The sequence below is a fragment of the Aythya fuligula genome, chromosome 1 (genome assembly GCF_009819795.1).
Source record: "Aythya fuligula isolate bAytFul2 chromosome 1, bAytFul2.pri, whole genome shotgun sequence".
NCBI classification, from domain to species: Eukaryota; Metazoa; Chordata; class Aves; order Anseriformes; family Anatidae; genus Aythya; species Aythya fuligula.
The window spans coordinates 64,187,606-64,681,888 of NC_045559.1; the positions used below are offsets into that span (position 1 = coordinate 64,187,606).

At 39.9% G+C, this 494,283-nt stretch overlaps 4 protein-coding genes across 26 annotated transcripts; 2 read left to right on the forward strand and 2 right to left on the reverse strand.

The window, feature by feature from the left end:
* The first annotated feature begins 6,234 nt into the window (after positions 1-6,234).
* On the forward strand, positions 6,235-111,017 carry WNK1 (WNK lysine deficient protein kinase 1). Of its 10 annotated transcripts, none has more exons than XM_032191393.1 (32): positions 6,235-7,126; positions 39,712-39,884; positions 44,245-44,465; positions 46,441-46,598; positions 64,643-64,731; positions 66,142-66,361; positions 66,582-66,918; positions 67,990-68,177; positions 71,178-71,435; positions 73,234-73,914; positions 77,108-77,179; positions 77,790-77,939; positions 79,001-79,474; positions 80,518-80,799; positions 81,483-81,574; positions 82,120-82,282; positions 82,845-82,961; positions 85,122-85,295; positions 86,102-86,153; positions 86,314-86,454; positions 86,811-88,237; positions 92,295-92,378; positions 96,066-96,152; positions 96,845-96,914; positions 98,402-98,481; positions 98,995-99,653; positions 100,560-100,762; positions 101,798-101,992; positions 103,250-103,342; positions 105,633-105,674; positions 108,816-109,003; positions 109,296-111,017. In XM_032191393.1, exons 1-32 carry the CDS (start codon positions 6,344-6,346, stop codon positions 109,608-109,610), a joined length of 8,268 nt encoding a protein of 2,755 aa, XP_032047284.1. In that variant the 5' UTR covers positions 6,235-6,343; the 3' UTR covers positions 109,611-111,017. The 10 variants fall into 10 exon arrangements, with proteins under 10 accessions (XP_032047284.1, XP_032047292.1, XP_032047320.1 ...); XM_032191401.1 differs by having other exon boundaries at positions 103,250-103,321; XM_032191429.1 differs by having other exon boundaries at positions 73,234-73,662.
* A 3,275-nt stretch (positions 111,018-114,292) lies between these two features.
* Positions 114,293-129,632, reverse strand: RAD52 (RAD52 homolog, DNA repair protein). Of its 2 annotated transcripts, none has more exons than XM_032184230.1 (13): positions 129,604-129,632; positions 127,642-127,769; positions 124,334-124,422; positions 122,936-123,037; positions 122,297-122,390; positions 120,859-120,926; positions 120,461-120,579; positions 120,297-120,372; positions 117,214-117,410; positions 116,867-117,003; positions 116,162-116,242; positions 115,378-115,623; positions 114,293-115,083 (listed from the first exon to the last, which is right to left on the reverse strand). In XM_032184230.1, the coding sequence occupies exons 3-13, from the start codon at positions 124,418-124,420 to the stop codon at positions 115,025-115,027; spliced, it is 1,266 nt and encodes a 421-aa protein (XP_032040121.1). In that variant the 5' UTR covers positions 124,421-124,422; positions 127,642-127,769; positions 129,604-129,632; the 3' UTR covers positions 114,293-115,024. The 2 variants fall into 2 exon arrangements, with proteins under 2 accessions (XP_032040121.1, XP_032039314.1); XM_032183423.1 differs by having other exon boundaries at positions 116,867-117,009.
* Positions 129,633-129,789: 157 nt separating this feature from the next.
* ERC1 (ELKS/RAB6-interacting/CAST family member 1) lies at positions 129,790-426,168 on the forward strand. 13 transcript variants are annotated; one of them, XM_032208161.1, is made up of 21 exons: positions 129,790-129,820; positions 139,092-139,925; positions 194,222-194,638; positions 211,034-211,108; positions 213,015-213,170; positions 214,964-215,047; positions 217,949-218,116; positions 226,140-226,307; positions 245,640-245,777; positions 247,108-247,248; positions 248,373-248,513; positions 261,644-261,837; positions 265,835-265,927; positions 272,648-272,659; positions 290,654-290,789; positions 310,103-310,234; positions 325,037-325,197; positions 371,639-371,783; positions 397,313-397,414; positions 413,893-414,081; positions 425,899-426,168. In XM_032208161.1, exons 2-21 carry the CDS (start codon positions 139,257-139,259, stop codon positions 426,034-426,036), a joined length of 3,459 nt encoding a protein of 1,152 aa, XP_032064052.1. In that variant the 5' UTR covers positions 129,790-129,820; positions 139,092-139,256; the 3' UTR covers positions 426,037-426,168. The 13 variants fall into 13 exon arrangements, with proteins under 13 accessions (XP_032064052.1, XP_032064034.1, XP_032064106.1 ...); XM_032208143.1 differs by lacking the exon at positions 129,790-129,820 and adding an exon at positions 129,968-130,031; XM_032208215.1 differs by lacking the exons at positions 129,790-129,820; positions 425,899-426,168 and adding exons at positions 129,968-130,031; positions 399,032-399,098 and having other exon boundaries at positions 413,893-413,958.
* Positions 426,169-478,674: 52,506 nt separating this feature from the next.
* Positions 478,675-481,351, reverse strand: FBXL14 (F-box and leucine rich repeat protein 14). The gene has a single exon (XM_032196458.1). The coding sequence runs from the start codon at positions 481,349-481,351 to the stop codon at positions 480,149-480,151; it is 1,203 nt and encodes a 400-aa protein (XP_032052349.1). The 3' UTR covers positions 478,675-480,148.
* Positions 481,352-494,283: the final 12,932 nt, after the last annotated feature.

Here is a 494,283-nt window from a genome sequence, read left to right on the forward strand (position 1 = left end):
TGCATCGGCTGAAGATTGCCAGCATTACGTTTCAGGTCTGTGCCTTCACTCCTGATCCCAAGAGCATGCAAGAGGAGCAAGCTGAGTGAGCCTGCAAGTGGTAAGGGCTGTGCACAGAGTGCTGCCATGTGCACAACACACTGGTGTTTTCACACTGTTGTTCTGCAAGGAGAGAAGTCATCTGAGGAGTTAACTCCAGGTGTATATTGGTCTCTTCAGTCAAATCATCATGTTCCTTTTTTTTTCTGTAGAACTTCTGCCTTAGCCAAGGCTCAATTCTGCAGGGTGCTGAGCCCTGCTGTGAGGCACCAAGTGCTTCTTGTTCCCTGCCATCAGTGGTGCTGGAGGGCAGTCATTATCCTTCAGGAATGTTTGACATCTTTCAGAAATTCTGAGCACCTTACAGTGCTGGAGCTTCTGGGTTAAATAGGACAGAAAGAGGTCACACTTTGCATTTGGCCCAGAGTATTCGTTTGAAGGACATGAAGAAATTCTTTATGCTAGACTATTATCCTGCTCTTCCCTTGACCGAGATGAGTAGTGTTTGATTTTTGTACTTTGTTGTAGAGAGGAACAGGATCAGGCCTGCTGGGTGAGTGATTGATTTTCATCAGCTTGTGGCTGGCAAACAGCAAGCAAGGCAGGTTAGCCACGCCACAGCATCATGGGCAGATTCAGTCGCAAACACAGCATCATCATCTTTTTCACACTTTTCTCCGCTTACCTTCATCAAAGAGCTCCTCTTCATTAAAGCAGTACCCCTGCTTCTGTGCTTGCTTTAGATGTGTTATGACACTGCTGTGAAGCACAGAATTCCCTAAAGCTTCAGAGAGAAAAAGATAAATGAGACATCCTGAGCCATCACTACAGACAGAAAAAAAGGAGAACACAACGCTGATTTCAGCAAATGGCCACGCTTCCACGCTTACTCACTATTAGGCTACCCAACAAACTTTTTATATAAAGAAATTTTGCAAGAATAGCCCCAAAGATGACATAAAGAACAAAATGTACAGACATTTTCCACTGGCCCCAGTATGGATGACATTAAATTTGGCCACAGCACCTCTCATTACAGCTTGATGCAGTTTGAAATAGTGCATGTATAATAACTGAGTCTCACCTCTGGTAAAACTTAATATTTGAGGCTTTTTTAATGTCTTTTTATCATGTTCCTGTTGTTTGACTTTATCTGAAGGGATTATGTTTAGAGAGCATACACAGACAAATAGATATGCTAATAAAATATACAATAGTTGATAAGATATAAACAACAGGGAGCCTGCAGCACAGGCTACGATGAGCTCCAGACTAAAAATGGTTACTAACGTAACTGAAATCTGTACTTTGGTCACTAAAAAACACAGATAACAAACCAGCAATGTATCTGTCAACTGTTTCTCTGACTGATTTACTTTCACGTGGCTGGAATATATTTGTTAACCTAGATCAAGAGAATGGTGAAAGAAAGGATATAAAAAGAGTTATGCTTTCTGTTCTAGCAGCTAGGATGAGGGGTATGAAAGGGAAATCCAGGTTTCCATTTGATGAATAAAAACATGCTCCACACCAGGCTTATGGCAGGGCTGTCAACATTTTCTCAATCATAAGAAACATCACATAAAATCAACATCTCTGAATTGAGTCTTTCTCATGCTGTCTGGCTGCCTCTTTCACTGGTCCTTTAGTTAGAGCTCACTCTGCTCAGGTGTCTTGGTCCTGGCGTGTTCTTGCCTTTGCTGCAGAAGTAGCAGACTGCAGGTCAGGAGAGTTCAGGAGAGATGCGTATTTCTGAGCCCTATGAGACTGGTAATTCTTGCTCTTTTTTCCAGTTCCCATCTTCTCTGCTTGTTGAGAGACTACCCACGTTCAGAGGTTTTGGCAGGACTCACCATCCAACATCATCTGATGAATCACCTATTACAGAGTCTGAAGAATTAAATCTACCCAGGGATCAGGGAGATGTTTCCAAAGTTCAGAATGAATGATTTCATAATCAATGACCTGACTTCCAGAGCTACTTGAAAGTACAAAATTTCATTAAAGATAAAAGAATAAAAGAAATGGAAGGTTTTAGAATGTTTCCAATTAAAGCTGGCTTTTCTGGGGGAAAACAAAACAAACCAGATTATCTGGAAAGTTAAATACTCTAATTTCTCAAACATGGAGTCCTGAAACACTTGGTTTCACTAACTTCCAGCATCAGGAAGCACAAATGAACACTGTGGCATAAGCCTAGATTCCAGAAGCATCAAGAAAAAAGAAGAAACTGCTCAAAAAATTTGGCTTGTCACTATTGTTATATGGCACTGGAGCTGCAACGTTGTAATCTGCAATAAAACTGACATGAACAGTTTTCTTTGCAAAGCACTTAGGTTCTGGAATAAAATCACATGCATCAAAATTATGGCATAGCCTTCTGTATTGCATAATGCATTGCATAAGAGAAAATAGAGAATAGCTGTTTCGCATTAATACTTTGTCACATGGGCAGGTCGGGAATGCTAACGGTGAATGAAATTTCACTGTAGAAAGTAAAACAGAAAAAAAAAAAGTTTCTGATTCAGTCAACTTCAAAATCACGCTTTGTTCAGAGTAATATTTTAAACTATTACTGATCCAAGCATGATGACAGTAACTAAAAGAGGCTTGATAGAAGGAGGATATTTTTACTATGTCAAGTGTCAGCCCTTTGGATTTAATCAAAAGATCTTTTAAGTCTCTTTGCCTGTAATTTCTCAAGTACAGTCAGACTCCTTATTTCAGTGTATTTTTCTTACAGCAACAGGAGAAAAGGACATTTTTAATTGGCTGAGGACCTCTGGCATTAAAACTATTTTAATTACTTGTTTCTAAACATAGAATACAAATAGAATTTACTTAATGCTTTATTAAATCTTGCTGCAATATTGAAATTTTCCATTTAGCCTAAACACATTTTTACAGACTAAAAAAGACGAAATAAAATTGAAGGGCAAGGAACCCCACGCTCTTTATTATATTCATCTTTTTTTAGGTTGACAAAATTAAAACAACACCCACATAAAATTTAGTTGCCAAAATCATTCCACTTCGTTCTGTGAGTCAAAGAAGGCAAAATACATCATTCCCACCTCCAGGTCAGCTGCTCAACCATTTATTTTTTATTTTTTTAATTTTTGCCCAAGGGTGACTGCTATACCCATCTCTGCCCAGAAGAGGAGCCAGTGAGAAGACCTGGGTGTTAGGGACCTTGCTGAACACGCTGTGCCCAGACGCCTAACCTTACCGAATTTCAAGAGCACTAAGGAATGTGCTGGATCAGACACTGGGGAGGTGCTTTTTTGCATAATTACCACAATTTTCTGGTAGGAGGCTGCCTCGGGCCCCCTGTGGCTATGCACTCTAGGGCTTCAGGTCTCTTCTACAAAGATTTTGCTTAATTAACTAAGAGAAAATATATTTAAGAACAATGGGTGAAAAGCACTTGGGTAAGAGAGGGGCTGCATGCGAGGTTGCATTTAAACCACTCGTGTAGACCGCAGGGAGGTGGTTCCCCAGCTGCAGCCCAAGCACCTTTTGCAGTGGATCATACGGTAGGTATGTGGCTGGGCGCAGGCCTGGGAGCTGCCTGCCGAAGATGACTGATACTGCAAGTGGAATTCACCGAAGAAAGCTGTAGGCTTGCACCACAAGGCATGATTTATCACTGTGTTATTTTAGGTGTATGCTCATTAAGTTACAACAGGCATCAGGCTGGAGTGAGGTCTGCTGTGTACTCCTGAGTTTGCCACTTATCCCACCCAAAGTGTTTGCAAAAACGTAGCAGGCAGGGGAGGAAAGCAGACCTCTGCTTGAATGTAGCTCCAGAAGGCAACAACAGCAGTGAGGATAGGGTGGCATGGACCAGGGTGGATAATGGGGCCTTGGCTACAAACCCTTGCTGGAGTCCCGCTGCTATGCCCCACTGCCCTTAATAGTGCAAAGCTTCCATGGATGTGCCTGCTGACACTACAAATAAATCTTCATTCCGTGATGAAGAGATACACAAATACCTGTAGGCAAGTGTTGAGTGAACCTGACCCCTGCTTGATATTTAAAGATGTTAATGGCCAATTGTTGGAACTGGCAGGGCAGTGAAGATACAGCAGATTGAGTTATGAGTTAATCAGTTTTGATCCAGTCACTCTTTGCTGCTAATCAAATCAAGCTGTTTAGTTCAGCTTTGTTTTGGAGAGTATCTACTCACTTGTGCCAACGCAGTTCTACTGGAGCACAAAGAATATACTAACTCAGATCAGCTTTTGCAGCGAAGGCAAGCTCTAGAATGCTTACACAGTGCAGAAGTCTTTGCTGAAGAGTTGTACAACAAAGTACATTTTGTCCCCTTTGTGAAGACTGTATCATTATTTTGTTTCCTGTTACAAAGAGTAGCTGATACAGGGAAAACAGCAATCTTCCAATTAGTGTGGAGTACTGCATTTTTTAGGTAAGGAGTACAAGCATATGAGAATTGCTTCAGTTGGTATTTTGTGACTGGGGGCTTGCAGGGCTCTGTAGGGGCTGTTTGTGTTGTGCTGTGCAGGATGAGTTCAGGCCTCACACCAGCCACACCATGTACAACTTCCTCTAAACTGCTGTTTTAGAAGTAACTTTTTTTTTTTTTTTTTTTAAGGTATTTGAAGTGCCAGAGTGTCTCCTGGGAACATATTATTTTCATAGGGAGATTTCCTAACATTTTATTTCTTGACGTATTTTTAAATTACAGTTGCCTAAAAGGCATGGTACCAAATCATTCACGCCTCCTCCAGTACATTCCCAGTGTCTTCAAGTGGCTGTTCTCGTAAGAAGGAAAGTGCTTGGTTTTGGTACATGACTATGAAAGCGGAACATGATATAAATAAGTAGATGACTCGAGTGTACCCAGGCTTTTTTAACCTGACAGTTCCTGATTTGTGTCAGCGTTCACGTGGGCTCTTCCTGCTCTTCTGACTGTTGTACATCCTTTATGCTGCTATAGCTGCCAAAGCCTTGACTCAAATGATCATTTTGAGGGCAAAGTCTGCAAAAGCTGTCTCTTTCAGATAACTGTGAGCATGGTTTACATGCCGGTTATTTGCATTTTAGGTTACCTGGCCAATTGATGCATGTGCGGGTGATGTAAACTGAGATTAAAAAAGGGCCCAAAGTAGACTATGTCATGCATATGTTGTGCGTGCACCTAAGGGGGTTATCTTTGCTCGAAATTTCAAAGCGGGGAGGCGAGGAGGTGGTGTGAAGCTGAACACCTCACGCTCCCAAGGCTTGCAACATGGGTTCTGTGGCACTCGTGGCTGGCCGCCATTCTTGTGGCATCTGCTCCGCGGTGGTGCCACCACCCGCTCCCACCCAGCGTGGTGAGCGCTACCCTTGCATGAAGGAGGGCGAGCTGTGAGCCGCTCCCTCCCCCTGCTGACAAAGGGATTCCCCAAAAAAAAACAACAAAACCCTTTGCGGCCTTCCATGCGCAAACCCCGCACAAAAAAACTACAACTCCCATGAAGCTCCGCGCGCGGCGAGCGCCGCCATCTCCCCTCTCACCCTCCGCCGCAGGGAAGGAGCGGGCGCGGAAGGGGGCGGGCTGCGCGGCGCGGCGCTCCCCCTCCCTCCCCTCCCCTCCCCTCGCTCCCCTCCCCTCCCTCCCGCCCCGCCCCCCCCGCCGTGTGTCGGTTCCGGGCGCCCGCCGCCATTTAGCGCCCAGACGGCCCCGGGGCAGCTCCGCTCCGCGCCCCGGCGCCTCTCGGCTCGGCTCGGGGCTCACCTGCGGCGGCCGGGCGGCTCTGCGGTGAGGGCGGCAGGGCCAGGAGGAGGAGGAAGGAGGAGGAGGAGAGCGGGAGGGCTCCGGGCTCGGCCCCGGGCTCGTCTCGGGGCTCCCCGCGAGGCCGCCGCCGTTGTGGAGCGCGGCCTGGCGCGGGCGGAGGCTGTGGAGCGGCGGGCGGAGGCCGCGGCCGCCATGGGCGCCGCTGCGAGGCGGGGCTGAGCCCCGCGGCTCGGGGTTTTTTTTGTGTTTTTCTTTTTTTTTTTTTTTTTTTTTTTTTCCTCCCCACCTCCCCTTCCCCCTTTTTCCGCCCCCGGTGCCCCATGTCGGCCCCGCTGCCCGGCGCCCCGCCGCACGATGGATGCCGGCGCTGAGCGGGGCCGCACCCCGCCGCCTCCCAGCCCCGCCGTGAGGAGCCCCCGGGGCCCTCCTCCTCCTCCTCTTCCTCCTCCTCTCCCCTCGCAGCTCCCTCGGCGGCGGCCCGGCCCGCCCGCCGCTCGCTGAGCGGCCTCGGCCCCTCTCCCCCTTCCCCCCTTCTCCCCCTTCGTGCCCCCTTCCCCCTCGGCCATGTCGGGGGGCGCCGCCGAGAGCGGCCCCCCGGCCCCCCGCTTCCTGGCGCCGCCGCCGCCGCCGCCCAAGAACGGCTCCAGCTCGGACAGCTCCGTCGGGGAGAAGCTGGGCGCCGCCGAGCACGGAGCCCCCGGGGCCGGCGGGGCCGGCGGCGGCGGAGCGGGGAGCGGAGGCCGGAGCGAGGAGTACCGGCGGCGCCGCCACACCATGGACAAGGACAGCCGGGGGGCGGCCGCCACCGAGCACCGCTTCTTCCGCCGGAGCGTCATCTGCGACTCCAACGCCACGGCCTTGGAGCTGCCCAGCCTGCAGCCCGCCGCCCCCTCGGCCCCCGTGTCGGGAGGCAGCGCCGCTCCCTCCGTGTCGCCCCCCGAGTGCGCCGGCCGGACCTCCGGCATCGCCGCCGCCGCCGCCCAGCCCAGCTCGCTGCTGCAGCAGCAGCAGCCGCCGCCTGCCCCGCTCCCCGGGGAAGGACAGTGCCCGCAGGAGCCCCCCGCCGCCAAGGATGCCGCCCCGCTGCTGCCCAAAGAGGAGGAGGACGAGGCCGCCGCGCTGCCCCCCAGCAGCGCCGCCGGCAGCGCCTCGGCTGCCAGCCGCGAGTTCGAGGAGCGGAGGACGCAGCAGGAGGACATCGAGGAGCTGGAGACCAAGGCGGTGGGCATCTCCCCCGACGGCCGCTTCCTCAAGTTCGACATCGAGATCGGAAGAGGCTCTTTCAAGACCGTGTACAAAGGGCTGGATACGGACACCACTGTGGAAGTCGCCTGGTGCGAGCTACAGGTAATGTAAATAAAAATTCGGCATCGCCAAAGCGTGCTCCGTCTCCCAGGTGCTCGGCTGCATGCTTGACAACGACAAAATCCATTGATTTTTGAGGTCTGCTTGACTTAGGCGGGGAGCTGCAGACCTCAGCTGAGCCTCTCCTGTGGAAGAAAGGTGGTGCAGCCTTTCCTCAGAGTCTGAATAATTTGTTTAGCTTTTTATCTTCAGAAAATACATTGCAAAATGTTATAAGAAATATAATTCTATTTTACACCCACAAAATAAAACTTGGAGGATCGTAGAAATACTTGCACATAGCATCAGGGAGGCAGAAGAAGAATGTGTCTGTTGCAATGCAAAGAAATGTCCACTTGAGCTAGAATTAATTTTTCACAATTTCTTTAGGTGCTTTTCTTAGAAAAATATTAACGTGTAAATTTCACAGATACTTAATGTGCCTGTGGCAGGGGATCCTTGTAGGAGGTAACCTTAGGATATACCCAGAGTCATGTAGTTCATCACCTTTAGTTTTGCAAGTTACTGTTTCATTCTAAGATGTAGGGTTCTTGCTCAATACAGGTACAAGGAGGAAAATAATCATCTCTTTTCTGAAGCTTTGCAAAACCTGAAGTTTAAAGTTTGCAAGTGACTAGTGGATCAAACTGAGTAAGAAGCTGTTCTTCTACCAAGTTTCTAGCCAGAGCAGAGCCAGCGTTCTGCAGAAGCCCAGCCTGATGATGACAAGAACACCCTTATTTCGTGCGAGTCAGAGCTTGTGTAACTGAGAGGCAGGTTGCTGTGCAACAACCTTAAAAGAAGTGGGAAGAGCTGGAGTACCAGGAACAACTACCTGGTGCAGTATTTGGCTTTCGAAGCCTCAGTGTTAAATTAAAAGGATAGCGCTTGTTTTTAGGGTGGCTTCAGTGCAATCTATAGGGAGACTCATGTAATGTGGCCTTATTATTGTGTGTGTTCTCATGCAATTTAGGGCAGACAAAAGAGCATTGGGTCAAAATCCCAGGATGTTCTGAGCAGGCTCTAAGCAGGTAGCTCAGTGGGGTGAAGTGTGGTACTAGGCCAAAACTTTGTTACCCTCAAAAGCAATTCTGTGTCTGTTCCAGTGAAACAGACAGAATATATTAAAAGATCTCTGTTTGTATTGATACTTGCTTTTGGATGATTGCTCAAGCATTTCAGCAATACCTTGGTTGATTATTATATTGTTGCCCTTATTTCCACAGTCAGTGAGTGTAGAATCAACTTCAGTTTTCGCTGAGACACTTCAGCACGCACTTTTCCTACATGCTAGTTATGTTCTTGCTGTGGTGGTCCTTTGAGCATTAATTTTAAATAAAAAGTGCTAGGCTCTGCTTAAGCTTTTCATATGCAGTTTGACCTGAGAGGAGATTAGTAATCCACCAAAATGATATGACTTTTATTTGAAATCATAATCTTTGCAGTTCTGGAGTTCTGTGACTTTAACCCCTGGGTCTGTTTTCATCTTTACAGCGTACTTACTGATCAGAAACTAATGTCAGCTTGGCATCAGTCGCTTTCAACTAACACTACCTCTGAAGTGTCCTAGGCATCTTCAGTACTATGCAAGCATTGCCTAAAGAAGCACCTTCTTTGAAGTAACTTAATAAAGAAGTTTGTTTTTAGGGACTGTGTAGCAGAGCTTTCAGCTGATTGAAGAACTGAATAATTTAAGTGACAGTGAGGCTGCAAAAAGCTCAAATGAAAATGTTTCTAGGGGGGAAATATTTGGTGTTTTGCTTGGAGACTAAGTATATTAGAGTACCTTCTGGCTTAAGTTACTTTGAAGGCGGTAGCTTTTCTCTCATAAGGAGAGTGCATACAAAATGCCTCTTTGAAACATGAATACAAGTTTTATAGCTGTTAAAGTGTTTGCCAGAGGAGCTAGACTGTACAGTTAGTAGAATATTTTAAGATAAAGTCCTGTTTTATTGTTTGCATCTAGAAATAAAAGGAGGAACTTGGGAGTTGTTGGTGTGATGGGTACATCCTCTCCTTTTTATCTAGGAAAACTGTAACTGTTGACAGGGTGATGAAATGCCTTATGCATGACTTGTATCAAAATAAAATCTAGATTCACAAAAATAGACAAACTTAAATGTCATACTGGCTTTCCAGAATGCCATGGCTCAAGGATGGGTGAGCCTTCAAAGCCTGTTTATTTTATGTTGGAAACGTGAATTGCTTTCTTTGAATGACTCTTCCATGCTATATTATAGCAGCCATAACTGACTTTTGTTTATTTTTAATTGCCTTGAAGTGTGTTCTTTACCAATAAAGCATCTTTTCTTACCAGGGTTTATGCTAGCAAGCATAGGCATCCGTAGGCATCCCACCTCTCCAGAGCCTTCTACAGTACAACTGTAGCGCTGTCAGGATGAGGCTGCTTGGCAGGATTATGCAGGTTGAGTTGTCCCTCTCTGGGCTTGCCCGAAGTTGATAGAGGTATATCACAGTTCTCTGGAAGTATGTTCTTTTCAGGCTTTTCTAGCACACCTTGATTGCTTCAGTTTCTTTAAGTTCTCTGCTGTTTGGAAGGCAGGAATATGCCAGCCACTTTCAGTTCAGGTGAATTAGCATTTAAACATTGGAGCAAATCTTGTAGTAGGAACCTTGTGGATCAAGGACAGCATAGAACAACTTGTAGTGGTCTCTGGCAGAATGACTATAATGATGGACAATGTAACTGGATCTAACTTTTGTGTATGTGTTCTCCAGAGATAAAGGATAAAATCAGAGTGTCAATATCCATCTCACCAAAAAGGAGTTTGGGCGCTGTGTACCACATGCAGCTCAGGTTCCCAAGTTGATGATTCCCTGGATTATATTGCTCCATATCCAAAAGCAGGCTTTTCAGTGGCACTCTAATGCCCCTTATGCTTGATGTACTGAACTGTGGTGGAAATAGGAGAGAATGAACTTTTGGGGTTAGCTTTATGGTGTTAGTGCCTTCAGCATGGGAGGTCCTGGCCAAGGCTTAATTTTCCTCCATTTGAGGAAGATGGGAAGGCTTGACTTGAAGGAATTAAGTGTTTAAAGGTTGCTCATAGATGTCTAATAAAATTCTAAGGAAGGTATGAGTGATAGACAATCCTAGTTTAAATTTAGCTGTCTGTATTACCAGATTGTGGCTGAACCCAGTTTAAATACTGGATGCAGATATTCAAATTTGAAATACAGCCCTGCATGGAGAGGAGCATGGCGGAGCTGTGAAGAGCTCAGCAGGAACTGCTTAGGGCCAGTGCTCAGCTTCAGTTGCTGCAAGGAAAATTTGAAGGCTCACACTGAATTAACATACTTTTATTCCCATTGTATATGTTCATCTTGGCTCTAGTTATTCTGAGTCAAGTGTGCCTCCTACTGTTGTCATTAGCACATCTCATAAATTTAGTGAAGTAGTAGTTAAGATTCCTGCTTTAATGGTCTTTAAGTAGGCAGAAGCAGGCAAAAGTGCTTATTGCCACTGTTCCCATTTAATTTAAAATCTCTTCCTGTACAATTGTGTTGCTCTTCAGTCTTTAAAAAGTTACACTTCTGAGCAGTGAGCCACCTTATACCTCTATACAGCTCAGGTAATATGGCTAAAATGTGCTGCCTCTTCCTGTTGTATTATCTGTGTTAAGTAATAGGCTTATGCCAAAGGTGGTAGTCACGTAGCTGACCGTAAAAGTCAAATCTTAGGCGTAATGTGTCATTCTCTGAGGCTCTATTTCAGTTTGAGTCAGTGTTAAACTAAAGGTGGTCACCTAACCTCTGGTTCACAGAGCAATACAGGCCAGTCCAGTCACTGGCTGGACTGCAAAACTTTGTGCAGAATTACTGCGCTGGGTGCTGTCAATCAAATACTTAACTCTTAAGTATGGGAGGAGAATTGAGCTCTTTTTTTGAACTGTGTATTTGTCAGGGATTTGAAGTCTTGCCTTCTTTCATTTGGACAGGGTTTCCTTTTAAAGGAAACATGATCTAGAAATTGTTCCTAGAATGGTATTTACATTGGTTGAAAACACTGCTGGTGTAAACTGCATGTGTAGAACTGCACTGCTTGTCTGGTAAGTGCTGTATCACTCCTGTCCCTTGTATTCATGAACTGTATCTGGTGCCTGACCAGCCTTCCCTTCTTTGAGAGGAAATACATCTTGCTGATGTCTCTACCATTCTTACTCCATCATCAGAGCAGCATTAGTCAGGTTGCTGTGCTTAATGCTGGGTGCCTGAGCTGCTGGGGGGGAAAGGAGGCCGAGTGCTGGCTGCCTTAGGCAAGGCAGAGCTGCTGAAGCTAGGCAGTGAGTTTGAAAGGTGAATGGTACAAGGAGTTATGTTGTGCTAGATATACTTTGAAGGGAAGCCAAATGTGAATTTGGTTACCTTTAGTTATGAATCTTCTGGGTAATAAACTAGTGGAGGGTACAAGAACCACAATTCTGTTGCAGACTGTAAGTTACAGATTGAGCATCATGTATGAAATGTCCTGGCTTACCAGTGGAGTTTTCCATAGGCAAGAGCTATGAAAACCAGTTGAGAACAAACATAACTGAATGTGAACCATGAGATTGTTAGTGCAGTCTGGTAGGAATGATAATGCAGCTGCTCGTCACTCTTTATTACAGGAAGTAGTGAGGTGCTGAATAATATTTCCATATGTCAGATTTTTTTTTGACTGTAGCAATGTGCAAAAGTTAACTTAAGCAACTTCCTGTATTTTGAGCTTATATATGAGGTACATCTTCACTTCTAGTGACGCTTTAGTTTTAATTCTACCCATTTTTATTTCTTAGTTATGGCTATACTTAGAAATGAGTTTTATTTGTGCAGACAATGACGGAATATAGCCTCTGTACTCAGGAGGCTCCACTTGACTGCAGGCTCACCATGAGCAGTATCAGCTTACTGATAGAATAATTCTTTAAAAAAAAAAAAAAATCTCTTTGCTTTCTCAACTGGTTGAGCTGGGAATGTTTCAGAAGCTGCATGTTTGTCTGACAACCAAAAAAGGTCTTGTATCACATAACTGTGGCATCCTGTAGTCTTTTTTTTTTTTTAAGCTGGTTGCATATTGCTCACTGGCCAGCCTGAGTGCAGAGATGCTAGCTGTGATGCACATGTAGCTGCATTAAAACAAAATGGAAAACGAGATCAAAACCTCTGTGCAGTGAGAGGAAGCTGAGAAGTGTGAACCTGGAAGTCATCTGACTGTTGACATGCTACTAGAAAACAACTACATTCTGCTTGTGGAGGAATAGTCAACAGCCTGAAATAAATGTGCATTCCTTGACAATTGTGACTGTGCTCTAGTTCTGAATATTTTATATTTTACAAAACTGTTGCTGAAACAGTTCAAACTTGAATCTAATCCAGTATTGTGACTCCTCTTCCTACCCTGTACTTCTAATCAGTGTTTAAAATACTCCAGTGGTCTGTGAGCATAACTGTTATATGCTTCTGTTACAGTCATTGTAATGTATCCTGTTCATTACTACTTGTGCTAGATGTGTGATTGTTGTAAATATTCATAAACGAAGGTACATGACAATTCCTGTGAATATCATTGGGGCTTTGCAGAGCTAAGAAGAGAGGAGCTAATAAAGTCCAAACCACTGAAAGCAAAAGCTGTAAAACTATGACACTTTCAGGTTACACTGGATTTCATTAAGTCTGCACATTTAGAGAGCTTGAAGTCTTCTGCAATCAACTCTAAATTTATTTGCAGCTGTTTTTCCCTGCTGTGGCACAGAACAAGTTACTGGTACTTACTGCCTTCATGTCTCAGATTTGAAAACTCCTCCTTTAGCTAAAGAACAAAACCAGCCATATTCCTGAGTGTTTGTGCTGTAATTGATACAATTGACAAGTTGATAAATGACATGGGAAAGGAGCCAGACTAATTACCTGCAGAAATCTAAACAGTGGACAGACTCCTTCAGACTTCACAAAGGTGACCCTGAAAAGAGAGAAGGGGGCTTTAAAGTGCATTCTGGAGCTGCAGCTGTTAGGAGACCTCTACTTAGGAAAATAATCTTACCTCAAAGGGATATCACTTTTAGGGGATGGCTGTGGTTCAATTTATTGCTGGCTGCTTGCGAGACAATAACTACAACCAGCTATGTACCTTCTGAAAAATGCAGTGTTTCTTAGGGAAATGTCATGTTTGTCAGTTCATGTGCGTTGGAGAGCTGTGGAACTAATGCTCTTAAAGAAGATTTGTTTTGGGCTGCTGTGGCTTAAAATAAAAACTTGGCTCTGTAACTAATTTTTGAGGGCTAAAGGGAAAATATTGGGGCCATAATCCATCTTTGAAAGTGGGGAGGGAACCTGCTAAAGCTCCCTGGAGACATCCTGTGTAGGGTCCTTTGAGAGCTGTCTAGCAGAGTAATAAATAAAACAAGCAGTAACAGATCTGGTTGTCTCCATGGATGCAGTGCCTGGTGCAGTGCAGCTTCAGTACTTCTTGGTTAGTAACTTCCCTCAGGGCCACATGTCCTCTTTCTCATTTTGTTGTTTTGTTTCATACCAGCGGCTTGTTAAACAGCACAGCTCCAGCTGTTACCCGGCTTCTCCATGCTGGATGTGACAAAGCCTGTGCTAAGCAGGGGCAGCCGTGGTGCTTCCTGTCATGCATGTCTTCAGAAACTTTCACATCCTGTAAAGACTAGCAACTTTTCAGAGATTACTAACTATTTCTCCTGAATCACAACTGAGTTGAAATAAAAGCCAAGTACTTTTATGTTCCGCTCCTCAGATTCACATTTTTAAGCTTGTCTTGATCTGGAGGACTATAAACTGTTGAAAAAGGGAAATGCAGACATAATGGCTGTAATGTTTGGGCTTTAAGAGGAATAATAAATGCCATGCAAGTTTGCAGCTGGGCATAAGACTTTCTCTTGGCAGAGCATGTGCTTTTTTAATAGCAGATGGTACTGAGTTACTATTCTTGACTCTTAAACTTTAAATAACGATTCCATGGTTTTAACTTGATCATGATGTGCATGTACAATGTCTGGAAGAACATTCCTGCAGTGTATTTAATACACAATTCCTCCTCTAAATAGCAGGATTTATTGTGCTGCTTGAAAATTGAGTTCTTGGAGGAGTTGAGGGCTTTTACCTAATCTGGGGCATCTGAAAGTCTCTTCAAGTGAGGTGTGAAAATTCTTGTCCTAACCAATGAGACTCAACTCACACCGGCACTTGTGAGTGTTGTGTAGGCTGCTTGCAGTCCCCAAGGCTTTCTTCTAAATGCTTTTGAGAACAGTTTAGGTTCTGTACCGAAACTTAAACAGGGTTCAGATGTCTATGGTCAAGATACTACGAGCATCCTCTTTCTACTTTACCTGTAGTTTCCACAGCATGTTTAGGAATTTCCAAAAAACTTAGAAATGCAATGTGTGGGTTTGGTTGCAAGTTCTAAAAACTTCCCTCTTTTTTTCCCTTTGGGAAAGCAGGAGAGGTGATGAGGATTGAATCTGTGGCCTCAGGCAATAGGCACTTGAGGTCAGCTTTGAGAAAGGCAGTTTGCTCACTTCCTTGTTTTATGGGCACAACCTACAGGCTACTCCCGAACTCCCAATTTACAAAGGACAGACTGCGTGTTAATAATGTCGTAGGTCGTGTGATGCTCTCCTCTTACCCTAAAAGGTGATGCTCACGACAAGATCATCACAGATGTTGTTAAATATTTTTTTTTTTAATAATTCAGAACAAAATGGGAGGGAATGCAGTGAGCAGAAGCATTCAGATTCATTTTTAAACGTACTTCTGAACATCATTTCGGTTGTCATTTTCACCTGGTGATGACACATGCATTACGCACATCCAGATTGTTCTAAAGCGCTTCCAGATTTGCCTGGGTAATTCCCAGCAGCACTGCATTTTACGTTGCCTGAATCACGGGCAATTTAACATACTTATTTTTTTGGCAAAGGAAATTGCAGCTTGGTCAAAATTGTACTTGTGTTGGGGTTTTCTTTGTCTTCCGGATTCAGTTTAAGAATTGCTCACCTAAAGTGATAAGCACTTTTCACAAGAATAATGCCTTCTAAATCCTTCTAAATCACTCAGGCAGAGAAACTTACAACCTTTAGATTTATCACTGTAGGTCTAAGAAGAATCTTTGGGGCTGCTACCTGCATACTTGCTCAGAATGTAGAAATCTTGCAAAAAGCTTGATGCTTGATGGCCATCTGTGCTTTAGACAAAATACCTATGAGTTCTCAAGCAATGTCAGCGACCCTGGACCTGACTGGGTGTTTTAATGTAGGTTCCTTTTTCTTTTTGTACTTGGCGTGCCCAAGAATGTGGCACTGAAATCATCCGGTCTATGATTTGTCATAGTCTGAGCAGCAATTCTCTGAAGTTACCTGTTTGCAGGACGAGATCGGTATGGTGGTTTTCAAGTCTCATTTCTGCAGTGGTTGGCAGGGTTCCTCCGAGCATGTTACCAGTAAGATTTAAATCAAAGGGGAGACTTTGACAACTGATAACTTGTGATGTGGATGCTGTGTTTCGAGCCATATTCCAGAATGCTTTGGATCCTGTCACCTTTGTTAATAAGAGGTCGTGGATAGAAGCTTTTGATGGCCACCTACCGCACTGTGTTTTATTTTTTTTTTCGTAGGACAGCAGATGGTATGGAAAACAAGCTTTGTTAGACTCCTTATTCAAGCTTAGTGGTTTCTGTTTAGTTCTCCCAGATCATCTATTTTATCTGCATGGTTTCAGCCATTCCTAACTTCGTGGCATCAGTGGCTGGAGATGGTGGGTTCTGATAGCAGATTTGGGGGCTAGCGAGAGAAAGCAAGCAAATACAGATGGAAAAAAAAAACACAACACTCTCATTTAAGTGACTGCGGGTTATTACCACCATTTAGAAGAACATGAAAAGAATAGGAACCCTGCTCTCCATGTAAATAGGGTAGATTTGAAACAACTGTGTAGGGCTTGGCTAAATAGAAGATGGTACAAAGCAATACCAACAATTATGTATGTTTTATCTGGTTTTGGCTGGTCGATAAGAGTCTCATGATGGCTTATGTCTGTCCAACTGGTAGTGTTACCCAGTTTCCTTGGACGTTTTCCTCTGAGTAACCATGTGAAGTGTTTCTTCTTTGCTGACTGTTGCTGGCAAGTTTATGACCCCAGTATGAATGCGTTTGCCTGCTATGAGAACAGCTTCTATCCTGGCGAAGACTAATGACACACAAACAATAACCCACGAATATTGCTATTAAGAGCTTCAGCAATCCAGGCTGATTATCTTAAGGATCTGCAAATCTGTATACACTTATGTAATACGCATCTGTTAATGGCAATTTTTGAACTGTTAGCAGGTTTTGCTGAAATACTGCAAAATGTTATGTCTGTTTCTCAAATCTGCTTCTTTATCTTATTCTTACAGTTATTTTCCAACACGAAACTATTTTTGGTTTGCATCTTTCATTATTCAGCTGCTTGCACTGTACTTTCATTCAGGAAATGTAAGTTGTGTATCTATATAAAAATGCAAGGCGGTAACTTTTTGTGCTCCATTATTCTATAGCCGATACGGACTCCGAGCTTTTGGGTATTCCCTAAGGAAAAGTTATGGTAGGTGAGACTAAATTTGAATTGGAGGGTTCTTAGAAAGCAGTCTGTTCAGACAAGGATCTTAGAGTAAGAAAGGCTGTCTGAAAAGATTGAGTTATTGTTATGTTGTCATCTCTGGACGTAATGTGTAGGATGTCCTGTGAGGGCATGGTCTTTATTTGTGTTTATCTTGCTTTAGGGTTAGTGTGTTGTTAGGTTTGCTAGGAACAGTGTGCTGAAAATGGAGAACCTGCAAAAACGTCTGGTAGGAGAAGACTTTAAGTTCACTGTTAGCATATTTCTTCTGTGGTTTTCTCTACTTCCTTTGCAAGCAGCTTGAGCTTTTGTCTGCAGATAAGCAGCTGAAAAGCAGAAATGCAGGTTGTCAGCACATGGGAAAAAAAATCTCACGTGGTACTTGAATTTGATTTTTGTTGCCTCTTGATGGCAACTGTGAGCCAGCTCAGGTGATGGTAGGGTTTCTTTTGCAGTTCTCATTACCCAAGCCTTAACGTATCTGAGAGGTTCAGTATTTACTCGTGGGATCAAAAAAGGGACAGGGGAAGAGAAGCAGCTCTGGGTTGCTGCTGAAAGCTTAAATACTGTAGTATATTAATAGATTGTGTGTGGTCTATATCTGACGATCTGCCTAAAAATAACTGCCTTTAATAGGTATTCTTCTAGGAAAATATGTATTTGTCTCTTTTGTGGCCCTTTTGCATGCTTGAACGTTCAGCACTTCTCGGGGTAGTGGCAACTAAATGAATTTGTGAGGAAGAAATCTGAGGGGGAAGAAGAAGGAATTTCAGCCTGCAGTTGCAGTCATTTTGTGCTTGCAGAAAGGGAAAAGATCCCAGGGAATTCTGGTTTGAGTTACATTCGTGGCTGAAGTAAATTTCATGTACAGAACGAATAATTAGTGAACATCTGGTTGTTTATGGACTACATCTTTTCTGTCTGTATAAAAGAGGAAATCTTTCCAGTTGCTTTCTGGTATAATTCAGGTATTTCAGAATGTCCAAGTACTTTGTCTCTATTATCCGGGTATGAGTAATGAAAACTATCATGTCCAAAATTAACTTCTCGATTTATGGAGGCAATACGCCTGCAACCAAAACTTCCTGTAGTCAGGTTGTACTAATGCAGCTCTGTCACACACTTTTCACTTCTACTTTCATTTTGTTGACGGACTGGTCATTTTCCCTGTAGTTGGTGTCCTTGGAGTTTTTAGGGTGTCTGTATGGATGCATTGTATGGGATATAGGGTTTGTGGAAGTGTGCGTATATGGTAAGGGTAAAAAAAAAAGCATAATGCAGCACAAATTGCAGCATATCAATGCAACTGGACAGGACTAATTGGACCAATTAGGTGGACGTGTGTTTGTAAATATATGTGATAGTGTTTATCTATTTCAAATGAGAAAGATAGCCAGTTTTCTTGCATGTATTTTGCAACTAGGATCCAAAAATGTTTCTCTTCTCACCCTGTAAGAAATCTTACTTCTCAAATTTGTGTAAATCTCAGAAAATTAGGTGGAATTGAACCATGATTAATTGGTGTTGGAGGTGCTTAAATCTGTCATTATGGCTGACTTAAGTGGTTTCTTCTACAGGACTTTGAGAATTGAAGAGGCTTTTGCAAGATAGGTGGGGCATAGCAAAAACGTTTGTTTCTTGGGTTGTACGTGGCATGAGTTGTAAAGCTTTAGGACTATACAAGTTTAAAAGGGTGAGTTGATTCTGAAAATTGCCATTGCTCTGAATGGCTAGTTCATGAAAGTAGTCTTAATGTAGTACTTTGTGGATTTATTTTGCCAAAATACCTCCTTTTGTGTTATTAAATTACTAACACTTTAATAAGTCACCTGATTTCAACATGCCTCGGTTTCTCAGTTCTTTAGAGACTTGTGAATTAAGTATCTGTGTTAATTGCATTGGGCATGTAAAGTCATTTTATACATGTATTCAGACTGAGCTATATAATGGCAGCAGCCAGTACGGATGAACATTTTGTTGCTCTTTGTTTTTTTAGTATTTTGTAATACATTATGCTCCTGCAGATTTTGTCTCCAAGGTAAAAAATGTGATCAGAGTTTTGATATTTGAAGGCCATTTTTGGATTTGGAGCGATCTATCCCAAATACAGCACCTGTGGCTTGGCTAGTGGTGAACAACTAGCTGTTTCAGAAGGCTTCCTGGATCTGTCTGCTAAGGTCTGTAGATGAAGAGCTGTAAAGTATTAACGTGAACATGACTGGGGAAAAAAGTGCAATTTTGTATTGCAGCAGCAAGCGTAGAGATGTGGGAAAGCTGCTAATGTTACCAACATAATAAAGTGTTGCTGTTGGATAAAGCCACGCTGTGAAATCCCATTGTTTGTCTTCTTTTTCAGAGAAAGCAAAGCAGTCTTAGTTTTTAGACCATGGTGGTAGTGTTTTGAGTTTTAGATTGCTGATAAACGGGTCCAAAAGAATCTGTAAGAACTCTGATAGTCCTGTTTTCATGTGTGAACGTTAACACAAGTGAAACGGTAATTCTCAGAAACGGTGAAGTAAAGAAATGGTCCAGTTCTATGAAAAAAAAAAAAAGCTCAAGCAGCTTCAGATTAGGAAGGGGTAAACAAAGGGAGTGTGCCAGAATCCACCCTGCTAAAACAGATCCTTGTACTTTCAACATCAGCAGAATAGCGCCCCAAAGTCTTTTTGTGGTAGACATTATTTGACGATTATTGCGGATTGCTGGTTGGCGTACTGAATGGTTTAGCTGAAGGTTTGCTTCGCTCGAGTTCTTTGGTGGTTTGACCTCTGTCAAAAAACAGTTGTGGCTTCTACTGTGGCAGCTTATAAGACAGTTCTGAATTCCCAAGTTATGCTCGCGTTCTGTGATTTTGCTCTTGTATCACATCCAAGGGTATATGTTGCTCAACTTCTCATCTCGGTGACTTTTTGCAACAAACCACATGGCTCGGGTAAACTTGTAAAATGTGAAGGGGCGTAACTGCGATATAAAATCACTGATAATTACCGCCTAATGACTCCACTGGTAGACATCAACTAGGTAGGTTTGGGTGGGTGCTGTTAAAAACTGCAGGCTGTAAGCATGGTGATGTTTTAAGTATATTTTGTCACTTAAGGAGCATGAAATCTGAGGAAGTTGGCATTGGAATTTTGAATGGAAAGAATGAGTTGACGATGTACAAAAGTATTTTCCACTTTCCCTCTGACTTCTTTCCTTATCTTCTCTGGCAATAACGCGCACGGAAACAGCATCTTTTTTTTCTGGTTCCTGCGTGTGGGAATGGTAATTGTTCTTGCTGCTTACCTGTTCAGGAAGTATTCTCATTCCTCCCCACCACTCCTCTGCCCTCCAAACAAAACACTGTGTCGGTCATTGCCAATGACACTTTGCTTTATTTCCTAGCTTCGGCCTTCCTGTGTTGTCCTGTGGTCTCTGGACACTGTCTGGCAAAACATGGATTTTTTTTTGCTTCCTTTCTACTCCAGGATGAAGTGGATTTTGTACCTCTGCCTGAGTTTGGGCTGCCATATGTAAAAGAGCGATGAGCAGAGTTAAAAACTTGCATTTCAATTTTATCTCCCAGAGCTGCCTTCTTCCAAACAGATTTTTCCAGCTGGTAAATCGGTCTTATGGAAATGTGCTTACAGTTCTCTTGGGAATTTGTCTTTTACTCTTGCCTTCTCTCTTCCCCCTCTTCCAGCCAAATCTCTTTCTAGGAAGGGGGGGGGGGGGACCCATGGACTAGCATGAGCTTCAGCTGGATAGGGTGTCTCATTTCAGATACACTTTCTGCTGCTTCTCAGATGACCAAAACATAAGTGACAGCTGAGTTGTCTGTTTGTGCCGTGGGTCAAGGGCAGTCCAGCTCAGCAGTTTCCCTTTCCTCTTCCCTGAGTTTTGTTTGGAAGCGGTCATGATTTGCTGTTCTATATAGTCATCCTCTTGTCATGAAGACCAGATGGAAATACGTCAGTTGTTTCATGTATAAATACTCCATCCAACAGCTGTGAGTTTATCAGGAGTCACTGGGATCACAAGCTGGTGACCAAATTGTTAGTTTAGAGGGCTGAAAGCATTACTCCAACTTGAAGTAAATAAAGCTGTACTACGACTCTCTTAGGAACTATCTTAGCACTAGACTCATGGAAAGAAGAAGAAATGAAGTTGGAGCATTTAAGTTTGAATTTCTTTTTCAGGTGAAGTTTTATTATTTTATTTTTTTTCCTAGAGTATAAGCAAATCTTACACTGATGGTGATGGTTCAGCCACTGTTGCTGGGTTTTAGTGGTGCCATTCCTAAAAGGATTGCTCTGAAACCTTCTAATTGCCTCCTTTCCTTTTGTAGTTTTATTAGGTTAAAACATTTATCCAGACCACTGGCCAGTGATCTGGATTTCTAGTGGAAAAACCTGAGATACTTGTTGTGATCCTAGCTAACGATGAATCAAGAGTAACAAGGTTGATAATAAATCTACTTGATGCTGATAATTAAGAGGGTTAACTTTGCAGATTGCAGAGGGTTTTGCTGCTATCCATGTGTAAATGAGCCTTGATTTATTCCAATAATATTGAGAAAGGGGAGATGGAAGTCTGCCAATGGCCATTGGCTATGTGTTTGCAAAATGCAATGTGTTGCATGGGCTACTGAGCATAATGTGAAACAAAGTGCCATAAAAAACTTGAGTGCTAAGTACATGACTGAAAAAAACACTTTAATGGGAGAATGGGCATGGCCATTAACTTAGAATAGCTTCTCTGCAGCAAATTTCTGTAAAGTGAGATCTTAGTTCTTGACTAATGAGCACTGCAGTGTATAGGAAGGAAATGGAATTAGAAATAAAACAAAAACTTGCAATAACTACAGGCTTCTGCTAAAAGCATGGAAATCGGTCATGTATTGGTTGAACTACCTGCTGCTCAGACCTTTCAGAGGGGTTGCGCTCCTTGCTTTAAAAAGCTTTCAGTTTCCAAGGGGTATTTAAGGCATTCTGAATGTCCATGGTTAACCCTTTTGTAAAATGGAACAATAAATGTGAGCTTCTAGACTTCACAGGCCACAAACAAAACACCAACAAAACCCACCCAAAGACAACCAACCCAAACCTCAACCCTTGTCTGGTTGAGCTGTTTTGTCTACACAGATCTGGCTTTTTCTTGCATTCATGTTTTGTTTTTAGAAACGGTTTTCTCACGGCTCGTAGAGCTCCCTAATGCAGTGTCTGTGGGATAGAAGCCCTTGCAGCCAGTACGAAACAGATGATTTGCAGCTCGAGAGGTTTGGGAGATCTAACGGGAGCTAAGGAGGCTGAAGCTGTTCTAGACTCCTTCAATGAGAATTTTCTGGCCTTTGAATTGCAGCTGTCCTTCAGCAAAAACGCCTGTTGTTCGAATCTTCATGGCTGGTCTAGATGATGGAAACAGCATGCTTTTCTCTGTCATATGGACAGTGTTTATGGGTATGCTAGAAGATGGATATGTTTAAACAAGTCTGCAACTTTCTCGCTTCAGAATCTCGATGGACTTCAGCTCTTACTGTTTTCTGACTTTTTAAAAATGGCTAAGTTGTCTGCAATGTCACGTTCTGATAAATGTCTGTTTTTTTAGCCATATAACGGGGTGACCTCTTGCTCTGGTATCAGAGCGCAAGCCAGCCTTTGACTGGAGTCTCATCTGAACAGCCATCTTCTGGTTCAGTGTCAGGTTTTCAGTTTGAGAGTCTGGGACTCATCAGCGCGTGCTCTTGGAAACAGCAAGGATAGCTGTTGCCTCTCTGTCTTTTCTTGGTCTTGAACAGAAGCTGCAACAGAGGAGTAGCTTGGGGGAGTTCTTGAGATGGAGCGGCATGAAGAAACATGGTTCATACTTGTGCAGCTCCTCTGGACCTTGCTGGCAAACCTCCCACCGCAATGATTTAGTGTTTGAATGTTCAGAGCAGGACTTCGTGACAATTTTTAAAATGATGGTCCAAATGGTTATTAAGCTGTATATAGTTGAAACTCTTTGCCTTTTTTTTTAGGCATTGCTTGCATAGTGTGCAAGCTGCTATCTTTTGCTGCTTCTAAAAGTATGAAAATGGGTTCGCTTTGCTTTCATGATAGGCTGGATTCCTTCAGTAGAGCCTCTGATCTTAGTGTAAGGACAACATGCATCTCTTTCCAGATGAGCTCTATCCTCTTCAATCATTAGAAATACTACTGCAATATTTTTTCTAATGCCATAAAACTGTTTGGTTTGAACCCAGGCTGCCGTGCAATGAAAAGAGTCTCTGTGTGAGAGCCCAGAACTGAGAAATCAGTTGAGTATGCTTGCTGTAATGCTCTCAGTTAGTGCACTGCCTGTGATGCATGTGCTTAACGTGAATGTCAATCAGGTCTTTTTTCCTCTGACAGCATGAATACAGGTCTCTCATCCAGTGTTAGAAGCTGCTTTTTGAACTCCCTCCTCACTGCACTTTTTGGACTGTACAGTCAAGCAGATTGAGAAGTCAGCTCTGTAGCACAAATACATAACTTTCCAGCTGACTTTGGAAGAAACGCGTAGCTAATGCTCTGTATTTACATAATGGTCATCTCCTGTTCAATTTTTTACCAGCACACGTGGGACTAATACATCAGGTAGCACCACTTGATTCCTGTCATAAGATCCTGCTTTGTTTCCCAACTGGCATGGCTCAACCACTTGGGCTGTAGGATTTCAAGCTGAGTGTCTGTTTCAAGCTTGTTTCAGAAGCTTCAGCCAAGGTGGTGCAGGTGCTTCAGAGAAGTGCTTACTCTGTTGCATCCAGTGCCTTCTTGAGCTTTTGCACTTCAGAGTTGTCAAGCGGGGACCTAAAAGCAGCGTTGAGACAGGTGAGCTGCCTTTGTTCTGAGGAAGTATTTCCAAATAAATATTCTTGAGAATATTGCTTCAAAATAGATGGCGTTTTTGATATGAGACTTATCTGGAACCTCTGTTATCTTTTTAAACTCCAAGTCTTGATCCATGTTACAGTCTACCAGTGGTATGTGGTAGTGTCTCTGATGCCCTCTGAAGGAGTTTGTTCCGCATCTATTTGTAAATCATAAAGCCAATGCACGTGGCGTAATTATTTTTATATAGCACGCACAAGCCAAACTCAGCATGGGAAATACAAGGTAGGCTGTATGATATAATTCAGTTCCCGTGTTTCTGTTGCAGATGTTTAAGCTATTAAAGTTTGATATCCTCAGGAAAGGCATACTCCATCAGCGCATAAGTTCCTCTGAGGAATAAGGATTGAAGTTTCCAAGTAGAAAATCTTCTGTGGAACAGCAGCCTCTGTTTCTGCAGAAGCAGCAGTCTTTGCAGCTTAGTTCCAGTGATGGAGAGCTAGCTGTGGGCCTGGCATGTTGTAGATGGTCTGATGCAAACATCTGTGAAAATACACTGCTCAAATAGCTTTAATTATAGGAAATACAGATCTTGCAAAGTAATTTTTATTTTAAAAGCAAACGCTCTTGTTAAAATCCATCTGCTTTCCCACAAGCCTGAGAGAAAGATGTTTCTGGATAATATGTTTTTACTGCATTTGGCAATTAGATTCTTTATCCTTTCAATCCAATATATTTTGTAAAATAGAGGAGTTCATATGTTTGCAGTTTGGCCTTTTAAATACCTTTTGGATTTTTCACGTCAAACTGGACTAGATAATTCAGGGTTTAAGTCAAGCAGGGCTGCCAGCGAGCACTGTTGCTATACAGGCTGCAGGGTTGTAGAGATGTTTTGATTTTTGTGTAACGCGAGTTGTCATGATTGCGCAGAGGAAAAATAGTCGGAAAGAAATGTATGTAAATGAAACAAGTGCAAGAAATCTAAACAGGCTAAACATAGCTACAACCGGAGTAGTACTTGCCTACTTTTAGTTTTGTTCTAGTGTTTAGAATCTAGCACGCTGTATGGAAATGCTTTTTTAATTAGCTCAGAGTCAGGTCTGTGCTGTGTCTCATGCTGTGTGCCCCTCCTGGGAAGCAGAAACTTGAAGGTGCTTTGGGAGGAAGGGTTGGCAGGAGCTTGCAGTAGGAAGAGGCAGTTATCCCTTGGATTAGCTGGAAATTGGTCCTTTCCATCTCTTACCTCATTCTGGATGCTTGCAGCCATTGTCTCTTCTACCGTCCTAAGGTTTCACCCTGCTCTTACAATACCATCTTGTTCCACTGTTTATTTTTTGGAAAAACGTGAATTTTGGAGAAAAGTGTCCAATTTTTACAAAGGTGATCACTGCCAGTAGATTTCTCGTGAAGCCCTTCTTTAGGTGTAAAGTTGTGAAATCAAGTGAGATAAGAGCTCATAGTGGCACGGAAATTTCATCTTCTACCTTACAGCCATACGTGTGTGACTAATTCCGAACTGGAGTTGTTTGGACTGAGTCAGCATTTTAGTTGACAGTACTCAGGCTATCTTGGTTTGCTTTGCGCTGTATGTTAATTTGCTGTGCGGATGGAGATCCAAATGATTGGTTATGCAGACCTTCAGCTGCAGATAACGCGGGCACTGGGTCTGTCTGAGAAAGCATGCTTTAAAATGACAAGTCGCAAGAAAGTTTGAGAGGTTCAATATGTGTTGGAAGCACAGAAGAGATTAAAATAGCATCAAAAAACTAGCAGCCTCTGTAGCCAAAGTGCTCAGGGCAAGAGCAAGCAGGGGTGGAACTGCAGCCCTTTGTTTGCAACGGAGTCTGGATTTTATTACTTGCAAAGTGAAATCACAAGGGGGAATGTCTGTTTCTGGTGGACAGAGATGTTGCAACTGATTCTGAAGAAGCCTGTTCATAAATTTTTCAGCCTGCTAACAACTTTGAAGGTAGGACTGTAACTCTTGACTGTGATTAATCTATCTGTCCAAGTCCTGCTTACTGGGCAGCCTCTTGGTCTTGTTCTTCTTTCACAATTACAGGCTGTTAAGTATTGATGCCAGTGCGGTTACCATAAATTTAGAGTTTTAAAACTTGCTACTCTGTACTCTAATATTGTTGTTGGCTATTGAAATCTATTTCCCATATTTCTGAGGTGTTGCTGCAGCAGGTGCTTGTGCTTGGCCCTTGTTTTTTGGTAATCAGAGAAAACTAGAAGCAGATACTTTCCTTTCCTTTATGCCCCTCCTGGAAGGATCCAATTTTGTGGCCCAAGCTGTAAGTAATTAGTATTAATTAGTATGAAGTGTTCTACAGTGCACTGAGATGGGAAGCTCTAAGCACAGAAGTGCTGTGGTGGCAAGGAGACAGTTGTCTTCTCAAGAACTTCCTGGTGTTTTGAGGAGGTAAATCTATGATGCTTCCACTTTTGATCCCCTAGCAAAAGCAGTCTTAAAATTGGATCCCCGAGGGACTGTTTCACACAGCTGTCCATCGGAAGCACTAAGTCTCTATTTGGATCAGAGCCATCCTGTGCAGAAGTTTTTATATTGTCGTGGCATCTCATGGAAGAAAAAGTACAAACCTACCTGAAATTGCTTCAGAAAGAATCTTTGAGGTTCTCGTTAATATCTCTAGATATTAAGCATTCAAACACCAGCAGTTTTGATTAGAAACTTCATCTTGCCATTTGGGTCATTTCTGAGTTAATTGAACGTGTGGGAAGGGCAACAGGACCTGATTCTGGGGTGCTCCTGGACTGTTGCTTATGTGGATTTCTTCTTGCTTTTACTTGCATCCCATTGGACAGAAGGCTTTTATTCTGGAAATTAGTATAGCTGCTCTGCAAGATACCTATCCTGAGATCCATCCAGATCCTGTTTCTGCCTGTGATAAATAATGTTCCTGGGTAGCCTTGGTTGTCTCAGGAGTGGGGAAGGATAATCCTTTCTAGCAAGAGTAAGCCCATGTACTTGATGAAGCAGTAACTGCTAGACTTGAGACTAAAACCAGCTCTGAGTGTCTAGTGTCTCCATGACACTCTGTAGCTTCATTAAAATTGCCTTCCTGGGATGCTGCAAGGGGTGGTGAAATAGAGCACGGAATTTAATTTAAACAGAAATACGGGATGCCTCAAATCCACTTAACTTCTCTTACCCACAGAAATGTAGTTATTGCCACTGGAGCAAGGGATGCAGTACCAGAACACTTGTGCAGCTTTTCTGACAAACCACTTCTATTTGAATTCCTACTTCTGTGGCTTCTTGTGTATGCAGACTTGCTGAACACAGGAATGTCTTTTAGATGGAGCCATGGTGCTAAAAATGTTTCCAGATAACTTTCTGGCTAAGGGAACCTTTTCAGTGTTAACGTTGTTAATACTTTGGTGCATGATGTGCAGAACATCAGATATTTCAGTGTATGGAAAGAGTAAAGCTTTAACTCTTTGGGGGATGATGCTCTTCAGTTCACAACCACAAGTAATGTTGAAATGCAGATAAAGTTCACACTTCAGTGTGACAAAAGAGGAGGTATGTTGAAAACAAGGAAACATTTTTACAGATTCTGATGTTCTATTTAAGGTAGACCCTTTGGACCACAAGATCCACAGATCTCACGGTTTTACTTTGACATTTGTTCAGTGTTGCTGTTCAAACAATTGAAATAATGGCACCAGACCAAGGACAGTATTTAACTAAAGCACAATATAATGACGGACTTTCTGGATAAGCTGTAAAAATTTGAATAGCTGATTCATACGTTAGGTTGTGGTGAGTATCTGAGGTCTTTTAGGTCATGCTTGACCTTCTAGCAATGCAGGATGTTCCCAGTAGCGTTCTTCAGAGAAAGCCTTAGTCAATACAGAATAGCCCTGCCCATGGTGGTAGTACCATATATATTCTCCAAATGCTAAGAAGAATTGGGAATATTCATCCTAAACTTCCTCTAGTATTTTTCTCTAGCTGTCTGCCTTGAATCACCTGGGAGATTACCCTGTTGATAATCTTTCATCTCAACTCTTACAATACCACATTTTAGTTGTTGAAACCTTTTCCTGGAGGTTAATCCAACTCTCTAAGTATTTTTCAACTTATTTTAGTCCTTGATTTATCGTTCTGCAAAGTCACTGTGTTTATGTATTGCATCTTGAGTTGCTTTAGAGGATACAAGCTGACTGCTCTGTCCAGCTGCATTTCAATTACATTGTTTTCTTTTGTATTTTAACTCATTATAAAGTTATTCAGAGCTGCACTGTAAAGCCAGCTATACTTCTGGATACTTAGTATGCTCGACTCCACCACTATTTGTAGTTTTTCTTCCTACCGCTTTCCCACTGTTAAACTTTTGAGTGTTTTCTCTCTCTTGGCTCAGCGTTGATCATTTACCTTCCTCTATGAAAGGTGATATGCATATTTGTAAATTTATATTTGATATGTTTAAATTTATTTTTGATATTGATTGTCACTTGTAAACACAGGTGTCTTATGTATGTGGTATCATCACAAGAGTCTAGTAAAGATGTGAGTGATGGAAGAACATGATTTCCTAAGTCTTCCTGCTAGGTATCCATGGAAGACTTACTACTGCTTTCTGCTTTCTTTCATGAGAGGAAGATGTGCATTAAGTTAGATCATAGGAAGATGACATTATTGTTGCATTTTTATTATTTTTACTGAAAGATAATGCTCCTCCAGTTCATTTTAGGACTTTGATATTTGTGGCATGCTAGCACTAATACTAGCACGGAAGCAACTCATTTCTAAGACCTCATCTGGAATGCAAATTTTGGTCACCTCATAAAACTCTCCATTGGTAAATGGTGGAATTCTTTAACCTTTCCCTACATGAGATCCCTTTATGATTTCATCCCCCTTACTTGTGGGGGAGTTGTGATGAACCTGGGAGGAACACTGGAGGAGAGATCTAATACTGAATGAAAGATCTGTCGGGGAGTTTTCTGTCTATTATGTAAGGATTTTCTGCTGACTGCCAGTACTTGGCCTATACTTCATGTGTCATCCTGGTATGTCATAACTGATAATCCCCAGTTTTGTAAAGTATTTCAAGTACTCGTTTTGGATGTGTTTGCAGAAGAAGCAGCAAAGCTAGGAAGATATAATTAGGCTGCATATGCAGGGTATGTACCTACGTTGTATATAAACTTGAAGCTAATGTGTGTTGTTGGCTGATGTGAGTTAATTTTACGACTGGAAGAACATGGGCAGGCCCGTAGGGAAAACTTCAATGCTTGAGCCAGGTTAAGTTTGTCACTTCTGGTTTTGTGCTGGGATTTCTGTAAGGGAACTAGTCAGTGGCACGGGAATGTTACTAGTTTGTGTGTGTGTCCATCTTTGCTGATCTTCTGTAGTTTTAAGTATGGCTTATAAATCTTGGGAGCCATCTTCTCACTTCTGTATCATTTCCAACCAGCGTATCAGTGCAGCTTGGCACCATACAGAAAAATGGAAAATGGAGATAGAGAACTCTTCCCGTTGTCCACTAGTTCTGTGAAATACTTAGGATGAAGAATTGCACTATGCTTTTGACTCTCTAAATTGATTGGCCTCTATCGGAACTGGGTAAGGGTTCACCCTACTGTTCCAGGCTTTTGCCTACTCATGAAAGATTCTTATGGTCATACAGAAATATGTGAAATGAAAATAGTGACAGTTGCTCTTTAGGTACCGTGAGTTAATAGATGAGTAAGGGAAACAGAATGGGTTACGGAGGAGGCTTTTTTCTTGCAGTATTGTCACCCCCTAAATGGAGAGTTGGGTTTTCCCAGTCAAGCTAAACTGAGGTGATTGAATGTAACTTCCCCCTCTCTAACAAAGCAATCGTTTCAGCACAAAATGAGAATTGACACGGGCTCTGAAAGTTTTAATGAGCCATCTGAGCCAAGTGATAAGATGGTCCAGCTTGTTAATAGCACATCAAGAATTCAGTTCAGCTAGCACTTCAACTCTTTAATAAGCTATATATATTAGACATAAGCCCTATTGTGAGCTGATATCAGATAGCAAACTTACCCCTTTATCTTCCATGGATCAAATAGAAATGTTAAAGTGAAAATAAATAGAGTTTTCTGTTCTAGTACTGCTTATTTCTGTGTAGCACAGCATTTTGATTACTGTCCCTTATGTTCATCCTTTGAGGCTGAACAAACTAACTAAAACTTTCAGCATTTTTTTTCCCAGACTTCTGTGTAAGGAAACACAAATGCTGCCTAGAGAAATCCTAGAATAGAAATGACTGAAGCCTAAACAGTTGCTTGCCATTTTTAGACCACATTTTCAATGACCTGAGAGATTCCAGAGAAGGTCATGCCTAAGCTGTAGGTTTCATATCTGCTGTTTTATTTTTCCCTCCTATTGGTTGTGAGGAGAGCAAAGAAAAAACACGTAATTGACTTGATAAAGTATGAATATAAGTTTTCTGAAGCTACTGTGTAGTTGTCGTAGCTGTATTCTGCACTGTGAAGAGTGCAAGTGAAATAATTGAGATTTCCTGAAGGAAACTGTGGAATTAGGCAGTATATCGATTTGTTGTCATTATTTTCAGCAAAACTAGAATTTGGTTCTTGGATCAGTTCCTCAACCCAGCCTGCTTACTTTGCTTGTAAACATTCAGGCTGGCAAGATAAAGAGGGGAGAGGAGTAACACAGACTTGTATTAATGTGTGTTTACACACGGGGCAGTCCTGGAGCAACCTCACAGGTGGTGTGATTTTTTTATTTTTATTTTTCCTGGGAAAAGCTCGGTGCTTTACTGCCTGGTCATGCCCATGTTTCTTAAAATTGAAGTGGAAAGCTAAGAAATCAGACAGCGTCCTTATCTTGGTAGCCTGTCAGCCAGCCCTGTTCTAGCTCTTTTGGAGCTGTATAGGGTCTTTTCTCCATCAGTATCTTTTCTGGAGAGACCTGGGATGTATCTGGTTGTCCCAGCCTTTAAGCAGCATGCTTTCCTCTGTCTCCAGTGAGCATGGTATCGAAGTGCACTGGTGTGCCATCTTTGGCACTGCTGGAAATACAAATTCCTCCAAGTGCTGCTGTCCGAAAAGATAAACTCTGAGGGTAGTGTTGCAATTTTTTTGTCACCTTACATAAAGAGGAAACATTCCAAACTGCTGCTGCCCTGCAGAGGGGCAAAAGTTTGTTTGCTGCTGCTGTTTTCCTGATGCATGTTTTATTTACACGCTCCTTATCTTCTGATTCCACTTCTGCTGTTTGTTCAGCGTGAGGAAGTGAGGCAGAATGACTTCATATCTACCTGAGTCAGTGCGATCAGCTCTGATGCAGCGTTCCTTTGTTTAAGCCCTTTGTTTTTGCATGATGCAGTTATTCCTGTACTGACTGCTTCCTGTACAGCAATAGCTGTATTAGAACTAGGCCTGTTCTGAGTGTCCTTGTGAAACCAACTTTCTTTTTTCTAGCTGAAGACTTGGAAGAAGCTTGTAATTGTGACTAGTTACAGGTCAGTTGTGTTTAACAATGCTAGAACTTGGTACCAACAAGCACATGGGTCACTATTAATGCCTTGTTATCAGAGTATCTCAGTGAGGATGGCTCTTCAAGCATAGGTCAAGTCTATGACATTGCTGCCACCAGGTGTCTTAGATGCTGCTTCTGTGCCTGCTGGCACGGGTGCTGCATATATGAAAGTGGAAAAAGACCACAACAGAGGACTATAATTATTGGTGGTGTTCTCCCTGCTTCCCCCATGCTGATGAATCATAGCTTCATCAAAACTAACAAGCAGTTGCAGGAAAAATGGGGAGCAGTGCTAGTATCTTTCAATCATATGTGTAGGCTTTGGTTGTGGATACTCCCTCTTTAATGTTAGATGAAGTTGTATTTCTTATCTTCTGAAGCTTCAACATCACCTCTTTCAAAAATGTGTAATTGACTTCAGACTAAATCCTTTTAGTGACAGCAATATTTTTTTTTGTGTGCATGATATTGCTAGTTCTGACACAAACATTAAAAAAAAAACGCCACGATACAACACCCTTTATTCTGTCTTTAAGTACAAAGTAAAAAGTTACCGGTGCTTTCAGTAAATCACCAAACTATTTCAAATCTAGCTTTGGATTTGTATAGGATTTATTGCCGTGAAGCTTAGACAACAGGAAAAATAATTCTCTTCCAAGAGAGAATTGGAAGCTCCCCTCCAAGTCGTACATTTTCGTATTCAGTGTGTTAGCAGAAAAGGTCAGTTGTGCAAAGATACATGGAAGTACCTCCATCGTGCAGACTGCTTCTGACCTGTGTGGTCTGCTGTTTGCCAATTCTTTGTGTTTGTGTTGTTTTTTTCCTTGTGTGGTATGGTTTCTTATGAATGGAGGAACCCTATTGAATCAAGCCCTGAATCAGTAATCACCTCGGAAAGAAAAATAAACAAGGAAAGCCCAGAGGTTTTTTTTTTTTTTTACTGACCTATTTTCTCCATCCAGTCACCAGAACAGTTAAACTCTCATGAGAAGTTTGTCTACATTTTGATTGATGAAGGTTTGTCTGCTCCTTTTTTGATTATTAAATTGCATTTGCCTCCTCTCCTTCCACCCCCAATCAGTTCACCCAAGTATCATCTCTGTCGAGATAATGTGTACAATTTCTTGAGTTCTGACCTTTGGGTAGCAGCACTAAACTTGCACATCTTTGCTGTATTGCTTCTCTCTATTGATTGTAAGATTATTGATTATAGTAAGATTATAATCTTATAAGATTATTTTCTGCTGTGCTATTCTGATTTGTGCACTGAAATGCTAGAAATGAAAATGCAGAAGATAACCTATACATTACCTTCTTTTCACCAGGAAACCATACAACTTAGCGTGAGTAATCCCCTGACCTTTCACTTAGGATGATGACTTGTGTTTTTGCCTCAAATTCAGAGCATTTTTGAATACTTCACTTGAGCAGGGAGAAGTCTACATAAAACTATTTACCTGTAATCATGAAGTTTAAAAGGTGTAGTAGATGTTTTAACCATCCTCCCTTCCACTGTGTTAAGTATGTACATTATATTTTAGTGTTAGGATTATTTGCGTGCTCACTTCAACTGTCTGTAGCTTATATAAGGTTGAATCTTCTTGTGGAGACCTGCCAAGCAGGGACATGAAATGGTACTTAGAGCAAGCGTTACCTTGGCGTTGCCTTTCATTCTGCAGCCCATCCCAGTTGCTTTGTCTTCAGTCTTCAAATTAAGATGAGGATAAGGAGGAAGGGGACTGAAAATTGCTGCTTGTTAGCATCCAGAATGTAGGAGTACTAAATTCCTCAGGTTTACTTACTTATTAACTAATCCTTCTGTATTGATACAACTGCCTGCTTTTCTGCCATTACACATCTTTGTTTTGGGACTTGCAGCCTAATATCAAGAAGAAGATATTCTTCCCTTCCAGCAAGCCACGTGACTTCATGCAAGCACAGAGATCGATGATTGATCTTGGTTTCTAATTTCTCTAAGTGTGGACAAGGAAGCAACACTGAAGTAGCAAGGAAACCCTTTCTTTCAAAAACCTTTCCAGAAATCTTTGCAGAGCTGTTTCTGGGGATGAATGGCCTGGGCTGTTGGAGGGACAGCTAAGGAGTTCTGTGTTTGGGAGATGCCTAGCCTTCTGAAATCTAAGAGAATTTTAGATGTTGCTTTGTGGTGAGGAAGCCTGACTCTTTTCTTAATTTTGTCTGTTTTGGCAAGCAGCTTTTTTTTTTTTTTTTTTTTCCTTAGCTTATCTTTTGGCCAATGTATTTATATTTTTTGGCAGAAATAACATTTGATTTATCTGAAGAACAACCAGTGTGTATAAGATGACAGTCTGTTTTTAATAAATTATTCCACGTGTGCGGAGTGCAGTCTGGAAGCACTGAGAGCTGTGTTCTGACAATTCTTGATACAGTGACTTCTTGTGTACTGTGTTGGGGTATCCAAATGTGGCACTCACTGTCCTCAGTAGCCACAGTGTTAACATATTGCCTTTCTAAATGCTTTATTCAGCAGCTGACAACCTTGGCAGCTAATGGTCTTCCCCCGTGTGCTCAGAGCCCCCAAATTATTATCAAACTCAAATTTTGGAAGCAACCCCTACTATCTTACATGGCAGAGACTTGCCTGTGAAAGGCTGGGCTATTGGAAGGTAGGAGAGCTGTGCAAAGAAGCAGGAGTTGCTTGAACAGCAAATGGTTTGCAGACCTGATTTGTAGCTCCATGGTTAGCTAAAGATTTATGTAACTCTATAAACATCATGTTATACAATTAAGCTTCCAAACAGGGTGCTCAAATGCTCTGAACATTTGAGAAACTGTATGCCAAACAACAAAAAAAAAACCTCTTGCATGCTTTTACAACAGCAGATGCTCAGCTGCATTTAATCTGTTCTTTGTGTTCAGAGGCTTGTAGAAAGGTACATTGGTGGAAGGATATGTGCAGATCCTTAATCAATCTTCATGTCTGCTGCTGTACAGAGATGCATTTTAAGCAGTATCTCCCCCCTTCCTTTTTCTTTCTCATGTTCTACCTAGTCTTTTAACATTAGGAAGTCTAAAGTGGTTTCTGTTGACACAGAAAAGTAGATGCAGCTCTTGTGCAGCCAGAATTCCGTTTCTAGGTAGGGACTGCATAACGCTGGATGATTTTTAAGCTCAGTGGATTCTTTGTTGATATTTTGTTAATCTAGCTTAATGGTCACTGTACTCATTTTTCCTCTTAACTGCTAGATTTTTTCAGGATGAGAACACTGCAGCCTACAAAGCCTTGGTTCCATTAGCAGCGCTGAATATCAGAGCACTGTCTTGCTAGCTTCTCCTCTGATGACCCCTCATTAACCTTGCCTAAAAGGCTTGCAAAGCCTTTCTCATATGCTGCACAAATGCACACAGAAGAACATTTGTCTGTTCTGTATACTACTTCTTCCTTTGAATAATAGGCTGGGAGCTGCAGTAACTTCCCCCCAGATTTCAGCCATTTGGAAAGCTTGACAAAATGCCACTTGGTGTAACCTCAGCAGAGCTGGATATTTCACCTTGGTTGTGAGTCAGTTTATCTGTCGTTCAACAATGCTTTGAAAGCTGACGTGACCATACATTGTCAGAGCACATCACTTGAAGAGGAATTTCTTACTAATTTGCCTGGTGTTTTCTAGCACATCTCTCCTAGATAAAATCTAGACAGTGCAGCTCTAGAGTAGTTCTTAAAACAACACACACAAAACCCCAAACCAGCCGAAGCCCACTGCCTATGCGAGCAGTGTAACAATGCAGAATTTCTGGATCTAGTGGCACGACGTGCAGAAAGCTAGCAAAACCTGTCTCTAGTAGGCAAAGTGCTTAGTCTGTTTCCTCTGTTGGGTACCTTCCTCATACTGTGGAAGAGGGAGCAGCTCTTTCAGTTCCTTAGCAGCGTACAATTAACTTTTAAGATGTATATCATGAGCAGAGAGTGGATCTAGTTGCTGCCATGTGGGGTATTTCTCTCATTGTCCACTTGCTTGGTTTCTTGTGCCCATGTGCTGGAGAGCAGCGTGGTATGTCTTTAGTGCCTACCTGTGTCCATTTAAGGCCCGCTGAGTGTGTCAATTCTGTCTGTAATATCACGTAGGGTTGCTCATAGTTAGCAAAAATGGACATTGAGGCAAGACAGAGGGTGAGACCCTTACTTGAGCTCGCTGTGAGCAGAGCAGGGTGGCCGGAGCGGAGCATGGTGCCTCCCGAAGGCAGCTGCAGGTGTGCTGTGCAGGTAGGTGGGCTTTCTCGTCACTGTGTTTCTGGGACAGCACTGAAAAATTCTGCAGGAAGTTGGTATATGAGCAACCCAGCTGAAATTTAAGATTAATTTAGGTGACAAATGCATTTCCTTTCCTTGTTCAGAAGGATGCTGAACAGATATTGAGCTTTGGCTGGAAAAAGTCACCAAGGGAATATAGAGAACTTCTGCTGATGTGCCTCACTTTCTGTGGCTTGGCAAACCAGCTAATTTATGTGGGGGAGTGTTTTTAGTTGTGTGTCTTGTTTTTCTTTTTTCCTCTTCATTTATATAAGGTACCTAGGCACGGGGATAGAAAGCAGGTAGTAACAGTTCGAAGTCACGCTCCTCCAGATGGGGTACCTGGTTTATCACGAATGGCCAAGATTTCTGTCTTACATAGAATAATGTAAGTACCTCTGACAGCTGTTTCCTGACCAAAAGAAGTCAGAGGGAAGTACGTGGATAAATGAAAACTGCCGAGGAAAGGTTATTGAATGGTATTGAGCCAAACAATTGTTTCACTTACTGCCTTTCTCTGTTCAGGCCCCTGGCACTGCAGAGCCATGGGTCACGTGCTGGGAAGCCTTGCTGTTTGTCCTGGCTTGTCAAAACAATTTAATGTAGGTGGAAAGGAATGAATGAAATGAACAGAGTGGGCTTGATGCATCTGTTTCAGTTTGTTGGAAGGGCAGCCCAGTGATTGGGATGTGGCACTCGAGTCCTTCGGGGAAGCTATCGGTTCAGGAAGAACAATGCTGCCCAATTTATGGGATAGTTAAGTCCATTTTAGGAAGCAAGCTCTCCTCGAGTTTGACAGCTTGTATATTTTTAAATATTTGTGCTATATCGGCTCAGCACATGCTATAACTGAGATGCGAGAATGTGATTTGCTAATGTCTAGGCTTAGGAGTTCGTCTTGTCTGCCTGGGGTTGCTTCATTATATGGTAAAAAAGGAATGACTGAGGGAGGAGGGAGGATATCCAATTTTTTTATTTTTAGTTGAAATTCCAAAACAAATTGGTCTTTGAAGGATAGGATAACAAGCCATATATTATTAGCTGTTCTTAAAGTGGTTTCTTTATAAATTTGTTTCTCAGACTTAAGAAAAGCATCTTATGCCTTTTTTGTTTTGTTTCTGGCTATTAAAAATAAAAATGTAAGTTAAAACATTAAAACTGTTTACCCAATCTTATGCTTTGTGATACTGAAGTGTCAAATTGTGGAATCTGTTTTTGCTTTTGGATGGAAGCAGCAAATAGATGCTGCTCTGATCTTTCTATATACCTCTTTAGACCTCAAGCTGCAGGGAAAAAGGCTGCAGAGGATATAGATCTTATTTGATTCACCTTTAATACAATTTAATCAAAGGTAATAGCTTACTTTAAATGATACACAATGATGCTTTTTATGGTTTTGTTAGAGGTGGAGATGTGCAAGAGCCACCCTTGCTCCACTGCCTTCCTTTTGCTTAGCCTGTAGGCTATTTGCAGCTTGCATTGGAAGGTAGTTTGTGCAAGTATAAGCACCAGTCTGTGTATACAGATTAATTTGGTTGGTATAATTGTACATGAGGTCTAGTATTTTCTTGATTGCTGGTTTTCTTGCCTTTTCAGGTGCATTCATGGTTTTCTGCTACCTAGTTGTTCCTTTAGGGAAAGAAATAGAAATACGTGTCATGGATGAGTGTGGGATCCAAGGCAATGAGGGTAGTTAGAGGCAGTGTGCATTGCTAGACTTATGAAACAAGTGGCCTCTCTGTCCTTTTCTTACAGCTCTGTTTAATGTTAACTTTTGCTGTTGCAGTGCACTCCTGGAAGGTGTGATGTTCCCTTGGTTGCAAAAACATAGCTGTTTGCTCTGGGTGGGATTTGTGTTTGTTTGCCTGTGTTTGCGTCCTGACTTGTCTGAGTTCATTAGGGCACTATGACTTTCAAAGAAGTGTTGAATTAGTCTATTGTCGTTGTCTGGATTTTTTTTTTCTTCTATTAACGCCAGCACTGAAGTGTTGAGTGTCTGCTTTAAACGTCACAGATATGCTTGCAGGAACACGATGCTACCATTAATGTGACCAGAAAGAGAAATGACTCAAAATATGCGTGCCCATTAGGAGTCTGTTCATTGATAAGAGTGATTAGCACTTGTTAGTTTCTATTTGGGGCTAGCAGTGCAGTGCTAGGGAAGACTGAATGAGGCCCTTAAGGGAGATCAGGCTTACGCAGGTTTAGATGAGAACTTAATGTCAAGTGTGGGTTAAAATTGGTTAGTCATGTTTGAGGTAGATGACATGCACAAAAATGCACAAAATAAAGGAAACTTATCCAAATGGACATCCACAGTCTACTTCTTTTAGACAAATATAAATGCAAGTATTCATATTACATAGCTAAAATTAAGTAATATAAAAAAGTAATTGTTGCAGCCAAGTGCAGAGGCTGAGAACACTTTGCTTCATTTCCCTTGTAAAAATATTATTTTATTGTAATTTTATGTTCTAAGGATTGAGTTTCTTAAGGCATGTGCATATGATCTGTTGATTGAAGTACCTGTAGCAGCTCATTGCTTTTCTGCATCGCAGCTGTTTGTAACAGTTGGGATTAAATTGGCCTTGGACAGAATTTGTGCTGCTGCTTATTGTAAAGAAAGGAAAACTATTAGCAGAATAAGGTGGCTCAAATGGAAGCATTCCTTCCATGTTGAAAATAAAAACACAACACAATCTCATCAGATGTGAGTATTTACGTATTTGCTTAGTGTTTCTGCAAACATGATCTAGCAAAACTTACGCTTGCTCAAGGATGCTTTCTTTTAGGCGCGAGGGGAAGTGGTAGTGCTAATTTCTGCAGAGGGGAAGTGGTAGCGCTAATTTCTGCAGAGAAAAATAGTTTCAGGATTGAAAACTCTTGATACCTATTAGTTAAATTCGTGACATGAATTTGGCATCTTCCAAAAAAATCCCAAACACAGAAATATATGTGATTGACAGTTATAAGCACTGATCTCTGAAGTAATTGCAAACCTGTTGTCAAACTTTCACCTGGAAGACTTTTACACACCTGAAAACTGGAGCTTCACCTAGAAATGAAGTAGGCTGTCCGTGCACAAAGATACTCTGTGGGCCTCTTAGAAAATGTTGATAATTTAAGTGACTAGAGGATGTTTTAGATATTAACGTGGCTGAATTATATTGAGAAAACACATTAACTGTTAACAAAGGAAAAGGAGTTACAGCCTGGTGGACAATAGAAGGTTGTGAGCAGTATGAGTAAACCCTGCATGCTTATACTGCCTTCTAATTGAAAAGGAAATATGAAATGGAGTGACTTAAAATCATTGCCCAGATTTGACAAAGGTCACTAAGTTATTCGTAAATAATGGGTAGAAATGCTGATTGTAAAATTCTTGTCTTTAAGTGTATCCTGACATGTTTTGAATACTACATATGGATCCAATTCGTGTCAGTTGATCAGGCTGACTGGTGTGACTATGCCTTGGGAAACTGACAAAACTGAAAGATGGAAGGAGGCCTTTTCTCCTTCTTTTGAGACTTGCAACTTGTTCTGGAAATAGCTGGTCAGACTCCTGAAGATATTGGATAGCCATTTGTTGGTAGATAATACAGTAATATTGTCCAGGAATGCTTTTTCATGGTTTGTCTCTGGCCAAAAGCTTGCTGTCTCTCTAACGTGAATTATGTCTTTGTTTTCCTTGATGCTAGATTACAGGAAACTTGCTCAATCATGAGGTCATACTTTTAATCTAAGAAAATCTAACCCAAATTCATTTGTCTACCGTAAGTGCATCCAACAAGTTAGGTTTGTTGCTCTGCTGTCTTCATGGAGAGTTAATGCAATCTCTTACCAGTGGTCTGGATTCTATAAACAAAGGAATAACTTTTATACATACATACATATATAATATAGATATACATATATATAATATAAATATATATCATATATTATATATAATATAATGCATATATATATTATATACAATACATATTATATATATATATTAAAAGAATATCTGTGAAATGTGCCTCAAATGATCCTGTTTTGCCTGTCCTTGAATACTCAAACGTTTTAGGACGTTAAGTTCCCCTTCTACCTCAAGTCAGACAACCTCTTTGGAGTGTGGGAGGGAAACAGGAAGAGAAAATTCCCAGTCTCCCTGGACTTACCTCTGAGAGCAATCAGACTGTAAAGGAAACTAAGATTTAAACAAGCAATAATAGAATGTCTTCTAAATAAAGTATTTAACGGTAACTGCGAGCAAAATGGCATTTAAAAGATGCTGATGCTTGTTCACTGCCTGTACATAATTGTTCTTCAGATTGTTGCTTTTCTAAGCAATAAAGCAAAGCTTTCTTTTCTTTTTCATTAGGATCGGAAACTGTCCAAGTCAGAGCGACAAAGATTTAAAGAGGAAGCTGGGATGCTAAAAGGGCTTCAGCATCCCAATATTGTCAGGTTCTATGATTCCTGGGAGTCTACAGTCAAAGGAAAAAAATGTATTGTTCTTGTGACGGAACTCATGACATCTGGAACGTTGAAAACGTAAGTAAATTCAACCATGTCAAAGCATATGATAAACATTAGCACAAAATTAGAGCACTAGAAGCAGCTGATAATTCAGGATAGATAAGAACAAAGCCCTTTTAGTGGGAACTGAACTTCTGTAGGGAAATTCTTGTTTAAGAAGAGTCTTGGTACTGCAGGGTACAATGGATTATTCTTCAGGTTAGCAAAATTGTCAGATTCTTCTTTGTGACAGTAAGCACATGCAGGAGAACTGTAAGATTTTGTGGTCTCATAGAATGAGATTTTTACTTTTCAGACCTTTTCCCTTTCCTGTCAAGCTCACTTCTGTTTGGTGTGAGGCTTTGGATGTAAAAAGAAACAAAACCAAAAACACCCTTTTTATTTAGTTGAAACTTCATGAAGTAGTACCTGAGAAAAACCTGAAAGTATTCGCAATTTTGCCATGTAAAGTAGTTGAGTGAAGCTAGATCTGTCTTTAAGTCAGACACCAGCAAATCAAACTGCTGTGAGGGCCCTCTAGTGGTGTGTAAAGCTTGGAGGGAGTTAAACAGAAATCATGCCTTTGTCTTGCACTGTACAATCTTGCAGAGATGTGAGCTTGTTCAGAAGCATACAGTTGTCATAAATCTACTGGAATTAAAGTTGCCAGGATTTGAAATTCATATATTGTGGGTCATTGTCTTAATTTGGTGCCCATTTAAGTCTTGGAGAGGCATTCAGATCTTAAATATGTGAGCAGACTGTAGGAGCTGGAAACAATTTGCAGTCTATTTGGTTAAAATAGCCTGTGAACTTTTTGTGTTTTTTTTTTTTTTTTTTTTTTTTTTGTGATGCTTATTGATAGCCACAAATGGACATGCTTAAAGCAGGAAAAAATGCTCTCGGGAGTCTGAAGTAACTATATGGAAGTGTTTGTCTCTTGAAATAGTGCTGGAGGTTTAAAGATGTTACAACTTTTTCTTTCTCCATATGTTTGGGAAAGGCTTTTGTTTTTCTAAAGGTTGTTTAAGGTATTTCAGATTAAGTAATAGATCAATTGCTTTATGTCCTGTACTTAAAGCAGTATAAAGGTTTTACAGCTCTGGACAGGTGCTTCTATTTACAGTTACCTATTTTCATGATAGTCTGTGTAGTGTTAGATGTAACTTTCTTTTCTCCCTTTTTTAGACTGTTCTTTCCCTCACAAATGTAATGTTTGGATTGTCTTGTTGTGTAGTAGCATAAGCAACATAAGACAGTAGTAACAGACAGACATAAGATAATGTTTTGATGGGAAGAAATACTTTAGATTTGCTGGCCATGGGATTATTTTCTACTCTAAATGATGGTCTTTTTTTTTATCCAGAAAAAAAAACTATTTTTCTTTTTAATTGCTATCTCTTAAACTGTAGACTTTCATTTTTTTCACCATTGTGTACTTCGTTATATTTTAGTTTATTCTTGTCCACTTCACTTAAGACCTGACAGGTAAATTGTATGAGAAATTTCTGAAACACCAAATTTAATATGATTAATATCATATTTCGCTTACCTGTGTCATATTCCTGGTTTTGTACTGCGCAGTTGTTTTAGCATATGAAATTTGACGAAGTATAACTTCCGTATATTTTCAGTATGTCTATAGTATCTGCTTTTCATGTAAGTGGTATCTTCCTCATTTTGAGACTAGGGACATAGCCATCGTTGCCACTTTGTTTTAAAAAAAAATAATGACCAGACTTAAGTTTCAACCTCTAGTCTTGTTTCCTGAGGACACTGTAGTATGTGCTTCTGATCTACTTAAAAAGAAAGTGTTAATTATCTGATAGGATACGTGCCTTCGTAACTATTTCTGCTAAGTTAGTAGGGTTTCCTCTAGCTCCTGGAGATGAGATGCTGTGATAGGTCACGAGCCTTCCTGTTTAAAAAAAAAAAAGAAAAGATTGAGACAGCCAAGCTCTAGTTCCTGTTTTTCTCTGTTCATTGTAGTTAACTATCAGGAGTGTTCTGTGCTCAGATCAAATACCTGTCTTTAATGTAAAATAGCCAAGAACGACATTAAGAGCAAGTTCAGTGCAGGGTCACCAAGATGGTCAGGGGCTGGAGCACCTACTGTCTGAGGAGGGGCTAAGAAAACCAGGCGTCTTCAGCCTGAAGATGGGGAGCCTTTGGGGGAGACCTCGAAGCAGCCTTCCAGTGCCTCTGAAGAAATCAGAGGCTCTTTTCCTTAGTGTGTGGCAGGAGGATTAGAGACAGCAGGCATACATTGAAACAGGAGAGGTTCAGACTGGGTATAAGGAAAAAATCCTTTACACTGAGGCCATGGAGCAGGTTGCCCCAAGTCCATCCTTGGAGATTCCCAAGACCTGACTGGATATAACCCAAATTTAACCTGGTTGACTTCATGCTGACCCTGCATGGAAAGGGCACTTAGACCAGAGACCTCCTGAGGTCTCTCCTAACCCGAGTTACCATATAACGTTAGGAAAATTGAAAGCATACTGGCTAATATGGCTGTCCGTGTACTTTTAAGTATTTATACATTTCCATTTTGAAATGCTTTCTGCCCTAAGTGACACGTGCCTTAGTTCATGCCAGTGTTATGGAAAAATTATAGCAACACTGCAGGATGCTGGGTGATGGTTGGACCCAGGTCCTTTAACAGTGAGGAGCTGGCAGTAGGCTAGCATAGTTGAAACCAAGAATGTAATTAGGGATTCCAGATGCTGAACTGAAGTGCCCCTACCATGTGATCTTTGGAACAGGCTCAAGAGAGATGAATGAGGATTGTGTCAATAGCAAGAATTCAAGTGGTAGCTGATGTGATCCAGGACCTCCTTCAGCTTGTCTCCTTCCTTGGCTTGGCTTTTCCCCTGTCCGTCTTTACGTTCTGTTTTGAGACTCCTTCTGGAATAAGGTCCTGATTGCTTTTACAGTTCTGCTTTCACAGCAGAATTATTGCTCGCAACTTGCTTTCCAGATCTTCCTTTGAACTGGAGAAGTTAAAGTAACAGGGATTTATATATTGAATTTTTATGTTGGCATTGATTTAAGTAATTTTATCAAGATTTATGCTCCTGGTTAAGTGGATATGCAGAAGAGACTGAACACTGCCACAGAATAATGGAACCGGACTTGGTTTTAAGAATATGTCTGCTGAATTCCATCCTGGTCACGGAATTTACCACCAGTCTTGTGGCAGTGTAAAACTGGTCAGATTTAACTGAGTAACGTTGGCTACATAAGAATAAAGTTACTGCTGTATGCAGCAGCTATTTTAGCAGCTCCTTCTCTAAATGTATTTCAGCCTGCATTTTTTAAAAAGGAGAAAGAAAGGAACTCTTCACTTTAAACTCTTCCACCTGGAGAGGGATAGTGGGACTACACAGCTGGAAAACACTTGAATACTGTCATAGGTTGTTTACCCTGTGGCATCTCTAATCTGTTGAAGTCAAGGAGTAGGATAAGATCATGCTCCTCTGTCACAAGGATTGGAAAAGATTGGAAAAGATTTTTTGACTCTTCTGACATGGATTTTAGAAAGCAGCAATGTTAGAAGAGTTAAGGCTGTTAGCACAGTTAAGGGATGCTGACATTATGTACGAACTCTTCCCCATCAATTCTTTGGCATAACATTTTAAAAGATTTTTTCTCACGTTCTTACCTGTCTGTAGGTTTGAAATAGCAACTGCTCAGATTCAGGTGATCACATCTCATGTGGGATAGTACTAGGGAGGTGATCTCTGAGAATTTCTGATTTGCTTAGCCACTCAGCAAGTAAATTTGTATCAGATTTAAAGTGTAATCTGGGGTGCTTGGTCAAAAAGTTTGGACTAATATTGATAACCGGGGTATAATGACTTCATAGCTCATGCACAGTTTGCAACAGCTCAGTACTTGGTTGTTCTTTGTTAGCATCTTTGGCTCTACTGCCCCTGCCCCCTGTTCCGTCAAGGAAAAGGTTATAACTATTTATAGTGGTAAGTGGTTACAGGATGAAAAGTAGGGGGAAATAATCCTCTCAAATAAGTAGATAAGGGAGGTGTAATACAGAAATTTTTAACTCTTTGTTGGGGAAGCAGTGCCTTGAGACTTAGCAATCTAAGTGTTTTTGTCTTTCAGCATGATAGTCTCCTGGTTAGAAGGAATTGGGTAGAAATTCTCAATACGGCAGTTTGTTTTAGGAAGGGGGTGCATCTTTAGCTCTTCAATTGTGAAATGCACAGGTAGTTTTTAAAATAGAGGGTGAAGCTGAAATTTTTGAATCTAATTACTGCTTTTTCACTTCAGAGCATCAAATGGTACAGCATAATCTGCTACTTGGTAGCAGAACTTGATTTTGAAAGACACTGGGTTGACATTGGAACCTGTTTAATGTACTATTATTTTTCACTAGGTATTTGAAAAGATTTAAAGTGATGAAAATCAAAGTACTACGAAGCTGGTGCCGTCAGATACTGAAAGGCTTACAATTTCTACACACACGCACTCCTCCCATTATTCATAGAGACTTGAAATGTGACAACATCTTCATTACTGGCCCCACTGGATCAGTCAAGATTGGAGACCTTGGTCTGGCAACCCTGAAGCGAGCTTCTTTTGCCAAAAGTGTGATAGGTAAGCCTCTACTGTTTTGAAGGCTGGCAAGCCAGTCTACATACTTGGGAACTTGAATATTAAGAGCTTTCCTTAAAAATATGGTTTCAAAGGTACATGGTCAAAGCGTGTAGATGTGCAGGCTGGGTTTCCTGTCTGTTGAGATTACATGTTGAAATGCTGGTTGTGTTTTTGATTTTTTTTGTATTAACATTAAGTATTTCAGTACAGATATACTGCCTTGCCCAACAATTTCATGTAACATTGTTGATAAAACCTCTCTTAACTATAAACCTCACCTTTAATATGCCTCTTCAAGAAATGTCCAAATGGATTTTGGTGACTAAACAACATTGATATTTAGTCTAGCAATAATTTGTATGACCAATATTTTTGATTGTCACCAGGTGTTAATATTAAATCTCTTACATTTTGCGAGTAATCAAAAACTAAGATGTATCAAAAAAAAAACAAAATACTGCAAATTGTGGTATAATGTCTTACTCAGGAAGTCCCCAGACAGTGGAAGGGGATGCATCGTGGAAGTGTAGTCCTGTACTTAGTCTGTTCTTAAGTATCCCCTAATGACCTTTATTTTGAGAAATAAACTATTGGGCTGATAGAACTAGGATGACCTTTCCTGTGAATTCTGTATAGAATTGGTTTTATCAGCTTTGTTCTTGTAGTTGGGTGAGTAGGCTGCAGGAAATGAAGTTGCTTTTATTCCTAGTATTTCAGCTTGCTAAAATGCAATATTGCTCAACAGTCCTGTTCTAGATTCCCAGATGGGATCAATGATGTATACCTGTAAACTATCTTGCAAGTAGTCACTGAAATATTTCCTGCTTCCTAACCAGGTCATAGTATTAGTAGGAATGAAAAATATCCCATACCAAAAAAAAAAAAAAAGATTTTCTTAAACATACTCTTATTATTTAAAAAATTACTGCTTTGTATTTTGCTGTTAATAGTTAGCCTTTGGATAAGTGGCTACAACTGCATTCTCTTTTTCTGGTTTCATGTGGTGAAAAGGAGCAATGTGGTTGTTGAATGATTTGTAAACTGTCTTGAATCTGGTGTCTGCAGGAAATACTTCTGTGTTTAAATTTACAAGCAAACTTGCATCTCTGGCTTAAAGTAAATCTGATCATACAACGCAATCCTTTGGACTGCAAAGAGGGTGCAGTGATGCTTCCCTGAGCAAAAATTCTCTTCAAACTCTTTAAATGGGACTTGTTGAATCTCACGCTCTATGCCTGTAACTCAATCTCTCTGTATTTCTAAGTATTTTTGACTGTAGGATGTTCCTCACTAATGCCTGTATCTGCAGTAGGCCTATAAATATACTGCAGGTGGGAAGGTAAGTATATGAAGAAGAGGGCTCTGGTGAGTGGCCTTTGCAGAAAATTACTTCTTATCCTTTTTCATGAAGAGTTATGTTTTAACGACAGAGTTTTTCATTGCAAGGCCTTTCCTGAACTATTCTACCTGAAAAAATAGGTGGAGAGCACTAGGTCAGAGACTAGCTGTGGGCTCCTACCAGTACTACTTCTTTTGCAGCAGAGGGCAGTCAGGTAATTCCTGAAAACAGGTTTAATGTGCCTCCTTTCTTACAGGGAGAAAAGGTAAGTGTCTTAACTCTCTTTAGTATTTGGTTTGCAGCCTATGGCTAGTCTGACTGTTTTCCCCTCTTCTTATCCCCCTTCCCTCCATTTGATGCCTGATCCAGTCTGTTTTGATTCTTACACTAACATGCATCAAACAAGAATTACATCAGCCCTTTCATGCCATTCTTATTCCATAAAGACCTTGCAATGGAAGACTCACAAAGTATGTTGATGGAACAGAGTGACTAAGGGTTTCCTCCCTCTTCTTTTTGCCTCCACTTTCTCTTGTCTCACAGGTCTGCCCAACTGCTTCCTCCTGCGGTGAGTAACGCCAGCAGCCTCTGCTCGCTTTGAGACATTTAGAGTCTGAATCGTTCTTTTAATTTAAGGTACCCCAGAGTTCATGGCCCCCGAGATGTATGAGGAGAAATATGATGAATCCGTTGATGTATATGCTTTTGGGATGTGTATGCTAGAGATGGCAACGTCTGAGTATCCTTATTCTGAGTGCCAAAATGCTGCGCAGATCTACCGTCGAGTGACCAGCGTAAGTTCCTCCCCGCTTCTGATTCTAAAGCTATGGCCACTAGCAAGGGAGTACAAACGGTTGATCAGAAGCCTGTAAAATATGTGAATGGAAATAAAATTTTGCATATGTTGATACTCCTTCAGTATATTAGAAGGTATAGCTTGGGATTTAACAACAGCAACAACAAACAACCCAGCAACAACAACAAGAAAACACATTAGAATAACATTATTTTCTAAGCGACTGAAGGGTTGGGGGTAGTATTTTAGTCCTGAAAGCTACTTGGCAACTTTGTTCTCTAAAATAAAGCTGGTTCACAAATTCAGAGCACTTTGCTGTAGCAGCCTGCCAAGACAAATCATAAATTGTTACTTACAATGATTTTAAGTTTACTGAATACCAGATGGCTCTTAGCTACTGTGTCAGGTGCACTTCTCATAATTATGCAGTGGAAGTACTTAATCAATAGCAGGAAGATATTTCACTGTGAAAAGTGCTGGTAAATGCGGTAGTAGTGTTACTAATGAAACCAAATAATGGTGAAAAGGTGACCAAGAGCTGAATTTTGCCCATTTGACTAGACTAAGTAGAGCCTACAGACCTTGAACATACAAAGCAGACTAATGTTAGAAATTCTGAGAGTGGTTGTAGCTGATTTACTTTATGGTCTCTAAAACAGTACCATGAGAAGTACAGCGGCATAGTAAAACTAACTGCATACATTCAGCCTTCTTATCTAAGCGTTCAGAAAGAACATAGGCCATTTGGAGAAGCAAAAACTTGCACTGATTTTTTTCAGAATATCTGTGCACACATGCAAAGGGAGAAAATGACTTTCACTAGTCTACAAATTGAGGAAAGAGTTACTCATGTTAATCTTTTAGTGTGTATTATCTTTGAGAAGTTGAGGATTTAATAACAAATGGCTTGCTTACGGCTGGAAAAAATGCTTATTCCTGATACCTCAGAGTATCAAAGGCAGATATAATTGCTGACTGCAGACAAGGGGAGAAAGGGCCTTCATGGCAGAAGCAATAAATTCTTGAAGGAAGGCTTGGTAAAATAAAATGTGATTTCTTGCTTGAAGGGGAATGTGGGAGAGGGACAGGAGGAGGAAGAGGAAAAATAGGTGTTTTTTTGAACAGGTGTTAAGAGTATGTTTTATTTATATATATATATGTATATTTTTTAGTATGATGGTGAACTTAGCTGTAATCTTCTAAGTCAAGAGGAACAAGGGTAAAATCTAGTGGTTAACTGTGCATGTTCTGATGTGTAAGCTATCTGGATCAGTGAAAGAAAACAAACTAGTTTAGCAAAACAGTTCTAGGGGTATCTTCCAGTATGCTTAGGTTTGTATATTGACCAGAGCCAAAGAAACATAATTTCAGTATGGATGGGTACTTTATATCAAACGGGTATCTGATGCCGCTGCCCTTTCATTCCTTAAAGTGTGCTAGGAACTGGGCTATGGTGAGAATAATCAGCTTTTGAGACAGTCCCAGGCTTGGAAGTCCCCAGGTCTGTCATTTCCCTGCTCTGTGAAGTACTTAGCAATTGGAAAGCCTTGTAGGGGTTTGTAGCAGACTTACTTATATACAGACTTACTGGATTTCTACTTACCACTTGTTTCTTGTACCTTTAACAAACTTGATACTTCTTTCTCCCCACTGTGTTTGGTTGACTGTTGATCTTCTAAGTGGACAAGAAACATTGAATGGTAATTTTTTGGTCTGTCCTAACACATTTTTTACTCTTCTCTGCTCTTGGTGGTTCACAGATTGAATTTCATTGATTTTATTTCCTGCTGTTTCATCTGCTGCTTGGTATCTCTAAAATGCATTTTTATATGAAAGAAAATATTTACTTGATTTCAGAAGGAGTAAAGGACAAGAAAATAAAATGAAATGTACATTTCTCTGCTTCTAGGCAGAGAATGAAAGGCTGTGTATTTTGGTATCTTTGGGTTTGTTGTTCTTTGCATTACAGTCACAAAGCAGTCTATTTAAAAACGATCAAAAAGAACAAAAGCCAAAACAAACACTTGAATTAGCTTTCAAGGAATACTTTCAATGAAGAAACAATGATATTATCTAGAAATGAAGCATAAACCTGTCTTAAATGACAATGGAGAATTCAGTGGTTCTTCCATAACACGGGCAGCACAAGCATGTTATGAAAGCGAAATAAAATACTCTGTGGCTCTTTTCACATTGGTAAAAAAAAAAATACAAACAGTTTTCTACCCTTGTCCTTTACTCGTTGTAGAAGAAAATAAGATTCTCTTACTCTTATTTTGAAGGATACTTCAGGAGTTCTGACAGTATCTGTAGTTATGGTTGAGGGGTGAACCAGCAGAGAAATTCAGCACTTAGAAGGACATTGTGTGAACCATCAATAACAGAATGGATTGGGAAAACTTCCTGTAGGAATGCATCCAAAGGTACTTACCAAAACATTTCCTTTTAACTTAGGTTAGAAGGTGACTGTGGTTTGTGGTAGGTGGTTAGCACTTCCAATTCTAACCTCTAGTTTGCTGCTTTTCTAGGAATGTTTAGACCAGTCGAGGTAGGAGCTGTAGTGCTGCTTGTGCCTTAAATGGAAGGATTATTTTATCTACATGCATACACAAAGACCAGAGGGGAAGATACTAATGGCAGTTTGTCATTGAAAGATCGTGAAAAAAGATCATAAAAGATCATAAACACTGAAACTCCAAAGGCAATAAGACAAAATGTACAGACACTGAGTGCAGGAGATAAGTATTTAAATTGTTTGATTTCCCTCCACCCTTTTGCAGCAACTCTTGGGCTTGGTAAAAAGCACAGTTGCTGTGTTAGCTTAGACCCTAACTACTGCTTAGGAGAGAAACCTGTATAAGGAGTCTTAATGTCCATGGTGTCCTGTCAGCTCTGGACTTGGTACTGCCAGCTTACATTCTTCTCTCCTGTTTTGTCTGTATGTTGTTCTCTCTTCTAGGATGGCCTTCAGCTGTGTTGCTTTCTGACCTTATTCCTTTTGTGATTAGGATGGCTCTAGCCAATGCCTGATTCTGCAGCATTGGCTTGAGGCATTTGCCAAGATTGCTCAGAATATGTGGTGGTTCTACCTCTTCAGGGTTTTCTCTTTTTTTTTTTCTTTTTTTTTTTTTTTTTTTCTGGAAGCAGTTTTCTGATGAAGTAATGTAGTTAGGTAAGCAGAGACCTAGATATCAGATCTAAAGGCTGAAGTTTGTCTTTGTGATGAGACTTTATGGCCCAGCTGATTATTGTTGCTTTGCATCATGTACAACAGCAGTGCTGCACAAGTCTGTCGTTTTGCTGGATGACCATCTTGTCTATGTGCTCATTGAGAGATTCTTATTTTTCTTTAATAAAGGAGCACTGGGGTAAAAATCCTGAATTTTCCCTGGCATGGAAAACAATTGTTAAACTGGTTTTCTGGCTTGACTTTGTTCAGAGGAATTCTTTTAGTAGAAGAGTCTGAGTAAAAGCCCCCTTTTTTTAAAAAAAAAAAAACAAAGCAAACAAACAAAAAAAACCTGTCTGCAATTTTTAGGGGCCAAGGTGTTACGTTGTTTTACCGTTCTGGTAAAGAAATCAGGAGGAGTTTAACACAAAGTATTTACCTCCGGTTGTGTTTGCATGCTCTACCACATTCAGTCCAGACGTTATCACTAGCAGTTTCTTTAGAATAGAAAATACCTGCATGTCTTGTTGCTCAGGTATAAGAGTCTAGCCTCCCTCTATTTTCACCAGAACGTAATGTTGTAATTTTGTCTCCACCAAAAGCATATATCCCTCTTTGAAGCTATCCTCTACTGTTCTTTGGAAATGGTTCTAAATAAATGAGTAGTGAGTACTTAAAGAAGCTATGATTTTGAGGATTATCTTATTAAAAAAAAATAAAAATCTGTGGTTTAAGCAGTAAGTCTCTTCAGCTGGGACTGAATGCACCCCGTGGGCATTTACTGCTGTCTACATGACCTCAGAAAAAACACACTTAAGCTTTTAATTGGAAAGTAAGCTACCTATTAATTAAAGCTACCCATGAAGGTAGTGTTGTCAGCTCCTGTGATTTTTTTTTTTGCCCCTGCCCAGTTGTGCAGACACAGCTGTGTCAAACTGCATGATGCAGTACTAGGTTATGCAATGCCCCCCGCCTTTTTTTGCAAGTCCAAACCATATCAAGCAATACAGGCAGTTTAATACAAAATGTGATAATGGTACTTAATTGTCACGTAATTATTTATATATATATATAAAAAAGTTAAATAAGATCTTGGTAAAATTTGGGAAGATTTTCATGTCTGACACCATTCCTCTCTCTCAACTGGTATTCTTTCTTTGACCTGTTTCATGCATATTTCAATTATTTTGTCACAATAATATATTTGAAACGGGCTATATGTGTATTTAAATGAAAACAGATATTTATAGAACAGACATCTTAAGTATGATTTCTTAATTTAGTCTGTTTGGGAAGCAACGCAATGGAGGCATAACTGCATAGGTGCAGCTGCTTTGTCTCAGTGTGACATGTAACCCATGCAGTTGCTTCAAAAGCTAGTTTGTTTTTTTTTTTGGCTTACATTTGCTCTCCACTCACAGATGTGGTACGGACCTTGGCCACTTCTATTCTCTGTCTCCTGCAAGCTTTCTTTTTGTAGCACAGAGATTATTTTTCTAAGTGCATAGAGGTACTGGTTGCTCCATCTCCAATGCTTGTATATCTAAGTCTGAAATTTGCTAGATGATTGACTAGTCCTGGGATGAGTAAAATGACACTTAAAGGGGTTTATTATGCAGATTCATCTCATTCTTGCATGACTATCACTAACATAAATCCAAACATGTTAATTCCAAAAAAAGTTAAGACCATCCTCAGTTTTAAATGTACTGATCATCTAACATGAGTGTGAGCAGAACATTTTTTTTGCCCCCTCCCGTTATATAAACTTACCTTTTAAATTTTCCCGTTAGTGTTGTTCTCTGTACTTAATTTTCTTCACGCTTAGTTGGACAAAGTGAAGTTTTATACTCATCCTTGCCTTCATCAAAAGTCCAGTCTCTTCTCTAAATAAATATCTGCCTTCTGAGCCTTAGGATGAGAAAAAAAACATTTTGCATTTTGACTTAAGAAAACAAAGCAAAACACAAAATGTTCTGTACTGAAATGTTCCACAGAATGGGCACAGCTTTTTTTCATCTCTGTTGTACTGAGCTTAAAAAAGGCCTGAGGGAACAAGGTACATAATGAGTAACCAGACCAGGCAGTGTCTAACTGGTTTGAAAAGCTGTAATTTCCCTAGCTTGTGGGAACTGAAGCTTACTGGTTAGAGTGAAGGTCATCGTCTTGGCTAGAAACCAGTCACTTATGAATTGCTGCAGTTTGGTCAATTGAGATTAAATTAATTTCTTCTTTAGTGACTTAAAAGTTAGACATCATAATTGCCTAACTTAATCAACTAAATTCTTTATTTTCCTTAGAGAAGAAATGGTCAAGTCATCCTACCTCTGTCTTCTTTTTTGTTCCCTTAAGAATCCTAGGCAGCAAATATAAATGTTTAACCTTTAGACTTGTGATTAGTTTTACTTGTCTAATGAATATTGATGAATATCCTATTTTACTTTCTAGAAGGAATTTGAGATTTGTTAAGTGTACATAGAGCTCTGTTCCTTTACCTTGAATAACTTGGTTTCTTAGCCTCATTCATATACATAGAGACACCCTTCCTACCAAGTTCTCAGGCAAAAAGCATTGGTAAGGAACATTGGAAAAGCAGGGAAAGGGAACCCTCAAATAAAGCAAGTAGTCTTTTGTTAAAGCACATACTGAAAATCCCTGAGCCTTCAACCAAGCACAGGAAACATAGTAAGAAAGGGAAAATTGTTGTAATTGTGTTGACTGAAGGAAGAAAATTCAGGCACTTAAGTATCAAATGGAAAACAAACAAAAAAAAGCACACCAGGTGTAATTCCTCCGTATCACACTAAATGAATTAAATAATGAATTAAATGTGTCTGGATGGCCAGTGACGCCCTTCAGACGTCCATCCTGGGGCCAGTACTGTTCAGTATCTTTATCAACAACACAAATGGTGGGATCAAGTGCACCCTCAGCAAGTCTGCAGAGGACACCAAGCTGAGTGGTGCAGTTGATACAACAGAAGGAAGGGATGCCAGCCAAAGGGACTTGGACAAGCTAGAAAGTGGGCCCTTGTGAGTTTAATGAGGTTCACAAGGCCAAGTGCAAGGTGCACCTGGGTCTAGACAACCTGTACAAGAGAAGATTGTGCAAGATTGGGAGAACTCATTGAGAGCAGCCCTGCAGAGAAGGACTTGGGGATTCTGGTGGATCAAAAGCTCAGCATGAGCCAGCAGTGTGCGCTTGCAGCCCAGGAGGCCACCCATATCCTGGGTGCATCAACAGAGTAGTGGCCAGCAGGTAGAGGGAGGTGTTCAAGGCCAGGTTGGATGGGGCTTTGAGCAACATGATATAGTGGAAGGTGTCCCTGTCCATGGCAGGGCTTTGGAACTGGATGATCTTTAAGGTTCCTTCCAACAAGAGCTGTTGTGTGATACGATCCTATGATTAAAGAGTATGTAAGCTTCTGCTGCTCGTCTTCTGTAGCCATTCAGCTCAGTTGCAAGCGTTTTAAACAGCACTTCTTTAAGAGTGAGGAATCTTCCTGAGTGGAAGTACAGTCACTGACTCATCAGTTCAGAAATACATAGCCTTAAAAATGGAAGGGGGACAAAATAGGAATACTAGGTCTCAAAGCATTAATAATATCTTAAGTTTTGTCTTAGTTAAGTCCCTCTTTTTAGAGAAAAAACAACAATCTAAGTAAGAAACAACAGGAAACAGAACACTGTGATGTAACATGCTACACAGTTTACAAAACTGGGGTAGATATATGAAGTTGGAAGGAAAAAGACTCATTCAGCTGAATTCCTTTCTAAAAGTAGATCACTTTTATGGGTTTGTCTTAAGAGGCATTTGTCGTATTTAGCATCAAAAGTGCCTAGATTACAACTAAAACTGTTATGTCCATATTGGTATTTTAAAACAAATTTAGTTCAAGTGAAAGGGGATTTTTCTTATTTTGATCTCTGCTGAGCTTGGGATCTGCCTTAATTTTAAATTATGTATGATTTTAAAATGATCAGGAACTAAAATGGGGGAAGGCTATCAGCTGAGGTGCAGAAAATGAAGATCTAATACATTTTTTTCAATGTGGAATTCAAAAATTTGGTTATACTGCAGACTTCTTATATGTGTTTTTATAAGCCTACATTAGCCCATGGTATATTGAGTAAACAATGTGTATATATATAAAAACAAGAACAAAAACAACAACCACAAAACCAACACACTTCAGTATCTCTAAAGGATCTGGCCTTGTCAAATTGTGATGCTAATATCTAAAATTGTCCTGTACAGACATTTATATAGCTGTTACATTAACTGTGGTTAATTTAATTTACCAGAAGATGGGAAGGTGACTCTTTTCTTAAGAACAGAGAAGTGGTCAGTATTTGAAAGTGCCTGGCTTTGCAGTGTTACAAGAACCATTAATGAATCACTGAAGTCGCAAACTCAGGATTTCCATGGGGAGACTGATAGTTTTTTTGTCAGCATAGTGCCACTAGTCAAAAGTACTGATGTTAACAATGGATGGGCTTCTATTTCTTGTCCGAACAACTGTGCTGCTATAGTTGCACTGGGGTAGAAATGGGTTGACTTCAGGAAAGTTTTAGTCTTGCAGAAGCTCACAGCGGCAATGAGCTTAAAAACAAAACAAAAGAAGTTATTTTGAGATGTTATGTGATTCATAGGCCAGAACTCTGCTAAAATTGTATGGAAACCCTATATAGGTCTCTAAAAATTACTCCGAGCTGTTCCCAGAACAGACAATAACATGTGAACATATATGCCTATTTGAATGCTTTGTTTTGTTCCCATATTAGAACAGTGAAGGCTACCAAAATTGAATGAAAATTTGCAGGTAGTTTATTCTCAAAAGTAGAGAATAATAGAATTGTCTAGGTTGGAAAAGACCTTCAAGATCATCAAGTCCACCTATCAACCTGACCTGCTGTCCCATCACTAAAACACATCCTTTAGTGCCACATTCACGTCTCAAATACCTCCAGCGATGGTGATGTGTCCACTTCTTTGGGCAGTCCATAACAATGCCTGACCACCCTCTCTGTGAAGAAATTCTTCCTACGTCCAATTTTAATCTTACCTGGTGCAACTTGAGGCCATTTCCTTGCATCCTATCACTTCTCACCTGCAAAGAGAGACAGACACCCTCCTTGTTACAGCCTCCTTTCAGGTAGTTGTAGGGAGCAGTGAGGTCTCCCCTCAGTCTCCTCTTCTCTAGACTGAACGTCCCCAGTTCTGGGGGGCTCAGACATTTCAGTGCTCTTCTCTGTACATGCTCGAGTAATGCGCTATCCTTCCTGTAGTGAGGGGGCCCAAGACTGAACACAATATTCAAGGTGCAGTCTCACCAGTGCTGTGTACAAGGGGATGATCTCTTCCCTGGTCTTCCTGCCTACACTAATTTTGATGAGAGAAACACCAAGCTTGAAAGCATCTATGAGAAAATTCATTGCTTGTTGTGCGTAATGTTTTTATGCTAAAGGGGAAAAAGACTGTTGCTTCTCCCTCCAGTGAAGGTGTTTTGCTGCTTCCTAACACCGAGCTTGTGCCTTTTGAAGGTAAACACCTTTCAGAGATGTTTCTACCTTACCACCTATTACCATCATAATTCTCTGAGTAGCAGAGAGTTATATTTCCTAGGATCCTCCTCTGAAACTGAGTCTTTTGGTACACAAATAGAAGTCCCTCGCTCCTATTCTAGTAAGTCAGAAAATAAAAGAGATAGTGAGATAGTGACTTTTGGAGCATTGTCTGAATTGTGCACTATTTTTGGAGTTTGCAACATTATCCTAGGCCTTTTAGGAGTTATCTTCTAAGCAGTAGTTCTGGCAGTGAATATGGTTTTATGCCCCATGGAAAAGATTCAATGTTGGATTGTTCTTTTTAATTCAATTCCAAGTCCACTGGACCTTATCTGTGGCTTTAGAATTATTATTGCTGTACTTAAATTTTAAACTGAGTGCTACATGATGTTTTTCTGTCAGAATTATAGCTAATTAAAGCAGAGAATGCAACTAATATAATTTGATTTTTCAAAAATATATTTTCCATACTGAAAATAGAAGAAAGACATTTTTGTTTCTGATATTGTGTCACTGTGGTATTTCTATATTTATAGCATTGAGATGTGTGTCTAGGCATGCCCCCATTTTTTTTTTTTTGAAAGCCGTTTCCAAGCTAAAATCCCAGCAAAACGACGGCTCATTTAGCTAGCTCAAGATGTGCACCATTGCATGTTCTTGTTCAGATAACAAAGGCAGTACTCCTGCTTCTAAGTGTCAAGTTTAACAACTGTGTGATAAATTAAGCTGATCTTACCTTTGTACTCGTGTGGAAGAATAAAAACTGCCAAGTTTGTTCTCAGTCTGCTTGTGCTGTCACTGTCATTTTGGAAGAACTTGTATCCTTATCGTGTGTGTTTCTAAACAAGGCCCTTTTCACCATTTCACACAGCCATATCATAATGGTTTGACAACTGTACACTAAGGAATTGTGTTTTGCCTTTTGATTACTAAATTTCCTATTCTAGAGATTGTGATTTCTTCTGTTCATTGGAAAGGGATGCTGCAGCTACGAGAGGTGCTGTGATCAGTTCATCTGATTCTTAACTAAAGCTTTCCGTTCAACCAGTTGTAAGAGCTCCAGTTTCTTAAAACTTTTGAAATAGGTTGATGTTTGTACTTACCTGGAGGCTCTGATGTGAGAACTTGCATATTTAAGAAAAATCAAAAAGCCGTGTGTGCTGGGCTAAGTAACTAGTCAATGTGGTAATTGTAAGGCATGAAGTATATCTAGCAGTAGCACATAGTCTAAATTACAGTTCAATATTATCACAAATACAGTGGTTTTTACCTTGTTACAAACTTTTACTTGTGAATGCTGGAAAGAAACACAACCAGGGATTTCTCTGAAGAGTTAAGACTAGTACTAGTTCAGCTTCTTAAATTAGATTTGCTGATAGGATGGATTTTAAGTATGTGGAATTGTAAGGCTTTTAACACTGAATTCTCTGGCTGTAAGTAAAATGTACAGTATTGAGGTGCTGGCAGAGCAGTTGGATAAGGAGACAGTGTAATTGTCCTGCAGCTTGTGGGCTTGGAGATAAGTTGTAGAATATGGATGTGGAGATGACAGCAAGACGTTATAGCTGTTCAGACAAGGAATATGTATTTATTCTTTTTACCAAAGATGATCATACAAATAACTAGACGCTGCTCTTACGCAACCTCACAACTCAAAGAATAACAGTCAGTGTGGGTAGAATGGTTATATTGGAAATGTATCTTGTGCATATAACAGCTTCAATCATGTATGCATGGGATGTTTTTGCTATTAAATATATGACGAGCCTTTTGTTTTTATTAACATCTCAAATTGTTTGAGAGTACTTGGTACACTGAGGAGAAAACAGTTCCCAAACTGATCCATCAGGTTGTGGCAAGCAGGCCTGTATAAATACAGCGTTGCCTCCACTGCCTTTGTAACTGAGCATGAAATCTGGACATACACGGTTATCTGTTGCAAGTCTGAAGACTGCTGATTTGGAGAAATTTAAGAATCATGGGACTTAGATTACTTGCATGCCAGTACGATGAGGGGAGAGGGGGGTGAATGTCGTATCTCCAGCCTCTGCAGACTGAAGACACTGGTTGAGCTATTTTAGTGGTGTAGAGCTTTCTTAAATAGTTGAGGGGAATTCTGGTCTGGCTGCTGGTAGATTAGGCAAATTCAAAAGGTATCAGGTTCAAAATGTGCAGTCATTACTTCTCTTCAGAACAGGGCAAAATTATCCCAAGACAATGGTCTAAGTAGAGGTTTGTGAGCTGACTAGCTCATCGAAAGCCTTCATCGGCTTCTGTTGCTTGTACTGCAGTACTACTGTTTACCCTGTTAGGATATTGATCTTGTGCAGAGCTTATTCTGCAGGATTCACCGATTTCATTCCTGACAGAATTATCAATTGTCCAGAATTAATTACTATGGAAATACTGAAATCAGAGAAGCTCAATTTTCATTTCCATTAAATGTGCTGCATCGTTTCAATTTTAGTCTGAACTCTACTGTATCTCATTCTTTTTAATGCAGCTTCTGTAGGCAACCTGTATTTCTTCTGAGCTGAGTAAATGCTAAGTGAGGTCTTTTCGTCATAGATATGCAGGTATTCATTTGAACTGGGATGAGAATTATGATACAAATATACTCTGTGAGATAAGGAAAGAAATCTGAAAGATCGTTTCTGGGTGATAGAACAGTATTGGGATGAGGGATTAGAGGTGGAGAAGGGGGTGAAATAGTTAAACTTGTAGGTTTTGAGGGCTGGGTGAGTAACTAATAGCCAGTGGTGACCTTTAGAAGATCATAGGGTTAAAGTAATTTAAATGCTATATATACTGTTGCCCAAGGGCTTCTGTGAGACTATGGGAAGGAGGTAGGATCCCTGGCTTGTTTTCCACTGGAATCATATGCTCTGTCAAGTTTCCTTGAATTAATGGGTTGTGGCAGCCTGGATCTGGCTCAAACTAGCGTGGTACCAACTTAGCTAAAAAGAAAATATAGAGACTTTTAATTACTTTGTTTTTGAGATTTGACTTTGCTACTGATTCTATTAGCCTCTGGACTGCAGAGTTTGAACATTTTGTTTGAGAAGATTAATCAGTTACGGTAGAATTCCTCTCAAGCTCTGCAGTTAAAGTACTTCTGCAAAGAGCCAAGCAAACATCGTGGTTAGACTGGGACAGGTACACTGTGTGCATACTAAAAGCTGAAAGACTTCAATATTCTTCACATCTCACACGGTGCACCCCAGAGAAGTGCAGCCTTAATTTAATGTGTTGAATGTTTGGTGCTGTTCCTGGGAAGAAGATTGGCTTTGACTGCACAAAACCTGCTGTCATTGGGTTTGAGTGCCACTGTAACAGTGACAAACAGATCATAAACACTGGCAAGTGAAATTCTGACGTGCTTTATTGAAGATACCAGTAAGCACCGTTAAAACTGAGGTGATAATCAATAGTTGATGCGAGGGTGTAAGAGCTAAGCAGTTGGAAGGCCACGCAACATAGCAGTATCTTTGAGGGCCTCTTTTCCCTTGATAGCTCTAAACTTTCGCTGCAGCTGGTGAAGGGGATTTCTGAAACGCCCAGTGAAGGATCAGAAGGTGTTGCTTTGCAACGTTGGTGTTTGTGGTATAACAATATTGGTATAATTTTGGTATACTTGGGGAACTGAGTCTGCCGTTTTGTGGGTTGAGAAGCGCTCTTGATAAACTGTTATTATATTCAGTTTTAAATGATCCCCACTAGCTATCAAAATGTGTTTGTTCACTTTGCACTTTAAAGCTGTGCATGTGAGCTTTCTTACCATTGCTGCTTTTGTCCTTCCAAAAAAAGCCTGGAAGCTGTGAACAACTCACTTTATTAGAAAGCAAGCTCTGCAATAGCTGTTTGAAACGAGATACCAGGGGAAGAAAAAAGCAACAGACTTCATGTTGGGTTTGGAATACAGCAAAAGGCATTGGGAAATATAACTCCAGATTATATTCATGCACGTGATGTAAAACAAGCAACAACACAGCCTTCTAAATTTGTCCGGCAGTTTGAGAATCTCCTTAAATACCTATTCCCTTACGTTAAGAACCTAGTAAAAGAAGAGCAGGTGATGGTAGCACTGGTAGCAGATGTAATTGTTAGGGAAGAGGGAGATGGGCTATCCTATGTTATCCTAGTGCAAGTTTATGTTCTTTTGGGATTAAATTGGGAAGTACACTTATGTAGCTCCATGGAAAGAAGAGGAGAAACAGCAGCTGCCTTCCCTCCTAGCACAAAATAAGTGCCAGCAAGCTTGGGTCAGAGCAACATACTGACTGATCCATTCCCAAGTGTACTTCTGCCACAGCCAGCGTGGAGCTGGGTGATGTTCCTCCTGCAGCCTTAAACTATGGTAGAAAACTTGGGTGGAGAATAGGAGAACAGCCAAGCGGGGAGGCGGGGACATGCAGGAAGTAAAGGCTCCCTGTGCTGCCTCCTCTTCCTCCTCCTCGCAGCTAGCTGGGCAGGCAGGAAAGGAAAAGCTTACCTCTTGCTTATATTCATTCTTTCCATTCAGAATTTGAGTGGCAAAAGCAGATATTGAGCTTGAACCTCTGCAGCCTCATGTACTGGACTTGGAAAAGTACAAGGGGTATCAAACAGAAAACAATGCTTCCTTCTAACTTTGATGTCTGCTTTCCCTCCGCTGTGCGTTAAGTCCACAGCCTAACGGATTCCCTTCGGAAATTAACAGCCAGCTAACTCTTTGGTGTGTGCATCTCTTTTTCCTGATGGATTTTACAAAAAGAGAGATCTGTCCCGTGTTTGTAATTGTTAATTCCCACTGTTGTTGCTGTTCTCACAAGGATTGCGCTAAAGAGGTAGGTGAGAGTGTCAGCTCCAGGAGAATTGTGTGTAGCTGCAGTGAAGGACTTGGGGGGTGGTGGATCCGAATTCTCAACAAGTCTGAACTGCTTTGCATGGAATCGCTCCTCAGCTTTTAAACTCGATGATACTTTTTCTGCAACTTCCTAATGTACGTTAAAATCCTGAACAGCAAAGCCAGAACACTTGTTGCTCCTGCTATTTCCAAGCTGTGTTGCTATTTTCATTTTTTTTATATAATTAGGATTGCTGACGGTACATGATGCTTTTTCTTCATTTTTTTGGTATAATAAGTAATACAGCATTGATTGTATATTCTTTTACGATATTTTCGGTATCTTTTGAATTACAATGAGATGTTAAACCACTGATTCAGTTATTTGGTGAGCACTGATGCAAAATACCATGTTTCTAGGCAAAAATTGTGAAGAGGAGTTCTTGTGCTTAAAATATTTTGAAAATACAGAATTTTTTAGAGTTATAGAACTTGCTTTTAGCAGATCGTATAACTATACAAATGTGGATGTTACAATTTTGGAATTCATTTTTTTTACCTGATTAAAATGTGATAAAATCACAAAATTTATCATGTCTAAGTTAAGTGAAACGTGAAATTTCCTGTGCTTAAAATGAAGACTAAGATAAGTGTTAGTAAATACCCAGCTTTGCATCAGTTGCACCTTGTGCTACTTTACATACGTGCCCATATTTTAAAGGTTTAAATGTAAAGGTTTTTACATTTTACAAAACGTAAAAATTAGTGAGTTTCCTTGAAGTTTGCACTGCTTTCAAGGGAAGCGATTCTGCCCTTGTTAGCTATAGCCCTAGTTCTCCTTTTGTAAGCCTCAGAGCTTGTGCCACGATGTAGTGAACCTGGCTGAGTTTGTTTCAAGTCTGATAAGTGCTGTGATCTGGTTCATTATGCAGCTGTATAAAGGTTTGTGCCAGCAAGAGTGGGGAAATGACATGGATGTGGAAATGGGCAGTGGAGAGCAGGAGGCTGCTGCCTTCAGCACCAGTGCCAGTTCATGCTGTTGTAGATAATAGCTTGGGAAAATGTTTGATTTCATGTGTGCCTGTTTTACCTACTTACGCTTTTATTTTCCTTTCCAAGAGCTCTTCCTTTCATTTCCTTAGCAAATTATTAAGACAAAAAAAAAAAAGCTAGTAGGATTTGGGTATTTAGCTCTGATTAATGGGACAAATAAATTAAAAAACAATTGGATTATGTGTTTTTTCTAAGCAGTTTGGAGACTGGGGAGAGAATGAGGAGAAGCATGTAAGAACGTGACAGTCTTGCAGTAAGTGTGAAGTGTTAAAACCAGGAGCACTGAGTTGCTTAGTATGTACTTGAGCGCCTTTGCGTTTGGAATCTAGTGAGAGTATGCTTGGCTGCCCAGCTCCTCAGCTTTTAAGGACACATCAAGGTTATTTGCATTGTAGGGCTCCCCTTTGGTTTCTCTGTGATGGTGTGATGAAGGTATAAAAGCATCTCTGGGTTGAGGTATTAATTATCATTACTACTATCTTCTTTCTTGCTATGTGAAGTAGTCTAACATTTGCAACACTTGGAGGGGAATTTTTTTTTTTAAGTGTGATGCTGCTTAAATAGCCTAAACTTTAGCATAAGGGATGCTTGGCCAGCGCTGGAGTTAAGCAATTCTGTGGAAGAAGCTAAGAAAGGTGCTTGAATACCTAGTCCTGCATTGGTTTTAGGCCCTAGTCTGAAGGTCTCCCAGATTTTCTGAGTAACAGTTAGGAATATGGAAGGTGTGCTGGAAGAGTCTTGGAGGGGTTTTCTTCTTAACTGAACTACTGTTTTGGAACTCACAAATTGGAATAATCCAAACTGGCCTCTATGGAAGGTCCCAAACACTTTGCACAAGTATTTAACTTCTCAGGATACAGATGCACATAGTATCAGACTGAATCACAGATTTTATTTATTTTTCTTTCCACCCTGGCATTGTGCAAGAGCAGAGCTTGTAGTCAAATGGGCAACAAGACGGCTCACATTCTGGTTTCTTTACGTTAATAACATTGTTGTACCAGTTGTCTTGTATTCATCTTAGTTTTCAGTTTTTCTGACATGAGATCATGGCACAGATCTGACACCTTCCTTTTACTGCCACAGTATAAATGAATGTACGTGTGGGCTGCTGGCATGGCTGGAACTTGGGCTATTTAGAAGTATCGAATGTGGTAAATTTTAGGCGACTAATCTGGCAAATTTAGATATAAATCTATTCAACAAGCACACAAATAACTATTGCACAGACTGTGCCTGCATATATATGCACGTTGGTGAGCCTTTTACTCTATGTAGAAAGATCTATCTTGTACATATGTGAACGTGAACTGCTGGGACCATTTTAAGCTTGGCCATGGTTAAAGGTGATGTCTGTGCGACTCATCATTGCTGTATGAGCAGAGACAAATGCAACAGGTACTTGATGCAAGTAGTAAATGCAAAAACAAGTTTTATGAATCTCTTAGAGTGCATTGCTCTGTGACATGTAGCTGGAGACTTATGATGTGACCTGGTTACAGTATTAAAATTTACTTGGGCAAACTTTGCTCTGTTGTCTTACCAGCTGAGGCACTGATCTTCAGAAGTTTTATGTTCACTGAAGCTTTTAAGAATTAAATTAATGTTCACTGACAGGCTGTGTTTCAGGGCTTACTCTTGTCACAATATACTCCTCAGTTCCGTGAATCTCAATTGCTAAAATTTCACAGGAGCAAATGTTAGAGCAAAGAAATAGAAAATCCAGAATGCTGTTCTAACAGGAAGTTTTTATTAAGTGAAAGATCTTTCTTTCTTACAGAAAGAAAGTCTTTCTGTAGTTCTTGTCCTTTCTTTTAAATTCCAGATGTGATCACAACACCTTTGTACAACATAAAGACAAATGCTACTGTTCACTGAATGACTGGGTGGTTGTGCACCTCCAGTCTTGCATTTCCATCTGTTAAAGTCCACTGTGCCCTCTCCTGGAAGAGTGTGGTAGAGAGTATCTTAGGTAGTGAGCATATTGAATTCAATGTAATGCAATGCTTGGCCAAGAAAAACGGTATCTGAATGTAGATGAAAATTATGAAGAAAAACAGTATCTGAATATAGATGAAAGTTACTATCATATTAAGTCCATGTTCCCTTAAATGATGGTCTGCAGTTGCAAAGGCTCTGGTTCAGAGACTTGACCCTTTCCATTTCAAGCCTTCCTTGCTACTGACAATAGAGGAATGGTGAGAGGGGTATCTAATGGTACGCTGAGAGAAATACTACCTTCTTAGGACACAGATCATGCTGCTTGTATTACTGCTTCATGTGTATCTGCACTTTACACTCTGTGATTTTTCAATTGTTTAGTTGCAACTCGCCAGTGACACGGCATCAGATGTGTCCTGTGTAGGTGGTAGGTAGGAACTGAAGGCGTGTAACGTAGTATTGTGTGCCAAGTTGTACTGATTTCAGGATTGTTTGGTTTGAAAGTTTGGGCACTTCAAATAACAGCATTTAAACAAGATGGCTCCATCCTCTCTTGTGTCCTAAAATACAGAATTTGAAGCTAAAGGCTGAATCAAGTAAAATTGAGTGCCAAATTTTGCTGTTTTGGACAACTGACCTCCTGAAATAGAGCTTTTGGACATGATTAAATGATGGAGTTGGGCTTTCTGTGCCTGCAGTGATTGCAGAATACCCAACTGAGCATATCTTATGGTTTATTTACTTGACTGAAATGAGTAGTTGACTGAAGTTAAATTTTGTTTCCCTCTGTCCCCAATGGCTTTAACATGTATTGGAGAAATTGTCATGTGTTGTTGAAGAGCAATTGGAAAGGTGCATATTGTTAACTTTCCAGAGTTCAGCAGTAATCATACAAGGGTGTGGTTGGAGATTAGTAGATCCAGGAAGAGCTAAGATACAAGAAAGTCTTTTTTTATTTTTTAAACACCGACCAAGTTATTTAATGATTCAGTCAGATCATTCTGGGCTAATGTTCTTCCCCTAAAATCACTCTGCCAAAATTAGTTCATATAATGGCATGTTGGAAACATTCTGGGAAGCAGCAGAATCCTTTGAAGACTGTTAAGTTAATCATGTGGGTTTGTGCATTAGTGTTATGTAGGAAACATTTCCATTCCCGGTCTAGTGTGTGTATGCTCCTCTAACCATCGTGCCTTCTGTAGAAACTAAATGGTATGCTTAACATACCTTGGCACCTAACTGCCAATTCCTACTGTAATGGAGGTCTAATTAAGAAATGGGGAAAAAAAATCCATGTTGGAAAAAATCACTAGCAAACAGATGAACGATAAGATTGGGGGCAGATTTCATGGTAATTTCCACTAGTGGGCAATTTGGGCCAGTTACCTGTTGAATAAAAATAGTTGGTTTGTATGTGAACTTTTGCACAATTGAAAGTTAAATCAAGTGGGCCTTTCAGTTTTTCTGTTGTTACTTGTATGTTCCAGGGTGTCAAGCCAGCCAGCTTTGATAAAGTAGCAATCCCTGAAGTGAAGGAGATTATTGAGGGATGCATTCGGCAAAACAAAGGCGAAAGGTAAGTTTTCTTTCTAGTCCAGATAGAGGTATTACCATTGACTCTGTAACTGTGTTAATACCAGATACAATTAGTTGTTGGGGTCTGATGAAAGTTAGGAAGCTATTTTTACTTCTGCAGGATCTATTCTCTGGTAGGTTCTTATTGAACACTTGCTTTACAGCCTTAGTGCCAGAAAAAGTGCAAAAGCTATGGTAACCACCCAAGTTGTTTTACTCAAATTCTACTGTTGCTTTAAAGCTTTGACCTCATCAGTAAAATAGTGTATGACAGTCTTTCCACATTACCAGGTAATAATGGGTTTATTTGGTTGGTTCATCAGTCCATAGTCCTGTGTTGGTTTTTTTTGTTGTTGTTGTCCCTTCGATTCTGTAGGTATTTATAGCTGGTTATTTCGAGGGCTCTTTATTTTATAAGTTCTTGCTGCTCACTTCCGTTGAATTTTTCTGCAAGATGACATCTACTTGAAGTAATTAGCTTGTAGCGTTACAGAAAACCTGTAGCTGCTCTAATGGCTTATTTGATGGATTTTGTTTCACTTTCTGCATTTATATAGTTGTTGCTTACTGAGTGTTGAGTTTAAGAATGCCTCAGCCTTCTGTCCTTCTATAGCTTCCCACTATTGCGTTTGGAGCCTGTTTTGTCAGTTTATGGATGTAGATTAATTTCATTCTATTCATTCTTGAAGTCTTCCATCTGATGGTGTTGCTGTGTATTTTTAATTTCTATTCATAAAACAACAGCTTAAAAGCTGTTTAAAATAATTATCTTTTTTTTTTTTTTTTCCATTCTGAGTTAATTTTGTGGCTGCATGTCACTTCTTTCTTGCCATTTAGCTTAAACAATTAGCTTTTTGACTACTGCTGTTACTCTGTGTATATAAGAACATAATTGACCTTTGGTACCTTCTGGACAAAGGTATTTGTGCCAAACAATACAAGTCGAAGTGGTTCAAGATAGTACAGAATACGAAAGAAATCATGTAGTGCTTAGCTAGTGGTGAATTAGCTAGATGAGACTTCTGACAATACCATGAAATAGACTGAAATATATGCTTCGTGATTACTGATTTGATTTGGGGACTGTGGGTTGTGTTAGATCTTAATCTTCAGTAAAGTCAAACTGTTTCTTCTTTAGTTAACACATAGCCTATTCAGTTTTGTTGACGTAAAATCTGTGGGCATTTCTGCTGACCGATGTGTGACTTTTTCCTGCATCTGTACTTTATTTCTCTATCATGATTTTATATAGAAATCTGGATGATAAGCTGTCAAGTTAATGGGAGGATTAATGGGAGGAAACATGAAATGTAGACAATAAATTTAGTGGATCACCAGGCAGGGACATTCCTTAATAATTTATGAAAACCTAATAACTGTGTGCTTTCTACATTCTTTCCCAATGCGCTAGGTATGCTATTAAGGACCTTTTGAATCATGCTTTCTTCCAAGAAGAGACTGGAGTACGGGTAGAACTAGCAGAGGAAGATGATGGAGAAAAAATTGCCATTAAACTCTGGCTGCGAATTGAAGACATCAAAAAACTTAAGGGCAAATATAAAGATAATGAGGCGATAGAGTTTTCCTTTGACTTGGAGAGAGATGTCCCAGAGGATGTAGCACAGGAAATGGTAAGTGGTGGTGGTCTTGCAAAACATTGAAGGTATTGACATTCTCTGACAGTGAAATATTGCCCATCAGCCTCTGCATTTACCATTAATGTCTAGAAATAAAACTACTTCAGAAGTTTGTGACTGAGAAGTTAGTGCAAGAGAGTGATAGCTTATGTTGTAGTGCTGCAACAGTGGCTGTCTATGACAGTCTGAATTCTGTGAATATATCCTCCTTCAGGTGGAATCTGGCTATGTCTGTGAAGGGGATCACAAGACAATGGCGAAAGCTATCAAGGACAGGGTATCTTTGATTAAGCGAAAGCGAGAACAGCGTCAGTTGGTGCGAGAAGAACAGGAGAAGAAGCTTCAGGAAGAAGGTAGTCAGAAGCAGCAGCCGGAGCAACAGCAACCCTCAAGTGCTTCCCATGCAGGGTCAAAGCATCCTGTATCTGTCAGTGGTACTACTCCTGTCCCCACTACTTCAGCATCAGTTTCTACACAAGTGGAGCCTGAAGAACCAGAAGCTGATCAACACCAACAACTGCAGTTCCAGCAACCCAGTATATCTATTCTTTGTAAGTGTGTCAGTTGGTTTATTTAGGAACGCTTGCACTTACACTATTTCCCCCACCCTTAGAGAGTTTTGAACTTCTGGTGGATATAGCACTAATTAATCTACGATGTTGCTGTCTGCTGAAGAAAATAAGGCCACTGGAATGTACATCAAAAGACGATGCATTCGTGTGCCTTAGCTGAGCCAAGTCAACAGTGCAAATTGCAGTTCAGTCTTAACACAAAATAATTTTCCTTTGTTATAAGTTAATAAACTAAACAAACTCAGGCACCTGAAGTATGAACGTATGTTCTAGTTCTTGCTGCCCTCCTGCAGGGGCAATATATTGTTGTGCAGAAGGTTGCATAGTTTTGCACCAGTGCAGTTATATTAGAAACAACTCTACGAATTGTCACTAACTTTTGTTTAAGGTGATAATTAGATTGTTGCAAGCAGTTCAGATCAGAACTTTTTTTTTTTTTTTTAAAGTTTAATTTCCTATTCCACATACTTAACGTGAACAGATGAGGTAAAGTTGGGAGTGTTGTCCGGCATCCCGACATTTGAATAACTACCTGAATAATAAAGTTAGATAAGCTCCATGTTAGAGTGATGAAATTAGCAAATTGCTATCTGCCCTAAGGAAGTAGAGATTTTAAGTTCTCTATTATGCCTACTTCAGGTGCATCTACCAGCCAGCACAACTAACCTGTTTTATGCTTCTATATAAAAATAAGTAAAAATAATAAAACAAAACTGAAAGATCATTCATGATGGATGGAATTTAAGTTTTCATTTCTAGTTCAGCTTTTAATAGGGAGCATAATTTACTTTTAAGTATCTTTCCAAAGAACTCCTGAAATTACTGATTTTCAGAGGTTAGGTGAAGGCATACTGGTAAGGAATTACTGTACTGAGAAAGGAAAAATATACCTCAGTTTTTCTACCAGCATAACTTTTAGCAGAGGTAAAATGCTTATAAAGTCTATGTGACATGAAACAAATGCAATCTAGTATTCTATTATAATACATTCAAGTTACGAAACAAGACTGCAGTTATTGAAATGTGGATTTTTATTTTTAATTTCTGCAGCTGATGGGACAGTTGACAGTGGCCAAGGGTCATCTGTTTATACTGAATCTTGCGTGAGCAGTCAACAGACTGTGTCTTATGGTTCCCAACACGACCAGCCAATCTCAACAGCTGCAGTCCAGGGGTACGCAGCTTCAGTTGGCCAAGTGCAGTCACAACAGCATGGAGGATATCAGCCACCTGCAGTGGTAAGCCAGAACTTACAGTATTGCAAATGCATGGAATTACTTGGTTGTGATTTTTTCCTTCTTTTTAAAGGTGAGAGGAAGGTCTGTCAGGCAATCTTCCATGTATGTTTTGGTTTGCATGCAATACAAACTCTGTATGGGAGCAATTAGTGGCCTGTTTTTATAGGGTGACCGAGTCTAGTTAAAATACAAGGGTATATTTGTCTTTAAAGTAAAGCTTTTTCTTAAAAAGAAAAGCTTTTGGATCAAGATTTTAATGGATGTAAATAACATTCTTAGTACAAGACTATGGAAACAAGCATTAAATCTCACTTGGGAAGGTGTGTTGTGTGTATGTGAAGTTACTGGGGCTAAAGTTAAGCTGTTACTTTGATTTGAAGGAGGGGCTAGAACAATTTAAGCTGCTGTTTAAATATGAAATTGCTATGTATGTTCTGTGAGACTTTATTACAGATTCTGAAGGTAAGATCTTTTTAACTGTTATAGAATGCTGCATGTGAGAACTCCAGACTGAAAAGACCCCATGCCCTTGTTCCCAATTTTATTTCTAGCTTGCGTTGATTTGCTCATCAGTTGCCATGCATATTCCTTTACCCTGGAAAGTCTGCACTGGGCACAAATACTTTTCCTACTATGTTCATTTGTGTTGCCCTTTTATTTTGGTATGTTTTTTCCTTGGTATGTTTTAGGTAAGAGTATGAGACCATGCAGAAGTCTATTCCGACTCTGGAGTAGAACTTCTGCTACTGTTACATTGTCTTCAGTGGTTCCCTTGTCTTTTTTTTTTTTTTTTTTTTTTTAAATCAAAACCTGAGGCAGTGACATTACGTTATTATGTGGTAATGCCATGCAGGGAGATGATGTGATACTTTAGACTTGAGGGTCCTCACTTTTTTGGTACTTGTGCTTGCGGACTCCATTATAGAATCATCAGTGGTCATATCTTTTTGGAAAACATCCTGGTTTCAGTCAGAGCCTGAAGCTGTGTGGTACTGCTAGTCCCTGAGCAAATGAGTTTTCAAGCCCTCTAAATAAGCTCTTGCTCTGGATAAGACATATTTTGGTGTGCGAGCATGTCTTGGACCACTAGCCTTGGGATGGCTAGCTTCCAGCTTGAAAGACCATGATCTTTTGAGAGGGATGGGAAAACAAGCACATAACAGATATAAAGTCAAGCTGCTTAGTTCACTCCTAAAATGTGCTCATGCTCTATGGTGACGACCACGGTACCAGAAGGTTGACAGAACGGAGTAGAACACTGCAAGAACTACTAACAGTTTGTTGGGAAGACAGGATGACAAGTCAAAATGATATTGACAACTGGAGAAATAATCCTAAAAAGAAGTAGAATGCAGTTCAATCAGGACAAGAGCAAGGTTCATGCCTAAACAGGAGTAATCTGCTACAGAAGTACAGGATGAGCAACAACCAACTAGGCAGCAATTCTGCCAAAAAAAAAAAAAAAAAAGTCAGGGATTATATTGGACCACAAGCTGGACATGGTCAAAAACATCATGCTGTTGTGAAAAAGGCAAACGTCATGTTATGTGAAGTAGTTCTGTTGCTCTTGGCCTTTGGTAAGTCTATTCTGGACACCCTGCCTGATGAAGAAAGTTGAGGGTAAACTGGGAGAGAATTCAGAGGAGAGTGACAAAAAAACAAAAACAAAACAGCTAGGAACACAGAAAACAGGGTTTGTGTGAGAAGACTGAAGGAGTTGAGTTGAGTCCATGGAAGATGAGCTTGAGGAGAGAGAATGCCGTAAAGGCTTCCATAACACAAGAAGAGGCTAATCAGGTCACAACACTGTTGTCAGATACAACAACAACAACAACAAAAGCTTAAATAGGAGCAAGGAATTATTGTTTGGGAAAGGTTTTTTTTCTAACCAGCGAAGACATACTGTAGACACCATCACTGGAGAGGTTTCTGAACAGGCTAGATAAATCAGTCAGGAATTACATGTATAACTAGTACTGACTTGGAACAGGTAACAAGGGTAAAATATTTAATTCCTTGAGGTTCCTTATGCCTCTGTTCCAAAATCTTGAGCAGTCTAGCAATATTTCTTTTATCAGAAATACTTAAAATCAGATCTCCACTAGAGATCTTGACTTTTTTTTGTTGGAGTTGTGTATTTGATTTCAATTACCTTAAGAAATTACATCCATAGGAGGAGCACATATAATTAGAGGAGATCTTGCAGTTGAAGGCTGTCTCTTTAAAACATAACCTTTCCACTCACCCTAAAAAAAAAACAAAAAACACTAAAAACAAATAGTCAAAAGTCTAATTCTGATTCTTCCAGGTTGGTTGGATTTTGACCCTATGGCCTTCTGGATTGTGGCAATATTACAAAATCTTGGTGCTTTTATTGGCCCACTGTCTGGAAAATGCTAGTCTGAGACTAATTTTTCCTAAATTTTCCACATTTTAAAACAACTTTTTCCACAACTTTTGCTGTAGAATATGTAATGTTAAAGCTTTTATGGTAACATCTTAGTTAATGAAGAAGCCAACTGTAAACAGTTCACTTAATTCAGGGAGGTGCCCAAGCAGGGAGACTGGTGAGGTGATAAGTACAAACACATCCACTCGCTAAACTAAGAACAAACGAAAGCTCATCAGTAACTTTAAGGGCTTTTTGATTTGTCAAACTCCCAAATGGAGTGAATACACAGTATGGACCACACTGATGGCTCCAGAGAAAACATTCTTTTGTCTTTTCTGCCTTCCACACGCCTCTTGTGAGGGTGCTAGGAAACTTTCCTCCTTGTTCAGTAACCTAAGGCAAACTTGAGCCCTCCTAGGGGTGCATATCCTGTTCCTGGTGTATGTTGGCATTCATTCAGCATTCTCATATCTTCTTGCACACATAGTAGTCAGTATTGGGCCTATCATTGTTTGTCTGCATTTCTTTTCTATCTCATTAGAGTTTTTGCTAGTTTTGTTTTTATTTTTTTAAGTGTTCAATTCTTAACTTTTGTTTCCCTCCTTTAGCTTCAACGTGGTCGTAGCATGTCAGTTTGTGTCCCCCACCTTCCTGCTCTTCCCTCTATGTCCTGCATCCCTCTCAGTGCTCCTTGCACCCCACCACCAGCGCTGTCTGCACCTCTTTCTCCTTTCTACCTTCGGACTGTCCCTGAAGAAACCTTTGCAGAAAAGCTTTCTAAAGCCCTGGAAAGTGTCCTGCCCATGCACTCTGCCTCTCCACGCAAGCATCGACGCTCCAGCCTGCCCTCCCTCTCTGTCAGTCCTGTATGTGTTGCCATTTGCCTCCTGGCACAGTAAGATAAGTTATCATTAAATACATCCTGGGCTTCGGGCATTTTTAAATGAAAAAATGAAAAGTTAATTTTTCATTCCTAATTACTGTGCTGCTAGATTATTGTTTTGTTTTGTTTTCTTGAGAAGTGGTACACTTAAATGGTCAAACACTGATAACATTTTATTTTGTATTTTAGGATAGGATAGTAAAAATAAATGGAAATTATTCAGCTGTACCACAGAAGGTAAAGAGAAGACTAGTTCTTATCCCCTGATGTCAGAAGACTGTTTATTTTCAAACTTCTAAGCTGGCATTCAATGTTAGTTAAGCCTTGCACAAACCAGACAGCTTTTAAAGCTTAGTTGCTGTGGCTGGTTATTCTAGAAGCTTTGGTTTGCTGAGGTAGTGTAGTGATAGTAGAAATTCAGAATATTAATACTTTTGAGGACTTTTCTTTAAGTTTTAATTGGAGTTGACACTTTGGCTGGTGCATGATGGAGAGAAGCCATAAAAACCCCCATGTGTTTCAAAAGGTCAGATGCAATATAGCTTGCAGGATAGGAGGTAGTCTGTTTTCAGTTTGGGGCTTTAATTTACATAAAATAAGCTCTGGAAAACTTTCGTTTGTAGTTGAAGTATATGGAACTAATTTTCAAAGCATAGGAAGAATTCTTTAGCAGTACAAGAGTAGGGACTGTCTTGTTAGTATTGGTCAATATGGAAATTTGCTGCTGCTTTTCTGTAAGATGGGAGGGGAAAAGAAACAGAACAATGTGGAAATGGCAATTTGAAAAAGTTTTAAGTAGCACCTGTATTAAAGATAATATATTTGCTGCTGAGTTTAACAATTTTTTTTTCCTTTAGGGTTGATAATGCCTTCTCTCAGTATACTGTAGGCAAAGATGAAAAAAGGCAGCATTGCTAAATTGTTTAGTGTTCTTATACAGAACTCTCTCCAATGAAATTTTCCCTGTGTTGTGTTGACTAACATAAGTCTAACCTGTAATAGCACATCATATGGAGTGGAGTTGCTTAAGGACTTTACTGTTATTAAACCTGTGAGTGTCATATTGTCCAGGAAAAAGTTGTTTTTTTTCAATGACTGATGATATCTTATATGAAAAAGTCTGATGCAAATGGATCAAAGTGATCAAAAGAGATGTTTGAATTTGGTAGAATCCAAAGACCATGCAGTTTTATAGTGGATTTTTTTCTTTTTTTCAGCTGTAGGCTGGAATGGTTCAATCTTATCTCATAAAAGGTCTGTCTTTAGCTCTCTGGATATCATACAGAGAACACTACTGACAGGACACTAGCGCCGTGTTTTTTACATTAGATAATACTAAGATTTCATGTCATCTTTGTCTTCTAAATGCAAACTAGACGCTCTGCACTGTTGCTGCTATCAAACTCTGAATTTTTATATGCCTATATGGCAGTAATGTCAGGAGTTATATTGGATTTCAAGCAATGACCACAACGGATAGCCCACGACAATAAATCTCATTCCATTGTCATGAGCAAAGCTAGTTTTTAGTGGATGATTGGATTTGGACTGGAAAAGCAGCTTTAACACAAGCAAATGTTTCCATTTGTAGCTATGCCTGCCATGGATGTATTTAATGGATATTTACAACTCATCTAAGTTTCCTAAGTATTGTATGTTTTTGACCATGAATTGAGTAGCCATTCTATAAAGTTACTTCACAGAACTGCCTAGTGAACTGTGCATGTTAATGTGCTTCACTTTTAATGTATGAATTACTTGTCTTGTTCATGTCGATACAGCCTCAGCATCCGCGTGGGGGAACACCAACGTTCCCAGATTCACAGATATTTTTCCCAACCGTTCATGAACGGCCGGTGTCTTTCTCACCACCACCTGTCTGCCCGCCGAAGGTGGCAGTCGCTCAGCGGCGCAAGAGCACTTCATTTTTGGAAGCCCAAACTTGCCACTTCCAGCCATTGCTGAAGACTGGCCAGAGTTTAGTTCCACCTGGTGGTAGTCCCACCAACTGGACACCAGAGGCACTGGTTATGCTGGGCACAACAGCTCATAGAGTCGCTGGAGAGCCTCTGCATGTGCAAGTTAATCCTGTGTTTGAGCCAGCTCCTGTACACAGTGACTATAGATCTGGACCAACGCCTCCAGAGGATGCTCACTACAGAATGCATCCAGAAGCTGTATATTTGGTGGGCATGCACTATCCATCACAGGTATCCGAGCAGTATGATCAAGTAGCTTATAACTCTCACGTGACTGAACAACATTTGAAGCAGGTCCCTGAGTCAAAGCATGTGCAAGGTGGTCCTCCACAAAGCTCTGGGTTTGACTATCAGTCGGGGCAAGCATTCCTGGCAAGACATGTTCAGAACCTGAGGCTGGATTCTGGGATGAGTCCCCTTTCTCCATTGTCCAGTGTTTCAGCTCCTCTGAGTGCAGACCCTGCTCAGATGACGTTCCATCAGGTATTTGTTCCGCACTCGGCCCCAGCTGTGCTCTCGCACAGCGGGGATGGCAGAACGAGCTGTGTCTTTGAGTTCCATGTGCACACACCGAGTTCTGCTCCAGCAGACGGGGCAATTTTAACCCAACGGGTCTACCGAAGTCGCCGGGGCTCTATGGAGACCAGTCAAGAGGAATCCACTCAAGGCGTAGGGTTGCACGGTCGGCTTCAGCCTGTGACAGAGGAGCAGTATAACTATCTTGGTCCTGAGTTAGCAGGTCCCGGAGGGGGCTCTGCCAGGCGGAGCTGGCCAGAAGGAAGCCCAGAATACTCCAGTGATTCCTCACAGATGACTTCCTCTGACACTGGCGATTTCCAGTCTCCTCCCCCTACAGGGGGCTCATCTTCTGCTTTTGGTTCAGACTTCTCATTGCCCATTGTTCAGCTGCCTCAGAAGGTGTTGCAAGAGTCGCAGCTCTTCATCTGCTTCCAACAGGGAGCCTCGACTCAGCAGGCCTTGTCCACCTCGCTTTCATCAGGACCACCTGCACTCTATCCTCAGGTTACAGGAGCAAACCCTTCCAGAATTTCTTTGTTTTTTATAAATCATACTTTGCACTTAAAGGGGAGCCTTGCTTTTACACTTGCTCCATGTGGTTCAAATTTTAGCATTCATTGGGGGTGCCTTTACAAGAAGTCAGTCCTTGACATCAGGAGGGGCTTCTTCACAGAGAGGGTGGTTGCACACTGGAACAGGCTCCCCAGGGAAGTGTTCACTGCACCGAGCCTGTCTGAATTTAAGAAGAGATTGGACTGCGCACTTAGTCACATGGTCTGAACTTTTGGGTAGACCTGTGCGGTGTCAAGAGTTGGACTTGATGATCCTTAAGGGTCCCTTCCAACTCAGGATATTCTATGATTCTATGAAGTCAGTGTTGTACTAGGATTTCTTTAGCTGAACAGGTTGCTATTAAATAATGAGGCATCAGCAACCCCTCAGTCTGTGTTCAGCTTCGGGTGAAATATTGGTAGGGCTTCTGTGTTAAGGGTAATGAGTGGTCAGTGTTTTTTGTTCCAGTTACTGTTTTGGAAGGAGATAGCTGTAGTACCAAACTGGCTGTTAACCAATGGGTTTAATGAAATGCATCTTCCATGCAGTTTGAGTCAGTACTGATAGTAAAATTTGCTTTGTATTTTGTTTCTGCTCTTCAGTTGTTTGATGACAATGTGTTATCTGGAGTTGAGCATTTGTATGGACAATATTACGGTGGACAACAGCATGAAAAGAATTAATTTGCTGATTGTTGAAAGCTGTGAAAGATTTTCGTAGGCTTGGGGGAAGGAAGTGGGGAGAAAATGGAATGGAGCGCAGTATATATTACATGTACATGGATTTGGAAGTGCATTTGCAGGATCACTAAAGAAAGGAAACAAGCAGAGTAGTAAACTAGTGGCACAAATGACTGCTACTGTAGGTTTTGCTTCCTTATAAGCCTAGAACGTGGTGTCCTTTTGAAAAAGCAAAATTTGAGACCTGAAGCTTAGCTGGAGGTGTGTGTTTTATCAATATATGGTAAATGTCCTTGCAGTAGTGAGTAGTGAGTGTAATACCCTTCAGTAATGTGTTTGTACACGATGGATGTGAGGAGTATGTGTTTTGTGTCTGTGCTTGTATTCTGAAACTTTTCACGAGATTATTCTTCTTTTGGTGAAAAGAGAAGATTTACTTTAAGTAAGCTTCTCTCTTGTTCCTTCTGGTGTTCTTGGAATTGACAATTCTGACGCTTCAGTTATTGTGGTATTAGCAATTTTGTGATTCCTCTGGATGAAAGAGGAGAATGTTTATGTTTTTTGTGATAAGATCTAGAGCTAAGTACTTAAGCCTTTCCGTATGGGATATAAAGGTGTTTTGTTAAAGCTGAAACAGCTTAATCACTAGTGTAATAGATAGTAACGTCTGTGCTGTAGGAGAACTTGTGGAGTGAAGCTTCTGTGCAAGCAGTTTGAAATTACTTTGAGATTGTTTCTCCATAAACAACTTGCTGAACTTCAGAAGATGAAAAATACACCTGGAAAACATAATAAGGAATCCAGATTGTTTTACAGAATATAAGTTCCAGGAGCTCTTATCTAATTCACTAAAGATCAGAATCTAAAAGACACAAGCTGAGTCAATACAAAGATATTATCGCAATGGGTTATAGATTATATTTATATTGTAGCCAATAAGGGCCTCAAAAAGCTTCTAAAACTGCAAAGAAAAAAAAGGCTTTTTTCAATGGCAGCCATCTTTCCCCCCAAATCTTTATAATTAAAATAATGTGATTTTAATAAACTTTTTTCCCAATAAGCTTCTGCAAGCTAAATATTCAGAGAATTAAGACATTTCAGTAGATATTCCTGATATACCTATGCACCAGATGTTTCTTACAAAGGCAGTTCACCAAAGCCGTGTGTGCTTAGGGAACTTATCTGGAGGTTTCTAATTGTCTCCAGAATCTGATCAAAAAGGTCACTCACAAAAACAGCGGTGAAAATCCATTCCATTTTCCTCTGCATCTTTCACATTCATTTGTATGCCACTCAGCCATTTTTTGTTGTTGCTTATTCATTCAAAATTCTGTCTCAGCTAGAATGTGGGCCTCCAGATTCTTCCAAATCTAATTCTTGGCTGGTAGTGAGTTTGGAAATGACTTTTGGCTTGGATTTTGACATGCCTCTCAAAAAGAACAAATGATACATACATGTATTGAGTACTTCGTTATTGGTCTAGAAGTCTGTATATCGTTGATTTTTTTTTAAACAGTTTTTTCTTCTAGCCTTCTTTTATCCCCTCCCCTCCAACTGTGTTCAGAACACACGAAAAGGTAAACTTTAATGCCTCTATTTCCAGTTATTATACCTACCAAGGCATCCTGATCTTAACACATCATCAGTGGAGGAAGAAGATGGTAGGCTGATCTGTCTCAAATCAAGGGGCATCTGGGTTGCAAAGACTTTGTTTGTCTTGGAAGACTTAAAATGGAGTTTGGTACTTTTCCAGATGGCACTACTTTGTTCTGGTTTTCGTAGTGGAATTTGGCCAAATGAACTACTTGTCCAAAAAGAACAGCTAGAAACCTATTACAACCAGCTCGTTCCAGGCAGAAATGATTTTAACTGCCTGCTGCAGAAACCATATGTTTTTTTAAGCTGATTCTTTTTTTCCCCTCCAGACACAAGTGCAAGGCCAGTCTACTTCAAGTAGTGCATCGGTACCTTCTCAGCCTACCCAACACACTCAGCAGGTATGATCAGTTTCTAAACCTGGAACTAAAATATTTTCAGTGTGGGAACTTGATGACTCCTTAAGGAGCAGCCTTTCCCTGTCTACTCTTTAACTCATAGTTTTGGACAAGAAAAGAAGAATCCTCTGTCTGTTATACAGTCTTAACATGCTCTGAGACAAATTTCGTTGACTTTTTGAAATTTATTTTTAGAATCATGTTAATGCTTCTTCTCATATGTCTGTCTTCCCCAACTCCTAACTAAGCTTGCAGTGGAGATGCTATGCAAGGAAGAGCACATCAGGATTTGCAATGGACTGTCTAGACAGACAGACCTCATTCTGATGAGTTCTTCCAACTTGAAATAGTATCTTCTTAATTGTCTCTTTCCCTTTATAGAACCTGCATTCTTGTTTTCACTGAAACAAAAATCCTGTTGCAAGATTTGGTGCTGATAATGGAATTTTATTAGTAATACTAAGGAAGGTTAAAGTTTAATTCACTCAGTATGTTCAGAAGAACCATTAAGGTCGCTTAGCAGGGAATAAAAGTTGAAATTTAAATAGATATAATGTTAAATCTTCCTTTTTGGGGCGTTAAGAATAGCTTCTGCCTCTCTTCCCTGCTACAGAATGCACAGCAGCCAGCCTCTTCTCAGCAACCTGGACAATACCTAGCGCCGCAGCCATCAGTTTCTACTGGTGCCACTCCCCCACAAACTGTCTCTCAAACTCAAACTTCACAGGTTATGCCAATGCCTCAGGCAGCAGCTGGGACACAGGTAAGCAGTATTTTTCTTTCCAGCAGAAGATCTGTCTTCACAGCTGGCAAATTAAATATGCTGCTACTTTCACTTTTATTGTCTTCTCTGAATAGTTCCAAAACATTCATCCAGATAGTAGTGTTCTTGGTATACTACAACTGTCGGGTTGGCTGGAAAATATGTATTGGAAACTTTCTTTCACACATGGCAGTCATGAATAATTTATTTGAGGGAGGGATAGCGCTTCCATGCTCAAAGATCTTTAAACTGTCAAAAATATCATGAGGCATTTTGATGAATGGAGTACTATGAATGCATTTTCAGGAACTTGTCATTTCTCTGCTTCCCATAGAATGTACATCTTCTGCACCATTGTGTGTGTAAAACACATGTTCACATATTTAGGTAGTGAACCATAAGGACTGCCTTCTCCACTCTTGTCATCTCTCTTACTCAGCTCTTCTCCTTTACTCCCTGATCAAGAAGCTTCTGTTACTGAGTATTACTTCATTTTGGCTCATATCTCTATCTTGAACATGTGAGCCTTGATTTTGTTTTTATAATTATTGTTTTGTTGCTTGTTCATCTAAACTGTCTCTCAAGTTGCATCATTTGCTGGCTTTAATTGACATATCCCCTGCCATTCTCTGAATGCTGGCACAGTGGCTTTTCATTCTCCATTGCTTTAGTCCCCATACCCAAAGCTAAGAGATTTGTTGAAAGATTTGTGCTTCTTTCCTGTAAGAGGACAGGCTTGGCTCTGGGGACAGAGTTGAGGGGAATTGGATTCTGTTTATGCACAAGTCAGTGCTTCAGGGTATTCTAATGTTGCTCTTTCACCCTCTGTGGGTGTCTGTTTCAAGAGCTTGTGGAGTTCTTCAGGGGAAGTGTTGCGAAGTGAGGACCTTTTGGGACTCCAGACAACTTCCCAGCCACTCTGCCAACTGTGCTCCCCACCCACTTTAACAGAGTGCTGTAACTTGAATAATTCTTTCTTTGACTAATGCATAAAAATTCTGCTTTCTGCAACCCTGCTTAAAAAACAAAAAAATCTATCTCTATTTTCTTTACCTCCCCAGCTTCCTGTTTCCCAACCAGTGTCGATCATCCAAGGCGAGCCTCAATTACCTGTTGCAGCACCTTCTCTCCCTCAACCATCAGTTGCCCCATCAGTCCCTATTGGCTCTCACTTTCTACCCATGGGACAGCCCTTGCCAACTTCCATGGTTCCCCAGTTCTCGGTCTCTCAGTTGCCCATAGCAGCTCCTCACGTGTCAGTGGCTCAGCCGGGTTTCCAGTCGCTGCCCATTTCAATGCCAGGTGGCATGAATCAGCCATTGCTCACGCTGGCAACATCTGCTGCGGCAACTGCTATCCCTGTAGGATCAACTGTTGTCCCTAGCCAGCTTCCCACACTGATGCAGCCTGTGGCTCAGTTGCCCAGCCAGGTTCTCCCGCAGCTCCTACAGCCGGCTGTCCAGTCCGTGGGATTGCCAGTCAGCATTGGACAAGCTGCTGAAGCTTCACTTCCTGCTGGAGATGCTCTTTACCAGGTATTGTTGCAAGCCAGCAGAGCTCTTCCCCACCCCTGCCCTCCACATTCACCTGCTCTAAGGAGCCAGCTCAGAACTGTGTGCCTTGGCCAACTCACTTCTCAGAAGAGAGCCACTGAGCCACAAAGATGAATTCTGTTTTGTGGTCAAGGACGTTTTTAAAGAGGAAAAAGTGTCCTCCAACACCCTAGTGTTTTGAGTTTTATTTTTATTTTTTACATTTGGCAGTGGAATTTGTCTAAAATGACAAACATAGTGCAGGACTTTGGAAAACAACTGTGTCAAGGAGGATATCCAAGAGATCTGCCAAGTTGAATAAAAAAAGAGACCCAAAACATTGTGATTTAAATATGGGAGTCTTGTTTTGGAAAGAGAATCTGTGGCAGCATATTCAGCAATGTCAGTATTTCATACCAAGTCTGGGAAGGGGAAGGGAGATGGGGAGGGGTTTACACTGATTTTCTAGAAATAAGGCAACATGGATCTTGAATATAAAGTAAGTACCTGATGCTAATCATGAAGTGCTAGACTGGTCAGCAAGGACTGTTTCAATCTACTTTGTGCAATCATTGTAAAAATGGCAATATGAATAGTGACAAAAATTATGACTTGGCGTGTGATTGTTCTTTTAGAACAAAGTTGCATTGAGGTACTGATAGTCTCGAGAATCAGCAGCAGTTGCATAACGTAGTCTGAGCAGTTCAGCCTGAAAATTCTTCAAACTAATTTCAAGTCTCAGGTCTTTAAAATATTAAGTCACATAGGCAACTGGAGAGAGTTGGGAGATGAAGATTGTTTCAACTGAGACTTGAAATTTTGGGTGGGAATTTGCTCGTTGTAGCATGATGACCTGTAAGCTGAGCTTTGGCTACTTGAGCAGCTGCTCTGCTTCTCTGGAAGGATGGTCTTTGGAAGAACTTGAATAAATACAGAAAGGAAAGTTAGAAAATGCCCCTGAAACTGACACTTTTTTATTTTGTTTGTTTATTTTTTCCTAATTAGCTTTGATACTCGCTAACTTGACTCCTTCATTTCTGTTGCAGGGCTTTCCATCTCGGCTGCCGCCTCAGTACCCAGGAGACTCAAGTGTTGCACCTTCCTCTGCTGTGGCTTCTGTTAGCGTTCCTTCTGCTGTACTGTCCCCTCCCTTACCCACAGATGTAGTGGCTCAGCCAGGCTATCTTGCCCCTGTTGTGCAGCCGTATGTGGAGCAAAATGTTTTAGTTCCTATGGGCAACCTAGGAGGACAGGTTCAAGTGCCCCAGCCTACAGTGAGTTTAGCGCAACAGGCCTCGTCAGCCTCTTCACAGCAGGCAGTTGTGGAGGTAATTATGTTGAATATAATGTAACGATACATTTAGGGTGTTTAAATTACGGTACAATGTACGTGTGTGGGGAACTAATCCCTTCCATGCTTGTCTTCAGATGGAAATTAATGTTTCAAATAACCTTTTTCTTACAGCAGAATGTCATGCCAATGTGGGGACCTTGTTGCCACTGGCTGTTCTGTTGGGAAGTGAGTGTGCCTCCTACAGGCAAAAACCTGTTAACACTTCACTTCTTGCTAGTACTGTAGAATATTTTGCCATATCAATGAGAAACTGCAACTGATAGCCTTTGAGATCCTCTCGTTATGCCCGTTCCCTGCAGCGTTGATGTTGCTAGGGAGAATTTGAATCGTCTTTGAGTTCTGCATTGGCTTGCCTTTTGCACATTCTGTTAGTAAGACTATGGCTGCATGGCAAACTGTAGTGACACGTAGCAGCAGAAAGGATGGCTGATTTTCTGCCCTTCCCCCACTCCTCCCCAGGATGACAATTTGCTTCACTGCAGTTTGCTCTCCAATCTTTTTGTAAATTAGAGCTTTCTAGATGCCAGCTGTTTGAAGTTCTAAAAAGGCAGTGCTTTTAGCTTTATAACTGATTTGGGAGGAAAAATTGAAAACTAAGGGGTGACTTCAAAAGGATGGGGATTCTTTGGAGTTCTTGATGCAGGTTTCTATCCATAGGGCACTCAAGGAGTCTCACAGACTGCTCCTTCAGAGTCGCTGCCATCAACACAGCCTGCCCAGTCCACTCCTTTGGCTTCCTCTATGGATAGGTAAGCATGGATTTCTTTTCACCATATTGAATTTCAACTTTATGTGGCAGATTATCCAAGGAAGAAAAATCTTTAGATACCTCTCTTTCATCAGGGAATGTTTCTTTTTCATTTGAGGTGTTCTCTGAGGACAGGAGGAAATAAACTTCGTAGAGGAAAAATAGGTTTATGAGAGTTGAAGAAAGGTTTGCTTTACAGCAGACTATGAAGGGAGTAAATAGGTTCATGCATAGTGACTTCTAATCATTTGTATTGACTATAAGGGATGCTTTTCTGTCCTTTTGGCACTTAAACAGAATTTAAAATTCAAGCAGCTTGAAAACATATTTGGAAGATGTACAGCTCAGCTTACAAGAAATACATAATTAATTACTCTTATAATTACTATTCAAGCAGCTTTATTGGTTGACAGGATTCTTCTCCCCTGCTCTGTGATTAACAGGCAGCCACTGCTATCCTGAGGAGAATATCATCTGGCAGGGTAAACGGTATTGTTGTTACAGCTATGGAGTGCACGGGTACTAATACAGAGTTGCTTTTTTTAGTGCACATTCTGATGTTGCTTCAGGACTGAGTGATGGCAATGAGAATGTTCCAGCTTCTAGTGGGAGGCACGAAGGGAGGACTACCAAGCGTCACATGCGGAGGTCTGTCCGTAGTCGCTCTCGCCATGAGAAGACTGCTAGGCCAAAACTGAGAATTCTAAATGTGAGTGTTGTGGTTTTTGTTCTTAACTTAAGTGACAGTTTGGTAATGTTGATGCCTGTTTTTGAACTTCAGAAGTTGCTTTTCTTCTGAGGAATATGTGTCTTCTGTGTGCTTGTTTGGTATGTTGCTGTTCCCCCCAGACACCTCTAAGCACACAAGCTATCCACTATATTTCTTCTGCTTCTGGAGTCAATATTCCAAAGGTCATAACTAGGAGCTTTTGGGAGCATTACAGATGGCAAAATCAGCTTGCTTAGCCACTAGTGATTCCACAGACTATTCCTGAATATTTGCTTTAATCTTACTAGTAAAGCTAGGCCAGTGACCTGTAAGCTAGTAAGGAACAAGGGAGCATCAGGAGTTCTAGAGAAACGTGGACAAGGTAACCTTGGATGTTTGAATAATTGGCAGATCCTCAGAAAAATAGTGCAGTAAATTGCACCGTTTATTAGTCTAGAAAAAGAGAATGTGTTCATCTTAAAGCACTACTTTTGGTTTGCCTCCATGGGCTTTAAAACTCAAGCCTTATATTCTCATGCTTTTCATAATTTATTTACTTTAGGTTTCAAATAAAGGTGATCGGGTAGTGGAATGCCAGCTAGAGACACATAATCGGAAAATGGTTACTTTCAAATTTGATTTGGATGGTGACAACCCTGAGGAAATTGCTTCGATTATGGTAAGATACGTTTCAGAAATAAAAGATTGAATCCAGTCTTAATCACAGTAATAATATAAGCAGTCTTATTTTCTCACTTGCTTCTTTCCATGTAGCATAGCCTGCTTCCTCTTTTTCCTGTGCTCACTTTATTGGTTTGTAAGTACAGCTAGAGACTGGAATATGAGTGGAATATGAAATTGACAGTTAATATTGCATTCTTAATTCATGTGAGCATTTGAGTCAGGTTTTTTTAATCCTAAAATTTCAGGTTTTACTGAGTCTATCTGCTTTCATTTCTTCACGGTCTAATTTTTGGAAAACCTGCAGACAAATTTTGAAAACACCACAAAGTTAAATAAATCATTTGCTTTTCCAAGGCCACAACATTGCTAAATCTTTAAAACTTCTGCTTAAGGTTTGAGTTTTTGTTGTTCTTAACTGAAACATCAAGATTCTGCCCTTTAAGGAATGAAAATCACTTTTTTTCTCATTTCTGAAAGTTAGTAATGACTGCTGCTTTTGACTAAGCTAGCCAATGTCTCTGAAAATAAAAAAATAAGCCTCTCATTCAGCAGATACTGGTCAAACATAGAAAAGAACTTACCATTTAAACACACACACACATATTTATATAGGACATGTTTAAATGCAAGTACCATGTAGTGTAGAATAGAGCCTCCCACAATTATTTTAATTTAGATTTATATTCCCGTGCTGGCACAATCTGAATGAGACTGAGATCACTTTAGCGTTACTGAAATGGAGTGAAGAAGTGGTTTGAAGCGGGATGTAACACAAAAAGCAGTATCTTTTCCCCAGCTTCTTGGACACTTGTGTGGTATTCACTGTTTGGCACAGAAAGGTGGCAGAATAATAATAGGTGGTCTGTGCTGGGTTCCTACCTTTTCAGAAGGAACCAAACTAGAGACTCAGGAGAGAAAGCCTTTCCAGGAAAGGAAGTTGGTTCTTGCCTATGTACCTGTATTGACAGTGTAAACAAGTCAGTTACATGATATTAAGTGTCAAGAAATATGCCGGCGATACAGATCTTACATTGTATCATGTCTCAACTGATCCTATGGAGGAATAAAACGGTATGTTTGATTAAAGAGCAGACGGTTGACGAGTGCAAAGTAAGTGAACTGTTTCCAAAGCACAGTCACGTCATCAAAAGTACATGACCTAATCTAGAATTTTGTGCTCGCCACTTTCTTGTTGAATATTGAGGAAACTTTTCGTTATAAGACTTTTCAATATTAATTTCAGTCAGACTTACAAGGTCTATTCCACATACCTCCTAGGTATCTGGCACTACTTTAAGTAAAGTACTGAAGTTTTTTTTTTTTAATTAGTAAGTATTCTGCATTGCAAAGGCTGATATAAGTACATCATGCCTGTTTCTTGGGTTTCTGAACCAGCATCCCAAAAACCTGTTGAGAACAGTGCCTCATGCTTTACCTCTAAGGCACTTTCTTTCCCCACAGAGATACTCTGACTGACATCTTTACTTAGGTTTCGTAGAGTAACCGACTCTGGGAGGATGTTACTGTGTAGTATTTCAGGAGACAGATTTTTTTCTTGGTTCAGACTAACAAACTAAGAATTTTTGTCTAAATGCACAGTGTACTTATTTAATCTCATTTACCCCAACATAAGCAGCAGTGTGTATTTTTATAAAGCAGTACAGTGTGTTGGAATTAGATAGGCTGAATGTGCTTCCTCTCACCAAATAGGGAACGTAATAATTGTGTTTATGTACTGCAGTCAGACTTTCAAGAGCTAGTTCAGTACACAATGGAAATAGAGTAGCACAGAATCCATCTTGCAATATAGAATTTTATTTTTTTTAATATATCTTTCTTTAAATGTGCCAGTAAAACGGGGTTGCTAATTTTCAATTTCACTGTGTTAAGGAAAGATTGAGGTGACAGGTAGAAAATGAGATCGAATATTGTTCCACAGTAAAGAGAAAACAAGGGCAAGTATTTCAGTGCTGGAGATGATGAGAAACAATTGTTTCCCTTCAGGATGTCATCAACTTTAATTTGTGCATAAGAATGGTGAAGGGAGGACAAACAGTAACACTGAAAGTTAAATTATGGTCACTCAATGTTCAATACATAGTTCTGAAATAAATTGTGATAAATAAAAAATATTGCTCTTTTGCTGTCTTTACAGGTGCAGAATGAGTTTATTTTAGCAACTGAGAGAGACTCATTTGTAGAACAGGTGCGAGAGATCATTGAGAAAGCAGATGAAATGCTGAGTGAGGATGTAAGTGTGGAGCCAGAAGGTGATCAGGGTTTGGAGAGTATGCGGACAAAAGATGATGGCTTCTTTCCAGGGTCGCAGGTATGTAAAAGATGGATTGCTTTAGCTATTCACCTTTTCAGTTTTGGGTGGTATTGTTTTGTGAGCAGAGCTAGTTAGAACTGAAACATCCTTTCATGGGAAATATCAAAGCTTAAAAATGAAATGAAAAGATAACCAGAGCTTCAGATCAGGATGAAAGCCTAAAATTCATTTAGAAAGATAAATAACTTAAACCATTGTTTTTTGACATGTTCTAATGCTTCTGAAGGTGCCGAATTTCCAAACAGGAAATTAACCAAATGTCTGCTAGGCAGACAGTATTAAATGCTGAGGATTCTTGGGTTTGAGGTTGTTGTAAAGTAGGACACTAAAATCCCTAGCCTTCTGCTGCTCCATGAACACTGAGAGCTTGGATTCAGGCCCTCTGTGGTCAGTTAGCTACTAAGAGATTGGATGGGTCAATTGGAAAGCACAAGTATTGAAGCTGGTTGTTGGGAATCATAAGGGGTGATATTTCCTGAATCTCTGCCTTATTTCCACCTAGAACTACTTTGAAACATCCATTTATTTACCTATGGATTGTTTAAGGAAATAGGCTGGACTTCCTGTTATAAAAAAAAAAGATGCTTAGATCAATTTGTTACATTGACAGTCACTAAACCACGAAGTTATAAAAGTGCTTAGATGACATTTGTCTAGGTAAAATTCTACTGGTCTAGTACTGGTGCTTGGGTCCATGGCACTGCATACCTTAAATGCCCACATTTCAGTAAGCTAGCATTTTAAGAACTATCTTGTGGGTTTCTGTTTCAGAATAGAACTTTAAATTTTATCTTACTTTACAGAAATTAGAGTTCAAACAGCCAGATCCTACATCTTCCATGCCACAAAGAATAGGTAAGTCTTTTGTGATTTTTTTCGACAGTTACCTTTTCTGTTTCAGCGGATGGGTGCAGCCAGGTTTTTATTTTGTATGATGGAGTTCACATTCCATATTGCAGGTGATGTATTTTGTTGCAACTCTGTATCACTGAATATCCAACTTCTTTCTGTTTAGGGGTTCCTCCTAGCTCCTTTACCCAGGTTGTCCATTCTGCAGGAAGACGGTTTATTGTCAGCCCTGTCCCTGAGAGTCGGTTAAAAGAACAGGGATTTTTCACCTCTGCTATTCCTGGAGCAAAAGAAACTCCGGATATGGGTAAGTTATCTAAACTCTTAAAATCTGAAGGCTAAGACTTGTTCTTCAAAACTGAATTTAGTTGACTAAACAGACAAGCTCCTAAACACTTAAAGTACTTGGAAGTAGGGAAGTGACTGGGCTGGTAAGGAGTGGTTATAATCTGGATGATGATATGCAGGATTCTTGCAGGAAAAATTGTTGATGGGCTGTCTGCAAGACTTTGAAACCTTAATTCAGTGGTTTTAATTTGTTCCTGGATTTATATATATATTTTCTAAGTTATGCAGAGAGATAAGCTTGGTCTTAGTCTAGCAGTAGGAGATAGTTCACTTAGTAAAATTCATTACAGTGTTGATATTTTTCTATTCCTTTAGTTGCTGCATCTCCACTACATGGTCCTGGAATGAATCTCTCCCACTCTGCATCATCACTGAGCTTGCAGCAAGCTTTCTCTGAGATGGGGCATGCTCAGATGACAGAAGGACCTAGTACAGCTCCTCCAGTGTTCAACCAAACAATACCACCGTTTCCACCCGCGCTTTCTACCATGGCAGGCAGTGGTGCACCTCCCACATCTGCAGCTGCTCCTTCAATATCTGTTCCCTCTAGCACAGGTGTTTCTCTTCCAGGTTCTGTTACTTTGCCTTCAGAAAGTGCAGCTGCTGGAGTTGCACCAAGTGCAAGTGTGCCAAGCTCTGTTTCCCCTCCTCCAGCCTCACAGTCTGGACAGCAGTCCAGTGGTGTGGCTTCCAGTGTGAGCGCCCCTGCTTCTTTCTCCTTAACTGTCACGTCCCAGCCTGCTCAGCCAGTAACTGCAGACATTGCCCCCAGCATCAGCACACCGGCTTCTTTGGCACTGCCAGCTACCCAGGTTGCTGGTGTCACTGGTCTTGGTGTCGTTGCACCAGCTGTGACATCTCAGTCTGCTCCTCAAATTGTGAGTAGTGTAGCAGCACCACAGACATCTGTTGCCCTGTCTCTGGCTCAGAATGTGGCTTTGCAGCTTCCTCAGCTTAGTACTAGTGGCTCTGTCTCCAGTCTGGCAGAAACAACAGTTGTCAGTGCTCCACAGTCACTACCTGAGAGTGGGCAGCCTGTAGATAAATCACAGCTTTGCAGTGCAGCTGGCTTACCTCTCCCAGTCTCTGCACCTTTATCATCCTCTGTAGCAACAAGCGTATGTGGTTCCGTCACTCAGCCCGTTATACATCCCTTACTCATCCCATCAGCAATTACATCAACACCTGTCCTGCCCCAAATTCCAGGTGCAACACCTGTGTTGCCCCAGGTTCCCTTACCTGGTGTCTTACCACAGCCAGTCACTAACTTGCCTGCAGTACAGCAAACATTGATACACAGCCAGCCTCAGCCGGCTCCGTTACCCAACCAACCTCACGTTCACTGTATGGAGGCTGATGCTGATGCTCAGTCTAAAGCACCTGGTATTGACGATATCAAGACCCTGGAAGAAAAGCTACGGTCTCTCTTCAGTGAACACAGTAATGTGGGAACAGCACATCCATCAGTATCTCTGGAGACATCGCTGATAATGGAAACTACTGTTATTCCTGGGATACCAACCACCGCTGTGGCACCAACTAAACCCCTGACGTCCGTTAGCACTTGTATACCTCCAAGCAGTTTGCCTCTTGGACCAACTGGCTTGCCAGTGCTGACACCAGTTGCCACCCCTGGGCAAGTGATCACCCCAGTCAGCTATATTTCGGCACCAAGCAGCATTGCAACAGCAGCAGTGAAACCAGGCACCTCTCCTTCGAAGCCCCCTCTTAGCAGGGTACCGGTAAGAAATGCAACGTTTGTGTGAATATTCAAGTATTGTAGAAAACAGCCTTTTTGAACAGAATCCCTTTTTTTACAGCAAAGTATTTATTTAGACAAGTATGTCTTTGGTTATAAGATCAGAAGGAAAATTTCATCTTGTTTTATTTGTCCCAAGAGGTGTTTTCTTCTGTCCATGCTGAAACAAATGTCCAATTCTATATCGTGTCTGAGCTATCAAATGTCACTGTTTGTTTTTCTTACTCCTACCATGAAGAGTGAAGCACCATGAAGTGTGTGTTTTTTTTGTTTATCTTTTTCCAAATAGAAGTTTGAGAGTCTTGCTTTAAATAGGTTTTTATTTTATCCATAATAGGTAAAACAAGTCAGGGAGGTTTTATGTTTCATAAAGTAGTTGTGATTGCTTAGCTTTGCTTCTTATCATTAGCCTGATCTTTGAAAGCAAGGATGAATCTGACAGTGCTTTTTTTTTTTGTTTTGTTTTGTTGTTTTTTTTAAGTCCTCTGTTCCTTACATAGTGCCTGGATAGTCTGATAGTCTCTTTCTTCCAAATGCTAGATTTGTGAAAACAGGGTTCTGAAAAATTTTGAAGAGATGAGAGTATCTGGAAACATAAACAGCATTTTTTTTTCTGAATTGTGCTCTGCAAGCACTGTTTCATAAAGTGTTGAGCTATGTTGTATAGTAACAACTTGAGATGTCATGAAGTTGCTACTTGGCTCACTAACCAGAAGTGTAGGTATGTCAAATTAGGCTGGCGATTATCTTATGAATTGTTGCCAGTGCATTTCAGTATTTGAAACCATAGTTAGCTCTTTCCTTTTCAAACCTTACGTGCAAATGGTTGAAGAAGCATTCAGGTTTTTAACAAAAGAAAAACCTTAATGTGCACTTCTGTTTCTGTAACATTCTTTCCCACTCACCAACGCTTCATTGTCTTCAGCCAACCTTGTTATTAGAATAGAATAGTTCAGTTAGAAGAGACCATCGGAGATCATTGAGTCCAACTGCCCAACCGCTTCAGGGCTAACCAAAAGTTAAAGCACGTTATTAAGAGTTACCCAAATGACCTGAAGCTGGTTAATGTTCAAGGCATTCTAACTGAGTTAATGCTCCTACCATCTCCATTTATGAGCAGTCTTTCCCTTGTACTCTTACTAATACAGCTTCCTCACACTGCCTCTGTGATTGTGTATGTAGCAGATGTAGAAAATGATTCTTCCCTTACTATTTTAGCCAGTACTTCCTTGAGACTTGAAAATCTAAGTTTATTTATCTCTAATTTTGAACACTGATTTCATAACCAAAACGTATTTTTTTTCCCCTTTTTATGTTTCTGTGCTTCTCTGAGAAGCACATCCAAGTCCTTGGAGGCTTCTTTCCCATGCTGTAAAACACTGCTGCTGCTGTATTTTTCTGCTAGCGGTAGAATCATTAATACTTCCCCCTTGGGGAATCTTGAATGCTCTGTTCAGGGGAGCAAGGCAACAGAAAACAAACTTAAGGCTTCTTGCCTTGCCCTACGATAAATAAATTAAGTTTCTAGGGTGAGGTAGAGAGCAGAACTCCTGTGCCTTGCCAACCAGGCTGATGTTATTACTTTCCCAGCTGTTTTTACAAAGGTGAAGGAACAGATGGGGTATGAATATGGTACCATTCCTGTGTAGAGATAGATATTTTTCTAGGACGAAACCAGATGTGATCACTGAAAAGAATTGGTGAAATAATTTCATTAATTTTATATTGGATAAGGAAGTTACAGCTAATCATAATAGTGTGTTAGTAGACTAACATGTAAAATTTGAGACCTGAGGGAATTTTATAGCTGCTATAGCAATAACCTTTGAGAATTTCACCAGCCTCTCCAAGATTTCTCCTTATTTTATTTGTTACAGTTTTCTAGGAATCCCTTTCTATTTGATTGATTTTGCTATACTACTCTCAGCTGCATTCATATTCTGTTTCCCTACCTTGGGTTTTCTTCCTTGAAGGTTAAGTAAACCATACTGATGCTACTGAGAGTATAAGTCTACAGTTATCCCATGGGTTACACGTTGACCTCTAAATCCACCTTTAACAAAGACCACACTGGAGTAAACTTAATGGAGAAGTAAGAGATGGAGATGTAAAAGGGGATACTGAATGAATGGAGCTAAGACTGTGGAGACTAATCTGTTTTTTTTTTTCCCTGAACCCCAGCAGATACTAGAAATGGCATCTTTTCTCTTACCTAGTGGAGGTCATGTCTGTATAACACTTGCCTTGAATTGTAAATGATTCACCAACTTGGACTCAGAAGTTACATTTTAAGCAAAATTGTGTTATTGCCCAGTGGGGCACTTCTTTCCCTTTTAGATTGTTTTCAAATGCAAAGTAGGAAATTTCTGCTGTGGAGGTGCATGAATAATGCCAAGGAAGTTAGGGAAGAAATCTAGATGCAGAGGCATTTATACTGAAATGAAGCTGAGAATTAAAGAAAGATTAAAAAACTGTAAAACCTAGTTGCTGGTTCAGGAACAGTTGGGAATAGTTAGAAACCTGCTAATTGCAAACCTGTAATTAAAAATGCTTGGATTTAAATGTAGTAAATATTTGGGGTTTTTGATGTCTGTTCTAGGAAAACTAGCTCCTTTCTGAGTCTTTCACTTCTAAATTACTTTGTGTTTTTTCTTTTTTTCTTCCAAAACTTAACTTTAGTTTCACTTGGTGTTGTTTTTAAGGAGCTTAATGCTTTAGTTATCTGGGGTTTACTAAACTGGGGGGGGAGGGGGGTATTTGATTTTGTTTATGGTCAGCCTGTTAGCCTGCACGGTAAATATGTTTTGAGTTGTCTTACGAATGTATTTAAAGTATGTTTTACCTCTTATTTATAAACAAAGTGATTAATTTACCACAGCTGAACAAGTCAACATGCATCAGAAACAGTAATGCCCATGTGTATGTTCGTAGCACACGCACACAAGCTGAGGTAATACAACTTGGCTAAGTTCCTACCCCAACATTTGGGGAAGGGTGGATAATTATGGCAGGTATCCTCACTGGACAGTTATTTCTGCAGTCTGAACTATTAGGTAAGCTGTGGTAACGTGACTGCAGGCGAGAACTGGTTCTGTTTGCAAGGACCAGAGCAGACTTTGGGCTGGTGACACGTACCCAGCAGTGTTCCTGTCACAGATGGGAAGCTGGCTGACCAGCACTGGAACTCATAAGGCTATCCTGTGTTTCTGAAACTTCAGAGTCACGGACAAGCCTTCATGGTTACAGCTGAGAATAAGAATTGCAAATTGTGTAATGGATTGCTTAGTTCCTAGGACTTCCCACTTCCCTAACAATGGACATAACTAACTGGAATGTGCTCTCCGACCTTGCTGGGAGGCTTTGATCCCTCATTCTAACCTTTCCGGTCTCTCTAACCCCTTCCATGTAACCTGGATGACTTCCCCTTATTCAGCTGCATGGCCTAGTCATCTTCTGTGGGTGATCAATATCCTCAGGATCAAGGCCAGTAATGGATCAGGAGACTGGTGTAAGAAACTTTCGAATGGGCTTTCAACAAGTGGAGACATCCTCAAGTGTGACAGTTTCTGATCAAGTCATTGCTTGGAACAGCTTTTCAGCAGCACATGGCTTGGTGTTGTTAGTGGGCCATTAAAAGAGATCTTTTGTGAGGAGGTTGAGTGCATTCCTGCACCCTTCCAAAAACGTTTCAAAGAGGCTTTATTTATGAAGAAATGCTGTTGTAGCATTCCTCGCAGACTTGAAAATACAATTGCCAAGATGCTCTGCTCCTGGGCAGAGCAGCTTGCTTCAACTGGTAATTGTGGCCAGTCAAAGGCAGCCTGAATTAAAACAACAAAACCAGACAACCTTCCCAGCCCTGACACACACGCTTCAGCTGTCACAAAGCTCCCCAAGGACTCGATGCTAACTTTCCAGGAAGGAAGTCTCCACAGAAAAAATGTAGAGGCCTCTGTCATATAGCACGACTGACTGTAACGTGGTGTCTGATCCTCCTGTTGTGCCGTGTCTGATGGACTCGCGTTTCCTCTTCATCATAGGTGCTACCAGTAGGCTCTGAACTTCCAGCTGGCACTCCGTCCAGTGAGCCGCTGCCACCTTTTCCGGGACCTTCACTAACTCAGGTGCTACACGACTCAGCAGATTTTTATCTGCCTCTTTTTCTTTCAAAGAGCATGTTTCGATTAAACTCTCCATTGCATGTTATTAATGTCTGTTTTTCTGTTCTTTTGACTGAGTAACCCCTTTTGTGTAAATGGAGCAGTGGCCAGAGTTGCTTCAGCACTAGAGGTACAGCTTGCCCTTTGGGATGCTGTACGCAGTGTCTGAAGTACAAAAGCAATTGAATCAGGCTTGGAGTTATTTAGTGTTTTAACCTGAACCTTAAATTTATTTTTTAAATGTAACACAGGTGAGTACGTGCATAAACTTGAACTTGTTTTCTTCTTACGATGAAAAGATGCTTCCCTAAATAGCTATATACTGTAATTAAATGTTAATGAAAAAAAAAAAAAAACACAACAAAATTCCTGGCTTTGAGAAATCCTGGTTTTATTTTTTATTTTTTTTTTGCAGTTATTACTAGACACTTATTTCAGTAGGTTTTCAGAGTTGTAAAAGGTCTGTGAAGCTCCAGACCAAAACAAGAGCTGAAATGTAACAGTGGCTTAACATTATGCAGTTTCTGTCCTTGTGTGCAACAGTTAGCTTGGGTGTTTTATATGTGAATTGGACAGATGGTCAACTCAAGATCACAAAGATAAAATGTCTTCACTTTTCTTTAAAAAAGAAAAAACTAGATGAAAAAAAATTAAGGCAAAATTGTTTTATGGATCTTCTAAATGCTGTGCAAGGAAATGTCACATGGGAAGAATACACTTCAATATGCAAAGAAAGGCTGAAAAAATAACCAGACAAAACCCATGAGATCAAGAGATGGCGATATGCTACTTGTGAAAGAAAAAAGACTGAATAAACAGACAGCTTTTTATAGAACTCTATTCAAATTGAAAATTACGATCCTAAATTTAAATTCAATTTTTATTTGATCGATATTTCATTCCAGTGTGTACCTAGTGGTGCCTGCTTAAGGTTCAAAGTAAGTTTGTTGTAAATTTAGCACTACCTGTGTATGTATACTTTTTATAGTATTTACCTCTTCCATCTGTGGCTTTGGTCCACAGGGAATAGTCCTTGAATACGTGTCCTAAAGCTACACTTGAACTGGAATCTGTCATAGAATTTCATAGAATGGGATTATTTTTAAGTCATTAGTATAATTATTTTTCAATAACTTAAAAAAATATTTTTAAATTTTATTTCTTATTTCCAATAAAATAACTACAGCATGAAAGCTTGTACAGTATTTCTGAGCATCATGGTCTGATTTATCTCCTTGACCACTGAATTTTAATGCAGACTGTGAGCTAACCTTGATAAAGTCCTGCTCCTTGACACCCTGGTAACAGTCTCCCTCTCATCTCTTGAAATAGAGCTCTCAAATTCAAGTTTCACCTGTGGAAGTGAATTTAAAATGAACTGTAAAGGTCATTTTAGTTCTTTGCAAGCTGTTCCTTTTTGGGATTTACAATAGTCTGTGAGAACCTCTCTATCTGAAAGGACTTAAATTGACTATCATACAAAGGAATAGTTTTAGAAAATTGTAAATAATTTAAGCTGTTAAAGCGGCTTTGGTTAATGAGCTATCATGACTCATTTTATAACTAAAACTGTAAAAACAGATTTATATGTATTAGGATTCTGATCTTCAAAGATACTTTTTTAATTGGATTTTCATTTCTATCTTTCAAATGTGAGAAATATGGTATTCCCTGGTTCCAAGGGCATGAATAGAGTTGAACAGCAGGGTGTTAGCTGCTTTCGTGTGTTTTTTGTCGGCTATGACATTAATTGTCCCTCTGTTTTCCATTTTTTTTCCTTCAGTGCTGTCTGTGCAGCAGCTGTCTTTATTCAATAGTTTGTTCAGTTCTCCCAGTAAATGTAATTATTTTGTGATCCCAGGAATCTCTCAGACAAGTTTGCACAGAGTATGTCCTAGAGTTTAGAATGGGAACGGCCTAGAAGGCCTAAATTGCAAAATGCTGAAAGTTGGCATCTCGCCCTATCTTTTCCTGCTCGATCACCTTCTCAGTCCTCCTGATGGAGCACATGCAAATCAATGACAGTACTACATCCAGCTTTAATTGATGAGTCCTTGCAGATGGCTTTCATGTCCAGAGTTACTTTTTGGTTTTCTTTTTTTTTTTTTCCCTCCAAAAAGTATGTTTCAGTGTTTTGAAAGCAATGAGGATCAGCCCACTGCTTGGGAGAGTTTTATGCAGTGTAAGAAGGCAAATGCTTGTTCTCTGTATGTAAGAAGACTATGAAAGTGAAGGCATTGCTCTCAAAACCTGTAACAGAAAGGAGACTGGTACTGTATTTTGTTTTATGTAATGCTTACTAGCAAGCAGAACGTGAGTAATCGGGCATGGGTATCTTCTGTCTCCAACTGAGCGAGAAGCTGGTCATCTTATGTAGAGCTATGAGGTGGTAGTGTTAGCAAGCAACTTTTTTTTCCCTCTACCTCAAGGCAGAAGCTTTTTATGAGCCTGTCAGCCAGTTCTTTTTGAAGTATGATTTTGCTGAAGAGGAGATGCCAATTTGGTGACAATTCTTAGGTGTTCTTACCACAAGCAATGCTAGCAAATGGATCTGAAAACAGTTGGTTCAAAATAAGTCCCATTAAGTTCACAGTAATTTTTTTGGTCATTGTTTGGAACTGGGTATCTTAGTAATCATTTGCCCAAACTCAAAGCAGTTGTAGCCACTTTAGTGACTCAAACCACAGGACTACTCCAAAAGGCTTCCTGAGGTTTCTCATAGGTCTTTCTGGTAGGGTCTGTGGTAAAAAAGGTATAAGTAGAGATCTCTTGCTTGTCCTTTGCAAACAGTTGACCTAATTTCACCTCTCATTTGAACTCTAAAGCCTGTCTAGGAGCGTGAGACAGAATTGGAGAAGACTTACTGGATCAAATCTAGTTGACTGTGAAGAGCATTTGCTGCTGTCACACAATAACTGTCTGGAAAATTATGGACTTGTCTTGGAATAGCCAGGCTTGCCTTCCTTACTGATTCTGTCAATAGCTCATTACACTATTTTTTTTTCCTTAGTATCAGATTCCTAATTTGCAGTTCAAATGTGTGTCATCCCAAGACCAGTCTAGGACAGTTTGTGCCTCAGTCTTAAATACCTGTTCTTTTTATTCCTTAATAAGGAATAAAAATAAGCCTTTTTAAGGTGTGTTTAGAATATTTCAAGCTTCATTTTGCTACTATTATTTCATAAAGAAATCTTTATCTCCTGATTGTTCTGATATCTCAGCTCCTCATTTGTTTACTTGAATCAAATCTCTTCCTGTAAGCATGAGTGAAGAGAACTATACAGTATTTCAGACAAAATGTCATTTTTACAGTATTACTGAATTAAATTAGCCCGCCTATCTGTTAAGTATTTTGATCACAGCATCTTTACAAAATTCTTAAGGGAAGAATGCAAACTTCTGTCTTCAGGAAAAACAGAAGTTCCTGTTAACATTTCTTTTTCTATTTTTACCAAATGTATTGCTTAAATTGTTCCCAGTCTTACTGTGCTATAAATGTGAAATGTGAGCATACAGGAACAGAACGTGGTAGAAATATGGAAGCTGTACTGACTACTTTAAATTTTAATGTTAAATACGTCTGTTTTCTGAAATGTGACATGTTTTTCTCTTGAGCTGGGACACCTATTTACTTTTTTCCTCTCTCATCAGTCCCAGCAGCCACTGGAAGATCTGGATGCTAAGCTGAGAAGAACCCTTAGTCCAGAGACGGTTCCAGTGACATCTGCTCCTGCCTGTGTACGTTTGCAATGGTAGCAGTTAATAGTCCTGAGTAACGTCAGTGTTTTCTCAAGTTCATGCACTTAGATCACTGCCTTTAATATCATTGTACTAGTCCATAGACTTTTAAAAATAAAAATGAAGAGTCATCTTTCAGCTTGCAAGACTGAGTCAAACAAAATAGGGAAAATCCATAGATCACGATAGATACTGTGTTTCTTGAGGCTGGTTTTGGTGTTAGTTCTTAATAGCTTTTTGGCAAAGTCATTAATATCACTGAAATAGAAGGGGAAGTGACTATGGGATAAGGGGAGAGAGGGTGTTAAAGAAGCAGTATGTGCTATGTCAGTCTAAATTTGGGAGGGCTGTTAAACGTGTGGATCTGAATGCTCATGACTATAGTGGAAGTTTGATACAAAATAATGATAGTGGTTAATGTTATGATCTCCAGGTGGCTACTTACGCATTACTTCTGCAGAGTAAAAAGGGAGGTACTGCTGACAGACTTGGGTTGTAAGGCATGCAAAATTTGTTGCTGGTGTTGCTTGTCTTGCAGATTAAAAGATCTTGCATTAGTCCTATCATGGGTTATTCTGTAGCCCTGATGGAACTAAAAGATTCAGTAACATGCAATATGGTGGATTTGTTGAGGGTTCAATCAGACTGTGATTCTCATAAGTTTATTTTTATTTCCCCCCTTGAACTTGTAGTCTGTGCCCTCAGTGGCATCTACAACGGTTACCGGGCTGGTGTCCACAGCCACACAGTCTCTGAAAGAAGGTAAGACAGCCTTTGTTATTTCAGGTGGTTTCTTAGCACAGAGATATAATACAGAATTGAACAGACTAGCAATTTGAAAGGATATAGCCATCATACGATGACAATTCCTTAAGAATTGTATTAGTTTTTAGTACCTAAACTGAACTTTTCCACTGCAGACGAAGAGAGGGGAATGATGCATGCATATTATAATAAATTACTTAGTATTCGAAGCTGACCAAAATAATAAATTAAGACTTGCAAAGAATGTCCAGTATGCTTCTGAGGTACAGCTTCAGGATTTGAAGGAACTGCTTTCTGTTTCGTTATATTCTTTGCAGTAACAGTAAGAACTTTTGTGTTGTCATGCTGTTCTGCATGTGAGATATCTCCTCCTAATCACCGTTTTATTTCTATTTAGTTAGAGAAATTGGTGTTAACTAGAAATTAAAGAAACAAGGTAACAAAAAAGATTCTTCTGGCTGCTTTAGAACAGCTGAAGAATGACTAGATGATCAGCAATTGAATAGTGGATGATCAATGACTTTCAAATCTAAATGACTTTTATTGTTGGGGATGGAATTAGGGGGTAGAATCAAACAACCCAAACTGCAAAAGTAGCCTGAGGCTTTCCAATCAGTATTCTCCTACTCATCTCAATTAAAAAACAAAAACAAAAAACCTTCATTTTTTAAAAAAGAAACCGCTAATGTGATACTAACATTATTTCTGGTTAATTTAGTAAATAGTATTAAAATTGCACATGCCTCATGTTCAATGACAAACCTTCAAAAGCTAATAAAAACAATAGTAAATAATCCCATTATAGTATGCCGGTAGGTAACGATACCATAGAAGTCATTCTACTGCTAGAAAATGAATGTTTTTTGCCTGGTGAAGTTTAGATGGTGAAAGTAAAGAACTGGGAAGTTGCTGAATAAACACAGCAAGCTGTCCAATAGAATTAGTTTAAATATAGAATGCTATTTCTCAGCTTCTTTGTAACCTTATGCTGCCAGTGCAAACAACAATAAAATTAGGAGCCAACATATAAGGATCCAGCTCTGCAGACTTCAGACTGCTTTGAGTAAACGTCGTTCATAGCATTTCTTTAACGTACCATTTTTCTATTAAGAAATTATCTCCAGCATTTGAAATTTAGGTAGTCGCTGTGGGTACTGAACTAAAAGTAAGTGTGTTCTTATATAAATTTCAGTTGTTCTTGATTCTTTGGCTACTTCACATCTTTTTTAGAAATCAGTATGCTTTCTTACTGCAATCAGAAAGTGCACTTGTGGCAAGTGTACTGCACAGGGAAACTTCATAGAAAAATACTTAATATCAAAATGCAAATTTAAAATTCTATATGTCAAAGCTGAGAAAAGAGATCAGGTTCCATGAATTCAAAAGCATGACATAAATACTCAGCTGATAGTTGAGTTTGAAATGTTGAAGTGTAAATAGCTTGTTGCTAATTTTCTTCTCAATCCCATTCTCCGTTTTCTTAGCTTCAGCATCGTGTGGTGGAGAGAGCAGTGGTATGGCTGCTGCAGCAGGAGCTGGTGTTCTTAAGATGGGACGATTTCAGGTAGGAGATGTTAAACTGATGTAGTTGTTGATATGGAATCCTCACTGAGCAGTTACTACCTAGTGCCAGCTCAGTGTGCTTCTTGGAAGGCTTTCCTATTGGGAGAAAATACCCATAATGAGCTTGTGATCGGAGGGTTTTGTGCAGATACTGTTCTTATTCTTGGCAGGGATTGCACTAGATTATACAAAGTCTAGTTTGTGAATCCAGCATTTCATCATGTCAAGGATTAATTGCGTATCTGTTGGCCTTGGCCTTTATGTGACCGAAGTCCTGACTGTGATGCAAGTCCCCTCTGAATCTGTTGGGATTTTGGGCAGTTAATCATCCAGCCTATCTAGACCTGCTATTTTGTGTGGTCATGTGTTACTTGGAGGGAAGAAGCTTGCTTTGTGGCATTCCGGGGAAACTAGTTATTTTTTCCCCCCATATGGTTTTAAGTATTTAAGGTAAATAAGAGCATCATGTTGAGGAAGAGCTAAGAAGATCTGTGTGATAACATTTCTGTTCTAGGTATCTGTGGCAGTGGATGATGTGCTAAAAGAGAGTGACAAACTTGAAACTAAGCCGGTGCAATTTGAAACCACCTCCTCTGATTCTTCGCCTCTTTCTGGCAGTAGTCCAGAGAGTACACTGGTAAAGCAGGCTGGCAGTCGGAAAAGTGAGGTTGTCACTGACTCTTCTGTGGATGTGGGAGGTGGTGTTCCTCAGCCAGTTCCTGTGCTGCAGTTGCCAGTAGATGTTGGTCAGCCGACGAAGGTTGGACGCTTTCAGGTAACAACAACAACAGACCAAGTGGGGCGCTTTTCAGTGTCAAAGACTCAGGATGAGGTCACCTGTGCAGAGAAAGAGCCAATGACTCTTCCTCTCTCCGTGGACTTGGAACAAGTTGCTTCTTCGGCTGCAGCTCCTAAGAAAGAGTTGGAGTTAAGGCAGTCCCCACATTTGAATGGTCCATCCTCTGAGCTGGAGGCCGCCTTCTTGAGTGGAATGGCTAAGGATGTGGATGACGGCTCAGGGAGCCCAGACTCTCTCCAGCCCATGGGGTCAAAGATCAGCCTCCCTGTTCAGAGCCTTAGCAACTCGTTCAATTCTTCCTACATGAGCAGTGACAACGAGTCGGATATTGAAGATGAAGACTTGAAATTGGAACTCCGTCGATTACGGGAGAAGTAAGGCTTTGTTTTGTCTTATGTGTGTATGAAACGTGTAGCAGATGCTCAGTATGAATATCTTTTCATTTCCTCTGGACTCTACTTTTCACAAAGAAAAAAGGTAAACTTCTTTAAAACACTAAACCTTCGCTAAACATCAGGTCCCATTGCTGGTGTTTATATGGAAAGTAAAATCCTTTAGTGGGAACTAAAAAGTTCCAAACAATGGGTGTACACACTTGTTATGCTTAATATTATAACCTGTAATCTTGTTGCATGTGTTTATATATAGATTGATTGCCATACTGGGTAAATCTATGCAGATGCATGGAAGTTTTTGCATAGGACTGAAATTCAGTGGTTAGTAGAAATATTGGTGTCACTTGAAAATGACACACAACTAGGCATTTCTAATATGCATTCTGGTATTCGTTCTCCTTTTCCTGAATAATCCCTGTTAATTTAGAAAAAAACCTCAGAAATCAAGGAATATGACCTCCTAATTTATATTGAAAGCTGGCTTTTTAGAACAGCTGGCAACTGCTCTGATCTGAAAAGAATGGTGCAATACAAATGTATGGCCTCCAAGGCCCATAAAATGAGTAATCTAACTGTTCCTGCAACATTTATGATGTATGGTTTGATCTTCTATGGTAGCTGTATGTTCTTGTTGGTACATCTGTTTATTCTGGTTTAATGATACAGCACTGGGAGCTTTGTATTGGAATTCTAGTCAGCGTTAAAGCACAATAGAAAAAGACAGGCCTTCTGCCATATGCATTCAGTGGTTATTTGTGGAAGGGATTTATTTCCTCTGTTCTTGAATGTTAATGGAAGTGTGACCAAACAAACTGGGAAGGATTGTATGCACACATGCATACATTTTTTTTTTTTTTTAAGTCATACTCTTTTGTTACTTGTCAGGCACCTTAAAGAGATCCAGGAGCTGCAGAGTCGCCAGAAGCAGGAGATTGAATCACTGTACACAAAATTAGGAAAGGTCCCGCCTGCAGTAATTATTCCCCCAGCTGCACCCCTTTCAGGAAGGAGAAGACGACCCACTAAAGGAAAAGGCAGCAAGTCCAGCCGTAGCAGTTCCCAGGGAAATAAGAGCCCTCAACTATCAGGTAAGGCTTTCTACATTTTTTCTAGGTAAGATAGTACTGACATGGTGCTGTCTGTCACTTTCAGATGGATGTGATTTGTCCACCTCCTTCTCTCCTGTCTCTCCTTCTCCCGCCAAGTTCCTCTATTGTCTGGACTATGAAGTCTTAAATCGCTTTTGCTAGTTGATGGTCTTGCTTGTGGATTTTGCAATCTACTGAAACATACAGAAAGTATATCATGTAGTTTTGTAAGAGCAGTTATCAAATTGAGATTTTTTTTTTTTTGTATTATATTAGTGGTATGTGTCTGGTTAAGAGGACTGGGAATCCTTCCTATCCAGAGTGAAAAGTGTAGATTAGTGTAAATTTACTGTACCAGGGATTTTTTTCATAAACTGTTGTTATTTTCTCCTGAAAATAATTTTGTATAGTGGGACTGGTCTCTCATCACCATCTCACTCATCTCCAGTCACAATTCTTTATACTTACCAAATTGAAAGTTTCAATTGTCAAGGCTTCCTTTCTCATTAAAACAGTATTTATAACAAATTGGAAAATAGTTCTGTGACTGATTGATGTGTTTGTCAGATGCTTGCTGTGTAATCGTATATGTCCCTCAAATCCTGTAGCACTGAGTAAACAGCATTGGAGGGTCAGCCCCATGTCATGCAGCAGGGTCTGTATCCAGTCACACTGTGGGCTCACTTCTGTTTTGTTATTTGGTAGAGGGGCTGAGTGTGAGCGTGACAGTGAGCTAACACTGAGTTCCCTTAAGACCAAAGTACATAAAATTATTCCAGTCTTAACTCCTTTCTTACAAACTGCTGTAGTCCCTGCACCTCTCTCTCTCTGGGAGTGTCATGCTTGTCCAGAGGGTGATATCCTTCCCCCCACAACCTGCCCCTGCATTTCTTTCTGCATTACTAACAAAATAGCTCACTCATACTTTCCTCTGTTGTTTTTTTTTCCTCTCACTTGGAAACAATGACAAAAGCTTAGAAAATGACGTGACGAAACTGAAATATTCAGTGTGTTTTGCCTTTGTTCTTCCTATAGGCAATCTATCAGCTCAGAGTGCACCATCAGTCTTACCCCCACAGCAAACTCTTCATCCTCCTGGTAGTGTTCCAGAGACTGGACAGAACCATCTGTTACAGCCCCTCAAACCTTCACCTTCTAGCGAAAATCTCTACTCTGCCTTTACCAGTGACGGTGCCCTTTCGGTACCAAGCCTTTCTGCACCAGGCCAAGGTAAGACTTTAAACAGACTTAGCGTCGAGTCTTGCACCTTTGCTGCTGGTGAGAGAATGGTCAGCTTGATGACACTTGGTATTTAATACATATTGTGAAACAGACAGGGAATTTAACCCATATGCATGGACACTGATAACGACTTTTTTTTTTGCAACTAATTTTCTAGCTTCTCACATAAGTAAGGCATGTTGAGAGTGTTGAGGTAGTGAATATATAGCATATGGCCCCATCTGCCCTAATGAAAACACTAAGAAGGACACAAAGAATGCAGTGTGATGGCAGCAAGCAATATTCTTCTGACCTGAGGGAAAAGGTGTTGGCTGGAAGGATGAGGAGGAGACAGATTAGAAGGAGCCGGGGGGGAGGTATGTGCAGATGTGAAGTGAGACTGAGGAATGGGCAGAACAGCTTTGGTGTTAAGAGATGATTGAAATGGTAGGAAACTTCAGAAGACTTAGTCCTTTTAGATTTAACTGCTTTAGCTGTTTCTGTTAATGATAAAAGCAATAAAAGGAAAGAGGCCCATATTGTGCATTATGGGTTAGAGATATGCTGGATAAGAGTGTAGGAGTATGGAATGGTGTAGGAATAATAAATTGTTAATTTTACTCAAGTTAAGAATGGCTTGTAATTAGTTAGTATGTTATCAAAGCATTTCTCACTCAGCCCTGATTTATTTGGGAAGGGGTTTTTTTTTTCCTTGCCACTCATTAAGGGGATTCTTTTACTTCTGTGAACTTAGTTGCTCCCATTATTTCTGATTTATTATCTTATTGAAAAGCTTTACCATAGACTGTTTGAATGCATCAAATCAAATGACTTTTTGTTGAAATTGGAGAAGTAAAAATGGAAAACAGAAATGGACTTTTGGGAAGAATTTTCTTTAGAGATTTTTTTTAATGAACTGTTCCAAGTGTTTTGGAGCTACTTTCATCTCCCTACATCCAGAGTTGTACAGAATCTTTTACAGTTAGATACGTTTGCTGGCATTTGGCTTTGATTGAAACCCTATTGTTGGGTTATGTACTGGAGGTTAACCCAGCAAACTTGGCCTAATGTCTGCAGCTGTTGAAGGCAAGTCTTTCCACTCTGTATGTTGTCTGCGTACTCTTTGGTCCACTCTTTTGAGGCTTATTCTTGTGTGCCATGTTAATGCATTTCACCCTTCCAACCTCAAGTTGCTAACATCTTGTAGTGGTGTTCTGTCTCTTCTCCTCTCCTTCCTCTGTTCTTCCCGTTTTTGTTTTCTCACAGGCTGTGCGAAGTTTAACTGTGCATCTGAGAGAGTGACCTTCAAGCCTGGTGGCAGGAGGACCCGATTTCTGAGTACGCCCTGCTTGGCTCTTTGTGTGTAACACCTTTACTCCTTCCTTGTCTGTTTTTTTTTGTTTCGTCTTTTTGTTTTCTTCTGCTGCCTGGATCTGTTTCATGCAGCCCATCCTCATCTGCCACCTTGTATTCCCTCCCATTCCATGGCACAGCTGAGCTGCTCTTAGCACGCCGTTAGAAGTTTGGGTTCTCACCTCAGGTGTTCTCTTGTTAAACCCATAACAACAAACACTGATTTCTCCAAGCTTTTGGTGGAAACTTTTCTGTTCAGTTCAGTGAGATACCAGAAATCAGGGTTAGCTTGTAAGACGTTGGTGCCTGGGCCTTTTGTTCTGGCCTGCTTAGTAATTATGTTTCAGCATATATTAGCTGACATAAGACTTGGAGGGGAAGCACTCTTTCTAGTGGGACACAGAGGAAGGTTTGTTTTCCAAATTATTCCTTTGTTGGGCACTATTATAACTGATCGCAGGAGGCCTGTGTTGTCTTCCTCCAGTAGTGTGCTTACTGTGCAAGCTGGGTGTTCCTGCATGCTGTCAGCACTAGTGTTGATTGCAGTGCAGAGCATTGATGCCACCTGTAGGCAGTTAGCAGTGACTTCTTGTGTTCATTAGCAGATGGATAGCTAAAGATTGAAGTGCTGAGGGTTTTAAAAATATTCATAGGATATTTCCAGGCACACTTGGATGAGCCCCAGATTTAGAAGTTCTTATTGTGAATTGGAGACAGACTAAATATGACACAAATAGCAGTAAAGGTGGGGAAATAGCCAACGTCAGACATCCTGTCAGCACTCACAAGTTATCTTGCAGCTTTTTCAAAATCCTTTCGCTTGTGCTTACATTAGGCCAGATTAAAATGAGAGCCTCAAACTTCTGATGTGATTTTCTGAAGTAAGGCCATGCTTGAGCTGAGGCTGCTGATGTGATGCTTTTGATGGGGAGTGCTGTGACATCCCCCATGCTGCTTCTGCAGACTCGACCTTTCGAATGCTCTGACATTTATTTCCCACCCTCTGGAATGACTTGGTGTGAGAAAGCTTTAAGTGCTGAACAGAGACCTTCAGTTGCTGCACTGCACAATGGTACCACGCACCTGTAGCATCTGTCTCGATGCAGTTGGCAGCCAGAGAACCGTGTGCAGGAATTCGACCTGGCCTTCTGCAGAGACAGCTGCAATGCAACCAACTCAGTCCTTTGAGACAGGAGTGAGTCAGAGGGAGGGGAGATTTTTTCCTGGCTGCTGAGTTTTGTAATTACACCTCTAGCCCACTGCACTGGATTTTAGGTACGTTACTGTGCAGGTGTGCAGTAACTAACATCTGCAATCCAAAGACTCAGGGCTCCTTTCTTAGAAGGAGTGGAATGCTTACCAAAGCTAGCTTTTTAAAATTCTCTGGTTTGGCCTGTCCTTTTTGGGGTAGGGAGTATAAAGAGTATAAAAAATGACCATTCTGCTTCTGGACTTGATAGTGAATTGACTATATTAGTGTCATATGCCTACGAGGCCTTGGCTTGCTGCAAATTGCACATCATCTGGCTAGAAGAGTACTTTGGCATGTATATCCCTTGCCTGTGGGACTGGTGCTAAGGGAAATGGGTTCCTTTTGAAAAGTGTTTTGTAGCTGTCCTGTAAAAGCAGGTAATATTGTAAAGATATGGCACGGCTTGGCCTGGCTCCCGGCTTCTTACAAGTTGCTTGCTTCCCGGAGTCTTGTCCTTGAAATGCTATTGCAGACTGTCGTGGAGAGTGACAACTGGAAAAGATGCTGGGTTAAAATCAGCAGTGTTGAGGAAACAGTGCGGTAATTGATGCTTTTCACTGTGCAGCTGGAGAAACAGAGCGGTACAGCTTGGCAGGGAAAGTCTGAACTGCTCCATGGAGCTGGGAAGACTTGGGGAAATAGGGTGACAAACTATGAAAGCACTTGGCCTATCAAATTCTGCTCGTTTTGTGACACGGTTGAACTTGAGAGCTGTGAAACGCTTTCGATGTCCTGAAAAAAATGGCAGATGAGCTTGTTTTTCCTTTTGTGATAACAATGCTGCTTCCTGCCATTCTTCACTATTTTGGGAATTCTGAAGAATAAAAGCAGGAGGCTGAACCATTTCTTTCTCCGAAAGTACAACTGATAAAGCTGTCAGACCAGCCTTTGGATTTGTTCCTAGAATGTCCCAGTGGTAACTTCCAGAGCCATGCTGTGCTGCGTCCTCTGTTTCTCCCCAAGCTTTTTGTACTGTTTGCTGATACTAAACACTTCTCACTGTTTCTCTTATCTTTAACAAACGACTCTCTCTTTGTGCTTCAGGGAAGATGGTGAAAAAAGTCTGTCCTTGCAACCAGCTCTGTAGTAATTATCTTATTTCTGTTATCTCCAATTCCTGATTGTGAAGCTGTTCATTGGCTTTTTCTGGTCACCGAAGCCTTACCTCCCTGACTCTGTCTCCAGCACAGCATCTGTCTGTCTCTGTTGTGCCCTCTAATGTCTACTCTGTTGTTAGCATATTTATACAGCGTGGCTGTTACTGCTGCAGGAAGGTGGAGGCGGGCAGAGCCTCACCTTCACTGCAGAGCTCTTTGCTCACTGCTAATGACAGTGAATCGAGCATCAGGGGCAGCAGCTCACTGTGATGTGCTAAAACCGTACCTTTGAGCAGCTGGCCTGCTTGCCTCTCTGCTGGGTTCTGCCACCTCGGTGACAGCTCCGATTGCAGAGACTCCTTCAGCATTTTAAGAGTGAGAGCGAGCCATCAGACCCAGATCTCCGGTCTGTGTCTGAAAGTGAGAGACGTTGAGAAAAGCCTGGATGTGGTTGTGCCATTTCAGATTTTGAAGGTGCCTTTTCACTGCTGGCTTATGGGGAGATTAAAAAAAATAAAAAGAGTAGAATAAAGGCATTGTAGGTAGCAGGCTGGAGAGGGAGAAGCCTTTTCACTTCTGATCACTCACCTCAGAGCAGAACTGGGGACGGCTGCTGTGACCGAGCAGGAATGCGGGGGGCTCTTCCCATTGAACGCTACAACTTGAAACACTTCCTTTTCAGACTCTTCTGGATGGCAGCTTTGGTAGGTGGTGAATACATCAGAGCTAAAATGTGAAATTCCTGAGAGGGAAGTTTTAAAATTGATACTGTGGGAGCTGCAGTAATTTTATAGCTTGCCTCTAATGGTACGGGCTGGTCTGCTTCACATTGTGACCTGGGGCTGCAGCTCCGAAACAAAATCATTCTGTAGACAAGGCTCTCGTTGCCTCTCACCTTTCCCACCTGCCTTAAACCCTGAACCAAACCCTAAACCAATCCATTCCAAAGCCCCTGAGATTCCCTAAAAGACTTCTCACATTTTCAGATGAATGCACAGTATTATATTTCGTGAATAAATCTATTCTTCCTGTGGCCTGAAGAAGCTCCTCAGCTTAGGGCCTAGGCTGTAAGCTGTATGCTTACTGATCACAGCAGAAATGTGAGATACCAAACCCAGATATTGGCCATCATGAAGAGTGTGAGAGTGAGTGTGTCAAGCTCTGCATGAACCCTCGTGGTGGAATGTGGTTGTTACTGGTTTTGATGCCTCCTCTTGAGTACCTCTTTGTCGGTTTTGCTTGTTTTGTCTTTAATTTCACCTTTCATGTCATAGTTCTGATGAAATAATTGTATTCTGAGCACTCTCCGTGCACTGCATGCTTCAGGGTCTCGTTATTTTGTTGTAGATTTTTCTTTACTGCCTTACAGTGAATTTCTGTTACTTGTCCATCCGAGCTGCAGCTGCACGCCCTGGTCAGGGAACCTAACGCTTTCCTTCCCGCGGGTACTGGTGCATGTGTCTGCCTGCCTGTGCCCGGGAGTGCCCATGCTCGAGTTGGAACTGGTGGGAGGGATGCGGATCCTTCCCTCTTCAGCACCACTAGAGGCAGTAACACTTTGCTTAATTGTCCTGCGTAGTAAGTACCTCACCTTCCTGATCCACTCCTCAACGTGAAGCATTCCTGCAGGGGTTTGGAGCCAGTTCTCGCTTTGGTACCGTGGTTGCGAGCAATGGGGCAGGTGGCCAGGTGGAGGTGGGTTAGCTGTCAGGCGGGAGACAGGGACTCTCATTTGGCCCTTACAACGCAGAGGTGATTTGCCTTGCTGGGGCTTTTCGTGCTCCACTTTTAATCAGTTTTCTTCAGAAATCCTGCCATACACTCAAGTTTTTTTAGACTTGCCGGTTGCAGTCTTCAGAGCAAGTCAGTAGAAAGGTTTGAGGAGCTTTGAGAACCAAGACCAAACAGGTGAGGGGGTGTGCACCGCAATGGCAGGATGCTTATTTTTGATGCTTTAATTGGTTTTGTACTAAATAGGTTTGAGAAATCTAGATTACTTCTGCCTTTACTGTGTCCTTCAGAAAAAAACAAAAACAAAAACCACAACTATAGGCCTAGTGGTTAACCATAATTTCCACATCTGTAAATGAAGACACTTTGCAGTACCACTAGGAATTCAGAAAGCTTCCTTGATGGTATACAGCTTTGATTACCATTTTGGTAGCTTTGGAAAGCTCAAACTTGAGTGAAGTTGCTTGTTTATGAGAGAGGGGTAGGGCAGGGAGGCTATCCAAAACAACACTTTGTGATGTTTTCTACAGGCTGCTGTTAAGCAAGCTTTGTAGCAGAACCAAGCCCTGGTATTTCTGTGAAGGTTTCTCTTTGTCTTCTTGCGGTCAGCCCAGTGAACAGAAAAACTTTTCACAGCAAGGCCAAGGAACAATTCTCATTTCTGCCTTCTTTAAGCTGTATTAGTCATTTGCATCTGAAATGCTTGTTCTTCTGACATAGGAAATGTGAACATAATGGCAAAAAAAATGCCTTCAGAGGCAAAAAGCAAAATGTAATGCAGTGCAGGCTTCCCATGCCGATCCTGGCTCTTTGGTGGATGCAGACAGTCCCATCTGGTTATTCTCAAGAACAGAAGTATGGCAGCTATTGGGAACAACAGTGGCTGTTTCTCACTGTGGCTTTTTTGTGTAATCTGGGTGAATTTTTCCTCTTCATTTTACGTAGTGGAGATAATTTTCTACAGAGCAGCTGGCTATGCTGATTGTACTGCTCCTTGTTCAGCATCCAGCATTGTGTCCTCCAAGGTGGCGTTGACTTGTGCTGATAGTGGTTGCTGCTGATTAAAAGGCATAGGATGAGAGAATGATGTGATTTCTGTCATTTGGTGCCAAAATCTAATCTTCTTTTTCTTCTGCAAAGACCTAGAGGCTGCTACCATTCCCCTCTTAAGATGACTACTTGCAGCTCTTCTTGAAAAGCAACCATACCCCTGAAACAGATGTGCCTGTAGGAGTCCTTGTAGTTCCTACTTCAGCGTGCCTTGGAATTGAAATGTAGACTTGATCTGCATGGCATTTTAACTGGCTCTCTATTGTTGTACCACTGCCACAATTACTACATTTACTAGAGGAAGGTGGTCTTTAACCTGAGTTTTGACTCCTGTTTCTTGTACTTCTAGGGACCAGTAGCACTAACACAGTCGGGGCGACAGTCAACAGCCAAGCACCCCAGTCTCAGCCCACTGCTATTGCCTCTAGCCGAAAAGGGACTTTCACAGATGACCTGCACAAGCTGGTAGATAACTGGGCCCGAGATGCCATGAACCTGTCTGGCAAGAAAGTTGGCAAAGGGCATAGCAACTATGAGGTAAGATTTAACCCAAGATTTAACGTTTATAAGAAGAAACTGTCAACTGTCACTGCTGTCTCATTAGTGTGTCAAACAGAGTATGGTTGCCACGTAGCATGGACAACTGTGCCTCAAAAATGTTGGGTATATCTTTTCCGTGCAGCATTTTATTACATGCTGTGAAAGGGAAGGGGGATAACTGGAGAGTAAGGCCATAGTGTGTCCTTGCAAACATCCATCTGGAAGGGCTGAGGGGATAGCCTGTGGATTTTAAGCAGTTGTGTAACTCAAGGGTTGGATTTTCTTTCAGGGCCCTGGAATGGCAAGAAAATTCTCGGCTCCAGGTCAGCTCTGTATCTCTATGACATCTTCCCTGGGTGCTACGCCCATCTCTGCAGCATCAGCTACCTCTTTAGGTCCCTTCACGAAGGCCATGTGCCCTCCGCAGCAGTATGGTTATCCGGCCGCGTCCTTCACCGCTCCGTGGAGCGGGACGGGTGGTCCAGCACAGCAGCCACTTGGCCAGTTCCAGCCCGTAGGTGCCGCATCTTTGCAAAGCTTCAACATCAGCAGTTTGCAGAAATCGATCAGCAACCCTCCAGGCTCCAACCTGCGGACCACTTAGCCGCGCTCGGACACCGTGCTGGCCAGACCTCGGGACAGGACATGGGGAGGGAGACGGGGCCCTGTATCAGCTCCTAGTGCTGCAATGAACTGGTGGCTTGCCAGACTGGGAATGATTTTCTCTTTTCCAACCATTGCTGTTAACTATGTAAAGGGGGTTTCCCCACACGCTTGCAAGGGGGAGGAGGATGATCAGCATCCTTACGATGGGACAGTTCTTTTGACTCGAGGGGTCCCGCTCTTGTGTGGAGCGAGAGCTGTGAAGATCAGTTCTGGGGTCAGTTAACGCAGTCTTGCTGTAAAATTTCTCTCTGGTTTGAGGCTGAATCCACGCGTGTTGAGATTGGGAGAGTTGAATCCTAGCATGAGGCTTTAGCACACTTCTCCTCTCTCCCTGAAGAACCAAGACCAGGAGAAAAGCTGTCCAAATCCCCCTCCTCTCCCTCTCCCCAGTCAATTGTATTTGGCTCCAGAATGGTGGGGCACATGAATGGACTTGCAGTGCAGCCCGTGCTTGATAGGTCATTACTGCTTTAAGTAAGATATTAACAGCTTTGACTGCAGCATTAGAGCAATTTAAATTGTTTAAAAATTTTAAAAGTTCCCTGCGGACATGTACTTACCATCAGTTTTGATGTGGAAACACTGTGATATATAAATGTTGTTGGACAACAGTAGTTTAAAAATGAGTGGAATATAGAGGGTTAAAAAAGTTAAAAAGAAAAAAATGGGAAAAAAAGCTAGCTATATCCTTATACTTATTGGAGACACTTTAACTTTTTCCTTTGTATTTTCATTGTATTAGATAAATAAATGTGAATGTAAAATTGTATAAATTAATGTACTTGAATACTTGTCTGTTCTCCCAGTATGCTTGCTGGATATTTTAGTGCCTTGGACTTCTCTTGCTTCTGCAGTTAGCATCGTCTTCCCAGCAGACCCCGAGGCGGACGGAGGGCAAGTTCAGAGAAGGATGGATGGATTACTGGTACCTAGAGACCGGGACATTGCAGTTTTCTTAGCGATACCGTTGCTGTTTAGAGTAGGTGCGTGGAGGGCGAAGTCATTGAGGCAGGGGATGGGAACAAGGTGCCGTGTGTGGGGGAAACTTGTCCGAGGGGTGATCTGAAGTTGCTGGTGTGATGAGGGCCAGGTGGGGGTGGGACGGAGGGTTGCGGGTGATGCCAAATTGAGACTAACCAATATTGTCTACAGAGGCAGGAGGTCTGGATCAGAAATGGAGAGGCTGAGGAGAACGTGTGTCTTTGGGAAAGGTCCCATTTCAGATGCAGTTTGACTCCACCTGCGAAGTGGTGAAGATGTTTGGTCAGGATGTGGTTTGAGGGAGAGGTGCCATTGCTCGTTGGCATGGGCTTGTCTGCTGGGATTGCTTTTCTTCCTTTTTTTTTTTTTTTTTTTTTTTTTTTTTTTAAATCCATTTAAGCCAGGAATAAACTGTCCTGGTGCAACGTCCATTGCCGGCAATGGATGCACTTGAAACAGCCGGCATCAAGAAGTTTCCTCAGTCTCATTTTGGAGGATTTATGATTTTGTTCACTAACAAATTCCAAGCTGGTACCAGGACTGTAGCTAACCGTCACCTCTTAGTAACTGTACTGTACCTTCTGCTTTGTTCATTTTCCCTTTTCATATTTAAAAATACTGGTTTCCTCTTCAAAGTAAAAATAATACCAGCCAGTATTTACGTAGTGCTGCAAAAAGCTGTGAAGGATCAGAGTTCTGCTTCCTGGTACTTGGGAGTAGCTCAGTGGTATCCTGGAAGGTGGTGCATCAAGGAGATGTTACTTGCCTGATTATTTTTTTTTTTCCCTGAGTGCTGTTCCCCCGTGGAGCCTTAATAGGGAGTTTTTTTCTGTCTGTGGATGTTCTCGCTTTTATTTTTACAAAGAAACACGCAAGATCCATTCCTTTCCTGTCACTTTTTTTTTTTTTACAGCAGTTTTGGCAGCAAGGGCATGTACAAGGTGGAGAGGAATGCCTGAGGGTGAAAGCCAGTGGCAAGGAGGCTGGGCTCCGAGTTCCTTAGGTTCGGGGGTTTATTCTTTGTAACTGAAGTGCAGACTGGAGCTACAGGAGAGGAGGCTCAAGGCTCACGGCGTGAGTGTGGTGGAAAGGGGGGCAGAAAACAGGGGTTCCTGCTGCTGAAGTTGAAGAGAAAACCTCTGCTCTTTGGTCTGACGGGATGCAGAGGTTTCCTGAATACACCCAGTGTGAGGGGAGAGGTGTGCTGGAGGAAAAGGAGCAGTTTTGCAAACCCGCGGCAGTAATGAAACAAGGGGAATATTCATGACAGGGGAAGTAATCAGCTGAACGCAGCACGTGGTTATTTAATTTTGATCTAATAAGTTTGAGGTCGTTTTCACTTCATGTTATGCAAGAACTGGTTTTATTTACCATTGATTCCCCCTTCCCCTCCTGTGGATGAATAACTGAAGTCTAGAGGAATAAACTAATGCTACTGAACTGTTAAATTATTTTGTTTAATATTACACTTTGAGTATCTTTTTCCACATAAAATCTGTTTCTGAATTACAAGCGTTTTCTTTACATTATTTAACAATGTACACTGTAAAAAAATAAAAAAAATAAAAAGAATTGAAACTTTGGGCTTCCCTGGCCGTAGTAGTTAGTTGTATATTTTGCACTAAACCCAGGCACTGCGCTTTTGTACGACTGCGCTTTGTGCTGCCGTTTGTTACCTTTGTAGAGTATCAAACAAAGTCATTGAAATAATCCCAACCTGCTTTTGCTGAGCGGCGGGTTTTCTTGCAGAACAGCAGGTTCCAACCTTTCCTTCTTGCTCCGGGAGTGATGTAACTGTTAGCCAGTTCATCGCAGGAAAGTGCAAGAAACCCATTCCAAGGAGACCCTTAACATCTCAAAAGCAGCAATCAGTGAGCCTTGGACCTTCTGATAAAATTCTCTGGAACAAGGTACTGCAAAGAGCCGTTCACAGAATGAGTCTTTAAGAGAGGAGGAGTCCCAGAGGTGAAGGAAGAGGGAGGGAGAAGGTGTGCAGGATAATGCCCAGAGCAGTAGGGGAGCGCTCGTGGCTGAGATTGTCGCGCAGTTATCCGCGCATAGCTGGGCCACTCGGGGACTTGGCTGCTCTCCCAGCCTGCAGCACAGGTGAAATGTGCCCAGCTGTGGTTCTGTGCTTCCTCTTTGGCAATGAAGCCTGAGCAGGGGTGCTAAAAGGGCTGGGGAAGCCCCTGCCCTGGCAGGGAACAGTCCCACTCCCTCTTCTGCTGGGCTCATCACCCTCCTCCTCTTGGGTGGAAGGGAGCAGCACCTGTGGTGCGGGGGGCTAACTGTAGTCCAGATCTAATCTGAATTCCATCTCCAAATATGAGACTCTACTGGTACGGTATAAGAGGAGAACCACTTTACAGAGTCATTCTCAAGCAGCTGTAACTTGCAGGAATTATTTGACATTTCTAAACACTAATTACTGTTGCATTTCTTTCCATTTTAAGAAAGGCTTCTGTTACGAGTCACGCTGCTCAAGTCCTTAAAGAAAAAGCTCCAAGTATAATTTTCACTGCTTTTTCTTTTTTTTTTTTTTTTTTTTTTTTTTTTTTTTTTAAAGGACCAGTCCATGAGGTATATTGCAATGATTCCTCTTAGCAGAGGCGTATCTACAGTTGCAGTGTTCTGGAGTCAAGAAAGCTGATGAAATTGTTTTAGACTTCTAGGTTTTTCTCTTGTAAAAGCTTGGAGAGGGAGGCTTTGTTGAATGCAGTAACGCTGTATGTCTGTGCATTCCCTTCCTTACAGGTATCTTATTTCAACAGTGGGTGCATGACTCAAACATGTGGTATGTATTTCTTTCCTGAGCCTCAGCCCTGAGTTGGAGAGAAACCAGTATGGGTGAAATCTGAAACTATTTTCTAAGTACAATACGTTACATTTAACTGTAACTTGTCTTCTATTTCCATAGTTAAATCAATGCTTGTTCTTTGTCCTGTTTGGGAGTTAAGTGGGTAATAGTCTGCGTAAGGAAAAAGGAAAAGTGGTGAAGGGGAAGCAGGAGGAACAGGAATAAATGCTTACTGCCTCAGATGTAACAGATTGCTTTAAGAGGCACGTCCAGATAACCCAGGAATGGCAAAGCCCCGGAATGAGGGCCTGTTTCAAGTCTGACATCAATTTTGGGGTTGGATTAATCAACATTTGTAAATTTTCCTGGTGCAGTTCGAGCTTCCAGCCATGCTGCATCATCATCATCCATCCTCCGGGCCTCGGGTAATGCAGAACCAGCTTCAGCATGTGGGGAGCTCAAACTGCCACCTGCCAGGGAGCGTGCAGCCAGCGCAGGTGCCAGCTTGAACACTGCCGTGGTGCTGCCAGGTTCCTGCCCAGCAGAACTGCTCCCTCCAGAGCAGGGCTTCTCACACTGGGCATGGGAGTAGTTCTGAAACACTGCCTCAATTTTTTTCTTTGACCTTATTTGAAGGAATAGCTGCTGCTTTGCTCTGTTTAAAACCCACTGGAAACTTTGCCCCCTGTTGAAGCAAATGCTGTGTGCAGTGGTGTCTCTACCTTCCTGCTCACACCTGGTCAGAGCACATTAGCTTCTTTGAGCACGTTAAACAGGACAGGAGTTGTCATTGTTTGAATAATAATGAGGCACGAAGAGCAAGGAGTTGTTTTTTCTCCAAATTTCATGTTTATTTTTGTGTTAAAAATATGACTATAAGCTTATTTAAAAAACCTGCAGCTCCCAATTCATTTTACAAAGAGTCCAAAGGAACAGCCTGGGATGCTTTATGCACTCCTCAGCAGCAATCCCAGCACGCTGCTGCCCTGGCACAGGTGAACAACGGTGCTGCGCTGCTGCTGCTGGACAGGAATCGGGTCTGGCTGAGGAAGAATCTGAGGCAGAGCTGTGTCAGGGCAACGCTTCTGACCGCCCAGGGGAAACAGCTGGGTTCCACAGGAGGCAGGCACTGCCACAGCTGCAAACAGCCACACGGACCAGGAGAGCACAGCATGTATGCTTTCGTGTGACTGTAACCCACCCCCTCATTTTATTGACAAAACATTCCCCTATGCTGAAATGCAACACTGAGGAAGAAAGAAATGATGAATGGCAACTCATTTTAAGGATTACTTGTGGTACAGTTTCAGGCAAATTACTTGGAACTCCAGCTTGTACTAGAGCCACAAGTCGATACTGCAGAGGCACAAATGATTACTTGTTCAGAGAAAAAATCTGATACATGTCACAACCCAAAAGCAGGTGAAGTTCTTGCTGGTTGTATTAGCCTCTTCTGTGTTGCTTCATTGTAACACACAGGACAATCTATTAATAGTCTTCCTCACATACTTTGAACAGCCAGCTGCAGTCTTCTGATGTAACCCAGTATGTAGGTAACGATACCATCAGGTGTCCTATGTAGGTTCTAGCCTCCTTTTCTTCAAGCTTTGACTTCTTCTGTGAGGGCTGGGCTCTGTGAAACACGGAGACAGTGAGAAATGCAAGTTTCTTAAAGCTTTTCTCTGCTTCTGTAAGTGCTCATTGATTCAATCTTTAGCTCTTCCTTCAGAGGACAGTTGGATGGAAAAAATATTTGTCCTAGCCCGCTATCACAGCAGTCTGCAGCCAGGTCCAAAAAAAGAGGGGTGTTTCTCCCTCTCCAGATTAATAATCCAACGAGTGCGTTCAAAGCAATCTAGCAATGCTTTCAAAGTCAGGAGCTGTTTGTAAGACAGAAAGAACACGGACATTTTATTACAGCACGTACCTGGTGTGTGCTGGTCGGCACCGTGGCTGTTGCTCATGCGAGCAGCAGACGGCTGCAGCTGTGCAGGTCTCGCAGAAGGTTTGTGGTAATTCATTCCCTGAGGGGTCCTGTTACGAGTAATCATTTGATGACGTCCACAGGGTGTTTTTGGTGACTGGTGTCCAGCTAATGGGCCTGCCATTTTGTGACCCATTATCTTGTTCAGATCAGTGGTCTCCAAGGAAATGTCCCAAAGTTCAGGATCATCTAGAATGAATGAAAAGATGATGAAACCACAGATAACAGCGTGGTATTACATGAACAATAACTGCAGGACCAGCCCACTCTCCTGTAGTGCGTGGTGGCCACTATAAAAGTGAAATGTCAGTGCACTACCAGAGAACAGTACTACCCCCTGTGCTCTGAACTTAAGCAATGTCCACATGCTGTGGTATGCAACTCAAACAGCCAGTTATGTTAAGCAAAGACACTTTCCTCCCAGACCCTGCAGATATTCTGTTTCTGTGCAGCACTGCTTTAAGAAAAGGGTTTACCAAACGTGTATAACCATGTTCTACTGAAAGGCATGCTGTGAAGCCCCTTAAAGCGATGGGCATCTCATCTTTCATACCTTTTAATATCGTTTTCCTGCTATTCAAGCTAGGTTATTACTGCTAAGCTCTCAGGATCAGACTCACACTTCTATTACTCCAACCTCTTCACAACTTTTACCTTTATGCTACTTTGAAGCGTTAATGTAAATGTTAATGATTTAACATGCTGTTATTAATTATTTTTGGCTGACCTGCAAAGAAATCTTCTTCTATTGCTAGTTCCTGTTGCACTGCTGCTGGAGAGTCCTGTTTTACAGGAGGATGGGCTGTTGCTGGACAGAGATAACACAAAGATTAAAGTTAGAAGTGCAGAAGAACTCTTGTTCCTCCCTAACAGAGCATAATCTGAAATGATCATCACCAGTTCCACCAGGCACCCCCTTTTCCCACAGCTGCTTACATTTTGGAAGCAGTATGTGGAATGGTGAGATGCTGATGATGACTGGTGAGAGCAATTGCATTACTATAAGCTGTTTTTTTAGCCTATTTTACCCTGCCCCCAAGTTCCTGCTTACAACACAGCTGTCCAGACTTCCCCATGAGTGAGGACCAACATATTAGTGGTTAATGCAAGGTCTGTTTGCCAGCCTCAATGAAGTGCCACAGCCTCAGCTGTGATGCAGCATGTTAATGGTAGAGGTATCAGTGGCTGTGCTACGTGAAGCTTTAGAGTGGTTGTAGAGTTACAGTTTTAATTATGCAGTTTTGGAGATGACATTCCTGCCACTTTGAGAATTTGGGGAAACGAGTACGATGATCTTCTTTCTTTTGGTCTCAAAGGTGTGTGATAGTACGGTACAGAAGCAAAAGAAACTGGTCAGGCTCCTGTGTTAAGAATAATGCGTGCCTGCCAGTAGCTATCATTAAAACTGTCAGTTTTTAATGCCACATCTTACCCTGTTTGCTGCCAGGAGTGACTTCTGTAACCTGACATCTCTTCTCCATCTGTTCCCGGAACTGTTGCTGTAGCTGCTTTTGGCGCAATTTCCGCTGGTAAGTGGCATCGCACTCAATAGCCAAGGAATCTGAATTTCTGCTCCTCCCCCAAGTAAGCACAAAGTTAGTTAAAATAGGATTCCAGCAACTATCTTTTATGAAGAAAGTTGTATAAGGAAATAACAGCAAGCAAAATCCACTAAACTGGTATTTTATGGCATCTTCCACTTTGGGCCATCCCCATGTTTTAAAGGGGACAGTAACTTCAAACATATCTTGTGAAATAAATTTATAGCAGTGGTCTCACCTGGAACTGTTTGGTTGTTTCTGATCTTCTGTCACTACAGAAGCCTCTGTGTGACTAGGTTTGCAAGTAGATGCTGCCTCGCAATGCTGTCTCCATCCTGTGTTCTGCCTTTCCAAACAGCTGTTGTATCTTGCTTTCTCAATTTCAGGCTCGTAGTCCTGTCTTTTAGCTTTGTCCAAATCTAACTCAGGGGGCATCTACAAAAGAAAAAAAAAAAAAGGAAATATATTCAGAAATTTCTGTAATCAACTTATGAAATACGCACAGGCTTTTTCTATATGGTACTGTTAGGAAATCTTATTCTGTTTGCCCGAAGTGGAGCAGTAAGATAGGAAACCCAAATGCATTTTTAATACATCACTGATGTAGTTTATCACTGAATTCATGCAACTTTGTGTCAGCTTAATAGTTGAGTGCTTCAGGGCAGATATTTCATGTCTCCCCATACTGTGCTTGCTGCATCTGAGAATAGAGGAAGACTTCTGTAGCTCCTCAGTCTCACAAGTCTGTTGTTGGCATCTGTTACTTTTGCCAGTTCTGTTTTCACATGTGTATAAAGGGCAATGGCAGACATTTGCATAGCTCTGTGAGCACGTGATCACTGAGGAAGGTATGGTACTCCGTTTCTATTAAAGACAGAATGGTTTGTCTCTGTGATTTTATAAGTTTGTGGCAATGCCACTAATAGAAAATGACCCTGGCAAAACAGAAATCTGTTTCATCTTTAATTTGGACCAGTTCCTACAGCCTAAGTTCGCTGGACAGAGCCATATTAGAGCTCCAGGCCGACCAGCAGAGTTTAGTAGATCCCGTTAGGATGAAGGTAACTTTCCTATGCAGCTCCATGGATTAGCAGCGGTATAAGGCTTGCTTGTTCCCCAACGTGCAAGGTAGGTTACTGCCTAGGGGCCTACTGCCCCCAGCTGGTACACATCAGGAGCTAACAAGATTAATGTTAATTAACAGCCAGGGCACCTTTAATACTAATACGGGCTGCTATGTTATACCAAAGCATGCTTTGTGATAGCTCTGAAAGAATAGGCTTACAGTACTCTTGTCAATGACAGAATGTACAACGCATTTTTTTTTCTCTCTCTGGACCAGAGACCTCCAAAAGAGGCATTTCTCCTGGGTGTTGGTTACCTCGGAAGGTTCACTGTTTGACCTAGTACTTCAGAGGGTAGAGTAACTGCAGCTCCTTCCTTGCAAACTGAAACCTAAAGGTAAGTAAGGAGCCTGAAAAGCAAAGCAAGAAGTAACGTGGCTTATTACTGTTCAGAAAGACCCGTACTGTTCACAACTGTAGCGATGGCAGGGAAAGTAACGGCATGTACCCATCAGCTGTACAAGCTAACTATTCTCATATTAAAGAGGCACCATTTGCTAAGTAGTATATACTATTGAGGCATTTAAAGCAAGTTAGAATGTGTATTTTCCTAACACTACTCTTTTCTCCAGCAGCCAAGTCTAATGCACCCAGCTTTCCTCATTCAGTTGCAAATTTTGGGTACCAACACATTCTGAAGCCAAGCAGAGGATAGTTTCAGGGACACTTGTGTGCTGCTAATGTATCATGAGAAGAAAATACAGTTACCTCTTTTGCTTTTCTGTGGTACAACTTTGAAGCAACTGGAAACAGCCACGGTTTTTTAGAATCCAGTCTAAATGTTTAGGTTCCTTGTAACATAAATGCATCTAGTATTTTGCAGTGTTCTATTGGGAAGGACCCAACTAGGTTACACTGAAAGTTGAAATCACCTTTTGAAACTAACTTTGCTTGAGACCACGGTACAAAAATACTGTTACCAAAATAACTACTTGTTAACTATTCTAAACAGAACAATGAACAGACCTCTGAGAGCTAAAATACAGGCACACTGTGAACTTTTTTTTGCAATGAGCATGCTAAGTATAGCTTCTATCTAGCTGGTGATGTGTATTAGAGCTTTGCAGAGGTTTGAATAATGATTAGTGAAGGGACAAGATAACCATCAGCACACATACTGATATTGCTACTGTGTGGATTTTACTTAATTTTAAGTAACTTTATTCGAAGGATGAAGTCTTTCTTATGGAAAAACTCCTTATTTTCTGCCAGAGCTCACTAAAATGTAGAGAACAGTTCTGCCTGCTGATCACCAGTTGACATACAGGCTGTCACCTTGAGAGACTTCAGGACTAAATGAAATTGTCCTGATTTTGCAGAAATGCACACAGGAGCTTTATCTGTTTGAAGGTAGGTCATGCAGATAATAGATGCACTGTCTGGCTATTCTTCTGCCCTGCCTACAACCTCTTATCACCTCTTCCAGCAACTGCCTATTGTGTCACTGTATGAAGTCAACTCCTACCCTTTTTTTGATTCCTGAAAAAGTCCAGCAATGAGAGTAATATGTCATATAAATCTGATTTTAAAATTCCAAGTAAGTAATAAATTAGATTGTGCTACCACTGTCAATGAGAACAAACAAAGAACAGTTTTGCCTCTTGTCTTATACAGGGCAAAATAACATGCATGCTACCTTGACAAACACTATTCTCCCAAGGATTTCAATTTCATTTGTGATATGTCTATGAATGACAGTGGTATCATTGCTGATGAACAAGCACAAGTGGCTGGATGAGAGTGATGAAATGAGTTGGTGAAACTGAGAAAGCTTAAATGGGCTCGTGTAGGAGATGACACCTAGAAAAAGCTAGTTTAAAGAGTGAACGATTGCTGGTGTAGCATTTAACGTGTTATGAACACAGATGTAACTGTATGCATTACTGGCACTAAAGAGAGACTCAAACAACATGGCACCAAATGGCACAATAAGATCTTGAGTAGAATACTGTTTCCTCACCACAGTAAGCTTGCCTAATGCCAATGGTTAAACTTTGGAGTAGCTCTGGTAAAATGCTAGGGAACAACTCAGTAAGAGAGAGTTCATGCAATCAAACTAGCACAGAAAGGCTGTGGGTGTCATATCAGGAAATATTCAGGAATAAGTTGCATTTATGTTATTACATTCCTTTTAACATGAATGATCAGGAACAATCAATATCTAACAGTCCCCGCTGTAAAAGTCCATGTACTGCACCTGACGTGGAAGCTTATTCACAGCTTGTAGGTAGTTTTTGTCTAGGATGCAGTTCCCAAGAGCATTCCCAAAGCACCTGAGAAACAAAGACAGTTCATTGTCACTGAAAACAAGTTAATTCTCAATTCCCTTCTGCAAATGTACAAGTACTGATCTTCACTTACTTGAGCGCCCTCTTCAGTCCATCTGTTACTGCCTCCTTTCTTGCTTTCTCTAAGGACAAGGCCTTGGACTTAAGGCCTTCACTGACTCCATAACCTACATCTTCATGGTATGACCCATCCTGCAGTAAGATTTAAAAAAAAAACACAAAGCAACAAACAGCTAAGTATAAGGGAGATTCTGCACATCTATCACTTCTCATTAGATGTTGTGCTTTCCTAAGCCTGATTATTCACTCTTAGCTGGATATTCTATAACAAGGTCAATGTTATAGGCGCTGCTATATTCTCTGGTATACAGCAATATTTTTGAGAACCACAGCCTGACCAACGCATCAACTTTCTTTCCCAGCCTTAAGCAATTGCTCAGCTATAGCCAGAGTAAACAAAAAGCCACTTACCTTAAGCTGAACTTTCACAAACGCACAAACCCCCACATAGAACCTGCCATTGTTGAGGTCAACAAAATCTGGGGGGAAAAAATGTAACATCCTAAATAACAGAAAAGACTTCTGATCCACATGTAGATCTTAATTTATTTCTTCAGGATATTTGTAAACCTGCAGCACACTCGCTGAATGGGCCCGAGATACTGTGTCTTCTACAAAATGGAGCATGATTTACAAGATATCATTCTCAGCCTACAGTTAATAACTTGAATATATGCTGTATGTTATGCTATGTTTTCTGGTTATCAGCATCTAGACCTGCCAAACACTTGCACCCTGGTATTATGCATATAAACTTCTGCACTCATCTAGTCCGCTTGGTCAATTGTTTTGTAAACCTGACAAAGGTGCAATCACTTTTTGATACATGGGTTTATAAACAAGTATAACAATCTTCTGTCTCTGAACTGCTAAGGCTTGACTTATTATAAGATAATTTGGGGAAAAAAAAAAGTTTGAACGATATCAATCTTATCTTGACTGAAAAGAAAAAAATAAAGTGGTACATAATAAAAAAAAATAAATAAGAAAAAAATAAAGTGGTTACTAGGTGAAAAAACAAGAAATAACCTGTTCTATGTCTAGAATCTACCAGCCAGATATATGAAATATTCCTGAAAGGAATATGAAATATTCCTGAAAGTCTGGGGGGTGGCATGCAGTGGGGTGGGGATGGGGTGGCAGTGAGTGGGGCAGAAAAGCAAAGATGTACATTCAATCAGCTGGCTTGAGCTACTTCAACAACTTGACCTGGGCCTAAGCATAACAGATCTGCAAGGACAATGCTTCTTTAGCAGCCACTATTTCAACTTTCAGGACGGGAAGCTTAAGCTTTAAGAACATCCGAATATCATTTCCTAGAAAGTGTTTTTTCAAAGCTTTCTGCTACAAATATAGAAGAGGAATCGGTAGGGAAAAAAGAAAAAGTCACTAAAGATTAGGGGAATATTAACTCAGAGATACTTTTTAGAATGTAAACATTCCAGGTGAGAATGACAGTAGGCTCAGGGCTGCTGGGTGTTAAAACAAATGGTTTAATTGTTGTAACTCTTGACTGGGTGTTCCCACAGAGATCAGAAAACTTGATTAGAATAGCTAATAAACACCCTTAGAATAATTAATTTGACATATTCCTGTGTAAGAGCTAAACAGAAAAGAAAACCTACATTATAATTAAATTTCTCTCATTCTTACCTGCTACTAAGACACCTGAAAATTCCACATGCCTTTTGCCAGGTTCTAACACTTAAAGTACATACCAAGAAACACATAAGTGATCGTGTTCTTGGATAGATACCATTGTCCTTATTTGAAAGACTTTTCCTTCAGGGGTTCATAGTGAAACAAGACAGATTTTTTATTTATTTTTTAATCCTAAAGAGGTACTTACCAACATTCTGTTGAGTGACTGAATGAGCCCAGCCATTGAAGCCAAACATCTCATTAGCCAGACTGATCACCTTGTGACCCTCAATGTAGCAGACCTGAAAAGAAAGGCACACGTACATATATGCACATATGCACACATACATACATGATTTATTTTAAAAAGAAATTACACAGATCATCTTACACTGAAGAACCACAGCTAAATTTAGGATAATGTGAATGATGGTACAGATTTAGGTTCACCTTCTCCTGATAACAACTGTGGTGGGGGGAAATGACTGAAAATAGAAGTGAATTAATGGAAGTAGAGGTAGCAGGTGCTAAAGAGGTAAAAATACATCTAATGTCATATAATGATTCATATATTCCAGTTCTGGAAAAAAAAAACTTAATGTTCCACAAGTAGACAAATATTCCCTTTTAAAGGATGAAGCACTAAAAAGTGGCTTTTCCTAAAGTGTATAAGGACCTATGGCTAAGTTAAAGCCAGAGTTCATTCTATCCTTATTTTACGTTAATATCTGCATATTGCACTACCAGTGGGAAATTAATTTCAAAAACATTTTATTTATTATTTTTACAGTGGTTCTTCTGGAAAAGAAAAAAGTGAGTTGAAATATCTCTGCAAGTTTATTTCTACCTTTTGTCCTCCTCCAGCCTGTCGACTGCTGATATATTCCGGACCCAGTTTCTGACGAAGAGCATGCTGGATAGCTTGATACTCACTTGCTGTATATTGACACTTGATAAAAACAAAGACAAAATTTCTCATTCCCTCCATATTAGCTCCCCCTCTTCTCCTCATTTCAATTCTTAATTCCATTTTTTCCAAATACTGTCCTTTTAAGAGGTGTATGATCCATTTTTAGAATCACGGTGTAACTGACAAGTTGGGGTGTGTGTATACACTTGTGCATTATATTGTTTTTTTTTTCCCCTTATTCTTGGGGTCACATGTATACAAGCACTAATTATTAAACTGTAGCATTTTTTTTTCCATTTTTCATAAGAATCACTTACATTAGAAGAACTTAAATGAGACAGGTCTGTTAGTGTCCTATCAAAATCTTAATGTGGTCATAGTCTTAGTCATGGCTGCCTAACATAAGCATACACGTATATATTTGTACATACCTCTCAAAAATAAAATATAATTCTTCACAGGAAAAGTATCTCTAAAAACTCCAACAAAACCAACGTTTAACCTTACTCTATCACCATATTCCATCAAAGGCAAAGAGGACAGCAGCTCAGGCAACCAGTCAAACTAGAAATTTATTGAGTAGTGTTCAGCATATTCCCCTAGTGCAGGGAAGGTCCTCTGGGTAACTCCAGCATCATTGGTATCATTAGGAAGCCCAGAGTGTTGTAACTTTTGCTGTATGTGTTAGCAGAAATACAGTTTACGTTCTGCAAAGGTTAGAGAGGCCTAATTGCATGTTTAAGAATTCAAACATTATAAAGCTAGTGCTGCTACACTACAATGTGGGACAGAACAAAGATTTCACCACCTGTATCATAAGTATTGTGTATTCATATATTGGCTGCCTCATCACTCAGTAGAACAGTATTTGACAGTGTGTATGTGCCATTTAGTTCTAGTGCCTGCCAAACCTCACGCATTTATCTTTGGTTCTGTTTAACTTAAGGGAATAACTTGGTCTTTTTCTGGTACTAGAATGTGAACTTGTTACTAGAAGATGTAAGGAAAAATGGAGAATGTACGTGCACATTAAGAAACTACATATAAATGCCTATCGTGGGAAAGGGAATTCACTGCCAAAAAGGAAAATTGATTATTGTACATTTTTCCCCAATTTATTTATTTTAAGTAGGTGAATGAAAACAGTTTACTTTTCTGAACCAGTACTGAGAATGTGTGTGAACATGAGCCAAGCTGCCTCCAATACAAGAGAATAAAATGAGCCATTTTATGGCACAGCATCCAACTTTAAAAGGAGAAAATAAATATGTAGAGCAGATTTCCAGAAGTGCAAGCACAGAACTTCCACTTCCCTCTCAGGACAAAGGAACTGACCTGTCCAAAGTGAGCAACTGAATTGCTAGTGCTGGAACTGCTGCTGCTGATGTGGCTTTCACTGTCTTTCCCTTGACTTTCAGGCATCCCTGAAGATAAAAGAAAATACAAACACTGAAAATAACAGTCCATATGAAGACATGTCAAAAAGGTGTTGAAGTCCAATGCGCAGCAAGCGCTGAGTCCACTGCAATAGATTAGACATCAATGTTATAATTCTAACTCCACGGAACTTCTGCAGGACCAATTAGAAATTGTGATGTTTTGTAACAGTTGAAATTCTTCTTCTTAAATATGTTATACCATGTAGGCAGAAATAGCTAGCTTCATCCGAGAAGCAGAGGTGCTGCTCTGGTCCTTCATTAAAAACAATGAGGGTGAGCTTGAATTGAATTAAATGATTATTTTATTTAAAGAACAAATATATTATTTTTGCTAGTAAAATAAATAAGTAAAAATTCCACAGCATCTGGATCTCATATAAGATCAGACTAGAACAACACCAGCAAAATGTTTTGAGTCATTATTCTGAATATGAAACTGGTAACATATATATGTATATATATATTTTTTTCTTTTTAGATAAGCGTGAATGCATTGTACCATTCTAGGTAAGGAAAACCAAAACATCTCAGTTTTTCAGATCCTTCACCACTGTCTTCCTACATTGCTTTCAGTATTCACCAATACTTTGATAAAAAGCAGGAAGAACTTTCTAAAATTGTACTTGTCCATACCCTGACTTGTTCATCTCCATTTTAGATTGTTTTGACTATAACTGCGTTGGGTTATGACGGTATCACATAAACCACATAGAATTGAAAATCATACAGAAGCTGTACAGAACACATTTTAAGAAGCTGTGCTGATAACTCAGTAGATGGCACCCTTTTCCAAGTTAGTATCCAACAATTGCCCAGTGGTAACTGGGCTTCCACTCCACTGTGCTGCTGGAGAAGTAGTGCTGACCTTATACAGCAACACTTTGGTATAAGCCCACAGAGGCAATCCCGATTGTATTTACACAAATGCTGAGTACAGCTGGCTTTAGTCTATCAGTCCGTAAGACTTCTGTATACAACACAAATATAAGGCAAGTCAATCTACACACAGGACAGATGGGATATCAAAACAGTTGGATAAAGTTTAAATTCCTCTACAGATAGTGATATTTGACAGTCAGTAGGAGCCTAATAAATATTATGTTTTGCTACTGTACTTTACGTTCAGCATTTTTTCAAACAAGTTGTTTTTTTGATCTCTAAACAAGGAATCCAAATTTTTAGTAAGAACTTAGAAACAGTTTTCAGAAAAAAAGGATAGTAGCCGTTTCCTCGGCAAGTGTGAATACCGATAATTATACCAGGTGTAGCTCAACTTCTCCTTAATTTTGCTTGGCTACAATTATTTACCTTTTGTCCCATAGTTGTGTAATTGCACAGAGCTTATACAGTTAAATATGTTGCAATCAAAGGTTAGCTGCAATTTGTGGTTAGCATATTTGGTTTTGGAACAGAACATATAGAAATTCATATTACCAGGAGATGTACTCGTGATTTAAGTAGGCTATTCGCCTTTTTAAGCAGAGTCCACTGCATCCATAGCAGGGAGACATTTAGGGAGAGAAAAAAAGAGGTGAGGGAGTGGTGGAGGAAATCAAAGTTTGAACAATACTGCATATTTTTTCACTCCAGGCAGCCTAAATCAGATCCTAATCGGTATAAAGCCTGTGGGAGAAAAAAACAATGAAAGAAATGTGTGCATGTGCCTACACAGCCCTGTTAGCAGTTTGCCACAAATCTATATGCACAGCAGGTGGGTGCCAGTTTGAAGTAATACTGCTTTAACTGAAATCAGTATTAAACCCTTTAAGTTTTTATCAGGTGTGCACCATTGTCAGTTTAAATTCTAAAACGAGATATAGCTTTAACAAAACTCTGAATAAGGTATGGGGGTTGATTTTGAATGAGAATGAGGAAACAGAATTCCACTAAAAATAGCATCACATCATATGGTTTTAATCTAATGGATCGGATTCCACTAGAAAATTCTAGCAGTATACGTCTTTGCAATAAACAGTTTAAACATGTCAGTGGTTTGTATTCAAGTTATGATTTACTGTACAGCTTGTGTGAATGAGACAGCTGATGCTGGTTTAGTTTCAGGCTTTGCTTGTACCAACAGTTTGCTTCAGCTGTGAATCTTGTTTAAGCCAAACATTCTACTGGAGTAATGTGATTTCTTTTTTCAAGCTGGTGAAACGCAGCACAGCAAGGCCCTAAGCCTCCAAGCAATTCTCAGAACATTTCAAAGTGACAGGACTTCAATTTCAAAATTATTTGAGCAGGAGTTCAGAAGAAAGAAATGTTAATTCTGCAAATGGAATTATAAATCTCCCTCGACACCGGAACCAGGAAAGGCAAGATTTCCACTCCTCAGTAGGATGCTGTTTCCTCACTCCCCTTCTTGCTGTATATTTTAACTCACATGAAACATCAAAATATTGAAGTAGATAATAAGGATAAGCTATTGACTAGAGAACAAAAGAGCCTCAAATACCCTCCAGGGCAGCGGTAGGAGATTTCCTGATGCATTAACCAGTTCTAAAAAGCCATAGTTTCAATCTGCCTTTAAATACTACAAATTCAAGTTCATGTATTCTTGCCCTGTATGGAGATGATTTAGAGGATGGTTTAGAGATACCTAGTAATTATAATTTATTACATCTGTGACCATTGTTTAGTATTTACGGGGAATTGTTTTCATTTTAACTGCTAATATTCTCAGAAAGTTTTCTTATCGCTGAGAAAAACACACATAAGACTACAGAGGTTGCACAACGCTGCAGAACACAGCCTTGGTAGGCTAGAACAGGCAAAGAATCTTAACAGCTTTTACCACTATTGTGTTTAATGTTGCTTTTTAAAAACGTCAATAGCAAAAGCTTAAAATTTCAACAAATTAGGTATTCAATCAAAAAAAGGCTGTTTGGGGAAACCAGCTATGAAATATTAATTTTCAGCAGCACTCTAAAGAGCGTATTGGTTTGTATGGGGGTAGTGAACGGAGCAGCTGCTGAGAAAAATCTGGGTGTTGGCCTCTGATGCTTGCCTATACCCTATCAATGCCTCTCACTGCTGTTGACCTAGGCTATGTTTTACAGTAAAAGCACTCCAAAAAGAGAATGAAAACATCTAACACAGAAAGTTTGTGCTGTCTGCAGTAGTTAAAACATATTTGCTTTCAAGGCATAGGAACACAATGTTAACAATTTCTCCTCAGTTACGCACGTTTCAGATTTGACGTACCTTCAAGCAGTCCCAGTTAATTCAGTGGAATTTGTGTGTGTGTCTTCAGAAGCAAATCCCTTTAACCCTCAGGTTTATCAGACAGGACTGGGTTTACTTCTGGAATGTCTGGGATGATGACACCCTCCCTGCACAAACCACAACACAATAATTCATAAAGATTTTTATAACCTTTATCCAGCTTCAGCATATAAACTTGGTAAATTTGTGAGGGAGTGTTTCTCTTTAAGAATATGCAAAACCATCCAATATCTGAAATGAAGCCTATCCAGTAAATTCCTGCATTTCTGGAACACAGGATAAGAAAATTATCTCCCCATTATGGTGAGTTTCCTGTTATGACAGCCTTTGTGAACATCAATACATCAGTTGAAAGCAGTTATAGGACCCTACCTCCCCTGCAATTACAAACCCACTTCCAATACAAACGGATTAGTTTAACGTATGTGTTGCTGTGCTTGAGACTGCATATTGTCCTGGTTTTAGGGCATGCATGACTATTAAGCATTCTTAATAGCTATGTTAGGTATAAATTACTTCACTCCTACACGATTCTGTTCACTGTTTTAAAATTGTGCCCCATTGTCACTTTTGCCTGCAAAGGATCCACAAAGTTTTATTGGTTAAAAATACATCAATACCAGCACAGACCATTCCAAAATGTTCTAAATTTGTCATTTATTTGCTTTCTAAGAATATAGGTACCTCATGTCACTTCTCACTTTATTTGCATTACTACATAATTTTGTAAGAAGATGTTTCATCGAATGAATTACCTGGCACTCACTCCCAAACAATCTTTTAATGAAATTATAAAGGAAAATATCTCTTATAACAAATGATGAGCTAGGTCTACAAGAGGCGATCTCTTATTGTGACAACAGACAGAACTTTAGGAAAGGAGAAACAATTTGTTTGGCACACAAGCTTTTTTCCGGGTGTGAAACTTGAACACCTCACAGTTACAAAAACAAAATGTGAACAATTCACTCCTGAACAACTCATTTCACATTTGTAAAGACGGATGAGCCAGCAGTGTGCCTGGGTGGCCAAGAAGGCCAACAGCATCCTGGCTTGGATCAGGAATAGTGCAGCCAGTGGGACCAGGAGGTGATCGTCCCCCTGTACTCTGCCCTGGTGAGGCTGCACCTCGAGTGCTGTGTTCAGTTTTGGGCCCCTCGCTACAAGAAGGACATCGAGGCCCTGGAGCGTGTCTAGAGAAGGGCTGTGAAGCTGGTGAAGGCCCTGGAGCTCAAGTCCTGTGAGGAGCGGCTGAGGGAGCTGGGGGTGTTTGGTCTGGGGAAGAGGAGGCTCAGGGGAGACCTCATTGCTTGCTACAGGTACCTGAAAGGAAGGTGTGGGGAGCTGGGGTTGGCCTCTTCTTGCGGATAACTAGTGACAGGACTGGAGGGAATGGCCTCAAGTTGTGCCAGGGGAGGTTCAGGCTGGCAATGAGGAGACATTTCTCCTCAGGAAGAGCAGCCAGGCACTGGGACGGGTTGCCCAGGGAGGTGGTGGAGTCACTGTCCCTGGGGGTGTTCAAGGAGAGGCTGGACGTGGTGCTTGGGGACATGGTCAGTGGGTGACACTGGTGGTAGGGGACGGTTGGGCCAGATGGTCCTGGAGGCTTTTAAACGTAAATGATTCTATGGAAAGAAAGGCGCTCGTTCTGGAGAAAAGATCTGGCAAGAATATTCCTCAAATACCTAAGAATACATTATTTATGTAGGGATACTTCTTTCTAAAAGCAGCCAGACTGCTTCATGTTTCAAGAAAAGAAAAGCGAGGAGAGGCTTTTTAACTCCTCTCAGCAGCGGGGAAGCACCCCCTGCGTGACGGTGCCCGCGGGCAGCCGCTGCGCAGGGGCTGAGCCCCGCGGCGGGGCGGGCTCCGACGGCCTCCCAACGGCCGCCCCGCGCGCCCACCAACGGCCGCCCCCTCCCCTCCCCTCCCGCCCCGTACCTGTGCCGGGCCCGGCCGCCGCCGCCGCCTGCTCGCAGGAAGGGGCGGGAGGGGCGGGGGGGGCGGTACGGCGCGGCGGAGGAGCCAAGCGGCCCGCGGGGGCTGACGCAGCGCCGGGGGGGGCCGCCAGGGGGCGGGGGGCGCCGGGGCGACGCCGCCGCCGCCTCCTCCCCCCGCTGCCGGGGCCGGTGCCGGTGCCGGGGCAGCCGCCGTGCAGGTGAGGGGGCTCCGGGGGGAGCCGGGGGCTAACGGGGAGGGCGGGGGCGCTGCTGGTGGTGTCGGTGCCGCCGCTGCTCGGTAGCGGCCGCTGGGGGGAGCCAGCGGCGGGGCGGGGCGGGGCCTGCGGGAGCCGGTGGCCGCGGGCAGCCGCCGGGCAGGGCCGTGCCGGGGCTGCGGCGGGGCCTTGGGGCCGCGGAGCCGCCGCTCAGGTGGGGCCGGGGGCGGCGGGGCGGCCGCGAGCGAGGGCCGGGGGGAGGCGGTGGGGGTGTGGGGGGGGAGCGGAGCGGAGCGGGCAGCGGGGCCTCGCCCCTGCCGGGCCCCGCACGCTGTCACCGCCCGCTGCCCCGCTCCGTGTGTCCGTGTCCGTGTGTCCGGCCCCAGGGGGTGTCAGCGGGCACCGGGCTTTGTCCCCGCAGCCGGCCCGGTGCTGCCGCCGGCCCCCCCGGGTGTGCTCCGAGCCGCAGCCCCGCGGAGCCGGGGGGGGCTGGGGGCCGGGGGAGGTGTCAGGGAGCGGCCGCGGAGCTGGGAGGGCGGCGGGGGGCGCCCCGGGGGCACACGGAGCCGGGGCACCGGCACCGAGCGGGTGGGGAGGGCAGGGGGTGCGCTGCGGATTAGGCAGGCTGCTCGTGGGGCACGGTGGGGGAGGTGGGGTGAGCAGTGTGTTGCCTCAAACCCAACAGGTCGTAGCCAGAAGAAGTTGTCTGGTTGGACTGCACAGCGCTGGTTCTTAGGAAATGGTCGGCGCGGATGTCTGAAGCGGTAACCTCCACCCTCTGCCTGCCCTCCTCTTCTCCCAGCGAGCGCTGCATCCGTAGCTGTAGGTGGCTGAACGTAACCTCTCCTCCTGAGTTACTGCAGCCTGACAGATCCCTGTAAGGCACACTTTGGTATTTTGGGTTGAGAACTGCAGAAGCTCAGATGCGTGCCCCAGTTTGGGGTCACGTATGAGTCAGCACCCTTACAGTGTATTGAGTGAGGCTAGAAGAGAAAAATCACCACCTTGCCCATGCTAGCATGAGCAGAGTTGGTAATGCAATTGTTGGTTCCTATCTATCTTATCCTATCCATAAAAAAGGCTTCAACTAGAAAAATTGCGGATCTGCTGAGTAAAACCTGAGTCTGTCATATTTGATATAATTTGAACTTTCTCCACATTGCCAATTTTGCTGTAATCAGGTCACTCCATAGATGTTAGCAGTTTCCTTTCTCTTTGGGTTTGTGTTACCTGGGCTATGTGAAGGCATCATGTTTTTCCTAAGTCTTAGCATTGAGGTTTTTGAGCCTGTCCTTTTATGAAATTTTGTCCACATTTTGTCTCATCTCTACTATCAGGTTAATACCCGGGATACTCTCCCACTGTTATTCCCCTCACCCCTCCCTGTCATCCTTCCTTGGATAAGGCTTTTGAAAATTGTAGGTAGGTTCACCAGGTCTAGCTTGTTTTATCTGAGCATGGTACGCCCGGAACTGTATGGATGCATGAATGCAGCTGTTCAAATAATCAAAGCAGTTGCTAGAATTAATAATGTTCGTGATCCTTGCTGGCCACCCTGCAGTATGAGCACTCAGGTGAGGAGTTGTCTATCAGTTGGCATCTGCTTAAGCTGGAGTAACTGTGTCACCTCCTGGGCTGCTGTATAGCAGCAATAGATCAAGAGAGCCTAGAAGATCTGGTGTTGATTTAAGAAAAGTGATATTTCCTAAGGGAAACATCTAGAGATGTTGAGAGAGAGATCCAGAGATGCCCAGAGAAGCTGTGGCTGCCCCATCCCTGGAGGTGTTTAAGGCCAGGATGGATGGCCTGATCTAGTAGGTGGTGTCCCTGCCCATGGCAGGCGGTTGGAACCAGATGGTCTTTAAGGTCCCGTTCTGTGGTTCTAATTCTGTAGAAGGAGCATGCTTTGTGCTGACGTTACCTGTGGAGAGCCTAGGCTAGCTGTCTATGCAGATTCAGCAGTGCTTCTAGGTACTTCTGGGTTTTTAAAGCATCTCTATCACTTCCAGGGTTGTTTCTTACTGATTCCAGTACTGGGAAGTTGGCTGTTGGTTGCGTGCCACCTGGGGGAAAAAGAGAAACAGCTGTGTGTACTACATGCACATGATTTTTATTGATGGTATGCTTGAAAATCAGGCTATAAACTCTTTAGCCATACACAGCAAATCCATGTCTACAGGTCTTTAACCTTCTAGGTAATTTGAAGAGTGAGAATTATTTTAATCGAGGCTGTTTCATCACTAGTAAGTTTACGTGCATGCTCTGACTTCTGTTGCTTCTCATCGTAGTGTCTTTAAAAAGAAAAAAGACATACCAAATTTTGTTGGTTTCATCTCATACTTGCTTTAAAGTTAGGGACTTAGCTCCAGTTCATTGCCTAGCACAAATCCTGACGTGCCTGCGGACCTGTCAATGTACCTCTGTGTTAAGAAGGTAGGGCTGGGAGGGACTGTTGGGTCCAATCTCTGGTAAACCCAGGCAAGAAGCCGCAACTGAGGCCGATTCACGGTGTGTGATGGTATCTGCACCATGTGCCAGTCACCTTGTAACAAATTTGAAGCTGCTAGTGAAAGACAAAACTGAAGGAGCGAATAGGTGCTTGAACAGTGTCCAAGACTTGTGCCGTACCTGTGAAACCTTAAAGCATGGCGTCCAGATAGTCTTAAGAACTTTGTGCCCCACTCTCCTGTGGAAGACAGAAAAATTTTTACTGGCACACAACCCCCTGACAAGGGGGAAGAATTTGCTTGTGCAAGCAAATCAAGTGACAGGTTAACTCTTAGTTTGTTGTGAGCAGAGCCACCTTAGTCTGAAAAATGAGATAAGGCCTTTAGAAATATCAGTAGTACCTTGTGTTCCCTTGCTGGTTGAGGCTGATCTCCAGAGCTGCAGGAAAACATGCTTATAAGTGAGTGGTGTATCACACAGTATGTAAATAGGAGTGAACAAAGCCATAGCTGAAATATGTGCATCTTTCTAATAATAGTGAGCTTTGTCTGAAGCTGTGATGGTGAAAACGTACCCTTTGTGCTTTTATCATTTCCGATAATAATTGGAATTATAAGCAGCAAAACCTGATGTCAATTGAAATTGCTTTTGCAGAGAAGCTGCTGTAGGGTAGGGCGTGTTCTGCTGTCCTAGTCATGTCCTCCTTGCGGAGCAAGTAGATCTCCTGAAAGGAAATGTATGCTGGGGAGGCAGGACTTCACTAGGAAGCCAGTGCATAGTTCTGCTTTGTGTTCAGTGTGTTCTGGATGTAATACCTTGGAACCGTGGAAGAGAAGAATGGGAAACAGAACTGTATCTACAAAGGACAGATAATAAAGATGCTTCTGTGTTACACCATGATTTAAAGTGCATGCATACCATTTATGCCAACCTTCCCAATTCAGAAGATTTGTAACAGGAGTGGCAGTTTAGGTTCTGAAACAAAACGCACCTTTAATGTGCAACTGTTGGGATTTTCCTCAGAATGTTAGGGTCAGCGTTCACGGATGCCTACATTTACAGAACGTGGTTCTCAAAATGTCAAAGCCACGTTCTCAGTGATTTTTGAGATTCTTTTTTTAGGAAGATTTCTCTGTCTGCATTTGTGAGGGAGAACACATCAATTTACATTTTCTTGTGTTCACTGAAGCAGAATAAGGGCACTATGACTTTCAGTCAACTCAGCAGATGTTCAAGTAGGTGAACTCAAAAAAAAAAAAAAAAAAACACCACTAAAATGGCTTGGACATAAACAGATGTTGGTGCTTTGACATCTATTCATACACATCTAGGAATGAGAATCAATCATAATATGAACAGTAACTTTTCTGTCATCTTTCTGTCTTAGTTTTGTTAATCTCCTTTGCTTTCTTGCAGTCAGGGCTGTGAGGATAAAAGTATTTTGATATGGATAAACAACCCTGAATTCCACGGGTTCAGTGCCTTGTATCCAACACTGGCTGGCTTGCAAACAATTTGCAAGATAACTTTCTTCTGCCCTTTTTCTGTGTAGTAGTCACTAATTTGCTATGAAAATTGGCAAGCTTTCTTTGCAAATCTAAAAGGGCAAATCTAAAGCCTAGAGGACAGATAAACCTAATAACTTCCAAGCCAACAAGTCAAACTGTAAGATAAATACTCTTCATTTTTTATAAAAAGTGCATACTCTGGCTTTTGTAATTTGTGGTGCACACCAGAAAGTAACAGGGAAGTCCAGGTCCTACTGCATATCTTGATTAACTGTAAGGGTATTAATTGTGAAAAATGAATACCTTTGTTAATGAAGTGCAGTGTGTCTGCCTCACTGCATTGTCAGATTCAGGCTGCTCCTTGGAAAGGCTGACTTCTTTGTTGCTGTAGTAGAACTGACGTACAAAGCTCTCCTTCTGCAAACAGGGAATGAACAGGCAAGTTCATTCTTCTGGAAGCTGAGTATGTGACTGATGGGAGACACTGGAGGCGTCACTGTGCTGTAAGATGGGTTTTCCTGCCGCATTCACTGCTGGACTGCTTGGTTCCTGAGTATCGGGCAGTGATGCTCTTACAGAGCTAGCTCTGTATGTGCTTTTGTCCATCAGCTTGTGGCAGTGCTGAATGGAAACTCCAGCAAACTAGTTCCGAGGAAGCATTACCTACTGAAGGCAGCAAAGGTTATCCTTAAAGTCTCTTTGTTTTAGCGAATGTAAGCAGGGATATTCCTATGCTTTCGCAATACGTTTTTCTGTATTTGGTTTGCTTCCTTACCTAAAAGTAGTTACTGTGTTATTACTGTTGTTCCTGGAGATCTGGGAGTTGGGAAGGAGTGTGAGAGGCTTTATATATTTATAAGAAAGATTCTCTGGAGATTGACAAAACCGAAGCACCATTAACAGAGGTTTTCTGATAGGTGTAGCCAGGAACGTCTGCTTTCTGAGCCATTGGTCCACATCTGATGCTAGAAATAGGGGCTGAGTGTGACAGTGTTGGTAAATGCATCTCATTTTGTTGGGTTCTTTATCCTGAACCTGATATTAATCTGGTCCCTCCAGCAATTCTTACACTTCTGGAATGCCCGAATACAGCTCTTTTGTTGAAAACCACTAGATCTTTTCACAAGACGACCTGTTCGTGCCTTCCCTCACTTTGTAGCTGCCGTACACATCCATTTCCATGAAGCCGTGCAGAATTGGTGTGGCTGCGTTTTCAGCATGCTGGCTTCTGGGGCAGTAGATAGTTAACCACTTGTACTGATGCATGGCTCTGGATAATGATAGACTTCTTGGAGAAGTAGCTGCCTTGCTGTTTTGAAGGCGGCGACTCGATCCTCTGTTGCTTTTCACTGAGTGTAACTGGGCTCTATTAATGAAATTATTTCATTTTTGTTGCCATGAGTTACACTGTAGTATGTTTAAATGTTTGTCAGACTATACTTTTTTTTTTTTTTTTTTTTTTTTTTTTAAACCGTTCTTGGTGTTCATCTCATTCATGATCACAAGATGGCATTTACAACTAACACCTAAAGCAGGTTGATTGCATGTCTCTGTTCTGGCAAAGCTGCTATGGTGATCTTTAGATACCTGTATGGTGTTTTTGGCTTGACTGATGTTAATTTTTTAGGATTATATTTAATTAGCTTGCAGATATGATACCCTTTGGAAGCTTTTGTTCACTAATGAAGAGTGAACAAAAGAGTTTTGTTTTGTAGCTGTGGAAGTATGCGTTGTACCTTGAGGGGAAAAATGGTTTAGCACTGACCTCAGCACTTTATTATTATTTTTTAAACGCTTTCAGCTTATAATCTTTCTTTGTAATCATAGGTGAGGCTTCCTGTATTGACAGAAAAGACTGAAATTTTTTAAAACCAACAGGGGAATTTGCAAAGCATTCATGTCACAGCTCAACAGTGTTCCTTGTGGTTTTGACCACCCTGTAAGGTTAAGGGATGATCTATCTGCAAGTAAACCTCAAGTCACAGAGGAAAAAAGAAAGTGCTGCATCTTGGATTCATGAAAGATAAGAGGCCCTACTTCTGAGACTCCTAATAAAATGCTAGTGTGGGTCAGAATATTGAAAAGCTACATTTTCTGGTTATGGTGCTTTCTGAAGTCTTCCATGCTTACTGGAAGAGATCTATAACTTCCTTCTTCCTGATCAATTGCTATTGCAAATGGGAGGAGGCATTTCTGTCATTTCCTTCACTTTGCTGTTTCCAGGATGAAAGATATTCTCGCTAGTGTGAATTCTCTTTAACTACTTCTGCTTCTGGATTCAGCAGTAAAATGAAATAATCAGTGATGAATGCTACTAGAAAAAAAATAAATCAAAAAGAGGAATTGAGATAATTTATCTTGTAATGTGATTTTTTTTTTCTTTCTCATTGAACTATGACAAGTTTCTGTGTTAGTGAAAATACTGGAACTGGCTGCGTGATTGGAAAGGTGTATTTAGTTAGTATTTGAAATAGTCACAATTTTCAAGTCTAAAAATTATATAGTGAAAGTTCTTATTTGAAGAGAAGTAGCGGTGGGTTAAGTTTTCTTGTTTCCAAAGACTTTTTTGTTTGTTTGTTTGCTTGTTTAGAAAAGTGAGTGCCATGTAATGTATGGAATTGGTGTCTTTTCCTGGCTGCCACGTGCCCACTCTGAGTCCTGCCTCTACTTCTGATGATGTTCTAACTCAGTAGCAAATTCTACTAGTTGCTATTTATAGAATGAATTCCTTAATTTATTTTTATTATTTTTGGACTAATAGAGAGGATGCCTGCCTGTGAAAAAGGGGTAGGAGATGAGCTGGTATAGAACTGGTGTTTTCAGCTGCGCTGGAAGAGGATTAATCTGCTGCCTGCTGTGTCGGAACATCACCACGGAACCGCGCCTTGTGTGCGACCAGCTCTGCTCAGCTGCGTGGGAAGTGACTTTCCTGCCAAGGACACTAGTCGCTTTCATTCATTCAAAAGCTATTAATAGTTTGACAGAATATTACCTAAACCAAAGAGTAATTCCATGAGTTTAAACTCTTCATTATTTTTTTTCCCCTTTTCCCTTTTTGGGGGTGATTAGCTGATTAGAAATGATCTAAAATCTTTTGCATGCTTCTTGTGTGTTGTTAAGCACTTGCTAGGTGATGCTTCTGCATGCCTCAGTAACATGCTGGTAGCAACATCTAAAACTTCACGTTTTTGGAGGGGAAATTGCTTTAGCTGAAACTCATGAAATAAAACAGTTTTGGTTCGGGCTGAAACATTTAAAGCTGTTGAAGTGAATGAGCATTCACAGTGATTTATGGTGGCGAGTTTCTAGCAAATTAAGTACTATGGATTAATTTTTGTGAGAATCCTCATAAAGACAAGCTCTCAGATGAAGGTAATTTCTGTAGTGTCGAAGAAATATCTAACTTGTTTTGAGTGCTCAGTGGGTGCTGTGGCAGCATTTTTAGCATTTTGATGCCTCAAACGCTGAGATTAGTCTGAACTAGCTTTTCTATTTGGAAAAAGTGTTTTCTTTCCAGATCTGGGGCACAGTGTCTTGATTATTGAAGTGACTTCAGTGCAACAAAGTCGGCACTGTTTCTTAGTTTGTATTTCTGTACTGCTTTGCATAAGGATACCTGGCTGAAGTATGAGAAACTTCCTATCTGTAACTTGCTTTTAAAAAACAAACCTGTAGATGATATTTTGGGAGCTAACTTTAATTATGAATGCCACCAGCAATCTTTCCATGCCCTTTTTTACTTTACATGTGTGTTTAAAATGCTCCATAGCAATGTTGTTGGTAGACTGAGCAGGGTAGCTATGGTTGTCATTTATAAAAAAAGACAGAATGAGCACTTGAACTTCTTGAGCACTGCTCATGAAGCACAGTAGCAGCTACACAGTAGGCTTTGTGAAATTACTCATGCTGTTGTATTTTCCATTAAATAGCGTGTAAATGGAGCTGTTCTACTCAGATGTTGTTTTGTGATTTAAAACTCCATGTTTAAACAGTTTCTTGCATTGTGTTCCTGTAGTGACTCTTGTGAGAGTCTTTCCTTCGTCAGACTTCTACCTTCCCCCTTGTTTTCTACCCTCATCCAGTACTTTTCAAATATTTTTTTAATCTGTTTTCAACTCTCCTCTACCTTCCCCTCACACTCCCCAAGTTCTACATTTTTTTTGTAAGTGCACTCTTCTCTTAACTGTAATACTTTATCTGCTTGCCCAACTCACAAACATGCCCTCAGCAATAGGAGCTGCAAATATTGATTGGTTCCTAATATCTGGCAAACCAAACTTCCTAGCAGAAGGTGAGGCTGGATGAAAGCCAGTGTGAAAGGAGATATGTTACGATATATGTGGTGACTTTGGACACCACTAGGTCATCTTTCATCAAACTGGGAGAGATCAGACCAGAAATCTTTCAGTCTTGTTTTATTTTTAATTTTAGTTGAGCTTGAAATAGTTTTTACTAAACAAATAAATTAAAAAAAAAAAAAGTGAGAACTGGGTAGTGGTGGGAATAGTCCCACAGTGCTGTAGCTCAGTCATGAGAATAGATTTCATCCCTGTTTCTTGCCCTTGTGATAGATCTTGACTATCTGTGGTGTCTGCCCAGTGCCTGTACCAAAGAGGTACTTGCTAGCACACTTACAAAATGGCAAAATATGCATAAAATAAGGAATACAAAAATAACAGGGAGGGGGAACTGCAGCATGGTGTTGTCATGCTGTTCTATTTTTGGAGAGGTCCCTGCTGTTGGAATGATAGCATTTAATAAAATTAATCTGAGCTGATAAATGAGAAGTATATTTCGATTAAAATATTTATTTAACCCGAACAAAGATTTAAGTCTTGTTTAGAGAACAAATAAGAGATTGGAACCATTTTCCAGTGTAGGTACACACTGGATTTAGAAACTGTCCTATAGGAGCTAGCAGTGCTTGAAAGAAAAAATACAACCGAATGAGGTTTAAATTTTGGTTAAGTCTCTTTTACTCAGAAAAGTAACAGGTGAAGGAAAGGGTGAGTTAGAAATAGCAGGGAAAAAAAGAAGTTACTCAACATTTGTAGAGTTTAGATCATGATCAACAAAATTATGGCTCGAAAACTGATGAGGTTTTCATTCTCTTTACCTTTATAACATGACAACGGAAAAAAGAAGTTCCTTTTTGAGTTCAACTGTTAGGGTTGAAATAAAAGATCGCTTTTATTGCTGGTGGGAATTAAAAGGATGCTGGAGGAATACAATGGTGGTAGAATATGCTCTTATTCTAACATGGGATGAAATATTTTCTGATAAACTGGATCTTTAATGTGTTCTTTTTCTTGGCACAGATATGGTCCTGAACATCGTGAGCATGTGACTCCAAAGATGGACAAATGGATCTTTTATAAGTTGTGATTGGCCTTAAGCTGACTTACAACCACTGAAGAACTTCGTAGGACTTCCCTCATTCCTGATTTATGCCTGTCTAACTGCCTCACACCACCAGCGTAATCATGTATGGAAGTGCTCGGTCAGTTGGCAAGGTTGAGCCAAGCAACCAGAGCCCAGGGCGTTCACCAAGGCTGCCACGGTCACCACGCTTGGGCCATCGTCGAACCAACAGCACAGGAGGCAGTTCTGGGAGTAGTACTGGGGGCGGCAGTGGGAAAACCCTTTCTATGGAAAATATCCAGTCCTTAAACGCTGCCTATGCTACGTCTGGCCCTATGTATCTAAGTGACCATGAGAACGTGGGTGCAGACACCCCGAAAAGCACCATGACTTTGGGCCGATCTGGGGGGCGGCTGCCTTACGGTGTTAGGATGACTGCAATGGGTAGCAGCCCTAACATTGCCAGCAGTGGAGTTGCCAGCGATACTATTGCGTTTGGGGAGCACCATCTCCCTCCAGTGAGTATGGCATCCACCGTGCCTCACTCGCTGCGCCAGGCCAGGGATAACACGATAATGGATCTGCAGACACAACTCAAAGAAGTATTACGGGAAAATGATCTGCTTCGCAAGGATGTGGAGGTGAAAGAGAGCAAGCTGAGCTCTTCCATGAACAGCATCAAGACCTTCTGGAGTCCTGAGCTAAAAAAAGAGAGAGCTCTGAGGAAAGATGAAGCTTCAAAAATCACCATTTGGAAGGAACAGTATAGAGTTTTGCAAGAAGAAAACCAGGTTTGTTATCTAATGTCACTGCTGTGTTAGTGCAGTAGCATGATTTAAATGAGTTTAATAAGCTTGCATGTCACACAGACAGCTAAATTATTTTGGTGCTTCTCCCAGGCAATTGGTATGATTAAAATGTTTTCAACTTGCAAGCCTCTTTTTAAATGTTTCTTGTCAGACTTGTAAGCTTCCTCTTCAGTGCTGGTTTCTGCTTCTTGTGTTTTTTCTTTGTTTATCATCTTCTTTTCTGGGATTGATGCTAACCACTCGCTTTCCCTTTGGAAGTAATTTAACCTGCTCATAATCATTTCTATAGTGCTTACCTCATGAAGCATTCTCTGAGAGGCAGAATGTACTAACTGCTGACCCCAAATACAGCGGAATGGTGCTGAACGTTGACATCTTGCCAGTAAAACAAACTTCACATGACGCTGGTCTTAATTTAGATCTCTAGTTAAAACCTACAGTCCCGCAGCTTTCACAAATACATAAACTGCGTTCTTGGCTACATTTAAGTAATACTGTTTAATACCTGTTCATCTTTTGTCATAAGCAGTGCATATCTTGTTATGCAACTCATAAAGCACTCCACGTTTTCTTTTTTGTAGTGGTCTGGCTAGTTAGAGAATAGGCAGAAGAACAGAGAATCTTGGGCATCTTTTGTCTTGTCTGTCTTACAAGCATCTCTAGATTAAAATAAACCCGAGATGTTGGTTAAAATTGAGGTCTCTTTGTAGTCGGCTCTACTTACTGTAAGTTTTTTTGGTTTTCTCATCTAGACCTTTTTGCTTGCTTAATACTGTAGTAGCTACTGGTATACTCCTGTATAGTTGTTTGTGGCCAAACAGTAAGAAACCTCACCACCCTCATGGAAAACAGGCCCAGTGTCCAGTTCTGAAAGGTTCCCTGAAATGCATGTCAGTCCTCACCATGGAAAAATTACTTTCCCTTTTTTAAAGTATCCAAGAAGGTTTAATGAAATGGCCTCTATAATTCAAGCATGGTCATGTTTTTGAAGCTGTTTAGGTATATTTACTATTTTAGGCAGTGCTTTTTTTGGTTTTGCTTGGGAAGATGAAAGGGAGAAGGAAAGTACTGGAGGAAAAAAATAGTACTGGTAGTACTTGACACATTACACTATACTTTCAGGTGACCTGTGACTTTAAATAGCAGATTCTTTTTGGTTAGTGATAATCTGCTGCACTGAAACTGTCTCGACTCTTCACATTTTCTAACAACCTAATTGAATACAGTAAGTTGCTTTTTCTGAGTTTGCATGAAACAATGTAATGAATTTATGCAGTTATAACTGTATTCTTACTGAGTAACAGTACCACAGTGTGGTATTTGTTAATGTGTGTGATATTTTCTATTCACTTTCATGTCATGTTGGAGAAAACCTAAAGTTAAATAATTTTATTACAAAAGTATTTTCTTAGGAGTAGCCCAGTGAAAATTTCAGTTGTACTAGTGGTTGTGGTTTAAACTGGTAAGTAGTTAAGTACCAAACAGATATTTGCTCATTCCCCTCTCCACTGGGATGCAGGAAGAACTGAAAAAGGTGAAAATGTGAGAGCTTGTGCGTTGAGATGGGCAGTTTAGTAAGAAAGGAACACAAACAAAAAACAACAAACACACAAAGAAAAGAAACAACAACAGCAACAAAAAAAAGTGATGCAAAATACATTTGCTCACCACCAGCCAACTGATGCCCAGCCAGTCCCTGAGCAACAGCAGTCTCCCCAGCCAATTCTTCCCAGTTTTACTGCTGATCATGACACCACGTGGCACAGGACATCCCTTTGGTCAGCTGTCCTGGCTGCCTCCCCTCCCAGCTCCTGCTGCATCCCCAGTCTCCTTGCTGGCAGGGCAGCACGAGAAGCTGAGAAGTCCTTGGCTTGATGTAAGCACTGTTCTGCAACAGCTAAAATATCCCTGTGTTATCAACATTATTCTTATCCTAAGTCCAAACACAGCACCATACCAGCTACTCTAAAGAAAATTAACTCTCATACCAGCTACTCTAAAGAAAATTAACTCTATCCCAGCCAAAACCAGGATGCTGCTGTAATAACGAAAATAGTATAATGAAATATGTGAAATGTGTAATGAAAACATGAAATGCCATTCACTCAGCTTTCTGGTGCTGCTTGTATTTCAGCTGCAGGTGGGTATTTAAAGCCCCAAACTCCCTTTTCGTGGTTTTAAAGTTCTGTTTTCATGTTGAAGAGAATGCCTTTGAAAGTGACAATGTTTTTATCAAATCAGTTTTGACACCTGAGGATGCTTGGAAAATCTGGCAAGAGAAACGAGTGTTTGGTTTAGAATGGATTAAGTGGTTACTGAATATGTATAGAGTGGAGAACACTGATTTTGCTATCTGAGGGTTTTTTTTTGTCTTTGCTTTATCCCCTAATTAAACATTTACAGATATTTCCAGGCCGCTGTTCTCTAGGCAATCACTATAATTACTACCACACTGGTAGAATTGTATAACTTTGGTCCAAAAAGAGAAGGGTGCAATTTAAAAGTAAAAGGGTATTATTGCAATGAGCTGTAAAAACTAAGAATGCTAATTAATAGATTATAGTTAGCTAACAGTGTGTCCTAATTAAACTCTGAATTCATTATGTCTTCTATAGCCTGTTGGAATTGGTCACTTCAGCCTTTATAAGGAAGACCAGTTTAATAGGATTTACTGTAATTAAACAGACTTGTTCAGTGTCTAAACAGACAAGGGATTTCTCTGGTCTGTTGGGGACCTGAAAAATCTGTTCATTACCACCCCCTACGCTCCCCCAAACAAGTTTAATATATTCCTGCTATATTATCTTTAGTGTACTTGCAGGAACTAGTATTTTAGATCTGTACACCAATATTTCGGCACATCCCTTTCAATAAAGCCTTTTGTCATGGGCAGGACTTGTGTGGTATATTAAGTTTAGCTAAGGACAAATGCATTATTTAAAAAACTGCCTTGACTCACGGAGCCAGGATGCTGGCTGACTCATGCCATTATCTGGTAGTCATCACCATCTCTTTGCTGTGATCTTGGCGCTTTACTCCTCTCTGTACACTTGATTGTCTCTGATTGGATTTTTTTTACTGCTGTTCTTGTCACCTCAACTTTGAAAGACTTTGTTGTCTTTTAGTCCTGGAAGTTAAAAATGTGAAAACATGACCTTTGGTTAATTGCTACCTCAGTCTCCTGTGAAATATGCATTGTTGTCTTTGAGTTTTCTTTCCTATTTCTTGTGAACATGTGCAAATAAATGGTGATTATTGGAACAGAACTCCTGAAAAAAACTAACAGGGAGATTAAAGAGTATGTTACTTAGCAGGGCTAACTTAGATATAATATTGAAAATGTAATGCACATGGATCCATGTAGCCCTCTCTTGGTTTGAGACTGCTTAAGCCTTGCTCGGTTGAGGTGTTTTCAGCTGTAATGCAGCACAGCTGTATTCAGCGGCTACTCTGAGCAAGTATTAACAGCTGTGGAGCACAGCATATGCTGAACTTCATTTTCATCCTTTTGTTACTGATCTTGAAGAGACAAAGTACTTTCTTTTGGTACGTGGGGAATGTCATTGTCATCTCATTTTGAGGAGCTCAGTGCTTAAAATGGAAATATTCCTGGAGTTAGCAGGTTCTTGGAAAAATACAGTAGTCTGCAGTCTGGTGTGGGTTAGTTATCCAGCTATGCTTTGCAAGAAGCCAGAAGTAGAGTCCAGATGATTTCTCAAAGGTTAACAAACACACGCATATCCAGGGAGGAACTCATTTTTGGCATGGTGTTGCTGTCCTCAGCATGCTTTCATAGGAAGTATATTTCTCTGAGTTGAAAAGTAATGTTTTTTGTTTGTTTGTTTGTTTGTTTGTTTTAGTGTGAGTGTGGTTTAAAGGCTACCTGAAAATCTTTTCCTTAGAAGCCAGAAGAGTGAAGGAAAAACAGAGGGTTTTTTGGCACTTTGATAACTTCCCTAAAAACTGGACCGTGATGGACTACGTGGAACTGGAGAGAAAAAAGGAACTCCTTTCAGTTGAAACTTGTATATACCAAGGTCATTGTCCTTAAAAATAACTAGTGCAGTGCAAACTTGATGTCTAGCACCCTGCATTGAAATTAACCACATTGTCTGATCCGTTTGAGATCTGATTTATGTTTTGGCTGAAATAGTGCAGTACGGCTGAAAACATCTTTCTACTTTGATGTATTTTTGTGGTCTCTTTGTGGTTAGAGGCCTTGGATGTCTGAGTGAGAGAATTTAACCAAGAAAATACGTCTGAAAGGAATTTCACCTTACTTGGGGTAAGCACTTACAGAATATTCTACTTTATTGAGGTGGAAAAGTGTGGCTGGCATTCTCCAGCAGTCTTCTCCAGATCTTTGTGATCACATCCTTGCAGTCAGAAGTGGTCTCCATTTAACAGCCGTGTGGAATGGGCATCTCACTTTTTAACACGGTCATCCATAAGTTAGTTTCTTAAATGCTTTGGGTGCTGCTGTTGTCAGACTGGCTGAACTTCTAAAGAGTAAAATCAGATTCATTCTCCCTCTCCATTAATTTTACTTTTTGTTTTGTTTAATCATATATTGAAAGTTTTGATTTGTTTGTCCTCGTACTGTATCTTTCTAATACTAGTATCATTCTTGAGTTGGTTATTAGTTAATAGAAAGCTAGATTTTTCTCCCTTTATGGATCTTTAATTGTGCCATGTGCAGTTCCATAGTCATTGCTTAAAGTCATCATCTGTATCACACTTAGATATTTTTTGGCAATGACAGATCTGTCATTTCTCTAGAACACTGCTAGCTTTGAGGTTCCCTCTGTCTTTCCTCAGTTGAAACTTGACATAACTTAATTCTCTTTTGGAGTGACTCAAAGCTATCTCCTGAGGAGTGCTTAGTATGAAGCATTTATGAAGTTGCAGCACTGTGTAGTGACTTCAGAAATCTACTGAATCACGTAATCTACTAAGAGATGGGCCTTCTGTGTTCTGCCTCTTTACAGTTCTACATGGAAAGAAAAATTAGATGTTTTGCACTTATCAAAGTTCCCTAATGCTCTTTTTCTCCCATGTTTCTTACTGATCTGAAGTCATCCCTGAGTTGCTTTTAACTTTAGCATAGGCTGAACAGCTGGTCCCTACTTGTTTCATTAAAAAAAAAAAAGGGGGGGGGGGATAACACTGCCAGCTTAAAAGCAGCTTTTAATAAAGTGGGTGGCATCAGTTGAATTTCTTTAGTAGTTTGCCTGTGCTTTTTTCTGTTAAGCTGGAAGAGGAGTTACTTGAAGTAACGTATAGTAGACTGTTCCCCTACTCTGCTATTTGAATTCTTTGTTTGCTGTGCAGTGAGGCTGTTCAGCTTCCTAACTGGGGTTGGGGCATATTATTTCACCGTTCAGTATTTATATTTTTCAAAAATCATATCTGAATTACTAGGTTTCTCTAGAAGTTGTTGTTGTTGTTTTTTTTTTTTTTTTTTTCTATTATCTTACTTCTGGTATTTGAGTCGTTTTCCCTTATTTTTTTTTTTTTCCCCTAAAGTGTTATTTCTTTATCTAAAGTATGTGGTATATATCCTGAAACTGTGTCAGGCTCAGGTTTGGAACAGATTGAGCTTCCTGCTCGTCACTCAGTGAGCAGCTGAACAGTGAGAACTGATAGCAGTAGCACAGAGATATTTCTACATTCCTGTTCATTTTAGTAGATGTCTTGTACTGCTCTTAGGGCTTTCTAATACTAAATGTAGTATTCTTGTGTGTCTGTCTTTTTCTGTGTGGTATTGATTTAAGTAGAAAGGAGAGGAGCACTTCTGATGGAAATGCCAGTCCATGGAAAAAGGGTTGAAGCGCTACCGATTATACGCATGCCAGTCTTCATGTATGCCTTCCAGGCCAAAAATTGAAATTGAGCAGCTTTTTTTCTTTTTTTTTTTTTTTTTTTTCTTTTCCCCCAATCTGATGATTTTAGAAAGTCTCACAGACTTGAAGGTGGCCCACAGTAGAGTGGGCCACCATCGCTAAGCTCATGGTTGGAAGGAATACTCTTTTTTAAGCACAGTAGGTACCTGAGATCTTGTTAACTGTCTGTGTAATGCTTGAGCCATTGGTAAGACAGAAGCTTTATGTATTTAGTGTAAATACATTTCTCTATATATGATAGTCTCTGATAAAGGCTATAGAGCAAAAGAGTTTAGAAGTGATATTTCTGTACTTTGAAAGAAATTACTGTGTTGGATAAGTTATCAAAGGTAGTAGTGATCTCTGGTGATTTGAGCTTCTTGACAGAAATCAAATTACAATGGCATGTCAGCACGAATGCATAGCTATTTGGTACTACAGATTTGTTTTTCCTACATTTTCTGTATTATTTTAGCATAATCTAATGAACAAAGGCAAGAATTCTAAATGCAGAGGGTCATAACTGTACCTCAGTTGTTTTTTCCCCTGAAGATAATTACTACACCTTGAAAAGAAAGTGTTTTCAGCAAAAATTAGTTTCATAATGTACAAGATATACATAACTGTATCTTTAGACAGTATTTTTATATTTATAATGGGTCCTCTTGGAAGGACCATAGTCACCTTTTGTAGTGAACAAAATCCAAGGAAAAGCATGGTTAGTATCATCCTGTGTTGATGTGAGTTAATCTGATTGACCTCCCTAGTGGTTGCAATAGTACCTTAGACTGCAAAGTGCAAGTAGTTTCTTCGTGCATTTACAGCTTTGCAACTCAGTCATGCCCTGTTGTGTTGTCCTGTATGGTCACCACCTTCGCTTCCAAAAAAATTCTTAAATAGTTTTCCTGTATTTATCCTAAGGGAATGACAGTATTTCTTTTATTGCCTTGGATTAAACTCTGAAAACTTTTGCCCTGATTGGGAGAAACTGAAGCATACCAGTATAAATCATAGTTTGCAACTGCAGAGTTGGTGTTTACATTTCAATCATAACAAAAAGAAAGAATATATGAAAGGATTCATTAGCAATATCCAGATCGATACTTGAGGATTTTTTATGATAATTTGAATTTTTTCAGTTGAACTCCATGAAGAAACTAATTTTATGGTTTCACCTTTGGAAGAGACTGCATTATTTTAAAATAAATTAATTAAAAGCATAAAATACTCTTCTTATTGCATATATGCTAATTGAAATTAACCTAATCAGATGCCAAAATACTGGCACAGGACACCTATTAAGAGTTCTTTCAGGGGTCGTGGCATCAGAAATCAGAGAAGTTCAGCTTCCAGCAGTGTATAATAGCTACTGGAAAAAATACTGTATGATTGACTTCTTCAGTTTAATTTCAGCAATTTCATGAATGCAAAGTAATATATTATCATTGGTAAACCTAAGTTTTGATGTTTATGCTAAAAATTGCTACTTGCTTTTATATAAGCTTTTTTTTACAAAAAAAGATCGTGTATCATTATTTTTTCCTATTGTTTTTAAATGGTTTAAATGTGCGCACATTGGTCTTCTTTTGCTTTTCTCTGAGTAGGGACTGCTGGTCAAGAATCCTTTTGAAACAGAGGAAAACGATTGAGTCCTTGCTGTTTTATGCTGCCTGCATCTCCTGTGTGGATTGCTTTTGAGATCTAATGATTCTTGTCAGTGTCTTGGAAAATAAATACTGTAAGTCAGCAAGGGTGAGGAGCTGTTCAGAGGCATTTAGATTCTTCCAGGATTTGATTCCACAACATCAAAAGCAATTTAAAGGCAATATATAGTTTCCCAGTAATCTCAGGCAGTTCATTGCAAGCATGCAAGGTAAAACTAGTTCACAGGGGTGATGACTTTTGTAATCTCATGCATAATACAAGAAAAACATGCTTTTTCTTGAGGGAGGGAGAAAGGGATGGAGGTCAGCTGTCCAATAGAAAGATCTTTTTCAATGCTTTGCAAATAAGCAGAGAAGTTACAATAAATTATATTTTTCTAAGACAGTGCTTTGTTAACATATGCTGTGTACCTCCATTATTTTGAAGTTCTATAGTGCAATGCCATCCCTTTCTTCTACAGGGCAGCCATTTACTGCTTCTTGCCTTATGTTTTTACCCCTTGCATCTCTACCCCATTTGGCTGAGGAGAGAGACAGGGACACAGCCTAAGGTTTGGGAAAAACAAGTAAGTAATGAATGATAGTTCAAGATTAATTAAGTCTCGTTGGTATCTGTATCAAAGCCAAATATGGTTGTGTTTTTTTCCTGGCCAATAAATACTTCATGTTCTTAGGAGCAGCAGTATCAAGGAGTAGGCACTTCACTAAATAACTCCTTTGCCATCTGAGCATTTCACAGACACAAGATTTCTACATGGATTCCCTCGCGGATTTCTACATGAGGAAGCAGTGACTGACATTAAGTTTATGGGGTTTTGATTCTTGCCAGATCCTAGCTACTTGGTGACTTTTGAGATGGTCCTCTAATTAGATACTGATATGGATTCCAAAGAATAAAGGGTCATGTATTTCTTCTGATCACTTTGGTTGCTTTTTCCTGACCATTAAGCCAAGGCAGCACCCAAACTGCCACCATTCAGAGGTGAAAATCTTTTTTTCTTCAGGTACTGTGTACAGGTTCTGATTCTCAGATGAGCAGAAATAAACCATGAATCAACAAAAGCAACTTGAGAAAACTAGAGCTTGCCTCACCAGTGAGACAAGATATCCACATGGCCTGTTGCAGCATGCAGTCTTAGTTATAAGCCTCCATGAGGTTTATTCTTCTGGCTACATCTTTTTTGAGAATTTGAAGTGTTAAATACTAAACACTTGATTTGCTAAAGGATTTGGAGCATTGTGCCAAAGCTTTACTGGAACTTTACTTAAGCTTTTACTGGAAATGTTAGAAATGTCAGAAGTAACAGAGCTAAGAAACTCCAACGTGCTGTGAAAATAAAGTTTTATTTGTAGATGATGCCGATGTTCTGTAATCAGTTCACACCTTAGAACGGATCTAAAGAAGCAGTAGATTGATGACAGACCATGGCTTTAAGAGAGGTCATACTTCTGCAACCTGGGCTAGATCCTTTCAGCTCCCCTGTGGCGAGCTAGATTTTATGGTTGAAGGTTTCTACATGTATATCATGCTGAAACTAAATAATTTCTTGCAAGTAGAGTACAAAATGAAAGTATTTTTCCTCCTTTTCAAGAGCCAGAAGGTGCATCTTATGCACACAAATAGAATGGGACTTGGATTTGTTTTTCTCTTATACAGAAGAAAAAGGGGGGTTTTATTTGCATTTTAGGTATAGAAGGAGTGGAACATTTAGGTCATGATTTGCTCCTTTCTCTTTTAAGGCTAAGGTTTGTTTTATGGAAGTCTTATGGGACAGTTTTTTATCTGATGCACAAGAAATCCCTCAGTTCATAGTAAGACTTAACTATGGGTCTGGCTTTTACAATGACTAGAAATGTGTATATGAAGTTCCTTAAAATGGTTTTGGCAAGTGGTTTCAGTGTTTGCTGCATGATAGAAACAAATCCATGCGGAGGATGACAAAAGGATTAGGATTAAGTGAAATGATAAACCCCAGAAGAATCCTAGAAAAATGAAGTGGGAACAAATAAAAATAGCATTATAGTAAAAGCTTTTAATTAGGTAATTGTTAGGAAATGCTATGCCCTGCACTGGAGTGGTAGGAAGCAACTGGCTTATCTCCTTCATTTGACTAAATGCGGAGAATCAGACTGTTAAGTGACTCATTATTTGTCCCCATTGAGTTTAAGAATACAAATAACTTTGTTGTGTTTACCATGTAGAGCACAGTAATAGATTAGAGCATAAAATCAAGACTTCAGTGCTTTTGTGGTAGTTCCGCTCAGTGATTCTGATGAGGAAGGACAGAAGAGCTCTGGGAGAGGGCATACGTAAAAAATCTAGATAATTCTTTAATTTGACCAAGCATGGCAATCTTTGTGTGTTCTACATTAGGGTAACAAATACATGTGCATATCTGAAAAATATCTGAAAACTTTCTTCTGTATATGTTAAAATTAATGGATGCAGTTGTTTCTGAAGATTAGCTCTATCCAGCATGAAGTAAGTGTATTTATGGGAACCCACAGGATCTGCTTATTTTTGAGGGTTGTGGAATTTCCCAGTCTTTCTTTATTGGCCAGTAGATCAGTTGAGTAATATCAAATTATTATTATAACTATGCTTTGATTTGGAGGACAATTTTTAAGGCTTTCTCCTTCAGCTGGTATCTGATGGGTCAGGTTTGGCCGTATGGTTTTGAGCCTGTTAATGTGTAACCATTTTAATAGATCCCTAAGCCTAGTTACTCAAAAGAGGGAACTTTCTAAGGAAGCATAGATATACTTTCATATTATAAAGCAAATATTATGCTATGTATATGCAATCAAAAGCATTTCTTGTGAAAGAAGAAAAATGAAACATTCAACCATTTTGTAATCCTCTTTGCAGAGTGTTTGGACTTACTCCGGTCTCATTCGCTGTGCGGAAGGTTCCAAGGAATGGAATTATCCTCAGTGCTGTATTTTGGAGGGGAAATACAAAAACAACCCTCCCCCCCCCCCCTTATTTTGAAATAAAATGACTTGATCTAAACTTTTCTTAACAACAAATTCATGTTGGTTTGAACTAGCAGATGGTTTTGACGCTAAGAAAAAATTTAATAAGTGTGCTTTGGCCATGATTCAAGTACTGTGCACATATTTGACCAAGAGTTGAAGTGAATGTGGGTACTGCTGTGTGCTCAGGTTATGGTTTGTATGTAATGTCAGAGGTGTCTGCTTTTGGCAATTGTGTTCTGGTACAAAATCCTACTAGTAGTTCCACAATTAGTGCTTTATAAGCTATTATAGCTGGAAATAATGTCTTCTAATTGCTCTTACAAAACCTGGCGCTTTTGTGCATTGTGGTTTTAAATCACTAAATATCTTCACAATTTGACTTTAAAATTGGACTTTGCACCTCACATGTAACAGCTGAATGAATTTGATAGTTACACTGTCATTACATTCTACCTCCCCATCCCCCTAGAAAAAAGATTCAAAATCCAATGTTTGCTGTTTAAGGGAAGTTCCAAGTTAGCATTTCTATCTAGCAAAAGCTTTTACTTTTTGCTAGGGCTGGGAATACATTCAAGGCTAGCCTTTTAAAACTGCATGCTTTGTTTTCCCAAAGCAGAATCAATTTAGCATATAGTTATTCAGAAATGATGATTCTTCTTTCCATTTGGCTGAATCAGCTCAAATCTGTCTACTTTTAAGAGGTCTGAGGTCTGTCTCTTTTCTTTGTGAGAATCATCATGAATTCGTATTTAGCATCACTTTTTTGTTAATTAACCATTTATAGTGTTTCATGTCAGACTTCTTTAATCTGAAAGACTGGGAACCTGTGGAAGAAATCATTAATTCACTTCCCTTTACAGTTAATACAGATGTTAATGTTTCCTTGTGAAGTGCTGAATGCTAGACAGTCTTTGAAGGCTGGTCTGGAAAAAGTGGGTCTGTACTTCCCAGGTTGAATGTGTTAGCAAGTTATTTGGTGCAGTAACACCTTAACACCCAATTATAGATTATGCTGCATGCAGTTTGGCTGTTAAACCCACTGCACATGTGATTTTATGCTATCCAAAGGGGTGATACACAGTTCACTTCGTTTCTCCATTAGGGACTGGGATGCGTTTGGTATGCATCTCAAGCAGAGCTGCTCTTTTAGTTTCCTTTGTTATATACTTCATGTGCACCAAAACTGTTGTGTGAAACCAGCTAACACGTGACAAGTACGGACTATCTGAGGATCTTTCAGCCAGTGCCACTGCTGCCAAATAAAAGGCTGTTGTGGATATAGTCACATTTGTATAATTTCTAATGCTTGAGCCTTCAGAGGAACTTAAATACTGATGAAGTTAAGTATTTCAGCACTCAGGAAGATAAGTGTTATTTCTGTCAGTGAATGCATATTGCAAAATGTTTCCAAACCATTAAATTGGGTTAGATATAATGTGATTATTCAAAATCATGCAGTTAGTGGTTCCTGTAGTTTGAGACATTGGAGAACTTTTGTCCTCAGTGCTAACCATTAGACAGCAAAATTGCCTCCTTCTTCATAAGGTAATTGGATGTATCGAGTGTTGTGAGCTCTTCAGATACGTATTCATAGGAGCTTTGCCATATCCTTAACTAAGGTTTGAAGCAGGACATATTTTCTTTCCTACCTCTTCTTGAATGTGTTGAGCTTTATCTGTCCTGCAGAGTTAACATGTATTTCTCTGTAACTGAGCAACTGTAACAGTTAATTTTGTTAATCATGTAAGGGGAGGTATCAATTTTTAGTAGTGTATCAGTAACAGGATGGGTCACTGTGCAATACAGACTTGTATGTAATGAGATGAGATTTTGCTGCTGAGCACTGCAGTTTTTTTGGACTTCATATCTGATCAGACAGTGAGTATTTCATGAATAGCAGACTACAAAAATGCAGAAATAACATTTATTCCAGAAAAATGGGTCATATTAACTCCAATATTTTTATATTTTCATTGCTTTTTCATTCCAAGAGGGAACTTTTTTTTAAGTGAAAATTATTTTTGGATGGACAATATTTCTGCCGTTAGTGTCCCCTTCCGATAGGTATCTTTGGTTAATTTAACCAATAGAAATCAGAATAGGTAGTGAGATATTTCATAATTAAAAAGGTAGCACGTGACTACGTGAATTTGGTGGCTTATGGTCTTTATTAATCCTAAAGTAACTGGTTGAGCTTCTGCCAGGTGTAACTTATACTATGCGTTCCCTTGTATAAGTCATAAACCAGAAGTACAAGTCATGAGCAATGCTGTATTAGATTTCTTCAGGTGACAAAACTGTTACTACTGTCATAAGCTGATTAAATTTCCAGTAGGAAGCTTCTTCCTTACTAACCTATTCTTAACATGTTCTGAATTATTGTCTGTCATGTCATTTTTTCATCATTGAAAGGTGATATTAAACGGTACAATGTTAAATCATGAGAAGAGGAAACCTATGGAAAACATTAAGCACAAGGCATGAGAGATGTACTGATAAATGAAGTAAATAGTAATTATTAGCTGCAGCCTCATATGCAATACTTGGTAGCTAAAACTGTTTTTTTTTTTTTTTTTCTTCCCCACAAAGTACTTTGTCTTTTGATTTGTTATCTTTGGGGCTGTTTACTTGTTTTTTAAATACATATTCTTTTTTTTTTTTTTTTTTTCCTCCCTTCAGAGTTGGGCTAGCTGTTAGGATGTGAGTAGCACAATTGCTCTTACATCACTTTTGATACTGGAATCATTTAAATTGCACAAGTTGATTTTTTTTTTTTTTTTTTTTTTTGTGCAACAGATTATGCCCTAAGGTGCACACCCATGTGTATCCAAGCTACACATCTAAATGGTCTGCATGGAAACAAGAGGAGCCCTTTGTATCATGGAGATCTTATAATACCTCATGTTCAAGGCACATTTTATATTGACTATGATTTGTACATTTTCTGAATGGCCATTAGTAAGGTCTCCAACAGAAGAGTGTGAGTGTCATAAATTGTAGGGAAATGTTTGACCAATTTGATGATTGACACCTGACAAGAACTCTGGGCAAAAAAAAAAAATAAACACAAAAACAAAAGCAAAAAATAGCTGTTGCCCTAATTATATTTTCTCACTGATCTAAGTTTTCTGCTTGTTCTTGGTGGATATTTAATTGCCACATGCTGTGGATAATACCAGTGGTTACAATCAATACGATTTTAGTCCCCTAATTAGCACCATTCAGTCTCTGTTCCAAATGGAGAACAGTTGGTATTATAATAATGTGAGAACACATTCAACATATGTAGAATAAAGCAGAATTAGTTCAATATGAAGCCATCCAATTATTAGGAAGTCCTGAACTTAGCACATATTTTTAATGTAGTTCTTGGATGGAATTTGCTTTTTAAAGTGCTGTGTTTCCAGTATCATTAACCTTATATAACTTGGCATGGCTGTCCCCTCTTGGTTGTACTGGTTTTATATAGCTTCAGATGAAGTGAGTGTCAGGGAACTGTTCTGGTTGGAGTCGTTTGGAAAAAAGGGTTCCTTTTCATCTGACTTTGTTCCTTAAACAACAAGGCTGAAAGAAATAAATTTGAGATATAACCTTAGAACTATAATGATGTTTTTATTACTGTAAAACATGTTTTGTAAAAAACTCTAGAACAAGATAAATCTCACTTATTTCCTACTCAATATCTCTGTTTCCAAACAGCGTATGGACAGAAGCAGGAGAATTCACGATAGAATTTTCCTTTCAATTTTATAAACAGAGTAAAAATAAGCTTCGGTTTCTGAAAAATTAGTATTCTTGGGCGAGTATGGAGGAAAGGAATGAAGAATTCTTTTCTTTACTCCTGGATGTGGAACTGAGGTGTTTATTCAAGAACTCTTAATGTGAAATGCAGACTAGTGTTGAGCCCCTAGATCGATTACTCAATCTCTTCAACCTTCCCACTTGGCTTCCTACATTCTCCCACAGTATGCAAATAGAGAGAGAACACATCTGAACAAAATGTTGCATCTTTCTGTGCTATGCAAGTCTGCTGAGGTACTCTAGAAGATCTAGCAGGCCTTTTTGATGGGAACCTGGGTTCAAGGAGACCTATCAGCAGTGAATTGAATGAACATTGAGTCAGGGAGTACTTGGAAGTACTTGTGCTGTGTGAGATCATGGGATGAAACTGAGGGTGCTGAGATTGCTGGCTTATGCCAGTGGAAGGCTTATTCCCTATTTTCATATTCTTTTAAAGATGAGAGGAAGGGGTCTCAAACAACTGGGGAAACGTAGATGTTATCTGGTCTTCAGCCTAGGTCAAAAGATAAGGCATGGGATCACAGGCAAGTCCCTGGGAATTCTGCGGGATGAGTTCCTTTGGAAAACATTTCAGCACAAGTGAAAGACAAGAAGGGAACAGTCAGCATGAATTTACCAAGAGTAAATAATGCCTGACCTCCCTGCCTTCTCTGATAAAATGGCTGAATTTGTGGAATAAGGAACCGGGTATCATTTACATTGCCTTTAGCAAGGCTTTCATCACAGTCTCCCACAATATTCTCATAATTCTGATTAGAATGCTATGGTCAGAGTGGTTGGCCAGACACGTGGGTAAAAAGCTGTTAGTGTCTTCAGATCCTGGGTAGTGATTAATGAGTTAACATCTACTCCACTTCTTGTAATGAGCTGAGTCTTGATTAAAATCTTTATCAATGACCTGGATGAAAGTGACATGGTCAACTTTCATTAAGATTGCTGATGACACCAAGCAGGGGGAGTAGTTGATATGTTCTAGGGCAAAGCTGCTGGTCAGAGAGACCTAATCTGCAGGAATGAGCAGGCCGGAGTCTTGGGGATTCAGCAACAATGAGTGGGAAGAAGGCTCCTTGCAGAAACAGAGGATGGGGATGGGCTGCGTGGGAAGCAGCTCTGCAGAAAAGGATCTGGGGGGCCTGGTGGACAGCAAGTTGAGTGTGAGCCAGGCGTGTGCCCTGGCAGTGGAGGAGGAGGCTATTACGAACAGGCGAAGTCATTATCTCCTTCAGTTTAGCAATTGTGAAACCATATGTAGAATATTGTATCCAGATTTGGGCTGCCCTATCCAAAGAAAATACAAATTAGTGAGTTCCTTGAAGGGGTGCCAAGCTGGGTAGTGGGCTGAAGTACAGGCCTTGTGGGAAAAAGCTGAGGAAATGGGCCTTGCTTACCCTGGAGAAGGTCTTTGGACCTAATAGCAGTCTGTACTATAAGGAGGTTATTGAGGAGATGGAACCAGGCTCTTCACAGTGTTGCATGGTGGAAGGGTGAGAAACAATGGGCATAAAAGTTCTGTTCAGATATGAGAAAAACCTTGGTGGTTTTCAAGATCTGACTGGATAAAGTCCTGAGAAACTTGATATAATCTCATAGCTGACCCTGCCTTGAGCGTGAGGTTAAACTAGATGACGTCCTGCTGTCCTTTCCAACTGGGATTATTCTGTCATAATTTTCCTTTGAAACACTGATTGGTATAGTGTCTTATGTGTGCTTGCGTTTCTAGTCTAAATCAGAAATGAAGATGACTTCCTGTACTCATCTTGTTTCAGAAAGGTGTGGAAAGAATATGATACAAATACAGTATCAAGTTATGTGTAATTGTTTGTACACTAAATTGACAGGCTTTGAAAGCTCTCCTTATTCTGTTCCAGTTATGCCTTCCAGTAAGGATACTAACAGTCACCAGCATCATTAGTTAAAGAACAAATGTAAACGCATACAGAAAATACATTTCTTCACAATGAGGTGGTGAGGCACTGGCACAAACTGCCCAGAGAAGCTGTGGCTGCCCCATGCTGCCTGGAGGTGTTCAGGGCCAGGCTAGATGGGGCTTGGGGCATGTGGGGTATTTGAGGCTAGTGGGTGGCATCCCTGCCCATGGTAGTGGGGTTGGAACTAGGTGATCTTTAGGGTCCCTTCCAACCCAGGCCGTTATATGATTATGATTTTCTGGAAGTCTTTTTCTAAGCAGGTACAAAAATTGTTGATTATTTTGAAAAGACATCTTTCCTTTTAATTTCTGAATAGACCTAGGTTGGGTCTGAAAAGGAAGTGTACGGCTCCCATCTAGCAGTGCTAGGTTCACCTTCATGAGACGATAGAAAAAAGTCTGTAAAATGTTCAGTGAAAGAAGGTATTGGTCTCTGGGGCATTTATTACTGTGATCTAGGTTTTATGGTTGTCTAAGCCGTTATAGTAACCTTTATATAGCCTTTATAAATCTCCTGTTCTTCCACAGTGACTGAGCTTCCCATATCAGTTTAGCTGGAAAAACGTTCCATAAAATATAATAGGACTAGGTGGACTTTCAGACAGCCAAAGCGTTGCATCCCCAAGCTGTATTGAGTAGGTTGGTACTGATGAGACTGCCTGCTTTTGTTTCCAGTATCACTGATGTGTTCTTGCTGGACATACTGGTGCTGAGAGAGCATCAGCTGTCCAGGCTTACAAGGTTGCTGCAGACTCTCTATGTCAGCAACTGGAGTGCTCTCCTCTGTCCTGACAGTCAAGGGCATCCATTCTTTTGTTAGAGGTAAAATGAAAACATGTCAGGTATGATGATTGCTTCTGTGCTGTTGCTATCGCTGTGTTCATTTTCTTCACTGATCACTCAGCCTTTCCAGGGAGGAGTCTTAGTCCAGGTTCATTAGATCCAGATTGACCTTCAGGTCTTACGTTTGACAGTATTTCTACAAATCCAAGGTTATTTGTAGAAGTATGACTGTTATCTTTCCAAATCCCGGGTTCAGGACATAGATCACTTTGATTTGTTTTGTCTCCCAGCTTTTCATTGGCTTTGCTTCTGTTGCAGATTTATTTCATAAATGTTGAGTAATACCTTCACTAGATGCATTTGTTTCTCAGATTCTTTATGATTTTAGTGTTAACACCTATGCACAAAACTCATGTGTTTCATAGCACTGAACAAATGCTCATGACAATCATTATTTTTTAAATATTTCTGTGAGGGAGGAAGATATTCTCATGGTACAGATGGTGACGGTACTTTTAAAATATTAATCAACATGGAGGCATATCTGTATGAGTTTGTGGTGAGCTTTAGGTTGTCACATTATTATTTTTTTTTAACTTCAAGAAGAGCACTCAGTCTGCATGGCAGTTCCGTAGCTGCTCTGCCTCTGGCTCACTGTTCAATTTCAATTCAGGTTAGACCATCTTCCTGTTAGCCTTTTCAAGTAGCCTTGCCTTGCCTTCCAAGTCTCCTGAAGGTTTTCCCTAGGATAGCCTTAAAGATTAATTCTTCAGAGTACAGTTAGCCATTTTATTTTGATTTACCCTTAGTAATTCTTCATTCGCTATCAGTTTAGCCAGTTTATTATGCCTTTGTTCAGATTTTAAATATTAAAGACCTGAATTTTTAAAAACTTTTTATATCATGTATACATTTTATCTGCTAAAAAATTACATTTTGTTAAAAAAATAAATTTTAACTTTGTTGTTTTTGTAGTAAACTGATTTAGCAGTTATCATGACAATTACTTTCTATATGTTGGAAAATAAGTCTTTCTCAGCACCCCTGAATGTATATAAATACATAAGCTGAATGTACATAATACATAAGCTAACAGCTTGTCCAGCATCAGCGAAAAGCCTTTAAATTTACTCTTGTCTAGATGATCTATTTTCCTCAGTTATTTTCGGTGAGTTTTGTCTTTCTTGTTTAACAACCTTTCCATTCCAGTTTCTGTCACCTTCGTGTTTGTCATGTTTTGCAGTGTGTGGGCGTCATGGAAGATACAAACTGTGTTTAACTTGTAGCAATTGGCATAAACCATGCTGAGTCTCCCTCTGCTTTATTTTCTAACCAGTCATCTTACTTCATCCTGATCCTGCCAGAACAAGGATAGCGAAAGGAGCTCCTTCTTTATCACCTCTTGTGGTGGGCTGGCTCATCAAGCTGTTCTGGCATTCCCCCTCCTCAGCAGGATGGGGGAGAAAATAAGATGAAAGCTTGTGGGTTGAGGTAAGGACAGGGAGATCACTCACCAGTTACTGTCATGGGTAAAACAGAGATGGCTTGGGGAAAATTAATTTGATTTATTGCCAATTAAAAATAGAGTAGGATGGTGTGAAACAGACAGCAGTAAAAAATGCCTTCCCCCGACCCACACCTTCTTTCCAGGCTTGAATTCCTTCCTTCCTGAGTCTTATTCTTGTCCCCAGCAAGTGGTGCAGGGAGGTAGGGAAGGGAGGCTGTGCTCAGTACATAACGCTTCATCACCACCGCTTCTTCCTCCTCACACTTTTCCCCTGCTCCAGTATGGATTCCCTCCCACAGGTTACAGTCCTATGTACATTGCTGCAGCTTGGGTCCTTCCCATGAGGTACAGTCCTTCAGGAACAGGCTGCTCCAGCATGGGTCCCACGCAGGCTGCAGTTCCTACCAGACAACCTGCTCCAGCGTGGGCTCCTCTCCATGGGCCACAGTTCCTGCCAAAAGGCTGCTCCTGTGTGGGCTGCCTGTGAGCTGCAGTATCATTTGGGATGTATCTACAGGCTGTGGCGTGGATGTCTGCTTCGGCTCCAGTGCCTGGAGCATCTCCTACCCTCCTTCTGCACTGACCTTGGGGTCCGCAGGGCTGTTTTTCTTGCGTGTTCCTCAATCCTGTCCCTCTCAGCTGCTGCACAGTGTATTCATGCTGTCAGAAACACTTCTCAAGTTTATCAAATAGATACTCAACAATCAATCTGATTTTTACATCTTTCACCACTAATTTCAAGTGCCTATTGATTCAGCTTCTTTATGATGACTGTCTTGTAAAAATGGTACTTTGCATAAGTACCTTGCAAGTATTAAACCTTCCCTGGTTTTATGCTGTGAAAGATCTTTGATCACTTACTTGACCTTCAATCATTTATATGGATATCTTCTTCCCAGCTCTTGCATTCATTTAGATCTGGGAATCTTGATCAGGAACTACTGTCCTGAAACTTCTTTTTTCTTTTTTTCTCCACTCCCCTTCTCTTTTATTTTCAGACTTTAAAGGCATTCTCTACTTAATTTTCTTTGTGAGACTGACTCAAAATATGTCTTCTGGATATATCAAGACATTTTCTGTTTATTTTCTATTAAATATGTTTATATGTGTGTGCGCATATGTATGCATATTATGTGTAAAACATGCATTTGTTTTAAAAGTCTAAAATCTGTTTAGCATGCCTCATCATTAAAGCAATTGTATGTTTTCATCTCTGTCTGGCTTGTTCCTTTTTGATTTTTCCCTTCGTAGTTCCACTGTATTTTATGAAATTGGTTTGTAGGTAAGCAGTTTCAGTTCCTTTACTCAGCTTGTTCATACAAGTTTTATTGTTCTAGCACTTCTGAATTCCTCTTGCATTCATAGTCTTTAATTTGTTTCAAGTGATAGCTCAGTTTTGCATTGTTGATATTCGTGTACCATTAGCACCAAAGTACAAACACACTGTTGCAATCTCACCCGTTCTGTATATTGCCCATGCTTGTCTGCACCTGCTTAAATATTTGTCTGAGATCTTCTCAACAGTTCAGTGTAATGAATCTGTTTAGAAGAGCCTACTTTCTCCGTTCCCTACAGCACTGAGGTCATACCATTGACACTGAGGGTATCCTTACTTTTTTTCTGCAGAGAGCTTCATTTTCAATGCCAGAGATTCTAATGGTGGAAATGCTTAGACTTCTAACTTCTCTGCATCAAAGTGGGTGTTTAGTGTATCCAAGAAACATAACTCTTTTCTCTGTTTTTTTTTTGTTTGTTTGTTTGTTTGTTTTTGTCCCACTTAAAATCCCTGTTTGGGAAATAGAATTTTGTTTCAAAAAAAATAAAATAATAATAATAATAAAAAAGAGCCAGACCAATTCTGTAAGGAATGTGAGCAAGCGAGACAGCATATTTGTAAGTATCTGAACTTACTGTGTAGTTCCAGACCCTTCAGTCATTCACCCCCAGCGATCTCTTTCAAGAGATGGGGTGGGATTTGAAAGTTGTTGTCATGTTGTGTGTCATCCCCCTGGCCCTGTTTGTTCTTGACTATTGCTATATGCACACCTCTGTGATGTTAGATAAAGACACCACTGCCACCACATTTTATATCAACAAATAAAGTGTAGAATCGCTATCTTCCCTCTGGAGAGAGAATCAGTATCAGAACCAGTGTATCCGACATGGTATTTGTCAGCCATCTACCTGCCAGGACTTCTGAGTGCCTCATCCCATGTGGATCGTTCTACATGAAAGGGTCAGTGCCACATGAAAAAACTCATACACGTGAGTACTTGATAATGGAAAAGGCAAACACCATGCCCACCTTCAATGTGGGAAAGAAAGAGGATACAGCGAACTGCAGGTCATTTAGCATAATCTCGGTCTCTGGAAAGGTTACGTAGTAGATCCTCTTGGAAGCCACACACGTGGATGTTTACCTGCACTTAAGCAAGGCCTTTGACGTGGTCTCCCATAGCATGCTTATTGCCGAATTGGCAAAATACGCACCAAATGAGTGCGTTTACATGGCTGGGCTGCCAGGCTCAAAGGGTGGTCAGCAACAACAAAAAATCTGACTGATGATGGATTACTAGTATTATTCTTGGGTCAGTATTGTTCGGTGTCTGTATCAATGACCTGGATAATAGGATGGGAGTGTACTTTCTGCATATTTGCAGATGCCACATTATGGGGAGCAGTTGCTATATCAAAGGGCAGCACTGCTACTTGGAGGGACCTCATAAGGCTGAAAAAAGGAATGGCAGAAGCCTTACAGAGTTTGGTAAAGGTGAGTGCAAAGTCCTGCATATGGAATGGGAAAAACCCCATCCACTCAGATGATCTGGGGTTGACTGGCTACAAAGTCCTGATGAGGGGCCTGTGGGTCCAGGTAGACCTCAAAGTGAATGTAGAGCAGTAGTGTGCCCTTGTGGTGAAGAAGGCCAGCTGTATGCTGTTTTGTACTAGCAAGAGTATGGTCAGCTGATTCAGGGAAGCAAATATTGCTTCTATTCAGCACTTGAGACCACATCTGGAGTACTACATCCAGTTTTCTGCTTTGCACTACAGCAAGGAATGTGGTGTTCAGGAGCGAGTCAGCGAGGTAGCCAAAATGATTAGGGAACTGTAGGGCATATGAGAGCCTGAAAGAACTGAATTTGCTCAATCTGGAGAAAATAAGGCTCCAGGCATCTTTTTGTGGTCTTCAGCTACCCAATGGGAAAGCGTGATGGAGGCAGACTTCTCAGAGGTGTGCAGCAGAAAAGGAACGGCAGTTTTCACCATTAGAGTAATTAAACACTCTAAGAAGCTAACCAGCCTCTCTGATCTTGGAGACATTCAGAGATTGATTGGGCAAACTGCTGTGCAAATGGGTTTCATTGCCCTGCTTTGAGCAGGACATTGGATTAAATAAACCTCAGGTGTCCCTTTCAGCCCATATTACTTTATGGCTCTACATATCTGTACTCTCAGAATGTGGGTGCTCACTGTCCAGGCACTATCTGATAAAACTCTCATCTTCAGTTTTAGTGATGTATGGATACCCAGAGTGTGACTGTACATAAAGACCACTAGTAAAGACTAGTAAACAACAATATTTATAATACAATATTAACAATTACAATATTAATATTTACAATATTAATTAATATTCATCATCAATATTAACAGCAATATTAATAATCCAATTCTTTGGATTATGTAGAAGTTAAAATCATCCTTATGTCGATAATGCTTTGTGTAGATGCTAAACAGGTGACCCTTCAGTTTGGTAGAATTTTGCTCTGGCTTTTTTAATTATAGTTTCTGATTTCACAAATCATAAAACTATTAAAGAAATTTAAAATTGGTTTTGTGTTTTTATTGCAGGTTCATGCTTATGCCAAACCAGTGGAAATAGAGCTGCCTGATTGCTGTGCATTATTTACTCTAACTAGTCAGTTTAGACAGATTTGTTCACTAGTGTCTTGAATGTTTTTTGGCGATGTTTGTCATAGGCACTTTACCACGTGCATATCTTTCCTCTGCAGCTTATGCTGTGTTAACTGTGAAGAAATTGGAACGTAAATCTTTAGGCCTCTTTTTGGAGTCATGGTTCAGCGAAACAAAGATTTCTCAGAAAGCGAGCACAAGTATGACCATTATCTGGTACTGTTTCCCAGCTGAAGTAGAGCTGATCTTTAGCGGCCATGCGTTTGGTAATCAAGTAACATGATTTTAAGGATAGTAAGTTTCAGTGATGTAGAACTGGGTTGAAATGTGATAGTGTTGCTGTGGCATTTTAGCATTACCTTGTTACCATGCTACCCTGTTGGGTTGGCTCTAGCTAGCAGCCAGGCACCCGCACAGCTGCCTTCCTGGTCCTCCGCTCCAGTGGGACAGGGAGAAAATAGGGAGACAAGGAGCAATAAAGCTTGTGGGTTGGAATAAAGACAGGGAAATCACTAACCAATCACTGTCACTGGTAAAACAGACTTGACGTGGGGAATTTAACTTAATTTGTTGCAAATTAACATAAATATTTAATTACTGGGGAACAAAAAAAGACAAACATTAAAGTACTTGGGGAAAGACATCTGACTTCCTTTCCCAGGCTCAGCTTCACTCCAGACACCTCTCCTCCCCCCCTTCTGCTCTCCAATTCACTACCCCAGTCACCCAACTGCTTGTTGCCACCCCAGGCTATACTCAACGCCTTCAGCAAGGCAGGGGGCAGTCAGGGGTTGGGGCCAGGACAGAGCAGTTTCTCTCTGCTGCTCCTTCCTTCCCACCCATTTCATGTGTCCCAGTATGGGTTCTCCATGGGTTTCAGTCTCTTTAGGGTGTATCTGCTCTAGCATGGAGCTCCAATCTGGCTATTCTCTTACTTCTGCTGTTCTCTTCTCTCCTCCTCCTCTCTCCATCTGGCATTTTCTGCCCTTTCTTAAATACGGTGGGTCCACCTGAGACCCCATAGAACTGACTGCACCGGGCACAGGGCAGCCTCTGGCCTCCTCCCTGCCTGCAGCCCCCCTGCTGCCAGCACCTTGACACCTGCACACCCTGCAGTTGTAATTGGAACTGCTCGTATTGCTGGCTAGTCCATAACATCCCGGGAATGTGGAAAAGGGAGTGCTGTGCTAAATATTACAAATAACTGGTGATAAGCACTTCCTCATTAGAAGCTAATGCTGCCTTCAGCATTCTTGGAGTTCGGTGTAAGTCTGGATTGCTTCCTCAATCTTCAAAAAATGCCTTTTTGAAGAACTCTTTAGTGGCTGAACTCTTGGGTTCTGTTTCTAAAATACTTCTGGTGCCTTTTGTCTGCCTGGCTAAGGCTTCATAAGAGTGGTTTTGCTGCAAATAATATCACAGTGAGTAAATAATGGAATAAGGTGGTATAATCAAGCAAATCTGAAAAAGCAGAATTTGGACATGTATAAAGAACAACGAATTGGTCTCTGAAAAGCAGCCTAAAACCTCCCTGCCCTGAAAAACAAACTGCTAATTAATTTGTTAGTAATTTAATGGATTTTTTTAAGTTAACAAAATAATATGGAAATAAATCACGTTAAGCAAGATCTGGATTTCTCTGTACCTTTCATGTTCATGCTTAATGAATCCTTTGATGCTTCTGAAAGAAAGTAATTAATTGGCTTCTGATTTAACAAATGATATTATTATTCTTTTTGTGTTAATGTCTTCAGTAGCTGATTTTAGTATAATGGCCATATTCCAACATGAATATGCATTTAACTACTGTCATTATTAGTCTTTTTCCTCTAATATGCTGGTAAACATTTGGTGACTCGTTAGGAACTTTATATATTTATTCATATATATATATATATGCATATATGCATACACATACACCTTAGATAACTGGGTTAGCAGATCTGGATCCTGCAATTATTTAGAAATTACTGTTTTCTTATTACATATGTAGCTTATATTTCTTGAGCCACCTTTAGCCATAGAAAGAAATGTTCATAAGCAGCTTAAAAAGTCTACCCATTTTATCTTCATTTTGTGTATTTTGTGGTTAGGTAAATACTGCTATTACTGGTTATCATGAATGAACTTGTGTAAATTTCTGATACCATGTGACAATGTGTATCACAGTTCTCATTTCATCCCATTTGGTATGTTTTCTAACATACTGGCTAACAACTTTATATGGTATTTATTTCTCTTATTACAAAAACAAATTAATAGTTTTCCTTATTCTCTACACACTTTCTCCATAGCTTTTGTAATTTTATTGACCCCATATAGAAACAGACAGAGATCTGAGAAGCTGTTGCAGAATCTAGTTGACAAATTAATAATATCCACAAATAAAACTTTTATTTTGTTAGCTGTTAATTGACAAGGGGTGGGAGAAATAACTGACACTTCAGTATTGAGAAACCGTTCTACAGTATCTTGTGATCTAGATGTTTGATGTTGTTGATGGTTTATCAATATAAACAAGATATTGTTATATGCTATATTTAGCTAGGCTGTATAGCTTTGTGGTTCGAATTTACAGAGAACTCTGAGGTTTAAAAAGGGGAAAAAAAACATCTCATGTAGAATTTGACTGTCCTGAAAATAGGCAATATACTAGTGGATATTGCTCTGGATCTTAAAAGTCATATTGCAAGAAGAAAAACTTAGCTAATAAATAATTTCCAAAAATTATTTTAAGTCTCAAATGAACTTAAGGCTTCTCATTTCATCTCCTTGATGGCATATATAAACTCTTTTTTTTAAAAAAAAAAAAAAAAAGTGCCATTTTCTGGTATAGTAAACATTTTGCAGACTTCAAAATAATAATTTAAAATACGTAGCTAAAAAGATATTCTCTGTTCTGTTATAGCTGGAATATTCTTCAGATGCTCCTAAGGAAGTCAATCTCAGACAATTGTGGATATACATGTCTGGCTCCCACTGACTTATTAATTCTGTATTTCTTTAACTTTAGGTATGAGTTTGGCTGTTCAAGACTTAAAAATTATAAATCTTCAATATTACATTTATCAGTAATGAAAAATTATTGACACGATTTATTGTAGAAAATGTTTAAACTCAAAGAGGTGACATACAGGAATTTATACTCAAAGCTGCAGAAAAAGTAAATGTGTGAGCTTCAAACTGCTATTGTTTACTAATTCACAAAGCTACAGTATTTTTTTTCAGTACTACATAGCGTGAGCAGAGGCTTTTCTAAGGGTCTTTGTTCAATACAGTCTGGAGGACGGATTGATCTCTTAGACAGATGCAAGTGTTTAATTGGCAAGGAGTGAGTGCCTCTTTCAGCTAGGAAATTTTCAGCCTCTGAAATTACATTTCAGTGCTGTAAAATAGTGCTGCATGCTAAAGCTTAATTTGAATTTCAGCAGACATTTTTGTCTTTAAATATATCTTTCTCTGGGAGGAACTCAATGTAGAGTGGTAAAATGTAAGTTTATAACAACGTAATCGAATTATGTTCTGCAGATATGGATGAATCAGGGTGCTTGTCAGGTCTGGAGAAATGTAGGTACCCCCTGACAAACGATTATGGTTGTTCTGACAAACTGGTGTTCCAGAGGTCTAACTGCATTATTTTAATATTTTAGTGTTGGTGAACATGGTTGAGTGACCTAAAAGTTGATGTTGTTTTTTTTTTTTTTTTTCACCTGTCCTCTGCTAACGTGGCAGAAAATTAAAAGGGACATGCTTGTCAATGACAGTAATTAACAAAAACAGCATAAAATAATGGATATGTAGGAAATATGACTGTTTACACTGAGGCCTAGATTTCACGTGCATCTTTAGTTTACTCGAATTTTAGAATATGCTTGTGAATTTTAAATATACAGTCCAATTAGTGATATTACACTTCAATTCCTATTACAGAACTAAATATTCAACAAAACATATGAAGTTTTTAGCTGTTACTCTCTTAGTCTGGTAAGTTGGAGATAAACCTAAAGCTTTGCTGCCTATCTTAATATGTATCTCTAATGCCGTAAGGGAGCAGAAGAGAAAAGGAGATGTGCATTAAGTTGTGTGGCTTTTGAATGAGATCTACAGGGCATGTGGTCTCTGCTGAGTTTGTGCGATTTGGCTATGAAGGGCATTTTGAATTCATGAACAAATTAATGTTTGTTCTGCTTTTTTTTTTTTTTTTTTTTTTTTTTTTTTTTTTTTTTTTTTTTTTTTTTTTTATGTACAGGCACTTATTTTCCTTGTTTGCCACTGAAGTGGTAGTCTGAGTGGTAGGCTCTTTAGCTAGCACCTGCAATGCCGGGCAGCCTCAGTAACTGTACATTTCAGAAGGTTGATATCCAAAGAAACTGGTAATGTCCTTTTTTGTGTTCGTAGGAGTATGCAGCTTCTGGAATCCAGGCTAGTTTGCTGAGGTTAAAATTTAAACTATGAGGTTTTTAAAAAAATTAAAATAAAAAATCCTGTCAGCCAAGTACTTAATCTCACAGAATCAGCTTGACTCAAAAATACCGCAGGCAGTAATACCAAGTTAGTGCTCACAAGCAAATGAGTTCCAATAAAGTCTTCTTGTCACTTCTGTTGGTGGAAAAAATTGAATATTTCTTTTAACTGCTACTTCTTTTGCATAAGCTGTAGAAGAAATGAAGCTTCATACCTCAGGGATAAAGTTAGGAGCAGTTAAGGTGTTCAGTTTCTGTCTTGACTCAGAAAAAATACCTGTCTAATCGAAGGACTGGAAATATAACATGCTCTGGAGCATCATTTTCTCAGAAAAAAAAAAAAAAAAAAAAAAAGTTCTCTAATGATATCTTTTATCAACGTATTTTTATTCACATATATATGTGAATTTTGTTTGTTCTTGTGTATGAGAAACAGTTGAAGAGTAAAAGAACTTGAAGCGGCATGTAGGCAAAACAATAAACACCAAAAAGACTAAGGAAGCCGTCCCAAATGCTCTATCTCTATGGCATTACTAACAGCCATGACTGCTACAATTTGCAATCAGTGGTATATCAGCTTCCAAAGGTACAAAGCGTCTCACAGAAGAAATGTTCTGAACTCTGAAAAAACAGTGTCTTCAGGGTCACAGTGATGGTGGAGTCAGACCCTACTCAGGACGGAATGGTATTTTGTATGTGTTTTTAATTGCTCACTGCTTACTAATTAACTTGCTCCTGATGGGAGATGCAGAGAGACTATTGACCCTTGATTAGGAAGCAGTTTACTTGAGACCAGTTTTGTTGCATTTGTACTTTTAGTCTGGGCTGCCAGATTTTTTAAAAGCTGATAATTTGAAGTAAGCTTTTCTAAATAGCTATTGTAAAAATAACTGTGTGCAGCCTGGCCTGCTAGATTCCCTTCAAGTTAATCTAGTGTGCCACAACACAAACATAATTTGTTCACTTGCTGTCTGAAAACACTTCTTGAAGAGCAATTTATGAGGAGAGGGAGGGAGCAGCAAGGTCTTCAACATATTACATTAATCTGTAACAAGAAACCTTAAATGTTAATGGAAGGAAAGCAAAGATCCTTTCTTATGTCTTTTAGAGTGTTTTAAGTCTTGATATATTGAAGCTTTTATAACTTTCATTTTGCACTGTCTTGGTTTATGTGCCCATATATTTCTACAAATCCCAACATTGCTAACCATTATCCTAGTAAACTAAAGTCTTTTTTCTTTTTCTTTTTCTTTTTCTTTTTCTTTTTATTTTCCTTTTCCTTTTTTTTTTTTTTTTTTTTTTTTTTTTATTCCAGCTGTTGCCTGTTAGGTTGGTTAAACCTGTCTTTTGCTAAGCTGGTTTCTGTTTTCCATTGCATAGAAGTTGGCCACTGTTCCAAACAGATAAATAGAAAAGGAAATGAGGCTGCCTGAGGGAGTGCAGCGGCTTTTACAAAAGCAAGGAGATGGTGCATTGAAAGATGTGGTATTATTGATCTTTGGTGAAAAGTACAGCATTATTGTGGTCTTGAAGGCGTAAATCTTTATAAACTGTTTTTTTTTTTTTTTTTTTTTCTTTTTTTTGGGGGGAAGAATTGGACTTAGCCCTGTTGCTAGGGATTTATGAACACTGATGCATGGATTATCTTCACTGCTTTTTCTTGCCTTGGTTTAGTTTTAATCAAACTAAATTGTGAAAAATACCAAGGCGGGAAAATAATTGAGTCTGAAAACTCAGTACTGTAAAGTTTTGCTACTTTAATACTCTTGATGATCTCTGAGAATTCTTGCTTTTCTGAGACAGAGGCAGTTGTGCTATGCTATATGCTTTTGTAATACAGGTCTGTAGGATAGAGCTTAAATTTTTTATGGTGACGTTGAAAAGTTGTTATTGAACAGATATAAACTGTGCTCAGTATTATTATATATATATACGTGTAGCACATATACAGGATTTAGACTTCTAGCTTGAAATACTGCTTGTGTATATGAGCAAGACTGATTATGCACAAATGCTATACAAATTATTTTCTATTTAAACAAGCTAAAAGGAAAAATCTATTGGCATATGTCAATGATTGCTTGAAGTTTCTAATTCATGTTTTTATGGCACAACCCATTAATGATGGTAAATATATGAGAGGAGCTGACCTGATCTAGTGTTGCTACTAACCCTGCTTTAAGTGGGAGGTGGAGTTAGACTATGAACAACATTTCTATGTATCTGTAAGGTATAAAAGAAATATTGCTTCCAGTTGACACAGTATCTTTAGTGGCACAGGGCTGACCAACAGCTGGCATCACATACTCTACTTTCATGCTTTTACCTGTTTCTAAGTCATTTTTTCTCTTTGCTTTACAAATACTTCTTTTTTTCTTGGAGGACCATATTCCTGAGAAAACCTTTGTTTTACAAAGGCATCAAGTCTAATACCTTTCATGGAAAGGAAGGAACGCTACGTAGTTATTTGCAGGAAACATCCATCAGCTTTGGCCTTGAACCAGAACGATCTTAAATGTTTGAGGTGTATATAACTGTTCAACTCTGATTTTTCCTCCAATCTGTAGACCATAACTGGCAAGTCTAGCATGAAGTTAGTCCTTTGATAGTGTCTCCATATAGTCTTGTTCCTAAGGCCTGTGGCATCGAGCGAAGATCCCTTCCATCCTGAAAGAATCAGCTCCATTTTTGAGTGATATAGAGGGAGGATAATAGAAAGTACAAAGCTGCTACTTTTGCCAAATAATGGCCTCCAGTTGCGTGTGATCTGCCTTCAACTTCTAGACTATCCTCTGCTCTAAAGCACTGGGGTTTTCCTTTCACAAAACCATGCCTATTTCATTGAAGTCTTCTACTACCTTCTAACATCTTTTCCTCCAGTCATCTTAAGTAAACTGATACAGGTGTTGAAAATATACAAAAAGACTGCCTGGCCATAGGCCTCTACATTTTCTGCTTGGAGGCACAGGCCAAGAGAGTAAATGCCAGGTTTACCAGCAGTACAGTTCTATTCCTGGAATCTCATAAGCTAGAGAAAGAAATTCTCTTTCTCAACAGTCTAATGCCAGGCTGTTTGCTGCTGTGCAACTCTTGTACTAAATATCATCAGTAACGGAGACGGGCACTGGCATGAGTTTATAGTTTCCATTGTTTGGTTACTGGGCCACTGGTCACAAACCATTGAGCCTTCTGCACTTCTGTTCTTGATTCTTTGGGTGCTGAGCTCGCTGCTTCAGCCCTTTGTCTTTGAAATCTTTCATATCTCTTCCTGTACAGGAGCAAGTCTAAGAGGTGAGTCAAAGAATTACTTAGCGCTCTGTGTCAGGTTGTTCCTACTTGAGTTTATGGCTTTATTAAATGATAAAGACCATCTTTCTTGTGTGCTCAGGGCTTAGGGGGATGTCTGTATCTCTTGTCATGTGTGTTTTCAGTTCCTGTGGATCTTCTATAGCAAGTGGTCAGTGCATTCTAGTTACCTCAAAGTCCGTACAGAAATCTGCCCTCTGCCCCTCCATGCTGCTCTGACAAATACTCTGCACCTTTCCTCTAAACTGTGTGCCTCACCAGACAAGCTGACCATGCAGAAACTGTTTTTTTCCCTGTGGGATATTCTTGCTTCCATATGGTCTTGAGTGTGATTAAATCCTGGCATCGAAGCACATTTTCTTTTTTCACGTGTCCTTGAATTATTTTGTTGCAGTGGTGAGATTACAGGGAGTTCACTAGGTTTGCAAGTCTGACAGGATGGACTGTAAGGGACGAGATGTGTTAAGAATGGAAGGGGAACATGCTCTTCTAACATCATCCTGTGTAGGACTGTAAAACATGAAGCTCTTCAGACTGATTGTACTTATTTTCAATTTGGGATCAGCTCAAAGCACTCCTGGATGATTCCCCTGCTGTGAAAGCTCCTCATACATATGCACTTACCGAGTGCTTGGTCTTGTGAGGCGGTTCTAGTTCTAGATGGGGCAGATAGTTCTATGCAGCTGACTGCATAGAGAAGCCAACTTTGTCTCCTACTTTAACCTTTTAAATGTTGGGCAGATATTGCAGTGTATCTAAATGTCATCTTTGGTGATCTTTATGTACAGGCTACGAGCTATAACTCAGCCACATACTCAGTTTGTTTTCTCTCATTGGCATATTTTGTGTGTTCATTGAGAAGCACATGACTCATTTTGCCTCAATCTCTGTCCACCATCGGTAGTCACTTTTGGTTAGTCATGTGTCTGGCTGAAATGCCTTGCTTTTGGATCCCTGTTTGCTGGATGCTGAGAGTCATGCATATAATATCCGGCTTCTTTTTCACCCTCCCTTTTCAGGGACCCCTCCCATCCACACAGTCTGAATCACGTTATATGAAGGGTACTATTTTTATCTGGTGTCAGAGAAATAGGCAAATAAACCTCCTGCTAGGTCAAGTTATATTTCATGGGACTGTTGGTCTGCTAAAGATGCTTCTCTTGCATAAATCTTCTTAAGATACAAGGAGTGTGGGAAGCATGCCAGACGTTTCTCTCTGTCATAAAGCATCATTTGCAGGTGATGGCTAAAGCATTTTCAGTAAATTATAATTTCCAGTTCCCCCTCTTACAACATTTTTGGGCTTTGGTTCACTAGCTTCTCATATATCTAAAATGGGGACTAGCAGTTGGCAATGTGCTTGCAGGGAACAGTCATTATCCTAGTTGTACAATGAGACATTTTAAGTGACACATCATGACTGAGGCATTCAGAATGCCTTTCACGGGGTGATATTTTTTTTCCATCTGCTAAATAGGGAAGACCTGAGATCAGCCTCTTTCAATTCCAGGAGAATATTATTGATTTTTCTTCCAGGATTGTCTTGAGTTTATCTCTGCTCTGTGGGTCTGATCAGCTAATGTATCTCTTCTTCTGTAAGCCCCACAGTGTTGCAGAAGGTAGCACAGGTTGTGTCTAATGTGATTTCAGCTGTACTGGCTTTTCTGGGGTACTCACGGATTTGAAACTTCCATATATTCATGCTGATGTCTTGAATGCTGTTCATAAAAGCAAGCTCCTTTTTGGGAACTTGCAGTGCAGGGAATCTGGCCAAAGATGGAAAATCTGCATCACACGGTGTGTTTACTCAAGTTTTTAGTAGGATTGCTTCAGAATTGCAGAGAGGCTCCTTTCTTGAATCTTTATCAATGACGGGAAAGCATACACACGTTAGTAGGAATGTGATGTGGTAAGGTTTTCTTTGGGTTTCTGGGCCTGTCCCTTGTTCTGAAAGTACTTCTCTGTATCATTTTAAAATAGGTCTCAAGAACGTGGATCTGTTAGCTTCATCCAAGTAATTTTGAAAACAGTTTTAGTACAGCATCTTTGCACATGAATGAAAGAGTGTTGCAATCTGAAGAGCTTTCAAAAAATTTTGGTCTCTAGATGAGTTCTTCAGTGCTTCGTTCCATGCTGGAGAGCTTTGCTGCTACTACTGCTCACAGGAAGATGTTTCTTCCAGCTCTCAACTTAGTCCATTCATGTTCTCTGAGAGCACATTGTCATTGCTTGGGTGCTCAGAGCAGTGTGCTGAAGGCTGAACACTACTTAAAATAATGGTGTGTTTACAAATTTCTTGCAGCCATGGAGTTATAAAAGTCCTGTAACTAAGCTATCTTGAAGACGCCTTTCAAATATGCTTGGTTAACAGTAAATAAACACTGTGAATAAACATGGAAGTACACCATTACAAATGGCTTATAAAAGAGCAACACAGAAATGGAAGAGGAAGCTTCTTTATTACAGAATCACAGAATTTCTAGGTTGGAAGAGACCTCAAGATCATCGAGTCCAACCTCTGACCTAACACTAACAGTCCCCACTAAACCATATCCCTAAGCTCTACATCTAAACGTCTTTTAAAGACTTCCAGGGATGGTGACTCCACCACTTCCCTGGGCAGCCTGTTCCAATGCCTCACAACCCTTTCAGTAAAGAAGTTCTTCCTAACATCTAACCTAAAACTCCCCTGGCTCAACTTAAGCCCATTCCCCCTTGTCCTGTCACCAGGCACGTGGGAGAACAGACCAACCCCCACCTCGCTACAGCCTCCCTTGAGGTACCTATAGAGAGCGATAAGGTCGCCCCTGAGCCTCCTCTTCTCCAGGCTGAACAAGCCCAGCTCCCTCAGCCGCTCCTCGTAGGACTTGTTCTCCAGGCCCCTCACCAGCTTCGTCGCCCTTCTCTGCACCCGCTCAAGCACCTCCATGTCCTTCTTGTAGCGAGGGGCCCAAAACTGAACACAGTACTATTTATTTATGCCAAAGTTGAATCTCGAAGTTCTTCCACCCCACACCTCCTTCAAAGGACATCCAGCTCCTGCACTGAATGCCTCTCCGTGAGATGAGCCTTGCTGGGTAGTTTCTCTGCATACCTGATGCCCCTATGTGCATACACTGAAGGGAACCTCATCTTGGAATAGCATTTGCTTTTTATAATTGCTTTCTTGAAGTTTTATGTGCTGTCCAGACAGCTTGACTTTTTTTTTTCCTTGCACATTCTTTCCTTTAGAAATTTATTTACAACTTCCGAGGAAGTTCTACTTGTCTGACTAAAATAAGCACCATTCATTTTCCTCTTTTCATTTCACTTTTAGACCAGATGTTGTCTCTTGTCCTGGATTGGTTGATCAACTGACTGACTCAGTAAGAGGTACTCCTCCCAACATTTATTTTGGAGATTTAGCACCTGGTAAATGTCTCCATGCCCAGAAATTTATGTTTGTATTCAATATATTCATAAAAGAAGACATTTGATACAAATATCTAAAATGTCCTAAATGAATGTAGCTGATTACTGACTCTTGATTACCATCCAGATGGAATTCAGCTATGAAATAACAATAGTCTTGGAGTAACCTTTGATATTTTTCTTCTAAAGAAAGTCTTCTTGTGCTACTTGTTTGTGAATACCACAAGTCAGTAACACCAACCCACAACAGAACAGGAAACAAGTATTAACGTTAGGCTAACCATATGCGGTTATTGTCTTCCTCTCTATCTGTCCACAGGAGTGGATTTCTTAATAGCTGTTACCTCAGCAGGCAGGACTGCAGAAATTCAGGCATGTGAGAACTGATTCTCTCTTTCCTGCTGCCTTGTTCTTTCAGGATGCAGTTGAGTTTTGTACGTCTGCGGAGGCTTTAGCCCATGTGGTTTGAGCTGTAGTTTTTGTGGAGTATCGTCCTTTGCCTGTTTTCAAAATAATCCATTCATCCTTACTGGGAACAACGTTACAGAGGCTACCTTGTAAAGGACGTCGTCATCATATTTATACAGAACTTGGCATTTCTGAAAGTATGTCTTTGTTGTTGTTGTTTCCCTGATGGACAGAATCTGATTTTGACAGTTTCTTCTCATAACTGGACTGGACTTCTCTGCATACATTTGTTAAGCATGCCACTAACTGAGGGGTCTAGAAAACAAAAAAGCTTTAACTAGCTACAGTCCATGAGTTCTCTGATAATCCATTCAATATGCAGGTACTGCGTGATCATCAGCAGTGGGATGACATGTAGACTATCATTTAAAGAGAGAAGGAACATTACAAATGGAGATTATTTGAAAGTCTGTATTTATGTTAACATCCTGTATGTCTTGCCTGCTTCCATGGAGCCCTTACCTTATTTTTAAGGTAACTCTTTTTAAAGTAGGGTATCCTTGTGTTCGAGGAGAAACTGGTGACAGGAAGACATGGGGAGTTCATTTATAAAACATGTCATGGAAATGGAGGGATTGGGCATGTACTAACGAGGTACTGTTAGGGCTAACAGTCTCTGTCTTGAGTGCATTAGACAATGCTTTGGTACAAAAAATTGTTAATGGTGATTAGTCGTCTGTTAAAATTTATATGCAGAGCAGTGTTGGCAAGAAGCACAAGAATGTTCTCACTAGTAAATGTATAGCTATTCAATAAAAAAGTTAATATTCATGCAGTTATATTGGCAAGGAGCAGCAAGGAATTTAGCCTTTATGTCTTCTCTGGAAAAAGATTGGTGGATTTTAAAGTAAAGTCAGGCTCCTGGAGAAGAGAGACAAGTTGGTTGGAAATACAGTTTCCATCCTTTCTAGAACAGCATAGAACCACTTGTTTTGGTACTTCTTGTAAGAAAATCCTTTCATTGTTTAAGGAGCTTTATCTATGCTTTCTAGGGTTGATTTTGTTACTTAAATCAAGAATACTAGCTTCTGAACATTTGGATATTTCTGTACTTTTTTGTTCGTTTAAGTTATAGCTGGTCTTGCCACTGAGGAATACTGTACGTGGACAACAAGCTTATGTTACAAATGCTTCTAAAATATAGTATGAGGCTGAAGAGCATCTCTGAAGGATGTTGTTTCTTAAAGTTTGATAGAAATAGGGGAAATGAGGATAATGGAGTACCTCTTCTTGTTTAAGACAACTACTCAGGAAGTTTCACGTCTGTTAAAAGCATCCTTGATTTTTTTTTAACTTTTAAATTTTAATTTCTGAAATACATAATCAGTCTTTACCAATGATTTTTTTTCTATTATAATTTGTGGAAAACAGTTTTATTTCAAAGTTATTTCTAGTTTTATTATTCATACATTCTTAGGAAAGGAAAAGCTTTCTCCATAAATTTTAGTACTGCCTTTTGAACTCAGTTATGAAAGTGTATAAATGGATTCAGTAAATGGATCAATAGTTCAGCTTTGGTTTCATTACTTAGCTGCTATCCATTAATTTTCCATAATGTAAAATTAACATACATAATAACCATCTATTGGCTGCAGGAGAACTGTTGGAAATCAAGGTTCTTGTGTTATTCTTTCCTAAGAAATAAATGGATTTTTTCAGTCAGAGTAGTTTAGGATAATTACATCTTTTTGCTCCTAAAATCACCTATCAAGAGTACTTACTTTTCCATTTAAGACACTGTAGCAGTATAGTTGTTTATTTTTAGTGCCTTATTGTTCATTTTATTTTCCTATTGCTGAAAACATCTGGAGAACAGACAAACCAACAAAAGGTTGAATCTTCTCAAAACTTCTCATGGAAAATCTTAAATGCAGTTGGCTAAGACAAGTGATTATCTTTTGAACTTGGTCTTCAATACAAACTGTTCTGAGGAGGAAAAAAAATCCATAATTGTCTTAGTATTTTTGAGCATTTGAATTGCATTTAATTTTAGAAAGTAACCAAAGCTTTTGTTTGGGCTGAATAAATAGAGGTGTTTTTATGTAATAGAGGCAAGATACGTGGCATCATCTTTATTACCTTGCTGTGGATGTTGGATATGTTAAACTGAGAATAAGCAAGGCTCCTGAAGAACTGGTGCACACAGAAGTCTGCATCACAGGAAATCTTGGCCGGAGTGAGTTACTGGTGAATCATCGCCAGCCACAGTGTTGAGAAGCACAGGAAGGTTGTTGTGTCCTGCCATGGGATGGTGTCAACAGTGAGTCATGGATACTTCTGTTACAAGGGAAATGATGCAAATAGATGTTAAGGGTTAAAGTCTTCCTCAAAATATGCTGTCGAATGTCCCAGTAAGGCGATCTGATAGTCTTCCATAAAAATGAAGGTCTATTTAGTGTCTAGGTGCTGTTATGCCTGTTACTTAACTATTACATCACTAGTACGCAGATTTTTTTCCACAGAAATTCTTTATTTTTCAGAAGAGAACTCAGAAACCATATTTGCTACAGGGTTGAGCTACCATACTTAATTTAAAATAGATGCTAGACATTGTCATGAATTTGCTCTACTCAAGTCCATGTTACTGTAGACAAACTTTCTCCTTTTTGGGGGGCTACAGTAAGATACCCTTATTATCTGTGTAGCAATACCTTCACCTTTTCTGGTGCAGGTGCAAGGAAGAACTAAGTTATTATCCCTATTATGTAGGTATTATATAATAATCCCTATTTATTTTGCTATTCCCTATTTATTTAATTATTTATTTTGCTTTTAGAGAATCATAAAATCACAGAACGGTATGGGTTTGAAGGGACCTTAAAGATTCCCTTAAAGTTCCAACCTCCTGTTATGCACACGGACACCTCCCAGCAGCCCAGGCTGCCCAAAGCCCCATCCTGCCTGGCCTTGGATGGGGCAGCCACAGCTTCCCTGGGCAACCTGCTCCAGTGCCTCACCACCCTCATAGGAAAGAATTTTTGAGTATGTAACAGTTTTTTGTACTGACTGATGTAGCTGAGAGAAGACCAAATTTGTGGACACAAACTTCCCGTGTTTTTTTTTGTTTGGTTTGGTTTGGTTTGGTTTGGTTTCTTTGTTTTTGTTTGCTTGGTTGGTTGGTTTTTTGTAGGTGGAGAAAATAGCCACTTTTAGGTTAAGAAGAAATTGAGAAATTTTGGCCTGAGTAATGTTTCTCAGTTTCAGTAGAGAAGAGTTCTGGCTGGTAGTTGTAGATAAACTCACTTTATAATATCCCCTCCTTATTAATGTAACGAGCTTTCATGAGTTAGAGAATTGTCTGTAGGATAGTGACGAATTAACGATGGGTATGGTATGGGAAGAATGTAATATGCAATACTCAATTCTAAAAATCATAATTTAGATAAAATATTGCTTTTATAGTATATAATCAAGGTTTTATATTTGCTTGTGTATAACTGCAAATATTTAATACAAAAGCAGCAAAGCCTTAAACAGGACTAGGGTTGTGAAAGCTGGTTTTGGTTTATCAGCTGCTGGAGTTACTGCCTATCTATATAAGTCTTGTGCTCTGGTCTTTAGACCACGAGAACTGTAATGTTTTTGTGAAAGCCGTTATTCATTCATTATTTATTGCTCTAAGTCCTTTTTTTCACAATATAAACAGTAAGTTGACTTACTGTTTATATTGTGATTGTGTGTAACAGTTGGTGTTGCATTGTTCCACATGATGTACAAGCACAGGCACCAAAATGACAGGTGCTGCCTGAAGAGTTGATGATCTGGGTTCAAGGAAAGCCATGATAGTAAAATGATCATGATTTCTGACTGATAGAAGTCTGATTGCATCATTTGCTTGCACGTTCTCCAGAGATGTTTATTTTTTACGTTTTATATATGGACTAAAGAAAGGTTACATTTGCATGGTTTTATTCCCCTATTATATATATTCTGTTCTTTTGACAGCTTCTGTGTTTTAAGGATCTAAGTCACTCTTCTCTAGTTGAAGTAGAGATTTTTAAAAATAGCACTTTTGTCACATATTCTGCATAATATACAATTTCAAGCCACTTAATAACTGGTTATTTTTTCAACTCCTATCACTTAAATTAGTCACCTATTTTCAGGTTAAATTGATGCTGATTTTTTTTTCTTGAATTGATCATAATAAGTTAACTAAGAGAAGCTGTTATGTCCTTTAATTGTAAACCTAGTCAAATAACAGTGTTTTATTTTTAAAAAGGCATATTCCGGTACCCAGTATCCTTTAACATTTATTGAATGTTTTATATCAGAATATCTAATGAGATTTTTCTCAGGATAAGAAAAATAGAATAAAAATCAAATAAATTACCAAGTGTGACCAAAAAACACTCAAACAATGCCTGCAGCTGAATGTTGAACTTCAAAAATGGCTTTTATTTTGTGATATAGCATGGTAGGTGAGTTAAAAAGAATGGTATAACTATGATATGAAAGCTATGAAATTTAAATTACAGGCATAAAAGATGTTCTTTTGTGAAAATTAGCTAAACTGAAGTACATGTTAGGAAACTAGAATTGTAGGAATTTTGTGTGCGTAGCTAGATACAGGTACAGATGTTCTGGCATGATGCTTTTTTGCTTTCCATTTGCTGGACTAGTGTTTAGTTTCTGTGTTTCAGAGAATCAGTTTCTGGGGTCTTCTACCTAGGCATCAAAGTGTTGAGATCTTCTAAAATCAGTTCTGCCTCCTCTAAAACAATATTAGGCCCTGTTAGTCTGGAAATTGAGGTGAGTAATGTGCCAGTGATAGGCAGTAAATCATATTAATCTCCCTATGCTGAGTCTGTTTTGCCTGTGACAATGGTGAGTGATCTTCCTGTCCTTATCTCAGCCCTTGAGCCATTTCCATTGTATTTTATCCCATTTTTTCCTTTTAGGAGGGGGAGTGAGGGGAGTGGTTGTGGTGTTCGGCTGCCCAGCAGGGTAAAACCACCACATGCCTGCCTGAATGTAATAGCTAGGTTCTGACCAGAAGGTAATTGTAAAACCGTATAGGTTAGCTTCTAGCCTTGCTGTCTGTTGGAGTTTGTTATTGATGCTAGCTGTTACGCAGTTACCAGTTTAGGTAGATTATCCCTCAAAATTTTGTTTGGAGGGATACAATATAAACAGTAGTCAATTAATCTGGTGGCAGAGCAAGATGACAAACGGCTGTCTACTCTCAGTAGCAAAGAGCATAAAGGAAACAGAAGGTTGTTCTCTCATATCTTGATCTCCAAGAACAGCATGTTTGTAAGCAGTTTCTAAAAAAAAAAAAAAAAAAAAAAGTTTCTTAAAAAAAAAAGCAAAACATAACAATGCAAAACCCAGTTTTGCCATGACACCAAAACCAAATGGCCCTGAAAGCTTAGGTACTTATCTGCTTGTGCTCATTAGTTAAAAATAGCTATTGGAAATTATATGTTTGTGCTGCAGCTGCATTAATGGAAATTGAAGTTTGTTCTACTGGACTTGGGTGTTTGGGGGTCTAATTAGAGGGGAAAAATGTGCATGCATCTTCAATAATTCAGGACACTTCATTTCAGTCCTGAGTTTGTGGCTTGTCTGCTGACAATCTCCATATCAAGGGTATCTCCAAGCAGTGCCACCAGCAGGAGCGTTGTACAACATATGGTAATGTTAGATGGAATCTAAAAGGAATGCAAGGACTATAAAGTTCAGGAATGTGGAGTGGTTCCTTAGTAATATGTTCCGGGTGTCTGTGTTAATTAGATGTACAAGTCTTGTGTCTAGTAAAGCTGGTCTAGGCATCTGTTTTTTTTTCTGAGTGAAAGAAAAAAAAAAAAGGAATTAAATGCTGCTGCGTTTTACTTTTGTTCTGTTTCCTGATTAATGAGCGCTCTCTGTAAAGCCAAGAGAGTGTGTGGGGCTGGGAAGGAGGGAGGATATTTATTTCTCAGGGAAAGTTCAGTCAGTTATTCTGAAGTGTACCTTAAACTGTAAATACATCCTAGCACTGGCCCTTCAATCTTGCAGTGAGGTGGCTTAGAGGAAATCCATTCCCTAATTCTTTCTAGGTCCTAGGACACACCCAACAGACAGGAATGCTAGACTTCAGAAGCCACCTTGTTCTTGTTCTGTCTCCCTGAAGCTAGATGCATAACACTAGACAAACGAGGTTAAGAGATTCTCAATGTTACAAGCCCTTTCTAGTCTTTTTCATAGTTCTGAATTTAAAGACTCTGAGATTAGTATCTTTGTTCAGATGCTTGTGCCATGCTTAAACTCTTGCTCAAGTCGGTGGGTTGACACCTCATGCTCACAGCAGGGAATTCCATTCTCCTTTCTGTCTTGACAGTTGTTCATAGAGATGTATCAACAGATGAAGATGCTTCTCTGAATCATTTCTAAATGCAAAACACTTGGTTCCAAGATAATTTGCATAAATGCATTTGAACCAGACCCAAAAAGCTAGATTGTACAGTATTTCTATCTATTTTATCTCTGTTTTTACAGATCTCGAACATTTATGTTCTCAGTCTGGTATATAAAGAAGCAAGAGACTTTAGTCATTGCTCTGCAGGAAGCCTAAGAGCATGACATATACTGCATGAATGACCATGTAGTAATGATTCATGAATACGTAGTTCCTGAAAAATGTATTAAGGGCCAATATTCATCTGGAGAGCAATTTTTACTCTAAACAATTTTATCAACACAGTCTACACCAACTATCCATTTTGATGGGAAATGCAAGACAGTTCTCAGTGTTTGGTAGTTTAATGTTTATTATGGTGAACCCAGATCTCATTTTTGTTCTTCTATCTGTTTACTTGATTGCTTGAGTGATATGCAAGGTTAGGCAGGATGGTAGTAAAGCTTTCCACTGACAAAAGTCATTCTTGTTGTCAGTCCTATCGCAGATGTTCATTTTAGCTCATCCATTTCGCGTTTTGATGAGATGCATTTCTGATGCTTACTTAGAACCCAACTTACTGCACCTCATGGCTTGAGTGCTGGGAAGATGTCTACAGGGAAGAACTGCTCTTCTACATGGAAAACTTTGCTGAGTTGCTATTTTCATCACAGATGAAAAGATCCAATAAAGATTTTCATAATGACAATCCTTGATTGTGCTTCCAAAGCAGCATGTGGGCCAAGCATCGATCGCTGTCACGATACATCCAGCAGGAATTTGAATGCCCCAGTGCAATGTCCAGGTGCAGCATTTTGCACTTGGCGTGGTTGAACCGCATGTTTTTCACACGGGAGCTTATTGCTTGAACTCAATCAAAGGGATGTTGTGTTACCTCTTATAGGTCACAGAAAGTTCCTTTATAGCGTAGTGCAATGTGCTGCACTCTGCTTTGCCCTCAAAGGCACTCCTGTCATTTCAGCAGGAGGGTAAGTGCCAGAACATCGGGATCAGTGTTTTTTTAATATGTTCTTTCACAGGGACAATGATTACTGTAACCGTATTCTAAATTTATCCCAAAATTCCAGTAACACATTTCATCTGCCTGTCTTCCCAAAACTACACTCAGCATAAGAGACTTGTCATACCCAGAATAAACATTTTCAAGTCCCTTAGTTAGTGAGTGTAGCCAATATTTTGTGGCAGAGAGCTGAGAAGATAACATGTATAGTATCAAATAGCAACAGGTTTGAAAAGGTTTAATTGAGGCTCACTGCTTGTTGCTTTTTATTGTAAATTCTGTCACAAATAATGAATTTCTACTTTTTTCGTTCATGTATTTGGAAGAAAATGAGAAAAACTATGAGGATGGAATGGATTCATATATTTCATTTGGCAAGGAGGTGATTTTGTTGTGAGAACTAAAAGCCCTAATCTCCTAATCTTGCAAGATGGACATCAAGTGATTGCTGCCATTGTGGCTGACTGGTGCACTGATAAGTCAAAAAAGCCCATACTTCCTGCTCTGAGAAGGGAGAATGACTGACTAATTTTGGGGCCAGTTGAGGGTGGAAGTCTTCAATTATTTCATACTGCAGCTTAAAACAAGCAAGACACATAGATGCTTTTTCAGGAAACTTGCTGAAGAATTGACAGGATTGTAAATGTGAGAAGATGCAATGCTTACAGTTACATATTGGATAGCAAGCAGTTAAGAAGGCATATTGGAGAAACTATGAGCAAGCAAAGCAAGAATGGAAGTATTACCATGATGTAACTAAATTGGTCCTATCTTCTTGTGAAGCAGTGGGATGGTGTGTTGGGCACACAGTGTCTCAGCACTCTGTACTTAAAAGTCAGCACCGTAAGCTGACTTTTCCCTTTTTCCCTTGCAACACTGCCAAGGAACAAGGAAAATTATAAGCAGCCAATGTCCTAATTCCTATTGTCCATCTCCTATGCTTTTCTTGCTCCCACTCCCAATTCCATCTCCTGGCCATGGAATGAACTTGCACCCAGTGGCTGCAAACTGCTTGACCCAGGGTAGGATGTGAGCAGGCTGGCAAAACCTCATTCTGCCCACAGGCTGAGCAGCCGAGAGACAGCAGCTCTTCTGTGCCGTTGGTTCTGTCCCTGTCTTGGTTGAACACTGCAAAGACAACCTTGGCAAAAACTTTTCATGTGTCATAGTTTCAGCACAGTACCAGCCATTTGTTGTTTATGAGATCCTGGGTGTTACATGTCCTAACATTTGACAGGATCGAAGAATCAAGTCCTTCATGGAGTCATATTTGTGGCCATATCTGGTCATTTGATGCTCTTCTTTCTCAAGAAAACTTCTTTAAAAACAACAAATTTCAGTACTTTCAGAGTACTGGTGAGCTTCTGTCCAAGTTTTATGGTTTGGTCTGGTGGGGCTAGCAAATCTTTCATTTCTTCAACTGGGTAGTGGGCTCTTGAAGTCTCATCTCAGTAACTCAATTTCTGGACAGCAATGCTTTTTATTAATCTGCTGTAGTTTGAAAACTCCTTAATCCTGTCATCTGGAGAGAGTATTTCCTAAACCACCAAAATGCCACACGTTTGGAAAAAATACTGCTGTGGTCACTAATTATAGTCTGTGAGCATCAGATAGCTCATGAGATCTTCTAGTATTACTTACAGCTGTAGGATGCCACTACATTGTGTTCCAGACTGACAGGAAGAAGTAAATATTGTATTTGCCTGCAGTGAGTTGCTTACAATGCTTTGCTGTGTGTGGGTAAGCAAAAATTGAAAAGCTTACTGTTCGATATTAAAACTAATTATTTGAAATCAACATACTGGTTACAGCTTACCCTGTGAATGGTGCATCAATCCACAGAAATCACAAGCTTGAAATGCTCAAAAAGTTTTAAATATCAGGGCTACTCCATATGGTATATCTTTATATGAGAAGAATAGGGTTTATGCGTGCAGATTTAGTTATTCAAAATACTGTGGTCATATTCTTGTGTGTTCTTGCAAATGTGTATTGATATTTATACTGCACTCTCCCCAAATCAGCTAGTATAAAAGGTTTTAAATTTGGGAAGAAGATGGCACAGGAGTTGATATGGATAAAGCAGTCAACTGTTTTTCCTTGCATTTGTTTTTTTTTTATATATTATCCTTTCATTATCAATGATCAGCTGTTTTTCCTTTTTAGAGCTCAGGGTTGATGTGTGCACATATCCTGGAAAATACTGAACGTGAGATCAAAGGTTCCGTAGCAGAGCACCTTTTATCTTGGATTGATTCCTTGCATCAGCTAATGGAAGGATGTATTTGCTGACCTCCCTAATACAGTTGGCTAATAAGAATACATTTTTGCAGAAGAGCTCCTATTAACAAAATGAGTCATGTTTCATATAGAAGCTATTAATTTGAAAATATTAGGCACTTCTACATATGGAGATGTTAATATTCTCTTTCTCTCAAGTACCATTATAATTTCTAACTACTCCCATGGGCTGAGGGTTTCACAAAATCTGTATTTGGCACTTAAACACCTGTTCCACCTTTTCAGTTCATGCAATATTTAGAAGTAATCTATAATGTGAATGGAAATTGAGTTCTAGTGTGTTGTATAGCCCTGCAAAACTCCTTAAGATGGAGTTTTATAAGATGTGTCGTGGCTGGCCTGAGTATGGATCAGTCTGATGTTTGTGTGTTGGTTTTTGGTTTTCCTCCTCCAGAAACCTCTTACGTTAAGATCCGTTTAATCACCACAATTTGTGACAAAGGAGGTTGGTGCTTGCCAAATAAAGGAGACAGAACTTATAATGAATTATCTTGCTGCAGTGAGAAAGTAGGCTCAGGGGGAATCTTATTGCTGTCTGAAAGGAGGGTGCAGAGAGGATAAAGCCAGGCTCTTTGCAGTGGTGCCTGGTGCTGGGACAAGAGGCAGTGGGCACAAACTGGAACACAGGAGGCTCCCTCTGAACACCAGGCAGCCTTTCCATGCTGTGCAGGTGACAGAGAGCTGGCACAGGCTTCCCAGAGAGCATGTGGAGTCTCCTCCTTGGAGACCGTCAAAAGTCACCTGGAGGTGGTCCCAGGCAACCTGCTCTGTGTGGGGATCCAACCCGATGGACCCAGAGGTCCCTTCCGAACTCAACCATTCTGTGATTCTGTAATGTATAAAACTACATATGCGTAAGGGCTTTGCTTCTTTGTCAGCACAGAAGCAAATAATCAAAGCTTGTATTTGGATATAAATAAAAGATGATATTTAAGTGGTGTAGTACTAACCCAATTTGGGTAGTCTCACAGGAAATTAAATGAGGTTAAAATCAGTACAGAAATTGTCAGTGTTGCTCATTTGTAGAATGTCATTTTTTTTTTGTCAAATGACAGTTCATTCATAAGAAATTTTTGTTTGTTTAAATAATTAAACATGTTTACATTTGACTGAATTGATTTTTCATTCTGCTGTGCAGGCATTGGTATACCATCGAAGTAGCTTCTTGGTAGACCATTTCTGATTTTCCAGTCTTTCTCCGGGTGAAAATCAGTGTAGGGATAGAGCTAGTTCATATTGTTTATATTTTATTTTTATTATTGCTTTGTCACAAAGATACCATCTCAGATTTAAGAAATCCCTCAGCTACAGATGCTGGGAGAGTATACTAGAAAAGAATTATTATACTATTACTGTATATTCACCCCCTTATGGTTTTCCTCAGGTATTCTCTTTCAGCAACTTTGAAGGTAGGATACAGGACCAGATGAAATCAATGTGGTTTATTTCCGTATGTTCTTATGTTTTCTATCAGTCCATATGATGACAGGTTTATTTTTATTGTCCGTCAAAGATGATTTTCTCTGATTTTTCTCAGATTATGTTTCTCTGGCCCTGAGAAACAGCTTTTCTGTGCACCCACTCTTCTAGATAAGGCAATAATAAGTCCCGACACACTAATTTTAGCAGTATTGGTCGTTTGCTTGGCTTATCTACTATCGATCCTTTTTTACAGCAAAACTGCAGCTTTAAAAAGCTGAAGTAGATAGATAGGGCACTCTCTTTACCTTCATTAGCTATTTGCTTTAGATGCCTCAATCCTAGCAATGTGAACAAATACATGTAAATATATCCTGGGCAGGGATTTTCTCAATAGTATCTGACGTATTTAATACATGTCTCTTGTTTGTTCCCCAGCGTACCTTACCTGCTGAGCTTCCCGGTGTGTTTGTTACGCTGTTTACTCTTTCTTATCATCTCCTTTTCCCTTCCCTGATACAGAAGAATACAGAAATCACAACCCAGAATGGGATGAGCTTTCTTTTCCACCTGGGGAACTAGGGATGAAGACTGTCATCATCAGAATCTTCTGAGGTTCTGGACAGTGATAAAATGGCAGAAATAAATGTTTGAGACAATTCAACTAGGAAAATTAATTCTCAGGCCTCTTTTCTTAACCAGACAATTGTTATCCCTTAACCCTCGAATCTACTTTTCCTTGGTATTGCATGGTGAAAAATATAGTTTATGATAGTACAGAGACGTGTTGTTAAAGACTTTCTATATTAAAATGCATTTAAAAGCACACTTCTGAAAAGGGAAAAATACATTTTGTTTTTTTCTTTTACCCATTTTCACTCTTCATTGCTGTTTTTTGGTAGCCCTATGTGTTGGTAAAGCATGTGCAGGATAGAGCTTATGTTCATACAGAAGAAGTGCATCTTATGTTCCTGGTTTCTGCAGTCACTTTCTGTGTAGAAGCACGTGAGAAAGTAGATAATTACCCACCCAGTTCCCCTCTCCCATGCCCAGGATTGTAGACTTCTGAAACTAGACTTGGGCAGAATCTTGTAAACCAAGGACTTGATAACTGGACTTACATTTTCTTCTGATAGATTATGATTCTTACAATAAATATTTGGCCTTTACTCCCATACAGTTAAGAACTGAACTCATCTTCAGAACCTGGAAACTGTTAGCTAGTATGATGATAACGCTTATTAGTCAGAAGAAGTAATCCCTTTTTCAGGATGATGCTTGCAGCAGTATAACTTCAGCTTTTCAGATATCTCTTGATCATGATCACAAGGTTTATACCCCGTGACTATAGAGAACATATTGGCATACCTAGAAAAAAAAAACAAAAACAAATGGAAATTCTGCTGTTGTCTATAATACATTTAAGTGATCTCTTTTCTCCTGTTCCCCATAAAATAAGATTGTGTGAAAAGCCTAACATCATGATCTATTTCTAGAGATGGGTCAAGAAATTTGTACGATGATGGCTCATTGGAATCTCCATCATCAACACAGAGTAACAATATTCAAAACAATATCAAAAAAAAAAAAAAGAAAAAAAAAAGTATGTGCACAAATTGCTTCAAAATAAGTTATGCTTTTTAGTGCATCAGGTATTCTATAGAAACTTCCCATACACTTGTTTTACTCCTTGAAAATACAAATAGCTTACTTTTTTCCTTTGCCAGATAAGCTGCTTTGTATTTACTGTAGATAAACATTTTTCAGGTGAGCATTTGCCACTGAATAACTGGTATACTGTGTTTATTGTTTTATCTTGCAGCTATTTTGATGCCATCTACCTGTACACTTAGTATGAAGCTAATGAATTGCAGTTTTGGTTCTTCTGTGGCTACAAGTTTACCAGTTGTTTCTGGTCTGCTTACTTTTGGAGTTTAAATTCATTTCTGCTGTTTTGTATGTGTGCATGTAGGGGTTTTTCATTTGTTTTTGTACAGATGGGAGAAGGACTTAGGCTGCTGCACACTGCCCCCTTAAACCAAGTGAGTCACTTCATGTCAGTCTAGTTCAGCTGAAAAATGTATTGCTGACAACTTAAGCTCTTTATAGCATTTTTTATTATTTTGCCCTTCTGCTGTCTCCGAGGTAATGCAATGTATGTTTGTCTTTAACATACAAGTCTATTTCTTTGACTCTCACAAATTAAATCCTATTACAGTCATAGCTGTATTTTCTATCAGAGCAAAACATTATAAAAATCATCCATTCATTTCCATTCAAATAAGGGTTTTGAAGCCCCTGATCCATTTTAGAAGGGAATATGTAGCATTTCTGGAACTGACAAGTTCTGTTTCATCCCAGCCCTGCTGGACACCTGACATTAGCCCTTTTTTCAGTTTCTTTGCGTGGGCTGCAGCTGAATGTCAGCAGGGACTCCCTCAGATAGCCAGGCCTTTGCTCCTACTGTGCATTCAGCAGAATCCATTTCCCAGAAAGGCTGCCAAAACATTAACTCTTTGAGAATGGGAGAGAGTGATTTCCCATTGTGACCAAACTCTATTCTAGCGTTTGGCATGGGATCGCTTTTGAGCTTAATGGAGTTCATCCTCTTACAAAAGTTTGAAACGCCTTCATTGTGAAGAACACTAAAGGAATCGTCATAATACAAAACTTTGTGATTGTGCATGCAGATTTACTGGCAAGAAAAGTGCATTCACGGGCTCCTGTAGGTTCTGTCACTTGCTGCTGCTCCACATTTGAAGGTAGACCTTGCTGAATTGTCCTTTGGACATAAAACATACTCCAATTACTGTTTCTTTATTTTTAGAGTAGTAGCAATGTAGTCATGATGACCTAAAGATAAAAATAAGGCAGTTTTTGTTAGGTACTCCAAGTGTATCTATTTCAGACCTTGAAGGGCTTTCCTGGCATTAGGTTTGTCTCTTTTTTTTTTTTTTTTTTTTTTTTCTCCCCACCCCCAACTATAAAAATAGGTGGCTGAATAAAAGAGATTACCTATAAACTGGCATCTTCAGAAACCTGTTTTTTGGTCAATTAGCACATTATATCTGTCTTTTTCTTTCTTCTTTTTTTTTTTTTTTTTTTTTTTTCCTTCAGCCCTGGGTTGTACCCAGAAATATGTGATACAATAAATGCAAACCTGTCCTATGTCTTTCCAAGCACTTACTGTTTTCTACACGCAGAACAGCTTGATCGCTGAGCAGATTCACAGAAAACTGCCAAATACATGTACATCATAAAGCTGTCATTCAGTACAGGATGTCTTGGCATTGTGGTTTTACAGTAGAAGTAATCAGGAAATTTTCAGTAGCTAAGTTTGTCAATAATGTTTTTAATGAGAAAATTTACTGAATCTGCCAATATCAGCAAAACTTGTGTTCGGAAAAGATTTCTTCTCTCTGGAGTGGAATTTCTGATTAAAAATTAGAAAAGAGTGAGATGAGATCAACCCTTGAGCAGGAAATAGACTTATTCAGGGATGCACGCTAGAGTGTGAGAGATTGTAAGGGGCATCTTGCCTAATTCAAAGACCTTGAGCTGAGATTCAGCTTCCCTTTATGGCACTTCAATTCGAGAGACATAGGTTCAAATTTTTAAGCCAGTCACTAGTCAGATATTTATACAAAGTAGAATCTCTCAGTCATTTCTGTAAGAATACCTTGTTAGAGATCCACCCCAAACCAGTTTATTGTCCGCTGAGCAAACATACGTGCTTTGGATGCATGAGTATGGTGAACAAGAGCTTAAATAGTTATCTCCTAGGCTGAAACTCTGCTAATACTCCACATATATCTTAGTGGGACCTCTTTCCTCCCTTTCCTTGCCATCACCCCGTATTTCCTTGCTCCTGAACATGAGAGGCCTCAGTGTTCTCCCAGAGTAAGGGGACGTATATGTATGTATGGCATTGTGTTTTGCAGAATGTAAAAATACTTCCCGCCCCGTTGTGACACATTTCTGTGACAAAGTGTTGTATAATTGTGTGTCATGTTTTTCCTTGTTTCTGGGAAAGAGTAGGTTCTTAGCATCTTCTTTCCTGATTGTTGACAGGTATCCCCTGAACATACTGATTTTTTTTTTCTTGGTATTCTAAAAAGTATGATTTCTGTGCTTAACCTACTTAGAATTTACTTAGAATCTTCTGTGCTTAACCTACTTAGAATCCAGAAGATTAAAGAGAACTTAACTACAGAAGTGTTCAAAGCCTAGGTGCCTTGCCTCTATTGCAGATCCTACAGTTCTAATTTAGGCATTCAGCCTTCTCAAATAAAGGATGGGACGAGTTATGCATCTCATTAAGGTAGTTGCAAAGACAGTATCTGCAGTGCGAATAACCTAAACCAAGCAATTAAAAACAAACACACAACTGCTCTGAAACACCTTAGCTTGGTAGGTCAAGCTCTGTCTTGCCAGTGTGAGTATGGAAATCCTTCTTTTTAGAAGTATGTCACAATTTAATTCTTTCTATCAAAATCATGCTGGTAGCAATGCTTGCCTCCTTTTGGTCTAAAATTTAGGGTTAGAATGGAGATCTTGGCTGTAAAGTATTGACTAAATTCCCTTTTCAGTCTTAGGATGTTAAAATCCACTTCTTCCACTGCCTTTGGAACGGTAAGATGATAAACATTCAAATTAATTGGAAGAATTGCTCTTCAGGTCTTTCTGTTTTCGTGTGTGCAACCAATTAGAATATGAAGCTGTTCTCTGTTCAGTATTTTCCATCAGGCCTACAGAATCTTTAAATATTTCATGCAAAGTAGAAAAGCTTCAATGGGGAGAGATGAAAAGAGCTGCCTGCAGCAAGGTTCCCAAATTCACCAGTGTAGCAAGAGGTGTGTTGCATTACCCTGAGCCCACAACAACAGGGATTTTTGGTGAACCGAGTACAAGGAACTTCTGTATCATTGACTGGATTCATACTGTAGGTTGGAAACTCATCTGACTAATCTGCCAAGGTGAGGGACATGTGAATTTGAATCCTGCTAGGCGGAGTAGGAGATTGAATCATGTTCTTCTGCTTGCAGATGTAAATATTGTGCTGCTGGATGAAAAGCAGCCCTTGCCCTTGTGTAGAGCCCAATTAGCAAACTTTAAAGCTGCCCCATGGAGGTAGTGTAGGCAGAAGAACAGCTGGCAAGAGGTTGTTTGCACCTTGGGTGTTAACATTTGAGATGAGCCAAAAGGGGCTTAGTACTGCAAAGACAGAAGTACGTTAGATAAAACCAGAAATACCCTTACTAGGGAGCTGTGCTCCCCAAAATATCTTTGTAATTTGCAGATGTAGTTATAATTTGTAGTGAGGCTTAAAGACCAACTTACATTACTGGAAAAAAACAGGGAATCCCCAAGGTCTGAAATAAGCAATAAGCTTCAAGCAAAGTACAGGTTGAATATAATTGCTTTGACTTTAACTACGTTATCTTTATTAAACTATGGAGGAGTGAGATTGGTACTTTACCCAGCAGGATGTAACCAAGCTCAGTGGGATTAAAGGTATTTTCACTTGTCTATTCCTAGATGAGATCATTTCAGCAGTATTTTTTCAAGTCAGATTGAAGGTCCTAGAAATCCAATTAACATCAGTGGCTAATGTTATGTGAACGTGGAAAAGATTTTGCCTTTCTGGGGTAGTTACTGATTTAAAAGTGAAGTCTAAGAAATGGATGAGAAGCTGATAAAACTTGTCTGTTCCTTCAGAGGGAAAAGGATGTTTTCTTTGAAATGATGTGAAAGGAGAGCTATGATAACTGAAAAACTGGTTTATTTATGATGCCAACTAATAAAAGTTGGTTAAATAATGTTTCATTATTCTGAAAATCGTAAAAATTTGTTGGAAAGCAGAGCAAAGAACCCATTTTGCATACCTCTTTCATGTTAGAAAGAAGTGGGTGTCTAAAGCACAGAACAATATTCTGTGGCTTGTTTTCCAGCTCCTTTGCACATAATGAAGTTTTTCAGCTGAGCAGCCTGGAGAACAGTGATCAGGGTTAACCCCTCCTCTCTTCCATAGCTCTTAATTTTCCCTGGGAAACTGCATTCATTGCAGTTGCTGACCAGTTCTGTCCTTGCTTAAAACTGATGGATTCCCTTGCGTACCATTTGTCATTGGATTTAAATTTTATTTCACATCCTGTTTCTGAATTGTATGACAGATTTTGGTTCTTTGGCCCAGAAGTGATAATAGGGTCTTTCCCAGCTTTGGGGGAGATAATTCCTGTGGGTCTATGAGACGGAATATTTGCCTGTGTAACCCGCAATGAGATTCACAGCAGATCAAATTATTAAAATTTGAATGCAGGAATTTGGTTGTGGTGGTTTAGTCCATTGATGTTTATAAATAACCCAAGTTTGATTCCGAGACAACACTGAGTAGAGGAAGTCATCTCATTTAGTAGATGATGTGGTTGCTCAGAAGAAGCTCTTTTCTTGCTTGGAAGAAAGGAAACGCTGAGGAGGCAGTATGTGGAGAGGCAGGTGGAAGCATGTGGGAGCTTGTTAGCTGGAAGAACAACACACAGCTGGGCTCTGTATAAGTAGGGCTTCTCAAAGCCATATTTACAAATGGAATTAACTCCTGTGGAATTGTAAAGTTGTATCTAGTTAGGTAATTCATTTTTAAGTTTAAGGAAATAGAAGGATATTCTCTTGCTTCTGCTGGTAAGGTCTACTGGTTTTATTCATGTTATATAGGTGCAGATAAGGCAAACCTTTTCATGAGCACAGTGGATTTTTTCTTACAGCTCGATCACTGTACGTTAATTGAACAGATTGTAGTAGCTTTGATTGCCTACCTGCACACTGGCACACTTGTAGTAGTGCCTCAGGTTGAAAGCTTGGAGGTTTTCTGACATTCTTACTCTGACTGTGGTTTGGAGGAATGACAAGGAATAAAAATGGAAATCTGCATTTAAAAAAAAAAAAGTGTTGGCTAAAAAGGTTTCCAAATCCAAACTGATTCCTTTGAGATGTTTCTGTTCTTCTCTTGTACTACTGAATGTCAACTTGAAAATAAATCCAAGTGCCTACCAATATATAAATGCAATCTACATTTAAGAAGAGTAATTAATTATCCCCTAACCTAATAAACCTATGCCAAGTTATCACACAGATTCTGTGACCTATTTTTTTAGATTAATAGCATGACTAACTGCCAAGAATTGTGTTATTGAAATAGAAGAAAAGGCAATTAGAGCACCTTAAATCAGTCATGAAGCTACACATTTAAGCTGATTTCAGTTTATGTTGATAACATAAGGGATAGTTCCACTTTTCTCTCTACCAGCTCCTTGGCTGCACATTCCCAACCCTACACTGTGCCAGGATCAGCACTGGTGTAGTCACTCCAACAGCTGCATCAGAGATCTGGCTGGAAAGACTCTGTTGCTGTGGCTGGTTTTCAGCCAAGTTTTCAGTGACAACCACTTAAGAGGACTGAACTGTCCTCTAACAGGCCAGAACACAAAAGGAGAAGTACTTCTGGAGTTTTGACCTTTGTAAAGAAAATGGGATTTGACTGCCTTTATGCATTATTCCCTACAACCAAACTGACTGTTAAATCTAAAACGAGTTAAAGAGAGAATATAGTATTTGCAGTACATATATCTAGCTATTGTATTTTCATAGTATCATAAAATAACAAAATGGCTGAGGGTGGAAGAGACCTCTGGAGGCCATCTGGTCCATCGCCCTTGCTCAGGCAGGGCCACCTGGAGCAGGTTGCTCAGGACTGTGTCCAGACAGTTTGTGAATATCCTTAAGGAATTTTATATAGCAATTGTGGTAAATAAATTCTTGAAGTAATACTTCAACCTAAATCTTTTTACATCTTCTCTTGCACAATGTTTGAGTGAAATGAGCTACTTGAATTTATGTCAAACATACAAAATTGGCACCGTCTTTACATTACAGACCTTAACAGTGTCTTTACAGCATCAAGTCTGGTAACAGTTTATACTATTAACTTATACTTTAGTCCTGGTGAATACTGGAAATAGCTGTATTGCAGATATTGATTTCTGTAATACAAAAGTAAACCCCAGAGAACAAGCCATCTGACTTGTTCACATTCAGACTAAATTGTGAGCACATCTGCCACTCTCAAGAAGCGAGTTGAGATATATCACACAGTGGGTATCTCATCCCTGGTAATCAGGCCTTTGTTCAGCATCTTAGTACTTCCTTCTTATTGTCTTAATACTTCTGTCTTACAGAGAGGAACACAAATGTTTATCTATATATGAAGTAAAGATTTTTCCCAGGCAAACTGTGCTTCTCCTATTTTATCGCACTTATCTCACTGTATTCATAGTCATTGAGATAGGATTTATTGTCTTGCACAACCACAAATTACTGCTGATCATTGGATTGACTGCACTTTCTTATTTGTAAGACAGCAGTCTCTGTTCTCTACTAAGATCCTCGTGCATAAAATTGTATGCCCCCCAGTCAGCATATACCCATTTTTCTGTAGTTGTATTTCTTTTTGACATGATAAAGCCTCATCTGTAAGTCAACTGAGATCTGGACTATATATAGTGTCAGTACTGAAGACCTAGAGGAGCCTCTGTGGCTGATTACATTTTATTAAATAGTACATATATTTTTATAGACATGTGTCCCTTTGCTTTGCCAAGAGAGTAATTTTCATCCAGGACTTCTTATGCAAAATTCTCCTGTAGCATAGACAACTACTTGGAAGAAGAATATTTGAAGCTCTCAGATTTTGCCTACCAGCAAAATCTGGATTTTTGGATTTGAAATGGTGACTCACTCAGGTTGGTGGAAGTGGCAGTATCACTCAAGAAGATTTCTAGTGTTAAGCAACCTCTACCATGCATAAAAGGAGGGACTTGAAAGTACTATAGAAAACCCGGTTTCTTCTCTAAAATTCTGCTTTCAAAAAACAATATTGTTCTGTCAGTGTTGAAGTTTCCTCTTTGTTGGTAGTTGAGGAAGACTGAAGTGGTTCATATTGTCCTTTTTATTTCTCCAGTGGAGGGAATCCTCTGATTTTGTTTGTTTATTCTTTCAGCATATGCAGATGACTATCCAGGCTCTCCAAGATGAACTGCGGATCCAGCGGGACCTGAACCAACTGTTTCAGCAGGACAGCAGCACTAGAACCAGTGAGCCCTTTGTGGCAGAGCTGACAGAGGAGAACTTCCAACGGCTTCATGCAGAGCATGAACGCCAGGCCAAGGAACTCTTCCTGCTACGTAAAACCTTAGAAGAGATGGAACTGCGTATTGAGACGCAGAAACAGACCTTAAATGCACGTGATGAGTCCATCAAAAAGCTGCTGGAGATGCTGCAAAGTAAAGGTCTGTCAGCAAAAGCCACTGAGGAAGATCATGAGCGAACAAGACGGTTGGCTGAAGCAGAGATGCACGTACACCACTTGGAGAGCCTTCTTGAACAGAAGGAAAAAGAAAACAACATGCTGAGAGAGGTAAGTGACCAAGCTCTGGGTTCATCTCCGGTCTTCATTTCTAGTTCTCAATTTCCCATCCTTTCCATTTCACATCTGTAAGGAAAGAATTTTACATCTATAAGCTGTATTTTATATTGCAGACAACAGAATTTTTCCCTGTCGTAAAACTTCCTTGTGTGTGATTTCCTGGGGTTTGTGCCTCAGGCCCCACTTTCCCCATTGCCCCCATGTGAAACTCTGGAAGTGAATTGAAACGTGGACGGTAAAATGTATTCTTCCATTCAAATTTAGCTTCAGTGAAAGTAGCTACCTGTATTTAGGAGAGAGCTGAGAGAAATCTTTGCAGGAGTAATGGATGATTGCTCTACAGTTTCCATGGAAACAGTCGTCTTGCTGTGAAGGGTATTTGATAAAACTATTAGCTGCCCTGGATGCACAGCCAAAAAAAAGATTACTTAAAGGGACACTGCTGCAAATGTTGCAACCCCTTCCCCCACCTCTCTTAAAACAGAAAAGAAAACGTGCTATTACGTCTGTATCGCACAGTAGGGGAGTATGATGACAGGCGTTCTTCACTACTCACTATCCCAAACTGATTACAGTAAAATATAGGATACAGATAATACGAGCATCTTAGAAAAATAAAGGAAAATAAATAAGGTATGGTGTAGCCAGTGTCATTAAATTCCTTGACGTTAAGTGCATTTTCCACTTGTAGTCAACCAGCCTTCTAAAGCATTCTAATTGCTATGCTTCTGAAAGGCTAGTAATTCAGTGTGTGTTGTGTATGTGCACAGGTACGTACTTATATGCATGTATTCACTAATTGTACAATTTTCTGTAAAGATTATTTAATATACATCTCCAGATTGAATGCATGAATTGATGGCTATAGATGTATGTATAATGTATGCATGTGAATCTATGACTGGTTTTGTACATTATATCTCTGTTTTGTGGTTCAGCATTTTTTTTGAAAGCCTGACATATACGCAAGATCTAAGCCCCCTCTCTAAGAAGGTGGGGAAGCAAGGTCTTGCAAAAAGGTTTTTGAAATGAGTGTTGTGAGCAAATAAATACTTCCTAATACCTCTTATTTATATGTTTTCCATGGCCCAACCCATTGTACTAGTGCTCTTGTAAGCATTTATATAAGAAAGCAAGACCCCATTGCATTTCTGAGCCAGATTTAGGCCAGATTTATTTTTTTTTAGAGCAGTAATCTCTTGAGTGTCTGGAGTGAAGATAATATGATTCCAGAGTTTCTACACTACAGTTTTTCCTTTATTTAGTGACCAATGATAATTCTGTTCCAATTCTTGTATCTATTTCAGGAAGAGCCCCAAATGGCTTCCATTTGTTTCTGCTCTAAGTCCGGCAACGTAAATGAAAAGCTGGCGGGAGCTGTGTAATTTTTTTTAGGAATGCGGTCTCTTTTGTTTCTGCTCAATGATGAGTAGATGTTGAAAGATAAGAATTCTCACTTCATTCACACGTCTGGAAATCATCAATTATTTAAATCTTAATGTTTATGGTAAATGATTTCCTGGAGAAGGTAGAGATGACATTGATTTTCTAAGTGCAAATGCCATTTATCTAACATACTTTAATTACTCTTTACTGCCAACCCATGGCTAATGCACTGAGAAGGATAAGCCGGGAATTTTGCAACTTGTAGCTCAAGCTGTTGATATGATGTAAAAAACAGCCTTGGAGATGAGCACTGTAGGAACCTCAGAGACATGGTGCTATGTGGGAGATGCCAAACTATTTCCATAATGAACTGGGCCTTATCACGAAGGGCTTATTAGCACCCATGTGTTATTCTTGAGCTCCAAGCTCGACTACGTTGACAACTCAGGCTTGTCTGCACGAGAGCTGTGATTTAATGCCAACAGGCAGCTGAGCACCAGCCAGCCACTCACTCGCTCTCCCCAGCTGGGATGGGGGAGAGAATGGGAAAGGTAAAAGTGGGAGAACTCATGGGGTGGGATAAAGAGTGTTTGCTGGGTAAAGCAAAAGCCATACATGCAAGCAAAGCAAACCAAGGAATTCATTCTCTGCTTCCCATCAGCGAGCAGGAGTTCAGCCACTTCCAGGAAAGCAGAGCTCAGCACGCATAATGGCTTCTTGGGAAAAATGCCATCACCCCGAACATCCCCCCCTTCCTCCTTCTTTCCCCCAGCTTTTATTTCTGAGCATGATGCCACGTGGTATGGGACATTCCTTCGGTGAGCCTGGGCCAGCTGTTCTGGCTGTGTCCCCTCCCAGCTCCTGGTGCACCCCCAGCCTCCTCGCTGGCAGGCAGCATGAGAAGCTGAAAAGTCCTTGACTTGGTGTAAGGGCTGCTATGCGACAACTAAAACCATTGGTTTGTTATCAAAACTATTTCCATCAAAAATCCAAAACAGCATCATAAAAGCCTCTGCAAGGAAAATTAACTCTATCTTAGCCAAAACCATGACAATGAGTCTCATGTGTGGGGGTCCAGAAGGCTGGGAAAAATTAGGGTATGTTGCTGAACTGTAACTGACTGCCTCTGAAGCAAGTTTACTACCTCAAGCTTATAGACTCAAGCTGGTAAACTTGAAGAGTTCTTGGGCACCATGCTGCTGTGTTCTGTGAGATCTGGTTCATATTTAATATCACTGTCCCACAGTTGGAAGTGGTCTGCGTGCAGATCTTCCTAGGTCTATCTGCATCACCTTCCCCACTTAATCTTCCATTATCTGAATATTTATCTGTATTTCCAAATCCATAAGTTATTTTAGCCTTTTGATACCCCAAATACTAACTATGCAGTTTCTGAGCTGTCTTGAAGAAAGCCATCTACTTTCTTGATTGTTCTTTAACTGGTATTTCCAGTATCTGAAAAGGTGTGCTAAACTCTTCTTTAAATACTGCTGTTAAAAGAAACACTAATATCCCCAAAGGATTTGCAAGAGCTGGGAGGTCACTGTGGATACTTTATGTCCTAACACATCAGAAAAGCTGAGAAAAACTTCAGTAGCATCTTAGCTCAGACCATCTTAGCCAAAGCAAGTTCTGAGGTGTCAGAATTCACAGGTACTGGGTTGCATGTGTATTACGCTGTTGGTTAAAAAAATAATTAAAAAAACTAGGAATAGTAATAGAAGTCTGCATTCTGGAGGGAAAGGTATCCCTTCATTTTCCAGCTTTGAGGCTTACGTGTAATTCAGATGGTGATGTTCTGACTCAAGGTCATCAGATGGTCTCTCAGATGGTGCGGGTGCAGCGGCCAGCAGTCTGACCTTCAAAAGTAAATTAATTGCTTTCTTCAGCTACTGCTATTACTGTGATTAAAGTAAGGTTTGCACTAATTTCCAGAGGAAAAGAAATTCTTAACAGAACCACAAGTCTGAGCTAAGAAAGCAACTAAAGAATAGCTGTACTGGTTCTGGCCAAGGATCACTTTATTGAAAGTTTTCTGTTTCAAATAGTGACCGTACACAGACATCTAGGAAAAGGTAAGAGCAGGGTAAACACATTACTTTTCTTTAACACTCTCCCATCTTCCAAACGATTTACACCTTGGGTATTTCCTGAACTTGTGATTTGTCAGCTAAGTATCCTCCATGGATCTGCCATATAAGTACTTGGTTAGTGTCTTACTCAGCCTGTGTAAACTTTTGCATCTGTGGCATCATCTTGTAAGTGGTTCTGTAGTTCTGCTCTCTGCTGCAGGAAGAACCTGCCTCTTTTCCTTTGGGTTTGAACCTGTCTCCCAGTAGCTTCATAGATGGCTCCTTGTTCGTGTACTGGAAGACAGTGCACAGGTGATCGCTACTGGGATTCTCTGTGCCAGTTGTGAGTTTGGATTTTTGTCATATCCCTTTCAAGTTCTCTCTTTTTGCAGGCTGAAGTCATTTGCTACTTAGTTGTTCCTCATACAGAAGATATTTCATGTCTTTTCCCATCTCCCGGAGAACTGTCTCAGTTTACCATATCCAGCCTATGAAACGGATTTTCCTTCAGATAGCGTGAGGTATCTCTTATCATTTTGGCTCTGTTGAAATTTTTCCGAATATTGTCCTGAATACCATGAAGCTCAAGTAATCTCTCCTTACATTTCCAAAGGAAAGATCCTGTATCAAGCATAATGTAGGCTGTATTTGGCAATTCACTGATACAGACGGCAGTCTCTCATGAACATAAAATAACGAAAAATTAAATGTCTTATTGAACATCTGGATGCAGTGACTTCAGCAGATGACAGTGCGATTGCATCACATTCCTCTTCCCTGGAAAACAAGCTTAAGCTTCATAGCTTATAAAAAGATGTTGCTATTTTGAGTACCCCTCAAGTCTTAGTGAAAATTATTCATATTGCTGTTGGTATTTTAGACCTAACTTTCAGAAACAAGATTATTATCATACCAGCAAGAAATACTTGATGAAATCCAGCAGCTGGACCTGCAACTTTCAGAATAGCTCCTGACTGATGTTAACTGCCACTTTATTGTTCCAAACTCACCTGCTGCGGAATGATCACTGATGGCAGTGACAGCACATAGCTCTAAAGATAACGAAGCTTGCTGTGCTCTTTTGGACATCCTTCCCGCTCATCCCAAAATGCTAAATGCACTGAGTAGATGTATGTCCTTTCTCCACTACACAGAGTAATAGATACACCAAATATCAGTGCAATTTATGGAAGAATATTGTGTGATTGTGTCCACATCTGATGTTCTAGAGACTAGGATTACTACGGTCAAACTAAGTTTCATAAGGACAGTCCAACACAATTACACCAACTTGGTTAATCCTTTCTCTTTTGAATTGTTCATTACTATCTGTCTTTAGGAATATATTTACCTGAACAAAGACCTGTGATTATACACTAATGGTGTCACAGCCAATAAAGAGTAACTTCTTGAGAGTTTTTGGAAAAAAAAAAAAAAAAAACCTGGCCCAAATTTCCCATCTGCCTAGAAGAAAGAATAAAAACAAAACCATCTGCATTGTTTCTACCCAAGGGGAACAAAAATAGGCTGCTCAGTGTGTATTATTGTCAGATACAGTAGACTTCAGCAGTGTTGTCCCATTTTCATGTTCCTTCACAAGGGATATCAGGACAAACTTTCCAACAGCAGTTCATGTGATGATGAGCTGTTTGTCTCTGGGTTGTTACCAGGCACATACGCGCTACCAAGCGAATCTGTCTTTGCTCACAGCAGTGCTATGGCATGCACTCACTGGAGTCCTCAGAATATACTCACACATCACAGAATCACAGAATCACAGAATTTCTAGGTTGGAAGAGACCTCAAGGTCATCGAGTCCAACCTCCAACCTAACGCTAACAGCCCTCCACTAAACCATATCCCTAAGCTCTACATCTAAACGTCTTTTGAAGACTTCCAAGGATGGTGACTCCACCACTTCCCTGGGCAGCCTGTTCCAATGCCTCACAACCCTTTCAGTGAAGAAGTTCTTCCTAACATCTAGCCTAAAACTCCCCTGGCTCAACTTAAACCCATTCCCCCTCGTCCTGTCACCAGGCACGTGGGAGAACAGGCCAACCCCCACCTCGCTACAGCCTCCCTTGAGGTACCTAAAAAGAGCGATAAGGTCACCCCTGAGCCTCCTCTTCTCCAGGCTGAACAAGCCCAGCTCCCTCAGCCGCTCCTCGTAGGACTTGTTCTCCAGGCCCCTCACCAGCTTCGTCGCCCTTCTCTGCACCCGCTCAAGCACCTCGATGTCCTTCTTGTAGCGAGGGGCCCAAAACTGAACACAGTACTCGAGGTGCGGCCTCACCAGAGCTGAGTACAGGGGGACGATCACCTCCCTAGCCCTGCTGGTCACGCTGTTCCTGATACAAGCCAGGATGCCGTTGGCCTTCTTGGCCACCTGAGCACACTGCTGGCTCATATTCAGCCGACTGTCCACCATCACTCCCAGGTCCTTCTCTGCCTGGCAGCTTTCCAACCATTCCTCTCCCAGCCTGTAGCTCTGCTTGGGGTTATTGCGCCCCAGGTGCAGGACCCGGCACTTGGCCTTGTTAAACTTCATGCAGTTGACCTCAGCCCATGGGTGCAGCCTATCCAGATCCTCCTGCAGAGCTTTCCTACCCTCAAGCAGATCGACACACGCACCTAACTTGGTGTCATCTGCGAACTTACTGAGGGTGCACTCGATGCCCTCGTCCAGATCATCGATGAAGATATTAAAGAGGACCGGCCCCAGCACCGAGCCCTGGGGGACGCCACTAGTGACTGGCCTCCAACTGGACTTGGCTCCATTCACCACGACTCTTTGGGCCCGGCTATCCAGCCAGTTTCTAACCCAACGAAGCGTGCGCCAGTCCAAGCCAAGAGCAGCCAGTTTCTTGAGGAGAATGCTGTGGGAGACGGTGTCAAAAGCCTTGCTGAAGTCAAGGTAGACCACATCCACAGCCTTTCCCTCATCCACCCAGCGCGTCACTCTGTCATAGAAGGAGATCAGGTTCGTCAGGCATGACCTGCCTTTCATAAAGCCATGCTGACTGGGCCTGATCGCCTGCTTCCCCTTCAAGTGCTGCATGATGACTCTCAGGAGGATCTGCTCCATGAGCTTTCCTGGCACTGAGGTCAAACTGACAGGCCTGTAGTTTCCCGGGTCTGCCCTCCGGCCCTTCTTGTAGATGGGCGTCACGTTTGCTAGCCGCCAGTCGATTGGGACCTCCCCCGATAGCCAGGACTGTTGATAAATGATGGACAGTGGCTTGGCCAGCTCCTCTGCCAGTTCCCTCAGTACCCTTGGGTGGATCCCATCTGGCCCCATCGACTTGTGCACATCTAAGTGCCGTAGTAGGTCACCAACCAGTTCTTCATGGATAATGAGGGCCACATCCTGCTCCCCATCCCCTTCCACCAGCTCAGGGTACTGGGTATCCAGAGAACATCCGGTATTGCCGCTAAAGACTGAGGCAAAGAAGGCATTGAGCACCTCCGCCTTTTCCTCATCTCTTGTAACTAAGTTTCCCCCCGCATCCAATAAAGGATGGAGATTCTCCTTAGTCCTCCTTTTTGTGTTGATGTATTTATAGAAACGTTTTTTGTTATCTTTAACGGCAGTAGCCAGATTGAGCTCCAGATGAGCTTTGGCCTTCCTAATTTTGTCCCTGCACAGCCTCGCTACTTCTTTAAAGTCCTCCTTAGTGGCCTGCCCACTTTTCCAAAGCTTATAAACCCTCTTTTTCCTCCTAAGATCAAGCCACAATTCTCTGTTGAGCCAGGCCGGTCTTCTTCCCCGCCAGCTCGTCTTTGGGCACGTGGGAACAGACCGTTCCTGCGCCATTAAGACTTCCCTCTTGAAGAGCGCCCAGCCTTCCTGGACCCCTCTGCCCTTCAGAACCGCCTCCCAAGGGACTCCACCAACCAGTGTCCTGAGCAGTTCAAAGTCAGCCCTCCGAAAGTCCAATACAGCGGTTACTGCATTCCTTACGCTCAGACAGGGATAGCCTTTGATGTCTGCTATCCTAAGGACCGAGAAGGGTGTATGAGGGGAAGTTCCCAAATGTATTCTCTTTTCATTGGCCACTGTGCTCAGTGGTATCTACCTGATCCTCCTCCGAAGCCTTTAATCCCATAGTACCTTGTATAATATGCATTGAGGGTCCTGACAACATGCATAGCCCTGACCTTTGGCTTTTCCTGAAAAGGTGCCACAGAAGTCATGCACAGTGTTAGTCCTTCTTACTGCATAGAAGTTCTAACTTGTCCTTGCAATGAAGGATATGTAAGTCCTGCAAACGAATTGTGGCCGAGATTGTATGAGGCTGTTGTCAACACCTTCAGCAAGAGATCAGAAGCAACTCTCCGTTTAAGTCAAATGGTGATCTTGTAGCCTTAGGGTTCTCCTGGGAGAGGGGAGTGGTTGGTGCAAACTTTGAGGCCAAGCAGGCATTAAAAGTGGGGTGAGGCGTTCATTAAGATGCCAATGTAGTAGTCAGAGTGGTGATGTATTTCATCGTAATGAAGGAAAACAGCCGTTTGAATTAATTGACAAAAATTAGACATAAAAATATAGGAAAGAAAGCTGTGAATCCAGCCCTGGGACAGATGGCTGGCTATCGCCTTCTATTCCAAAAGAGAACGGAGGCAATATTCCTAGAAGGTTTCTTCCTGGGTCAGTTCTAGATTCAAGGTTTGCATAATAGCGTGGTATGGAACAAGGAAAGAGTAAGCAGCAGTAGCTTTGCATTTTGCATCACAAAAACTGTTTGTTAGTAAATTGCAGGTTTAGTTGAATGATATTTTGATTTTTTAAAATAATTGGGTCTATTCAAATGATGCATTTTTAATACTTCCAAGTGCAAAACTAAATTAAGGAGTTAGGAATACAGTATTTAACAGGTAAAGGGTGGTTTTGTATGTAAGGTAGTTGCTGAAATGGATCATTCATAGGGGTAGACATTTAAAATGGGCTTAAGGATAGAGGTTATGGCAGAAAAAGCTATTATTTGTTTTCATCTTCAGAGTGCATTGAAATGGCAACCCCACAACATCCACTTTGTGGACTATTTTATGGTAACCTAGTGTGGCGTTATTACAAGGACTGATCCGTATTTGTAGCTTTCTCAAATCAAACAGTGCTTACTTTATTATAGGAAGTAACACAGCATTTCTGTGAGCCTTCATTCCAGTGTCTCCACTTAGAGTATATTTCTGGCACAGCAGAGAGCAGACCTACTAGGCTATAATACAGATGTAGCTGGCTTAGCTTTAAATTATCTAATTTGATGCAGTGACAGCTAAACAGGAGGAGCACAGAGCTCAGTGAGAAGGGTAGGTAGGCTGTGCTGTGTGAATATACCATCTGAGGACTGCTGAACAGTGATTTTGCCATTTTAAAATGCCCTGTGAAAAGAAAGGTTGTTTGCCTTATCTGAGCAGATTTTAATTAACTGTGACAAGTTGTGCAAAGAAGTTCTTTTTCCATGCATGTGTTAAAATTCTTACCCTTTTCTGCTCCAGGCTTAGAGAAGGATTTAGCAATTTTAATTAGAGCAATTAGAGTTATCTCAAAGAACGCTTTTGTCCTATTCCAAGATTTTGCAACATAAATAAGACACACTTCTAGAGAGAGGTTAGCAGTAGTATATAGCCTGGTTCACAAGCTGGAACTTTCATGCCATTGTAGTACAGAACACCTTTCTAATGACTTAAAAAATGAAGTTTCTGCTTTGTTCTGCTGCTTTTTCATTCTTCTAGCCAAGGATAGCAGGGAGAAATTATTTAAATCAAGATAATTTAAATAGTTCCTGTGTTGGATAGAATCACTGGATTTCTTTAGTTTTCAAGCATATTGAAATTTTGTAGAACAAAAGTTGAGAATTTGGGCTATTGCAACGTGAGAGCAAAATGTGCAAAGAACAAATTATGCATGCTTTTATTTGATCCTGTTATAGTTTGGAATGTGTTATGTGGTCTTAATAAAAGAATGATGGCTAAATATTTTTAAAGTAATTATTTTCATCCTTCCTTGGTTTAGGGGTTGGTTGCATGACATTTCTTCGCAGAACTAGTTTCCAACCCCAAAAAATAGGTTGAAAAATTAGGGTGAAAAATTATTTCTTTCTTTCATGTCTTTCCAGACTACAAAGAAATCATAAACACCTTCCAATTCTTATATAGAAAATCTCTGATTTTTGTGGAGTTTAGTTAATTATTTAATAATCGGCAGTAATTAAGTGAATAGAAAAAAGCAGAACTACAGCTATCCATGAAGCTTTTTTCTCTGTGTAATAGTTGTGATCTCATCAACATGAAATAATCTACAAAAATTTCAATGTGCTTATTCATACATTTTTTTTCAGCATACAGGCCTAAAATTATGAATTTACATTTTTTTATTTACTGTGTTATACACTTATTTCAAATAAATTATTGCTATATGAATGAGCTACTGAAGCTTCAAATAGGTATGTCTTTTTTTTTTATTTAGACAAAGCCAAAATTTCTGACTAATAGTTCACTTTAGCACCTCTGATTCCCTTAGGTGACATTTTTAAAACCATCTGAAACAATTATAGAGGCAGAAACCAGTCTGAGGTTTATAAGTAAAATAATTAAGCTTTAAAGCCTGTTGATATCTCCTTATATTCAAAGATTTTGCTTGTCAGTATATTTTACATGACTGTCTTTGTTTACAAATGACAGCTTCAGGCATACTTTCTTTGGAAGTGCTAATGTTATCCTACACTTTTCTTCAGCAGAGCTGATGTTTGTGGAACTTCGTTTCTGTAAGTGTGAAACTTCTCAGTACAGGAAAGTATAAAAGTAAAATTTGAAAATACAATTAACAATTTGGAAGCTAATTTAAGAAACAAGTAGAAAACATAGGTTTATTGCTCTTTAAATAGGAGAGAAGAAAAGATTGAATAGCACATCTATTAAATAAAGTTATAAATTAACAGTATTTTTATTTTTAATCAACTTTTCTTTAGCTTTTGAATTTATACTCCTGTAGCCAAGACTTCAACACAATGATTTACTACTTAAAACTAGTAAGATGGTCTGAATTGGTCTCTCTCATCTTTGTCTCCTGCTTTTAATCTACTGCTGAAGTTTTGGAGGATTTTGCGTTTGTTTTCTGCTGATTTGAACATTGAGATGAACTAGAAACTGTGTGCTAGTTATCACTTTAAGTGATACCTTTGTGTGTGCTGGTATTTTAGTTCTTGGTTGGATTTTGAAATCACTGGCTGAATGTATTCATCAAATTGCAAAACATCAAGATGAATTTCTTTAGCTAGGAGTATATGAGCTTCAAAGCAACTGTCGCCCTCCATTATTGATTTGTGTTGAATTTCCAGCACATGATTCAAAGTTATGCTCATTACTAATATGAATAATTTATTGTTCAGGGAATTACATTGATTATGTTCACAAATACAGGAAATGAGACATACAGAAGTAATTTCTGAAGAAACTACTGTGATTATTGGTTCCAAACTTCTACAACTGTATTTTTTCAGTAGCAAAACTCTAATACTAATGAGATAAATTATAGAGGACTCTTACTGCACATTCTTTTTTTCAGTCCAGTTTTATGTGTTGTTGAAATATAGATCAAATTACTGGGCTTGAGCACTTCTTAAAAAATACTCGTAGGAAACCTGAAACTAAACAATTGTGATACTCAGTTGCTTTCTGCTCCCAATTAGTAGAGATAATTGGATTCTGCAGAATAGTCATTTCATGCAACCTCCTGCTCAGTTTGGGACTCTCCAGTGATGGGGATTCTGCAACAGCTCTGAGTCCTATTCCAGCATGCTAGGGACACACTTTAGTGGTTAGACTTGGCAGTGCTAGATTAAGAGTTGGACTTGATGATCTTAAAGGTCTTTTCCAAACTAATTCTGTGATTCTGTGATATTGTAAGTCAAAATTTACATCTTTTGCTGTTGACTCTCATCCTTCCACTGTGCACTTCTGTAAAGAGTTTGTCATCATCATCCCTGCAGTGTCTGGTTAGATAGCTCTAGACATCAACAAGATTCACCCCCCAAGCCTTTTCTTTTCAGCTGAACCAACCCAGTTCTCTCATCCTCTCTTACATCGTATGTTCCAGGTCCTATCCATATTGATCTGTTGGACTCTGTTCAGCTTTTCAATGTCTTCCTAATGCTGGGGAGGCCAAAGTTGGGCGGGCCCGATACTCCAGGAGTGGTCTCACAAGAGCCAGATAGAGTGAAATAACTGCTTCCCTCATCGTGGTATTTATACTGTTGCTAATAAAGCCCAGGAGAATACAGTTGTCTTTTTTTCTATTCTTCCTTCCAGCAAGACCACACTAGTCGTGTCTTCCCCAAATTAGATATACTCTGGAAACCTGCAGAGAGTGCAACCTATCCCATAACCTGGATTGTTAATAAAAGCACCGTACAGTATCAGCCACAGTATCAAGCTCCAAGGATTGGCAGTAGTAAGCAGCTGCCCACTGGACGTTATATTGCTGTCCACCAAACGCAGTTTGAGCCTGACAGTCCAGCTAATTTTCTGCCTACCTCATAAACCACTTATCCAGTCTGTATGTCACCAATTTGGCTACAAGGATGTTTGGAGGCAATGTCAAAGGCCCCAGTAATTCAGTATATGCCATACCCACTGTTCACTGCTTGTCCACGAGGCCAGTCATCTCATCGTAGAGGAAAATCAGGTTAGTCAGGTACAATTTGCGCTTCTACACAATTATAGATCCATTTGGTACATTAAATAGCTTCTAAAAGTAACAATGATAGTTTATGCTAACACTGAACTACATTCCTGAAATTTTCTTTTGGTTTATAATATTTGCATTTCATTATAATAGAAACCAGGGTGCTAAATTCTTTCAAAAATTTAAACGTGAAAGATTGACAGAAGCCATCTGGGAAAATAAACTTTAAGTACAAGTGTAATGTTCTCTGAGTAAGGCCTGGACTACATGTTGGAGAATAAAAACAAACATTAGATAACTACCCAGTCTGCTGAATGATGCAAAGATCATGCTACACAGAACATCGTATTTGACCATATAAAGGCATGGCTAGGCTAGTTATTTTTTTTCCTGTGGTGTTTTGAATTGCACATTGTATCATTTTTAGCAATTTTTTACTAAAAACAAATTAATGCATGGAAGAGCACCTTCAAATATTTTTCTCCTTCATTCTCCATGTGATATATGCTGCCTGATTATAGGTGGGTTCTGCAGGAAATAGAAGGCGTGTCCTCTTCTGCATTTGGAAAGTGCTTATCTCATGGTAATACTGAAAGATAAGTTGCTGTATTTTTAAGCATGAAGCCTACTTCCCTGAAAATGTCATCACTTAAAGTGCACTTTCATGTTTCTGAGAAATTCCTTGCAAAATCACATGTGGGAGTAACTGGGGGAGTAGCAATGAATGATATGGCCAGGATATTTAGGAAGAAAAGGTTCTGAATAAATTCCTCCCTTCATCATCATGTGCATGTGTTATAAGTTGCTAATATTTTCTAGATGTAGTGCTGATACTGCTCAGTATTGAGGACTCCCTCAATTCTGAACTATAGTCTGTAATTTCCAATTGTTTTTGCACTTCTTGGTCAGGAAAAAAAAAGCAACAAACTAAATACATTTAAAATATGACATCCTTCAGATATTTTGGGGTGCATTAAAATTACATTATCACAGATATCCTTTACATATTTAATGTTCTTAGTACGTTTGATCAGCTGTTCTATGTAATTATGCTAGATAGACAGTTATGGTATTATTTCTCACAGGGATACAGTACTACCTTGCAGACCTAGTTGGCAGATGCAAGGTAATAAGACACAAACATTTAGTTTATATCTTGTTCGAAGAAAAGGAAAATAACTATTCTTAATTAGAAATTGGTAGTGATGAAATGCTGAAGTGAAAATTCATCCCTTATTATAATTTAAGTTTGATTCAAAGGATGGCCGATGTTGAATCTTACCAATCTGTTATGGAACAGTATCAGTTAGATATGAAAGTTCTTTCTGCATGAAGATAGAAGAAATGAAGGATGTTTTATTACTTGATCAGAATGGATAAGTCACAAGAAAAAAGGATTAGTTTTGTATTTTTTTGACCCTGATACCTACATGTGGCCCTGCACTTTAATTATTGTGCAGTGTCCTGTTTTGATGATGAAAGTACTAATTTTCAAGCTTCTATGTGGCATTTGTCCACAATATAATCTGAATATGTCGGAGAGATACTAAGCTTTCTCCTTTCTGCCACAAGGATAAGTGCATAACTTATATTTCAATGTTAAGAAGGATGTTTTTGCATGATGTTCTTCTAGCAGCCGTACTTAAATTTGTGTTATAGGGAGGTTCGGTGTGACTATGGCCCTATTTTCAGTCTTGTCAGAATCATAGGCAGGTTGCCAAAATCAAGTCCTTACTATGCACTTGAGAGGTGGGAGGTGTTGTTTTTCTGCAGGTTATAATTCACCTAAATTACAGTGAAGCTATTTAAGATGATAGAAGTAGGACACATCGTTTGCTGTTGTGCAAAGCATCGTTTCAGACAGTGGAGAGACAGCCTTTCTAAAGAAAAAGCCTAAAATAATTTTCTATTTGGGAAAATGCTGTGCAATGTCAAAAGCAGATGCTGTTGTGCCAGCATCCCTTTAATGACATGCTGTTCTCATACTGGGTGTTTCATCTACTGCATTTCCGTAGTAGGTTGCTTGTATGGTCTAAGGTCAGAGACCATGTCTCTGCACAACTGGAAATGATCTAGTACATAAATGCACCACTAAAATAAAAACAATATATTATTCAAAACAGATTTCTGACATATTCGTTTTTGACCTCTTTATCTTTCATTTTCTCAGTTTCCAAAAGTTCACAGGAATTTGTTTGTTTTTCTTTTCTATTATCAAGCTTTTTCATTTTCTTCTACAATAACAGTCTTTGGATGCTTGTACAGCTGACGTGACAGGAACAGCTGGGGACATAACTTTCTGCATTTAGTGAAAGTTCATGCTATTCTGAATAGTATACTTTTCACCTTTTTGATTTATCAAAGCTTAAAATGGTGAAGAATCATTTTCAAAATGATTCCTTTTTGCCCATACATGTATTTTGTGTTACTCAAACCCTCTTTTCTTCTCCTCCCCCATAGCCTTTTTTTTTTTTTTTTTTTTTTAAAGTGGACGTGAATTTGAGAATGTCCACAACATGTGACTGGGGTGTCTTCAGCTGTGGACAGTTTTTACTAGTTTTCTCTCTGAAAAGAGAAGCTGTGTCATTCTTTGACACAGAAGAGAAGCTGTGTCATTCTTTGAGAGGCATTGTTTTATGTGTGTATTTTCAGTTGATGCTCTCATAGTCAAGCAAAGATTACAGAATAATTTGGTGTTACAGCACATAGGGTGTGTGTTACAAAGAGTGTTCTCAAATACCACCTCACTCAGTGTGCTACATGTGCCTTTACAAAAAGGCCACCATGTGTCTTACTTTGTTGGTTCCTCTCAATCTGAGAATCACAGGAAAAGACTTTGAGAATCTAAGGAGGGTGTGGAGGATGTGGGATATGTGAGTCCCTGCTGAAGAATAGTTAGAAGTCACTCTCATTCAAATGTTTGTGTATTCTTACACAATAGATCATTCCAAGCCGTGCTGTTCACTTCAACCAAATAGGTAGTAAATGCATTGAGAGTTCATCAAAGACTACAGAACTGCCATTCAAGAGAAGTAAAATATCTGGATGCTTTTCCAACAATATGCTGTTTGGTGAATGCATGAATAGAGTTACTGTGTCCACTCTGGAAACTTAAAAATAGGTAATGTTTTCAGTGTTTTTAAAACACTATACAACTCTACTTTTCTCATTCAAGTAATTGATCGTATGGAGCAAGTTGCATGTATGACTACCATATAATACATGTATGTTCTCTTCATTCACCATCTGTATTGAAAATTCAGGCTTGTGGATGGCTTTTTGGATTTGTGTTCCAGGGGTTTCAGGGGACTGGTGGCTAAACTATGCGTGTGTACTCAGATTGTTAGGTTAACTGGTATCACAGTTCATAACCTTTGGTGCCTTTGGGCACCAAAGTACTTTCATGTCATATAATATTAACATCCTAAACGTATTCACATGCCTACATTTAATATTAGTGTTTGTTGTAAGGACAATATTATTTTAACACAAATAATGAAAAAGTGGAATATGTTTCTCTTGTATTTCCATTTGTTGTTTTGAAACATCTACCTACTGCATATGGGAGAACAAGCTATTTCTGCTTTCTGTCATTTTATTTCATAGAGAGCTCTCTGAAGCATACTGCTTCTGTGAATTGGTATCAACAGAAATATCACATGGACATTTGTATCCTCCTGTTTGCAAACTCCAATCTTTAGAGCAATGTGATAGCCAGTCATGTACTTTTGGCTGAATTCTAACCCCAGTGGAGAAAGATTTTCATCCTACATCATTAAGCATTGCTACTCTGGAGTAAAAAATTTGAAAAAGGTTTATCAACACAGCTGCACCCTATAGCTTGCTGAAACAGGAACTACAGCATTATTGTTTTCAGTAAGCATCTAGTCAAATAAATGATGTAGACACTTCCATGTGAAAATAGTATCCGTTTAGATTAGCTTGCCAGGTAGATTATAGTTTTCTTTTAGTGGATTCATCTGTCATTTTAGCAGTTTATTTTGAGTAAGTACATGGTAAGTATTGTGCCTTTTCAACTGAGATGGTGATTCTGTTGAATGAACATTTGTGTATCCTTTCTCTCATATGAGAGATCATAAAACAAAATAAAGGAACTGGTAACATCAGAGAGCAGTGTTGAATTATGCCGTGAATTAGAAAGAGAAAGCTGTAGTAATTTTGTTTTTATTTGATAAATGGCTCAAAATGCCTTTAGGCTAACTCTTGCTTTGTTTTCTGCTGACACAGGAGATACATCGACGATTTGAAAATGCTCCTGACTCAGCCAAGACAAAGGCTCTGCAAACTGTTATTGAGATGAAGGTAAATGGTTGCATATAGCCAGTAGGAGAGCATATGCTTTGTAAAACAGATTCTCATAGGAAAAGCGACTGTATCAAATACCATACTATTTTGCAAGTCTTCTTAGAGAATTTAATTCAATAATTTAATTTAAAAGAAATATATTTATTTTTTATTATTTTATTTTATATTACTGATCAGGGAAGACACATAACTGCTTCACAACACAATGAAAACTGCTTACTGCCTGCCTACAACAGCATATAGAGATTTCTTTCAGTTAACTAATAGTCCATTGTATTGCAAAGATGAGTGTGATGTACTAGTGGTTCTTTGTGATGATGTGGTTTACTTCCTTTTTACACTATCAACCTTTGAAATGTCATTGCTTCACCTTCCATGTGTTAATAATGTTAGCAATTTGCAACCTCAAAATCCACTTAAAGAATGGGTCTTACAATTAGAAAGATGTCTGTATGCCATCTTAAATGCAGCTTTTCTGGATGAATTTTCCTCTCTTTCTCCCTCCTTCTTTGTCTGAACCTTATTATTTTGGTTTCCTTCCTTTTTTCCCTTCCAACTCAGTCCATTCCATCTCAGTGTTTTCTGTAGTCATTTCCCATCTTTGTGCTTTCAAAGCCTTTCTTTTACTGTCATTCTTTTATTAGTCTTTTTTATGGTTCAGAGCAATGAGAACTAATTTACCATCTGGTAACAATAAGCAGTCTTATTATCAAAAGAGAAACACAGGTATTTCTTGGAAATTATATGAGGGCTGAAATTAAGATACTGTTATAAATTACAGTGTAGAACTTTACCTCGATACCTCTGTAATTTTTTGTAGCAAAAGTCTGCTTTTCCAATTTTAACTTGAGCATCAAAAATTAAGCAGGGAATCAGACTACATCTTCAAAATGGTCCTTTAGAACAATCATATCTTATGAATAATAATAAAAAAAAGGTCTTCTAAGCTTTTATTCAGCTATGATTTGATTATCACACACATACAAAAAATGAAGGATTGGTCTATATAAGAATGGGGGATAGTTTGAAATCTTGTATTTCAGGAAAGACAAAATGTTTTGAAGACACTGACTTAAAAAAAAAAAAAAGCTACTCTAATGGATTGCATTTCATAAAGGCATATGCATGTAATAGAAAATGTGTGTGCAACTCTGTGTGCTGTATGAATCAGGTTTTGCTGTTCCTAACATGTAAGACTTCTAAAGAAACAGTAAATCAGGTAAACTGAAAGCCTCTGTTCATTCTGTAGAACCATGAAGATAATGGCAGATAGGCTTTCTCATTGTTCCAGGTGTATATTTTTAAATGATGGACATGTTTTATATGTTGTGTATATGAATCAGAATGCGTGAACATCCTTTACTGCTTTATATACACAAAAAAGATTGCTACACGTCTTCCTTGCTTACAGTGCTTTTTATGTTCTCCATTTGTGACCTGGCACACAAATTATTATTAACACAAACCTTTTGTCTTCCTTCTCTCCCCCCCCCCCCCTTTTTTTCTTTTTTTTTTTTTTCCCCATTTTTGCAGCCATGTTATGCTGCTCATTCAGTTAGAATTAAATTTCTTTGTTTTATGCTGGCTTAGCCTTACAAGGCAACCTTTTTTCGTAGTCCTTTATTTATTTTAGGTATAGTGTGTCCAAGCCCCTAGCCATGTTTCCTCTCAGTACTAAATCCTTGTTTGCCTTGAAAGGTGTAAAAAAAAAAATGAAAAATGAGTATTTGAGCACTCAGACAGATGTTATGCAAGGAGGTGTAGATTTGTTTCTGTAAAAACTTAGGGACAAGATTTCAAGGGTGGGTACATGTCCAACAAATCATTTCATATTTTACTTTTAAGATATATTATCAAATCATCTAGCTGTATGTCACTATCTGTTTCTTCTAATCCTTTTCAGGATTCAAAGATTTCTTCCATGGAGCGTGGCCTCCGGGATTTGGAAGAAGAGATTCAGATGTTGAAGTCAAATGGAGCTCTGAGTACAGAGGAGCGTGAAGAGGAAATGAAGCAAATGGAGGTGTACCGTAGTCATTCCAAATTCATGAAAAATAAGGTATTGAGAAAACTGTGACAGTAGTAAGACAAAATGAGCCTTAAGAAACAGATAGAATAAATCTTAAGGAAAGTACCTGTTATCAGGTTTCCCATTCAAGTGCTGGCAAATAGTCAGAGTTTATTTGTATGTTGTCCTAAGCCAATAAAATACCTTTAAAATAATTAAGAGAATTTTAAAGACAAATTTCAAAATAGCATTATGATAGTTCTTTTATTTCAGAAGTATTTTGTGGTTATGTTTAGACTATTGATAATCCATTATAGTTTCAAGTTTTATTTTGTCTATAGTCTTCTCAAATGTAGTCTATTGAGAGAGAAAAAAAAGTGTGTTTCTTTTTGTGACCTGTTGAATAAATTATGTTTTATTATGCAAAGGCTAAAAAGAACATGAACTATCAGTGTAACAGCTTTCCATTATGCTCTTCTTGTAGTGGAGTCAGAATATGAGTAGATCCTACAACAGTGGTCATGCCACTATTAATTTATGCACTTGGGAATATTTGTGCCTCAGGACAAATACAACAGTGAGATATGTTGGTCCTCAGACATAAAGATGAACACTGCAGTGTCAGTGTATAGCCAAAGTTGTACTATAGATAAATATCAATTGCTTCTTTGTTTCTCTCAAAGAAGTGTTTCTCAGTCTTCTAGGTAGGGAACCCTAACATCTTCTAATAAAGATTCAGGCTCCCTTGCACGGTAAATTTAGGTTTCTTGTCAGCAGCCCTGCTTTTCATAGTAACTTGTGCATACTCCTTAAAAGCACTGCACAAATCTCTGGAACAGAGGTTTAAAATTACCATGTCCTGAACAGTTCCGACCTACTGCATTTATTGTGCTTTAAGTTACTTGTCTTATATAAAGAATGCTGGAGAAAGTTTCTTGGAAAATTACTACTTGCCCTAAAGAAGAAACATTAAGTAAGTATATGTTTCTTCCAGTTCCCTCACATCAGCTCACTGATTTACCTCAAGATAACCACATCTATTCTTTTACACTTTCCTCCTTTATCCTACTGTTTTGCTTCTAGGAACTGAAGGATACCCCCTTCCAAATTAGGAATGGGGGAGATGCTTTTCTTCTTTCTATCCTTTTTTTTTTAAAAAAAATTCCTTGTTCTTTTTAATTTCTTTTATTCTTTCCTTCCTTTCTTCTTCCCTTATTAGCAACAATTTATTTTTCCTTCTCTTCTCCCTCTGTGTTCTTACAGATCTGTCTGTTCAGCAACTTGATTAATTTCTGGGTCTATTCTGTCTACTGCATCTGCTCATTACTTTTCCTGCAGAAAATTTGTTCCCTTTTGGTAACTATTCGCTCATGAGTCATAACCAGCTCCATTCTTTATATCTTGCTATCCTGCTCTGGTTTTTAAATGCACAAAACTTTATTGGGTTTTCTTTCAATATTGTATTGTATAGTCATGTGTGACTGTATCTTGATAATTAACTTTTTTTTTCTTTTTACTGTAAAACCTTCCTTTTCCTGTCCTGATTTCCTGGTGAATTCCAGTTTCAAAACTGTTGGGTGAAGTGCCCTATATTTGACATATATAAACATAACCATAACTATACATCTTTGTTTCATAACCAAATATTTGTCTGGCAGCCTATGTGAAATCACAGAGACATGAAATTCTGTTTTGAGAAGACTTAATGAAGAATAGACGAGAAAATGAGTGACCAATGTTGATCCTTCTGTTCAGTTCTTTGTCACTTTTAGTTACTTGTTTGAAACAGGCTAACTAGAAGATGGCAAATGATAAACATTTAAAGCATAACAATGTCGTGACAGGTAGAGCAACTGAAGGAAGAGCTAAGTGCCAAAGAGGTTCAAGGGGAGGACCTGAAAAAAAGAGTGGCTGGTCTCCAGGCCGAGGTCTCTGCCGTAAGATTTATTTTTTGTGTGCAGTGGCCATGCACTGGGGCTTTCTAGCTCTCTTGCTTTCGGGGTAACTTTTCTTCTCTTACCTTCCTTAAAACTTTATATAACCATAGAACTAACAGCCTGCTCAGCCCTGTAGCTGCATTTTATTCACGTGGTTTTGGTGTCCATAACATCACTCTTCAACTGAACATTTATATTAGTTCTATTGCTTGTTTTTTAATGGTATGATTCATTTAATCAGTAAGTTATTTTTCTCTATTGAAACAGATTTTCAAAAGCATTCAGCACCCATTCTGGGGCCAGACTTTCAAAGAGATTCACTTTCCCTAGTGGAATAAAAATAATTTATAACATTTCAAAATCATGTGCTGAATCCTCTTAACATTCTTTCACAAGAAAATGGCAGAAATTGGATGCTGAACACTTTTTAAAACTGACTTTTTCATATTAGCAGCATGAACTTAGGCTCTTCCTTTGCTGTGAAGGTAGTGCATTTGCTGAGTGTTCATAATGTCCCATCAAGGAGATGGGAGAACCCATTACTACCTTAACTTCCTTTGCACTGCATTCTTCCAAAAGAACTTTAATGCATTTGCAGTGTGGGCTTACTTCTTCGAAACAGGGATTTCTAAATATAATTATGTTGGGGTGCTACTTCAGGACTTTAATGTAAATGAATGTGGTTCTGTTCAGAAGAGAACAGTTCATCAAAACACAAATATTTAGGGTTAGCATCTCTTCTAAAATGGCCTATTCCAAAGAGAATTTATTTTAAAAAAGAAAGACCAAACTGGGTTGAGAAAGGTTTGCTATATTTTTAGCAAACCTAGTAATTGAAAAAATAATGCCATTTGAAGTTTTTAAAGAGACTTTTTTTACTTAGATACTGCAGAAAACATAACAAGTTGTTATAACTGGTCGTATTGGTCAGTAGCTGACAGCAGAAGTAGTCCTGGTAGCATCAATACTTTTGTATCCTCTTGTTTAAATGGATGGTGAAATCATTCTGTGGACATATTTGCTTTTAGTAAAAGTATAAAAAACAACCAATTAATATCTGAATTAAATGAACAATCAACTATCTAATAGTTCTCTAAACTAAATTCTTCATATTCCTTCACATAATTCCATCTTAAAGACAGAGTTTGTGGGGTTGTTTTTTGATTTTTTTTTTTTTTTTTAAAGAGATACATGTCCTCCTTCTGTCTCTCCCCTTCTTCCATGTGCCATCATTTCGTACTGGAATACAAGAGTCCTTGATGAAATCTTTTGTTGCTATTTGATTACTCTTTGTTAAAGAACTGTCCATTATTGAAACACTGTTGTCAAGATAAATTCACATTTACCCAAGCCTTTCAGTAATTTCTAGTAGTACTTGCATTTATTTTGATTTGAAATACAATTTATAGCTTATATCTATTTAATTTTGTTCTTGACACATTCCCAGAAATCCCAATTTTGAGGTGGATGTTTTTTTTTTTTAGTATCACAGAATTTTCAAGCTAAAAAAGGGAAAACTGTTTAGTTTTTAGAGAGATGCCCATCTCTACTGTATAATATGCAAGAGTAATATATTCGTATTTTATTCTGAGGTGTATCAAACACAAGCCAGAAAGTTGGTTATAAACTTGGACAAAATCTACCTTCAGAGTTCCCTGTCCTCTTGAATGAAAAACACATAACTCTCCAAGTTTACATCAAAATTGTCCTGAATGATCATTGTGCTGAAAATGAGATTTCATCTCATTTTAGTGCTTTACTGTTAAATTTCATACTGTTTATATTTTTAAATGATAATCCAACCTACATTTGTTAAAATAAATATGAATTTCCATACTGATTTAATTCACTAAATTAAACATAGGAAACTGCTCTCAGCATCATGTGGTTCTGAAAATGGTTTTAACAGAATCACAGAATAGTTTGGGTTGGAAAGTTCCCAGAAGATCATCCCCCTTTGCCATGGGCAGGTATACCTTCCTGCCCAATGCCCCATCCAGCCTGGCCTTAAACACCTCCAGGGATGGGGCAGCCACAGCTTCTCTGGGCAGCCTGTGCCAGTGCCTCACTACGCTGATAAGGAAGAATTTCTTCCCAATATCTAATCTAAACCTTCCCTCTCTAACTTTAAAATTCTCACTGCAGGCCCTAGTTAAAAATCTCCCTACATTTTTCTTAGAGTATTGAAAGGCTGCAATGAGGTCTCCCTGGAGCCTTCCCTTCTCCAAGCTAAACAGCCCAGGCTTTCTCAGCATTTATTCATGGAAGAGGTGCTCCAGCCCTCTGATCATTGTTATGTTGTTCTGAAGTATATCTGCATCTGCTTTAAGCATCTTTCCTAAATTTAAAAGTGTTTCTTAGACGAGAGAAATCCTAGTTTCCTGAAGAGTGTGAAAAATAAAGGCATCTTTACATACTTTGTAAATATGAGTCTGGATTGAGGATAGAAAAGCTCAGTGGTTTGACATTTGAAAGCAAATGTCATGCTTCTGAAGAGAAACCTGTAGCTGTCTCATCTTTTCTGATGCAGCAGGGTAAAGGTACATTCCTGTTACAGTTTTGCTTCATCTTCATTAAAATCTTATCCCTGCTAAGTAACTGGTTTTGGTCAGTCCTTTGAAAGATGGCTAAGAATAGACTGACTCTGTCAAAAAAGAACATCTCTTAAAAAAATGTTATTGCTCTCCTCTCTTTCTCCTTGTACCATCTATTCATGACACAATTTTTTGCTGGCTCTCCATTCAAGATAACTGAAGGCTTTAAAATTATTTGAGACAAGTTGAGGGTATAATTCTTTTTGTTGGTACTTAAGTGAATTTAACACTATTTTTGAAGCAATGATACAAATTGATCATTATTTTTTCCTTTACCCATCTTTTCTTTCTTTTTCAGATCGGTCAGGTAAAACAGGAGCTGTCACGCAAAGACACAGAGCTGCTAGCCTTGCAGACAAAGCTGGAGACCCTCACAAATCAGTTCTCTGACAGCAAACAGCATATTGAAGTCCTGAAAGAGTCTCTTACAGCTAAAGAGCAAAGAGCTGCCATTCTGCAAACAGAGGTAAAATGGGCAGTTCTTTATGACTTTCTGTACTTTATGACTTTCTATAGATCAAGAGATGAACAGCATTATTTCTTTTCCTCTTGCTTAGGTTATACAATTCCATAATGATGCGATACTGCTTGTTTTGAGCACATTGTTTCTTTGCTTACATACTTGGGTTCTCTTTCCAGAGCTTTGATGGTAAAGAAAGTATGTGTAAGTGAATATATGTACCTGTGGATGAATGTACACTTGTACAATATGCTCCTCTAACATATAGTCAATAATTTTTCCAAGGCACAGCTAAAGTGGAAGTTGCAATGCCTGAGCCAGGGGGAATTATTTTCAGTGATCTCGTAGCTAAAAGAGATCAAAGAAAGGAAGTATACAACTTCCTGTGGCTTTACTACTACTATCAGCATGTACTGGAACTCTTGCATGTGAGTCTGTGCTTATACCTGAAATACAGGCTTTCATGCTTTACGAAGCATATTCAAAGATAAAGGAATAATATTTTCAAAACTGCTAACAAATTCTTAATAAATTCCCATATTGTGTAAGATGACTGCATATTTAAATAGCAAATGAGCAATAAGTAGAATATATACATGACGGGACATTCTTGAAAAACAAGCGTGACGTGTTGAGTGAAGACAGCATTTCAATCCACTGGCGCGGAAAATTGTAGTGATAGGAGAAGTCCAAAAGATGGCGGTCATGCATCAAAAAATCTTTGGGTTGTTACTGCTAAAATAGCAAAAAGCTAAGAGCTATGAAATAGGCATGCAGAAATTTTGTGGCTAAAGCTGGTAGAAAGATTTCATAATACAGGAGTGCGACAGAATTTATTTGAACTTTTTACCCTCATGTAGCTTTCCTTTAGCCATATTCAGTAACTCTATGGGTGCACGGGGCCTTAGCTATCTGCAGAAATCAAGTTACGCAGCAAATGTCCTTTGATGTTCTAAGATGGCTTTTCTGTTTGTTCTCAGGTTTATGTGAGAGCTGAAATAGTAGTTCCTTTAACACAGTAGTGTTGTAGATATAACAGTGAAAGTCATAAGTAACATTTATAAAGTCATAACAAAAGCATCTATAAAAGTCATAACATAACATCAATAAGCGATCCAAGTCTTACAGGAAAGAGAATATCTTTAGGTATTAAATTTAACTGACATAAGGAAAGAAATGCAAAGAGACCCCACAAAGATAATCTCCAGGTCAAAGGCAGCAATTTTAAATTTTAAGCTCAAGTTGAAAATGAAGGTCTGTGTTTAAACTTGATTTTATTAACAGACAACTTGACATGGGTAAATAACTTGGATTGACCGAGGAGATAGCAGATGAAGAGCTGTTAAGATTCTCTGGAACAAAAAGAGAAAAGTATGCACTCAAAACCTTCTCTGGTTTATTTTTTAAAATGCATTAAATAAAAACAACAACAACAACCCTTTCCTTTCTAGTTTCCTGTTGGCAGTAGAAATAGAGTGAGTTAATTTAAATGACCATTTTAGTTGTGGTTTAATTCTACAAGCTAGAAACCTTAATTTTGCATTTGTTTTTATTTTATATTGATACTTCTAGATTATTGTAACTAGGTTCATTGGTATTCGTTGGTGTAACTGTGAAAATGTGTTAGTTTACGATCATAAAATCCTTTTAAAATTTCTTCATTATTTTTTGCTAGTCAGGAATGTACCCTGGATTTGTATATGTTTATTTAGGAAAAATAAAAAAAAAAATTAAAAAAGAATAGAAATTACCTTTCAGAATATTATTGAAAGATATAGATATTATATATCTATACCTAATATATATATATAATATATATAATATATATAATATAATATAATATAATATATATATATATAATATGTATAATGTTTGCTTACCTAATATATAGATATTATTATTACCTAATATATAGATATATAGATATTAGGTAAGCAAACAATTAAAAAAATACAAATAGTAGGTTTCAATCCATTATAATGTTTGAAAGTATTACAAATAAATCACTGAGTATTGTGGCAAACTTGCAAAGCTAGAAAAACATTTCACTTCTTCCTTATATATAGTAAAAAGCACTACTTTTCTGCTCATGACATGAAGTTCCTGGAAGAATTAACTTTTAACAAGTTAAAAGGCTTCGGTAGATTTTATTAAAGTTAATGTCTTAACATTGATTGTCATTATTTCAGCTGTTATGGGAGGTAAATGTATTTATTCAACTAAAATGTGCATAATTTAAATTATTTAAAAACAAAAAGATGTTTTTGACACTCATGATAGTTATTCAAAACATTTTGATGTCATTTTAGCTGAAGGCCACAGTTGTTTGTTTGTTTGTTTGTTTTTCTTTTTTTACTGTAGAAAATCCTTATGTTCTATTCTCTGATTTGCTGTATTTCTATATAATCACTGATAATGTCTATTCATCGCTGGTTTCTTCCAAATAGGTTTCTCATATAGCACTAGAATGCAAAACCAAATCTCACTTTCTCTGAAACATGAGAACACCTTTAATAATAAAAAGTGCCTGAAAAGAGAGTTTTTCTACTCTCTGCTTTTAGGTTATTCACATAGTTTGCTTCCAGATACCATAACTGAAACTTAGCTGAAATAACTGCACTAACAGTGAAGGATGATTTTCTGTCTGTCTTCCTGTCCTTGTCTTTCAGTAAGCAGATGCTGTGGAATTAAAACATTAACAGTAGTGTTTTAGAATGATGCTTCTATGACAGAGTTAAATGGATTATGGAGTTGTAAATGATGTAACTTCTCTAGAAGAGTAGTTCAAATACAGCCTAGGGTATTTTCCATAGTAAAATGTAGCAATGTGGCATGGATTGAACACATAAAAAGTGCTGTTGATTAATCAGAGTACTCCTTTGTGTCAGAGTTAAGTTGAATATTTAGAATTATCCATTTATGTTCATGAGAATTTTTATGTAATTCCAAGATATTTATACTTTTTGAAAGGTAATCACATCTATTTCATCCTTGCTGATGTACTTGACAGAAAGCTCAACAATTAAATCACCATGCACATTACCTTTCTTCTGTTTTCAGGAGTGATCCCCTCAAGCATAAGATTGAAACGCATTGATAAAGTACACTGTTGAGATGTTTGTTGCATCCTGCGATGCAACTGTTTCTGAAAGTGTATCTTTCCATAAAATAACTTTCACTAGCAGCAGGGTAGGAGCACGAGATCCTGCTTGGCCTCACTGAGTTGTTGACAGCAGCAGTCAGTGTTAAAATATCTCTAGGCCTTCTCTTTAGACACCTAGAGGAAATTAGGAGGATGAGGAAAGGAACATTCTCTGCCATATATTGGCAGAAATACTTACAGGGAAGAGGTATTTTAAGGTTGTATTTAAATAAGCATTTTGAGGGAAAAGAGCCTTTGCCAGTTAGTCTTCTATTAAAGAAAACTGCAGATAGATGAGGAAAAGATGTTAGTAAAATGTCTCAAAAGTGCATCTGACACCTGCCATTGCTAGAACTACAAAGAACAGTGTCCTATTTGTGGGGTGTTTATCTTGAGGGCTATTGGGTGGAGAGGATATTGTGGTTAACTTTTCATTTTCTGAAGGAGCCTTTAAAAATAGCTCTAAAAGTGTACAATCCTTTTGTAAATAAAACAAAAAGTAAGTATTTATTTTGGATTTTTTCCATGTAAAGTTAGTATTATGTCCCAGTGAGCCCTTTAGCTTAGTTCATTGCTGGCAGGTATGTGACTTCAATGGGAAGTTAGATTAATCAGTGAGAACTTTCCGTTTATATACTGCCCATGCTGGCATGGTACTGTAATTGGTCTATTCCAGATGGTGAATTCAGATTTATATTCAATAGAAAAATGAATTCGGTCCTCAGGACATATGTTATTTGCTCTCAATGTCTTAATAGAATGCAGAATTCTCTACAGTTCTTACTTTACTGGGGCTTTTACCAGCATTTTGGAATTATAGTAGTAGACTCTCCCAAACCAGAGGCATTTAGGGAGTGGATCACATTTAATGAGGTGTGTATGAACAGGAGCTGGGTGTCTCCAGCAAGACTTGTTAGCACAGGCCCCATTAATACCTACGCAGACACCTGCAAATGTTCTCAGTGCACAAAACTGTGTTCACTGTGTTTATTTAATACCATGTACTAGAGATTGTGGAAGAAGAGTTGGAACTGTTTTCTGACCTGAGCAGGCCCTGAAAATAGTAAGTACATCAGTCCTGCCTTGGGCTTAGAGGCCTAGAAAGAACCAAACAGGCTCGGCCCAGTGTGTGTGCCTCAGCTCTGTGAGGTACTCATGTCATCTTAGTGGCCCAGATAACTAGGAGCTGCATGTTCATAACAAATTCACTTCTGCATGCCAGAATGGATGTTGCTGCAATTGGTACAGCAAGTTGAAGAGTCAAATGTAATTTAATTATTAAGATAATCAATGTCAAAAATTGAGAATCAAGTCCTGTGAACTGCCACAGTATGCAAAATCAGCCAGTAAACATAGCTTTTAAGGTTTGACTCCTGACCATGCTCTCAGGGAAATAGCTGAACTCATTTTGTGTTTACTGTCTTTCAAACAAATCAAATAGTAAAATATCACTAAAGTGATCCTTTTTAAAGTGTCGTTTTTCATTTCAGGTACTTGGATACTTTATATAGCATTATCCGTGGCAGCATAAAAATAACATTTCACCTCACACACCAAGTATATTTTTATGTCTTCCTTTGTGCATTTCTCAATTATTTCTGTGTTCTGAGTGCTGACATAGATAGGAGAGAATTACTTCAACATCTACCTTATAAAGTAGCTGGCTCTAGTTAGAAGTCAGAGCAAGCTCTTAACACATTTCAGGATTGATACTCCGTCTGTGTCTTTTGCTGCCAACAGTGTAGTAAGAACAACAGAGAACAAATATTTTGAATTTTGCCAATAGAGGGAAATCAGACCTTAGATAAAATGTTTGTGGGATTCTACCTTCTGATGTTACTGAATAGAGCATGGCCTCATTCACAGATCCAAATGAATGGTTCAACCATGGTTTGATCACATTGCAGTCAGATGCGAAGAGTCACTCAGTCTAAGGAACAGAGTAAAGTATGTTTTTTTTCTAGGCATCACTAACATCTTCATAAACCCAAGTGCAAACCACCAGCATCACAATAATAGCCTGATTGCTGGTGCACACTAGAGATGATGGGAAAAATAAGAAAAAATATGTGGAACCCAAGTCCTGTTGTCTCAAGCTCCTTGTTCACTTCTGAAAATTTCTGTGGATTTTTGAAAATTTTAATGATTTCCCCAAGCTATAAATTGGTTATTTGCTTCTTAAAGTTAAGACTAATTATAAAACCCAAGATTAAAAAAAATGGCTTAAGAATAAATTTAGTTTAAATATTATGTAATTTCTTATGTTAATTCTGGTAATTATTGGAGTTACTAATGTTCTAGTTTTTCTTGGAAATTCAGAATTCTGCATGCTTCATATATGGCTATTAGGAACAGTCATTGAGTATTATTTACTGCTACAGGAAAATTCTGTGGCTCCTAACAGTGTTTTTCGTACGTGCTTCTTACAAGGAAGAAATTGAAAAATCTTATGTATGGTACGCAGCTGAAGAGAGGTGCCTGTCTAGGAAGGCTATTGTGTTGAAGGCAGCCAGAAATGTTCTTGTTTTACTAAAGCTTCTTGGGAAATTGGATGGTATGTGCAGGCCAAGTTAGCAAGCACATTGTTATACGAGGAACTAGCAGTTGCCTGAGCTGTGCTGTAAGATTTTACTTGCCATGCGTAATTAAAGACATAGCAGACTATTACTGTGAAAGCAGTTGGGTTAAGTCTGGGTTAAGACAACACCATCCAGGACACAGAAGTCAGGAGAAGGGGCGTCAGCACCTCAGTAGCTGTTTGCCTAGTCGTTTCCATGTGCAGAGAAAATCTTAAGCTGGCTTTGTTGAAGTTGGCATCACCTGACTCCCACAGACCTCAATTCTTGTCACTGTGGGAGGATGCCATACATAAACTGAGTTGACATGAATAAACAAGTGCAGTGTTCTGCCAGGAATAGTGTTAAGGTGATGACTGTGTATCCTGCCAGCCTTTGAAAATATTCCTGAAAGTGTTTTCTGTGGTTTCCTAGGCAGGGACCTCACACAAATAAAACCAGGAATGCAATTTACCCCAAACCGTAAGCTAATATAGAGTTCAAACAGGATAATCAATCAGAAAATGGAAAGCTTTTTGTGGATAAATTTCTGTTTGCAGATGTTCTATGTTCACGTAATACTTTGCTGTAGACATCTGGAGTGTCTCAAATATTTTGTAACACAAATGTTGAGGGTATATAGATATGCTTGTGAGAGAGATTTTCAGTTTCCCTTCAAGTATGAATGAAAATGACAATTAGTTTTACTATTATATAGTAAATAGGTATATGCAGAGAAGGACATACCTAATCGATCTCTAAATCTGTTTCTTAAAAGAAGGCAGTCTGCTCCACCTGCTAAACTTTTCATTACAAACAGTGTCAATTCCATATATCACATTTGGGTAGTACCTGTTCCTGTAATATCACTACAAAATATACTCCATGCACTGCCTGTTGGGTGAGAGGTTAGGAATGTGCTTTTAATAATGTATGTGTAAGTGAGAAGGCTCCAGACATCGAGGTGGCAGCAGGACCGCAGTGCTGATTGGAAGAACAGGGCAGTTCTTTTCCCTCTGGCAAGGACTTGTTGCTCCATGTAAAAAGAATCAGACAAAACAACAACGGCTTTTGTGGGCGTAACATACTGTAAACGTAGAGCCTTAGAGGCAACCTTTCCATTAGCAAATTGAAATAAAGTGGAATTAGAATAACTCATTAAAACTAAACGTTGCTCAAAATGCCGTAAGCAAGTGACTACCTAAACTCTTTCCCTAGCTGGAGTTGTCCATGTCGTCTTTTAACTTCATGTTTCCACTGTGCAGAAGGACCAAGAAATTCAGTAATCACCCTGTTTACTCTGTGTGACTGATGTCCTGTAATGGCTTCAGCTAACAGGAACCAAATCTGATACTGTCAAATAAGATTAGCAGCCAAGCTGGCAGATTTGAGCTTTGTCTGAATGCTGAGTGGATAGGGGTCAGTGGGTTTCTTTTGCTATCTTGAGCAGGTTGCTGGTGTTGGATTTCGTATTCTACAATGGTGTTTGAGATTAGTCTGTGCTCTGTGGTGACCTTTTTTTTCTCATCAAATTTATATTCGGGTAGCTCTGATTCCTTCTCCCATTTCTTTTGTCTTGTGAGCTCTGTGTTTCATTTGTGCAAGATAACTGTAGAAGGAAAAGCAAAAGCTTCTCAATGTGCAGTTTTGAAGTTTGAGGGTACCTCAGAATTCTCAGTGTTTCTAAGGTTATCGAGACTCTAAATATGTTTGTGTGTCCAAATTGCATTCACAATATTCTATAGCATGTAATTTGTTCCATTTTATCTTTAATTCAAAGCTGCATCCTACAGAAAAAAAATACTCAAACTGTTTTATTGCTATTTAAACTAAATATTCTTAGCCCTTGTAAAGTAACCCTCTTTCCGTGTTTTTATCTGAAGTGGCCACACAGACCTGTGTTTTCATTACCTCCAAGCTGAGCTAATACTTTAATTAAAACCTGAATACGAAGTGACTATTTGGTACTAATAGTAAACATTTGAATCTCTGAACATTGTTAGTGTTTCAAATAAAAGGGTTGATTTTCCTACGCATGAGAGAACCTCTGCAGCTTAGAAGAAACATATTCTTCTGGCCTCTACTTTGAGGGGGGAAAATGCCTAACTTGTATCCTGTAAGACTGAGCTATGTCTGAAGTATAGTTCGAGATACTTCAGGAAGGACCATTAATGTCATATAACTGGGAATTAAAACATGATTGTTTTCAGTGTTTTGTCCCCTTTCTATTTGTAATTTGATAGCACACACTTCCTTGTGGAAGAGCAGTTTATCTTTTCAAAAGTTCTCTCCTTCATTGCTAAACAAACCCTTTCTGTATGTTTGAATCTAGGTGGATGCATTACGCTTACGTCTGGAAGAGAAGGAGACTATGCTAAATAAGAAGACAAAGCAGATTCAGGAGATAGCAGAGGAGAAAGGGACACAAGCAGGAGAGATCCATGACCTGAAGGACATGCTAGAGGTGAAGGAGCGCAAAGTTAACGTTCTTCAGAAGAAGGTAAGATTGTAGACGTCTAAGTCAGATACCCATCTTTGACACAACCTCATTCCTAAGCTTGTCAAGACGTCTGAACTAGAATTTACGTTTTGGATGTTAGTGATTCAGTCTGTTCACTTAATGAGAAGATGGTGAATGATGAATTTCAATTTAAAGTTGTGAAGAAAAAAGAAAAAAATTCAAAGTAAATGTTCCCTTTCAGTGGGCGCAGGTGCTGCTTCTGGTTCCACTGCACTGTTAAAAAATGCCTGAAGTATTTGTAGGAGGCATGTCTCATGGAAAATCAATCCTTTCACACCAATCACCTTAAAGCTGCACTGATGTGAAGCATTGGGTACAGTGTGACTGATACCAGTATGTGAATGAATGAATGAAGGGTTGTCTCAGTAGAAGCAATTAGGTTTATTCCTCTGTAATTTACTGAGAAAAATTCAGAAGAATTCAGTAGGTATAACTTTCATTAGAAATGCTGTTACATCATACTAAATTCTTCTCAGGAACTTGTAGAAAAGGATAATCAGAGTTAAGACTATCCTACATAACTTTCTGGATAAGAAAATGTAGACCTTGTCAGTGAAACTAGGGAGGTCTGGGTAAAAAAAAAGATGTAGACCCTGTCACAGAAATTAGAGAGGTTTCCTAAAGGACTTAGAATCCTAGGGCAAGGAAAAAAAAATATATATATATATATATATATAATATGTGTATATATATATTAGTTTATAGAATAATTTTTTCTCATTGTTTGCATTTGTACATAAGATGTTCTTGGATCTTGTTATGTATGTATTAGGGTCTGAATGTGCTTTTTTTTTTTTTTTTTTTCCCTAGACGCTTTAGCAATCTGTGGAGTTCTTGTAATTTTAATAGTTCAGAATATTGATTAATTTCTCAAGCCTGGACAATGCCTTTTCTTTGACTATGATCTATAAATCATGAAAGTTTAGGTCATGATCAGTTCCATTACAGCCAACTTCATGTGGGAATGGAAGTTCAGCCATGGAGTTTAGCCATATATGTGTTGTTAATAATTCTAGAACTGCCTTATTCCCAGTCTTCATGGTCTCGCTTTTTGACTTTTTTAATCTTTGTGGTACACTTAAAGACTTCTAATTTTTGTACTGTACTTTCTCGTTGTTTTCAAAATTGGTCATGTACACTCCAAACATTGATTGAGATCCCAGCAGAATGCTTAACCAAGAAGCGGGGAATCAGACATTTTTGTAAATGTTAAATGTCAGCAAGGTTATTTTACTTCTGTTTACTCTTACATTGTTGGCTTTTTCTTCTTATTTGTTCTACTTAACTCTTTAGAATGGTCTTTTATTGGTTCGTTCATAAGCAGTGCTGAAGGTTCTATTTTTGCTCATTTTCTTTACTTGTACTTCTTGAAACCACTCTAACAATTATTAAGACAGTTTCATCTTGCCTCTTCATGTGGCTACCCTGTTTTTTGAGGTTTGTTTGCTGCTGCTTTCAAGTAAAAGTACTTGATCTCTCCAGATAAGAAAGTGAGGTCCCAAACTTTTAGATGTGGAGTTTTTGAGCTCTTGTTTTCCTATATAGCTCAACAAAGGACAATATTACTGTAAAAATAATTTGAGCTGTTTTTGAAAACCTGTCTATGAGCTTCTTAAACAAAGAAACATATACTCTGTCTATAGAAAAATATCTCTTTCCTGCTGCTAACTAGAATCACACACAGATTTGAATTTGCTTTAGCCTTCAAGTTGTTGGAATCATTTTCTTTAACATGAACTGTTAAATTGTTAGGTTTTTAAATCCAAAGATATTGTTTTCAGTATCTATCATTAGCAAACCTAGAATATTTTTATGGAGAATTCAGCTGACAATCCTTGAACCTGAGGTTTTTGAAGCAGTATGGAATTTATTTTTGGTTTGTATGGTCCAAGGTAAATAAGCATAAATTCAGTCCTTTAAACTTTCAACTGATTTTCTTAATTGTTACTTCAGACCTGAAATTTAAGACTAAGTTTGAGAATCTCTATAGATTGTGCTTTGCACTTTCTTGCATAAAATCTGTTACTTTAAAGTGCTAGAGAAAATTTTGAACTCTCATTTTATCTGGTACATGTGTCTTTCCTTTTTTTTGACTCTACAGATAGTTATGTCAGCCTTCTGCCTGAAACTTCATAAGCCTGGATCTACTCTCATGTGAATGTGAATGTTATTCTCTTAAAGAGGAAAAAAACCTCTATTTTTTTTTTTTTTTTTTTACCTTTTTGCATTTCTTAAGTACACATTTTTATTGAAGTGCACAGCCTCTTTTATGCTTTATACACGTGCTTTCAGATCCTCTAGTGGCAGTTCAGAATTTTATTTACATTTAAAAAATGTGTAGCCTTTAAACATTCACATCCATACAATGACAGTAAGTTTTTTTATTTGTCCCTCTGATTATAAACTGGTAAGTTCAGAAAGATCAGATTTTTAATTGAAGATCTGGATGATCTGGTAGCAGCAGATCTTTCTGCTGGCGTAGTTATCTGTTATTAAATGCGTATTTTAAATTTACAGCATGATTTAAACGGTATTTAGGCATTTTAAGTGAATACAATGAATGATTATGAAAGCTGTGTGGTACAAAAAAGTGTTCATCTTGTATAGTGTTAAGAAATGTTTTTCTGTGGATTTCTGAAAACAGCAGCAGCATAAAACTACTACTTGCAGTTATGAGGAAGAATGGGGTACAGGTGTTGGCATGTTGAAGGAATGTAACCAGATAAAGTATTTGATTAATAGATACTATTTAATCAGAATTTACCAACTATTTTTCCTTCAGCATATGCTCAGATTGAGGTTAGTTTTGAAGTGTGTGCTCTCATGAACTAGATTTTGAACTCTAACATATTTTTAATGCTAGGTAAAAAAATTAAATTGTATCAAATACTAAAATCATAAAGACATTCAAAGAAAAATATTTATTGGAAAATCATTAACTTACATGTCATCAATTTAGGAAAAGCTTTTTACTTTCTTTTAAGATTACATAGGGCACCTCTACTAATAACATAGGCATAACCAAATGATGCCTATCATGGCATTTGGACTTTTGTTCTTAATTTTTATATTTTCTGTGGCTGTTTTAGATGTGTAATCACCTATTCTAATGACATTGACAAGAAATACTTTGGTATGGTGTCCAAAATTGCATTGTGCTAAATTTCTGCAATTTCCATTGTTGAGACAAAAATTATTTTAAATACACCCTTTAATATTGAGTCTCTGTTTGGATTCATTGACATAGGTCATTGCCTGGTTTGTTTTATGAACTGTTAGTATCATTCTAGTTCACCACTTTTATTAATATAATAAAGTATACTTTTTGGTCATTCTGAAATCCAGATGAAGAAAGTAATGTTTACTGGCTGATTAACAAACAAATAAAAGACACAGAAGAAGATTATGAGCAACAAAAATCTGAAAAATTAACATGACAATGGGCATCGCTACTGATACCCAATAGGTACCAATTTGAGAAAAACACGTGCTTCATATCTTCGGTTGTGGAATCTTTCCAAAATGGGAAGCTTCTACAGTGGAGGTGGTTGATAGCATCTTTACTTGAGACAAGAGAAGCAGTAGAAATGCTAGAAATTTGGACATTACAGAAATGGTCTTTATGTCTGAAAATTTCATGCAAAATCTTTGTTTCGTAGAGCTTTGGGATTATTGTTTTTTAATTCATTAAAAATAAGTCTAGCATAAAATCTCATTTTCAGTTGTTAGAAACCCAAATGAGGGGAAAACATCAGAAAATAAAATGAGGAGCATTCAGAGCAAGTCTGAACCTGAAAAAGATTAAGTTGTGCTTCATTATTCTCTCTGCCATATCTGTCTGTCAGTGCTGGTAGACCAGAATGGAGAGGAGTGGGGAAAAAAAAAGTCAATGCTTACTAATCAAATCTTTTTAGAGAAGTATCATTTGCGACAAAAGGTAAGTAACAGTTACAATGAAGAAAAAAAAATCTCTATATAAAAGCAGTTAATTGTTCACCCTTTGCTTGGTGGAGGGGCATGTTTCATCTTTGGGAGTGTAGTTAATACTCCTTCATTGTGTAATGCAGCTGCAGGCAAATAAAGTTCTAGTGTCTGAACATAGGGGTGTTTTTTGGCAGCTCCCCACACATAGTGTGGTAATTGACCTGTGATAAAGTAGAGGAAGAACACGGATTTTTTTTGTGGCTATGGTGATGTTACTTGTTTAGCCAGTATTCAGGAAGACTCCAGATGCACTCCTCCTGCTCTTTTGAGTAAGAAGCATTACCTTTCCCCAGAGGAAAATAAATTCTGTCTACTTTGCAAAAAGCTTAGAAATCAAAACAAATATTTATGCTTAATGATAAGAAATACTACATAGCAGGAGAGAAAGACTACAAATTGAATTTATAACTCAGTTGTTTAAAATCAGTATTGGTCATATTTACTGCAAGAACGGAGTTGGTTTAGTATTCATAACTTCTAAAGTTCAGTGTTTTTACTTTAAGGGTAATTTTGTTTCCATTCCCTCATCCATGAAGTAGATTCACCTCCTCAAGCATCTCTTCTGATACAACTCTGAAGAGACAAGAGAACATAGAGAAGGAACTGCATTTTCAAACCTTAATTCAGTTTATTGTAGTTTCATCTTCCCTGGTGTGGCCTTCATGTTGGTTATCAGATTAATGAATACATGTATATGATTTTCTAAGAATTAATAAAATGTAGGGTGGAATTATAGATATGCCTTTGAGATTTTCTAAGATGACACTTAATGCTTAAAAATCCTGTATTACTAACACTTCACTTGATGACCTGTTCAAACCTGCAGTGTGTGTCTGAGTTTCAGGTTTTGCTTTCTCTGTAGAAAAGAACAAAGTAAGAATGTCCCATCAAAGATGTATGTTTACAGAGTGAGTAATCATATGGCCTCTCATTTAAGACCGGATAATTTTTTGCCTTGGTAATATACCTGTGGGCAAGCTTATTCTCTGCTTTTTACATGATTGAATTATGAGCATGTAAGGAGGAGCACTGTACAGTGCTACACGGTCATATTAGATTGCTAATCAGCCCAGCTTCTGCAGGGAGGCAGAATGAAAGTATTTGATGTGTTCTTTGCTCAGACAGGATTGATAAAATAGTTACTTTTCTTCGGGAACAATGTGCCTTAATAAGCAAGGATTGGGCGTATTTCCATAAATATTTTTCTGACAGAAAAAGCCATTCTTCCACTCATTTTACACCATGTCCCTATTCATGTCACTGAACTGGTTCCAAACCCAATTTAGAGATTTCAACTACCACAAAGAGGACGTAGAGTCCCCACAGGCTTGTGCCAGCTTGTTTAAAAAAACTGACAGTCGTGACCTCAAAGATGTGTCCTGGAGGGTCATGAGGGAACCTGTCCCTCCGTGTCCCTGAAGGGATATCAGACCTCTGCTGCTTTTTCCTTCACTCCAACCGTTCTGTTACAGGCTGACTGATTATCATTGAACACAGCAAACTTGAAATGTATGGCTTTTAGAAATTTACAAGAGGTATAGTTCCTGTTCTTTTCAGGAACACCCTCTTAGCATAATGATCCTGTGGGTTTTCTTAATTCCACTATTCAGGGAGATTAGTTGTTTAATTCCCATATGGGAAATGAGGATGAAACACAATTTACTTTCATTTGACAGTGAGCCGTGAACACTTTGAAAATATGATCCCTTACCCTTATTCGTTGACTTTCTACTTCTCTGAGAATCCACTGAGGCTTTTGAGCAGTTGCAGCCCAGCTCAGCTGGCATGATGGTTTTTGTTTTTTTGTTGTTTTTCTCTAAATATACCGTAGCTAGTAAGAGTCTATTAGGGTGGGTTTTTAGTATAAGTTTAAAGATGTCTGATTACCAAAAAGATCTTAGAGTTTATTAAAACCATTTCAGATTCAGTGTCAGCAAGATATCATATACCTCTCAGGAAAGGCTTTAGCCCATGAGATTTGATCTTTTAAAATACTTTCTTAGCCACATAATAACACATATCTTTCTGATTTGGAATATTGGCCCTAGAAGGTTCACAAGCATAGCTTCAGACAGTCTTTTCAGTGGCGGGTATCCTTAGTTTACAGTTGCTGGTGGAGGTGACAGTGTATTCTTCAGGGACTCAGCAAGGAATATATTTCTGATCTTTTTGCCTAATCCAGATTAGTCACGGCAGATGCCTTGTTGTAGCTTGAGGAGCACTCCAGCATTCTCATTTTAAGGGCTTTTGGTTTCCAAAGGAACAGATGTCTCACAGCTGAGTTGGGTGACACATATACAGTGCTCCATGTATGGCCTTACAAGTGCTAATGTAGAGGGAAGTGTCACCTTCCTTGACCTGCTGGTAGAGCTCCTCCTAATGTCTTGTGCCTTTTCTTGTCATTCCTTGCTCTAAGAATTTTGATTAGGAAAAGTGTTAATGATCTGACCATGGTTTAGTTCTAGTGGAAGGATTCTCTTGGTATATTATTATCAAGTCCAGCTACTTACTCCCTCTTCCCAGACCTACATAAACTTCTAACACACTCTGGCACCTGGCCATGTTGTATCACATAGCATGGATGTTAGTAGCTTTGTGAACAAAGCACACTTGTCTTGTAAGAAAGGACTTTCTAACCAACAGGATGGCACCAGGCACATTGGCCAAGTTGCTACCTCAGTGTTTCCACAGATGTATCCTTCCTGCTGTGTCTCTGATATTCTGCACTATATCCTGGAGATGGCAGACTGCACTCTGCAGAATATATCTGTTCTTTCTAGCATCCCTCAGGTGTCTGGTTTCCTCTTCTACTTGCGAGATAAATTTTGTATCTGGGACTCTTGTGGATCTCCTCTTCAAGTCACTAGCATCTAGTTCCTTGTTTTATCAGTCTACAGATCGTGATTTTATCATGCAGGAGAGTAGGTGAAACCTGGAGCTTATCCAGTTTTCTTTTTGAATATTATCTCTGTAGCCTCATAAAAAATCTTTCTGAATACAGGTTCTAGGCTCAACATATATCAGTTTTATTCTTGGTGTTTTCCTTTTTTTTTTTTTCATATCAGTTAGAACAAAACATTCTTTGATTCTACAGTGTACCAGAAATAGTATATTTGAATATCAAATAATTATTCCAGAGCACTTAAGCTTCTCATGGAATTTTTTCAAGAATCAGAGGGCAGTTAGGATTTATATAGAATTGTATTTATATAAAATTATCCAAATAGTGCTCTCTTCATTTATTTAGATTTAGGTTTTCATATATGAACTTAGAGTGCATGCATTTCCTGCTGTTTTCCTTGCAATTATCTGTTCATAAGGGTAGCAGCTGCAGTAGGATCACCCTAACACTGTAATCATTATTCAAGCAATTTGCCACCTATTAACTTCTACATGTATGAGTTCTAAGAAATTTGTAAGAAAAAATAATAATGATATGGCTGGTCATTCTTAAAAAGCATTAAAAAAGGTAATTTACCAACAGTGGCCATGATGTTTGATATGTTGGCCACAAGGATTATGTGATTTGTGACTTGTTCTTTTTAGGCTGCCTTGTGGAATCATTCAGAAAATGCTATCATTATAACCTAAATAAGTATTATTACTAGTCGCCTAAAATGTAAGATGGATGGAGAATCCCAAATAAATACTGCATGGATTTGGAAAAATAACTCAAAAAATGTGTTTTTTAAATGCACATTTTAAAAATAAATCTGAAAGTTGCATAAAACTCACTTTTATTAAACTTCAGTGTAGTGAAATATGTAAGTGAATTTACTTGTGCACTTTGGAGATTGTTTAGTAAATTATATGGAGCATTTTGACCTAGTGCAGAAAGAAAATTTTAAATTTGAAAAAACAGTTTTAAACAAAACACATTTTATGTTATTCAGTAATTTTTAGTGTATAGTTATGGTTGCCAATGCAGCAACTATGTTAGAGGAACCCACTGGATTCACAACAAATATTATGTCTGGTTGGTTTATAAATTAGAATTTGTAATTGGAGCATATGTTGCTTTATTTTTATACAGCCCTCTCTTTAATATATGCTCCCTCTTTTGCTTGGAGCACTGTGTGATACCACAGTAAAAATAAAAACATCTGGATCATATGTAACATATGTACCTGTATTCCCAGATGAATGATAATACTCTTTTCAAAAATCAGGTGCTGTTCTGATGTGTGTGAAAGATAGCAAGCCAATTTCTTATTCTGAGATATAGTAATGTACAGAACATTTTCTTGACGTATGCTGATGTTACTAAAGAATCTTGCCTGTTGCCTTTGGTAACTAGAGTACTTGCCTTTTTTTTTTTTTTGATAATGAATATTCACTTGTCCTTTTAGATAGGTAATTTCAAAGAGAGAGGGAAAACAGGACTGTGGGGTTAATGATTTTGGTTCTGTAGTTCAGCTGTTGTAGCTGGCTAATATAGGGTTTTCAACTGATATGCGTTGCTGTAATAGTGTTATACATAAGATTGATAGCACCAGCAATGTTACAAGAAAACTCAGTGGGGTTTCTGGTATTATCTCTGCTCCTATGTTCCAAAAAACTGAAACCACAATTCAGCAAATCTGTCATATACAGAAGGGATCTTTTTTTGAGTATCCCTCAAAGAGGAGCATTTTAATATTACATCCTTCTTGTGCCTTGAGATAACCTCTTGATTGGCAAGACAGAACATTACTCATAGGTAGTGGGACTGACAAATTCTGGTTTCTTGAAGGGATCTGGGAAAACAGCCAACTTTGGGGCCTCTTGGTTTCATTATAAATTAAACGTGTAGTTTTTCTGGCAAGATAAAGCTAATAAGCTTTGTTGGTGTGTTCCCTGTCATGCTAGACAAATACAAAGCTCCCTATGATTGAAGAGACAGGAAAAGCAAGGGCGTATGCCTTTTTTGAGGTTGCTTACATCAGTGTTCCTCACACGGCTTTTCATTGCTCTCTGGGTTGCAAGACTTCACAATTTCCAACACTTTGGTCACCGCTGAATTGCTGTCCAGGCGTTTTCTGCTCCTCAGGGGATTGTCTGAGCTACGTCTGGAACAGACATTACTGATACAACTAGCCAACTTAATGATCTTCACTACAACAGGGCAGGAGTAATTTTTCAGTATAAATCAATATTTCCTGGTTTCAAGAGTGGGTTTTGAATCCACTAGGCTAGGTAATCTTCTAGGTTGGGTGTCTGTTCAATATTTATACAGTCATTAGGACTGACATAAGGCACAAGTATATGAATAGCTTTCAGGCTTGTGACTTTTCTAACGCAAAGGTTAAGAAAACTTCATTCCAGTGTGTGGTCACTATGGAGCAGTGTCACAAGGAGCAACTAAGATCGCGTTGTCCTAGAACATGAGTTTGATAATTAGGATGCTCTTCTGCATGACGAAGGTCTTACCTACCTTCAAGCAAAGATGAGAAGAGCATGGTTGTAAACACAGAACTTCTGCATAAAGAGAACCACTCTTCTAGCCTTTAAGTTTAGTAGAGTGATGATTTGCCTAAAGCAGTCTGTGTATAAAATGGAAAACAATGTTATCAAATGATGATACTAATTTAATAGATTGAGTTCTTAGGCTCATACATCTTCGGAGCACAGGCCATGAAAGAATTTTATTTGGGAGTTTGATATTTTTGTCAGCTGTCACTGTGTGTTCTGAAGAAATTCAGTAAAAGCAATAAGAGGTAAATACTCAAAATATACATACGTACTCTTCAGTTTAGTATTTGCAGTAGTACCTTACTCCTCCCTTGTTATTCATCGTTATATTTCCTTTCAAGGAGAATGAAGCAGGATAATGGCAGTGGATTGGGCATGTTTTATAATGGAATTAAAAACATCTATCCTTTCCAGAGCTCTCCTCACTGGTTTAGGGCAGTTTTATCTTACAGTATTTCTTTGATCATTTTAATAAATCAGTGATTTGGACAGTGTAATTGACTGTCTAAATCTCATTTAAAATCTTTGTTCAAGGTGTAGAGCTGTCTTGCTTGAGTGATCCTTAATGATAATGTAAATGAAAATGAAGTTTAGTTTGCAGTGAGGATTTCCTTTTAGTCAACATTAAATCCCCATGTTCCCATCCTTTCCACTGCCTCAGTTTGTCTTCTCTGCTCTCCATTTTCCGTTCTTAGCTATTGCAGTGTAGTTGCAAGTTAAGCCTCTAAATTCTTTTTTTTTTTTTTTTTTTTTTTTTTCTGTGATGAGTATGTGATTTGTAGCACTATACTACTAGGTGGATGTGTTTCACTAGTTATGGTATCCGTACTCTATGTAGAACCAAAATCAAAGTCTAAAGCACATCAAGAAAATAGCATCAGTATTTCTGAGTATGAGAGATCAAATTGCTATAGAATGAAGAATATTTGATAATAATACTCAATGAAACACTGCACTTGGGGTTTATTCAAGTGTAGAGGTTTAATTCATAATTTACTAAGTTTTTCACTTTAAATTTTTTAAGCATTATGTAGCCTTGTAAAGCTTGAACTACTCCAAAAGGAATGTCACAATTTCTTCGTTTTACTCTGTTTCTTATAAAACAGAATGTAAAATCTATGCTAACATTTACTGGTTCCAAGTTTTCCTTGATTTATCAGCCTTTTGTAAGAAAGGGAGAGACTCTTCTCTTCCACAGTGACGTAGTTTTGGTTTTCTTTATTTTGAATGTTTGGATACCATCAATAGAAAAATTCTCCTAATTATAGTATTTTTTTTTTTTTCTGTAAGGAACTTTCCTAAATCAAATCTGCATATATATCAGCAAAATCCTTCCTGGGACTTGGTACAGGAATGAGGAAACATCCCCAAAACAGTTGTTGGTGTTTTTGTTGTTGTTCAGGTTTTTTTGTTTGTTTCTCCCAATGTATTTGTATTTGGTGGCTCTTAGGAGGAAATCTTTAGAAAGCACAGTCACAGACATTGCTTCAAAATGTCAGGACACAGCTGAAAGGGAAATTAGCATGATGCTATTCTTCATGATTAGGCCAGGATTTTAACAAAATGTATGTCATCCATAATTAGATTGTGAAACAAATTACCAGCTGATTTCGATTATGGTTCTCAGTATAAGTGGCGTTTTAGCACATGTGAAATAAATGAGTAATACATAAGCTTAGCGTTTCATTTTAGGAGAAGAAGAGAAGCAGAGTCTAAATGAATTTGTTTTGCTATTTAAGATAGCGTTGTTCTGTAATAAATTACATGGGTGAATGAAAGTACTGTCCTGAAGTTGGAAACAATGAATTGTCTTAACAAACAACCCAATTTGAAATCTTGATATTAGTGGGTAATGCATACATGTTTTTAGCTGATAAATACTGGCAAAAACAAGAGGTCACCAAGTGAGGCTTTAAGATAAAACAGTGATAGAGATGTGTTTTTTTTTTTGATTTTATGTAGTTAACCACTTGGCTCAGATAGTGCTGAAACAAATCTCTTATGATCAGCTTTTATACTTTCATTATTTAATTTGCATTTTAAATATTGTCCGTTCATATTAAAACCTGTATGCTTTGCAATATAACCAATATCTGTGGGTTAAAAAGAGTGTCTCCTCCTGCACCCCTCTCTTCAAAAACCTCTCTTGTATTGGCCAACACACCATGGAAGGATTTTTACAGTACAAAGACTGTTTCTGACTAGATTGGGCTATTGATATTATTAAACCTCCTCAGAATGAAGTAATTTCTTAAGTAAATTTAACTGTTTTATGGCCGTCTAAGGACGTGACTCATTGCTAATGTGTAATTTTTTCTAAGCAAATACTTTGGAACAGAGACAATGTTTAAGAATGTGTAAATTAGCTCCCTTGAAAATGTGAATTTCAGGTTATTTGCCAACTCAAGAGTCAGCCTACAGTCTGTAGGTCTTCATTCCTTCTATTGTTGTTTTTTTGTTTTTTTTTTTTTTTCTGACTTGAACTCTGCAAGATTCTCCTTAGAAGCTTGTAAGGAAAATGCTTCTCAGCGTAAGTTTTCAGAAACTGAAAAGTTTGGTAATAACATTGTGTTGGAAGGTTCGAAGGAAATTCAATCTATTTACTAGCAGGACAGAAAGACTACAAAGACAATAGTTATATTCTGAGAGTATGATCTGAAACATCTGTTTTAAATGCTGCTTGATATAGGGAATACAATAGCGCAGGAAAAATTCTCTTCTATTCAGATGATGCTACAATTGTAACTCAGCTTATGGCGACAGTTCGTTAGTTCTATTTTGCAGGGATCTGTCAGCAAACCGGTGCTACCAGAGGGTGATTAAGTATGCGAGGGAAAGGAGAACAAGAGAAAACAAAGGGATGGAAATGTCCTCGGAGATTATTTCTGTAAACATAGATGAACTATTTTTCTAGTAGATATAAATATACTAGCACAGCACCTTTGTGTGGAAAACAAAAACAAAACAAACAAACAAAAAACACTGAAAAGAGAATAGTCTTTTGGATCAGTGTCAATTGTTTGTAACTCCTTCATCACAGGTACAAAATAATTAACTGTCTATACAAGTTATTAAGTCAGGCTTTGTTGTAGCAGCTCTTCTTTCTCCATACCATTCTTTTCTCAAGTCAGTATTATTGCATAAATGTGAATACAAAGTCAGGTCAAGAATAAAACGTTGATTCGATTAGCAGTTCCCTGATTTCTTTTTAAGCATTGTTTTCACTTTGTAACCGTTTCTTCCTTTAGAAGCAGAAGCAACATGCCTGTTTGTGGCCCATAGATTTATTTGATGTTGTTTGTTTGTTTAAACAGAAACCACAATAATAAGTTCTTTGTGCTTTCTAAGCTGCATAGCTACAAATTTTTTTGTGTGTAAAACTAAATACTGTAAGATCATCATGCTGATTTCTAAGGATTTTCATCAGATTGGAGATCATGAGAATAAAAATGACAAAAAGATTTAATCTTCTGAAAAAGCAAACAATTGTTTTTGTTTTGGTTTGGTTTGGTTTTACTCCACCCATGGAAGTTATTCTGAATTATAACTGGACCTGGGTAGAAGTCAATAAGAATGTACCCCTGAAGTAGAAGTGCCCTGAAGGTAGAAGTCAATGTGATGTACCCCTGTGTTGGAGTTTCCCAATCACAAATTCTTTTTCAGTTGTGTCCTCCTCCATGCTCTCCCCATCCCTTTTAGCCTGTTTCTCTTTCTTACACCAATACAGATCAAGGTGTTAAGGAATCCCATTGTACATCCCAGAATCTCAGTATACTAGTTTCAGCAACATCAGGGCATTTTGAATTGATATTCTGATATGTTGCAAAGAGAGCGATGTTCCAGGTAAGCACTGAAGTAGGAGAGTGGTAAAAATTAAAAAAAAAAAAAACATCTTACCCATGAGGCAAAATAAAAAGTAATCATATCTGCAACGAGTAGCAAGAGGAATGTAAATTGAACAAACAGATTTAGCACTTAACTGAACATTCACCATCTCTACATTGAAGTGTTAACTGGTACTCCAGAATTTGATCTGTAGAGAAAACGGAAAAGAGAGAGACCACCACTGGTTTCTTGCATTTTTAGAGTGTCTTTAATTGACTTAATGCTTCACAGATTTTATGAAATTAACTGATATACAAAGTATTCCAGAATCAGTTTTAGCTTCTTCATTTTTATTCTTGTTCAGGAACAAGAGTGTTACTTTACAATAGTTTAACTGCATTTATATCCATTGCTTAAATCATAAAGTAAAAAGAGCATATTGAATGCGGATGAACTTTGGAAGAAACTCTCACTTGTGTTTGCCAAAACATTAGTGAAAAAAAAGAAAAATTTCTTTGATCTATACTAAACTTCAAAACAGGTTAAAAATCTCACCCTTGGAACAAGACATGGTATGCCTGAAACCTCAGCGTAGCACACTGTTGCTAGTCTTCAAAATTAAACCATAAAAATTAATAGCAAGAATATTACTTTCAGTCTAAATGATACAACTCTATGATACAATTGATATTCGCAAATGACATACATTATTTCACTCTGGATTTGAATAGCAACACCTTATATTGGAGGTTGAAACAGAGCCAATACACGTACAAAAGATCAAATTTTGTCTCCATCCACAATAGAAAGACAATCATAATGATGAGGTTTTTAGTATGACATCTATAAAACTAGAGCTTAATCTTATAAAACTGACCATTAATCTTTGCTTATGTGCTGTCATTTTGGTCTCCAAAAGTTACTTTAAGAGCATAGTAATATTTATAAAACTCATAGTGTATTTTTCTTTAACAATCTCTAGGGACTTGAGGTGACCAACACATTTTAGGAACAAAATTTTATGAGTTCAGTTCCCTCTCAATTTTTTGGTGTAAATGCCTTACCCCTTCTGAAGCAACATTTTTTTTTTTGCATATGTCAGACACAATGATGTGTTCTTGTCTATTTTAACAGTTCTGTTCTCATCTTGATTCTGATGCAACCCCAGCTTTCTCAGCTTCTCAGATATCATGAGATTATAGCAAAATAAAATATGACTACAGACTATCAACTTTTTGCAATGGATGAGTATTCTTACGTTGCCATTGAAGGGAGCGACCTCTCTTCAGCCAGAAAGAATTGGAGCTGTTTTATCATCACATGCTTGCTAAGCTGCCAACTCTGTCTCCCACACTATTTTTTTCTCCTCCATGTTGTTATTCCTGACACGGACAGACTCACCTCTGCCTGTACTTGGTGAGATTCCATCATATTCTAGTCAATGACCCTGAAGCTGACCTGGCCAATAGTGCTGTTATAAAACTATGGAAGAATTGTTCAGAAAACTCACAACTTATATTAAGTTTTTATTTGTTTGTGCAGCTCTGCCATAGGAATAGAAGAGAAAACTTCTCGTCCCACCTGGTTATTTAGGTCCTTTTTACAGTACTGCTTGCACTGCATGAAACCTGGGATCAAAAAAGTGGGAGGCTTAGCAGCCCCCTGAGATTGTCATGTACATCTGCTCTTGTAATACAATCAAGGAATATTATCCTATGTTACAGTGATTGTCTTTTATATATTCAGTGTACACTAAGATGAAGATGAAATATTACTGATGAAAGCAATCACGTTGCTGAGCTGTGTTGGGGAAGTGCAGAACATAAGCATTTTCCCCTGTTTATACAAAAAAAGAATGGTGAAAGATTTGTCTGTAGGTAAGTGATATAGCTAGTTATTTGATATTGGAGTTACAAACAGAATACGCAATGAAATGTGAAATGTCTCAAGATTGAAAAGGACCTTGAATATGCCAAAGAATGATCTAACTTAAAGGGCTCTTAAAACTTTTTTTTTTTTTTTTATCACTTTGTTCCTTTTAGAAGACAAACAAAATAGCAAAGAGAAAATAAAAAGTTGGAAGTGAAACATAAATACAGTTAAATCATGTTTCAGTCAATGAAAGAAGCTGTAGGAAGCTATTGATCTTTGAATAAAAACAAACATTTTGAAGGAGGATAAAAATATTTTCCAGTAACAGGAAGCAAGAGAAAAAGAAATTGAATTACCAATTCACAAACCCACTGTATTTATTCTGATGCAGAAGTCACTGGCACAGTAGAATTCAGCTTCTCGAGTGTTGTATTTATCCACACCTCAGGGTTTATGGGGGTTCTACAAAAGTTTTTCTTGGCTGAAGCATAGTACAAAGGATCTACTAATAACCTGTAACTAGAGAAATTAGGGAATGTAATGGTCTGTATGAGTCTTAAACTAGATATGTCTAATTTAATTCCCTGAGCTGTTGTTTGTTCTTTGCGTTTGTATGGGGTTTTCAGTAGGACAACTATTTGCAAAAAGTAGAAGCTTCCTTGCCTTTGGATCAGCATGCTAGAGGCAACTTCTCTTGCCTCTACTCCTGTGCTTCAGGGCCGGGAAGTGAAATAATTGGTTTCACAAAACTAGGAGTAAATCATCCAGGTTGAAACAAAATAGTGCCTGACACCAGGTAAAATTGGAGAAAAAGATTTCAGTATATCTTTTATTGATAAAGAAATTGCTATGCAGAGCAGATCATTCCAGTGTATGTATGTATACCTTTACGGTAAGCTTAGTGTTTCTAAGCTTCTAGAAGATCCCTGTCTTTACCCTTCAAAATAAGTATGTATATGAAGAGTAAATATTATTAATGATCTAATGATATTATATATATATTTCCCATTTAAAAATTTTTGTACATAAATATGTATATTTCCTAGTTTTCTAGAACATTTCAGGGAAAATTTGTCACTTTGTGGTTGTTTCAAGACTAAACAGTGCTCCTTCAGTTCTTGTCCCTTTCTGTATTCCAGAGGAATACAGAGAGATTCCATTGCATTTTATTTCATCTTTCTTTGGGGAAAAAGACCCTATTTTGGTCATCTGCTTTATTTCTATCAGCTATTTGTGAATTTGCTTGGTGTTACTTTTTCATTTTTTCTGTTGTATAGGAAAAGAGGATGGTAAAACAAATATGAGGTACATCATATATTCTTTTCAATGAAGGATCTCAGACAACTTGCAAAGTCATAATAGCAACGTCACTTATATTAACTGACTACAAAGGCTAAGTGTAGAATATTAATTGCTTTTTTCTTCTGATTATATAGTTTTGGATAACCTGTAGTTTAGCTATTATTTGTTTAAGTGGTGCAGGTTTGGGAGAAAAATGGAATAAAGAAATTCAGTTATTGTTCATTGTGATTTTGTAAAGGAAATTTTGCATCTGGTGTTGTGTAAGTGTTTAAATTTGGACTCATGAGTTGAGCCAGGTTTCTGTAGTTGAAAGGCACATCCTTGTTGGGAACCATCAGTTATCCCATGCTGCAAAAGGCACATTTTTTGGTTGCTTTTTTTTTTTTTTTTTTTTTTTTGTGTGTGTGTGTCTGTGTGTGTGTGTGTGTTCTTGTTTTATTTTTTTGTTTGTTTGTTTGTTTTTCTTGATAGTGCCTAGGTATTAGTGTGACTTGGAACAGTTTATTGTACCTGCTGTTCCCTGAAGGATAGAGCAAGAAAACATCCATTACTTCAGACGGCAAAGCATGTATGTAGACAGAAAGAATAGATAAGTTCATCTTCTTTGCATATAACCTTTTTAAAAATATATATATACATGTATATATGACAGGGTGCGTTTGTAATGGGAAGATGCTTCAGTCATACACAGTACTATTACATAGCTGTCATTTTACTCTCATCACAGTAACTAGTGTTTGTCACACGTGTAAATGCATGTTGTGCTCGTGCAAATGGTTGTGCTCCCCAGGCAAGCATTTAACGTAGCTGGTGTGAATTATTTAGCTTTCTCTTGTGTGCAGTTTGCTCACAGCAGAAAGTCACTCTGCACTCTCCCCTCTCCAGCCACTTGGAGCCTTTGCTGGAGTGTTTCGCCTCCAGAAGTAAACATGAGTCTAAGAATAGCTCAAGCTTCTTTGTAGTATATTTTCATGGCTGGCTGTCTAAACAGCCAGTCTGTCTAGACAGCTGACGACACTGAAAGCTCCGAAGGTCGAAAGCAGCCACGTAGGCTCCTCTCAGGGATGTTACCTAGTTGGTAACTGCATGTGTGGGCACCGTGAGGGCTTCCATTCACAACTGCTGGAGTTCTCTCAGGCTCCGTGTGCTACATGCATATGCTATTAGGGCATTAAATAATAGATAGGAGTGCATTAAAAAGTTGGAATTTTCAGTAATTTCCAAGTCACATGAGATATTACTAAGTTATGCTTCTTTGGTGATCTTCAAAATTTATGAAGTCATTTCTGTTGTGCTCAATTTAAAATTTTAAGCATAGTTTGGAGGCCTAATACTTTTCCTCTAAGATAAAATGATGAGGAAGATAAACTGAAAACAATTTTAGTACATTCCTTAAAAACTGGAAGGAAAAACAAAACAAAACATGTATGGCATTCTACTGCTATCAGTAATATATAAATTGTGTATAAAGCTGGATCATAGGTTTACATGTGCTTACATAAGAAAAATTAAAAAACCCAACCCAGTATGGAGAATCTTATACCAGGAGATTTCTTCAGTGGCTCTGAATAACAGAAGACCATTAGCAAGGGTTTCCCTGAATTAGGTGGTTCTTCCTTTCTTCCTTCTAGCTTCCACATATAATAAATTCCCATTTTTGTGACTAAATGTTCAGCCTCTTGCAGAATCTTTTAAATATATCATTACTGATCTAGACTGTTTCACAAAACAGTGGTCCAGAGGTGATTTTAATAGAGAACAAAGTAGTAGCTGATGGCTTTAAATACCTGTTTGCTCTTAGATCACGATGTCTCAGTTCTTCCAGGGTAGAGCAGTTAAAAGTGGGGATATCTGATGTGTTTCCCGTAACTGAAGAGCTTCTAACTGCTGTTAGACAGGTGAAGCAAAAAGGCTAGTAATGCTTTCAAAAAGTTTACTAAATAATGGACTAGATAGTCCTTGGGGTTGTCTTCTATAAATTGATTTCAAATAATATCCTGCTACAATTGTTTTGAAGACAGGCACCTTACTTGCCACATGTCATTCTCCAGTGTATGATTTATGTTTGCTGATGCAAGAAGAACCTGTCAGCAATAACAAAAGAAAGAAAATCTATACCCACTTTAATCCTTTGCTGATAAATTTGTTTTCGACAGGCAATGATAATGTGCTAATGTGTCTGTTCTTTGTGATGCATGTGTGTGTATAATATGAGCTTACCTTTGGGTCTTCTCGGTCTGTCAAAAGATATATTCAGATCTCATAAATCAATTGAATTCTATTCCTGGAGAAAACAAGGATGATATATTTTCTACCCAGAGAATGATGCCTGGTGTTAGTATACCATATAGCAAAACACTTTAAGATGAAAAAGCAGCATACCAGTATTGTGAAGAATGCAGTGTCAAAGGAAATACTTAGGAGAATAGTTAACAGATTCGTAATAATTAAGAACCTTTTTGTTTGTTTGTTTGTTTATATCTGCAATAATGTTTTTATCAGCTTTTATTCTTTTATATTGTTATTATATCAACAGCTTTTCCTTAATATCAAACCTAATTGTTTCCTTCAATCATACTGTGCCCAACGTCTTCAGAAATTAGGTATAATACCATTTCTTCATTTCAGTTTATTTTCCTTGATAAATATTTAGACTTTCTTGCCCTGAGTTCTATCCCAGCTTCCAAAAAAATTGCTGATTCTTTGTTAATATTTGATGGTTTTGATTACATTGCTTGATGTTTCCATGTAGGATTATAAAAATGATGCCCTCACCTACTTCCTTTGTTTTAAGAGCATTTTTAAAAATGTAATATTTTTGGATGATTTGAATGGTTTTGATCACTATTTTCTTAAAATGTAATTTTCTTCTTTAAGATTGAAAATCTTCAAGAACAGTTAAGAGACAAGGAAAAGCAAATGAGCAGCTTAAAGGATCGAGTGAAATCTTTGCAGGCAGACACCACAAATACTGATACTGCCTTGACCACGCTGGAAGAAGCACTTGCAGAAAAAGTGAGTTTGACGCCTAAGCCCCTGAGTGAATAAAGGTCCTTCTACTAATAACCTCTCTATAGGCAGCTTTACTATGTGTTTGTTGGGCTCTGCATAAAAGAAGCCTTTTGTGCAATACCAACTCTTCTGTCGGTGACAGCTGAGGCATCAGGAGTGATGTTTCTGCTGAGGTGCATCTCTCACTAGAGGGCACTGTAGGATATTCTGAGTGGCAGCCTGGGCTGCCGTCCTGTATAGCATCCCACAGTGCGATTGTAGTACTACGAGTAAGGCTTGAGGACAGAGCTGAGCCACAAGCTATTTCTCTAGTCATTAGCTACTTACCATATTTTTTTCTTTTTTTGTGAAAGAAAAATGTGTTCTTTATATCATCTTATATGCTTGGGTACTGCTCATGCTGTCCTCTGTTTGCATACTCTTGTGGGATGCGCTACATTGCAGCTGTGCATTCATCTGCTTTTTTCCTTCTTTCTTTATAAAGTCTGGCCAATATCTAATTTCATTTTATGTTCATTCCTCAGATATTTTAATAACTTTAAAAATAAAGTTTAGCTATATGAAATTAGTTCCAAGTATTGAATCAAAATGCATAGTTATCCTGATGTAGCTGTATTTCAGTCTCACTTCATTTGCAGCTTTTTTATTCTCATTGTATTTTTGTATGCTTGCCCAGTTCTCAGGAGATAGCTGACTGAGGGAACAACCTTGTCTATTCTGTTTTGGTGGGGTGGTTCGTAGAATTACTGTATATTTTTTCTTGATCCCTGGAGAACCAGGGTTACAGCACCTGTCAGATTCTATAAATGTTAAAGCTATGGTAAAGCTTTGACTGAGCTTGGGGAATTCACTTGCACCTCTTCAGCTTCCAGGATAACCAAGGCTCTGTTGGTATCTGGTATACGGAAAAGTTGTTTTACTGCCTTTCTTAGCACACATTGATCCTTATGTCACGTAGGCACTACACCCTTTCTATCTGAAGGGCCACAGGCTTAACTGTATGCTTCAAAAATAAGACTTAAATAAATAAAGAAGCAATACATAACATGTTCTAGTCTAGGGTAATTTTATTTATCATAAGCAGATAAATTGTGTTACACTGTAGCAGTAATGTGAACTTTTAGGTACAAAAAGCCTGATTTTTTTTAGCAATGAATCCATAGATTTTTCAAGACAAATTTTCTCCTTCTTGAGGATGTGTTATACAAAATAAAAATAAATTGCAGTATCCTACACTCATCATTCTCTACATTATGTAAAGTGTTGTGATAAGAAGCCTCAGAATTTGAATGACTAAGAGGGATTTTCCTCACAGAGTACTTTCTTTTGTCAGGAAAGGACCATTGAGCGCCTAAAGGAGCAACGTGACCGAGATGAACGGGAAAAACAGGAAGAGATTGACAACTACAAAAAAGACATTAAGGATCTGAAAGAGAAAGTTGGCATTTTGCAAGGAGATCTCACAGAGAAAGAGGTTGACCAGCGAAATGAATCTGTTGTATTTGAGTTGTTTGTTCCATGTGTATATGTTGTATCTTAGGTGAAGAAAATGAACTGTTCCTTTATAGGAAAGGTTCCTTTATAGGAATCTTCAAAAGTAAAAATACATCGTTAGAGAATTTTTCAAATCATAACCATTTCAGAATGATCTTTTTATGGATAGTACACAGTCCCATTATTAGCAGCAGGTAATTATACCAGTGAATGTCCAGTGGTCAATGATAGCATTTACTGGAGCAGTGCTTATAGAAGACTGAGAACGAGCTTGTTCCTAGCTAAATATAGAAGGGGAAGGACAGAGGTAGATCAAAGCTGTGGGCACAGAAAGCATACAGATAGTAGATAGTGTTTATGCCTTTTTGCCAACAATATAAGTAGTTCTTTTGACTCACAAGAGCCTGGTTTTGGTAACTAGGTTAGTCATTGTTAATGAACCAACTGGCTAGAAAAGATAGCCTGACTATATCAGAGATACATCAAAGTATTCTGTTCCTTTCTTGGAATAATAACATTCAAGTCTACTTACAATATTATCTCAAAACTATCAAATTAAAATGATACAAAAAAATGCATCTACAAATGCTACAGGGAAGTCAACATTTACAGGAAAAAAAAATAATCAAAAAATAGTTCAGAAAGCAAGAAGTTGAGATTTCTTCTGGACACAGGTGGCTTAAATCAGTTTCATCCATAGCAGCTCTATGGAAAAAAAGCTTTGAAAGTTTTAGATACATGACCAAATCTGCTAAACACATATGACTTTTGAATATGGTTTTATTTAAAAGCTTTTTATCTTACATATGACTATCACTGAAGAGCTAGTTCTAGTTTGCAAAATCTTTGCAAAATCTTCCATCTTTAAAAATGATTTTGGAACAAATTTAGACAATGTTTCATTTTGATCCTGAGAACCTGAATTAAATCAAGCTGTCTTAAATCAGCTCTGTGAACATCCAGTGAACATCCCAACAAAATACATAGTTCTAAGTTGGATCCTGAGAATCATGTGAAGGGATAGGAAGAAAATGAAGACAGAAAAACTAGTTGTTACACAAAGAAAGTATTTATTTGATAGCTATTTTGCATCTTTTATTTTAGACATCGTTACTGGATCTGAAGGAACATGCTTCATCCTTAGCTTCATCGGGACTGAAGAAAGATTCAAGGCTCAAGACACTGGAAATTGCATTGGAACAGAAAAAGGAAGAATGTTTGAAGATGGAAACTCAACTGAAGAAGGTAATCTTACTTCATATTTATATATGCAAAATAAACATCAAGTGTTAGACAAATTGTCCATGCCTACACAGAAGATTTTGGGTTTGTGAGTTGCTTTTCAGCAAGTACTCTAGAGCTGTGTCCATGCAAACCATATTGCAAGTTAAGCCTATCAGAAGGTAACTTTCAGACTCCGGTGCTAATTTTGGACTTCATTTTCATGCAACAACAGTGCTATTGACTGTGTATATTTTAACAGGTACTAGAAGTTAGACACATAGCTTGCTTCACTACAGTTCCCTGTAGTAATTGTACCATTAAACTGGTGTAACAGCTAACATTTTAACGTTTCACTTATAAATTATCAGCACATGTAGGTGTTAATGTGATAAATACAGGTGCATGGTTGGCACATGGGAATGTGTAAAAACAAATGAAAAGAATGTCACCAGTGAAGTATCTAATCTTTTGTTTTAATCTCATTGCCAGTTGCAGTAGATAAGCAGGAATATGCAGCTTAGCAGAGTAGTACACCATTACAGGCAAGCTAATTTATTTGAACAGAACCTTGCAAGCATTCTTTAGTTTAGATGTGAGTAGCCCATATACTATATTTTAAGAGAAATATTAATTTGATTTTAACTTAGAAGAGTAGGTAATAAAAAAAACACAAAACACAGTAAGCGAACTAGTGATAATGGTTTTATTCATAAAATTAGAACAAGACAAACATTTATATTTGTATATTAATACAACATTTGAAAGAAATTTAAGTTTTAGATTATGCGTGTGCTCTCTCTAGTCTGGAACTCTGTCCTAATTTTTCAGATGAATATGAGATTAAATTTTGAGGCAACAATTAAGAGCTGTTTAGCAGTACTTTTGTGTGAGTGCAAGGTGACGCAACAGTAATGCACATAAGAATTCTGTGAGTGAAACTCCATATATACATATCTAGACTCATGTTTTCACAGAATCACACAGAATCACAGAATTTCTAGGTTGGAAGAGACCTCAAGATCATCGAGTCCAACCTCTGACCTAACACTAACAGTCCCCACTAAACCATATCCCTAAGCTCTACATCTAAACGTCTTTTGAAGACTTCCAGGGATGGTGACTCCACCACTTCCCTGGGCAAGTGGAAAAAGAAGTTTTCCCTTCTTTTTAGTTCTATTATCATCAAGAAACAGTTCTATTGTTCAGAAATGTACATTAGCGAGAATAAATAGTTGTGCACATTTGATCATTCTTACAGGTTGTTTTCAATGTACCGCAGAATGGGTGAGTGCTTCAGAAGTCCTGAAGGACCCTTTCATTTGAGTTGCAGTTTCATGCCTTGTCAGTGTGTTACTGATAACGAGTTGAGGAATATATTATTGTACCTAAGATTAGCCAGATGTTCTTATAGCATCTGGATAACAGTAATAGTTTGTAGATACACAAATGCAGTGGAGAATGTTGTTACAATTACTTAAATAACAAATATAGTATGAACTGGGAGAGTACATAACAAAGTTAGATAATGAAAAAACAGTTGTGGAAATTCAATTATTTAGGGAATGTGGTTTTATATTGAGCATTTTTAAATGTACTGCTTTTAATTGCTTCTCCAGAGATCACTTTCTCACTATATGCACTAAGTATCTCTATAGTATAAGCAAGCACCTGTGAAGGGTGAGCAAAATCTGGTGAAGCACTGCTATCTAGAAGATGAATGTGCACTTACTTTGCACTGTAGTGACAGCTCTACATTATAGTACTTTCAGGCCTACCTCTGCTCATTCTATTTTAGAGAAGATTGTGCTTAATAACTGGTATCCAATAATGTTGCATGAGGACACTGAGCCAGTTCATAAGACCCTATCTTTTTATAATCTATTCTCTTTGTTTCAGGAAATAATTAGGAGAATGAATTATTCTCCTTTATCCTAAGGATGAAAATAGGAAAATAGTTCAAATGTAAAGATCACTCTTAACTATGCAAGACAGCTGTGGTACAAATAACTGTATTCTTTATTTGGTTCTGAGAAAAATGATATACATTCGTTATATTGTCTGTATATACTTCTGTAATACTCGGGATATCTCCTCTGCTTCAGGCATTACTGATCACTGGGACATTCAGGCAATTATTTCCAGAGTGCCTAAAATGCTCTCTGAAGTCCTGCTGAGACAAAAGTATCAATATCTTTTTCAGTTTTAAAAATATTCTGTCATCCTTCTGATTCAACAGCTGCATCCTTCTGATTCAAGGGAAAATTCAAAGGAAAGATTTTTTGGTGATAATGTCACTCTAGTCTGGCTTCTTAGAAAGGAATTACAGCTACAGGACCCCATTGTGCTTTCATGTAATTAACTATCTCCTGCTTTCCTCATGTTGGATGAAAGAGCCCACTTCTACCACTGATCCTCCTTGCTTTCTAGAATCAAGTTACTGTTTCTCTTTGTTACAGCAGAAAATATAGTTAACAACCACTTGAATATGTTTTATAGTTATGAGTAAGTTTAGGTATTTCTTTAATAATCTTTTCCCAGCTGTTTTTAATTTGCCAATGGTTTTTGTCATTTGCAGAAAAGTAGAAAATATTTTTAAAAGGTTTCTCTCTTTAAGTGCATTAGCTATTCAGGCAGTTCGACGTTTTCAAGGTGGATTAGTTTCTTGTCATCCTTGAAACAATTATATGATAGATAATCCAGCTCCAATTTAAAACTTTTATAAAAACCCAGTTTTACACATCTGCGTTGCTAACCATTGCAGATGACTGTCACCTTACTACTAATGGCTACACAAGAGATTCAGTTTAAAACTGAATTAAAAATGATCAGAAGAATTTTATTATGTTAAGTTTTATTGCAATAACATAGTGCCTTTTTTTTTTTTTTTTGCATAAGACACATGAATGAAGGACACATGTGTAGCTCTTAACAGTAAATGGCAAGAGGCTTTTCCTTCTAAGTTCTTTCCCTTACAGTATGAATAGAGATATGTCTAATATCATTGTTGGTTCCATTGCCTCTTATTTCTACTGAACAATTTGAGTACTTTCAGTTAACTTTATTAGCCTCAGAAGTTCAAAAGAGATTGAACTGGAGCACTGTTAAACCATGAGGTAAATAAGATTTGGGCAGTCATTGGGAAAAAATTCTCACTAATCTCTAAAAAGTGAGCCTTTCAGAAATCATGAGAAGTGCAAGCTTCCACCTTGTCTGTAAAAGATATTTAACGTTATACTAAAGTGAAATATTACTAACCAAGTGCAGCACAGGGATGCTGAAAAGTTGCTGATATTATTTTTCTTTCCATGTAGGCAGTCTGCAATTCCTGATTCTAGCTGTCTAGTTCTTACCGTTACTCTTCTTTTTCTTACTAATGACTATTTTGTAGCAAATAGAACTTCAGTATTTTTTATATTGTTTGGAAGGGTTGCTGTGGGTGGTGATGTTTTTTCTTTAGTAATAACATTATGTTCATGCAAAGCTCTGTGCTAAATGTTCTTACTATTCTACTGCCATTGCCTCTGCACTCAACCTACCACCAGGAGATACTATAGGACATTCTGCGTGCTGAAAGCTAGCCATAAATCCCTGTTGAGTTTACATGGTTTGATGTCATACATTAAACAGTCTCCTTTTATGCTGAGATGGAATTATTAGAGGGAAACCAAACATAGGGAGGTTCTCTCCAAGCGTTTCTTTCTAAGATGTTTTTTTTTTGAAGTGTGTTGGTAATATTTTTTAGTGACAAAGTTTTCTTCTAGTTGTGTTGTCTTCAGGATGTCGTCTTTTCCTAGCCTTTTCTTTCTCATCTTTCCCAGCCAATATGCTTTGTTTCATTTTGTTTTTCTAATCTGGGAGAGACCTACTAATATTAGAATTTGTTCCAGCAAAGATGAGCAGGTCTTTGTTGCCAGTGAATAGTTCCTCTCCCTCTAGATATTTTGCTCATTTGAAAGGGATCAAGAGTAGAGAAAGGAAAGAGTCCCAAACCATATGTTAACAAACTTCCCCTTGGTGCTGTTCTGGGGACTTTTCATAAGAGAAATGTTAACAGTGATTCCCTGCCAGGAAAATACCTCAAGATTCAACAGGCTCACTTGTAGGATTTTTTCCTGCTGTGGTGTTCTTCCTTCAAGTTAAAGAGGGTAATATCTTTCAAAAGACAGGAAAAACAGACTAAATGAGGTATTGACCCAGATTGTATTTTTCCCAAGATCTGGTTTGGTTAGTTTTATATAGGCTCTGATGCTGTTTGTCATTTGTCATCAAACACTGGACTACATTAAAGATTTGAGGACTGAACAAAGCTCTTACAGCAAGAAAACATTATCATATTTAGAACTTGCACAAGGGTACCTTTCCATATTCTCCTTGTTACAAAAGCTGTTTAGTAATGGCTATAAGGCCATTGTAATGGCTGTAAGGCCATTGTCAATTCCATTTAAGTTTTTGTGTGTTGGACGTGTATTCACCTGTGCTTTCATATTTGGGCTACCACAGCGTATATCGGTGAATTACTTAGTGCTGTGGGTATGGGTAATGTAGTGGGATACAAACAAATGCAATGGTACATCTGACTAGTCAGGCTCAGGAAAGTCTTCTAAGATGCTTTTAATTTTTGGCTGTGTTAGTAAATTCATTTTGCTTGGACAACTTAATGTTGTGCCAATGTTTTTGTTTCCCTTTGCTGCCAGTGATGTCCTGTAGCTTTTCTTTCATCTCCATTGCCTGTGCATTTTCAGACCAAAAAAGCAGAGGAATTTCCATGCAAATCAAGCTTATTGTGTGAAAGTATTCTGAAACACCATGTACAGAATCACATTAGGAATAATAATTAAGATAGAGCAAGTAAAAGATTCCATAAAAATATAAATCATTAATAAGCTCACTGGTATTATGTCAGTTTATTTTTGGATTGTATTACCAACTTTCTGGTTGATGTCAAAGAGCACTCCTTTCAAGGAGTGTTTGTATAATAATATCTTGGTGCTGCAGATTATGTAATCCAAGGTGTTTTTCATCAGAGGTTTCTTTTGTGAATGCATGCATAAAACATCATGTTACGAAACTTTCTGAAGGCTGTTACTTTTGACAGTGTTCAGGGAAAATGTAGCTGTCTATCCTGACAATAATTATTGGAAGGTTAGAAAATTCCCAGTGCTTTTTCAGTGCTTTTTTTTTTGTTTGTTTTTCCCCAGTTTTTCTGGCATTCTGTATTAAAAATTGTTTTAGTAAAGGGGACACTAGTATGCCTTTATGTGACTAGGTTTAGAAAAAAAGTTACATGTGCAACAGGGTAAAGTAGTTGCTAGAAGTATCAGAAATAACAACAAAGTGTCAACTAGAGCATAAAAACTACTATGCTGCATTTTGAAATTTTTATTACACATAAAAAAAAGTCATTAATAAGTATTCTAAGGTATTTGATGCATACAGGTTAGAGTAACGTCCTTAAATGATATACGATTAGTGTATATGGCTTTTACATTATTTAGCATTTCATGACAGAGAGTTTTTTTTTCCCAAAGGTAGTATGCATTCAGGTATGAAAAACAGGCACTCTGGAATTTTCTGTTAAATTAATATATTTATTCACTTTCAAGGAATTTGCCATCCTCTTCTGTTATAGCTTAGGCTATAGGTACAATCTATTACTAAATGTGTTTAATGCATCCTATTAAATAGATTCTATAATTAATTATGATTTTGTAAAAGCTGTCATTTGAAATTGATGTTGTTTGATTCAATGTGAGACTTTGTCTGATATTGTGTCTTCTTGAAAGAATCTCTCAGCCATAACAGTTGAGTGTTTTCAAGAACAAAATATATAATAGATTGGTTTTTAATCTTTATTTTTTTTTTTAGACCAGTAGTTTTTTCTTATGGAAGGATATGGTCCTTATACCAGGCATTTATTAGGCCCCTGTTTAAATCTACCTAAACTGGCTAACAGTTAATTGCATTGCCTAATTGCACGTGCTCAGTAGAGATACAGATTTAGCAATTGAACTTCCCAGAGGTTATATCTGCATTGATTATGCCCTGGCGTGGAGTGAAGAACTTATTGTTTTCTCTCTTCATTGCCATAATGCCTTCTATGTCTGGTCATTTGAGCAAGCAGCAGTAAGTGCTAAGTAGACTCTTCAACGAATAACTTGCTGGTTCCAAGCAACTGCTTGATACAAATACAGCAGAAGCAAGAAGCAGCATCTCATTGTGCAGAACAGGTCAGGACAAATAATCTGCTAGGATTGGAAGCCAGTACTGGAATTTAGCCCCTGGGAAGAGAAAAACAGATTGGATTTTGCTGAGGGAATGAGTAGATAACATTACCAGGAAAATTGCATTGAACCTGGGACTCAGGGAGCACATGGTGTGAGGAAGGGGTTGTGTCCCCAAACCTGAAGAAAGTGGAAAGGAGAAAGATGGGGACAAAGGAGAAAGATGGGGACACCTGGCAGATCAGTGGAATCTGCCTGGGTAGGAGAAGAGGAATTTGAACCTGGCCAAATAACACTGACAAAAGTTTGGAGAAATGAATTATAGCACGAAAGGATTGTACTTAGTGCAAATAGGCAGGAGAATCTGTGCCCAGGAGAGCATATTCTTTGTGAAATCTTTAATAAAATGCAAGATTTCTTAATATTTCCATTACTCTAAAGTCAGAAAATACAAAATGTTTGAACAAACTTTGTGTTTTATTCCCACCTATGATATAACCAATAAAGAAGCTAAAGTACAAGTGATGCATTCCCTTTAGAGAACTGGCAGAAGCTATGGGGTGTTTTTTAAAGTACAAGCCTTGTTGATGGATGATGATATTATCAACATCATCTTAAATAATATTAGGGAGGTGTTTTTCCCCATGTGTGATTTTATCGTACCTAAAAAATTAAACTTATGAACTCTATCTCCCCTTCCAAAAGCCTTGTGAATATAACATTAATTTTAAAAAATTAGACATCCAAAAGCTAAGAAATGGCCATTGCAACACTGTGTGGCCTTCCTAATTTTTGATTATGAGGTGGTTGTTATAGTATTTCATAACTAAAATGTTGTCTACCAGCCTCTTGCAATCTTCAGTATTGAGTGAAAAATATTATGAGAATGAGCCAGAGGTATATAAGGAAGAAGATTGCCATTTAGAAAAAAAAAAAATATATATATATATATATATATGTATATATATATATCTAATAGTAGGAAAGCATTAAGTGAATATCAGGATTCGCATGATAGAAAACTGGGAAAATACATTCTTTTAAAGTGTGGCTTGTATACTTCAGAGTAAATAAGGCATAGAGCCACACACTGAATATTAACCCTCCCAGCCCCCCAAATCCTCACAAATACTGAGTATCTGCTGATTATTTGAGTAAATCTCTTCTGTGCATGAAGAGAGAGAATGAAACACTGTTTCTTAAAATACTAGGTTTTGGCCATGTCACTAAAGCCTGATTCAGAAGAGGAATGCATAAGGATGCCGAAGTATGCTTGCAAAGACAACCATAGTTTGGACATTTCTTTTCTTTCCTTGTATACTTTTTGTGTTGGTGGAATTTCCAAAGAGAGCAAATTGATAATGTTTGGTATCAGCTATGGGAATTCGTGTCTTTCTGATCTCTTCAGAAAAATGCAAGTTCCCATAGTTGTTTTCTTTTTTAGAGTAATGGGTTCTCTTGAGACATCTTCCTCTCATTTAGACCTTCTGTCTTCTTTATAAAATTATTCCAACCAAATACTTGCTTTTCAAGTGTCAAAATTTTACATTCACATTAATAAAGATCATAAAGTTCTTGGAGGGGATTTAAAAGACTTTGTTAAAAATAAGATAAAAAAACAACTTCTTGTGACAGACTAAAGTTTTTTCTGGTACTAAGTATATCAGAGAGTTCACTAAGCCTTTTACTTCCAGCACAACCCTTTTGAAAAACCATCACAGTATGTTGTGTAGAGCATTGAAGCTAAAGGATTGCTTTCAAATATATAATTTTGTTGAAACTAATAAAGGCATGGTGGAAGTCAGTGCAAATTTTTCATCATTTAAATTGCTGCCATCACAATAGGAAAAGAATCGTTATATGTGCTTGTCTTTTTCAATAAATAATAATGATATTTTTTTCATATTTGTGTATGCATTTACTGTTTTCAGGAGATGTGATGCACACTTGGAGGTATGAGGGTGAATTAAAAAGGGATTTCATATTCTTGGGAACTTCTACTTTGTGGCCAAAAGTTCTTGGCAACATTTGTATGTGAAATGTTAAACTGAATTTACTGTCTCTATTCATAGGTAAAAGTAGAAAGTGCTGTGAATTATTTGCTGTTTGATTTAGCTAACCTTTTAGGAATATTGATTTGGAATCTTAGTCATAATGTTTGGAATTTTTACTTATATTTTAGGACTTTAGAATTAGATCTGTGCTATTGTTTTCTTCCTTGCCTCTGACATACATTAAGCTGTGTAAGATCACCTTTCCTCTTAGTAAAGAATTTTTTGGCATGAGAAATGCTAGCTTACAAAATTCTTTTCAATGTGTTTTGCCTTCTTCTCCTCTCCATCTGCAAATAGTGGTTATTTCTGTGAAAAATTGTTCGTCTTTGCTCTAGATGCAGAAATTGGCTTTATACAATGATTTTCTGTGGAAGCAATAGAAGCTATAGTACATTTATTTGAAGAACAATCACTCTTTCTTTTATTCTGTAGGTACCCGAAGTGCTCACCCCATCACTTACCACATTCCAGATGGGAAATGGCTAAGAGCAGAAAAGCAGAAAGCTGTTAAACCACCTCTTAGTTTATACTCACCCTTAAGAACTTTGAGAGCAAATCCAGAGTGTTAAGATCAACTATTCTCAGTCCCGAACCACTTTGAATTTGGAATTAAATTTACACTGAAAGGGATGAAAACTGCTCAGATGAGCTTTGTTAACCATAGTTTAGCATAGTTTAAGAAGGTGCTGCATTTTGGCTAAAATTTGTGTGTGTGTTTCTCATACAGATTAATGGAGAATGAAACATACAAGCTTAAAACACTCTTGAAAGTAGGTTGAAATCACCTGTTGGACTCCATGCTGAATCAGATGAGAAAAGCTAATGACAGGGCCAACAGTAATAGTAACAGTGACTTAAAGTAGCTTGTAATCAGGTAAACTCAATGGCCTGTGTAGACACACCTTCACTTATGTACCTCGTTTGTCAGAGAAAAATACAGTGTTTCCTTCACCCTAAGCAAGTTGTTTTTTCAATTTATTTTTTAATCATATATTTATACATTTTCGTACTTGCTTGTAACTATATTAAGAGGCTGCAGATTTACAAGCAAGCCTCAGTCAGAGCTGGAAGCAGACCTATCAATATGTACTTTTTATGGTCTCTTAATACAGCAGAAACTGTCTTAGTTCATTTGGCACTTTACATATCTATTCTGTTTTGAAAATGGTATTTGGAATTTTTGTACCTTTAGTGGGCCAGGGAAGTTTTTTGTGTATGATTTTAGATTTTTTTTCCCCACTATGAATATAGGAATTCATTATTTCTGTTCAACTTTTTTTTTTTTTTTAATATACTGCTGAATTATTTCACACAATGTTACACTGGGAAGGCAGCCAATTTCATCTGTTTCAGATCTTGATACGAGTTTGTGGGAAACCTCCAAATGCATTGGTTTTCTCTTCTATACAATAAATGAATCCAGTAGGATTGTAGATATGGTCATGTAACACGTATTTTGTACATAAGCCACAAAATGGACCAAAGTCACTCAGTCAGTAATTCACAGCTCAGGAAGTGGTCTCCAGTTTACACCATATCACATAACATTCTCTTTGTGTTAGGTGAAAGTATCCATACTTATGTGCATTATATACAAATAACATGTGTTACGTGTCTTAACTAATAATTTATGTCGTGTAAATAGCTCTTTCATTCTATAAGAACCAGACACACTGAGTTGTTGGCTAATTTTCTATAAAATAAAATTGATTTCCTCTTCTCAGTAGTGTCTCTTGGGTTGTTGTGGAGATGCTTTTATTAGCATGGAGTAATATAAATCAGAACTGTCTTGACTGTAGAATTGCATTAGGTCTTATAACTTCTTTGGAACTAGAGAACTCTGTAATCCATGCTAACAGCCTAGCTTTGCTTTTTTATTAAAAACACACACACACACACACAAAAACAACACCGTTCTTGACTGTCTGAGTATGTATTTTGGATGACTTTAAAGAACCTGGAGGAGTATTTGTTAAAACAAACAATTTGAGATGTTGGGAACATACCCAAATCCAGTATAGAAGAATTCAGGCTGTGCCTCTGGTGAAAAACTAGACTTAACTCTATACACAGTATCTCTTAGGAAAAAATAGATGCCTCCATAGGCATCTATTCATAGACACCCCTCAAAAACAGTATTCCCAGTTCCTGCAAACCAGCAAGTGGGAGAGAATGATGGAGTTTTTGTCTGAAATGTAGGTATAATTGAAAAGGAAATGAGATCAAACATTTCAGATTTCTTGCATTTTCTTCTGATAAAGCATTTCAGGAACACTCAATGATACTCTTTCAAAAACGAAGTACATTCCCTGATGCCTGTGGCTGTTCAGTGGAACTGATGCACTTGTCTGTCTCATTGCTGCAAGGTCTTCCCAGCCTCAACATTGTGTTGGCAACACGTTATTTAGACTTCCACTTGCCTCATAAACCCTTGGAAAGTGCGCTCTAATTCATACTGCTTATTTGGCGGTAAGGAATGTGGAAACGTAGGCAGCCCTAACTCCAAAAGGTTTCACAAAGTTCTCAGGCTCACCAGGGACGCACTTGGAGCTGGAGCTGGCTCAGCAGCTCAGAAGCAGGATTTTCAGACTTACAGCTCAGTGACAGAGTGGGGAGGTTTGACATGGAAGTCTCTCAGAAATGGGGAGCCTAAACACACGGCCTCCAGAAAGGGCTCTGTTCTTCCAGGATTGGTGGTTGTTGGGCAGTCCTGCAGAGAGCCCAGCCCCAGAGACCTAGTAGTTGTCAGGCATTTTGTTCTAGGATAAAATACTGTGCAGGTTATCCAGTTATCTGGAACTCCTGCTTCGAATAAAACAAACCCCAGACTGTTTAGCATAGGCCCTCAGGCAGGCTGCTGCATGGCCAAGGCTCTGCAACATGAAGTGCTCTGGCACTCCTCAGCTCTGATGAGGCCGCACTGTGAGTACTGTGTTCAGTTTTGGGCCCCTCACTACAGGAAAGACATGGAGGTGCTGGAGTGTGCCCTTTCCAAAGAAGGGCAATGAAGCTGGTGAGGGGTCTGGAGAACAAGTCCTATGAGGAGTGGCTGAGGGAGCTGGGGTTGCTTAGTCTGGAGAAGAGGAGACTCAGGGGCGACCTTATGGCTCTCTATAGGTATCATAAAGGAGGCTGTAGCGAGGTGGAGGTTGGTCTACGCTAAAGTTGCGTCAGAGGAGGTTTAGGTTGGATATTAGGAAGAACTTTTTTACCGAAAGGGTTGTTAGGCATTGGAGTGGGCTGCCCAGGGAAGTGGTTCAGTCATCATCGCTGGAGGTCTTTAAAAGACATTTATATGTAGAGCTTAGTGATGTGGTTTAGTGGAGGACTTGTTAGTGTTAGGTCAGAGGTTGGACTCGGTGATCTTGGAGGTCTCTTCCAACCTAGGTGATTCTGTGTTCCAGTATTCGAGCAACCCAGATTCGTCTCACAGTCCCAGTAAAGAGCGGCATTGAGGCATGCTTCTGTCCTGGACCACTCTGCTCTGAGATTCAGCAGAATTTCACTAGAACAGGGTGTGGGCTTTAACAGTTTTAATTAAAAACAGGAGATTCCAAGGTTAAAATGCTGAGGTCAGTGAATAGGTATTTTCCTTCAGTCTCATTTTGCTGAATAACTAAACTGCTTTCTTCAAGCGTGTCTTTGCTGTTGGTTGGTTCTATGGAAGCAGCAGCTTAAACCCAGACGTTTATGTTGCTGCAGTTCTGTCCAGTTGCCTTTAAAAGTAACAGAGTCCTATCCTGTTGGATCTAGTCTTACTGTGCTTTGGAGCAGAACATTTGCAGCTTGTAAAATAAATTTCCAAGCTACACAACAGGGGGAAAGGTCAATAGTTTTATGTTCTGTTGTAGGTTTGTTCCAGGGAAAAGCAAGGCCTTGAGTTCACAGGCAGTCTTGGTTGGCGGAATAGCTCCGCCAAACCTGCTATTCACTGAAGCAAATTTGAGCAGTTCTGAAGGAGCTTTGATTAATATCAAATAGCAGTTCAAGATCCACAGGCATAGGGGGAGGGAGGGAATGTCTTACAAAGGTATGGTTTGCCCAGCTCTCCTGATGCAAGCTGACAACTACCCTTAGGACCCTGAAAAGATAGTCCTCAGTCTGCTGGTTTAAACTCAAGCATAAATACTGCCTTTTCTTTTCCTTTGCTATGTGTGGGAACCATTGAATTCATTTTACTAATAAATTAGTCATTTTTACAACAAATCAGGCCACTTAAAATAATTAAATTAATTAATTAAAAGAGTCTTAGCTGGAGCCATTTTGTCCTCAGTCCTCTGAGGCTTCTTGTGCTCATAGCCTGATTTTAAAACATGCTTCCTAAACAACTAGTCAAAGATAATTTCATTATGTAGCCATATTCATATTAATCTGTATTTCTGAGATAACTAACAAGGACATCAGTTCAAGAGCACTGTCTGTGCAAATCTATCTGAAATTTCACATACAGATTTAGTAGTTGGAAGCTATTAACCTGTGATTTGGTTTTCTAGATTATCCAGTTTAAAAAATATCTCAGATATCTAATTCTATGTTTATGTCACTGTTATAGAAGTGTATTTTAGGAATTTTCTTTTTCCTTCCTTTCAAAGAGATTTAATGTTTTTCATATGTTTACTTTTTTTTTTGTCAGTTCTGTTTCAGTTAAAAAATCACTTAAAATTTTTGAACTCTCTCTATATTTTTTTTAAACATTTCTGAACTTTTCTCTTCCTGGAAAATATTTCCCATACTTAAAGTGGTATATGCACACTATGCTCATTTCTCTTTAATAATTAATCTTCTCATTTTGAAGTAGATATAGTTTTGCAGTCATTGTAATATCTGTAAAGTATGTGTGTGAGTAAAGTGTTTTTCCTGACTCTTTTTCTCACAGGCTCATGAGGCAACTCTTGAGGCGAGGGCCAGTCCAGAGCTGAGTGATCGTATGCAGCAGCTGGAACGGGAGGTAACACGGTATCGGGAAGAATCTGGCAAGGCTCAGGCTGAAGTGGATCGTCTTCTGGAAATCTTGAAAGAGATGGAAAATGAGAAGAATGATAAGGATAAGAAGATTGCAGAACTGGAAAGGTGAGAACGGTATAAATTTACTACAGTCACAAAAGAGCTGCCTAAAGTTAGAGATAACGTATTCCGTTTTTCTTGTCTTAGAAACCTTGGAGTGTCTATTTTGGGAAAGTCTCATTAGTGTTTTTCTGCTTCAGTACTTAATTTTAGTAGTGAAAATTTTCTTACTGGGTGCTCTTATTAACTAGTTCCTCAAAAGCAGAGCTGATAAGATAGAACTAGAAGGGTAGATAGAACTGTCAGGGAGTGGAGATGGTAGGAAAAGTTGCCAACACTGTAGTGTATTTGAAGAACAATTTATTCATTTTGTTTAATAAATTCCTCGGGTATGGTTCTCCCACACACACAAAAAAATCAAACAGGAAAAATGACTTTTACGAACTCATGATGGTTACCTTCTTCTGACAGATGGCATTGAAACTCTTTGTTATGGTAGAGACACAGGTGAAGTTTGGCTAATGTAAAGCTGAATGAATAGATTAGGTTTTGTCCAAACCAAATGTAATAAACATTTTCCATCTTTGTGTTGGAGACAGGATATTGAGATATTTTTTCTACTCTTGAGTGTCCCAAACAAAAATGGTAGTGTATTATGATTCCATGACATTTGCATCACAATCCAGTAGATCTTGAGAATGACCTGAAACAGATTCTCTTCTCTGTTATTTTCTCACCTTCTAATGGTTTGAGAGAGATTTTCTAAGCAGAAATACCTGTTTGTTTTTGTTTTGTTTTGTTTTTTACTCAACCATTCATGATAAAGAATCACTTACTTAGAAGAGAAAAATGGAAATTTGATTATTCCCCTTTGCATTTGCCTTGTGCCAGAATAGTGTCCGAGAAGTGAGAGAAATTAAAGAGAAGATATTTCAGGTACTTCATGAGGGCGATAGTGATTTTCATTGAGTTGATGATAGTCAAATAATGGGCTCCTCTGAATGATTTGAAAAATTCTGTTCTAAGAAGCTCTGCTAATAGAAAGGCCACCCTAGGGATCTGAGATTGTTTTCACGATATTCAGAGAAAGCATTAACAGGAAGGTGAGATTTTAACTTCCGCAGCATCTGCTGTGTGCCTTCATTTTTCTTCTTTCATCTTGTGTAAGAAAATCTCAGTGATAAATCATGTGGGGAGAAGATCCTCTGAGTCCACTAACTTCAAATAATTTGCTTGTACTGCAGTGAAACTACTGGACTGAAAAGCTTTACTCAGCTGTATCTTTCACTGTAGGATGTATTCTTATTTTCTTGAAAGTTATAGAGCAGTTCAGGTTGTCAGTTAGGTTTCTTCTCTCTTTGTGGTTGTACGGATCATCTTGTTTTGTTACTTCTTATAACTGTGGTATAAGTTCAAACACTCAAAAGTGAACATAATGAACTTCCTAGCCATCTTCCCTTTTTTCTGAATGATTTAACTTTCAGCCCATTCCATATATCATGTATTCAGAAGAGCATTTGGGCAATAGATTGGTAGAGAAGGTGCATTAAGTATAGCTAAAGAAATATAAATAGTAGTTCCAAGTCATGTTTTCCTGCAGGATTTTTCAGTCCCTTACAGGTGTCTATCTCAGGCATTGAATTCCCGATGTAAGTATTACGAGTTGATGAGGGGGTCAGGAGCAACAAACATCAAAAAGAACTAAGGTAGGGGGAAGAAATCTGTTCTTAGTGATTTAATTCTTTCTGTATGCAGAAGGAATTACTGACCAGGAAAAGCGAATTGGAAATATTAATCATTCCTTACAATCTGATTCGTAGAGGAGAATGGAATGGCAGGAAGAGAATTTTCTTATGCGTGGTTTTAATATGTCTGACTGTTTATTTTTTTTTTAAATTATGTTAGCATTCTGAAATTCCAGTCCAGATTGGGACTTTCAGTGTCAAAAACTGAATGAATACATATAAATGGCTTATAATCAAAATAGCTTATAGTCTATAAAAAGATAGCAAAGAAGAGAAACAAAGCCAGACCTTTTTCTCTTTTATAGATAAAAGCACTGGCACCCAGGCATTAAAGAGTTATAGAGACTCTTTTTCTTTGAAAAGATGAAATTCCAGAGATCAGCAAAGCAGTTACTAAGTTTTCTGTGCTAAAGTGGTTGTTTGCTGCTGCTTACCAGTCACAAAACAAAATTATGCTATGTCAATGAAAGCATAAAACCCAAAAGTGACTGGATATCATTCCATAACAACTTTGTGGAATACTTTGACTATTTGCTGCTATCCATTCCTTCTTACCAACTGATCTCTGCTATTATTAAAAGATATATAGTGAGTGCCCTCTTCACTTCTTAGCTTGTTTTCTTTTCTGCCAGTACTGAGATAGAATATTTCTTTTCTTTTGCTTCTAGTAATTTTAACATGTATTTCAGCTGTGTCAAAGAGGAGACTACTTTTGTTATTATGTGATTTACTGCAGCTATGTAAATCAAGGAAAAAAAAATCTGAAAATATTCATATTCATTAACCACTGTAAGTGGGAATGGAAAGGGTCCTCAAGTTCTGGAGACCCAAGGTACATATTGTTAGTGTGGTAAATTAGCAAAATAACAATGATTTTTCAGGTGGAACTGCAATATAATCACTTTATTTATAAATATCATTTATACTACAAAGTATCATTTCAGATACTTTGTAGTGACTACATGACTACAAAGTGAGTACATTCTCATCTGAATAATTGCTGAACTTTCTATTTTGCCTTAGTTCTTTTCAATTCCCCCCCCCATCTCTGTTTTCTGAACGCTTGCTTTCTACTTGTGAGCTTTTACATAAAGCAGAGATTTTAACATGCCTATTAAATATATAGTTGTTTTTTTTTTTTTTTTTTTAATATATATAGATACAATATAGGTGTTTACCATGTTTGTTTATAAATTATTGTTTCATGCTAAACGGATATATCCAGGCACATTATGAGGACGTTCTAGAGCTACAGTCTTGGTTTCCAGGCAAGAATTGATAATGTTGCCTTGTAAGAGTCCTTCCTAAACCAGTCCATGCAGAGTAAGCTAGAAATCATGACTTCTAATGCCTCTACAGCTGTTCAAACTCTTCTGTGTAAATAAGAACTTTGATGCTTGCAGAAGCATTTGTCAGCAAACAGGAGTGAATATAGCTGTGTCTGTTAGGAACTGTTATTTTAGCATGTAGGGCAACATGAGAAGAAATAAGTCACATTCAGAGAGTAACTGTAGTCATGAAAATGGGATTTTTCAAAAGAGACAGTCTCTCCCTGGAGTTTTTCCTTATGCTAGTTATATGTGACAACTGGACTAGGAGGAGAAGAGAAATAATAACTTGGTTTTGTCCGTAGAAGAGAAGAAATGAAACACCTGTTAGAGAGGTATGTACAGTGAAGCAGAAGGAGAAAAGGTAGGAGGAGAGGAAGATGAAGTGGAAAGCAGAAGGCTGTCATTATGCACCTTTTCAATGATTGCAAAACTGCCTTTAGTTCAGATTAAAAAAAAATAATAATAAAAAAAATAGGGAAATGCTTCCACTCTTTAGTAACTGTTGCAATTACTGGGTGGGGGACTTTGTTTTTCACTTGTGAATGGGAGGGAAGATTTCCAAAAATAATGTATTAAATGTGGTGCATGCTATGCAAACTTTTGAAAAACGCTTTGGAATCAACATCAGATTTGGAGCACAAACTCACTAATTTATAGTCTCTGTGGGCAGGATTTTGGTTTTTTTTTTTATGGGGAGGTGGGCCATAAATTTCCATTTCTTTTGTGGGTGAACAGCCCAAAAAGTTTTGGTTTTGTCCCAGTTGTGGTGGTGTAGAGGTTTTGTAGCTGTCTGGTTATTCACTTTTTTTCTAATGAACTGTTTGCTTTTTGCATTGCCATTCCATAACCTCCTGTCTCTCTGTAACTTTTCATTTTGTGTCTTGTTTCCTTCCTCACTTTTTCTTTCCATTTATATTGTCACGTCCTGGTTCCACGAGTTGTTTTGTTTTGTACGTGTGGGGGTTTTTTGACTATGCCTTTTCTCAGAAAGCACGCCTCCCGCAAATTGCACCCTCCCTACCAGGTGTCGGTCCCTGCACCGCAACACGTAGGGGGGTTTGTGTGGGACTTCCTGGGAAAGTGAGTGCTCTGTAAGGCTACTGTTCCGTACGGGGTGGAATGTCACTGCTGGCTGCTGCTGCTGCTGCTGCTGTTTGGGGCTGCTGCAATTACGCTTGTTTTCTTAGATTAAACAGGAACTAGTTATGCCAAATACAAGCTCTAACAGTCTCTGCGTTCAAGTCCTGCCACGGTGGTTATGACCACAGTCCAAAGCAGGGTTGCTGCTATTCTTGATTTAAACTCTGTAGAAACTGGTACTTTTTAGTCTAATTTTCTGCTGTGTTTTACCTTTGGTTCTAATCTCCGATATAAGTTCTGCTAACCATCTAAAACACAAGTGCTCTAAAATGTGCAATTAATAGAGGTCAGTATTGCCTTGTTATTAATTTTTTTGTGGTTACTGTCCTGTACAGAGAAAAAAAAAAGAGGAGAAAACAAAAAGTATGTACTTAAGAGGCAGTAGTAAATACATATGTAGATGTTGTTTCAGAAGTAAGCACTGTATGTATGGAAGTCATGATAGCAGTTACAGACTTCAACCAGATTTTAACTTGGTATGCTCACTGTATTGGATAGGTAGTCCTTGTAAGCACATAGGGCACTACCACTTTTTTTCTGAAGGAAACTTGACTTTGACTGGGGACCAAAAGAAGACAGTGCCCACCTTTGGAGTACCAGCAGTCCCATTAAGGACAGCTGAAGATGATGACTTTTAAGGGAGAGATTTCGGTGAGTCTTTCTAGAAAGAATTTAAGGATGCCTTGTTAAAGAAGAAACCTTAGATCTTTTGATATGTATAGCTTTTTTAAAGCTAAAAGATACTCCTCATCTTAAAAATTTCTTCTCAAGAAAGAATAAAAGATTCAAAAATGTAGGGCGATACAGAAGGAATGCTGAAAAACACGGACAGTAGGAGGAAGTATCTTACTCTGCCTATAAGATGGCAATATGTTTGCATCTGTGGATGGTAGAGGAGGAGAGAAATTAACTGCGTGTTCCATCAGATTTGTGGTTTTCTAAATTAGTATAAAGAAAACTATAGTAGTAAATTGTGCCCTAAGCTTATCTTAAGTCAACAATTTGAAGTTGAAATACATATTTTCAAACTACTGCTGATATCTTGCAATAATTGTCCAGGGCTTTCAAGTTGCTTCTGTGCATTTTAAAAGATTTTTAAAAGAGAATTTCTAAACAAGAACTGCATCAGGGCATATAAGGAATTTAAAATGAAAGGGATGGTATCAAATTAAAGAACAGGAAGGTGTTGATAAAGTCATAATCATCACAGTTAATTTTAACCTTAAGAGATGGTATATCTATAATTCTATGTTATAATATGGGAAGGCTTGTTAAAGTAATCCAAAAATAATGTGAACTCTTATTCAGGCACAGGAAAAAATGAAATAATTAAGTATCAATTTAAAACAGTTAATGCATTTGGGTACCTTAAATCACAAAGGCAAATTGAGTATTTTTATGTCATGGTTGAATGGTGTGAATACAGAGCAGAATTCTCTGTTGTTAATTATGCTTTCAGATGCATGCATGTGCATACTAGTGTTTTTTTATCTCTTTTTCTTCACCTCCTTCAAAATTTAAAGATTTTCATCTGCTTCCCATCAAAAATCACTAGATTAAGTGAGTATTAAATTTCTAAGTTTAATCACTCAAAATTTCAGACATTCCAAAATGAAGATTGCCATATAACGTTAATTCACCTCCTTTGTGAGCTTATATATCACAGTGAAGTGACACAGTCTTTAACCACATGAACACGTTTTTCCATAAGAATGTTGCCTTTGGTGTGTAAAGGGCACATCTGTAATTGTCGCCCAGAAAACAGGGTGAGACTGATACCTGTCATGGACAATTTCAGCAGAATTTGTTAATACCTGAGAAGAAATTGAGAACAAGGTCTTGTAAAGAAAGAAGTAGTTAGGCCCATAATTAGTCCAGCTCCATCAATGACTACACAAATCTGTTGAAAGTAAAGATTTTCATGATTTCCAAGTTTGGAAATGAAGAAATCCTTTCTTTTCAGTCTTGTTTTGTCATCATACAAAATGAACATTAGGCCTGAAGTCCCACATGGAGTTTCACAAGGGATAAAGTAATAGATTTTATAACACTATAACTGCTGTAAACAGATAAGGATACAAGACACAAACAGTTTTACTCATAGGTACTTAAATTCCAACATTTGAAATTATTCTGATTTTCAGAAGGCAAGTGTCTGCCTTCAGAAAGTCAACCTTTGTTAAGATGCCTTAAGATCAACACTGAAATCACTTTTGAAACCTACTTCTAAGAAAGGATGAGAGAGAGAGAGATTGCCAGTAACTGTAGAGAGGATCAGATAAAGAAGCCCTCACAATGATTTTATAGTGACTTCTCAATCCATCCTCACCTTTTTCTTATAATAGTATAAACTTTTCTCGTTTGTTGTTTATTTAGCTGTCCTTTATTTCCCATTCTCTCCCTTTTCCTTTCGTTTGTGGGAAACCGAAACTTTGTGTTACTGCAGAAGCAGCTGCTTAAAAATACACAGCCACAGAACCCAGAATAGCCCAGCCCTTGGCACATCAGGAAGTCAGAGCTGATGCAGGCTATGGCTGAATGAGCTTGCCTATGGTACCCCATCACTGAACCTCCTAATCCAGTGTTCAAGCATGAAATTCCATGTTCAGGCAGGCAGGAATCACAGAATCACAGAATTTCTAGGTTGGAAGAGACCTCAAGATCATCGAGTCCAACCTCTGACCTAACGCTAACAGCCCTCCACTAAACCATATCCCTAAGCTCTACATCTAAACGTCTTTTAAAGACTTCCAGGGATGGTGACTCCACCACTTCCCTGGGCAGCCTGTTCCTGAATGATACTCTTCAACTGAGCGATTTGTCTCTACAGAGCTATGTGCAGACTGTATCCTCGATTACATTCAGCAATGGACTAAAAGCATTAGTTAATCTGGTCTTCCCAGACTAAGCATCTTATCTTGTGCCCTCCAAGGAGGACCTTATGCTAAAGCAATATTTATAAGGAGGGAGAAGCATCCATTGTGAGCTTTTTAGAAAGCTTCTACAGCTTTACTGTAGCATTAAAGTTCTGATTGTTTTTATCATTAAATCAGGGTTGTTATTAAGCATTCCCTCTCCTGCCCAAATCTATTCACTGTAATGAATATAGGAGCTGTCATCTGATGATGCCTGCATTATACCAGTGATGGGGTTTATTTAGCAAATACCTCCCAACACAACTGGTAGATCAGTGGAGTGTAAGAACTGTGATATAATTAAAATAATTATAAAATCAGAGGAGAAAGAAATTTATGTAAATAATGAATCTAGTGTGTGTATCAGTGTTTCATTGTTACCTGCATTGGCTACACCTTTTAAAAAGCTGTATTGCATTGTTTAAGTCAACATCTTCAAGCACTCTGAGGGTACCCATACTCACAATGCTAGTATGTAAAGAGTAAAAAAAATATTCCTTTTTGTACAACCGACACAGTAAGGATAAAAGTGATAAATCCTCACGTTGTCTTGGAACACAGAAATAACCATTATGCCAGTGAAATAATGGTAGTTCTCCCAGGGACAACCAAGCTCACATTTGTGCTTATGTGTGTGCAAAAAAACCTCTTTCCGTCTCTTCTCCATCCCTCTAAATATCAGATAAAAAGAAAGGAAAAGACCAACCATCATTCTTTTTTACCAAGAAAAGGTTTCAGAAGTGGTAAAGCATAAATTGCCTTTCTACGTCCAAATTGACACAAGGAAAATCAAGTGTGTATTCTTGAAAATCTGTCAGATTACTTTGAAGGAAATACGAAGTAGTAAATGTACACAATCACTCACTGCCAAGTAGAATTCAAAGGTTGACTAGAAATCATTACACAAATGTCTCCCTAAGTACATCTGAAATTAACAAGGCAGACCTATTCCACACTTAATAACACGCAAGCTCAAGGAAAAAATTATAGCTGGGATGATAAACAGCTTTTCAAATATATACATTAATTAAAATACTGAATATTCACACTTCACGACCTTTTGGTCTGTACCCAGAAATCATATTTAAATTGGCTAGATCTTTAAGATTAATCAGTTAGCATCTTAAAAGAAAATGGATTTCTCTGAGACTACCAGTTGATGTATTGTGTCCCTGTATGACGCCCCATTAATTGCATCAGGGTACGCAATTAATGGGGCGGGGCTGAAGAGCTGCTGCTGGATCTTGTAAGGAATGCTGCAAATGTGTGTTCCTGTTCAGAGTGAAATAGTGCCAACCAAAAAGTACTTCTTCGCCGTGTCATGAGTGTGTTTCACCCTGCGTTGGGTCTGCTTGCTTGGGCTGCTTCCGTGGGGCAGGTGCTTTCTGTGCTGTGCTGATCAATTTCACTGATGTGGCCCCTGCACTGGGGGCTTCCCTGGTCTGCTGCAGATCGCCCTTCACTTTCCTAATATATTGCTGGCGACTGTAGCTGCCTGCCTCATTGTTAGTTTGAGTGCCAGCACTGTTCCAAATTTATTTCTAATTGTAATGTGCTTTCAAAGGCAACTGACACATTCCTCATTTCTGTTTGGATAAATATTGCGATTATCCTGAAATCCTATTTCATATATTTTTTTAATATTTTGAACCCTTATAAAAGCATGAAAAAGGGACTAGTGATTACACAAAATGCGTTTTTCTTACTAAGAAATAATTTATTCCATAGCAAAATGAAGATGTAGCAATAATTACTCTCCATTCAAATCCTGTGCAGCTGGCTAAATAATATTTCTGTACTGTAGAGAAAATTGCAAGTGACCTCAGCACAGCTTTTCAGATACTGTTTTGCCTTCATCTTATGCCAACAAAAGACACTACCTTCTAATACCAGTTGCAAGAACGTTGTGGTTAATTCAAATACTGCAGAACTATTCTGAATTTTATCCAATAGTTTTTTTCCGCTGTTATTTTGAAGAAACAATATCATAATATAATCGTAATGGAAACAGTAACTACAAAGTGTCCCTGTAACACAAATGAGAATTCTTAAGCTTTCACAATCTGGATTCAGTAACAGCTATAAAAAGAGACAAACTTTTTTTTTTCCCTTTCTTATTTAGTCCCACATCTAGCCAAGCCGTTGTTTTCACTTTTCTGTTCCCTTTTGATAAATTTAATTGACCAGACATGGTTCTATAGTTCATCCTAGAGAGCATAATCTTGGATTTCAGTCAGAATTACAGTTGCACCATTTTCTATATAAATTAACTGGGGCTCTTGGAACATTATGACTTAGTTGAAGATCAAACACTGAGTATGTAGTATTTGGCATTTTCCAAGTCTTATCTTTCCTGAAGTCCCCAAATAACACAGCCTTTAAAAGAGCAATCCTGGAAGAACTCATTTGAAGGATATGAATTTAAAAGCCTAAGAAATATATCTTTACACTAGTTTATACGTTATGGAACAACAATACACTTTGAAATTCACTTTGAAACTGCTCCTTGTACAAATTCGATATCCAACATAGCTGGTTGTAAAATTTATGCCAGAGGTAAGGACTTTAAATTCCATTTATGTAGTTCCTTATAGCCAGAGTAATAAGGCATATAGCAACTAGACTATTCTATAGAAATATCTTCTCCGGACAATAGCCTACCTTTAGGCCTTTATAAAGAGAAATCTGTCCATCGGTAAAGCACAACATGTGCTGTAGAAGGCAAATTGATGTTTTGGGCAGCAGGACGTTTACTTTTTTTCTCTTCCGGTGATTGAAAAAGAATAAAATTTAAAATCAGATTAAAATAATATGTATTCATGGCTCTTTGTTGACTTACATTGCTGTTATCAGTGAAATTGACAGCAGATGCCTATGAAAAGATATTGAAGATATATGAAAAGAAGCAATAATGAACCTATGGGGTCTCATGTTTTACAGAGAACTCCAGCATTTTGGTTTGTCCAATCCTGCTATTGAACAATGTTGGAGAGAACTGTCAAAGATATGCCTGTTCGGTCATTATTGTTTTTAGATTGCACCGTACATGGAAGAGTTGAGACAGAACATTGTAGGAAGAGGCAGATGCTTCCTTTTTTTGCCATTGGAAAGGTGACTTCAATGTCAACATTAAGAAAGATGAACTTTTAGCTTTGACAGGTCTTCAGGACTTGAAGACTTCATGTATTTTTTACCTTCTGTTCCCTTTTGACAAGTCTGGGTCATCAGCAGGAAAAATTAAAAAAATGTTTCTTGATTATGGAGACAAAATAAGCCCCTGGAAGAAGATGGCATTAAGGAACATCTTAGGGCTCATCTCAGACAGTCAACTTTGATGTTTTTGAAAAGTTAGCAAGAATTCTGGAAGAAGGATACTTGCTAGTGATGTGATGTAATTCCAAAGTTTTCTACAGTTAGTTTTTTTTTTCCCTTTTTCCAAGAATTGATGTGTGTATTATAGACTTATAGACTATTTTGTCTACAGAAAATTTCCTCTGAGTGAAATGGTGTAATCTAAGTGTCCTTTTCTTCTTTTTTCTTTCTTTTTTTTTTTTTTTTTTTTAGTGTCTATAAAACATGCAGCTCTTTGTGTTTGTGAAGGATTGTATGTCTTTGTGTCTTTACCTTATGTAGATCTGCTTGTTTAGTCCTGAATTCTTGAACTGCCTTATCTCTGGACACTGTTTTCACAAACTCTAACTCTTTTTCTTTCGCATCTCCTTCCTGGATTTGCTGCTTCCTTCAGTCTCACATCAAGGTCAGTATTGATTTTTAATAAGGTTGTTTATAACACTATTGTCTATTAAGATAAATTTGAGATCTCACAGAAGATTGCACATTAATTTGCATGATCCACAAAATAAAAAATCAGAGATTTGGTCAAGTCCATGTAGGAGGATGGGTTGGATAGGGCAGATGTTCAGAAGAAATCTGTGCTTGAAGGAAAAAAATGTATTAAAGCCACTGTGTATCAATGTTGTAGTACACAGGGAAGAAGTGGGAGAAGATCGTAAAACAATTTAAATATCTGTGGTTTTATCTGTCGTGTCAAGAAGAAAAAAGCTTGAACATCACCATATTCTTGGCCATGATATGTGCTGTTGACTGCAAAACTAGTTGATTTAAAATACTATTCAGTGTGCTTTCTTAACTGTTGAATTTTTACCATTGCATCTGTGTCTGAAATCTTGTTGTTGTAGAGCTAGTTTTGGTGCAGTTTCAGAACAGAAACTGAAATTTTAGAAACTTTGATACTATAATTGTTGCATATTCAGTGCATTGTGTTATCAGAATGAAATTAAAGATGATACATAAATTAGCAAGAAGATTACTTTGTGCCTTCAAAAAATTTATAAGCTACAAAAAAAAAAAAAAATCAAGAGACAATGTTTTGAAGTCTTGTGGCCATGAATGAGATTTTTGCGTCTTTTTTTTTTTTTTTAAGCAGTCATTGAACATAGATTCAGAATTTCAATAGAGGTGCAGCTAGGAACAAACTTCTATGATCTATGTAATACAATAAGCCAGAGTGCATGACCTTATAACCCCTAGTTACCTTTAAAACAATCAAAATACCATTTTGGATTCTTGACTTTGCTGATTAAGTTTGTTTGGTAGAAAGCATCCATGACTCTTGATGAGAGAATGACTAAAATTGTTTCAGGCACTGTCTTTGCCCAGCAAGCCTCTGTTTTAAAGCCTAAAGTTCCGAGTTACTGACCGATGTCAGGCTTTTCTATTCCTGATTAGCACTGTGAAAAATGCAGTGGTTAATGGAATCCCACGATGGCGTGATGCTGCTGACGCCTTTAAACTGTGTCAGTGTTTTGACCTTGGTTTGGCACAGATGGTGCACTTGTGGCCTTGGCTGCACATTTTCCTTCCTCCCACAAACTGGAAAAAGATTGGAAGTTCATCATGCTGTTGTCCATCAATACCTTCTGTATTTAGTGTGTTGTACTGGCATACTTGTTATTTCTGTTGAGAGGAGGACCATCCTTGAATGACCCTCTTTTTTCAGTTCGCTGAGAAAAGAACTGCCAGGAAGCTTTTCTGCCCTGTGAGCATTCTCATCATGAAATGCATACCATGTTTTTTCTTGCATGAGTAGTAGTAGTAGTAGGGTAGTGTGTGTTTTCTGGTTGCCCCTGAAGATGGAGTTTGATGAGCTTTGTTTGGCTGATGGAATCCTAAATATTATAAAAGCCATCTGTCAAAGACATTTCGGCTTCAGTACTATAGGCTTGTATCGAATCTGCACGTATACTGGACTTTGTGGTAAAGAGGGGTTTAGGGTGTTCAGGTGATTTTTTCTTTCTGATTCAGAACATACCGTAAAATATATCCAGAGGAGATATGACTGCAGTTTGAGGTGTCCAAGCGTTAGGATCTTTGAAGAGATGGAAAGTTTTCTGACTGGTGTTGAAGAGATTCTCCATTCAGTCCACATAGTTTCTTAGTGGTTTTATTATTGATACATATTTTTAATTGATTGCTATGATGGCTAGTTGCTGAGGTTTTCCTGTATTTGTTAAAATAAACGTGGAGTGTAAGGGAATATGTGGAGTGACTGCTCTTGGAACAACAAAATCCCTGCTGGCCAGAAACACAATGAAAAGATTCTTCTAAGGACAACAGGAAAATTACAGGGGTTGCAGAACTTCTTCTTTCCTATGCATTTAATTGTTTGCCTAATTACTGTTAGCTGCAAGATATGAAGACATAGCTTACTTATGATTCTAAGATTCTATCCCATAAAGTTCCATCCTATACTGAGAGCTACTATGGGAATCATAACTTTATTTTTCTCCTAATGGTGTAAAAGCACTTATTTTTTTCAGACATCAAAGCAGATGCGTCTTCCTGAAAAAGAACCAAATATGTGCAAAAATACATTAGGTATGTGTGCTTTCTAGAAACAGGAAGAAATACTTTGAATGAAGAATGAAGAAGAACAGCTTTGCTTACTGTAACCAGTGCAAAACCTCTGAATTGTCTGATCTATTAAGCTCTCCTGTTGATAAACTTGTTGGACAAGAACAGTAGTTTAATCTACATCATCATTGCTGTTATGACACGTATTTACTGTTTAAAATTCTGAGGGTCTAGAGTGGATTTCACAATGGTTCATAGTAAATAAAATAGACTTAGAAGGCATGGGTGTTAACTCAGTTTTCTGTAAGGATTTTTTTGCTAAGCATCTCTGTTGATGAGAGTTTTACTTAAAGAACTATCTAATGCTGAGTTCCAGAGAAAAGAAAAACAATAAAACTACTCTGGTGTCATCAGCCCCAGTAGTGGAAAAATTAGAAAAACACCATGAAGTCATATGCTACAGTACTTTCTGTATCTTTCATGTATCTTACAGATACATGTCACAAAAGTTGAGATGGTATTACTATAAAATAGAAAAAGATAGCAAGATATAGAAAACCAGAATTTTTCTGGAATCTTTGCTATACCAAAGAGAATTTGATGCAATAGGAAGTAATAAAAACTACTGTAAACCTTATTTCCACACAGCGGAGTGGTTTGGCGATTAGATAAGTGCAGGCTTGTGGCATGGATCCAGATAGAAGCCTGTTATGAGTGTCCATGTAAAATTAAATGTCTGTATAGCAACTCAATGATATTATAGCCTTATAAAATTAAAGTAAAAACAAAGTAATAAATGCGAAGAAATGTTTCGGTCCTTTTTCCAGAGTCCTAAATTTCTGCTACATATCTAACCACCAAAGCGTAGCATCCTTCTGTAAGAAAATGATAGATAATATTTCATAGAAAGTTATGCAAATTCAGAAAATTCAGGATACTACTCAATAATTGTAAAATAATACATAAATGCTGAGTAGTCGATTAGAGGCATACAAATGAATAGTCTAAGGTGCTAAAGGTTTTTCATTCTTATGGAAATAACCTTTATAAACTGTGTCATATACTGTATCTCTAGGAAGCTGTGTTTCTGTGTTCTGAGAAAGTGCCAGGGCAATCTGGACCAATTTCACTGGAAGTTTGGCTGGCTCTTTAATTTCTTACCTTCAGGAGACTCTGGTCTTTATTCTGCCATGATGCTGGTCATTTACCACAGCAGGAAGTGATAAAAATGTCAAGCATGTAGAATCAGCAGTGGTTAGTTTTAGGTCAGCAGAGTTTTGTTTTCAAAGGAGTTTCCATTTGAATTTCCTTGGTTGTCTTTAAAATGTAATGACCTCTAATAGTTGCTTTCAATTTAACATATTTTTCCTTTAATTCTACTTAAATCAGTAATGGCTTTATGGAATTCTTTATGTAGAAGAATACTCTTTACTTGTAGAAGTTCTCCATTCCTTTTGAGTGAGGAAAAGAAGTACAGCATCCACAAGATGATAGTGGGAAAAGAAAAAACGAAGGAGTCAGACTTGTTGGCTGTTAAGGTTGGGTAGAGCACAAAATAGAACTATGTTTTTTGTTAAAACAGTTCACTGGCATAGTCTTTAGCATTTGCTTTAGGAATAATGGTTATCAGAATTTTCATCATCCATTTGAAGAGGAATCTTGCTTTTCTGAAAGGGCCTTTTTTCTTGCCTCATTTGATTGCATCTTAACAAAGCGCAATTATCCACAGCTGTTCATCATCTCAGAATTCTCCCTTTTCTGCAGTCTTGTATGATCTGATTTCTTTCCTATTACCTGCTGAAATCAATTTAATTAATTAGCCAATGAGTTGTTTTTCTTCTGTGTTATTACTGTTTTCAGTACGTGTATTCCCAAAGCATGCAGCTTTCCTGTGGGAATTAGAACTGAAGGAGCTCAGAAAGACATGTGGCTGCATATGGCACTGGTGGGATGTTCTTATGGCAACAGTAGGCTGTGAATTCTGAGGAGCTCTGAGTCAAATGCAGTTAGAGCAGCCCCTCATAATTTTTTTTTAATATATATATATAACAGAAAAGATAGCTTCCTACCGTACTATTTGAAAAATCAAAATGTGACATAATTTAGAATACATTTTAAAACATGTCTTTATGTTAACTGTAAAGTTAATAGATTGTCTAGCATGTCATCATCAGAAGATTAGCTGAAATTATCATTCAAACTTCATGCAACATTAAACATTTTGACTAACCCATATGTGTCACATCACATTTAGTCAAAGGAATAAAATCTGAATGTTATTTTTCTTCTTTAATGGCTTACTTCTGTGCAAAAAAAAAAAAAAATCCTTGAAAATGGCTAGATTTTTATTTCTGCAATAACTCTGAAAGGTAGGTAGGTATATGGACAGATAGTGAATCTGTGTTTTAGATTAGTCTTGGTACAAATGTTTGCATTACTGACTACCAAAAGGTTTAGCAGATCCTGGACTCAGAGAAAAAACAATAACAGTAAGAAAACACTACTAAAGGTACAGAGAATTCAATTGGGCAGGAGACTTTCTTAAAATGTTACTGAAGAAGATGAGAAGTTCAGTAACTTTTCATTAATTTTTACTGATAATCACTGATTTCAGGTCTTCCAAGTCCCTGAGCCTAGAGGCAGGATCTACAGGAGTAAAGCATTACTCACAGAAGTGGAAGACCAAGTTACAGACTATTTAAGCAAATTAGGAATATGCAGGCTGATGGAATCAGATCAGATACATACAAGGCTGCTGAGGGAGCCAGCTGATGTCATTGCAAGGACTCTTTCTATCATCTTCAGAAGCTCATGGCTGTCAGGGAATGTTCCTGATGTCTGGGAAACATCATGCCTATTTTCAGAAAGGATGAGAAGGAGTGGCCAGCGAATTACAGGAATTACAGGTTAGCCAGTGTCACTTTAGTCATTGTGAAGTTTTTGGAGCAGATCCTCCTGAAAGCCGTGTTCAAGCAGTTGAAGGACAAGAAGGTGATAGGGAGCTGGCAGTATGGTTTTACAAGCGTAAATCATGCCTGACCAACCTGATTGCCTTCAGTGATGAGATTACTGGCTCAGAGGGGAATCAGCACTGTTTAATGTTTTTTTAATGATGTGGATGATGAGACTCTGTGTCCTCAAAAATTTCAAGGATGATAGCAAATGGTGGGGAGTGGTTACAGGGAATATATGCTGCTGGAGGGCAGGGCTTGCTTTATAGGGTGACCTTGACAGGCTGGAGAAATGGGCTGGCAGAAACCTCATGAAGTTCAATAAAGGTGAGTGCAAAGTTTTGCATCTGGGGTTGAGTAACCCCTGCATCTGTACATGCTGAGGACCAGCCGGTGAGAAGGCTGGTTTGAAAGGAGGGACTGAAGTGTGGTTGAGGACAAGTTGAACAAGTCAACAGTATCATGTTGGTATGAGGAAGGCCAAATGCTTACTGGGCTGTATTACCGTGAGCATGGCCAACAGGTCAAAAGAAGTGATTGTTTCCTTCTACCTTGTACTTTTGAGGCTGCACCTGGAAGACTTTTTGGGCTTCTGAGTAGAAGAAAGATGTTGGGATAGTGGAGTGAGTCCAGCTGGGAGCCCAGCCACGGTTGACCACGTGCTGGAGCATGTGACATATGAGATGAGGCAGAGAGAACTGGCTAAATTCAAGCCTTGTGGGACATCGTGCTGTGGTCTGTTGGCTATCTAATGGGAAGGTACAGAGGAGACAGCCAGACTCTTTTCATGTTGCTCAGTAATATGACAAGAGCCAACAGACACAAATTTCAAAATATTCCGAAAAAACAAATAAACCAAAAGCCTTAGTTCCTTTAGTCTGCAGTGTTTAAAAAAGAAAAAGTATGCCTGTTTAATCTGAATTTTCAGCTGGTGGTATTGTTGGTTATGCTGGATGTACTTGAATTCCTCAGCTAATCATACCAAATAAATACCAGCAGTAATGTTGTTAATAGCTTTTTCTTGTAACCGAATACTACATAGATATAGACCCTCACTTTACTTTTCAGTGTGTATTCTGTAACTTTACATTGATATTACTGGCAGAACATGGTGGCAATGTCATATAGAGATCTGAATAAACAGCTAAGAAATATTTTCCGTACTAACTCTTTGTAGCAATATATATAAAGAATATAAAAGCAAATATTTCTTCATTATTTCACATAACATATTTTAAAGGATGATAATATCATTAATTAGGATAAGGTGGTTTTTGTTATTCCTTTTAGCATTGCTTGCTGTCTGTTCTCCAGCAGTTTGCATAGAAGATCTTTTTAGATCATAGAAGATGCAAGTAATTGTTGTTTTTTACTCTTAGTTTAAGATATTCATTCTTCCCTTTCTCATATCTCTTGCGTTCAGCACGAATTTCACATTTAATGTGGAATATGCAAGTGCTCAAAAGGATGGGTCAAAGCACTCAGTAATTGATTGTTTGTTTCCTTTGCCTGCTTCCATGATTTTTATGGGTATACTTGGATCACATGAACAAATGACAGCTAAAATGTATCTGAAGGAGTCTGATTTGTATTATTTAATGCTTAAAGCTTCAAAAATTATTGTAACTTGGGCAAAAACCTTATAGTGTAAACAAAATCCTAATATTTAGAGGATTGTTTTAAAGTATTATTCTGTTGGTTAAAGTTTAATAGGATGAATAAATATGTGCTATGCCCAATTTATTCTAATTTTTCTCCTAAGTTATGTGATGCTTCTGATAGCAGTCTGTTTTGGTTACATTTCCCATGCTACATTTGAAGATTTGTTTTAGAAGCAAGGCCTTGCAACTTACTTTCAATTTGTCAGGAGTGCTTGATTTGGATACCAACACCTGAAATACATATTTCAGTAGACACATTATTGTTAATATCATTAAACATAGAGGATCCCTCAATGAATTGTCTTAGAACTGCTTAGAAAAGTCCTGTCCAAGGAACTGAGATGCGGCAGCACTTTCTCTCCTATGGTCCCTAGTGTAGTCATACTCTTCTCATGGGATATCGGCTGTGATTTATGTTCTGCAATGCAAAGTACAGCATTGCTCCATCCTTCACTACCCATGTCTTCTCCAGTGCAAAAAGCTCAAAGAAAGAACACCTTTCTCTTGTGCAGGAACAAAGCGGTTGGTGTTTGTCCAGTTATTTCTTTGTTATTCATAGCACTGGTAAAGATGCGGTTGATAACCTGAAGTTATTTCCAGGCGACTTTGGGTGATGGCAGACGCTATTAAAAACAAACAAATATATAAAAACAATAATTGTCATTACATTCCAGAAATTAATTCACATATTCACATATGTGTTAATTCACAATTCACATATGGAAGACGTACGAGGAACGGCTGAGGTCACTGGGCCTGTTCAGCCTGGAGAAGAGGAGGCTGAGGGGAGACCTCATCACAGTCTACAACTTCCTCGTAAGGGGGTGTCAAGAGGCAGGAGACCTTTTCTCCATTAACACTAGTGACAGGACCCGCGGGAACGGGGTTAAGCTGAGGCAGGGGAAATTTAGGCTTGACATCAGGAGGGGGTTCTTCACAGAGAGGGTGGTTGCACACTGGAACAGGCTCCCCAGGGAAGTGGTCACTGCACCGAGCCTGTCTGAATTTAAGAAGAGATTGGACTGTGCACTTAGGCACATGGTCTGAACTTTTGGGTAGACCTGTGCGGTGTCAAGAGTTGGACTTGATGATCCTTAAGGGTCCCTTCCAACTCAGGATATTCTATGATTCTATGATTCTATATTCAGGACCTAATAGTGTTTTACACAGTGCCTAGAACACCAGTTCACATTTTATAATTCTACTGCTTGCTTAACAAATTAGAAAACACTGTTACACTTTGGGTACCTCAGACTTTTATTGAATGCAATTTTTTTATTTGCTTCCTTTCCATGTCTCTGAAGAAACTGCAGATCCCCAAACTCAGAACCATTTCTGCTATCAAGCTGAAGTTTGTTTTCCTCAGAATAAACACCTGCTGAGGAAAAAAATAAAAATAAAAAGAATGGTCTCACTGAAAATTAGCTGCAGTTGAGATCCCGTCAGCATGGCAAATCAGCATGTTTGTCTTATTTCCTTTGAAGGATGTGAAATAGTTTCAGGAGTGCTTATGAACTGCTAATAGTTTTCAGTTACAGATATAATCTTCCCTATATGTATATATATATATTTCAATTGGACAAAAATACATCTCTTACTATTTTGAAAATATCAGCAGGGAAAATCTAGCCCTAATCCAAGAGATAGTGATTTTCTGATTAAAGTGCCACGTCTTTTTAATTTAATTAGGTTAAAAAGGAGTGTCCACTAATACATTTGTATTTATGCTTATTTATACCTACCTGCACATGCTGAAAGCTATCAACAACAAAAAAACACCAAAACCTTTTAAGGAATTGTAGTTGGTTTCTTGAATTGTCTAGAGGTGAAGGAGCATATTTTCTTCTGCATCTTAGAATAGTGGAGGATGCTTTTTGAATAACAGATAAAGAAATTCTTAATATTATTTTGAAGTAGAAAGATTATTGAATGCTTCTGTTGTCTTTCTGTATCCCATTTTGACCATAGCCTCGATAATTTTTTGTCAAATTTTCAACACTGGTTATAGTCTCAACCTGCACCATATAACTTCATATACAGAGACGCTTAATTTACAGAAAACACATGAGATTCCTATTAGGAATATTCCTTTTGACAGTAAAGGCTGTTCGTTGATCTTTCCTAAGATTATAAGTGTTTCCTGATTACTTGGAAAATTAATTCATTGAAGGAGTCATAAATGATTCATACCTGCTTGTAACTCAGTGACAGGCTGCATCAAGGCAATTGTCTTAGTAAAGTGATCAAATGCAATCAATTCAAATCTTCATTTTGTCTCATTTGTCTCAAGGTCATGGAATAAAAAATAGTTCACTGGAGTAATATAATTTTCTAGATAAAGAATTGATCTTCCTCAGCAGAAACTCTAAACTAGAGATAACTTAATTAACAAATGTCATGATCATTAAGGATATCAGTGACGATATGCTTTGGAATCTGGAGCATGGCATGTCTTGTAACTGTGGACTCACTTCAGCAGATTTTTTTCTGTGCTCATGCAGATAATGTCCAAAGGAATGTATTTATTCAAAATGCTCATGGACGTACTTGTTCTGCAGAAGATCCACTTATGAAGTGGTGGAAGTCCTGAAATGCACAGCCAGTAACATTGCGCGCACACATTACCAAGACGAGAAACCTCTGATGAAAAGATGCTCTCAAGTGTTGCTTGCAACACAGGTTCTGTACTCACTAAGTTCTCCAAAAACTTCATGGCATTCACTTGGCTTGTGAAGTTCTCCTATCTGAACTCCAGAGACCTAGAGCTACAGACTGAGAAGACAGTATTACAGCTATATTAGAGGAACAAGAACTAAGCCATATGTACTATTTAGATAGGCAATTGAGCCCTGTATGTGGTGTATCTGTTACAAATAATGCTGCTGTTCCCCATTTTCTAAGCAATCAAAAGTCTGTAACAAATGATCTCTGTGGGCACTCTTCATATTAACCTGATGTGAGCTGTCAAAGCCAGTGCTACAGAATGTATTTCATATGAGGAGTTACCTCTTAATAATAAATCTCTTTGTTAAGCACCAGAAGGAAATATGCCAAACATGCAGTCCTGAGAGATTGTAGTCTGCATTGCATACCAGCAATCAGTCTCACCCACTGGATACCAAAATAGAGCTATATATTCCCCATCTCAAATTCTGATGTTAATGAAGACCCTGTAGCAAAATACAATTTGATGGCCATGATGCCATTGCTTTGCAATCAACCGTATCATTTTTGCATACTTTTCCCAGTATGGTCTCTGAGCATGGCTGAGTTTGATCTTGTCAGAAGCGTCAGATTTGGTACTGCTTCTTTGTAGCCAGCAGGATAAACACCTATCCATTTACATCTATAGTGAGAGTCTGTTTGGAAGATTCTTCTTGAAAACAATTTTGTCTTTAAGGAGAACAGATGAAGAATGTTATCTTTATTTGGGCATCCCAGTACAGTAAAAATCAGCAGGCTTTTAGCCCTGAAGCAAACCATTTTGTATTTTTTTCAGAATGGTCCTGCTAGCATCTCTGTTCTCACATCATTTCCATGGAGCTATTATTAACTTTTTTCTTCCCTACACAGTCAAGATTCTGAATGTTCTCATGCTTATTTTTCTTTGATATCAGAAATCCTTTTCCACTGAATTGGTACATTCCTTTTGCTTTATTTTTTTGTCCTTAACAACTGCTTGTTTTAATATCTTTCATTGTAAACTGTGTTTTCAATAGCTGTCAGCTTTAAACTATAAGACGTATTTTGATTCTTTAATGTGACCTATTTCAAAATAACAGCATAATATACAACCCTTATCCCACATTTATGAAAGCTTTTAGAAGAGGACTTTTCTTTATTGATAGCTTGTTCAATATATGCAGTAAAATAAACATAAGCTACTCTAGCCTAGTTTTTTAATGCTTTGCTTTTAGAATTTTATTCCCCCTACATTATATTTAATTCTTGTTTTTGTTTCAATGACTGATTTTTACATTCCATTTTTTTATTTTTATTGTATGTATCAGGTATTATTCTAGCAGGAATGAAAAGATTGCATGCTCTTATGAAAGAAAACAACTGCTCTGTTTTGATTTGTTTTCTTTTCTGGCTAGTGGGACTGCAGTTAAAAGAGATGTGTGTGATCTTAGATCACAAAAATACCCTCTGAAACCTCAATAAAATGCCATTCATAAGGAAGATTTTATTGCTGTTTAGAAAATACTTTTTTTCCGCCAAATCGTGCAGGTCTCTTGAGCAGAGAGTGACTGGCTGTGTGTGATCTGTTCACAGGGTGGTTGGCTCATGATTTGGAGTTGAAGGTAAAAAGAACAGCACTTTTGGGAGTTCTTCCTACACTGCTAGGGCCAAATTCAACTAACTCAGCATGTAGCAGGGAGAAGGAATCCACACTGAGGCCTCATCAACCATTTTGCAAATGTCATTTTTGGCTTTGCATCTGTTTGCTCAATTAACAAAAGCAGAAGAAAAAATACAACAAAACAAACTTATTTGTTGAACTACTGAATACTGTTATTAAGGTCATAACAGGTCATAAGGTCTTAAAGCATTAGTATTTTTCTTAACAAAGGTGTACCCCTATCATTATTTTATGGCTCTGTTTTAGGGTTTACTCTGAGTTTGTACTTTTAAAGCTCTTAACTTCAATAAAAATTAAAGCATGCAAGGTTTAAGGTTAAGGGTAATTATAGAACTTGATGTTGAATTAATTTGACATTTAATCTCTGAAACCTAATTTCAAATTTATCATCAGTTATGAAATTATGGTATGTATTTATTATACATACCATATCACAAAACTTACTTCCTACTAAGTAGATTTTGAGAGTTTAAATAGTTGGGAAGCTGCACTTTAGTTTTAAAAGAGTGGTGTGATTACGTGTTGCAGATTATATCTACAACAATAATAGATGATAGAGATGAATGAAAACACGCAGTGCAATAGATGCTTAGCTGAAGCTTTTTGATTCAGTCTTCTCTTTAGCATGTTGTATCTGTCCCTGTCTAAAAGTGAACATTTGTTTTTTTTAATTCATTATGGACTTGTTGAACTAAAATGAAGGATCTCCTGTTAATCTCTGCTGTTTATCCCTCGATTATAGCCAGTTCATTAAAGCACATTTTTCTTTTCTTCCAATTGTTTTGAGAATACTAAGACAACACTTCACTGTTTGTATGTAATTGGGCTGCTACCTCCTGACTGGAGAATAGCCTGCTTTATTCTATGTTTTCGTTCAGTCAAGAGATTGAAAGGAAAAAATCTATTTTCTCTGAAATAGAATAGCTTGATAGTACTTAGAGTATGCAGTGGAGACACATGTGCTTCTCATCTTTAGTAAAATCTCTCTATTTGTTCTTGTATTTATTACATACCTTTCTTTAAATTCACTGGCTGTTTATGCTGCATCATTTCATGAGGAAAATTATTTCCATGTTTCTATAAATGTGTGTTCCCTAGAGATCACTGAGAAATAACATTTCACAGTGGAAGCACCTGTAACATTCAGATTTAGTGTGTGTAGTTTTGATTACATTTTTTAGTTTTCTGCTAGAATGAGTCAGAGAGCTTAGAACAACAAGATGAAAAGCAAACTTTAATACATAATATATATTGTATTATTTTATTAATATGTTTTATGTATTAATGCATATTGTAATTATGCATTGTATGGAGAAATACAGAAGGTTGGTTGTGTTTGACGGTTGATGCGTTTACCTCAGTGAAGCTTGGACCTGAGTTTGAAGGCCTTTCGTTACTCAGAGAAATAATGTTCCAAGGTAGCATGTTGGTGCTGTTATCTCTGCTGCAGGCTGATAGAGTGATCTGGTTAGGACTTGCTTACGTCTTCCCATGAAACATACCATATACCACTAATAACTTGTGCTATCTCACTTTTTAGAATGTGTTATCTATAAGCTTTATGTATTGATTGTGTGTCAGGTAGTGGGTTTCTGTTAGAGGTGGTTTTAAACAATATAAGGGTTTTAGACTGTGTTTCTGATTATACAGAGTTTCTCCAACTTTTGCCCAATCTATATGCCATGTTCTTCGCTTTCCCTATCTTCCCATCAGCTGTTTCTGGGAAAAAAAAAAAAAATTGCTCTTTTTTTTTTTTTTATTTTTTATTTTTTTTTAAAAGCTAGAGACAGAGGTGAGATGACTAGCTTGCTGAGCACCAGAAAGCATCCATTGATACCATGTATATGATTCATAACTTTGAGGAAGGAAGACAACCTGTGTAGAGTTGAGATCTTCATCTAGTATTTGACTTCCCTACCTATTGTTTCAGACACTGTTAGGCCCCTGTTCTGAAAATTTGGGGTAAGATGGTTTCCCATAGCCTTCCTGGTGTTCTTGCCCCCTCCAGTGCTGATCTGAACACTCACTTTGTTTTAAAAACCCAAATTTCCTAGCTTCAGGAAATGAAGTCCACCCTCTCCATCTCTTAAAGCCACCATGGGACTTCTTGACTCACATACAGCAGACCAGTTAAATTCACAGGGTCTGTTAATATTTTCATTGGCATGTGTTAGCTTGTCATATAAATGTCACAGAACAGCAAGAAACAGTGCAACAAAATGATGAGAGGTTGTTGAAGGAGACTCACAAGCAGAAGAAGTCATTGCATGCTGGAGTTAGCCCAGCTCTGAATCTGAACAAAAGCAGCTCATTGAAAGTATGTTGACTGGACTTTTATCTCAGACACGAAGTGGAATAGAGTTAATAACATTAGACCAAGCTGTCTGAAAACTGTAATGAAATTATTGTTTCCTTTACTTTGTAAGTTAATGCACCTCTTTTTTAACAGTAGTAGAACTACTTTAGAAGCTGGGATTGTTGATACTGCCCTACAAAGCAAAGGACCAGCCACAGATAATGCTTAGGCTCTAAAGAAAAAGTCCAGATGTACTAGCTTTCATATAGATCTTCAGCAGTATGTTACTTCCCTGATCCTAATTTTTCAATAGGTAAGATAGGGAGCTTTGTTTGAGCTTTGGCAGCTTTGCTTTGACTGTCAATCAGACATGCAGCTGTGGTGATGAGACTGTGTGATGCGGTCAGTCCTGTTTCCTACATCGCTTATTTAGCTTTCATTCATCATTTTCCTTTTCTTGAGGTTAAGCAATTAACCTTTCCAAATGCTGCCATTCTTCTCTGTGGTTAGGTGATCAACTACTTGTAAGGTAAAGTGAGTTTTAAGCAACTAAAAGCTAAAGCAACACCTTTGAAAATATTTTTTCTTCTATTCCGTGTTAAGTGGCATTTTTAGGAATAGTTCATCCTTTCCTTCTATTATACTTTCCAAAACGTAAACATTTTTATTTGTGCACCAAGACTATACACACAAAAAAATCAAATAAAAAATCCCACACCTCAGCTATATCACTGTGCTTATGATCTTCATTCATTGCATACAGGCATTTTACATTTTTTGTAATGTTGATTACATATATATATATATTGCACCGTTTTGATTATGTTGGGAAGCAGTGTGCTTTAAAGCCAGTGAAGTTCCTCTGTCCATCAGGATTAGTAGCTGCAGCAACTGTGGACTGTCCTGTGGGTGGTGGTAATGCTACATCAATGAAGGCTCTAGCTAAACACAGTATTTCTGACATGGCTGACTGACAGTATGTCTACTTTTTAATGTAGAAATATTTTCCAAGAACCTAAGCAAGATGAATAAAACGGGCAATATCTTTAGGTGTGCATGAAATCAGTGCATTTTTTCTTAATACTTGCATTCATTATTCAAAATACAGTATGTATGTGCATTTTATTTTGAAGATAAGCTCCTGTAGTGGTTTTAATGCATTGTAAATGTATACTTACACTTGGATTAGTACAAAAGCAGTTGCGGTTTAGGTATATAACTGAAGAACAACATTAAAACTTAATTAGAAAATTCAAAATTAGCTTCTGCATACTTTCAGTTAAGATTTTGTCACCTTCTGTTTCACAAGAAGAACATCTGAAATTACCTCAGAAAAGACAGCCAGATGAGGATAACAACTTACAGTACATTAACATGTAGCATGAAAAATCCATATGAGGAAAGAATTAACAGCTATATATGCTGGTGTGCATAACAGTAAAAGATGATGAGATTAGTATTAAAATGCAAAAATATTCAATTTAGCATGGAATAAATTCATTTCATTAAAACCTTAATAAATAATAGGGCCTGTAAAGCAATTAATCTTACCGGAATTGAATCTTAAAGGAATGAAAATATGCCAAAGCACTTGCAGGTAGTAAAGTGAATTAGATCAGTCTTCTTTCCACTTTTCAGGAATACTTGATTCTCCGTTGGTTTTCCATTGCTTAAATTATTCTCCCCATATAAAAAGTCTTTGAAAATGTGGAATCTTCTCATTTGAAAATTTTTATGTTTTATTTTGAGTATTTTAATTCACTTCCCATGGTGTTTAGGATAAAAGCAATTCCTCATTGCTAGAAATTCAAAAATTTCATAAAGGAAAAGCATGGATTTCTGTTTGTTTGTGATACAGCTTTATCCTTCACTTAAGAAAATTAAATAGAAATAAATAGTTATTTTCATTGTCGAGTTTCAGAAATTTTATTTTATTTTATTTTATTTTATTTTATTTTATTTTATTTTATTTTATTTTATTTTATTTTATTTTATTATTTTTTTTCCAGCAGGACTATCACAAATTAGGCACCTAGAATTAAAAGTTGTAAAATTATTAATTCTGAAAATCTTGGCCCAGCTTTAGTTGAAAGACTGCGGGTTGTGGTTGTTTTTGTGGTTTTTTTTTTGGTTGTTGTTTTTGTTTGTTTGTTTTTTTATATTAGAAGCCTGATTTTGATTCTACTTTGTTTTCTCCAATAGATCCATTCTACCAGTACTTGGCAAGACATATTGCAAAATGGAGAAAGATTCTAAGCACTGGAAAAGATTTTTTTCTTTTGAGTGCAGAATATTTTTTAGGAGCCATACCTCAAAAAATGTTGTTATCCAAAATTTTGGTCTAGCAATGCCACGACTACTCAGCAGTGAGATAAAGCTGTGGATACGTGTATCATTTGAAAGGTTCATTCTCCAACTTTTTGTTGCTTTTTGAAAAAGGAACAGAGTGATGGTTGTATCCTGAATATAAATTCAAGTTTCCAAAGAATATGGCAATTACCAACATTACTATGAGTATTATAAGCACTAGGTAATTTCAAGACTACATCTTTCAAACTGCTTTAGGAAAGCTTGAATTTGTCTCAGAATATCTACCTAATTGTTAGGAAGACATTGTTAGGAAGACATTTGGTTCAGACATGAGGAGGTATACATAATAGCACAGATCCTTATAATTACTCCTTTCTTTGAAGTGCATATTTTGTTTGAAGACATTTTTGGACTGTGCAGGAGATGATCTTCCCTATACGTGTTTTGATCAGGGTTATAGCTTTATTAATATTGTTTTCTCTTATCTAACCAGTAGATTACAGTAACAAATATGATATTTGCAGCAGATGAATCGCGTTTTGCAAGTATATCAAAAATACTCATTTCCCTTACTTTTAATTTAGGTGTTGAATAAGAATCCTTATGTGGAGCTGAATGTGTCAGGCTTGCATATTTTCATTTTCTGTGTTAACTTAGCTGTACTTTCTCTGTTTATTTTATAGGACAGCTAGAGCCATGTATTGTACAAGCTGAGCTGGTGCCAACATAATATTTCCAATAAGTTGTTTAATCACTGAGCAAGTCTGCTTTCAAACTGGGCAGTGTGCCCATTACCAGTGTGTAACACTGGGTTAGAGCAACTTAACAATTATACTAGTAGTGTTTAAAAAGCATTCTGACTCGAATCAGCTGTAACTGTTGGAAAAGGTAGTTAAGTATGCCAATAATTTTTTAACATCATCAGAAAAGGAGTTTCCTTTTTTCTTGGTCTCTGGAGGATGTCAGCACTTTTTCTCACTAATAGAAGTTTTTTTAGCACCAAGGAAAATTTGCTATCTTTGCAATTTTTCCAGCTCCGGTTGCCCTACATTGCAAAAAGCAGAGCTCAGTGTTGAAACTACATTTCTGCGAGAATTTAAAGCACTGACTAGCCATATGCCACATAATTTGAATATATATATATATATATATATAGTGAAGATATGTTCTCGATGATACTGTTGTTACGAGTTCTGGAGAAAATATTAAAGCAAAGTTGTTTGTGATCTGTTCTAAAAGTATTCTGAAATACAGAAGAAACATTCTTCCTTCTCTGTGTGGATAACATACCAGATAGGAAGCTAGTATATCATTCTGCTTTCTAAACAGTAAATTAAAGAGTTGTCTCTACTACTTGTATGATGTTTTGGGGAAATCTTGCAACCAAAGAATCTGTCTTTTATTCCAAAATCCGAACTCCAGGTATAATTATGGAGAAAAGGGCTGAGGAAGCAAAGCTAGCCTGTTTTGTTTTGATTGGACTAAAAGTTTAAACTTAAGTTCCCTGTGGTCAGGAGGCTGAGATTAAAGGGTCTGTAATTAGATTCAATACTCCATGTGTCTTAATGCCCAGAAAGGCCAAACCCTGTCTGCAGGCAATGGTAGTTGCCAGGATCATCAAAAATAATTCATAGATGCAAGTGAAAAGGAAATTATCATGCCTTCTGAAATAGTTTGCTCTTACTTGCTCTTTCTTGGTCCTTTTTTTTAAAAAAAAAAAAAATAATAAAATTCCTCAAAATATTTAGTAAACAAGTAGAACTTGAGCTTGAAAAGAAATAAATAGCTTTAGTTCTGGAAACAAACTGCCTAGGTCTTGTAGGCTTTAAACTCTTCTATGTTTAAATCATGTTGCAGTAGTTTTTCCTTTCAATCCTCCTATTATCCTTACATTAGATACAGTGGTAGCCAAAGCAAAACACACTATTAGATGTGTGCATTTTTTTTATATGCACATGTGTATGAACAGAGAAAATATTTCTGTGTAACCCATACCACATAGTCATAAGAGGACAAATGTGTCTTTTGATTAATAGGTTATATACTATATAATCATTTTAAGGTTCTTGTTGCAAAATTTCCACATTTAAGTTAATACTAGTGAGTAAATTCAAGTGTTCTTTAGGTTGACTTAACAGTTGAGGTTAACACTTGAGGATAAACTTGGTTTTTACAATGCGTGCAAACAAAGTCACCACATTTGAGGGTACCACTTCTCATCAGTACAACTCACAAGCACCAGGCCTGACTGGAAGCATACGCTGGACTGCATTCTGAGTATTCTTCTCTTTTACAGGCAAGTTAAAGATCAAAATAAGAAGGTAGCAAATCTGAAGCACAAAGAGCAAGTAGAGAAGAAGAAGAGTGCACAGATGCTGGAGGAGGCCAGGAGACGGGAGGATAATCTTAACGACAGCTCCCAACAGCTTCAGGTAACATAAGAATTGAATAAAAGTAGTATGGACAATCAGCCATAGCTACATCACTCCCAGATCTATTTTCGTAGCTGTTACAAACAAGTTTGTTATTCATTATTTAAAAGGACACATCTATCCCAGAGCACTTCAAAGAAAGAAGCCTCCCCATTTTCTTCATAGCTTATTCCATCTTCAGAAAAAGAAGAAAGGTTTCTGCCAACTTGGTTATGAAGTGTATCATTGAAATAGTTTGATCATTTTGACATTGAGTTTGGTGTGATGTTTCTTCCTTCACTGCTCTTCTAATAGCATTTTTCTTTAGCTATTTTGTGTGTTTTCCAAGCTGATATTGCCTTATATTGGTGCCTCTTCTTCAGCAAATGAAAGATAACCAAGTAAGTATTTTTATAGTAAATTGAAATTGTTGTGGGGTAATTGAAGGACCTTGTTTTCTGTGTTTACTCAGCCTTGCTTGACAATGAAACCCTACTCCATGAATTCACAGTATGCTTACTAGACAGTTTGCATTATTTTTGAAATCATAACATGCTCCTGCCACTCAGAACTAACTGGTTATCTCAAATATATCTAGGCATACGAAAGTCACCACCATGAAACCAAGTGAAATATTTTTCAGTCTCCTCTATGTTGATGTCAGCTCTAGATGGTTTATCAAGCAGTTAAGTTTTCAAGTGTTCTCATAGAAATGTTAAACTATTGCCATGAAATAAAACGAAGATCCCACGATGCCAAGAGATAATAAATATTTCGCCTGTGATTTCTCGAATTTACAAAAATAACTTTCCTATTGGTAAGTGAAAATAAACATGGAAATCATAATCTACCTTTAAGACCTTTAAAATTGTTTTCTAAATCCTTAGAGAGCAAGCCTTCTCATAGGTGTTTTCTTTGTTATCCTAGATTAAATCCTGGTTCTTGTTACCAGCTATGTTTCTTACTACATCTACGCTAAGGACGTAGAATAAATCCTAAGAGCTCACTAGCTGAGGCAAATCCCCTCCTTAATTTAAACAGATACTTCTTTACTCTGTTCTGTGGAATTCCGGTGGGGTGGTTTCAACTCTTCAAGAACTTCTGAAAGAACCGCAGAAACGTGTCCATGAGGAATGCTCTCAGATGCAACATTTTGTGGTTTTCCCCCTCAGTTCAAGTCCTACATGTGCAGTGCACTGAAATAGTTAACTTCCAAGTGTATGAAAATGATTTCATAACTACAGACTTTTATAAAAGGCTGGGATGTGGGTTTTCTACATCTGCTAATGGGTTTTGTGGCTGTAATGCTATGGCAATCCAAAAGGCTCTTGTTATGTGACAGCTTCAATAGAAATAACACAATCCTCCTTGTATTAGCGAAATATCTTAAAATTTCTAAAAATAATCTAATATTTGTTTAGATTTCTGATCTGTATTGTATAAATCTATATTTTAAGTTTGAAAAGGAAAGTAGTACTTGACATCTGTCTTTCAGCTCTATGCATGTTGTATTTGTCAGGTGATACTATTCCACAAGATCTTTTTTTTTTTGATGTAGTACTTCCAGTTTGTAAAATGCAAGGCTTTCTGTACTGACTTTTTTTCCCCAACATTATTCTTTCCCTTTTCATTTTTCTTTCTGTTACACAAATGGAATGCATTGAAAAAAAAAGCCTGAAATTTGTTCTCTCACAGCTCCTGTTAGCATATTAAAATTGCCCTTCTTTAGAACAATAAGTTATGTGTAGTTGTACAAACACTTTACATAGAAATGGACAGACAATGATATTCGGGTTACTGAACTTTAAGTCCTGTTAAAATTAGTTAAGTTTTAAGACATATTTCTGATACTTCAATGAGATTTTATAGCTTTGGTGACAGCAGTGAGACAGCTTTTACTCGGAAATTGTCACGTTAATGAACAGCACTGCTTTGTATCAGAGTTGTTTAAGAATGTACACTTGTCCTTTGAATGTACTATCCAATTCTTTACTTGCAAAGTGTTTTAGCAGTAGAGATATCATAGATATAAAACCAGGAGTAGCATAGATAGCATAAACTTGCTGTAAATATTTCCTCTTTTTAATATCAATGTCAGAATAACCATATTAAATCTAGAAACTAGACACATAACAGTTGTCTCTTTTGAGGAAGCCAAGTTTGATTTTTTTTTCTTTTTCTCTAGTGTTATTTTGTTGCAGGTTAGAGGTCTAAAAGGGAAGGTAAAGTTGAGAACAAATATGTCAAAGTGTGTAATTTCATTATCTTTACCCTTTTACATTCAGGTTTTTCCAATCAGATATTTCTATACAGCAATATGCATTTTTTCCACTTTGCTTAGGCTGTGTTTTATTCTGCACTGGTGTCTTCGGTAGTTCTGCTGCTTTCTCTATAATCATATGTAAGTATTTCTGAGATAAAAATAGATGTTAACAAATGCAAATAAGAACTTAAGATTGAAGTAACATGTGATACCCCAAATTAAAATGAATAAGTTATCATGGTGTTAATATTACTTGACCTTTGCTGGTTCCTTTTCTGCTTTTGTGAACCTAATTGTCCCATTTGGGTGGGCTCAATTTTAAAGAGTCTTTCCCCATATTCAACATAAGGCTGAAGGGAATGCTTTCATTCACGGATGAAAAAGGTCTGTATGCTCTAATGAAAATATCAGGCTATGGTAAAATATGGAGTGTTTAATGACAAGTGACAGGTTCAATAAAAACTCCTTCCTTTAGAAGAGCCCTCTGCTTATAGCCTCCCTCTCTCAAGGATTTCAACATTTTGGTTTCCTGGAAGTAAAATTTACCCAGGACCACATTGCAATTTGTTAGTTATGGAGACCTGTCTTCTCTAAAGACTCTAAAGGGCACTGCTTTCTAATTGATTACAAAAAATTAAACCTGAGAGGAACATAGATTTTTTTTTATGCAACCATTGTTGGCTTTGGGGTCAGGACACACAAGCACCAATTTCAGATAATTTTGGTCTTGGTGGTTTTGGCTGGAATTAATAATAAGACATTATGAAATGCTTAAAAATATATGATCTGCATGTTCTTTGGTTGACCGTCTGCAATCCAGTCAAATAAACACGCTCCCAAGCACATATTCCACTCCTCCTCTCTCTGTCCCTAACAGGCATGTGGTTTCTTTCTTCCTGAGTCCAGTAACAAAATGTTCGTTTATTCAGAAAGCTCCGATGATGGAAATTTGGTATTTTGGGGAGTGGGGGAAGAATGAAAACCATAATGTCTCAATTCTAGTGAGCTGGATAAATGGGTTTCCAAATTTGTCTTTTCCTCCTGGGTTCCCTTAAACCTCAATTCTCCAGGGATCTGAGAGGTTAACGAGTGTCTGGTCTATAAACAGGATAAAAAAAGAGGCTCTTGGGCTGGTGTAGAAAATTTTTGCTTCAAGAAACTAAAGCTTGGCTATTGTGAAAAGGAACTGATATGCTATCTTTTTGTAGAGACGTAACATTTACTGAATTTTCAAGATACTTGAATGGGAACTTGAAACTAATATTTGGAAGGTAGTATGTGTATTTTCGTGTCCTATCCCTCCAGCATCTTCCAGAGTTTTCAGGAGGAATTTTCAAAATATTTTGTGTCTGGAGTTGTCTACTGTTGTATCTATATTTCAGCAACTATCCAGCAATCAAGCAAATTGCTGCTGATGAACTGCATATCCATAAGCTGTGTAAAATATATTTGGATGCTTTAATACACAGCTGTAACACTGAATAAATTTAGTAATTGTTTTTTTACACACCCATGTTTGAATAATTTAATATATAGTTCATAATCCACAATTTATATGCAAAGAGGCAAATATATGCTGTTGTTTTTTTTCTCGTGATTATATAATTCCTTTATGTATTGAGTATTCAATAAGAAAAAATATACTTATTGTGAAAAGAACTGAATTACAGACTAAACAGATTTGGAGTTTTGAGGGGGAACCTTTTGTTCAGTTATGATTTTACCTGGATAAAATGGAATAGTAATCAAATTGCCTTCTCACCAAATGAACCTTCTGAATTCTTCACATATCAGGAACTGTTTGTAATGAGGCACCATAGCATGTACATACAGTTGGTATAGAATTCAAAACTCTGGAAAGCCAAGTGAAGCCCAATACATTTGGTCTTAAATTACTGGAGAACTTCATCCTGACATGCTTATTGAATTTTGAGGGTAGATAGCTAAAGTGTTTTAGTCTGATCTGTTGATGGTAACATGGCGTGATGAAGGAGAAGATGGTTTGTCTTCTTTCAGTTGTTAGTAAAGAGAGATCATGCTTCCCTAATTAATCAATTAACTTGCTTTTGGACAGTATATATAAAGCTACTGAAGAAACAATTTAAACAGATTTAAAGAAAAGCTCTCCAAACTTGAAGTTCAAGATTTCCTCCATAACTTAGTAGGTATCATCAGCTTTGAAGCAAATTGGTTATGCTAGGTAAAATGGTGTTACATGTTTTTCTAGGATAAGTGAATTTCAAGTGCTGAGTTCCTGGCTAATTTCTCTTCCATATAGACCGCTGACATATCGAATTCCAACCTAGCCTGCCAGCTAAGTGGAGTGTACTTTCTTTATCCGTTGGATAGTACAGCTCAACATGTTAAGGCCCATGAAACTGTCAGATACTCAATTTCAGCCTGGTAGAAACCCATTTTTCATGCCATCTTGCATCTACAGGTTTTATTACAAAAAACAATCTGACCTATCAGACGTATTTTCTCACTGAGCTCAGGTCCACCTTTGTGAATTACTCAGATCAAAATGTTCTTTCTCTTTCCCTTCCTCTCCCAGTATTTTTTAGGTGCCTCCTCAGAAAGAAGTCTGGGCCTTAGTGGATCCACTGTTAGTGGATAGTTCTCAGTATTGCCCAGCTTTGAAGGTGTCATTCTTGCCTGGGTCTGACTAGGTGTCATTATCACATACTCAGGTGTCTCAAGTCTCATTAAATAGTATATTCAATTCTAGGTTATCCTTCTGTCCTCTAGAACAGAGCCCCTAGCATTGAGAGAATGTGAAGTCCCTTTGCAATTCAGTTTTTAAGAAATTCATTGCCATTTTTGAAGGGCTAACTTTTCTTGTTAGTCACTGTATCATTCCACAGCTTACCACAAAGGATGGAACTTAACATTGTTTTGAGTTCTTTATAATAAAGCAAAACCATGATTCTAAGTTCACACATAGTCTGAATGGGATTTGTACTGTCTGGCTTCCAGTATTACACAGAACTTTTGTTAATGAAAACACAACAGATATGAACAAATACTTAATTTAAAGGACAATCATGGCTCATAAAAATCTTAATGGACGACTGTATGCAAATTATTTCTCCTTTTAGATTTGGGCTATGCAATGGTAGCCAGTAAGTAGCTTGGGGATCAATTGACCCTCCATCCCTTTTTCTGACACATTCTGTGACAGCTGGCTATGCATTAGAAAACCAACTATGCTTATGCAGTAGCCACTTTAATATGCATCATGCTTTGTTAGTGATGTAACATTCCAGTAGTAATTTTAATTTCCGTCAGCTTTTACAATATGTTACAGAAAATACAATGTTCCACAAACATTGATTATTTTTAGGGTTTTAATTTTCAGCACACTGTACAGTTGTTGTAGACACAAGCAAACATTTAACCCTGGCAGATGCCTGGAGAAAAACTAGGTCTTGTTCTTATCATGTCATAACTCTCTCTGTCAAGAGAGCTTTTCCTAACTTTCCTGGATGTCTGGGAGAGGTTCCAAAAATGATGACCTTTTAGCAAAGCTTGTCATGACTTAACGTGAGGGGAAGTTTCTATTTGGGGATTACTTTGAATTTTAGCCTTTTTTCATGAATTAAAAATTCATAATTAGGCATGCCTGGATTCCAGTTGCATCAAAATAGTAGTACACATAAAAATGAGCTTCTAGCTAAATGGGAAAATTCTATTTTCTCTTTTGAAGTAATGAAACACAACTTTATTTCAAGGAAGATCATGAAGACTTGCTAACATTGTCAGAAGGAAAACAGGAGAAGGTAGCAAAAACATCTTGATAAACAAAAAGGACTGAAGTCAAGTTCTGCAGCATCTGCTCAGATGAGGTCCCATTATTAGGAGCATTAGTACTATTCAACTCTTAGACTTTTACACACAGATCTGAAGGACTTTGTAAGACAGTGGGTCTTCATTTACTAAAAGGAAGCTCATCAAGACAACCTGTAATGCTCATTAAGCCTCAGGAGTATTTATCTGTGTCTGTTTATAATACTAGTTCTCCCGGTTTTCTGTACAAAAGTCTGATATCTGTATTTCCAAATCACTGCATACAGACAGAGTATATGGTAGTGTGGGTGACCATTAAAAAATGTAAATTTATCTATCCCATTTCTGAATTTTCTAGTATTCCTGAGATTTGATGTTTTAGCATTCTTACAATGTGAGCTATGAGCCATGAGCAAATTGTGGTGACAAGTTTTAGTCAAGTTCTAGGAAAAACATTTTTTTCTGATGAATATTTACAAGGTCTGAATAACCTTATTGTTGCTCTTGTGTGCAGTGTTGCACGTTGAAGCAACAACAGAAATAATATACTTTTGAACAGAAAAATGATTGTCTCAGGAATGTATTTCTCTGTTGCAATACAAATTGTTTGTGTTAAAGGAGGGAGATGTGTGTTTTTCTTCCCACTGAAATTGATTATACATTTTTGAATATTGGAATACATATATGGCCTTATTCTTAGATTTGCTATGGCAGTTTTTATAGAGACAGAATCTGTCATTTCTCTATAATAGACGTTTATGCCATTAAAGAATTGTTAAGGAATTGCCTTCTTCTGTATTTGACCAGATGAGAGCACTCCTTGCAGAGTACTTGTTACTGTAAAGTTTACAGAAACTAAGCCTGAGAACAGACTTGACATTTAGAATGGATCAGTGTCTCCCTGGACAGACACTCCACCATCTGCTCTGTTTGTTTTCACTTTACAGTTTAGTTTACCATACATTTATTATGTTCAGGCTAGATGTAACACACTGCCTTCATTTCTTTAAAAAAGATGAACCATGTTACTCTGTCTTCTTATATAATGTAAAAATGCTCTGCAGTTTTGAACAGACAGCTGGAAAAAAGTCCTGAAAGTCACTACTTACAACTTGAATTAGGCAGTCTCCCAATTATTCCAATGTTTCCTTAACTGCAAATTGAGATTTGTAGTGAGAGAAAGCTATTATAAGGCTTGAGAGTTTTTCATAGAGGAAAGAGGACTCCCTCCATCCTTACATTTCCCTGTGATCCATCAGGAATATTATTCTCCAGACACACTTTCACCCAGTCCTTACTGCAGAAACATTAGGTGTCAGTGGAAGAAGAAACCTGTTATTTGTACTCTTGTTGCCTGTTTGGCAAAGAGCAGCATTGGTACCCATTATAATATGCCAGAAACTAAGTACTGTGAAGACTGGACTGCTGAGTGTGTGCCAGCAACCTTAACCACTAGATGTTTTTTGCAAGTTTTTTTTTTTTTTTTTTCCAAGATTAGTATCTGAGTTCAAACTCCTTTCCTAAAAACTGTCAGAGAGATTAATGTAACTGTTGACAACATGGTGTGGTTCCTGTGAGGAGGTCTCTCCTGAGAGCAGAAAACACTGAGGGCCAGATTTAAGCCAAACAATAGGAGTACATTCAAGGGGAAAAACAGCTCTCTTTTCACTTTGGTGTTTTATTTCATGAGCCTGAGAAATGGCAATAAATTTGCATTTTCCTTTTTTTTCTTTTTTTTCCTCATTCTTTCTCTGTTAGGCTTTTTTTTACTTGCTGTGTTGAAAATTGTTTCTAATTCATCTCTGCCTGGGAATAAAAAATGTTCAATTGCTGCCACTCATTTCATAGTCTCATTGGTGAGTAAAGATGCAATTCTGCCTTTTACTTGGCTTGACCAACAGAAAAGAAGTGGGGATAAGGTGATGCTGGGAACCTAAAAACAATGTTCATAATTTATTTTAAAATCATAATGATATACATGGATTATTTTTTTAATATGATCTGTACCTGTGGCAACAAGTGCTTTGGCATTTCCTCTGATTGATTTCACATAGTAATAAACCTGATTCATTTCATTCTAATTCAGTATTATTCCTTAATCTTGCTTAGCAAGGTGCCCAAATTGCTGTCGTTCTTAAAATACTCTTTGTTTTCCTGTAGAAATAAGCCTATTCTGCCTTTAATGAGCACTTTCCCTATTGAATTTTCCTCTTCAGTGAAATGTTACACACTCTACATACATATATGAACAACTACTCTTACTGTGATGTGCAAATATTATCTGGCATTGAAGTTTAGGCTGCAAGTCATGTATTCGTAATTGACAGAAGGCTGTGAAATACTTAGCATCAGTCCTTTCAGCTATTGAATTTTGAGATACAGTGGGATCTGAATACAGGTGGTGGGAAAAAATCACACCTCTGTTCATATCACTTAGTCTTTTACTGATGATTAAAGCATTATCTTCTTAACATTCTAGAAAATGTCTGTTCAGTTAAAATTTGCCAGCAAATTCAGTTGAGGATGTTGTGTTTTTTTTCCCCACAGAATCATTTCATAAGATCATTTAGGTTGGATAAGACCTATCAATTCTAACCTTCAACCTAACACTACAAAGTCCACCACCTAAGCATGCCTCTAAGCTCCACATCCACACATCTCTTAAATACTTCCAGGGATGGGGACTCCACCACTTCTCTGTGCAGCTTTTTCTGTTGCCTAACAACCCTTCCTGTGAAAAAGTTCTTCCTGATATTCAACCAAAACCTCCCCTGACACAACCTGACATCACTTGCCAGCTGAAAAAGGAGACTAACACCCACCTCATTACAACCTTCTTTCAGGTATTTGTAGAATGTGATGAGGTCTCCCCTGAGCCTCCTCTTCTCCAGACTGAGCAACCCCAGTTCCCTCAGCCACTCCTCCTGAGTCTTGTTTTCTGGTCCCTTCAACAGCTTCAGTGCTCTTCTCTGAATGCATTCCAGCAACTCAATATCTTTTATCGCTGATGCTCTAAATCTTAAGTCTTGATGTCCTTGAGCTCAGATAGTTTTCCAAAGCCAGGCATGAAGAGAGGTAGTAAAAGCTAATGGAATTCAGTGTCCCAACAACACTCATCTGTGCCCTTCTTATGCAGAGCTTTCTTTTCTATGCCAATCACCATGCTTGGACCTCTCTCTTCCTCCTTTTGAAGAACCATTGAATGTTCTTAAACTGTAAACAATTGTTGCATTGTAAGTTCATATGTCTTAATGTCCTAGATCTATATGGTACAGTTCTTTATGTTGAGGTAATGTACCTGGTCAAAATGGCTAATGTAACATTTTCTGTAAATGAGGCTAAATTTCTGAGTTATATTAATTGATTCTCAATACTTATATAAAAGATAAACTGTATAGTTCCACAAGTATCTCATAACTATAAGTCATCAATAAATTGGCAAGTGTAATTCAGTTTGAGAATGTATTAATATGTCAGGAGAAACAATCTTAAGTATAGGTGTACAATGGCAGGTTCTGATCTAGCTGTGTTAATATTTGACAACAATCTTGTAATTAGAATAAAAATTTTCGTGAAAATATTGGTTACCAAAATTATTAAAATAAAAAAAACACACAACAATGTTGAGAAGTACTAAAGGACAAAACAAAAAATATCAGTATGCCAATAAGTACATCAGCAGTGCATTCACCTCTTGAATAATGGGTAATGATGTGGGCTGTCCACCTCAGAAAGCACATAGTGAATGTAGAAAAGTTAAAGAAAAGGAGAAAAGTTACCAACATAAGAACAAGCTTCCATTCAAACAGATATTAAATAAATTTAAACACTTGAATGTGGAAAAGAAATGAGTGAAGTCAGGAGCCAGGGAGGTTTTTTGCAACGTTGCAGGCTGAGAACAATAGATAATTTTGGAATATTTAGGACTAAAGAAAAATAATAACTATTTTTCTCCTTCCTCTGATCTACTTCAGGCATTTATAGAAACAGTAAAAATGTCATACAAAAATGAAGAATATCTCAGAATGTGAAGAATTTACACTTTCTCATCCTTTTGGTTTTTATACAACTGAATTGCTGTGGCAATTTTTCTGCATGCTGTGGTGCTGTTGCCTGTTCAAATCATATTAGGAGTGTAGCAGTGAAAATATATCAACAAGAAGCTTTTCAAATACTTCACTTTCAGTATTTTCAGCTCATGATTTTCTCATTAGGTTAATACCTAAAATTCCAGTTTTCATCTTTTTCAGTATTGTGTTTTTATCTGCGGTATCTAACTGGTTTAGTGTTCCATACTTGCATATGAATTGACTATTGCCACGCAGCTAAATAGTCATTTAGTTCTTCAGTCTTTCTTGCCTATTCTTTTTTTAAAGATTGTTACTGTATCCAAGTCAGAAAGATGTACCAGTGAGCAAGAAACATCTTGGAATTCCACATAAAGATGAGGTCATACCTAACTTTGTCATGAAGATTATAGGCTGAAAATCATTCTTTAAAGGGTTTCTGGTTAGTAGCATAATTCACATTGACTTAGATGACCTTTGACCAGGATTCAGACAGAACAAAACTTAACTAAAAGTCATCATTTTCTGTTTTCTCAGAAAAGAACATAAGAAATTCATTTTTTAAATGAGCTGTTATGTTTTTCTCTTTTCTTTACCTAGTCATTTTAAAGTTGAAAAACTGTTTATTTTGGGACAGTATTAATCATTATTGTTGAGTTGTGTAATAAACAATAGGTTAAAGTACATGACAGATTTGTTTTTTAAATACATAAACATGTTCATTTCCTGTTTGCAAATGTATCCTTAGATTTTCATGTGCGATAAAGCTGATCTGTGCAGTTATTGGTAAAGAAGAAGAGAGAAGAAAAATAAGTTTTTAATATTTTAAGCAAATATTTCCCTAAATCAGTATATATGTTTGGTTAGCAGCTGAATTCAGCATGTACTGAGACAGATCTTTTCCTTGAAATTAACTTCATTTGGTGCATCTGGCATCCAGAGGGATTGCGGGTAGGCTGGGGTGTTGTGTTCCCAGATGGTGTGAGACCCACTGATGATTTAATTCTGACATGTGAAATGGTATTGATCATCTCTTGTTTGAAGCTGGGGAGGTAGGAGAAGGTCTGCATGGGGTGAAAGTAATTACAGCTTTTTTACATTAAGTAAAATGAATAGTGGTTAGCATTTGCATCTCACTAAACTGTTAGTCCTATCCAGGAACTGATGGCTGCTTTAAAGGAAACAGTTCTGCAGTCAGAGCACAAATACAATAGCTATTCTACTCTGATGAAAATCAAGAAACGGGTATCAGAGACTAAAATGAATGTGCGAGACAGGAGGTAACTTGCAGGAATTCCCTTCTAATTTGAGAAAAAAGAGAGAGTTTCAGTGGAATCAACTGCTGGGTAAACATTTCCTCAGTGGTGGTGTATCACTAGCATTTTTTGTCGAATGTTCAGCTATGAAAAAAAGAGAGAAGCGTGCTCTTGTGGCTGGCTGTCCAAGCATGCTGCTTCCGCTGCTCTTTTCTGCTGAATAATTGAAAATGAGCAAAGAAAGGCAGGTTTTACAGCTACTGTGATATATTAGTACAATTATGATGACAGGACTGATGTTGTGAAGGAGAGTTCAGAGGAATAAAGGTATATCAAGGGAATAACTTACAGGTTCAAGCTTCATATTAACAGTGCGGTTAGTTAAAACTGTCACTGTTTTTTGCTGTAATCTCATATGTATTTAGGTGCCTTGAGTCATAATATTGATTTGTGTATGAAGAAGAAATCTTTTTGTAGTAGCGTTTCCCCAATTAGCCTCTCACAGAAAAATAAAAGAGAAATGTATTGCTTTTGCTCACTTCAAAACACTTTCACAGCAGTATTGTCAGCCTCAGGTCTCATTCCAATAGTCAGTGCAGTGACCCACCATGGTTTTAAAGAAGCATAGACTCTGTAGGTTTTAAAAAATACAAATGTGGTAATTTGCAACAGCTGAAGTAAATGTTAAAGCTGTTGGCACCCTACATGAGCTGCTAAATGGTAAACCTGGTTGTTAATATTGGCGAGGTTCTTTAGTCTGTCTAGGTTGTTACTAATGAAAAGTACATATACAAAATCAACATACCTGTCTGATTACTGCGTTTGGCACGCCAGACTTAGAGTAGTAACAGGAAAGAAGTGTCAAAAGCGTGGTAGCTATCAGTAAGAGAAGTTGCCGGTTTCTCATAGATTTAATCTCTTATGCCTTTCACTTTTAGGCCTCTCTGCGTAATGCTGTCTGTTGGGCCTTTTCTTCTTCTTCCTCTCCATCCTCCTTCAAGTAGTGTATAAATAATCTAGACTGCAGTGGAATTCCACTTCAGTTTCAGAGAGAGAGATTGGAAGTACAGAGCTTTAGGGTGGACATAATTAAACTCATATTGATTTATTAGATAATAAAATAATATTGATAAGATCCTTTGTTACTGTAACCCACAAGCTCTATGTATTTCAGATTGCTGCTGATGTTGAACAAAACTGCTGTATATATACTGGAAACACTTTTTGAAAATAACACAGCTGTGAGTGAGAGCACATAAAATATGTTGGAAGAAAAAAAAAAATGAATGGCTGGCACCATTCACACATTTTGTGTACATGTATAGTGCTCAGAAACATTTCTAGCCCCTTTCAGGAAATAATGATAGGTACGAGTTTTACTAAGCACTTCATATGTGTTCAAGAAACAGACAATGTGAGAAGTTTCTCTTAACTAAGTTTTTTTCCTTGCGAAGCTTTCTTTTGATTAACTTTTTTTCCTACTTTTTGTTTCCCATTCATTTAAAGTGGATCCATTAATAGTAATATGTATCTGGGTATTATCTGTTGCGATGTGTCTTTACCATTGATATTTTTCTTGGCTTTTGTTCTTCTTCCACGTGAATGTGTTGTAGGGAACAAGGTGTGCTTGTTTTGCCCTTACAATTGTAAATGTGTTACATACAGAACACTATTTACATCTTGATATACTTCAAAATTGTTGCTTTCAATATCTTTTAGTGTTAGTACCATTGTATAGCATTCTCACTTCTGTATTTGTTTTACTGATTCTTTGTGACATAAACATTTAAGAACAGAAATAAGTGCACATAACTTCCAATAGATTAATTAGTTCCGTATTCATTTTCTTAACGTGAAGAGAAGAGCATGGTGTGTTTCTTTTCTTACAGATGCCTAACACACCAGTCAGCTTCTACGTAAGTAATCTTAACACCCAATATGCTTCCCATCATAAACTTGTCATGATGTCTTACAGACTTATTTTACTATCTACATATTTTTATTTTTTCCTTAGTAGCCATGAGGACTTCCTTAAGAGCCGTGAAGTAGACATTCATGAGGACTTTGTGCAGGGTAGAACAGACATATGGCTGTTTTCATTACCGTGCATTTTATAAAATATGCTCAAGCACAGAAGTTAATGATTTTCTTTCAAGTGATTGTCCATACACGTAACACTTAAATTGTGCGATCATCCCATGTACAAGAGCAGATATTGTCAGCAGCATCTTTTATAGCTCTACATCACTCTTCTGTGTCCTCCCACTCTGCAGCAGTGATACCCAAAGGACAACGCTGTCCAAACACCACTCCATTTTTCTACTACCTTTCTCTTTCAAAACAAAAAAATCACAGGCCATTTCTCACAAACTGTTGGCTTCCTTTCACAGTGAATTTTAGTGCACTAATTCAATTATCATTTGTGTGTTGGAAATAATTTTTCATCAATATTCTCTTTCTGCAAGAAAAATACTTTTTGTTCTTTCTGCAACTGATGATCCGCAAATGTACATATGCTCTAGATGTACGTGTCTTCTCGTTTTTTGTTATGGTACTCTCAAGAGAATGTGTTCAACCCCTTCTGCTGTCCCTCATGTTTGTAAGGCTGTGGCTAGCTTCATCACACTTCCCTCTCAACCCCTAGTGGAATTAAATTCTTCTACTGCAATTTTTCTTCTTTTGTCTCCTGAAGTTATTTTTCTGCATTTACGCAACATGTCAGGCTTGATTTCTAATCCACATGTCTTATTTGGCAGACATAATTTTTCAGTTGTCAACATATGTTGTCCTAATGAATCGGTCATTCTGCATCTCAGTCCCTGATCTCACCAATGATACGGAAACATTGGTTGAGGATCTCCTACTTGGCAGTTCTCTTCAGCTCTCAGACTTCTCCTTTCATTCAGAAACTCACGGTAACTATACATGTATATGCTGTTGCTATACTTCCAAATAAATCTTTTTTGGCTCACTTTGTGAGAGACAGGGACTTGGGAGGCAGCTATATGCAACACTGATACTAGCATTAGAACTTGTAGTTCCCATTCTGTCAAATCCACTGTTTGCTCGTGTCCAGCAATATATAAAGTACCAGCATCTCTGTTGCTATGTTTTCAGAATCTTTAATATCGGGTCTGTGTTTATTTGTGGTTCATGAACATCCTTGAACAAAGCTATAAACTACCCTAGACATGCTTCCCTCATTTGGAATTTACAAAGTCTTCTTTTATTCCACTCTTCAAGACAGCGTGTTTTTTTCTTTTATTGCCATATTCTTCAGCAAATGATAATGAATACAGAGAGAAACAATTCACCACGGGCATCTCCTGCTTTGGATGAGTTGCTCAAGGACCCCAAGTGCTCTTTTTGAACTGTATTCTATGATAACTACCATTCAGATAATGTACTATGGTGTTCTGTCCTTCAACATTTACCCAATATATATATGCTTGAAAGCCTACTAAGTCAAAATATTTTCTAATCAGTGTAAGAGAGATTTCTCCGTTTGTGAGCAACATTTTTTTTTCATGCTTTTCTTGTTCAGAGACTTCTAAAAGTAGTTTATCAACATGTGGAACCAAATGAAGGAAATTCACCATGTACTCTTGAGCTTTAAAGTAACTATGATTATTTGCTTCTGAAATCAGATGAGACTGTAATACCTTCTTTTGGTACTACAGCATTGTATGTTCACTTCAAGGTTCAGGTCCTTCTTGAAAAGGCCTGCAGGTTTTTACAAATATTTTTTTTCAAAGAAAAAAAACAGTAAAGATTCATTAACAAATTGATTATCAATTGCAAAATTCTGGAGTTCAGCCTTCTGATTTTGTCATAGCATCTTTCCTTCTGGGTTTGGCAATGCGGTAGTGCAATCAGCACTGCAGTATTGTGTTCTTCATTTCTCATCTATGAAAGCCCAAAAGGCAAAATCTGAATGATTACACATATTATGGGTTTATATGAGAATGGTCTTGCCCTGACTAGGTGATTGGCTAGTCCTAGAAATATTTTTAACAGTCAAAAGAAGCAGTTCACTGGTTTCACAAACTGTTAACTTATCTTTCCCAAGAGTTAACTGGAGAAATCCGTCTTAATTTCAATTCAAAGAGTGAAATTAAGCAATAAAGACTTCTGTGAATCTAGTTCAAGACACGATTACGAAGAAGTTTGCCAGGATACCTCATACTTCATTGAACCTAAATGCTTTGGTGAAAACTTCCATCCTATTTCATGCATTTTCACAAAGCTTCATGTCAGATTACACATTACATGAATGCAGAAAAGATTAAATTGATACATTCTTTTAATATGCATCACTTGGACATCCTACCACTTCCTTCCTGAAGTGAAAGAAAAAGCCCAGAAATGTGTGTCAGTCACACCTCCTTTTCCTTTCAGGCCCTAAGATGGACACGTATTGGAATGGGTTTTGCTTACAAATCAGCTACGGGATCATAGTAATTTGTAGCAAAAATGTGTATTGGAGCTGAACTCTTGGCAATCCCACAGTGTCGACTGGGTTTTTCATTTTCATTGTGGTGTTACCAATGAGCATAAAGGCAGAGCGATCTCCCCTGTCCTGGTTTAATTCCCTCTCTGCCATGGCCTCTCACACTTACGGAACTTGGGAGCAGAGTTAAGGGAGAGTCACTGAGATGTAGGGTAGGGAATACATCATGAAGAATCCAGGTAGTCTACAGGTAAGTAACACTTTTTTTCTTTCTTTGTAGTCACATGTATAAGTTTCATGAAAGGAGATTGCTATGATCTATCATTCTGCAATTTTATTAAAATAAACTTGCCCTCTTTGTCACGACTATTGTATATATGAAGCAACACAAGTTGTACTCTAATCCTCTACTTCAGAGGATCAATCCATTTCACCATTGGGGTTACCTACTTTAGCAGCATATGAAAAATCATGAGATGACAGTTATCTTTTTCCTGCAGTTAAAAACTTTATTATCACAACCTCGTCATCTGGATAGGGCGTATTTGTATCCTGTTCATGTTGAAAGATTTCAGATCTCTGTTCCATTCTAAAGCTGTTATTTTGTTCCTATTTGGTAGGGTGGGGTGTGTTTTTTTGTGGTTTTTTTTTTTTTTGGTCTGTTTTGTTTTGTTTTTGAGTTTGCCAGAACTATTTGTAGAATTAAAAATCAAAATCTTCTATTTCCATAGAAAACTCTCAGTATAACTTAGTAGGCAGTGGTCATTATGATTAGCCCAGTTCTTTCTCCAAATACTTGTAACAATAAGGATAAAATATTTAATGTAATTAAAAAGAGGAAAGCAGCAGCACAGGTTGAAGGTTAACACGAGCCTATCATGTTTTAGATTTTAGAGCCAAACAGTTGGGAAAATATTGCTGGTACATTAAAAGGCAAATGCTCTTCTTTACTTTTTCTCTATTTGGTTTGAAACAGCAGCTTGTATTAAAAATAAAAATATCAAATACTGATTATTTAAGCATGGGAAAAAAAAAAGAGTTGGAAACAAATTAATTATTTAAAAGTCTCCTGAAATTATTCTGCATTTTGGAGTCCTTCTGGTGTCTGGCTAAGCAGCAATCTTATGCTCCACCCAGACATGGATGTCATTTTGTAAGGTGGGTAGACCTATTGTGGCACCAAAAACGTATGCTCTCAGAGCTCTTTTGTTTATCTGAGATGGAAGATGAACTTTTGTAACTAAACTTACCTTACTGGATGGGTAATTCATATCAAACTGAAGTTTAATATCATCACTTGTAGGCATTTTTTTCTAAGTTAACACTTGTCTTTTTTTTTTTTTTTAACTTGCAAATCTTGAGCCTATATGTACAATCACATTTAATTTATTATATATGACTACTGATTTTTCAAGTGCAGGTAGTGCAGTACTGTCTTGAACAGTTTTGGTACCATCAATTACTCTTCCCCCTGTCCCTAAAGGATTTATCTGTCTGAACAGAGCGCTCTACTGTGTCAAATTATCCTCTTAAATTTTTGCCTGTAATGAGGAAAAGTGGGCACACAGTACACGTTATAATGTTTTATTCTGCAATGTTATTTTAAAAGTTTCCATTTTACATGCAGCTGTTCAAACGAACCATTCCCACTTCAGTTGTTTGAAATGGAGAGATGCACTTTCACACTTCCTTGTCTGTCCATGAATAATACATCAAGAAGTACAGCTGATATTTCTCATGGAATGCAGATTGGCAAGTAAATAGTTTTCATGTCTGGCACAGTTAGTATTCTGTGCTGGGTGTTTTGTAAACTTTTTTGAATCTTCAGTTAGGCTAATCGTAACCATGAAGCGGTTTTGGAAGACTTTAGCAGTGTTTCAGAAGGATTCAGAAAGTATGAAAACATGTTCTGCAACTCTGATTTTTTGAAATGAAGTCTCTCCATTTGTTTCTTTAGAAATCAGCAATTACTTGCCCTGTGGTCCACTTTGGAAAGTATCCAACAGCGGAAAGCTGGTCCGTCTGCAAAGTGTAACAAATTTCTTCTGCCTTTGCTAGTGGTTGAATGCTAGCCTTCATCTACATAAGGGCAGGGGTGCCAGGGGTCTTGCATTAGTCTGATACAAAGCTTTGCATCTCAGCTGAAAGGTTGTCTTCAGAAGTGATAGTCACGAGACTGCCAGAAATGATGTTCATATGACAGTATCCCTGGTATCCAGAGTTTTAGGAAGCAGCAATTAAGGTATAAGGTTCATTCTTTAAACTCCAGTGACTGATTTTAGTGTTACGAAGGTTGCGAAGTTAACTTCTTCCAAGCTAGATGTCTTTTTTCCTTATTCTTTATATGGTGTGAAACGTGGAGAGAGTGGAAACTTTCTGTAAGGACAGAAAACTAAGGGGTAAATCTGGCAAAAAGTGAAATGCAAAAACCAAAGAGAAAAATATTTCATTCCTCCACTGTTGCTGAGATGGCTAAAAAATCTTTGTGTTAACTTAAACATGCGTTAATATCTGATCTGAACCATATGATCTAAACTGATCTGCAAGATGAGAAATGCAGAAATCTTCTGTCAAGCTGCTCCTTTCTGATGGATTTGTTAAGCAGCCATGCTCCAAGATGTTCACATATATCTGTCAGGATAGCCTGTTCTGCAATCTTTTGTCCAAGCCACTATAGCAGAGGCAGGAGACAGACATTTATTTCCTTAGCAATGCTAATAAGGAGGGTCTTCTAGACAAATAAGAATGCTGTTTAGTTTGTATATAATTTTTCGAACTTATTTTGCGTGTATAAACAAATTGAACAGTATATTTTCTGAGGAGAGTTACAGTTTTCTTCACTGGTCTTCGTACATGGGTTGGACTTCTGAACCTGCAACTGTGAAGATGCTCTTAACTGAAGGATGTATTTTAAGACTATCTTGATACTTGGATGTCTGAGGTTCAGACTTCCCAGATGAACCCTTCATACTTCCTTATTAATGAAAAACTTCCTTAAAGACTTATGTGAACAATGGAAAACTCCGTTGGGTTAATGTTTACTTTTCTCCCACTTAACCTGGAAATGGCAAATTGCAAGACCGCAGTGCTATGTTTCCCTTTGTACCATGACTGCTGCTGAATGTGTGAGCATATGGGCAATTCTGCGTGCCTGCTGCCTTCCCACCAATTCTGGCTACTCTCCTTCTTTGGAACTCCATACTAATCTTTATTTACAAACAAACCTTGCTTAGCTACGCTGCGCTGGTGATCTGACAAGACTGGTATGTCTGATGCAGAGGGCAAACACTCTTGCATTGAGGACCTGCTTTGCTAGCTTTTTTCCTTCTCTTTACTGTGATCTTCCTCCTATTCTTGCATTCCTTCATCTTTCTTTCCCTTGTGTGAAGATAACTTGCCTGCAGTTGCGCCTTGGTAGGGAGAAGCACATTTTGCTTGGCATAAAACTTGGTTGATTAAAAGGCTGTCATTCCAAACAAGTCTTCTTCACCTAGTCTCCCGTCATTTTCCAGGACAATCTACGTAAAAAGGATGATCGGATTGAAGAATTGGAAGAGGCACTCAGAGAAAGTGTTCAGATAACTGCAGAGCGGGAAATGGTGCTAGCACAAGAGGAGTCAGCCAGGATCAATGCTGAGAAACAGGTCTGCAATCTCATAAAGTCAACGGTAGTTCTCTTAGGAAACTAACCAGACAGTAAAGTACTGTTTCCCTTGCTTTACTGTGAAACACAGATGGTTTTCTTTGATGATCAGCTATCTCTGTTCAAATACACCATAACTGAACCCATAAAGTTTGCAAAGCATTCATGATGGTTTGTTTTTTGTAAGTGCTATTTTCTTGAAAATAGAAATATAAGGTATCCTGTGCTTTAAGATATTATTTTCCGTAATAATTCTTCTGACCAGTCTTCCCCATCATGTCTATCTTCCTACGTGTAAAGATATTTACACTCACTGTGTTGTTCATTGCACATATTTGAAGAAGCTTATTTTTATTAGCATGGCCATATGTGTGGACCGCAGCCTCGTGTCATTTACAGCTGCACAGCTACAGGATAGAGAGACAATTCTCTTGATTTAAGGCAAGAATACACAGAGAAAACAGACACTTGTGTGTTGAAGCTGCAGGTGTAAATTTCTATGCATTAATTTATTCTGTGCCACAGACTGGATAAAAGTATCATGTATGTGTCAGATTTTTAACCTCCATAAGTAGTCATTAAGAAACCACAACATATGTAGTGAATAAAATTTCTGTGAGCTTTTGATAAAGCTTTTGAGTAGAATAAGCTGAACCTGGCATTCTTACTGTGTGTTTTGTGAACCTCTTCAGTGTTTTTCCACAGTTACACTGTTCCTCACTTGACCATAATTAGCAAACAAGGAGCATTTGGTCAGTTACATTGCAATGACTTTTTCTGTTTGTTATTTAAATGAAAAAGATCAGACTAACTGCATTTTAAAAGATTCTGGATAACCTTATGGAGTTCACTTTAAAGACTGCCATCTTTCTAAACTTTTTTTTTTTAGTTGTTATAGAAATGTTACCTTGGTAGTGAATAGGACATCAAAGAATAGATCTCCTTGTAAGAAAAATATGTATCTCACTAAGGAGCAAGTTCTACGCTGAGATGCAAATTAACCAAAATAGCATGCAATTTGTTACCTAGGGTGTCATAATGTTTTAATTTCTTTGTTAGAGGACATTGACAATTGTACTTTTGGGCACACAGAAGCCATGTAGAATTCAACCTTTTGTGATGGCTATGCTATAGACGCAAAACAAGATGCATCTAGGGTTTAGTGAGTTTATGAGAGAGAGTTCTGAAGAAGGTTGTAGGCTGATTTTGTAGGTATTAGAAGTATCTGAAGTTAGGGAAATAATTACAAAGGTAAATGTAACTTGTAAATTTACACAAATATAATTATGGTGTTGGCTTGTATTAGTGGCTGATTACAGGTCATCTCAGTATTTAAAGTGAAGGGTGGGTGAAGTACAGTTTGTAGATGATGGGTAACTTATATTTGATTCCCTAGCAAAGAAGCATGCTACTAAGATTAACGCAGTAAAAGCTACAGACAAGTTTACTGCACAAATTGTCTCAATCTGCACAAGACTGCAGACTCAGAAACAAAAGAAACCCAGCCAAAGAATTATAGCAATATAGTGCAATTGGAAAACAGGTATTAGAGATATTCCATAAAATAAATTCTGCAAGTAAGTTTTTCACAATAACCTTTGTACAAGGATGTTTGAGTCAAAGATATCAAGATTAACAAAAATGTGACATCTGGTCCGTCCTAGATGAAAAGAAATGAAATAATGAGGAACGTTTCAGTCACAGGATGGAAAGGAGGGACAGGTGGGACTCATTTTTAGCCTGTTAGCATGAGCTCCTTATGGATGTCTGTCCACTGTGAGCTGTTAGCAGCAGGTTTATTGTGGAGAAGAGATAAGTCTGGGTTAGTAAAACAGGAAACTGTTATAGAAGTGAAATTTTATTTATACTTGAGACATCCTAAAACTAAAATATAGAAAGAAATTAGTGCTTAGGGAATATCCACAAATTTCAGTTTTGTCAGCAAGGAAACTTTTCAAACAATTCACCAGCAAAGCCTGATGCGAGGCAAACAATGAGGTCAGATGGTCAGAGCTTGGAGAAAATGGGGGGCAACTGGTAAATAGATTGAATGGGTCTACAATGTGAAAGATGAGGCAAGGCAGGGAACTGTGCAGTCTGAGGGTCGATAAGCCATGAGGACCACTGAGAGGCTGTGAGTACAGGAAGGGAGCCAAAAGAAGTAAGATGTGTGGGAAAAGATTGGTGGAATATGGTGGGCAATAGCATCGTAAACAGGAAAGAAATGTAGTAGTTAGGATGGAAGTGAAGAGGAGGAAGAAGGGTGGCTTGAAAGTAGTGGGATCAGAAGAGGAAAATCTCTAGTCCGTACCAGCGCTGATTATGACAACTGTGTCTTACTCCAGCAGAAGAACTAAGCCACCAGCTGTGACACACTGTGCTTTACAGAATATGACCAACAATGCAGTACAAAGGAAAAGTAACCAGTGTCCTGTTCCAGTCAGCATCAGGAGAGCTGATGGGCAAAATGGGGTACGATAGGATTTTGGTTTTGATTAGTCAAGTAACAGATTGATAGCAAGTGTCTGTTTTACACCTCAAAAGTGAGGAAGGAACTTTCCTTCAAATATTTTTAATTTCTTCAATAACTTAAGAGAATGCTTGCTTTGTTTTATGTTCTGGTGAGGTGTTTTTTTTTGTTTTGCTTTGTTTTTTTTAGAATCGTGAAACACTCTTAGCTTTACAGTTTTACAAAGGCAAGGCTTTGTTTTGTGTAGGATATTAATCTTTTGATCTCTACAAGTGATAATAATAGGTTAGAAACATTCTTAGACCAAATATGAATGGTGTGTGTTTGAAATTTTAATATTGTCCAAAATGATTATAATTTGCTTTTAATTGCATGCTTTTTCTTTCCTCTCTTCTGTTTATCTTGTTTTCTACCATTCTGCCACTTCACTGCCTGTCTGAAGCTGTTTAATGAATCAGTGCATGAGGTCAACCATTTTGGCTTTAAGTGGTTCAAGGTATGAGGACATCTCATCTGTGTGTACCTCTACCCCAATATTTAATGTTGTTCTTGTAGTCCTGTGTTGTGTAATCCTACCCTCCATCATCTTATGATATGTGGTTTCCTGCTACTTTACAGGCTTCAGATTTGAAATACACTGCATGTGAAGCTACTCAGGATTTCATGGTCCTCAGATACCCATTTCAGACTAAAACCTTGCTCTTTTTAATCCAGTGTTTGAGAATATCCTGACCATGTGTGTGAAGGGTTAGGGTTAAGTGTGTTAACACACTGTTTATATTTGGCCAGATTTCTCCAGCTGACAAAAGCTTCATGGATATGAAAGTTTGAAAGTTCTTCAACAACTTCTTTATTTCCAGTATATTCAGCTGGTTTTGTTGCTTCACATGTTGAATCCTGTATGTAAATATTACTGTAAATTACTTATAGCTATAGACTGTGCCTGATCCCATTAGTTCAACCCATTAGACTGAAATCTGAAAGTATACGGATATATGGACACATATTTTTTTTTCTTTTTTTAATAGTCTCCATAAGATTGCAGTAAGAGGCAGAAATTTATTGTATATATCATCTAAATCATAATCAGTACCATTCCCAGAACAATGCTTGGAATGTGTTTCTTCATTAAAAAAAATAAGGCTTTTTTGTGCAATAAAGTGAAACAGAAGTTCAGATTTTATAATTCAGTGACAATAATAGGTAGTGTCAGGTCCTTGGCTCATGGAACACAGTATTACAGTTACTTGCATTTTGATCCCTAATTACTGGAGGGCATAGTTCACAAATAGAGGAAATTAGCAATTGTACTAATCTGAGGTGCTTGTGCCCTCCCTCTCTTTGTTCACTTTTATCCCCTCGCTTCAGTGACCATCCCTTCAGTTTTACCAGCCTGAGTCTTGCTGGGGCCATGTTGTGAAATGGAGGAATGACCTAATTCATTAGTAATTATCTTACAGTTTTGAATGAGTTTTTTCACAGGGACTTATTTGCTAATCTCATTCATGGATCCCCACACAGAACAGAAGCACACCTGAGGAGGCATTGAATTGTGGGAGCAAGACACAGAAATGGAGCCAGGAATTACTTAGTATTATTTTTACCAAAATTGTATTAGTGTTATTGACAAAAATGTTTTTACCAAAAGCTGTTATTGTGGCCTTTACAGTAGGCTGATATTTCTAAGAGTGTGATGGTGTACTGTAAAATGTGTACATCACATTTTATCATCTGTCCTATTTTATTTCCTTCAAATTTGAAAAGCGATAGTTTCAGAGTTTTCAGTAGTATCTCTGCTGATAATATGGTAACTCTGTTCTCTCATGAATATCAAATCCTGCTTAAGTGCTCTCTCACTCTATACAGTGTCAGCTAACATCCAACTTGCTACCCTAAGAGGTTATGGCAAATAAACACATGAAAGACTAGCCATTGCTTATTCTCTGCTTTCTTCCTTAAGTAGTTCCTTAAATTGAAATTGCTGAGTTAGCGGTCTGATTTTGACACCTTCCATCAACATTTTTTGAAGTTACAGTTCTCAGTGGGAAATTTTAACTTAGGTTAAGTATATAAACTTATAGCTATAAATAGCTTTATCTGTGGTCATACACTGTGTCTTTTTATCCTGCACATGGCAGGTTTCTCTGCCTAGCCTTTTGAGAAGAAACAAAACACTGAATATTGTAATAGTACTGTATTGTTTAAACGTACGTTTAAACAATACGTTGGGAGGAACTAATTTGTTCCTCCCAATGTCTTTATAAGCTATTTCAGCAGGTTTTAATCTTCAGTCATGTAAATATGATGTGTAAAATATGTTGATAACAAAACTATTGAAATCCTCTGTCATATGTGCCCACTTTGAATTTGCATCTGTTTATTAGGAAAATATGGAATTGGTTAATAAGTCAGTCAGCTAGAACTTCCTCCCCAGTTCTTTCATTTTTCCCCACCTCCTGTTCATCAGGATTTCCCTATTGTAAGTACAGGGTCTGCAGAGGTTTGAATATACAGTTCAGCCTCCAAGAGCCTTTTCTGTTGTATCTGTAAGGTTCTATACAAAAAGTCTACCCAAGTTTTGGATGATACTCCTCATCTGCACTTGCCATCAGACCACCGTTCTGATCCTGTTTAAACTTCCTAACATATACTGCTTTAACTATTTTTCTTGTAAGAATAGAAAATACATTTACAGCATAATTATTATGTATTGGACCCTAACATTCAGCACTGACTATAATCAAGTATCATCTAAAAATGTGAAATAAATTTAAACATATCTCCTTTTTGCTGTGCTATTCTGTTACTGGAACAGATCTAAAATATTTTCTAAAATATGTCTAATGTAGGAGTTATTTCACAGCCCAAATTCTTACACGTAGTTACTTCCTATAGGTCTCTGTAAGTGGAAGGTATAAAGTGGAATTTCTCACGAGCTACTTACCTACAGCTGTCTTTTGAGCACAGTAGAAATGTCAGAATCTTGTCTCCTCTATAACAGATGCTGGATAGTTTGCTTTTAACTAACGTTTTCATCTGTTCTTCTCTATCTCTTATTGAGAAGTTTGGTAAACCAAGTGATTGAAGATCAAGGCAGTTATCCAAGCTATGGTTTGGGGGTGAAGCTGCTGGAGCCTGATTGCTTCCCATTGATTTGTCTAAGCAGTCTACACTCTATTTGGCTGAACTCTTGAATATTTTCTGCAAAACTCCTTTCTATAACAGTCTGCCAAACTCAATCTGTTTTGTGAGAGTATGTATATACATACACATACAAAGTCGTATGTGTATTTAATTCATATTAAGTTAAAATATGTACTAAAAAGTTAGGTTTAAATTTCCTGTACTGATATAAATGGTTTTTAGAACTTTTTAACAAAATGATTAGCCTGAAGTCTTGCAATTGTTTTTCAAGATCTAGAATGTTTTCATTCTTTTGTCTGATTCTTTTTGTTTGGTTAGAGGAAGTATTTTGGATATGTAAGGTGCACTGTGTCCATGGTAAAAATGGACATAGTGCATGGTAAAAATGACTGCCACCAGCTTCACAGACGTGAAGCTTCTCCCTAAATTTACCTTGTCCTCCCAGAGTAATTTAATGGATTGTGTAGCCCCTTTACAAATATCCAGATTGGTATCAAGTCACACTGCATACATGGGAGTGAGGGGTGATTCAGTATGTCAGGGAAAATATAGAATTCCTTCTGATTTCAGTAATGTACTTTTCAGGAGGTGTTACAGAGTACAGTTTTTATTCTTGTCATAGGTGTGTTCAGCTGTACCTATTTGGGGGTCTTTACGGATTTTTTTTCTTCAATGAATAATTAACAGAAATACAATAACCCCAAGCAGAGCTCCAGGCTGGGAGATGAGTGGTTGGAGAGCTGCCAGGCAGAGAAGGACCTGGGAGTGATGGTGGATAGTCGGCTGAATATGAGCCAGCAGTGTGCTCAGGTGGCCAAGAAGGCCAACAGCATCCTGGCCTGTATCAGAAACAGTGTGACCAGGAGGTGATCGTCCCCCTGTACTCGGCTCTGGTGAGGCCGCACCTCGAGTACTGTGTTCAGTTTTGGGCCCCTCGCTACAAGAAGGACATCAAGGTGCTTGAGCGGGTCCAGAGAAGGGCGATGAAGCTGGTGAGGGGCCTGGAGAACAAGTGCTATGAGGAGCGGCTGAGGGAGCTGGGCTTGTTCAGCCTGGAGAAGAGGAGGCTCAGGGGCAACCTTATTGCGCTCTACAGGTACCTCAAGGGAGGCTGTAGCGAGGTGGGGGTTGGTCTGTTCTCCCACGTGCCTGGTGACAGGACGAGGGGGAATGGGCTTAAGTTGCGCCAGGGGAGGTTTAGGTTGGATCTTAGGAAGAACTTCTTTACTGAAAGGGTTGTTAGACATTGGAACAGGCTGCCCAGGGAAGTGGTGGAGTCACCATCCCTGGAAGTCTTCAAAAGACGTTTAGATGTAGAGCTTAGGGATATGGTTTAGTGGGGACTGCTAGCGTTAGGTCAGAGGTTGGACTCAATGATCTTGAGGTCTCTTCCAACCTAGAAATTCTGTGATTCTGTGATTCTGTAATATCAAATAGAATATCATAACCAAAGATGACTTTCGGACAGAAATCTTTTTCTAACATTATAGAGGAAAAAACAAACCCAAATCTTTTAATTTTATTAAACTTGTTGCCCAGTTGCAAAGTGAGCAAAATTTGATGACTTTTAAGAGAATTGGGGATACTGAAATTATAGCTAGCTTCTGTTCAAAATATACATTGAGCATTTCTCCATTTAAATCAGCTTTCCATTTTAATGAAATGAGAAATATTGATGGAAACTGATTCATGGAAATTTGGTGCAAAGAGGAATCTTAACAATGTTTTTTTCTGGATTTTTATTCCTTTTAAATTTTTAATAGACAAGTATTGATCTCAAATTATCTCCTTTAATATAGTAAAGCATACTAGAGAAAACTCCATCTTGCCACCTCTCTATCTGATATGGTATTTTCTCAAGTGCCTAATTCTACATAGTATTGTATTTGCTCTGGCTCAAAAAAAAAGTCTTGAGTTGCCTTTAAGTCTGCTTTGAAAGAGAAAGTCGTGCAGATTTTTACAGTGAAGCTCACTTGGAATTGTAAGGACTGGAGCAAATACTTTCTTTAATATTTGCTTAAAGCTAGTGCTGTGACTTTTCCAATTGGAATTTCTTTTCCATGTTCCAGTTGTGATCTTACACTTGCATCTAAGGTTGCAATTTAATACAATAATATGTAGATTAAAGCAATAGAAAAAATCATAAGACTTGTATATTAAATTTATAAATTAGAAAAACACACACTTTTTTGTGACAACTGATTTTTCATCAAAATACATTAAATGCAAGAAAAGAAATTGTATTCATTTCTGGACCATTCTTCTATACAGAAAAACACAAAAGAGTGACAGAGAGAGATTTGAGGTTAATTTAATTGAGGATTCTTTCTGAAACATTTCCTATTGACGCAAAAGCTTCCAGACGTTGCTGTACTGCTGTTTATCATCAGATTCCTTCAAAGCCTTCAATGAATTGTAGCCTTAGTTCAGTTGGCTCAGAACAGTGGGATTACTTTTTAGTTGCTGTGGCTAGATTCTGATCTTTGTTTTCTATTAACTACAATGCTAAAGATTTGCTTCCTCAAGTTAGCAGAGGTGGAAACTTTCCTGAGCTTGCCAATGAGACTGTACTTCTTCAGTTAAACTTTAGCCATATGTTCAACCTTCATGTAAATGCATGTGCTTTCACATAATAACTGTTCATAATCCTTAACATCTTCTGGGAAGAGTGTTGAAGCTGAATGGTGAATTAGCATACCATTTTTCACTACATGTAGTGAGTTAATATATCATCCCAGAATTTTTCTCTTTGGAGAATCAATCTGTAACTATATAAATTGACAATCTGTGCTGTGTAGCACAGCATTAAATATTTACTTTGAATATTATTAGGGTATGTCTAAATTTAAGTCTGCCATGGTGACATACCCCAGTTAACATGAAACTATCTAAAATGCAACAAAAGGAAAGCCAGTGTGGTTTGCAGACTCCTTGTGAGCTTAGATCCTTTGGTAATAAGTCTGAGCTGAAATGCTTCCTTTGGCCCAGTTACTACTACTACTACCACCTTAGCAGCAATCACAGATGTACCCTAAGAAAGGTCAAGCTATTTTGAAGATGTCTTTGTTCAGAGCTGTGCTTGCAGTATCATGAATTAGCCACTTTTCTGAAGGAGTTGTTTGGATTAACAAATAGTGCTAAATTTGTATGTGCAAAATTCTGCAGAAAGTGCTAAGTGTGCTAAATTCTACTTTGTCTACCTCTGTAGTGATTTTTAAATGGTACTAACGTAGTAATTTTTAAATCCAGTTTTTAAATCCAACTTTTGTCAAGATTGTTTGTTATCTTTCAAAGTAGTCATTGCTGCTCTGTTCTCAAGGGACTGGAGAACTTCATTGCTAGTCACGAAGATGAACACAAGACATATGACTATATGACTGTAGATCCACGTAAAATAAAATTGGTCAGCTTCCTTTGGTATGGTTGCAAGGGTTAAAAAGCATAGTGAATATACTTCATCAGATGAAGGTTCTAGCTCAATACAGTGTAAAAAATACAATTTTAACCTATTATAGTCTTCAGATGATGGAGACTGCAACAGGCTTCTGTCCTTAACAGAAATCTGAATTCAGTCTTTCGCTTTTTTTTCCTAGTGTGACTAATTTAGTGTGTGTGTGTTAAGCAGAGAGGATTATTGCTTCCTTCTCAAGAGCTCTTGTCCCAGCAGCCGGCCATTGCTTATTTATATGGCTTATAGCCCTCATTTAGGAGATACAACTGTCAAAGCTACCTCCAAACATCTGAACAGGACACAGCTGTAACTTCCTCAGTCCTAACGTCTAAGCTCAGGAGACATTTCTCTTTCCTAAACATATGTGAGCTTTGATTCCTTCTCCTTCACACCAAGAACACAAGGCTCTCAGAATATGAGCAAAAATCACTCCCGATGGTACTCAAGTACTCCTGTGTTTCTGGGGGTACTACAGGAGTGACTTTGTAATGTCAGATATCTTCTGGTCAGTCTGACTATTAGTCTTCATTGCTTAGAGTCATCAGTGACTCAAAGACTTAAGAAGGATACACATTAATGTAAAGAAACACGCAGTTCATCTCTAAAAGTCTTGTTGTATATATAGTTTAGCACTAAAATTATTGCTATATATTACAGATAATCAGAAACCTTGCCTTGTCTCAGAACTGATAATCCACCAGCCAGTTTCTCAGTTTTGACACCAACTCCTCTCTTCATTGTGAAAAAAACAAAACTGTTCTTCTTAGTACATGCAGTCTGCCACAGCCCTGTAATACTATACACAGTTGACTTTGGCAAAAGGGGTGCTGCGAATCTGACGTCCTCTGGGATGGAGGAAAATGTGATATGCAGAAACACTGTAACTGTTGCACAACATTCTGCTATGTTTATTTCCCAGTTTCTTTAGGCAGGATCTCAGCTAAGGAATTCCAACATTCAAAAAAAATTTTTTTTCACTTGTCTGTGTAGGATCTCATGATAGTGTTCATCAACAATGACCATGTGGAGCATGTACAGTGTAGGGAAGAGCATTCTCTTTATGTGATGAACATCTGTTCACCTTAGGATATCCTTACAGTATCCTTACAGTTACAGAATAAAAGCGGAGGTAAAGCATCTTAACCTCACATACGTGCTTCAAAAGGATTAGTGACAATGTGACAGCATTGTCGTGACAGAGAAGCCAATAGCTGCGCCCACTTTCTCTGTATGCCTTCCAGAATATGCATGTTCTTGCAGTGGTAGTGAGTAAGAGGGGCTTGATGCAGAGCCAGAGCTGTGCATGTCGTAGGGGCAGGGCCATTCTGCTCTGTGCCATTCTGCTCCGCTGCCAGTGTGGCAGAGCTTTAAACAGGTCTTTCAGCTAATGGCTGTCGTTAATATACAAACCAGAAATAACATTCTAATTTTACTGAAAACTAAGATTTCTCCTTTTACTGCTTACTTATTTCTCTCATTCTCCCCTGATATTTTAGCTCTCAAAAAGCTATACCCATCAGCTGTCCCAATAGCTATAAGAATTTGAAAGTTGTTCCCTCAATTCAGAATAGCCAAGAATTTAGTTAAGTGTCTTGGTTATGGTCTTTAGGAGTACCTAAAGCCACCCTACTGCTTTAACAAAAATGGGGCTGTGATGAAACCATAATTCATTTCCTTCTATTTTGTGTAAAGGTTTATTAGCTCGTGATTTAAGCAAACCATCTGGTCCTGCTGGCAATCCAGGTTATGTCAGACTCAATGCATTCTCCCTGTAATATGTTACTTGAGGCAGTTAAATTACATACTTAAGTCCCAAGTCTGGCCTGTGCTTTTTCCATGTCTTAACATCTGTTCTGGGAAAATTTTCTGGTATCCAAACAAGTTTACATGGAGCCAGAACTCTTGTCTTTGTCTTTCTTTGCATGTCTGTTTCTTTCTTTTCTCTCTGTCCTGCAGTCTAATCAGTTCAGCTCAGTAAAAGATAATGCAGAAATTTGCAGTCCCTTTATCATTTCATTAATGTACACAGTGAAATGAAAAATAGCTTAAAAACTCAGGATCTGAAAAAAAGTTGGAGAGGGTCCTCTGAGACACTGAGTAGAACTTCATGAGAAATGTTAATTATTTTTTTCAGGACTTGTAGTATTCTTACTACTGACTTGTAATTTCAAGACCTTTTGTTTTGGTGGCCTAATTCATTTTGGACAGAAGTACAGATTTCTAGTACATTTTGTCTTGTAATACTAATCCGTTGTTTATCCAAGAAAGGCCTATGTTCAGAAAGCCAATAATTTTAAATATGTAAGTTAGCTTCCTGAGGTGGTTTTGAAAACAAGATCTTTAGTGATTGATTTATGAAATGCTCATTGAAAGTAAATTGTTCCTAGTGGTCCTTGTATCTTTGTTTTCTAAAATTCCATCTTTTTGTTTCTGCCTGGAACTTCTGAGATACATTAATGAACATATACAGCTATCTCATAACCCACAGCACCTGTATTTATACTGGAAGAAATACAATTTTTTTCCCTAAGTCAGAAAAATGAAAATGTATCTTTTTTTTTTTTTTTCAGTAGTTAGACATCAAACTGTAAGTTTCCCATGTATCACTGCATCTGAGGTACCATATCTCCAGTTTAGGAGTATGCATGGTTCTTAGTCTAATAGTCAAGTCCCTTTGTCATGCCCTTTGAGACCTTTCATTAAAAGTCTTCTTCACTTGATCATAACAGTATTCAAATACTTGACCAGAAGGAGAAAAAAAAAAAAAAAAAAAAAAAAAAAGAATAAGGAAAGAAATATAACAAGAATAACATCTTGGACCATCTGCATGATTGAAACCCCATATACATTTGAACTATGGATTCTTTCATGCCATTATACTATCATTTCAGCACAGAGAGAAGAGGAGTGAGAGTATGCTCTTTACACATTCTGAAATAGGAGCTTTCTAGGCATTGGACACAAGCTTACCTTGAGTTAAATTGAAAACGTCAACAGCATGTCTCAGAAATCTCTGGTTATTGGCAAACACTTTCTTTGTTATTTAATTAGATGCTCTCAGGGGAAAAAAAAATCAAGGGTGGATTTAAAGTTTCATGTATAGGCTAAATTAGACATCTATTGCAAGGAAGTTGCTTCCAGTGATTATTTCTGTATCATTTCTCACAGGACTGCTTACAGGGACATGTAAACAGATCTGCACTAAGATTCATAACTTGCCACATAAAAAGTTGTTCTTTTCTATAAGTTTAATGGAAATGCTGCCATGGAATATCTATAGCTTGATGAATTCAAACAATGAAGTCTTTATTGTAAATACAGACATTACTACTTCAGTGAATTTTGTCCTTAGTAAGTAGCATGACAAATGATGGGTTCTAGACAGAATGGAAGGTAGTGACAGTTCAGTAAGCAAAGTTGTTGGTGCCACGTGAAATCTACTCACATTTTGTCTGTTCCCAATATATGATTAGATCAATTTTATGTTAACATTCACAAACATAGAATAAAACCTCAGAATGAAAAAATTACCGAATGGAGTGATTAGAAAAAGAATATAATACCCACAGAAGTCAGTACTCCAATTAATATAAGCCTTTGCTGAAGGGTTTAATCTTGCCACCCAGCAGTGACTGCCTTGCCCTAGCTATTGGCCTCCAGCCTCATTGTGTCTTAGTAGCACAGAGCTGTTATGCTACAGATCTGCATCAAGCAAACGGATCCTTTGGTGTTAATATCACAAATTTGGATGACTGGGACTGGAATGACAGATGGCAGAAATCTTTCAAACTTCATTATGGAAAAGTTGTTGCTTCAAAGATTGTTTTATCTTGGCAACTGACAGATTGACACAAACCTTTTAGGTTGTTGCAGTTGGCTGGGGACTTGTTTATTTGAGGTTGCTTTTTGTTAAAAGCGGAGGATTTTATAGATGCCATGCCTCTTCTCTCCTTGATTTAAAGGAAAATGTTTATGTCGATAATTCTGATCCAGCCATAGGAAGTAGAAGTTGATATACTAGTACACCTTCACTTGTCCAGCATGTTGCTATTTTTCTCTTTCTAGGTATCAGTTTTCTTCCCAGAAGTACTTTTGCTATTCATTGTTTCTGCAGTTTTTCTTTACATTCTTTTCTAACTTTTCCCCATTTCTTTCTACGGAGCTTTCTCTTTGTTTATTTTAAAAATTGACAGAGGTTCTGGTCTTGTTTTGCACATGAACAAGACAGGAAAACTGGGTTATTTTATGCATGCTAGCCAGTTTTGACTATGCATCACTGAAATTCCCCTTCAGTCTGCTGATTGCTGGGTGAAGTATTGGCTGTACATTTTGAATAGTTTTTGACAATGACATTTCTTAAATTTTTCTTAATTTGCTGGGCACAAGAATTTCTATTGTCAGCTGCAGTTTAGCGTAAATAGATAGGCATTTTGCCTTAAGCAGTGTATGTCTATGCTAGATTTTATGAATATTCCAATTCTAAATTACAGTTTTGCTTTATAAATGATTGAGGATGATTATCAATGTTTGTCCTGAGCCAATAGCTCTGCCTTTTGGAGTGTTTGATTTATTACCGCAAGCAGTGGTAGACTCCACACCTTACATCCTCTAGTACCTGTATAGTGAGTAATGCTCCCAACTCATTGTAAAACCATGTAAATAGAAATTGAGCTTAATATAATTTCAGTAATTCACTTCTAGGTTGAAGCACAAGTTGATTGTTGTCTGGGGATATGCAATACAATGCTGTAATGTCATACTAAATTTATACGAATGTTTGATCGTGTGCAATAGTAACATTTGAGTTTCTCACATTTGAAACACATTATAAAATTATTTATGAGTGATTGGTTATGATAGATAAAATCTATAAGGATGATGTTGGTGAAAGAAATCTCTGTGACATCTAACATTACTATAAAATTATTGTTAAAATATCCATTTTTTTAATACTACATATAGCTATGCTTCAGCATTTATTGTGATTTTGCATGTTAAAGTGATGAACTGCAGCTGTGACAAAACCTGCTCATAGTACAGAACACAATACAAATAGATTCATCTGTGCAGCATCTATTCTAGAACCTACAATTATGATAATTGTGAACCTTTCCCATCTTGTAATAACCTGGAGATAAGAGCGTTGTTCTTTACCTGTCTGCTATCAGCAACTCTTTGAAGGTAATTTATGTTGCTAAATCACAAAATGTGGTTATAAGCATTGTTCAACATTTATTTTGAGGGAAGTATCCTTACTTACATCTGCATGGTAACCCAGTCCTCTCCCTACTTCAGAAACATTGTTAACTTCATTCTTAAAGTACATACGTAGCTTCTTTTTAGGGGTTACTTACAGAGAACATTTTCAGAATATTATCCATGTGTTCTATTTAATACCTAGCAATTTTCTGAGCTAATTTAATTCATATAGATCATCTATTTATCCTTGTGGTACATTTTCTAAAATAGAAATATTGAAGAGTTGGAGATGTGTAATACGGTATCATAACGGTAATGTTCCAGTCAGCAGAGCATATTAAGCCACAGAATATAATGCTGCTTCCATCAAGTTTAGATGTAGTTTCCACAGTGCTAGATGATGCTTCTTCTGGTCTACAGTATTATGCAGTGTACATGCATTGGTAACCTCGGACTCTGATTTAGTTGTGACCTTTAAGTTCCAGGTGATCACATTGTACTTTTTTTCTCTCTTCCTGCCTTCCTCAAAAATGTTTTAGGTAGAGGAGCTGATGATGGCCATGGAGAAGGTTAAGCAGGAGCTGGAGTCTATGAAAGCAAAATTGTCCTCTACTCAACAGTCTTTGGCTGAGAAGGAAACCCATTTGACCAACCTACGAGCAGAAAGAAGAAAACATTTGGAGGAAGTCCTGGAGATGAAGTAAGTGTTTCTTACCATTTTTTGTAAGCATGTTTTATTGATATTTTTGAATTCTTCTCTGATCCCCAGTGACCTAAAGACAACCATTTTACGAGTATGCCTTTGTAGGCAGCTATCTATATAATCAGTCAAGTCTTCAGAAGTGACTTCTGACTAGGGATTATCTACATTACTTTCATACTTCTGTTGGGGCTCAAAAACACATCTTCTGAACATTTGCAGTAGAAAGCTATTATCTGCACAATGGCATCTTCAGTGTTCCTAAACAATTGTTGTGACCCAATTATTTTAAGTCTTACGAATGTGCCATCTTGTCTAGAGTGGCCTATGATCTACTTAAAGGGAAGGCACAAGTCAATGTAACAAATGATAAAAAGGAAGGAGGGATGAGACAAACATATTGTCAGATAGTTGCAATGCTGAAATGATACGGCAGATGTCTAGTCTGCTAAAGTGGTTTTCAGACTCATGTGGATGATTCATTAGTACTTGAACTGAGACTGAATTTCTCTATCAGACTTCTCTTGTCATCTTTATATAAGGAGACCTGAATAAAACCAAGCTTTGTGATGGGGAAAAGTGGGGAATTAGACTTCTAAGGCTTAAATACTTCCTAATTTCTGACTGTGCATTATAGATGAATAGTTATCCTTAGTTTAGGGAGACATGAATCCATTTAGTGCAATGATGGATAGTGCTGCCAGCAGTTCATTAGAAACACTTTCAGTTGTTTAGCCAGCCCTGAAGAGAAGGAACATTTTTATTGGCAGGACCAGCAGTGGTTCCTCCACTGTGGTTTTTGTGAGCCATTATTTATTTATTTAGCTTTTCTATACTAGCCTCTTTCCTTTTCTTTTTTCTTTTCTTTTTTCTTTTTTTTCATTCCTTCCTTTTTTATTTTTTTATTTTATTTTTTTTCTTTATTTTTTTCCTTTTTTTCTTTCATTTTTCCTTTTTTCTTTCATTTTCCTTTCATTTTTTCTTTCCTTTTTTTTTTTCTTTTCCCCTTTCCCCTCCTTTTATTTTCTTGGATAGAAAAACAGCTGTTACAAAATGGAAAGAGAGGTGGCTTAGATCTTGAAACTCTAACTTAGGAGTGCTCTGCAAAGTGGGCCAAGCTTCTTCAGCATCATATTCAACTACTACAGTCTGATCTAGACCTGGCATAGGGACATTGGAAGACTGCAGTACTTGAAAGCCACACTTCTTATTTTTAATAAAAAAGTTTTATTGAGCTATAAATTTGACTGGCTTGAGAGTTGGTGTACTGGGGGATGGGAAGAATAGCTCTTAAGGTGATGTGGGAATCCAAAGCAACTGGAGATATATCCCATATCCAATCACTTGGCAGTACTTTCTTCTGCCAAACTGCTCTGCCAAACCTTCTCATTAAAATATAAACGTATTGTATAGTATATCCTGAAATGTATTTCAAATTGTGTAGCTCCAGCGCTTTCAATATAACTACTCACTTCTTTTAAATGATGACCTCTCTTAGCTAAGTAAGTTATTGTTGGAAAGCTATTGTACTGAAATTTAGTATTGGGAACTGCATAAACTGGTAGATCCATTGTACCTCAGAAGGAAGAAGAAGAACACTGGAGAGAATGGTAATGCTGTCAGCACATGGACGGAAAGATGGAAAAAACATTACATTTGTATAGTTAACTAGCTAAACATGTTTTAGACATAGCTGATCTGTCTTAAAGTTCTATAAAGCTGCCAAACGCATCCAAACTTCAAAAACTCATGCTCACTGAGAGGCTCTGTTGCAAACAAGTCTCTAGTGAGGACTCCCAGTCAATTAAATATCTTATATTTATATACAGGAACCTCAGTATATTCTTTGTTGCCACATTTTCCCAGTCCATGCCTCTTTTAAAAAGTACTCTTCTCAGCTGTTTTCCAGTTTTGCAGAAGTTTCTAATGTTGACAAAATGTTTTCTACTGTCTCAATTAAAAAATAACAGCAACTGAATGATTTTGTGAAGCATTTGAACAGATTTTGATATCCTTAACAGAAAACAGTAGTTGCTGTACATTTACTTTTCATGATTACCATAAAGCAATATTGTTGCCCAAGTTTTAGGGCACACTTCAGTGGAAGAGTTTCAGATACTCAAATGCAGCTCTGATTAAATTTGCAATTTGTTAGAGGTGTAAGTTTAACAGCTTGGGCCCTACAGTCAACTAATGAGGTAGGGGAGAATGAGAGAAGAAGAAGAAGAAGAAGAATAGCTTAGATTATGTTGCTTTAGGAGATTCTAGATGTGGACTGAAAGAAAGTTAAAGCAGCAAGATTACTCCAGAAAGCTACCTTGGGGTTGTGCTAGGAAGTTGTTATGTATTATGTTAGTGATAATATACATTTAAAATAGCATTTCTTAGAGTACAACTTGTGTTTACTACTGACTCTGTAACTCTGAGAAGATCATTTCACACTCTTTAGGGACTACTGTGGCATTGGAACAGCAGAAATATGAAGTATTCCAAGGAAGAAATTTCACTCCTTAAAGAAGTACTATGTATTTTGAACACCTCTGCCTTTAAGTCTAATATTTTTATTTTCTTAAAAAAAAATTATCTTTGTTATAAATAATTATGAAGCAGCTAGATAATGGTCTCTCTATTGATATCAACAAACATGATCTACTGTAAAAAAAAAAACATTAGTGAACTGCTAGGATTTTTGTTTTGTTATGTTTTCTTTAAGTTCTAATGTTTCCATCATTCACAGCAAATCTTTTAAATTAGGCAGGAATAAAGTGCTGTCTACAGAGAAATCTCTGTTCTTTGTCCCATAAAAACCTGCTTAGGCTGAGCTGAGTTATAAACTGTTGAAAATCACCAGTTTTCCTTTCCCTTTTTTTCTCCTGGTGTTGTCAGCAAATTTTGGCAGTGTGTGAAAATAACTGAGCACAAACATTCTAATCTGGGGCCGAGTTCATGCAATTGCCAAAACTGTAGCAGTGGACTCTCTACTTATAGGGAAGGAGAACAGACACTGTGTCTGCATGTAGAGAAGAGACTTTTTTATTTTTATTTTTTTTTTGTCTAGGCAGCCCTTTTGTTTTGGTCAGAAGGACCAGAAGATCTCCCAAGTCATCTGCTTCAAGGTCAATAAATCCCAGTTGGAGCATTTCTCAATATGTTCCTTTAGAAAATTGTCCAACAGCCCTTTCCTGAATTATGCCCTTTCTTGCTAAATGAAGTCTTTGCTAGCTCTATAATTCAAGTGATGCAGACTTATATAATGTAGCTGGCGTGTCAGAGTTGAATCCTTGATCCTGCTGGTGCACATCACGAAGTGTATTACTTATCCAAGAATAATTTACTATTATCTTTTCTTTTTCTTTAAAAATAATCAAGGATATTACAAAGGAATTGTTACAATGGAACATAATTTGTTTCAAAATCAAGCTCTCATAAATGTGTTTTAACTACTCGTTAATTTATTTGAGTGGTCTTTTGAATATTTACCACGGTACTATTTGATTACATGAATGCATTCCATTTTTCCGCCAGATAGTGTTTAATTAAGATTGTTGGTACAGAGGGTAGGTGGTGATCAGAAATGAACCAGGGCTGTGTAGCATAATTAAGCTGTCGATTGCATTTGTTTTTTATTTTATCCATGAGTTGGAAGGCCTGCTGAGAGCTACTGTTAAAAACAAGATGCCAACCTAGGCAGTGTTATGTTCATCCTTCTCTGCTACAGTTTTCCTGTATGTCATGCAAGTCTGCTTAAAATATTTGGTAGATGGTTGATAAGTCCACACGTTCATTTTCTGGCTGTCAGATAAGAAAAAGAAGTCAGCAAAAGCCATGATTGTTTATCTTCGAAAAAGTTCATCCTCTCAGCAATAAAGCAGTATTGTCTGGAGGTATGAGTAGGAGTTTGAAATTGAAAGTGGTCCAAAAGCAACTGATTAATTGGCACAGAGTTTATTTGCCAGAAAAGTAATTTTTGCTGGTTCAAAATGATGTGTGAAGTAATTCAAACGCAGCAAACAGACTCAACAAACAAAATTTTTTCATGCTATATATATCCATGATGAGCAAAACTTAAAAAAAAAAAAAAAAAAAAAAAAGTATCAATGTCCATCCAATAGCTTGTCAGCGCACTGGAAAATGTGCTCTTGGAAATTAAAGAAGTGTTTGAGTCACTGTAGAGTCGTATTTTATGCCTATGGTCTTATGACAGTTCTCCAGAGGAGAAGAATGATTCCTAGTTGCAAAGGAAGAAAGGAAGTATGTGTATGTTCTACGTATATAAACGGTTGTCTCTGTAGTTTGAAGTGAGTTCACATTTGTCCTGTGTGCTACAAATTAGTAATATCTTAACCTTGCATTTGCAAGGTATGGCTTTCTAGGGTAAGCTCAAAGTCTTCATCATGTTGAACTAGACTGTAAGGTCTATGAGTCACTTGGTATATCAGGCCAATGGGTAATCACAGCAATGGTGCCAGCGCTCCTCCTGTAATTACTGTTGCAATTTTAAGTAATCTCCAGTCCCACAGGGGGCACTCCATGTCCATAGGATTTACTGTCTGGGGCAAAGCTGAACAAGTGCATGGCAGCAGCCTCTTCTTTCCCCTCCAAGCTTAGATTTTTTTTTTTTTTCATTAAAATGCCTATTTCAGAGGAGGACACAAAGTAAAAATGAACATAAAAAATATCCCGTTCCCATCGTTTTGTCCTTTTTAATTCCTGAGCATACAAATATATGTTTATTTTATTTTGATATACTTACCCAGTAAGATTTTGACTTTTAAGCTGTAAAAAGTTCAGTTGCAGTAGTCAGAAATGTGAAAAAATGCCCATTTCTAATTACTGGAAAATAGAGACATTAAGATTGAATGACTGGAAATAAAATGAACTTGGAGCTGCTGTTAATCTCAAAATGAGTCCCACAGAAGCCAGCAGGAAAGCTGAAACGCTACGTGTAGATATGTTGTATGTCTTGTAAGGATAAAGGTTACTGAAGGGCCAGAAAATGTATTTTCATTTTTTTTGGCTTCACAATTCTCCTCACTATAGTGAACCATTAAGCTCTTCATAAATGTGACAGTAGATCTCGGTTACCTCGACATTTGGTGGGTTCTGCTGTAATTATTTCATTCAGCTCAAAGCTTGATAGAAAACAATCTCTTATGCACTTTCCCTCTTTTGGCAAGTAAGGTTTTGATGTCTATTATCCTTTCTGTCCTGCTGCACTGTCAGTGAGCCTTCAAGCAGCCTTAGATATCAGTAAGGTGGTAATATCAGAGGCAGCCTGCCACTTGGTTTTCAGTGAAACCAACTGTAGAATGTCCTAAATCATGGAAAGAAGCAGAAAAGCTCAACCCATTTATGGGCACCAGTACAAAGCTCTTTGGTCATATGATTCACGTGGGTGAGAGAACTATTAAATGTAAATCTTAAGGTTTAGTAGAAAGGATAAACTGCAAAGTAGAAAAAGAAGTGAGACCTTTAGTGAAGCCTGTGTAAACAAGGTGCCCCATATGAGCAGAGACAGAATTGGATTGTTGTGGTTTCCTCTGTTTCTTTAACTATCGGGAAATTATGTATGTCTTTTGTAACTGGTTTGTTTTCACTCTTCACCTTCCTTGAAAAATTTTTTCTTCTGTGGTTTTCTCAGATACTAAAATCTTGGCACTATATGCCCCAGTCCCATTCTGTCTTATGATAAAACCTCCATATCTCATTTTATCTTGAATTCTATGGTCCCCCAGAACAGTCTTATACAGAGAAAGTACTGTGCTATCTTAATGAGGCATGACAGGCCTGGAAGCAGGACCAACTGCTGAAAAGTACACCAGGTGGTGTTAAAGGGGTTTGTTCCATTTAGTAATTCCTATGGCTATTAATGTTATAGGGTGGAGTTGGGGAAAGGAGGTCCAGTCATTTACTTCCTGAAAAGTAAGTTACACTGTGCTCTTGTTTCCATGCCTTTCCATGGGAGGTGTTTTTTCTACTGGATGTTTTCCGGGGTCTGGGTTGAGTCTAGGTGATCCCTTGAGTAGTTCTGGGAACCCAATTTCTAGATGGTGCAATGAAATTACACCTCTTTCAAGACAGAATGCAAAAAGCATAGCATATAACCTCAGTGTTAACAATGCGCAGGTTTCATTTTTTTTTTCTACTTACAGATTACAGTATTCTTATAGAAATTAGGATGAAAAATCTCATCAGTAGAGATCTTTGGCATACACAGAGAGTACTAAAATGTGTAACATTTTAGGCTAACACAGTCCTAGCATTAGCAAATGAACACCCTTCCTGTCTTTTCTCAGTTTACTAATTCATTATTGCAAACCTAGAGCAGGTGCAGCACAAGACAGTGTCTTGGAAGTCATTAGTGCCCTGTGTTCTTCATTGCCCAACTGACTTTACTTTGGGGAAAGTTTGTGTTTACCATAACCTGCGTATTGTACAGATCATCTTATCTAAAAGAATAAAAATAATAATCCCTTTTTCTAGATATAATCACTCAGCTTAACTAATGTTAAATTGGCAGAAGAATGGAGTCAGTGACAGATTTGTTTTGACTAATGTTTAAAGCAGATTGCTTGTAAAATAGCTCTGAGGGCACCAACATACCACCTTCTGCTAGATACTGAAAAGGAATTTTTCAGTAAAAAAGCACTGTTCCCCTTGCTATATTCTAAAATACACTTTCTGTAATGAAAGACAATCAGAAGTTCTCTTAGAAGTAAAGGTTTATCTGTTCAGGAGAATCTATGTATTTTTCCCTTGGGTGTATGAATGCTCCACTCCAATTATTTCTAGAACGGCACAGACAGAAATGGACTTCCTGGTTTTCAGCAGGTTTTTTTATTGTTTCTGTATACTTGATATATACGTATACAACAAACATAAATATGACTGTGGTCTTTGTTTTAAAAATAAAATATGCATGAGTGTTTTTTGGTGCAGGTTTGGTAGCAATAGTACATTTCCTATGCTAGCTGTTTCAGCTGCATCAGTGATTCCTGTCGCCATTCCTAATCCTGCTATAAGATTCTGGGGCTTCTAGGGGTGTTACTGAGCTAAACCAAATCAGGCGCTTTTTACTTTCTGTTAAAGTCGAAAGAACCATGAGCTCCTTAGGGTGCTTTTTACTCTTTTATAAACGCGCACTGTAAATAGTGATGCATATAAATCAACTCTGTGAGCACTACATATTTCATTAAATACAGTCAAGTTGTGGGTTAATAGAAGTTCCAAGTGAAAATATTATGGTATCTCATTGCATATATTGTAGATTTAATGTAGTGTGAACAATAGTAGCTTTGAGCCATTGTAAATCCCATCCGGACATCGTCAACATAGTTCAAAATACAAGGAGGGAAATCTCAAAGGTTAGATGTGCTCATATGGCCACTGTGCATATGTAAGTCATTCTTTTATTGTTTTTGAAATAGCAGTGAAGCTTTGCGGGATGTAGGTAAGGCAAAGCTTACTAACTTCATGTTATTTTCTGTAGTCGACCAGAAATTCCTTTTTCAAGAGAAGTCAGGTCAATTTACTTTAATTACAGAAATAACCTCTAAAGCAAATAATTGGTTCCCTACAGTCCTGGAGGACAAACTGAGAAGAAATGGGAGTCATATAAGAAACATGGGGAAATGACCCAAATTGTTGGCAGCCCCTATAATCTTTGAAATTGCTCTGAATGTGAATATTCACTATGTAATATTCAGTATATCTTTTTGTTTTCCTCCCTTCTCAAACAGTATATTTGAGATCTTTAGGCAAAATAAAAAACATCATTTGCAAGTCTAAGGAAGTTCTGAGAAAATCCCATAGTGAGAGGGTTTGAGAGCTTGTTGGTTTGTTTGGCGGTGTCTTGTGTGCAGCACAAGGGACTATCATAAGAGGAGTTAAAAACAGGAAAATTGACCAGAACTGTTTGCTTGGAAATCCTAAGAGAAAACAATAAGTACCCTAAAAGCATCTTTTTTAAGATGTGCTATTGTCATTGTTTTATTCAGGTCTCTCAGTCCAATATATAGCATTATAGTTCATGTAGGCTACAGGAGAGAGAGAGCTATTGTTCTTAGTACTAGGAACTAGGACATACAGAATTGTAGGAAAGACTGAAACATTCAACAAAATGTTGTATTTGGTGTTCCCTAGATCCCTTTTTATAGCCCTTGCTCAAGCACAAAACAGATAATGCTATAGCTTTCCATAAACCCATATTTCTTTTTCAGTCTGCTGGCACTTTACAGCTTTTTTTGCTCTTTAAAACTTACGTCAAGAAAGCATTGGAAACTAAAAGATCACACTAGTTTATATCCACTTTGTAATCTAGGGATCAACCTTTTTTTATGATCTTGGAGGTCTTTTCCAACCTTAATGATTCTGTGATTCTAAGTTGAACTAAATGATAAAGTAGTATTTGCTAAATAATCTAGAAAACAACTAGTTTGAACATTTAGTTTAATCTCATAAATAAAGCTCTGAGGCCAACAATACTGCTATGAAACTGCAGGTAGCTTTAAGCAACCAAAGGATTTCATCAGTCTACCTTCAGTTCCTAGCTATATGTCGGAGTAAATAAGAAATATTATTTGTAAATACTCAGAAAACAGTCAAGTGTTAAGTAACAGGTAACCTGAATTTGTGGAGATTAAATCATGACAAATCAACAAGGTGTCTCCATATGCCATTGGTAATACAGTAGATGTGATATGTTTTGACCTCAGGAGGATTTCTGTCATTATCTCTCAGAACTGTCTCATCAGCAAAGTAGGGATTATGTTCCTGATTAACTACTATAAAGTGAATAAGCAGGTAGCTGGAAAAGAACAATTAGTTCATTGTCAAAATGGAAACCTGTATTACCTGATTTTCTTAAAGGTCTCCTCCAAGTCTCCTACTGTTCAAAATGTGCAGTAATGATGTGGCTGACAAGCCAAAAGACATATTGCCAAAATGCCAATGTGGGTATTAAGGCACTTTGGAGAACAAGATGAGAATTCAAAATGATCTCACTAAACTGAAGAACAGGGTGTGGGTAGGGTGTAGAATATTGTTCCCTGCAGGTTTTTACACACAAATGACACCAACCTATCGCAAATAGCTTAGGTATGGTTGAGCATGCTTTTATGAAGATGAAACAGAATAGAGAGGGTGTTGTCTTGCAGATTCTTTAGCACAGATCATATACTTCCCTGAGTTGATGTCTATAAGAACCAAAATTGTCTCTTCAAAAATATATAGATTATATATATGAACTTGTTTTACATATCACACTGAGGGCTTAGTTCTTTCTATTAATACCAGCTTAGGTTTGCAGATTCAACTTCTAAAGAGAAATTTTGTCCTAGCATGTAATCCATTTTGAATATTCCTCATGTAAGGGAAACTACCATTTTTTTAGATCATTCACTTTGTTGGTTAAAGATAGCTAAAAATTCTTTTTCACTGTCAAGCCCTCAGTAGGTTGGAGATGTGAAAGGGTTAAGCCTGGTTAGCTTATAAAGAATGCCAGGGATATCTCCTGGTATTTGGAGAAAGTCGTTATGACTTCTGCTAGCCATATTATTTTCTAAAAATATCAATAATGCAAGTTTTAATACTGTGCAGTTTAGTTCTTTTCACTGAAGGATCTTGTTTATCAAAGTCTTCTTTTTCATAAAAACAGAGAAATTTTGTTGTTGTTTCTCAAAGAAGTAAACTGAAGCCAGAAACATGATGTGATTCCTTCACACATGAAGGAATCGTGTGGCCACAGAATTTCAGTGATGTCAGAAATCAAAATCTTATTAGGTTTCTATGTTTTTAAATAACTTGAGACAAATGTTTAATAGAAAAAGCTGTGCAAGTATGATATATAAATCCTCATTTACTTCTCTCTTCTAGTATGTTCTCATGCAAATACTTCCTACATCCTTTTTTTTTTTCTTTATTGTATGCCTGTACCTAAAATTGAGTATGCTTATCTTACCACTTTAGTGCTGTAATTGCAGAGGAGCAAGCTGTTCTCTTTTGATAAGCTGATCTTTAGATTTGTCTTGCTTGCTATATTCTCATTGTTAGTGAGGCTTTGGTCTTGAGTTTGAAAAACCAGATGAATGTAGCAAGGAGATGTTAATTTAAAACAAAAACAAATAACATTTTTGCCTCACCTTGAAAAATATGAAGCTGGCTTTGGACTACAATTTCATAGGTTTTGTGACAAATGAGGCATGAAACAAATTGGCAAACCTGCAATGTCCGAAGTACAGTGGTACAGTGTGCTCTCTAATTCCCAGCCCTAAAGATCTCAGCAAAGGTCACAAATTAAACAAAGTCAAAATTAATCAAGTCTACAATCAAAATATGATCATTAAGGCTTTCGTTTACTACAAAGAGGCATTTATGAAAGAGGCACTGGACCAAGTTCTTTTGTGCAATAAGGGAAAATCAACGGCAAGGTGTCAAACAGAAAAATGAAACCCTGCAGGTGAAGCTGTCTTTGGAGCCAAAAGAAACCAGCACGCAGAAATGCAAGTAAACTGTTGAAGAATGGAAAGGGTGTTTGGTGCTGAGCTGCAGAGTGTGTCAGCATTGCATTTGGCCCAAACAGAAGGAGCCTGTGGGCTAGAGTCAATGTTAATCAAATAGCTATGGAGCCATGCAGAATCACTTCAGGCAACCTCTTACCAAGGCTTCACTCCAGTGGTCCTAACTGCTGGACCTTTTGCCTCCTTTACAACATGGAGCACTGGAGTATCACTTCCTCGGTGCGGGAAGCTGAAAAGTACAAAAGATGCCTAGAGAAACCCTAGCAGACAACACATTTCTTTATACTCTTTGTGCCCAAATTTGGGGAAAACTGTGCTCCAGATGGCTTTGTGATGTGTACGTTTATATCTCCATTACCTCAAGTGTATTATTTATACAAATGCTACATTTCTTGTTCCATTTTATGGGCAAATATGCTCTCAGTGTAACTTAAATATAACAAAGTGTAAGGAATTCTTATTTTGTTACCTATTTCTGAACCAGAACTTGTAGACCTTTAATAAAGGTACAGTTTTAGGGGGACAGAAATTACTCTGGGCAATGATCTGGTTTTTGTCTCAGTGGTATGAGTAACAAAAAGCTTTATTCCCATACATGGGAGATGCATTATCTTTTAATTCTGTTTTTTTTTGTTTGTTTGTTTTACTGACTAATAAAAAAAATAGCAATAGGGAATGAATATGTTAAAGTAGAGCAAGTTATGCTTTATTCATACCAATGAGTCCTAATAATGAAATGCATTTTCCTTAGTGCACAGAGCTTAGCCCGATTGCTGTTCTACTTTTTCTTTGTGCAGAAACTCAAGGATATGTGATGCACATGCATAGCTTATGTTCTGTTTGACCTGTGTAGAGAATGTGTCATTTTTATTTTAGAAATTAGTACAGTTAATTTGCTGAGATTCTGATAATTTTACTAGAATGCTTTAATGATTATTTAACTTGTTTGCAGCATGTTAAATACCCATTTAATTACTGTCAATTTATAGAATGAGGCATGGAGTAAAACCCTCTACTGTTCTTTCAGAGTTATTTTACTCCTTGTTCCCACCATCAAGTCATTCATATTTTGAAGCTGTTGTACCTTAATAAGCAGAACTTTCGCCTCATAAGTTTGTCAGGAGATGCCTGCTTGGAAAAGATTGAGAATTTGACTTCTCATGACCAAAAGCTACAGATCTTTGGTTAAAATTTGATCTCCGTTATATATCCTAATATATCTGGAACATGTATTGTGAAGGACAAAATCTAACTTTTTTGTTGCTCTTTTCCCAAGGAGATCCTACAAGTGTTAGAAAAGGTCTTTTAAAAGTATTAACTGAAGGAACAACAACAACCAAAAAATCACATTCCTCTTACAATTCATGCACTGCATCGACACATTTCTCTAGTTTATGTCTTAACTGTATGTTTTGCTTTGAGGTATGAGTTAGGATAGTCTAGTGAAAGTATTTCATTACCTAACTTCTCAGTTCTTCCAGTTGATCTTGGTGGCAGCCTCATGGGACTTGGAAATACACACCTAAACTTTTAATGAACAAGAGTTTGGTGACCAAAAGAGAATAGAGAATAGTAAATCTTCTCTCCTTGTGACCTTAAAAAATACCTCTAGGAATAGATTTTTATATATATATATATATATATGTATATATATATATATGCAACCTTCTATAATTTTAATTTATGCTATGGCATTCAGTTCTTAACCATGCTACTTTACATTACAGAGCAATTTCCATCTGAAAATCTAAAAAGTGCCATGTTAATTCTCAAAATGCTCCTCTGCAAAAAAAGTCAGTATTGTTTATCTTATTTATGGATAAGGAAAATTCAGCATGGAAAAATTAAATGGCATGAAAAACCGTTTGGGTTGCTTTAGCAGAGTGACCTCCAGACCACACTGAAGACATTTTACTATGTTCCAAAAGGCAATTTGCACTCCAATATAAAATTTTATTTACTAGGAAGTGAGGGTTTTCTGCCATAAATATGGTTTATATTCCATTGCAGGTGAATAAAGTAAAGTTATTAAAGTGTGTAGAAAGGGTAATATTAATGATAAAAGGTTTTTTGATTAGGATAGACACCAAAAGATGCACACCTGTGTTGTTCCCTGTGGTCTTCTGCCTACCAGTGAGTGCCCTAAGTGTGCCTGCTCGTGAAGAATTAATTTTTCAAGACTTCCACCACTGTACATACAAGATAGAAATGAGCTCCTTTCTCACCCAATTTATATCTCCGGGATACCTATTGATAACTTTATTACTGGTTTTAAGGAGAACGGTACTGCAGATCCATTGTCTGAACCTTGGTGTCTATTACCGTTTCAGGTGCACTAGAATATCCCACTGGACCTCTATTGCCACTTCATAATTGCATAGACCTTCCAGATGTTGTGTGTCACACTATCAGCCTCTTGTGAATGTCTCACATATCCTGGGACAGCTAACATGGCATTAGATACCATTATTTGGGTAACTGAATCCCAAAACACACACCAGGAATGACTGAATTATCACCATCTCTATTGACATCAGTTAAGGGATGAGAGTACAGTCTGGTCAGACAACTTCTCAGCACCAAAAGAGGTCATCTTGGAGTGATAACCAAATGTCTTAATATCTCCAAACTTGACATCTTTTTCTGTAGTTACTATACTTTGTAGTTTTCCTAAAGGTAGTCTGGGATTGTGTTCTAATTTAATTGTCCAATTGCTGAAACAGCCTTTCTCCTGCTCACACAAAGCTGACTGTTCGATTTTTCCAGAAGAACCTTCTAATCCTGGAACTTTGAGTGAGCATTATTGAAGGCTTTTAAAGGTAGGGAGCAAAATTACAAATTTTATCAAATGATGCATAGAAAGCCACTATTGGAATGAAATTTTGCACTAAACACATTGTGTTAGTGAATAAATGGACTGTTGTGATTTACATTCCCCATTTGACAACTTTTAATGTTGTGGTTATATAAATAAATTTCAAACCTTATGGTGATGTAGCCTAGAATTTGTAAGTACATGGCTTATAATTGAAAATTCAAAACTGTAAGAGAAGGGACACAATTTTCTTATCAAAGATATAGGGCAGGATGGTCTTTTTACTCTTTAATCAAGAATATTTATAGAAATAATGATGGTACCCAACACTCACAAAATTCCACTGTATAATTCAGCATACTAACTTGGCAAAAAATGTTCCAATTTTTGTGAAGTTGTTTTTCTTCTGGCTTAGTGCATTGAAATGGCAATCTGTGTTCAGGAAAGTCTGAGATGACACAAGTCAAGGTAGTTCTTCTGTCTTGTGTACTGGGAAAAGACTGACAGCAAGCTGTTAAGTTGCTTGAAGTGCGACTTGTTATAAAATAAGAAATGGCCATTGCATTGAGTGAATGTTTCCTGGTCTTCATTCATTCATGATTTCTTGTGATGAGATGTTAATTTTTAATAATCTTTTCATTTTTCACAATCCCCTCCTCTGCTGGTTTCCTCTCTTCTCTAGAAGGTCTATCCTACTCTTGACCCAGTTGGACTGGTGCCTTTCTCCAGCTTCCTCCTGTATCAGTAGTGTATTGGAGATAGAGTAGTGCTTTCGGTGCTGGAGCTGAGCTGCAACAAGTTGATCCCTCCATCACTGTGCATCTGCCAGTCAATCTTTGTTCTGAGTTGAGCAGGTTGATTAGAATGATTAAAGTAGGTGTCTGGATTGAGAGGGGTTAAAGAGCATCCATCTGTTCTGGATTTACTACTGCTTCAGTGGAGGCAGGAAGGCCAGGAATTAGTGAGTGGCTTAGTCTTTTCTCACTGTTGGCAGCTGACAGGAACACTGATGAGGTGATAATGAACTAAAAAGTCTGCCCTGTTGGCTGGGTGGGAAAGAGACCCAGACAGTGGGCAAGTCTCACCCCAGTTCTTGCCAAGATTTTCACGTTTTAATAGAATCCATCTAAAGTAAAATTAACAGGTATACTTTCCTGGACGAATTTCAGTAATGTAACTTATCACCAGCGGATACTAAAGAAATATATATCGTGTTATGTGCAGCATGGCAGCTCTGTAGGGTTCAGGCACCAGGCAGCCCAATCAAATGGAAGCAATGGTGGAAACAGGGCTGGAATGTTTATCAAATGCAAAATAAAATGTAGCTTCCTTTAAAATACCGTATGAAGTTCTTCAGGAGATAATTCTTCCAGTTTAGTTTGGACTTCTTGTGGTGCTTGATTAGAAATTTCTTGACCTTAATTTTTAATCCTTAAAATATTCAGATCAGGGTTTGCAGATGCATTCCTAAGGCACTGTTTTGCATTTCCACTCACTGTTTTATGTGCTAAAACGTGTTACTTCTCTGACTTATTCTTTAAACTTCTGTCTTCCATCAGATCATATTCCAATTTAAGCTGTAACCTCACAATATTTCAATTTTGATACAAGTCCAGCTGATGGCAAGCATGAGCATTCATTATAAGTATACATTAATAAATACGGATATATTAGCATATCAAGTTGTAAGAAGCACTTTCAGATAACTTAGGAATACAGCATATGCACTCAGTGGACTTTGTAACATACAGTGTTCTCAACTTGTTGCTGGCAGACTTAATAAAGGTTCGAGATTGTACAGACCTTTAATTTGTAGAGTCCACAGACAGTGAATATGAAATCTCTTAGTATGGGGTTTGCATTTTTCTTAGAAAACAATGCTAAGAGTTTCGCAATCTGAGTTAGAAACTGTTTATTCCATAGTCAAAGTGTTTGGAAGGCAAATTCATGCTTAGAGGGTAAACCTCTCTGACCTTTATGCAGAACACTGAGGGGGTTGCATACAGGGAAGATCATGACCCCAGGGTCTCCAGTGGCTGTTGATTGAAACCTTGTGTTTCAAGAAATAAATGTTTAAGAACATTTCCTTATAAGACCTGGGCTGCATACACAGACTTTTTTATAGCATTTTAACTCTTTTGGTAAAAGGTGGTGTTTTGTTTTTTTTCCCTACTCCCCTTCTGGCCCTAACAAAACAGGCTAACTCAGCACAATCATTTGTACAATCCTTAGACTGAATTCAATTTTGTTATTATAAATATGACTTGTATTAGTATATATATATAGCTGCTTTTCCTAATTCAGTAGACCCAAATTGTCTCTGTATGTCTATACGACTGACAATATTTACACTTATCAGACTGTATGTCAGTTACTTTGGTATGCTTTGTAGGTACCCAAATTCCAACGTTGAGAAAAGTTAAATCTAGTGGATGGGATTGGAGTGTGAGGGGTGTTGGGAGTGGAGGGAAATATGTAAAGACCTCATAAGAAACTTGTTTGCTTTATTGTTAGCAATTAAATTGAGGACTATTTTCATACAATTTATTTGATTCCTGTGTATGCCCCTCCACAGGAAGAAATTCAGGAATTCCAGAAATTCTTACTTTATCAGCCTTGTTCACATAGACATTTACCAATTTTAGCAAAAATGGGGAAGCAAATAGCCCTGCTTATGCCATCTAAGCAGCAAATCACTTTCAGATTAGATTTGTCCTTTCTTAAATGGTGAAGTATATAGCTTTGTTACCTATACCACTGCATCTCATATGGTGTACAGTCAGTGTTCTAACAACTCATCAGTACTGAAGGAATAACTTTTTTCATGATGCCTCCTTTGTAACATGAATGTTGTGATTCAGAAGAGGAAGGAATTATTTTTAACCCAAGAAATTTGGAAGAAGTAGCAGGGTTAGCATTTACAAACAAATTAATATACAAGTGAGTATATCTGTTTTCTCATTCTTTTGATTTTTAGGGAATGTATTTGTCCAATAGCTACCCTATTTAGCTTTTAAATGGCCCACTGATGAATCCCTAAAATTAGTCTGACCTCTTGCAACTCTATCTCAAGAGCCTCGCTCAAATAGAGCCAGCAGTTGTACTGGGTAGAGTTGCTAATAAACTCTGGCTATGTTATTTCTTTAAATCTTTTTTTTTTCTTCTAACAGAATGAAAGGCTGTCAAACAGCATTCTTGAATCTGTCACAGAAAAGAGTTTGTTGTTTTGTTTTTTTTTTTGTTTGTTTGTTTGTTTGTTTTTTGTTTTGTTTGTTTGTTTTTGGTTTTGATCAGGTCGGTATTGTGAGAATTTCCCCGAAAATAAGTTGGAGCAGTGGGTTCGAATATTCTTGTCTGAACTGAATTACAATTCTCTCATTCATTCTGGAATTACATAGCATGGAGACAAAATACAAAATAGAAATGTTTGCCATAGAAGACCAGCCATTTGTGCACACTTCAGAATGACTCTGATGTCCTGTTGGTCCATTTATCTGTGTGAGTCTTAACTTCTTCACCTTCCTCTATGCAAGGTCTGGGGCGGGGGAGGAAACACACTCTGGAAACTGGAGGCATTGCATAAAAAGTAAAAATTCATCTCCAGGTTTCTTCTAGGCAGTATTCAGGCATAAGGGAGATCAGCTTTGTCTCCTATCTAATCTCCCTTTCAGTTTTCACTGTTTTGTGGGGTTTTAGCCTACAGGTAATGTCTTGTAACTCTCAGGAGAATTAGGATAACAATATATTTTAACAAAAAATTAAGTAGAAAAGCAGACATGCCTTGATTAAAAGCACTTCTTAGTGCTTTAGGAAGGAGCTTATATTGATGAATATCGCCAAACTTTCACAGCCCATTCATATTTAGCTTTCTATATTTTTTCTCTCAAGGAAACCAGAGCACACTGTTTTTAAACTTGATTATGGGTTAGAAAATACCAAGTAATTATCTGCCCAGAAATCATTTTTCATTCACTCCCCCCCTTTTTTCTTCTTCTTCTTCTTTTTCATTTTCTGTTAAGTGTACTCAGGAGTAAGGGTGTGTCAGAGCTGCTGGTCCTGCCCAGTAACCATTCTCTTCTGCTATAGTTTCTCACTGTTGTTTAGTGAATGCCTCTTTCCTTCTGGAAGATTGTCCTCAGAAAACAAGGTGGTTGCTCATCCACAGAAAGCATCTGGATAGCATGAGGTTATGTTTCATGAAACTGTGTACAGCTACAGAGAAGCAATTTAGTCTAGGGAACGTTTCCTTTTGAGTAAGTTTGTACAGAAACTTCTTTGGCTTCTTCCAGGACTTTATTGACATTGCTGTCATCGTGATTAAGTTTCTTGGTATCACTGATTATATTAATGACATAGAGCCAAAATCACTGTTACTTTTGGCTGACTAAAAAAAAATGTATTTGGGGAAGAAAATAAAAAAAAAAAAAAAAAAGGACTGCTGAGACTGGAAAGTTGATTGTTGTATCTTCAGTGTCATATTAGAAAGCATGAAGCTTTTTTTTTTTTTTTTTTACACTACAATTCTTAGTATATTTCATGGCAGAGCTGAAAATAGGAAAAATAGGATGAGAAAGCTCATGGGTTGAGATGAAGATGGAGATTGCTTACCAATTACTGTCAAGGGCAAAACAGTCTTGACTTGGTTTGACTCTCTCACTCCAGACTCCTCTACCCACCTCTCTGAGTGGTGCAGGGAGAGACGTGATGGGTATCCTCAGCAGAGCTGCTGTCTGCCCCTTCATCCCTCTCCTGCTTTTACCACCCTGCTTCAGCATGAATTCTCCTCAAGGGGAAGCATTTCTTCTTGAAAAAAAAATCTGCTCCAGCATGGGTTCTCCACAGGCTGCAGCAGGTATCTGCTTTTGAAACCGGAGCACCTCTTCCTCCTTTTTCTCTGACCTTGGTGTTCACACTGCTGTTTCTCACTCTTTCTGGTATATATCTTTCTGCCTTTCCTCTGCCTGTCTGGCATTCCTTGCCCTTTTATAGAGATGCCACCCACTTGTGTGATGGGCTTAGCTGTGTTCTGTTGTGGATCCATTGCAGAGCAGGCAGGAGCTGGCAGCATCTGGCATAGAGGCAACCCATGGCCTCTTCTCACAGAGGTTCCCCCTGCAGCCCCCCCACTGCCAACACCTTTCCATGGACACCCAATAGAGCAAGAAACTATTTTTTGAGTTTGTATTTATAGGGGAAGTTAGGGCAGTATAACAATGCTTAACTAATGTAGTACTGTGCCACTTTCTGAGTGAAGAAGGATGTGCTTTTAACAGGAAGAGCGTATTCATCACCTTGGACTCTGATTCTTCTTGCACAGATGTTGACAAGAGGACACAGATGTTGTATAGGAGGACAGGGCTACTTGTGTGGAGGCTGCACTTCTCTGATAAGTGGAGGACTGAGATGAAGATGAGCATTTTCTATTTTCAGCTCAGATGATCTTTCCTGTGGGCTGACCCTGCATTTCATGCTGTATTTTGCATTGTTAAGTTGTATGACGTGGCTAAAAAGGATCAGGCTCCACATTAAGAGTTTAGTAGAATGTTGTCAGTAGAAAGAGCTACTCTGTCTTCACATTTTCCTATGGTGTTTTAAACATCAGATTCTACAGCTGATGGTTTTGTTCGGTCAAGCATATAGCTGTTAAAAATTATAGGAACTGTGTGTGTGTGTCTCTTCTCAAGCACTTCAGCCATTTCTATGCTGTGTATTTGCAATGATAATTTTAATCCTAATTGTTAAGATTCCTTCTTTTTTGGGAGGATTATCTTATGTGTCCTTTATGAATGAGTGATGCCTGTAATGCTTGTTGTGTTGTATTTATGTAATAGATACATTTTGCATAGATGTATAGCCAAGGTTGCATAGATTTCACAGTGATATTACAGGGTAAATGATGTAATTTCCTTCAGGAGATTAGCAGTAAGAAGAAAGGGCTTTTTTCCAGCTATTTCTCTTTCCAGAAGCTACAGAAATCTGTTCTCTTAGTGGGAATTGAGATATGGCATTGCTTTATTTCAGCAAAGCAATTAAAATTGCCTGAAGTATTTTCCAAATATTAATCAAGTTACTTGAATCAAGGTATGTATTATCCCTATATTGTTTGTAGGCAAATCAAGGATAAACAAAATTAATTTCAGTGATTTGACCAGTGTGTCACAGGTGTATAGCTGATCTGCAAGCTGAATATCAACGACCTGCTCTGAAAAGAAGAATATAGCTTCCATACTGTGAGGCGAAGTTATCAAGAACAAAAGAATGATATCATTTAGCTGCTTCATCTTCAGTGACTTCATTTTCAGTATTGTGACACTTCTGGTTTTCACATCTAGGTGAGGATGCAATGCATTAGAGAAGGTATAGAGAGGGCAGATAAAATAATGAAGGGAATGGAGAAGTTGCATTAAGAGGAGAGACTAAAAAGGCTGTTTTTTTAATTTTGAGACAAAGTAAGTTTTGAGTAAGATCATGGAGATGCCACCAACTTGCCTGATGGGCGTAGCTGTGTCCTGTGGTGGATCCATTGCAGAGCAGGCAGGAGCTCATGAAAGCTTACCTGCAGATAAGCTTAGTGCAAGACTGCTATAAACCAAAATTTGCAATAGAATTGGGCTTTACTCAGTGAAACTAAAGTTTGGTTTAAAACCCATCAAGGCACCTCTTTATGCAGCAGATAGTGAAGTTTTGTGTTACAGAACACTGTAGAGGAAGTGACAGCGGGTTCAAACATGGTTTAGACAGATTCATGGACAATAGGTCCGTAAGTGGATACTAGAATGAGATTAGACAGGGATGTCCCCTATAATATCCTTAATACTATAATCCTCAATGTTGACAGAATATGAGGTGAATAGACCGCAGAAAATGATTAGTGCTCTCCCTAAACGGCATCTCAGTTGCTGCTTTCAAATACAAAGTACTGTAGTAGATGGATCATTCATCTGCCCCATTATGGCATTTCTCATGTTCGTACATTCTCATAAGCAGTAACATTTTATTAACTTGTACCACTAGAATCCAGACTTACATCACTGAATATATTAGGAATAAAAATGTAATTCAAATGCCAGAAATTCAAAATGAGATCTTTCAATTGCTAGTAACAGCAATACTAATGGCAAATGTCTGTTACTGTGCTAATGAAGATGAAAGCTGAGATAAAGCTTTGGAACGAAGTTGCACAAGTAGATGTATGTATACATGCTATGCTACATTATAGATTGCTTGAGATTGGAAAAAATAATACAACCAAGAAAAAAAGCACAATGGTGATTGTCACCATAATCTGAGAGGTGGCAATTATAAAAATATTAGAGAACATTGAGGAATTTTAAAGATCGTATAAAAAAAATCATTGTAAAACATTGTGTTTCCCTTTTTGGCACCCAGATTGGCTAATGTCAATATAAAGAATGCCAAAAAGATTTAAAGAGGAATATAACAAATGGAAAGAGAAATGAAGATACAGGCAATAAGGGAAGATTAGTCTGTTTAAGAAGCAGGAACTGAGTACTAGTCAGAGTTATAGTATTACACATTGAAAGAAAAGTTCTTGCTAGATAATATGAAATAGAGAACTAGAAAAAGCTGGAATAGATCTGTGGAAGTATTGAAATTAAGGAAACAGCTTTGAGCCAAGTAGACTTGGAATCAGTGGCATAATTCAAGGAAGATGCTAAGGAAATCATATTTTTCTACATGAAAAGACAAGCAGCAGAATTCTATTTCTTCTGTAGGTAGGTATGGGATAACATTAAAAATCTGCAGATCTTTTTTGTCACATGGCTTTAATCCAGCTTCTCTTAAGAATGCCTCATTCTTCTATACAGTGCTTCTGTATATTATCAAGTGTCAAAGTGGATCAGATCTAAGTTTTTAGTTGGATTTGAGATTGCTTCAATTACCTTGTCAATTAATTTAAAAAAAAAAAAAAAAAAAAAAAGGAAGAAATTAAAAAAAAAAAAAAAAAGGAAATAATTGATTGGAGGAAGCAGATTTGGTGCTTCTTCAGAAGTGCCTCCAAATAGTTTTCAAGCAATTTGATCACACAGTGGTTCTTTTCATACGAAAAGTGATACTTGCTTTAGGTTTCCCTACAGTGGAAATATCTGATTCCCTTTTGCTACGACTGCAATCACTGATTGCATTCCTCCTTATTGTAACTTTATCTTACTTTACCTCAGATTTTTCCATTAATTTCAGGAAATAAGAGCCTGACATGGTAATGCTTGTGAGTGAAGTCTGGTCCTTGGCATCCTGGTGTTTGAACTTTATGGATTAAAATTGTTGACTCCCAGCAATCAAGTGCACTCTTGTTGTGTCTGACAGGGAATAAGAGGGGACTAAGCCAAAACCAGAGCCCCCAGAGTAAGCGCATTAGTCCTGTCTTTTCCAAACTGAATGGTTTCCCTTCTAAACAGACTCTGGAAAAAAGCTTAGTAATTCCTTAGGGAGGCAAGTTATAAAACTTGAGATGCAGATATTTAAATCCTATGAGCAAGCCAGCAGTAGTGGAATTGGCCGTCAGAACTTGTAAAAATCTCAACCAATCTCTTTTATTGTCCTGTGGCTGAAGCAATGAGACATCTCAGTTTTTGCAGGGTGAACTTTCCCCACTGTATCCTGTTTGCTACTGTTTATATGTATGCAAAAAGCAATGTGAGTTATATTTTTGTAATGTCTCTTTAGAGTGGAAAAGGTTATCGCAGAGGTCATTTCATCTGCTGAAGTGTAAGAACATGAGAATTTACATCCATGATACTAGAATGGCTACAGAATTGACTGGAGCCCAATCCTGGATCTATACAATTTTAGTACTTAAAATTGTATAGTGCTGCAGGCTGTATTTCAGCTTCTTGCATACAGTATTTTGAGCTGTGTAATTTTCACTGTAACTTGTTGAGCATATGGAGGACTTCCATATACATGCCAGCTGAAAGTTCTAAAAGTATTTCTCTTTCTGCTGGCATACTAATCTAGATTATTCAGGGAACTTCATAAGAAAAAATCTCCTTCCTGCTGTTCCTCTTTTTATATATGATGCTACCACAACTTGCAGTGTAACGTGGCTTTGGCTAGAAACATCCTTTCTAATCACAAACCGTAGAGTAATCCTGAACTGTAAACCTCTCCATCTTTTACATCAAGCCTAAGAAAATCTCATGCTAAGGCCCCATTCTGGTTCTACTTGGAATTCTGTTCTCTTAGACAGCAAACTGATGACAGTTGTTGAAGTCTTCAGATAGATGCAGTGAACTGAGGAGAAAATTAAACTGCATTTTAAAGTGATTATATGGTATGGTTGTCTGTAATGGCAATGCATTGAACTTGGTGAACTTACTAAAATAGAAATACACAGAAAAATTGAAGTGAGTGGCAGCCATTTAGTTGATAAGACATTAATTTGATCATTCATGTGATCCTCCTTTTTGTGCAATAACCTGTGATTTAGACAAAGGATGCTAATAGAGAACCACAAGAATTGTCTATTGTTTGTTTTGTTGTTGTTGTTGTTGTTGTTGTTGCTTTGTTTTTTGAGAAAGAAACATCCAGAAAAATCATTATTACTGTAACTTCTTAGCATGTCTTATAAGGTCTTGATCTGATCAGCATACAATCTGCATTAAATGAATGTACTTCATGGTGGGACAGTGCTGTTAAAGCTGTAGTCCTAAGGTCCTTTGCCAGCTCAGATATCAGTTGTAGACTTTAAATTTCAGATATGTTGGTATTGACATTGATTATCCAACTGCAAATGAGGCTCCCTCCCCACCCCCACCCCCCTTTTGGTTGATTTTGGAACCTTATAGAAAAGGAGTCAGAAGTGATTCATTTTCATTGATGTGGTCATCAGGGTCATTGATGTGGTAATTCCTTGATTCAAAAGGAGAAATATTTGTGTGCAAGTTAGGAAAGAAAGGAGAAGAAGGAAAACAAATTCTAGACTGGAAATCAGCATGTAAGACTATTGCTCTTAAAAACCTGCTAGAGTCTGTCTAATACAATTCTGTATTTATAACTGCATCCATTTTTTTATATTAACATACAGATTCATACATTCATAGTTGAATGTTGCAAAAATGCCCTTTGGCATTTATGACATCCACTGCACTGGCTAAGAACTTGACTACTACTCTTCAGGTCTTTCATCTTTTTACTGGCATTGGCTCTAACTTTTATTGGTTTCCTTATATCTGATACAGTTGTTTTCAGAGTGCAGAGGCCTAACTTTCAAACTCCACCTTTGGCTAGATGTGCAAAGGAGGCTTTGGAGGTTTTCTGCAGAGTCCACATGTTCTTTTACTGTTCTTAAATACAAACCTGTCTCCTACACATTTTTAAGAGGGTATTCTGTTTACCTGGTACAAGCTTGTTTAAGATCATAAAAATCATAAATGCACAACCAAAACAATAAAAAAAAACTGACATACCATTTGTAATAGCTTAACGTGAAATGAGGAATTTTGTTGAGTATTGTCAGTAAAGATTACAGTTTTGTATTTCCTTCTGCATAAAAAGGTCACATCCTAGAATACTGATAGCCTGGTTACTCCAGCAGCTGTCTTTCAGTGTGGGTTTGAGCTTTCTGAGACTGAGGAGGGACCATAACTGAATTTCACAGTTCCTGGGCAGTGTTATAAAATGGATTCCTGTAGACAGCCACTGTAGTGGTCACTGCCATGTCCTTCCTCTGTCATCATTCAGTTCTCACATATATGCTGTAAAAGAAGTTGATTCAGGCGGTTGCGCACAAATGCCTGTCTCAGATGTGTATCCTCAGGAGCACTTGAGGGCTGTGAATCTGTCTTTTACAGTTAGATCCTCTCATGACAGTATTTTTAACTCCAAAAACTAGGAACGAAACAAGTTCTAGATCTCTCTCCTGTTGATTAAGGTGTTTACCATTTTGTTGCATGTCATTAATCCCATCGTGAGGTGCATGACATTCTTCTTTAGCTGCCAAGGGAACCTGTACACTTAATTCTGGGCGGTGAATTCTATTCATGGAGCAAGATCTCCATGAGTAGATCCTCCAAGATTTGAGGCATTGCAACGCTGAGAGTGATAACAAGAAAATGCCTTTTTAAGTGGGCCAGAGAGCTTTCTGAAGACCTTTGGCATGATGTCTGCTTCACAGGTGCATTCCCAGAGTGCTGGGAATGACCATGAGCTTGAAAAGGTCCAGTAATAATATTAGTCTACTTTTTCACATGGTGTTGTTAGAAATCATTAAATTAGTTAATCAGTATTAAATCTCAGATTTTTTTTTCTAATCAGTCCATCGCAGTATTTATTATTTATTAAAATTGCTGCTATACTTAAGCATTGTTACCCTTTCTATATTTTTTTTTCTAAATACTCATAAAATGTTACTACTTTTTCCCTGTACTGTTTGGGCTACTCTTCTAATTACCCATTCTCACGCCCTCTATAGTTATTAGACATATCAACTGTTGCTAAAACAAGGTGCACGCTGGTAGGAACATATGCTGAACTGGATTTAACAAGATGTTTGTTTTTAATTAAAACCTTCAATGTACATGTTGAGACTTACATTTAACATTTGTCAAATATAATAATAATAATAATTGAAGACATTTCTAGTTTGAGAAAAACAAAAATATCTTAAATGTTTGCAGAGACTTTTTTGTAAAAATAAAATAAAATAAAATAAAAAATTGTATGAAACTGCCTGGGAAATGAGGAGGGGCTGAGCCCTAATTTGCCACGTTTCAGTCTGAAGTGAATTTTTATGGCAAAATTCCAAACCCTGAAAACCATGGGACTTCAAGTAAGCGTTGACATTGATGTAACCTGAGCAGTACAAATGAAGTTGCTTTAATACTGTGGATGTTCAGGAGCAATGGTTTCTGATGGAAAATACAGAAGTGCAGATAATGTACAGGAAGAGCGATTATGAACTTGCTTCACCAAGTCCTTCCTAAAGAAGTTTGCGAGAGGGTGCTATGGTTGTAGGTGACTGCCATCTGTGTTGCCTTTCTTAAGCATGCTATCCAGGTAGGAAGTTGTAAGTCACAGCCTAAAGGCACAAGTAATGCCTTCTGCCACTTTAAGGGCCTGTAAAGAGTTTCTTTAATTGCAAAAGATGCCTGAAGTCTCACTCTGTTATATGCTCCTCATTTCCTTCCTTTTCCCCTAGTGCCAACTCCGCCTACTATCCCCCCTCTCCCACCCCGAACATTTCTGCGTGAGGCTTCGTGCAAGAAGTGTTTTTTTATAGAGTTCACATACTCAGGTGTCTGGAACCTGCACAGGCTCAGCCTGTTTAAAAATCCTGTAGATGATCTCATTATGTGGTTTGAATAGGCTCTGTGTGGTCAGCATTGCTGCCAGCACCTGAGGGAGCCAGATCTGTCTCTCCCCATTACAAACACATAACAGGCTGGATTCAAAATAGGCTTAGTGTGAAGATGGAGCCTCTCAAAGCTGTTGTGTGCAAGAAAAGTCTGAAATTCCCCAGGAAGGAGCTTTATTTGTGCTGAACGCAGGGTGTACTGAAAGGGAATCATCTCTGTGGCTGGGGAATAGTTTCACTGTATGAACGCTATGCTCAGGGGGCAGCTGAACCATTTTCATTACTGATAGCACCTCAATCTGTTTGGCTCTTGAACTGATTCATGTTTCTTACATTGGATGTTATTGGCAATAATTCCTTCTCTCTGCCTGCTTCCCTTCCCTTCAAAGGGCAGGAATTCTCTTTTAACTGAGAAATTAAACACTCTCTGGAGTGTTTTAATGAAATCAAAGTTTTGTCTCCGAGTCATCAGTTTTACTCTGTCTCTCAATCATCATCCTTATACTCCTCCCCAGAAAACCCCAAACTAATCAACTTAGCATTGGGCATTCTGAAATGTTTGCTGAGAAAACAGCTCTGTTTTGACAGACAGCAATTATAGCACCTGGGCTATAGGCAGACTTTACAGCTCTTCTGGGGATCTCTTATGAATAGTCACCATGAGGCCAGTACAGCCTTGTGCAAACAAGCTTTGTAACCAAATTACACTGAAAAACCCCCTTCTTCTCTACCCACACCCTCCCCTCCTAAAATTGCTGAGTAGCCTGGACATTCCTCCTTTACCTATTCTGACTCTGGAAAAGTTCTCAGACTTTCTAAGAAAACGCTATTTAGAGTTATGGAGAGTTACCATGTCATTTAGGTGTATTTATTCAACATCCCATACACATATGGGTGGGTATCATACACACACAGTATTTGGATCCACTCATTTTATGTTGTTGGATTTTGATTTTTTTTATGACTGTGGAAACTCCACAGAGCCTATGAGAGCTTTTAGTGATACAACTGCATGGAAAATTAAAAAGAGAGTTTGTCAATGAATATAAACACAGCTTCTATCTGCCACCTTTGGGGAGGCAAATTGTCTGGTCTTGTTTCTCATGGTTGAATTGCTCATTGGACATAAACAGCATTTTGTTTGAGAGAGGAAGAAATGCACTGTCTTAGGTCAGGCAGACCTCTGCCACCCATTCTCATTGTTCTTGGAGAACATGGAATTTCTTCTCAACTCTATTTTTCTTCCTCCACTGCTTTGGTTTATGGCTCCAGCACTCCTCATTCTGGAGGGCTTAATAAGAACTATGAATTCTCCCATAGGTAGCATTCTTTTGCTCTTTTCAGTAGTCTTTGCTATTGGAAAAGGAAAAGAAAACGTCTACAATTAGGTAGCTAACTCAGGACATCAAAAGATTGTGAAATGCTAATTTAAACAAAATAATATTGACTAGCCATATTAATGAAAAACTGCCATTAGCTTTAATGTTGTAAAACTGCTACAGCATGATAGCCTTCTTGTTCTAAAACATGCCTTTTCCCAGAGAGTTTTTTGGGCCATTACTCAAAGCAGTATTTTCTAGTAGTGTGGAATAGGTTATATTTAGAGTGTGTATTTTATTTCTGCTTCAAGAGCAGGCTCCTTGCTCTATTTTTAAGTGAACTACTTCAAAATCTTTTGCAGTGAGGTGTACAAGACTGAAAGCGTGAATGACTGACTTTTCAGTGAAGAAGGTGTCTGTTCCAGCCAGGTTGTTTTTGCTTTTCTCCCCTCGGTGTGACCTCTGCTATGAACATGCAGTGGCCTCTGTCAATGTCCTGATGGGGAAGAGAGTCTTTCATAGACCCCTGAGCACACAGCTCTCTTTGCAGTGAGACGAAAAGGCGCTGATCTCTCCGAGGAGCACAGTGACGGCTCTGGAGCCACATGAAAGCTAGTCGTGTTAATCCCCTTGCTATGGCTTGTGGTGAACTTTGGTTACCAAGCTACACCACGGGTAAAGCTTTCATAGGACACTCATCTAGAGAAAAAAAAAAAAAAGAGTCCATTTGGTATTTGCTATAACCTAAAAAATACCACCAACCCAAAAAATACCAGGAAAAATGTGGTAAATTTGGCATGTTTCTGAGCATTTCACAGTATCGCTGATGTGCACGCTGATGTGCTGATGTTGCACAACTGAGCTCTCAGATCTAAACACCAAAAAAAAATGTCTTGATAGAAGCAGATGTGATATTAATTACATTTGAATAGAAAGTTATATAGAGTGCTGCCATAAAATGGAGAGAACGGAAGAGATATTCCTCACTTCTACAATTTATTCTACTTAATTACCATAATCTTAGTTACCGTTACTTTGTCTTTACCACATCAGTAAGTAAAAAAGCAAGGCATGAGAGGAAAGAAAAAGTATAGATTATATTTCCTTTTGCTTCTTGACTTTGTTATGGTTTGGACTTATGTTGATAATAGAATATTACTGGGCAGAGCTTTCAGAAATAGGATTATACCTTTCTAGATAAAACCTAAAAATAAAAACTTGCTTTTTCACTCAGCCTTGGAGGCCATTCTGTATGTCATAGTTAAAACTTCGGTGCAAATGATTAGCTAGAAAATTCTTAGAAGTATGCCAGTGCTACTTTCTGTTTCATCTGATTTTGTTAAGCAGTTTAAGGTGCTCTCCTGCCAGTCGCTGAATATATTGCTGTTACAATAAATAAGCTTGTCGAGATGGAATGACATATAGACTCTTTGGTCAAACCCATATATGTTCATTTAATAAAAGACAAATAGAATGCATAAAGCATACCTACAAGTAGATAGTGTTATGATTACATTTCTTAACTTCTTCAAGTTTCATTTTGCAACTTTTTTTTTTCTGATTTTATGTGTATTTTTAAGTAGATAGCTGAAATGGTGGAAATTTTTCAGTAGTATTTAGTGATTTTTTAAAGCCATTTAGAAGGCAGAGAGAATTATTTCTCTTAATACAGCCCTTACTAAATTAAGTCAATGGAAATCACAGTATAAAAGAATGGTTGAGGTTGGAAGGGACCTCTGGGGGTCATCTGGTCCAACCCCCCTGCCAAGCAGGATCACCTAGAGCATGTTGCACAGGATCATGTCCAGGTGGGTTTTGAGCATCTCCAGAGAAGGAGACTCCACAACCTCTCAGGGCAACCTGTTCCAGAGCTCTGTCACCCCCACATTAAAGAAGTTTTTCTTCATATTCAGACAGAACTTCCTCTGCTTCAGTTTGTGCCCATTGCCTCTCGTCCTGTTGCTGGGCATCACTGAAAAGATTCTGGCACCAACCTCTTGACTCTTCATATAACTTGTATATGTTGATCAGATCCCCTCTCAGTGTTCTCCAAGCTAATCAGACCCAGCTCTCTCAGCCTCTCCTCGTATGAGAGATGCTCCCTAATCATCTTCATAGCTCTCTGCTGGACTTGTTGCAGGAGCTCCATGTCCCTCTTTTAGTGGGGAGCCCAGAGCTGGACACAGTACTCCAGGTGAAGCCTCACCAGGGCTGAGTAGAGGGGCAGGATCATCTCCCTCGACGTGCTGGCAACACTTTTAGTAATGCACCCCACTTGCAAGAGGAATATTGTCTTTGATTTCAGAAAGAACATCATTCATATATGCTGTGGTGAAGAAATGATGGACTTTTTTTTTTTTTTTTTTTATGCCAGCATTCAAATTATTAAAAAGCTTTTTAATTATAAAACTTTGCTGGGTTTGGTTAAGTAAAAGTAAAGTAGTCAGCTTAATTAAGATTACTGGAAAAGCAAAGTTAATTTGTTCCATTTTTTCTTCAGTTCAATTAAGCCCTTTTGGGTATTTGTAGTATGACTAAACTACTATTTCACTTGTTTAGACATCTTTTCATATTTCTTTGGATCACATGTGAATTGAACAGAAGTGTTTTGCCTTTCTTCTTAGAAAAGCACTGTGGCATTCCATATCTCTCCATTTACAACATAAGAAACTGCTGAAGATGTTATGCATGTGTTAGGGGTGGTATGCCAAGATTTTTGGTATCTAAGAACACTTAAAGGAATTGGCTAAAGGGAATTTTGGCTTCTTGAAAGATTAATAAATATTGGAATTCTGGTGAAATTCTAGAAGTTAAGGAAATGCTAAAGTTGTGGAAGTGTTGCAGAATAGGAGGCAGGATGACTAACTAGCTGTAAGTTGATTAACTGGATTAACTGTTACAATTTATGAGCAAAATAATGAATAATCTGATAAAGAATTCTTATAGTGTAAAGAAATAATTAGATAATTAATATCAGTCAACTTGGTTTGTGTAAAATATGTCATGCCAAAAACACATAATGTTCCTTTATTATATCCAAAGTTTGCCTAAAAGAAAACAAACCACTTGTTCAATACAACTAATTCTTGCCTTACATTTGAGTTCTCTAAATGACCAATTCTACCATCATATTATTAGTTTTGAATAGACGATATTCTTAAAGTGAGCGTTATCAGTATTTACCATTTACAATTAAAATTAAGTAGAGCTATTTATGTTTGAGCTTCCTTAATATTGGTACTAGTCTTGATGCTAATAATCATTTTATTCGTGAGCTGTAAATAAGTGTAAAATAACAGTCAGTAGAAACTGCAGATGATAAATAAAACATCATAACATTACCTAATGTTAAAAAGTCATGTATAACAATTTAAATTGCTTCTTTTAATGTGAATGCATTTACACAAAGTGCGTCTGAATACTAGGGATATAAATTAGAATAATACGGAAATATTATACACTGTTTTAAGAGGAATGGCTTGGAAAAGATACTGGGATGTTATGGAAAAATGCAGTGTGACATTGGCTGCAAAAGAAATTTGGCTATATAAAAGTAGGATTAATGACTAGGAATAGAATATGAATTTTACTTTTATGGTAAGTTCTTGGTTATCATGATATTCTGTAGAGTTCTAATGTCTAGAAAGGAAATAATAATGATATTAAAATAATGTTTATTCCAGCAAACAGTCAAAACAAGGATCAGTATCTAGCAAATGAAGCCAGAAAAAATAGGATTAGCAAGAGACCTGACTTTTTGACACTGGAAACGACTAACCACTGGGACAAACTCAGAGGAATAACAGTTAATTCTTCATGGCTTTCAGTCACAAGTGGTTGTCTTTCTGAGATTTTCTTATCCTCCAGAGCAAGTCACTGGGTTCAGTGGGAGTAACTGAATACGATGTAAGTATTTGTTCTGTACAGGAAATCGTATAGGATAAAATCTATGAATAAGCCTTGATTCTGCTTGCTGTAAGCTCTGAAACAATCTACAACAGTGAAGGATATCCTTTAAGTACAATAAAAGAAAATAAGCAGGTGGTGGAAGTAGTTTTCTACATAACTGTTTTCACTTGTAGGAAAAGTAATCATGAAGCAAATAGCTTCGTGAGGGTTCCATCCTGGACAAATCTGATGAGTTTAGTATTACTTACATCTGCTTTACCGATCCTTCTCTTTCCTTATCTAGATTTTTTTTTCTACATTGATCATTTCAATAGCATTCTTTACTTCCTGTGTTTGAATTCTCCCCTAAATTTCCGTAAAACTCTCTCTCCTCTATCACTTTCTCTTAAAGTCTCATTCTCTGCAAGTCATCAAGTCTTTTAGGTGTGTTTCAGTATGTGTAAGCTTTATGTTCCTGGCTGTTTTTTATGAGGCAGCTTCTCAGGAAATGTTACCTTGTTATGTTTACAATTTTAAGATTTGAAAGAAACTTGATGGGTGAAAATAATCAGGATCTCTTCCACTATTTGCAGAGTGATTCTACAGAATGACCATAGCCATGAAATGCTTGGAAGGAAGCTTCCTTCTCTTTTCTTATTCACGTTCCTCATTGAATGATGTCTGCTGAACAAGTATACCTGTGTGAAACTTTCTTTCATATGATCCATTATGGATTTGAAGGAGCAAAGCAGATTTTCTTCTGTCCAACTTTAGTAGCCACAATTTGTGTGGACATGGGAAGCCTCCATTTTCAATTTTTCATGTTGTTTCTAAGGAGAACAGCAAAAATACATCCAGCATGTGCCTAACCAAGGCACGACAAGTCCAAGGGACTATAAGAATATAAGTCAGGTCAGTGACAGCTTGCTCCTCTGCAGCCAAGAGGTTTATGGGATTTCAGTGTTAAGAAACAGGGCTCCTCAGGATAATTAGAGCAGAAAATAACCAGTGCTTTGTTTCTTGGCTTAAAATGAGTTTTCTGTTATTCTTTCTCCTGAAAACGTAACTTGTGGCATAGGAGGCAACATTACTCTTAGGTGAAACTGTGAGTTTTCAGAAGCCTAACAATACCATAATCTCTGTCACCACTTGGGTTGCTTTCCAGGTGCCAAAACCAAAAGTCAGATCAGTGCCCTAGACTGCAAGGAGAACATCCGTATTGTAACTGAAATTGCACAGCAGGTTCTTCAGCTTCCAAATAAGTAATGCTGTGAGTGAAGGATCTGCTCACTAGTAGAGAAACAAGTGAATTACCTTTCAAGTTTCTTTGCTGTCTTAACGTTTTGGGTCAAATTCTGACAGCACAGAAGAGAACTAAAAGCTCAAGTGGAAAGAGAAGTAACAGCTGGAGAATGTGCATTTCTTGGGTGAGGAAGCTACGTCTGAAGAACAGGATGGTATCAGAAGGTTTACTCCACAGTCTCGTCCCCCCGTGATGTGTTGCGGAAGGAGGTTGTTCCTCGAGGTTGTATTTAGTGTCGAACGCAACAGGCCTGGGGCGAGCGCAGGCCAGCGTGAGGCAGCGGTGGGGCTGAGGCCTATTGTTTCTTTAAGTGGTTGCAGGGCTGTCCAGGTGTCCTGATTTAAAGGCTGCTCCTTGAGACAGGAAATTGTATCTTGTTCTGAGGTTTACTGTAATAAAGTACATAGTCCTAGGGGAATGTGCTGCTGGGTCCATGAATCACTTTATGGGCTGGCTGTTCTGACCTCAGCCCTGTGATTTATTCATGCCATACCGCAGCAGGAATGGCAAAAATGTAACCAGCACATGGTCGTCCCGGCCCCCCCATCCAACCCAGATGGGCTTTAACTAGAGGCTGCCATAAATCCATAAAGTGAGTTTGCTCGGAGCGGGCAGTTTCACTTGTCTTGCCCGAGAGCTCTGTGCTGTGTGTCTGCGAGGGGTTTGGCGATAGGGGGATCCTCTTGCTCCTCAGGCGTTTCTTCACTGCTTCGGTGTTGTGACCTTGTGTAGCGCTTTCAGCCTCTTCTGTGAAGAAGTGAAAATCATGGTGCTCTTAGCAAAAAACAAGGCAGCTTTAGGTGTGCAAGATTTTGGTAATCCCCTTTTTCCTTAATGCTAACAATAAATAAATAAGAGAGAGAGAGAAAAAAAAAAAAAAAAAAAAAACCAACACCTGACTCTTCAGCTCAGGATGTCACTGTACTGTGTATTTACAGAGGCGGTTAGATGATGTGCTCTTTGTCAGACCACCAGTGATAGGCATGAAGAATAGATCTTAACTCTCAGCTCCATTTCTGTTTTAAACACTTAGTCATGTTTCTATTTCAACTGACTATGCTTGTTTATGTGTTCTGCAGTTAGCAGTTGTTAGCTTTAAAAATCTCACACCTGTGTTAGATGTGTTGGTGGTCTTTCCATCTCAGTTTTTAAAAGATTTTTTCTACATAAAGCATCTTTATACTTTTTTATACATTCATTGATCCATATACCTCAGAAAATGCTCAGATTTTTTTCCCCGGTGTTATGCAAAATACTCATTACTTAAGGATAGTCTCAGGATCAAAAGTTGTCCATATCACCCTGCCTCAATTATTTTCTGCCATTGTTCCCTGTGAATCTCTATACAACTGAGTGTAAATCTCCATTGTGTATTCTTGTAACAAATTTGTCTGTCTTAATTTTATCATTTAAAATAGTTTAGACATTATAAAGAACCAATAGAAGTCTAATATTTTGTAAATAATACTATTAGAATGAAGAAGCTGTAACCTAGAAAGCAGTCCTCTTCTTTGCAACATGCTCAAATGTCTGCCTTAACCTTCTCATCCTGAGATCAGCCTTAGAAAATATGTTTAATTCTTCTGTAAAGCAGACAGAAGTTAAACAACTCGGAATTTAGCAAGAATTTTTATTGCAAGAAATTAACCTAGCCACAAATCTTACACCTAAGCAGATGCCAAATTATACTTCTTAGCAATTGTACAACCAATTAAAGGGCATCTATATCAAAACAAGCAAGAATTTATTTAAATGGAAACTCCCATGCCTTCTGTTATCTATATGCAGACAAGATTTCTGGAGAGATGGACTCTGTGATAGCAAGCAGGTTTAAGTTTGTTTTAAGGCAATCATATTCCTTTCTATTTCATATGCTTGAAATCTGAGTTTTTTACTTTTTCTAAGATATTAGAGGTCCATTTACATGTGATAATGTTTCTTCAATGAAGTGATTTTCATGGGTGCTTCATGTAGTTTTAAAGTAAAGGATAAACACAACTTCAAATCTGCTCAATAGAAAAGGTGTTGTGAACTGGAATATGTGCTAAAATGGTGGTGGTTTGCTTGTTTGTTCTTCAAATTCCCTCACACATGAATGACTTACTGTCACTTTCAACATGTTGCTTAATTTTTATGCACTTGTTTCTCATTATAAAACATAGACAATAACAGCTTATTTTGAGATTATTGATCTTCATTAATCTGTTTATAAAACCTTAAATCTGTACGTGAAAAAAAAAAAGCTTTGTACAACATCATATATCATGATGAGCAGGGATCTGATAATAAAGGGTTGTCAAGAGTCTATTTTCAAGGTTTAGATCAGGCTTAACAGCACTTATTTTGGAGCAGAACATGCATACTCAGTCTCTTAAACTGTTTTACAGCATATAGCTTCAGTTTCTTCTCATTCTTCCCCAGAACTGGGACTGGATAGAGATAAAAACAGAAGACGGTGGGATGCTTCCTACGTACTGTTGAATGCCAGCTGCTTTAGTGTAAGCATCTGGAAAATTGTTTATCTTCAGAACTCATCAGAATATATTGTAATGCCAATTCAAACAAATCTGCACTGAGCGTCTGCAAGTAGCTGCACCTACCTTGGTCTGGAAAAAGAAAGGAAATGAAACTTCTCAGGCCTCTTCTGTTGCAATTACAGAACTAAGCATATCCAAATTTTATCCATAACCACTGACAACTGCTCCATTCCTGTCCTTGAACCTTTCAACAACTTCTATTTGCTTAGAAACACTTTTTTTTTTTTTTTAAGCACTAATACAGCAGTCATTGAAGCTACCACGAGCAGAAAGCAAAGTGATGCCTCAGTGTTGAATGATCTATCATCTTTTTTGTCTGATGCTGCTATCCCCAGCCATATCCAGGCACTTGACAGTTTTTATACTCCCTTTTCAATCCATCCCCTGGGCAGCAGCAGCAACGAGAAAAGCCTGAAGTACAGGTAGTAAGTGTTAGGATTAGGATGGAACAGATGTCAGCATTAGTGCTGCCGTAGTTACTATCACCAAATGCTAAGACACCCTTTGCAGTGGTAATGTAAACAATCCCATAAGCTGTGTTTGACCTGAGAGGAAATATATCTTTTAGAGATGAAACAAAGTGGTTCTGGAAGAAAGGCTTGCACAAGCATACAAAAGAACCCTCAAAGAAGGAGGAGGAATTTAGGAGAGATGTATCCAGGTTGGTCATCAAATAGTCAGTAAGTAATGAAAGAAGTCTGTAACTGTAGAGAGAAAATTTGTTGAAGAGCAGAGGAAAATTGAGATGTTTGTGAAAGAACAACAAAAAGAAGTAGCTCTACACATCTGGTATGTAAAATGAAACCAGATGTCACCAGGATAATGGCAATTAATGGATAATAGGATAGTATGCGCAGCTAGAATGTGTGTAGAAGTTGTTCAGGAAACCTAGAAATGGTAGGCATACATTAAAGATACAGGAGATTCTGAGGAAATTTAAAAGAAAAAAAAAGTGACAGTATGAGGACTTAATAACTTAAGGACCATAAAAGGAGTGGATGATAGCCTGCTATTGACTTTAGGCATAGAGGTGTGGTAGAGGTAAATAGCAATGGAGAAACATGTTTTTTCTCAGACATTAATTACTGGATACAAATCAGAGAAATTGCTGCACTTCTTGACAAAATATTTACTTGATCACCAAAAAGTAACGTTGTTAAAGACTTCAGGATGGTAATTAGTGTTGATGATGCTAGAGAGGAAATCATCAACAAAACCAACTTCAGCTGGAGTGACCATGAATTGAGTATACATATATTTAAATTTTTAAAAGCTGTACAAAATACTTGAAAAAATAAGAGTATTTGCAAGTAAATTGAACAGAGGAACTCAAGGATTTGAGTGTAAAGGAAGAAGGGAGTTTATAAATGAAAAGTCCAACAAAACTTTGAGGTCTTTGCATCCCAAACAAAGAGAAGAAAGTGTAAGGAAGAATTACAAACCTAATTGACTGTCTATCTGCATCCAAACAAAATTAGGAGTGTGCAGCAGTATGCACATCACCTTAAAAAATAACCAAGAAAGAGAGCTGTTTTTTGGAGGCAGACATTATAGGAATAAAGTGAGAATTGTCATAACTAATGTTGTATTATATTATCCAAAGGAAATTAAATAATAAGACATTTTATATGTATGAAATAAAAAGATCAGGAAAAGAAGTGGAACTCACAATGCAGTGGGGACAGGGCTGGGATTAGCAGCACTATACATATCATACTGAAAGTAAATGAATGCCTTCACCTTAGTTTCCAGTGAGCAGACTGATAAAATATAAAGAAAAGAAGGCATGATGACATATTGGAATGAGTAAATCAATTATGGAAATAAGACAGATGCAAAAGTAAGTGATAATTACACCAACCAGAAATAACAGTCATGATAGTCATTTAGCAAGGAGGTCAATTCTCCATCAGTTAAAATCTTTGATTCAAGTCTGTAGGTTGGATAGTTTCTTCATCCAACTATGTTGTAAGTCATGGCTTGATCTTTTCACAGGATCAAAGACCACACCAAGACCGCAGTATTGCAATCATTGTTGACTGACACAGCTGAAATTTCTTTCTACCAGCTTTCACCTGGAGGGTGATTCACACAGACATAATTAATTAAAGAACAATTGTTTTCACCTTAGCACTTCTTGTTGTTTGATGTGTTATAATCAATGTGAATAGCATGATTCACTTTTATTCTTAAGCTCAGACTGTACTAGCCTTGATGCTGTAGCAGTGTCTTGAGCTCCTGTAGGGATAAGGAACCTGTGGACAGATTTTGGTTTCTCCTATTTAGCCAGGGTGAAGTTTTAACTGGATCAACAGGTTTCAGGGATACACAGTCAGTAGTGCTGACACCAGGGAGGGAGCAGGAACCTGAAAAGGAACCATCTTCTTCAACAAGAGCCCTGTCTTATGTCAGCTTAAGCTGATTGTGAAACCACACGCTAAGCCAAAGCTCAACCTGTACTTTACTGTGTCACAGGAAAGAAACAAGAGCTGCCTTTCTTATAACGTCATTTTTCAAAATCTGCTGTACATATTCTGGTGGACTGCATTGCTTGGATGGAAATTATACCTTAATTTATGCTCTATTTGGACTGCTGTTAAACTATAGAAGAAGGCAGACAGTGCAAGGAATTCCCTCTCAGAAAAGTCAGCTCTGTGGAACTCAGAAGCCTTGTGAGTACATCTGCCTCCTCTCTGGTTTCTACACGGAAGGCTGGTCAAACAAGGATAGTTACTACTCTTTATAGGACAAATCACTTATAATATCAAATGTTAGGATTCTAAAATGTGCCATCTTCAGAATCTACCACTCTTCAGAGGCAAGTAGGTAAGGCTCATACTCAGTCTAGCAGCTGTGTGTAGCAGCCCCTTTCTCACTGGAGTAATTAATCAATAAAAATAGTTCAGTAAACTAGGAGTTGATTGAAAAATCCCTCCGCAAAAACCTTCAAATTTCTTCTGGAACCATTGGCAGGCACAGTAAAGAGCTGTACTGAAATTCTGAGTACTCAGAGTTGAGACGTGAGCATGACTATGATGCTTCTGTGATTCTAAGCATTTAGGATGTTAGAGAAAAGTTGCATAGAAAAGTCCAAATATGATATTAGCAACATTTTTTTTTTTTTTAACAAGTGTGGCACAAATGATAATGCTACCTGTTTCTAAAGGCAACATTTGCTATTATCACACTATTCGTGCAATAGAAAATTAAAGGAGCATCTCTTGTGACCACACAACTGCAGTCACAAAGAATGTACGTGTTTATCTCTTGTTTTCCAGTTGTGTTCACTTGTATGTGATAACATTGAAGAGAACAGTGAAAAGGTGTAAATTCAGGAGGCTTCAATATGCTGATGGCAAATGACTTCTGATTTTTTTTCTCAGTTTATCTGAATTCTTTCTTACAGAATACAGTTCTTATTATCACTGTAATTTGCTATTTTATATCACAGGCATTTTAAATTTGAATCTATCACATTTTAAATGTCTGTGATAGAAAAGCTGTAAAATCTTGATTAGTGTTTTCTGTAAGCCATGAGTAAATATGGCAGCTGTGACAATCTAGATCATGGGGTTGAGAGACTGTGGAAATGCTGTCCACACAAGACAAAGGTAACTTGTTGATTCAGAAAGGAAGTACAAGAATGAAAGAAATATTATCCCTTTGATTGAGGGTGTATGTTTGTGTTTGGAAAAATAATTTCCCGAAGTAATTGCTTTTTTTTTTTTTTTTTTGCCATTTCCAAATTAATTTCCCAAATTAATTCCAGCCTGAGGTTTGAATACTGCCAGCTGTAATTAAAAGAACAGGTAGTATATTGCATTTTTCCCACCTTATTGCAGCATGATGTTGCTACTGTTTCTTTTAGATAAATAGGGGTTTGTGCTCCTTCTTTGTGTTTTTTGTATGGCAGCATCTTAAATGCTGATGAAATTATAGCTGGTGCAGCATTTGGCAGCTGTTTTCAAATAAAGTGCTGGTCTGTTAGTATATTAAAATGGTGTTCTCTGATCTTCCTGTCTGTATTTGTCCAAGCTGTTTAAGAACCTAACTTTAGTATCTAGAACTTTGTGTGAGCTGCTTCCTACCTTAAGAGGTACTGCAGGTGCAGTAAACAGAGTGGCAGGATGGTGGGTTCCAGCTGCCAGGGCCTCAGAGTGTCATAATCTGGAATTCTCTCTATGTGGTCCAGAGCAGTCTAAGTTTCTTAATTTTCTGAAGATATTCTGTAACCAGACAAAAAAGTGGGGAAAAAAACGCTGAGTTTAGAACTACCATTGCAGATGCATTGACACAGTTTATTATGAAAAATATGGCATTAACGCTAGGATAACCATCCCATTGGGTCAGATGTTTTGTGTATTATATTGGTAATTACTTTTTAATAGTTTATCAAATGTCACTCAGCCAAACAGTATTGTTCTACTAAACTTATGAAATTACTAAATACTGTGTCCTAACACTTCTATGTTCTAAGCTGCTGCCTAACTGTCTATCTGACATAAAACTGGAAATTTTATCAGAATCTCTTTGTCTGATATTTTTTTATGTTGTTACTTTGAAGGGAAGGGTGTTTTTAATTCATATGCAAATAATATAGTTCTTATTTTAATGGCGATTTGCCATTTTAAGTCTTAAAAATATCTGTGATAGAAAAACATTAGAAGTTCGATCAGCATTTGCTGTAGGCTTTGAGTAAATGCTGTGAACTAAAATCACACAACTGAAGCAAGTACTGTCCAACTAGTAGCTCTTTCTTTCTGTGGAGACTGATGGCAGAACAGCTGGAGACTAAACAGTTTATAAAATAGCAAAACCTTTCTACATCTAAACCTTGCATACTAAAGGCATTCCAGGCATAATTACAGTTTATCCTAATATACCAACTTGAGAACCCTGGCAGGTCAGTCATTCCTCACAGAAGAGCAACAGTCTCCGTTGAAGCAGCTGACTGGATTGCTGTGAGCTTGTAGAGCTTGTACCTGCCTGAGTGGGTTTAATGAAATCAGGTTTCATATAATTAACCCAAGTCCTCAGTGGCATTAAGATCAATGCTGCAGATGGCCTCAATACTGCTTTTAAGTTATTTAGTTTGCACTTTCAGAAATATTCCATGTAGGAATGAATCTCATAATTTGGAATTACATAGATAATATGTTTGTAATATTTATATATGGAATTTGTGTTCTTCCTGAAATATGTAAAATTATTTTAATGAATTTTTAAAATATTTATGCTTTGAAGCATCATCAAGTGTTGACTGCAGCCTGTTATTCCTCCTAATTATACAGCTAATAATTATTCCTATGTTAACATCCTCAGAACTGTGCTGTATAGTTTAAAACCTCCTTATAAAGTTCATTTTCTGATAAGGTTTTACCAAAAGGATTCCTCTCCTTCACTAGGAAAGAGCTGTAAAGGACTACGTGGTGTCCCAAAACCAAGTGCTATAGGGAACCATTTAAAGACATCTTGATGTGATTATTATTTGTATGCCAGAGAACACGCATGGCTACTCTGGTAGTTAAAACACTTAAAATGTTGTTGATGAACCTTTTTAAATCTTCTTTGGCTTATCCTGCTACAACTCATTATCTAGGAATCCAGAATATTAGTCCTGCAGTGCTGAGGGTTACTGACTAGTTAGAAAGTCTCACGTCCCCGTTTGCAAAAATATGCTGTGGTTCTTGGTAACTAAATCTGTATGAGCTGCAGTTTGCCATTTTCCAGGCTCATTCAAACACCTGGTCACTCAAGCTGCAGATCACTTATTTATCCTCACCCAGACCCATGTGAGAAATCTCATCTCAGCTGTGTTTGTCTTTTTCTAGGGCCTCTGTAAACAGGTATATGAGATGCTAGCACCTGCCATTTTTACTAAAGTCGCTGCAGCTGAAGTGATCTTTAAGAATAATACTCTTCAGCATCTTAATTTAAATGTTGTATAACTTTAAGCCCTGTCTGCTGTGCTGCAGAGAGGTTTAGAAAATACTGATATGCTTAATGCCTTCTATTTCTACAGTCTTAGTAATATGTAAGTGTATAATAGTATATTGTTCTCTTTTTTAGCTTTCATCAAAAAAAAATAAAAATAAAAATGCTTTCTGTGGCTGAGGGACATTCTTAAAGCTTTACCTTGATTCAAGACCCATAGTGAAAACCAAGATGAAATTTAAACTGTTGCCATCTTGTCCCGCTATCTTCTCAAAAACAGACATTTACATTCAAGAGATGTGTCTTTGCATACTGTTCTTTGTTGTGTCTCGACAAAAGTATTAGGATAGCCAATAGATGCGACAGGACAACCTCATCAGGAGTGCTTTATAGGCTTAGAATATTTCTCATTGGAAGAATTCAATCATGGCAATTTTCAATGACTTCTCACCTCTGCAGTCTTCACTACCTTCCATAAAATATTTTAATCCTCTGAATCCATCTGTATCTTAGAGTTGGAGTCATTCATTATCACTGTGTCTTTGGTATCAAGTGTAAGAACTCTCAGACCCAGCTGAAATGCTAAGAAAAGGGAAGCTGATGGGTGAATCCAGAGGTATGCCAGAGGACAGCTATATTGCCATATCAAGCTTCAGAATATATCCACCACTGTCTCTTAAGAATTGAATTTACCTGTCTTGGTACAACTCCAGTCTGTAGCAGTCATAATTCCCATTCAGTGAAAAGGCTTCATCCTAATTCTATTTTCACTAGATTTTCTTGTTCTCATAATACTATGTTAGGCCACTTTAAAGCCTCCTGCCTCCTTACTGCTTATGAGTGGCAGTAAAGCCTTGGCACAGGCTACAGCACCTGCCCAAATGGGGGGATAAATAGAATCATGCACTCATTTAGGTTGGAAAAGACTGATAAGATCGCCAAGTCCAACCATTCACCTAGCACTACCAAGTCCACCACTAAACCATGTCCCTAAGCGCCATGTCCACACAACTCTTAAAATACCTCCAGGGATGGGAACTCCACCACTTTGCCGTGCAGCCCCTTCCAGTGCCTGACAGCACCCTCTCTGTTAAGAAATTCTTCCTCATATCCAACCTAAACCTCCACTGGTGTGACTTGAGGCCATTTCCTTGAATCCTAAGACAGTGTTCCCCCTGCTGAGTTACAGTTGCTACAGAAACTCGACCTAACCTACGTTATTGTAAAAGATCAACCATCTTGGGTTTTGCAACGAGTACATGCTTTGCCTACCTCTTAGGACATTTGCAGTGTTGTAAACTAGAGATGCAGACCAAGCAAAGGCTATACCACTGACTGCTACCTAAGCTGAAGTTGAGCCTATACTACTGACTCCAGCACTTCTGACCTAGGTTTGTTCATGTGCTACTACGCCCTTCTCACAGCAGCCCATTTTCTCCTTTTTACAACCTCACCTTCTCTTACCATAAGTTTTTCTGGCCTGTGTGGGGATAGCAGCACTTGAGAAGGGAAACTACTAGAAATTAATATTGCTCTTCAGACACAAAAAATTTATTTTACGTGGTGATATTTGTTCTTTCCTGGCTTCTGGAAGCATTCTAGCAATTCCAGGCTCTGCTGAACACCATTAGTAGTGCACCATTACAGACATGTCTCCTTTTCAGCAGAGGTGACAGTGAAATTTATACTTCTCCCTTATTAAAGATTATCCAATTAACTTGTAGAATTAAAAAGTACAGCTAGTATGCATGTATCACATCAGAGGATATTTTTCTTATTTTGGTTCAAACTTCATCTTGCATCAGTTCCAGAAAAGATTCAGAAAGACACAACTCCTTTCTCCCCACTTCTTGACCAACAATCCCATTTCACACACAATGCAGAACTGAAGTTTTGGATAGTAGGATGCTTCTTTTCTAAGCCATTGTGATTAGTATTATGCAGCAATAAATTGATAACAGATCGCTTCTCATATCTCATTGTCCTGGTCCTGGAGTTTTCATTTAAGTAGAGATGAGCAACAAAGGATCTGATTGCAGAAGGTATGCATTATATGCTATTTGAGGCACCTCAAATTTCCATGCCAGAGTAATGGCTACATAGATACTGTTAGAGAGATATTCTTGGCTCTGGTCCTGAATCATCAGCAAGGATTGTGGATTTACTATTAAAAGAATAAGTGTTTCTTTAGAATCAAAACAGATTACTCTAAAGAAAGTGAAAATTACCAGAACTCTGAACCAGTCTGTCTTTCCCAGGACACCGATAGCCAGAAAAAGCAGAGGTCGTGTATCATGTTCTGTCACTTCATTCTATTGATATTTTTCATGTTTCAGGCAGACATCCAAAGCTGGATACTTTTCCATACAGCAAAAGCAACAGAACCAAAGTTGCAGTAATAGTGCAACCATTATCAGTTGTTCCCACACCTCTAATCTTGACGCTGAAACTGGGATTCTGAGGTGCACCTTTTCCTTTCTTCTTCTCATTTCTGTTAGATCACCAGAATATCTGTATTTCTCTGTAGCATAAATGTATTTGGATTATCTTTCAAATATTCTGAAACATCTAGAAACGCCTGACTTTGTGGTATCGTGTCATGAAGTACAAGGAATAATTTAAGGTGCTGTGTTTTCTACATACAGTCTAGGCAATATCTAGGTGCCCTCTAAACAGGATTTGTCAAGTTTCTGATGTTTTGGTAGTCCACCTAAAGCAAGCTTACTCTGTTAGTATGTACAAGAAATGCTTGTATAAATCCAGAGATGAATTCCAGCCACCGAAAGTCCATTATGTTTCCATTCTGCTGTCAGATAGTGAAAAATTTCGTCTGTTGAAATACACACTTTTTCTTCTTGAAATGCATGGGGTTTTTGTTGTTGTTGTCTTTGCTTTTATATACATATATACTGGATATATGGCTTTAGTTGAGATCCTTACAAGAGCAAGCATACGGGTAACTTCAGCAAAACTGGTAATCATTGGACCAACAGAAGGGACAAACAGAGATCAAATCTTAGCACTGTTTTTTTTTTGTTGTTTGTTTGCTTGTTTTAATGTTCTGCCTGTGCAGGTCTTCAGCTTTAACTGGTGTAAATATTTGTAAGAGCATGGTCACAGACTGGGATCAGAAGGAAGCCAGGTCATACATCATCATCCTCTTCTCATTTAAACTGTAATCCATAAGAAAAAGTTCTTCTTCCATTCCCAACTATCATTGCTGTGAAAGTAGCAGTGAACTTTCTCATCAATGAATCTCATCAATTCACCTATTGTCTTAGCAAAACTCCACACCTTTCAAGTGAGAGATGTGTATTTAAGTTTTTCTCACCTGTAAAAATAACAAGAGTTTTTTCAAAAGGGATGTCTCATACCTACAACTTCCTAAGAGAAGCTGCTTCAGAAACTAGTGGCTTCTGCTCTGGTGCTGTGGAGTGCACACGCCGTTCACATAACTCTTCTTTATCTGTGGTCCAAAGTGCTGTGCTGGCTACTGCTGCACTCGGCTAAAGGGTTGCAACCCTGAGTTTCTCAGAGGCTACTGTCTACTCAGATCTGTCAGCATAACTGCATGTGTAGATATTGCTTGGTCCCATTCTATTAAAATGATGTGTTGAGGGTGTTTAAAGAGGAAAAACTATTGTTCGGACTTTTTAAAAGGGCAAGGTCAAGAAGCAAATATATGTGCTGTTATTCTTACAGTTTGGAGGGGGGATTAGTATTTATCCAGGACAGTAAATTCTTCATCAAACTCAGCTGCAGCCAATGCAAACTATCTGATTACATCCTACTTATTTAGGTATGCATCTCCCTATACCGTTGATTTAAGCCCTGAACTCCCTGATGGAACTATTTCACTCCCCATTCTCAGACACATGGCAGTAATAGATGCATCTTTTCATGCAAGGTCATAAAAATGGAGAGGCTTTCAGCATCTAACATAAAATTTTCTGTATTCCAGTAGTACCAATTGTTTCCCTTTCTAAGCCATCAGTTTCAAAGTCCTGTGGATATATATATTGGATGTATATGTTTAAGACATCAATATTAAATGGTAGCAGCGTCCATTTGTCCCATTCTTTTCAAATTTGCTCAGTCATCTCTTCGCTCACAGGGAGCCTGATGAGTACTTTTTCCAGCAAGTATTTTTGTTTTGTCACAATTAAAAATTCCTAACTAAGATTAAAATTAAGTTAAGTTGTTTAGAAAGGAGATACAGAAAGGAAATGAGAAAGCTGACTTAGTCTCCTTAAGGATTGATAATAGATGAATTAGAAAAAGCAGATTGTCAATACTACCCTCAACAGTTTGCCATTGTTATCCTAAATCACCAGATTGTGATGGTGACGCTTGATTAAAAAAAGATCTTGACAACAGAAGGATGTAATGGTATAATTAACATCAATCTTAATTGTTTACACTAAGATTCTTTAACATTTATCATATCTTTAATAAACAACCGTTTATGCAACAGCATTAGCATAATAATTACTGTTGACATGATTAGCAGAATAATTTTAGCACCTTTGGTTATTCTTTAAATTTTTTTCTCGAATTATCAACATTAATATGCTATTTTTTATATATAATTAGGTCAAAATTCGGATTATTTGGGAATTTGGGATCTTTACAACTTTAACTCCATTTGCAATTAAATTTTTAAAGAAAAGGTAGATATGAAAGCTGCAAGTTCCAAGTTCCTCTTTCTTCATCACTCCTGCCTGATGCCATCTTTCAAATGGCCACAAAAGGTTAGAAAGGATGTCTATTCTATCCCTTCTTCACAAGGTGAATACTTCTGTTGTGAGAGGGGGGACAAGCCACCCCTATTGGAGAATAAGGTCAATTTTTTCCTTTATGTCCTGTTGCACATCTTTACTTAAGCACAGCACCTAAAGGTGAGAATTAAGGTCAAAAGGCAGAAATAGTTGGTTTTCCTAACATATAGAAATCCTTTGAGTACATTTGAGAACTGCTATTTTATTGACAGGATTATTATCTGTATCTCCCCTCTTTCCAGTATCTACAAAATGTTTCTGAACTGCAAGGGTATTTGTGAGAATTTTTTTGCAATTGGGTAGGAGTGTGATGAGTTATTTCTATATCAAGTTCTTATATTACTACAGATTTTTTTTGCTTACAGCATTTTTGCAAAGCTGAAAAAGGTTTGTGATGAGAGCATGCCTATCTTTCCCTTCCGACATGCATCTGAAGAGCTCATCACTAAGTTAGTTGCTCACAAAAAAGTCAAAGAATAGATCAAGCATCCTTGAGGGCATCTATTTCAACATCTGTCATGTAGCACAAAAGTGTCTGTGTCATTGTATGCTTCTGGGAATACACTGTGTTGCTCAAGTGATTTCAATAAACTTGTCACATGCCACCTTCCTTCTAAAATAGCTGCATGAGTACACAGCATAACCTAACAATAATTTAGCACGGAAGTCTTACGATTAGTCAAGTATTTCTGTATGCATTCTTAAAGTCCATTCTGGAAATGTTTAGAACGTTATAAAGAATGAAAATGTTCATCTGAAGAAGCAATAAATGGTTGTTATTAAAAAAAATTAGGAGCCGAATGCAAAATTATAGCTTTATTATATGTTTTTCTTATCCTATAAGCACTATCACCTTGGGGTAGGCAGCTGGGTCTGACTTCCAGCTCCACCAATGGACATAACCGGGACAACCACATTTATTTCTGCCCAGCAGAGTTGCATGCTCTTACAATGTTTATGGTATATGGTATGTCTATGGTTCTTTGTTAAGCGCTCCTAGTTTTGCAGGATAATCATGTATCTGTGTTTTTCAGACAGGAAGCCCTTCTTGCTGCCATTAGTGAAAAAGATGCCAATATTGCTCTGCTAGAACTTTCATCCTCCAAGAAGAAGACCCAAGATGAAGTGGCTGCACTCAAGCGAGAGAAAGACCGCCTCGTACAACAGCTCAAGCAGCAGGTGGGTAGAGGAGGGATAGGAGAGAAACCAGTTGGTAATTTGGTGTGACATTATTATTTTGGTTGATGGAAATAATAATGCATAATCCCTTTGTCTGTTGGGACAAAAAGTACATGAATAACAATTTCAAACTAGCTACTGAGCATGAAGACTTTAATTAAACAGCCACCATAATCAGAGGGGTTTCCTTGTATCACTGCTTTTGTCGTATACGTGCTACACTATGTAGGAAACTGAATGAAAAAGACATTTATTCTTAACTTCCAGAGACTCGGGGAAATTGAGTGATACTTCTTTTGGTGTTCTATATTTGCCTTGTCAGGGAGGAAGCATAAATGGATGAAATTTGTCCTTGCCATAAAGGTCAAATTGAACCATATTACACCACACGGTCTCTGTTGTGGTTTCTAATCTGTGACAGAAGCTCATAAAGGAATGCTGGTTACTTGAGTGGAATCTGGGAGGCCACGTGAGTGGGGAGATCGATCCATTTCTATTTCTGTCCTTCTCCTGTTCCTAAGACCTTTCTGTGTTAGTACAACAATCAGAAAAACTATGTTTCTATTCAAGCCCATAAAATTTTGTTTCAGTATTAAATGCAAAGTGAAAAATACATTACTGATAAAACACTGTGGAAGCAGAAGGCAACCCTGACAATAAGAGATCCAGGATCTGGGTAGATTTTTCACTTCAGCACTTTTGTTGGATTCTTCTGTGTTAGCGCCATGCCACATTCCCTGTAAGAACATGTAATACTGCTGTCAGCCCAGTATCAACTGTTTCAATACCACTGATTCCATCTTCAAGAAGTTTTATCATGCACAGCATTTCATCTGTCAAACAGATCATTTCTGTTGAGGTCAAGAACACTAAGACAAAACCAGGTCTCTGCCGTAATAAGGGATTTCTCTGCTGCTTCTTTAGGAAACACAAGTAGGTTACTGGCTGTGTATTTTTAAGATGGCAATTATTTAAATTTTAATTTTACAACAGTAATTGTATAGTTTCACAACAGCTTTAAAATGAGTGGGAGATACAGTGTACTTATTTACTTTTGAGCAACAGTTGCAATTACTTTCACTTGTCATCCAGATGACTTCCTACTAAAATGGGATTCAGAAGTGTTCACAGCAATGTAAAGTACTTATTTTCTTCATTTAATTGTTGGTAGACATAACAGCCTTAGTATATGTTAATACTTGTTCTAAGAGAAATTGGAAATTTTTATTAGCAGTTCTTGTCCTGAGTTTAAATGCTAGCTACTTCATGCAACTTGTCCTTCTGAGTTTCCTTCTGATTATCCTTGGCTGGTAGACAGAATGATCTTTAGGGATTTTTTTTCTACCGAAGATTGTATGTATGCAATTTATTTATTAATGTTGTGATTATCTGTAGTGACTTAGGTTTCACTTAGTTGATTTTTAGTATTGCTGTAGTTCACATCATTATTTTTCAGTGATGTTAAGTCCCATAATATATACTGTTCCTAAAAAGACATTTCCCTTAAGGATGCCCATTTTAAGTGCTTTTGTGCATAGGTGTGGGATAATTCATTTCCAAAATAAACTTCAAATGCACAAGAGATTAACCTGAATTTGTTCTTGCCATGAAGTGAGACCAATTCTGGGCTGACGTGCTCTGTTTTGAAACAGTAGCACTTCTTCAAAAAATCTGTTGGAATATCCAAATGCCTTTGAAGCTTCTGGTTCCAGAACTGCCATCAGCGGTAGAGACTTGTCATTGTTCTTTCTCTTAAAAAGAACTGTGAAGAAAGCAAATAGTAAATCGTAATCTCCTCAAAACATGCCTGATATGAGTATTACATATAAGGAATATAAGAACAAATACAAAACCACATATAAAAGTACTGCAAGGTATTGTCCAGTCCATCCCCAGTCCCTAAGGCAGAATATATGTTTATATATAAACAATCTGTGCTATATTTAAACTCTACCTGAGAGATATTTATTTGACCTAACAGAGACTTGACATACGCTCCCTAAAATCTATCATACATCTTAAGGTTGTAAGTATTATCTTTTATCCTTTTTGTGTGTGTGCCACCTTCAATACTACTAAAAGAAAAGCTTTTCAAAGTTACTTATGGAACAGTAATTAAATCAACAGACAACTCACCAAGTTATAGGGGATGACATCACATTTATTTGTTCAATACCAGCAGCTTTGGTATGTACTTTTTCTGCACTAAGGTCACCAACTCAAATCGTACAGAATTTAACAGCTCCAGAAGTAGAAGGTTGTGCAGCAGAGAGGCTATTAAATTTTCCACGATCCTCATTACAGATATAGTCAAAGGGAATTTCATTTTTCCACATTTTGCAAGTTATCAGTGTACTTGGCCCTTGTGGTCCTCTTTGGTTAGTGCAGGTCAAACAGGTCAACAGCCTTGTATTTTGCTGTGCTTCTTCATCAGTAGAAATTCCTAAATTTCCGGTAGAAATTGTGAATGAAAAGTCGTTTAAATTTACAGATGTATTAAACACAGCTGTTCAAGAAAGGCAAGTGATCCTAGTTAATCAGGATCTTCTGGAAGACTTTGAAAATCAATTCTGGATCTTAAAACGTTCATTCATCCCTTCAGATTCAGATCTGGAATTCTGACCTTGATAATTCCTTCCTTGTGTTTTTAATACTATTTCAGAACTGTTGACCTCCCTGATAATCATGTTATATTTCAGTCCATCCCATTTCTAGGAAACGCTTACAGTTTGTTGTGGGAAAGCAGCTCTTCCAGTTGGCTGGTAGGCACAGTTGACTAAGAGGTTCCCGTTTCCACGTATGTAGGACACAAACAGAAGTGCTGAGCAATATCGGAAGTGGGTGGTTTGTGTGAAGAGTTACACATACTGTGGTACATACCATAGACCTTATTTCTGAACCCAACTGCAAACTGTTAAAAAGCCTCTGAGAGAGATAATGTTTTAGAAAAGTGTTTTTTCTGACTACCCTGCAATAATGAATGTGAATGGATCAAATTGTCTATGCATGGGGTTCAGATTATACCTTTTCATTGCTTGTGCTGATAATCATTGTGTGGCTACAATAGCTTCTGCTGTTAGTAGACTGACTCACTGTTAATTTTACCTTTCTTAGGATGTATAAATATGCAGTTCTTTCCTAAAACATGAACCGTCTATTGATAAGCCTCAATTTACATCTTAAAAAATAATGTCCAAGTTCTTCAGCCCCACAATTTCAGGTGATTTTTACTCACTTAAAACTGTAGGTGACGACACACAGATTCATCAAGAAAAGGTTATACCAACTCTGGAAGATTCCACAGTTATTCTTTGCTTTAATTCTCCTTTGTCCCTTCCCAACATTGTCACTTTCCAAGCCACTTGTGCAGGAAGGGTATTACTGTGAAAGAGAAGGAAGGAGTACTGCCAAAGACATTTTGGGTCTTTAATTTCTTTAAGTATGTATGTTAAAGTTTGGATGAAGAGAGGCATTTCAGAAAGAGGATATGGCATCAATGTTGTTTTAATTTAGAGTTTCTAGGCTCAGAATTGCAGGAATGTGGCTCAATATAGAGACCGTTTCCTAATGAGGCACTCAGCATTGACCAGGCTTTCCAGTAAATGGAGCTGCCTGTTTCATATTGGTTGTCAGTTTGTATGAGGGATTTCCTCTATCATCGGAAAGGGAGGCCAATTGCAGGGCGAGGGTCACCAGCTAATGTGGTCCCAATTTACTTCCTCCCAAAGTACTTTGTCTCCTTGACTAGCTCATAGTGAAAGAGTGGTTGGGAGGCTGCTTCACATGAGGGGGCCAGAGCTGATGCAAGAAAACAGAGCTGAAGGTTACCTAACAAAGTCCAGATGTAGTGTGGCGAGCGCCAGCCAGTGTGCTCAGATTATATGCCATACAGAAGTCCCTGCAATGTGTGTCATGCTGGAATTGAAAGAGTCCCAACAAACTGGCCTCTTTTGTGGCAGCACATCTACCACTCATCTGTTAGAAAAGAGCCTATTTGCCATTTATTCATCTTCTAGTCAGGCTAAGTTTTAAAAATCAAGATATATTTGTTATACCAGTGTGAAGTCCTACTCTTGTAGACTTGAGTTTTAAGTGGAAGGCATATATGAATGGGCTGAGGTTTTCCTGTCTGTGGGCTTTGAGTCTCAAAAGTTTGGGGTTTTCTACAAAGAGTTATTTGGAGCAAAGATTGTCATTTTCTGTGTTTGTGCAGTGTCTAGTACAGTGTCTAGCACAGTGGGGGCCCAGCTTCACCGACATCTCGAGGCACTACTATGCCATAAATGTTAAGTAATAGTGTTGAAATTGTTAGGAGGTACTGAATTGTTTCAGTGTCTGTTTTCTGAGCTTGGAGTGTTATTCAATTGAATTGTTTTTAAATAACTTTTTAGGTCCCTTCCAACCTAAACCATCTATAATTCTGTGATTCTATTATATATATTTCACAATTATTCCCAATTCTTTTTTAATATACTGTTGCAGAAATTATCAGAAACTAGCTTGATTCAGTGTTATTGATGATGGAATCTCAAAATTTTCATTCTAAGTTGTGTGAATCTAGATTACAGTGCATACTGGATTCCTGGGTACATTTGTATTATACTGCCTTTTCTTAACATACTTTTCAGATCATAGAATCATTCAGGTTGGAAAAGACCTCTAAGATCATCTAGTCCAACGTTTAACCTAGTACTGAAGTCCACCACTAAGCCATGCTACTAAGTTCTAAATCTACATGTTTCTTGAACACCTACAGGGATGGTGGCTCAACCACTTCCCTGGGCAGCCTGTTCCAATGCCACACAACTCTTTCAGTAAAGAAAAGTCTCCTAATATCCAATCTAAACCTCCCCTGGTGCAACTTGAGGCCATTTCCCCTCATCATCACTTGGTGCTTGGGATAAGAGCCTGATCCCCACCTTACTATGACCTCCTTTAAGGTAATTGTAAAATACAATAAGGTCTCCCCTGAGCCTTCTTTTCTCCAAGCTAAACAACTCCAGCTCCCTTAGCCACTCCTCATAAGACTTGTTCTCTAGACCTTTCACCAGCTTTTTTGCCCTTCTTTGGAAATGCTCCAGCACCTTGATGGCTTCCTTCTAGTGAAGGGCCCAAAACTGAACACAGTATTCAAGGTATGGCCTTACCAGAGCCCAGTACAGAGGGACAATCATTTCCCTAGTCTTGCTGGCCCCACTATTTCTGTTACAAGCCTTCTTGTATCAGCAAGAGATGCTGTTGGCTTTCGTGTCCACCTGAGCGCAATGCTGGCTTGTATTCAGAAGGCTGTTGACCAATACCCTCAGGTCCCTTTCCGCCCGATGGCTTTTCAGCCACTCTTCGCCCAGCCTGTAGCATTGCATGGAGTTGTGTTGCCCCACGCCTTTATGCTTATTGAACTTCATACATTTGGCCCATTGGTCCAGTCTATCCAGATCCCTCTGTAGAGCTCTCCTACCCTCGAGCAGATCAACACTTGTGCACGTGGTGTCATCTGCAAACTTGCCAAGTGTGTACTCAATCCCCTCATCCAGATCATTTAAGAGAACTCACCCCGATACTGAGCCCCAGGGGACACCACTAGTGACCAGCCTCCAGCTGGATTTAACTCCACTCACCACAACTCTTTGAGCCTGGCCACCCAGCCAGTTTTTAATCCAACAAAGGAAGTTATCTTCCACGTGCTATAGAAACCTCCTAGACTCTGCTGTGTTGTATTTCCAGCAGACATCTGGTAAGTTGAAATCCCCCACGAGAACAAGCGCTAGCAATTGCAAGACTTCTCTCAGCTGTTTGTAGAATATTTCATCTGCCTCTTTGGCCTGGTTAGGCACTTTATGACAGATGCCCACCAGGACATCTGCCTCATTGGCCTTTAGTGCTTTCAGCTGGGTGGAGAGAGGATAGGGAAACACCTCTATTGAGTATCCCTTCTGCCTGCAATGAGTTCCACAGCCTTTTAAGAACATTTTGAGTTTTGGTTCTGTACTTTAGCATGCTTGCAAAATCACTCACCTAAGCTTCTTCCTTCATATTTCATAAACATAGTTTCTTTTATCACACAGGTTGTTAATGAAAAAATACTGAATAGTACTGGGCTCAGGACAGAGCTTCATGTAACACACTTGATTTATTCATCCATTTTGTTAGTGAACAGTTGATAAGTACTTTGGAGTATAATTTCCTAAACAGTTTAGTGCCCACGCTTTTATATTTTAATCATAGAAAATTCATCTCACCTTAAAACAGAACCAATTATGCCAGTAATCTGTTCTTAAATACTCTTAGTGGAGACTTTCAATCTTGAGAAATCTTTTCTATGGCTCATCTGTCTTTATCATTATAATGTCATTGTGCATCTGTAATTTTCCTTACTGCAATTTAAGCACATTACTACTTTTTTTTTTTTTTTTCTATCTGGTATGAGCATAGAAAGAAAGAAATAATAATAATAAAAAAAGACTTGTTTCATAGCTGTTTTTAGCAGCCCTTTTGGTTTACTGATGGTATCTCCTCTGTGTTTTTCTTTAAATCGGGCAGTCTCAGTTCTTCCAGTTTTCATATGTCTTGTTTTCTAGATACCTGATCCCTCCTGTTGTGCTTTCTCAGATTTCATTTAATTTGTCTATTTCTTTCTCGAAGTGTGGTATCCAAAATTGGACAAAACTCAAAATGAGGCTTTTCCTTAGCCTGAAGTTGTTAGTGAGTGTGTCATGTGAGACAGTGTCAGAGACCTTAACAGAGTCTTCCAAAACCCCGCCATTCCCCCCAGGTTCCCCAAAATAACCATTAATAGCTTTCATTATAGTAGATTATACTATAGTAGGAAAGAGTTTATCAGGATTAGTAAATTTGAAGACATCTGATTTTTCTGAGTACCATCCTGTTTGTTCTTTTCTGACCTAAAATGATATTATCTGGGTATTGAAATTAATTTTGTTAGTCAACTGAGTACAGTCTTTAGAGAAGATAGACAGAGAAAAGGCATGAGCATTCTGATCTTCTTGGCTTTACTTTTGATAGCTTTCACTTTTGTCAGAGTGGAAGATAAACCATTGTCTTTGGCTTCTTTTTCGTTCTAATCTACATCAGTAATGTCTACTTTTTATCCCTCAGTGCTTCCATTTCATCTGGCACCTCACCTTTCCTGTTTTACCCATATACACTCTTGTTGTTCAGTTACTCTCAACTTTTTGAAAAAGTTCCTTTCTATCTTAGCAAAGGGAGATAAGAAACCTCGTGCTATTGTAAGTATGGGTTATGTGCTAAGTCTGCTTGCCATTCAGAGGAATCTTTGATATGTGTTGTTCCGTTCTGCTTCTGTCTCCTTATCATAATCACTCCTTCCTCTGGAGGCCAACATGAATTGAGGGGCTTTACTTACCATTCCCGTAAACTGAGAGAAATTATTTGGTCGTGACTAGTAATATTCAGCATTTACGCAATATTTAATACATATTTAATCTAGACTTTCAAGTCCCAAAGATGTTTTTTTCTGTACTACTTTGTGCTTCTTTCCTGCAAAGATTTTGGCTGACTTTCCTTATGAGGCCAAGGTACTGTAAAGATTCGTTTCTCAAGTAAATGTGGTTCGTGGGATCATGAGGAAAAGGAAAGAATTTTAGATTCCAGAATAGCTTCTCCCCCCTGAAAATACTCGTTTTCCACTGTTGCTTGTTTCCCTGGAAACCCAGCACACTGACACTTGACACTTCTCTGCTGTGAACTTTTCCAAAGTGAAGTTCCACTGGTTAGCGTGATTTCTCTTTGTAACAGGAGAATGTAAAATGGGTCAGAGGCAGCTGACAGGCAAGCTTTTTTCTCTCACTGCCATGGAGTTGTATCAGAACTACCACACTTCTGTAGGTTTTTATTACCACCCTGCTGATGAAATAATACAGATTCTGCAAGTTATGCAGTTAGTCTTTGCTTTGCCTTAGCTGCACTGATTTGAAACCATGTCAGATTATCCTAACAGCAAAAGAATTTCATCTTTAGGTGATATGGATACAATCCCAGAAGATAACTGCTAAATGTAGCTGTTTCTGTGACAGAACTGCCATTGTTCTCCAAGAGCATCTGAGAGTTCTTGGTGGTGCCATTTTGCTCACCTAGTTTAATGAGTGGAGGTACCTCTCAAATCATGACACTGTCAGAAGGGGACTTAGGAAGTATAGAGGAAGATGTATTTAAGTTATTTTGAGTGTGGTAGTGGTGACTTCTTCGTAGCCAAGAAAACAAGGTAAAATTAAATGTCTGAAATAAGTGATGAGATCAGGGAACTTGGATTCATCTTCCATTATTGATCTTTTTGCCACAGTATCTGCATGCTTGCACTAACAAGAGTGGAAATAGATGAAAAAATGGGGAAATAAAACCTATGTGATAAGAAAGCTAAGAACAGGCAGAAGGGTTTGAAGGGAACTTTCACATCAAAAGTTCCTGCAAGTATTGGGCAAAACAGAAGGTATTCTTTGAATGCTAATATTCTCCAAGTGTTGTGTTAACCTGCTTGAAACAGCAAAGGACAGATACTTTGCTAGAAAATTTTTAAGTAGTGAAGCATTTTGTGAAATATTGCCACTTGTAGTGGAAGTATTACCTTAATAGTGCAGTTACAGCTTCAATTACACAGTCTAAGGCATGTAGAGTCATGGTAAAGTGACTTTTTTCATGGTCTTCTACCACCTCAATCTGAAGAGTCAAACGCAACTTTACAAAATTTGAATCTACTGTCTTTAATGTACAGAGATGCCAAAATATGTAGTTTTTATAGTATGGTTTTAGCAGTTATGGTGGTGTAGCTGGCATATATGTGAGCAGGCAGAAGTGAGGGAAAGCATTCTGTGCACTTCCTATTCGGGAAGCTATTGGACTAGAAACAGAAGAGACTTCTGGCTGAAGTGATGTATATCCACTAATTGGCTCTCATCAAACATTGCCAGCTGTCAAAGTTAAGCATCATGGCTTTTGTCAAAGGCCTGTAATCCACCCAGATTATCAATCACGGCACTGCTTGCTTTGCCAGTCATTGCTCCTCGGTAATTGTTTCTGTCAAGCAGGGACTTCTGCCAGGAACAGACCCGAGCAACCTGACAACAGCCGAGCAGGCACAGAAAGCGAGGCTCTATCATGCCCTTGAACACAGCCTTGAAGTACAACATAAAGAAACTACCTTCTCCTTACCATGTGTTCCAGACTTTTTTCCCATCATTTTTAATCATCAGTTACCACAGTAACAGCATTCAGTGCAGTGTCAGCAGTCTTCTGTGGCAGCATTTCATCTTCCTGTGGTATTACATATACACTCATTCCCCTCTCCTTCCTCCTTTTACCTTTACCCTCTACCTCTTGTATTACTAAATAATGATGTATGTTCAAGCAAGTTCCTTGCTGTAGCTGGCCTCATGGTGCCAGAGAAATAAACTGCCTGTTGGCCCTGCTGTAAACAGCCATGCCCGTTTTCTGCTTGTGCCTTGACTAGGACTTCAGTCAGCAGTTTTTAGGGCATTGCAATGGTGGCTCTGTAGGTTTGCTTGGAGGCCGAGGTTCATTTCCTCACTGAAAGACTGAGGTTTATAAAATTGCTTTGGAACTCAGATGACAAAGCAGCGCTTGCTACCATTATTTCCAGACATTTGTAACATTACAGAAATACTCTATAGACTGATATTTTTCCCAAGTTTGATCTCAGTTTTCAAAAATAAACTCTTTCAGTCTATTAGAAATATTCCTCCATTTTATTGAATGTGTTAAGATTTTCATATTATGGTTTTACAGCTTTTCAATTCACTAAAACTTTGCACAAATTAATATACATTAATAGGATAATTGTTGACAGCATCCACTGCCACATTTACAGTCTCTCTCATTCAAGGATTAAAAAGTCCCATCCTAAGTTATTGAAGCATCGTTGTCCCTGGCTAGAAAATCAGGATTGCTGAACAAATCTAGGTTAGCAGTTGAGAGACCCTACATCCCATTTATGTGCCTTCTCCATGAAGTGACAACCAGCCTGATGGTTCTTGTCATCAGTTATACTTGTTAAGCCCACACAGGGGAGAACTGGCTTGTGAGTTGTAATGATGAGTTAAGAACAATGGATGAGCTCAGTGGCTCCAGAAGACTGTACTAGGAAGTCTAGTTTGGGACCTAAAAATAGTAATTCCTTAGTCTGTGAATACTATTTCTGGACATTGGTGCAATATAGATATAGTCATTGTCATTTCACATTGGAATTGTACTACATGGTGATTTTCTGTAGTTATCGTGGCACAAACCACTAATCAGATAGGCCTTTTTTTGTGGTTAAATAAAGAGAAGATATTGGAACAGATCGTGTGTTTATTAATTTTTGTAAGACTTCTGTGCTGTAAATTTTATGTTGAAAGCAGTTACCCTCAGTTTCTGACAGTCTTTCTGTTAGCTGAGGAATTCATGAGATAGATACAAAAGCTTAGAACCAGCAGTTTAGAAGCGCTCGAGATTGCCAATAGTCCTTAATTCAAGGAATAAAATTATGGGTGCATCTTCTTTTGCTTGACTGTTACAGCTTGTGCGGTAGTTGGGAAGGGTCCATACACAATGACTTCCTGTTTGCTGTCCAGTGGCAGGATGTGCCTCAGGGATAAAATATTTGAGACTTTCCAACAACTGGTTCTTGTGGCTGAGCTGGTTTGGCATCACAGTTTCGGTATTTGGATTGATGATGTTTGAACGCTGACCGGAAAAACAGAGAGTTTATGATTACATTTAAGTCTTGTCATTTAGACACATTGTTTACTGAACTCTGAAGTTTTGATGACAAAGAGGATGAGATCAGATCTCATCCTGATAAAAACAAACCCAGGAATATATTGTGTGTGAATAAAAAGGGATTTAACACTAAAATTTCAGTTCTAACAAAGGAAAATTTAGAATGACTTGTAATGCAGTAAAAATACAGTGATTTTCCAAGATGAGCATGTGATCATCCTTAATATTTAATTGATTTGATGTGTCTTTTTCTATAATAACAATTCTTATTAGTTTAAGCTGTTTTACCTGGCATCAGCAATTGTCTAGAAGACACATGTCTTGTTAACTTCATCTCCAGTCAAAATGTGCCAACTTGGTACGTTATGATCATCTGTTCCTACATTTACTGGTATTATTCCACAGGGAAGACACAACACATTGAACAGTTTCATACTTATGCTGTAAAGCAAGACTTTACTTGTGGTTACTTCTGTTTGGATGAAAAGTCTAGTGAACGTGTCACTTCAGTGTTCTCTCTTAAATAAATAGCAATTCGCCTTTCAACTGTCTGAAACCCATTTCAGTGGGTTTGCTGATGCCTTTCTGTCAGTTTAGAGTTTCAGAATCTTTGCTACAGGCACAGCTCGCATAACATGTTTTTACAAAATTTAGTTCATTTTTACAGTTTTTTTCTAGCAGAGTATTGTAAAATTGTATTCTGGAAACTTGTCTTAATCATAACTAAGTAAGGTAAAACATAATTAGTTTACAAACTGTGAGGAGGTAAGCTGAAAGGAAAAAATTAGCAACTTTCTGTCTGTAGCATTAAATGATTAAGGATCAGGCTGCAGGAAAAGTGATGGAAGTCCCCACTTCTTCAAATGTTTTTAAAGAATTGACAAATAATCAAAAATGACTTTGAAGAGCAGCCTTGCATTGAGTTTCCAGAGGATATTCCTTACCAAGGGGTTCTGAATCTATTAATTGTGAAAGATGCCATTGAACAGCTGATATCAAATTCACATATTGATAGTTGGTAGAAAGGTAGAGGCAGAAAGCCAAAACCGTTTTACCAGCTTTAGTACTGGTTCTAATTCATATAAGAACTGTAACTGGTGAGGTGATAGATAATGCAACATGTGTTCCAAAAAAATTTAAGGAGAATGTGAAAGTCAGAGATCTGTGTTGACTGTTTGTCTTATAGAGATAAACAAAAGATGTAGAAGATTTCAAGTAGATTGCAGATTAGCAGTTGTACAAATTAATATGCAAGTAATTGTGTTCTTTACTTGAAGGAAGAATGGTGGAAAGAATTGTGCGCCTAGAAATATGCAATGAAAAATAATGATCTATAAGATAGTATATGTTGCATATTTGGGGTTTTAGCTGTGGAATAACATAATAAATCAGTGAGTTTTTTGCTTGCAAAAGGAAAAATACATAGCCGGCAATAGAGAATTGTAATCCCCATCATCAAATTAAATCAAAATTAAGTCTTAACTCTACAGAATGTACTTCAGCTTCAGTAAATAGTGAGCTGTTGACGAACAGCGGTCTTGGATGTTTTTCAGCTTATGCCCTGCAATATCTCTGTCTACAGGTTTTTCATCATATACTGTATTAAGCTCCATGAAATTCTGAAAATAATTCCCCTTTCTGAATCAATCCAATTGAACCTAGTCCAGTACACTGTATCTTGGGCTAGTGCACAGATAGTGCAGAATAAAATAGAAGTTTCATATTGCAGTTGGAAAACTGAGATATATGCTGGCAATTAGATCTAGTTTCTTGATTCTAACCCTTCACTAATTTGCATACTAAATTGGTAGAATAGCATATCAGGTTTATCAAAACCAGTCACAGAGTTATGAAATTAGGTATCAATTACTTATGATAGAATCTGCAAATGGACGGGTGCTGATAGCTGCAGACTCCCCTCAGTTCTGTTAAAATCATGCTATTATGTTCTGAAGAATCAAAGTCTTAAAAAACAAAACAAATAATAAAAAAAAAAAAACAACTTTATTCAGGTTTTGGTGCTAAGTAAATCCATGACTCTTATTCCTTGATATGTACAGTATGTTCTCTATGCCCTGCTCTCTGAGATGAAAAAATATTCATGACCAAAGAAAAGGCATGCATTTTTTCCCTAGGTATCATGTTTTTTCCACTTGACATTTATAAATGTGTGTAAGGAGAGGATGGAGATTTTTTTGCTCCTTTCTGACTTGGGAAGCTGTGAGGATTCTGTTAACAGCTGCCAACTCTGAAAGATAAGGATGAGAAAGTTGATACTGATGGAAATCCCGCTTCCCGTTCCTCCCGTGAATGCATGTCTGTGGACAATGCTGTCAAATACGAGGTAGTGATTTTGACAGATTGTGTTAGGGCATTTGTGTTCTGCTGTCTCTGAGTGGACTTTTATTGAACACAAAGTAAACGAATGGCTTCTGTCCTGCCCTTTCTTTGCCTTAAAACATGGTACCAAAGGTTTGAGTCTTTTCAGTACCAAGAAGTGCTTTTAAAGATTGTGTGCGTAAAGGCAAATAAGTCTCAAACTCAGATAACAGAAAATTACTATCTGAATTTACATGGTGAAATCACACATTTATCATATGGAGATAAGATCAGTGAGGTACTAAAGCACATTCAGTTTCATATATGAGTAAGTTTGCCTTTGCAGTAACATGTCACACAATTTTAGGTTATCAATAAGTGAATATTAGTCTCCCAACTTCCATAATGCTTTTGTCTTCAAATGAATATTAAGTCTGATCTTAAGTATTGGTACTGGTGCCTGGGGGAAGTAATGGTCTTTTATCTTCAATACAGCCCTGGTTAAGGGATGGCTGCTTTATTAGGGGTATTGTTCTCTTTCTTTGATCACAACTTTACAATCACAGAACTCAGTCTTTTGTTCCCTTTCTGTTTACCACTGATTCCTGTCTTTCCTAGAGTGAATACAAATATTTCCTGTAGTTGAATAAACAAAAAATAAATGGAGCTCTCACAGCTGACCCTTACCAAGTTCTTCATAGGATTTGAACAACCTGGGCATCTCTTGTTTTTACAGCGGAATTTTTCCTAAGGAGAGAACTTTAATTTTTTAAACACTCGGTTTCACTGTTACACCATACTTGATCCTTTTAATGGTTTAAGAAATGAATCTTCCCACTTGTTTCGCATTAAGCTGAAACTTAACTGTAATTTCTGACACCACGCCAGTGTGCCCTCCATCTCCAAAACACTATTAGATAAAACCTTGGCCTCACCTCCTTTGTTTCAGCCCGTAACCCAAACTGCTGCCAACTGCTGACATTAATGTTGTTGGGAAAAAAAGGAACAGTGAAAGCAATATAGAGATCCTTAAGAAAACATGCATACATAAGTTGTTTAAACTTGGAAGACTGCATGGGTTTATTTGCTCTGTGGAAGTAATAAGTACTGTACCTTCTTGTTCTATATTTTTCTTCTCTTTGTCAGGAAAATATTTATATGCACAAATTTTCCTTTTGTATCTCTTCTGTATCTCACAAAGAGACAGGCAAGGTATCAGTGGGTGCTCCCAGACTGGAAAAAGAAGGATCCACAGACTGGGGGATACCAGGGAGAACAAGCTAAGAGTAGTTCCTCATTATGCATCTCTATCCTTTTCATTGCTTTCAGATGATGAAAAGATTTCTCTTTCTCTTCTCGTATCTGCTTTCCCATCACCTCTCTAAGTTTAATGCCTTTGCACTAAAATGATCATTAAGGAAGAAACAGCAAAGGTATGATCTGCCTAGTTTTTCATCTTGTTCCACAGACCTTTTCCTTCTGCTGGTTCTGTAGGAGAGATGGAATTTTCTAAGATTTTTCTAAGCTTTACAGTGTGCTTTATGGTGCCCAGGGGGTGAGCCTCTACTGCTGTCTCATGGCATAATATAATATAAACCAGAGAAAGACAACAGGTTAGAAATAGAGAAGGCAGTGGCAGGAATAATGTATGAAATGCATACACCTTAGAGAAACTTATCTGACCAAACTGGCATATTTGTGCCATGAATTTATTTTTCCTTAATAAGAATAATTTTGGCACAAATGCAGTAGAAAATCTGATTGTTTCTCAGGTTTTCCAGCTAGTACTATTAATTAAGCATTGATGCAGACTTAAAAACCAACCTCTGCAGGGCAAAAAAGAAAAAAAGTTTTAATTTATTGTGATTCCCCTTGCTTCTATAGTGCATGCAATAGCAGGGCAGATGGACAGGAATCATCTGTGCAACCTTGTATTACACATATGCTGCTATGTGCTTGGGCAGGAATTCTGCCTCTGTGGACCAAACACAGGGACAGTGTAGATGGACAGGAATTCTGTGTCTGCAGACCACACGCACAGATGGTGCGGACAGACAGGAATGTAATGTCTGTGTGTTTGTATGAATCTTATGAGACAGGGCTGTTCTACGTGGATGTCAGCCCTAATAATTGGCCATACAAAGAAAATTCTTAGCATTAATTTAGATCAGGGCAGCAAAGCCCTGTTGGCTGTCAAAGGAAATGCCCTTTCAACTCTTCCCTCCATGATATGGGGAATTTTGCCTAGATTGAAAGATGAAAGTGAGGCCAAAAAAGTAATAGCATTGTTTTTCTTCTTCTATCTTTCATACACAACAGCTTTTTAAATTAATTTCAGAACATGCAAAATGATCTTAAAGGTTTGTAAATTATTTTTTTTCCATAAATGTTGCTATCAACACTGTTTATATCATGTAGACACAGACACATTCATGTATACACCCAGAGCTAGGTTCTGGGCTGTTACAGACAGTCTGTGTTGAGATGATACTGAGCAGCTCACATCGCTTTAGAATCTAGGAATTTGTATCTGTACATAACTATTTTTTTGCCAAGAACAGCATGCATAGAGGGGGTTTGCTATTAACAACTCTTTGAAGCTGCAGGCAAATGCAATTGAAGTGGTGAGTCAAATAACGGTGAAAATATGTAAGGCTAAAAGAGCTGTGGTTAAAACACTAGTATATACCTTCAAAAAATAAAAACATCTGGAAAAAAGAATACTTTTACTATATTTACTGTAAAAACACAGCCACAACAGACAAAGATTTGAAAACTCAAATTATATCAGCTAGGAAAGGTATAAGTACTTGAGCAGATGGCCTACAAATGATTTTGTCAAAGCAGGTGATAATGACTTAGGTTTTAAGATTTTACAGTAGGATGCATCTTCCATATAAAGTCCTAGGTGGGACTTTGCCAATCAGTTTTCATAAGTACCACTGCACTGAGAAAGATTCTGAATGAAACTAGTTGAAAGACTATGACACAGAAGCAGAGTGAGTAAGTCATTTGGAGTAATACAGGCAGCTGTGTTGAGCATAAGCAAGCGGGTTTCCTTTGGAAAGGAGAGCCAAATAGAAAAAATAATGAAGGAAAGAGGGATGAAGTTATATAGAAGAGAATAAAATGACCAGGGTGTGGAGATAAGCTGAAGTGAAAAGGGAAGGAGAAATTTCAAGTTATAATAAAACAGAAAGCCCCATTATCTATGTAAAACAAAACAAAACAAACAAACAAACAAAAACTTTCTTAGTTTTCAATAGAAATATTTGTTCTGTGCGATACTATGTAGGTAATTTAGAGTTTTTGCCTTCAGATATTTATAGATTTTGTAAGACAAACCTATCTCTGGTGCTTAACCTTGTTACTTAAATTGCTCAAGTTTAAAGTAATCACTTTTTTTATATCTTGGAATTAATTAGCATAATGAGACTATTTTTGATTTTTTTCCTTTGTAAGTTACATGTATCACCAACAGTTGTTAGAAATGTTTATGCTCTATGTATAAGCAAATTGTGCTTCACCTTATTTTTCTCACAGATGATAAAATGTAAAATGGGATTTTTAGCTTGGGCCCACAAACACACTATGAGGGGGAGGAAATGAGCAGGAGAAGTACAATCAGGAGTTCTCAGCAGTTTGAGTAATGAGGACCATGACAAAGAACGGTATTTCCTTTCACATTACTATAGAAGTAGCGTTTCATTTTTTTCTTGAAGTCAGTTGTCTTTAGTGGTGTGCATCAAAGTAAGTTAAAGAGACTGAATAAACTGTATACATTAAACATTCAGGAGACACATGAGCTAAACATGAGTCTCACTGCTCTTCATTTGAGAATTTGTAGCAATTTGGCCTCCCAGAGTCTTAAAGAAAAGGCATGGAGAGTAGCATCAGAAAACTACAGAACATGGAGAGTACATACAAACTATTACAACTTGAGCAAAACATACTAGCTTGGACCAGCTTTTATCTTAATGTCCTGCAAATCAGAGTTTAAATGACAGCACTATCCATTTGTTTATCCAATCTGTAGTCCCCACCAAGTAGCTTTTGAATTTATTGACCATTCCAACCAAATTTGATGGAAGGAAAGAAGTCTCAAAGATCGTGAAACTTACAGGAAATTAATTAACATCCACAGCTGGGTAGAAGAGAAAAAAGTCTAAAGAAGTGCCCCCACACAGGGAAAGGCAAGAAGAACTGCGCCGTGATGTATTTTGTTTGGCTATAGCATATGCATATGCCTGGGCATTCAGAACATACATACTTTCACACTGGTCCCAGTTGACTCTTGCCTGGAGACACCATGGGGGAGGAGGACTGGAGAAAGAGATTATTATAGGGCTGAAGGCCATGCTTAGAAGATGTAGAATACAAATCCAAAGCACGCAGATTTCATTAGCTAGCATAAAATGAGTAATAAAGTGGACTCCTATGCTCTTCAAGAGTAGCCATGCTGTCTGCAAAAGAAATCAGTTCTTAACTGATGAAAGAGGTAATGAGGACTACACAATAGATGAAGAATGGATGTAGCAGCGTGATTTAGCAACAACCAGTTGATGTTAAGCTGATCTAAATAAATGAGTCGATTTTTGCTTTCAGGGCATGTGGCAGCAGAGGCAACAGCTCATACTTTCTCTGGCAGGAAAGGCACAGTAAGGACCTTCTTTTCTGCTCTGGCATGGAGCTGAGATCAGACTTGCCCTGATAGACAGCACCATGGGGCAGGCTCGTAAAAAATACCTGCTTACTTTAAACCTAGAAAGTAGAGGTTGTATATGCTCACTGCTGGAAGATATATAGAACCAGTTCTCTGATTTTGTCCTAAGAATTAAAACAGCAGTTCATTTGGTTTGCTTGCTGTCTTCAGATCAATTTCAATAAATAATTTTGGGGGGCTGTGTAGGATGAGGGATCCAGTATTCTTTGGGGATATTGTCACAGGATGGCATTTGGCCTTTAGATCCTGCTTTAAAGTCACCTAGTCTGTATAAATTAGGTTTACAATATGATGGTAAATGGTCTTAGACTTCAGTCCTTGTTGACATGTCTTTAAGGCATAGCAAAACACACCTTACTGATCTTTCTGCCAAAGACCCTTATATGTAATGAAAAGATGCCAAAGAACAAAAATACGTTTTACTCCTGAGTAGTTAGCCATGAGATGAGAAGGGTTTTTTTATTATTATTATTTTATTCTTCTAGTTTTTTTATCTTTTAAATCTGTGTCTGGTAGATTCCAGGCCTTGTGAAACAAAGCCTGGAGAAAAGGAGGCTCAGGGGTGACCTTATTGCTCTCTACAGGTACCTTAAAGGAGGCTGTAGCGAGGTGGGGGTTGGTCTGTTCTCCCACGTGCCTGGTGACAGGACGAGGGGGAATGGGCTTAAGTTGCGCCAGGGGAGTTTTAGGTTGGTTGTTAGGAAGAACTTCTTTACTGAAAGGGTTGTGAGGCATTGGAACAGGCTGCCCAGGGAAGTGGTGGAGTCACCATCCCTGGAAGTCTTCAAAAGATGTTTAGATGTAAAGCTTAGCCATATGGTTTAGTGGAGGACTTTAGTGTTAGGTAGAGGTTGGACTCAATGATCTTGAGGTCTCTTCCAACCTAGAAATTCTGTGATTCTTTGTGATTCTGTGAAATACAAGAGAAGCAGTTATATTACCACTGTTCAGTCAGACCTAAACACAGCTTGATGTGTCTCTTAAAGAGAGTACAAGAGGGCTAAAAGAACAGATGGAATAATGCTCGTGTGGATATAACACAATAATGCATCCTAAGCACAAGGTCTGATTTGTGTTGTCAGTTGTACCACTGGTTTTCTCTATACCAGAGAGGATCCAGAGCAATAGGCTTCAGTGAACTTTGTCAGCAGGCAAACCTGTAGCTGGTTATTTGTTCATCTCCTAGGGAACTATTAAAGCTCCAAGAGACACATTACTGTACAAGGAAGGTTTCAGTTCAAAGATTGTTTTTTAAATCCGTCCACATATATCTGCATATGTCAAGCCTCAGAGAGGACTTCCTATACAAATGATCTCCATTAGTTTAGTTCAAAGTTTGAATATGAAGTTGAATATGAATTCTCCAGAACGAAGTTTCTCTGTAATTATGGCAGGTGGGGAGATGAACAGAAAAATGAAATAACTAAATAGAGAAATTAACTGAGCTGATAAAGTCATTCACTTTATAATGTAACATTGCTGTAACATTGCCAATAGTTGATGGAGAAGCCTTTATCTCAGGTAGAATCTGTGTTAAATCCTGTGGGATTTGAAAAACTCCTGTCAGCTGCATGGAGCACTTGCTCTTTGTCGCCATCGCTAAAACATAGATTCCGGGATGTACAGAATTTCAGTAATGAAAAGGTTTTTCATTTGCATTCAGATGAACATTGTGTTTGTTTGCTGCTAATACTGCAATTTCAGTTGCAAATATGAAACATAGCCAAAAGGAAAAACAAACCTTATTAATGACGTGTCTTTTAAACATTATAAATAAAAATGACAATTCAGCATGTACCATATCTTCACAGACCTGAAAAATGTCTCCTGGACCATTAAATATTATGAATGTAAAGGGCACATTCAATAAAACACTTGATGCAGTCTCTCAGAGACCCCATGCTCAAGGTGGATATTATGCCCAAGGTAGTTATGCACAGCATCACGTTGTAATGAGAGGTGAAGAGGGTTTGTTCTCATTGTTTCTGGCAGCCAGATTCCAGCAGGGAGATGGTTGGGTATTTGCAGAGAGTATGTCTCAGTGCGTGTTCTCAGAAAGGAAAAAAGGACTATCTGAAAGTCTTTGCAGGAGCATGATTTTCAGTTACTGGATTTGGCTAATGACCTAGAAAAATATATATATATTGCTACATTATTAATAGAGAAAAAGTTTTCAGACTGTTGCAGTTCTGTGTGTTTGCTCTCAGTGAAACATCCAGCTCTGAGAGCTGAATCATGATTCTATGAAAGAAATGGGATGACTCCTTTAACTCACTGACATACTCTCTCTACCGCATATCCATTTGTCACAAGTACAGTCATTATATTAATGTTTACTTAATGTGGGGCTTTTTTAAGCTCCACATTAAAGGATTAATAAAGCTTGTTTAGACTGGTTAGCAAAGCCAGAATTGCATTACTCAAGTATTTTACAAAAAATGAGGAAGCAGTCACTGATGTCATGGTTTCCACAGTGTCCCATGGTGGAGATTTGACAAGAACTCTTTGAGTAAGTTAATGCAATGTGAGTATGAAGCTGCCTAAATTAATATAGGGAATGCATAGCTTATGAGCTAGTATCTGATGTTTAGTAGAGGTCTTGTCCAGAGATACAGAAGTATGCTGTTCCTTCAAATAAAATTTGGTTTCAAAAGCTGGCCAGTGTCGTGGTTACCAGAACACTAGCTATCCCACTGAAATGCTTAAGAAAGCTTTGTATTCTCATTGCAATGTACAATGTAGTACAAGCTTTCAAATAAAACTATTCTCTAAAATATAAACAAAGTCTGAAAATAAAATTGTAGTTTTCAAATTTATGTGTGGAATTCCACTATAGAGAGCTTGTCAGTCCTGGGCAGCACTCCTCTAGGTTTTACCAGCAGGATATGTATCTGACTTTCCTACATTGTGGATCAGCTTGAGGTCTATTTTTTTCTCTTATAGTAATTTAGCTGTGATAAAATCTATTAATTTGGTCTTCAGGACACAGGTGCACAAACATGCTACTGGTGTAGCCTGCAATGAACATAAAATAGCTTACTCTTAGGAACCTGCAGGTGAGTTTGCCTGGAAGCAGTACATCCATGAAGTAGGAACATAATGATACTTAAACAAAATTCACCATGGCTACAGTTTTGGCAACTAAAATATTATACAAGTGCTGTTTGGAATGAAAGCTTTCAGGTGTTGGCTGCATTAGAACTGCTCTACTCCATGGTAATTTCCTTGTTTACCCAAACATTTATTGAATATAATGCACAGGCAGAAACAAACTGTATGATAACCAGAAAAAGTATGGGGAATATACAGTTAACAATAAGTGTGTAGTGCAGAACCACGAAACAACAGAAGAAAAGAGCATGTTTAAAAGCAGTGCTAATGCTGAGCATTCACATTTACTATTAAAAACAAGTTTATCTCATTTTTTCTCAGGTGCTTTTTCTTTTAAAATAACCACCTGTTATAGCAAGGAATAGGACAAGGGCTGAGGTTAAATAATGACTAGAAGCAGGAAGCGCATTAAGGATATGTGTATCAGAGAGGTGATAAAAGGACAGCAGAAGTTCTGGGGAAAAAAAAAAAAAGTGTGAGGGGGTGGCAGGCATGATCTGATTGTTTTCAGCATAGTCGTATATAATTAGAGAAAGCTTTTGTCATATGTTATGCCCTAGACCTGCAGTTCACTGTATGTGGCCCGCAAATCTCTTATGGCAAACTATCTGGCTTTCAGTTAGGAGCCTGAAATTGCACATTGGTTCTTCAGTAATTTTGAGGATTGACGCTAGTCTAAAGGGTTGTGGGACTGTTCTTTTGTGCAGTGATTACTGGGAGACTGAAGAGTGATTTCTAAGGTTCTGACGGGGAGTGTTTCGTGTGTGTGTGTGTGTGTTGTGTGTGTTTGTTGTTGTTTGGGGTTTTGGTGCTTTTTTCTTTTTGTTTGTTTGTTTTGTGACTGGAGGGGAAAGAATAAGTTTAGGAAATCCACTCTGTCGAAACAGAAAGAAACCTTCTGGAAAAAATCAAGAAACCTACTGAGTTTTGTGGGGTTTTGTCTCTTTTTTTCAATCTAGTGTTTCATCTTCACATGCATGAAGAAGGTACCTATAGTGGCAAATGATATGTTTTAAGCAAAATTTGGATCTGGCATCCAGTTCTTATCATCACTAGTTCTGATTACAAGCTCTGTAGGTTTTAGACAAATGTTCTCCTGACACAACTGATTTGTCTGCATTGCTCATTTATTTTCTCACAGGACACAGTGGTTAAACCACTTTGTTGTTCACATTTTTTACAGTGATGTAGAAATGTTTGCCCTAGGATCTGAGCCATGACCTCATAAGGTGGGAGAGGATTGTATAATAGCACAATGACACGCAGTTTAGGACTGCAGGATGTTGGAGTGGTTCCCCACAGTAAAGTAAATGGTTTGTTTTTAAATCATTACAACAGCCATATGCCAGTACTCTAGAAATTTCCATCCTTGTGAACATTTTTTTTTTTTTTTCTGGAGAGAAGCAATAGGAGAAAATTCAGTTCATGTATTTCCAGTTATTTTGAAATCTCCCAATTAGAAGTTCTTCAGTTAGCATTCAAGTCTAAAGCAGAAGCATTTTATTTCCATGTTTGACATAGAGAGAATTAGAAAATTGTTACATTATATTAGAAATATGTCTGCAACACTGCTTAGAACTTTAATGCTGGAAAATAACTTGTAGTATACACCAGGAAATAAACTTTTTTTCTTCCATTTCTGAATTTTTGCCTCATTCCAAGGATATATATGTGTCAATTAGTTCCTGTGGAGAAATCACAGTGCTGAATTTGTTGTTTTCTTGCCAAGATATTTGTATCAGACACATGCTCTCTTAGAATAACAGCCGAAACAGTAGAAGCTCAAGTTGGATTAAAGGAGCAACATAGAAAACTTCCTTCTAGGTGAACTGATTCTGTATGTTTGTCATTGGGGTGTTGGAAACATTGGTCTGGCTTAAATATTCAAATGGCTGTAATGGAGCTAAGCTACTAAATATTTGTGGAAAGAGGAAGTATTTTGGAACTGAGCTTTTTCCACTTTTGAAAACTCCAGCCTTGATAACTATAAAATTATTTGAAAATGAAAAGTCCAAATACTAAGAATTACAGCATAATTTAGATGGCAATGGACTTTTGCATACCGTCTAGTCCAACCACCTGCTCAAAGCATGTCTGATCAGAGCAGACTGCTCAAGACCTTGTCCGGTTGAGTTTTGAGAATCTGCAAGGATGGAGATGCCTGTTCTAGTGCTGGATAATCCTTGTTATGAAAAGGGTTTTCCTGATCTCTAACTAGAACCTTCTGTTTTCTAATTTGTATACACTGTCTCTTGTCCTGTCCCCTCCAGGAAGAATGTAGCTTTCCTCCTATCAAAATAATTGAGGAAGCCTCCTCTTTCTCAGGCTAAACCTGTCCAATTCTCTCAGCCTCATGTCATGCTTTCTGCTAAGTATTAACAGTAGGATATTCTACTTGAAGTTAAAAGTCAGGGGTATGCAACCTCTTAAATTCCACTTCAGAATTTTCTGTGAGCGATGTTGTGCTTCAGATGATTAGATCTGTATATTCTTTCATTCCTATATTGGCACTAAGACAGGTTTTTTTACATGCAAAAGCATAAAGCATGCTGCCTCTGTCTGGGAGTAGCTATTTTCTTTTGTCACAAAAGTTAATGTTTTGTACCAGTCTTCCGGTAAACTTCTGCTTCTTAACAGATCCGTTCACATACACATTGAAAGTCATGTGGAAAGTTATTATCAAAATGAAAAAAATCCAAAGAAAGGCAAAATCATTTAAAATCATTAGGTCTCCTTGCAGAGAAGAATTTATTAAATATCCAGTCTTAAATGTAATAAAATAATAAATATAGGGAATATACCTTGACAGTAAACTGGTTGTATTAATGTAGAACACTTCAAGTAATGATTTATGAATGATGAGTCAGACTTGGAATTCAAAACTTGTTTGACAAAACAGAGCAAACAATATAAAGATTTCGTGTGATTAAATTGCTTATTGCTTAAGCTCAGTTTGTTATTAGTTTTTGTTAAATTAATCCAAAATAAAATCAAATCCAGATTCAAGCCCTGGACCTTCTTTATAATGATCTGAATGCAGTCAATTAGAATCTACGTTCTCTAGCTTTGAGGCTCATTAAAATTATACTTTTCCATGAGAAATTCATTCAGTTATGAAGAGATTGAATCAACAACTGGCATTTTACAGTGAGCTTTGAGCTTTCATTTAAGACATTTAATTTTAGTAAATCTTTGATGATTTTAATATGTCTAGCTATACATAATTTACTATGTATCATATCTAACACAGGTCTGGCTAGCCTTTTTGGCTTTTTGTAATACAGGAATTTTACAAAGCTCAAAGTGGGGCTTCATCTACGTTATAAACTGGGAAATGCCATCTTTCCATTTGGGGTCTGCTCCAGATGTGAGAGCCCAGTGACAGTGGCAGCCAGACAACCTCAACTGAAGCAGCTGACACGAAGGCAGCAGTTCATATTGCAAGACCCAAGATCCGGCTGTCTTTTGAAATCTACTTGCAGAGCGTTATTTCTGTCTGAATGGTCCTTGTAAGCAATGTGTGTGTGTTTGTAGGTACCTGGGGACCTCCTTTCAGGATAGTTGTATACTAACAGGGCTTCATGTCGCTGACTTTTTCCTTTGCAGACAAAGCTAGGTAGTGTATTATCATGTTCATTGAAATTGCTTAACTAGAGTGGTAATGTTAAGGTAGTATTCAATTTATTTTACCTGTTTGTTTGTTTTTTTTTTAAACAATATATTGCCTAGAAATAAGGAGAACAGGAGAACCTTGTACTCAGTCAGTTGTCCTTGTACAAGGTGGAAGTGCCCCTTGAATTTTCATTTGTGTTTAAACTCATACAAAATGTATCTTCCATATATATAGTAGTCAATAATTCCATATGTATTTTATATTTTGTGATTAATATATATGTATATCTTCTGAATCTTGACATTTCCTGTGAAGTTGAAAAAAATCTAAGAAAAGTAAAGAAACTCATTTCAAATTTTGTTAATTCTTTGCTTGACTGTATGCAGTTTGTAATTTTATACATCTTTATTACATCACCTCTTCTTCCCAAAGACTAATTTATTAACTTCCTAACTTCCTCACAGGAAAGTTTTTTTTATTGTTCAGATTTTTCTGAGTAATCTCAGGATTTTTGTACTGTCTGGTATATTAACTGAAAATGGTTTTGCATATTTAGATTAAATGTTTTTTTCAGTAAATAGTCAATATTCAACTTTCCTACTATTATCACCTTGTTTACCTTTTTTTTAAGCCGACTTCTTTTTTTAAATTACTTAAGTACATCCAACTGATGTTTTAATTGTTTTTTTTTCTCCAAGCTGGTGTTTCAATCTTAATCCCAAGATTCTTTAACAAGTAATTGGTTTCTTTGTACACATATCTACAGCGCCAGTTTTATTAGGTGAAGGTCAGATGAGCCAGTTAATTGCAAAACTAACTTTGCCTCGTAGTAAACTAGTTTGAATGTGTTTCCTATTCGTATAGTAATACCTACTAATGTTTTGTGTGTATATTTGAATTTTTTTTTTACACGTGTGGATTTTGGATATACAGGATAGCCTAAGTAGCTTATGGTCCCTTTAGTCTCTATGACCACGTTAGGCTGAAATTCTTCTGTTTCTTGCATAGACTCAGAACCGTATGAAGCTGATGGCTGACAACTATGAGGACGACCACCTCAAATCCTCATCCCATTCCAACCAAACCAACCACAAGCCCTCCCCAGACCAGGTAAAGTGTCTCTCTTTTTCTCTTGTCAAGTAATTTTACTATGGTGGCTGATTATTTTGAGTTATATGTAATTTTCCCCAACATGCTTGCAGTATCTTGGAACAAAAATGGCATTCCACAGTGCAGTTATAAAGCAGAAACTGATGTTGCTGTTGTGCCGGCTTCCTTGAAAACTCCCAAAATGTGAACAAACAGTTCCTGGTACCAAGCTGTTATTAAGTGGGTGGAGAAGAGGGGGCAGACAATGAAAGAGAAGAAAGAAATGCTACTGTCTTAAAATGCAAGACTGGAGTCCTGTGTAGCATATTCAGATCTAATAACTCGGGTTTGCTGCTTGAATGTGTGGAGTGTCCAGGACTGTTTCTTGTCTTCAGTAGCAGGAAATCATGCTCCAGGATCAGCTTTCTGATCTATGCATTGCATATGAGCAGTTCCCTTCATTTCCCATGAGGAAATCCTGGCCTCTGTGCCAAATGAGCACAGACTACTCCCTCACAAACTCAATGGGCCATGAACTGAAGGAAAATCAATTTACCATCTCCAAGGCAGTGAGGAGCCTCTTGTGTCATTTACGAAGCACAGCCGTGTGTTTGATAACTATCAGAAAGATTATCTATCCCTTGGGTAGCACAGAGAATGCCAACGTAATTGCATATCCCATGTTGTAATCTCATCCATTCCAATTTAATTAAAATATTAGCGATCATTAATCACTGCCTTGACAAAATGAAGGAATGTTTGGCACTCCTCTTTGCCCTCTGGCTGAGCTAGAAATTGTTGAGAACTGAGGGAAGGCATCTCATTCTAGACCTTTAAGCACCAACCTTGTGAAATACAGAAATTGAGTAAGGTACTGAGTTATGAGGAAAATGGAGGGGTGGTATATATATATATATATATATATATTCACCTTGAAAAAAAACACAACACAAATAATTAATATTTCTCTTTATGTCTGTATCAGAAAATAGTAAGGGATGCAAAGGAAAGCAGAAAAATTCTCTTTTTCAAAGCAACTTCCTTCTGCATCTTGTAATACCCTCCTCTAAATGATAAAGAAAGAACTACAAATTGAGCATCTTTAACTTTCCTGAAATGTTTTTGGAAAATGTTGGTTTTAGCTCCTTCAGGAAAGTTGCAATTGTTAAGGCTACAAATTAAATTGCTTTCCTAACTGTGTTTTAGATGAAATATTAGAATATCTGTTGTTTCTGAATTGCAAGTGTGGAGTGAAATGAAGCCATTTCCACGGTGTAACTGTAGTACATGCTTGCAAGTGAAGGCAGTGTAGCATTGACAGATTAAATGAAAAGATTAAATATTTAAGGAAGTTCTTGCAAAGGCCTCAAAGACAGGGCAGCTGGAAGGAGAGGGCAGGAGGAGGGTCCAACTGTACTTTTCCTTTTGCATAGGGGCATTTTAAAAGTTAGCAAAGCCTACAAGAAAGCAAAGCAAGCTGTACCTCAAAGTGTAACTTTGAATATTGTGTAAGGAATTAAGACCACACTTTTTACTACTATATGTACTTACATATGTGCTTTAAATACTAACCAACTCTTTATTTCATTCCCACGCTGCTCTGGGGCTTTTCTCCCAATGTCACCTCTGCACCACTAGGATGAGGAGGAGGGTATTTGGGCATAACCAGTCAGATGCTCTTAGCTCAGCCATTTTGTTCAGAACGGTGAGAATCAACTTCTCTTGCCATTAGAAAAGTTTCCAACAGTCACTCTGCCATCTTGCTGCTGCGTGCATTGTGAAACCGGGGCGTACCCCTTCTCCCTTGCTTGCATAGTCTCTGCATGTGGGTGTTTCTTGTGTGTTTATTTGTCATTTGCGATTTTCTTCTTCTAATAATCATGTCATTGTTTCATGATGTTGTGGGGAAAACTTTCCCGGGCATGTAATTGAGTTTATATGCAAAGCAAACTCTTAGTACATATGAGAGAACAGGAAATGTCTCTCATAATTTATCATTAACTTCACGGAGGAAATGTTTTCAGTAAGATTCTTTTTCAAAGTAGTTTGCACTGTAGCCAAATCTATGTATGCTTTTTCGATTCTGGTTGGTAAAAAATTTGCTCAGAGATAATGTTCCTCCTGCAGATAATGTTCCTCCTAAAGGTTTTAAGCATGTTGAGATCTGCTGCTGAGATTGCTGCCATGCAGGCTGACCTAAATACTCACAAATATTTATCAGCTCAGAACAGATGATTCTTGATACTGACTCAGAATATAAATCGTCTGTAAATTTGAAGGTAAAGAGTAACATCCCCTTAAGCTTCCTCTCTTCCTCCCATATCTTCCATTCTTTCAAAAAAAAATGGGGAAGAAATTGGTAGCTCTTTGTCATTTAAACTGCGTTTTGTTTCCCTATATCTGCCCCTATACTTTTATCTTTTCTGCTGTCAAATTGTCTCTGCAAAAAAAACAACACACATTTCCGGAACAGAAGGCAGTGCACAGGACAGAGACATTTTCTAGCAAAGAAGAAAACATGCTTTCCTGTCCAGGAGCCTTGAGATTCAGAGCTGCAAAGATCAAATATGGATTATAAGGCTACAGTGCATAGAATTAATTTAAGCCTTGTAGTATCAATTTTAAAGCAAAATAAATTTATTTAACTACTTAAAGTATTTTAAAGGATTGAGAAGTGATGATATTAGTTTAAAAAATTATATGGAACTTTTTCATGTATCCTTAAGAAAAAATATTCCACATGAGTTTCTTTGTAGCTTTTCTCAGAATTTGATTTTTCCATATCAATTATTTGTAAGAAAATTCTTCTGAAAAACTCTGTGGAAATTATTACTTTAAAACAGATTTGTAAAAAATAAAAAGAAAAAAGAAAGAAAGAACAAGTTACTCTCATCTCTTCACACTTGCTCAATTAACTGCAGGGTTATATGTCTGTCTGACTATAGATCAGATATGTCTTTTCAAGTCAACCATCTGAAAATTTAATCCAACTGTGGCATTGTCAAACTTGAATTTCATGCCTTGGGGTTTGAAGTGAGAAAATCTCTTAGTGAAAAAAACTATGCTTCATTAATCTAGACTCATTGTTGATTTTGCGTTCTTTTTGAATCACTGCTCTTGTAATGGTTACGTGTTAGTATATGATGCTAAAGGTTTTAGAGAGAATGCTTGTAAAGTTTTGCTGAAGCATGGCAATTAAACAGGAATGATCAGGTAAGAAAACGATGAAAAGAAAGAAGACACTTGCAATCAAGGTAGGGATTATTCTGATTTTCATTCCAGAGCAAAAATGAAGATTATATAACAAACACTGATAGAAAGATCTTTCTCTTTTTTTCTCCCATCTACTGATTCATCTATGAATGTACCTGTGCTAAGAGAATGACTTCTTAGTTTACTGAATTAATAGGTGCTCCTCATACCAATTAAATATGTTATATGCTTTTGCTTTGTACTTGAGGCATTTTCCTTAGCTTCCACATTATGACAGCAGAGCAAGGAAAGCGTGTTACAGAATATCCTAGTGAAAATAATGAGGCACCCAGCATCCTCACCTAACAGGCATCCCATCTGAGAAACACGTCAGTCTCAAGTCTGTCTTGCATACATCAACAGAGAAAAGCTTAAAGCCGATTGATGCCTCCCAAGCCTGTTATTCCTAACAAAGTACATGTTTTTATTATGATATTCCACGTACATTCAGAGAAAAACTCCTCCTTCCCTTTGTAAAGAGAAGATTTTAAGCCATGAAGTACTTAAATCTTCATGTGTTAAATGGAATGTATATGTTACAATGACTTTCAAATAGTGCCTAATACTGTAAGACTTGGAGATAATTTTATTTTTGCAAGATTCCTTTAGGTCTGAAGATGCAATCTTCTCTGGTCAATACTGAAGATAATGGAATTCACCAAAATATGTACAGTAACAAACTACATTATTTATATATATATATTACAAAAGGCCTTTTCCCTTCTAAATTCTGGAATTGACTGAAAATGTTAATGCTAAAATGACAGCACTATCAGATACAGTTCCACTGAAATGCAGTATTACTTCTAAACATATGCGCCCTACCTGTAGTTTTATAGAATGGTAATTTACAGTTCAGTGTAAATACCAGCCTTTTTCTGTAGGACAGATTCTCTCATTTCCTTTCTGTCTGAATTTCTCATGACTCCTTTTATTCCCCAGATGGAGCTCTATGCTTCTCTATATCCAAGCATATTCAAATGTGCTTTCTCATGAGGGTACCCCTTTGTCTTTCTCAAATACTAAAATGGTCTGGCCAATGGCTTAATCAGTTATTACTTTTATCAAAATTAAAAGGGATTTAAACTTTATGATATCAAATACATATTAACGATATGTATGTATGCATGTGTATATTCTTGTAAACATGTGCCGTGCATATGCTATATTTGGGAAAGAAGCAGCAGAGCTTCCATACATAAATTTCTCAAGCTGCTCTACTCATCTAGCTTTCTTGCTAAGTACAGCCATGCTATCTACTATGTGAGAAAGTGTGAGCATGGTTCAGAAATCTGCTTGTGTTAACTCTGCACATCAGAAAGAAGAACTGATTTTGTTGGATGGCTGTTGTGGGTATAGGATAACATAAAAGCTGTCAGAAGAGTGAAAGGCAATCAGAATGAAGGACACATGGAAAAGCAAGGATAAGTTAAAAGTGCTAAGAGTAAGAATACAGAAAGAGCAAAAGTGAAACTTTGAGAACTGAGACATTTATTCCAGTTTATAATTTATACATACTATGTCTGTGTTTTTGAGCGTGCATGCCGTTATATAGCATTCCTCTTCCCATATTCCATGGCTCTGGCTTGCAGTAGAAGTTGGAACCTAAGAGATGCCATCACCATACAATTTTGGAACTCATTCTGTGGAAGCATTTTCTAATAATGATTGCCAAAAAAATCTGAAGTCACGGATATGCCTGCTAAGGAGCAAAACATTTGGCTTTGCTGTGCTTGAATTCCAGGAACAAAATTTGAAAATTAATTTCATGCTTATTAAAGTAACAGCGTAATAGCCAAAGAGCTAGCATTAAACTAGAGCACATAAAATTTTCTTTTTCAAGATGATGAAAATATTAGAACATTACTATTACTGTAAGAAAAAAAAATTTTTTTGCAAGACAAAAGACCTCTTTTTGTGATGTTTTTCTAATACTTGAGTTTCACAAATTTTAACACAGAAACAATAAGTACTGTGAGTTGACTCCTGAAGACATTAGCATAATTTAACACATCTTTTTAAGATTTCAGAGTTAATGTCTGTGGTGGAAAGAGGAGGGTGACAGAACAGGAAAATATTTAAATTGTTTTTGAGAACTGAAAAACAGTCAACTCAAGTAAATTTTATAGATTTCTTTTCAAAAAATGCAAATTATAATGGTGACATCAACAGATTACGTATGTATTGCGTAGCAAAGGCTATATTTTTAATTTTGTAATTGGCTTTGCTTAAGGTTTCCCTGTAGACAAGAGTCATCCAAACTTAAGAACTGGGAAAAAAAAAAAAAGAAGTCATCAATATGTTTAATGGGCTCCTCAGTAGAGGAGGGACATGGAACTACTGGAGCAAGTCCAGAGGAGGGCTACTAAGATGGTTAGAGGACTGGAGCACCTGTTGTACAAGGACAGGCTGAGAGAACTGGGCCTGTTCAGCCTGGAAAAGAGAAGACTGAGGGGAGACCTCACCAATGTGTATAAATATCTGAGAGGAATGTGTCAAGAGGATGGAGCTGGTCTCTTTTCAGTTGTGCCCAGCAACAGGACGAGAGGCAATGGGCACAGACTGAAGTACAGGAGGTTCCAGCTGAATATGAGAGGGCAATTCTTTACTGTGAGAGTGACAGCACTGGAACAGGTTGCCCAGAGAGGTTGTGGAGTCTCCTTATCTGGAGATACTCAAAACCAGCCTGGATGCCACCCTGCGCAATGTGCTCTAGGTGATCCTGCTCAGCAGGGGGTTTGGACTAGATGATCTTCAGAGGTTCCTTCCAACCTTGGCCATTCTGTGATTTTGTGAAACGAATTGTTTGATTTTTTTTTAAGGTATAGTTTCTCATCATTAGATTATAATATTCTAAAGGACATCTCTTGTGAATAAATTGTTTCCAAAAACAGTCTTATACTAAATAGACATTTGTGACTATTCAAGGGTAATGTAGCTTGAATGACCTTTCTGTGTTCCTTCTGTTGGGATAAAGGTATTAAAAAGTCTTGAGGTGAAAACAATAGAAAGAGTTATGCTCCCAGAGAAGTTGATACAAGCAGATGCAGACAAAAACAACAACTGAATGCTCAAGCTTGTAAGCCATGTTTCTGGTGTCTGAAGACCAATTTTCTCTCACCCTCAGGAATGCCCCAGATGAACATTCATGATTTCCTTTTTCTTTCTTTTGAGGGGGTATTTATTTATTTCCATCTGACAGCTGAAAGGAAATGCATAAGCATGGGCACCTAGTCAGTCAGCACACCTAGCTATTCATACAGATTTAGAGGATGATGGCAGAAGTAGGAGACAAATGACAGTAGTCTGAAGAGCTGTGGCTAGTATGATGGTAGAGTAAGAGGGACAGAAGTAATGATATTGAGGGAGATAGGATAGGACATCTCAGGACTTAATGCAACCCTTACCACAGTTGCTAACACCCATGAACTTCTTATTGAGAACACTGCAGAAGAAAAAGTGCCTGTACTTTGAGAAGCTTGAGAGGAATACTCATTTTTTTCATGCACTCTTTGGTGCTTGAATAAATATACTGATTTCCTTCAGCAAAGGATATATCTTATTCATGATGAGATCCATTTTCAGATGATTACATGGACATTCATTCACTGCATAAATGTGATCTTTCTCTCAACATGAAGCACATTTTATGCTTGCAGAATGTAGAGGGCTGCTCATCCTACTGTCACAATTCTTTTAGGTTCTCAGTCTTGTCACTTACTACACTGTGAGCTAATAAACTTCTCTGCAGATGCTTTTTAAATAAATTTATTTTCAGTATGGTCTTTTTAATTGTTAGGTCAAAAAAATCAAGCTTTCATGCCTGACTCATATTACAACATACTTTACTGGATGCGGTACTAGACCACGATTCAGAAGATAAATTCTTTCCTGGCATTGTCTCCCACCACTCGCTTCTTTTCTTTCTCTCTGTCTCAAATTCTGTAATCGTAAAATGAGCTGAAGTTTTTGTGAAGTGTAAGTTCTGCTTGGGAAAAGTGCTACATAAGTGCTAGGTAATATTATTACACAACGTCCTAAAACTGTGTTGTTACAGTGGTATAATGGTGATTCTGATACCTCATTTTGAATTTGTTCCCAAAATTGTGTTAGATTTGTGTTCAACTTGATTTATTAATTATTTTATTTTTCTTTCCAAGATCCTATTCCTTCACAAAAAAAGGGATAATAACCCATTAACCCATGTGTTAAATATTTGAAGGAGCTCCAATTATAGCATACTGAACAAAGCTCTTTAGACAGCTCTCTCCCTTTTCATTGTCATCTTTTGTTTTCCGAAGGGTTATTTCTTCCTCCATAAAAATCTACAAATTAATTGTGTGGTGTATCTGTATTATATCTGTTATAGTTCTTTCATATGTGTAAAATCACTGTGAAAGAATGTGCCTTGCCTTAGAGACATTCACTGTGCAAAATTTGAAGGCGGCTACATGAAATAATCTTACTTTATTTAAACATTATCGCTTGGCCTGACTGAGAGATAAGATGCCAGATTTGTTTTGTCATACTGTAACAGTCAGGACTCCTCACTCCCACTTTCCAGATGGGCTAAACTTGTAGCAGTAAGAACCCTGGTGCGATGCACTCCAATAAGATGATGTAACTAATTAATCCTTACAAGGGTAGCACTTTGAATACAGTTGTCCTGGTTAATCACAGGACCTGCCTTCCATCCCTGCTTTTCTGGAGTCCTGTTTATGTGGGCGTCATTGTTAATTATGAAACTGAAAGACTTCTCTGCCATCAAGCTCAGGCAAGGAGGCACAAGGAGGGTGCATAGACTGACAGCTGTTCACTCAAGAAGTACAGTTCAAAATCAAAATGTTTGATTTACCTATCAAACAGTTATCTATTCTTTTCAAGACTTTTCAAGCATTTTGACTGTAATGACTGAATAATGAAAAGCCTTTTGCAGTGACTTTCTTATTTCAGTGTAAGTAACAATCCCATCTCGTTGGAGTGACCAATTTAAGAGAGAGTGATATCAACCTTAGTATTTTGTTATATGATTAATGTTCTGTCATCCCAGTTTGGAAACCATTCCTTTCCACCTTCTCTCTTATTCTGTTCCTGTACTGGCATGCAATCTTTTAGCCAGTAAATAGAGTATTGTTAGACTGGGATGGGCCAGCCTGAGAAGAATGCTATCCTTAAAAAGGCATTAAGTTCTGCTCCCAGTCCTTTCCCTGGGAACAGTTCTTTTGTTAGCTTGGTTTTTTAACTATACTATTTTGCTATCTTAGTAACTATTTTATATTGGAAGAATATATTCTCTGTCCAATAATGTTTTATCTACCAGCACAAAAGAATTGATCTTGATACACTGTTAGTCTTCTTTCTGATCCCAGAAAGATAAGGCTAAGATTTCCAGATGGAATTTTGTAATCTGCAGTTCTGGGATGAATTAAGCACTCACAACAGAGGTGTAACTGGATTGTATCACTGTCTTCCTATTATTCTTACAGATCAAAGTAGAACACAAATAGATACTTATATTCTAAAACATTCAAAACAGATGGCTGGTTTCTTTTTGTAGAGATTTGAGCTTTTCAGCAAAACAATTGCAAAGAGGCTATCATTCATATCTACCAAATCAGATTATTCCAGGTCTGTGTCTTATTTTCTTTTCTGATTTACAGCTCAATATGTTCTTCTACTCACAGCTTGTTCTTTGTAGCAAGTAAGAATTCTATACTCAAACATTTTTATTTGTTTCTGGCTGCTTCCAGGAGAGCGTTGTCACTTACAGACTTTTTTGATAGTCTGTACTATCTCCCAATTACTTAGTCATTTAGATTTCTTATAGCCTTCATCCACATGCCAGTGTGCAACCATGGAGGAAGCTTCTGCTCACTGTGAGTATGCTGTTGGTAGCATAAAGGAGAGTGAAGTTGAGCTCTGGCACTCATAGACGGGATAGAGACAGGAGTGGAGTAGCTGCAGCCAGCCGGGGTGTGCCAGTGCAGTTTGGAGAAAAGAAATGAGGGAGGATGAACAGCATTAGAGTAGAGAAAGAACCAAGCCCAAACCTGCTTTCCAATTTATTAACTATGAAAACAAGCTTGAGAGAAATATGACTAAAATAAAAACTGATAAGGGCATGTAGCCAACCTAGACGCTATATTTTCCTGGCTGGTGAAGTTTGTAATTACTGACAGAGATGCCAGGTTCCAACTCATAGTAGTCTCACCACAGGCAATCCAACTACATCTGTTAATTTAATGCAACTTATAGAGAAGAATTTATATAGATATTTATATGTGTATATTTATATTTATTGATGGAAATTTGCATTTGAATGGAGAGCAAAGAATTCCACAAGGAAATCTTGATGACAGACAAACCAGGCAGACTGTGACTTCATGTGGCTTTGCTTTGAAAGTGTCATGTAGCAGGTAGAGAGCTGAAACAACTGAATGAAGACTCAGTGTTAGAGAGGGACAAGACGAAGATTCGTATCACCCATGAACAGGGAGGTTATAGTTCATCTGAACAGGAAGAGCACTGATTGTGTTCTCTGGTAGACTACTTAAGAAATGCCTTCTGTTTTCCATTAACAATGTATCAGACAGCAGGGAGACGAAAGAATGCAGTCCCTGATACATAAGCATTCACATGGACAGATTCTCCCAGTATATGTGATAAAATTTTCGGCTTTCAAACAAAAGCATTTTAGCTGCTGTTTCCTTTTATCTCTTGTAATAGGAAGAAGTAATAGACAAACTACAGCATAGCAAGGAATATATGTGCTTTCTTGTTCACTCTTAATAAGAGAATGAGTGCTAGAAAATTTTAACAGATTAAAAATACAAGCAGGTTGATGTTACATATTCTCAAGTTGCAATATTCTTGTGATGAAGGAATCTGAATAAAATGTGTTCTGTGAAATCAAAACTTTCACTTCCTTAATTGCATCTTCAGAAGTTTGATCAAGAGGATGCTTTTTTAAGTCCACGGTTTCATTGTACAAGCTGTGAGCACTTTGCTTGTTGAACCATTTTCATTTGCTACAGGAATACTTCTTTTTTTTTCTTGATGATATCCTAATTTTCAGTATCCCAAGTTTGACTACCCAGTTTCACAGCTTTCTGTAATCAATTTTATTATTGAAAATTTTATTATTGAAAATTTTCACCTGGTAACTATCAAAACTTATAGGAATGACACTCTCAAATTAAGTGGATATTGACATATTAAAAAGCAGTGGAAGATGTTAGATTCTCTGTAGACCTTACTCTGCTTTGTTCCACCTGTTTTTGGGAGAGTTAAGTTGCTGGGTTGATAGATTCCCAAGAGATTTTGAAAACAAAAGAAAACTTAGACAAATAAATACAACATTTGAGTTTGCATGTTCTGATCTCATCTTGCAATTAAGTCACAAATTTCTGTCCTTTGACTCAACTAGGAAAGAGACATATGGGCTGTTACAGAAGAAAGAGATGCCATGTGTGCATAGAGCAGTTAGTTATATTTAGTGGGTGAGGATTTCGGTGAATGCTCTTGCTTTTGAAAGCAAGGGACTGGTGAAACAGGTAAAATTCAAGCTGGAGTCGCCGTATGTAGAGAAACCTTTCAGCTCTGCTGAAGTACCCCCTTGCTGAACTTTAGTATTTCCCAATGTGCCAATTATAAGCTTCACACAGTCCTGCCAGTGTATTTCAGTTCTGATCTCTAGTAGTCCCTGCTATTCCGCACATGGTTCCCCACAAAATTTTGCTTCACAGCCCATGTAAGCAAAAGTTGCCAGTGTTATGAAAAAGCACTTCTGGATTTGTTATGTAGAAAAATATTTTCGAAATATTTTTTCAGTGCTTTAGGAATCCTACCAACCCACTGCAATTATTTGATTCACCTACATTATGGCAAAAAAGATTTTACTTAAATGAGAGAACAAAAATCTACTTTCCCTGTTTTGTGCTTTTTCTATTCTTCTGGTCTGGATTTTTCCCAAGATGAAGAGAGTGAACTCTGGAAATCATTAATCCATGGGATTTGTTCATGGTGTATAAAAATTTCAGAAAGAATTTGCTTTATAAAAATGACTTCCTAATTGATTCTGTCAGAAATGAACTGAGTAAGACAGCTCTGTCAAAATAGCCAGAATCTCTTTCACCTCCTCACGCATGTTGTTTTGTTTTGTTTTATGAGGAGAAAATGATGAAGGTTAGATTTAAATCCATTTTTGTCTCTAAAACAAATCTAAAGAAAACTGAGCCTGTCCTTGAGCCTTTGTATTGTGGTCTCTTGAAGAAACCAAGTATCTCTGTACAGCAGTGAACTGAGCTGAACTGAACTGAGGTCAGGCAGAGTCTTTTTGAGAACTTTCTTCTGTTTCCATTTAAAATAATGAAGGGAAGACATCAGTGATAAATTGTTCTGAATTTGGGAAAGCTTTGCACTTTCTGAGCCAAATTCATGCCTCATAAAACTCCACTGCATTCAATGGTTGCACGATGATCATAGTTGAACCCTTGCATTTGTTGCCAAACAAACACAAATGGTTTGAGCAGAGAAAAGGCATAATTCAATTTGCCATGCAAATACTTCCAGACTGTATCATTCTGTTTCTTAGTTTATTTCCATATCTTACAATACGAGAAATTTTGCTATATTGGCAAAATTTTCTTTTATGATGATATCTGTAACAAAACCCAGATACAGGAGACTTTTTTTTCTTTAGGCATCTGAGGGCCCACTATGATCTGTTCCATCTTTTGTTGGCTTTTTCAGGTCCTCCTTGGAATAATTTCTTTTTAACAAATCAAGTCTCTATTTACTGAGACTTCAAGCCCATCTCCTGTGTAACGGTAGTTTGAGAAGTACATGTAAGTTTTGTTGGGCAGTGTCTGTAAGCAACGAAGGCTAAAAACTGGAGCTGAAAATAATTTGCTGTGCTTGCATGATAAATGTGCTAGATAAGAGATAAAGGGCTACCTGATTTAACTTGATTCTTTTCAAAGCCTATTTGCTATATCCAGTCTGAAGTTTTTAAGGTGTCATCGTTGTCATTGGTTTTGTGCCTTTGCAGAATCTACAAAGTACAGTCAAGGTCCACAGACCAGGCTAGCAAGCTAGAGCATTACTCAAACCGGTTAATTCCTTGGAAACTTCCTGATTCCTTCCATGCACACTTCTTTCAAACACTTTTGCAAATCTAGTTATATTTTGATCTCACTTTATTTACTTTGACCCTGAGATTATTTATCAGTTCCATTTTATTTTCTTCATTTTCTTCTTGGTATAGCTGTTCTTCAGAGATTCTCTCAAATATTTATGGGTAAGTGGAGAAAAGTTTACTGGATTATTTGGTTGCAAAATGAAGACCACATATGTATATTACTCTGCCTTGTTGCATTCTGTAGTGAATACAAATGCATGCAACATTACGTTGCAAGCAGCATAGGCAAGCTAATGACAGCAGTCATGCCAATGCCAAGTTTATGCATGGTACTCTGTATTAGCACTGCTGTGTCAAGATGTTACTTTCTTCTTTTTGTTTGCCCAGAGGATTCAGAGGTATGTTTCTGTAAGAAAAAGGATTACGGCTGTTGATCCATATGCATGATTCTGAGGGGTAAGGAGGTTCTGTAAGCAACTAACTTTTTTCTAGATCAACTGATGCAAATGGAAAAACAGACTGGACACATAAAAGACTTCCTTCCACTCCAAATGGGGAGCTGCAGATTTATTGCAAAGTAGAAATTTAAAACATATTCTCTGAAGTTAACTAACTAAAGTTAATTAGTTAGTTCTGGCAAAGAAAAGTGGTTGCTTCCTTTGGAGAAGAAGGGAATTCTAGCAGGGAGAAAGGTGACTGGGTCATTAGTCCTTTTGCCTGGAGAACCAGTAATTTAAAGCTGGTGGTTGTGGTGACTGAGTCCTATTACATGTTGATTAAAACCATACTTTACTCTGCAGACATTTACGGATAGTCAATATCGCATTTGTCTCAGTTCGACACTGCTGCACTTATACCACCCATTCACTGGCTTTCTTTCTCATATAACTACCTACGTGTTTTTGCATATTTACATTAGACACTGTTCAGACAAACTTTTAGACACAACAGTCTCTGTATCTAAGGTGTATTCATCTTTCACAATAAGCGTGACTAAACATTTAGATAAGTCTTTCCAGCCAGATTCGGTTACTAGTACCTTTTCTTATCTATGCAGTGCATATATGAATTTAAATGCAGGCTTTTATCATAAAATCTTTTAAATACAGTTGCCTATATTTAAGCTGACCATTGTACAGCAACAGCAGAACTACAGTTGAAGAAGCAGTATTAATTTTATTCTAAAGCGTATTTTTGTCATAATGGCTTGCAGAGCTACAAATAGACTCCTATTTGTCATGCTCAAAGGTTTTTTTGTGTGTGTGAAATCTCAGAAAAGACTGGGCATGTTGTTTCCAAGTTGGATTTGTTTGGAAACACCTTCCCAAATGTCTGTTCTGTTGGTAGAAGAGATGCTTTGGTTTTGTATCAGAAATTTGTTAAGGCATTTTGTGTCTCCACTTCAGCATTGTAGTGACTGCTTTTTTTAGTGAAATGAACTTTCACACGTAGCTGGCTATTTGCAATATTCAGAACTAGGTGGTACATTAAACAGACTTCATTCCATGCTTTGATGAGGATGGTCCAAACGTATCAGTGCAACTAATGAAGATTGGCTGCTTCAGAAGAGATTCCTGGGCTTGGCCTGTCTCCCCATTGTTTTCTTAGAAAGCTCTACAGCTCTGAGCTGAACATGGGAGCATGATGTGGTTTATGCGTCCAGTACTGCCCTGCCTTTCCACTTAGCAAGTGCTCTTACACCCTCTTGAGATAAGACAGTGGCAGCTCTGCTGCGTGGGAAGCACGGTGCCTTTTGCTAAGTGTCTAGTTCAAAGTAGATACGGCAGGAACGCAAATAGAAGGGCATTTCCTACTTGACTGGCAGGGTTTAATGGATCCCAAGTGAGAGAAATGATTGCTCTGTGAACAGCTTTGGGAGCGCTGCTAGTTAAGAACTTTCACACGCCTCATTTGGCCTATCTTCAGAAAGGGAGAAACGTGCTGCTCAAGGTAAGGGGGAAGGGTACAGAAAGAACATCCCCAAGCAATCAAATTCAACTCTTATATTAAAGTCTTCCATCACTACTTGCCAGATAGCTCTGCTTTCTCTTTATCACAAAGAACAGTCAGGAAGGTTGGCAAGTCCAGGTCTTTACAGAGTGGAATTTGCACATCGGATGGATATTTGATAGAATGTGTTATCTGTAAGAGAATGCGAGGCACCTACTGTGTTGATTGGTCAGCTTTATTAGACATTGACGACTTATTTTCCACATTTTAATGAAACAATATTTTTTCAGGGTATGATCTCCCATCATTCTCCCCCCTGTGGAGAAACGGTATAGTAAGGAAAGACATCAGTTAAATTAGAAATGTCACAGGGTTTTTTTTTTACACCTGTATAGGCAGTGCACTTTCAGATCATAATCCACATGATCCACATTATAAGAAACTGAGATAGGTAATGTAAATTCACCAAGCAACCAAAGCTGATGGGTGCAATTGGTTAAAGAACATTGTACTTGGTGATGGAAGTGAAGTGTGACTGTGCTGATGTTACTAAAATATCCCTTCCTACTGCCCTCTACAAGAGAACAGTATTCTGCCCTGCAGCAGTTTGCAGTCTTGATACACCAAACCATATTTTTATACGTGTTCATATCTGTAAACAGATGTTGCCCCGAGGCCACACATAGTGGTAAGGTTTATAACAGGGCATGCGAGCTTACTCTCTTTGCAGGTTTCTTGTCTGTCCCTTCAGCCTGGCTGCTGCTGGCTTGTCTTCGCTGCCGCCACCCTGATGTTCTGCTGTCGGCTGTCAAGCGCAGCTGGCTCTCTGTGGGACAAGGAGTTTGACATTAGTTAGCTGCTTAGCCACCGCTCTCAGATCCTCTCACTCTACAGAAATTAATCCATGTAAAACAGTGTTAGAAACAAAATAAGTGAGCCCTGACAGCCTTATTAAAAGGGCTCAAAGCCAGGGTCTTTGTTGAAAGTGGTGCCAGCACCCTGTTTCTGTTGACTCAGAGATTATCTCACTCCTTATTCATTAGTGGGGTCAGAGGTGTCCTACTGAAAAGATATCCCAAGCCTGTTAGCAGAGAGCAGGTGCAGCCTCTGCCTGGGAACACAAAGACAAGTTGCCAGCACTGTAGCAAGGCTTTCCAACTCTTGTAGCTGGTGCGCATCAGTGCTTATAGCTTCAACACCTCATTTTATGGAGTGGAGGCACAGTGCCTGGTTCTTCTTTAATTTTTGATCAGCTGCAAACCTTAGAGTCAAAGCTTTGTATACTGCACTTTTGAATATATGCCCATGAATACCTAGAACAATATGAAATAGTTTGGGTGGGGATATAGTGAGGGTTTCCACATATGTATTTATCCATTTGAACTCTATTTTTTAGTAAAGCAAATGAAAAATGGCTCTTCTGATAATTTTTGTGGGAACTGGATGATGCCAGGGCTTGCAATGAGCATTCAGATTAGGTAATGTATAATGAAATAAAATAGTACTTATTAGAGTTCTTTGATTTTATGTTTTTAGTCTGTTGTGTAGAATCTGGCTTGCAATAGTAATTGAAAGTCATCACCTTTTCAAAACTAATAGAAGACTTTCTGTTTAAGATACATCTCTCCGTTTTCTACCATAGAGAGATGTTCATCTTTGAAACCAGCAACTTGACATCATTGGAAATTTCACTCTTTGGAACATGTTTAATGCATACTTATGTAATAGTGAAATGGTTGTTTTTAAAATGAGGGAGAATCTCAATTGCACTTGCTTTTACTGTTGACAGGCACCTTTAATCCAAAAAAATATATTTTCTTTAAAGAAGGGAGTGGAAATAGCTGACTGAGTGCTGCTGGATAATCAATAGACTTAATCCATTTAATTCATACTGTTTCATTTTTCACCCCATATCATCATTATTTCATATATCAATAAGATGGCTGTCATCTTTCTCTGCTCCTGATGTCCTTCATTTCTTTCTGCCTCAGTGCTGGATGGTTATGCGACTATATGATAGGAATACTGTGGGGAGGGAGAGTGTTCAGGTTTCTTTCAGTATAAAGCTGAACAAGTATGTAACCTTGCCCTTGATCTTTTCCTTCATCATTGCTTGTGTCTCAGACAGTTCTTGACTTCTTCTGTTCTCTTATTTCAGACAATTCAGCCCCTCTTAGAACTCGATCAGAATCGCAGCAAGTTGAAGTTATACATTGGACATCTGACAGCCCTCTGCCATGACCGTGACCCCCTGATTCTGCGTGGACTCACCCCACCTGCTTCCTACCACCTGGATGATGACCGGACAGCTTGGGAGAAAGAGCTGCAGAATATGTCCCAGGAGCAGGTGAGTTTGTCATCTGAAGATCTGAACAAAAGCCTGAAATGTTGGTGTAGGTCTTAGTGATGCACCACATCAAAACGTGAAATCATTCCTTAAGTCATGAAAACAGGTAGCAAAGACCCACTGTTCGGTTGGAGGAAGGAGCCAATGCTTTTTGAAATTGCCTTTAATATTTATTGTGGAATTTTATTTGCCTTTTTTCCCTGTTTGAGGACATATATTTACACACAAGGGAAATCTAACCCACCAACACAAGATACCACTTTTGCCATGTTTTACCTGTTAACAGATTTTCGCTGTACTTTATAACTTAACATAGTGATAGGGATCTTAAATCTTTTTTAGAGGACATTAATCATTTATATTTTAATTGGCACATTTTTATGAGTCACACACTTTACGTAAATATAACCAGTGTTACCATCTGCAGTAGTATGTTCTATCAATACTTTTTTGTATTACCACCTTGCCCAGATACCTGAATTGAGATTTGGACCCATTGTGCTAAGTGCAACCCACCCATGCACATGTGAACACACACATATACATACACATAGAGTGATTTCAGAAATCCAACACTGTATTTCCAGAAGTTTTGGAATACTGAACTGAAAGGGTTTAATAACAGCTTCTCTGATGAAGTCTCTACAAAGACTGTCAATCTAGCTATAATTCAGCTGCAGAAATAATCTTCCTTTCTCCCAACTCTAGTGATGTCTTGCCTTCCTTAATCCCTTCACTGGCAGTTTTTATCTCTTGTTTTCATACTATAATCCATCATTCTCCACAACCCTTTTTTCTCATTCCTTCCTATTTCAACACTTTAATTTTTAATTTTACTCCTATATTACAAACACATTAGTTAAATGAATATAAGAAGTTTGTACCAGAAATAGATGTGACTAATTTTATCCTTTTGACCCTGACTTTGGATTATAATGCCAATTCTTTTACTAAATTATTCACTTCCATGTATATGTATGTGTGTATATATATATACATACACCACACCCAGTATGTAGATGAAATAGTGCAAGGCCAATGTAATTAAAAGGGGATTTGCAGGTCAGTGAACACTATCTTGAGTCTAACCTGAATACTTCAGCTCTGGTTTTCTTCTTCTGTGATGTTTAAGCATGTTTCCTTCAATTCAAGGCTGAATTTTTATTCAAAAGTTTGAGACAGCAGCTCGGAAACTAAATTACAGGAAGCCAACAGGAGCACATCTAACAGTTCAGAAAGAAGAGCAGACCTCTAGAGATAAATATGCCTGTAACAGGACCTAGATGGTACAAGACAGTTGGTCTCTGTCTTTCTACCTGTCTTCATACATTTCCTTGATTCAACATGTGCTGTGTGCCTCACTCAATATCTACATTTGTCTCTATAGGCTTGGCACATTCCTTTTTCCAACAGACCCTGCTATCCCCTATGCACCAAGTCAGCATTTTTTTGTCTCTGGGATTTTGTACTCACTGATCCAGGATTAAAAGGTTTTCAGTATAATGCATGCCATCCTCATATATTAAAGAGGTACAGCTTCTACATTATAGATCAAAACATGAGGCACATGATTTTGAATCACCATGTCTTTCAGATTGAGATGAATCAATGAATGTAAAACTGGTATGGGAGGCCATCTCTGACAACAAAAAATAAAGGCTGTATGTGGGCAAAGTTTGGATACACCTGAAATTGGCTAGTCTGCTATCTGTTACAGTCTTTGAATATAAGACCTGTGTGGCTAGGTGATGTCTTCTGTTAGGTCTGTTAGGAATTAGACTCAATGATCCTTATGGGTCTCTTCTAACTTGGGACATTCTGTGATTCTATAATCAAGAGGCATAGGTGAAGAAAATGGAAAAGGTTTTCTTTGGCAAGTCCTTCTGAATAAACAGTCTACCCAAAACAGTTACCTGTTTTTTTCCAGTTCTGTGTACTGGTCTAATAAAAGGTTATTTGAACTGTGCCAGTCTACTAGCAACATTTATGGGTTACCCAGTGAAGAAAGCATTCAAATGTAAATTGTGAGAAAAGAAATTATCTAAGTTGTCTTTAGATTTTTCTGTCCTCTCCCATTATTGCCTTAATTGTGCATTACTATCCCCCCAGTTGTTTAAAGTTACTATTCCATTTGTGATTGCCATATATCATTAATATTTGCTAAAATAAAATGTAGCAGTCTCTTCTGCTTTCCCATGCTCACTTAGATTGCATTTAACAAGCTTCAGTTGGAAAATACAAACTAATGATACATTTCAATTTGCAAACCACATTTTTCATTTATCTTCTGTGGAGCCTTTCTGTTTCTAACTGCAGAATTTCCTTTGTGTTTAAAGTATTCCCATGGGAGGGAGGGGTAATTTCTCCAGATTTGCAGAAGCCCACGACAGAATACCCATTTTGCATCTTTGGAATTTTAATGAGTTTTGTAAATGACTTCAAATCCAGTGCATTAAATTCTCTCCTGTCCCTTCTAATATGATCTGTAGATAATGCTTCACAAGCTTCAGTGGGAAAAAATTAATCTTCTTGAACGTTAAGAAGTGTTACCATAGTTAGGGAGGATACATTTAACTGAAAACCAATGACACTTAAGAGTGATGCCAATGTATCCACTTCTCACCAATTAGATTATATAGTAGTTTGTTTTTTTTTTCTTTTTTAACAAATAGCTGAGAATTCATTTTCATGCTGTTGCTTTTAGAGCTGTGATCTCCCACTCCAGCAACTATTATTGGTGAAAGTTGGTCCTGCTGTGTTTCAATAGTCAATACTCTTTAGATTGATGAGTTTCGTAGTCAATACTGTTTAGATTTTTCATACCTGCTGGGCAGATCTGGGTACAAATAGTAGGAGTTTTCTGTGACTTCTTTTGGTAGGTAAAACCAGTGTATGAAGTAGATGGAAGATTTTCACTCTTCTAGCACATATGCAGTGACCCACGGAAACTAATGTACAAGTCATTGTTGGAAAAGCATCTGCCAGCATCAACACCGTAGTTCAAAGGGGATTACGTTGCCACATAAATAATTTTGTGGATTCTCAAAGTTTGATTGATAATTGGTACCTTTCATGTATAATAGTTTCTTTATGATACCATTGAGTTCAACTGTATTCCTTAGTGACTTCAATTGATTTTAATCAAAATCTGGGACCAGAATGCTATATAATTGTTTGAATTAACTTTGTTGGCATTTTTTCAAAGACATTTTCTAAAGCTGCATTACTGTAGTAAAATTTTGGTGCACTTTTAATGAAGTCCTGAAGGCAGTATTTTACGAGTATATGGTATCTCAAAAACTAATCTAAACTGGGTATACGAGACTAAGTTGTGGGCAGTAGGGAATCTACGGTGCTTCGAACCATGTCGTTAAGTTATTCATGTGGTGGAAAATATTACTCTGAGTCAGTTCTGACCCAATATACCCAAACATTTTAGCCAGCACTGTTGCTGGAACTGTCCTCCTTCGACTAGTTCATGTCCTGTTCAACTTTTCTTATTAAAAAATTGGAGTTACCAGAAAGAAGGATGAATGTTCCAAATCTTGACACTGAGAAATAAAAATTCCATTCATTCATTATAAATAATTGCATTATGCTAGCAATTTCTATTAAATATAATATTTTCTTTCACTTTGCCCTAAACATATCATTATGTTAATATTCTTGGGCTCTGTAGAACTTCAACTACGTTTCACATTTCAGTGGGTTGCCTTGAAGTGAGGGATTTTGTTCCTATATGAAAGGAAATGACATTAAGAACGTAATGATATGTTCCACATTTTTATTTATAGTTCAGTTTTTGTTTTTTTTCTTATCTTTACAAAAGGGGAGAATGGAAAAGAAACAGGAACTTGCTGAAAACCATCATTTAAATAAGTTGGGGCTGTGCTGCACTGTGGCTGGAAGGCAGCAGTGTGAGAAACTAAAAAGACAAATTAATACAGCAACCAGATAGACAACAGTATTTATTCCACCAGTAGCTTAACCAATATAAAAAATGTTTCTCATCACTTCAAATCCAGCTGAAGGTCATTCTGAGGGGGAAAATATATATATATATCAGAAAAGTCTGATTAAAATAATTTTCTTAGCCCTGCAAGTAGTAGGGGGTGGCATTTGCTCCCTAGCTCCCTGCCATCAGTGGCTCTTCCCAGCCATGTCTGACATATCCAGGCTTCATCCTGGCTATTCCTGCCCACCCCCAGGCACCACTTTTTCTGTACAATAGACCTCTTCCTGTTTCTCCAGAGGTGTTTCCAGCACCATTTGTATTGTCACCTGGGCATCAACAGCAGCCTGTAGGAGCTGGGCAGGCTTACTTCCATGAGATACTCTCTCAGGGGACACCGGCAATGGAAGGCAGTCTCACACGACTACTGGTCCAGCGTTGTACCATAGCTTCGGCCATGAGCTGAGAGAGGGAAGCACTTTTGAAAAACTTCATTGTCATAGAAGAGCCCTTGTAGTAAAGGAACATTATCTCCTCTCCCCGTGTACAAGCTTCAGCCAAAGCACAGACTGTCTAGGGATTCCTGGTTACTAATCCTCTCCTGAGAAACTGGGAATTTCTCTTCTTGGCTGCTCAAAATAGAGGAAGGAAAAAGGTAATAATGTGACTTCACTGTATCAGTGAAAACCTGCTGCATCAGCTAACTAGTCGTGGCTTAGTTCCAAGGAGCAGCATAATTTACATCGTACGTGACTCACATTTCACTCTCATCAGAGTTAATGTTAAGCTTTTTGTACAGAAGGACACCAGACTGCATATACATGGCTTTAAAAATCAGTTTTAAAATGGCATATATGCCTGCTGAATTTTTCAAGTATTAAACACACATTTTGTTATACAAACAATATCGTAAGTGGGATAAACTTAACTCTGAATTACAAACAGCTATTCTATAAACTTCCTGTATACTTCTTTGTTCAGAGTCATCTCGTGTTCCTACTTCTGTATCATCTATGAGAAATTACTTATTTAGTTTCTGTAAAGAAATTACTGTGTGGTTTTGCATTGAGTACTTCCAAGTTACTACATTACTTCAGAGTTTATCCTGTGTTCCTTCTTGGACTGCTCTTCCATTAGCTTGTTATCTCCCCCACCTGATTTATGTCATTTATTTTTAATTTGTAATCCTATGGGAATGCATAATGTATGTTAAAGTTAAACAGCCCACTTCTGGTCTCTGTTAGAAATTAGAAGTAATAATTGCAACAATTTATATACTGCTTTAAGTGCAAATGCATTTGCTGAGGTTAGCTGGGAAAATAATGGATACGGGAACTCTCTAAAATTATTACATTATGTAGCATCGTGAGCCTTTATATTAAATTAATGTTTTGGGTGAGGATAAGAACTTGGAATCAGTGTCATAATTCTTAAATACTGATCGAAGTTACAAACACTATCCATAAGTTGATTCTGATATAACAGTGTCCGTTTTTATTTGTGCATGGAATTAGTATAATTAATGTTAATTGAGATATATACTGTCAGTCAATAACTCTAATTATTCATACTTTGGAAAGAGATCTAAAGAGAAAAGCATTGCTTTCAGGATAAGGTCAAGTGTTCGGTGGGACAAGTGCCTAAAATGTTGTGTGGTCTCAATTCAAGCAGTTCCTGCAAGCAGATGGAGTGACAACCTCTGAGCTATTACTGCATTTGTTTAAAGACAACTCACCTCTCCATGTGTTTTATTATTAGTAACAGGTTCCACTACTCCGTGCCTCTCTCAGATGCTGTGGTCCTCAAGGAGTTTTTCTGCAGCCTCCGCTGGCATGAGACATCGCTAGGGGGTTGTGGTTTGCTTGCGTAGAGGGACAGCTGGGGAGGTCTGCGGGGTGTCCTTCATGCGTGAAGGTAACCACACGCAGGAGCAGCTGCATCCTTGTGTTGCTTGTTGGCCTCACTGGGTTGTACAAAAACAAAATATTCCACAGAATTTTCTTTCTTGGAATGTCTGTCAGAAATTTCCGAGCTAACAGGATTCTCCATCACTTCTTAATAAACAAAAGTCCTGAACTTCCTCTTAAAGAGAAATACGTAATGTGAAACAAGTAGGAAGAGCTCAAGCTCTGATCCTAAAATAAATGGATGCATGTAACTTAATTTCATTTAACAACCTGCTGCTTTGTCCTCTCCTCTGTTTTTAGCACTCAGGAGGTACAAAGCAAAAAAAAAAAAAAAAAAAAAAAAAAACCAACAAAAACTGGACCCTAAGCCTTCTTAGCTTTTTAAAGTTTTAAGCAAGGACTTAAAAGAGTTTTCTTTCAGATTTGTCTTGTAGATAGGTGAGTTTCCCTGTCATGTGATTGCTGCTATCAGTCACTGCCTTTAATAAACCCACAGAGTCCCCATGGAGCCCTGCAGCCCCATTCACCAGCAGAGGAGGGAAGGGGTGAGGTGTAGGTACAGAATGAAGCGGGGATTACAGACTAATTGCAGTGCCTAGTCATCTTGCTGCACAAGAGCAAGCTGACATATAAGGTAATGTTTAACAACCGAAACCAGGGGAAGTTGCTGCCTAACTGCTTTTCACCGTCCCAGTAAGATGCCAAACTGTGAGTCGCTATAGATGAGGGCAGTGGGGTTCACCTGTACCAGGTACGTGCAGTACAGCGGCGCCTTGCCCTCACTGGTAGCACTGTGACACAGGCATGCACTACTCTTTGTTACCTGCAAGGACAGGATTCACAGGCAAACTTCTCCAGCCAAATGCAAAATATAACATACAAATACTTATTTAATACCTTCTTCCCATTTCTTTTGAAATTTCCTAAACTACCAAAGAAATAATATTTCTGCTATTTGCAAAGCTTGGTGATGCTCAGAAATGCAGGATAAATCACATGTACAAAGTTTGTCAAATATATGCTTTGGTATCCCTCAACAAATTCTTAAGGGTGTTCTTTCTCAAAATAGGTGGTGAAATCTATTCAACTGTGTTTAGATATATTTAAAGCATATTTTTAAAGTTTAGACATTACTCTAAAAAGGCAAGCCAGAATGTTTACCTCGAAATCTCATTTTAATTTTTAAATGATTTTTAAATATTTTGATAAAAGATAAAACATTTCCAGATAGAGAAAAAAAAATTATATATGTTTGAAAAAAAATGTTTGGCAGACTGGGAGTTCTATATTCCTAACCCATTCTTTGGTCCATTTTATAAGTCTAATAAAGTTGAGAAATAAAGGGTAGTATATAATCAGCTCTCATTACTCCAAACATATGTATTTAGACTGATGTGTCTGGAAAGATGCAAAGATGATGTTTGCCCCAGGTACACTGTAGTTTAACTGATTTTCAGACAAAGCAAAGGCTAAGATAAATCAGTTGAGTTTCTTTTTGTTGCTTACTTCTGTTATTTTAAGCTCTAACACTATTTTTCAGAGTAGCCATAGTCTGACACAAAAGCACCTGAACTTTGGGGAAAATGTGATTACAGATCCCAACATTGTAGCCTTATAGAAGCCCTGCACTTAATTTGTGTTTGTGCTTCTCTCTACAAGCAATTCCTTTCCTACTTTCAGCTTTACTGTCCATAGGCAGAATTCATCCGCATGCGATACATTATTTTTTTTTTATTTGCCTTTTTTTCATCACCGTTTGTGCAGAATTACTGAGAGGAGAATAATGCATTCCAGAGGCAATATCCTCCATATAAATAAATATAGCAGGTTCTTAGCTTAATGTTGCCTTGCATACATAATAGGGCAAGCAAAGGCCACTGAGGCTCTGCAGAGCAGCACTGTGGTTCACCTAGTACACGGGTAAAACCATGGCATCATATTTCAAAACTATGAACTTATTTTCCCTCTGAATGACAATTAATCTTTAAATAACTTCCGGAGAAGTACAAATGCAAGGTAATTTCATGGTGAATATATTTGTTTATTTATTTTCACTAATGGAGTTTAACTATAAATGGCAAAGTATCATGACTTGCTTTAAACCCAGGAAGGCAGCAGTGGTGAAAAGTGTCTGAATCTGTTGCAGGTTATCTGCAAGCTTACATCCCCCTGAGACACAGAATGTCTCTTCTGTTCTTCTGTCCCTAGATAAAGCATAAATGCTATGAAGCACTTTGGGAGTCCTTGCTATCCCTTTCTTTCCAGGTCGCCTATTTTTACTTGTCATCAACCGGGAAAGTATATCTGACCTTCTCTTTTTATGTCATTTCTATGAGGCAGGTGTATGAGTCTTATCATATCCTGAGCTGAAAATACCAACTGAAAAAGACTGTTAACACTTCTTTATTTTCATAGAAAAATGGCATGGCACTCTTTATGTTTGCATTCACAACAAGAAAACCTAGGTAACCAGGAGAAGAGCTGATAGTAATAATTTTAAAGAAATTCTCTAAATTTTGGACTGCCAAACATCTAGGTGAATCAAGTTATACCACGGATGTTCCCCATTAAGAAGCTTGTCTGAATGAGGAGTGACGTATGCTGGTCACAGCTGTTTCTGAGAGGAATGATGTAAACAGAGATGACATAGATGATACAGAAATGCTGTACCAGCCACACAGTCAATTAAGATGACTTTGTTTAAGTAGAAATCTCATTATTAAACCTAGATGTTCTGAAGCTAGCAAACTTGATGCAAGGCTATCATTGCTATTTATTTCAAAGATGTTGCATCACAGACATCTGCGAGACAGCTGCACAGACTTTCTGTCTATGCTGATTTACAGAGTATTATTGCTTGCCTTCAGCATTCAGAGCAGTCTCCTCTTGATGGCCCAAAAATTACTTTTTGAGAAAGTTTTCTTCATCTATTTTCTTCATCTGGTTAAGTTTGCTACTTTTGTTTGATTGCATTTGATTTATTTCAGCCTTGGTGGGGGCTTATGCTGTTGGGCTTCTCTTGATTTTGTAAGAAATATTCGTATTATGCATACATCCACATAAATGAATTATGCAGCAAGAAACTGAGAAGTCACCGACTTTGCTGTGCTGCTTGGCTGAGGACAACAGCCAACAGCATTCCCCCTTGCCCACCAACCTCCTTTCACTTCTGAAGGTTAATCCCACCGAGGTACTTTTAAGTTCTGTTGATGTTGTACATTTTTTTGTCCTTTCTTGGGGTTTCACGTGGAAGATTTGGCTGGCGTACCTGGAGGACAGATCTCTGCTCAGAAGGTGGTGGTGGAGCATGGCCCATGGGGAGCCCGGGCTGTGCTTTCCCTGCTAACACTGCCCTCTCCTGGTCCTCTTCTGGTGACTCCAGAGCCCAGAACAGGCTCCTGCAAGGGGACGGATAAAGAAAAGGAGAATGACATCATTTGCTTCTTCTCCCATTGCCTTCTGTCTCCCCTAGCCTCCATGACCTTCCACCCTTCCGATGAATGACACTGAAATCTTCGCTTTGGCCCCAGAAGCCAAGGAAGCAGTGCCTCAGAGTCCCGTACTGAAACCAGCCCCATGAATTTCCCAGCAGTAGGTGGTTTGCAGGCTGCTGTTTCTGGGCCCACGTGAGCTGCTGGCATCTCACTAGGCTGAGCAACCAGCAACTCGGGACGTAGCTCCTCAGATCGCATCTCCTGGCTTCTTACGTGCAGCGCCAGCTCTTTCAATCCTGCTTGCTGAATGGACCTCCCCTAGGCTTAGCCACCCATTGCAGGTTTCCGACTAACAACTCTGCCAGGCTGCTGGAACTAGGCTAATCGCAGAACCACAGCGTGCCGTTCCTGAGCCGTGCTGGGTTCCTGCTGGATTCCCTCCCCGCTCCCCCGAGAGCCCTCACGGAGCCCCGCGTGCTCCCCTCCCGCTCGTTTCCCCCCTTCCCCGGCTCATGTCATTCTGTGGAGCAGGATCGGGTTGCTTTTGCCTTGTGATTCTTGGCATCAGCCCCTCTCAGATTCATATAGCTGTGCTGTGAGTACGGCAGCCAGTAGGAACAAGGCACATAAGAGCACATTAAACTAACATTCAGCACGCAAAACCCAAATAATTTACTATATGCTACCCTGCCTAGTAAAGGGAGTAGTAGAGCTGGCCTGCCCTTTTAATTTCCTTTCTCTCACTTTTGTCTATAGAAGTGTATGCCATAGCTTCCCTAAAAAGCATTTGTATTTATTTTGTAGTCATTCTTAGGCTGTTTGGTTATACGCAGTATTTCTTGCAGTAACAGCGTAGCAATCTTACGCTTTCCTTGATACCACCTCTAAGCAGAGACACGCTGTCCTATCTGAACAGAATTTTAGCTGTAGAAATAAAACCTTTCCCCCTGCATTGTGCTCTTACTGGGGTAAACTGATCTGTTGTCCTACCATCTGACCATTGTTCCTTATTAAAACCTACAGCAATCAGTGTTACAGAAGTACAAAATATGCTGGTGAGCAGGTATCCCTTCACGGATGAGAAATTCCAGTGTGACATTCTTTCAGTGTCACATATGAACACCGTAGAGTTCCAATAAAAATATTAATAACTTAAGAATAAGAAGTGTTATGGGGCTGAAGGGTGGTAATATAAACTCAAAAATATTTAAAGGAAGGTTCAAAACCAGATAAGGTAATCACTACGGCTGCTGAAAATGACAAAGACGTTTAAATGCAACAGCTTGCAATGAACTTCAGAACCCAATCTAAGTATAGGTACCTGCTACAAATATACTTGTCTTATGTTTATGGAGAATGAATTAGAAGAAATAATACCACTAATAAAACAGAGCAGGTTTTTTGCTGTATGGTATATGACAAAGCTGTATGCTTGAAAGCTTATCCAATCTATTTAATGATATCGTCTGGGCTAGTAAGAGATGCTGCGTCTCCTTGCTCCGTTAGACCCTCAGACCATTGTGACTACAGTAATCCCTTAATGCTTGCACAAATTACAGCCTTGCTTGGGATTCTTCTGCACAGTTCACAGGCCAGCATGGGCTTTATCAATTGCTGGTCAGATAAACAGGTTACTGAAGGCAGATGTTTCCTGCTCTTTGCTAAGGCTGCGGGCCCCTAATTCTGGCAGGGCCATTAGATTCAGAGCTAAAAGCTATGTTCACATAAACTCCAGTGTGTTGCGTGGTGTGGTTTGTAACACCATTTGTTGGACAAACAGTTTGTAGATGATACAAAAAGCGCATAAGATAAAGTTTTGAAGTTTCATGTCTCATTCTGAACCAACTACTCTGAACAAAGAGTAATCCAATAGGAAGTTTATAGTCAGTAAACAACAAACAGTTCGGTATGGTACCCTTATGACTGAGTGAGGAAGCACCATATCTGAAAGTGATTATTTCCACAGACAAATTAGAATTCTAGTTGTCGCTGAGTGCACTTCGTACAGTTATGTAACATTTCTGTTGATGTCATATAGGAAGTAATTCCTAAGTAATTGCATCCTGTTATTCGTGAATAAAAGTCAAACTATTTAATATACTAGCAAAATAGTATATTTTTTTCTGGAATACAGTTGCTTTCAGGAAAAAAAAAAAAAAAAAAAAAAAAACATTCTACAGAGGAAGGTTTTCTAATATTTATCATAATACAATCTACTTGGGAGTAGTTAAGCCACTTAGTTTTCCCGTGTTGACATGGCCTGTACTGGGAAGGTCACAAATCTGGTCCCGCAGACTGGAAAAAGTGACATCAAGAGAGGGGAACTTGCCCAGTGTCTGCAGGCTGATGAGGGAGTCACCAAGGGAAGGCGTCAATCCTGGAAGTGCCCAGCATGGAGCACTCTGCTAGCTGCCTTTCTGAAGCTGGTGTTTTAGCTTAGAGCTGAGCCTGCTGGGCAGGACTTGTTATGCAGTGAACGTGTTTAATAGCAGAGAATGATCGTGGCTCTGTGTGTTTCTTGCAGCTTCGTGACGAGTTAGAAAAGGGCGAGAAGGAAAGCGCAGAGCTGCAGGAGTTTGCCAACGCCATCTTACAGCAGATAGCGGATCACTGCCCTGACATCCTGGAGCAAGTCGTCAATGCACTTGAGGAGTCATCATGACCTCGGCCACTGGCCCCGCTGGAGCAGCACACCAGTGGCCAAGCCCAGTCAGTCCAAGGAGCCATGAGAGGAGGGTGAAAGACAGAAAATGGAATAGAAACTTCTGGTGCACCTTTTACAAGGAAAACAAAAGAAAAAGAAAAAAAAAAAAAAAAACACAAACAAACAACATACTCTAAAAACTACCTGCTCTCTAGGTTCTTCCAGTCTGTGATTAATCAATCATGCTTGTGTTCAGCTTCTCACTGCCTTTCTACTTTAGCATCCAATTCCCCACTGACTTTGTTGATGGTATTGTGATTTTGGATGCAGCTAAGCAGAGCTCTTCCAAGTCTCCTGAGCGAAGAAGAGGGGATCCACTGAATGCAAGAAGCTCTAGTTCTCCATAAGGTTGCAGAAGGGTAGCCTTTGCCTTTGCCATTTATTGCTTCTTTTTTTTTTTTTTTTTTTTTTTCATAAAAGCTGAAAGCCTCGATTTCATAGTGCTAAAACCTAAACCTGAGTGTGCTCTGGTTATGGCTCACAACTGGCCAGTATCAGCTAGCTAGCTCAGGTCTCACTGCCTGTCTCAATATTTCTTATGTTCTTAAATAACAGAGAGAGGAGAGGAAAGGAAAGTTTCCCAATTTGGCCCTGTTAGTCACTTTGTCTGGCAGCTGGGAAACAAGGTAGGCATACTGGTACTTTCTGTTTACTTAACTTTGATTTTTATTGTTCACTGATTTGACTCTGAAATGCTGAGTGGGGCATATTTTCATATAACTGTTTTCATCTGTCGGCTTCTTGGGTTTTTGTTTGTTTTTTAGCTGAAGTTTCTCATCATAGGTCTGTACCTCCTAAGTTCTTATTTTATAGAGAGCTCTCTCCATTCAAGCAGGTGTGGTCAACAGGTCAGCTCCCAGGATCAATTTGTATAGTTTGTCCATTGCTATTTTTTCAGGCCACAGGTTTGTGAACACTAGCTGCCATCAGAATAGTTTCAGGCATTTTGTACATGAGCAGATTGCATCACTTAGCTTAGAAGTATAATTTTAAAACTAATTTAGGTAAATTGGTAACATAGTTCTTATTATAATTATAATTTAATTTATTTTGGTTTAGCTTAGGTTGACAAGGAATGAGTTTGAATTCAGAGCAATAACCCCTTCTTATAAAGAGGAGCATCTCTACTGGGGTTGGCACCCCTCTGAGTAGATAGGTATAAAATCACAGCTTTAGTTAAACCAGTGCAATTCTTATATGTATATGAGAGGCCTTACTCTTGCTCCCAGCCATCTTTGACACTCATTAAAGCCCCTGCTGATAGGTAATATGACCTGAAATAGCAGGTCAATTTGTCATTGTGGTAGCAAATCAGAATCCTATTTTATGGGTAGGACTTTCACGTTCATTCTTGGACTCTGTGTTAAAGGGGAGGCATGTTTTTTCTCCTGGTTGCCAATGGTTATGTGTTTCTGAGGGCATCTGCAGGACAGAATCCTTTAACGTGTCCCCGTGTGCTCCTTAAAGGAGGTATTCTCCTCGGGCTTTCTCATATTACTTAAGAGAACAAGGGGAGGGGGAAAGGAGACCAAATATCAACACAGCAGTGGATGAAATCTTGGCTTTCTAGTCACCAGCTAATTTTAAACCCTGTGACTCCTGCAGCCATTGCTGTAACTCTAACAGATTTTACAAGTTTTAGAAACATCAGCTGATTATAGCATTCATAATCTCTCTCAGTAAACCTCCCATTCAGAGCCCTCAATTTAATTCCATAACTTACTTTATTTTGAGCTTAAGCACTAAACTGCTACGCTAAGTAAAATGTTTCAAACCCTTTCAGAAAAACTGCATTTCTTATGTCTTTCAAATCCATGGCACAGCTCCCCTGTAGGTCCTTCACACCGTATTTTTATACTTAGAAGTGACTGATTGATTGCTTCTAATAGAAAGGAGACCAACAAAAGTTTGAATAAGTGAAGCTGTACCCTGTCTTCTTTTCAACCACTGAAAATTGGGCAAAACTGAAAACTTATATACTCATAGATTATATTGAAAACTAACTGATTGAAAATAAATCACACCCAAATTCATTCAGCTGTAATGATTCCAAAGAAGCAACCATGGAAGCATCCATAACCATGTCCGCTGGGAAGAAATATCTTATCTCCAAAGAAGAGGTGGTTCACACCTTTTCTGTGTTTTGAACTGCCAGCGCTTTGCAAATCGGGACATGTAGCTTTAGTCCTCAGTGTAGTAATAGCCTGTGTCCCAAAGCTTTTTTTTTCTCATGGAACAGGAGAGTAATGGGAACCTGAATGTTTGCAAGGGGGAAATACCGGAAGGTATGTAGACAGTGACTGTACATACCACTGAGCCATGCCTCATACCAGAACCACCCCTTTGGTCCTATTATTTGAGTCAGCACGTTTTGATAGGAGCAGTTGTTTTGAAATCTTTCCTCTTGCTTTTTCTTCATCACCCCTAATTACTCACTCCAGGAATTTAATGCTGCCTGTAAAACCATCAGGGCCATCAGCCTAACATCATCACACCACCACCACCACTCCTGACTATCTCATTAACTTATATGGTCAAATCTCCAGCTGCCCTGGTTCCCTGCTGTAAAACAATCCTTCCTCTGTGAGAAGCTGTGGAATTTCCCTTATCGATGGTTCAAATGACTCCTGCTTGTAAACCTCTTACTGAGATGTTCCTTGATAGCGTTTCTGCTGCAGGGGAAGGGGGAGGGGATGGGAGCAAGGGGTGGTCATTTCTGGCTGTTATTTCAATTGCATTTGTTTGCTGCATTGCCCGTGCATCACAGGAAAGCTCCCAGTTTCAGTGCTGGTTCTCGTGCATCCTTAACTCAGCTGCCAGCCTGAGGCTCTGTTTCTAGGTTGGAGAGTGCCTCAGCAAAAGGCATGTTGCTGTCGTGACAGCATGTTTAGGACCCATGCATCTGAAACCAGGTGAATCTCACTGTTTACACATCTCCCAGCTTCATCCCTGAAAGGATTTGTCAAGCCTGGCTAGTTTTCACACTGGCCATTTGGTCTTTATCTGCAAGCCACACACCTGCTGTTCTTCCCATCTGGATTATTGGGCCTTTGTAAGTTTTCTCGTTAACTACTGTTATCTTCTGGGGCTTCTAGACTTACCATCTTAAACATTGATCTTAGACCTCAGTAAAGTGCTTTCAGGGAGAGAGCAGATCTCATTTGGGAACAGACTTGATCCGACTTGATCTCCATTGAACTATTTCAGATAATCTCCCTGATCCTGTGTAGATAGAGATCTTGTCACAGTGAATAGCTTGGGAAACTGTGGGATTTGGGAGATGCTGCTGGTCACTGCTGAGCATGACCAGTGAAAGCTTTTCCTTTTGCTTGTATGGAGTGAGTGCCACACCGCTGGCCTTAGGGTAATTAATGGATTTGGTTATTGTAATCCATCAAGAAACTACATATCAGAAGGGCCATATGTGTGCATATACCATGACACTCATCCAGTTGCCTAACCCTCCCCAGCTCCTTTAAAATCTTTTTATCCAGGTGTCAGCAGCCAGGGAGATGCAGACAGTTTCCTAACACAACAGTCCTACACTGCAGCACTTCTGGGAAATTCAGGGGCCCTTCCTGCTTCATGGGCCCCCATCCAGTTCCCAGTGTGCCTGGGGAAACTTGCTTGTTCTTCTCCTCTTTTGTGAACTTCCATTTGCTCTGGGAGTTGTGAAAGTCTTGATTGCTTTGATATTTTTTTTTCTTACAAGCTGTCATTTATAAAGAAACAGGGATTTAAGGACTTGAGAAGCTGTCTGTAGAAAATTAAATAGGTAATTTTAGCTGTGTTTGGGCTAAAAAATAACTCAAGCCTGAAGCCCATGTACAGTGTAAAAGCTGACACCCCAACCATGATGTTGATGATATCCATGAGCCCAAGTACATATTTTCCTCTGAATCAAGCCTCATTTAAAACACTAAAAGGACATTATAACACTAGAGTTGCAGTGTGAGAACATTAGCACTATTTGTGATTGGAAGAATTGACTGGAGTGCTCCCAAGCGAAACGCTAAGCTTCTGGTATTCTCTCTCATTTTGACTGCCTTTAACCAGCTATCCCTCTAGAAAATGCCAAACTCTCTCTGGAGTATCTGATTTTTGCCAAGTCCAGGGGATGGAAGGCGAAGGTCATGCGATGCACAAGGCTGTTTGTTGCAGTTTCCAGTTGCACTGCTGGAATACACCTTCTCTATCAGATTTGCTGGTACTTTGTGGCTCTCAGTATTTTGCACAAGGGAGCATTAATGTCATAAGCTTGTTCACATAACCCTGTTTTTTGAACCAAAGGGGCACCTATTTTCATTTGCCCTCTAATTCCACCCATTCTGCTGCTAATGCTCAATTTGTTGGGAAATTTCTGCAACTGATAAAAGGTTAACAGGGTTGAGTCCCCACTCCTGTACTAATTGCCAATCAATGCCACTGAAGGGCTCTTTACAAAGAATGTGAAGAGCTGTGTGCTGATACCATTGTAAAGCAAAAAAATTCACTACGTAAAGTAACGCATGCATTTCTCAATGACACTGATGAAATAAAAAGGGAAAGAGTACAATCAAGGCATCTGACATTAAAAGAAGCCTCTGCTCAGCTCAACGTCTGCACTGAAACAGGGAATCGGGGAGGAAGCAGAAGGCAATGGATAACTAACACTGCCCCAGTGAAGCTGGTGGGGTGGAAGGGTCAGGCGAAGGGCGGCCTGGGCGGCCACCGCTGGCGAGAGCAGCCCCGCCAATCAGTCTTGTCAGCGCGGTGAGGAAAACGAGTGTCTGGGGGGATTTTTAAGCAAAATGATGTTTTTAATTGTTTTTTTCCACATATACGGGAGGAACCTTACACATCAGCAAATCCTTCTGAACAAAATGGCTGTGTCCACTGACTATTAAAAAAAAAAAAAAAAAAAAAAAAAAGAAAGAAAGAAAAACTGTTTTGAAACTTTTTAGTGTCAAAAGCATAAACACAGAAATCCTGACTTTTTCCAGTGTGTGTGGTGAGTGCTGTAACCCTGTCATCAGTATCTCTCCTGACTTTTTCAGGGGCGTTTTTTCCTGTTTTGTTTTCTGCTTGTCGATATTGTCTGTGTGGTCCTAAGGCTGGGGCAGTTACCAACAATGTGTGTCTGTTGTCGGATTAAAAAAGATAGTAGTAGAACCGAAAAAGATGTGTTTTAAAAATATATAAAAAAATAAGTTTCATCAAAAGGAATTCAAGTACAGAAGCAACAAAGCCTTGACTCCTCCTCTCAGGATTGTACGGAAAAGGATTTGTGGGCTCATAATTATAACCAGTGGCCTTTTACAGGCTTTTGAGGTCCAGGAGAGCTTGGCCTCTTCGGAAATGTTACGAACCCTGTATTGTGAATTCCCTCTTTCCCAGTTTTATACTGTACATGCTACATGTGTAATACAGAAATGGGCAGAATGAAGGAGTATTTTGGAAATCAGTCTTTTCTAGTAACAGTTGCCTACATCGGGTGTCCCTTAAAATATGAACCATTGATGTAAGTGGACCAGACACTTTGGCCAAATTTTTAGTCTTCTGGACTGCACTTGCAAATGCCAGGGACACGTGCAAGATTGGCTGGAATAGTTAGGAGTGGAGTGTAGGCCCATTTTCAGATTTTTATCTCCTTGTGTCCAGTCATGGTCACATATCCACAACAGTTTATGTTACCTTAAAGGACTAGCAGCTGCCTTCTGCTGTGGTTACCTCAGAGCTAGAAGGAGCAATGTGAGGATAAATTGGCATGTAACATAGAGAGACATAAAAAACAAACCACAAATTGCTTTGCTATGATATAGGTAAAGTAATTCATTAAATTATTTTTTCTTTCAAATTTAATTATCATATGCTACTTGCACTTCCAGTTTGGATCTTGAAAGTCAATTAAATTGATTTTGCTTTTAAGTAGATTTTTCTGCCTTCGGTTCTCGATGCTCCTGTGGTTTTACTGCTCAAAACATTATTTTTTCCATTTGGACTGACCAAAAAATTGATCTCTTCATCAGTCATGTGTAGTCTCTTTTATTATGAAATGTGGGTATCATCTAAAATCCAAATTTGAAGCCAGATTTTACAAGTCAGCCTCATTCCTTTAATCTCCCTCACCTTGCCAGCTCTACGTGGACACGGCCAAGCCTCAGTCCTCATGAAGCGTGGCCACCCTTTGCACTTCATTTGGCAGCACATGGGACGTGCCCTGTCTTCTGTGCCTGCTCAAGGGCAGCTGGCTGCACCTGGCCCTGTCTGAGATGCTTGTTACAGTATATCTGGGGAGGTTTGGGTGGCGAATGCCTTTATCTGTTCAGAGTCTGAAGGAGGATGTATCAAATGGGACCATGAATGGGGGAATAACTTCTATGCTAGTCTAACATGCCGCTCCAAGCCCACTACATTAGTACATTGCTGTTTCCCTCCAAGACGGTAAATGATGAGGGCCACACAGCGGGTTCTGGTTCACAAAGTGTGTGTTTGGGGGGAGGCAATCTGGAGGATTGCCCCAAGGATTAAAAAGCTGTGGGATACTCCATCCAGTCTGCAGATATGGGTCCCTCATTTGCTTTGGAAGAGACATGTTGCACTTTAGTGGAGGGGGAGACAGGCTTTGGGTATGGGATCTAGTGTACTTGAATTCCTTTTTGAAATAACAGCAGCGGGAGACATTGATGTCCGTGATGCAAGTGTGCACGCTGCCTTCAACTTGTATGTGTTTTATCGCTGGAGTCATGTTACTGACAGGATAATGAAACTGCAAAGAAAATGTGTTATATTCAACTTTGCCTTGATAATATAAACACTTTGTTCATTTTTTCTTCTTTTTTTATTCACAGACTAAGTTCATCAGGAAATTATAAAATTATTTAAAAATTCTGTGCCATGTCTTCATTTCAGTGACTCTCAGTGCATCTTGCTCGGTACCCTCCCTGCACGGCAAGGATCAGTGGGCATGCAGGAGGTCTGGGCGGCTGCGTGGCAGTTCCTTGAGAGCAGGCTTGGGGTCGGATCTGCTGACCCAGATCTGGGACAACCCTGCTGGGGGGCTTGGCTCTCCCTGCACCTGGCAGTGTGGGTGGGCGTAGAGGGGCTGCCGCAAGGTAAACGTGAGCAAGCATCAACGTAGGGGTGTCCCAGATACTCTGGGACCTCATGGGCCAGGTAAGTGGAGATAAAGCAACTGTGTTTATGGTGAGCTCTTCCCTTTGTCTCTCGCTTGTTTTCCAAATAAATGTGACTTCAACGTTGCTAATGAGTGACTGAATCCCAGATGTACATCGAGCGTTGAGCCAATTTCAGGATCACGTCGTATGGAGTAATGTGCTTGGAAAGACTTGCTGTGCAAAGGCCAGCAAGGCTGCCTTATGCAGCAGCGTGCTTCACAAGAAACCTGAAGGTGAGTCCTGTCCCCGCGGCACCAGCCACCACTGGAGAGTTGCAGCTTTGTCACCTGAGGTGGCCCGTGTCCCCCTGCAGCATTGGAGGAAACAAATTCAACCCAGTGTCCAGCTTCCAGCTGCATTTTGAGGACACAGGAGATTGCCTGAGTAATGTCACTGTACAATCTCATTTTTCTGGCATTTCTTAACTGTTCTAAAGAGAATAGCATTGCAACACCAGGTCCCAGTGGTAGAACAATGTCCATTTTAAACACACTCCACCAGATTCTCTGCAGCTATCCCAAAGCCCAGGGAGACAAGACTTCCCCACGTCAGGACACTTTCCAATTAATTTTTCTTTTAAAGCCTCTCCGTTCCTTCCCCCTTTTGTCTATCCGTGCAGCAGATTGTTTGCTGAGATTTTCTGCTGGCCTTGTCCTTTCTGCTCACACTAGATTTATCATTTTAAGGGGCTCTTAAGGTCCCAGCTTGCTCTTTCCATCGGAGTGACCTTGCACGTGACAGGAAAAGGCGCCCTGGTCCCAGCGCCCGCAGGGTCCCTTCCCGCCACTAATTGAATCTCAATCACTTGGTCTTCAATCAAACGCCCAAAGCTGCGTGTGGAAAAAGGATACACGGGGATTAAGGGTCTCAGGAGCTTTGAAAGGAAGAGTCCATCGGCCTTTCGGTGCCTAGTCTGCTTAATGTTCACTTAAGTGTCTGACTGGGAAGGGGGTTCGCGATTCCAGTCAGGCCAGGGTGTGCCTGGCTTTCGCAGCAGAGCCCAGATCAGCTGAACGAAACCACATGCCACATAAATTTAACCGATTGCTGTACGGTGGGAGAGCTGGCAAGCCTGCAAGCGCTCCTGGTGCCGTTTCTGAGGGGCTCATCCCCTCTAGCAGGACAATGGAAAGGTGAGGGTGGTGCCGCCAGCAGCAGAGAGCAGGCCCGAGGCAGGACGTGCAGGGCCCAGGCTGCTCCGTGGGCTGCAGCACCACATCCCCACAGGCTGACTCATATCTTGGATGGCCCGTAACAATAACATTGTTCACGCTACAAAGCGAAGATGCCAAATCCCTTTTGTGCGTTATCAGGTTACATTTCATGTATTCTGCAGTAAAACGCAACGAGGCATCTGAATAAAATTGTCCGTGTTGACTGCTGTCACTGTGACAAAAAACAGGCAAGGCTGCAGTGAAGACGGAAAATGGTCGGCCCTGTGATCAAACACACACCAGTGTGCAATGTTTTCCTCTCTTGCTTGGTGGGCATTGCAAAGGTGGGTTATGGGGAAGGAAGGGCTCCCCTCCTCACTGACCAGCCTCTCGTATCCCCACCCATGCATCTTCCTGGCGAGTGTGACACTTGCCCCGTCTCATTTCTAAATCACACCGGTCAGGGAAACAGCTGAAGCCACAGCAGCGAGCAGCTGGAAAGAGCAATGTATTTGGGATCTACTGTTTTCCTGTTTCCAGCGGGGTCAGCTGCAGTTGTGCTGTGTAGATGCTTTTTGCTGCTGTAGATTGATGCTGTAGGGACGCATCAGCCGGACTGCGCGTGTACAGGATTACCCAAAACAGTAATTGCAAACTAATTGCCTGCACTAATGAGGTGATCTGCATATGGCAAGTGACCTTTAGAGCAGGGTTTTGAGATATCAAGTAGCTGCTCTTTTCACTGGGCTTCAGGGTGTTTGGAAATCATGGGCAAATGGCCAAAATCCTCCTGCAACTGTCTCTAAAGGCCCTCAAACTGAAGAAAGGGAGCATGCTCCAGAAAAACAGATACATTGTAGCTGCATATAATAAAAATAATTGTGAACAACAACAGTTCCTTGTCAGGCAAGCAGAGCCAAATATCTTCTGTTGGTAGACTCCATTCTGGAATGTTCTGCTGATCTGTCATGTCCGTGTGGGCCAGCCAGGACCAGCGAGGGTGTAGCAGTAGGGTTATAGCAAGTGATTCTGTGGGTGTGGGCCTTAAATCCATGTGTTTTTAAATCCCTGACCAGCCACATTTACCAAAGGGTTACAATTGCAAACATTAGGACTGTTCTGGATGAGTCACCCAGAAGTTAAATATTTAGGCCCAGGATCCGCAGCCCCTTTGCGTGTTGCTCTCTTCATGGGAATTCAGCTCCTGGAACATCTACGAACGCAAACCTTGTGACAGGGCGAGTTAAGTCACTCGCTTTCTTTCTGCGTTGGGAAAAAGGAAGGATTGCTGCCCTAGCCCAGAGCCCCTCCTAAAAGGATTTTTGTTCAGCTTGAGTAAACCCTTCATTTTCTGTAACGGCGCACCATTTGGAGAACCACAAGTCTTGGAATGTATATGAACGCACTTAAACTCAGTTATATAACACATAGAAACTGTTTTTAGCTTTAAACAGCGTGTCATCTGTAGCTCAGTGCATTGACGTGCATGTGTGCATGTATCTCTGCGTATCTGTCTACATCTGTGTGATAGTATATAAACATATATATATACAGCTGCATACAGAAAAACGTGTTCAGAACGCTAAGCTTGCAATGCCAAAGGTCTGGAAATTAAAACGTCTACATTACTCCATGCCTGATGGGTCCATGATGCAATTTTCAGTGATGTATTTACACAAGTGTTTTCTTGCTGAACCTTTCCTTCATTAAGTGTGCAGGATGCACTGACTTCTTCAATTCAGTAATCACATAAGCCCTAGCATTGCTGTCATCTGTGCTTTTTCCAAGGCCACCAGTTCTGCGTTGCAAACCTCTCACTGCTTTGATTCGGTAAATTGTCCCTCACATCAGTGACCTCCCAGACACCAAGTAGGCTGTTCCTATAAAGAAGGAATTGCCTCAGAGTCCTTCCACACTTTTCAGGAGACATGAACTCAATCTGCTCTGACTTGACTCTAAAATGAACCAGATCCTGACATTTGGGAAGACCCAGACTTCAAATTCCACAGCTCACAAGTGCCTGGAACAGGGGATTTAGTTTGGCACAGCAAGCACATATATATCATCCAGATCCAGAGCTAAATTTGGGAACATCTCTCTGTGCTTGTGTTCCTTCGTTCAGGCCTATGAGAAAAATCTTTTTATTTGGGGGATATGTGTATCAAGCACTTATTTGGATGTTTGTCTCAGCTTAGTTTTGCAGGTGTAAAAATGCAATCTAATTCCCTTCAGCCATACCCCTGGATGTGCCCAAGCCTTCACTGTGCTTCAGTGCTCATCTCTTCCTCTTGGCAGAGGTGTCCAACACCTCTCCACCAAACACCTGGCAGGGATGTGCGAGGCTGCAAAGCCCTCCACGACTCAGCAGTGCTTGTGAGCAGCCCTGATTCTGCCTCCACACATGGGCACCTCCACACCTGGTGGGTCTTTGACTGAATTGCCTCCACCTGTTCCCAATGGGTCTGGCAACTGAAACCCTCCTCTAGCATCTCAGCTGTTTGAGTCTTGCTAGGGAGGCAAAGACTTAGAGGGACAGTTGGCTTGATGTTAGTGTGGTGGTAGTGATGTGCTTTTTCTGGTTTTCCTTGCTGGCTCCTAAATCCATTGCCTTTCTCAGCCAGGCTATTCCAGGTTACTCCATCCTCCTACAGAGTCTTGCATAATACATATGAGGCTCTGCCTGCTGGAGTGACCGCTGTCCCACAGAGGGGGCAAATTTTTGCATCTGCTTCTACACTGCTGTTGGTAGGAGCAGTGGTATGCTCTGTCAGGTGCTTAATGACTTGAAGGACATGTGAAATACATGCATGTGTGACTTAAAGACTGAGTGTGAAGTGCAGAAGGAGGTAAGTGATTTCAGCATCTTATTTTTTGGTCCTTGTTTGACTTCAGTCTGCAGTTCTTGCTGCTGTGGTTTAGATTAATTTACCATTAATAATTTCTATTAGTATTTTGGTGGTAATAATCATTAAAGTTGGAGCAAGCAAAGTGTGGCTACCAAGGTTCCCTTGATTTATTGCCATGTTGAAATCAGGAGTATGTTGTTCTGATACTCTGGGCTGCTGTAAAGTAGCTCACTTCAGCTTCAGGGTTGTTTTCTCAGCCCAAGCAGTAGCTGCATGAGGCTGTTTTCGCTGGGGCTCAGCAGCACCCATCCGTGGCACCCACTGGAGCCAAGGGACGCTTGGCTGTTCACAGGGAAGGTGCTTTGTGCATCGCTTACTGCAGATAAGATCAAATGTGAAAGCACAATAAAACTGTCACTCCACCTGGACCAGGCAGCCTGCAACCTGAGCGTTATCAGCACTTGCTTGATATTAATAGTAAATGTTCCAAGATGCTTCCAGCTGCAGCAGAAAACACCACAATTTTTACCAGAAACTGTAAAAATCATTCCTCTCTTCTCCTCTTAGGAAACATAGCTTTGTGTTGGGTTATTGTGGGTGGGGATGGATGCAAAGCCCTGGCCAGAGAGTGCAGTTCGTGGCTGGTTTTGCCTGTTCTGGGCAGAGCGCACACAGAGAAGACTGGCTTCATTAAAGGTCAGTGCTCAGTAAAGGACAGGGATCTTTACTGAAGACGGGAGTGAGATTGCTTGGCCCTCCTTTAGCTTCTTCTTTTGTGTTGTTGTTAAGTGGGGTGGATTTTTTTTGGTTTTGTTTACTTAAACACTTTGCTACCACCTCAGCTACATTATGCTACAGAGATATTAATGGGCTTGGCTCTGTTCCCAAGATGTCCTATTTACTGTGCTTGGCGTGACCGGCGAGTACTGGTGTTTTTGCAGAGTCTCAGGGCTCCCAGAGATGTAAAATGACCCGGGATAAGCGGGAAGTCATGCTGTTACCTTGATTCGCTGCATACGTGTAGGTCCTACAACAGAGGATTGTATGGACAAACAAGAATCTCCACTGAGAATGATATATGACCATGGCAAGGTCTTTCTGCTACTCAGCAAGCGAGGAGAGGACAATGGTAGCTGGCAGCTACTGTTCAGGCTGACGTACTTGCCTTAGATTAGCACTGGGGTAAGAGCATGCATTCTGCCAATTGCTAAAGCACAGCTAACTTGCAGCAATTTGTGAAGGGGCAGTAACTCAATTGCTTGCATTGTCTGCTCGGATGACAGGCTAGCAAAATGCTCTAAGGCGGTGGCTTCCAACTCTTCAGTACTGTCAGCTTTTGGTGTGTCTCAGAAAACAACATTTATTTTTTTTTTTTTATCTTAAGTTTAACAGTTTTGAATTTTTAAAGTGGAGGGGTTTGCTGGTTACTTCTGAAGTTATCGGATGGGCATGACAGATGGAGGAGCTGCTGCCCCGGAGCAAATGGTGCTGCTGGTGGCTGAAGTGAAAACAGGAACCAAACTGCTCAGTCCTCTCTGGTTTTTGCAAACTCTTTTGTGAGCTTTTCCAGTTACAGAGTGCTGTAAGGCCCCTGTTTTTTCCAGTGATTTTAGAGATGCGAGGAGAGGCAGAGAAGCGCCATGGCAGGACAAAGTGTTTTGCCACAAAGTCGATGTCAAATGTGGAGCTCCTGGTGCCACATCAGCCCCTGCAACCTTCCCCGGCCTGTGAGTGACCCAAGTGGGGCGTAATGACTTCAAGGTGGCAGTGAAAGGCTGATCTGCGCCCTTATGGTTGGAGGCTTTAATTTGATCCCATTGTGCATGAAGTGATGACTCCTGAAAACAACAGCGGCGGCACAATTATTTATGTTCATCTGTCAGAAGAGCAGATCAAAGCTATCTATAGAGCTGCAGACAAAAATCACCACGGATGACCCAGAGGCTCCCTTTTGTGTGAGGTGACAGACTGGAGTGTGACTTCATTGGGAAATCAGTCTTAGACCCACACAGCAAAGTCACCCAGCTAACGCTGACCCAGAGCTTTTCTTTGCACTTGCTCACGGCTGAGCAGCGACAGGGGTTAGAGACGATGACGCCAACTTTCCCTGTTTTTGTTTTTCGGGGAAGAGACCTTGTTCAGCACAACAATATCGCTTGTGCTCATCATTACGTGTGCAATCTTAAGATGATATCTCGGCAAGTTCAGACGCGATGGAGACCTTTTGAGCTGCGTGGCTGCGGGGTGTGTTGCAGCCTGGCACTGTGCAGCGAGGCTGTAAGGGATCATCTGGGAACCTCTGACCGTGCGAAGAGTCAGGGGAGCAGCAATTGCTTCGTGCCCAGCTCAGAGCCAGCCATGACCAGATTCCTGCCTCTCAGGTCTCTCAAAGCACATCCTTACTGAAGTGCTGATACCATTAACTGCTAGCATCTCCTCAGCAAGGAAGAGCCAAGGGAATTGAAGGTGATAGAGGTCAAATCAGCAAAAGAAGTATTTGAAGGTCACTTTCCCCTCTTTGTCTTTGCTAGGGTTCTGTCCACACATATCTTTTCGTTGCCTGACATGCAGATGGTGACTGATGCTTGGAGTATCTCTTTCATGTGCTTGGAAAGGTTCCTACAACTCTGGCAATGAGTGATGCAGTCAGCCCTACAGCCCAGTTTTATAGATTCATTAAATATCAACAGAGATAGATCTGGGCCCTCTGCACCACCCAAAAACCCATTCATTCCCTATAGGGTTTTGTGCACAGGTTATTCATGCTTCTATAAAATAGATGATACACCAGACACAACTTGGAAGTGTTGAACATGATGTGATGATCTTTCATGATGCTTGGCTCTTCAAAACACAGCCCCAGTGCACTGCAAGGGAAAGAAGGTCCCCAGCTGCATGTACCAAAAAAAAAAAAAAAAAAAAGAGAAAAAATCCAGCTCTCATTGCTGGAGAGAGGCAAAGAAAAATGGAGGTTATGTGAACTTGAAAGCCTTGAAACAAGAATCAAATCCACCAAACAAAAAGTCTCCCAAGTGAAAACAAGATCTGGTGCGTGTGAGCTAGCATCATGTTTTGGGGCATGAATCACAAGGTTTTCTTTTTTTTTTCCTCTTTGGCAGGTGTATATAATTACAGTCCCAGGATCTGTTGAAGTATTTAGTGATTTTGGCTCAACTTCAGATGCCGTGGCTGGTGTTAGCCAGTAGGTGTTCTGTGCATCCTGGAAGATCAGTGCCTCGAGCTGCAAATTCATTCATGACTTTCTTAAGGAAGTTGACCAGAAAAAAGAGGGAACACAAAAACAATTAAACTACGTGGGACAACTCTGGCTTTAATTTTACCCTTACAGGGATAAATGACTGCAGTCTAAGCTGGAACTTGTTTTAAGTCTTTAGCTCATTGCATGCACAAATATACGCTGTGGGCACAATTTTCCTGACTGAGCCCTTGAAATGTGCAGGGGGAGCACCAGTATCTGTGTGCAACCCTTTTGTCTAGTGCCTGGGCCCTTAGACACAGTCAACACAACATCTAAGTGCCTATGAAGAGAACCATCTTCTGCCACGTGGTTTCTTCTCCTCGTGTCTTGTGGCTGCACTGGTGCTTCAGTTGTCATAGCACACAAAATAGGCAGACAAGGAAACTTTAATGCTGATGTTTGTGTAAGCCCAATATTACCACTGCTATACATACTTGTTTAAAAACCACTGTGTCTAAGAATTGTTTTTATGTTCCCCTTGGGCTGAGCTGTGAAGGTGAGACTATTAACCAAAGGCATTTGTCATCAAAGGACGCTCTGGAGCCAACACGATGCAATGATTTTCACACAAAGGCTTGATTGTCATTTGTTTGGTTTGCAGGCAGCCAAACCAGCAGCTACAGAGATCACCCCAAGCCTTGCTTACGCTCTTCAGCTCATCTCAGGGCTTTGTGGGACCCAGAAATAAAAGCAGGCAGCGTGCTGTGGTTTTGCTGGCTTTAAATAGCACTTGTCTTGGGGCTGTGTGAGCTCTACCCAGGGGCAGTTGCGTGCCCAGCAGACAAGCATCACGTCCCTCCTGGCCACCCCCTGCATCGCCACCCTGTGCCACCCTCCCCACCTGCATGGTGACACATCCTGCCCACCCAGCACTGCCCAGTTCCCAAACACCCTGGTGGCACCAGTCACACCCTCCTGGTTTGATGCCATCAGCACATTCCCGGCCACCTGCCCAGCTAGGATGCCTGTCCCAAAAGCCAGCTTGCATCACCCCGTGCCAGCAGTGGTGTGGAAAGGCTCTCAGCAGGGTGAAGGGGAGGATGAGGATGCCCACCGACCTTGTACACACACAGCTGAAGCAACGGGGAGGTCCCTGTGGAAAGGAAACCTCCATGGGGCATAAGACCTAGGGATAGGGCTGGGTACAGCTGCTGTGGGCTGTGACACGGGGCCTGGGGCCCAGGCAGGGAGAAGGGGCTGCCCCTGTTAGCCCCAACCTCTGCCACTACCCACTGATGTGAGCCCCTCCGCTGTCTCTGATGGAGTCCTGGTGGCCTTTCCCCCAAACCAACAGCGAATGCCCTGCTGTTTGGGGACATCTTGCCAGATTCATGGGACATCAGCATCATGGCACTGATCTGGATGGAGGGCTTGATGGAGTGGCTGCTTCCTGGGGTTGGTCCTGTTGTGGCAAGGTAATGCTTGCTCCCCCTGCATGCCCCAGTCTGCACACACGTGTGCACACCCAGGTACATGGACACATGTGTATGTGCACACATGTGCTGCTGCCCCTGCTGAAGCCATTGGCGCGGTTGCTGTCCCAGACCACGTTTAATTATGCTGCGGAGCTTGTTACCACAGGAAGCAGCCGAGGCCAAGAATTAAGTAAGACTTGAGGAAGGGATTGGCCATTCGGACAGACAACAAGAATATCCAGAGTTGTCATAATTCATGCTGATAAAAATTTTGGAAAGGATGCACAACTCCTCACCTCGGGGTCTAAGCCAAGCAGAAGAGGCCGAGAGGCTTGGTCCGAGAGGAGGGGGCTGGGGGCAGATTACCTCACCGTCTGGCTATGGCAGTGGCCGTGGCCTCACGCCTCTGCTAACCACATAGCCCCGGACCCCCAGCATGGGCTCGGTGCCCCGTGCTGGCCCTGGGGACACCTGCCACCCCCCGTGTGCCATCCCTGCCTGAGCCAGCAGGCCCGGTGTGGGGAGCTGGAGCCCGCGGTCAGGCGAGCCGGGGCTCCTGGCCAGGGGCTGCCGAGGGGGGCAGTTACACTTTAACCCGCCGAGCCCACGGAGCCCGCTGTGGGGAGCGCCTGTCTAATGATTAAAGCGCTAAACGAGGAGGCATGAACTCTGCGTGCTCTCCCCGGCCTTGCTGCCGGGTTACGTGGAGCCAGGCAAGTCAGGCCTGCGCCGCAGCCACCGGGTCCGGCTGGTTACGACCGCATCCTTTAAATCCTGGTGTTTGGCAGAGGGTGTCTCACTGTTTGATTTCTAGGTATTTAAGACCTAATAAACGTCTCAGTTCGCCCTTTCGTCCAGGGAACAGGGGAAGAAGAGACAGGAGCCAAAAGGAGAAGGGCTGCAGCTGGAGGAGGGAGCGCTGATGCCCTGACTTCTCCTCCAGCCTGTGGAGCTCAGCGTTGAGAAGAGCAGGTCTGGATGCTCAGACCTGTTGTGGACACCTGAGGAGCTCCCCGGGACCCCACCATCACACCGCCAAGGTGAAGAAAGGCAAATGTGCATCAAGCAGTTGCTGCATTACCCTTTGTGCCCTGTGCTGGTGGAGGGGAAGAACACGCCGAGCGTCCACCTCCGAAGGCAGCAGCTGCTGTCTGTCCTGCAGAGCCCCCGTTCGGCTCCCACCTCTTCTCAGCCGCGTGTCCCTGAGTCCAGGATGGATTTTACTCGGTGATGTCAGGCCAGATGAATCCTGGTTTAATTGACCGTGGGTGAAATCGTGCTTTGATGGTTAATGTTATACTCGAGGCTGGGAAAACTACTGCAGGATCATAGCAATTAGAGCTGGAAATGATTCAAGTCATCTAATTTATTTCCTCTCTCCCCCCTCATTGTCTCTCCTGGGGACGGGGGCAGTAACGTTCCCAACAATGTGTCCCCCCCATGCCTTGTCCGGTCCTGTCTCACTGACTCAAGGAGCCTCCAGAGCATCCACGTGTCCCCGGGGGGACAACTCCGCAGCTTGAAAGACGTCAACATGAGGAAATGTTTCAGAAGTTTAGCCTATATTTCCTTTTGTGGAGCGCCACAAATTCTCAGGTCGTGAGCTTTATGCCTCCGGGAAACTGGCTGCTTCCCATGAGGGCAGTGGCTGGGAATAAGGTGGTGGTTTTCTTTGGGGTTTGCAGGGGCAGGTAGAGAACATGGGGTGGGTCAATGAAGGTTTTCACACCTGCGAGGCAGGTCAGATCAGGTAACTCATCTGGAATAAGCCCTCCTTTGGCAGGAGCTGGAGATACTTTTTTTTTTTTTTTTTTTTTTTTTTTCCGTTTCCAGATTTTTATTCCATGAATTCCACCTTGACTCATAAAAATCTCACTGTGGGAAACTTGTTCAGCTCCTCTGAACAAATTCACCTCCTTTGACTTGCTCCTACTGCTTCCACTGATGCTGCCACAGGAGAGCGGGATGAATGTTAATTAAAGGGCAGGAAGTGTCCAGTCCATCCCGATGAAAGAAGCATAGCAAGGAGAAGCAGCTACTCCTTGAAAGGTGTCACAGGACGGGCATCAGCTCAGTCTCCACTGCTCACCAACAGCAGAGGTCAGCCAGCTGAGACGTGACACCCACTGCTGTAGGAGAGGATAAAGGGTGACCTGAGGGTGACCGGAGCGGTAGTGGTGCTTGCGGCGTCCAAGGAGCTGTGTGGGTTAAGGTACTTTTCGCAAGCACTCGGATGTGAGAGCTTCCCTGGGCGTGCTGTGACACCGTCTCCCACCAATATTAGTCACATCTGAGGCTCTGGTCGTAAAGTCCAAACCGCAACCAGCTCCAGTTGTGGACACAGCTCATTATTAAATCAGTGAGGCTTAATCATATCAGGACATCTTGCAGAGAACATCTGGACGACATCTCCAGCAACGGAGGCTAGACAGGGGCCCCTCCTACCGGCAGCTATTGCCCCCGGTACCTCGCGAGGATCAGATCTGGCCAGGAACAAGTGCCTCTTTCCTCTTCCATCCTCCTAGGATAAACTACGATAAGATATTCAAGGCCTGGTGTTTTGCTGGAGGATAATGCAGACTTTTGGGGAAAAACAGATGAAAAGTAGGCAACTAACTGCTCTCCTGGAAATAAAATTAGCAGAGTGATTTCAGCAGAAAGGACAGCATGAGGTAAAGCAGTAAGTGGCCTGCTGTCCTCACCCAGCCCCACAGGGAGCTGTGACCAACTCATCCGTGATTTTTGCCTTCAGCCCTGGCAGGGAGGGGTACCAGGTGCCCTCCCTTGTGAGCACCCCCAGATGTGTCACGCACCTCGTTACTGCTGGCTGGGGACCTCTTTCCTCTCTTCCAGCCCTTCATGTGGCCAGCCAGGGGCCTGCTCCCACCCAGTTTTTGAGGCGCACGCCCCCAGCTGTCCTTCCTGCCCTTCCTGGCACCCAGCACTGCCTACGTGCCTTTCTGCTCTTCTTGTCCCACCAAAGCAGCTGTGGAGATGGTGAGGAAGGAGTAAAACTGCGAGAAGTCCCATCCTCCTCATGGGCTGCACTGAAGCCAGCATGATCTTGCAATAAGCCAAGATCTTTCTGAATAACCCACGTAGCTCCTAGCTGCAGGTTTCAAGGAGCACATCTATCCAGTCCTGGCTGTCTGCCTCTGCCGCTGGTCCTGCAGCAGCTCTGCCTTCCTCCTCTGCCACCTGTAACCCTGAGGCATCTCAGGGTGTGAAGCAATGCCAGCCCCAGGATTCCTGTGACAGAAGGTGCCAGTGAGGATCTCAGGTCTGCTAACCCGCTGTGGCCAGCTGTCCCTTGTAATGCTAAAACTGCAAAAGCACATCACTCAACAGTGTCACCAAGCCCCGGGTCGTGATGCTCCCCCTCGCACCTCCAGGTGCCCAAAAGAGGCCCCTGGTATTTGCTGGTTCCCCACAGGAGCACCCTGCACCTGCTCTGCAAAGCCTGGACGTGCAGGCTAAAAGCTTGGCAGGCAAGCATCACAAAGCAGCTTTACCTCAGAGGGAGAAAAGCTGGCACCTAAAATTTCCTGCAGCCAGCTGCAATTTCGGGACAGCGTTTCCCCTCTAATTAGTTGGTATTTGCTCTACCAACTATTATCTTCCTGGTTACGTCGTGCTGGGGACAATGGTTCCTTATTTCCTACCACAAACACCAGGTTGCTATTTACCTCCAGCTGTACCTCCTCTCTCCCCTGCTCACATTAAAGGGAAGCATCACTAATGACTACCGTGATGGGAAACACTGCAATAGCAGGTTGTAAATTAAGACACCGAGAGCCTTCAATTAGCTGCACCGTGCATCCTGGAGTCAAACCCTCACCTGCTCCTCTAAACACGCTCACGCAGTGTTTCCACTCCGGACACCAAGGGATGCTCAGAGCTGGTTGCAAGGAGATGCTCGTGTATGGGTACGTGCTGTCAAGCTGTGCCGGCTGGGGCAGCCTGGCCCAAATTAGAGGAGCTCCAGCAGGCCAGCTGCCTCCCAGATGTACCCCCGACACCCAGCCCTCCGGACGCCCGCGGGGGAGCAGCGAGGCGGGGGCTGGCAGCTCCTCGCACTGTGCACCAGGCTCCGCAGCCCCAGACCTCGGGTTGCTGCGGGGACCAGAGGTGGGGACCCCAACGCAACAAGTGCAAGTCGTGGCTTTGCTCACGGCTGTGGAGCTGCCACCCAGCTCGTGTAATCCCTGCCCCTGTGTGTGTGTGCTGCTCCCCAGGCCGTCCCGAGGGCTGGGCACCGCTCTCCCCCACCAGTGCCAGCGCGCACCCATCCTGCCCGTGCCCCCGCGGCTTCTCCCCGCTGCTTTCCGCCAGGAGCAGCGGGGGCAGGACCCGGCTGTGAACCCACCGAGGTTTTACGGGCTCAGGGGGAGGCAGAGCCCGGTGGTGCGACCCGCGGGTGGGGAGCCAGCCCCACCGAGACCCCCCGAAATCCGCCTCCAGCCCCTCTCCACCCGCCCCCGGGCTCCTCCTCGCCCCCTTCCCCACCCGCAGCGACCCTCGGGGAACCACCAGCAGCAGCAGCAGCAGCGGGCCACCTCCCCTGGTCCCCTCGCACTTTGGCGACCCCCTCCCTCCAGTGAGCCCCCCCAGGAGCCCCCCGACGGCAGCAGCCCCCCGGGCCGGCCCCGGCGAGCCCCCTCCCGGCGGCGGGGCGGGCGCAGGGCGCGGGGGGCGGGCGCGGGGCGGGGGGAGGCGGAGCGGAGGCGGCCGGAGCCCCCGGGATCCGCCGGCACCTCCCGGGCCCGGCACTCGCCGCCGCCGCCAACTTCGGCCGGGAGGCGCCCTCGGAGCCGCGGCAGCCCAGCGCCGGGAGCCTGCCCTTCCCCAAAACACCTCCAGCTCCCGCTTGCCTGCCTGCCTGCCTTCCTTCCCCGCTCCCCTCCCGCAGCCGCCGGCGGGGGGCTCAGCGCGGCGCGGGGCCGCGGCCCCCGGGGCAGGTGCGTCCCCTCGCGGTGTCCGGGGGGCTCCCAGCCCCGTGCCCACCTGCCGCCGCCGCCCGGGGACATGCAGGTAGGGAGGGGGCGGCCCCGGACGGCTTGGGGCGGCGGGGGGCTCCGAGGGGGGCCCCGCACGGTGGTCCCCGAGACCCCCGCCGCGGGGGCGCAGCGCACGGCGAAGGGGACGGGGCCGTCGGGGGGCGCCGAGGGGAGAGCGGGGAGCGGGTCGGGGCCGCCGGCGGGGCTCCGGGAGCCCCTGGGCTCGGCTCGGAGGGTCGGGGGAAGGTGTCCCCGGGGCTCGGCGGGGTTGCCGTGGTGGGACGGGGGCGGTGCGGCGGTGGGGAGGGCTCCGGGCCTCGCCCTGGCACGAGGGAGGCTGGTGGGGCGTGAGGGATGCTCCTCGGCGTGGCAGCCGCGGCCGTGCTGAGGCAGATGGTGCTCTGACGTGAGAGGAGAGGCGCTGGCAAAGCAGATGCTGCCCCGGTAAGACGGACCTTGCTGGAGGGTGGGGGTCCGCTCCGTCCCCGGGGTGGGCACCGGCTGCCCGCGAGCCCCCTGCCCGTGCCGTCGGTCTCGCCCCAAACCTGCTGCGTGGCACCCGCACGGGCACTGGCACAGCAGGAGGGGTGCTCGTGCACCCCGAGACACAGGCAAGCAGCGACGGCCTGCCTGGTCCCAAGGTACCAGGGTGTGAGCATCCCAGCTGTACCCGTAACAAACATCGTGTTTTGTGAGACTTGTTTGCTTTTTTTTTTTTTTTTTTTTTTATATATATTCTGGGAATTATGGTGCAATACTTCCCTTAGCGGTACAGGCAGAAGAACTTCCCCAAACATCTTGTCGTGTGCTGTGACATGCTTTGTTGCCCCATGTTTTTCGTATTTTCCCTCTGCCACCAGTTGAGCATCCCTGTCGGACTCTGTCCAACTTTTCCTTCCTCTCAATGCTTTGCTGCACGTACGCTCCAGCTTGTGTTCATCACCACTCTGTCTCTGCTCTCTGCATCCCTGTACTCACCTGTTCATCCTTTTTTTATGACAGTGCTGTTGCTCACCCGTGTGCCAGCATCTGTGTTCTTGCTTCATTTTCTTCATAGCCAGAAACTCTGGTGCACACACATCACATTCCTGGTTTGCACGTCTCTCATAATCTGCTCTACCGCACTTCACCAGCACATGGGGACTGCCTTTTGCACCAATGCCTCCTCTGCTGACTGCACATCAAGCACTCTTTCTCCATGCTCTTTATTTGGGCTCAGGTATCTCCTTCCTTTACACTCATCTTCTCTGCATCTTCCTGTTCTGTGCCTTTACCCCATCTGGTATGTGCATGTTACGAGGTCTTCCCCATCCTTTTCCCCAGGCCTTTGGTCTGCAGGGGGACACTAGCACTCACTCCCAAGCCTTGCGTTGCCTTTCCTTCCCACTCTGCCCTTCCTTCCCATGTTCACCACGGTGCATCAGCGCGCGGTCTGAAGCAAGCCCTTTTTCCCATGGTGGCAGTTTTAACGCTCAGGTGAGCTCCTGTCTTGTGTTGTGTGCACTGTGTTTTAAAAGCAGAACAAAGTTTGGTATATGCTCTTCTCGAGAAAGAAAGAAGAGGATTCTCTTCTTCAAGTGAGAGACAGGCTCCTCTTAAACCGATGTCCCATCCACAGGCACACGGATTTGTAGGTGAAGCTTGGGCGCTGAAGGAGTTCAGGTGGAATTTTTTCACTCCTAGTGCGCACCGTATGGAATAAGTTACCACGTGTGGCAGCAAAGCCAGCCCAAGCACTCTTTTTTTCCTTCTTCTTGAAAGAAATTAGCCAAGTATATGAAGGGAAAAGCATGAGGCTCAACTGCCAGCTGAGGGTAGGAGGCAGAGTTGGACAGGCGAGCTGGCCGCTGCCCAGCTGTGGATTTCCTGTGCTCCGAGGCTCCATCCCTCACTCGCGTTTCTGTGCCCAGGAGTGTCGGCGAGAGATTCCTCCTTTTTGGAAGCAAGTCCCTCCCTAGCTCATTCGGTGACTTGGGGAATGTTTCACCTCTCCTCCTGGTAGCTTTAAGCAGCCCCTTTGTCCTTTCCTCCGTCTCTATTGTACGTAAAACCAACACGCCTCCGTTTGGGGCATGCTGAAGCTGAAATCGTTGCTGCGGAATCCCAGCACCAAGGAGTCTTCTTTCTCAGCCCCTTCCCTCCCAGCCTGCAAGAACTCATGAGAGCAGCTGAAAAAAACTTGAAGTCTTGAAAGAGCTGGGTCTGAAAAGTTGGGTTTTCTTGATTTATTGCTTTTAGGGAGTAAGGTATGCCCCTTTTCAAGAGGACATACATCTCTTGAAAAAGCTTTTCAAGACTTTTTCTGCAAAGGCCAGAAACATAACTTTTTAAGAAAAAAATTCAAGTTCTCATGTACTGAAGTTTCTAGGAGCTTGGGCTCTTAGCGAGCAACCAAACGTTGTGAAATTTACACAACAAATAAATCAGCGCAGTCACCTTTAATGCTATTTGTTCTTTCCTCTAGCCCAGTGGGCCTCTGTGTTTCTGGACTGCTTCAGATCTCGAGCCTTTTGTCCTGAAGTTGTTGGGCTTGGGTTTCAAGGCGCGCAGGGAAGCCAGTCTTTTCTGAAGACTGCATGATTGCTCATCTAAATGAATATAAATTGTTTCTATTCATAAGATCTTTTTCCTAATGGCTGATCAAAGTTCAAGTGAAAAGCATTTCATCATTTCAAAATTAATTGGACACACACACAATGAGCGTTTCAGAGAGACTTTTAAGCACAGTACTTTTAAAATCAGGATGCGGATAGCCAAGGCATGTTGTCATGTAGGACCGCGCAGTCCATGACTTGCTTCCATTTTCACAGAGGAAGGGGTGTTAGTTTGGTGGAAAGAGGAACACGGGTCCATTAGAGCTGAAGGCAGTGCAGATGGGAGTCACGGGAATTGTTCCTGGGCAGGAAACAATCCTTTCTAATGGCAGGCTTCAGGAATGTGGGCCTAGGAAGCCTTTCAGAAAGAGAGCCAAGCAGTGGCTCGGTGCGGTACCTGCGTGCTTTTGGTGGTGGGAAGTGGCTGGTACTTGGAGAGCTCTTCCAGTTCAAGAAGAGAACTGCACAAAGCAGCATGTTGCTGGTGTTTAAGCATTATGTGTTCACATTAGCAGTAGGCAACATTTTTAACAGCGAGGTGATCACCCATTGGAACAAACTACCAAAGGAAGCGTTAGCTTCTACAGATCTTAAAACCCTCGGATAAGGACCGACCGCCTCTTTGGAAAACACGCGTCACTCGCCCATGAGTTATGGGGCTGTGGAGATAACTGGATGAAGCACACGTACAGAGGCACGGGCAGCACCGGGCTCTGCGATCCCCTGCCCCTTCCAAGCCTTGGCTTGCAAATTGACAAGGCTTACGCAAATCTTCCTCTGCCGTGAGGGAGGTAGAGCAACAGGGTCGCTGAAAGCAGATTGCCGCGTTGCAGCACAGCTGCTTCACAAAGTAGGGATGCTCCCGAGTCCCTTGTAATTACGTAGCCTTTCCTCGCAGAAGCACTTTGCAAGCTGAGGCCATTGTACGGCGCAGCCTGCCCTTCTGTGGGGATCCTTCACTTGTCCTTGGATGCTGTAAAACACGCCGTGAAGCCTGTTGGCTCGCAGCAAGGCTGCAGACAGCCTGGAGAAGGCAGTGCTGTGTATCCCCTCGAGCCCTCCAGGCCGGGAAGACTCAAGTTAAAATTTGGCTGAGTTTGCAAGACTTTAACTCCTTCTTCTTTCATTAAGTGTCACAAGCAATTGCCAAGCCTCTTCCGTCATGCCTTTTTCCCTCAGAAAGGTAGCTCGGCAGGGCTCTGGCACCTGGACGGCTACACCAGCCCTGTGGCCTCCTGGCTTCTCCTTGGGTGTTCTCTGGTGCCTTCCCTGTGTGCGCAGCCCCAGCTCCCCTCCGTCAGTACCCAGCTCGCGGGGCTGTGGCTCCACAGCTCAGGCTGCAGTCTTGCACACCTCTTGGTGCAGATGCCTGGCTTCCCTGGGGAAGCAGTGTCCGTGCCAGCAGCACTCCCGCACCTGCCCATCCAGACAGCCCACATGGAGGAGCCCCCGTCTATGGTTGCAGCCCCCCGGCAGGGTTATTGGGGTGTCCTCCCCGGGGCCAGGCAAAGATGGGCAGTAGGAGCTGTGTGAACCCTGCCTCTTCCCCTCGGTCTGTTTACCTGTCTAAATTTAACTCCCCAGCCGGCTGCATCCCTCCTAAGCCGACCTGTTCTCTTGTGGCTGAGCTGTGGGTCTGGCTCGTGCTGCAGCGTTTCCTGGCGGCCTCGGGCTGGCGGTTTGCTGCTCAGTCCCTCTCTCCAGCAGACGCTGGTTCTCTCGAGGTCCTGGGCAAGCCAATCCTCCTGCTCCTGGCTTTATTTTTAATTCTGGCTGTGCAGAAAGCACCTCAGAGCCCTCAGGGCTGGAGGGTCTCTTCCTCTGTCATCTCCAGATGCTCTTTCCTGCTCTGTTGATGCTGCAGCGGGCTTTGGGAAATCTCCCCTTGTTCCATTGCAGCCCTCAGACATTTTCATTCTGGCTGTGGTTGTTCCCAAATGGAGACCCGGCATGCTGAAGGGCTTCATGGCCATCTCTAGAGGGACAGTGCCTCTTTTGGCCCCCGTCGGGACCAAGGCGGGTGGTCGGTCAGTCCTTCCTGGTGGATGCATCTCCCTTATTTTGCTTGGTACAGACCTGGGCTTTCCTGGGCTGGCTTTGGTCCCAGTTTGTTTGGGAACCTACTGATGTGCACCTCTGCTTCAAAGGAGCTGGCGAGAGGGCAAAGCCGAGGAGAGGAAGCGTTCCTATTTCTGTCAGGCTGGGCAGAATTAACTTTCTGTAGAGTTTCAGAGTCTGGTACAGTAAATATGGCCTGACCTGGCAGCCTTATTCATCTAAATGAAAACGGCAGGATCAGACCATTAGTGTCCTGCATAACCCTGCAAGAGACCCCTAATTGATCTCTGCTTTTCCGGGCATGCCTGGTTGTCGTGCAGTTAATGCTGTGGTCTACCACATGAGAGAGATGGTTTGAATCCTGGCCTCCTCTGTCCCTCTTTGAGCTAACCCGGTGGCCTTCTGTTTAATGCTCTTGTATTCAGAGGAAAGGTATTGAAGGCCAAGGTTTCCAGCAGTGACTAGTGATTTGGGGTATCTGACTTGAAACGCTGTCAAAGGTCCCGATTTTTTCCGAGGCTCAGCTATTTCTGATGCTTGGGCATGCTTAAGTAGCCTGGGATTGATTGCTCAAAGTGACGGGTCAGTTTTGCAAAGCTTTGTCTCAGGTTCTGGAGTGGCATTAAGAAAAACAAAATTAGGTAAAATAATGCACTCTTTAGGTGATACGAGCAGGGTTACTCAGGTGGAGGACATCATCCCAGAGTGAGCAGTTGTCCATGACCAAGGAGCTCATGGCACTGTTGCATGCAGAGACTTGAAAAAAGAGTTCTGGCTGTAATCTTCGGCTTTCAGTAGGTCATACAAAGGGTTTGATAGTTTTTCTCTTAGGGAAAGAAAAGGAGAGCAGCATTGTATCTTTGTGTGTATATATATATGTATATGTATAAAATATATAAAATACATATACAGTTTAAGTCTTGATTTGTTTGAAGGATTTGGGGAAAATATAATGTGCTTTCTCTAAACTCTCCCATCTCAATTGGACATGGAGACTGAAGTGGTTGGGTGGAGCATGTGTTTGGGGTTTATTTTAGTCATTAAGGGCAGAGGGTTAACAAAAGTCATACCAATACTGGTATTTCAGTGGTCTCCCTAAATTTATCTTCCAATTGTTCTCTTTTCAGTTTCTTGGCTGTTTCAGCATCATTGTTTCACTGAGTCCCGAAGCACTGTAGCACCTCTATTATGTGCGAGTCAGTCTGAAAGCAAATAAACTGAGAATATCCCTCGCTTAGCTGTTAAAACCTCTCTGAGCTTTGGTATACATCAAAGAATGGCGAGAAAAACATGGGAGCCCCAATATGTCTTCATTAAGAGAATGTTTTTGGAAAATATTGTTTTGTGGCTGTCAGGTTCATTAGTCTCTGAGGTGTTCCAAAGTACTCCAGAGTTGGCTGTAGCCAGAAAAAATGTTACTGTGCAAAAGAAAACGAAGGTGTTAAGGTGGTTTTGTTTTGTTTTTACAGATTGAGCAGTGTGGAAGCTCCCTGATTATATTCTGTGGTCCAGATTTGCTATAATTATTGTAAATATCACAGCTGGCAGAATGCCAGGGTTTTGTTTGGCAAATAATTTGCCATTATCGTTCATTTCTGTGTCGCAGTTGGGAGGGTTTGAGTATCCCGTGACCGTCATCACTGTTGATTCTGCCCATCTTTGGATGCTAAAAAACTAGCTGGAGTCCTACCATCGTGCAGGGAGGCGATGTTCGTGGGGTAGCCCCATCACCCTGCAAGCTGTAGCGGAGGCTTCAGGGTTTGAGCCAGAGTGTTGCTGCTTGTTCACGCGCAGGGTGTGTACAGAGCAGGTTTCTCCCTGACATCTGCAGCCCTGTGTGACTGCAGCTGTGGTTCCACCTGCGGAGACCTCGCCGCCCGCCACGCAGGTAGCGCTGCATTAGTGCTTGCGGGAATTATGACCAATTGCCTGTCATGACTTCTCCTCTCTTTTCCTAACTATTCCCCATTTCCACCCATTCTTAACAAGCTGTTCGGGAGTTTTGCCAAAGGACAAAATGAACTTCTAATAATTCTTTATTAATGGCAAGAAAGTTTTCAGCTGGGTGAACTCGGTGAGCGCAGCGCTGTTTATGTGCAGTTTTTACTGGAGCTGCTCGGGCTCTTTCAGCATCTCTGCTGCTTTCCAAGGAGTCTGCACAATCCTGAAAGGCTCGAGAGCTGGCTGTCTTCTCCACAGCACGTTGAGATGATCTACGAGTCTGCATTTCTGCATAACTACAGTTGTACTCCAACAGCATAAGAACCCGCTGCACATAATAGCCTTTTTTTTTTTTTTTTTTTTTAACTACAAGACATGTACAACTTCTGTATTTTCTAAGAAAATGGCACCATTTTAGGTCAGACTTGCCTAGATGGAACAATTGACTCTGATCAGCCTCTGTCTGAATTTGACTGCTTTTGTTAGGTCCCGTCCATGGCAGAGCATGGCTCTGGTGAATTGGGAGAAACAACACCTCCTGCTGTGGCCTTGCTGGGATCTCTGTCAGCATAATGGTGTTAACCGGGGTGTACAGAGGCATGGGACTTTTTTTTTCTTCTTCCTTCATGACCTAATGAAGTTTTATGGGGTAAACTTGATAGTCTGGATCAGGCCATAGTATAGATGCTAGGTGACACTTCAAGTCGAGCATAAAACCAAGCTACGAGCAATAAGAAAAGTGGTTATGTATGTTTAGACAAAGTTAGTTTGTTAGTTAAACCTAACTTTGGCTTATGGACAAGGCCAAAGTAGGAAATGTATTTTAAATATGTTAGAGATAAGGCTCTGTCAGTTCCTTCCCACTTTTGGTAAACCTTCTTGAGATCTGGGCTGGTGAACCTTATGGTTCGTGCAGTCCTTCCTGAGATGAATAAATTGAAGGTGCCGCTCACCATCACAGGATGGAGGGGTAAGCAGCTTTGCCTGGCACCTGTACAAGCTCCTGCACCTCCCTGATGTAACAGGGAAGTTGGTCCTCTTATTTCCCAGCTGGTCCAGTAACTCATTATCCCGCCTGATAAAAGGTGGTGATCTTCAGTGGGCCCCGACCCCTGCTCGGGTTATCCATTGAACCTGTGTGCAAGAGGACATTTGTATGCCAGCCTTCAGGGCATGCCAGAGCTGGACCAGGGATGGAGGAGTCTTAGGAGGAGGAGATGTTCCTGTGGGATTGCAAGAGCTCAGAACCAGTGCCTGTTCCCAAGGCACGGATTGTCATCCAGAACGTCTATCAACGTAGCAGATGCTGGTCTGATGTTGAAAGCCACGGAGTCACCTTCACAAAATCCATTCCCTGCTTGGTTTCAGGCAGATGCTGCTGCCCTGCTGAGCACTGTTGGTATTGAAATCTCTTCCTAACTGAGCCTTGCTTATCCCATCAACTCTGCTGCCCAAGCGGGCAGGAGCCTTTGGCTTTTACTGCCAACAGTGTTAAATTCATCACTTGATCCTCCCACTCTTTTCTTGGTAGTGCTTTCTCTCAATACACTTCAGCATCATTCTAGCTGCTTTTTCAGACTGTCTTGTTCACTTGTAACTTGAGGTCTTGTGTCTGTGACTGGTTGCTGAGAACTGACTCAATGTGCGGCTTTTGTGCAGTGCAGACTTGATGTTCGTGCCCATCATCCCACTTGTCAGAGGCAGCAGACATTTGTGGTGTGGGTGCCTTTTTGGTCAAACTTCACAACCCTTTGTTGGTGGTATACTGCTTTCTCTTACTGTCCCCATTTCTGCAGGAAAAACTGGTTGGTTATTTCTGCATGGGGCAGAAATTGCTGTTGGTTGTGTGTGTGCTTAGAGATGTCTTCAGACAGAACGAACACATCAGAAATGTTCTGGATGTTTAGAGCTTTGCTTTGTGTTTGTATTCAAAGGCAATATTAAATAAATAACAAATGATTAGAGGTAATTTCTGGAGTCCCATTTGCCTTTTCCTTTCCAAAGTTTCGCAGGACAGACCATTGGAAAGTGGTCTGTAATCCAGCGTGCTGAATAAGAGGTGGATCTCTGCAGGGCATCTAGGAGTATCCTCAGACCCTACCCATCATCTGTGTGTAGAAGTGGGTTTCTGCTTGTCCAGTGCTCATCTGACACCACAGACCCTTTTCTTGAAACCAAAATCTGCAAATTGTTCTGTAATATTTTGGACTATAATGTTCCTAAGCAAGTCTGGGTGAAGGTGTGCCAGTTCCTGAGCTTCTGTGAGGTACCTCTGGTGAACCTGCCCACTGGGACCTCCATATGCTTGGAGCAAATGCCCAGTCCTCATGCAGCATCACAAACAAATATGGAGCAGGCAAAGTAAAGAAGCTTTCATTAGAAAACATGCTTTGGTATAAAACAAAATTTTCAGAAGAGAAACATATTTTTCCATAGTGATGTTTCAAAACTTAATGATTTCTGTTTCCAATTGATATTCAGACTTAAAATGATATTTAAGTTGAAACCTGAAACAAGAGTTTAAATTTCAGGTCAACACACTGAAATCTTTTGTTTCGGATCAACATTTCTTGTTGAATGCTTTGTTTCTATTTTCCCTCGCATTTTCAATTCAAAAGCGTTTGGAATTGTTCATGGCATGAAATATTATAATATTTTGACCTTTCATCTTTTTTTGGGATGAAGGCAAATGTTGAAATCCCAGACCTTCTTGGGGAACAGAGATTCCATTCTCTGACCAGATCCACAAAAGTATATTTCCACTGGTTTTGCTGGCTGGCTACTTCAATACTTTGTGTGTGATGACTTGTAATTCACTGCAGATTGAATCTGCAGTGCGTCCACATGGCTGGTCTGGAGAGGCTGAGGGCAGTTAATCTTTCTTGCTCTGTTTTGTGCTTTCAAATTAATATCCAGATTTCTTGCCCAAGATAAATTTTCCTTTCTAACCAGTGTTTGGTAGGTCAGTGCAGTTTCCTGATAAACAATCCATGCACAAAGTAGGACTCCGATGCTCTCTCAGTGCAGCTACGAGCTCTATGAAATCAGGATGCTTTCAAATTTGAGACAGCTTCTTGGTTGTCTATTGTTTGCAATCTTGCAAGCTGCCATATATCTTTCTGCTCAGAAGTTACTTTTTCCCCTTCCCACCATTGTGGGGAATGTTTTCCTGCCGGGCTCTGCGCGCTGTGTCTCTGTAGCAGTTTTATGGTGTTCCTCAGAAGCATGCTTTTGTAAAGTTGCCTCAAAGCATAATCCAGAGAGAGCCTCTGACCCAAGAAATGTTTTTTTTCTGTTTGGCTTTGAGGTGTTATCTCCACTCTTCCAAAATGCAATTGGCTCCATCTACATCCCTAAGCTGTTTTGTTTGGAGCAAAGAGAGCTCAGAAAATCAGGGGAGGCCACACACATAAACAACTGTGTGTGAAATCAATTAGTCTAAACGAGCAGGAGATGTATTCCTGAAGGAGAAAAGAGCGGTTCTCACAGCAGCTTCCCCTGTGTATTGCCTTGGCGGGCCTGCTACAAACATTACATCACTGGAACAACCATGAGCTAGGTGAACGTTTTAAACTTTTCTTGTGATCTTGGCCAGTATTTACAGTGGTGTTTGATTGTGTTTGAAGACTCTTCCGTACCCTTTGAGAATATTTTAACAAAGGAATTTAATAATGGAAATGCTCAAAGATACCATGTTAACATGCTAAAGCAAACGTTACTGAAGGGACCTAACTCTTGATATCTTCAAATATTTGCATCTGAAATTTGATTCTAGGAATGGCACTCATCCATTCTGGGATAGGAATCCGTGTCTGTTTTTCTGGTGTATTCAGTTATCAGAAAGTTTCAGCAGTGTGCACACAAGCAATCTATGGGAAAAAATTACTTGCAAGAGTTCTGATAAACAATTGTTTATCTCAAGTTAGAGGAAAAAAAACTTGTACTGCTTCTTAAAAATCTGAGAAGAAAAAGAAGTTTCCTCAAGTTGTGTGTTTCCAACTACTATTCCTCTCTTTGGTTGCATGGCTGTGAAACAGGACACCGATGTGGAAGGATTTCTAAACCTGGTTAACTCTTGGATCGTTGTCATGTATAGTGCGAGTGCCCAACTTTCCCTGCCAGAGGAGAGTTATTCATGTCTCAGCATATTGTGGTCCTTTGCTCTAGGATACCCGAGGGTCAGTGGTTAAGATCACATCCCAGTTCTTCTCTGCACCTCTTTAAATAATAGCCTTCTTTCTCTGCAGGCTGGCCTGGGGCAGAGATAACGTGTCCTAGGAGCAAAAAGCTATGTTCAGCCCTTGTTGACTGAAGGAAGGCCATGGAAAGGACACCCTGAGAGAGCACTGTATAGGGGAAAGGAAAGAAAGATTGGGAAATCTAGGAGATGGCTACTCCACTCAACTTCTTAAGTTGTCACAGGAGAGGCTGAAGCAGTTCAACGCTGAAAAATCTTTTTGTCTTTGTGCTTGTGGTGTCATTCAGACATTTAAGACTTTTCATGGCCATGAATGTTCCCTGGCCCTATCCACCTCCCATCCGGGGCTGAAGAAAATACGAGAAATTGCTTTGTGTTTTGCACTGAGGTCTCCCTAATGAATCATGCTCTGCTTTGTCCAACCCTGAACTGGAAGTCCCTCTTTAAACAAAAAAGGTTCCCAAAGGCTTACAGAAAAACCACCCATGTTAGGGAAAGCTGCAGGATAAGGGTCTTGACTGGGTTCTCCTGTTCACGCAAGCTTGGGGTGATTTCTTTTTTAATTTCTAATATGTAATAATAGATTATTGTCCTGATTTGAAAAGAAAGTCCTTTACAACTAAAGTTGTGGTGTCTGATTTTGTAGTTTGAGCTCAAGAGATTTACCAGCGTGGAAGTCAAGAAGACTCCCATGGGCTACTGCACTGCAGCTGGGAGCCCTTCTTGAGAGGGCTCAAAATGTGTTTTAAAATGTGTTTTATTGCCTATCTGATTTGCCTGAGGAGATCACCTCTTGGGGTCCTCAGGGCAAATGTGGACTTCCTAGAGCTAAGCTGTCTTTGTGACCACAGAAGGAGAGACCACCACGGCCCTGTGGTCACCCCCAGAAGCATCTCTCCAGTGAGGTGTCTGCTCAAATGCAAAGTCACTTGCAAGTTAACCAGCTATACACCACTGAAATCCATTTTCCTCAGGCCCTTCTACAGATCCCCAAAGCAACCAGTGTGCTTCTTCAGGCACCTAAATATCGCTGTTAAGGTGGCTAATTGTCCCTTGGTTTCACACCTATGAAAGGGAAGTCCCGGCATGCTGCTTCTGTGATGCTCATGTGGTCCTTGCTCCCTTTTCTCTTGCAGCAAGCTTGAGAAGCAAGTGGAGATGGTGGTCTTGTCCCGTCTTCTCTCTTCTTGTGGGAAACACAAAGAACGCTCAACCGCACAAATAAATTCAACTGCTAATTTCCAGGGCCTAATTACACTTCTTGGGTTTGCTGCCTGACCTGAAAATAAAACGCTTCTTCCAAAGTTGTTTTATTTTGTTTTGTTTTAGCAAAGCAAATAAACAAAAGTCACACTACCGAGCGCAGAGGATGGCTTGTGCGGTTCGTTTTCTTTTCGTCCTGCCTGGGTTCTGCTCGGCCAGTTGTGCCCCAAGCTGCGCTTTGGGAGGGGCGTCCCACGCTAAATATATCCGCGCTGCCTGTGAAATGCAGTATGGGGCACTGCGTCATTTGGTGGAGTTTACTTGGAAACTAAGGTGGGAAGCCAGCTTTTATTTTCAGCCTTGGGTCAGATGCATTGGTCAGTTGTCTCACCCAGAATTTTAGTCTCGATCAGGAGCTTGTCCTTGAAAAAGAGACATAGGACCTGCTCTCTAAATAAAAAAACAAGCTAATCGCAGCAACAAAATAACATTGGAGCAACCCTATTTTTCTTGTTCAGCAACCAGAATTAAGATCCAAGAGCTTCTTTGGATAGGTCACATTAAAACAACCAAAAAAATCATGGCTCAAATATCATAGTTTATTGAGTAGAGGAGTTGGTATAATGCTGAATGCTCTAAATATATCAGGAAGGACTCCAGCTCTGGCAGCACACCAACAACTGAAGTCCTGAGCTTTTGATGATGTTGGGTCAGAAATGCATACCTCCAAGAAAATACATGATGAACAGATGCAATTTGGCATCTGAAACGGGTTCAGATTTGCAACTTCTAGTTCTGACTTTTAGCTTGCCTTTCTTCCATGCTTCCAGAGTGTGGAAACACCAAGGTGCAGGTCCAGCACCTGAGCTAGCTTTGGTGCATTTGACCTCAGCAGGGTCAAATTGGTGACACAAGTGTGCTGGGGACTCTTGGGGACTTGCCCAGGCAAATAGGAAGGTGGAAACCCTCACTGTCTGTCCAGAGCTAGCCAGGAGCTCCTGCCTGCATGTCTAACACATGGCAATCAGTCTCTGGCTGACGTATATATTTTTCTCTCTCTTGCCTGTGCTGTTATAAATGAGAGGAACGTCAGTGCCTGTATATGGCTGTCTTACTAAAATAGGAGATGAGTAGACCGTTTAGTATAAGGTCTTATATTTATCCAGTGGGATAATGATGAAATAACTCCTGTCTTGTGCTTTATAGTGCCTGGCACACTGGGGCCTCTGGATGTTCTTACAGTGTGAGCTGAGCTTTGAAGCCCAAGGCCATTCAGCTCTACCTACGTAGGGCACCGGGCATGCCAGGGTCCTGAGCTGCAGCAAGGGATCCCTTGGCTCCCTGATGTGCATTTCATGCCAATGACAATAAAATCTTCCCAATTTCTCTGGGAGGATTCAGTTGTGAGGATGAGGGCTGGGATTTCTGGGGTTTATCCCTGGCTCTGTGGCTTCTGCTAAGATGGAGCGCCTCTTTTCCTTCGTGGGCTCCACCTGGCACTAATGGCTGTGAGCAGCAGGGAGGGCAGAGGATTCCCACTACCACCTGAGCCTGCCCAGCTGTAGTTTATCCTCTCTGTAACAGAGGGGTGCTGGGAGAACAGCTGAGAAATACTTCTCTTCAGCTTCTGTTGTGGGCTCTGTGTCTGTCCTGCTTTCCTGGCTGCCCAATGCTCCCTAGGAAGGAGGTAGGTAAATGAACAGTCCTAGCAGATATTATTGTAGATATCTGACAGTTTTCTGTCTCTTCATATCTCCTGTGTTTTGTTCAAATCTGTGTGGTTTCTGGGGCTTTGCTGTATTGGGTTATGGCAGGGCTGGGGGAAGCGGGTTTGCTGGTGGAGGTGGGCAGAAGCCACGAGCAGCCGTCCCATGGCCATGTGCTCCACCTGCTGCACCGTGGGCTGTGGTGTGGGCTGAATACCCATGGGTTTTGTTCAATGGTTATGTGGAAAGTAGGCCTGTCTGTGCGGCGTGTCAGAAAGGTACCTTTATTTGGTGAGGAGGTACCGGTTGGATGGTGTCGGCGTCTCTCTAGTCCACCTCAGGTTATTAACTAAGCCATAATAACGTGTAATTAACCCTTCAAAAATAAGCCCTGCTCATGTATGGAGCTTGCTCCCTTCCCTCTTTCCCCCTTAAGCCCTTCTCCCTACCCTCATAGCCCTTCAGGATGACAACTGGCTGTGTGCCCCTGCTATCTAGCAGCAGTGGGCAGGCCGAGGCCTCAGGTTTGTGAAGACACAGCCATGGCTTTGCCCTGAATCCCAGCTGTGGACGGTGGCATCAGCTGAATCCACTGGTATGCCCGTGTGGAGGGCAGGGTGTGTGAGCACACCGAGAGATAACGCCGTGCTCCGAGGGCAGGGTGTTGTGTCCTGACAGAAAATCTGCTGATGCTCCAGCGGGAGTGACTGAGGGTGGCTCCTGGAGCACTGGAGGGGTTTGGTTGGTGCTTTGGCACAGCAGTGCTGCCACAGGGGCAAAAAACATCCTGCGAAGGGCAGCCAGTCTGGAGGGTTTGAGTTCCCAAACTGCAGGGTTCCAGCGTGCCAGAGGATGTGGTGGGCAGGAGAAACTCACATCTGCTCCTCTCCGCCTGTTCCACTGCCCATTGTGCGTGTGAATGTCAAACAGCAGGGTGGATGCTGGCAGCCCGGCTCTCCATTTGCCTGCTGCACGGCTCTCGTGTTTCCGTGCCTTTGAAAGAACAGCTGACAAGTCGGGGTTGCAGTTTTTGGGAGCGGTCTGGCTTTAAAGCAGCAATTCATTCAGCTGTGCCAGTGGGAGTAACCATGAGCTTCTCCTCAGCTTGCAGACATTTAGTGCCAGGGGATGAGGAGGGGGGTGAAGGAAGGATAAAGCAGTCTTGGGCTGGAAAGAGCAGGAACAGAGGAGGAAATGATCAGGGAGAGGGGAGGTGGTAACCCAGCTGGGATGTGGCACACTGGAAGGGTGCAGGTTTGGTTATCCATCTCCCTGTACCTACACCACACTGGCAGGCCGTGGTGGTGACCCCAGTGTGAAGTCCCACGTAACCAACAGGCAGTGCTTGTATGGGGAATGAGATAAGACAGATGGTTAACGCCACCGCTGTGAGCTCTTCTCAGTTGTCACCTACCTCCTGCTCTGTATTTTCTCACCCATACTTACCTGAGGGCTGTCATCTCTTTAACTAAAACAGGGCTTTGCTCATATTCTGTGTACTAAAGCTGCAAAGAAACCCTACAGCTGCAGAAGGCAGAGCAGGGAGATATTTTATATTTCCTTCATCAGTACTGAACCAGTGTTCCAGGAAAATGGAAAAAAAAAAATAATAAATGGGTGTTTTGTCATGGGAGAAAGTCTTATTTAGGGGATATAAAACTTTGTGTGTGACCAGTGAAGGTCTCCTGGCACACCTTCCCAGGTCTTGCTGTGGCACACGTAATGCAAAGCATATAATAATTCCTTCTGTAGTTTCGGTCAATTTTTTTTTGTTTGTTTCCTGAACTGGTGTGCTGTGTTCGTCTGTCCTGCTAAGCCACTGCTGTGTCCTGCTCCAGCAGTCCTACCTTAACGGCTTGACTGGTTTGCTGGGTGGTTTGGAGCCTTTTGATGGAAGGCGCTATTTAATTATCAGCGGTGTTATGTTCCCAGAGTTCACTACATGAAAGGAAAATACCGGCAGTCTGTAATTAATCTAAGCTAATGTGCCACTGTTTACACTCCATCTCCCAAACCAGACAGATGTAAGAAGACACCCAGCCTTCATCTGGGATCCTCCCAGGTTATTTCTGAGCTATCTTTGGAGAACTGCCGTGAACATATCTGCCCACCCCGCAAGTCCCTCAGAAATGAGTACCTTTAACTTTTTTGAAGGAATGAGTGGGAGACTTTGTTCTCTGGCGGGGAATGGGGTTTAATGCCTTTTCGTTTGCATTACCACAGCTGACATTGGCTGGCATGGCGCTGGAGTACAGAACCTCTCCAGCAGTCGTGAATTTTGCAGTGTGAAAGGGTCTGATGTAATAGGCGTCGCTTCCTCCATCGCTCCCCTGGCTCTAGGTGACTGGAAGGCTGCTGAGCGTGGGGATGTGCTGGCTGGCCGTGGGTGCAAGACGTGTGATTCTCTGCTGGCCCGGCCTTTGGTTTTAAAATAAAATATCCTATGTTCCTTTCCGGTCACTCTGCTACAAGTATTTAGCAGAAAAAGGTGATGAAAATGCTTAGAGCTGCGGAGAGACTGAAAAGATTATGCATCTGTAGTTAGAGTGAAGGGTAATAAAAAGCAACGTGACAGAGGTATATAAACTTAGAAGTACAGAGAAGTAAACCAGGCATTCCTGTGTGTACTTTTACGCAGTACAAGGTTTTCAATTGAAACAAAACATCTGACATAGGTAAAACTTACTTTTTTCTTGCAGCACATAAATAATTGAGAGCAAGAATTTAGTAGAATTCAGAAAGCATTGGACATTTATATGGATGAAACTCTTACAGTTTATGAATTTTACTCTAGCTGTTTCAGAAGGTATCAGGCCTCCTGTTCCTGGACAGTCTTCCAGCTGCAGTTGGTTTAACTGGCCCCATCGTGTGTCGTACCTTCCTTTGTCTGACAGTGGATGCTAGTTCAGAGCCTTGCATTCCCGAGCATCTCTGCATCAAACGGGCACAATAAATGTGGCTGGAATCAGAGGTGACCACGAGTTTCTAATCACCTGAAGGCTGATACGCAGCACACAAGGACATTGTTTTTCCCAGACCATAGATTTGAGATGATAATTATCCACCATGTCAAACCACCAACTCACTTGGCTCTGCTACCTCTTTGCCCGTCATCCATCCCAGTGCTGCAGGGGATAGGTGACCTCTGCAGGTCTGAGGTGCAGCAGAAAACCTGATGACAGCAGGACCTATACGTTCCCCTCCTCTTGGGGAATGATGCATTTCAGGTGTTACATCAGCACCTTTTGTCAGCAAGCTGTTTCATTCAGACTGAAACGAGCTGTAAGCAACTTAATCATGTAGCGAAGGCTCTCCTCGGGTTTACCCTTTTGTTGTTATGTCTTTGGGCTCTGTGTCTGATGCACAGTGACTTATATCTGCAGATATACCAGTGCAGGGTAGTCCCTGCAGTGCTGCTGCACAGGGCACTGTGTGCAGGGGGATACTCAGGGTAGGCTCCTGCCTCCATGCCCCAACCTTTCGCTGGTTTAGCCAAAGTAGCCTGCTGGCATCATTGGCCTGGAGGGAAGAAAGCTTTGTAATATCCAGCAGAGGGTGCTGATAAACAGCCTGAGCAATCGGGTACCTCTGCATGCTGGTTCTCCTGCATCTGAGCCCCAGTTTTGGGTGGGTGCCTCCAGGCTAGCAGGTGGAGTGAGCCAGTGGGAGCAGGGCTGCGGAGTGAAATGGTTGGTGCCAAAGACCTGGCATCTGCACAGCAGCACAGTGAGGTGAGGGGCTTCTCTTTTGGGCTGGCTTCCTTCTGGTCCCATGGGCATGGTGGAGGTGTGTGAGGTGTCCTCCTTGAGCATGTTCACTGGTTCGGTTTGATCCAAAGGGAATCCAGTTCAAAGGCTGCTCCAAGTTGCAGATCCCACATGGGTAGTGGGAATGACGGAGGACTTGCTTAGGAAGCGAATCCTGGTTTGAACTAGGCTACTGGCATGCTTGTGGCTCTCTCTCTGGTAGAGGTCAGGTCTACTATGGAGTCCCAATCTCCAGCATCAGGCTGACCCTCTTTGAGGTGTAGGTGACTGCAGATACTCCATCTGCTCTCCATTCAGCAGTGCAGTCTGCAGCCCCTGAGTTCTTGAACCAAGTTTATGCCTGAACTGAACTCAAACTCTCCAAGTGCATCTCAGTCAAAGCTTCCAAGTTTGATCAGATCTTGCTGTTCAAGCCACAAAGTACTATGCAAAACTGTAACTTGGTCCCAGCTGTGCTCAGAGGGGTCACAAACCTTTCAGTGAACCTGGGCTGCGTTTGTGCCAAATCCCCAAACCAGGTGTATTTTTCATGTGCTTTTAGGACTGTGTGTTGTAAATGTCACGTGGCTCTGAAATTTAGTCCACAGAGCAAATGTAGTATGTGATCGGGGCACTGGGATTAGGGAAGAAGAGGAGGAATTTTTCTTCAGGTAATTATAGGCAGCTGAGTTGCCTGTGGACAAAAATGCTGCTAATGCTCAGCACCTTTAGAGTACTTACTTGCCTTGTAGCGCAGGCATCCCTGCAGTCCTATACATCAAAGGGTGTAATGCCAGTCTGGTCTGTAATCCAGCACACTCTTGCATTATACAAAGATCATAGGTCACAATTATATCAAATGCAGAAAACTTCCCTGCTGTCTTTAGAAATCTCTCTTATTTTCCCTAACGCCTTTTTTCCTGGAAAAAAAATAATCCCAGAATATTTAATAAGCGTACCTAATTAACAGTACCATCTTGCATAATTCATCCTTAATCTCTCTTACATGGGGTTTTCCATCAGCAGCTCTCAAACCACTTTACAGAAGAGATTCTTCTCACGATGCCTGTTTTGTAAGTGGGGAAACCAAGGTAGAAGGGCAAGGTAGGAGGGATGTGTTCAAGGTTATGTGGCCAACCGAAGGTGGGGTCTGCAATAAAATTTCAGGTTCTTAGTTCTGTGCTCTGTTGGAACTGCTTCTCCAACCGCTGAAGTGCCTTTGGGTCTGGGTGAAACACAGCAGCCATTGAAACAATTTGGGACAGAAAGTGGAGGGAGGCAGAAATGCAATTATGCGCGTAGGAGCGGTCACGTAGCCAAATGCCAATGTTTGTGTAAAGCGACATGTTGTCTTTAATAACCGCAAGTGTGGTCAGGCACCCATTTATTTCCTCTGAAAGACAACACGCCGAGCAGGTCAGCGCCCTCTGGCATCATGCTGAAACACTGGGGCAGTGTTGACTCAGAGGAAAGAGTTACACTGACTAAGTCACCCCGCATCGCTTCCTGAGGGACCCTGGGTTTTCCTGGGAGTATCGGCGAGACCCAGCACTGCCGTCCTGGTGAGATCAGATGAGCTCGTGACCTGAAGTGGTCTGGCTACAGTTAAATGGAATGAGATGCTGAAAAAAAGCACAGCTCGTTTTAAGGGCTAGAAGGGTGTCAGTGTCGTCCTCCCTCCCCTTTTTTTGGGTAAGATCTGTAATTCAAGATGAAATCATTTGAAGAAGAAAAAAAAAAAGCCTTCTCTAACTAACTTGGTAATAATAGTATGGTTTTAAAAGTACTTGTTTAGCCAGTGCTGACTATATGCTTACACAGCTACCTCTGGCCTGGGAAAGATGAAAACCACAATGGCTAAGTATAGAGGCCTCTAAAATATCTTCATGTATACAGTGCCTGAATACACAAACAGAACTGTTCTCTTCTGTCCACGGGAGCAATATTTTCCATAGGGTCTGTATTGACAGAGGTTTCCCCCAGAATTATGCTTATTTATTAAAACAAAAATCCTGTAGAACTACTGAGCCCCATTTCACAACCACCTTCAATCTGATACAAGAAATGTAATCTCTTCCTAAATAAAAGCAAGCACTTTTTTTTTTTTTTTTCATTTTGTGGTGGAAGCAGGCTCCTGACTAGGAATTGGGTTCTGTTTTTTTCTTCTTTTGTTTTTAACAAGAGCAGGGAACTATTGCCTGGATTTCAGCCTTGGCTCCTGAGAACAGCTGGTGCATGCAGGAGAGGAATTCTCCCATCCTTGAAGCACGGTGGGATCCACGTACTGAGCAACCAGGGCTGCAGTGGATGCTGGATGCATGGAGATGATGCATTTGCCTTTGCAAAGAAAGCATGTCTGTACACAGTGTGAAGCTTGCCGCTGGGATAAATTCCTGCTTGCATTTAGTATTTTGCAGCCTGTCTTCTGGAGTACAAATCTGTGCCTCTTGTGGAGGCTGATCCCTCGCTGCTGCGTGCCTCCCTTTAGGTCTTTGACTTAAACTGCCATGGTTGCTTTTGGGCAGCTGCGGGCAACGCAGCTTTCTGTTCCTCCTCTGCGAGTGTTATACCTCAAATATGTTCCTGCTGATTCCCAGCTGTGGGCGCGTTTCATACTGACACGACATATTCTTGTGTAAACGACAGATTTCCCTGAGCTGGGCTTAGCGCCCCTCGCTTTGCACGTAGCTGTAGGCAGTGCGTGACATTGTGCTGGTGGGAGCGACATCCCGTCTGAGGCAGGAGGTGGTAGGAGTGGCACACTGAATGCATGCCCAAATTATGTGCTCCAGGGAGCAACACCTGGTTTGTGAGACATGTGCAGATGTTGCGTAGGTGGTCCTCAGATGCCTGGAGATTGTCCTATCATTTCTACCGTGATTATCTATTCTGGCTCCGGATCGCTTGCTGGCATACTAGCAACGCTGGAAGCCCCCCAGCTTTCATAATAATAAGAACTTGTCCTTCCTTTTTGGGTAAAGCAGCTTCTTCAAATGTTTGTAACAATACGCAGCTGAATATATAGACAGTTCTTTCAACACAGAAGCCCCGTCTGACACAACTTGTCTGTAGTTACAGCACTCAAGCTGTGTTTTGAAATACTTATTTCTACAAGGACCATTCTTTGGGGAAATGGTGTGGAAGGGGAACAGAAATGAACGTGCCCCAGGACCTCCTCCAGGGTTGTTGGGAGGTTCTGACGACTTCCTGAAGTTGTGCCCTGGGCATGGGGATATCAGTGATTATATTTGAGTTGTCTCTGGTGGCTTCCTTGCAGAGATCTGAAGTATTTTTTTGAACTTCCATAGATTAGCTTTTCAGTTCTCGTAGATACATGGTGGGACTCTCAATCTGTGCACGAAGCAGTTGAGGTGCAGCCAGGTGGCAGGTCAGGTGGCACGCTCTTATTTTTCCTCAGAGGTGCAAGTCACCAGAAGCTCCCACACCACTCTAGTGTGTCTGAGCACTTAGACTTTGAAAAATTCAAGCCAGAAGCCATGCCACTTACCTCACCCCACTGGTGCTGATGCCCAGTGCATTGCATAGCTACATGTGAGGGCAATACAGAGTTTAAGACGTGCAGTTTTATGCTCCTGAGTGAGCAATAACACTTTTGTACTGTATGGTAGCCCAGTATCTCTGTTCTGCTGCACTAGCGATGAGGCTGGAGATGCAATTGTGTCTTGAAAATAGTGGTGGTAGTGCAAGCAGCACAAGTGCATCCATCTTTTAACCACTAGTGGTCCCTGGGCAGGGGCCACTAATACTGTCTCTGGTGATTCCTGTGGAGGCTGCCACAGATTAGTGGGGCCACAGTATGATAGATCACCAAAAAGAAAGATAAAGGAGCAAGGCTTACAGGAGTCTGTAAGAGAAGGTAGCAGGTATGCTGTGTTGGAGGGGGAATGCTGAGTTACCAACATGTAGTAGGAATTGTTAATAATTTGCAATGGCAAATTGTCTTTGTAACAACATCTTTATATAATAATATTGTAATATATGAGATCTTCACAACATCCCTGTGAGGAAGTCGCTTCACATTGTTGGGATTCTGGATTCAAGCCTTGCAGGCCACAAACATTTGGGAAGACTCTAATAGTTTCCAGACATGTTTTATCATATATCTAAAAATTTACCTGTGTGATGTAAGACACTAATTAGGCTCTTCACAAGACAAAACCAGCACCGAGGTGAAGCATGTTGCATTGGAAGCGCATTAGCAGACAGCTGAGAAGGGAAGGGAGTAGTGTGCAAGACCATAAGAGGTTGTCCTAAACAGAAGAAGAGAGGTAAAGTCTTTTCTGCTGTCAGTTGTGGCAAACATTTAAAAATAAATAAATAAAGCTTAATCTGCAGGGAAAATGAAAGACTTCAAATGGGTTTGGAGAAGAATTAGAAGGAAACTGGGAGTGGTTAGGTGGGGGGCTGCAGGCTGTGCCTCGACAGCAGAGTTTTAGGAACAGGTGAGATGAACTTCGTTAGGAATGATCCTAGTATACTTGATCCTGCCTCTGTGTAGGATGTTGGACAGTGATCTCTGGAAGTCCCCTGTGTTTCAGAGACACTCTAAGAAGGGCTTTTCAAGGTTAACCATGGACAACGGGCTGTGTATAAATAGACTGGGAACTCCAGGAGGGAGGCTTGCCTGTGGCGCTTCGAGCAGCAGGCTGGGTGAAAGATTCAGTTTTTAGGGAGCAGTAGAAGGTGGCTGTCTTGTGCCTGGTGTTCAATTCATTGGGGTAAGAAGCTGGAACCAGAGCTGACTCCTCACCTGACCTTACTTTTCTTGTAACCCTAGTGAATCATACAGGTCGCATACTGTACTAATAGCTACTGGTGATTCTGGATTCCTTATCTTTGGGTGCTGAAGCTGTCAAGCTGTCTTGGAGAGTGGACTCATCCATCTTCTGAAAGTTAGACACATACAGAGTATCTTGAAGCACATCAGCCTTAATGAGCAATTTTGAAAATGCAAGGCCATTAGCCTCTTTCTTTATCTTACCATCTTAAAGCTCTTCACAAAAACAGTATCTGTGTGGATAGAGAACGAGAGGGAGGTGAGAGACCTCATCCAAGAAAAAAAAAAAATAAAAAGGCGATACAAATGACATTTAGGCAGTATTCAAAATTGCAAAATCAAAATCCCCAGCTTAGGCACCACCTAGCTCCTGGGGGCATCTAAATTCCACAAATGCCTCATTTGCCTCTTCCTCTGTGTTTGTTTGTCTGTCTGTTTTTTATTTTAACGCCCCTCGGGTGCTGAGAGTGTTGTACTTACATGCCTGCCCAAAACTGCTTGGGTCTGATCACGATCCAGGAGGAGAACACTGTGGCCCCTCAGCCTCCCCAGGCATTTTCAGAGCACACCTAGCACATGTGGACGTGATAAGATCGGAGACAGTGGCGGCTGCAGCTTTGTTCTGAAACATCTTATGTACCAACCAAATGGTTGGAAGGCTCGGGGATCAGAACCTGCTTCTGTTTCACTCAACAGCTGCCTTACACAACACCCAGAAAGGTTTCCACAAAGACAGACTGAGAGTAAATGCTCGTGGTCTGCAGCCATTCCTTTCCTTGTGTACTCTTCTCCTTGCCACGAATCCAGATGACCATCTGTACCACAACGTGGCTTAGAGGGGAAAGATAAAGAGTGGCCCTTTCTCCCGGCCCTCGCCTGAGGGCCGGTGCTTATACCTTCTTGGTGAGGTGTAGGTTTGGAGTGCCACAGACGGAGGAAGGAATTAAAGTAGGTCTCCTGCTTCCTTAGGCTATTGTTTAAAAGCAGGGCACGCCACTGCTTCCTCAGGGTTTGTTTTGTTTGTTTGTACACAGGTGTGAGCGCAGCAATTTGACAGTAGAGGAGAAGCACCTAATTGCATGGGTTTGGATCACGTGTGAGCGAAGGCATTTGCTCAGAGCTGCCGGGAAGGTACATTGCTCCTCAGGCAGGAGAGCCGGCAGCGCTTCTCCTCTGGCTGCCCCATGCTGAGTGTGCTGACAAGTGGCTCAGTGCCCAGCAAGAAGTTGTTTTGGAGCCTCTGAAGTGTCTGACTTGTGTGTCAGCTGTGAAAGCACCAAGGACCCTAACCCTGGGTCCCACCCTTGGAGCAAGGCTCTGGAAAGCTGGGTGTTGCACTGCATGCGCCTTCAGTGCCAAGTCTTTTTTGGAACTTGTCGTAAGGAACTTGTGCAAGACCTCCTGCATAATGGGTTTGCAGAGCCAAAGCCCAGCCTTTACTGCCTGTCCGGAGGACCATATCACTGCCTGCTCTTTTTTTTTCTTTTTTCCAGTTCAGCGAGGCTCTCAGGACTGGAATCAGTTGCTTTTTCTTGAGTTGTTATGAAAAAAAATAACGCTGCACACTAAAAATTTGTTGTTGCTTCTGTGAGAAAGAATTTCTGTTAGGTGCACGGTGCGGAGTAGGACTCTGAGCCTGGGGTCTGGCTGTAGGACTGGGAGGAGGCTTGCTGCTGAGATGAGCGGTGGTGGTTTCTCTGGATCCAGCTGCAGTGGTTTGGTTTCTGGCTGAGTCTGTCTGAAAGCGGCACAGACCAAAACACAAAGAGAGGGAGGGTCGTAAGTCCCCCCATTCTCTCTTGATAATCCCTTAAAAAATAATTGCAGGCCTAAACCTCTGGCCTCCAGCAAATTTTCCACTCGATTAGAGGCTTTTGTGAAGCTGGGGAAAGGGACACGCAGACTTGCACATTGTGCCGCTGCCCGAAACTTCCAGCTGGGATTTTTTCCATCAAAAGGGGATTTTAGTAAAACCATTATAAGGGGCTTAGTCACAGAAAAGCAGTTGAGCTGAGACAGGGGTAGATTAGCTTTAACATGCTTGTTTTTGGCACTAGGGACAGGGTGGAAGTTACACCCAGCCGCTCACATGCAGCCTCCCCCTGTCTTTCGGAGCTCCTGACAGGTGTGTGAGGGAGATGTCATCCCGGCACGCCGCGTCCAGGCGGACGGAGACGAGGGGAAGGGAGCCAACAGCCCAAACGCAAGTTCTCGTGCAGTGTGGTCTCTGAACCAAAAGCTGCTGCCATTTGATCAGCCTTTGGTGTGGTCTGCGCGAGTGTGCTAATGGACAGGTGCCCCTAGGGATGGAAAATCGTGATGGGCAATACCATTTGCAGCCTTAAGGACCATGTCCTGCCTGCGCCTTTGATCCGCATGGGTGGTCCCTCTGAGTCACTGCAGAGACAGTTGTGGTGAAGATGTAGATAGAGCAGCTGGTACCGCTGCAATCTGAGCTGTACCTGTTGTTGTGACTAGACGTCTGCCTTCAGGACTGTCAAGGCACCGCTTCTTGTCAGCTCTCTTTGTTTTGTGAGCCGAGCTGTTGCCTGAAATAAAAGCTGCAATGGCTGGAGAATCTGAAGAGAGGGCTGTTTGGTTGGAGTAGTTCCTGTTGCTGGGAGCTCTTCTACAACCTATGTTTGTACATCAGCACTTCTGGGGCTCTGGGTGGCAGACCCTGCTATGAAAGCATTAGAAAGATGCCACGTGCACTTTGTGTGTTTCTGTCCTCATCTTCCTTCTCCAGGGCTACATTAGGTTGGAAAGCTCATGTCAGGCTTTGCTGCTCCAAGTGCCAGGAGCCAGCAGAACTGGAGGCAGAGAGTGGATACCAGACATTGCTTGGCCACTTGCTGATTTGGGACATTACCTTAGTCAAGTTGCTTCCACCCCTCCTTCCCCATTAGTGACTATACTTCCTTTTCCAATGTCTGTGCATGGCGTGAGCCATGCAGAAGCTAATTACTAATTCTAGTAAATTATTAGTTACAGCTGTTTCTGAAAAAGACACCATAACTCTATCTGTAGCAGCAGCGTTAGAAGTGGGAGGGGGGAAAAAAAAACAGTTTAGGTGCTAAAAAGGTCATGTGCATACAGCCCTTGATACTTTAATCACTAAGGAGGTAAGCCACTGAGCAGCTGCCAACAACATAACCAAGCCCTCCACTGAACTAACATAATCCAACCATTATTTTGATCCTGATCTGTTAGTATTCCCATACTTGCATGCTTTATAGAAATAATCATAATTTTCTTAGTGTGAAGCTATAGAGATGCAGAGTGGCCTGGGTGGTGTTGGAGACAGTGCTACTAGACCTGGAGCCCGTGAGGAGGCTTGCTGGTGGCTTGTGCTGAGGCAGAACCTCCTTGGATGGGGCGAGGTGGTGCTGGTCCTGAACCAGGTGGGGCTTTTGCTGTGGAAATGAGTTTGTTTCCAGCTGCAGCCAACCTGGGCCTGGACACACAGGACTCAAACGGGCAAGGTGTGCTGGTGCTGACCTGGCGGCTGTCTCTACAGGAGAGACAGCTCTGTCTGTGTGGCTTCCCATTTGGTTTAAGGTGTAAACCCACAGCAGCCTCGTCTGCTTGGAGGCACACGCCGCAGCTCTCACTGGAATGAACCGCAGGGAAATAAAGGGCTGGTGACAATAATGCCAAACTCTGTTTTGTGGCAGAGTGGTGCCACCTCAGAGTGGTGCCCTGATGGCGGCCATCTCACCCACGGCACTGATGGTGCCCACACAGCCACCGGGCACCCTCAGGAGCCGCAGGTGGCTCCCTGCTGGCACGGGCACCCTCAGAGGGGACAAGGCGTCTCCCACACCCTCAGCCTTCCACGGTCACACGCTTGGCACCCCACCCGCGCTGGGGAGCGGCTTCGCCAGCGTGTGCTAGTTAGTTAGTTAGTTAGTTAGTTAGTTAGTTAGTTAGTTTAGTTAATGAAGCGGCGAGGCGCGGGGGCGTCGCCTGAGGGGCCGCGGGCCGCGGAGGGCGGCACTCGGCGGGCAATGCTGCCGCCTGGCGGGGCGGCGCCGCGCCTGCAGCCCCCGGCGGCCGCGGGGTGGCCGTGAGGCGGCGGCGTGCCGGGGAGCCGAGCTGGGGCCCTGCCGCCACCCTCGGCCGAGCCGCAGCTCCCTCGGACGCCGCCGGGGGAGAGGAGGAAGCCGGCTCCCCGGTGGCACGAGCAGCCCTAGGGGACCTCCCTTTGACATGTGGCGGAGGGGGGGGGTTATAGCGCCGAAGGGTGCGTGCACTTCGCTCTGAGGCTGGGGCGGCGGGAGTGCAGCTGTAGCTGTCATGAAAGGAGATAATGGCAGGGTTTTATTGCTGCTGAGTGCTTGGCGTTTTAGTTCACTGAGCAAGAAGAGAGGCCGCTGGCTACATGGCTGCGAGCGGCGTGGCCTCGCAGTGCTGTCCGTATGCCTGTGGTGCCAACCCGCTGAACTCACCTGGGGGTTGTAAAGTTTGGGCGCTTGGGGAAAAGGGGAGGAAGAGGCTGAACCTCAGATAAATAAAATCTTTCTATAGGGTTTTATTGTTTGTTTTTCGTTGTCGTTGTTGTTTGTTTATTTATTTATTCAGCTTGGAGGGGGCAGGGGGAGTTGTTTCATCTTCAAATCCTGGAGACACAAGAATCATGGGGAGGAAAATGACAAGGAATTGCCATTTCTAGGTCTGACCGCCTTAGTTTCTGTAGCAGAACAGGAGCTTGGTTTATGTCTCAGGAACCCTCTTACGGAAATACGTGCTTGGAGCACGTGTCCCTGATACTAAACTTCTGACACCCCTTCCCAAACACACCCAAGATTTGAGGAAGTCTTTTAGGAAAATCCCGTTTCCGTTCATCGTTCTGTCGCAAGGACAGATCGGACTCGGACCTTTTGAAATCCTTGCAGTGCTGTTTCAGGTTGGGCTGGCGTTTAGCTAATGCATTCGGTAGATTTAATTAAAGAGGGGGAGAAGCACTTGTATCACTGCCAAACGTGGCTGGAATCTAAGTTCTGGCATGGAACCCGGCAAACCCTCTCCAGCTCTTTATTTCGTGCAGCTTAGGGCTGGGGAATTCAGTGGGACGGCCTTTCTGGCTGGCCGCAGCAGGGAGCATTATGCAACCCGACCAGCAGCTCTGGCATGGTGCCTTGCTTATGTCCTTAGGGGTCCTCAGACATAGCCAGAGCCACCCAGTTGGGTTTATCGATTATCTGTTCTCCACAGAAGGCTCTGTTAAATCGCTGCTGGCTGAAATACTGGGATTTAAGGTAGAGGATCAAGAGAGAGAAGACAAAGAGTGTGCTTTGCTGGAAGCAACCCATGCACATATGTAGTGATGCTGCCAGACTCGGGGGACGCTTACCTTGGAGCTGTTAATGGCAGCCTCTGTGAACTTCTAGCTTTGGTTCCAAAAACTTCGGGTGTCTCGGTCACCCAGCTCTCAGTTTAACTCTTCGCTGGCAGGCCAAGGGCAGGTTCAGTAGCTATATTTGCATGGAGACAACCTCTCGTCCTAGCACAGACCCCAGGCAGTTTGCGTTACACCTGTCCCCGGTCCCCCATGATTTATTAACGGGAAAACAAAGGAGCCCAGAATCACCGCAACAAATGGATTCAGGCGAAACTGTAGCATGAGGCTGGAGGGCGTGCAACGTATAAATCTTCCACGCACAGGCCTCCCATATGCTAGTCCAAGGGCAGTAGGACCCAGGTGGAGCCTCCTTTTTTCTCCCCATCTCCCCCTCCCCACATGCGGCCTTGGAGGATGGACAGGAGAGGAGCCAGCCACAGGCTGTGGCCAGGGGCGCAGCTGCGGCAGCAAGCAGGGACCCCACGCACAGCAGCGCTTCGCTGCAGCTCATGAGCCCACATCCTCTGCCACCAGCCTGTGCCCATCTCCCCTCCGTGTCACGCCTGCTTTGCTTTCTGCCACCACCTCACGCTTTCTCTGGGCTCAGCACCGCGGCAGGGGCCGAAGGGCTGGGGCAGGCAGGGCAAAGCCAGTGGGGCTCTGAGGAGCGTGGGGGCACTGTGAGCACGGCGACACAGACAGGAGATTTCCAGCTGGCTTCCAAATAGTGTTTTTTTTTTTTTTTTTTTTTTTTTTTTTTTTTTTTTTTTTATTGCTTTCTACCTCAGTTGCCAACTGAGTCATGTTCAAAAATTCGAGAGTGGCTGCAGAGTGAGAATTAAGTTTCCCTGTTACCCCGAGGAGTCATATGGTAATTGGTCTATGGTTGTTGGCAATGGGTTATTTATTTTAAGAAACCCTTCTCTTTACTAGTAAACACATGCGTTCTCCCAGCTCTGGCCTCGCCAGACAGTAAGGCCTGCATCTGTGCCCGAGGAAGTGTCATTCCCGGGCACCAGAGCACGGCAGGCCGTGAGGAGCGCTCGCTCCTTCTGCGGGAACAGCCCGCGGTGCCTCAGCGCTGGGCCTCAGGGAGGCTTCGGTTTCAGCAGTGTCCTTAGGCTTGGCTTCCGTTTAAATAGCACACTGAGCCATGTGGGCAATGTTTTGGGTTGTGTTTTTCTTCTTTTATTTTTATTTTTTTTTAAGTGGGGAAAGGAAGATTTGGCTGTTTCTTATTTGTTTTGTTTTTAGGGAAGGACAAAAAACTATCCTATTTCTGATTACAGAACTCAAGAGCACACGCATTATAGGCATTTTTGACACAGATATCCAACCCATCTGAACGTGGTCCTTAATAGATAGCATTTCCAGTCAAACCCAGCAGAAACAAACCATATAGGGGACCTGTCCTGAGAGCTCTATCATGCTCAGTCCCTTGTCCCTCGAGAGAACTGCTGACTACCCCTATTGGAATTTAAATTTCAGAGGTAGTGGGAACCTGATCTTGAATTCCTGTTGTTTATAGTGCTCGTACATCCTCTTTTTCAGTCAAGAAGTTACTGTAGACTTTTTTTTTCCTTAACGCAGGAAAGAAAGACCCCACACCTCCCTGCAAGTAAAGGAAGATGGATATAGTGTCAGGCTCAATTAGATCCAATTGTGGTGGCTTTCCCTACAGCGAACAATGCAGCTTTTGTGATGAACTCCCAGCAGAAAGCTTGGAAGTTGGGGTGGGGGGAACAACAACAACACCCCCCCCCCAAAGCCCAAATCTCGAGATAGCCTAGGTGCCGGCCTTTCTCCTCAGGGTGGGGAGGAGACAGCGCGCAGCTGTGGCCCCCATAGAAAGAAATTATTTTCCCCTTTGAAATGAGGCACCGGCACACGAGGGGAGAGAGAGGTGGCTAGAGCTGGAGACAAAGAAGTGCAGATAGTCCAGCCTCAGCCCAAAGTGTCTGCGGCCGAGGAGGTTGGCGTGGAGGCCAGGCTGGCCCTGCAGGCGCAGGGGACCTCCTCTGGTGGGGCGGCCGACCCACCTGGAGCAGCACCCGATGCGATGCGCCGGGGCGAGCGGGATAGCGCAGGGGGAACAAAGTGGCCTGCTCAGTGCTGGAAGTGCTTAAAATGCAAATGTACAGGAACTTCAGACCATCCCCCTCCCTCCTCGGCATAGAGGAAAGCAGCTTAAATACAGCCAGGCCTGGAGAGGAATGTTAAAAAGAGGGGAAGAATCACCCTCCTCCTTTCCATAGGGACCCTCACACGGCAAGATTCAGTATGCATGACTGAACAAGCAAGCAAGGACAGCTCCTCTTTTAACTTTCCTGAACAATGGCTCCAGCTTCTTCCACCATTTCGCATTCTGTCTACCCCAACTCCTCCTTTAAGAAAGGAAGGGGGCAGCGGGGGAGAGAAAGCCCTGCTGCAGGACTTAGAGGGAGAAAAGCTTTGTTTCGTGCCCTATAAACACCGCTTAAGCTCCATCTCAAACAACAATAAAAAACCCACATCGTGGAAGTCTAAAAGGGACCCTGTCAGGTTAAAAGTCATACATTAAAGAGAAAGATCATGGTATAGTACAAAGGATACCTTAGATTTTTTTTTTTTCTCTGTTAACATCCCCACTTTACTTTCTCTTTACTTTCATCTTTGCTTGGGCGGTGGAAACCAACTGAACCATTTCAGATTTCCCAGGTTCTGATGTGCTTGCGAGAGCACAGTTTTAGGTGATTGTCATAGCTGGGAAGCATTTTTATTTAATGGGTCTTCCACAGGGGATGGTGAGGGTAGGCCTCAATTTAGGTACAGAAAACCTCTGCCATCTTCCTGGAGCTTTAAAGAATTAACAAACCCACTCCTTCTGCTCCCCCTTCCAAACGTCAGGTTTCCCCTACCACGAAATATTTAATTTGCTTGACAGCAAACTTCAGCACTTGCAGCTTGTCTGACCTCAGACGGAGCAGCTGCCTCACACCAAGCAGTCCTACTCGGCTTCTCTCTAGATGCTGAACGCTCCCGCAGCCAGCGCTGGTCCTACCAAAACCCTTCCCTACAAACTTTTAATTATGATGTTACTCAACATCCTGCACAGGAGGGACCAGACTCTCCACTTCCTTTCCCTCAGCGGTCACTCCTTGAAGCGAGAGCAGCCCCAACCCCGCTGCACAGCACGCTTACCGAAACCCAGGCAGGTCGATACCTCTTCAAAAAGCACAGACAACACAGATACGGCGTGGTTTTTTTTCAAAAACATACTTCATATTTCCTCTTTTATTATATAAATATCAGTTTAACCTTTTACTGTAAGAATATAAAATGTTTTAAGAGGATCTTTGTTATTTTTATACAAATTCACAAACAGTACAATTAATCCATAGGGGTCTCTGGGTTTGCGTTAACTCCATGGTCTGGCCTGTTACTGTGGAGGATTTGAGATTTTGAACACACAAGAAAAAAAAAAAGCCAGGATATTGTTCTTAAAAAAAAAAAAAAAACAACAAAAAAAAACAACTTACTCTTCCTCTTTAAAATAATAATAATAATAAAAAAAAAAAATCTAAAGAACCAGCTCCATTTTATTGACAGAACAGAGATAAGACAGATGAACTTCAGTCTCCTCCCCTTCACATTACAGCCTCGGGGCCTGCAGGCCTGCTCTGCTCCTCTCTCCACTCACAAACAGGAAGCCTCACATAGTGACCTTTTGTAGGTGATTTGGGAGGGGAGGGGGAAATATTTGCATATATCTATATATATAAATTTTTTTTTTAAACCAACTTGCATTTTTACACATTTCTGTTAACAGTAGCCCAATCCTCAGCATGGATTCTCATGTTGCATGTTTGTGCTAGAAGAGTAAAAAATGCAGAAGCACAGTTTGGGTCCCCGGTCCCCAGTGAAGAGGGACGGAGAGGCACAACCAGAATGTGAGGGTGGGACACAGCAGGGTAAGCTTAAAAGCAAACAACAAATAAAAAAAAGGGGGGGGGGGGGAGAAAAAGAAGAACAAACCCAAGGGGCGTTATTCCAGTCTAGGCACAAAAATGTTTCAGTCTCAAAATCTCTTTCCTGTAAGAATTCCAGGGTTTTTGAGGAGAAAAAAAAAAAAAAGTAACAAATTAAAACGAGGTAGCCAGACATCATATATATATTTATATATATAGAATATATTCAGCAGAAAAAAAATGTACTTAAAAATCCACAAGAACAGCAACTTCAAATGTCTTTAAAAATAAAACCATGTGAGAAAACGAATACTGTAAAGAGGAGAATGAATGAGGAAAAGTGGGATCAGTTACAGGATATAAGCAAGGGATAGATGGGAGAGTAAGAGGCTGTTTTTGTAGCAGTAATTTTTTTTATGCATTTCAAAATAAAAACAGGTCACAGTATCTCAAATGAAGCAGAAATGAAGCTGGAGATTCTTCCTTAAGCCCCCTGGGCCGAGGGCAGCTAGCCACCCCTTCCACCCGCTCGCCCCCAATCCAAAAAGAGGAATGGATATGTAGCTGGATATGTCTATCCCTGTTGCCAAGAAGAAGGAGGGGAGAAAGAGAGAGAGAATGATGAAAGGGAAGACGAGTCTCTCGGTAACTCTCAGTGTCCCCCAGTAGATGGGAAGGTCTAAGAGACCGGGGTCTGTGTCCAGTCCCTACAGAAACAGGCATAGGAGGAAATGGCATCTTCATCTCCAGTATAGAGAGATGGGAGAAAGAACAGAGTGCCTAGGCTTCTCCCTTCACCATAGTGCAGGATGACATGGAAACAGACTGACAAAAGGAGAGGTTGTAGCTATCCCTGTTCTCAGTGCAGTGGAGAACTGGAGTAGTGGGAAACTGTATCCACCCACAGCAGAGAATAACATGGAACTGGAGATTGAAAACAGACCAAAAAATAAAAATCAATGTACCTAGGGAGCAGTATTTCTGTCACAATTCCCAGTTGATGGGGGAGGGGCAAGCGCAGAGGTGGAATGGTTGTTTGTTTTTTTTTGAGGGGGGGGGGATTTTAGCTTTTTTTTTTTTTTCCTTTTTTAAAAAAACAAAAGCTGTGTCTGTGCCCAGTGCAGGATGACTGGGTGGCCAGGTACTTTAGTGTAGCTAGGAAGCCTTTTCTGCTATTGTTTGTTCCCATCTCCATTCCCACTCTCCTTGACATAAACCAAAAATAAGCTACTCTTAATACATGGCAGAACAAGGGTCTCGATCTTTATCCATCCTTAGTGCACGAGGGGATGGAAGCAGGGAGTGGGGATAAAGAGGGGTGTCTCTAGCCCCAGTGCATAAGTGTGGGCTTCTACCTCTTCTGTAGGAGAGGATGCTGGGGGGTGGGTGTGGGGGAGCTCCGTTTCCCCACTGTGGAGCTGGAGGCACGACCTGGAAAAAGGAGAGGTTCTCTCTCTCTTTCCTCCTGCCCCCCCCCCTTCCTCCTCCTCCAGAGCAAGGGTTGTTAGGCAGCAGAGAAGAAGGGTCAAGGATATATACTCTTTCTCCGTGTTCCTCCCTCCAGTGCCAGGGTGCGTGGGTAGCATGGCTCTGTGCGTGCCCCTCTCTCTCTTTCTCTCCTCCGTTGCAGCAGTCAGTCAGTCAGTCAGTCTGTCTGTCCGTGAGTCCCTCCAGAGGAGACGGAGGTCTCGGGGCACCCCCCTCCTCTCACCTGACCTTCTCGCTCTCAGTCATTTCCCAAAGTCCCAGGTTGAGCACCTTGAGGCAGGGCAGCTGGGTGATGCGCTCCAAGCCCCGCTTGGTGATGCGGGTGCAGCCGTAGAGATCGATGCCCGTCAGCTGGCTGAGGTGTTCGGCGATGAGCTCCAGGCCCTTGTCGGTGATGCGGACGCACTGGCCGATGTTGAGGGTGCGGAGCCCGTGCATCTGCCGCACCATGCGGTTGATGCCCTCGTCGCTGATGTGGCAGGAGCAGAGGGAGAGGGAGCGCAGGCCGTCCAGGCCCTGTGCGATGTAGGCCAGGCTCTGGTCCCCCACCTTGTCGCAGAAGGAGACATCGAGGCCGGACAGCCGCAGGCTGCCCATGGCCAGGTGCATGATGCCCGTGTCGCTGATGTTGTCGCAGGAGCGCAGGTTGAGGCTGCGCAGGCTGCTCATGTGCGACAGGTGCAGCAGCCCCGCGTCCGAGATGCCGCCGCAGAAGCTGAGGTTGAGCTGGCGCAGGCGGCCCAGCCCGCGGGCCAGGTGCTTGAGCGAGAGGTCGCTGAGCTTCTGGCAGTCCTGCAGCGTGAGCTGCTCCAGGCCCAGGCAGCCCTCGGCCGCGCTGCGCGTCATGCCCGCCAGGTGCCCGATGCCCACGTCGGAGAGGTGCCGGCAGGAGCGCAGGTTGAGGCTCTTGAGGCGCTGCAGCCCCCAGGCGATGAGCAGCAGCCCGGTGTTGGTGATGTTGCTGCAGCCGCCCAGCTCCAGCACCTCCAGCCCCTTCAGGTACTGGGCGATGCGGCCCAGGCTGCTGTCCGTGATCTGCTTGCACAGGCTGAGGTTGAGCGAGCGCAGGGAGCTGATCTCCGCCACGAAGGCGTGGCCCAGCCCGTTGTCGGTGAGGTTGTAGCAGCCGCTCAGGTTCAGGCTCTCGATGTCGGCCATGCCCTGGATCACGTAGCTCAGGCTGCGCCGCAGCGACAGGATCTGCACCCGCCGGATGCCCCGCGCCGCCAGGCTGGGGAAGAGCGACGGGTTGGCGCGGCGCAGGTGCAGCTTGGCCTCCACGCCCCGCCACACCGAGCGGTGGTAGGCGGCGTCCCGCCAGGCCGTGCACACCTGCGCCGCGCGGCCCTTGTCGCGCACCTCCAGGTAGCCGAAGATCATGGCCAGCAGCTCGGGGAACAGGCACGAGATGTGCGTTTCCATCGCCCGCACGGCCCGCACGGCCGCCCCCGCCGGCGCCGCGCTCCGCCGCCGGGCCCGGCCCGCTTCCGCTCGGGGCCCGCCCGCCTTCCGCTGCGCCGCTCTCCTCCTCCTCCTCCTCCTCCTCCTCCTCCTCCTCCTCCTCCTCCTCGCCGCCGCCCTCACATCGCCGGCCCGGGCGGCGCGGCCCGGCCCGCGGGAGACGCTGCTGCGCGGCGCGGCCCGGCCCTGCGCCCGCCTCTACCGCCGCGCCGCGCTGCTACCGCTGCTACTGCGAGCACTGCTGCTACTGCTGCCGCTGCTACCGCTGCTGCTGCTGCCGCCGCGCTGCTGCTGCTGCTGCCGCCTTGCCGCGCCGTGCCGCATCGTGCCGCCTCCCGGCGGGCGGCCCCCCGCGCTCCGTCCCCGGCGCCGGCCGCCGAGCCCCGCCGCCTCCCTTTGTCTCCGCGCCGCCGCCGCCGCCGCTCACAGCCCGCGGCCCCGGGCCGCCCGCATCCCGCGGAGGAGGCGGCGAGGCGGGGAGAGGAGGAGGAGGAGGAGGAGGAGGAGGAGGAGGGAGGGCAGGAGGCAGGCAGGGAGGGAGGCAGCGGCACGGCCACGGCCCCGCCCCGCCGCTCCGGTACCGGCTCCGCCGCTCCGGGCCCGGCCCCGCCGCCTGCTCCGCTGCGCCGCTCGCTGCTGGGCCCCGGCGCCGCGCTCCGGCCGGGAGGGAGGGAGGGAGCGGGAGGAGGAGGAGGAGGAGGAGGAGGAGGAGGAGGAGGAGGAGGAGCCGGCGCTCCCCGCGCCCCTTGCGCAATGGTACGGCCCGGAACACTCCGAGCCGTCGCCCCGGCAACAGCGCGGCCCGGCCGCTGCTCCCCCCCCGCCCCGCTTTTAACCCTCGCGGCGCCGCCCGGCGCACAAAATGGAGGCGCCCCCACCCCCCAACAGGGGTGTGTGGCTGTGGGGGGCTCGGGGGGTGTGTGAGGGGCTCCGAGGGCACGGGGCAGCTCGAGGGAGTGGCTGCCGGGTGGCGGTGTCCTGCGGCTGAGGGGCTCGCAGCGGTGTCAGGGGGAAGCGCCTGGGGCTGTGGGCTCGGGTGGTGGCAGCCCCCGGTGCCCCGGGCACCTGTAAAAGCCGTGCCAGGTGCTGCTGCACGCCGGGGAGGGCTCTGCAGGACGGTGTTAGGAGGAGCGGGGCTGTGCCGAAGAACTTCCGTGCCAAAGGGCTGTAAAGAAAAAAAAAATAAAAATAAAGTTTGTATTTGTTCAACACAGCAGGTCGCATCTTTAGTAGTGTTTGGATTGCCACAATGCTCAGGTCAGCCTAGTTACCGACACGTTTTCTCTAGCTCAACACGTTAGACTCTTTGACTAACCTGAAGGAACACGCGCCTCATCTAAGTGTCTGCCACAGGAACACCTGCGGCTGTGTCTCCACACAGATTCCACATCAGTAGGCTCTTGTTGACCACCCGGAGGTGAACTGCTTTGTTTTCGTTCTGCCTTCTTTCCTCTCTGCTTTAAGTTGGAGGCCACAAGAGCTGAAGGACGGCTAGGCCGTGATCCAGCAGCGCGATCCCCGTGCGTACAAGCATCGCCGCTGACATTAGGCTGTGGTTTGGCAGCGCACGCAGTCCAGCGGCAGTGCTCCGAGTGTTGGCTCAAAGACACTCCGGCCGCACGATGCGAAGTGCTGACCTGGTGCTCATTCACTCTGCCTGCTCAAGTCAGCTCGCAAAGTTTTTGACAGGTTAACATTTTACTAGCAGACTTTATGCCGGATCAGGTATCGCCGTACGCAGCTCCAGCCAGATCAGGTATCGTCTGCACCCCTGCAGCTGGCATAAAGCCAGTGCAAAATTGGCGCTGGCTCCGTATCGTGTGCTCTGGCTCGTTCAGAAGTGTGATCATGTGCCTTGGCCTGATCCCGATCAAATTTGTGCTCCTGGGTGATCCAGCGAAGTGTAGGTCTGGTTTTAATGATCACAGAGACACGGCTCCACACAGACACTGCACCAGGTATCGCCTGATAGGAATTTATCTTCGTGGTGTTATTTATGTATTTTTGCGCTGTCAAGGGTGGTGCTTAACCACCGGGTTAGCGTGAAGATGATTAGGTGAGTATTGCTGAGCAGCAGGACTATAAATCTCAAACATTGCAATCAAAAGGGAAAATTTAGGTGAAGTGAGGAGCAGGCGAAAGGCGCGCGTGTTCTGTGGCTCACAGGCTGCGTGGGGCTGACACGGGGAGAGTCGTTCAGCTGAAGACAGGGATTGCTCACAAGAAGGATGAGTCCCGTGGAGATCAGGCAACATGTGAAAAGAAAGCAGCGCAAAGGTGGTGTTGGTATCTCTCGGTGATTGGTGCATTACTCATAACTGGCAAAGCTACAAGCAAGTTATACAAGTCATTCCGAGAGAGTGCTAATGAAGTCTTTTACCGTATTATCCCGAATTTGGTTGCAGAACCTTACCATGGAAGTCACGCTGTATTTCCCGTCTCTTAACCTTTTACTTTGAAACCACATTTGGGGGAAGCGGGGAAAGGCATACTGTAAGGTATGAAAGTTAACACAAAATACTTTTTTCTTTATATCTGACCGCGTTGTGTCTTTAAGCGCCTGTTGTGTGTAACCAGCAAGGGTCAGAAAAAGATGATGCATTTTTTGGAGACCCTGAAGTTCCCTTTCTCACATGGTATATTTCAAGTGCCTGTGCCTCCTTGTGAGCAGTTAAGATTTACGTGTTAAATGGAATTGCCCTGGAATTTGGATTCCTAATCCTAATCGACATTTTCTTTTTGTGGAGAGTAAAGACAGAAAATATTCTTCTAGTAGACTTTTGTTTGCTTTCTCTAAGTGACAGATGTTGGGAAATAGAGGCATAGAAAGAAAAGTAAAAGTACGTGAAAAGGGGCAATTTATCACATGGCTGTTCAGTTGGTTTTGCGTTTCCAGGAGTAAAGAAATAAGTGCCATGTTTATCATGATCTCATGGTACAAATAGGAGGTGGTAATCACCATGTGATAAACTGCATTTTATTAAAAATCTCTGCCTGCCTCATACGCGCTCTGACAGCTAATCTGTCCCGCTGGAACCATGTCTGACATTCCAGCCCCTTGAGCAGCTCCCAACAGCCGCTTTCTCTTTTTGAAAGCACTTGCCAGATAAATGTTTCATTCTTTTTTTCCCCAATTACACCGGTGTTCAGTGGAGGCTGGACAGTTTTCCTTGGCGTTGGTTCAGGAGGATCTGCATAACTTGCTTGTGGCTTCAGTGACTGGGAGCAATCGGTGCCGATAAAGCTGCACCATCACCTGTCCCGTATCTCTGATTGCATGGTTGGGCATAACGACCACCAGGTCTTTCTGCAGTTCCCATCTCAGTGTCTTTCTGCTTGTTTCTTTTGCTTTTCAGTTCGCAGGATGTCTTTTTTTGTTTGTTTGTTTGTTTTCTGTTCCTCACCTAGCTCAAATCGATCATTTAAGAGACAACAAATACATATTCTTTCTGTCTCCTTTTTCTTCTGCCACCCTGTTCCACATGCTTTGTACGTTTTTACAACTTCATCCACGGAATGGAAAACTTGTGAATTTATTCACAGGAATCTCTTGGCATTTGGCTTTTCCTTACCAATCGGTGGTGGCCACTGGGATTGCAGGAGAGAAATGACAAAAAACTGCTTAAACGATAAGGCCTGGGGTCTGCTAGCCCTTCTCTAGGGCTAGCAGGTAGGAGCCCCAAGGTGATCCAAGGCAGGTAGGAGCCCTGAGGTGTCCTTTATTCATGCCAGAGGCTTTGGAGACCTAGGCTGTCATTTAAAACGGCAGTGCTTTAGTTCCCACCCTTGAAAAAAAACAAGGCATGGATGGCCTCAGCCTCTATCGTTTTGTTGCAGAAGTTGCAGGCTTGTGCTGTTTGGGGTGTAGCCTGATAAAATCCGTTAGCTAATTTCCTGTGACTGGCAGGCGCTGGGTTTTTCAGTCTTTTTGTCCAGCCCACCGCTACATTACTTCTCAGTTTGAAGTGTTTCTCCACAGCCCAAGCTGCAGTGGGGAAATTTCTCCTTTCCAAAAAAATTGTAACTGGCTTAACAAGCAGTTCAGCTGACGCTGGTTTGGGACCGGTTCAAGTTCTAATGTCACCGGTTTGCTGTCAAACATCCAGGTGGCTGCAGTTGTTGGAAATCAACTTCACAAGTTGGTTTCCAAAACTTTGTCGGATTTGAAGTGTGTCCACAAAACTCAGCTAAGCCTGGGACAGCCCGGTGTCTGAAACTGGGTTAAAGCTGGTCTAGTGGATCTGCTTAAGAGGTAACTTGGGAAATGGCTTTGTTACAAGGATAAGATCAAACCCATCCTTGTGCACTGCTGATAGCTAAGCCACGATACTCTGGCTCAGCAAAATGAGGGTGCCAGCAACCTGTGGCAGAACATGCTGCCATCAGGGTTACACGCCGAGTCAGGCTGGGTGCTGCTACAGAGCTTTTCTGCGCTTAGCAAAGTATCAGACAAGTAGGTGGGGTGACTTAGAGGCTCCTTTCCTTCCTTGAACGTGAAGCAAAACCGATCCCCTGGAACTCTTCTGTGATATAACCAGTAATTATGTGACAAAGATCTCTATTAAGGCTTGCACATTTAAATGTAGGCAGAACAAGTGCAACGTGCACATTTATATATATACGTATATTCCTGTACTCATACGCACGTTTATAAATCAGGACGGAGCTGTTAGTGAATGGATTCCCTTTGGGATAAAGAAAATGTAACTAGTTAAGGGGTTATGCAGAACTTGTAGCTTTAGGATCTGCTTGCATTGCAGGGCTTTTTCATGAAGCTTGGGTCATAATGAAGCTTTCCTTAAAAATAATTTTAAAACAATGTTTTTACTGTACAATTATCGTGTCTCTGATATGGTGAGGTGCTGCTACATGACTCTGCACTTTAGGATTACACGGTTTCTCCTGCACAGGGTAATTCTGCTCTGCCATGTATTTTCTGGTGTCACAGATGGCGTTGCCAAAATACAGCGTGCTGTGAATATGTGGTTAGGTGCCAGGGCAAAATTCAGAGTTGTCTTAGTGCAAACAGCAGCTCTGACTTTGAGCCTGTGGAATTAGCTGTTTTTTAATTTAGGTTTTGATTTTACTTGTCAGCCAGTAGCCGACAGGAATATAACTATGCTCATCTGGGGAGGAATGCTCAGAGGATGTAAAGCATGGTATTTCTGGGTTCTACTCCCAGTTTTTCATTAAAGTATAAATTAAAGGATTGCTTGAAGAAGCAAAATAATTATGGTCCAGGCAGTTGCACTCGAATGCCGTGTACCTGTCGTGCACGCCTCATCTGCCCTTGTGCGCCAGGACTGCCTGGTGGCTGGGGGAAGCCACGCATGTCACACCCTATGTAGCTGCTATGCACCTCGGTACACGGTGGTTAAATCATCAAAGGGAAAGTGCTCTGGCAGGGCAGGATGTCAGATCTCAAACCTCAACACTTCCAGTTCCTTGCACTAGCTGCTGTTGCAAGTGCTGGGCTTTGCCGTTCCTGTATTAGCAGTACCAAAGACGATCAAGATGGCAGAAAGTATCCGATGTGATCGTTATTATTAAAAGCAGGGGCAGAAAAACAAAGAGGCCTTTCAGGTAGTACTTGCTTTCGTAAGCCATTCCTGGGGATTGAACTCTGAGACCTCTACAACTGGAGCTAAGCCGGCAGCCCCTGCAGCCACAGCACAGACGTGCACGTCCGATGCACTGCGCAGTACCTGCTACAGCAGTGCGCTTCCCAAGCCTCCCCCTGGCAGCCCTTCTGTCCAAAATCCAGCAGAGAAGGCACAGAAACGCTCGGGGTGCTGGCAGAGATGGGAGAAAAGTGGGTGCAACCCAACAGGTCCACACACAGCCAGGGTAGAGGTAGCAGCAGTAGCCGGCTCGTAAGCAAGGGTTATGTGGCCATCAGGGGGGCTGGGAGCTGGTTCCCCCCACCAAAAGCTCCAAGGAAGAGAAGGCATCGATACCTGGGCTGGTCCCTCTCCAGGGGCACCTGGGAGCAAGGTCCAGGGCAGGGTAATGTATGTTCTTAGATGTAACCTCACAAGAAGGTAAGCTCAGCCCGGGGAAGGTACTGTTGTAGCTGTACGGTTCTTAAAACACGATATTTCTGTACCCAGGGATTACTGCAGTGTTGGTTTTAACTGTTAACTCCTCCCTCTCTGGACTGCGGCCACCAGCACATTTGCAGGTAGTAAATAGCCTTCTAAAATTGGCAGTTCACTAGAATTGGACAAGGTTATGTCACCTGCCCTACAAGCATTGGCTCCGAAGTAAGGTTTGGGAGGAAAACTGAAAAATAGGGTAGTAGTGTTTTGGAAAAATGCAGTGAAAATCAGAGTCACAATTTCAGCCCCGCATAGAACAGAAGCTGCAGGTGGGAGTTACAAAATGCAATTTCACATGGAGTGCAGGAGAAAGGTGCAAAATAATGTTTTATACAGAATGAAGGATTCGTAGTAGTCCTGGCCAAAGGAAAGTTACTTTAATATCATGTTCCTAGAAGTAACAGTGCAGAAACCATCGGTGCTAAATTTGCCTGATTTTCTGAAAGTCTTTTTTTATTTTTTTTTCCTGTATAGAGTAGATACATAGAGAAGTGGTAGCAAAAGGAGGTGCCTTTCAGAACCTGCATTCACTCCTGGGTACGTGCAGACACTCTAAAACCTCACTCAAGCCGCCAGAATTACCAAAACACGTTATCTAGCAGTGCATGACAAAAAATCTTGGAAATTGTCTCTGAAAAAGCATGGAGGTGAAATTAAGGGGAGACATGAGCAGGTTGCGGGGAGCGAATGGAGTTCATGGTGTTGGAGGTGGAAAATCAGTGGGTAAAACAGTCTGTTGTTTTTTACCTGCTCTCTCAACTCGTTTCTGTACCATTCAGAAAAACACCAGAATCCTTGGCCTACCATATATTTCTTTATTAATTAACCTTCTATGTCGTCAGACTCTGTCATATACATTGAGAACACAATTTTCCTTAATCCAGATGGTTCCCCATTAAAACAAACAAACAAACCAACAAACGTGTGTGCACAGGAGAACACAAGTTAGAAATACTGCTTTTAGTCCTTTTTTTTTTTTTTTTTTCCCCAGCGTACAAGCGGACTGAATTATGTGGAAAAGCAGCTTACTTTCCACTATTTCACCCCTGAGATCTACTATTTTCCTAGTCTTGTTGGTGTTGTTGTTCCATGCTTTTTGCCAGCAGACCCAGGCTGTATTCTTTACGTTCCTCTTGGAACAGGGAATCTTTTCGTCTGAAGATTATTCCTTAATGCCCCGAAGCAGGAAACATAAACAACAAAAAATCTTTAGATATATTGAAACCTGTGAAAATATTTATAGAATGGCGATGGTTGCCAGGACGTGGGAAGCGGCAGGTAACTAAATAATACTCCTTTGCATATCCACAGTGCCTTTCGTTTGGCAGGCTCAGAGCTCTATGTAAGCGCTTAATACCTTGAGTTTCGTCCTGTTCCTGGCTGCTCTGAGCCGGTTTTAGCCCCGTTGCATCTGCGGCGAAACGGAGGCCCCGAAGGTATCTCCACGTGGATGGGAGGTGCGTCCCTGCTTGCTTGGGTGCCGGGTGCTTGGGCTCGCGCTGCCTGGCGTTGAGTGCCCAGAATTACAGGCATGAGATCAGGTTTTGGAAGTCCAGGCCCCAGCTTCGTGTGCTGAGCTCCTCGTGGGACTGGGGCTCCAGCCCAGATCTGCTGGCTGCCGACCCAGCGCCGAGCTGCAGGGCTGGTCCTTTGCTGGGTTTCAGTGGATCCTAGAGAGCGCTGGCATTTTAGCAAGTCAGCTGGCAGCCTCGCCGTGTTTTGTTTCGAATGGTTCACATTCTTCCATCTAATTCCCACACTGAAAATTTCCAGCTTCCTATTTTCCCCTAGCTGTCCCAGCAAGACGTATTGAATATGCAGATGTGATGGCACACACTCACACACGTGCTTTTCCTGAAGCAACCCCTCAAAGTTTGTTCTGCATGTTTGTTTTACTCCAGTTCCTCTAATCCCCAAAGTGACATTAAACAGATTTTTTTGTTTAACCTTTGTATGAAATGCTCGCTCTCCCTTTATTTGCAAGGATATGCGGGTTTAGTTACGTTTTGTTCTATTCCCTTGTGCGTGGAGGAGACCCTGCGTAAATGAAAACATATTATAATTGCTATGCACCACACACAAATTTCTCTTCAAACTTCTCCCATGCATGCTTTCTCTTGAACATATTTATGAATGTGCACATCGCTATATTTTCAGGCACATTCACATGCTAAATAACTCTGCTTTCGCTGTATAAGTGTTTAGCAGTGTAAGTGCTGCTCACCCAAAGCCATTGAAACGCATTTCAAAGGCCGGGAGCTTTTTGGAGAAGCAGGGCTGGTGGCAGAGGAGCTGGGGATGCTGGTAGCCCATCTGATAGTGATGAATCTCCCCATACAAACACGGCGCTGGGCTTGACCGAAGAACTACACCCTGTCAGCACGAGCGAAGTGAAGACAATCAGAAAGCTGGCTTCTGCTGGAAGTGAGGAAGTTATTTTGCTGCAACAGCATAAATCCTTAATAGGATTTCTTGCTTTCCCTGCAATATAGAGACTCAGGCAATTCCTTCTCTCCTCCTACACCCTGCCCACCACAGGGGTGGGTACGTATGTCCTCATTCACCAGCTTTCTGTGCCCCACGCCTGCCAGCGAGCATACAAGTCAGCACACACATCACATCACCCTCCTGTGCAAGGCAGCGTGCTGTCCTCACCCGCAGGACAAGCAGCCCTTACCTTCCCTGCAAATGCCCTGTTTTTTTGCAGAACGCACTGCAAGGACGTCGTATTTGTCCAACAAAAGCAAGATTGCATTCCTGATGAAAGCCGTTCCACCTACAGTACTGTGAATGTCCTTTTGTGTGGTGGGATAAAAGAGGTGGTTTTAGTTTTCTCTGTTTGAGTGGCAATTGGAAGGCCTAAACCCACTTAATTTCACCCGTTGGGTGCATGCTTTCCTTTTAGCTTGAAGGGAAGCGCAAGCACATTTCTTTCTTTGGAAAAATCTGTCACCTGTAGACTGTTCTCTTGCATTTGGAAAGTTCTGCCTGGGGTGTCTCTGTGAATATGGAGTTAATGATAACTGTGCTTACACGGTGTCACTGAAGGATCTTTACAGGTATTAGAGCCTGTAGTGGATCACAGCATCCACAGGCAGTATCACAATAGTGGTCTGAAATAAATCTACCTTTCCTTGGTCAATAATGAGACCTCATTTCGGATTTGCAGTTAGTTAGAATTAAAATGGGGTGGCTGAGCAGGTCAGCAGCAGAGCTAGGAGGACAAGGTCCCGACCTGTCCCCGTGCTGTAGGCACCAGACTCAGGGGCTGATCCCCACCTCTCCAGCCCAGCCGAGCTCCAGACAGAGCCACCACGTCGAGGGCTGCTTGTGCCAAAGCATGGGCTCTGTACGTGCTCCCAGCTGGAAATGCTGCTGCTTTCCAGTTCAGTGCCGCACATTAGACGGTCACAAGCACCATTAGCGTACGGGTGTGATGCAGCCTCAGCGTGACCGGGAGGGGAGGCAGGCTGTCCCCATGGGACCCGACCTGATGGCCATAGGAGAGGACTAGATGCTCATAGATGCTCAGCGCAGCCTAGGGTCAAATTCCCCGGGGTACATCCTGCACAGCACTTTCTGAGTAGATGCGGTGTGAGATAAGCACCCGCGTTTTCCAAAGGATTTAACCCTTGGAGTTTTGATTCTGGTGGTTTATGGCATTTTTTTGTGTGTGTCAGAAGCAGGAAAGGGAAGGCTCAGTTTTCCACAGGCACTTCTGAAATCGGATTCCTCATTTTGAAGCTGAGCTCCTGGGAGGATAAAGCTCCCAGCAGTGGAGCGCAGGATGTGCGAAGGGTAGCGCTGCGCTCAGAAACACTCGGGATGGGTGGAGAGCCAGCCTGGTGGCAACTCGTGCTGGCTTCTTTGTTGATACAAAGCAAGGTTTTGCTTTTGATAGCCCTGCTGGGCTGGCAGAGCTGTGGGAGGAGAAGACCGGTTCTGCTCTAGTGTCTGTACCAGCAGTGAAAACGTCACAGTGCAGTTCATGCTGAGGAGAGAAACAGAAAGAAAAAAAAAAAAAAACATAGCTTTTTTTGGAAAGCTTTTGGATAGCTTTGGCAGTTAAAGTATCTATATAATATGCTTTGAAAACTGAGTCAAATTCAAAGTCATTGAAAAGGAATAAATTCGAGTAAAGTGCACCAGTGGTTTGGGTTACTTTTCCAGTTCTGTTCTCTTTCTTGCTCAGGAAAGGATTTACAAAGCAGCAAACGCTAGTTGCTACACTGGAAACCTCCTCTGTTCCAAGTAGGTGATTTTACAGCAGTGTCTTCCAATTGAATACTTTGTTACTATCTTTTTTTTTTAAGATTTATATTTAATTACTTTTATTGTTGTTGTTTACTACCATATTCTTGCACGTCAGGCCTTGGACTGATTCCCCAATGGCTTTGGTAGCAATATTGGGCTAAGTAGCTCCCATCCAAGATGCTGGTGCTCACCCTCTCTGCTGTGCCCTTTCCAAAGGCACTTGGTTGTGCCCCATCCTCATCACAGCCTCATCACAGCTGCATGCTGTGAAATTGGTCAGGGATTGGAGCCACAATCCCAGAGCCTCCAAGGCATAGAGCTGTCCTTGCAGTGCCAGCGTGGCTCCATGCGAGTTCACGTCGGGCAACAGTGGCACTGTCTCAGTTCAGACCCCCAGCCACACATTCCTGCCCTGCTCTGCCAACCAGCCAAGGCAATTATATTAAGTAAAACCTGGTCTTTTCTTTCCGTAAGTTCAGTTCTGAACCTTTTTAATGCCCTGCCTTTGCTCACTGTGGGGCAGATGTAAATCAGTACCGGTACAGGAACAGGGGCAGGCAGACGGGAGCCTGGGACTAGTGCCGATGTAGATCTGCGTATATCACTGCAGAGCTGCTTCTATCTGCTTATGCCATCTCCTTGCAAGAGCAGTGTCCTGCGGCACAGGGCCGGGATGAACTCCCGGAGGTGGGAGAGAGGTATTTATTGCCCCGGTAATGCCGCCAGCAGGACCATATTGTCAGGCTGCAGCCTCAGTCTTGGCGTACTGAGCTTGAAGGGACGAGCTGGCACACGAACAAATGGGTGTGAGCTGACCGTGAGTGCATTCAGGCTGGAAATTGGAGAAGGAGTCACAGCTTTTTCACATGGCAAGATTGCAGACAGCGACCCCGCATAAAACAAGCAGCTTTCAGGATGCTCAAAAAGTTTGCGTTATGGGATCATATATTGTGTTCCCCAAAAGAGGCACAGCCCCTTTTTCCTAATATCTACTTAAAGTGGGAAAAAAAAAAGAAAAAGTAGTGATTTATCTGAACAGTTTAATTAAATCAGTGCAGATGTTACTTTTGAAGGCTTTGCTTTTGGTTTAAAGGGTAACTAACCTACACAACGCTGATGTACTGGTACAACTCTTTCAGATTAAGTTTGCATGAAGGCACATTTTGTTGAGCGTTTATATCTGCAAACTCTTTAAGAAGGTAATGATATTAAAATAGCATTTTAGAAACAATCTTAAGTACACTTTTTTTTTTCTGCAGTTAGAATCGTACACGTGTGACTGGTGCTAAAATAAGGGTGAGATATAAAACAATCTTTTCCATACAAATGTATATGCAGCCTAGTCTATTTCTGAGACAGTTTGAGCAGGTTTAGCTTAAATCTGTTGCATCCAGAATTAACAAGACATTCCTACCCTGGATGGAAACGTCATGTAAAGAAGATAGATACATTCTGAAATTGGTTAAATTGGTGTAATCTTCTGATATAGATAGTGCTTTATATATAGTTTCAGCATTTTCTGCCTTTTTTTTAATACTCAAGCTTAATAAGCATGCTTGGAAAATGTTTTTTTTCTTTGTTTTGGAAACAGCGATAACTATGTAGATGATTCAGTTCACTGGGACATTATTCCCAAAATGTTTTGTTTATTACTTGTGGCTTTGAATGCACTGCACTTGAGCAGGAACAATGTTTAATTGAGGGCAGAAGTATCTGGTGGTCTGAGAAATGGAAAAAAAAAAAAAAGTATATTTTAATGTTGCCCCTGATTCAGCAGAAGGGGTAGGTGTGTGCTCACCTCTAAGCGCCTGGTTTAAAGCTTTGCTGAATGGAGATAAGTCAGCACCAGGCAGACTGGTTTGAACCTCTTAGCCAGCCCTTCCTGTACCTCTTTTGCCCCTCGTATAAGCTAAGGGAAAAATAGTTTCTGCTAGTGCTGTGGGGTCTAATGTGTGGTGCTTGGCAGTTCTAGAGTGGAGGAAGAGCCGATCATTAATGTTATTCTCATTAGACTGGACTTTGTAAGAACGTCTTTGAAGATGAATAGGAAGGAGAGAGAAATTAAATCTGATTAGAATTTATTCCATGGCTTACTGTTTCCTTTGGAAAGGCGTGTATCGAGCTTTGCTGGTAATGATTTAATAAAAGGAGCTGACAGGAGGCTGTTGATGCAAGTCGGATGGATCCGGTCCCTCTGACCTATGTTGAGGTCCAGGGCTGAGCAGTAACTGTGTTTCCCCCTGGCCTTTCACTCCCAGGCAGCTAAGAACCACAGCAGCAGCTGATCTGTGTTTTAAATTCTCAACTGCCTTTGCCAGTTAATGTAATTATTCCAGAGCGTGGGACACGCTGAAAAGGAAAATATACTCGGAGCAAAAATGAGGTCCAGACCTGTGGGATGCAGAGATGTAGATCCTTTTGGGAGGGACTGGGGGAGCCACACAGCGCCTTGGGGAGGATGAAGGGTGCTCTGTGCTTCACAAGGTCAGGGTACGCTTAAAGTCACCCAGCTGTTGCCTTCCCCTGGCCTGTTCTGAAACC

What these genes read in the sequence shown, in the direction of transcription:
- WNK1 (XM_032191393.1), top strand. Translation starts at nt 6,344, where the DNA reads ATGTCGGGGGGCGCCGCCGAGAGCGGCCCCCCGGCCCCCCGCTTCCTG. An exon ending in ACATCTGGAACGTTGAAAAC is followed by an intron (nt 39,885 to 44,244) that starts GTAAGTAAATTC and finishes ATTTTTCACTAG; the next exon opens with GTATTTGAAAAGATTTAAAG. An exon ending in CGGGACCTTCACTAACTCAG is followed by an intron (nt 92,379 to 96,065) that starts GTGCTACACGAC and finishes CTCTCTCATCAG; the next exon opens with TCCCAGCAGCCACTGGAAGA.
- RAD52 (XM_032183423.1), bottom strand. Translation starts at nt 124,420, where the DNA reads ATGCCTGAAAGTCAAGGGAAAGACAGTGAAAGCCACATCAGCAGCAGC. An exon ending in TGAATAAGCTTCCACGTCAG is followed by an intron (nt 117,411 to 120,296) that starts GTGCAGTACATG and finishes TTTCTTTTGTAG; the next exon opens with ATGCCCCCTGAGTTAGATTT. An exon ending in CACTCCTGGCAGCAAACAGG is followed by an intron (nt 116,243 to 116,866) that starts GTAAGATGTGGC and finishes ATCTCTGTCCAG; the next exon opens with CAACAGCCCATCCTCCTGTA.
- ERC1 (XM_032208161.1), top strand. Translation starts at nt 139,257, where the DNA reads ATGTATGGAAGTGCTCGGTCAGTTGGCAAGGTTGAGCCAAGCAACCAG. An exon ending in GAGGAAGTCCTGGAGATGAA is followed by an intron (nt 325,198 to 371,638) that starts GTAAGTGTTTCT and finishes TGTGTTTTTCAG; the next exon opens with ACAGGAAGCCCTTCTTGCTG. An exon ending in ACAAGCCCTCCCCAGACCAG is followed by an intron (nt 397,415 to 413,892) that starts GTAAAGTGTCTC and finishes CTCTTATTTCAG; the next exon opens with ACAATTCAGCCCCTCTTAGA.
- FBXL14 (XM_032196458.1), bottom strand. Translation starts at nt 481,351, where the DNA reads ATGGAAACGCACATCTCGTGCCTGTTCCCCGAGCTGCTGGCCATGATC.